The 459,449-nt window shown below is 41.1% G+C and overlaps 5 protein-coding genes and 2 long non-coding RNA genes across 19 annotated transcripts; 4 read left to right on the forward strand and 3 right to left on the reverse strand.

Annotated features, from left to right (window-relative positions):
* Positions 1-1,247: 1,247 nt before the first annotated feature.
* Positions 1,248-249,385, forward strand: UBE2E2 (ubiquitin conjugating enzyme E2 E2). 3 transcript variants are annotated; one of them, XM_020807469.3, is made up of 6 exons: positions 1,266-1,565; positions 14,909-15,092; positions 31,532-31,582; positions 217,758-217,890; positions 225,914-226,061; positions 238,428-239,176. In XM_020807469.3, exons 2-6 carry the CDS (start codon positions 14,917-14,919, stop codon positions 238,523-238,525), a joined length of 606 nt encoding a protein of 201 aa, XP_020663128.1. In that variant the 5' UTR covers positions 1,266-1,565; positions 14,909-14,916; the 3' UTR covers positions 238,526-239,176. The 3 variants fall into 3 exon arrangements, with proteins under 3 accessions (XP_072859490.1, XP_020663128.1, XP_078233403.1); XM_073003389.2 differs by lacking the exon at positions 31,532-31,582 and having other exon boundaries at positions 1,248-1,565; XM_078377277.1 differs by lacking the exons at positions 1,266-1,565; positions 14,909-15,092; positions 31,532-31,582; positions 225,914-226,061 and having other exon boundaries at positions 217,767-217,890; positions 238,428-249,385.
* On the forward strand, positions 187,790-203,862 carry LOC144583476 (uncharacterized). Its single transcript, XR_013537251.1, has 2 exons — positions 187,790-193,801; positions 199,465-203,862. It is a non-coding gene; the product is annotated as an uncharacterized LOC144583476 (long non-coding RNA).
* Positions 200,484-214,743, reverse strand: LOC144583475 (uncharacterized). The gene is made up of 2 exons (XM_078377288.1): positions 202,228-214,743; positions 200,484-202,060 (listed from the first exon to the last, which is right to left on the reverse strand). The coding sequence occupies exon 1, from the start codon at positions 214,741-214,743 to the stop codon at positions 213,649-213,651; it is 1,095 nt and encodes a 364-aa protein (XP_078233414.1). The 3' UTR covers positions 200,484-202,060; positions 202,228-213,648.
* Positions 249,386-340,394: 91,009 nt separating the features above from the next.
* On the forward strand, positions 340,395-427,488 carry UBE2E1 (ubiquitin conjugating enzyme E2 E1). Of its 5 annotated transcripts, none has more exons than XM_073003391.2 (6): positions 340,395-340,694; positions 342,110-342,198; positions 343,786-343,836; positions 413,699-413,831; positions 424,197-424,344; positions 426,615-427,488. In XM_073003391.2, exons 1-6 carry the CDS (start codon positions 340,398-340,400, stop codon positions 426,710-426,712), a joined length of 816 nt encoding a protein of 271 aa, XP_072859492.2. In that variant the 5' UTR covers positions 340,395-340,397; the 3' UTR covers positions 426,713-427,488. The 5 variants fall into 5 exon arrangements, with proteins under 5 accessions (XP_072859492.2, XP_020663154.1, XP_072859495.1 ...); XM_020807495.3 differs by having other exon boundaries at positions 340,528-340,694; positions 342,020-342,198; XM_073003394.2 differs by lacking the exon at positions 340,395-340,694 and adding an exon at positions 340,724-340,853 and having other exon boundaries at positions 342,020-342,198.
* Positions 355,428-378,028, reverse strand: LOC144583478 (uncharacterized). The gene is made up of 2 exons (XR_013537253.1): positions 376,650-378,028; positions 355,428-356,089 (listed from the first exon to the last, which is right to left on the reverse strand). It is a non-coding gene; the product is annotated as an uncharacterized LOC144583478 (long non-coding RNA).
* A 3,888-nt stretch (positions 427,489-431,376) lies between the features above and the next one.
* On the reverse strand, positions 431,377-453,608 carry NKIRAS1 (NFKB inhibitor interacting Ras like 1). 6 transcript variants are annotated; one of them, XM_020807557.3, is made up of 5 exons: positions 453,348-453,592; positions 452,425-452,592; positions 450,248-450,376; positions 448,546-448,787; positions 431,377-431,860 (listed from the first exon to the last, which is right to left on the reverse strand). In XM_020807557.3, the coding sequence occupies exons 3-5, from the start codon at positions 450,339-450,341 to the stop codon at positions 431,621-431,623; spliced, it is 576 nt and encodes a 191-aa protein (XP_020663216.3). In that variant the 5' UTR covers positions 450,342-450,376; positions 452,425-452,592; positions 453,348-453,592; the 3' UTR covers positions 431,377-431,620. The 6 variants fall into 6 exon arrangements, with proteins under 6 accessions (XP_020663216.3, XP_020663203.3, XP_020663224.3 ...); XM_020807544.3 differs by having other exon boundaries at positions 453,134-453,592; XM_078377290.1 differs by lacking the exon at positions 431,377-431,860 and adding an exon at positions 448,384-448,436 and having other exon boundaries at positions 453,134-453,608.
* Positions 453,609-453,610: 2 nt separating this feature from the next.
* Positions 453,611-457,538, forward strand: RPL15 (ribosomal protein L15). Of its 2 annotated transcripts, none has more exons than XM_073003396.2 (4): positions 453,611-453,749; positions 455,025-455,206; positions 456,244-456,380; positions 457,179-457,538. In XM_073003396.2, exons 2-4 carry the CDS (start codon positions 455,035-455,037, stop codon positions 457,482-457,484), a joined length of 615 nt encoding a protein of 204 aa, XP_072859497.1. In that variant the 5' UTR covers positions 453,611-453,749; positions 455,025-455,034; the 3' UTR covers positions 457,485-457,538. The 2 variants fall into 2 exon arrangements, with proteins under 2 accessions (XP_072859497.1, XP_078233415.1); XM_078377289.1 differs by having other exon boundaries at positions 453,742-453,843.
* Positions 457,539-459,449: the final 1,911 nt, after the last annotated feature.

The following is a 459,449-nucleotide window of genomic DNA, read 5'->3' on the forward strand; positions in this document are numbered from 1 at the left end:
AGGTATAAGAGGTGCAGCTTATACTTCCTCTAACCCACTGGTTCTTAACCTTGGGTTACTCAGGCGTTTTGGACTGCAACTCCCAGAAGCCTTCACCACCAGCTGTCCTGACGGGTTTCTGGGAGTTGCAGTTCAAAAGCATCCGAGTAACAAAGGTTAAGAACCACTGCTCTAACCAATTCACCAGGCAATAGTTATAACAGCTGGTTGTTTTTAATTGACAACCTGTCCTGTCCCTGTGAGGAGCTTAATCTATTCCTAGTTCCTCTCTGGCCAGCACAGCAAGAACTGGGCCCAACAGAGCAAATGGAGAAGTAGAAATTGCAGCTGGCTTGAAGTAACTGCCCAGTAGAGACGACTGGTGAAGGAGTGAGATCTCTGCACACCTCTATTCTCCTTACACCAGTGGTGCAATTACATCATTTTAGATCCTGAGTGTTTTCCACTGGAATGTGTCTTATTTTACTGCCAAATGTGGGAAGCCAGCTTTGCTGCTTTAGAGGGGCCTCTTGCTCATTCAGCTGGGCAGGCCTTTTGTCCCATGTCCTACTTTTCTGCACCGTTGCCCTCAGTTTAGGCAAAGCAAGCCAGGTGGCAGCTCTGTCTCTGGTCAGCACCCCAGGACCCTATCATCCCTCTACGTTCCACACAAGAGGAAGCGAGTGTACAAAATGCTTTTTTTTTTTTTTTACACACGTGAAGCAATAGGCACAGTGGGCAAAACTGGTATCTTCCTAGACGTTGAGGGGCCCCGCCACGAATCTGCCACTCGCCCTAAACGCTCTTCCCACCCTTGAACTTGCGCGACGTTCCGACAACCCATCTAGTCTCAACCCTCCCCCCCCCCAACGGGTTAGGATTCAGTCCCGCCTCAAATTGTAACCCTCCCATACTCCGCCACACCCCTTCCCTATTCACCGCAGCTCGGTCTACTCCGTACCTCACTATCTCCCTCTCTTTTTCCCCCCTGCCCCCACCTCAGAGCTAACGCCTCTCCCCCAAACTCCTCACACAGACCCCATTTCTTCCCTCAGCCTCTTTTTCCTCTTTGAAACGAGAAGCTTTTGCCTCCTCCCTTCCCGGCGTTGGCGGCGGCAGCAGCGGCAGCTGCACGCGGCCTTGCTTTCCTGCGGCGACGCGCACGCACGTTCTTGCTCCTGGACTCCTCGTCGACTCCCCCCTCCCTCCGTCATTCTGCGAAACCAGCGAGGCAAAGCGCGCCTCCTCCTCCTCCTCCTCCTCCTCCTCTCCCCTCCCCCCCTCTTCCAGCCCCGAACTCTTGGCTTAATTGGCCCAGTCGGGAGCGCGCCTACGCGCGGCGGGTTTACTTTTCCTCAGGCGGCCGCGGCGGTGGAGGAGGAAGCAGGAGCAGCAGAAGTAGTCGCCGTCGAGGGGAGGTGAAAGAGTGGTGGGCGCCTTATGTCTCAGTGACCAGCCGTGAGGAGGGACTCCCAATCCCTCCTGGGCGCCTCTGCCGTGCGTCCTTTCCAGTCCGAAGGATTTGACGCTCATCCTACCGAAGCTGGAGAGCGGGAGACCCGCCGTGCCTGCCCTTCCTCTCACAGGTAACAGCGCTCTCTCTCCTCCTCCTCCTCCCCCAATCCGGAAAGTGTCTCCCCCCCCCACACACCTCCAGAAACACGGCCACTAACCGCCGCCCCCCCCCAAGCCCTGGCCTCGCCTATCTCCGTGGAAAAGGCTAACTCGCCACCCCCTTCCGCACCATGATGCTTTATTGCCTATGAGCCAGGACCGGCCCCTACTTATCCCCCCCCCCCACTCCTCACTTGATGAGTGTCTTAAATAAAATCCCCCACGCCTCTATTTGGTTGGTGTTTCAGTACTGACTTAAATAGTTCCTTAAGCCACCCCCATCCCCTGCAGATCTTTTCTTTCTGCCTGGTCCTTATGGGAGATACTGAACCCCCTCCCCCCCCCCGCCGTCATGTTGTCTTCACCCTTCGGCTTCTCTCCCTCACGACCCTTTCGTCTGTGCCACAGGGCCATTCCTCTAATCGCCAGCTGCCTTGCCTACACTCGAGACTTCTCTTAAATGCCCTTTTACCACCCTTCTGCTCCTGTAGTGAAAATTTTAAATTTATTCTCTCTTGTCTTTCTAGGCATGCTGAAATAGGGATTCTGACCCACATTAGCTGTAATATGCTTGGTTGGCACAAAGTACAATGGCACACAAGACAACTAAGCCAAATATCCTGTGATTGTTCTATAGATGGCCCCCTACCTAATATCCTCTTTCACATAGGATAGAGTGTTCTGTAATTTGGGACAGTTTGTGGTCTGAGCAGAACTGTCACTCCTGATTCTGCCCCCCCCCCCGCCCCCGCCGTCCCAATGTTGTTATGGTCTGCTAAACTTCCTGGGGCACACACCTTTTAACATACTTTTTGTTACAGAACCATAGCCTTCCACAGCAATGTGATCTTTATTCGCAATGAGTACTTCAGATAATAGCCAGATCATGGCCAATTCTGCAACAGCCACATCCATTAAAATATGGCCTGGATTCCATAGCTGTTTTGTCTCTGATCCTGACTTTTTTGTAGTAGACAACTCATAAATACAATGTCTTCCTTAAATTTCTTAATCTTCCAGATCAGCCCCTTGTCCTCTTTGTTGGCCATTCATTCCCAACTTTTCAAACTGAACATTGCAGAGAAGCACTTTCTCTACTTATATCTAGTTGTCCTCAGTGCTAAAATGAGATAGTTACCCAAAGCGTTATTCTCTGAAATAGATGTAGTCTGTAAAAGAAGCACTATTGCCATTAATTTTAGTTACTCTCATACTTTGCCTCTCTACAATAATTCCATTGCTAGAGAACATCCCCCTTACTGGAATGACATCAGGAACAGTGCAGTCCTATACATATCTACTTAGAAGCATGTGTCATTTTTTCAGTAGTCCAATGTATGCTAATATATTGCAGATATACTTTGATTTAATATTGCAATCATAATTTTGCATATGGCATATTTTATACAGTATATGTATCCTGCTTCCACAAAAGGACAGGACCATGTGTATGCATTGCTTTCTGCAGTAGATTTCTGTGCCACACCAGTATGGGAACATAAACATTTATAAAAATGTCATGAATGACAACACATTATGAGGTATACGCACCTTCTTGCATAGAAGTAGTAGCAATGTAGGAAGTACATTATACAGAATTAAGCATTTGATTCTCACCTCTTGTGAGGATCCTTCAAATAATAAAGTTTCACTACCACAGTCACAAAATCTACTATCACATTTCGGTCACCATAGGTACAACAGCCATTTATTTCCATTGCCAGCTGTGCTACATTTCAGTAGCAGCAGCAATCCAGAGATAACATCCCTGTACCTTACCACTAATCTGGCTACCCAGACTTATTATGTTATTTTAAAAAGTCAACTCCTTAAGTTTGTTGCAACATTTCCTTTATTCTTCCCAATTGTCACTTGTTCTTGTTTTATTGTTAGCATTCTTTTCATGATAATTCCTAAACTGAAATACATTAGAATGCACTGGAGAGACCACTCCACTTATGAATGAATCCAGTTGCTTTGACAATACGGATTGCTGCTGCTATCACTATCGTTTAACTTCTTTATTGTAGTTTATTGCAGTACTAGTTATATGTCCATAAATGGTTCATGTGCACAATATTTTTTCCTTTAAAATTAGTGAAATATGCCTTGACTGAAGAGTCAGGCACCAATTTCTCTATTATTGTTTTCAGAGAAAGTGGTCAACGTTCTCTTCCTAAGAATTTTCAGATTCTTTGTATCTCTCAAAACTCATAGAGGTTTTAGACATACACAGGAGAAGCAGCTATAGGTCTTGGTGCAATAGCATCTTGTGACGGGGAATTTGTAACTTCCCATTCACTCACCCCTGTTCCCCTTCTGGATCTCCCTCTATAGGTACAGTATTAACTGATTGCCTTAAGCCTTTTCCCAAGTTTTTACTCTTGCTAGTTTTCAATCTACTTTCTGATTCACCACTCTCATTTTCTCTTGTTCTTTCCTTTCCGTAAAAGTGCCTCAGGAACATTGCGAAAGTGTCCATTTTACCCTCCAGTACTGCACTACTGTGTCTATGACATTTGGCATCCCACTTCCTCTGGGGAACTAGAAAATTGGAATTTTGTGTATATCTGTTCTGTGCTTGTGTTGGTCTCAAGCAGCTGCTGCACTACACCATCACAAACCCTAGCCTGGTTGGTTGTAAACGAGGCTGTCTTATTCCACCCACCACCACCCCCAGCTCCTGCATTTTGATCCTTTTGCCCAGATTGGCCTCTTAATGAAAATGAACTGAGGTAGTGGTTGCTGTCACTCTCCTGGACTCAGCAGAAATGTTTACTTCATCGTTGCTTGTATGAAATTAAAGTCTGGTTTAGAAAGACATCTTTCCTGGTTGCTTGTTGCCAGGGTTCTCCTCAGTCTTTTGGGGGTGGAAGAGGGCAGAGAAGGAGAAAATGTGTGATCTCACAGCTGTCCTGTGCATTCGTGCTTAAAATTTATAGAGAGCCCAGATAGTTTGATGCCCATGTTTTTGGTTCATTATCTTGTTTCTTGGAAAGACTTTAACCTTTCTGACCCTTGTGCATCCCTATCTGTGTGGCTTAGCAGACATTTAAAAGCCTTTCCCTGGATGTTGAGTAATTTAATAGAAGAGGGATTTAGGCAGTGTACGGTATTTATTTAAAAAGTATATTGCACTGTGATGTAACCTTGAGGTTACTTGATTGTGTGCATTATATTAACAGCAAGAAAATATTTTTGTACTGCCACTCTCTTCTGTTGATTCTAATATTTGTTGTTTTGTTTGTTCTCTTTTGACCACCTGTAAAAGGTTGAGTTTGATAGTCTAAAAATATTTTGAGCCTGATTATATTTAGTACTAAACTCTTTAGTAACTTGACTGTTAGTTTTAAGTGTTTGCCAAGATATAGCAAAGAATGGTTCTTGCATATGTTTAGAATGTGGTGGAAAAGATGAAAAAATATTGAGACATCTAATGACAGATTTGAATATATTTTGGTCATAAAACCTGACATTCTTGTTAATGTAATTATGTTATGGATTGGCCTTGTTACATATATTTTTAATGAATTGTAATCTGAAGTTTTGAAACAAAATATAGTTGCTTTGAACTTTTGAAACAAAATGTAGTTGTTTTATAGTATTAGCAAAATTGTTAATGCAAGCACATGCTTGGAATTCACTAAGCATGTGTTCCTCCCTGGCAGGCAGTTTTACTCCCCATTGCAAATATGTGTATGTGTTGCTGTCATTCTTCTCTTTGACTACTTTGTGTGCCATTTGCAGGCTTAAAGGTGGTGTATACATCTAAATAATAAATTTTAGAAAAGCAATAGTTTTTATAAAAGGAACAGAACTAAAATGAGGGAAGAATATTATAATTGTGCCTCAGATAGTTTCCCTCCTTGAGCTGTCACCTGACTGAAGAAAGCTGGCTGATTAAATCTTCATAAATTTGCATATGAAAAAACAGTAATTCAAAAGAGAAAGAAACCCACGGGAAGCACATATCTTAGAGAAGTTCTGCTTTTCTGTTATGCAAGATGGAATGTCTAAATCTGTCAGACAAACAAACCCAAAACCAAAACAAGAGACAAAAATGTGGCACCTTGAACACTGCTATATTTTAATGTGGATTTTCATGGATCAAATCCACTTCTTCACACAAGTATGAATGTTTTTTTGCTGTTTACAAGTGTTATAACTACTTGTATTAAAAATAGTGGCTGTTGTGAAACTGAGTTTCTTCTGAGTGGAAAGTCATGCCAGTGCAGAGTGCAAGTGGTGCAATGCTGCCATTATTGTCCTGATGGAAGGTTTTGCTCAATGGAAACTCAGTAGATTACAAGCCAGTATTGAAGACCTATTGTCTAATTCATTAGGACTAAGTTTGCAGTGGATTGGGGTTTTTACTGGTTGTCTTAATATTGCCTTAATATTCTTCCTCTTTTTTTTTAGGGGGGATTAATTATTACTTTTAGGATTTAAAACAGCAGGAGAATGTTGATGGAAACTGCAGGGGAAAATCCCAGTAGTTTTTCAAGCTCATAATATGAGCATTTTAAAGTTGAAAGTATTATTTTAATTTAAAAGCATTATCAGCAACTATTTTCATCATCATTATCCTACTGTCCTAAATCATAAGACAGTTCTGCTTACAAGTAAGGCCAATCAGCAGGAAGGGAATGTGTGAAATGAGAAAATTTAATAGTTCCCATATCTCTTCAGGGAACAACAGCAGTGACAGTTAGCCCTTAATTGGACCATTTGGGCCTTACATGTGGAAGTTTGGTGAGACAGCTTAGTAGTAATTGTCTACCTTCTGACCTGGAAGTAGTTGGTGTCCTGAATTGTGATAGACTTGAGCATAATGCTTCAAGCCATGTTGGTATTAGCCAGCAAAAGGATTGCCCCATAAGAACAGTGTGGGTTTGGTTTGAAAAATTTAACTTTTTAAATAACTTGTGAACCACCTTGGGTCCCATAATGGGAAAAATACAGCATACAAATGAAAATAAATAAATAAATGTTTTAGATTATGGCCTGTCATTATGTAAATCATTACTCAGTCTTGATTTAATCACATAATCCACCTACCCACCCATGAACTCTTGCCTGCTGTAATGTTAACACTTATTTTTCTCCGTCTCTGTGGTCAAACTGACTTCACCTCTAGTAGGCTTATATTTATTGACATCTTCAGTGTTTGGAACTATGTACTTCCAGAGAAAGTAGTGAGGGCTTGAATTTGCTGTGGAGTTGCAGAGGAAATGTATATCAGGCAAAACGAATTTTAAAAAATAAAATAAAAAAGACAGAAACATTTTTGCACCATAAAGACTAACTGCTATATTTTAATGAGAACTTTTGTGGACAAAGCTAGGGTTGCCATTCTAAAGAAATCAACATCACTGAAGAATAATGTTGAAAGCAGTTGTGGAGATTTTAATTGTGCTTCCCAGAATTTCTAACAGAATATCATGTTGGTGATATCATGTTGGTGGGTGGGTAGAGAGAGCTCCAGGAATACATTCCAGTCTGAGTCGAAAAGTGGAACTGATTTGGTCTCTTTTTTCTTGTCTCCGTATATTGTTGTAAACAAGTATATACTTTTTATGTTTTGAAACTCATTTGAGAGCTACAGGTTATTATGAAGGTATTGACTAGACTGAATACTAGTGAAGGCAGACACCTATAGAACCTCATAAAATTAACACACCATTCAAGAAGTGTTGGGCTTTATTTACAAAATGTTTAAAGAAAGATTATAAAAGTTTAGTTAGAGATTTTGTATATCTTCGTTCAATAACCAATCCAGATGGGCACTACAGCCCAGAAGAAGACTGACAGTAGGAAGTGCAGCAATGAAAGAATTAGAAAAAAATCATCAAGTGTAAGGATATGTCACTGCAGACAAAGGCCAGGACACTACACTCTTGCACACTCCTATCACCATGCGTGGATGTGAAAGCTGGATAGTTAAGAAATCTGACTGGGAAAAAATGATTTGTTTGAAATGTGGTGGTGGAGAAGAGCTTTGTGAATACCCTGGATTTCTAGTTGTTGTTGTTTAGTCGTTTAGTCGTGTCCGACTCTTCATGACCCCATGGACCAGAGCATGCCAGGCCCTGCTGCCTTCCACTGCCTCCCGGAGCTTGGTGAGATTCATGTTCGTAGCTTCGATGACACTGTCCAGCCATCTCATCCTCTGTCGTCCTCTTCTCTTGCCATCACCCTTCCCCAACATCAGGGTCTTTTCCAGGGAGTCTTCTCTTCTCATGAGATGGCCAAAGGATCTGTCCTTCTGGTGAGCACTCAGGGTTTATTTCCTTTAGAATGGATAGGTTTGTTCTCCTTGCAGTCCAGGGGACTCTGAAGAGCCTCCTCCAACACCACAATTTAAAAGCATCAGTTCTTCAGCGGTAAGCCTTCTTTATGGTCCAGCTCTCGTTTCCATACATCACTACAGGAAAAACCATAGCTTTGACTATGTGTACCTTTGCTGGCAAAAGGGACGTGGTGGCACTGCGGGCTAAACGGCAGAAGCCTGTGCTGCAGGGTCAGAAGACCAGCAGTCGTAAGATCGAATCCACGCGACGGAGTGAGCTCCCGTCGCTTGTCCCAGCTCCCGCCAACCTTGCGATTCAAAAGCATACAAATGCAAGTAGATCAATAGGGACCACCTCGGTGGGAAGGTAACAGCATTCTGTGTCTAAGTCACACTGGCCATGTGACCATGGAAGATCGTCTTCGGACAAAACACTGGCTCTATGGCTTGGAAACGGGGATGAGCTCCGCCCCCTAGAGTCGAACACGACTGGACAAAAATTGTCAAGGGGAACCTTTACCTTTGCCGGCAAGGTGATGTTTCTGCTTTTTAAGATGCTGTCTAGGTTTGTCATTGCTTTCCTCCTAAGAAGCAGGCTTCTTTTAATTTTGTGGCTGCTGTCACCATCTGCAGTGATCATGGAGATCAGGGAAGTAAAATCTGTCACTGCCTCCATATCTTCCCCTTCTATTTGCCAGGAGTTGAGGGGACCAGTGACTATGATCTTAGTTTATTTGATGTTGAGTTTCAGGCCGTTTTTTGCACTCTCCTCTTTCACCCTTATTACAAGGGTCTTTAATTCCTCCTCACTTTCTGCCATCAGAGTGATATCATCTGCATATCGGAGGTTGTTGATATTTCTTCCGGCAATCTTGATTTTGGCTTGGGATTCCTCTAGTCCAACTGTTCTCATGATGTATTCTGCATATAAGTTAAATAAGCCGGGGGACAATATACAGCCTTGTCGTACTCCTTTCCCAATTTTGAACGAATCAGTTGTTCCATATCCATTTCTAACTGTTGCTTCCTGTCCCACGTGGTTTCTCGGGAGATAGATAAGGTGGTCAGGCACTCCTGTTTCTTTAAAGACTTGCCATAGTTTGCTGTGGTCTACATAGTCAAAGGCTTTTACGTAGTCAATGAAGCAGAACTAGATGTTTTTCTGGAATTCTCTGGCTTTCTCTATAATCCAGTGCATGTTGGCAATTTGGTGTCTAGTTCCTCTGCCCCTTCGAAATCCAGCTTGTACTTCTGGGAGTTCTTGGTCCACATACCGCTGAAGCCTACCTTATAGGATTTTCAGCATAACCTTGCTAGTGTGTGAAATGAGTGCAATTGTACGGCCGTTGGAGCATTCTTTGGCATTGCCCTTCTTTGGGATTGGGATGTAGACTAATCTTTTCCAGTCCTCTAGCCACTACTGAGTTTTCCAAACTTGTTGGTATATTGAGTGTAGCACTTTAGGATTTTAATTAGTTTGTCTGGAATGCCATTACCTCCACTGGCCTTGTTGTTAGCCATGCTTTCTAAGACCCATTTGACTTCATTCTCCAAAATGTCTGGCTGAAGGTCAGCAACCACACTATCTGGGTTGTCCGGGTCATCCAGATCTTTCTGGTATAATTCCTCTGTTGATTCTTGCCACCTCTTCTTGATGTCACCTGCTTCTGTGAGGTCCCTCCCATTTTTGTTCTTTATCATGTCCATCTTTGCACAAAATATTCCTTTCATATTTCCAATTTTCTTGAACAGATCTGTTTTTTTCCTTTCTATTATTTTCCTCTATTTCTTTGCACTGTTCATATAAGAAGGCCCTCTTGTCTCTCCTTCTGTTCTTTGGAAGTCTGTATTCAGTTTTTTTTTAACGTTCCCTATCTCCCTTGCATTTTCCCCTTCTGTTCTTTGCTATTTGTAAGGCCTCGTTGGGCAGCCACTTTGCTTTCTTGCATTTCCTTTTCTTTGGGATGGTTTTTGTTGCTGCCTCCTGTACAATGTTATGAGCCTCCATCCATAGTTCTTCAGGCACCCTGTGCATCAAAACAAGTTCCTTAAATCTGTTCTTTACTTCCACTGAGTATTCATAAGAGATTTGGTTTAGATTATACCTGAGTAGCCCTGTTGTTTTTCCTAGTTTCTTCAGTTTAAGCTTGAATTTTGCTATAAGAAGCTGATGATCAGTACCACAATCAGCTCCAGGTCTTGTTTTTGCTGACTGTATAGAGCTTCTCCATGTTTGGCTGCAGAGAATATAATCAATCTGATTTCGATATTGCCCATCTGGTGATTTCCGTGTATTGAGTCTCCTCTTGTGTTGTTGGAAAAGTGTGTTTGTGATGACCAGCTTGTTCTCTTAGCCTTTGCCCTGCTTCGTTTTGAACTCCAAGTCCAAACTTACTTGTTCCTTTCATCTCTTGACTCCCAACTTTAGCATTCCAATCCCCTATAAAATGAGAAGAACATGGTTGTTTGATGTCAGTTGTAGAAGGTGTTGTAAGTCTTCATAGAATTGGTCAATTTCAGCCTCTTCAGCATTGGTGGTTGGTGCATAAACTTGGATTACTGTGATGTTGAAAGGTCTTCCTTGGATTTGTATTGAAATCATACTATCATTTTTGAGATTATAACCCAGTACAGCTTTTCCCACTCTTTTGTTGACTATGAGGGCTACTCCATTTCTTCTATGGGATTCTTGCCCACAATAGTAGATATGATAATCATCTGAACGGAATTCGCCCATTCCCATCCACTTTAGTTCACTGACGCCCAGGATGTCGATGTTTATTCTTGCCGTCTCCTGTTTGACTACATCCAGCTTACTAGGGTTCATAGGTCTTACATTCCAGGTTCCTATGCAGTATTTTTCTTTGCAGCATCGGACTTTCCTTTCACTTCCAGGCACGTTCACAGCTGAGTGTCCTTTCGGCTTTGGCCCAACCACTTCATTAGCACTGGAGCTACTTGTCCTTGTCCTCCACTCTTCCTCAGTAGCATGTTGGACGCCTTCCGACCTGAGGGTCTCATCTTCCAGTGTCATATCTTTTAGCCTTTTGTTTCTGTTCATGGGGTTTTCTTGGCAAAGATACTGGAGTGGCTTGTGAATGCCTGCTCCAGGTGGATTGCGTTTAGTCAGAACTCTCCACTATGACCTATCCATCTTGGGTGTCCCTGTATGGCATAGTCCATAGCTTCTCTGAATTACTCAAGCCTTTTCTCTACAAGAAGGCAGCAATCCATGAAGGGATTGCCAGAAAGATTCCCAAATGAGTCCTAGATCAAATCAAGACTGAACTGTTTCTGGAAGAAAAAATATTGAAACTGAGGCTGTTGGTTTTTGGGGCTTATCATGAGAAGGCAGGATTCTCTGGAAAAGGAAGTACGGCTGGGAAAGACAGAAGGCAACATGAGAATAGGAAGAAGAAATGCAAGAAGGAGGCTGGAGTTTACAAGAGCTGAGTAGGAGAGTTAAGGGCACGACATTAATGCCACCTTCAGGACATTGAAAGTTGCTGTTCTAAAATAATCTTTGTTGTTTTTAAAAACCGTCAACCTGACTCAAAGATTCACTGTCTATAATAGTTTTAGAAGACGCAGAAGCCTCTTGTGCTGCCACAATTCCTGTTGTACTAGAAGAACCCCTTTGTGTAGAGTGATCATAGAGATATACTAGCAGAATGATCTGCTGGCACAGTGGTTGTGCTGGCTAAGATCTCTCAGCAGAAGATCAGAAGAAGGGCCAGGGTGAGATAACAGTTGAGTTATGCCAGAACCAGATTTGCTGCAGACCAGGAACAAATCTACTGTCAGCTCAAAGGTAGGCAAAGGTAGGCTAAGGTGAGATTTTCAGCAATCTCAGGCTGAAGTGCATTTAGTTTAGTTCCACTGACCTTCTGTCTGCTCAGCGGCTCTTAGGCATCTTGGGTAATTAGGACAACCCCCTTAATATTTTCAAAACTTTTGTAAATAATTATAGGATAGTTTCAGATCTCACTTTCTGGGTCAAAATGGCAGCACAAATAGGGTCTTGAACCTGCATCTTCCAAGTTCTATTCCAACATTCCAAGTCCCATTCCACTGTACCACTCTGGCATTTTTCCCGGTTCCTTCTTGGTGATTCCCAGTTCTTTTTTTCACAAATGAATGAAGCATGCTGCCAAGATTCCTTTCCTAGGCAATCTCTGTTACTTCAGATGCTATCAGTATTCTACTTTTTCCAAAGTCAGACACACTATCTGCTGTATCACTTCCTGTAATCAGAGTTTCTGTAAATTAGTCCACCTTGGCTGCTGCTACATGTACAGACATGTTTCTTTTTAAATTTTGCTACATTTCAAGTCTTTAGATGACATCAGATGACCTATTACTGTTGTTTGCTGATGCGTATTTAAGGCAGACTTGTTTGTGTGATATGTTGAGACACTAACTTCTACATGTTGGGATAATAAGAAGATAAGGAGGAACAAAGGTCAAAATACTGTGGCATTTTATTTTTTTTTTTTTTTAATTTTATACAAAAAATACACAAAAGAACACATAACAAAAATACAAAAAAATACAAGTAATAGTGCTTATTATAAACTAAATTCTAATGTGCACCCCATACCCACGGGACTCTATTTACTATAATAATTTTTTTCTTACAGATTACCTCTCCAAAATTGTATTGAGTATTCTTTAGAGGCTTTCCCCCTTCCTTTCACTAACACAAATTCCACAAATTTACCCCAAATATCATAGAAATTGTTACATCTTATTTCCCCTCTTTTTATTTTAAGTTCCATAGTCAATTTATCATTTAATGCAATGTCCCATACTTCACAATACCAGTCTTCAATTTTAATATCCTTCTTGTCTTTCCAAAATCTAGCTATTAATATTCTAGCACCTGTCATAAAATTAGTGATTAATTCTTTCGAGTGATGGTCCAGATCTGTATTATCAAAAATTGACAATAAAGCAATTTTGGCATTAAAATCAATATCTTTACCAAATATATCACACATTTCCTTAAAAATCAATTCCCAAAATTTCTTAACCACTTTACATTCCCACCACATATGAAAATACGTACCAATTTCCTCATCACATTTCCAACATGCTTTGGAGTATGTTGGATTTATTATATTCAATTTTACAGGAGTCAAATACCACCTTAGACAGATTTTAAAAAAATTTTCCTTTATTCTTGTTGACATTAATCTTAACACTCTCATCCTCCACATTTTTGTCCAATCCTCTATTTTAATATCTGTTTTTAAATCGTTTTCCCAAATTAATTTTAAACCTTCTATTCCCCATTCTTTTTCCTCTTGTTCCAAAATTATATTATATATTTTACTTACTATTCCTTTCAAAATTGTATCTTGCATATCTTCATGTGATGACAGAAATTGTTCGTACTTAGTAAGTTCTCTACATTTACCATTAGTTTTCAACCAATCCTTTGTCCAGGTGTCTAACTGAATAAGATTATACCATGATAGTTTATTAGATTGCAGTTTAGACATAATCAACTCCTTCGATCTCATGTTACCCATCCAGTCCTTCAATCTTGCAACCCTTTTATTCTTAAATAATTCTACTAAATCCTTTAAATTTATAGGAAAGTTTTCTGTCTCAGTCACTAGTTTTAATGGTGAAGTTAAGGGACAAAACTTCTCTTTATATTTATTCCAAATATTTAACAGGTTTCTTAAAAAGGGGTTTTTAATCTGATTTATTGAACTTCTCTTTAGTATATTAAACAAGTATCCTTCAGCATTTCCATTTATTTCTGAAGATTCCATCTCCCACCAAATTAATTTTTCTTTATTGAATATAATATCTCCAATAACTCTTAATTGATTTGCTATATAATAATTTTTAACATTGGGCATACCTAAACCTCCTTTTTTTTGAGCCTTATACCAATATCTTTTATTTATTCTAGATTTTTTGCCTTGATTACAAAATCCATTAATTAATCCCTGCCAATATTTAAAATCCTCTTCTTCTAATCGTATTGGGAGCATCCTAAATAAAAAAGTGATCTTCGGTAATATTTTCATCTTAATTAAAGCGATTCTCCCAAACCATGATAGTTTCAATTTGGCGTACTCTTGCAATTTATCTTTAATTTCATTTTTTAATTTATTAAAATTTTTCTCTTTTAATTTTTGAGTTGTTCTAATTATGTTTATACCTAAATATTTGATAAGATTACACATTTTAACGCTATATTTATTCACAAACATGTCTTGCTCCTGTATATTATAGTTAAACATCATCATTTGTGATTTTTGCCAATTAATCCTTAAACCTGTTATTTCCCCAAATTTTTCTAAATGGTTTTTAATGTTTTCCATACTCTCTAATGGATTTTTAATAGTCAGTAAGGAATCATCAGCAAACAAATTAATTTTAATCATTTCATTTTTACCTGTTCCTTTAATTAATTTATCATTTCTTATTGCGTTAGCTAATAATTCTATAATCATGCAAAACAATATTGGTGAAAGTGGGCCGCCTTGTCTAGTACCTCGGCCTAAAAAGATCTTTTCCGTTATACCATCGTTAACTATTATTTCTGAAGTATTATCTAAGTATAATTGATCTATAACACCTCTAAACTTTTTACCAAATCCCCAACCTCTTATAAGAAGTTTTAGTGTTGACCATTCAACACAATCAAAGGCTTTAAATATATCCAATGATAAAATCATTGCTTTTATTTTTTCTTTTTCTATTTCATGTATAATATTTAATACTCGTCTAGTTAAATTGTCCATTTGTCTACCCTTAATGAACAGATCGAGATCAGTGAGCTTTTGTGGATCAAATCTACTTTTTGAGATATAAGGAATGACACTAACTCATGCATCAAAATATAAAAGATGTTGTATAAATATGGGACATTTTGGCGTGGAAGGCCAATTTCAAGTGTAATTGCAGAATGAAATTCATTTATTCAGTCTACCTTTGTGATTGAATTTGGCTTAATGTGGAAATGTCATGTTCATATTCTTTTTGTTTCCTTTTTTTTTCATTTAGCATCTAAGATGTCCACTGAAGGAGAGAGAGTTGATGATAGTCCAAGCACTAGTGGAGGGAGCTCTGATGGAGATCAGCGAGAAGGTGCTCAACAAGATCAAGAAAGAGAACAAGTTCAGCCCAGAAAAAAAGAGGGCAAAATCTCTAGCAAAACGGCTGCAAAACTTTCCACTAGTGCTAAAAGGTAATTCTCTATGTTCATTTTCAGACACCTTATTTTAAAGAATATCACCAGTAGCCATTAATTAGACTTCTAAAATATCTGTAATGTTTCAGTACTCTGCAAAGGTATATGTTAATTAGCATGCTTTAACATGATTATAGTAGTGATTGATAACTTGACTGACTAGTTTTCCCATCAAATGTTATTGTTATTAAAACAAAGGCTGATTTATAGTTTTAACTGATACGTGTTTATGTATGTATGGGGGGCAGGGGAGAGAGACTGATGTTCAGACATGTCAGTGTAATGTACAGTTAATTATCTATAGACATTTCAGACACTTCAGTAATTCAGCATGGTAAAACACTACAGTAGTATCTTTTGTTGTCACTGTGTTTCTGTTCCCCAGTTGGTTAGGTAAAATGTCAGAGTGACTGAAAATGCATTTTCATTTCATAGTGTTAAATCACAGATTTTCTTAGTACCTTTGGCTTTTTCACCCCTCTAGAGAAAAGATCGAGTTGGAGAATAGCTACTTAAGAGATCTTAGGCTGTTGCATCAGTCACTGCAAGATAATGATTGTTGTGTTTAGACTCTGCACAGATGGAGCCTGTATTTATAGTTTTTCCCCAAGCACATGGTAGCAATAGTCTTAACAGAAACATTCAAATCCTGTTTCTAAGAAACTCAGACCAATCAAGCCATTAAAAAAAAAAATTCTGGAGCATAGTTTTACTTATATTGCTTTAGTAAAATTCAGGGTAACTGATTGCATCGTCATCTTATACTGTTCAAAATCAGTAGAACTTTTATTGGTTAACATGGAACACTACTAATATAATCAAATGCTAGGTGTATTAAGTGAATAAGGACATTATTTCTTGCCTCTCTGTTCCTGCATATTACTGAGTTGTTGTCCCTCATATTGGCAACATCAGCATGATTGTTGCTACCAAATACTTTGTGTATGTTATATATATCCCTGTGAGATATAGACATGGAGGGGAGCCCTCCCACCGACATGTCATCCTCTCTTACTTCAGAAATAGAGGGATTTGCGACCTCCATTTCACCTATAAACATGGGTGAGGAAAAGGTGAGAATTGATTCTCCTGTGTATCTGGACAGAAAACCCAGGAGAAAAGCAACTTTTGGAGGAGGAGGGGTTAGCCATAGGGGGAAAAATAAATGAAGGGGAGAAGGAACAGCCAAAGGCAGACAAGACTAGAAACTCTCAAGAGAGAAACAAAGTAATATAAGGAACAGTGGAAGAAGAGAAAGAAAGAGAGGTGATAGAAGAGGAGGAGATCTGTGGGAGAAGCAGAAGAAAAAGAACCTGAGCTATGTGAGGAGTGGGAATGGATAACAAAAGAGGACACATGGACTGGGGAGATAGCTTGGCTTCAGGTCCCTTGGGAAGAAGTGGAGAGACAAAGAAAACACCATCCTCCTAGAAAACCATCCTTGTGCGGAGAGAGAGAGAGAGAGAAGAGGAGATGCTGCTACTTGCAGTTGGCGAGGCAGGTGAGAGAAGTAGCTACAGAGAGAGGAGAGGTGACATGGAATCCCTCCCAAGGGACAAATCTGAGAGGGATCTTGCTCATTGGAGGAATTGGATGGTTTGAGAGGAAGAGGGGGAAAGATACTAAGGACAGCTGGGCACGACACCCTGTTGCAACTCCCTGTGTATGGGCCAACACAGTCTTCCTCCCCAAAAGTATCTGAAAGAGAGTTAAGCATCAAACCAGAAGAATCCTAATTGGATGTCCCCAGATGAAAGGACTGGTTTGTCCCTGCCATTTGACCCAGAGTTTGAACCCTTTGAAGTAGTGGCAGAAAAGTTACCTAGGTTGTTAATAAAAGTTGAACAGTTTGAGCATGAAGTGGACTCTGGGCATTCTTTCCCAGAAATAAGAGTTGTGGGGGCACAAGTTAACACCTGTGCAGACGAATTTCTGTATTTAGGTTTCTTTGTTAAGGCTAATTTTTTGTTCTTCATATTCTTTGGCATCAGTCATCATCTGTCCTTGAACAAGGCTGAATTGGCAAGGTTCTTGATTGGTTCAAAGGTAGAATATAAGTGGCTTCAAGCAAAGCTATAAGTAGTAGGAAACTATGTGCCTTCATTTTTTTCCTGCCCTCATAAAAATGAGGCAGTGGAGGAAACTGCAGAGGTCACAGACAGGCTTTTTGTTTGCAAGGAGAGTAGAGGCTATAAGCTGACACCTTGAAGCCTTTTTTTTCTCCCTTTTTTCTCCCTTTCTTTCTTTCTTTTTTTCAGTGAATCTTTAGTCTCCATCTTGCTTAGCCAGTCTGTTTTCAAGAACAGTGACATAACATCTAGTCAGATATTTATTGGGGACTTATAGGGACAATTTGATTTTTCCTCTGCATCCCAATTTTTAAAACATCTACATTTAAAGAAGAATATTGGAGGATGCAAAAATTGTCATGTTATAACTTTAATTTTCCTGGTAAGGGTATACCCAACTTAGATATTTGTTTTTACACTTGAATCATATAGCTACTTTGATTCTAAAAAAGATCAGTAGGGAAAGATCACTGGGAGTTCAGATGAATGTTTTCTTGTTTTCTTTCATGAAAAGAAAACAAAGTTTAAAACAGTGGAGAAATTTCTTTTGTGCACATAGTGCATTTATATGCTCTTTATGGTAATCTCATTTAAATTTTTATAGAGACTGGTATGGATAAGGAGTATGACTAAAACAGATTTATATGTACAGTATGGGATTGATTTATTTTAATTTTATCAAGGATTAAGAATTATTTTAAAGACATGGAAGAATAAGCAAAATTTTCTCACATAGGAATGGTAAATGATGCCAGGTCTCTCTGTAGTTGGCATGCCAGCATCAGTTGGTAGAAAGCATTCGATGTCACAGAGGTTACATGAGCCTGTAGTAGTCTCTTGGGAAAAACTGGATGAACAAGTATTCATAAATTATGTCAGAAATTAAATTACCAGTTTTATTTGAATCTTTTGCAGGACTACATAGGTCTTTGATCTCATCCAGGAAAGCTCTTCGATACTTATGTTGAAGATTCTGACAGAATCCTGCTGCTGTTTTCCACTTGCTCAGTGCTTTGTTGTGTAAATGTGTTATGCTGTTGAAGTGAATCCAAATTATTCTCAAATTCTTGTTTATGTATTTGTAAAAATATTTTGGACATTTCATATGACAACTATGAAATATTTCACCTTTAGTATAACAGTTGTTTATTTTGAAATTGTGCAAACAAAATGGAATTTGGACAGTATTTTTTATACTAAATATATAATAAGCAGTAATGACAGTTGTTATGGGTTAGTGTGTGTGTGTAGATTTAGATGCTTGCATTTGTGCTCGTTGTTGGGGCTTTACATCCCTATGAGGATGTTGAGGCTTTTCATCCCTCATATATGTTGAGATAAATAAGATGAAATAAATAATGGATGAAAATCATTGATTGTTTAAAACCAGATAACTAAAAATATCCTTGTACATTGCACAACAATAATTGTTATCAGTGTAAAGATGTCAGATTTTTCTGTAAACACTTTTGTTGCCTGTGAGGTATACATAGGGTTCCATTTACCCACTCTGTGCAGGCTTCCTATAGGTTGTTGTCTGGCAAGTTTTGCAAGTTCTTTATTTGTTGTGAAATGCAAGACGTGCTTAACAAGAGAAATACAGTAAACTGGGGGTAAAGACTGAGGAAGAATATTTTATATATCCAGAGAATTCATGAAAAATAGTCAAAAATCCAATTTTATAGTATGGTTTATTTCCTCTATTCTTTTCTTGAAGGGTACATGATTAAAATATATTTTTGTCTTTAGTGGTCATAGTAGTGCTAATAATTTTGAGAAAGTGCTAGAATATATATGCTACCTAGATCATATATTTAACTCAGAAGATGATTTTCATAGTAAGTTAGCATAAGTAAACTTGAAGCAATAGAGAAAAACCAAACAACTGGTAGTTGTGTTAGGCTTTGTTCAAAACACATTAAAATCCAAACAGGCAAGATTTGAAAGCAAAAGGAATTCTAAACTACTTTTTATACCTGTCTGAAGCTCGGACATACTTACAGAGTATTTTAACCTAAGATTGGAAGGCATTCTTTTAAAAAAAAACCCAAGCAAAGAATATATTTTTAGTTGCAATGGTACATCCAGATTAAATCTTAAGGCTGATATAGAGTGACTAATAATCTTTTTTTAATTGTTGGTTATTTTATTTCTATTCACAGTGTAATGCTGATTCATATAGTAGCTGGCATGATAGATAGAACTGATCATTTAAATTAAGTTTTTTTTTCTTTTAAAACAATTTAATATTAGAGTAAAAAAAACCTTAATTGTGAAAATTAAGTGAGAAATATAAAGCAGGTTAAAATCCAGATGTGGTCCAAACAAAAGTATGAGGTAGATGTAGCAGTCTCTTCTAGTTAATTCATGAGCATGAGAGATCTGATTTGCAGTTGACAAATTTCAGAAATCGTAAGTTTTATGAATGACAAAATGTTCCGCAGATATCACATTATAGAGGAGGTGGGGAAGGTGGCTGGTTTTGTACTAGTGTGTGTGTTTGGAGGAGAGAATGGAATGGAAGGGAATTTCCTGCTATTTTACCTGAAGTAAGAAGTGATTAGTGTAATTTTGGTTTGAAGCAAGCTGATCTGTTTGTGGCTAAGGGAGAAGGATGATGGCTGGATAGCTGGCTGTGGAGATAATCTGGCTGTGGAGCTAGAGGTTGGGAGTCTGATTTCCCCACTGCACACCCCAGAAGAGATAGCCTGTATGGTCCAGGGCAGGGGTCTCAAAATATTTCACCATGATAATATATTTTCCACAGCTTTGAGGGTATGCCCGGCTGCCAGCGCTCCTGCACTCTCGCATGCATGCCCGCCCACACTCCCATCCGCCTGCATTCCCGCCTGCCCACATTCCTGCTCATCTGCCTGCCTGCACTCCCACCAGCCGGGGCTGGATCAAAAGGCAAGACAGACTGGACATGTGCTAAGGGGGTACTTTGGAGACCCCTGGTCTAGAGCAAGCTGCACAGTTGCAGATAAAGGGAATGGTAAACAACTTCTGAGTACTCTGTACCAAGAACACCCTGAAAAGGATCATCTGATCTAAGACTGTATTATAATAATAATTTATCGTCATTGTAAGTATATACACATACAACGAAATTCACAGACACCCAGAGACCAGACACATGTATTATTATTATTATTATTATTATTATTATTATTATTATTATTATTATTATTATTATTATTATTATTATTATTATTATTATTATTATTATTATTATTATTATTATTATTATTATTAATTATTATTATTATTATTATTATTATTATTATTATTATTATTATTATTATTATTATTATTATTATTATTATTATTATTATTATTTATTGAAGAATAGAAGCAAAATTTGAATTTCTTCTTCTGATTGCTCTAGTGGCTAATGGAAGAGAGGAGTAAAGAAATCCAGGGCTTGCTCAGGTTTGTTATTGCCATGCTAATATATGGTTTAGTGAATGAGTAGGCAGCCTTAGGCCTTCCAGATGTGTCTAGCTTTGTTGTTGTTACATGCCATCAAGTCACTTCCGACTCATGGTGACCCTATGAATGAGAAATCTCCAGAATGTCTTATCTTCAACTGCCCTGCTCAGGTCTTGTAAACTCAAACCTGTGGGATTCTTTAGGGAGTTAGTCCATCCCATATTTGGTCCCCCTCTTCTCCTGTTGCCTTTCACCTTTCCCAACATTCTTCTCTTTTCCAGAGGATCCTCCATTTTTATGATATGTCCAAAAGAGGACACCCTCAGTTTCAACATGCTTGTGTCCAGAGGTATAGTTCAGGCTTGATCTAATCTAGGCCCGCTTACTTGTTTTGCTGGTGGTCCAGGTTATCCACAAAGCTCTCCTCCAGCACCATGTTTCAAATGAATCATTGTGTTTTTCCTGTCTACTTTCTTATTTATTTTATTTATTTATTTAAAATACTTTTACACCTCCTTTTTTCCTTAAAAAGGACCCATGGTGCTTACATCATCAAAATGCAGTATTAAAAGCAAAAGTGGTAAATATACAAATACAAAAAGGATCAAACAAATACCATACTAAAAAGTATAAGTACCATCAAAACACAGTCAAAGCAGTAAGTTACAATAATCCATTTAAAAACATAAGCAACACCAAAATGCAGTCAAAGCAGTAAGGTACAACAATCCATTTAAACCTCCACCCAGGCAGGCAGTCACTCAGGGAAAGCTTTCCTGAAGGAAAAGGTCTTTGCCTGCTTGCCGAAGAACATTAAAGATGGGGCCAGCCTAGCCTCCTATGGGAGGGAGTTCAAAAGTCTGGGAAAAACAACAGAGAAGTCTCTCTCCCATGTACCCATCAAGTGCACCTGTGAAGATGGCGGACCAACAGAAAATTCTCCCCTGATAATCTTAACACCAAAGGGGCTCATAAAGGGAGATGTGGTCCTTGAGAGAGCTTGGGCTGAAGTCATTCAGGGCTTTATAGGTTAGAATCAGTACTTCACTGTCCACCCTTCACACCCATACATGGTGACTGGAAATACAAGAGTGTGGATGGTCTTAGTCTTGGTCTCCAGTGGCACATTTTTACACTCGATGTTCTTTTCAGTTGCTGCCTTTCCTATTCTCAGTCTTCTGATTTTTGAGGTGCAGTCTCCCTATGGATTGATGGTTGAACCATGGTATACAAAATTTCTATGTCAGTTTCTTCATTATGAGCACTACAAGTCCCATTATCCTTGTTCATTTGCCAAATTTAATGATTCCTGGAGTGATCCATTATGTTGTGCATTGTGTACTTTAAGCGGGACCAAATCACTAGCTTCTGATGTAGTGTGCTTTGTATGATACCATCCTTTATGTCAGTGGTTCCCACCCTTGGGTAACCCAGATGTTCTTCGACTGCAGTTCCCAGAAGCCTTCATCACTGGGAGTTGCAGTCCAAGAACTCCTGGGTTACCCAGGGTAGTCACTGCTTCATGTCATGATTAATTGCTGAGCCCATATGGTTCACGTTGTACTTCTGCATTATGCCTTACTGTTACTTGAGCTTTGCCAGTGTTCCATTTGAAATATTAATATGTATGATTCTGCCAAAGAACATAGACATCCCATTTCATTGTATGTGGAGACACTATTATGCCAAATTAACTATCAGCCCTGACTTCTGAAAAGTTCTTTTCAAATCCACATTGTTCAAAGAGATTTGTTTCCTAATTGTGCCTAAAAGTCTTCCTAATAACTGAGCCTTATCCTTCAAGTAAGTGGTATCGTTTAATATTCTTATAATGTATTCAAAAAGAACTAAGTTCAAATATTTTCCCCCGTAGGCTTGGTCATCTTTATAGAAGACAGGCACTAAATGTTAAAATGAAATACATAAATGTCAACTACATGACCAAAAATGTTGCATTGTATGTTTTGGGAGTGTAAAGATTCTTATTAATTGAAAATCAGTAGACTAAATATGGTTGATAGTCCCAACTAGAAGAGAGCTTTTAAACAAGTGCTGTTTGCATGACAGTTGACTTATCATGTTCCCATTGGTTTGCTAGATCTGCCTCTTCTATTTGGGATTAGCTATTAGATTTAGGCTGTTAATGGCATTCTGTGCTTGCTTGTTAATAAAATGTATTTTTTTTAAAAAAGCTTAATTTAAATCTTTTCATTTTTATGAGTACCATTGGCCCCTTTCGTTCTCTTATTCTCTCTGGGTTGTCTGTGAATTGGGAGAAAGAGAGAAGGGGTCTCATTGTGCTGATCATTTGATCATGTTCTATACTTCAGTACAACTCCTACTGTCTCCCAGTCTGAAGTGTTTTGGGTTTTTTTTAACCATGCAGAGTGATGACCACCTGCTCTGATCAGTTTCTTATTATGTTGAACTTTACTTGCCTGCTTCAGTACTTTGTGTAGACCTCGGTGATCTCTTTTTATGTCTTGTAATGTGCTGTTGTACAATGGGAGAGTACTGTTGTTCTCATCCCTAACCAGCTTGACATAGACATCACATAGACATGGATCCGCCCTTTGATCTGATCCAACACAGGAGTTTTTAATAAGTGATTTTGAATTTTACATAGAAGAACATTCACCATCTCTTGAATCTCTGTCAGTAAGAGTCTGGACTATCCTGCATCAAGCTTTTTAAAATCAAGACTGTAGTTGTTTCTCAAAATTCAGTGGTTGGCTCCCCCCCACACAGACTTTGGAGTGCATAGAAACCATGTTTGAGCGTTGTTTGAATAGAAGTTATGCATATTTGGACTAGATGGCCTTATAGACCCCTTCCAACTCAGTTCTATGATTCTGTTTGCTGCACCTGGTTATCCCAGTTGTTTGAAGGGCAGGTTCAACCTCTTCTCAACTTTATTTGAAAAGACATGTTTACTTTGTGTAATCTATGGCCGTGTTCTGTATCATGTAATGTGTGGGCAAATTGTGTCCCCTGGATGTTGTTAAGGCGCACCTCCTTTCAGCCCTAGTTACCACAGCCAGTGGTAGTTGATGGTAGGAATTCCAGTCCAACATTGCCACAAGTTGTTGGCTCCTGTATTATACTTAGGCAAACTTACAGCAGTAGTTTATCTGGTGGCAGAATCAGAGGTTGGGAGTTCAATTCTCCACTGTGCCTCCTGCAAGTAGAGCCAGCTTGCATAGCCGTGGGCAAGCGGCACAGTCCCAGGGCACACCCAGAAGAAAGGACTGCTAAACCACTTCTGAGTATTCTCTATCTGGAAAACTCTGAAAACAGTCACCTTAGGTCAGAATTTATTTGACAGATGATGATGGTGATGATGATGAAACTCAGCAAGATGTTTGTAGCATTAGGGCATTATATATTTAAAAGTGTCCTTGAATAATACACAAATATAACAAAAGGATACATGGTGTGAAACCATTGTGGGTGGGACTTATGTAAAATCTTTTCCCCAAATATATATGCACATGCTGCGACATATTTCTTTCCTGTCTTGCATTGGTTAGAACCTTTATGACAGTAATGATCAGTTTGGCAGTTGTAAAAGAATCCTCCACATACTGTATGTGCTAACACATGGATTAGTTTATTTTATTTTCTATATTAATCAAGAAAATTTATGTTTTCAGTTTATGTTGCTGATATTATGTTTTTTAAAAAGGCAGTTGAGAAAAATCCAAGCTAGACACAATTGAAAAATTACATAGTGCAAATGTTTGAATATAATAAGACAACTTTTAAGTATTTTTACATTTGTGGGATTGAGTGCTGACCAAGGTGGAAGATATGTTTTTGTTTGAAATAGATGTTTTACTGGCATTGCAGTGGAAAGTGAGACTATTGCTGAGATTCAAGATACTTTTTAAACTCTTCTGGATGTATTTAGATTTAGCTGAAGATGGAGGTATAGTAATTTCCTATAAATAACTTGAATCATGACTAGAGATGGGCACAAACTGCCAGTTCAGCCAGTGGCCGCACAATTGATCTGCAGTTTGGCACCTCACCCCTCCAGCAGGTGCCCACTTAGAGGTAGGGCCACAGCTTCCCTGGCCCACCTCCTCTGGATGCTGCCTCTGAATCGGTGCCAGCTGGGGGAGTGGGGTACCAAGCTGCAGATCAGCTGTGTGGCCATCAGCTGAACTGGCACAAAGTGCTGAACCAACATTTCATGCCCATCTGTAGTTATGACCTCAGTATTGCAGTGTACCACTCTTTACCTCTGGTTTACAATATTGTTGTGGATACCACGTTTCCCCGAAAATAAGACAAGGTCTTAAATCAATTTTTGTTCCAAAAAACACATTAGAGCTTATTTTCAGGGAATGTTTTATTTTTTTCCTGTACGACAATCTAGATTTATTCAAATATGGTCATGTCATCTTCTTTTGGTTGTTACACAATGGTGGAGGGACGGGATTTCACTTAACTGTGGCTTTTGGGGTAGAGCTTATATTGTTAGCATCCTGAAAAATCATACTAGGGCTTATTTTCAGGTTAGGTCTTATTTTCAGGGAAATGGTATAAAAATGTACAGTTGCCCATAAAGAGCTCTTACTGTGTTGCATGTCATTATGGGCAACTGTACATTATTGTTCAATCTGTTCTTCTTTGCATCTGCACAATAATGTAGGTTATTATCAGATCATATAAAAAAGCAAAAAAGGAAAAAAAAGTAGTGTGCTGCTTATATACCACATAGTGCTTAAAACACTGTTGGTAGTTTACAATTTACAGTAATTATCCATGCTACACATTGCCCTCCCCCAGCAAACTGGATACTCATCTTACTGAGCTCTGAAGGTTGTAAGGCTAGGTGAACCTCGAGCTGACTACTTGGGACAACCAGGTTGGGAGCAGCGTTTCAGCTGCAGTACTGCAGTTTAATCATTCTGCCACAAGGCACTTCTCAGACAGAAATCATTCATATTAATACATGCCCATGTGTGGAGTGGTTGGCTTCTTGTATACATTGTTACATTCTGTTCTTTAGTGCTTTACACAAAATTAGCCGCCTAGAGTAATCTTAATTGATTAGATAGGCGGGATATAAAATAAATAAATAAATAAATAAATAAATAAATAAATAAATAAATAAATAAATAAGTTTCTTGGAGGTTTTCCCCATATAAAAAGTTTCTAGTTTTTTCAGGACAGAACAAACTACTCTATTTCTTTGTAGTTAAATGCTTAGTTTTTCATTTTCGTTTGTTAATACATTTACATCTTCTCTTTCAAATACTGTAGATTTTGTTAGGTTCTTCAACTGACACAAGAAATATACATAAACATACAGACATAATCGAAAAAATAAAGCCACCTGTCCCTCACTCTGCCCAGAATATTTTTTCTTTTAGAAAAGTATTTTTTTATTGAAGAAGTCTCCACACACCCTTTAATGCTATTTTTTTAAGGATACAAAAATGTTCCATAAAGTAAGGTGCACGTGGAGCCCAATATATGGCAAGATTGTTTCCTATGGCTCTAGAGGGCACAAGGGGAACTGGGGGCACTTTTAAAAACATAATTAAATGGTTTGGAGAGGCAAGGATTTCTTTTGGGCCCCAGAGGGACATACTTTTACCAGTCTTGATTTTAAACCAGTGCAAATTCAAAACTGAAGGAGTTCCTGCTTTTAAAGTTTTGAAAGAGGAAACTATATTAATCTGTTTCAGCATGTTGAATAACAAACAAGAGAAACAGGGAACAAAACATTGTGGCATCTTAAAGACTAATAGATTTGTTTCAGTGTGAGCTTTTCTGGACCAAAGTTCATTTCCTCAGACACATGCTTATTCTATGTCATCTTTATTTATACATACAGTATCCCCGTGGTAGTTCTTTCCGATCTTTCTTTGTAATTGCCTTTTAAAAATAATAGCTACTTTGAGATCTTTAACAGTGTCCTGAGAGTTTGAGGTGTTACAAAACTGTGTTTCCAACTACTGTAAGCAGAATGGGCTATAGGACACTGATGATATGTCTCTCTTGGGAGCTGTATATGACTAACATTCTCTTATTAGGGGTCGATCTTGTAGCAGATTGTTTCAGAATACCAGTCCACCTCTGCCTGTCTGGTTAAAAGTCCAGATGGATCTCAGATTTGTGGACAGAAGTGAGGAAGCACTATTCAGCACTAGCTGTGAATACTTTCATAGCTGTGCTTCTGACCTAAAGATACAGTATAGTGATGCCTCGCTTAATGATGTTAATTTGTTCCAGCGAAATTGCTGTAGAGCGAAAACGTCGTTAAGCTAAAATAAAAAACCCATTGAAACACATTAAAACCCAGTTAATGTGTTCCAATGGGCTAAAAACTCACAGTCCGGCGAAGATCCTCCATATGGCGGCCATTTTTGGTGCCTGTATAGCGAGGAATCTGTCCCTAAGCACAGCGGGGAGCCATTTTGAGCACCCGGTGGCCATTTTGAAAACCCGACGATCAGCTGTTTTGATCGTCGGAATGCGAAGAATCGGTTCCCGAAGCAGGGAACCAATCTTCGCAAAGCGAAAAAACCCAATGTAAAACATCATTTTGCGATCGCAAAAAGATCGTTGTATAGCGGATTTGTCGTAATGCGGGCAATAGTTAAGCAGGGCACGACTGTACATGTTATTGTTGAAGGTGAAATAGTTATGCAAGACAAAGTCATACCATTTAGTAGCCAGATTTGCCATTAACTCATTTGGCATTGTATTTTTGATGCCTTGTATATCATCTTTGTGAGAAATTTAATAAAAGCCTGCCTGCCTGCCTGCCTGCCTGCCTTCTCTCTCTCTCTCTCTCTCTCTCTCTCTCTCTCATAAATATATATGCTATAATTGCCCCTACATTGTGGCCAGGACAGTGTCATCTGGGAGATTGTGGATGGACTGGCATTTACTTACAAAGTTGATTGTATCTATTTTGTAATTGGCAGTACTGGTTTGAATTTGTTTTTTACATTTTTGAAGGTGCATCTAGCACTTCTCATATTTCAGTAAGATGAAATAGTATATTAAAATCCCTGTATTCTGGAGTCACTTATTCTTCTCTTTTATGTATGCAAGAATATGTATATGCTGGAAGAATTATAAACAATATTGTTAAATCATAGTTTAGAACCCCCTCACCAATTGCAGTGTGCTCTTCCCCCCTCTTTCCTTCTCTGGCAGCCACGGAACACCTGTGCAGGCACCATACAAAACTGAGCTGAACCACTGAACAGCAGTTCATGCCTATCTGTATATTTAAGTGTATATATAACATTTCCCAGATAGTGTCCCCTTTTTTCATTTTGGTTAGGGTTTTTTTTTTTGTTATATGTGCTTTGAAGATATAACAGTGTTCAGTAATCTATAAAGGTAGTCTATTGACCTTGTTTGATATTAAAGCAAGTGCTGTAAGGATAGCTGTGGTGTTCTGGAACAGTTTTATGTTTACCTTGGGAAATCCATTTTTATTCCTATGAGCTGTGTTTAATAGGCTTTTTGTATTGTACAAGCTACTTGTGTACCTGAGATCAGAATTCATCTTCGTGACTAACAGATGCGTTTGAGCAAAGGGAACTTTCATGGTATCTTATTCCCTTAACTTTTGTTTGGGAACAAGGATACTTATAACAAGCCAAGGACGGATAGTGCAGGTATTTGAGGAAGCTGGCCAGATAACATGTACATCTATCTGTTTTCCAGTATTGTTTATCTTTTCCTTATTCTCCTTGTGATTTGTCTACCACATGAGTAATGTTCCAATTTTAATTAGTATAACATAGGAAAAGACACATTTAGTTCAGAAAAAGATGGAAAGGTGCATTGTACTTTATGGGAATGACCATACACTTAAGGATGAGATGGTTGGACAGTGTCATCGAAGCAACCAACATGAATTTGACACAACTCCGGGAGGTGGTGGAAGATAGGAGGGCCTGGCGTGCTCTGGTCCATGGGGTCACGAAGAGTCGGACACGACTAAACGACTGAACACACACACATATTTACTGTATATAAATAATAAATATGCATAGTATCGGGCTGTACACATCATTGAAGGTAATAAGAAGCTATTTGCTAACTTAAGACATTTAGCTTAAATCGGTTACAGATCTAAGTCCAAAATTATCACTTAAGCATATTGTGCAGGATAATATTATTCTTTCAAATTAAAAATGTATAGTTTGGAATTCGTATGTCACCAGTACTTGTTGGGTTTCAGGACTAACTGGGCATGCTGAGATGTCATGCTTATGTTGCTGAGTCACTTTCGGGTTTGCTTGGAACAGGCATGACTAAATAAGCCATAGAGTTCAATTTGTGGTTGAACTTGTTTACAAACATGTTTGCTGCTTGTTTACAGTAAGCCAAAGCTTCATTTAGACATCTGATTTTTGGAATTTATGGATTACAGGCCACAGAGGTCTGTGAGAATTCTCCAAGCTACACTTCTGGGGACTTTAATCAAGAAATCTAAGACATACAGGAGTTGCAAGGGATTATGTATCTGATAAGTAGTTTTGTGGGGGGTTTTGTTGCTTTTTTATTTTTAGAGAAAATTCCTGTGCAGAGCCTAACACAACCATAATCTATCGGAACTCTCAAAGAGCTTAGCCCTGCCCAATCATTTCTCCTCTCTGTTCCACAGAATGAAAACAACTGCCAGACTCTAGGAATTCATTTGCTTCATTACTTGGAAATGCCTAGCACACCTCTGATTTATAAAAGAAATCTGATTGAGGGAATTCCTGCAGATTTCTGGGAGCTGTAGTCCACAAATTTCAAAAGTCCCATGCTTAGTTTCGTTACATTCCTGGCTCATTGAGATGTGTGACCAGAACCATTCCGCCTCTCATTTTTCAGTTTTTTAACTGGTGGTGTTTAAAGTTGTTGTTTTGTTGTTCTTTAGTTGTTCCGTTGTGTCCAACTCTTTGTGACCCCATGGACCAGAGCACACCAGGCCCTCCTGTCTTCTACTGCCTCCCAGAGTTTGGTCAAATTCATGTTGGTAGCTTTCGTGGTGCTGTCCAATCATCTTGTCCTCTGTTGTCCCCTTCTCCTCTTGCCTTCACACTTTACCAACATCAGGGTCTTTACCAGCGAGTCTTCTCTTCTCATGAGATGGCCAAAGTATTGGAGCCTCAGCTTCAGGATTTGTCCTTCCAGTGAGCACTCAGGGTTGATTTCCTTTAGAACTAATAGGGTTGTTCTCCTTGTAGTCCAGGGGACTCTCAAGAGTCTCCTCCAGCACCACGATTCAAAAGCATCACTTCTTTGGCGGTCAGCTTCCTTTATGGTCCAGCTCTCACTTCCATACATCACTACAGGAGAAACCATAGCTTTGACTATTTGGACTTTTTTTGGCAAGGTGATGCCTCTGCTTTTTAAGATGTTGTCTAGGTTTGTCATTGCTTTTCTCCCAAGAAGCAGTCTTCTTATAATTTCGTGGCTGCTGTCACCATCTGCAGTGATCATGGAGCTCAAGAAAGTAAAATCTGTCACTGCCTCCATATCTTCCCCTTCTATTTGCCAGGAGTTGAGGGGACTAGTGGCCATGATCTTAGTTTTTTTGATGTTGAGGTTCAGACCATTTTTTGCACTCTCCTCTTTCACCCTCATTAAGAGGTTCTTTAATTCCTCCTCACTTTCTGCCATCAGAGTGGTATCATCTGCATATCGGAGGTTGTTGATATTTCTTCCAGCAATCTTAATTCCGGTTTGGGATTCCTCCAGTCCAACCTTTTGCATGATATATTCTCAATATAAGTTAAATAAGCAGGGAGACAATATACAGCCCTGTCGTACTCCTTTCCCAATTTTGAACCAATTAGTTGTTCCATATCCAGTTCTAACTGTTGCTTCTTGTCCCACGTATAGGTTTCTCAGGAGACAGATAAGGTGGTCAGGCACTCCCATTTCTTTAAGAACTTGCCGTAGTTTGTTATGGTCCACACAGTCAAAGGCTTTTGTTGTTTAAAGTACTTACTTTAAATTTAAAATAAAAATTTGCTTGCTGATCTCTCAAAAAAAGGATAGAAATTGAAAACTTGTTTTGAATGCATGTTCCATATATGTACTTGAATAGGTCTTGCTGCCACTTATTTGATGAACCACTGTACATTCTAAATTTTTTTAGAAATGTATCAGTTTTCAGAAAGTAGTTAATTTTTAAAAAGGCAAAGCATGATTACTATTTTTGCATTTGTAATTGGTAAGACATTGTGCCATGTGTCTGAAATTGAACTGCTTTTTGAACCTGGTAAAGCTTTAAATTAAATTTGGTTTGATATGAGTGTCTTCTGAAATAGAAACTGGATATTATTTGGGGCATGTTCCAGATATCTGTGCATGCCTCTTCTGGATTATAGTAAGCTAAATTAAGGAGTAATGTTAGCTAAAGAATACAGTGGTGCCCTGCATAGCGATGATGATCCATTCTGAAAAAATTGTCGGTATGTGGATTCGTCGCTATGCGGGTCAAAAAAGCCCATAGAAACGCATTAAAACACGTTTAATGCGTTCCTATGGGCAAAAAACTCACAGTTCTGCGGAAATCCTCCATGCGGCCGCCATTTGCGCTGCCCGGTAAGTGAGGAAAGGGCGCGAAAACACAGCGGGCGGCCATTTTCTTCACCTGGCGGCCATTTTGGAACCGCCAATCAGCTGTTCTTAAAACATCGTTATGTGATAATCGGTAAGCGAAATGCTTACCGATCATCGCAAAGCAATGTTTTATCAAAGTGATCACAAAAACCACATCGCTATACGGATTTGTCATTAAACGAATTGCTCGTTATGCGGGGCACCACTGTACTATTAACTTTTTATATTTCTTTTACAAATCGAGACTTATTTTCCATTTACTGGAGTAAAAAAATAAAATTGAAAATAAAATATTAAAAATTATGTCATTTTAACTCCTGTTTCTTTTTTCTTAAGAATTCAGAAAGAACTTGCAGAAATTACATTAGACCCTCCTCCAAACTGTAGGTGAGTTTTAAATGGATTCTGTTTATTTTGAATATGAAAATTCTACTGGAGGTAAATCTTGCCTGTGTCTTGAATCTCATTAGTGAGACTTAAGGCATAAAAGCTTATTGTTATCATTTATACTTTTTCACGGTAGGAATAATGATGACATAGATAAATTGAAAACATGATAATCAGATCTATCCAGATCTGTGTTGTTCTTTAATTCTTATTAAGATACTTTGATTTAGTTATTGATGTGTTGTTGGCCAATGGTTATGTTTCTAGCACAAGAAAAGATAGCTGATTTGAAGGTTTTCTTCTTTTTCCTGAGCATTTTGTAGGGCTGGGTTTTAGCTAGGGTAGATTTGATTTAAATAAAATTCATTTAAATTATGATTTAAATTTTAAAAACTGGATTTTGTGACTATTTAAATATTTAATTTTTTATTTAAATTGTTATTTAAATCACTTTAAATTTGATTTTATCCACCCTGGTTATGGTATGTGCATTCATTTTGAATATATAAAATAAAGGCACTGAAATCTTGTTGTTTTGTATTTCACTTATCCTGTTCTCTCAGAACAATGGTTGGCTATGTGAGACAACATGTTTGCTAACTAGATATAAATTTATTTTTGGAATTTGACTGGAAGTTGTACTTTCATATTTACAGTGTTGCTTGTATATTGTATGTCTAATTCGAGGAAGTAAAAGTATATTAATGTACATGGTTGTTGTCAAATTTAATTCTTTATTGTTTGCTCATGTGATATCCTGATAAAACATGATGTCATTAAGCAGTTGTTATTAAGCCATTGCTTCCCATTTCAAATTTAAACTGAATGCATTGTGTTAGGCAAGACTTTTATGTTGGTTTTGTTTGTTTTGGTCAAAATTATAATATGGTCATAACATGTTTTGAAGTAGTTCAAGTACTAGGCATTGAAGTAATATTGGAATAATGGTGATCAAAAAGTATTTCAGGGAATTACAATAACAGTTATTTGGGAATAAAACATGTTACTTTCCATTTTGATCTATAACATTTAGTAACTGAAGATCTCAAATGTAAATGAAAGCTGTTTGGATGGCAGGTGTTTAGTTGATATTGCTCACAGATGCCTCTTCATGTATTGATTTCAACTGATTCCAGCTTGTTGGCTCTGACTTTAAAGTACTTTGATCTGGGGAAAATTGTTGATCTTGGTAAAGAAGACTTTTCTATAGAATGATGAATTTTCTTTACATCATAGTACCTACTCCCTTTTGTATGTGAGGTGCTGCTATTGTGGAAAAAATGCTTAGTAGGTACAGTTTCAACAATGAAGCATGAATGTGTATTTTTAAAAAGCAAAATTGTAATTAAAAACTGTAGCTAGAGTTAAGCTTTTGCATTTGTTGCATGCTTCTGTCTAACTCCTGAACATCAATAACTTTGAGATATACCGGTAATATTCTCTTGCGTGTTCCCATGGACTGGGCATAACATAATATGTGTGGCTGAATCTGACCCTTATTAATAGAACTCTTCATTTAAAAACACTGATTGGAGTTTTATGACAGTGTGAATCTTACAGATCTGCTAGCCATGCACCCCACTGTGCCTTTTTTTCTTGTTGTACTGCTTCCGGTTTTAGAAACATTCTATTCTAAAATATTCCCATTTCTAAACAAAAATATTTGTGTTGTCAAGCTGTGGCTTAAGTCTTAGGGAACAGCTGTGCTTCTTCCTCAGGATGGCAAATGTCAAGATGAGCAACACTGGAGGAAAATTGTGTGTGTGTGTGTCTTAAGGCCTGTGAACTTATTTCTCTGCTATTACTAGGACTTACTGATTCAATGTAAAAATGCAGTTCATCATTTTCATCATCTTGATACTGCAGAGCTGAAAGGGACCCTATGAATCATGGAGTCCAGTCCCTGTCAAGGAAGCTCAGTGGGAAATTGAACTCCCAACCTCTGCCTCCACAGCCAGATAACTTGCCTGTGCTTGTGTAGTTTTAGCATACCAAAAAGGTGAGAGGCAAAGAAGATGAGTGAGTGTGAAGGAGAGCTGCGTAATGTGCTGTCCTCCACTGAGATCAGACAGGAGATGACAGCTGGTTGCGCGGTGGGAGAGTTGATCAAGTTAGGAGAAGGAGAGACTGGTAGAAACAGAGCTGTGGAGATATTTCTGACAAAGACCAGACAAGCAAGGAGAGGGGAGGAGCTAGAACTTATGAGGTGGGGTGAGGTTATAAAAGAGGGAGGAGAGGAGAGAAGGGGGGGTAGAACAGGAAATTGAGAGAGAGGACAAGAGTACACAGACTGAAGGAATAGAACCGAAGAGGTATGGAATGATTGAGCTACCCCGGGAATTCCCAAATCTTAGAACTGCTGGAGGGCTTATTGCCCGACCCCCCTTGTATCACGGATAAGGAAAAGATAAAGTCCAAAGTAGGATGGAGCATGATAGCGGTGCCTCGGTCCCAGGACATAGGGAAGAAAGTGATGTACATTGGTACCACCAACTACCTTCCGTATCTAGAGGGGAATTTGGTGAAACACCCCTGTTGCGGGACAGTCTGTGCTGCCTTGAGCTTCCCAACGTGGCCTCAACAGAACAAGGTCCACATGGGATGATGAAGAAATGAAAGAAGGAAAGAGTTCGAATATAAAACATGTTAAGAGTTACAAGTTGCTGCCTGAGTTGAGTTATTTGGATCCTTTCTATGTTAACAACCAAGAAGTGAAAAGAAATAAACCATGTTTGAACCGTTATCTTCTTCCCCGTCCTTTTTTCCCCACTGAAAAGAAAGGTCCGCCCCTCCTAGAGAAACAACCCAATCACAGTGAGAACTAGCAGAAGCATGTATCTGGGGCCATTACACCATTGCAGAGCAGGAAATGGAGGAACAGCTTTGTGAGTTGTGAGCCTGGTTGCAGAAGCCCTGACAGTGATGTAGCACCTGAAAAAAAATCATGTGTCATTCGTGCTGTATTTAAGTCCATATGGAATGTATTCCCTAGTAGTAATGGTAACAACTGCTGCAGTGCTGAGCCCATTTTGCTTCCCTCAGCCACAGGATATTTTTTCCTGAACCTAGGTTATCATATTACTTGATTAGTTGTTTTTTTTCTGGATTTAGGGATTATTTACCTCCATAGTTCTTTTCCCTGGTTCTACAATTGGCTGGCCACTTCAGTGTGTGCCTACCCAACCTCTGTGACATTGCAAGGACCTCCTTGTGACATTTAACTTTCTTGCTGCTGAGAACTTTCTGGTGTGAGAAAGTGAAAGTGAAACTTTCCCAGCTTTGAAAAGTTCCTGCTTGCCAGAAAACAAATCTGCTAACATCTTGGTGTCAGACAGGTGGTTCTGTGTATGGCTGTATCTGAAACCACATTTTGAAGATGGCTCCTAAGAGCACAGTTTTTAATAAGTATGTAGTGGCTGGATTCCACAATTGACTGGCCACTTCAGTGTGTGCCTACCCAACCTCTGTGACATTGCAAGGACCTCCTTGTGACATTTAACAAGAGCCTGCCCCCCCCCCCCCCGGCAGCCCTATCTGTGTATTTAGTTATGGTTAATATTAATTTATATGAGCATCATCTGTTCTTGTGGCAGCTGGAATAAAAAAGTAACAGAGTACAAGTAAAACTTAATGATGCCCTTTCCCAGCTTCACCTTTTTCTCATCTCCACACCCAGCAACCAGCCTAATGTGTTTGTTGAACTCTGTTCCTGCATGATTTCCAAGGCCTACCTGTAGCATTTGCAATGCAAGGCTAGTTTAAATTTTTTGCAAGATACAAACTTTAAACATCTAACTGTTTCCAACCCTACCTGCTAGTACTGTACTGCATTCTACAAAGCAATATAAGCATGTTTTGGGGTCATGCTTGTGTATGGAATGGACATTTTGTCTCTTGCTAAACTTAGTACAGAGTTGTAAATAAATTTTGCTGATGTTGGATTTCACAGTCAACTAGCACTTTCTACTCTGCACCATGCAAAGTCAATTTTTAAAATATGATTGATTGTTCCTGCTGGAGTTTATAAAGTATTAGCTCTCTCACCCGCTTCCCTGACTTCTTCCATACATAAAGGTTGTAAATGAGGTTTGTCTGCTTCTCTAGATTGCAGAAATGATCTGCAAACGTTTAAACTCCACCTCCTTTCTTGCTGCTGAGCTGCTCATTGCACTTTCTGGAGTGAAAAAGTGAAAGTGAAACGTTCTCAGCTTTGACAAGTTCCTACTTGCCAGAAAACAAATCTGCTAACATCTTGGTGTCAGACAGGTGGTTCTGTGTATGGCTGTATCTGAAACCACATTTTGAAGATGGCTCCTAAGAGCACAGTTTTTAATATGTAGTGGCTGGATTTCAAACTTCATCCTGATTTTGTTCCAAGGGTATCACCTGCGTTGTAGGGAAGCTGCTTGCCCATGTTGTGCTGAAGAGGCTCCAGGTGCTTGCAGACAGAGTCTATCCGGAATCGCAGTGTGGATTTTGAGCTAATAGATCCACCACTGACATGGTATTCTCCCTCAGACAGTTGCAGGAGAAATGCAGGGAACAACAACAGCCACTCTTTGTGGCCTTCATAGATCTCAGAAAGGCCTTTGATTTGGTTAGAGGAATGGCCTTTTTTTGATATACTTCCCAAGATTGGATGTCCACCTCGACTCCTTAACATCATCAGGTCCTTCCATGAGGGAATGAAAAGCACTGTAGTTCTTAATGCCTCAACATCAAATCCCTTTGACATCCGAAGCGGAGTAAAACAGGGCTGTGTCCTCGCACCAACCCTTTTTGGAATCTTTTTTGCTGTCATGCTGAAGCATGACTTTGGAACTGCAACAAAAGGTGTCTATCTCCTGACTAGATCAGACAGAAAGCTCTTTAATCTCTCTAGATCCAACTAGATGTGAGAGCACACAATGATGCTGGCTTTGGCAGAGTGGTTTTGGCATCCTTCCTACTGTGATGTCCCACCTGCTGGTAAGTGAAGCTTGCTAATCACCCATTTGTGTGTATTCACAGAGGCCATGAAGAAGAAAAAGAGATTACTTACCTGTAACCATAGTTCGAATAGACCTCTGTGAATTCACACTACCCACCCATCCTCTCCTCTGTCCGTCATGGCTATCTTTTTATCATACATTACTGGCCCGGCGGACAAAAATTTTAGGAACTTAACGATGTTTTTTTTTCAATTAAAAAAGTGTCTTAGAAGGGTCAAAAACGGTTCTAAATGCTTGGATTCGTTAGAGGACCCCTTAAGACATGTGCAAACCTGATTTGGCTTTGATCTGACTTTTCGTTAATTTTTTGTGAATTTTTGTTTTTTGGCCCATAGGAACCAATGGACCTGTCAAAATCTGACAGCTCCATGCTTTCCTATGGGGGAGAAAACAATTTACAAAAAATTAACGAAAGTTCAGATCAAAGCCAAATCAGGTTTGCACACAACTTAGGGGGTCCTCTAATGAACCCAAGAATTTAGAACAGTTGCTGAGTCTTCATTAATTTTTTGTGAATTTTTTCTTCCCCCATAGGAAATAATGGAGCTGTCAGATTTTGACAGCTGTCAAAAGTTGGGGGGGAAAAATTCACCATTAATTAACGAAAAGTCAGATCAAAGCCAAATTAACTTTTGCATCCGTTTTAGAGGGTGCAGAAGCTAATCCAAGCATTTAAAACCATTTTTGACCCTTTTATGACACACTTAATTTTGCAAAAATTGACTTCGCAAAGCCATTGAAACATATTGAGTCAGCTACAATACATTCCAATGGAGGATACATTGTATCGTTTAACGATGTTTCCTATGGGTTTTTTCGCTTAAGGACGGCAATCCGTGCCTATTGGAACGGATTAACTGGTTTCCAATGCATCTCTATGGGAAATGGTGTTTCGCATAAAGTTTTTTTCGCATAAGGTTTTTTTTTTTTTGGAACCAATTAAAAACGTTATGCGAGGCACCACTGTATGCCTGCTGGTCCTCCTTGACCTTTCAATAGCCTTCGATACCATTGACCATGGGGTCCTCCTGGGGATGCTGATCCATGCATTCATAGTCTTGCAAGAACCAGAAACTGGCCTTCTCCATTGTTGCTCCCCATCTTTGAAACAAACTCCCACCGTCCCATGAGCAAAAGTAAGGAGGGAAAAGAGGTGGGGGATGAAGACTGTTCAAAACTCAAGGGGGAGGAAGAGTATACAGATAGTAGAGGAACCATGCTTGTTAATGTAGGGAATATTGACAGGTTTTACCTTTGAGCCTCATGCTGAGAGATGGACCTGGTAGTTATGAAGAATATAACAGTAATTGATATTTCATCTGGTATTAAATTTTTAGTCCATATGTCTGACGAAGTGGACTTATCCACAAAAACGTATAATAGTTTGTCTTTAAGGTGCCACATTTTTTGTCTTTTTTGTTTTGTTTTGTTTTGCTTCTTTGGATTTTGCCTGATACGCTTGCACAGACTAACATGGCTACCTTTTGTAAAACCTCACCTCTTAAGTTATCAATTCTCCAATCTTGTTTTTATTAATTGTTATTAATTGATTTTATGCTGTTTTTCATTTTTATTTAATTGACTGATATGTTTATTGGGTTTTCTTCTATTACTATGGCTTTATTATTTAATGTGTTATTGTTGTCTGCTATACTGTGAACCACCCAAAGTGACCTTGGCAATCAGACGGATGGCATACTGATTGATTGATTGATTGATTAATCAATCAGTTCTCCCAGATGAGACAAATTTTAGGAATCTTTCTGTGAGGTTATGGGACTTATAGTCCAAATAATCTGAGTGGCATGCCTCTACCAGGAACTACAAGCTGTATGCATTGTCTTTTGTTTCTTTTTGGCTACTGTTGGACATGTACCATATCTACTGTAGAGGAGAAAACAATTAAAATAAACTTGCAGAAGAGCATCTCAGAAATCCAGTACCAGAAGTAGAGTAAGCATGATGGTCATAGAGAGGTTACTACTGTAACATTTTTATTATTTTTATAGATGAGCCTGTTTCTAGTATCAGAGCACCCTTAATATAAAACAAACTGAATATGAATGATAACGGTTGCTCCACTGCACGGCTGCCCTTTTATGTTCTGTAGTCTTGCCTTGTTTTTCTTTTATCCTGCCCTGTTTCCCTAAACAGACCATTCATGATATGTCTTAGTTCTTCCTATTTCATATAATCTACATAAATTCACTAGGCAACCAAACCTGTTTTTATTATTTATTTTATGCATGCTGAAACGAATTTATTGAGATATTTCTTTGCAAACTTTGCTCACCTTGTCTGCTTCCATAAGTATAAATTCCTGAACATGCATGCTGTCATACCAACATAATTTGTTATCCAGCAGATACTTTATGCATTACATGTAATTTAAACTAATCTAGGCAGTTAAGACCAGATTAATTACAATTCCTCTAAGGTTTGGAAATATTTTTTCTTATTTTTATGTGATGAAGTGTCTCTGAAATCATTACTGTGAGAAGCAAAACCCAATATCTGAATTTAAGCCAAAAAGCATTCAGCTTTATTGTGTAATTTGTTTCCTTTTACACCTGTTTGTCTCAAGTTACATTTCAGAAACATTTGTAAAGAAAGTCTGAGCAGTGTTGTGTATATTATTTAGCTGTCATAATTCTCTGGGGCTTTGCAAATAGTGAGCTCATCATAGCTATGCAAGTGAATGCTGTCTCTAAATATAGAAAATCAGTATCCTTGGAGTGAGTGCAAGAAGTGAGAAGATGCAAATAAATGCTGTAATTCTTTGCATTTCCTTTGGAGAACGGGCAAAATTGTGCAAGATATCTGCTACGCCTTTTGTTTTAAAATGGGAATAATACCACAAGTGGCCTCTGTTTATTAATCAAAGGAGTTTAATGTGCAGCTTCAGTGAGTAGTCAGTGTCCCCTTACACTGTGATGAAATGTTTTTCACATACTGTATAAAAAAACCTCAAAGTTTGCCTTTTGGACACAAATGGTTTGTAAGTGGTTCCCTGAGACAAACTTATTTTCCTCCTAATGAGTTCTAATGCTTCCAGCTTTTTTTTTAAAAAAAAACATTTTCAAACATTTCTCACTCACTACAGCAAAAATGCTACATATAAAATGAAAGTCAACAGCAGCCAACAACTGTATCTTATACTAAAGAAGAATAAAGAGAAAAGACAATAACATCCTTTTATATTAATGTATCATAAGGGGAATATCTTGCCAGTATCTCACTCCAATCTTCTAAGAACTGCCTGTTATATAGTTTGGCTGATGATTTATCATTGGGTAAATTAATGCAGGACAAAATTTGACTTGCTAATACAGGTTGATGTAAAATTGTGTTCATAAATTGATTTTAAAATTGTAGTGCTTTTAGTTCAGTGTGCTTTTTCCAAATGAAAATGGATATTTTAAATTGATTTGTAGATCAGAGATTTCTGTTGTAAGATTATAAACTAAAGTCACTGCAAGTTTGCAGTTTACAATGACCTCTTGATCCCTTTTGAAATTAAATATAATTTGTTATGTTTTTATGCACTTAAATGTTTCCGAGTCATTGTTAGTGCTTAATAAAAATATAATTTATTAGCTTTCTTCTTTTTGAGATTTTTGTTAAAGAAAAACATTTACCTGGGCATGGAAACAATTAACAGTCAGCCAATTTATGCTCTTCCAGATGTTGTTGGATTGAGCCCTAGCCATCATAGCCAATGAAAAGGGATGGTGAAGCCCAACAATATCTGCAGGGCCACAAGTTACCTATTATAGTAAACAGTATAACCCCAAAATCTAGTTACTTAAGTCTGCTGGAATAATATAGTTGGCATAAATCTCACCTGCAAAGTGCTTAAGCTAAGAATCCATATAAAAATTTGTTGCTGTGCACTGATGCCATTCGATGCACAGTTGCAATGGCCAGGTTGACTTCTTAATTTGTTGCAATTTTCTGCTGAGATTTCTATCAACTGTGTTACTGTGTGAGAAACACAGTAGGATTTGGGCCTTTATATGGTTTAAATTGGTATTTGTGTAAAATGCAAGATGCTACCTGTCTTTCAAAGACTCTTGGTAATTTTCAGCATTGAATAAATGTGTTCCTTTGAAATCTTTCAGTTGTTATAGATTTTCTTGGGGAAAAATTGTGTTATATTTTTCAAGTAAGCTAATGAGAGGAGAGGGAAGGAAGGACCTAAGGCAGATTTCCCACATCTATATGCCTTAGTCTTAATATGTGGTATGTGTATAATTTGATGGTGGACAATTTTCTTATAGGTAAAGGTTGTGAAGGTTTTAATGTGCTGCCACAGCCAAACTTTCATAAAAAAATCTTAGACTTCTTCTTAAAAGCACTAAACCTGGAAATGATGTTCCTAACATGCTTAGGGATCTCTCCCTCCCAAAGAGCATGAGATTTGTATGTTCCTTAATACCTTGAGTGCATCTTGGAGAACTACAAATTACATATTTTCCTGAATGAAGTGATACTTCAGATTATGCACAGGAGGCTGTTCTGTTTCCAGCAATTACTTTGGAGTGAGGAGGGGTCAGTATAAGTAAATAAAACCAAAATAACATCAAGGCTTTCCTCTGAAATAATTATAATACGTGTTTCATTTCCTGATTTCCGAGGCAGTCCAGATAATCAGCCATATGTGTGTGAGGCTGTGTCTATGTAGCTCTTGGATCATATCCACCATACTTAAAATACAGCGGTGCTCCGCTTGACAACGATAATCCGTTCCAGCAAAATCGCTGTAGAACGAAATCGTCGTCAAGCTGGGGAAAAAACCATTGAAACACATTAAAAATCGGTTAATGCGTTCCAGTGGGCGAAATACCTCACTGTCCAGTGAAGATTCTCCATAAGGCGGCAATTTTCCGGTGCCTGTAAAGCGAAAAATCAGTCCTGAAAACAGCGGGGAGCCATTTTGCACAGTGGGAGGCCATTTTGAAACCTGACGATCAGCTGTTTTTAGATTGTCGTAAAGCGAAACCTCTGTTCCCGAAGCAGGGAACCAATCATGGTCAAGCGGTTTTTTCCTATTTGTGATCGCAAAAACATTGTCGTGAAGCGGATTCATTGTGGAGCGGGATAATCATTAAGTGGGGCACCACTGTAATGATTTTTAGATTCATAGAAGAATCTGTGTTCTACAAGGGGGTGCTGATATAAATATTGAGCCTTTCCCAGAAAAAATTGAGCTAGGAAGCCGTAACTGCCACACTATTCATATTCCCCCAGGAAATCAATGCACTTGCAACTTGCAGCTTAAGTCCCTGCAAATAAAATTCTTCCGACTGAAAGCCTAAGGAGGTCAGTTTTCTCATTGTTTCGCCTGCAGCTTGTGACGAGGTGTTGTCATGTAACAGGATGACACCTTTGGAGAGCTTTCCTTGACATTTTTCTTTGATCTTTTGCCTCAACTTTGTCAATAAAACACAGTAATATTTTGCATTGATGGTTGAACCCTGTTGGAGGTAGTCCACCAGCAGAACTCCCTTCTTATCCCAAAAAACTGTTGCCATTTGCTTCTGCACTGACCTTTGCACTTGGAACTTCTTTGGCCTGGGGGAACCACTGTGCCTCCATTCCTTAGACTGTCTCAGGATCATTACAGTAGATCCATGTGTCATCACCAGTTACCAGTTTGCCCAGGAAATCTGACTCATTTCTTGCAAAATGTTCCAAAACAGCCACCGATAACTCCACACGTTTCCTCTTTTGTTCGGTTGTCAAAAGTTTGGGGATCCACTTTGCTGCTAGCTTTCTCATTTCCAAGTGATTGTGGATAATGGCACCAATTCTCTCACATGATATTCTCAGATATATAGCAATACTTTTGGCTGATATTCGGTGGTCCTCCATGATCATGTCATGGACGGCTTTCACATTTGCAGGAACAGAGACAGAAACAGGCCTTCCACTGGGTTTCTCACTTTCCATACCGAAATGGCCAGTTTTAAAACTGACAACTCAACGTTTAACTGTTGCATATGAAGGGCCACTGTCACCCACTAGTTTGTGACATTTCATCATGGATCTGCTTTGCACCTTTCCCTTGGAGAAACAGGAACTTGATTATGGTCCTGTGCTCTTCCACATTGAACTTTTCTGGAGGTGCTGCCATGTTGACTTTGGACTTGAACATGAAAGATAAGTTAAAATCATAAGTAGTTGATTTTTGCACCATTGAATATTGTGATGGATGCCCCACGTCACGATTGTCACTCATAGCTGGAGCTCATTTGCATAAGCCTATGAGAGGACAGGAGGGGCGGAGGCAGAAGGTCAGTTAGAGAGAGAGCGTGAGGGAGAAGAGAAGGAGAGAGGTTTGCAGAGAGAGAGATAGTCAAAGATAGAGTGAGAACTGTAACTAATAAAGATAAGCTGGTTAAAGTGAATAAATAAAACAGGAGGTGATTGAATGTGTGGCAGAATATATGATATTTCAATGATTTGATTCTATGAAATGAATAAAGGACATCTGTGATCCTGAATTACTCTAATACCCTTTAATAAACAAGTTTTGTTGTTGGCAGGCAGTGTCAGACTAAAGTCTTTTACAGTATGGATAAAGAAATCCACTGGTGGCAGCGAAAGCAAGAGAGAACGTCACCAGCGTAAGCCGTTTGGGTTGAGAAAAAGAAACAGGGGCACGGGGTGAACGTAACAAATACAGACAAATTGGCCAATACACCCTGTGATTTATAGCTTCCTAGCTCAATTTTTTTTATGGATAAGGCTCAATACTTATCAACACCCCCTCATAATGTGATGCTTCATTCAGTCAGGTTAAGTCGTCTTAGCAGGGGGTTTTTTAAATGAAAATAGTCAGTAGTTAATTATTAGCAATGACTCTTAATTTGTGGTTTCTGAACTGAATCCCATTAGTAGACCTTTTGAATCAGTGGGATTTACATATGTGTTGACTCACCATTTCTCTGTTTGGGACTACCAATTGGATTTAGACCTCTATTCCTGCATCTGTTCTCATTTTGCTTATTTTACTGAGGTTAAGGAGTCTCTTGTGCAACTTAAAATAAAATTTCTTGAGATTTTGAATATTATGACTTCAATTGTATTTTGACTCTGAATCTTTCATTGGGGCTAAGGAACAATAATTGCTCAAGAGTAGATTGTTTTCATTTCCACTTAGATCCAAAGCTGCTTTGATATGAGGTAGCATCAGAAGTCTTTAGTAATTCTTCAAAAGCAGGACATGAAAATCCTTCAAGGAAACACAAACTATGCTTATCTAAGTAGAATGAATAAACAATAGGAACTGTTCCTCAGCAGGATTTTCTAAATAAAATAATGGTACTATGAATGAAAATGTTTAGAAAATGCTGTCCAAGGATAAAAAAAGGATATTGTATTGAATTAACCCAAAAGTATCTGTCCCATTACTTTGTATGATGTGACTATTTCAACAAACAATACTTGACCAAAATAGCCTCTGTTGAACAGGTGGTTGCAAAATTCACCAATAACTTTAATGCTATGCCAAGTGCAGTGGGATTTCATTAATTAGGATGATATCAGTCTCTGAATACTGCATTCTGGAGCATGATCCTTCGTTTCATAGAACACATCTTTTTGGGGTTCAATTCATGGAACACATCATTGTGGGGTTCAGTTAATATGTATGTATTGCCACCATACTGTAATGTAGTCTGCAACCACAGGCTGTCTGTAGGATTCTTTATCCTCAATGGATGGTGTGGAGGTATAACAATTCATAGTGGTATTTGCACTCTACAGTAGGCCTGTTCTCATGTGCCATTGATAAAAGGAATTGGTCTCTGCTGTTGCTCCTCAGAAAAGAGTGCATGACCATGCCTTTAGGGTCAATAATATAAGCTAATGTAATGTAATAATATATTGTTCATATAGTACAGTTGAAAAGAGTCTTGATTTTTAAACATTTGTTTGCTGATCAGGGTTGCTTCATTTTGGGATTAGTTTTAACCTTTCTCTCCTGAATGTAATTACTTATGATCAGTGGGAAATAAGGTTGTGCTATACCCATTTTGTCAAAAAGAAAAAAAATTAAATAAGCTTTTATGCATGAGATCAAAGGCAGCACCACAACTGTTGGTTATTAAGCTTAGGGTTGCACAGAAGTGTGTTGTTCTATGCAGACCTTTGATAATAGAGTTAATTTGAGCCAAGTTCACTATTTCTTCTATTTTCAATAGCAATAACATTCTTCTGTGGTATTACTGAACTTGGACAGCTGCTGCATAGTTAAGGCCAGGCTTTTGAGCAGAATTCTGAAATTCAAAAAAGCAGAAGTCTGTGAACTCAAAAGCCTGCTTACAACTGCAGCCTTGAGTTAAATGAAGTCCCATGAGCATTTCTAAATTGAAAGTCTTTCTTGTAGATATGCCGTTATAATGCTTTCTACAGTTGAACCTTTTTCTTCTAATAAAATAGAACAGGCTTGGAGTCTACACAGAAGTGTGTTTCATCCTATGCCTGACTTAATGGATTTAAAAGGACACCAGTGAAAAGAAATACATACTTGCTTGCTTGCTTTAAAAAAACCTTTCCTGTGTTCCCCATCTCTTGTGGTGCTGCTAAGCATTTAGGGGAGGGCTGTTCCTATTTTAGCATTTCAAAACTCTGAAATGCTTTAGTTTAAAAGATTGTATCTATAGACTCTTAACTTTGCAATGCCTGTATTGTAACCCATTCTTTTTGTTAAGAAACAAATGGTATCTAATTATGAATAGCTTGTTGTGGCGAAGTGCTATTTTCAGAGAACAGACAAACTTGTGAATTTAAAATACTGTGAAAAAATATAAATGAAATCTTGTTTTTGTTCATGTATCTAGCTATGTGCAGTACAGAAATTTGTTCTAATTAAACATTCATGGATTTCCAAACATATTCAGACATCTAATTAGCTGCAGCTTTAAATTATATCAGAGCATATTCCAAATGATCTTAATTAAGAGATCCACATAAAATTGTCTTTGTTTTAACTTCTTCACTTTTTACCTTTTTAAAAAACTTTTCACAAATATTGCTTAGAATGATTGATTTTATTGAGATACAGAATTAAGTTGAGCTGGCTTTAAAATACTTCCTTGGCAAGAAACTATTTGCTGTACATCACTTTAACTAAAACCATACATCATTTTTATTATAAAGTTTATTCCAGAAATCCAAATCTTCTGTGATTTAACTGTTGAATAGCTCAGTGGTTTTGGGTATCTGGCTGCGGAGTCAGAAGTTGAAAGTTTGATTCCCCACTATGCCTCCTTGACAAGGGCTGGACTTGATGATCCTTAGGGTCTCTCCCAACTCTGCAGGTCTAAGATGATGATGATGATGAAACACTGCAAAAAATCAATTAGTGTGATGGGGTAAGTGTTTCAGAAAGAGCAATCAGTAAATGTCTTGCCTAATAGGTGAATGCAGGTGGTCTGTTGTAGTTTGATATTCTGACTAATTGTCAAGAATGCAGATAACTGATAAAGTGCAGTCTTTGCTTTTCACTTGAGTGCTTATTTTTCTGCTATTCAGTATTGTCTTCAGAATGGAAATTGAGTTTTATATTCTGGAATAGAATTTATATGTCAGATATTTGGATGTACTTTGTCCTCTCTATGCTAATCATTTACAGTGGTGCCTCGCATAACGAGTGCACCGTTTAATGACGAATCCGCATAGCGATCTAATTTTTTAGATCGCTAATGCGATTGCATTGCGATGTTTTAATGGGTAAAACATCGCATTGCGATGATCGTAAGTGTTTTGCTTACCGATCTTCGCATTGCGATGTTTTTTTAAACAGCTGATCGGCGGTTCCAAAATGGCTGCCGGGTGCCTAAAATGGCCACCGCAAGTGTTTTCGCGCCCTGCCCTCGCTTACCGAGGGCGCGAAAATGGCGGTGCTATGGAGGAACTTTGCTCAACGGTGAGTTTGGGAGCCATAGGAAAGCATTAAACGAAGTTTAATGCGTTCCTATGACTTTTTCCGTTCCGTTTAGCGATGTTTCTGCATAGCGATGATTAATCCGGAACGGATTAATGTCGCTATGCGAGGCACCACTGTACATGAAAAGAGTTATGGATTCTTCTTCTGTGGGCATATTCATGAGGTGACAAAAATAGCTCCTCCATCTCTCTCTTGTAACGCTGGGGTTGGGACACCAGAAATGAAGATGCCTTTAAATGTGGATTGGGGGGCTGGAATTCCGAGAATTCTGCCTGGGGAAGTTTTTGGAGGATTCTGAGAGTTGGTGTCCAAAAAACAACAAAAAGTGACCATCTCTAGTTTCTGACGTCATGTATTTTTATCATGTATTTTTGGTTTGATTTATTACTAATAGCATGCTTAGTTGATACAAGCCCACAATCCAGATAAGTCCTTAAAACAGTGGTCCCCAACCTTGGACCTCCAGATGTTCTTGGACTACAACTCCCAGAAGATTTCACCACCACCTCTGCTGGCCAGGATTTCTGGGAGTTGAAGTCCAAGAACATCTGGAGGCCCAAGGTTGGGGACCACTGCCTTAAAGCAAGGAAGTGTGTTTCCCTCTTGCAAGTAGGACATACTAATTTGCCATACCACAAACTGAATTGCTTTGAAATAAATAGGGATCTGCTGAATCAATGGGGAAACAAAAAGCCCCTTGTGTATGTGTACCATCTTACCCTTGTGAACAACTATAATTGTAAACCAGATATCCTGAGGCTCTATTATTGTGATCAAAAAAGGGGGGAAATCCCTGTGCTATTTTTTTTATCTGTATCTGTTTGTGCCAAGGTTAGTATGATGCCAGAATTACATGCAGGCCTCAGCCTAGTCTCTTCTAGTGATACACTGTCTCTTAACTACTTGTATGCTGTTTAATCAAGGGGAAATCTATTGCACAGAATATGTACAGAAAACCTATTATTGAAATGTTATGCATTTTTAAAAAGTTAGACACAGTGTGTGGCACAGTGGTAAAACTGCAGTACTGTAGTCAGGCCTTTGCTCACCTGAGTTTGCTCACCTGAGTTTGATCCTGATGTATTCAGGTAGCAGTCTCAAGGTTAACTCAGCCTGCTGTCTTTCAAAGGGTGGTAAAATGAGTACCCAGCTTGTTGGAGGACAAAGTGTTACTAGCAAAGTTATGTTGTAAACTACCCAGAGAGTGCTCCAAGCACTATGGGATGATATATAAGCCAAAACAACAACAAACATGTTTTTTTTTTTGCTGTGCTTACACCATTAATATTTTTTCTATGATTAACACTTATAGTTTACACTACGTTCTTGCAGTTGTTTCGTTCATTAGTCCAGCTAGTTATTGTTGGTGGGAAATCATCCTGACTCAGTCAAGAATACAGACAAGAGGCAGCAAGAAAAAACAGGGAAAAACGGATAGTAAAACCAAGTCTAATGAATAAGAGCCAATGGAAATTTATTTCACTCAATGTCAATGGTTTAAACCAGTGGTTCTTAACGTGGGCGATAATGCCCCCCAGGGGGCGATTTCATTTTTCAGGGGGGCGGTAGAACGAAAAGGGACGGCGTGGGGGCGCTGGAGCAGAAGGGGGGTGGTAGGGGGGCGCTGGAGCAAGCCAAACCTGTGAAGATGGCTGCAGCCTTTTTGCAGTGTGCATGAATATATATTTTCCTCCAATTTTAATTTAGTTTCAGACTTTTTGTCTTGAAATTTTTAGTTCCTGCATTTGTTTTTATGCCCTTTTTATATTTCTTTTTCCGTCTTAAAATTCACTTGCAACTAAATCATTACATGTTACTTTTTTGGGGGCATTTCATTTTCTTGGAATTTAATATTGTTTTCAGGGGTCATTGGATTTAAGTGTCTCAAATAAATAAATAAATAAATAAATAAATAAATATCACCGCGGGGAGGGGGGCAGTGATAACTTCCTCAATGGCTCAAGGGGGCGATTCTTTCAAAAAGGTTAAGAACCACTGGTTTAAACCCCCCACAAAAAAGAAAAAGGGTCTTACTACAGTTACAAAAGTTAAAATTGAATGTGATTTGTCTACACATAAGGATAACAGACAATAAGTTATTACAAAATAAAAAAATGGGGAGAGAGATTTCCAGCATCAGACTTGAAAAACAAAAGAGGATTGGCTGTCTATGTAAGGAAAGAATTCAACTCTAAATTGGTCCATGCATCACATGATGGAAAAATATTAATAGTGAAAATACAAAAAGAATCAGAAAAATATTGATTGTGAATACTGTATTTGCCGGTGTACAAGGCGACTGGGAGTATAAGACAGCCCCCCAACATTCCCACTCAGAATGTAGAGTGTTATATACTTGCTGTATAATACTGCCCCCTCTTCCGCATGCGTGATTCTGCTTTGGTTGCATCATAGGGAGAGTTCCTTTTGCCCCTTTTGGTTCCTTTTCGGAGGCGGCAGCCATTTTGGAGAGGCGGCAGCCATTTTGGAGAGGCAGCAGCCATGTGGTCGCATCTCAAAATGGCTGCCGCCTCTCTGCTGTTCCGACAGTCAGCTGTTCGGTGCTAGAGTCAGGCTGTTCCCAGGCTAGGAGCTGGGCTCTACTGGGTCTTACTGCCAGGTAAGTGACTTCGCTGGGAGAGAGGGAGGGTTTCCTAGACATGCCCCCGGTGTACAAGACAACCCCTCCCACTTGGAGGCATGTTTTTCAGGGCCAAAAAGTCATCTTGTATGCCAGCAAATATGGTATATATGCATCAAATGAAAATCAAGAAACATTTTACAAAAATTTACAAAAAGAACTATCAGAGATTATCAGGAATATTGCATAATTGGGGACTTCAGTGCAGTCTTTGATAGAAACCTAGATGTCTCTACAGGACAAGGAGAAAAGAGGGGGGAAAGAAGAAATATGTTTCCAAAAATATTCCTACAATTGGCAGAAGAATTACATATTGTAGATGCATGGATAATAAAATATCCAACACAAAGAGATTATACACATTTCTCAAATAAACAAAAGCTGGTCAAGAATTGATGCCTGCTGGATCTCAACAAATTTGATTAAGGAAATGAAGGAAATAGAAATCCTTACAAGCACCTTTGCAGACCACAGTCCAATATTACTGCAATTACAGACATCTTGCAAAGTTCAACAATGGAGACTAAATACTTCTTTTTTAAAAATGAAGATTTTTCAAAAGCAAATAAAAGAAGAAATGGAAAATTTCTTCAAAATAAATATGATACCAGAAACACCTATAACCACGGTATGGGAGGCTGGAGAATGTTTCTTCAGAGGATTAGCAATAAGATTTGCCACAAGGTTAAAAAGAGAAAAGAAACAAAAATATAGAGAATTGGAGGAAAAAGTGAAACTAAGCAAATGTGAATTTAAACAAAACCCATCAATAATACATCTGGAAATAAAGATTAAGCTAATACAACATCATTTAAACACTTTTTTGACTGAAGAAATGGCAAACAAGATTAAATATGCAAAACAAAATGGTTTTGAAAATGCAAATAAACCTGGAAGGTGGCTAGCATATAAATTTAGGAAAGAAAGTAAAAAACAAATTCAAGCTTTGAAAAATGAAAAAGGTGAGCTAACTATAAAACAGGAAGAACTATAAAGAATAACAGAACAATTCTATCAAAATCTGTATTCAGAAAAAGAAACTTTAAAGGAAAAACAAAAACAATATATGGGAAAAGATACTATGATGAAATTTTCTTAACGTCAGAGAAAGATATTGAATGCACCTATATCAACAAGAGAAGTGGTAGAAGTCATGAAGAAAGAAAAGAATGGGAAATTACCAGTCTCAGATGGAATACCAGCAGAATATTGTAAAACTTTTGAAGATGTTTTAGTGGAGTATATTGAACAGAAAAGAGAAACTCCACCTACATGGAAAGAAGCTATATCAATAATTCATAAAGAAGGAACTGAACCAGAAAAACTACAGACCAATCTCACTATTGAATGTAGACTATAAGACATATGCCTCAATATTAGCAGGCAGACTGAAAAAAAGTTCTTGTCCATGTAATTCATGAAGTTTAGTCCAGCTTCCTGCCAAAGAGACAGATGAGAAACAATATTAGGACAATATTAAGTGCATTAGAATATTATGAAACACAACCAGGAAGAGCGATGGCTATGATTTTTCCTGATGCAAAGAAGGCCTTTGACAATGTCAGTTGGGATTTTATGTTAAAACAATTGGAAATCATGGAAGAAAGAAAGGACTTTGTTGAGGCAATAAGGACTATCTATAGACAACAGAAAGCGAAGATCAGAATAAATGGAGAACTTACACAGGATACAAAAATACAAAAAGGAACAAGACAGGGATACCCATTGTCTCCTTTACTGTTTGTACTATTTATTGAAGCATTATTCCAACAAGTTAGACAGAACCCAGATATAAAAGGACTCAGAATAAGAGGGGAACAATATAAAGTACAGCCGTTTGCGGATGACATGGTCTTCATTCTAGAGGATCTGATAAATTCAATAGGGACATTAACAGAAACAATAAAATTTTTTGGAGAAGTATCTCGACTAAAAGCAAATAAACAAAAACACTAAAAATATAAAGAAAGAAGAGATCCAATATTTAGAAGAAAGGACAGGTTTTAAAGAGGAAAAGAAGTTAAATAGCTAGGAACTCATATTACAAAAAAACCAAGTACCTTGATAAAAGACAACTACATCAAACTAATTGGTCTGATCGAAAAAGATCTGGAAAAATGTCAAAATTGAGGAGGATTTATGAGGAGGATTGCAGCTGTGAAGACAAATATATTTCCTAAAATGATATTTCTTTTTCAGACAATGCCAGTTCTTACAATTAATACTTCAAGAATTTGCAAAAGAATAATGAAGTTTGTCTGGAAGGTAAAAAAAAAAATCAAAGCACTTTGATTTATTACTATGCAATGTCCTCTCTGTCTAAGAGGAAAGAGAAGCATATGCAGTGCTGTGTGAAAGGGCATTTTAGTTAGCTGATTCTAAGGAAATACTCTTCCGCCCTGCTATTTTTTGAACAGAACAAGAGTAGGTAACAGTTATTTTCCTTAACTTGCCTCATGGTCCATGTTTTCACCCTTTCAGAATCTGAACTGAAGAATGTAGAATTTTTACAAACATAATTAATTCTATTTTATTTATCTTTGCTTTGTAGAACATAAAATAACATCTGTTGTTCATTTTTTAAAAAATTATTTCTATGACACATACATACAAACAAAACAGAGACATCTAAGACAATCAAAAACATATAAAACCAACAAACCAACAAAACATATATGTGGGTATTTCCCATTCAAACTTATCCATTATATAATTCTGACTAGAACAGATCTTATGCCCTACTCCCATACTGAATCGTACTATATCCATAATAATTTTTATAAATTCTTTTACCTGCACCCCCCTCTATTCAATTATCATCATAAGCATTTCTGATTTCATCATTAAGATTTCTTATCCACCAATAAGAACCAAACATGGCCAGTGCAATCATCAAAATCACAGTTTCTAAAAACAAACATATATCTAGTCTTATCTACGTAGTCACTATTATAATTCACACGTATTTAATATCTATATATAGTTGCCTTAGAAACAATAGCATCTAATATTATCTTCATCATAAACATTTCTAAATTCATCATTAAATGTATTTGACTACCATTACTATCTAAGCGTGGCCAGAATTGCTTATAGATATGTTACCCATATTATTTTATCTATAAACATGTATTTCTCAAACCAATAATTTCTATTGTTATATTCAGCAAGTAACTCTCTCCCTTTTTATTTGTGCTTTCCAGATCCGGTACTATAGATCCAAAATTAGCCTCTTGCCTCTTTTTTGCCAGTTTTAAAATGCCATCTATAAAATCTCTTTAAGGCATTTTTTTTGCGGTTTACTGATTTCATCCCAATATAATCAGTGTCCTGTCTTTGGAATACTGTATAGTGTATCTATCCGACCTCTGATCATAAATTTCTGCCCCAAGTTCACCCATTTCTCACCCTTTACCTTCTTTCCCATCAAGACAATCTCAATATGTTTTCCCCCTCATTCCCCCAACCCTCTCTTTCCTCCTTTTTGAGCATTTGTTTAATTTAAAAAACTCTCTCTCTCTCTCTCTCTGATGATAGCAGTTCTTCAGTCATTTCAGTGGGTTCAGACGGTTATTCTTCCATCTCCTTCACGAACAATCCACAAAGTGTTGCCTTGATTTCTGCCTTGGCTTCTGAAATTTGGACCTTGATTTGATTTATAATGTTCAATTGGAATTTCTGAAAACAACTCTTAATATCAACCACCATTATGGATTTCAATGATGAGTCTCACACTCTATCTCCAGTCTGTAAACTATAAAAGTCAAACAGTTTGGAGCATATGGCAGCAGTAAAGGAGGCAGCAGCGTTTTCTCCTGGTTGCATCCTTATTTTATTTTTTAACCCGGTCTTTTAAACCTTCTAATCTTTTTATTAGGATTTAGGAATTAAAGAACCTTGTAATGAGGGTGAAAGAGGAGAATGCAAAAAACGGTCTGAAACTCAACATCAAAAAAACTAAGATCATGGCCACTGGTCCCATCACCTCCTAGCAAATAGAAGGGGAAGATATGGAGGCAGTGTCAGATTTTATCTTCCTGGGCTCCATGATCACTGCAGATGGAGACAGCAGCCACGAAATTAAAGGATGCCTGCTTCTTGGGAGGAAAGCGATAACAAATCTTGACAGCATCTTAAAAAGCAGAGACATCACCTTGCCAACAAAAGTCCGAATAGTCAAAGCTATGGTTTTTCTTGTTGTGATGTATGGAAGTGAGAGCTGGACCATAAAGAAAGCAGACCATCGAAGAATTGATGCCTTTGAATTGTGGTGCTGGAGGAGGCTCTTGAGAATCCCCTGGACTGCAAGGAGAACAAACCTATCCATTCTAAAGGAAATCAACCCTGAGTGCTCACTGGAAGGACAGATCCTGAAGCTGAGGCTCCAGTACTTTGGCCATCTCATGAGAAGAGAAGACTCATTGGAAAAAACCTTGATGTTAGGAAAGTGCGACGGCAAGAGGAGAAGGGGACGACCGAGGATGAGATGGGTGGACAGTGTCTGCGAAGCTACCAGAATGAATTTGACACAACTCTGGGAGGCAGTGGAAGATAGGAGGGCCTGGCGTGCTCTCGTCCATGGGGTCACGAAGAGTCGGACACGACTAAGCGACTAAACAAAACGAAAACGAATCTTTTTATACACAGCTATAAATAGCTTTTATCATTTCAGTTTTAGATAGCTTTTAACATATGTGGTTTTAGAAAACTTTCAAGTTTTTAGTTTTTAAAATCTTTGAACGTGTTCTTTTTGGAAGAAGAAAACGAGGGAGTAGCCGGAGACTCTATTCTGTGGATACAAATAACCCGGCTCTTATCAACTCTTAACAATTGCTAATTCAGTTATTTTGAGTAATCAAAGCTGCTTCATATGTAATTAATTTTCTGTGTGGATATAGTATCTGAAACTATGTGTACCCATCATAGATGCTGTTTTATGATATATGCACATCTGTCCTACACTGCAGAAATCTATCACCAGTTGCAACTGAGGCTTAGACTTTCTCAAAACGTACAAGTGTGCAGCTGTTACACATAATGGTATACATGCACTTTCTTATGTGAAGAGTGATATATAGAGGGAATACTCCATGTTTGAAGCAGTCGGTCAACATTTATTTGATAAACCAGAGGTCAGGATAAAAATAAAAGATTGACCATCTAAGTCACTGCTAAGGGCAAAATGTACTTTGCACACTAGGTAACCCAGCGGAAGCCACATTAGAAGTATTACATAGTGGTAGGACACAGATGCTTTTTTCAAGTGTCAGTCCTGTTTGTTGAATGGCCTTGCTTGGTTGTAGATACTAGATTCAAGGTATCTTGTATAGTCCACCAAGAAAGAGTGTTTGTTGGTGGGGGAGCCATGTGATCCTTGTACGCAATCTGAAAACAAACATGAGTGGTAATTTTTTAAGATTACTAAAATATTACATGCTGAAGCTAGAGTCTTCATCAGTCTGGGCATTAAAGAGCTGAGGATGGTGCAACCCCCTCTTCCAAAATCCACAGGCAGTCAAAATTCCTGCTAAGCTGGATGCGTGTGTGCACACACGATTCCGCTTCTCTCCGTGTAGCGATCACGTGAGGGGTCATGACAGAATCCAGCACACGGGGGGGACGGAAGCTGTGCGAGTGAGTGGGTGGTGGTGCCTCACCCTGCAGGGCTGAAAATTAGAGGGTATGTTGCAACCAGTCAGATATAAGATGTATTCAGGGGCCTAAGAACAGGTGTGCAGCAGAAAAGTGGAAGAGCCATCATGGAAATGTTCATAAAGTGACTAAGCAGGTAGAATGAATGAATAAATTTATTTATTATGGTCAGGTGACCAGCGTAGATTAAGCATATAGGAAAAAACAGACTCAAAAAAGCTCCAGGTATTAAGGAAGCTAATAGGGAGAGAGCTGATAGGCTGCTGAAGCCTCTGGATACTCCTTAAAAAGAGTTCCATTTAGAACTTGTTAAAATATTCCATTCGCATATAATAAGGTAATCAAAAGCTGTTAGTTGCAGTGCCAAATGTTGATTTTGAGCAGTTATACATTTATTTTGATGAAAAGATACCCAGTGGAACTATTTGGATCATTGGTAGCCCTTAGTGTTCTGCAGCACTGTAGCCTTAATCCTCATAATGTATCTATTACAAACAAACTTCTATTTTGTTCTAACCTTTTCAAAAAATAATCTTTGTTTTCAAAACTAGATCTGTGACATGAAATTTTGCCAGTTAGAATTATACAATTTTCCAAATAAAGATCCACAACAAGATAGACAGAAAGAATTTAATTTATATACCTCCCTATTATTGCAAACATTGTGTGGTTTATAACTTAACTGCAAAGAAACAGGGCTTCAGGTGTGATATAAGCTTATTATGATCACATTTAATGTTCAGTTTACTTCCAGCAAAATCAGTATTCTCCAGTATTGAAGCCCAATTCAGTGGTGACTCAGGAAAGAACAAGTTTGCATGCACTGAGCATTTTTCTTCGACTGGGGCAGTTCACCTCCTGTGATTGGGTTCATTAGATCTGAAGCAGTTCCTCTCTTTTGGCAGAAAATGACAACTGAGTCTCTTTTTGAACATTAACAAGTTTATTTGGTTTAACATTAGGTGAATCAACAACAACTTCTACTGGTTCAAACAAACTGATAATCAGGTTAAGGGCAAAGTTGTTGTCCCCACAGTCCATACTTTGAACTGACAGGATTCATTGAGGGAGCTGGATCAAAATGTTGGTGGGCTTCCTCATCGGAGCACTCTGGACTGCACAAATTGTCCCACAATAAGGTTGCCTTGCCCAATCTCCCTCTGGTGGTGGGTGGTTGAAGGAAGAATCCGGACAAATCACCTTTCTCGAGGGACTTTGTCCCCACGGAAAAACCACGACTGTCCATTCTAATGGATCCACCAATGTTCCTCTTTCTTTGGATATATCTGGATTAGGTAGCAGTCCTCCTACCTTTAAATTAGGGAAGTCCTCTAACAACCGTTGCATTCTATCATACTCAAATTCTTTTCTCTTCTCCCCTTTTTCTCTTCCTTTCTTTCTCCTGTCATTGGTATACTGAATTATCTCCTCCCACCTTCCTCTCCAGATTCCTCCTCCCACACGGGTAAAATTAACTCCTCCCCTCTTTCTCCTTCTCCCTCTTCCACCAGACATATCTCAATCTTTTTCCCCTTTCCCTTAGATTCTGTTTCTTTCTCCTCCTCTACATTCAGCTCTTCACTGTTATCTTTCCTGCCTCTATTTCTCTTTTCACCTCAGGTGCCTCTAGTTGAGGGGATGGCTCACTCTGTTCTTTTTCCTTTTTCTCTACGGCTCCTTCACATCTTCATGTGCATTATTTACAAGCCAGGGATCTGCACACTGTCTGTGTTGGCATTCTAACAGTCCTTGCGTAGTGGCTGAGTGTTGAGTTATATAACGTAGTAGTACAAGAAGTGTTGCCTGTGTTATTGCTTGTCGAGCATCTCATTTAAATTGGGCTTCTGCTAATGTTTTCATCAAGCTACTGTCTTTCCTAGATAGACACAACTAGCACAAACCCATCACTGTATCTGGGGAATTTCAGTCTCTTCCCCACCATCATGGCTGTGTTCTTCTCTGGGGGCATTTCTTTTTGTACCATGACTGGCATTACAAAAGGGGGCCTTTCTTTGGAAGTGCTCTGACTTTGGAATACTACCATTGCAAGGAGATAGCATTGGTGCTGGCTCATTAATTTTTTTTAAATTGCAAACTAGTACAGTAACTTGTTCATCCAGCTATTCTGAAGATAAATTTGAGATGTTAAAATAGTCATTTAAGATTTATTGGGTATTTTATTGCTGGACTAGATCAGATGGAAGGCTCTTTAATCTCTCTAGATTGAGAGCGAGGACCAGAGTCCAACTGAAATGCATACGGGACTTCCTCTTCGCAGATGATGCAGCCATTGTTGCCCACTCTGCTGAAGACCTCCAACAACTTATAAATCATTTTAGCAAGGCCTGCCAAGATTTTGGACTAATGATCAACCTGAAGAAAACACAAGTCATGGGCCAGGGCGTGGACTCACCTCCCTCTATTACCATCTCCAAACAAGAATTAGAGGTTGTTCATGACTTTGTGTACCTTGACTCAACGCTCTCTGACACTCTCTCCCTAGATGTCAAGCTGAATAAACACATTGGCAAAGCAGCTACCATGTTCTCTAGACACACAAAGAGAGTGTGGCTTAATAAGAAGCTGATGGCATATACCAAGATTTATTTATTTATTTATTTATTTATTTATTTATTCATTCATTCATTCATTCATTCATTCATTCATTCATTCATTCATTCATTTATTTATTTATTTATTTATTTATTTATTGGACTTATATACCGCCCCATAGCGCTACAAGCACTCCAGATCTATAGAGCTTGTGTCCTGAATACAGTCCTGTACTGCGGTGAGTCCTGGACCCTTTGTGCACGGCAGGAGAGGAAGCTGAACATGTTCCATACGCGTTGTCTCCAACCATTTTTGGTATCACTTGGCAGGATAAAGTTCTAAATAGAGTAGTCCTAGAACGAGCTGGAATTTTTAGCATACAGTATACAGTATACATGAGCTGGAATTTTTAGCATATACAGTGGTGCCTCGCTTAGCGAGTGCACCGTACAATGACGAATCCGTATAGCGATCCCCTTTTTCGGGATCGCTATACGGAGCACCCAATCGCCGCACCTCGCTTTGCGACGATTGGGCGTCTGGCGCCCATTTTGGAGCCGCCGATCAGCTGATCGGCGGCTCCAAAATGGGCGCCGGAGGACCCGAAATGGCCCCGCGCTGTGTTTTCGCGCCCTCGGCAAGCGAGGGGAGGGCGCGAAAACTCGGCGCGGGGCCATTTCGGGTCCGTTTTGAAGCCGCAAAACAGCTGTTTTGCGGCTTCAAAACGGCTGCGGACGACCCGAAATGGCCCCGCGCCGCGTTTTCGCGCCCTCCCCTCGCTTGCCAAGGGCACGAAAACGCCGCGCGGGGCCATTTCGGGTTGCCCGCGGCAGTTTTGAAGCCGCAAAACAGCTGTTTTGCGGCTTCAAAACGGCCGCGGGCAACCCGAAATGGCCCCGCACGGCGTTTTCGCGCCCTCCCCTTGCTTGCCAAGGGCGCGAAAACGCAGCGCGGGGCCATTTCGGGTCCGTTTTGAAGCCGCAAAACAGCTGTTTTGCGGCTTCAAAACGACCCGAAATGGCCCCCTGTGGCGTTTTCGCGCCCTCGGCAAGCGAGGGGAGGGCGCGAAAATGGCTGCCCGGGGCCAGGAAACTTCTCTAAGTGGGAAGTTTAGGGCCAATTTGGAACGCATTAAATGAAGTTTAATGCGTTCCAATGGCTTTTTACTTCCCGCTTAGCGAAGATTTCGTATAGCGAAGGTTAATCCGGAACGGATTAACCTCGCTATACGGGGCACCACTGTATATATTACTGAAACAGAGACGTCTACCTTGGCTTGGGCATGCCATGAGAATGGCTGATGGTTGGATTCTGAAGGATCTCCTTTATGGAGAATTCGTGCAGAGAAATTGCCCCAGAGGGGGACCACAGCTGCGATACAAGGATATCTGCAAGCAGGATCTGAAGGCTTTAGGAATGGACCTCAACAGATGGGAAACTTTGACATCTGAGCGTTCAGCCTGGAGGCAGGCGGTGCATCATGGTGTCTCGCAATTTGAAGAGACACTTGTCCAGCAGGCCGAGGCAAAGAGGCAGTCCCAAACCCAGCAAAATCAGGGAGCTGTACAGGGAACAGATTGTATTTGTCTTCGGTGTGGAAGAGATTATCTAGAATTATCTAGAATTGGCCTTCTCAGCCACAGTAGATGCTGTTCCAAGTCCTCCATACAGAGCACGTTACCATAGTCTCTCGAGACTGAAGAATGCCTAAATCAATATTGCTGGTTTTATACATTTTTATCCCAAAGTTTAATTTTTATAGTACGAAACTGTTTTTATGATATTATGAGTAGTCTTTCACAATAAACGGGCTGTATATAAAATATTACAGTCTATGGTTAGAATCCTAGTGGAATTTTATTCTGGAATTAGTGAAATCATGTAAATTGCCATGGCAAATTGCAGCTAATGAACAAAGTGTGATTTGTATGCCTGACTGCACCGACTTACACAGGAGGTTTCTGGCTTACATGTTTTATGTCATGGAACAGAATAGGCGGGTTGATACAGTGAATGTGATTTATGTACACCTAACCTTGTGAATATCTATAGAATTAATAGAATCGTCTGTATTAATTGTAAGGTGTTTTGCATTTTTTTTTTAAAAAGCATACACTACTTTCGAATATACTCTGTGGACACTTTATATATATATATATATTATGTCAAGCTAAAACAGTGCTCTGCATCCTAGTGAATGCCTCTTCCTTGGACTTTCCAAGCTGAAAAATGTTGCTTCCTCGTTTTTGAAATATTTTAATTCACTCAGATGCTATGACATTGTTGCACCTGCTGTTGCCTTGGAGAGTTTGTTCTGCCATTCCAGAATTATAACACTGCAGTGTTGTTTTTGAGCCATGAGAATTGTTAATTTATTTTAATGGCTTAATGGTTACATTTAACATGCCAGTCTTTCTTTTCATTGTGTCCATAGAAACCTTTATTTATTCACATAATACCGTCTTATCTGTATCTATTTCCTTGTTAAATTCTCTCTCTCTCTCTCTCTCTCTCTCTCTCTCTCTCTCTCTCACACACACACACACACACACACACACACACACACACACACACACACACACACACACACACACACACACACACACACACACACACACACACACACACACACACACACACACACATTTTTAGAGATCATTCATGATGTAAATCCTAGCCTACACATTATTTCCATTTCTGGAAGAAGCAGAATTTGGACATTCTCCTTCCACAGCAGCTGTCGCTTGGCAGCAAAACTCTGCTCCAGGTTTCCTTGCTCTCCAGGGCAGATTTTAGGTGCAAGTGAGGCTGTAGAGGGAAACACACACTGCTAATTGCTTAAACCTCAATGTGGTGTGGTGGATACAGTGGCAGACTAGGACTCAGCAGGCATGGACCTGAATCCCTGGTCAGCCATGGAAACTCACTTGGGGATATGAAAGTAGTACAGTGGTACCTCGCAAGACGATTACCCCACAAAACGTTTTCCCCCCGCTAGGCATTGACTTTTTGCAATCGCTATAGCAATTCACAAAATGATTTTTCCTATGGGGGATTTCGCTGGACGATGATTTGGTCCATGCTTCACAGACCGTTTTTTCGCAAGACGACGATTTTTACAGCTGATCGGCAGCTTCGCAAAATGGCTTTCCTATGGACAATCTTCACAAACCGGGTGTTTTTGGGATCGATGCTTAGAAAGAGAGTGATTTAAACAGCTGATTGGCACTTTGCAAATGGCTTCCCTATGGGTGATTTTCGCTGGACGATGACTTATTTCCCCCCATTGGAATGCATTAAACGGGTTTCAGTGCATTCCAATAGGGATGCTTTTGCTAGACAATGTTTTCGCAAGACAGCAATTTCAGTGGAATGGATTGACATCGTCTAGCGAGGTACCACTGTAAAACCATTCAAATACAGTGGTGCCTTGACTTGTCAACTTAATCCATATTGGAATGGTGGCCATAAGTCAAAATGTTCGTAGGTCAAAGCACCATTTTCCATAGGAATGCATTGAAAACCGATTAATCTGTTCCGGCTGAAGAGAAAATATACCCCCAAAGAAAGAAATAAAGAAAAGAAAATACAAGTCCCACACTGGGACTGAAAAAAAATCACCAAAAATAAAACAACACCAACCCTCAATCCCACCTCCAACAAAACAAAACCTTTTTTTAAAAAGGAGCACCTTACCGATCTGAAGCCTCCTGCTGCTGGGAGGCCTCTGGAACCATCACCAGGCCCACACGGGGGTGCAGGAAAGCTGGGAAAGGTCTGGGAGGGCAAGGAGGTGTCAATTTCGGCCCCACTGGGCCCGTGCAGCAGTGGAGGAAGGCTGGGAAGGGTCTGGGAGGGTCAAAACCACCCCTTGCCCTCTTCCCAGCTTCCCTGCACCCCCTCGTGGGCCCACTGGGGCCAAAACAGCCACTCCCTTGCTCTCCCAGACCCTTCCCAGCCTCCTTCCACCACGGCGCAAGCCCACCCGGGTCGAAATCACCACCCCCTTGCCCTTCTAGACCCTTCCCAGCGTCCCTCCACCATGCTGCAGGTCCAGAGGGGCCAAAACTGCCACCCCCTTGCCCTCCCAGCCCCTTCCCAGCCTTCCTCCACCGCAGCGCAGGCCCAGCGGGGCTGAAATCACCACCCCATGTAGCCCTCTGGGAGCCTACCTGGCCTTCTTCCGCCACCTTTTCCTAACTGTTGGGGCAAAAGAGCTACCAAGAAGCAGCCTCTTTCATCAGTTAGAAATACAGTTAGAATTTCATACAGTTAGAAATTTGAATTGCCACCTTCTTCCCCTGCCTTTTTCCGTTTGTAGGTCAAAGCTCTGGCTGCAAATCAAAGCAAAATTTTGCGGCCGGAGCTGTCCATAAGTCAAATTGTTCGTAGGTCAGGGTATTCGTAAGTCAAGGCACCACTGTATCTCACTTACCTTGAAAGCCGTATTAGAGTTTTCATAAGTATGTTTTGACTTGACAACACATACTATTTTTTCTGTGTATAAGATGCCTTCATGTATAAGATGCTTTTCTAACCCAAAATTTCTTTCTTCGCATGAAAGTGGAGGGAGAAGGCAGGGATCAAAGTGCTTTGATTTGTGCTTTCCCCCTCCACTTTCTTTCCCTCTCCACTTTTTTTCACTTTTTGTGAGGAAAGTGGAGGGGGAAAGCAGGAATCAAAGCACTTTGATGTTTCCTGCTTTCCCCCTCCACTTTCTTGCACTTTTTTTGTGAGGAAAGCACTTTCCTCGCAAGAAAGTGGAGGGGGGAAGCAGGACTCATTGAAATGCTTTGATTCCTGCTTTCTCCTTCCACTTTTTGCGAAGAAAGTGGAGGGGAAAGCAGGGATCAAAGTGCTTCGATCCCTCCCCCTCCTTCCGTTTATAAGACGAACCTACATTTTTAATCTAAATATTTTAAACAAAAGTATTGTGTTATAGAAGGAAAAATACAATAACTAAAATTAACTTCAACCTCAAGGTAAAAAGTTTAATAATTTAGCTTTTCTGTCTTACTACTGAATTGTTTTTCATGTACTTGTAAATTAATTTGTTTCAAGGTAGCATATTATAGTTGCTAGTACATTTTTCATAAGCTGCTGTGTATGCTGATAGGCAATTAGAAACTTACGTGTGTGTGTACATATACATGAAATATGCAGATGCACTGACACTGGACAACCACTGAGTCCAGTTGACCATGGTTCCTATTGAGATATGGTGTATTCCAGCGGACCAGTCCCTTTCTCCTATAGGAGAAGTGCTGACTGGTCCTGGGCACCTAAATGCTTTTTCTGTCCGAGCCTGTCTACATTGAACCTGGAAGACAATAAATACCTCCTTCAAGAAAGAAAAACAGGTACATGCTGAGTGGTAGAAACTCCTTCTCTGACCTGGTCAGCAAATTGTTGGTAAAATAAGTTACTCTTAGAACAGTAGTCTTGTAAATACAATATGCAACAGTGTCGTTTTTTTCTGTGCACATGCCTCTCATTAAGTTGTTGACATGACATCTGTGAAATAGCGTATAAATATATTTCATATGGCAAACATGCAGTCTATTACTCTGTGTACATTGTTTTTTTTTTTAGTGTTAGACCAGTGTTTCAAAGAGACCATGCAGAGATTCTTAGCAAATAATGCACCACTAGTGTGAGACAAGGCTATTCTGCTGTAAAAGTGCTACAGCTCATTTGTTCACACAAGTACTTCGAACATAAGCTGACATTTTTTTTAGAGATCCAAATTGTGACAATTATCATTTCCTCACTTCAGGATACCATGCCTTTGTTTCTGGATGCAAATCCAAGGAACACTTTGCAGGTACACAGTACTGTGATAATGACTGAAATTCTGTTACACAACTCCTCGTGTCTGGCAGCGATAATATTAGTAGCTGATACAAATCTCCTTTTGTGATTTTAAGTGAATTTAGGAATGCCCATGATCTGTGCACAATGCAACAAAGTTGTGTGCACTTCAAAATTGGCAAGGGAAACTTAATCAGCAGTGATTTGGTGCTGCTGCTGCTTCTAACATCACAGTTGCACAACAGAAGCGGCACAGCAGGATTTCAGCCATTGGATATATTTTCTCCCTCCCCCATCTGAAGATCTTGAGGTGAAGTTAGTTGAACCCAATTAAACCTAATTGATTAGTCCTATATAAGCTTCTCTCGACTTTTTATATGAAGAACAGGATATAAATATAAAATGTTTAAGGAAAATTAGTGGTGACAAATTACACAATTGTGATCTGCAGAGAGTATCAAACATGAAAGGGCAAAAGTTAATCTGTTATTAAATGTCACACATGGAAAGTAATATGTCTTCCAAATGTGTGATTTTCCCTCTTCTCCTCCTTTGTAAAGCTGAAGTTGGGGAAAGTATTCAGAACAGATGTTCTTGGTGTAAAGAACTCATCTGGAAAAAAATGAACTCTGTACTACCTTTGCAGATGTCATACCTTAAAATACAATTAATGTTTATCAGTAATCCAGAAACAAGGGTACCTGTTCTCTACACCCGAGGTCCCCAACCCATGGTCCACTGCCCAGTACCGGGCCATGGCCTTGGCAGGACTGAGCTGCAAAAATCTCTCCCCGGCAAATGTGCTCCCACGCATGCACAGCTCCCCGCATGCATGTATGGGTGCCCCGGCCCCCATGGACAGGTGCCCCACCCCCCATGGATGGACACTTTCCCCTCCTCCCCAACTGGTCTGTGGTTTGGAAAAGGTTGGGGACCACTGCTCTGCACTGTTCTGTCAGTAGAATGCAATCAGATGTATCAGATCTAGTCACATATAGAATGACACACTGAGATCAATGGATCTTGAGTTATTTATGACTCAAGTGTTATATTGATTTTCATGGATCTAGAGCCCACCTATTGTATGCTTACAGTGGTTAATCAGCAGTTAAGACTTCAGCTGTTGTTATCAGCAATGGATGAAAATTTATCTTACTTCTGTTATCTGCTCTCTAGTTAACAAGCCTGACCATTTTATACAGCATGATTTAAAAGCAGGAAAATTTCCTGGTCCCAAAGAGCTTATAGGTGAATTTTGCAAATGGATAGACAGTTAGATAAATACATGTTTTAAAAAATTTCAACATGATTTAAATCTCATGTGATCACATGCCATCATCTTAAGTGAATTTATTGTTTCTGTATTGATTTGTAGGTTGCTTTTCTTTTGTAACTGATAAACACTTGTATATAGTAACTATTTTGTGGCTATGTAATATAAATAGTTTCATAGTTCTTAGCTTTTATTTGTTAAGACTGGAGAACAAGGTTCCAGTCCCCACTCAACCATGGAAACTCACTGGGGGAGTAGAGCTGGTAAACCACTCCTTAAATACTTACCTTGGAAGCCCTATTAGTGTTGCTGTAAGTCGGTTCCAACTTCACAGCACATAACAACAAGAAGACTGATCTTAAACATTTTTATTGCACTGATTCCCATTATTTAGTTTTTACTATGACAACAAAAGCCAGTAAATTTAATCTAATACAAAATTATGGCAAATATTTCAAACAATTGAGTAATAATTTCAATTACAAGCATTTGAAAGGCACACTAATTAATTAATGTGTATTTAAAGAACAATATAATGAAAGGAAGGTGCTCTTTGGGCAAATGCTACTTCTACTGAAATTTCCTAGGTTAATATGAAGAGACTGTGTGCTTACTCTGCTAAAAAGGAAAGACTTGCAATAGCCCTGGAGCATAGTTTCTATTTCAGTCATGCTGATTTAGTAATTTAGTTGAGCCATGAATCTAATAAGTTTTTAATATTATTGTGTGCATGTTTTAATGCAGTATTCTCAGTTTTTTGTAGAACTCATCTGTCAAACTTTGAAACCTTGTTGCATAATCTGTTTCAAAGTTGGTTATATCCGTGCATTATGAATTATGGGTATAAAGTGTCATAATAGAGTACAGTGGGGTCTCTACTTAAGAACGTCCCTACTTAAGAACAATCCAACTTAAGAACAGCTCCATTTGCTAAATTTTGCTTCTACTTGAGAACAGAAATCCAAGATAAGAACAGGAAAAAACCTTTCCTGCTCTTTTTTTAACCTTAGGTCATCTTAGGTTAAAAAAAAAAATCTCCCCCTAGTGGTAGAGTATGTATTAACCAGCTTTGCATTAGTTCCTATGGGAACTAATGCTTCAATGTACGAACGCACCTCTACATAACAAAAAAACAGCCAGAACGGATTAATTGGTTTTCAGTCCATTCCTATGGGAAATTTTGCTTCAACTTAAGAACGTTTCAACTTAAGAACACCATTCCAAAACGGATTAAGTTCTTAAGCAGCGGTTCCACTGTAGTTTCTATGGACGGAAAAGAGCAGATACGGATTAAATGGTTTTCAGTGCATTCCTATGGGAAATGCAGATTCAACATAAGAACTTTTCAACTTGAGAACCACCTTCCAATATGGATTAAGTTCTTAAGTAGAGACCCCACTGTACAATACGGCCAAGATTAAGTTTATTTAAAGGTTCTGTATGCTTAATTTACTGAATCTGAAGGCTCAAACTGTCTACAAGATTTTCCAAACTGCTGAATATTGTTGTTTGGTATGTGCTAACTAGAATCTCAGAATAATGTTGATAATGTGTAGCCCTAAGAAACACATCTTGATGTCCGTGACCTGCTGTTTTTCTAGGGAGTACCTCATAACTTCTTGCCTTACTTCGCTTTACAGTGGTACCTTGGTTTATGAATGACTCATTTAACATAATTTTTGGTTTATGAACAAAAATCCATTGAAAATAATGCCTCTGTTTATGATTTTTTTCTGCAATACAAAGTAAGTTTGCATTGCGCCTGGGAGGTTTATAGTACTGCCTCCGTGAATTTTTCGCATTACAAAACATCCCGGAGAATGCATTAATTTTGTAAACTGAGGTACCACTGTACAGTGGTGCCTCGCTTAACGAGCGCCCCGTTTAATGACGAATCCTCATACTGATGTGGATTTTGCGATCGCTTTTGCGATCGCTTTACGATGTTGACTATGGGGAAAATTAGCCCAATTTTCCCCCAGCTGAGCGGCGGGAGCTTTGAAGCCCTGCCACTCAGCTGGGGGGAAATGCCGGCGGTGGCCTCGGAAGACCCTTCCGAAGCCACTGCCTGCATTCCCCTTCGGAAGGGGCATTTTCCCCCAGCTCAGCCGGAGCCCCGCCGCTTAGCTGGGGGAAAATGTCGGTGGTGGGCGGCGGCCTCGTAAGGACCCCGAAGCCACTGCCGACATTTGCCTTCCGAGCTCTCAAAGGGCCCCCCTCCAACATTGGAGAAAGCCCTTTGAGAGCTTGGAAGGCTCTCAGTGGCGGCGGGGGCAGGGTAGGGGGGTCCCGAAGGCTTCCAGGCCTTTGCCTGGAAGCCTTCGGGACCCCCACACACACCCTGCAGCCGCAGCCACCGCCGCCGCTTGAAGCCGCCCCGCGCCGCCTACCCCAGCCGTGCTCGGATGCCTGGAAGTCCGAGAATGGCTGGGGTAGGCGGGGCGGGGCGGCTTCAAGTGGCGGCGGTGGCTGCAGGGTGTGTGGGGGGTCCTGAAGGCTTCCAGGCAAAGGCCTGGAAGCCTTCGGGACACCCCTACCCTGTCCCTGCCGCCGGCAGCTGCCCCGCGCCGCCTACCCCAGCCGTGCTCGGATGCCTGGAAGTCCGAGAACAGCTGGGGTAGGCGGCGCGGGGCGGCTTCAAGCGGCGGAAGCCTTCGGGACCCCCCCACCCTGCAGCCGCCGCCGCTTGAGCCCGCTGCCCAGCTGGGGGGAAAGGCTGGCCGGCACTTGGGAAGGAGAGTGGAGGAGGTCCCCGCACTCCTTCCCGAGAGCCCGCCGGCCAGCTGGGGGGAAAGGTCAGCCAGCGCTTGGGAAGAAGAGTGGAGGAGGTCCCCGCACTCCTTCTCAAGAGCCTGCCACCCAGCTGATCGGCGGTTCCAAAATGGCCGCCCGTTTCGCGCCTCGCTTACCGATGCGGCGAAAATGGCAGCCCTATGGAGGATCTTCGCTGAACGGTGAGTTTTTGCCCCCTAGGAACGAATTAAACAGGGTTTAATTCGTTCCTATGGGGTTTTTTGTTCCGTTCAGCGATGTTTCCGTATAGCGACGTTAATCCTGGAACGGATTAACTTCACTATGCGGGGCACCACTGTATTTGTCTCCCCTCTCCGGTGGAACGTACTGGTCCTGTGCTCAGTTTTTAGATTTTCAGTTCTTTTCTTCATGAAAAAACCATTGGAAGAGTCCAGAAATTCAATTTTTAATCTATTGGTGTAACTAATTTGCATACAGAGTCTATTCATACTGATCTGTAGAAAAAAATTAAAAATCCACAACCAGTTTTGAATTATCTAGTATTATTTATTATGTTAGATATTAAGCATAACGATAAAGAGTTAGAATAGCATCTGTTAGTTGCAACAGGGACACTGGTTGGTCATAAGAAAGTTATAGGACAGCCATGCAATTGGGTTTCGTATCTTTTTTCAATGGTATTTTAAACCCCAGACACATGTTTGTCACTCATATTGATTCTACAAGATTTTGAAAGTGATGTTTCAATGCTATGATTGGTATCTGCTTCTCTCAATTTAGTACACATGGTACAGATCTTCGGCTAAAAACTGTGTTCCTTCGTGAAATGCAGATATAATAGTCATCTGTTCAGGTGATCAGCAGCACTGGCCTTGCTGAATAGCTTTCTTACAAGAAAGTAAGATAGTGAATAGCATTCGTCTCATAATATATTCCTTTCCATGGAGGCTTCTTTGCTAGCTGTATAGTTTATAAGCTGGTCAAAAGTTATCAAGATTCCCATTATTAATCTTTAAGTAGCTGCTTCAGTGACTTTTTATTTGGCAGTGTAATTGATGTTGGAAGTTGTAATAAATCCGTAGTTCCTTCGGGTCTCAGATTGTATAATGGGACTGGTAGATTAGGTTGCTTTGAGAAATGACTTGGGGAAATGGATAGGCTACTACTACACTGCTTGTCAGCTTTTATCACATATGTAAAAGTAAATCTGAATTATTTCCTCATAAAATAGTTTCAAGTCTATTAGTGTGTACTTTTCTTATAATCTTAATCAGCACTGAAGCATTAAAAAGCATAATATATAAAAGCAGTCCTTAGAACACTGAATTTTATTTTAGACAGATACTACGTCTGTGTAATACAAGATAAAATTTGAGATCCATGTTTAAATTTTTGCATAATATGTTACTGTGATTTTCACAATGATTTCAATTAAAAGATTTTGTTTATTATGAATAGGAAAATTTTCATCACAACACTGACAAATAGTAAAAGGTATAGAAGAATAATCTGTATTATTTAATGTGTTGATTTAAGTAGATTTGATTCATAAGGATGAGAGAGCTTATTGTTTGTCTTTGTTGGAGGCCCCCATTCTCTAAATTGCTTTCATCTCTCATAAAAGGCTGAAGGGCCAAAGTGGTCAAGAAGTGTGATTGAGAGCTGTTAATGGTGAGTGACTATAGAAACCAGAGTGTAGGAAAGATAACCCCAAAGCTAGCCTGCTTGAATAAAAGCTTCAGAATGAACTGTCGGTGGAGAACCAGAAAGCTGTGTCCCATAAAGCAGGAAACATGGTTTTTAAGGGTCCATAGACCATGCAGAAGCAGCTAAATGAAGACACAGAAAGCACATACCCAGGGTAAGAGAAGATGCACCTGCGTTCCTTTGGCAGAAACTGGAAGGATACTGACAGGGTAAGAAGGCAGAATCAGGAATAGGTTGGCAGAAAATTCATGGTTTTGAGAAAATGTGATGTGGACACACACACATGCACACACAGCTCCATTCAGCTTCTAGGGCTTTGCTGTGGCTCCAGTTGCCAACTGAAGTCTGAGGAGGACAACCTCCAGGAATAGTGTTGGTGGGTTTTGTTTGTTTGTTTGTTTGTTTGTTTTTTGGTATCTGTTGATCCTCAGGAGGGTTTGCAAGGCTCAAGCATTGTGCTCCCATCACATTCCTTCTTAAGATGTTTGTTACAAAACTCCCTTTCCATGAGTTAGGTCATGCTTCAATCTAAGAAACTATCCCCAGTGGTTGCTGGGAACTGGAAGATTGCCGGGAGTGGTTTTGTTTTACTACAGTAAATTCGGTCCAAGCTCAGCTTTATTGCAGCCAGGGTTGATGCTTGTTTACTTCCAGGTTTCAGATGAAAACCTGCCCCCCCCACTCTGATGGACAAGGCTTCTGCGCAGCGGGGATGACAATTAGAGGGAATGTTGATGCTGAGTGTTTAATTGGGTAGAAGCAGGGTTGGATTGGAGGTTGGGAGTCTCTGTGCTAATGTAAAATGGCAACCCATCTCAGAGAGGCTTGGGAGTGTCATAGGAGGGATTCCTGTAGAGCAGCAAAACTGCTTTCCACAGTGTATGTGTGTGTTTAGATGAGAGTTTGGCAACTTTATTCTTTACTGCCCTTCAAACTGAATACTCTTAGAAAGTCACATCCTTTCCATTGCCATTTTAGAAACCACAGAGACCTCTTTAAACAACAAAAGGAAATGGGAGCCATGAGTCCTTTTTTAAAAAAAAAGGTTGGACTAACATAGATAAATCCCAATCTCCTTTCTTTCGCTTCCTGTAAAAGCTGCAGAAAAACTATGCCTACTTTTTGCAGGAAAAGTGTTTTGTGTTGTACAACATAGTGTCAATTACTGCATTACAACCCTGTGCATATCTGTTCGGAACTAACTTCCACTGAGCTTATTTGCATTTATCCTTAGGTTTTTAGGTATTGCAGCCTAAACAAAAAGATCTATACCCAGAATTATATATTGTTGATCATCTGAGCATCGTTTTTGCATCCAGATCTGTTTAAACATTTTGGTGGCAAAAATGATATTGAAATGCCATTCATAAGTAGACATTCTTAATAATATCTGGCACTTATGGGTGAGGACCACAGTCAAATACTGGTGTTCTGTCCTCATTCTATCTTTGTTTAAGAAGTAAAATTCTCAAATCTGAACAATTATTATGTACAATTTTTATGAACAATAACTGAACATCAAATCTGGTTAGTTTGATATTTTGTACAGTGCAGTCTCGACTTACGGCCGGCTCCACTTATGTACTTTTCAACCTACGGACTTCTCCGGCCGCAAAGTTTTACTTCGACTTGCGGTCAAAGAATCGACCTACGGACCAGAAGGGGGAGTCGGGGAAAGTACCTCCGCCTCTGCCTTCCAGTCTGTAGGCCATAGGTCGTGTCTCGGGATGCCTTCCAGGGCTGCTCGGCCACCATGAGGGCATCTTGGAGGTCCCCCCACCGCCAATAGTGCTTCGGAGCCACTATCAGTAGCGGCAGCGGGACTTCCGGATGCCTTCCAGAGAAGCCTTGAAAGGCATCTGGAGGTCCCCTGCCGCTGCCGGGAGCTGAGCCACACCAGGCGATCCCAGCCATGCTTGGACTCCTGGACCGTCCAGGAGTCCGAGCATGGCTTTGATTGCCTGGCGTGGCTCAGCTCCCAGCGGCAGTGGCAAGGGACTTCCGGAAGCCTTCCAAGGCTTCTCTGGAAGGCATCCGGAGGTCCCCCCCTGCCGCCGCCACTGCAGCTGGGAGCCTTCGGAGGTCTCAAAGGACTTTCCACCTGACATTGGAGGAAGCTTTTTGAGACCTCCGAAATCAAAAAGGCAGTGAGAAAGGGCTGGAAATTCAAATTTCCCACCCTTTCTCCCTGCCTTTTTGCTTTCGGAGGTCTCAAACAGCTTCCTCTGATGTCGGGAGGAAAGCCCTTTGAGACCTCTGAAGGCTTCCAGCAGTGGTGGCAGCAGCGGGGGACCTCTGGATGCCTTCCCCCCCACCATGGGAGGCCTCTTGGAGGTCCCTACCGCCACCTCTGAAGCACTATCAGAGGCGGCGGGGGATCTCCAAGAGGCCTCCCATGGCGGCGGGGAAGGCCTCCGGATGTTCCCCCCCACCGACGGAGGCTTTCCCAGGGTGGACCGGGCCTACAAGGGAGGGCTTCCCCCAATATGCCCTGTCTACTGCCCGGGAAAGCTTGGTAGACCGGGCCTACCGGGGAACCCCTCCCCTGTTAGGTCCAGTCTACCAAGCTTTCCCGGACAGTAGACAGGGCCTACCAGGGGAACTCCTCCCCTGGTAGGCCTGTCCACCCTGGGAAATCCTGCGTCGGCGGGGGGGGGGAGCTCCGAGAGGCCTCCGGCAGCCACGCCGAAGCCCTCGGAGACCTCCAGCAGCCGCGATGGCAGCGGTGGAGCTCCGAGAGGCCTCCGGCACTGGCACCGAAGCCCTCAGAGTCCTCCAGCTGCGGCGATGGCGGCAGCGAGGGACCCCTGGAAGGCTTCAGAATGGTAAGGTTTTTAAATTTTTATTTCAGTTTTGGGGGGATTGGGGGGTTATGGATTACATGGTATTTAATGCATTCCTATGGGGAATGCATTTTCGACCTGCGTACTTTTCGACCTACGGACTCAGTTCCACTACGGATTAATTCCGTAGGTCGAGACCCCACTGTAGTTCTAAAAAGTGCACATCTTCATATTGAAAACTAGTAAGTCATAGTTAGAGTAGGTCCATTTGTGTCAATGGAATTTATGGAGGATTTTTGTTTTGCTTTTTTTGGATCTTGCCTGATATGCTTGCACAGACTAACATGGTTACTTCTTCTAATATGCTAAGTAAGCCAATGGATATTAGCCAATATGCGTTTAAACATGAATCTGGTTCGTTTTACTAGTTGTGCAAGATGTTTAAGGTTCTGTCTATGTACCTTTTGTCATTGAAATAATAACTTTTTAAAATGTAAGACAGCATTTTAAACTTTTTATTTATTATATTAAGCATTTTTATCCTACCGTTAAAATAAACTTTTTATCCGGAGCAGCTTTACATATGAACCCACTAAACTACAAGTTTGGAAAACTCAACAGTGGCCAGGGGACTGGAAAAGATCAGTCTACATCCCAATCCCAAAGAAGGGCAGTGCCAAAGAATGCTCCAACTACCGTACAATTGCACTCATTTCACACACTAGCAAGGTTATGCTCAAAATCCTACAAGGTAGGCTTCAGCAGTATGTGGACTGAGAACTCCCAGAAGTACAAGCTGGATTCTGAAGGGGCAGAGGAACTAGAGACCAAATTGCAAACATGCTCTGGATTATAGAGAAAGCCAGGGAGTTCCAGAAAAACATCTACTTCTGCTTCATTGACTATGCAAAAGCCTTTGACTGTATGGCAAATCCTTAAAGAAATGGGAGTGCCTGACCACCTTGTCTATCTCCTGAGAAACCTATATGCGGGACAGGAAGCAACAGTTAGAACTGGATATGGAACAACAGATTGGTTCAAAATTGGGAAAGGAGTATGACAAGGCTGTATATTGTCCCCCGGCTTATTTAATTTATATGCAGAATACATCATGCGGAAGGCTGGACTGGAGGAATCCCAAACCAGAATTAAGATTGCCGGAAGAAATATCAACAACCTCAGATATGCAGATGATACCACTCTGATGGCAGAAAGTGAGGAGGAATTAAAGAACCTCTTAATGAAGGTGAAAGAGGAGAGTGCAAAAAACGGCTTGAAACTCAACATCAAAAAAGTAAGATCATGGCCACTGGTCCCATCACCTCCTGGGAAATGGAAGGGGCAGATATGGAGGCAGTGACAGATTATACTTTCTTGGGCTCCATGATCACTGCAGATGGAGACAGCAGCCCCGAAATTAAAAGACGCCTGCTTCTTGGGAGGAAAGCGATGACACACGTTGACATCATCTTAAAAAGCAGAGACATCACCTTGCCAACAAAAGTCTGAATAGTCAAAGCTATGGTTTTTCCTATAGTGATGTATGGAAGTGAGAGTTGGACCATAAAGAAAGCTGACCGCCGAAGAATTCATGCCTTTGAATTGTGGTGCTGTAGGAGGCTCTTGAGAGTCCCCTGGAATGCAAGGAGAACAAACCCATAAGGACAGATCCTGAAGCTGAGGCTCCAGTACTTTGGCTATCTCATGAGAAGAGAAGACTCCTTGGAAAAGACCCTGATGTTAGGAAAGTGTGACGGCAAGAGGAGAAGGGGACGACAGAGGATGAGATGGCTGGACAGTGTCTGCGAAGCAACCAACATGAAATTGACACAACTACAGGAAGCAGTGGAAGATAGGAGGGCCTGGCGTGTTCTGGTCCATGGGGTCACGAAGAGTCGGACATGACTAAACGACGACGACAATGCATTATAGACTCCAGCCCCTGTCAAGGTGGCACAGTAGGAATCAAACTCCCAACCCTGGCTCTGCAGCCAGAGACCTAAACCAATGAGCTGTCCAATAGTTTTAGATTTAGATTGCTTATCTGGTACACCAATGGGTGTTTGTAAAAAGATGAATAGGAATTTAAGACTAGGATTCCCCTGATGCCATTAGTTTTGCTGCTTCTTTGCCACGGTTCATCGTATGTTCACTTTCCTCTGTACTAACAAAATTCCTGGGTACATTTATCTGACAAAGTTGTGGTAACTTAATCATATTTGACATGCAAATAAAGGAGTTTTGATACTTTGGTAGTTAATACAGAATATGTGAAGTGTGTCATGTATGAAATCCAACATGTCCAACTTACAGATCAGGACAAATAACTGAAATGTTTTATAAAATTTACATTAAGCAGTATAGACTCAACACATACATCTCTGTTTCTGGACTGGAGGATCTTTCCCTCTAGGACAGTGGTCCCCAACCTTTTTGGGACCATGGACTGGTTGGGGGTTGGGGGCTCCGTGTGCGGGGGGCACTCCCGCACTCATGGGGGATGTCACACTTGTGGAGGGGCGTGTCGTGCTTGTGGAGGGGTGTGTCGCGCTCACACGCATGTGCATGAGCACGACACACCCACCAGCGAGTGTGACATGCCCACTGGCAAGCGCGACATGCCTGTCCGCAATTTCGACACACTCACCATGCGTGTGTGCGGAGGGCCGGAGATCCATCTCCGCGGTCCTGTTCCAGGAAGCCCATGGACCTGCGTGGGCCGCGGACCGGGAGTTGGAGACCCCTGCTCTAGGACACATGACATTCAAAAGGGAGTGTGATGTGTGGGTTGAGATAGAGACAGAAGGTGAAGGCAAGTGTCAGTTGCACACACAGAGATATCACTTGCCCATTATCACTATCACAAGTCATCTCAAGAAGCAGCCAGCTTTGGAATACTGAAGGAGATATGTGAATGTCCTTTCCTGATGGTGAGGTGGGTAGTGCCTACACAAGAGAGAGTTCTGTGTGGCCAGGGTTGCCACATACTATTGTCCCTCCTGCTACTTATCATTCCTTTACTCTGCCTTTCAATGGCTTGGTTTTTCAGGAACATTTATAAAGCTATAAGTTGTTGTCAAAGGAAATTTGGAGGATTGTGCTCCGAAGAAACCTCTGAAGGTGGTTTTTAAAAAAACAGAAGTTTGCTAAGCAAGATAAGACCTACTCTTTTGACCAAAGAGGAGTTTAAACATTGCTGTGAAATGTAAAGATTTGTTTATTTCTGTTGGCTAGTTATACTTCATTTTTCCCACCATGGAGATAAAGGATACACGGCTTTATTCCTATTGATTTTTTCCTCCCCACGTACTTTGAGATAGGCCAGGCTGTGTGATAGTAACTAGCTAGATTTCATTCAGTTTCATTGTTCAAGGAGGATTCAAACCTGGATCTGAGAAGTCTCAGAACAGTTAGTAATCATTGCTTTTTAACCAAAATCTTTTTATTTCATAATAGTCCTGCCCCCCAGCCAGTTAGGCAGATCATATTGATATCTAGAGAGGCATTACTCAGTGATGAACTCAAACATTTTGGGCTCCTGTCTGACAATGCATTGTGAGGAATTTGAAGGTTTGATCCCTCATTTGAATCATTTGAGTTAGTCCTAATAACAAAACACACAGCTAAAATGAAGTCAAGACTCCAAGTTGCAATACTCCTTTCTCTTAATTTTATTTGTCTTTAAGGAGAAAAAATTTTATATGGTTATTATCAAAGAAAGTATTCTGAATACATCTTTATTGAATTTTTGTGATAGGAAACTGTTTATTGTGAATTAAAATGCATTTAAAATACATAAATAGTAAATAACTTTACTATGTATATGTGTTTTATTTTTTGTCTTAAATTGAAGATATTAATTCAGAGGATTGATATTGATAGGAAGGGAAATGCGGGGTGTAACAGTTTCCCAAACATCAAAAGGATAAGTATGATTCCAAAAAGCAAATAGTGGTGGAGTTCTCAGAAGGTTTATGCAAAAGTGTTTTTAATGTAAACACACTGACTTTTGTTTCATAAATAATAAAATTAGCTGAGTTGAAAGCAGGTAGTCACATTATCCTTAATTCTTTCTTTAGAAAACATGATTATTTACATGAGAATTATAAAGCCTCAATTGTGTTCACATAGTGCATGCTCAGTGGCTTACATTCCTGGCACACACAACTCATTATAATGTGAAAAGAAAACTTCACTGAAAGAGAATACCCGATGACATGCTGCCACTGGAAATGTACATAATTCTGAAAGCACAGGTTGAGTTTTTTTAAAAGTTGCAAACAAAAGCAGTTCAGTACATTACAGCAGTTGTAGCTGTCATTTCTTATAAAGCGTTACTGAATTACATAAAGGTAACAGTATAGGGGGAGAAATGATCAATTGCTTATTCATTCCTAAATTTCCAGGTTACTTATTAAGTGCTGTGCATAAGGAATATCACATTTGGAATTTTGTAGACATTCTTTACAATCTTAAAATTGCAACAATCTTAACATTACAAATTACCTAATTTGGTTCATATTTAAAGGAAATGACTAACTCCATCTGTTAGTCTCAACTAGAATGAATGAACGGGGTTTGCTAAGCCAATATATTCAAGCCCATTAATTCAGAGTCTAATTCTAGGCGTATGTTTAGATATGTGTACATTGAAAAATATTCTTGTTTCATGTTGCTTCCGCACTCTGTAAAATTCTGATGCACAATATTTATGTAAAAGATCAAAGATATTCAATGAGGAGGTCTCTGATATGGGAATGATCATGCTTGCATTAGTTTTGCACTCCCTTCCCCCTCAGTAGCATATTTATGAATTTTTTCATCAGTGTACTCTTCAAAGTGACTTACCTGTATGTCAAATGTTTTCCCTGTAAAATAAGTATTTAAAAGTTCTTCACTTAACCAATTATTCCCGCCTTCCTTTTTTTTTTTTTTTTTTTTTGTGTATGTGTGTTTCCATGCAGCAACCACGTTCCATGTTAGGACTTGATTTTGTATGCCATACATAGTTGGAAGATTTTAATTGCCTTTAAATATAGCAAGTTCAGGTGTACTGATTATTTTTTTAGTAATTTACTGTTTAGATAGCCATTCCCCTTCTCTCTTAACTTTATTGCTTTGTTCTTTGTAATGATAGTATGATAACTTTATTTATAGCATACAGGAATAATTGTGGAAAATATTAATGACTAACCTCTAGCAAAATTGCACATTGTTTTTACTAATGTATTCCAAAAACTGCTTTTGCTGAGACTAATCTCTGTACAAGTGGCTCCTTTGAAGGAGTAGTAATATACTGGGAGAGAAGAAAGTGTTTAGTCCTTCAAATAACCAACTAATTCAAGTAGAAATATCATGTAAAGACATTGTCTGCTTTTGGATCGTGTTTGAAAGGGAAAGTGACTCAGAAGCTGTTTGCAGATATTTTAATCCCCATAGATTTTTACATCTCAATCCTGTGAGTGTTTTCTGGAAACAAAATCATTTTGGATTCCATGGGACCTACTTGGAACTCTCGGTGTATAGAAATGCTGCTACAGTGAGTTTTCCCTGCAAAGATTCTTCACTGTCCTTCCACAATCAGATGAAGACCTTTCTCTTCAGATAGGCTTTCTCTTGTGCCTTGGTCCTTTGAATGTGTTTTTGGTGTTAGTTTTGTTTATCATTTTTAGAATTCTATTTTTGACTCTTTTAAAAAGATTTGTATATTTAGTGTTTTTAGTTTTTAAATCTTGTATTTTAATTATATTAGCTGCTTTGACTCCTTGTTTAAGGAGAAAGGTGGAGTAAACATATTTTCAATAAATAAATTAGTACAGTAGCGTATGTTCTTTCAGTAGCTTTGAACGTTAACGATTCCCCCTTCCTTCCCAAGGAAGAATATTTTAAAGTAAGGTTGGCTGTTCATATTGTTTTAGAAATATTTTTCTTGTTGCCAGAATTTATTGAGCAAAAGGAACTAAAAGAGTTTCATGCTGCAATGTCTCTGTTATATTGTCAGCAATGTAGAGATTCAGTGAGTTTGACAGTCATATGTGAATACATGGAAAGGATGGCAAGAAACAGTCTACAGTGCCTTATTGTTCTTTGGGATATACTATGTTAGGCACCTTTTCGTACTTAATTCTGCTATTATTTCAATCATGTTCTCATTTTCAAAAATATCTTGGATGGAAGTATGGTTTTAAGACTCATTAAATTTTCAAAAGATAGGGTTTTTTTGTCTTTTTATAATTGTGCATGTAGTAAATAGCCCAGATGTCATCTGTCGGTCACTGTGGAACCTTGACGGGAGAGCCAATAGAGAGACCGGAAGGTGGGACCAGAGGGGAGTTTTGAGAGGTCGGGAAGAAGGAGAGAGGGAGTGGTGAAAAAGAGTTAGAGAGCTGGAGGCTGGGGAATTGGACCAGGAGGGTCAGAGATAGATAGGGAGAGTTAAAAGAGTGATTTGAATGAACCAAACCTTGTTTAATATATGTGATTCACTTCCTCTGATTTATACTGCAATTCCCAGCTGAATATTAACTCCACCCTGTTCAGTAAACTGATTGTGTTTGGCAGCATAAGTGTCCAGTACTTACTTGATGTTAAAGAAATAACATCTGGTGGCAGCATGAGGAGGAGGAAGGAGTGTGAGCCTTTGTGAGGACGAAGGAAAACAGGGGCCACAAGGGCGAATGGCACAGTGCACTTTTAACAAGTGGCTTCCTCCCTTTTCTAATAAAAGTTCTTTTTCCATTACTGTAGCTATCAGATAGGTTACTAGTGCTAGTAATGCTAATAATTTATTGTGCCCTAAATTAATTTCATAGTCAATTTAAATCCATTTCCTTTCTAGATTTAAGTACTCAATTTATATTGTAGTTTGGCAGTTATAAGCAGAAATGAAATGTTCATTAGTACAAATATAGATTCATTTGCTCATCCTGTAACGAACAGGGTAGAATTATACATGTATTCATGTATTTTAATGTTTTTCCATATCTGGTGCTGTAGCTAGAAAGCTTTCATACTTTATGGTATGGCATTATGGTATGCCATTTTTGTTACCTAAGGCAGTGTTTTCTAGTTTGATTTTCTAAAAACACAAATAATATGTGTCAGGGTTACACTATGGTTACAATATTGAATTAAATCAGGGTGGATAGGGTTTTTTGAAATTGGTTTAAAATTGTGGTAGTCAAGTGGTTTTGAGCTGGTGTATGCGTCTGCTTGGGACAATTTTTAATAAGGGGGTATGTATGTGCGATATATTGTTTGAGAAGGCTATGCTAGTAGGCATCTTTCAGTCTCGAGAGACTATGGTAACGTGCTCTGAATAGAGGTCTTGGAATGTTTAGTGTGGCTGAGAAGGCCAATTCGAGAGTGACAATCCACACTGAAGACAAATACGATCTGTCCCCTGTCCAGCTCCCTGATTTTGCTGGTTTCGGGACTGCCTCTTTGCCTCGGCCTGCTGGACAAGTGTCTGTTCAGATTGGGAGAGGACATGCTGCACCGCCTGCCTCCAGGCTGAACACTCAAATGTCAGGGTTTCCCATCTGTTGAGGTCCATTCCTAAGGCCTTCAGATCCCGCTTGCAGATATCCTTGTATCGCAGCTGTGGTCTCCCTCTGGGGCGCTTTCCCTGCACTAATTCTCCATACAGGAGATCTTTTGAAATCTGACTGTCAGCCATTCTCACAGCATGCCCAAGCCAACGTAGACATTGCTGTTTCAGTAATGTATACATGCTAAAAATTCCAGCTCATTTTAGGACTACTCTATTTGGAACTTTATCCTGCCAAGTGATACCAAAAATGCGTCAGAGACAACGCATATGGAAGGTGTTCAACTTCCTCTCCTGCTGTGCACAAAGGGTCCAAGACTCACTGCAGTAGAGGAGTGTACTCAGGACATAGGCTCTATAAACCTGGGACGGCTATATGATCTTTTAAAAATCATTTTTAAAAAATGGTACTGCAGGGGCTCCAGCTTCTTCTGTTTTGCCCTCCTGTGGCTAGGTTGTTTTGCCCTCTCAAGTGAAATGTCTGCAATAGAAAACAAAAATAATACCCTGCACTGCCATAGCTAAGGGGAGACCATCTGGTTGCTGACATGTTGTCCTGAAACTGCTTTTTAGATTTTTGTCCTGTGCCCAGTTGTCCTCTCACTGGCTGCCTCTCACAATTACCTGCCGCTGCCAACTCACTTCCCGCATGGAGAAGGGGACTCTCAAGAGTCTCCTCCAGCACCCAGTTCTGGGTAGAGCTATTAAAAATTACAGTCTAATATCAGGAGGCCCACTCATCTCCCAGGCCTGCTTTTGTTATGAACTTCATCACTTGTTCTCAGAGCCAAACATGCTAAGGTGGCAAGAGATCTATGACTGGAATACTTGCTTTTAAACAATGTGAAAGTAGCAGATTTTGATCTGACTGATTTGTGGGTAAGATAACTTTCTCAGTTTTTAAATACAAATTTGCATGACCCACATAAAGGAAAGATAACATATTCTTTAGGTAAAGATAAAGGTTCCCCTTGACATTTAGTCCAGTCGTGTCTGATTCTAGGGGGTGGTGCTCATCCCCGTTTCCAAGCCATAGAGCCAGAGTTTTCTCCAAAGACAGTTTCTGTGGTCATATGGCCAGCATGACTAGACACGGAACGCTGTTACCTTCCCACCAAGGTGGTACCTATTTATCTACTTGCATTTTTACATGCTTTCGAACTGCTAGGTTGGCAGGAGCTGGGACCATCGTGTGGATTCGATCGTATGACTGCTGGTCTTCTGACCCTGCAGCGCAGAGACTTCTGCAGTTTAACCCACAGCGTCACCACGTCCCTCAACATATTCTCTAGCTGTATCTAAAATTATATTGTGAAAGTGTTGCCTTTAAAGAGTACTTACTTATACCTGCTTAACAACTAGACGTTTGGGAGTTAGGGAAAAATAATTTTAAAAAATTAACAATGACAAACAATCTCACTCTCTGGGTTCTGTCTAGTGGCTTTGGTTGGCTACTGTTATGTCATGTCTCCACTTGTCTCTTAGTGTGCAGATTAGTCCTTTATGAGGTCCATCCAGTCCCTGACATTACTCATCCAAGAAATTTACTTTCTATTTCTTCCATGTTTACCATCAATCTTTCTTTCGGTGATGTATTGCAGAATGTATTTGTCATGACAAATTATGTATCCAGGATATGAGTGTGCACATTTTTCAATAATCAATTTTATTTGTTTTTGTTTTCCTATGCAGTGAAGTAATTATTCTGTCAGTCCATAGGATGTGAAGGATTCTTCTGTACATCCACATTGCAAAAGCATTTGTTCTACTGAACATCTCATTAATAGTTCAAACCACATATCCATATAGGAGGGAATGCACGTAACACTTTAGCTGTTCATTGCACAATTTCTTCAGCTTCATATGAGTTCTGACTATCTCATTTTATTTATTTATTTATTTATTTATTTATTTATTTATTTATTTATTTATTTATTTATTTATTTATTTATTTATTTATTTATTTATTTATTTATTTATTTATTTATTTGATTTTTATACCACCCATCTGGCTACTAAGGCCACTCTTGACAATTTACACAGTTAAACCACATGTGAAACAACAATTAAAACAAAAGCATAATAATATAAATCAAAATTAAGTATAAACATACCAACAGAATTTAATTAATAATAACTCAAATGATAGAAAAGCAAGGTGGCAGGATTGATAATATAAGTGTTAAGAGCACCACTGTATTAAGGCGATAATAGTCCAAAAAGGCCTGTCTAAAAAACATGTTTTTAACAATTGCTCAAAAGTTCCCAGTACACTTTATTTCTATATTGATTAATAATCACATGTTGTTTTTCGGTGACCCATTTTAATAATATTTGAAGATCATTTGAGCTTCGGGATTGTGTCATCAGCAAATCTTCAAATAAATAAATAAATAAATTTAAGAGCATACAATTTATTTTATTGCCTTCATATCTATCTGCAACAGCATTTTGCCTGTTTCTGAATGAGTATTAAACAAACTTGTTGATGAAATACATCCTTGACAGACTCTTCTTCTAATTTCTACTTCATTTGTTAATTCTCCATCTGTTTTAATCTAAGCAGTTCATTCCCAGTACTGTCAAAGCTTTTTGTTATATGTGTATCTTTTCAGTTAATATGTAGTGGAAGTAATATTTCTATTGATTGATCCATATTGAACTCGATTGAATGCTTTTTCAGTCAATAAAGCATATAGATTTTGCTGTACATCCAAGTACTTTTATGCTAGAACTTTAAAAAAATGTGCTTTCTCTTCTGCCCATTCCATTTGGACATGATGAAATGAGGACAGAACCATAGGAAATAATGGTATTAAAAGGGTGAAAAATTATTTAATGTGATATATAACCAAATAAAAATTCATACAGAACAGTTTTTGTGACAATTCCAAAGAAGGTTAATGGAAAAAGTGCAACAAATGTAAATAATTAGTTTAATGAGCTAGTTTTTAATGGTCTTTCTTCGAATTATATGCAAAAGAGTTAAAGTAACATGCAAGGATAATATTAGCAATATACAAATAAAGAAACAAATGTGTGTTAAATCAAAAGGACCACTGCAAGGACCAGACAGCAGCATACTTAAGCAGTACAGAATTTTCAGATGAGTCCAACTTCTAAAAGTTATGACTGCTGTACTGTGGTGCCCCGACTTACAAACATCCCGACATATGACCATTTCGAGATACGACCAGCTCCAGCTGCAAAATTTTGCTTCGACTTGTGGCTGGAGCTTTGAGTTGCAACTGGAAAAAGGCAGGGAATTTAAATTTGCTAACCGTTGGTAGGCAAAGAGGCTGCTTCTTTGTAGCTCTTTCACCCCAACAGTTAGAGTGAGTGCATTGGAGGAGGCTTGGGACTGCCTGGTAAGGTAAGGTGGTGCTTTCTGCTTTTTAAAAACGGTTCAGGGTCGGTTTGGGCTGGGGGGGGGGTTATGTTTCTGTACTGTGTTGTTGTTGTTTTGGAGGGGGTTGCAGCCCCAGTGCCTTCCAATGGGGCTTACTCCATTGTTTAATTTTGCGGGTTTTTGTGTGTTTTTTAAAGCCCCAGCGCCTTCAGGGCTTGCTCTGTTGTTTATTGTTGGTTTTTTGCAGCCCCAACGCTTTGCAATGGGGCTTGCTCTGCTGTTTATTTTTGGGTTGTTTTTTTTAAAGCCCCAGCGCCTTCGGGGCTTACTCCTTTGTTTTGTTTTATTTGTTTTATTTATTTATTTATTTATTTATTTGTTTGTTTGTTTGTTTGTTTTGACAGCCCCTGCGCATTCCTATGGGGCTTGCAGTGTTTCATTTTAATTTTCTTCTGGAACGGATTAATTGCGTTCCAATGCATTTCAGTGGGAAACGGTTCTTCAACTTACGACCATTTCAAGTTACGTCCATCTTCTGGAACATATTATGGTTGTAAGTCGAGGCACCGCTGTAGTAGTATTTTCTCTTTCTTCTGGGGCCATATTATTATTTTAAACATACATTAGTACTGCTGTGCCTCCCTCCCCACCAGTATCACTGTATTAATATTTATATAGCACTAACTGTGTGAGATGTTATGAACTTTTAATTGTGTAGTGTTGTTGAATGATGTTGATCATTAAGATAATTGCCTAATAGAACAACAGATTTCAGTTGCAATTGAGCAAGGAAATACAGTCCTAAAAGAGAAAGAGGCCTTGGATATATGTGCATACACATAGACTATATCTTATAGTGAAGAAGGAAACAGATACTGTGTAGAATGTCAAAGGCCTTTGAAATTGTGCCAAATGTTCAGAATGCTTACATTGGAAAATTGATTTGTTTTCTTGCTTCTCCTTCCTCTCAAAACCCCAAGTATTATTTTCTTTAGATTAGTTTACTTTTCCTAATACTGTATTTCATTTGGAGAAAAAGAAGTGGGAATTGCCAGACCGTCTAACTTTTATTTTGATTTGTCCAGGGTTAATTGAAGTGAAGAACATATATGCTTTCATTGTATTATTTTCATTTACTCTTTCTGTTTCTGTAAAATTTAATTATGGTGATATATTGGGTATGCTGTTCAAAGACATTGTGAGAGACAAATGTATGAGAAACGGGGTTGTTATGTGTCATCAAGTTGCTTTTGACTTATGGTAACCCCATGAATTAGTGCTCTATAACATCCCGCAGCATTCTTGCCTTTCCCTGTGAGTCTTCTCATGATGTATCCAAAATATGATAGCCTGAGTTTAATCACATTTTGCTTCTATAAAGAGTTCAGTGTTGATTTATCCTAGTACCACTTCTCTTCCTTGGCAGTCCATGGTCTTCATAAATCTCTCCTTGCCTTGTCCCTCTTTTCTCCATCCAGATAGTTGCAATGATCTCCTATTGAAGACTACTGTAATTCTTCCTGTTGTGTAATTGTATCAGCTTTGAATAAAGGTTTTTTGTATTATGTATGTATCACTTATTTGTCAGTACTGGAAAGGGTTTGGTTAGCTTGCTACATGTATTGACTAGACTGCATTCTCAATTCATGAATTTATTTAAGACTTCTTTGATGGTGGGAGAAATGGCCTTATAACATATGTTGATTGACTTTTTAAAAACATATTCTTCTAATTTCCTGCTGAATAACCTAGTCCACTTTCATTTTTATATGAATTCTTTATTGTCCCTCCTTCAATTTCCTATCCAGTTTTCATAACCTTCACCCGTTTCATATGTGGATAAGGCTAGTAGTACAGTAGAAAAAATGTAATCTAGATGAATGAGACCTCTTGTAAATCATTCAGACAAGAATATGACGGTCTGATGACCACAAGCTCACTTGGGGTGTTCTTATTCCCTTCATGTAGTTCATTCCTATGTCACACTCACAGGGTGAAATCTCCATCAAGGGTTGATAATTTGTTGACACACCCAAAACAAAGCTTGCCACTTGGCACAATTGTCATGAAAGATTGTTTATGATGTGATGTTGGCAACGCATAAAGGTTAAAATTATTGCTGTGTTTGGGAGAAGGCTGTAAAAGTAAATATATGTTGCTTGTTGCTTGCTAACTGTCTGGTTAAAAACCTGATAAAAGAACTAATTTTGAAGCAATGTTCAAGAAAACAAGAAGTCATTTTAATGTGTTCTGGCACACTTGGGTGAAGAGGACAGTATCATTTAAGATAAATATTATCCAAATCCAGATCAGTAGTTTTACCTGCCTGTGTATATTCTCACCACATCTGCAGGCTATTGATCACAAGCTTTGTTCAGATCATAGGAAATAAAACTTAATCTAGGATAAAACTGTTTAATAGTATCTGACAGTGTCAGGAAATAGATTACATTGGGCAGTCATAATATTAGGTATTCTAATATTGCCCATTTGACAGTAAGCTTCTTTTTCTTACTCTTCCAAATCTTTTAAACTTGATTTATTCTATTGTGATTTAAAGGTAGTCTGTTTCAATTTAGATCTTATGATTGCAGCCTTTGGCTGTGATCCAAAAAAGTTAATACGTTTGTGCAGAATAGAACAGTGTCCACAGCTGGAGCTTCACTTTCTTTTTCTGTTAAAGCAAATTTCACTGCCAAAAAGACAAGTTGTTTTTAAGTAGAATAACAGATTACTTCTGCAGTAAGAACTGCTATGGCAGAACCATCATATGAAGTGCTAACTAGTGGGATGCATGGTTCATTCTTCATGTACATAAATGCTTATTTCACTGCCTTTTCTGGGATGTTCTGTAAAGGTACAGACATGTGTTCAGTTGGAGCATGTTTTCCTATTCATGGTACTAGGGACACAACATTAAATGTAGTGTTTGTGTTAGGTGTATCCCCAGCTGTAGTTCTATTTATTTTTTCCTTTGTAAGAAGGAGGATTGGACCTCTGACCCCAACTTTATGCTAAACACATTTACCTTTCGCTAGAAATATTTTAAATGTTAATGCATTTACTCTTGTCATTCCAGCTTTAAAAACAATAAAATTATTCATTTTCATATATATGAATTTTTGGTTAAATCTGTTAATCAGGCTGATTGTTTTTGGAACGTGATCAGCAGTTTAATGTGGCTAATGAAATTAATGATCTACCCATCATTCTGCCAGCACAGTAATGCTTTCTGTACTTTCCCTGTTTTGACCTTCCGCTCCATCCAGAAAAACATTCTGCAGAATTTCCCTGTGTGGAAGAGGGAAATTGTCCACTGATGCTTCCTCCATAACTTTGATTTCCCACAGTGAAACACTTCATTAGATTATATTCATCTTTATTTTCTAGCTCAGGTGGCTACCACCATCTGAAGAAGCACATCATTTAAGAAACATAATACAAATTTGAAATGCATACAGCCCATCTTTAATCTAGGTAATTTAAACTGCTGCGTTAGAAATGGAGCAGCCCAGGTGAGAGATCCAGTACTGGACTGTTGTGTCCACCACAGGAGATTGTATGTTCCAGGGAGGGAAACAAGAAAGAAAGAGCTTCCCTAGTGTCCCTCGAAAATAATGTGTTGCTAGGGGAGAGAAGCAAAGGGAATTACCATATTTTTCACTCCATAAAACGCACCTGACTTATAAGACACAGCTAATTTTTAGAGTAGGAAAACAGGAAAAAAAATTCTGAACCAAATCCCTAAATCCTGGAAAGGGGACACAGCCTTTGGAGGTGTCAAATCTGCATTTCCCCCCAGATGATGAAAAAAGTGGAACAGGAAAGGACTCTTTTGGGTGTACCCCCTCTCCTGGCTTCTTTCCCCTCCACTCTAGGAATTCCAACTCAGCGATATTAACCCTTAGTTGCCCACATTGACTCTCACTTTCCCAAAAAAAGACTAAAGGAAACATGTACAACATGTACAACTTATTTCCTTTTTTGGCTTCTCAGGTCCTGGGATGTGTTTCTCTCTGTTGGTTTTGCAGGAAGGGCTCCATGACTGCCCTGAGCAGCGTGGATGGGCACCGTGGCAGAAGGCAGGAGCCTGGGAAATTAAAATGGCCTCCCCTCCAGGCTCCTTTTTGTAATGGTTGCTGCTGGGCCATTGAGCTGGCCTCCCTCCTCCCTCTGCCTGAGCTCCTCCCACCCCCTCCGACAGAAGCTTCGACAGCTTTGAGCCTCCACGGGTCTGAGACACCACCACCACCAGCAATGGATTTTTAAGCCAAGGCAAGCCCACTCCCCCCTTTTTGTAATGGCTGCAGCTATGTCCCTGCTGTAGTATTCACTCCATAAGACACACACACTTTTCCACCCACTTTTTTGGGGGGGAAGTGCGTCTTATGGAGCGAAAAATACGGTAATCTTACCTGCAGATTATAGCTGGTTTCATCTGTTATGTGCACAATTATAAAGACAGATCTCAGTAAGGTGATAGTTGGGATAATTGTTACCCATTTTAAACCATACCAAATAGGGAAATCTTGTTAGAACAAGATTGGGAGTGACATTGCAATCTACACCACTAGAGACAGAATCTGAAACCTGAATTTCTGACCTGAGTGCAGAGATGCAGTCCCTACTTGGAACTGCACTTTTAACAGAGAAGCCTGACATGAACATCTGGACTACATTTTTTGGTATTTTTCTGGGTTTTTTACATTATCTAAAGCTCATTATTTCCAGCCTTATGAAGATCTGTATGGGTTCAAAAGCTAGCTTTTGTTTGTGACTTTTTAGTGGTCTAATAAATGAATTACACATCCTTGCCTTTGGATTGTGTACAAGGATCACATGCCCCCCCCCTTTTGTTGGACTATGGATGATAACCTGAATAGCTGACCAAACATTTTGTATAACCAAATACGGACATTTCAACACCATTCGTGTGGGACTGAGAACTGAAGATGTCTTCCTCCAACCACCAGTTAATACTGTTAATAAAATAGCATTTGCTCACCTAGTGTATAGATTAAATTTTATCCCACCTTCTCGGATAAGAGATTTGTCACATTTCTGGTTGCCACTCATTAGATTCATTAGGCATCCTACAGACTCAAAAGATTATGGTAACATGCTCTGTATGGAGGATTTGGAACAGCATCTAGTGTGGCTGAGGAGACCAATTCGAGAGTGACAATCCCTTCCACACTAAAGACAAATACAATCTGTCCCCTGTCAGGCTCCCTGGTTTTGCTGCTTTTGTGACTTCCTCTTTGCCTCAGCCTGCTGGACAAGGGTCTCTTCAAATTGGGAGGGGCCGTGATGCACTGCCTGCCTCCAGGCTGAACACTCAGATGTCAGGGTTTCCCATCTGTTGAGGTCCATTCCTAAGGCCTTCAGATCCCACTTGCAGATGTCCTTGTATCACAGCTGTGGTCTCCCTCTGGGGCGATTTCCCTGCACTAATTCTCCATAAAGGAGATCCTTTGGAATCCGACCATCAGCCATTGTCACGACATGCCCAAGCCAACATAGACATCACTGTTTCAGTAATGTATATAAGCTAAACATTCCAGCTCGTTCTAGGACTACTCTATTTGGAACTTTGTCCTGTCAGGTGATACCAAAATGCATCAGAAGCAACACATATGGAAGGTGTTCAGCTTCCTCTCCTGCCTTGCACAAAGGGTCCAAGACTCACTGCAGTTACAGGAGTGTGCTCAGGACACAGGCTCTATAGACCTTTATCTTGGTATATGTCGTCAGCTTCTTATTGAGCTATACTCCCTTTGTGAGTCTAGAGAATATGGTAGCTGCTTTGCCAATGCATTTATCCAGCTCAACATCTAGAGAGAGAGTGTCAGAGATCATTGAGCCAAGGTACACAAAGTCATGAACAACCTCCAGTTCTTGTTTGGAGATGGTAATAGAGGGAGGCGAGTCCACGCCCTGGTCCATGACTTGTGTTTTCTTCAGGCTGATTGTTAGTCTAAAGTCTTGGCAGGCCTTGCTAAAACGATTCATGATTTGTTGGAGGTCTTCAGCAGAGTGGGCAACAATGGCTGTGCCATCTGCGAAGAGGAAGTCCCGTATGCATTTCAGTTGGGCTTTGTTCCTCGCTCTCAGTCTAGAGAGATTAGCTTTCCATCTGATCTAGTCCGGAGATAGACACCTTCTGTTGCAGTTCCAAAGGCGTGCGTCAGCATTACAGCAAAAAAGATCCCAAACAGGGTCGGTGAGAGGACACAGCCCTGTTTCACTCCACTTTGGATGTCAAAGGGATCTGATGTTGAGCCATCAAAAACTACAGCGCCTTTCATTCCCTCATGGAAGGACCCAATGATGCTAAGGAGTTGAGGTGGACATCCAATCTTGGGAAGTATTTTTAAAAAGGCCATCCCTTGTGTTTTGATTTTGGAAAATGAAATCATGGTGAAATCCCCAATCACTACATGCCATTCTTGTAGTCAGAGCCACAGAAGACAACTAGAGCATTTTACCAGCTGATACCGCTCTAGATGTTGCTTCTTGGGCCAACACAGCAGATCCAAATGCAGAAAATACGCATTCCATTTACTCCTTCTACTTCCAGTCCATCTGCTTTGGTTATGAGCAGTTTCACTCATCAAACTATAGATGTTAATACTGCTGCCCATCATATGGAATACCACCAGTCTCAGACCAGAATTGACTGCACCTAACATCTTCAGAATAATTCCTGGTATCAGAAATGGTCCCGACAGGAATGGGAATTGTCATTTTTTCATCCCATTGCTACTGGCTGCCCCAAACCACTACAACAACACAACCTTCAAATATCACTCCCATGACTACATATTTAGCCCCCTCACTGGTCCTGTGACTACATCTTCAGCCCTCTCGCCAACTCACTATCCTTTTATCCATAGCAAATTCAAAACCCTTACAAAGGAAAAAGCTCCTGACTGTCCCCAACTGATTGGTTCAAAATTGGGAAAGGAGTATGACAAGGCTGTATATTGTCCCCCGGCTTATTTAACTTATATGCAGAATACATCATGCGAAAAGCCGGACTGGAGGAATCCCAAGCTGGAATTAAAATTGCCAGATGAAATATCAACAACCTCTGATGATACCACTCTGATGTCAGAAAGTGAGGAGGAATTAAAGAACCTCTTAATGAGAGTGAAAGAGTCGAGTGCAAAAGTCTGAAGCTCAACCAAAAAAAGAAAAAAAAAGATCATGGCCACTGGTCCCATCACCTCCTGGCAAATAGAACATATAGAGACAGTGACAGATTTTACATTCTTGGGCTCCATGATCACTGCAGATGGTGACAGCAGCCACAAAATTAAAAGACATCTGCTTCTTAGGAGGAAAGCAATGACAAACCTAGACAACATATTAAAAAGCAGAGACATCACTTTGCCAACAAAAGTCCGAATAGTCAATGGTATGGTTTTTCCAGCAGTGAGGTATGGAAGTGAGAGCTGGACCATAAAGAAAGCTGACCGCCGAAGAATTGATGCTTTGGAATTGTGGTGCTGGAGGAGACTCTTGAGAGTCCCCTGGATTGCAGGGAGAACAAACCTATCAATTCTAAAGGAAATCAACCCTGAGTGCTCACCAGAAGGACAGATCCTGAAGCTGAGGCTCCAATACTTTGGCCATCTCATGAGAAGAGAAGACTCCCTGAAAAAGACCCTGATGTTAGGAAAGTGTGAAGGAAAGAGGAGAAGGAGATGACAGAGGATGAGATGCTTGGACAGTGTCACCGAAGCTACCACCATGAATTTGATCCAACTCCGGGAGGCAGTGGAGGGCCTGGCGTGCTCTGGTCCATGGGGTCATGAAGAGTCAGACTTGAATAAAAAACAACCACCTCAGTTAGTGGCCGCCTTTGACAGCACATCCATCAGTGGTGTGCCATCTCAACAGATTCCTGGATGCTAAATGATATAAAGTCTAGGCTATGGGAATTTGATATTCTGCAACATCAAGATATTGTCAGATCCACCGCACTGCCACCTCCTCTCATGGTTGAAATTTTTGCTCTGTTGAGAGAACACCTTTGCCTCATCTAGGAATAAGTTTCTAAACTCTTTATTCTATGGTTCTCTGGAAATATAGTGGGTTATGCCACAACCTGGATTTTTGCCACCCACCTTAGTAAGACTCATTAGTTTCCTGAAGTACAAAGAAGTTTGGGCAGTTGCTATAGAATTTCAGTGATTATGTGCATTGAGCAGTTATGTACATTTTCCTATCTAAACCAAGTATCTTCAGTGTCCCAAATAATCTAAACAACAGAGTGGATCAACTTCAAATTTTAAAAGTGCATAACAGGAATCATTCCTTTTTCAGAAAGCAGTGGTGGATGTTTGAGAAATAATTGAGCAATTTACTACAAGTCCCCATAAAACAGTAACAAAATTACATCATGGGGAATGGAAAGATGTGCATAACAGAAATTGTTTTATAACAGAATTTTAAATTTGAAACTACTTATCTAGTCTTCTCCAGATTTGGCTCAGAAAAGGCCAATACCGTCTATAGTTTTATGATTTAAAAACCCATTCCAAAGTTAAAACCTTTTGTTTGGGCTTCTCCTTTCTACCAGTAACAGTTTACAGAGCAGTATTTTCTTGGTCATGCAGTATCAGAGGTTGCACTCTTGAGGACCTCTAATGAATAATTTCAGTTAATTCATCATAAGAATTATGCTGCTGTATGTGTTAATGATAAAATAATGTGAATTATATGAAGTAAATGTGTGCTTATAAATATCTAGTGTTCAGAGGCATACAGACTACAATTTAAAATATGCCTTCATAAAATTTATGTAAATGGTATTTAATAGCTTTTTATATGTTGAAATGTTAGAAATGTGCCATATAAATGTTTATTATCTTGAGAAATAGAATTATTGCTTTATGAAAAGTAAGTTCATTACTCTTAAGAATGTTTTACTTAATATTGCTTAAATCACATCTCATGCTAATTGTCAGTTATACCAAGGATGTTTGGGGCATAGTTCTTACATGTCATCAGGTCTCCTCCAACTTATGGTGACCCTTTGAGTGAGAGAGCTCAGCTCTTTAAAACTCAAGCTTGGGGCTTCCCTTAGAGAGTCAAGCCATCTCATATTTTGCCTTTTCCTGATGCCTTCAACCTTTCCAAACATCTGGAGAACCTAGCCTTCCCATGTTATGCCCAAAATAGGACAGCCTCAGTTTCAGCATGTTTGCCTCCAGAGATAATTCAGGCTTGATTTGATGTAGGACTCACTCTTTCTGGCTGTCCAGGGTATCCACAAAGCTCTCCTCCAGCATCACATTTTAAATAAATCTCTCCCCCCCATAGTGCCCAAGCCTCCCTAAGGAGCACTTAGCACTCGATCAGAGAGTTCAACAGGCCACTTATCTACCACCTTTGCTCAGAGGCAAGCCACAAGACCTCAGCAGTGCAGAGCATAAGCCTCATGAACAAGTCTGACCTTAAAATAACACTTTACTTTTACCCAGTACTTTGCAATACAGACACATGGGCTTTGTGATTCCACAACAGCTCAGACTCTTAAAGATAGGTAGTTTGTGGCCCTCTCCACCTCATGCATTTAGCCAGACCCTGCTGTTCAAGAGACCAGTCCTTGATAAGAATTTTTTATAATTAATTTTATTAGAAAAATATAGTTTCATTGAATGAGTTCATATTGCTCAGGCTTTAGCATAAAGAACATATTCAAAGATTATTATAGTTAAATAAAATGACTAAGCCTCATTAAAATAATAAAAACACTACTAAGCTGGGCTAAGGTGGGCTAACCCCACCTCCTTCTTTCTCTCCACTTAAATTCTTTCTCCTTCAAGCCACATACTCAAACTATCAAGTTCTTTTTCTCTCCCATCATGGAATAGAACTTCCGAACATCTTCCACATAACCCATCGTCCATTTTTTACATTCTCTAGCTCCTCCCTTCTTCTTGATACTTCATGGCTGTTATAATGCGCTCTACGTGGGGCTACCTTTGAGATTGCTGCGGAAACTACAGGTGGTGCAGAATGCGGCGGCCAGACTACTCAGTGGGCTGAGAAGATACCAACATATCTCCCCCACTCTGGCCGCATTGCATTGGCTGCCAATCCGATTCCGCATTGATTTCAAAGTGTTAACGCTTACTTACAAAGCCCTAAACGGTTTAGGACCTCGATACTTGGCGGAACGCCTTCTCCCATCTAGATCTACCCGTGTCACTCGCGCGAGCCAGGAGATAAGGCTGAGGAGCCTAACGCCGAGAGAGGCCCGAAAGGAAAAGACCAGAATCCGGGCCTTCTCGGCGGTGGCTCCTCGCCTTTGGAACAACTTGCCCCCTGAGATTCGCGCGGCTCCCTCGCTGGGCATTTTTAAGAAACAACTAAAAACATTGATGTATAGGCGGGCCTTCCCAACAGAAAACCCTTGACGATCTTTTTTCTTATTCTGTTCTTTATTATTATTATTTTTTATTTAAGTTTCTGCTGTAAAGTTTTAAAATTACATTGTTGTTTTTACTGTAAGCTGCCTAGAGTGGTCGAATATGATCAGATAGGCGGGATAGAAATAAAATAAATAAATAAATAAATAAATAAATAAATAACACCTTCCTCCTCCCTCAATTCCCATGAGATCCAGGAGTTTTATCTCTTCTCCAATTAGCTCGGAATGTTGAGTCTTTCGCAGGCTCCTTGGTCCGACCTTCAGCTTTATCTCGAACCACGCTCTACCAATCTTCAGAAAACATTCTCATAGCACTTAGAAAAGCACATTCCAATTTCTCTCAAATCATCTTCACACAGAACCTGTCTGACTCCATCTTACATTTCTCTGACTACATATCCCATACTGCTTCAACTCCATCACACCCCCTGTCAGGTTTCTTTACTGTCCAGCTTTCACACCCATACATGATGATCTGGAATACAAGAGTGTGAATGATTTTGGTCTTGATCTCCAGTGGCACATCCTTATACTTGATTATCTTTTCTAATTTCAACATTGTTGACGTTCCTAGTCTCAGTCTTCTGATTTCTTGGGTGCAGTCTCCCTTTGGATTGATGACTCAACCAAGGTTCACAAAATCTTTCACTACTTCTAAGGCTCCTTCTAAGACTCAGAGCTCTTCCCTCCATGCAACTTTCCTCCTCCTCCACTCAGCTTTCCTCCTTCTCCTATCATTATGGAACCCCATGCGCATGAGGATGGAGTTGCACGCGCACACAGGGGAGAAGGCATGTGCGAGAGAAGTGGAGCCCCACCCAGTGGGGCTGAAAATTAGAAGGTACATTGAATATTTCAGTTTCTTCACTGTCAATATTAAAGTTGTGCAGTTCCTCTGTAGTCATGATTTTGGTCTTAATGTTCAGCTGCAGTCTTACTTTGATATTTTCTTCTTTCATTTTCACCAAAAGTTGTTTCAGGTCATTGCTGCTTTCTGCCAATAGGATTGTGTTGTCTGCATATATTAAATTATTGATGTTTCTTCCACCAATTTTCACTATTTCTTAATCTGAATCTTTTCTATATTTCCATATGATATGTTCTGTGTACAGATTGAATAAATAAAGGGATAAAATGCACCCTTATCTGACACTTTTGCCTATAGGAAACCATTATCTCTCTTGGTATTCTGTCCTAATAGTGGCTTCTTGTCCACAATAGATGTTATACGTCAGGACAATCAAGTGCTGGGGCACACCCATTTCTCCTGGTCCACAGTCAAAAAACTAAGATCATGGCCACTGGTCCCATCAGCTCATGGCAAATAGAAGGGGAAGATATGGAGACAGTGAAAGACGAAATTAAAAGACATCTGCTTCTTGGGAGGAAAGCAATGACAAACCTCGACAGCATCCTAAAAACCAGAGACATCACCTTGCCAACAAAAGTCCGAATAGTCAAAGCTATGGTTTCTCCTATAGTGATGTTTGGAAGTGAGAGCTGGACCATAAAGAAAGCTGACCGCCGAAGAATTGATGCTTTTGAATTGTGGTGCTGGAGGAGACTCTTGAGAATGCCCTGGACTGCAAGGAGAACAAACCTATCCATTCTAAACGAAATCAAGCCTGAGTGCTCACTGGAAAGACAGATCCTGAAGCTGAGGCTCTAGTACTTTGGCCATCTCATGAGAAGAGAAGACTCCCTGGAAAAGACCCTGATGTTAGGAAAGTGTGAAGGAAAGAGGAGAAGGGGATGACAGAGGATGAGATGGTTGGACAGTGTCATTGAAGCCACCAAGATGAATTTGACCCAACTCCAGGAGGCAGTGGAAGACAGGAGGGCCTGGCGTTCTCTGGTCCAGACAGGACTAAATGACTAAACAACAACAAAATAAATCATAGGCTGTTCTTCTTCTGAAACTCTTTGGTGCGCTTCAGCACCCAGAGGATATTTGCAGTATTGAGTGCCTCTTCCTTTTTGGAATCAAGCTTGAATGTGATTCTTTATGAGATAAAAGCCTTTTTTGCAACACTTTGAGCATCACTTCAGTTGCATGGGAAATCAGAGCAATGGTCGTTTAGACCAGTGGTTCTTAACGTGGGTGATAATGCCCCCCAGGGGGCGATTTCATTTTTCAGGGGGGCGGTAAAACAAAAAGGGGCGGCATGTAGGGGGGCGCTGGGGCAAGCCAAACCTGTGAAGATGGCTGCAGCCTTTTTACAGTGTGCATGAATATATATTTTCCTCCAATCTTAATTTAGTTTCAGAGTTTTCGTCTTGAAATTTTTAGTTCCTGCATTGCAGTTTGTTTTTATGCCCTTTTTATATTTCTTTTTCCGTCTTAAAATTCACTTGCAACTAAATCATTAAATGTTACTTTTTTGGGGCATTTCATTTTCTTGGAATTGAATTTTGTTTTCAGGGGTCATTGGATTTAAGTGTCTCAAATAAATAAATAAACAAACAAACAAACAAACAAATAAATAAATAAATAAATAAATAAAAAAGATATCAGCGCGGGGAGGGGGGCGATGATAACTTCCTCAATGGCTCAAGGGGGCGTTTCTTTCAAAAAGGTTAAGAACCACTGCTTTAGACACTGCACTCAGTGGCATCTCTTGTCTTGTGGATTGGAATGTGTAGTGAATGTTTCCAGTCTGTGGTCCATTCTTTTGTTTTCCAGATTTGTTTGAATATTCTTCTTAGGACTTTGACAGATTCAGTCTCCTTGACTTGAAATAGTGGTATTCCATCTGTCCCTGGTAATGCATTTTTTTCCTAGTATGTTCAGATCAGCTTTCATTTCAGGTTTTTCATCATAGGATTCCTCTTCAGAAGATCTATCATCCTTTTATCTGTAGTGGATTTGATATAAATCAAACTGATTTAAATCACAATTTAATAATTTGATATTTTTAATTTGATTTTTAAATGATTGATTCTTATCCACCCTGCTTTTATCTCTTCTGTATAGATCTTTAATGTACTGTTTCCACATTCTCTTTATTTTCTTCTGTGCAGATCATCTTCTTCCCTATTGGTCATTCAGCATTCTTAATCTAGACTTTAGTTTCCCTTTATACAATTCAAATCAGGATTGTATAAGTCTGAAAAGATTTATTGGATCTTCTGGAAAAAAATTCTTGTTTTTGACCTTTCATTTTCTATTTCTTTGCACTGGTTATTGTAATAATTTTCTTCGTCTCTCTGTGACTGTCGCTGAAAAACTGCATTCAGAGTTTTGACCCTATTTCTGTCACCTACTTTTGCTTCTCACCTGTCCTTTTAAGTGTATCTTCTTTGTGGTCTCTGTGAATGCACACAAATGGGTTGTTCTGTGCCTGCGCAGATGTCTATTCTTTGGCTTCCTTCACTATGAGTTTGGCCAACTACCAAGCTTCAGTGATGCCTACTATAGACAGCTCTGGAATAAAGTACTCCCAATTTTACAAGCTTCCTCAGAGGATTCCAGGGTTGGAGCTCTTAATGTCCATCTTGAAGCCTCCACCCTTGCAGTACCAGTCTCCCTGAATACTTTCCTTACCTTCCTTCTCCACCTTTTTCACCTTGGACTCTCACATTCCAACTTGAAAGTGTATTTTTGTGCCATTATAGCATACCAGCCACCAGGCTCAGATTCTTCTCGACTCTTCTCTCACCCTACCTTAAAAAGATTTCGTAAGGCCCTCCACAACATTCCTCAGAGACCAACACTTCCAAAATGGTCCTCTATGCTCTTTCCCATCCTTTCAAGCTGCTTGCCACCACCAATTTCAAGCTTCTCTCCTTCAAAACTCTATTTCTGGTTGCCATTACATTTGATAGAAGAACTAATGAGTTGGCAGCTCTCAGAGCTAATGCTCCGTATCTACAAACTTGTCCTGACAAAGTTATCCTGTATCCAAATGTTTCCTTCCTACCTAAGGTTGTTTCAGACTTCCACCTCAATCAGCTTCTTATCCTCCCTTCTCTCTTTTCTTCTCTGACATCAGATCTAGAGTGCATGCTTCATGCTCGGGATGTCAGACGCTCCCTAGCTTTTTATGTTTCCAGGACAAAGACTTCCCAAAAGTCTACTTGCCTTTTCATCTGTCATTGAGGTCCACGCAAGGGCTCCCCAGCCTCATCACAGACTCTTTCCAGATGGCTAGTTCAGACTATTGCCTTGTCCTATGAACTAGCAGGAAAACCGTCACCAGACACTATTAAAGCCCATTCCACCAGGGCTGTCTCTACCTCTACCGCGTTTCTCCATGTAATTGATATCCCCAACATTTGTCGAGCTGCCACATGGTCTACACCCTCAACATTTGTCACTCACTATTGGCTGGACATCAGGGCCAAGAATGAAGCTGGCTTCAGCAGAGCTGTTCTTACTTCCTTTTTAACGTGATGTCCCACCAACCGGTAAGTGAACTCTCTGGTCACACATTCATGTGCAATCATAGAGACTACAAAGAAGAAAGACGGGTTACTTACCTATAACCATGGTTCTTCGAGTGGTCCTCTGTGAATCCACACATCCCACCTGTCTTCCACTCTGTCCATCACATTGTCATCTCTATTTACCTTTCTGACAGCGGCTGGACTTCAGGCAGGCGGAGCATGCTCTCCACAGGGAAACGTCCCACTAATCACATGTTCTTAAGCTCTAGAAAGATCTGAGAGGTCCTATGCAGGCACAGAATAATCAATTTGTGTGGATTCACAGAGGACCACTTGAAGAACCATGGTTATAGATAAGTAACCCGTCTTTCGTCCATCATTCATCTAGGTTTTCCTTTTCATTTTACTACAGGAATTCTTTGCCTGTTTTTTGCATTCTTTCCATGTAATATCTCTGGTTTCACTCCTCAGTTCTGGTTCACAGTCAATTGAGTTTAGTAATGCAAATCTGTTCCTTATGTGGACTTTAAATTCATCTGGATTGTTGTTTAAATTATATTTTGGCTCTTTGATTGGGACTTAGTACTTGGGGTTAATTGAAAATAATAGGAACATGACATGTAAAGATTAACCTCACCTCTATGATAACCTTTCAGGGATTGTTGTAAATACATTTTTATTATCTGTTCAGGACCTTGAGAGACTTGGATGCTTGCCAGGCTTAAGGTTTGAATGATTCTTTGGTTTGTTTGTTTGTTTTATTAAAGGCTTTGTAATATAAGTGATGGGAACATTGATTTTTTCGCTCTTCATTGTTGACAGAGAATGCCTGTACTATAATTGACTTTCTCTCCCATTTGTAAAACACAAACTCATTATGCTGTTTATAAAGTGATGGCATTGTTTAACAGGATTTTATACGAAAATAGATTAGTTGCACATTGCTGTTCAGAATTTACCTGTATACAGAAATATGTCATAATACTGAAGTTAGGAAAAATGGATTTTTCTTCTGCAATGCAGTTAACCATATAGTTAATTGGTAACTATGGGTGTGTATCAGAAGAGAAAAAAACTGACAGGCTTCTTGTTTAAAGCACCACATGTTTATTTTGTACCCATATTTAAAAACAAAATACAGAAAAACTCAATGGCCAGCAAAAGGTTGCAGAACGAATGCTTGCTTTTCTTTGGTAAGGTAAAGGTTCCCCTTGACATTTAGTCCAGTCATGTCCAACTCTAGGGGGCAGTGCTCATCCCCATTTCGAAGCTGTAGAGCCGGCGTTTGTCCATAGACAGTTTCTGTGGTTACATGGCCAGCGTGACTAGACACGGAATGTCGTTACCTTCCCACCATGGTGGTACCTATTTATCTACTCACATTTGCATGCTTTCGAACTGCTAGGTTGGCAGGAGCTGGGACATGTGACGGGAGGTCACTCTATCACGTGGATTTGATCTTATGACTGCTGGTCTTCTGACCTTACAGCACATAGGCTTCTGCACAGAGCGCCACCACGTCCCTTTCTTTGGTAACCATTTCTTAAATTTATAAAATTGGTTTATAATTTTTAAACCAATTTAGAAACAACCAGTGTGTGCAGTATCTTAGTTTACTTATGCCTCAGGCCTAAATAAATAGAGTGGTGCCTTGACTTATGACCATAAGTCTCAGGAACTGCCCACTGGTGGAGAAGGGGAACCGCCCCCGTGGGGCCAAGGACTGAACACAGCCCCGCCAGGAGGGAGGAGGAGGTGATGGCACAACAGGACCCTGCCTCCGGGAGCCGGAATCGGGGCCCCTCTGCCTTTGCGCCGAGGCTGAGGCCAAGGACCGGGATCCCACCATCAGGTGTCGTAACACCTCCATCCCCCTTCCCCTGCCGCTGCATCCCTTTCCATAACCATTGGGGCAAAAGAGCTACAAAGTAGCAGCCTCTTCTCCACCAACGGTTTGAATTTCCTGCCTTTTCCCCTTGCCTTTTTTTGGTTGTAACTCGAAGCTCCAGCTGTCGAAGGTTCCCCTTCGAAGCAAGATTTTCTGGCCGGAGCTGGTCGTAACTCAAAATGGTTGTAAGAAGGGACGTATGTAAGTCAAGACACCACTGTATTTTACAGATGAGCAGCATTTGAAACTATGTTACTGCTTGTTACACTGTATTGTGAGTAGACTCTGTGGAGTAATGCTGAGAAATACGGTACCATCATCTCTGTAAGATAAAAGCACTATTTTAATGGCATAGGTACTTGTTTTGTTGTTCAGCATGCCATTAAAAATGGCATACTCTAAACTTTTTCAACCATTTTTGGGCCGCAGACCTAAACATAATATGAAAGAAATATAGGCTGAACCAGAATTGTGTAAGTTGCATAATGAACCTTATAAAGTGGTATGTGAAAAACTGTTTCCAGTCAACGGTCCCCTTCAAATTTGCCAGGGCCCTCCAGGGCCATATGACCCTAATGAGAATGGCTGCTCTAAACGGATTAAATAAGTGAAAGAACATTGACCTCATGTGAAATTATAGGCTGTGGGACTATGAATATATGCATCAAGAGTTAATGTATTCATTTGTGTAGACAAAATATTTTCTACCTATTGGTGGGTACTGAGCAAAAGTATCTACAAATGTATCAAGCTTCTCTCTTTGAGAAAGATGCAAGGAAACCTGTAGATATTTTTCTCCAATATCAAGGTGTCAGAAACTAGATTTAATGTGCATGACAGATTTCACACAAGAGTCGATTTCTGTTTTGTTAGTAGAATATGGCAAGATGTCTTGGCTGAGGGCTTGATTGCAGATGATTCTTCATTTCTGTACAGTCACACTGTTTGGGATCAAAATCTGTATGTCCTGTAGTTTTGAAAGTTTCGGAACTCTAGTGAGAAAGTAATGGTTGGTCACAAATGATAGTTTGAGCCTTGCTTGTTTTGCATGCATGAAGAGTCAATAAACTAGTCAAGGCAGAATTGCAAACACAGCATTCTAACTACAGTGGTGCCTCGCTGAACAAGGGCGCGAAAATGGGTTTTTTCTTACCGCTCAGCGATGTTTCACACAGCGAGGGTTAATCCGGGACGGATTAACCTCGCTGTGCGAGGCACCACTGTACTCTAAAGAATTTTAGATATACTGTACAGAAGATATCTTATAAGAGCCCAGGTTACACCCAAGCAGTCCTGTTTTCTCCACAGTGTGTTCACATTGTGGGATAGGCATATTTGTTTAAATTATACAGGCATTTTCACTTGGTTTATCTTCAGTTTCCAGAAACCTCTTTCAGGTGATGGAGGAAATATGGAGAAAATTCATGTCTGAAAGAGGTTGAATTCAACGTTTATGTAGTCTTGGCAAAATGCTTTCTAGGCTACTTTGATATGTCATGCAAAACTTAAAGTCCAGAAAAACAGTAGATTCATTTCTGAATGATACATGAATGCTCTTACTTGTTCTTTATTTTCAGCCCACTATGGAACCATTTTCCCATTTATACTTTCTCTCTACAATCCTTTTCATTAAGATATTTAAATATTAATTTCCCTCAATCCCAACATCCTAGAAGCCAAAATTTTATTTCAGGAGATGACATAGTGACATTCATATTCCTCTTGCTTTAGTTTCTTCCATTTTATCTATCTCTGTGGTTCCTTTTCGATGTACAGTATTTAAATAACCAAGTGTGGTCTTCGGTCAACTGTATCTAAATGTGTGAGCTGGCTAGAAAGCTCAGTGATTCGGGGTATCTAGCTGCAAAGTTGAGGGTTATGAGTTGTGCTCCCCACTGTGTCTTCAAGGAGAGCCAACCTATGGAGCCCTGGACAAGCTATTCAGCCCAAGAGCACCAGCAATAGAAGGGAGATGTCTATTTTATACCTAGAAAACCCTGGCAAGGATCACCATATAGCATGTTATCATTATTCAAATATATGACATATATGAGAGTTTGCTATTATTATAAACTGTACAGTTACTTCTACATTGGTTAAAAACTATAGTGGCCATACTGATATACAGGAAATGTCCAATTTGGAATCCCAGGAAGCAGAATGAATTTGATTTAAATCATGATTAAAATTTTAAAAATAGGATTTTTGACAATCTATATCATGAAACTAAATTAAAATAGTGTGATTTTTTAAAAAACAATTGATTTTTATCCACCCTGCCAGGAAGATATGTTAGAGATAATGGTTTTGAGCTGTTGCTGAACAAATTGACCACATTACTATGATTGAAACTAATTATGTGTGATTGCTGGTTTTTAAAATAAGAATGCATTATGCAGAGGTTCCTCAACTTACGACCATAATCCGTTCCAGAAGATGGACATAACTCGAAATGGTTGTAAGTCAAAGCACCATTTTCCATTGGAATGCATTAGAATGCGATTAATCCGTTCCAGCCCAAAAAAGTAACAAACAAACAAACAAACAAACCACACAGCAGCTCCGTCAGAAGGCGCTGGGGCTTTAAAAAAAAAGAACACAGCAGCCCTGGTGGAAGGTATGGCGCTTTAAAAAAAACTAAAAGCACACAGCAGCCCCATCGAAAGGCGCTGGAGCTTTTTTAAAAAACTAAAAATAAATCATACAGCAGGCCCGTCGGAAGGCGCTGGGGCTTAAAAAAATTAACCAAAAATAAAGCACACAGCAAGCCCCATTGGAAGGCGCTGGAGCTGAAAAAATAAATTTATTTATTTATTTATTAGATTTATACCCCGCCCCTCTAGACTATGTCTACTCGGGGCAGCTTACAACATAAAAATCAATATAAAATATATATAATCATTAAAAATACAATTACTATTTCAATTAAGACAATTAATTTAAGAAAAAAAATAAACACACCAAAACAGAAAATAATCACAGCACAGAAACATAACCCCCCCAGCCCAAACCCGCCCTGCAAAACCCTGTAAATGTACTTACTCAGAACCAGAAAGCAGCATCAAGCAGTCCCAAGCCTCCTCTGACGCACACACTCTAACCTTTGGGGCTGAAGAGCTACAAAGAAGCTCTTCCCCGACCAATGGTTAGCCCTCTAATTTGAATTCCCAGCCTTTTCCCCGTGCCTCTTTTGATCGCAACTCAAAGCTCTGGCTACAAGTTGAAGCAGAATTTTGCGGCTGGAGCTGGTCACAACTTGAAATGGTCGTATGTCGGGATGATCGTAAGTCAAGGCTCCACTGTAGTTTCATTTGTTCTTAATCCCTAGAAACTGAGGTCCTCTCTTTTCATAAAAGCAGTTGGCCATAATATGTCTTCTCCTTGAAAATAATAGCACGATGGTATTTTTCTTCGCATTTTAAAAGTAACACTAACTGAATTTTGCTGCTCGTTGCCTGGACATCCAATTATTGGCAAAGTGTCATAGGCTGCTGCTATATGGTCAGATACAGTGGGACTTGCTCCACCTGTAAAATGGGTGAATTCAATATATTTTTAATGTCTGCATGATGTTCAAGGCAGATCTTTTCCCTTACAGAAGTTCCTAGGAAGATGGGGCCATATCTTTAGGTAGTGTTTTCATTTAATATAAGGAGTTAGGGTGTGCTTTTCAGGGCAGTAAGAGCATGCTCCCACCCTCATTCCTTTCCCCCATTGTTCTCCAGTGTTTTTAATTTAAAAATAAATCATGTGTGCTTGAATTCTAAGGAAAATCAGGCTTCTGAAGTAAGTTCTTTGAAAACATTTCTTTATGTATTTTTATACTGCTGTTAAGAAGCAGAACAGGTCTCTCAGTTTGGAGTGCAACACAAAATCACAATAGGATCATTGGACAAAGAAAGGTACTTTGAATCTAGTAAAGAAAAAAGAATAATTTCATTTAGTATTTCATATATTTCCACGTTATTAATGTATTCTAGGGCTGATGAACTTTCAAAAGGTGCTAACCGAGCTTTTCTGTGTATGTATTGCGGCAAGAGAGTCATGGAGAAACTAAATAGAATGTTTATGGAGGATTGCATTAATATAATATTTAAGTATCTGCACTCGCAAACATACAGAAAAAGGGGGCAAAATGGAAGACATGTGGAATGCTTCTGTAACCAATAAGCTTTGCAGCTAACCATTAAAAGAAAGGAGTGTGATATTGCGAGTTGCGTTACAAACAATATGAATGAGGAACTCATGAATCAATTCATAGCCTTTGTGTGTCCAACCTCTTTGTGTTTTGAAACGTAATGTGGGCTGCAAATCAAATCACAGCAAAATTGAATCCTTTCAAATCAGTTCTCCAGTGTAGTCAAAGTGATGTGCTTTATCCGGTTGTCTTCTTCTTCTTTATCGTAATTTTCTTCTTCTGTTTGTTTTGTTTGTTTTGCACTCAGTCTGTGACGTGGTTATGTTTCTTTTAAACATCTGTATATCTTTGTTCTTTTCCGCACTTCTTGGTATCATCAGAAGTGATATACTGTACATTTTCTCTGCACAATACTGTTGTGTGAATCGTAAAACGCTCATTTCCCATATCTTCATTCTTCACCATTTATTCTTTTTCCTAAATGCTGCTCCCACACTAACTTCAATCCATCATTCTCAATCTCTCCTTCTTTTACATCTAGCAGGAGTCTATAAATTTTACTTGACTCATTCATCTGAATATCTTCATATGATAACAAGAATTGTTCATACTTTGGAGACTTCTGGCTTGATGTCGCGACGAGACAGCAGCAGGAGGACAGAGCTCTTCCTCCTAGGCTGAATTCTGACCTGTTTGGGACATTGCAGGGTGTCGGAACCACCCCGGAGGGGTGGTGAACTGGAGGGGAAACCTGTTGATCATGGGGGGGCAGCCACCCCCGTTTGATCCAGGAAACTCCCTAATCAGCCAATGAGCAGAAACAAGCAGCTTAGGCTCGCTTGCAAGTCATCGGCAGTGGCTAAAAGAGGAGAGAATCAGCTTTTTGGCATCGTTGCTTACCATCGGGTGAGATATATTCTTACAACTAATTGCTTATGTACCCCTGGAGATTTTTATACAGTGTTGCCTCGCTTAACGAGTGCCTTGTTTAGCGATGAATTCGCATAACAATGGGTTTTTTTAGAAAATAATATGCACCGTTTAACGATGTTTCCTATGGGCGATTTTCGCTTAGCGAAGATTGGGACCATGCTTCTCATAGCGAATGCGTTTTAGGTCCCCTGCTTCACTTAGCGATGTTTGTTTTTTCATTTTAAAAAGTGCCTTCAAATGATCAAAAACGGTTCTAAATGGTTGGATTCGTTAGAGCACCTTCTAAAACAGGTGCAAACTTAATTTGGCTTTGATCTGACTTTTCATTAATTTTTGCTGAATTTTTTTTCTCCCCCATAGGAAACAATGGAGCTGTCAAAATTTGACAGCTGTCAAAAGTTGGTGGGGGAGAAACAAATTCACAAAAAATTAATGAAAAGTCGGCAACTGTTTTAAATGCTTGGGTTTGTTAGAGGACCTTCTGAATCATGTGCAAACTAAGTTTGGCTTTGTTCTGAGTCTTCGTTAATTTTTTGTGATTTTTTTCCTCCCCCATAGGAAACAATGGAGCTGTCAAAATTTGACAGCTGTCAAAAGTTGGTGGGGGAGAAAAAAATTCAGCAAAAATTAACGAAAAGTCAGATCAAAGCCAAATTAAGTTTGCACCCATTTTAGAAGGTGCAGAAACTATTCCAAGCATTTAAAACCGTTTTTGACCCTTTTATGACACACTTAAATTTGCAAAACTTGACTTCGCTAAACCATTGAAATGCATTGAATAGGCTTCCAATGGAGGAAACATTGTATCGCTTAACGATGTTTCCTATGGGTTTTTTCGCTTAAGGACGGCAATCCGTTCCTATTGGAACGGATTAACCGGTTTTCAATGCATTCCTATGGGAAATGGCGTTTCGCATAACGATGTTTTCACATAGCGATTTTTTTTGGAACTAATTGACATCGTTAAGCGAGGCACCACTTTATATGGAAAAAAGAATCACTATCTATCTCAGTAACTACAAAGCGGTAAAAATCTGGTGAGAGGGATAGCTTAAAGATTATGGAACATATTTTTAAAGATTATGGAACATATTCATTCAATACATTTAAAACATACTTTAAAAATATTACAATTTGGCATTATAAAGCTTAAGAAACTTTCCTGTAAATCTGGACCTTGTTTTGACTATTTGAAGTCTTTTGGCATGGAGCCCAGGAGGAGTGACCTTGACTACACTGTTGTTGCTTAAAGCCTCAGAATCTGTTTACTTCTTTTTGACTTTTTTTTTCTGTGTCTGGCTGGACAAATTAACCCTAGAGTGGACCATTATAAAAAACTGTGCCGTGGATATTCGTAAAACTGTGGAATTAGGCCATCAGGCCGCAGATACAAATATTTGGGGACCTTGAATCTTGGCCTAAATACTTGGGCAGCTGGAACAGAATGGCACAACAAGGACAATTTTGGAATGAAATAAAATCTACCCTTCAAACAATATTAGAAATAGTGAGATCCCATTATCAGGAGGAAAACTATCTAATCAACATCAGACGAATTATAGCCCGCAAGCAACAGGAAACAATGAAGAAGGAAGTGAGAGTGTTTCAGATGATGTATGCCAATCAAAACAGGAGCTGGAGGAAATTAATCTAAGAGAAACGTCAGTCTTGGATCAGAGGAAAAGCCTGGAAGATTCATTGAAGATAGACCAAGTACATAAAGAGTTAGTGGACATAAATCAGATGTACAAAAAGGTTTCAGAGGACATGAAAGATGACAGAATGCTTAGAGACACAGAAATACTAAATGTAAAAAGAGAAATCAGACAGGGAATTACCTAGAAAGATGAAAAAGGGGAAAACAAGGAAGGGCCCCTTAATATTGAAAATATGTATATATTTAACATCGGGAATCGTTAAAGGGTATACTTTGTATATTAAAAAGGAGAATTAAATTGAAATAAGGGAGCCCTAATCAGGGTAAAGAGGTAAAATGGTGGTTTTTTATTTTAGGTAAACTGAACTAGATATAAAGCTGGGTCATAGATCTGGAACCACTTTCAGTAATAATGTTATTAGACCTTGAGAAGATTATACAATATGAGAGTAATATTATGATAGTAGTCATATTATATACTAAAATCTGTACATGAATCGATTGAATGTTTGAAAGATGTCTGGAATTTGGGGGGACAACCGGGAAGACACTGAGATGTAAAAAACAAATAATTGTAAGCAAAGCATGTAAGATGATGTTTGATAAGCACAAACAATGTTTATAAAAAGAAAGAAATTGTTCATACTTTGTACATTCGTTACCTTTGTTGTACTTCTTTACCAGGGCTTGAAAATTTTTAGAATGTCTCACCTGTCAGTCAAAAATTTCACCAGTCAGCATGACTGGACTATAGCCTTGCAATTTATGTTAACAAATTTAAACTGGGCCCCTGTTCACTTTTATTTCTATGTAACAATGTGTACAAACCCAAAATAAATTGTATTACACGGGAATCACTTATTTATACCCTCAGACCTGGGTTGCTTTATTACCTACATGTCTGTGGGGTCATGAAGCTTTTATTTTGAATGCCTTTCTTTTGAATGTCTCCAGCAAAAATAAAACTGAAAGCAAAAGCGCTTGGCCTCTTAAGGAGCCATGGTTCCCTCCCACCCCGGGATGTGTCCTTGTGTAGCGTTCACCCTTACTGTATTATGTTAAGTAGTCATGCATATTCATGTTGCAGGCTAATATTGCTGAGAGGCGGAGCTGAGAGATATGTAATAAAGAGGCAGAGTCAGAGAGTGAGTTAGTCAGTCAGTGAGAGAAAGAGTAGGAGAAAGAGGAGAGGTCAGAGTGGAGAGATAGTGTGTGGTATTTAGGTGATCTGAGGTGTGATTAGAGTGAAGATTGAATAAGAACTGTGATAACCAATAGAAGGTTGAGATTGATGATATATAAACCTGTAGAAGTTACCTATGATTAATAATCAAACATCTGTAATCAATAAAGAGGTTTTATTTAAAAGACAGTGAAGTTTGGACCTGCATCTTCATCCTTCCATAAGTAATGTTGATTTAGTGATCAACTGGTGGCAGTGGGTAAAAAGGAGTATTGGTTTGCCTTCTTGTGCTCTTAGTTTGGGGAGTCAAGCAGGGGCCACGAGGGGCAAACGCCACACCTTATTCGGTTGAAATTGGGAGCAGGGAATCTCCATATTCTCCAGCATGGGACTACTCTATATTCTCCTGCAGAGCTATATCTCTGTGTGCCGCTCAAACTCTCTTCTCATGAGAAGAGGGCAGTTTTCGTTTTGCAGTGGGAGGGGGAAGGGAGGACAGCAGAATTAGTGAGAGAGAGACAGGCTTGTCGAACAACATTTTTCACTCGTCACAGATGAGTGGATGAGTACCTTTTTCAAGTCCTGTTCTTTATAAAAATCATGGTCCAGACACAGCTGTCCTCTCTAAACATCCCACACCAAACTCTATCATCGTAGAATCCAATCAAGAGCATGCAACAAATCATCTGTTGCCCCTACCAACCAAGAAGGAAGGAAACTTGACATTCTCAGAAGACGGCTCTACTCCCTTACTTCATTCATTATGAGGGTCGATAAGTATGAAGCCGCTACAGGCACGTACCCCTGCCAGCTATGGGATAGGATTCTACATATCATTCAAGCGACTACAGACACCACCAAAACAGAAGACATCAATGTACATACCGAGGCTTCGACTTTAGCTAAACAGCAAAGAATCACTGCCCACCACACAGCAGACGTTTTATTGCCTTGAGGTGCCATGCCTGGCTGATATCTGCAGGTATTTCAGGTGACACTAGAACAAGGATAGAAGACCTTCCTTTTGATGGTGCTGGCCTTTTCAGTGCCAAAACAGATGAGGTAATGGATAATCCACATAAAATCTGCAAAACCACACACTCCTATTCCACCCAACAATTTTACATCAGCATCCTCAATTCCGAAGACAACCCTTCTATCAACAGCAGTTTCAGTCATACCAGCAACCATATCGACCATTCAGACCACAAGTACCTGACAGATCCTACCCAGCCCCATCTACATCTACCGTACCTTCCTTTCAACCTCAACGGCCACAAGCACATTGAAAGCTCTAGGACTACTTCATACTCTTTAGCTCTCTGCGAAGAAGTTTCCCTTCTCCAAAAGCAAGCCATACTCATAGTCTCTTCCTCTACATTGCATGAGGGATTTTACTCCAGATATTTTACAGTCCCAAAAAAAGATAGGGGACTCCGCCCTATTATCTATCTCAGAACCTTAATAAATTCATTCGACCCAGACACTTTTGAATGCTAACCCTCGACACTATCATCCCTCTCCTTTCACAGAGAGAGTGGTTTGTTGTCATCGACCTTCAAGATGCCTACTTTCACATCTCTAATCATCCACTTCATCAAAAATTTCTACAATTCCAATTTGACAACATTAATACCAATTTTGCTCTCTCCCGTTCAGACTTTCCATGGCACCGAGGACCTTTACCAAATGTATGGCACCAATTGCAGCCTACCTTTGATTACAAGGTACAGTGGTGCCTCGTTTAACGACGATAATCCATTCCAGGAAAATCGCCATTAAGTGAAAACATCGTAAATCGAAATTAAAAACCCCATTGAAACACATTGAAACACGTTCAATGCGTTCCAGTGGGGTAAAAACTCACCGTCCAGTGAAGATCCTCCATACAGCGGCCATTTTCACTGCCTGTATAGCGAGGAATCTGTCCCTAAACACAGTGGGGAGCCATTTTAAGCACCTGGTGGCCATTTTGAAAACCCGATGATCAGCTGTTTTGATCGTCATAATGCGAAGAATCGTTTCCCGAAGCAGGGAACTGATCTTCCCAAAGTGAAAAAAAACCCATTTAGACCATTGTTTTGCGATCGCAAAAAGATCATTGTGCAGCAATTTCATTGTAATGCGGGGCAATCGTTAAGCGAGGCACCACTGTATCACCATATTCCCATACATAGTTCTTATCACGATGCAGTCAGAGCTACCCAACTAACTCTTGATACGCTTCAAGATCTAGGTCTCAAGGTAAACCTTGCCAAATCTCACCTCGAGCCGACACAAACTGCCACCTACATTGGGGTGTATTTCGACTCCCTTTGAGCCAGATCCTTTATCCCCCAAGAGAGAATCACCAAACTAAAATGAACCATTCAACCATTCCGACCTTTAGCTTTGGTATTTAGCAGCTGAGGGGTGTAATGCCAAGAGAGGTCCAGCAGGGAAAAACTAAAAACCGGGCCTTCTCGGCAGTGGCCCCTTACCTATGGAACAACCTACCTATCGAGATCCACCTGGCTCCCTCACTGAGGGCCTTCAAGACTAACCTGAAGACATGACTGTACAGGCAGGCCTTCCATACAGGTATTACCAAGCTGATTTCCCTTTTACTTTTTTCTCTCTTCTTCTCTTCATTTCCCCAACTTGACTTTGTGATTAACTTGGATTTTACCTTAGTTTATTTTTATGTTATATGTAAACCATCCAGAATAGACACATTCTAGATGGGTGATCAATCAATCAATCAATCAATCAATCAATCAATCAATCAATCAATCAATCAATCAATCAATCAAATAAATAAACAAATAAATAAATAAATAAATAAATAAATAAATAAATAAATAAATAAATAAAAATAAATAAATAAATAAATAAATGCAAGACTATGCCAAGGTAAAAGCAGTGATATTTGGCACCTTAGACCTGTCAGAGGAAGGCTACCGTCGATGCTTCAGAGGGCTAAGTTCTAAGTTCTTCACCTTTGTCAGCAAAAGGGGATTTGTTACAGTTTGGAAACTTAAAAAGCTATGACCTGTTGTTAAAATATGAGACTGAAGATGTTGATAATAACATAAGTTGCATAATAAGTTGCTAAGTTGTTTGATAATAAACCTGTTTTATTAGAAGATTTTGATGTACCTGACTCATCCTTCCAGCAAAAAGTATCAGGGAGGGAAAAGGACGTTGCACAAGATCACACTGACTCTGATAGAGTAGTTTCCAGTGCATATAAAAATCAATGAATTTTTAAAATCAAATTGATTTAAATCACAATTTAAATATTTTTGATGGTTGTTGTAGGTTTTTCGGGCTATCTGGCTGACAGCCCGAGAAACCTACAACAACCATCGGAACCCAGCCATGAAAGCCTTTGAGAATACATTAAATATTTTTATTTATTCATCAAACAATCAAATTAAAAAAATTAATTTAAACTGATTTAAATCAGCTTTAAATTAAATGACATCATGCTGAAGTTTGAAAGCAACAAACATGTTTATAGGTTCCAAAGTGTGGCAGGGTTAAAAAAAACCCTGCCGCCTGAAACTCAGTGAATTACAGAAGACCAGCTCCTTTAAGTTTCTTCACTGGATTTGTATGGCAGAGTCTATACTAGAGACCTTTCTGTTTCAAACAAACCTGTTGTGGAGGGAGATCCACATCAGGTTCTCTTCTTTCACTTCTGTGACATATTCGTGAATGCCACATTATGTTTACTTTGTTTATGATGCAATCAATTGCCAGATATCATTGAATAACATCAGAAAAGTGGGAGCAATTTGAAGTAAAGGCCAAAATCCTGTTAAAATGATTTCACTGATTACACTTTATGCAAGATCCTGTTATATAAAACAGATCATACTGAAGATAAGAACCCTTTAAACACAAACCAGGCCACTCCAAATTCTCTTGTCTAGACAGGCCCATGTAAGCATATGAAAGCCTCCTATAAGTGAATAGTGCTCTGCTTCCACTGTTTACACACACCTGATTATAAGAATCATGAGCTACATCCAAGTAAACAAATACTATCAGTAGCAGACTTATAAAAAATCAGTCTGGTCATCAAACTGAAAAAAGTATTGATTCATTTCCTAATATTTGTATGATAAATGTAAGAGGAAAGCTTCTGGATTTGTGCAGGAAATAGAAACTCATTGCTCCCCGTATCTAACTTTTGAACACAGCTCTGCTATTTAGGAAATAAATTAACTTAATTTTCACTGCATTTCAGAAGTCTTAGTAAACAGCCTTTTAATACTTTGCCTTTAAGTTAACAGTATTTTCTCTATGAAAGCATGTTTTTAAGAATTGTGTTAGATTAGTTACTGAAAGAACAAACATATTTGACTGTAACTGTTTTAGTCTAGACAAGTGAAAGAAGCCATAACAGCAGCTTACCAGATCAAGTCCATAGTGCATGGAGCTATATGTTTTCTGTCATGGAGTAAGGTAGCACTTTCTAGGGGAACTTATTGGGGGAAATAGTATGGTGGAAAGAATTACAGAACAACTTCCTTTAGCACCATACTGGTGCAGCATATATATTGTAGCTGCTTCTAAATGTTTGTTAAGGTGGATGTCCAGTCACAGTTTTTATAACTTGTTTAATTTGATGTGGAAATTATTAGCAGTCATACTAAAGCCATAATATAAAAATAATTGGCAAGTGCTTATGACATGACATTTCTTCTCAGCTGTTCTTCTCAGCTGTGATGGAAGGAATCCTGGTTTAAAATGTCCTGTCAAGTTTGACTAAGTCATTCCAAAACATTTCTTTACATATCTCATCAGGATTTCCCCCCACAGAAATGTTCTAATACTTAATGTTAAATGCTTTTAAAATATATTTGTTTGATGGATTTATGATCTCCCTTTGTACTGACATTATCAAGGCAGCTGTCAAAATAACCATGGTACAAAACAGTCAACAGCAATATAGTAACGTGAAAAACACTATAGGAAAGATGATTCTTGACTGAAAGCTGGAACTGGATTTGACATCTCTTTTGAAGCTGTTAATTAAAGTTCTTTGAATGACAGGGATGGGAAAATGCATGGATTTTATAACTCTTCTGCTGACAGAAGCTGACTACCTCTTCTATAGCAGAACTGATAGAAAATGGGTGGCTGTTATATGAGTCATAGCCTTTATACTTCATGCATAAGGGTTACATAGCTATATGTTAGTCTAGTTCAAATCTAGTTCTAGTTAGTCTAGTTCTAGCACTATTAGGGGCAGACAGGTGAAGCAAAATCATACTGTAAAGTAATATGATCACATGGTCCTGTGATAAGAGATGTTTATATGAAACCTACAGAAATGGATGATTTCATGAGTATCCTTTGTAGTTAAATAATTTTGCCTCTTCTAGTATTGGATGAAGTTTAGTTATTATTAATTCATTTATGTTCATCTTTATATTATTCTTGTGCCACCTTTCTTCCCACACGGGACTCAGAGTGGCTCTGAGTCACTTAAAATTATGCAATACAGTGGGGTCTCGACCTACGGAATTAATCCGTATTGGAATGGGGTCCGTAGCTCAAAAAGTCCTTAAGTCGAAAATGCATTCCCCATAGGAATGCATTGAAAACCCATTAATCCATAACCTGCTCAAGAAACACCCTCCCACACAAAACTACAGTAATTTTTTTAAAAAATTAACCTTACCTTTTCAAAGTCTTCAAGGGGTCCCCCGCTGCTGCCATCGCGGCTGCCGGAGGCCTCTTGGAGCTCTGCCATTGCTGCTGCCGGAGGACTCCAAGGGATTCGGCGCTGCTGGCGGAGGCCTCTCGGAGCTCCCCTGCCACAGCCATCACCGCTGCCGGAGGACTCCAAGGGATTCAGCGCCGCTGCTGGAGGCTTCTCGGAGCTCATCCGCCGACGCAGGCTTTCCCAGGGTGGACTGGGCCTAGCAGGGGAGGGCTTCCCCCGGTAAGCCTGGTCTACTGCCTGGGAAAGCCTGGTAGACTGGGCCTACCAGGGGAGGATTTCCCCCGGTAGGCCCGGTCTACTGCCCGGGAAAGCTTGGTAGACTGGGCCTACCAGGGAAGGACTTCCCCCGGTAGGCCCAGTCTACTCCTCAGGCTTTCCCAGGCAGTAGACTGGGCCTATCGGGGGAAGCCCTCCCCTGGTAGGCCCGGTCCATGCCTGCGTCGGCGGGGGGAACCTCCAGAGGCTTTCCCCGCCGCCATGGGAGGCATCTCAGAGGTCCCCCTGCCGCCGATAGTGCTTCAGAGGCACTATTGGTGCCAGGGGGAACCTCCAAAAGGCCTCCCATGGTGGTGGGGAAGGCCTCCGGAGGCTCCTGCACCGCCACCACCATTGCTGGGAGCCGAGCTGTGCTGGGCGATCTCAACCATGCTCGGACTCCTGGACTTCTCCCGCTGGCCGGGGGAAATCCAGGAGTCTGAGCATGGCCGGGATTGCCTGGCGCAGCTTGGCTTGCAGCAGTGGCAGCGGGGAACCTCTGGATACCTTCCAGGCAGAGAAGCCCTGGAAGGCATCCAGAGGTCCCCCCAGCCCCCGCCGCTGCTGGGAGACTTCGGAGGTCTCATAGGGCTTTCCCCCCGACATTGGTGGAAGCCGTTTGAGACCTCTGAAGGCAAAAAGGCAGGGAGAAAGGGCTGGAAATTCGAATTTCCCACCCTTTCTCCCTGCCTTTTTGCCTTCGGAGCTCTCAAAGGCCTTTCCGCCTAACATCGGAGGAAGCCCTTTGAAACTTCCATGCAGCAGCCCAGAATTTATGTTTCTAAACCTTGGTATAACTTCATCCTGTTTCTCTGATAGCTACATAAAGTACTGAATTAATAACTCTATTGCAGTATAAAACCATCTAGCACAGTTACAGGGCAGTACCTGTAAGGGAATATCTATAGAGAATTCAAAATTCAAAGTTTAAAATATAATTTAGAATTTAAAGCTTCTAATTAACCCATCTTCTTAGTATGAGATTTAATCAAATATAAACAAAATTTAGCTATTTGTTAAATAATAATTTTTTTTCATTATTTAAAAGTCTTTCTAAACCCTCCTCATTTGCAGCTGCTGTTAATCTATGTAAACATGGCAGGATAAATCTATAGCAGTGTTTTTTTCCTGTTGTATTCCGAGCCAGTAGGTGTAGATAGGTGGGGCTCGTCAGCCAGGTAGGTGGAGCTCATCAGCCTTGAAAGGCAGCTCATCTAGGAGAAGGAAAACTCCAATGTCAACCCTCCACTTTTTTGTGGCCATATCCATTGATCGAAAAGGCTTCAGGCAAAAATCCAGGCAAAATCTGGAGCTGGAGTCCCGGAGGCAGTTCGTGTCGTTCTGACAACTTGTGTGGCGTCGCTGGAACCAGTTGTATTGGCTCTTGCCTTTCCATTGGACTATTTTAACAATGTGGAGAGGGGGGATTTGCTGCTTGGGTAACAGCCTATCTTCCGTATTTTACCCAGACTTCAGGCTCTGGAGAGGACACTCCAGCTTCACATACCACATCGAAACAACACGGGAAGTAGCAGTTACCGGTTATACGTCTTTGCTCGATTCGCGTAGAGCATGACACCAGTGACTACTTCTGACTGTGGGAGAGGTCGTTGCACCTCACTAGGTAGCTGCTGCCCACCTTAAGCTGGGCAGTCCCCAGCCAGCAAGGTGCTACCTTGCCATGGTCTATTAACCTCATGGGGTGCGTGGGGTTTAGGGTGAAAGGCGACAAGTCGATTGATAACCCTGCACCATGCAGCAATCAAAGGAAAAGTTCTGCCCTAAAGTTGGGCACTTGGAATGTTTGAACTATGACCCCTGGCTTTTCTGACCTGCACGAAATAGACAACATGCACAAGACAGCTGTCATCAACGTGGAACTAAATAGACTGCAGATGGACATTGTTGCCCTGCAAGAGACGAGATTGCCAGCCATGGGATCTGTCAAAGAAAAAAATTCTCATTCTTCTGGCAGGGAAACCCTTTGAATGAGACAAGGGAACATGGTGTTGGCATTGTAGTCAGAAATACTCTGTTGAGATCCATTGTTCCACCTACTGTGGGGAGTGAAAGGATCCTGTCTCTGCAGCTCCACTCATCAGCAGGACTGGTCACCCTCATTAGTGAATATGCACCAACACTGTTATCCACAACAGAAGTCAAAGACAAATTCTATGACGATCTGGCAGCTACTATCAAAAAAATCCCTGAGAGAGAACCACTGTTCATTCATGGAGACTTTAACACTAGAGTTGGTACTGATCACAATTCTTGGCCCACTTGTCTAGGCCGTTTTGGCATTGGGAAGATGAATGAAAATGGCCAATGCTTGCTGGAGTTTTGTTGTTATTATGGTCTTTGTGTCAGCAATACGTTCTTTAATACGAAGCTTCAACACAGAGTTTCCTGGAGACATCCAAGATCTAAGCATTGGCATCAGCTCGATTTGATTCTCACTAAACGTTCTAGCCTTCCTAGTAGTACGATCACATGCAGTTATCAGATTGCTGATTGTGATACTGATCATTCCTTGGTGTGTAGTAGCATAAAACTGTGAGCAAAGAGATTGTTTCACACAAAAAAGGAAGACCACATATTGACATCAGCAAGATGTCTCGCCATCAAAGAAAAGTGGAGGAATTTGCCTAAGCGCTTGAGAAAACCCTTCCATGCCCGGCTGATGCAAATGCACCTGAATGATGGGAACATTTCAGGAACACTGTTTATAACACCGCCTTGTCCACATTTGGCAAGAAGACCAAAAAGTTGGCAGACTGGTTCAAAGCCCATCTGGAGGAGTTGATGCCAGCCATCAAGGAAAAGAGGAGAGTTCTAGCAGCATACAAAGCCTGTCCTACTGAATACGACTTGCAGGCTCTTCGACATGCTCGTAGCAAAGTCCAGTAGGATGCCAGGAGATGTTCCAACAATTATTGGCTTCAGTTCTGCTCTCAGATATAGCAGCAGACACAGGTAACATCAAAGGAATGTATGACGGTATCAAGCAGGCTTTAGGTCCAATACAGAAGAAATTTGCTGCTTTGAAGTCTGCTACAGGTGTGATCATCCAGGACCGAGCCCAGCAGATGGAACACTAGGTGCAGCGCTACTCTGAGCTGCCAAAACTGTGCTCACAACCTGGGGTTCAATATCAGGAAGCTGGCTCAAGGTTCACTCAGCCTTCTATCCTTCCGAGGTCGGTAAAATGAGTACCCAGTTCGCTGGGGGGGGCAATGTGTAGCCTGCATAACTAACTTGTAAACCACCCAGAGAGTGCTTGAAGCGCTATGGGGTGGTATATAAGCAGCACAGACACTTTGAGCTATATTGTAGAGAAAATGTAGTAACCGAAGAGGCACTAAATAACATTGAGTGCCTGCCTTTCTTGGAAGAGTTGGACAGTGAACCAACTTTAGCAGAAATAAAAGTGGCCTTGGACTCCCTCGCCTCTGGCAAGACACCTGGGAAGGATAACATCCCTGCTGAAGAGACGGGTGAATGCAATAACTACTGTGGCTTCTCTCTTCTCAGCGTTGTAGGGAAGCTGCTTGACCGCGTTGTGCTGAAGAGACTCTAGGTGCTTGCAGACAGAATCTATCCAGAAACACAGTATGGATTTCAAGCTAATAGATCCACCAATGACATGGTTTTTTTCCCTAAGACAGTTGCAAGAGAAATGTAGGGAACAACAACAACCACTCTTTGTGGCCTTCATAGATCTTACAAAAGCCTTTGATTTGGTTAGCGGGGATGACCTTTTTAAAATACTTCCCAAGATTGGATGTCCACCTCGACTCCTTAACATCATCAGATCCTTTCATGAGGAAATGAAGGGAATTGCAGTCTTTGATGACTCAACATCAGATCCCTTTGACATCTGAAGCAGAGTGAAACAGGGCTGTATCCTTGCACCGACCCTGTTTATGATCTTTTTCCTGTCATGCTGAAGCACGCCTTTGGAACTGCAACAGAAGGTGTCTATCTCTGGAATAGATCAGATGGAAAGTTCTTTAAACTCTCTAGATAGAGAATGAAGACCAAAGTCCAGATGAAATGCATGTGGGGGTTCCTCTTTGCCAATGATGCAGTTTGGAGGTTGTTCATGACTTTGTGTACCTTGCTCAACGATCTCTGACACTCTTTCCCTAGATGTCGAGCTAGATAAGCGCATTCGCAAAGCAGCTACCACATTCTTTAGACTCACAAAGAGAGTATGGCTCAATAAGAAGTTGACAGCATACACCAAGATCCAGGTGTATAGATCCTTTGTCTGGAGTATACTCCTGTACTGCAGTGAGTCCTGGACCCTTTGTGCATGGCAGGAGAGGAAGCTGAACACGTTCCATATGCGTTGTCTCCGACACATTTTTGGTATTACCTGGCAGGACAAAGTTCCAAATAGAGTAGTGGTAGAACGAGCTAGAATTTTTAGCATGTATACGTTACTGAAACAGTGACGTCTATGTTGGCTTGGGCATGTCGTGAGAATGGCTGATGGTCGGATTCCAAAAGATCTTCTGTATGGAGAATTAGTGCAGGCAAATTGTCTCAGAGGGAGACAACAGCTGCAATACAAGGATATCTGGAAGTAGGATCTGAAGGCCTTAGGAATGGACCTCAACAGATGGGAAACCTTGACATCTGAGCGGTCAGTCTAGAGCCAGGCAATGCATCATGGCCTCTCCCAGTTTGAAGAGACACTTGTCCAGGAGGCCGAGGCAAAGAAGCAGTCCCGAAACCAGCAAAATCAGGGAGCTGGACAAGGGACAGATTGTATTTGTCTTCAGTGTGGAAGGGATTGTCACTCTCGAATTGGCCTTCTCAGCCACACTAGATACTGTTCCAAGTCCTCTATTCAGAGCACGTTACCATAGTCTCTTGAGACTGAAGGATGCCTAACCTAATGCCATGCCAAAGGTTTGGTGTACCTTGTTCTGGACAAACGTACGTCTTCTATCTGCATTAGGCTACTTTGTTTCTGATGTTTTAAGTGAAAGTTAGAAGTATTGCCTAAAATACTTCTTGTGGAGCTGCAGCATGTCGTCAACCATGGAGATTTTTCAGAAATAAAAAAATTGCGATTACACAATTTTTGCAAAAGCCATTGAGGACCACAGGAAATCTTTAGTTTCTGAAAATTGCCATATGGTGTTAAAACCATTCAAGTGGCAGAGATTTTTTTAAATTAAAGATTTCCCTCTCATACCCATAACATGGCTTCCCCATGACAAAGAAAATCTACTGGGAACTTCAGGACCTTCGAGAAAGGAGGATTACATAGCAGGCATAAAAGTTCCATATGTTAGACATGTATCTGTTCTAATCCTAACTAATTGAAAGGCTTGATCCAAGCTGTTTAGTTGTACACAGTTCTTTTCAAAGTTAGTTGTTTATGTATATTTTACATTAAAGAGAGAAATTATTAACATATGAACAATGAAATTAAATCAGTGCTTGTGGTTTTCTTTTATTTCCTAATAGGCTTAAATAGCTATCATTTAATTCCTGTTTCTGTCAATCTAGCAAAAACTTTATGCGCTGGAATGAGCGAAAAAAGCATTAGGGACAAAGCAATTTATTTTATTTATGGTTTAAGACAAATATCATTGCTAATGTAAGATAAAATATTATTCAGATATATTTAGATGGTGATTATTAAAACTGATAACCTCCTGTTGTCTTACCTGGCTTATTCAAAGATAATAGACACAGAGAAGCTGTGGTTTAATTATCATCTTATATTTCTGCTAAATTAATTTCAGTGCTGTTGGACTAAATCTTCACTGATGAGGCAATTAAAGCCATTACCTGGGTCACTTACAGCATCAGGTTTATGTTTAAATTCGGCCATATATGATGCTGTTGGGAGCTAAGGCCTGGGGGACTGTATAAAGCAAAGTAAGTGTTTGAAAGAAGAATCAAGTAAGTCAGTAGAAATTACACTCTGCTTTGATAGTTAATGTTGACATTGTGAATCCTTTTAAAAAGGATTCCTTTAAAAAAATCCAAATTGTGAAAGTTTGTATCAAGAGAAGATAGAGGACTACAGGAGAAGTGTCAACAGGGACTATTATTTGTGTGCCAATTAAGAATTATGAAATAGTTACCCTGTTTCCCCCAAAATATGACCTAGCCTGGAAATAAACCCTAGTATGATTTTTCAGGATGCTCGTAATATAAGTCCTACCCCCCAAGAAAAGCCCTAGTTAAATTAAATCTCGTCCTGCACCATTGTACAGCAACCAGAAGAAGATGACATGATTGTATTTGAATAAATGTAGATTGTTGTACATGAAAAAATAAAACATTCTCTGTAAATAAGCCCTAATGCATTTTTGGAACAAAAATTAATATAAGACCCTGTCTTATTTTCGGGAAAACAGAGTACCTCCTTCCATCATCATCATCACCATTAGTAGTAGTAGTAGTCGTCGTAGTAGTAGTCGTCGTCATCATTGAAAAACACAGAAATTAATGAACAAACATCACACACAAGATTCAAAAAGTGATGTGGACAGATTATATTTACTGTGAAAAATTAGTGGTCGTGGATACTGCAAATTCAGCAGGTACTTGAGGGGGGAAAATTAAACCTGAATGATTATGTTAGTACAAGTAGAGAAGCATTGCTTAAGGTAATGCAAATGGAAAATATTTTGAAAACAGAAACAGAGGCTCAATATAAGAAACAACAATTTGAAAATAAAATACACAGATGGAAAAATAAGCCATCACATGGACAGCATCTGAGAAATATTGATGAAAGTAATGAAATTAATTAGGGCATGGCTAAAACTGGGGACCATGAAAGAAAGAAACTGAAGGCTTGATTTTTGCTGCACAAGAACAAGCACTCTAATATGATGAAAGCTAAGCTTCAAGGAATTAGTGCTAACAGCAAATGTCGACTCTGCCAGTGATGAAAATGTGTCACACCTCATCTATGAATGTCCAAAAATTGCACAAATTACAAAATTAGACATGATTGAGTGGCAAAATTAGTACACTGGTCATTATGCAAAAAATATGACTTGCCAGCCTCCAAAAACCTGTGGAAACATCAGGTAGAAAAGGTGTCAGAAAATGAGGAAGTCATGATCTTCTGGGATTTCAAGATCCAAATGGATAGATACCCTGAACATAACACATAAGACATAGTAGTAATAAAAGAAATGCCTGGATCATTGGCATTGCAATTCCAGGGGATGCCAGAGTTGAAAATAAAGAATTGGGAAAATTAGATTATTTAGGTTGATTTTCCTGTCTCTCATAGTACTCAGTCTAGTAGGCACCTTCTGAATACAGTGGTGCCTCAACATACAAACTTAATTGGTTCCGGAACTCCGGTCATAACTTGAAATGGTCGGAAGTCGAAGCACCATTTCCCATAGGAATGCATTGAAATACAATTAATCCATTCCGGCTGAAGAAAAAAAATCACTGTGCAAGACCCATCGGAAACGCAATTAACCATTCCAGCTGAAGGGCGGAAGAAAAAAAAGAAAAGCAAACAAACCATCCAATACCCTTCAGAAATGCAAAAAAAGCAAAACAGAAAGCAAACTGTGCAAGACCCATCAGAAATGCAAAAAAAGCAAAGCAGAAAGCAAAGAAACCCTGCAAGACCCATCAGAAATGCAAAAAAAGCAAAGCACAAAGCAAACAAACCCTGCAAGACCCATCGTATATGGGAAAAAAACCCAAAAAGCAAACAAACCCCACAGGACCCATTGGAAATGGGGAAAAAAATAAAATGAAAAAGCAAACAAGACCCATTGGAAATGGGGAGAAACCCCCCAAAAAGCAAACAAACCATGCAAGACCCATCGGAAATGGGGGGGAACCCACCAAAAAACAAACAAACCCTCCAAGACCCATCACAGCATAAAAACATAATTCCACCACCCAGCCCCAAACCACGCTGCAAAACCCATCCAGAACAATTTTTAAAAAGTAGAAAGCAGCACCTTACCTTACCAGGCAGCCTGAAGCCTCCTCCGATCGCTCACTAACTGCTGGGGCGAAAGAGCTACAAAGAAGCAGCCTCTTCGCCACCAACGATTAGCAATTTGAATTCCTTGCCTTTTTCCCCTGCCCTTTTCTAGTTGTAACTCAAAGCTCCGGCCTCAAGTTGAAGCAAAATTTTGTGGCCAGAGCTGGTCATAACTCAAAATAGTTGTATATCAGGACGTTCGTAAGTCCAGGCATCACTATAGTTTGTAGTTCTCAAACTAGGTTTCTGTCTCCAGAGATATATGCTTGTTAACATGGTGTTGTGGTCATCCATTCCCTGGGATCAAGGTTCCTTCTAAGAAGCTCACAACTCTGCTCTCCGAATCTCATGCTTCGGGGGGGGTCGGAGTCAGGCATGCACATACAGGAGAGAGAGGCAGAGCAACTGTAAAAAGCCAGTCTAACCAACTCTCACGTCATTCTACCATTGTTATATTATGAAAGAGGTTCTCACACCCTTTACAACACAAGCTTCAATGGAATACCTGCATATCAAAGAATGTTAAACTCCCACTGACTTTCTTATCAACCAACCATGATCCCTGTATTTCGATGTCTATATTTTGATGCCACATATATATATTTGCCATTTTATCTCTCCTTCTCTTATGTCTGATGAATTGGACTGATCCATGAAAGCTCACATTAAAAAAACACAAAATTAGTCTTTAAGGTGCCACCAGGTTTTGGTTTTTTATTTTTTATTTTAAAAAAAATTATTTAAAATTTTAACTTTTATTTTGTTTTTACCTGTAATGCAATAATATATGAAGATGAGAACAGACCTGAACAGACCTATTTTCCAACCCTGGCAGACTTTTTCCTCCATGATATTATAAAGTACTAGAAATTCTTGGAAACTATTAAAATCTCCAGGATACCTTTCAGTAGTTTAGGTGATGCTGATTCCTTTTCTGTAAAGGCGTATAGAAGTTTATAAGAAGGAAGAAATTACTTTGCTGATTCGAAATATTTCCCGTGCATCACCATATTTTGTACTCTACTCGATCATCCTCCTTTGGGATTGACAAAATACCACTCCTTTTATTCTTATTCTGCTTTGGCTATACTGCTACCAGATCAATAAATTACAGAATATCAGTACTTCGTAAACTATGAATGCTTGATTAGAAGGAACACTAAAATATGCATTCATATTCAATCAAAGGAACAAGAAAAGTGACTTACTATTTTGTACTTCATGAATATACAGTAAAATAACATTCAGGTGAGAACCTTTGTGCAATTTTTTGGTTTATGAAGTGCACATTTTAAACTACTCCAATTCTTAGTGGGAACATTGTTTTCTTTTAACTTTTTAACCTCTCTTTAAGATAAAAATGTCTTCCAAATAGTGTTACCGTTAACTAATATCCATCTAGTACAATTAGTAATGAATTTAGACTGAGTCACACTTCAGTTCTATTGGAATCAATGGAAGAAGTTAGTATTAACAGATTTTAATCTTAGTGAAAGCAATGCATCCTAAGTGTGACTAAGGTAGCCTCCGTTCAGTCTAATCTTAACATTAATAAGCAGTTGCTGTCAGCCCAAGATTTTGCAGCTGACCATATTGCTGAAGACATCTAGGTTCTCCCATTTATGTGCTTGGGTCTATGACTTTTGTCATTTGAGTCCTGAAAGCTGTCACATAAAAGTGTTTCCTTCTCCATTGAGAACAGTTCTGATCTGTAGACAGAGCTGCTCTTGTATCCCAGGAAGAATTCCAACATTGTGTCTGTGAGAAAATCTATGGTAGGGGGCAGCTTTATCTAATGCAGATTCTTCCACTTCAACTCACTGATCTCATTTGGTCTGTGCATCCATAGGTCGCATGATCTTCCTTAATATTGTTGGACACTTGGCCTGGGCAGATTAAAGCTTCTGTTTCCCTTTGCCACTGACTTCCATTTTGTCTTCTAAAACAACTCAGGCTTCCTGAAGTCCCATAATATCTAGAGCTTGAAGGACTAAAATATTTTTGTGGCACCATCCCTGTAAAAAGAACATTGTTCTCTGCCCCATTAATTTCTGTGTTGACAGAAATTGATAGCCTGGCTGTCCAGTAACAGCATATGAGTCTCCCATTGCATCATGGACTTATGACTCCATTGATTTCTCAACCTCAGCTTCAAATCTTGTTTGTGTTCCAAATTGAAACCTGATTGTGGATGCCCTGGCATTCAGCATTGGCTGTGACTGTTTGCATAGTTAGATATAGTTCATCTGATGTATGTGTTTGTGGAGATAGCTGATCTGCTCACAGTGATGCATGTCTTAGTTACATCCCCTTTGGGGGATTAACTTGAGGCTGTCTTTGCACAATGTTTAGAAACTTCATCAGGTACAAAATACTGCAGCCAGAGTCTGCACCAGAGCCAGTTAGTTAGAACAGAACTTACTTACTATAATATCTACACTGGTCACCTATTAGGTTCCGAGCACAGTTTAAGATACTGGTTATGATTAGAGATGGGCACAAACCTTAATTCAGTGGTTCAGGCTGGTTTGTACGCACAGCACCATAGGTTGCACACATTCCCTTCCCCCACCTCCCCAGCTGGATTCCCCCACTCATCATTTGGCACGCGTTCCTCTCCTCCTCCTCTTGCTGTTCAGCCAGTCTCCAGAAAGAGCATGGGCTTCACTGCTGCACCTCTTTGGCTGATCACCCACTCAGCCAAAGAGGAGGAGAGTAGCATGTGCCAGCTGGTGAATTGGGCATTGGCCAGGGAGGCACAGGAAGAGAACATGTGGTACCTGTGGTGCTGTGATTATGAACCGGCATGAACCTCTGATCCGAGGTTCGTGCTTATCTTTACCTAAGATCTATGAAGACATAGAGAGTTTGGGTCTACAATATTTGAAAGACAGTATCTCACTATATAAGGCTACTGAGATGTTAAAATCATTGTGGAAGGCCTTTCCGTCTATCCTTCCACTCTCAAAGCATGTTTGGTGAGAGCATGGTGTAGACCAGTGGTTCTTAACCTTTTTGAAAGAATCGCCCCTTTGAGCTATTGAGGAAGTTATCATTGCCCCCCTCGACCCCCAACATAACATCTCAATCACAAGACAGGGAAATAATTCTTCAATTTATGCAAATACATTTTTTTGTTTTCTTTAAAATTGTCATCAGGACATATCAATGTAAATAATTTATTTCCAGTCTTTTCCCCATATCTCAACTGTGTAAAAAATTCTGATGCCACCCATCACTTTACTCCCAAACTTCGTGATACTGTACATGTATTTCATTATCTTATTTATTCAAGACACTTAAATCCAATGACCACTGAAAACAAAATTTAATGGAACGTGAAATCCAATACAAGCAAATACAATAAGAGCTGAGATAATTATTAATGAAGAAAATGTATGTACACAAAAAGCAAAATATCAATGGCTGCCTTGTGCTTGGTGAGCTGATGCCAATTTCTTGATGTCTGGAACCATTTTTGTTAATCTCATTCTTAAATTGCCGCGCTCAGTGATCTTCAACATGTTCCTTGACTTAGAAAGGATCTGTTGGACGGCACTGAAGCCCCTCTCCACTAAGTAAGTGGAAGGAAAGGCTAAAATAAGCAACTTAACTTCCTCCCACAATATTGGGTAAGTGTTCCTCATTTTCACCCAAAAAGCTTCATAGCCATAACTCTGAAAATGTGATTGGGCTTCACAGTCATGTTTCAGATCTGTCAGTGGCTCTTGCAGTTTGGGATGAAGTTGTGCAAAGTCTGTTGTGAAAGGATTTACAGAGTCTGGACTTGAGAACTTAATCCGTATTGGAAGGCGGTTCTCAAGTCAAAAACTTCTCAGGTCAAATCTGCATTTCCCATAGGAATGCATTGAAAACCATTTCATCCGTATCTGCTCTTTTCCGTCCATAGAAACTAATGGGAAGCTGCTATTCTGCCTTCGACCACTAGAGGGGAATATTTTGTTTCTTTTTTTCTTAGGTCAAGAAAGGTTAAGGGAAGGCAGGGAAAATATAGTCCAGGCAGTCCAGTATCAGGCAGTCCGAAGACTGTCTCCCAATCCACTCTCTAAACGCTGGGAGGAGTGAGGAAGCAGACAGGCACCCTTTTCACTGGCCAACAGTTAACTGAAAGTTCAAATTTTGCACTTTCCCTGCCTCCCACGTGGTTTTTTTTCAGTTCTTAACTCAAATCTAAGTATGTAAGTCAAGTCAATATTTTCCTATGAGAGTGGTTCTTAAGTCAAAATGTTCTTAACTCGAGCCGTTCTTAAGTCAAGACCCCACTGTACTACCCAAGTGGGCACTTTCAGATTTATCAGATCATTGAATCTGGTTTCCATATCTTCCTTTAGTTGTTTCAAGTGGCATTCAAAACATTTGCTGGGCTTGATTCAACTCTGCATAAGAGTCAAGAGAAACCAGGAACAGATGTTTTATCCCTTGAACAGCTGGACAACAGGTAGAATTTCAGCAGGTGCAGACGGTTACAGCACTATACTACCTGAATTTCTGAAAATACACCTGAGAGGATTTTGCTATTTTCCCCATCTACCACTTGGGAATGAGCCTTTTGGGACCAAACTTCCAGAATTCCTCAAGCAGACAACCCTATGGGATTTGCCAGATGCTGGGGATGGGAGCCCAAAAAAAGGACCTTTTCTAATTAGACACTACACAGCCAGGTCCAAAATAGAAATTGGCAATGGCCCACTGTATGTCTGAGTACTTCTGATAGAATCTAAACCTTACTGGGCTGAATTAATACATAAAGAGGAGATGAGAACATAACATGTTAATACAAATAAGAGGTACACATAACATTATCACTATATGCCTCTCAAAAGAAAAAAGGATAATTTAAACTTGTATTTTAGAAATAAAACAACAGAAATATTACAAAGTGTTCCTACTGTTAAAGAAAACAAGCCTTTCTCTAGTGCTGTGAGAGGAACCCCTGCTAGTAGTTTTGATAACCGCTTAGCAATAAGAATGAGGATTTTCTCTCTCCCAGACCTAAAGAAAGACTGTCTTTCTCCAGCACTATGAGGGATTCTCCCTGTTTTCATGCTGCAAGGCAGGAGTTATTGGTCCACAACTCTGTTTACATGGGTGCTATTTTTCTTTTTACCAAAGAGGCAGAAGCTGGATCCTCTGACACTGGGCAGGAAAGTGCATAGATCAAGCATGGGGCTGCTCTCTCAAATTTCAGGAGGGAGGGTCATCAGTTGTCTGGGCGTTGAGGGAGCTGGCTTCGTTGGGGCGTCTGAGGCAGAGCACGAGGGTTCCAAGTGAGGCCACCTCGGAAATGGTGGCTTGGTAGCGAGGGACGAGAGCACGCGCTGCAAGGAAAGGGGCGGATCACCCAAGTTGATGGCTACCAATCGGAGCTTGTAGGCTGCGCCCCGGCACTCCCAGTCTAGCAGCCCCTCCACTCACAGGAAACGCTGCCGCCGCCGAGGTTTGCAGCAAAAAGGCGCCCTCACCACCCTGGAGGCTCAGCACCACACTTGCCAGCCTTTCCTTCCATCCCCTCCTCGTCTGGGTCCAAGACAGACACACGGCCACGTAGTCTTGCCACCAATACCCAAGTGCCATAAATATTATAATTCTAAAAAGCATGTCACACAACTCTAAAAGGCACAGGAACCCTTTCCCACCCACCACCAGCCATAAGGACAGGAGGAAAGCTTTGCAGGAAGCATCTGCCCTCTGGAGCTGGGTCTGATGGGGATGCCTGCTAGTCTGCTCTCTCCGCCCCCCCCGTGTCTCTCCAAGTCCCCGCTCGGACTGCTCTCCTGACTTACTTTGAAAAGGAGGGGGAAGAGAGGGTGTGTGTGTATGTGTGTGTGTGTGTGTGTGTGTGTGTCGAGGCCGCGCGCAACTCATCCCCCCCTCTCCAAGCCACTGCTGGGACTGCTCTCCTGACTTTGCAAAGGGTGGGGAAGAGAGGGAGGGAGGGAGTGTGTCGAGGCCATGCGCAGCTCGCTCCCCCCCATCTCCAAGCCCCCGCTCGGACTGCTCTCCTGACTTACTTTGAAAAGGTGGGGGAAGAGAGGGTGTGTGTGTATGTGTGTGTGTGTGTGTCGAGGCCACGCGCAACTCACCCCCCCTCTCCAAGCCACCGCTGGGACTGCTCTCCTGACTTTGAAAAGGGTGGGGAAGAGAGGGAGGGAGGGAGTGTGTCGAGGCCATGCGCAGCTCGCTCCCCCCCATCTCCAAGCCCCCGCTCGGACTGCTCTCCTGACTTACTTTGAAAAGGTGGGGGGGAAGAGAGGGAGTGTGTGTGTGTGTGTGTGTGTGTGTGTGCAGGCCGCGGGCAGCTCGCTCCACCGCCCCCTACCGCCCCCTTCTGTTCCTTTCGCCCCCACGCTGCCCCTTTTCATTCTACCGCCCCCCTGAAAAATGAAAACGTCCCCTGGTGGGCGTTACCGCCCAGGTTAAGAACCTAGGGTGTAGACCTTCTCACTGTCTGTTCCCAGGCTATGCATTTTTTTCCAAGGAAGTCCAGGCTGGCTCTCCTCCCCACTACCCTTCCTCAGCTAGACAAATAGTTCTCTATAGAGATAGACTATTGACCACTAACCAGCAGCTAAAAAAATGAAGGGGATTTTCAGTAATGAAGGGTTGTAGTCCTTTTTTTTCTGCTTTTGTTTGCAATTATTTTGTTTTTGTACTTGTTTTTATGTGATCATTTGCTTAATTGTGTTTAATAAGGTGACTTATTGAGGTTTTAATGGTATTAGCCATATTTCATTATATTATATTAAAAATATATTTAAGCTGTTGTTTTATACTATTATTGTCTCGATAGGTGGGATATAAATTAAATAAATAAAATAGATAAAATTCATATTGTAAGCCACTTTGTGTCCTTCACTACGAGAAACACAAGATTCAGATATAATAAATGAAATTAAATAGTTTTAACAGCAGACAAAAATGTTTAAAAGTATTCAAAATAATTATTCAATGATTTGAGACAGTTTAATGACATTTAATTAGGTATAATTGAGATAAGGATTGTTAACATTTCAAAGGTTTTTTTAATGATAATATACTACGGGTAGAGACAGCATGTGTGACCTTGGGCAAGCTGCACAGTCCCAGGGTGCCCCCAAAAGAAGGGAATGATATACGACTTCAAAGTACAGTGGTGCTCCGCTTGATGATTACCCCGTTAGATGATGAAATCGCTTGACGATGAGTTTTTTGCAGTTGCTATAGTGATCGCAAAACGATGATTCCAATGGGGTTTGTTCGTTTTATGACAATCAGTTCCCTGCTTCGGGAACTGATTTTTCGCTTCACAACAATTAAAAACAGCTGATTGTCGGCTTTTCAAAATGGCTTCCCACTGTTTTCCAAACCTATTTCCAGAAGACAGCGATGCAAAACGGCTTCCCCTATGGAGGATCTTCACTGGATGAGCAGGTATTTCCCCCATTGGAATGCATTGACCAGTTTTCAATGCATTTCAATGGGTTTTTTTTTCATTTGACGACAATTTCGCTTAACAGCGATTTTAACAGAACACATTATCGTTGTCAAGCGGGGCAACACTGTATACCTTAAAAACCCTGAAACAGGTCACCGCAAGTCAGAATTGACTTGATGGCATGCGATTATTACTCCATGTCTTAGGTGATCAATTCTTTTTCTTTATATTTTTTTATTTAGATGGCCAGCAAGTCTTTTTGTAAACAAGGTTAACAAAGTAAGCAAATGTTAAATACATACAAGTATATTTGCTCACTGAGGAGCCACCTTATTAGATCGTGCAGTTTTTTTCCTGATAGATAATTACTTTTTAGTTTAAACTTCCTCTCCCCCATTTTGAAAATAATCAATGCCTCTTCTAATAAGTTCAGTGTCTACCTGTGTTTTGTCATATACCAACTCAGATCTTCACATCATTTTAATCTGTTCTTATTGCTTCAAAGGCTTATTTCATCCTCTGCAACAGTGTCTAAAACTATAATGTTTGAAGAGATTAAATTTTATCTTAGTATTTCTGACTGAAGAGTGTAGGTTAATTGACTTTACCAGATAGATACTTGGAAAAAAATCTGGTAGAATTATGGCACCAGGATTTCAAAAGAGGATACATTATGCTATGGGTTATAACTAATTTCCTATAAGCAGGCATCCTAACTATGAAATGTTTTGGACACAAAACTTACTATGGTAGTAGGAAATGAAAGACTAAGATAAAGTCTGGATTCTATTTTCCTGTCTGTAGTTGGATGACTCTGTTAACTTGAGCAAGTTCAATAACTTTAAGTTTTGCTAATATGAAACAGAACAATGTTTAATCCAATATAATACAGCTGCATAAAACATTTCAGTAAGACACTGTGTCTCCAAGTTGGAAAACAGCTTCAAGCTCTGTAGATGTTTAAATTTAATGGATAGATTCTACAGCACTATTCATTTCATTGCTAGTTCTTGAACAAAAGATGAACATGTCTAGATTTAGTTTTCTTTTTCTCCTGTAACATTCTAGTAAATGCTTTAGAATAGCCTTTTTGTGAGCCATTGACTTTTCATATGTGGAAATATATCTTTAAATCAAACCTGATACTGAACATTTCTTTTGCTTTTTAAGCACATTGCTTTATATATGTTCTTGTTGTAATTTTTACAAGAGCCTTGTAAGGATAGGGGGGCTGAGATGGAAATATTGTGGCTTACCCAAGGTTATTTGAGGTTGGTAAATTGGTGGCAGAAGGGGACACCTTGATTTATAGCTCCATCGCTTACTCACCGTGCTAGGACAAACTCTCAAGATACAAAGATATTAATAATCCAAGTATTATTCCACCACTTCTAGTTCTTGTTATTCAATCTGTTTACTCTCTCCTCAGTTCACCTTTTTGTGCAGTTTGCTTTCAATAATGTTTTATTATCAGACCTCTAAATTCAGTTATTTTTTGTTAAGCATAATGAGTCTCCTGGTGAATGACTATTTATAGCTGATCCCAGTAGTGTATGCTGGAGTAGATTGAAATATCAATGAACTGTGTCTAAATATGCCTTTGTATATTACTGGTAACATACTCCATTACAATAGTTAAAGGCTGTTAATGGATTTTTTCTTTCCCATACAAATGCAGTAAGGAGTCGTGTCTATTTGAGCTTCTTATTCCTATTTTGCCAACAGCTTAATTACATTTTTGGATCAGGACAGTATGGCATATTTTAATATGCAGAACATTAGTATAATATGTTAGTAGTTCCTTAGTTTAAGATAAATACATGTTTGCTAGACATTGAATAGAAAATTGGATGCTTTATTATTGTGCAGGAAAAAGTTAATTGCTTTCTTGAACATTACTACATGCCAGAGTATAAAGAAAAGCATAGCATCCATGTGCATAAATTAGAGTTGTTTCAGTCATTCTTTGCATTCAGTAGTGAAATTGAAAAGGTAAGTTAATTTCATGTAGGACCGTCTCTTATTTCAATCCTCCCAGTGATTTCTAATCTATTTATATAACAAGTGAGGTTACAAAACACATCAGAGGTGGAAATATAGATTCATATACTTTCAAATTTTCACATATTCAGACATACACATAATAAAAAATAGCTGAAAGGAATTTCCAAATCATATGCTCCATCTCATTGCACTGAAATACTTATCATATATTCATATACTGTATTCCTAAATGATTTAGACACATTAACCATATGATCATGGATTACAAAGTTTCAGGAAAAATAAATATAATGGTTAAGTATATATAAAACAAAAATAAACCAAAATCCACATGTGGGGGATAAGTGGCCAAGTAAAATTTCAGAAATGTTTGCAAGTTTCAAGTTCATCAGAACTCCATCAGACAAGAGTAGAGGTGGCTAGCATGCTGTCTGTGGATACCATGTGATGCCTCCACAGGCATTTTTGAGAGTCTAGCCCACTGGTTCTTAACTTTGGGTTACTCAGGAGTTTTGGACTGCAACTCCCAGAAGCCTTCACCACCAACTGTGCTTACTGGGGTTTCTGGGAGTTGCAGTTCAAAAACATCAGAGTAACAAAGGTTAAGAACCACTGGTCTAGCCCCTTTGGAGAATCCCAGTCCCCCCATAGATCCCCCCTATTTTGTTTTTATGTCATCTAGGGAGTGTGGGGGACATTTTACCATGTTTGTAGGGGGATTCAACTTTTTGGAGTTGTTTGTAGTGCTTGGTTTTACCTGGCAGGGTGGATTTGGCTTAAATAAAATTGATTAAATCACATTTTAAATTTAAAAATTGGGTTTTTTAACTATTTAAATCAAAGTCCTAACATGTTTTTTCATGTTTTTACCGGCAGTTATTGAAGGCTCCAACAGCCATTATTGTCTTGTGAAGACAAGAGATGTGTCTAAATTGAGGCTAAATTGTGTGCGAGCTGCAAGGAATTAGAGGTCTGGCAGATTTTTTTTTTAGAGGCACCCTTGTGCAGGGCATAATCAACAGAAACTACCAGACCCGTAATGCTTTGCAGCTCCCATAGAGCTTGGCTTTCAAATTCTTCAGAACTTTGTATTGTGTATAAATGGTATAAAACTTTGGGGTTACAGCAGAATGGTTCAGAAATTGGATATATTTGATGTTCTTTGCTCATGACCCCAGTTTGCCAACAATCTGAGATTCTGAAGTTCATTCATGTGTGTACCTTCGATAAGCTCTGTCAACATCTCTAGTTATATGTTGTAATAATGCTGCTTTAATTCTCCTGGACCTCTCAGTGGCTTTCGACACTATCAACCACAGTGTCCTTCCGGAAAGATTGGCAGGGATGGGAGGTACCGTTTTATGATGGTTCCGCTCCTACCTCACTGATCGAGTCCTGGGGGACAGTAGCTCTGATGCTGGGGGACAATAGCTCTGATCCACGGTGGTTGCGTCATGGGGTTCCTCAGGGCTCTATACTGTCCCCCATGCTATTCAACATCTACATGAAACCTCAGAGGGAGGTCGTTAGGAAGTTTGGGCTGAGGAGTCACCAATATGCTGACGACATCCAGCTCTACCTCTCATTCTCTACCAATGCAGGCGTGGCAGTCGCCGTTCTGAACTTGTGCTTGGACTCGATAATGGACTGGATGAGGGTAAATAAACTGAGGCCCAATCCAGACAAGTTGGAAGTGCTGCTAGTATGTGTTCTGCGAGATAGGTTAAAGGGCCATTTCCCTGCCTTAGATGGGGCTACACTCCCCCTAAAGGACAGGGTCCACAGCTTGGGGGTGCTCCTTGACCCCGGTCTGACCTTGGAAGCCCAGGTGGACTCAGTGACCAGGAGTGCCTTCTTACAGCTGAGGAGAATATACCAACTTCGCCCTTACCTGGATGAGCGGAGCCTGGCAACAGTCACACATGCACTGGTAACAACCAGACTGGACTACTGCAATGTGCTCTACATGGGGCAGCCTTTGAAGACAGTCCAGCGACTGCAACTGGCACAGAACCGGCTGTATGGCTGGTAAGTGGTGCCACCGCATGGACTCATATCACGCCGGTTCTGAAAAATTTACACTGGCTGACGGTTGCTGCTCGGGCCCAATTCAAAGTGCTTACCTTGACATATAAAGCCCTAAATGGCTTAGGACCTGGTTACCTAAAGGACCGCCTTCTTCCATGCGAGCCTGTCCATCCTCTAAAATCAGGCCAGTAGGCCCTTCTGAAGGTGCCATCCCTGAAGGAGGTGAGGGGGCTGGCATGCCAAAATGGGGCCTTCTCGGCTATTTCCTCCCAACTTTGGAACACCCTCCCTATAGAGATCCGCCTGGCTCCAACACTTTTGGCTTTTCGGCTCCAGGCAAAGATCTTTCTGTTTAGCCTGCATTTTAATTAAATAGTATTCTTTAGCTGGCCATATGAGCAGCGGGATTTATTAATATTAATGTTTTAATGATTGTTTTTAATACAGTGGTGCCTCGCATTGCGACGTTAATTTGTTCTGCAAAAATCGCTGCAGAACAAAAATGTCGCTATGCGATATTAAAAAGCCCATAGAAATGCATTAAAATGCAATTAATGCGTTCCTATGGGCTTAAAACTCACAGTTCAGCGAAGATCCTCCATAGCGCGGCCATTTTCGCTGCCTCTGAAGCGAGGAATCCGTCCCTAAACACAGCAAGCAGCCATTTTCTTTATCCAGCGGCCATTTTGAAACCATCGATCAGCTGTTTTAAAATTGTCGCTTTGCGATGCTCGGTTCCTGAAGCAGGGAACCAAGCACCGCAAAGGGAAATTCCCCCATAGGGAACATTGCAAAGCGATCGTTTTTGCGATCGCAAAAAATGCGTCGCAAAGCGATTTCATCGCTAAACGGAGCGATCGCTATGTGAGGCACCACTGTATAGGATATTATTATAATATTGCCTATTTTTAATATTTTTAATATTTTTAAAGTTTTAATATTTTTGTACACTGTTCAGAAACCACTGGTAATGATGCGGCTAAAAAAACCTTGTAAATAAATAAATAAATAAATAAAATTAATTCATGTTTCTTTAGCAGCAGATGTTCATATGAGTGAAGCATCATATAGGGAGAACTGAGTAGTATAGAGTCTTGTCATCAGTGCCTTTGAATCCATTAAAATATTTTCGAATCTTAAACCTTTCTTGCCCAATTGAAGAATTCATCTTTTATTGCTGTTCTCAGTAGACCAAACCATGTGCAAAACATTCTTTCCATGTTCTACTTCAAGAACTTTGGTATATAACTTCTACAGATTATTCTGAGATAGTGTCAGAAATCCTGTTGCTTAGTGCAGTATCACAACTAGAGTAGGTCCACTAGATTAGTGGAATTTATGGAGAACTTGACTCACCAGACACTCCCAGTAATTCAGTGGGCCTGCTTTAGTTGTGATTTCATATGCTAAGCAACAGGATATCAGCAAGTATGTCTTTGGAGAGTTCTTTGTATTGTAAACCTTCTTCCACCTATTCTTCTCTACTCCTTTTCTTCTACCAGGTATAAATGAAATCAGACAGAGGGACAAATCACAGAAACAGGTCCATTTAGTTTAAGGCTACAGGACTGGGGAAGGGGGGGAGGTAACCTTTATCCTGTGTCAGAGCAAGATAGTAATCAGGAACATTGATCTCCTGGCAGTAGGAGCCTATACTGCTGGCATACTTCACAGGCCCACACAACCTTGATACCATTGCATATATGAGAAAATACATAGTTTACACATATGCACCATGTACACCAGTGCGTGGCTATAGATAGCAGTTGAGGAGCCACAAAGATAAAAACATTCAATGGAAAACACTTTTATGCCCCTCTCTCAACTCCCACCTTAACTGTACCCAACAACTGCCATTCTGCTAGGCTGTAGAACATTGGAATGTAGTAAAAGCAGAAACTTGCCACTAGTTGTGCTCAAAAGCTACTTGCTTTTCTCATTTGAACATCAGGCTAGATATATAACTAAAAATAGGAAAACTAAAGGGGAGTGTTGTGACAGAAAACCTCACTGTTTGTCAAAAAGGTTATGAGCAAAATTAAGGTATAATTAAAGTTTTAGGAGACTATACATATGAGTTGCCCAGTGTGAGGTAGTAGATGGAGTGACAGACTAGGACTTGGAGCCCAGGGTTTGAATCCCCATTCAGCCATGGAAAAGTCACTGGGGGAATAGAACTGGTAAAACCACTCAAATATCTCATTTACCTTGAAAGCCCTATTAGGGTCACTATAAGTCAGTTCCAACTTGACAGCACATAACTGCTACTGCTGCTGCTACTACTACTACTACATAGGATTTGAGATAGTGGTGTGTCTGCAAGGAGGAGTTCATATTATAGGGGTTTTTTGTATGCACTCCAAAAATCATAGTTAGACCCTGTATAGGAGCTAAAATGGAAAAAGATTAACATGCCTGCCAACAGCAAAATCATTTAAAGCAACTTACTTACTGTCAAAGAATACATTTAATATATTGAACTTGAATATATTAATGATTATAGTTGATTCCGTATTTTTTCTAGAGAAGTTAAAATTTCATTCTCTACAGTCAACATTTAACTTTGTAGGAAGAGTTTGTATTACCACTGTGTGCTAATTCAAGCTACAGTGGTGCCCCGCATAGCGACGATAATCCGTTCTGGATAAATCGTCGCTATCCGGAAACGTCACTATACGGGGCAAAAAACCCCATAGGAACGCATTAAATCCTGTTTAATGCGTTCCTGTGGGGGGGAACTCACCGCTAAGCGGAAATCCTCCATAGGGCTGCCATTTTTGCCGCCTCAGTAAGTGGGGAATCGGCGCAAAAACCCTACGGGTGGCCATTTTGGAACCGCCGATCAGCTGTTTTAAAACATTGCAATGCGAAGATAGGTAAGTGAAACGCTTACCGATCATCGCAATGTGATGTTTTACCTATTTAAACATCGCAATGCGATCACAAAAACGATTGCAAAATCTGCATCACTATGCAGATTCGTCGTTAAACGGGGCTCTCGTTATGCGAGGCACAACTGTATACTTCATCATTGTGGCTTTTAACCAGATTTGACAGTTTCCATAGGTCCACTGCCAATTATTTACAGAGACTGGAAAGAGGCATCTTAAATATGCTGTGACCTTTATTATTAAACCAGTACATTATAGACTGAGCTTGGATCTTGTCAATGCTAAATCTTCTTTTCTTTCATCTTTGAACATCTGCTTCCTTCAAAATTTTTCTCATGTCTTAGCCCAACATCTTTGTGCGACTCATCTGCATCATCTCAGTTTACTTCTAGGTTATCTGAAAATGTTTTAGCAGGAGCTGCACATATTATTCCTAATGAGGCCTAGCCAGTGCTACAGCCCTATGCTGTTCTTTCTTCACTTTTATTCAGGGTAGATTTGATTTAAATTTTTTAAAATTGGAATTTTTGATTATTTAAATTTATTTTTTAAATTTTAAATTGTAATTTCAATCATGATTTAAATCAAATTGATTTTGAAAAATCATTGATTTTTACCCACTCTGCTTTTATTGCTGTTCTTTATATCTGCATACTATACATCTTCTTTAGATCTCAGAAGACCAAGTTTTGTTTTTTACACCCTTACATTTCCAACAACCCTATACAACCTACTCCTATCCAGGTAGGTTTATAGATGACTGTGAATTTGTATATGCATCTCCTTTGGCAATATTACAGCTTATTTTCTAGCGCATTCCATTTCTACATTTGACTTTTCTTACCCACAAATAAACCTTGAAATTTTTCTATGATTTATATCATTTAACTGCCCCCTTTAAAAAATATGCTAGAAAATTGAAAAAGCTATAGAGGAATATTGAGTCTGCCAATTTCCCCTCTGACCCAGGTGGTTGAGTTAAGAAAATTTCCAGAAAATCTTTATTTATTTTATTTATTTATTTATTTACAATATTTTTCAGCCGCACCATTGCCAGTGGCTTCTGGGCGGCGTACAACATCAAAACCTAAAAACATTAAAAACATTTTAAGAAACAGTATAAAATACCATATATTAAAATATTTCTTAAAACAATTAAAACATTAAAAGTAATTAATTAAAATGCTGGGTGAACAGAAAGGTCTTTGCCTGGCGCCGAAAGGCCAAGAGTGTCGGAGCCAGGCGGATCTCTCTAGGGAGGGTGTTCCAAAGTTGGGGGGCAACAACCGAGAAGGAAACAAAAGGGTATTAAATAATAAAGAGTTTATTAGTATAAAGGATTGGATGAAACAGATGCAAGATAAAGAACAAATAAGAGAGATATTGGGAGAAGAAGGAATTTCACGATTAATTATACTTCAATTGGGAAAATGGACAAAAATGGAAAAGAAATGAATGTGAGGGCAAAATAATGATCAAATTTGAAGAGATTATTGATAAAAGACAGAGATCAGAAGCAATGAAAAATAGAAAGGGGACAGTAAGCGAAATATGCAAATCGTTAGTACAGGCAGAATATGAACCAAGTGCATTAAAAGACTAGTGGCAAGAAGATTTGGTATAAAAATGAAAGGGAAAGTGTTACTCCACTAACATGTGGAATAAAAGAATAATGAAGAATATCTTTGTAACAATTAAAGAAAAAATGTTATAAAGTAGTGTGGAGATGGTATTTATCACCAGTGAAGCTGAATGTATTAAATCAGGCTTGTCCAACCCGCGGCCCAGGGCCGCATGTGGCCCAGGTCAGCTCGTAATGCGGCCCTGTGCAATTTTTTATTTTTAAAGAAATTCCAAAGTTTCAAGTTACACTGCCAGCGCTTGTGGCTGGAATGTGGCTGGGGCATGTCACAACAGTAGAGGGGGAGAGAGGGAAGGAAGGAAGGAAGGAAGGAAGGAAGGAAGGAAGGAAGGAAGGAAGGAAGGAAGGAAGGAAGGAAGGAAGGAAGGAAGGAGTGCAAGGGGAGGGGACAAGGGGGCTGCGTGACTCCATTGTGCCGTCCCCGTCAATAGGTGGACCCCCTCCCGGCCCCATAAAGCTGCCGGAGTCAAAGCTGGCAGCTTCTGCTGTCTGAGATCGCAGCTGCTGGTAAGCGCACTTGGAGCGGGGCTGCGGAGGATGGCTAGGGCTGCCCGCCCATGCAGCCCAAACCAAATGTAAATGCGGCCCAAACCAAATTTTCATCTTCTAATGTGGCCCAGGGAAGGTGAAAGGTTGGACACCCCTGTATTAAATAAAAATGTATAATCTCTGTGTTAGAGGTGTAAGGAAAAAAATGTATATACATATGTGGTGGTCCTGTGAAATAAGGAGGAAGGAATGGATGGTGATTTTTAAGGAGATTAGGGAAATAATAGGAGTGGATATACAAATGTATCCAATCATTACCTTTTTGAATATGGTTAATAATCAAATGAAGAGAGAAGAAAATGAATTAATTATAATAGTGACGATGGCAAGATTAATATTTGCAAAGAATTGGAAAAATGATAATCAGATTAACATTGACGAATGTTATAGAGAAATGTGGAATATGGCAATTAATGTCAGTTTGATAGTGAAATAAAAATTAGGAGCAGAGTAACAAAAAGTGATGGAAATATGGAATGTATTTTTAGAATATGTGTTTCAGAAAGGGAAGGGGTATATGCCAAGAGAAGAATCAATGCATTTCTGGAGAGAAATGGGGCAGTATGAAATGCAAGGATAGTGAATATAAATCTAGTCCCAAGGGGAAAGGTGCACAAGGTGGAGAAAAGAGGTTATGATAAATTTGTTTAACTCTGGTTGACTCATTGTATATTGCCATTTTGTGACTTTGTTTATAATTATACTTTATTGCTTTGTAACCAATCAGACTATACGCAAAAACATAGATTAAACCAATCATAAAATAATATTTGGCATCTCATGTAAATACATACAAAGAAGCATAAAGAGCATAAAATGATAAAATACTAGTAATAAAATATAATAAACATTCTCCAAAAAAATTAAATCAAGATGTGAGATTAACTTAAAGAACTTAATAGTTGTTAATAAACAATAAGTTCAGTCTTTCCATGACTCATTTAACAAAGTCATTTTGGAAGGAAAATTGATTACTTCTTTACCTTTGCTTCTAATCAGCTAAGTTTTATTGGTTGCAAGTAAGCCATTACCTGTTTTCCCCAACTTACATCATATTGTTTTGCTCCACCGTCACAGAGATAAAGTATGAATAACATAATTCTACAAATACAGTACTAAAGCGAGAGTGGGGAACCTAGAGATGGCATAATTTCAGAAACTTAAATCTCCAGTCTCTCTTTCCTAGAGGCAACAGTAACTAACAGTTGTTTACGCTACTACATCATCATCCTGCTGCTGCTTTTATCCAATTTTGCCCTGTTTATAAGCTCAGAATAAAAGGACTGCTACACATCTATACATTTACTATTAAAGTAGAATTTAAGTCTACTTTAATAGTAAATGTACAGACGTGTAGCAGTCCTATTCTTGGGAGTGATTGATGCATATGTTGTATGTAGAGCACTGTCTTGGACAACATCCAGTTGGAAGCACAGTGTTCTACACAGTATTCCACAGTTCTGCTGTGTAGAAGGTCAGAAATAGCTCAGCTACACGCTAGGTCTGTTGGGGGTTATTCACTGCCTATTCATCATCATCATCATCTTAGAACTTCAGAGTTAGAAGTTACTGTATGGATCATCAAGTCTGCCCCCTGTCAAGGAGGCACAATATGGAATCGAACTCCCAGCCTCTAGCTCTGCAGCCGGATACCCAAACCACTGAGCTTCACAGTGAGCAAGCCTCAATGACCTGTTTCCTAACTGGGGAATCAAAGTATCTGAAGAAGAAAAATTTCAGTCTGCCCAGAGACTTTCCACACAAAGAAGAACCAGGATTTTCCAAGATTTTTTCTCATATGAAAAGCCACCACACCAACAAGAAACTCTCTTCTCAGGAAAGCACTAATAGAGGAGGTAGGGCTGCTTGTTCCCTTTCTTGTGTGTTAAAGATAGCAAGGTGAGCATTGCCTGAATAGAGTTACAGTTCTTTATAACAGTGTGCTTTTATACCTCTTTGAAAATTAGCAGCACAGCTGATCTTTTGTAGCTCTGCACAAGTTTTGCCTGTATTTAGGTGTGATGTAATAGCCTGACCCCTTCCTTATCCATGAAGTGATTTTCATGGTTTTTCTTAGGGGATTTGCTCTAGGTTCCACAGATAAACGTAACTGTTTCAGTATTAGTCTTTATCATCTCCAGACAAGAGAGGTCTTTCAGGCAACCACATTACTTAGAGGAATAAAAGTAGTATCTGTTGTGATTGCCAGTATCAGTCATCGTTCTATGACATTTTTATATAGATCATTTTAGGATATTCGTGTCCCACAGTACGTTTTGGGTACTGATGTTTGAAACTTCTATTAAAGAACCAGCATGCTATGACTGTCTGCCAAACAGATAAATTTGGAGCAATCATTCTTTACTGGCATCATAGTTGTTTTCATTTACTGTAAAAAGGAAATAGTATTCGCTGGGAGATCTTTAATTGCAGTATTCTAATAAGGTAATTTAACTCAAGGCTCATTTGTGATAGTAATTATACAAATTCAATTGTATCTGTCAGACATTACAAAAATATTTATGGCTCTTCCAGCTTGGATTTATTTGCTGTGTAAACTGCAGAGCTATTTGAACATCATCCTGTACAGCAAATAGAGAATTAAGAATAAACTCTCAGCACTGGAGGCAACTTTCCACTCAAGCTTGCACTTGGCACTCTTTCTCCCAAATACTGTACTAAGACTCACCCACAATCCTTACTTTGCCTCCCTACAAATAGAAGAAAAGAGAGGGAGGGAGACACCAATCAAGCAATCTATGTTACAAGAAATTGCTGATTATTTTTTTATTTTGTTCAGCAACACAATGAGTCAGGCAGAAGCATTTGTGATTAGATTAAACTAGATTTGTGCCCAATGACATCTAGCTCTGCAATGACCTTATGATCTATTTCTGCTATTCAGCTAAAGCAGTGTTTCTGTCACTCAGTGAAATAATCCACTAGCACATGGGTCTCCTCTTAGCACTTCAGAAAGCCCCATGGGCTTATCACGCTAAACATGCTGATCTCAGAACCTAGGCTGGGTTGGGCCTGGTTAGTACTTGGATGGAATTTCATCAGATACTGGATGCTGTAGGTACTTCAGAAAGAAAAGAATTTCTTTCTTTCTTTCTTTCTTTCTTTCTTTCTTTCTTTCTTTCTTTCTTTCTTTCTTTCTTTCATGTATGGGCAATAGAAAACAGGAAGCTTTCCCTCACTCTTACTTTGCTTTGTTTTCTCTTTCACATATCATAGTATGATGTCACATTTATGACACCCTTCTTGATTGCTGGGATTGTTTTGTTTTATTATGGGTATGATATTTTAATGTTTTGTTTTGCAGTACTAATGAGGGAATGAATGAATGAATGAATGAATGAATGAATGAATGAATGAATGAATGAATGAATGAATGAATTTATTTATTTATTTATTTATTTATTTATTTATTTATTTATTTATTTATTTATTTATTTATTTATATCCCGCCCATCTAGTCAGTTGACCACTCTGGGTGGCTAACAACACATAAAAATAAAACAATTTAAAATATAACAACAATATACAGTATCGGCAATCAATTGTTCAAGATGGAAAAGGAAAAAGAAAAAATAAATCAAATAGTGGCTGGAGGGAAGGCCTGCTTAAACAGCCAGGTTGTTTATCAATTGGCTTTTGAAAACGCCCAGCAAAGGGGCCATGCGGATCTCAGGGGGAGTTTATTCCAAAGGCGAGGAGCCACTGCCAAGAAGGCCCAGTTTCTTGTTGTTGTTGTTTTCTGGGTCTGCCTTGACATTAGGCTCCTCAACCTCACCTCCTGACTAGATCAAGTGATATGGGTAGATTTTTGTGGGAGTAGGCGTTCTGCCAAATATTGAGACCCTAAACCGTTTAGGGCTTTGTACTTAAGCGTTAAAACTTTGAAATCAATGCGGAACCGAATGGGCAGCCAATGCAAAGCGGCCAGAGTGGAAGAGAAATGATGGTATTTTCTCACCCCACTAAGGAGTCTGGCCACTGCATTCTGCACCATTTGAAGCTTCCGCATCAACCTCAAAGGTAGCCCCATGTAGAGCGCATTACAGTGGTCTAATCTCGAGATTACAAGTGCATGTACCAAAGTGGTGAGCGCCCCAACAGGGATGCAGCTGGGCAATCTGCCAAACATAGAAATAGGCAGAACGGACCACTGACGCCACCTGGGTTTCCATGGTGAGTGCCGGGTCCGGATGAATCCCCAAGCTGCGAAACTCTTGCCCCTAAAGATCTGCCTGGCTCCCTCTCTGGATGTCTTTAGAAGTAAACTAAAGACATGGCTATTTAGGCAGGTTTTCCCTCCTGCTGTATTTTAATATCTATATTTTTACATCTTGGATTTTCGTATGTTATTGGTTTTATTGTTTTTAAATTTTGTTATGCCATAGTAGACTATATGTCTAGATGGGTGGGGTATAAATCTAAATGAATAAATATATAAATAAAAATGATACCATTATTGAAGTCATACAAATATGGGACCATGCCAGAGTGAATTTGTAATTGATGTTTAAATGTGATTATAAGGAGGGAGCAAGGTGGAAAATTTACACGAATATTTTTCGGCATCCAAACCTGATTGAAAAAAATCAAAAAGATTTAGAAGAGACATGGGAAATAAATGAGAATGAGAAGGGAGGAAGTCAACCTAAGATAATCTGGGGCACTATGAAGTTTGTGGCAAGAGGGTATGCATGTAAAGCATCTTATATACTTAAAAATAAGCTAGGGAAAAGAATACAAGATTTGGAAGAAAATATAAAGGAATTGGAGAAAATAGTTATAAGTACTAGAGATAAGAAAGCTATAATGGAATTACAAGCAAAGAGGAAGGAATTGGAAGGGATTCATTTGGAAAAGGTACAAAGAAACTTAATTTATCTAAAAAGAATTTTTTTTAATTTAGTAACAGGAATTCTAAGTTATTAGCTAAAGCATCCTCTTTAAAAAATTATAAAAGCAATATAGCAGTGATGCAAGATCTGAATGGGGAAAGATATAATAAAATGAAGGAGAAATTGGAATCATTTCAAACATTTTATAAAACTTTATATACTAGTAAAAATCCTTCCATAATGAAAATTGAATATATAAAAACAATTTTAATAAGAAACTGTTAGATGATTATAAAAACAAAATGGGACAGTTAATTATAGATAAAGAAATAGAGGATATCATAAATAGTTCAAAGACAGGAAAGACCCCTGGAACAGATGAAATAGGCCCAGAATATTATAATTTAAAAAGATTCTTATACCAAATTTAAAAGAATTATTTAATAAAATACTAATGGGGGAAGAAATCCCACAATCATGGAAAGAGTCATTGATTGTCTTAATATTGATACCAGATAAAAATCACATAAATATGGAAGCATATAGACTCACATCACTGATAAATCAAGTTGCTAAGATATTCACAGCAATAATGGCAAAGAGATTAAATACCTCTTTGGGGAATTATATTGAAAAAGATCGAAATGGATTTATACAAGACAGACAAATGTCAGATTTAATGAGAAGGGTTCTTAATTTAATGCACTTAGCTAAAGAAACTAATTCTAAAGCCAGAGTAATTGTTAGACATATTCAAAGCATTTGATTCAATGGAATAGGGTATGTTAAATATATTAATTAAATATTTAGGGTTTGTACCTAGTTTTAGGCAGATAATTTACCAATTATACTCACAGAATACAGCCAGAGTAATAGCTAATGACTGAATAACTGAGACAATATACCTAGGCCAAGGCACAAGACAAGATTGCCCCTTATCTCAAGTATTATTTACAATGATAATAGAATTATTGGCACAGATAATTAGAGATGATAAACAGATTGCAGGGATAGAACATAAAGAAAATGGCAAGATAAATTTGTTTGCTGCCAATACATTACAGTGGTGCCTCGCAACATGAAATTAATCTGTTCCACGGTTAATGCCATCTAGCAAAAAGTTTGTCTTGCGAGGCACGGTTTCCCATAGGAATGCATTAAAATTTAATTAATGTGTTCCTATGGAGGGGGGAACGTCCAAAACAAAAAAAAATTAAAATAGAGTCACTTACCAGGTACTGTAGACTGAGCCTGGCTCTTCACAGTGCCTTGTTAGCCCCCAAAAGCAGGAAAAAGAGTGCCAAACAGCTGAGAGCCCGGACCCAGCAGGGAGGTGGCAGCCATTTTGTGCTCTTCTCCACTCCCGCCCTGCCTCACAGCGGATCGGCGCTGGGTCTTAGAAGCTTTCCCTGGGTTTTCCAGGGGAAAAGAGCTGGAAATACCTCCCCCACAGCTTTCAGAGGCTTTCCCGGGGCAGGGGGAAAGCACATTTTTTAAAAATTTCCAGCAAGGTTAATTTTTGCAAGAAACCAGAAAAATGATAACCAATTTAATTTAAAGCAGGGGTCTCAAACTTGTGGCCCGTGGGCCAATTGTGGCCCACAGGATGCTAGTTTGTGGCCCCCACCTTAATATGAAAGTTTAATGTTAGTGCGGCCCGTGGATTTGAAATGTATGGCACCTTACAGTGTTGTGTGCGGAGCTGAACAAATCTACCAATCACGGTGGGGTATATGGCTGTTGGGGGCGGGACATCGGCCGGGCTTGATGCAAGCAGAGATACATTTCTCAATGAGTGAAAGTTACAGCAGCGTTGCCATGGAGTGTTTTCTTCCATGCCTGGCTGGCTGCCTCGTTTCTATTGGGCACATGCAGACATTCGTCCTAGCACACTGTGTTCACAACACTTCAAAAAAAGTTTTTTTAAGTTACTGCCCAGCGGGTCATTATACATATATATATTTATACACACACATTAATGGCACTTAAGAGAGTTGATATATGCTCTCTCTCTTTCTCTCTTTCTCTCTCTCTCTTTCTGACAAAATATATCGAAGTGATGCGTATGCGGCAGGATAAAAGAAAAGTAAGGAACTCAATGCAGCCTAATGTAGTCTGCAGTCACATAGCGACACCTGTCCATCGGCAATAACAGTCACAGGTAACCCGGACCAATTACAGGATTGCACTGTTATTTGTGGGTCCTTGTTTTTTATTTGCATCGTGCTATTTGCATTGCCTCACACAATGAACATTACATATATTTCTATATGATGTAAAAGTAGTAAAAATAGCAGGCCCTTTGCAGCAAATGCCTGGAGTTTGACAATGTGATGTCTGTTGTTGTGAAATGTATCAACCAAATCAGATCCAGGGGCTTAAAGCACTGAAGGTTCTGTGCTTGTTTTTTTTAGAGGAAATGGAGTCAGAATATGGGGATGTGCTCTACTTCACCGAGGTACGTTGGCTCAGCAGGGAAAACGTATTGAAGATAATTTTTTGTTGTTGTTGAGAGCAGAAGTGAAAGCCTTCATAGAGAAGGATGGAGTGGCTGTTCTTATGCTAAGTGATCCCAAATGGCTCATGGACTTGTTGATATCACACGTGAGCTTAATGTACTGAACAAGAAGTTACAAGGCCAGGGGCAACTTGTCAGTGCTGCCTATGAACAACGTGAGAGCATTCTCCACAAAACTTGTGTTAAGGAAAACCCAGCTCTCTCAGACAAACCTTTGCTATTTCCCAGCATGCAAGGCACTCGTGGATGCAGGCACACCATTCAGTGGTGAGAAGTATGTTGATGTCATTTTGAAGCTACAGGAGGAATTTGATCACAGATTTGCAGACTTCAAGATGCACAGAGCCACATTTCAAATTGTTGCAGACCCCTTCTCCTTTGATGTGCAAGATGCCCCTCCTGTGCTTCAGATGGAGCTCATTGACCTGCAGTGCAACTCTGAACTCAAAGAGAAGTTCGGGGAGGTGAGTGGAAAAACAGACAAGCTTGGGCAATTTTTGTGAGAATTGATCCCCATCTTCCCTGAGCTTTCCCAAATGTTCAAGCGGACCATGTGCCTTTTGGGGAGTGCATACTTGTGCGAAAAGCTCTTCTCCACCTTGAACTTCAATAAGTCCAAGTACAGGTCCAGACTGACTGATGATCATCGTCAAGCCATACTGAGGGTCTCAACTGCTTCCTCCCTCAAGCCAAATGTGGCTCTGCTATGCAAGAGGAAGCGCTGCCAGGTCTCTAGCAGCAAGGAGTAGGCAAGCGAAGCCATGTTCAGAAGAACAGTTCATGTTCTTCAGTGTTCCATTCATGTTCAGGACAATTCATGTTTAGAAGAAGATTAAAGGTTAAAGAACTGTTAATACAGACATTTGAATCTCAATACAGCAGATATAGAAGACTGAAGAAACCACATATAGTCGCTCGCTAGAGAATTATTATTATTATTATTATTATTATTATTATTATTATTATTATTATTATTATTATTATTATTATTATTATTATTACAGATTTATTTATTTATTTTCTTATTAATTCTTAATTTGTTTATTTTTTCATCTTATTTTGTGTTAAAAAATAAAAATAAAGAGATTTGAGAAGACTAGAATTTTTTTTAACAAAGCTTTTCTTGTGGGAAACTGATGCAGCCCAGCCTCACCCAGACTCTGCTTCCAGCGGCCCCCAAGTAGATTGAGTTTAAGACCCCTGTAGATAAATGGTGTAGAGCAGGCTTGTCCAACCTGCGGCCCGAGGGCTGCATGCGGCCCAGGTCGGCTCATAATGCAGCCCAGTGCAATTTTTTTATTTTTAAAGAAATTCCAAAGTTTCAAGTTACACTGCCGGCACTTGCAGCCGGAATGCGGCTGGGGCACATCACAATGGTAGGGGAGGAGAGAGGGAAGGAAGGAAGGAGCGGGAGGGGAGGGGAGAGGGGGGCTGCGTGACTGCATTGTGCCATCCCCGTCAATAGGTGGACCCCCTCCCGGCCCCATAAAGCCACCAGAGTCGAAGCTGGCAGCCTCTGCTGTCTGAGATCGCAGCTGCCGGTGAGCGCGCTTGGAGCGGGGCTGCGGAGGATGGCTAGGGCTGCCCCCCCCATGCGGCCCAAACCAAATTTATGTGCGGCCCAAACCAAATTTTCATCTTCTAATGTGGCCCAGGGAAGGTGAAAGGTTGGACACCCCTGGTGTAGAGTATTATGGGATATGGCAATTAATGATAAACTAACATATGATATGAAAATTGAAAATTAAAAAAAAAATAAGAAGAGGCCTATCAAAAAATAATGACTTTAAGAAAATATGGAGTGTATTCTTGGAATATATATTTTGGAGAGGGGTGGGGTATACACTGAGGGAAGAAAAAATGAAGTTTTTGGAGAGAAAATGGATTGAATGAAATTTAAAGCATTATTAATGCTAGCCCTGAGGTTGATGTGGGCACTGATGTACTATGTAATTGTATTGTATAATGGTGGTAAGTTTATGTTGTGTAGGTTGTTAAAAAAATTTAAATAATTTTATAAATGGAAAGAAAGTTGAATGAGAAAGTAAAAAGGAAATGAAAACTTAGTGTTGTCTCTAATTGTCCCTGTTTTTTATGGTGTTAACATTGTTTTCGTTATTAGCCCTTGGAAATGTATTATGTTTGTGCCTGAAAGATAGACTAACATGTGTGGTGTGACTGATTAACTTTTCATTTAGCAGTTTTCTAGATGCTTAGGAATATAAACAGTTCATTAAAAGTTGCCATAATTTCCTAATGAACTTTATGTAATGATTTAGGCCAATAAAAAGGAAATTGTTTCGAGTGCATGAAGAAAAGTGGATTTATGAAGAGCACAGTGGTCTTATCCACTGAATATTTTGACCTAGAATATTTTACCAATACGTTCTGCATATTTTTACAAATATCTCTATAATTAAATGATTGAATTAGAATTGTCTTTTTTAAAAAGCGAGAGATGCAAGAAGGGATTGAGTTGAGGATGCTTGTTTAATTCTGGAGTGACTATGCGCGGAACAAGGAGTGGCTGTTCATCCAATGGGCAGAGCAAAATCAAAACAGATCATTCTTGTCCCATTCAACGTTCATCAGGTTAAAAGGATAGTGAACTATTTGAAGGAGAGGAGAAATCAAAGTAATACAGTTGATTGAGTTGCTGGCACCAAAGGAGAAGTCAGGTGTTAGCTAATCCCTCAGTAAAGCCCAAGATCTTCCTTAGACACACCAACTACAGAGGTGTTGGTGAGGGCTCGAACAGAAGCCAATGTATGTATATAAAAATCCTCTTGCACCCACCCTGTCAACCATTTTATATGTCTATAGACAGTTTATACATCTATAGAAAAAAAGACTTGTCAAGAATACTTGTCACATTGTTTAGATAGTCTTTTTGCATTCTGGGATCTTCATTTTATTTTTCATTTATCTTCATTTATTCAACTTTACACTGCTAGGATTGATTGTATAAATTATTGTGAAATAATTATTGTTGTTTGGCTTTTTAGTGGATAAGTCACAAATGAGGCATTTTGTAGCCCTCTCCTCACATCATAGCTGTTTGTATTTCCATCCTGTTTCTGTGAATGTTCTGAATTTTTTTAATGGTGATCTGGAAACATAGAGAAAATGTCATGGAAGCAGAATAAAATTGTCAAATAATCTCCTAAAGGTTGCTGAGTGTGCCAGCGCCAATGGTTGTGCCCTTTTTTCTGGTACACAGTGGGTCAAGGGTCTGCTGTACACTTCTGCTAAGTATTGACCACAACTCTGTAGCTGATCATACTAAAAGGAGAAAAAAGTGATGTTCCTCTGTTTTGTAATACAGTGGTGCCTCAACTTACGAACGTCTCGACTTACAACCATTTCAAGTTGCGACCAACTTCGGCTGCAAAATTTTGCTTCGACTTGCAGCCGGAGCTTCAAGTTGCGACAGGAAAAAGGCAGGGGGAAAAGGCAGGGGATTCAAATTTGCTAACCGTTGGTAGGCGAAGAGGCTGCTTCTTTGTAGTTCCTTCGCCCCAGGGGTTAGAATGAGTGCATCAGAGGAGGCTTGGGACTGCCTGGACCTGCTTTCTTCTCCTAAGTACATTTACCTTGTTTTACAGGGTGGTTTTGGGTTTGTGGGGTTATATTTCTGTGGTGTGATGTTTTTTGAGTTTTGGTGTGTTTTTCCCCCCAGCCCCATGGCATTCCGCTGGGGCTGGCTGTGTGTGTGTGGGGATTGAGTATTTTTTCCCAGCCCCATGGGGTTCCGCTGGGGCTGGCTGTGTGTGTGGGGGTTGTGTTTTTCCCCCAAGCCCCATGGCATTCCGCTGGGGCTGGCTGTGGGGGTGGTGGTTTTTTTCCCCCCCAGCCCCATGGCGTTCTGCTGGGGCTGGCTGTGGTTTTTTTTTTCCCATAGCGGTGTGTGAAGCAGAAGTAGATGTTTTTCTGGCTTTCTCCATAATGCAAGGTCTTGAGTTCCTCTGCCCCTTCGAAATCCAGCTTGTACTTCTGTGAGTTCTCAGTCCACATACTGCTAAAGCCTACCTTGGAGGATTTTGAGCATAACCTTGCTAGCGTGTGAAATGAGTGCAATTGTATGGTAGTTGGAGCATTCTTTGGCACTGCCCTTCTTTAGGATTGGGATGTAGACTGATCTTTTCCAATCCTCTGGCCACTGCTGAGTTTTCCAAACTTGCTGGCATATTGAGCGTAGCACCTTAACATCATCATCTTTTAAGATTTTAAATAGTTCCAATGGAATGCCATCACCTCCACTGGCCATGTTGTTAGCCATGCTTTCTAAGGCCCACTTGACTTCACTCTCCAGGATGTCTGGCTCAAGGTCAGCAACCACATTATCTGGGTTGTCCGGGACATCCAGATCTTCCTGTTATAATTCCTCTGTGTATTCTTGCCACCTCTTCACTATTTCACCTAGTGAAATATATCACTACTAACATTAAAACCAGTAGTAAATAAAATCTTGTTTACATCAGAAAATTTTATTCACTCTAGCAAATATATCAGAAGCAGGTAGAAATGTTGGAAATAAGAGAGTACTAAAGAATGAAAGAACTGCAGATTTTTTTGAGTCTATCTTTGCTGGAGAACATTTAGGGCAGATATCCATTCCTACCACTGGAATCAGGGTGGATAAAAATCAATGATTTTTAATATTTAAATAATATTAAATAACATTAATATTTAAATTAAATATGTTTTATTTAAATAATAAAAACAGATTTTAAAAAATTAAAATCATCATTTAAATCAATTAGATTTAAATCAAATCCACCCAATTAAATAAAAAGACAACTGATCATGTTCTGGACCATATGTATACATTGAAAACAGAGGAAATCATCACCAGATGCACAAAACATTCATATCTGCAGTCTGAAAGAACTGAAATGTGACATTGATTACTGGTCATCCAACAAAAATGACATGTGTTCTTAAACTGGAAAGTGACTCACATAATACCATTTTTATGGGATTTGTGGAGTCCCCTAGAAATTACAGGGTCCTTAATTCAATTTGTTGGATTAAATCTAAGTAAATCAGCTAAACACATTAAGGTTATCAGGCAAAGTATGTCCCCTGCAGCACACCAGTGGCATTTAAAAAAAAGAAATCTAAATTTTCATTCTATAACAAGGTACACATCTGTTTTAAAGAGAAATGTAGTTAAATACATCTTATGTTCCCTTGTCAGCAAGTGACTCAATATACAGTCGAATTATACATATTCAGTTCAAAGATCATTCTGTACAATTCAGATTACTTAGTTTACAGCAAGCTGGTGTATTCACTCCCAATTAATATTCTCAGCCTGCTAGCTAGAAACTCTGCTTCCTAATCCTGACACCATTCCCTGTTCAGCAGAACAACTGCAGTTGCTCAGTCAGCAAAAAAATAGTAATATGCTTCAAAAAATACTCCAGCCGCTATTATTGTGCAAACTTTTCATCATCATGGAGATACTGTACTATTCTAAGACTATCCTGTAACATAATGTTGCACTAAAGCTAATGTCAGTGTGAAACGGAGATGGCAATTTATATAGTCACTCAGGTTCTTGATGCTCAGACATAGTTTACAAAACAAGTCTCTGGGATCCTGTTTCTGTCTGTCTCATTAGATCTGTGCATCCAGACTTCAGTTCACTGTATTAAGCTCTGAAGTTGAAAACCAAGTTATCATGAGATACATGAGAGCCAGCAAAACTCAACTACATAGATGTTTATAGAAAGGAAATAGAAGAGCTTAAGGTTGTCACAAATTTTATGGTTTAGAAAGAAAGAGCTTCATGACTGTAAATAAGGCAAGCAAGATTCAACCCTAGCTGTTTCACAGATATATCTTTCCCTTCCTGCAAAGAATACAGCAATCAGTTTGTAGGAAGAATAAGACAGAAATGTAAATATGCTTGCACAGAACACAGAGGAGCAGCTGTCTAACAAGGAGCTGCTACCTAACAAAGCTCTTTTGCATGTACCGAAGCTCCTGAAACTCCAGTTGGTATCTTTTGAAATCTGTTCATTTTGTATACAGTGAGGAACATCAGGAATTAGAACATGTGAAATAGCAAATATGCCAGCAAAATTTTACATGTTTTATATTATTACAGTATTGTATATGATGAAAAATAGAAAGCATCCCATTGTTTGTGTGCTCATACAGTGTCTGGAGATCAAGGCATGCTTCTTATTTCACACATCATGAAGCAAGTGTTCACCCTGCCTTGGAAGCATATACAGTACATGAGGAGCTGTTAACACAGAATCTCTGTTCCTGCAGAGATTCACATCAATGTGTCAGGAGGTAGGGATGGGGCATCAGTACTACAGTGATCCTTGTGTGAGAACCCCTTCATATGTCTAACAATCAAAGAGGACTAGCACCAAACACTCATTTAACAGAAGGAATAAAACTTGATTTAAATAAATTAACATCAGTGGTATTTATCGTGCCAAAATGAGTTTCAGAGGTGTTGAACAATAAATTTGAAGAGCATGATGAATGGGATAAAATGCAGGTTAGAATTATGAAATAATTATTGACTAATCTCCTCCTACCTCTTTTTTGTAAAATTGTAAAAAAAGCTACAACTTTTATTAGAATATATTCTATTAGCTCATGATAGAATTAAAGAATAGTGAATGAAGACAAGCAGGATGTGCTGAAAATGTCATTACAATAGTATTAAACCCAATGGCCTTCACTGGTTAGCTGCTTATTAGTAGCTCAACAGGATGCCATTAGCATTTCTTAAAAACTAAAATATATATTTATCCTTATGGATACCAGAACAATGTGCAAAAGAATGACTAATGAGTCATACATGCTAAAATTATCATTAAATGCCAAATTAAGACAGATATTGTTTTGTTCATAGATCTCTAGTATCTTGCTGGCTCCTTCACTGTACAATTCATTAAACTTTCTTCTGCCTTGCCCCATCTTATTTCTTTCCTTACTTAGTTTTTTCCCTTCCTAGTCTAGCTTCTTTCTCAAATCCTTGTACCAGTTTTCAATTCCCTTTATGAAATCCTTAGCTTGAACTGGTTTACAATATAATGGTTTTTCTTGCTATTAATTGCTTATTTATTTGTTAACACAATAAATAATAAAATAAATATTGGGCAAAATAACATTGTGCATGGTACAACTTGGATCATGCACCAGAAGTTTTAACATACACTAATTTAAAAATAAAAAACCCTATTCCCTCAATTTAGGTTCTGAGGCTCCCTCAAGCGCTCTTTTGCCGTAGCCTTTGAGATGCTTGGGACAAAGGGAAGGAAAGACTTTAAAGGTCAAAAATCACCACTGGATTGTTGCCAGTGATCTGGTGCTGATTTTTTACTTTTAAAGATTCCACCACCAATCCCAAGGCTTCCCTAGGGCAAAAGGGAACCTAAGAGAGCCTCGGAAGCTAAAACGGGGATAGAAAGCTATCAAGTAGTGGAAGTAAAATGTTTCGGGCACCAGAGCTGAGTTGCTCCAGGTGTAGTTACACAATAGAATGTTGCCTTTTATTTATTATTTATATGATTATTTAAAGGAAAAAACATTGTCAAACCATGTTTCAAAAACTGCAGATGGCAAACATCAATACAGTAAAATATTTATTAAAATCAACACTACTATAATTTAAAATTCCAGATCAGAAAATGGGTGAGATGATTTTAAAGCCTCACTGTTACAAGCAGTCATTCGCTCAGCATGAAGATGTTAAGTATGTTGCACTTCCACACATGTACCCCACCAAGAAGCAAGAGCAAGGGAATTGGGGAGAGAGCAGATCCCTGTGTGCACTTAGGCCAGGGGAACATGAATTCCTTTGCTGTGAAGTTGCAGCAGGGAATTTGGGTTTGTTCAGTTCAGGTGGCCACCCAGGGAGACAGGAGAAAAGCCCCATTTAAAGCTTGGTGAAGGAGGCATGGTTCAAAGGAACTGTCTTAACAAGCTGTATAAAAGTTTTCCTTCTGTCGTTTCCCCTTCTTATTAGCAAGGGTGGTGCTGTTTAGGTACTCTAGTACATCAGCACTGTCACAAAACTGTTGTTTTATTTTTAAAAGTCTTGCTGGCTTGGCAAGCTTTTTCTAAGCTGAAAAAACTAGGGTTGCTCACTCTTAGCTGAATAAAATAGGTAAGCCTTGCTGAGACTTTCTAGAGGCTTTCTGTTGCCCTTAGCTGTTAAAAAAGAAAGAAAGAAAGAAAAAGTTCTGCTGAAAGACTACTTGCCATTCCTATGTGCTGTTGCAGTGGGTTTCCTTCACTGCTTGAAGCAATAACATGCCTAAACCAATGCAAATTGATTAAGTGTAAAAAAAAATGTTAAAAAAATAGAAGCCCCAGAATACAAAGGGGAAAACTACGGATGGGGAGGCGAGTTCTGGACTCATTTTCATTTCACTTTGCACTGTGTAATCAAGAGAAAAAAATATGAACCAGGCAGCCCCAAAACAGTAGCATCTCCTACATTTTTTCGTGGTCATATCTCAGGCTCATTGTGTGATTAGGCAGGGAACAAGCCTTGCAGTGCATAAGGCTTTTCATTTTAGAACACATGATGCAGTGGTAAAGGCCAGTGGTGGGAGAACTCTCCATAGGCTTCCATGAGATGTGGCAATAGTGTAGGATTTAGGAAAGGCCATGTGTGCTCTAGATAGGTCTGCATTAATTGTGTAATTGCACAGTTGCATAGTGTAATTGCAGAAGAGTGGTGGCAGTCATTGCAACCATTTGAGGTATCTTGCCACATGCCTAGCCTATATAAAAGTTTTTCACCCTGTGTTCCATGTTGACAAACTATGTGGTTCACTAGATGTTAACCAGAATCTGGGACCGTTTACACAGATTTCCTTTGCCTTCATTTCTGCAGTCAACCCTTTTCTGCCCCCCCCCCTTTTCTGGCTTCAAAAGGATCCACCCTTTGATCTCAGTTTTTGGTCCTGAATCATAGGAAGTGAAGTGGAGCTGACCTGGCAGTCTTGGTCATCAGTGCATACGAAGGACTTCAGTTGATGTTAGAGATGGGGGTATTTGTATACGAATACAAATACCCCCATCTCTATTGCTGGTCAAAGAGGTATGAGCAGGCTGATACAGGTAAAGAGAGTTCTACAATTAAGGCTAATTTTTGAGCTCCTTAGTAAGCTTGGAACTCAGAATTTCTACTCATTATTCAATCTATGGTATGATGGAACCTGTTGTTGTGCAATATAGAGTGTGAAATAAGAAGAAGGACAAATTCTTTTTAAATTGTTTTGAATTTCTTTTAAGGAAATATGAAATTTCTGAAAGGTTATTTTATTTGTGTATGGAAAGCTTTTTTGTTTTTTATGAAAGTAAGAAATCCTTCATATGCACAATTTCCAGTTCTATTAAAACAGATTTTGTTTGAGTACGCAGTATATGGCCATAAAGATTTCAGATAGTCCCCAGCTGCTTCTTTTACTGTCTGAGTATAATAGATTGGACAAAATAGCATTGCTATTTGAGTGGGAGTTAATGCTTTTGAAAGGAGCTAATACACTTAACTACAGAGTATTAACAGTGGGCGTTCTGCTTATTTTTATTGCAAGCTTTAGCACTGTGCAATTTTCTTGCAACATGTTAACAATAATCCTCTTCATGCTGGCACTTAAATATTTGTTGAACATTACAGTAGAAAAGTTATGGAGAAAGATAGATAAAGAAAACAAATTACTTCACAGTGTGCCATCCTGTCTCTTATAAGAAGCACTGAAGAAGATTAGGATTGTTTTAAATAGAGCTATGTGAAAGATATTTTCAGCATCAGTTGCATTTGTTCTCATGAGAAATGAGTGCTCTGTTCTGAAAAGGTTACAAGCAAAATTACACACGTTTCTGTTAAATTTACATCACTATAAAATGGGATTTTATAGCGAAGGAAAAGTTTATAAATTCATGGTTCCAAGAAGACATTTTGCTTGATCCTTTGGGTAACATCCCACTTTAATGAGAAAGTACAGATTATCCAGTAATTCTTAAAAGGCTTTTCTTTGGCTTCTCATTGTTCTTTTAGAAATTATTTCAGAATATTCATAGCTTGTAGTCTAAATCATTTAGCCCACAAGCTGAGAGAATATAAAATATTTGCATGTCCACTTGTTTTTGACTTTAATGTTTCTGAAGAACTGGCCTCCTCTCTCTACCTTAAAGAATTTTGTATGTAATGTCAGGGAGAGCAACTGTTGCAGTGAAACATTTTAAATGTTATCTTAATAATTTGATTGCACATTTTAAAGAGGAAACACCACCAATTTCAAACAAAGAAGTTCCTGCCTGTGATTCCTGAATTATGTATTTTTGTATGACACTAAAAACTGCTAACAGCTAGATCTATTTCTAATCATATCGCTAGGTTACGTAAATATACTTATACAGTGGTGCCTCGCAAGACGAAAATAATTCGTTCCACGAGACCTGCTGTCTTGCGAAATTTTCATCTTGCGAGGCGAGTTTTCCCATAGGAATGCATTGAAATTTAATTAATGTGTTCCTATGGGGGGGGGAATTAAAAGCCACTTTCCAGATAGGGAGCTGGGGAAGCACCATCGTAGGACTGGTGGGGGTCCCCTGCAACTGCGATCAACGCTTTCAGAGGTCCCCCGGCAGTCCTCCGATGGTGCTGAGCAAATCTTCCCCAGCACCATTTTTGAACTTCCCGCCCTTTTCCCCTGCCTTTTTCTGTTTGGAGGCTTACCGAGCACTATTGGAGGCAAGCCTCTGAACGGAAAAAGGCAGGGGGAAAGGGCGGGAAGTTCAAAAATGGTGCTGGGGAAGTCTTCAGAAACGTGCCCAGCTCCATCAGAGGACTACCGGGGGACCTCTGAAAGTGTCGATCGCAGTTGCAGGGGACCCCCGCCAGTCCTACGATGGTGCTTCCCCAGCTCCCTACCTGGTAAGTGACTTTTTTTAAAAAAAATTCCCATAGGAACGCATTAATTAAATTTGAATGCATTCCTATGGGGAAAATGTAACTCACAAGACGAAAATATCTTCGTCTTGCAAGACACTTTCGTCTTGTGAGTTTTTCATTGCCTGAGGCATTCGTCTTGCAAGGTACCACTATATGTCAAAATAACTGATATAGATGTGCCAATTCAGTGCCAGGTAATCTTGATGGATATGACTGATGTGAATAGGAATCGCTGGCAAGGTCACTCCCAGCAACTCTCACCACTGGCTCTTAGCTCCAAATACTACCAGGTAGTACCCAGTTCAGCCCCCAAAGAAATGTGAGAGTCAATAGAAAAATATTTGTCATGGTTTTTGAGATAAAAGGGAAATGCAGAAATACAGTGGTGCCCCATATAACGATGATAATCCGTTCCGGGAAAATCGCTGTTAAGCGAAAAAGTCATCATGCGAAAAGCCTTTCCCCATTGGAATGCATTGAAACTCGGTTTAATGCGTTCCAATGGGGAAATTACCTCATCGTCCAGCGAAGATCGCCCATAGGGAAGCCATTTTGCGAGCGCTGACCAGCTGTTAAAATGGCTGCCCTGAGAAGCATGGATCCAGAAAACACAGGGCAGCCATTTTAGGAAGCCGACGATCGTCAGAAACAATTGTCATCTTGCAAATAAAAGGTCCGCAAACCACGGACCAAATCATCGTCAAGCAGAATTCCCCCATAGAAATGACTGTTTGGCGAATCGTTATAGCGATCGCAAAAAGTCATTGTTATGCGGTTTCATCGTACAGCAGGGTCATCGTCTAGCAAGGTACCACTGTATAGCTTTTCAGTTACAACTCACACTGCAAACTGGCAACACTGAATTCCCCTAGCATTTTTATACAAAAACCTTTCAGCATGAGGGTGGGTTAAGTGTAGCCGACCAGCTATCAGTGGACTAGAACTTCCAGGATTCCTTACTACTGGCTGTGGCGTTAGGGATTTAGTTCAGAAATATCTGGGAGACCACACTTTGCCCAGCCTATCTTAACCTAGCCATATTGTGATTCTGATGGTAAAAATCCATTGCAGACTTGATCTGTTATCATAATTTTCCAGGAATGGGTATGTGTGAATGTAGCTTTTCATATAGCTGTACAGTGTGTACATGTGCTCAATTTAAGATGTTGGTCATCTATAAAGCCCTCAAAGGTTTAGGATCTCGATATTTGTCTCTCACACAAAAAGCTACCTGTCCCATACAATCCTTGCAGTCCTTGATGTTAAAGAATTGTAATACCCAGGACCAGGCTTTCTCACTTGTGGCCCCTTCCCTCTAGAATAGGCTTCCTACAGACTTCACCAGGCACCATCCCTCTCTGTTTTGAGGAAGCTCATTAAGATATAACTAATTAAAGTTTCCTATGACTGGTATGATTATTGTCAATGTGATGTTCAGATGGGTTTTAATTTGTGTATTTTTTAAAGGTAGTTTTAGCTAGTGACAGGGTTTATTTCTATTATATGGTGTTTTAATTGTATGATTTTATTGTGTATTATGAACTGCCTAGAAAGTGATATCACTAATAGGGGCTGGGATATAGAAGTGGAAATAATAAAATAAATACGTTAATGTGCTGTGTTTGAAGGAAAAAAAACCCAATCCAAGGGGTTTTTATTTGTTTTCAAACGGTTTCTGACTTCTTTTTAAAGTCTGTTTTCTGTTCAAGTGCCAGGTGAAATTAGGAAGATACTCTTTGTCTGTAAGGTCAACAGGCTGTTCCATTAAAACAGTTGCATGAAACCTAAACTACCTAAGTCAGAAGTGTATTTTCTGTTTGTGCGCTCAAAAGTTGGTATTTGAAAAAAGGAGAAAAAAAGAAGTCTACGCTAAACTGAATGGAGTTCTTAATATTGTTTTTGCTGCTGCTGTTATTGTTACTTCAGAGCTCTCAAACTGAAGAAGCTTTTGAAAACTTCTAGGCCAGCTTTCTAATCATTGAAACCAGTTGACCTAGCTTTTTGTCAGTGAGAGACCTCCAGCATCAAATGAAAGTTAATATCTATTCGACAGTTGCCAGACAGATGACATGGTTGTCACAGAATTATAATCACTGAAATACTATCTATTTAGAGGTCAGAGACACTACAAAGGAAGTGCGATGTATGAAGGATTTGCTGTTTGTCTGCACTGGACCTTGCAACATGCCTGGCATTTTTTAGTAGTTGGACAAATTGCTACGAAAGCCCGCTGAAGAGAGGGCATGCTGTGTGAAACAAGATCTTCAGTCTAGTTGCGGTAATGACTGCAACCACTGGGGAAAAATGATTTTAAAACTTCAAATGTATTAAATTGTGAAAACAAAAAAGTGAAAAATATCTTTCTAGACAGACAATACCTAATAGTAGGAAGAGAGGTTTCCATAAAGGATGAGTTAATCTTTTCCTGTTTTCCACACAGAATTGTGCATAAACATTTTAATAAGGGATGTGCTTAACCCTGTTTCAACGGGGAAGAACCATTTTATTTTATTTTATAACGTTTTTTCCTGGGGAATGATGCTGCATGTTACTTCAGCAAATCAGCCTAACCCATACTCACTATTTTTAAAATTGCTATTGTTTTCTGCCCTTCAAATTGTTCTTTAGCTTTAAATCTACTAGATCAGAAAGGACAAGAGCTAAACACATTCTGTTTTACTTAAGATGTTCCTATGAGATCTATTTTTCTGCTGTCTGTCTGGAACATTTCCGCTTGATCTGGGAGCATAAGGCACTAAACAGGTACTACAAGGTCTTTTGTTCCTGTGGAAAGTCTCTAGAAACATCTACTTGGTCAAGGGATTGATTTTGGTGTTTGTTTTGGAGCCCTCTAGACCAAGGAGGAGAGGCTCTTGATTCAGCATTCTGTGTTTGAGATCTGAGCTGCCCAGCTGCTGAATTTTGAGTATGAGTTTTGTAAGTGGGTGGTTGAGAGGACTGAGAATGTGCTAATGTTTTCTGATGCTTTTATATTAATTATATACATATGTTTCTGTTTTTATCGCTTAATGTAATGATTCTGCGTTTTTCTCCCTTATATATTTTATTTATTTGTTTATATTTTATTAGATTTATACCCCACACATCTAGACAGTCTATTCTGGGTGGCATTATGAAATTTAAAAACAATAGAACCAATGAACATGCAAAAATCCAAGATGTAAAAATGTAAATATTAAAATACAGCAGGAGGGAAAGCCTGCCTAAATAGCTATGTCTTAAATTTACTTCTAAAGACACCCAGAGAGGGAGCCAGGCAGATCTCTACGGGCAAGTTGTTCCAGAGGCGAGGGGCCACTGCCGAGAAGGCCTAGTTCCTCATTCTTCCGTTGTGGGCCTCCCTCGGCGTTAAGCCCCTCAATCGCCCGGCATGGCTAGAACGACTGTCTCTGGCAGAACTGGGTGGGAGAAGGCTCTCTGCCAGATATCGAGGTCCTAAACCGTTTAAGGCTTTATAAGTAATCATAAGAACTTTGAAATTGATGTGGAAACAAATGGGCAACCAGTGCAAGGCGGCCAGCATCGGGGAAATATGTTGGTGCCTCTTCACCCCAGTTAGAAGTCTGGCCGTGGCATTTTGTACCATCTGAAGTTTCTGCATCAATCTCAAAGGCAGCCCCACGTAGAACGCAATACAGTAGTCTAATCTTGAGACTACGAGTGCATAGACCCAAGTGGTGAGTGCCTCCACATCAAAATAGGGATGCAGCTGGGCAATCCGCCGAAGGTGGAAATGTGTGGAATGGACCACTGATGATACCTGGGTCTCCATAGTGAGTGCCGGGTCCAGATGTACACCCAAGCTGCAAACCTCACTCTTGGTGGTAAGAGTCACCCCCCCCCTCAAAAGAGAGGAAGTTTCCCAGACCACTGATATCTGGGGCGCCCACCTGAATGACCTCCGTCTTGCCCAGATTCAGCCTCAGTCCGTTCTCCTGCATCCATTACTGAATATCCCCCAGGCAGCACTCAAGGAACGAGACAGCATCCACTGTTGTTGGAAAAAAGGAGATGTAGAGCTGAGTATCATCAGTGTACTGAAGACACGAAGCCCCACATCCCCTGATGCCCCTTCCCAGTGGCCTTATATAGATGTTAAACAGCATTGGAAAGATAATTGAGCCCTGCGGGACCCCACAATTGAGGCTCCACGGGGCCAAGAAACTCTGTCCAATCTGCACTCTCTGGGGACGCTCCTCCAAGAAGGAATGGAGCCAGGCCACTGATTCCCAACTCAGAGAGCCTCCCTAGGAGGATACCGTGGTCAACAGTATCAAAGGCGGCTGAGATATCAAGAAGGACCAGCAGAAACATTTTGCCCCTGTCGGCCTCCCTCAGCAGGTCATCAAACCAACAGACCAATGCTGTTCTGTGCCATGGCGCAGCTGGAAGCCTGACTGGAATGGATTCAGGGCATTGGTTTCATCCAGAAGAGCTTGTAGCTGATTGGCCACCACCCTCTCAACTGCTTTGCTAAGAAAAGAAACATTGACGACGGGTCTATAATTGCCAGTATCGTCCACTGCCAGGCTCGGTTCCTTCCCAATGGGCCTAATGAGTGTCTCCTCCTTGCCCTCCTGGAGAGACCCATTAATTATTGCTGTAGCCCATTCAGATGTTATAGTCCTGGTTGCTTTGATTAGCCAGGCTGAGCAAGGCTCAAGGGAGGATGTGGTTGCATGACAGCGGTCAAACACTCTGTCCACCATATCTAATGTCACAGATTGAAGGTGGTTAAGTCTCATCGGGCAAGACGGAGCGCTGGATGTCTCAGCTTGATCTACTGTTTCCAAATAGGGGGTAAGATCCCGGCGGATGACCTCCACTTTTGATTTTTAAAAGGCTGCAAATTGGTCAGGTGAGATGCTAGAGGGAGGTCAATCACCATGATCAGTTCTGGAAAGATCGCAAACTATATGGAAAAGTTCCGCCTGCTGACTGGAAGCTTGGCTTATCCGGACAGCGAAGTAAGATCAACTAGCAGCCTTCACCTTAGATTGGTAGAGGTTAGTAGCAATCCTGACAGCTATTTGATTATTTTCCGTCTGGTTCCACCTCCATATGCACTCTACCCTTCTCCTATTTCGCTACATTAATTGCAGCTCTGGGTTAAACGAGGGCGAACGGCAATCTCTGCATCGGAGAGGGCATTTAGGTGCGATCGTGTCAACAACCCTGGTGGCGGCAGCCAGCCAGCTATCCACCAGAGCCTCGACAGGGGCGCCAATATATTCTTCAGTGGGTGCTTCACCGGACAGGTTGGAGGGCCATTTCCCTGCCCTGAATGGGGTTACACTCCCCCTAAGGGACAGGGTCCGCAGCCTGGGGGTGCTCCTGGACCCCAGTCTAACTTTGGAAGCCCAGGTGGACTCGGTGGCCAGAGGCGCCTTCCTTCAGCTGCGGAAATTATACCAGCTGCGGCCCTACCTGGACGAGCGGAGTCTCATGACAGTTACACATGCACTGGTAACATCTCGTATAGATTATTGCAATGCGCTCTACGTGGGGCTGCCTTTGAAGACGGTCCGGCGACTGCAACTGGTCCAGAATCGAGCTGCGCGGCTGGTGAGTGGTGGAGCTGCTAGAGATCACATCAAGCCGATTCTGTTGAATTTACATTGGTTACCAGTTGCTGCCCGGGCCCAATTCAAAGTGCTTGTTTTGACATATAAAGCCCTAAACGGCTTGGGCCCTGGATACCTGAAGGACCGCCTCCTTCCATATGAACCTACCCGGCAGTTAAGATCTAACCAGGGGGCCCTTTTGAAAGAGCCATCCCTTAAGGAGATAAGAGGGAGGGCTTGTAGAGAAAGAGCCTTTTCGGCAGCTGCCCCCAGACTATGGAATGCCCTCCTGACTGAGATTTGTCTGGCGCCAACGTTGATGACATTTCGGGGCCAGGTCAAAACCTTCCTGTTCCAAATGGCTTTTAACTGAAATAATATCAGCTGTAGGTCTGATGGCAATTTTTTAGAATACAGTGGGGTCTTGACTTGAGAACTTAATCCGTATTGGAAGGTGGTTCTCAAGTCAAAAAGTTCGCAGGTCAAATCTGCATTTCCCATAGGAATGCATTGAAAACCATTTGATCCGTATCTGCTCTTTTCCGTCCATAGAAACTAATGGGAAGCTGCTGTTCCGCCTTCGACCACTAGAGGGGGATATTTTGTTTCTTTTTTTATTTTTATTTTTATTTATTTATTTTTTTGGTCAAGAAAGGTTCAGGGAAGGCAGGGAAAATACAGTCCAGGCAGTACCAGGCAGTCTGAAGACTGTCTCCCAATCCACTCTCTAAACGCTGGGAGGAGTGAGGAAGCAGACAGGCACCCTTTTCACTGGCCAACAGTTAACTGAAAGTTCAAATTTTGCACTTTCCCTGCCTCCCACATGGTTTTTTTCAGTTCGTAACTCAAATCTAAGTATGTAAGTCAAGTCAATATTTTCCTATGAGAGCGGCTCGTAAGTCAAAATGTTCGTAACTCGGGCCATTCGTAAGTCAAGCCCCCACTGTATATATTTTAATAGCATTTTAATTATTTTGCCCTTTTATTTTGCCTTTTTATTGTATTTTAAATGCTGTAAGCCGCCCAGAGACCTTCGGGTAGTGTGGGCGGCATATAAGTTAAATAAATAAATAAATAAATAAAGCACATTGCTGTAATTCCACAGTCAATGAGCAAACCACCAACCCTTTAAGCCACTGTGAATTTCTCTTCAGTGCAACAATACTTGAATGACATTGTTAACCCATTATGTTTGTAGAATAGCTTCAGAAACAGCATATTAACAGTAGTTAGAGGACAGAGGAATAGTACTGGAAATGATCTGTCTAGCTAAAATCGGCAATAGCATTTTGGTACACTGTCGTTCTGGATGTATTGTATTGTATTAAGCAGCCATAATGTGACTAGAGTTCATAATAGGCGGGGTATAAATACAATGAATGAATGAATGAATGAATGAATGAATGAATGAATGAATGAATGAATGAATGAATAAATAAATAAATAAATAAATAAATAAATAAATAAATAAGAAAATAAATAAATAAATAAATAAATAAATAAATAAATAAATAATCTGAAGATATTTGTATCTCATAGGATGTTGCTGTAGTTGGTTTCGTACAGGTTTTCATAATAAGATTAAAGTAGTCCCTATCAAAAACTTAGGTATTGAAAAGCATGTTATAGTTATTTCTATATTTAGTTTTAGTTTTAAATATTTGCTGCCCTTACCTTTTCATGATGAATAAATGTTATCTCATTGAATCAATCTGGCCTGCACCAAGGAATTAGGAAAAGTTTTGATAAATTGGTACAACCAGTTAAGGTCTTTGGCCCTGTTAACTGGAATTATAATTTTCATCATCTTTGCTAGATCAGTACTTGTGTGAAAATCGAAAATAATCCACACCTTAACCAATGAAAGAAAAGGGAGAAGTTGCAGTGGGGTCCGTAGCCATTGTAGAAGTTCATATTTGGTCTTAGCAGATTCTTAGCAGAATTATTAGCGGAATTCATAGCAGATTCTTTATTATTACAGAGGCTGCAAGAAACTAGGGTAGAGAGAAAAAGATCATGAAGCTGAGACAGTTTAAAGGAAAGGAAGTCAGTCATCCACACAGTAATTATCTGTGGATTCTAAAGGGAAATAAATTGGTAAAATGGCATATCTCTTGTTTCAACTGAGTATATGGCCTGTTAAGTACGTACAAGGATGGTGCTAAATTTATATTTCCAGTCACATGCTTACTTTTTTAAAAGAGCTATACTAAAGGCAAACAAACAAACACATTTATTGCTGTCATATGACCCATACAGAAAAAGAGTGTACAGTGAAACAATAATAGGAACTATAGGGAGGTAGCTGCATTGAGAGATTAAGTAATTGGGACAAACTGCACCCTTACACATTGCAGCTAGGAAAAACTTTGCTACCTGTGCTGTGGTATAAAGGTTTTGGTCTAATAGGCAGTATTATACTAACCTACTGAAAGTGTAGCCTTGAAATCTGTTCAGCAATGCGCAGATTAGGCTATTCCTAATTTGTTCATAAAATGGGCAGTATAAAAGTGTATGTAAAAGAAGTTCAGGGGACCTTTTTCCACATGAGCAGAATCTTTCTTGGTGTGGAATTCCCTTAAGTCTGCCCTGAAGAAGGGCTGAGGGGAGCATGTTCAGTCTAGCCAGCATGAATGCTCTATAGGCCTGCAGTGAGCAAAGTGAGGTTAGGTAGCCCACGGGGGTCCTATATGGTGAAAAAACACCATGTGACAAACGGGAGCATGTTCTGTTTTCCTGGGGAAAGAGTTCCTGCTTTTCTATGTCATATGGTCTCTGGGTGGGCATGACGTCTACCACTTCTGTAAAAAAAAACAAAACAAAACAAAAAAAAAACAGGCCACCGTTAATGAACTGCATTTGGCAAGACTGAGAGCATATACCAGAGGCCAAACCTGCTTTGAAGCTGCCCCCACAGCTGTATCTTCAACCCAAGTATGCAGAGATGAGCTATAAACATTAAAAGAATGCATCATATATACAGTATATCAAATGAAATTCTGTCCTCCTGTTCTTCAGGGCGTGTTTGAAATTTCAAGAGTTTTTAATTTGTTCCATGTATCCTCTTATAGATCTTAGCTTTTCCATGCATACTTTGAGGGCTGCTGTAAGCATCTTCCACACACTTCTTTTCCAAATATCAGAACTTGAGCTTTCACAGTAAGTTGCCTTACAAATTTCTGCACATTTCGCTAATGTTTCTATAGTTTTATAATTTCTATAGTTTTTCTGCTTAAAACATGTGGCTAATATTATTTCATTTAATGAATCTTATTTCTTCCTTTTGCCTGTGTTATTTTAGCCTAATAGGCCACATATTAAAAACGTGTATATATGTATGTTATTCTTGTCCTCATACCTTACTTTGTAGAAGATAATGAATTTGGAAGAATAAGGAACTTTGTGGATTCCAGTGTTTGAGTTTGAGCTTTAGCTTCATGGTATCCTCTTCTGACATTGCATTTTGTTTTTGTTTTTAATAAAGAGATTTATTTAGAATATTCAGACACTTCTAATGTAATTATGTTATTATATGACCAAGTCACCTACAACTTACAGCAACCCTATGAGTGAGTGACCTTTAAAATGTCCTGTGATTACCAGCTCTGCTCACCTCTTGTAAGCTCAAGACTGTGGATTCCTTTATGGAGTCAGTTGATCTTATAGTTGGCCTTCCTCATTTTCTGCTGCCTTCAAACTTTCCCTCATTACTATCTTTTCCAGCGAGTCTTGTCTTCTCTTTATGTGCCGAAGTATTACAGTCTCAGCTTCATCATATTTGCTTCTATAGTGTTCGGGCATGATTTTATTTACAGCCCCTTTGTTCGACTTTCTAGCAGTTCAGGGTATCCACAAAGCTCTCCTCCAGCACCATATTTCAAATTAATCTTTTTTTTCCTCACAGCTTTCTTCACTGGCAGTCTTTCACATCTGTATGTAGTAACTGGGAATATAATAGTGTGGACAAACTTGACTCTGATCTCTAGTGATATATCTTTACCCTTCCCTAGTTTCTTCAGAGCAGCCCTCCCCAGTCTCAGTCATTTTAGGATTTCTTGACTGAAGTCTCCATTTGGATTGATTATTAAATCAAGATGTACAAAACCTTCAACATCTCCAGATTGTTCATTGTAAATATTAAAGTTGTATAGTTTTTCTGTAGTCATGATTTTTATTGTCTTAGTGTGCAGCTGCAATCATACTTTTGCACTTTCTTCTTCCACTTTCAACAGAAGTTTTCAAATCATTGCTGCTTTCTGCCAGTAAAATTGTTTCATCAGCGTATCTTAAATGATCAATGCTCCTTCCACCAAGTTTCACTCCTTCTGAGTCCAACAGTTTTCCATATGATATGTCCTAGATACATTGAACAGATAGTGAGTTAATTATAAAATGTATCTATTGGAAACCATTCTGTTTCTCCATATTCTATCTTATCAGTAGCTTTTTGTCCACAGTACAAATTATGCATCAGGACATTCAAGTGCTGAGGCACTCCCATTTCTTTCAGAACACTCCAACTTCTCACAATCCACACAGTCAAAAGCTTTGCTATAGTCTATGAAGCATAGACTGTTCTTCTGAAATCCTTGATGTACTCTAGCCATGTATATTTGCAATTTGCCATTTTATGCTTCATTTTCTGATTGCAGCTTGAACATCAGGCATTTCTCAGTCCATGTATGGTAACAGTCCTTATTGTTACACCTTGAGCATCAGTTTCTTTGCATGGGAAATTAACACAATGGTCATATAGTTACTACACTCCTTGCCTCTCCTTTCTTGGAGATTGGAATGCATATTGAACATTTCTGGTCTGTGACACACTGTTTTATTTTTCAAATTTGTTCAAATATTCTTGTGAGGATTTTTACATATCCCATTTCTGCAGCTAGAAATAGTTCTGTTGGTATTCCATCTACCTCTTGTGATTTATTTCTTCCAAGTGCTTTCAGAGCATCTTTCACTTCACTTTTAAAATTGCAGATTCTTCATAACAGGGTTCTTCTTCAAGGCAGTTTGTCATCCTTTTATCACCTCGACATAGTTCTTCAGTATGTTGTTTCCATGTTCCCTTTATTTTATTCTGGTCAGATAATATATTCCACTGATGATCTTTCAGCATCCTTACTCTAGGTTTAGATTTCTTTTTGATTACTATATCTTTTGGAAGAGATACCTCATTTTCCTTCTTTTGCTGTTCTCTTCTCTTTGAACTGTTCCTTGTTATAATTCTCTTTGTCTCTGCATGATAGGTGCTGATAAGATGCACTCAGGATTCTGAGCCTACTTTTGTTGCCTTTTTGCTTCTTGCCTGTCCTTAATAATTTCAGATGGTCTTTCCTTCATCCATCTAGGCTAGTGATTCCCAACCTTTTTCAGTTCACGGTCCCCTTTTATAAAAGCCAAGTAACTTGTGACACCCTCCAGCACATTTGCATAAATAGGCCATTGTCATTCTCCAGTATCGTGGCATTGTCGATGCTGCTGTTCCTTGTCCTCCTACTGCTCCTGCTGCCAACTCCTGTGCAACCACTTCAAAATTGGGTAGGAAACAGACTGGGGAAGGTTAAACGTAGGGAGAAGAGCAGGCAAAGGACTTCAGTGAGGGCTACAAGATGGAAGGACACCACAGGACTCAGGGAAGGGCAAAATCTTCATGTAGAGAGGATCCCACTCAGAACCCAGCAGGAAGCATTCCTTGCACCTACTGCAGAAGAGGTGGGTTGTTTGTTTTTGTGTCCCCCTCCTGGAGGTTTGTGGTGTGGAGGAGGTTTCTTCTTTTTTCTTTTTCTCTCCCTCTTTAGGCTCTCTAGAAATGATGCCGTAGTTAAAATCTCTTTCTTGTGGAAATGGCAGTGAGTATATCTTCATGCTGACTTTTCTTTTTTTCCTTTTTTCTTTTTTGTAAAAAAAATAGTCCAGGTAATCCCTTCTCAGAAAGTACTGGCTTCTTTCTCCCCCAAAGGACCTGTTTCTGATACATACATACATTCCAAAAGGTCAAGGAAAATTATTTGATAAAGGCTACAACATGTAGAAATGACCCACAACCCCACAGAAAACACTTCACAACCCCCTTCAAGGTCACAGCCTACAGGATGGAAAACACTTACCTAGGCTTTCCTTTCCTTTTTACTAAAGGATTTTCTTTTACTGTAATATTATATCTGGCATCAATCCATAGTTCTTTCAGTTTGCAGGTACTTGAGTTTAGTCATGCAAAACTGTTCTTTGCATGGACTTCAAATTAATCAGAAGTACTATTTAAATTATATTTAGAAACAATGATCCTTCTAATGTTCTTTATCAACTTTTATCTATTTTTTTAATATTAACAATTCATGGTCAGTAACACAATCTCCTCCTAGTCTTGTTTTGGCACAAAGAATGTAATTTATCTATTCCAGTTGTCTGTTTGATTCTGTATTGGTCATCTTTTTACTTACTTACTTACTTACTTACTTACTTACTTACTTACTTACTTACTTACTTACTTACTTACTTACTTACCTACCTACCTACCTACCTACCTACCTACCTACCTACTTACTTACTTACTTACTTACTTACTTACTTACTTACTTACTTACTTACTTACTTACTTACTTACTTACTTACTTACTTACTTATTTGATATATTTATTTGATTTATTTATTTGATTTATACCCCGCCTTACACAACCACTCTAGGCAGCTTCCAGTATAGGATAAAACAATAAAACACAAGAACATTACATAATCATTTGATACAGTTACAATAAAATAGAGTGAGAATAAAATAAGGAATAGAAAAGAAATCAGGTATTGACTGGAGGGAAGGCCTGGATGTGCAACCATGTTTTTAATTGGGTTTTAAAAATTCCCAGCGTAGGGGCCGCATGAATCTCTGAAGGGAGGTTGTTCCAGAGGCGAGAAGGCCCGGTTTCGTGTCTTTTCCTTCCAGGCCTCTCTCAGCGTCAGGCTCCTCAGCCTCACCTCCTGACTCGCACGGGTGATCGGGGTAGACCTTGGTGGGAGCAGGCGTTCCGCCAAATATCGAGGTTCTAAACCTTTTAGGGTCTTGTAAGTAAGACTTTTACGTTGATGCGGAAACGAATGGGCAGCCAATGCAATGCAGCCAGAGTTGGAGAAATACGTTGGTATTTTCTCACTCCAGTGAGAAATCTACCCACCGCATTCTGCACCACCTGAAGTTTCCACATCAGCTTCAAAGGCAGCCCCACGTAAAGCGCATTACAGTGGTCTAATCTTGAGATTATGAGCGCATGCACCAAGGTAGTGAGTGCCCCCGTGTCAAGATAGGGCCGCAGCCGGGCAATCCACCAGAGGTGGAAAAAGGCGGTGCGGACTACCAACGCCACCTGCGTTTCCATGGTGAGTGTCGGGTCCAGATGTACGCCCAGGCTGCGGACCCCACTCTTTGCGGCCAGGGTCACCCCCCCAAACATGAGAGAGTCACCCAAGCCACCAACCACGGGGCCACCCACCCTCAGAACCTCCATCTTTTCCGGATTCAGCCTCAGCCCATTTTGCTGCATCCATTTCAGTACAGCCCCCAGGCAGCGCTGTAGGGACAGGATGGCATTACCTGCATTTGGTGAAAAGGAGATGTAGAGCTGGGTGTCATCAGCATATTGATGACACGAAGCCCCACACCCCCTGATGACCCCGCCCAGCGGCCTCATATAGATATTAAACAGCATTGGGGAGATAATTGACCCCTGTGGAACCCCACAATTGAGACTCCACAGGGCCGAAACACTCTCCCCAAGCTGCACTCTCTGGGGACGGTCCCTCAAGAAGGAACGGAGCCAGGCGAGTGCCGAGCCACCAATTCCCAACTCGGAGAGCCTCCCCAGGAGGATACCGTGGTCGACGATATCAAAGGATACTGAGATGTCGAGGAGGACCAACAGAGACATTTTACCCCTGTCAGCCTCACTCAATAGGTCATCATAGAGGGCAACCAATGCCGTCTCTGTACCATGGCGCAACCTGAAGCCCGACTGAAACGGATCCAGGGCATCTATTTCATCCAAGTGAGCCTGAAGCTGATCAGCCACCACCCTCTCGACCACTTTGCTCATGAAAGAAACATTTGCGACAGACCTATAATTGCCAATTTCGTCCGCCACCAAACTAGGTTTCTTTCTTATGAGCCTAATGAGTGTCTCCTTGAGGGCAGATGGAAATCTTCCCTCAAGGAAAGTCCCATTTATTATTGCTGTGGCCCATTCTGTTGTTATCTGCCTGGCTGCTTTGATTAGCCAGACCGGGCAAGAGTCAATGGAAGAGGTGGTGGCCCAGCAGCAATCAAGCACCTTGTCCACAGTGCCAGGCGTCACAGGCTGAAAAGAATCGAAAGTTACTGGGCAAGGCAGAGCGCTGGACATCTCTGCTCGACTCACTGTATTTAAAAAAGGAGAGAGCTTCCAGTGGATGGCCTCTGTGACAAACCCAGACCTACTGGGATCTATCACACAGTTACTAAGCTGCCACCAACCATTCCCTATAATAAGTCACACAGACCAGGGATGGATTTTTAAACAATAAAAGAATAAGGTTTATTTTAAATACAAACAGGGTAAATAAAACAATCAGGTGAATAAAATAAAGTAACGTGGCTTATTCTCACACACACAAGCATACAGTTTGGTTCACCTAGAACCTTTAACTTAAAGCACAGACCCTGAACCCATCAGTTCTGGCTAACCAACAGACCCCTGAACCTTTCAGGCTGGTACTCTGACACACAGTAGTACCCTGTCAGACACCCAGACTCCCACAACAGCTTCTTCTTCCCCAGCTGCTGCTTCGTCCCAACCCAGTGTCTCACAGTCTGTCTCAGCATCTCCTCTTCACCACACAGGCATCACATATTTATACAGTACAGCCCCTCCTCCTGATGTCCCGCCTTCCACTCCCCATAGGATGGAACTTTCCCTCCAAACCCATGACAGACAGGTAACATCAGTGCTGTTATGTAACACCTCCCCTCTTTATAAGTTGTTTTGTAGGGGGAAAGCTAAGGTGCTTTTCACCAAAAAAACAACCTGTATAAAACATACAACAACAGTTATACATACCCTATAATACTTACATATACTTACACTCCAAGTTAAACATAGCAAATAGGCATTTCAAACATTTACCATATGCATTACATCAATTTACCTTTATTAATACAAACCAATTTAAAACCAGGTACATTTTAACTTTTTGTTTTCATTATATACATATAGTCCATGTTCTTTCGCCGTCTTCAGTCTTCAGGTCTTCTTGATAAGGCGTCAGCAACACAGTTCACTGACCCTCTGACCACCTTCACTTCAAAGTCATAGTCCTGTAAGTTCAAAGCCCACCTCATAAGTTTGCTATTGTGGGTTTTCATTGTCTTTAACCATTGCAATGGTGAATGGTCAGTACACAGAACAAAATGTCTTCCCCAGATGTAAGGCTTGGCCTTCTGGATCGCGTAGACTATGGCCAAACACTCCTTCTCCACGGTTGCCAAATGTCTCTCACCTTTTTGAAGTTTCCTACTCAGGTAGGACACTGGATGCTGGTCACCATTCTCATCCTCCTGGCACAGAACTGCTCCTACCCCGCTGTTAGACGCATCGGTGTAGATGATGAACTCCCGGTCGAAGTCTGGAGCACGCAGGACAGGATAGTTGATTAACGCCTCCTTCAACCTCTGGAACGCCGCCTCACAGTCGCTGGTCCACGGGATGCTGTCATCAGTCTTCTTCCTCGTCAGATCGGTCAGCGGAGCCGCAATCTCGCCAAACCTCGGGATGAACTTTCTGTAGTAGCCCACCAACCCAAGAAATGATTTGACTTTTTTCTTGGTGTTGGGTCTGGGCCAATCACGAACAGCTTCTATTTTGGCCTCCAGGGGTTTTATCACTCCTCCCCCTACCTTGTGACCCAAGTATTTTCTTTCTGGGCTACCCAGCTGACACTTGCTGGCCTTTACTGTTAGCCCTGCTGCACTTAACCTCTGCAGCACTACCTCCAGGTGTATCAGGTGATCTTCCCAGGTATTACTGAAGATCCCTATGTCGTCAATGTAGGCCACTGTAAAGTCACTGAGCCCTGCCAAGGTCTGGTCCATCAGCCTTTGGAATGTGGCTGGTGCATTTCTGAGACCAAAACTCAGGACTCGAAACTCATAGAGACCAAAAGGGCTGCAAAAGGCAGTCTTTTCTTGATCCCTGGGATCAATTCTTAATTGCCAATATCCCTTTACCAGGTCCAATGATGAGATGAACCGACAACCCCCTATGGTTTCAATCAGGTTGTCTAGCCTGGGCATTGGGTAGGCATCAGGAGTGGTTACACGGTTTAATTTCCTGTAATCGACACAAAACCTAATGCTCCCATCAGGCTTGTCCACAAGGACTATTGGAGAGGACCAAGGGCTAGAAGAGGGGACGATTATGTTCTCCCTCAGCATTTCGTCCAGCTCCTTCCGCACCTTGTCCCTATAGGGTCCCGTTACTCGGTATGGGGATACTGCCTGCGGGGGTGCATCCCCTGTGTGGATCCGATGCATCACTCCCTTCACTATCCCCGGCTTGTTGGAAAACACCTGTTGATATTTACTAAGCAGCATTTTTAGTTCTTGCTGCTGGTCTTGGGTGAGTGCAGGACTGATCTTTACCTCCTCTGGGTTGTATCTTACTTCCCCTCTACCCTCCCAGAAGGGTAATTCAGCTTCCTCACTCTCAGCTGCTTTTATCGCGAATAAAACCCTCTGTTCCCCTCTGTAGTAGGGTTTTAGGGCATTCACGTGAACCACCCTCCTTGCTTGGTTCTCCTCTTGCTCTATTAGGTAGTTCAGGTCTGACATCTTGGAAATGACCCTATATGGTCCTGCCCATTTGAGCTGCAGCTTATTCTCTCTGCAGGGCCTAAGCCAAAGCACCTCCTCCCCTGGGTCAAAGTGCCTCTCTCTAGCTTTGTGGTCATACCATGTTTTCTGTCTGACCTTCTGAGCTTGCAGGTTTTCTGCTGCCAGCTCTAGATTTCTCCTTAGGTCGTTCATCAAGGTGTCTATGTAAGTCACAACGTCTTGTGGGTCATCCTGGGTGATCTGCTCCCAAATTTGTTTGATCAAATCAAGGGGCTCTTTCACCCCTAAGTGTGCAGCAAACATGTCAGAGTGACCCCTTTGTAAGATCATGGGGCGATACTTTTCAGGTACCACCAGCTGACTTCTGATCCCATCTCCCCCTTTTGAGATGTTCCTCAGGGTTTCTCTATATAAAATCCCCTTTTTCTCCAGAAATCTCACTGGGGTTTCAGGTGTTAGCTGGACGTCAGTCACCTGTTCAAAACACTTTTGGAGAGTGGCGTCTGCCTTTTGCTCCTGTCCAAATCTGCTGTCTGTGGTTAAGGTTTCCACCACAGCTTCTGAACTCCCCTCTGCTTCCGTCTCTGGCTCATTATTACCCCCCTGAACTGTCCCCGTGGTGGCTTGTGAGCGTGTAATCACTAGCACCCGTTTCACATGTTCAGCCAGGTCATTTCCCACGAGCACGGCTGCTGGCAGAGTCGATGAAATCGCTAGCCGCCAAACCCCCCTCCAGCCTTGAAAGTTGACAGGCACCTCTGCTACTGGCAGAGAGATTATCTGCCCCTCAATCCCTGCCACCTTCATGCTCTCATTTGGGATTATAAACTCCCTAGGAATAATATCTGGATGGCACAGGGTTACCTGGGAACAAGTGTCCCGCAGCCCCCTATACTGACGGTCAAGTATTCCTACGTCCACCCCGGCTGTCTCAAACAACTGAGAATCTGTTTTTATCAGCAAGCAGCGCTTTACCTCCAGAAGAGGACCATTTTCCTCAGCCTGATCAGCATAGGTAGCTGTTCCAGACTGAGTAGTCATGGCAACAGGCTCCCTCTGTGACACTGAGCCTTGCTCTTTCTGGACACAGAACACAGCTTTTGGCTTGGTCCCACTAGAATTCTGAGGCACCATTCCTTTTAGCTGCTTCAATTTCTCACACTCTGAGATCAGATGACCCTTTCCCTGACAGAAATAGCATTTTCTGGTATATTTTGATTCTCTCTCCTCTTGTTTGGGTTTTCCCTCCAAATTCTGAGGGCTTGGTTTCATGCCTGAGGGCTTCCCTTCACCATGGGCCCCTCCCCCTTGCTGGCTTTTCCCTGGTCCCTGAGAGTACTTGCTGTAGGTTTCTTTGGGTTTACCTACAGATTTCCCCTCACCCAAGGGCTTTCTTATTTGGGAGATAAAATCCGCGATCTCTGCGGCTGCTGCCACAGATTTCGGTTTCCTTTCCCTCACCTGGAATTTCAATTCCCCCTGCAGGACTGAATAGAACTGTTCCAGGGCTATCAAGTCTTTAAGCTGCTCATAGGTCTCTATTCCCTCCTGCGATAGCCATTTCTCAAGCAGCCTCACCAATTGGGCCCCCACTTGGGTAAAAGTCTGTTCTGGCTTCTTGGTGAGGGACCTGAACCTTTGTCTCAGCTGCTCTGCATTTATCCCATGTCTTGCGAACACCAGTTTTTTAAACTCTGCAAAATCTTTCATCAATTCCTCAGGCATCTCGGCATAAACCTCAGCCAGGCTACCACTGATTAAAGATCGCATGATGGTCATCTTCTCAGTTTCCCTCACTGAGAAGTCCACAAACGCTCTTTCCACTAAGGAAAAGAACACCTCAGGACAATCTCCCTTGTGGTACACAGGGAATTTCTTCAGGTCAGCCTTAGACAGTTGGCCTCCCTCAGAATCCCTATTATTATTATTGTTCTGGTTCATCAGTTCCAGTTTTCTTAATTCAAACGCCATCTTCTCTCTCTCCATTCTTTCTTCTCTCTCCATTCTCTCTCTCTCTCGCTCTAATTCAAATGCCATTTTCTCTCTCTCTAATCTTTCCTCCATTTCCCTCACCCTCAGTTCATGCTGTTGGGCTAGGATCAATTTTCTGAGTTCTGGGTTCTGCTCTCCTGTGCTGTCACCCTGCACTGAGCCAAATTCATCCTCAGAACCTTGGTCAATCTGGGGGTCTTTCACTTCACTCATGTCTGCTACTTGGCTTCGAGTCAAGGGCATACCCCCCCTCAGAACAGGCTGCTTTAAAAAGTCAAGCCTCAAAATAAAACGACCACTTTTTTTCCTTCTTGCCTCAGAACCAGCTCTCCCTAGAGATTGCTGCTGTTCTTCAGCACTTAAATTGCAACAGTATCGAGTCAGAGCCTACCCCCCTCTGCTGGGCCTCTCAGCTGGCAAGCTAGCTCGCTGTTGCTACGCAGTTTTGCCTCAGCGTTTTCCCGCCAAAACTAGGCTGCCTCAGAGCACCTTAATCTAAGTCTCCCCAGTTGGCACGTTCTTCTACTAGCGCACCTCCCCGTGAGGTACACCTAGAAGATTACCTACGCGCCTCAGACTGTCCCTGACTAGACCCCCCTTGCTCTGGGCACACCTGCCAAGGCTTTGCTGGACCGCTGGACAACTGGACCAGTCGTATCCCACACGCTGGACACCAATCAATGTGACAAACCCAGACCTACTGGGATCTATCACACAGTTACTAAGCTGCCACCAACCATTCCCTATAATAAGTCACACAGACCAGGGATGGATTTTTAAACAATAAAAGAATAAGGTTTATTTTAAATACAAACAGGGTAAATAAAACAATCAGGTGAATAAAATAAAGTAACGTGGCTTATTCTCACACACACAAGCATACAGTTTGGTTCACCTAGAACCTTTAACTTAAAGCACAGACCCTGAACCCATCAGTTCTGGCTAACCAACAGACCCCTGAACCTTTCAGGCTGGTACTCTGACACACAGTAGTACCCTGTCAGACACCCAGACTCCCACAACAGCTTCTTCTTCCCCAGCTGCTGCTTCGTCCCAACCCAGTGTCTCACAGTCTGTCTCAGCATCTCCTCTTCACCACACAGGCATCACATATTTATACAGTACAGCCCCTCCTCCTGATGTCCCGCCTTCCACTCCCCATAGGATGGAACTTTCCCTCCAAACCCATGACAGACAGGTAACATCAGTGCTGTTATGTAACAGCCTCCACTTTAGATTTTAAAAATGGTGCAAATTGGTCTGGTGAGAGACTAGGGGTAGGCCCATCACGTGGACCAATTCCGGATAGGTCGCGCACTATGCGGAATAACTCTGCCTGCTGATTTGAAGCTTCACTTATCCGGTTAGCGGAGTATTCGACAAGCAGCCTTTACCTTAGTCAGGTGAAGGTTAGTTGCGACCCTGACAGCTATCCAATTATAATCCGTCGGGTTCTTACTCCACCTATGCTCTAGCCTTCTCCTATATAGCTTCATCACTCGAAGCTCCTGGTTAAACCAGGGCGCAGGCCGAGGTCTACGTTGGAGAGGGCGTTTAGGCGCGATCATGTCTATAGCCCTAGTGGCAGCAGTGGACCAGCTGTCAACCAGAAATAGGAAAAAGGGAAGAAAGAAAACAGAAAGAAGAAGAAAAAGAAAGGAAGTACCCTAAATTAATACAACAAATTAGATAACACAATACATATATAAGTCAATTAAAGTGCTATCAGTTAGAAATCCCAAATTATAAGATACAAGAATCATCAAAGACATGATACTTAAAACATGTATTTGCAATAAACAGATAGTTGGCATCACATAATTCTATGAGTCATTCCCCTGCTTTATTTCCAATTCCCATAGCCACATTCGCATATAACGCTTGGTTCAGTTTTGTTTCCTACTTTTTATTCCAGTCACCTGTGATTATCGGCATGCCTTATTTTAATGTATGATCCATTTCTCCTGGACAGTTGCATAAAAGCTTTCAATTTCATCTTCTTCAGCATCTGTAGTTTGAACATAACTTTTCCAAGAAGTCTGATTAATACTATTTGATCATACTTTGCCCCTAATTTGCTGTTTAAATGAGTATTCCTAAAACAGGTCTGCCTTTTTGTTTTGTAATATTGCTTGTTTTAATATTGTAAGCCAGCTTGGGTCCTCTTGAGGAGAAATGTGGAATAATAAGCATTTTAATTAATTAATTAATTAATTAACTGACAAACAACCTGTGCTACATCTTACATGAGTATTAGATCTCTGTTTCTTTTGATGTTCTTGGTTCCAAAGTAGAACACTTTGCAATTATCTGACTGGAATTCCAGCTCAGTGTAGTGCATTCATTGCTTTAAGATTTCCACTTTCCCTTGATTCATATTTCTCACATTCCATTTTCAATTTTATATTTTATGCAGTATCTGGCTTTCTGTTCACCTCTGTGCAAGTTGATCGCTAGACATCCTCTTGCATCCTTTTGTAATCTAGTTGCATCATTAACACAGTGCTGTTCGTTCATGTTCTTTTCTCTTTCCCAGGACCTGATTAAGTGTCTTCCAACTGGGAGTCTTCATCTTAAATTTGATCACAAAATTATGATAAAATGTAAGAGAATAGCTTTTTTTAAAAAAAAACCTCTTATAATTTATGCTTCAAATCGCTTTATACTTTTTTCAACATTAACATATATTCCTAATTTATAACTATTTTCTTTGTAATTAGCAAATATTTCTGTCCGTATATTTTGTTTTGCTAGGACAGCCACATTTGAATCACACAACTCAGCTGTGTGAGTCACTGAATGGCCCTGGCCTTGTCCCACCCTCATCTTACAGGGTTGTTCTGAGAATAAAATGGTCAGGGAACTATGTACATAACCTTGAATATCATGAAGGTGGGATGTAAGGCTTTTTTAACAATTTATCAGTTCTAAGAGATTAAAACTACATGATTTTTCTAGCATTTATGACATTTGTTGTACAGTGGTGCCTCGCATAGCGATTGCTCCGTTTAACAAAGAAATCGCTTTGTGATGCTGTTTTTGTGATCACAAAAGTGATTGCTTTGCGATGGCCCCTATGGGAAAAATTCACTTTGCAATGATCGCGTGGAAGCGATCATCGCAAATGCCCCATTTTCGCCAGCTGATCGGCGGGGCCTTTGCGAGGATCGCTTCCCCGCGATCATCGCAAATGCCCCATTTTCGCCAGCTGATTGGCGGGGCCTTTGCGAGGATCGCTTCCCCGCAATCATTGCAAAGGCCCTGCCAATCAGCTGGCAAAAATGGGGCGTTTGCGATGATCGCGGGGAAGCGATCATGGCAAAGGCCCCATTTTCGGCCAGCTGATCGGCGGTTCCAAAATGGCCGCCCGCTGTGTTGCCTCGCTTTAGAAGCACCAAAAATGGCCACCACAATGGAGGATTTTTCGCTTAACGTTAGCCCATAGGAACGCATTGAAGGGTTTTCAGTGTGTTCCTATGGGCTTTTTAAAATCGCTTAGTGAAGAAATCGCTTAGCAGCGTTTTTTGCTGCATGGATTAACATCGCTAAGCGAGGCACCACTCTATTTTGAGTACAAGACCAAATTGGTGGTTCTGCAGAAAGGTGTGTGGCCTGAATTAATTTGAATGAATATTAATTGATAGCTCAGTGAGCTGCAGCAGCTGGCTACAGAGCCAGTGGGTCAGGGGTTGAATTTCCCACTGTCCCTTGTAAGAGGGAAAGCCAGTTTGTATGACCATGGGCAACCTACATGGCTCAGAGTGCTCCCAGAAGAAGGGAGTGGAAAACCACTTCTGAGTACTGGATGCCAAGAAAAGCCTAGCAAGGGTATCTATAAGTAGGAACTGATTTGACAGTATTTAATGCTTGTTTATTATTATTTTGGCTGTAAAACTACAGACATTAACAGCAAGCTAAACTAAAATGGATGGGAATGAGTGAATTCAATTCAGATGAGTATCATATGTACTATTGTGGGCAAGAAGCCCGTAGAAGGAATGGAGTAGCCCCCATAGTCAACAAAAGAGTGGGAAAAGCTGCATTGGGATATAATCTCAAAAATGATAGAATGATGTCAATACGAATCCAAGGCAGACCTTTCAACATCACAATAATCCAAGTTTATGAGCTGCAAAACATTTAGCAGTGATAATATCTGATTGAGGACTGTTTCACTATCCAGCATTTGTGAGGTTATGAACTCAATAGAGTGCTGTTTGCTGGTCTGACACCTCACTAGAGTGTGGTATAAAATGCTCTCTTGGCTGATTGAATGGCATTACAATATTTCATGGACAGTCTTCTTACTGCAGCTGAGTTCCCATCCCTTCTCCTGAATTGTTTTATGGGCCGTAGCTCACCCATAAACTAGGGTGAAGGACAAGCTCTGGAACAAAAAGGGCATTTAGGAGCAATCATGTCAACTGCCTAAGTCACCAAAGACTACCAGAGGAACACAAATGAGATACATCAGAACATCCACACACCCCAAGGCATCCTGGAACCCAATCAATTCCAGTAGCCTCCGGGTGCAGACCATTCTAATCAGTCGAACCTTCTCAGGAAGGGGGGCCATCACGGCAAGTCCAAACTTTACCAGATAATGATCTGACTATGACAAGGCAGAAGTTTTTAAATCCATAACCCTCAGATCATCGTTATACTGGCCAGTCATGAACACCAGGTCAAAAATATGACCTGCCACTTGAGTGTGACCATTCACATATTGGAACAGGTCCATGGATGGCATGGAATCCAGGCGCTACAACTAACCTTGAATCCACAGATATTCTTGGACTACAACTCCCAGAAGCCCTCATCATTAGCTGTGCTGGCCAAGATTTCTGGGAGTTGAAGTCAAATGAACATCTGAGGACCAGAAGTTGGAAACAACTGGGCTAGACAGTTTAATTTCATTCATTCAGAGAATTTGTATAAGTAGCATAGTAGGGAGTCCCATTAGAACTTAATCTTACCCACATTGTTCCTCCAAGTTAGTGCCTTTCTTCCAGTTGGCTTCCCTTGTGCATTTGTGCAATTGTATCCCAACAGTATATGGGATGGGTATTTTATGTGTCCTCTGTGGAAAAGGTTTGAGGTGTCTAGTATCTCTTCGTCACCCAATCTGTATCCAAGTATGCTTGAAATGTGGGCCAGCATGCTGGTATCCTTAGACTGCAACTTCTCAATGAATCTAAAGGACAGTTTAAAGAAGATTTGCCTCTTGGAGGCTTAGTTGGCCCATTTATTCTTGGGAGCTATTCAGTTAAGTTCCAGGGCTGTGATCTTCAGCCCTGTCAGTACAAATGTAACTTCATAACTGGAAGATAGATTGTGATATCATTCATACTAGATGAGCTCTCCTTTATAGAACACCAGGCTCTTCAGATACCAGCAAAAGAATGATGATTTATGTTGGTCATCAGAAGAGAAGAAAAATCTCAAGAAACCACATTTTGAACCCCACCAGCAGCAGCTTTACCTATCTGGGGAGCTGAGTGACAGAGGCCCAGTCTTTAGGACACAAAAGAAAGGACGTTGGAGAGGAGACATGTGCAAACAAGGGGTGTATCAGTATCCATTCTTTTGCGAACATCCTGTTTAATTTCAGCCAACTACAAGCATGGAGTTTACAAGGAAATATGGTTTTAAAAATAGAACTGAATTGCTTTTATTAAAAAAACATAAAGCACAACCATGTGTTAATCTGTCATATTTTATTCTCTTCCATTATATTCCCTTCTGTGATGAAAATATGTTTTATAAAATTTTATCTAAGGAAAATAACATTTGGCATGAGTTGGTGAGATCTTACTGTAGCTTGGAAACTTCTGTAAAGTGAGTTTCCCCCGCAGTAAGCAATATTCTGTCTGTAGTAGTATGATTTATAGTTTTGCATGTCATTGTTTATTTGGTCTGTATTGACATTTTTATTTCATAATGATATTTTCATTCACTTACATTACTTTTGTTTCTAAATGTACATTCCTATATTAACATATTTGCAAGGTATGGTAAACATTAGATCACCAGAAACCTTGTAAATGATGAAACTGCTGAATGCTGATGCACTTGGCTTGATAGTTCTTATTTGTACCAGGAACAGATAAAACAAATAATTGAGTTTTGCTCTGTAGTTTCTTCATCATATTTTTTATTCCTCTCCCAACAAACCAGAGGTAAAATCCACAGAGTGATATGTTTGTCTATTCCATCTCTACTGTGTTGGAAGGGAAACAAACTACAGTAGCAACTGTGTCCAGGTTCCAGATCTTTGAAAATTTCTTTTTTTCAGGGCCACAACTCCCAGACTCCCTTGGGCAGCAAAAAGGTTATTTTTCCCAAGTTCTGCCATTTTTGCATTAGACAATTTTTAAAAAATGAATAGGACCTGACTCAATAGCTTTTTCAGCTATTACCATTCAAGGTGGATGTGATTTAAATCAGATCACTATTTAATAAAACTTACTTATAATGATTTAAGTTTTAAAAAATCAATTGTGATTTAAATCTATTTGATTTTTAAAAATCATTGATTTTTATCTACCCTATTACCATTGCAAGGTTAGTGTGCAATACCATATCGCTTATAATGAATAAGGCAGAGTTCTCTGGCAGTGTTCCTCAGGATCAATTGTTTTAATCTTACAGTCTCTTTAACATAGTGCAAATGCACTGTGTTTCAAATGCACTGTGTTTGGCAAGGAATGTTAAATACATACAACTTGAAAGTTCAATTTTGCAGAACACACCTGATTTGTCTTTTGTGTGTGAGTTTCAGGAGTCAGTGAAATAGACATGTGGATTAATTTTGTCATGTCATCCCATTATTCTTGTAAAAACTCAGTACTATTTCTTAATTTTACATTTGACTAATCTTTATTTAATTCATTTCAGATAAAATACATTATATAAAAACACACATGCACTTAAAGTATATGTGTGTGTGTGTGAGAGAGAGAGAGGCACTTAAAGTAAATGTGTGTGAGAGAGAGTGTGTGTGTGTGTGAGAGAGAATGTATGTATGTATGTGCATGCATGCATGCATGTATATGTAAATCATGACATTTATGGGACCATGCTACTCATGTATATCTAAAAATATGCTTGCCAAAATACAAAAAAATCAACATTTTCCTATTCCTCATGCATTTATATATCTAACTTATTAGATATTCATAAGGAAATCTAAAGGAAGAGAACTTAGGTAAAAACATAAATCCTTATCTTTATAGTCATTTAGACAGCTAAAATAGTTTTCTAAAATATGTATTTCCACAGAATGCATTGTTTATTTTGTTTTTCACTGAACATCAGGTAATGGCTCAACTGTGCTTACTTTCCAGTGACTTATATAGATGACTGTTGTACCCTGGTAGTAATGTTCCCTCTAAGCTGCGTGTGTGCACAGGCAGCCAGCAGCCAGTTTATTTGCTTCACATTTCGAATGAAGCCTCTCCCATCCTTATGGTAGTTAATTTAAGTGACAAACTCAATTTAACCAATTCAAGCCAATTCTTGGTTCACAAATCAACTTCAGCCCACCAATACTTATTTCAGGATATTTGAGATAGGGAAGGAAAAGAGAGTTATAAAAATAATGAAATATCATTAGTTCTTCATTTATCACCATATTTATATTGTATCTTTAAAAGAAACCCAGCAGTTAAAGTAGGTTAGTCCAAGATCACCCAGGAAGCTTAACAGGCTAGCAAGATTTAAGCCAAGCACAATGCTACGAAAGTGTGCAGGCTTTTAAGCTCTCTAGAGCTATTCAGTAGGCTAGGTAGAATAAAAATGGAGAGGATGTGAGAAGAAACAGAAAAATCCAAACATTAGATGTTTTGCCCATGAGTTATACAGTTAGATTCAGTCCCAAGATAGACATTGCAGATTGAACGCATCAATATTAGATGCAATAGTATCAGGTTATATCTGTTTTCCATGGTGGGGAAAAATGACTACTCTGAATTTCTAAAGGTAGAATGGCTGGCTGAAACTCAAGAGATTTGTCTTTTGCCTTTGTTGAAACACAAATGTTCCTAAATCTGTAGAGTTGGAGATTAAACATTAGATCAGGGGTCTCAAAAATGCGGCCCGGGGGCCATTTGCGGCCCCCCAGATGATAGTTTGTGGCCCTTGCCTTGCCTGCCCCCCCCAAAGCGCCCACATATCCTCTGCTGTCAAGAGTAAAAAAAAAAAAAAGCCTTGCCTCAGTCGTCAGCTCTCTCCCAAGACAGCACTTCTTGCACCCTCCATCCAGAGCTGCAGCCTGCCAGCCAGCCCACCTGTCTGTCGACTAAGGAAACTCCTGGGCGGCTTCCTCAGGCTCTTGCTCCGCTTGGCGGAAAATCTGATGCAGCCCAGCCTCACCCAGACTCTGTCTCTAGTGGCCCCCAGGTAAATTGAGTTTAAAACCTCTGCATTAGATCAACATTTTAAAAAATTGTGTGTTCCCTAGTGATTGAAGGGGGTGGAATTCTCAGTGCAAAGTTCCTTTTCCAGTTCATTCACTGAGTCACTGAGCAATGACTAATAATGAGAGTTTTGCTGTTCTGTTTATCATATTAATAACAATGTGCTCTCAAGTTGATTCCAACTTAGGGTGACCTTTGCTACAGTTTCTTAGATAAAAAGTACTCAATAATTTACCACCTTTTTGTTGGAGCTCTGGAATTGTGCAATTTGTCCAAGGCTATACAGGTAGCTCTTTCCCCAGAAGGCGCAGTGGACTATCAATCCAGGCTCTGCAGCTTGGTACTCCAAGTCACTGAGGTATTCATTGGGTAAAAGTATATTTTTCTTAGCTGTAACTTTTTTTTTTAAGGAACTCACATATTTTCTGAAATCTGTTCTACTCAGGTAGGTAACATGTAACTAGCTAAGTTAGATTGACTTTATTGATTTTATTTGAAATTCTTGCATCATTTTCCTCTCTGCCTACATCAAAATCCTCTGGGAGAGAGAGAACTGGACATTTCTCTATGAAGTTCTAAAAGGAATAAAAGGAGTAGACTATGTCTAGATGGGCGGCATATAAATGCAATAAATAAATAAATAAATAAATAAATAAATAAATAACTAAATAAATAAATAAATAAATAAATAAGTTTTCTCATTAGATATTCTCATATGCAATATTGCTTTGTAGTGTGATGTAGTGGATGGAGTGACACACTAGGACTCCGTAGAACAGGATTAAAATTCCCACTCGGCCATGGAAATTCACTGAGGAAGTAGAACTGGTCAAACCACTCCTTAGAGCGGAGGTCATCAACAACCGGTCCGCAGCCCATTGCCGGTCCCTGGCTTGAGCACCACCGGGCCGCCAAGACAGACCTCCTCCCGCCCCCCCCCGCACGCACTCCCCTCCCCACAGCTGCTTTGCGTGCACGCGTGCCGGCACCCGCATGAGTCCTCCCTCGCCCATTCCCGCAAGCCCCTGCGGGTGCAAAGCAGCTGTGGGGAGGGGAGGTTGTGCAGGGGGGGCAGGGAGAGGTCTGTCTTGGCAGCCCGGTCCGGTGGCAGCGACCAGGGTTGGCAAGAACCAGGAGGGAGAGCAAAACCCGGGTGCCCCGGGTGCTCTCTTCCCGGCAGCAGTGGCGGCGACGGGAGTGGGGGGTGTTGCCAAGAACCGGGAGGGTGAGCAAAGCTTGGGTGCTCTCTTCCTGGCAGCAGCGGCGACGACAACGGGAGTGGGAGGTTGTCAAGAGCCAGATAAATAAAAAAAAATTTTAAAAGATTCACAGGCTTTTGCCGCCGCTGGCACACACTCCCTCACCCCTTCAAGCATGTGCCAGCGCGCAGGAGTGGGGTGGGCGCGCGGGTGTGCAGGCACTCCTGCGCATGCGTGAAGCAGTGAGGGAACACATACGCACGCCTATGGCGCGCGCACTCCCCAACCACTGTGCGCGTGCATCTAAGAGGGCAAGCACGAAGGGCCGCCCCACCTCCCTCAGAGACTCCCCCGGTCCGCACTAGTAAAAACGTTGGGGAACACTGCCTTAGAGACCTCACTTACCTTGAAAATCCTGTTAGAGTGATTATAGGTCAGTTCCAACTTGGTAGCACAGAACACACACACACATTACTTGTGTGTAATTTTTTGTTAATGTCTGTGTTTCTGGGTTTTGGCCAAGATTATCCAAATATGTTTTCTTCCCCTTTCAGTGGGGCTTCATCAAAAACTTCTTGGCAACTGCTTAATTGGACATAGAATGGATGTACTTAGTAAAGGTAGTCGTTAGGAAGACTAATTACCTCTCAGTAACTATTTCTGAGGGGCAGAATCTTTTTTAATAGATGGATCAAACAATAATAAAGTCATTTTGCTTCCCCAATGTGTGACATGTTTGTTATATTAGACCTATTAATATGTTAAGCCAGAAAGCACATAGGACTATAATGGGGGGGAATGCAAATAACTAACTGCAGTGCCCCACTTCCCTAGTCCGCTTGGAAAAAGGATGGACCTTTGTGTGTTCATCATGCAGGCCTGTAGCTAAGAGAAGTTACAGTGTCTCCATGATCAGGAGTCTTGACTTATCAGAGTTAATCACAGAAATGCTTTAAGCACGGTCAGCTGAACACTTTCAAAGCCCTCTGGAGGCCTTAGTGGTAAACATGTGAAAGTCAGTATTTCGGATGGGGTGAGTAGGTGGTGGCAGAGCTCACCAGCATTCACATCAACAATACAATAACAGCACTGCACACTTTAATGCTTAGGTAAAGGTAAAGGTTCCCCTTGACATTTAGTGCAGTCGTTTCCAACTCTAGGGGCAGTGCTCATCCCCATTTCCAAGCCATAGAGCCAGCATTTGTCTGAAGATAGTTTTCATGGTCATGTGGCCAGCATTACTAGACATGGAATGCCGTTACCTTTCCACCGTGATGGTACCTATTTATCTACTCGCATTTGCATGCTTTCAAACTGCTAGGTTGGCAGGAGCTGGGACAAGTGACGGGAGCTCACTCTGTCACGTGAATTTGATCTTACAACTGCTGGTCTTCCGATCTTGCAGCACAGAGGCTTCTGCAGTTTAACCCACAGCTCCCCCATGTCCCTCTTAGTGCTTAAGTGGGGATTTATGTGTCACTGTGTAGGCACAGACCTTGGAATAAGAGATAACCAGGTGCCTCTGTAGTTTGTTCCTTTTATACTCAGTTGCATTGTGATATTTAGGAGATGATGGTACAGCTCTCAAGCAATTTTGTGCCAGATTTTAAAATGTGTAGCCAAATTAACAACAGGTTCTATGTACTAATGACCATTTTAACTATACCAAAAGATATACCGAAATGTGGTTTAATAATTCATGCATTAAATACTGCAATAAGAACAGTAAAAGAAGCACAGACAACTAGATTAGGATTAGAATTCACAAATTGTTTCTTACTGTAACCTAATCACATGTCTTCAGTGAAACACAAGGTGGGAGGAGTACTCCCACAGAAACCTGGACTGCAGAAATTAGCAGGTGCACCAATAACCTAAAGACTCTCAAAGCACTTTCTTTGGTGGAGGAATTTGAAGCTGGCACGAAGAACTCTGTGGCCATACTTTTAAAAAAGGGAAGTGTTATATCAAATTGAAAAATAACAAACTTATTGCCATGCTGTGTGTTCTTATTTGCATGAAAGATTTGCATGTGTTTTATACACACCATCAAATCTCTTTCCTTAGAAGGTAAAGCAGGATTTTTCCCTAAAAGATTCGTGCACCCCAAATCCAGCAGCAATGTATGTAGAAGTTGGGTATTCTGAAGAACTAGCTGTAACTTTCCCACAGATGGGTGGGTTCCACATTAGTATGGAAGGCAATATTTTCCGACATCCAACTCTCACAGATTATATCTACACTGGACCACATTTGCACTGGCTTAAGTAGCACAAGGTATTTACCTTTTATTTTTTATGATCTTATACTCTCATATAGTTGATTAAAATGAGTTTGAAATTTACTAGTCTAAAGAGACTAAGCTGCACCTTTATGTTTACAGTGGTGCCTTGCATAACGAGTGCACTGTTTAACGACGAATCCGCATAGCGATGCGGATTTTGCAATTGAAAAACTGATCGCATTGCGATGTTTGAATAGGGAAAACATCGCATTGCGATGATCGGTAAGCGTTTCGTTACCGATCTCCGCATTGCGATGTTTTCAAACAGCTGATCGGCAGTTCCAAAATGGCCACCGGAAGAAGAAAATGGCCGCCCGCAGCATTTTCGCACCAATTCCTCGCTTACCGAGGCGGCGAAAATGCGGCCGGATCGAGGATTCCCGCTTAGCGGTGAGTTTTGTCCCCATAGGAACGCATTAAGCGTATAGCAACACTTCCGGATAGCGACAATTTATCCAGAACGGATTATCATCGCTATGCGGGGCACCACTGTATTTGGAATATTCAACCACTCACCATAAGCTAATAGACCACACAGACCAAATGTATAAATGGACTATACTGACAAATCCACTTGTAAATCTGCAGCTCATGCATTAATCGGAGGTCTTCACGTTGACAGCTTGTTCAAGTTTGCACATTGCCCTACGCTTTGTTTGGGCAGAGTGTTATCCTTTACAGCCAAGCAAACAATTCAATTCTGCTGCTGCCAGCCGGTAATATTCTCTGGAGCAGGAGGAGCACTAATAAGGCGGCATTAGGATAGACATAATGCCACCAGCCGTTACATAACGAAACAGGCAGGCCCGGGAGGAAATGCCCATTCTGATGGTAGTGGCAATTCCGGAGCTGGCCCCCACCTCCGAGTGCGCACCGACAACACAGTGAGTGTCTCTTTCACCGGCAGTGCGGGGTATGGGGCGGAGGAGGAAGAGCCCGCCCTATAAGGCCATGTGACTGCACAGCTGTCGACCTCTCCTGACGAGGCTGGGGAGCGTGTGAAGCGCCTCAGAGGGAGGGAAGCCCTTTGTGTGCACTCATCCCTTTCCTCATGCCCTCCCCTCCTCTGAGTGCCCCTGTGTGCCGCCGCTGCCACCGTGGGTTGGGAATAGGCTGGGGAGCGCCAGCTTTGCCTTGCCTTGCCCGAGCAAGCCCTTCTTCTCTTCCCACACAGTTGCCGGCGCTCGTTCAGGAACCAGCAGCTTCCCCCGAGGAGAAAGAGGTGCGCTCTCTCTCTCTGCCTCGCTGTCCAGCGCCCCGCCCTGTTTGCCACACCAGAGGCTCGCCGCTACCTTTGAGTCCTGCGCTTCGCTCCATATTTGAGGGGGCAGAAGAAGGGGAGGTGCTCCTCCACCTGAGCAAGGCTGGCTTCTCCCGGCATGGGGAGCTTGCATGGGTGGATGGGGGGCTGACAGGCAGGCAGGCCTCCAGCCGCGAGCCCAGCACCGAGCCAGGGCTGCTTTGAGACACCACTCAGTGTGGCTTCCCATGGCGGCGGCGAGCATGCCACAGTCTCTGGCGCTCGCAGTTCCCCATGACAGTCAGTCGATGAGGGTTTTAGGGGGCAGTGGTGGGATTCAGCAGGCCAGCAAACGGTTCTGCAGAACCAATAGTACATTAGGTACCAGTTCTGTAGAACCGGTGCAAACCAGCTGAATCCCACCACTGTGTTTAGCTCTCTTTTATGGGTGGCAGCCTGATAACCTAAGTACTGTATAACTTGAAAGTATTTCTTGTTGCTCACCCTCCCCCCCTCTTTTTATGTAATGTGATACATTAAAGACTTTAAAATCTCCCTTTGGCGTTAATAGTCTCTCAGCTGCATTTGTCTCTTCAGAATACAAGGCATACATGGGGAAAAACTGTTATTTATTATCTAACCAATCATTACATTATGCAAAATAGATTATATTAATACACAAATGTTTCTTCTAAGGGCAAGAATATACATGTAGTTGTGAGGAAGCAGCCACTCTCCATACTAGAATGGGGACAAATACATTAATTTTAAAAATATAATTTCTGAAGGCATGAGAAACATTGAAAAGCTATGTAATTTGTGGCTGGAATACACAGTCAAACTGTTTGAGGTGAATTCGCTGCAACATGAAAGTTGACACTGTTTTATTATAGATAATTTATTTGCACAGTTCAGATGATGAAAATGAGTCATGGACTTGGATTCTTCCTCCTTTTTTCCCTCTTGCAATCTCTTTTTCCACTTCCTCAGTGCTATTCATTGTTTGCTGTGATGTATGACCTAAAGTTAGGATTTCCCTTCTAATCCAGAATAAGAAACCTACTTCAAATCATGATTTAGAATTATGTTTAAAGTGACTTCTAATACTGTGGTGTGTGCAAACCATCATCCAACTTAGCGTGCTGACTTACAGTACTAAATACAAAATTAAAAATAAAGTTGTCCAGACAGTATGAAGTGAGCCAGTGTTAAACAGATGGCAAAGTCCTGTTGGCATAAGTTACCCCACTAAACTCCAGTAATGTCATCAGCTGCCATCATGCTGCAGCCATTTTAGCAAAAGTAAAAGCTTCTTACCCACTCCTTCAGCTTCCACTGGTGCCTAGGTATCCCATCTATCCAAGGAAGACATTAGCAGCCATGGAATGAGGTAAAGAATGATTTAATGCCAGAAAATTGCCAGCAGTGGTCCTTGTTCTGCAACTGAAACTAGTGGTGGCATTTTCCAGCTTAAAATCATTTTTACCCTGTTCTGCAGCTCCCAGAGGCTTCCTAGAAGGAATGGGATCCCTAGAACCTGACTATGAGGTTCTTTGGGATGAGAATTTTTTTTTAATTCCCCTGAAATGGCTGCTCCAGGACTAATGATGATGACATCACTGGAGTTGCATGGTTTACCTTATGTCTACAGGATTCTAGCCAGAGAATCAGCTACTGTATCTGTCATGTGGATACTTATGTTCATCCACTTTATGTCCCACTGTGTATAGAAAAAAAGATCTAGAAAATGGTAAGATAAAACTATTGAAGTAGCTGGCTTCTGGTCAGAAATTGTGTATGAGGTTATACTTTTTTTAAAAAAAAAATTACCTATATTTCATAGAGTCCATAATTTTAACTTGTGCAATACTCTGATGCAAGGAATGAAAGAAAGTGTCTTGTTAACTCTTTGCTTTGTATGTATGGCTGCTCCAAAAAGCTTGAGATTGATAATTTATTTATTTATTTATTTATTTACTTACTTATTCATTCATTCATTTATTAGATTTTTACCCCGCCCCTCTAGACCATGTCTACTCGGGGCAGCTTACATGATGTCAATACGAATCCAAGGCAGACCTTTCAACATCACAGTAATCCATGTTTATGCACCAACTACCATTGCTGAGGAGACTGAAATTGAACATAAACTTGGATTATTGTGATGTTGAAAGGTCTGCCTTGGATTCGTATTGACATCATTCTATCATTTTTGAGATTGTATCCCATTACAGCTTTCCCACTCTTTTGTTGAATGGAGGCTACTCCATTCCTTCTACGGGCTTCTTGCCCACAATAGTAGATATGATAATCATCTGAGCTGAATTCGCCCATTCCTGTCCATTTTAGTTCACTGCTGCCCAGGATGTCGATGTTTATTCTTGCCATCTCCTGTTTGACCACCTCCAGCTTCCCAAGGTTCATAGATCTTACATTCCAGGTTCCTATGCAGTTTCTTTCTTTGCAGCATTGGACTTTCCTTTCACTTCCAGGCACGTCCACAGCTAAGCGTCCTTTTGGCTTTGGCCCAACCATTTCATTAGCTCTGGAGCTACTTGTACTTAAACAATATCCTTGAACCCCTTCTGTCTTCTCTTTTTGTTTCCTTTGTCGACCCTGTTCCTGTCCTTTTAAGTGATTATTCGGCGACCATCACCAGCTTGGTAGCGGATTTTCTACTAGCGGTCTCTAAGTCAAAACCCCTTCCCCAACCCCCTACTGCATCACCTTTCTAGTTCAAACCTCCATGATTGTTCCCCCTGGTCTGTAATATTATGGCACAAACTGTTATTGCTGTATGTTCCTTCTCTTTTTAAATGCCTATAAAGGTTTAAGTAAAGTAAGTAAGCTACTTGTACTTTTCCTCCGCTCTTTCTCAGTAGCATGTTGGACGCCTTCTGACCTGAGGGACCCATCTTCCAGCGTCATATCTTTTAGCCTTTTGTTTCTGATCATGGGGCGTTCTTGGCAAAGATACTGGAGTGGCATTGTCATTTCCTACTCCAGGTGGGTTGCGTTTAGTCAGAACTCTCCCCTATGTCCTGTCCATCTTGGGTGTCCCTGCACAGCATAGCCCATAGATTCTCTGAGTTATTCAAGCCCCTTCGCCACGACAAGGCAGCAATCCATGAAGGGGTTATATTGTCTATTATTCTAATAATAATAAAGTGTCCTCTCTCCTTACCACTTCACTTTTGAAAGTATTAAATGATTTTCATCCAATTTTGTGTTATATGTGCAACCTTTTCATTTTATCATAAAATTAAAACAAAGCTGACTTCCGGTGGGTATGGCTGGCGAAAGCAGCAAGATCTGGGGATCAAAGCTGCGGCAGTTTCAGATTAAGTCAACTAAGAGATTTTTCTGCTGACTCAAAGTTACCTCCAGGAGAGGAGGAACTTGGAGGGGAGCCAAACGCTGACTCCAGAGACACCTAGGGGGAAAATATATACAGTATCTGTGAATAGAAGAAAAGGAGTTAAAAAACAGACTTGCCAGTTTTCAGAGGAGGATATGCAAGGCAGCCACAAGGCTGAACCAGCGATTTTCTATGGAAACCAAGCCATGTCGTCCACTTTGATTTTAAAAGAGGAGATGGGTATGTGAATGCAAAACGGACTGTGAGTAAAGACCTTGGAGCAAAGTGAGGATTCGTCAGAGCAGAGAGAGAGTCTTTTAGAAGAATAACAACAGACCTTAGGATAACACAATGGGAGTTTGAGACTGAAAAGACCAAATTAAGACCAAGAAAAGAATATGAAAATAAAAGAAAAATTAAAAGATCACAAGGAGGACTGAGTAAGACTGGCTGGAATGCAAGGAAAAACAATGTGGGGCGGAACTGAAGAAACTGAGGATAAACTGGAATAACCAGTGGTTTGAAAATCAAGACTTAATATTGTTTTCTAAATAATAAGAGGTTGAGATTTCGAAGGACTGTCTTTAAAGTCTCTAGGAATATTCAAAAAGGTTTGGTGAATTACATTAGAGACTATAAGAAAGAACTGTAAAGGTCTGTTTAAACTAACCTTGGCCAATATACCAGCTGTGAAAAAGTGATTAGAACTAGCAGCTGGGGGAAAGGACTGGAATTAACAAAGACTGAAGAGGTTTAGAGACTTAGAAATATATGTTATTTACTGTGACTATTGGTTTACAAAATATTTACATACTTGCTTTGGGGTATTTGAATTGGTATTTAACTTTCTGTTTCAAAATGAATATTAGGTAGATAAGAGAAGTTAGAGACTAGAGACAGACGTGGATATATTTTAGATAGAAAGTGGGAAAGGAAACACTAAGTACAGTGCTGCCTCGCATAGCGATCGCTCCGCATAGTGAAGAAATCGCTTTGCGATGCTGTTTTTGCGATCGCAAAAGCAAACGCTTTGCGACAGTCCCATGGGGAAAATTCGCTTTGCGATGATTGGGGGAAGCGATCATCGCAAAGCCCCCATTTTTGGCCAGCTGTTTTACCTCGCTTTAGAGGCACCGAAAATGGCCGCCGCAATGGAAGATTTTCGCTTAAGGTGAGTTTTGGAGCTCAGGAACGCATTGAAGGGGTTTCAGTGCATTTCTATGGGCTTTTTAAAATCACTTAGTGACAAAATCGCTTAGCAGCATTTTTTGCTGCACGGATTAACGTCGCTAAGTGAGGCACCACTATACTGAAAACATATTCAAATACTAGATTGGAAAAGTTAAGAATGCAGAAAGAAAAGGATAAGCAAAAGCCAATGCAGGCAATAAAATTGTCTATAGATTTACAAACAAAGCCCCCCTCCCCTTCTGTTCAAGATCCAGTGGAAAGGCTTTTCTTAGAGTTTAAAAGTATGGAAAATAAGATGTTAGAACAAATGAATGAAATCAAACAAGAAATGAGAGAGGTAAAACATTGAGTTAAAGTGGATACAGAACAGTTAAAAAGCTCTATACATATCTCATTGTAGGTACTACTAAGGAAAATAAGAAAAGAGGAACAAATTAAAGGTTTAAAAATTGAGAAGCAACACTTTAAAATAAGAGCCTTTACAGATGACATGGCAATCTTTCTGAAAGACCCATCATGTGATATTACGAAACTTAAAAGAAATAGTCAGTGACTTTGGAGAATGAGCAGGTTTAATTATAAATGAAGGAAAAACTAATATATTGACAAAAAATATGACAGAAAAAGAAGAGAAAGAATTAGAAATTAAGACAGGCCATAAAGTAGTGAATAAAGTAAGATACCTAGGTATAACAATAACTAAGAAGACAAAATTGAACAAAATGATGAGAAGAAAGGGAAAGAAATTAAGAAAAATTTAGAGAGCTGGAAACACTTAAAAATGTCATTGATGGGCAAAATAGCAATTATCAAAATGATGGCATTACCTATATTCGTATTCATATTTCAGAATATCCCGATAATAATAAATAACAAACCATTTCATTTGTGGAGAAAACAACTCTCAAATTTTATTTGGCAGGAGAGAAAACCAAGAATAAAATTGAAATATTTGCAAGACAACAAGACGAGAGGAGGAAAGTGAACAAAGCTTTTGATAATAATAAGAAAAGCATTAATAAGAGTATGGGAGAAATATAAAGAGGAATTTTATCATCGGATTCCAATGTGGCTGTCCCCCCATGAAGCTCTCTCAAAGGAAGTTGACATAAAGAATGATAAATGGTTAACATATAAAGATCTACTCATAGAGGAAGATGTTAAACAACTAAGATTAAGAACAAGACAAGAAATTAATCAAGTAGGAATAATATACAGTGGTGCCTCGCTTAGTGACATTAATCCGTTCCAGGAAAAACGTTGCTAAGCTATTTCATTGCTAAACAGAATTTAAAAGCCCATAGAAACACATTAAAACGTGTTTAATGCGTTCCTATGGGCTTCAGAACTGACCTTATGCGAAGATCCTCCATAGGGGCGGCCATTTTCGGTGCCTCTAAAGCAAGGCAAAACAGCAGGCGGCCATTTTGTTTTTCCGGCAGCCATTTTGGAACCGCCAATCAGCTGGCCGAAAATGGGGGCTTTGCGATGATCGCTTCCCCACGATCATCGCAAACAATTTTTCCCCATAGGGGCCATCACTAAGCAATCACTCTGGCAATGGCCAAAACCCCATCACTAAGCGATATCATCGCTCAACGGAGCGATCGCTAAGCGAGGTGTTACATACAGCACTGATGTTACCTGTCTGTCATGGGTTTGGAGGGAAAGTTCCATCCTATGGGGAGTGGAAGGCGGGACATCAGGAGGAGGGGCTGTATTGTATATAAATGTGAAGCCTGTGTGGTGAGAGACACACACTGAGACACACTGAGAGACACTGTGAGACACTGGGATGTGACGAAGCAGCAGCTGGGAAGAAGAAGCTGTTGTGGGAGTCTGTGTGTCAGACAGGGTACTTCTGTGTGTCAGAGTACCAACCTGATAGGTTCAGGTGTCTGTTGGTTAGCCAGAACTGATAGGTTCAGGGTCTGTGCTTCAAGTTAAGGGTTCTGTGTGAACCAAACTGTATGCTTGTATGAGTGAAACTAAGCCACGTTACTTTATTTTATTCACCTGATTGTTTATTTTTCCCTGTGTGTATTTAAATAAACCTAATTCTTTTATTGTTTAAAAATCCATCCCTGGTCTGTGTGACTTCTTACAGGGAATGGTTGGTGGCAGCTTAGTGTAACTGTGTGACATATCCCAGTAGGTCTGGGTTTGTCACATTGATTGGTGTCCAGCGTGTGGGATACGACTGGTCCAGTTGTCCGGTGGTCCAGCAAAGCCTTGGCAAGTGTGCCCAGAGCAAGGGGGGTCTAGTCAGGGACAGTCTGAGGCGCGTAGGTAATCTTCTAGGTGTACCTCACGGGGAGGTGCGCTAGTAGAAGAACGTGCCAACTGGGGAGACTTAGATTAAGGTGCTCTGAGGCAGCCTAGTTTTGGCGGGAAAAAGCTGAGGCAAAACTGCGTAGCAACAGCGAGCTAGCTTGCCAGCTGAGAGGCCCAGCAGAGGGGGGTAGGCTCTGACTCGATACTGTTGCAAGTTTAGTGCTGAAGAACAGCAGCAATCTCTAGGGAGAGCTGGTTCTGAGGCAAGAAGGAAAAAAGTGGTCGTTTTATTTTGAGGCTTGACTTTTTAAAGCAGCCTGTTCTGAGGGGGGATTATGCCCTTGACTCGAAGCCAGATGGCCGAAATGAGTGAAGTGAAAGACCCCCAGATTGACCAAGGTTCTGAGGATGAATTTGGCTCAGTGCAAGGTGACAGCACAGGAGAGCAGAACCCAGAACTTAGAAAATTGCTCATAGCCCAACAGCATGAACTGAGGATGAGGCAATTTGAAGTGGAGGAAAAGGAAAGGGAAAGAGAAGAAAGATTAGAGAGAGAAAGAAGGGAGGAAAGGGAGAAACAGAGACAATTTGAATTGGCATTGGAGAGAGAGAAAATGGCGTTTGAATTAAGAAAACTGGAACTGATGAACCAGAACAATAATAACAATAGGGATTCTGAGGGAGGCCAATTGTCTAAAGCTGACCTGAAGAAATTCCCTGTGTACCACAAGGGAGATTGTCCTGAGGTGTTCTTTTCCTTAGTGGAAAGAGCGTTTGTGGACTTCTCAGTGAGGGAAACTGAGAAGATGACCATCATGCGATCTTTAATCAGTGGTAGCCTGGCTGAGGTTTATGCCGAGATGCCTGAGGAACTGATGAAAGATTTTGCAGAGTTTAAGAAACTGGTGTTTGCCAGACATGGGATAAATGCAGAGCAGCTGAGACAAAGATTCAGGTCCCTCACCAAGAAACCAGAACAGACTTTTACCCAAGTGGGGGCCCAATTGGTGAGGCTGCTTGAGAAATGGCTATCGCAGGAGGGAATAGAGACCTATGAGCAGCTTAAAGACTTGATAGCCCTGGAACAGTTCTATTCAGTCCTGCATGGGGAATTGAAATTCCAGGTGAGGGAAAGGAAACCGAGGTCTGTGGCAGAAGCCGCAGAGATCGCCGATTTTATTTCCCAAATAAGAAAGCCATTGGGTGAGGGGAAATCTGTAGGTAAACCCAAAGAAACCTACAGCAAGTACTCTCAGGGACCAGGGAAAAGCCAGCAAGGGGGAGGGGCCCATGGTGAAGGGAAGCCCTCAGACATGAAACTAAGACCTCAGATTTTGGAGGGAAAACCAAAACAAGATGAGAGAGAATCAAAATACACCAGAAAATGTTATTTCTGTCAGGGAAAGGGTCATCTAATCTCAGAGTGTGAGAAATTAAAGCAGCTAAAAGGAATGGTGCCTCAGGAGTCTAGTGGAACCAAGCCAAAAGCTGTGTTCTGTGTCCAGAAAGAGCAAGGCTCAGTGTCACTGAGGGAGCCAGTTGCCATGGCTACTCAGTCTGGAACAGCTACCTCTGCTGATCAGGCTGAGGAAAATGGTCCTCTTATAGAGGTAAAGCGCTGCTTGCTGGTAAAAACAGATTCTCAGTTGTTTGAGACAGCCGGGGTGGACGTAGGAATACTTGACCGTCAGTATAGGGGGCTGCGGGACACTTGTTCCCAGGTAACCCTGTGCCATCCAGATATTATTCCTAGGGAGTTTATAATCCCAAATGAGAGCATGAAGGTGGCAGGGATTGAGGGGCAGGTAATCTCTCTGCCAGTAGCAGAGGTACCTGTCAACTTTCAAGGCTGGAGGGGAGTTTGGCGGCTAGCGATTTCATCCACTCTGCCAGCAGCCATGCTCGTGGGAAATGACCTGGCTGAACATGTGAAAAGGGTGCTAGTGATTACACGTTCACAAGCCACCACAGGGACAGTTCAGGGGGGTAATGATGAGCCAGAGACGGAAGCAGAGGGGAGTTCAGAAGCTGTGGTGGAAACCTTAACCACAGACAGCAGATTTGGACAGGAGCAAAAGGCAGACGCCACTCTCCAAAAGTGTTTTGAACAGGTGACTGACGCCCAGCTAACACCTGAAACCCCAGTGAGATTTCTGGAGAAAAAGGGGATTTTATATAGAGAAACCCTGAGGAATATCTCAAAAGGGGGAGATGGGATCAGAAGTCAGCTGGTGGTACCTGAAAAGTATCGCCCCATGATCTTACAAAGGGGTCACTCTGACATGTTTGCTGCACACTTAGGGGTGAAAGGGCCCCTTGATTTGATCAAACAAAATTGGGAGCAGATCACCCAGGATGACCCACAAGACGTTGTGACATACATAGACACCTTGATGAATGACCTAAAGAGAAATCTAGAGCTGGCAGCAGAAAACCTGCAAGCTCAGAAGGTCAGACAGAAAACATGGTATGACCACAAAGCTAGAGAGAGGCACTTTGACCCAGGGGAGGAAGTGCTTTGGCTTAGGCCCTGCAGAGAGAATAAACTGCAGCTCAAATGGGCAGGACCATATAGGGTCATTTCCAAGATGTCAGACCTGAACTACCTAATAGAGCAGGAGGAGAACCAAGCAAGGAGGGTGGTTCATGTGAATGCCCTAAAACCCTACTACAGAGGGGAACAGAGGGTTCTATTTGCTATAAAAGCAGCTGAAAGTGAGGAAGCTGAATTACCCTTCTGGGAGGGTAGAGGGGAAATAAAATACAACCCAGAGGAGGTAAAGATCAGTCCTGCACTCACCCAAGACCAGCAGCAAGAACTAAAAATGCTGCTTAGTAAATATCAACAGGTGTTTTCCAACAAGCCGGGGATAGTGAAGGGAGTGATGCATCGGATCCACACAGGGGATGCACCCCCGCAGGCAGTATCCCCATACCGAGTAACGGGACCCTATAGGGACAAGGTGCGGAAGGAGCTGGACGAGATGCTGAGGGAGAACATAATCGTCCCCTCTTCTAGTCCTTGGTCCTCTCCGATAGTCCTTGTGGACAAGCCTGATGGGAGCATTAGGTTTTGTGTCGATTACAGGAAATTAAACCGTGTAACCACTCCTGATGCCTACCCAATGCCCAGGCTAGACAACCTGATTGAAACCATAGGGGGTTGTCGGTTCATCTCATCATTGGACCTGGTAAAGGGATATTGGCAATTAAGAATTGATCCCAGGGATCAGGAAAAGACTGCCTTTTGCAGCCCTTTTGGTCTCTATGAGTTTCGAGTCCTGAGCTTTGGTCTCAGAAATGCACCAGCCACATTCCAAAGGCTGATGGACCAGACCTTGGCAGGGCTCAGTGACTTTACAGTGGCCTACATTGACGACATAGGGATCTTCAGTAATACCTGGGAAGATCACCTGATACACCTGGAGTTAGTGCTGCAGAGGTTAAGTGCAGCAGGGCTAACAGTAAAGGCCAGCAAGTGTCAGCTGGGTAGCCCAGAAATAAAATACTTGGGTCACATGGTAGGGGGAGGAGTGATAAAACCCCTGGAGGCCAAAATAGAAGCTGTTCGTGATTGGCCTAGACCCAACACCAAGAAAAAAGTCAAATCATTTCTTGGGTTGGTGGGCTACTACAGAAAGTTCATCCCGAGGTTTAGCGAGATTGCGGCTCCGCTGACCGATCTGACGAGGAAGAAGGCTGATGACCGCATCCCGTGGACCAGCGACTGTGAGGCGGCGTTCCAGAGGTTGAAGGAGGCGTTAATCAACTATCCTGTCCTGCGTGCTCCAGACTTCGACCGGGAGTTCATCATCTACACAGATGCGTCTAACAGCGGGGTAGGAGCAGTTCTGTGCCAGGAGGATGAGAATGGTGACCAACATCCAGTGTCCTACCTGAGTAGGAAACTTCAAAAAGGTGAGAGACATTTGGCAACCGTGGAGAAGGAGTGTTTGGCAATAGTCTACGCAATCCAGAAGGCCAAGCCTTACATCTGGGGAAGACATTTTATTCTGTGTACTGACCATTCACCATTGCAATGGTTAAAGACAATGAAAACCCACAATAGCAAACTTATGAGGTGGGCTTTAAACCTACAGGACTATGACTTTGAAGTGAAAGTGGTCAGAGGGTCAGTGAACTGTGTTGCTGACGCCTTATCAAGAAAACCTGAAGATTGAAGACGGCGAAAGAACATGGACTATGTGTATATAATGAGAACAAAAAGTTAAAATGTACCTGGTTTTGAATTTGGTTTGTATGAATAAAGGTAAATTGATGTAATGTATATGGTAAATGTTTAAATACCTAATTGCTATGGTTAACTTAGAATGTAAGTATAAGTAAGTATAATATGGTATGTATAACTGTTGTTGTGTGTTTTATCAAGGTTGTTTTTTGGGTAAAAGCACCTTAGCTTTCCCCCTACAAAACAACTTATAAAGAGGGGAGGTGTTACATACAGCACTGATGTTACCTGTCTGTCATGGGTTTGGAGGGAAAGTTCCATCCTATGGGGAGTGGAAGGCGGGACATCAGGAGGAGGGGCTGTATTGTATATAAATGTGAAGCCTGTGTGGTGAGAGACACACACTGAGACACACTGAGAGACACTGTGAGACACTGGGATGTGACGAAGCAGCAGCTGGGAAGAAGAAGCTGTTGTGGGAGTCTGTGTGTCAGACAGGGTACTTCTGTGTGTCAGAGTACCAACCTGATAGGTTCAGGTGTCTGTTGGTTAGCCAGAACTGATAGGTTCAGGGTCTGTGCTTCAAGTTAAGGGTTCTGTGTGAACCAAACTGTATGCTTGTATGAGTGAAACTAAGCCACGTTACTTTATTTTATTCACCTGATTGTTTATTTTTCCCTGTGTGTATTTAAATAAACCTAATTCTTTTATTGTTTAAAAATCCATCCCTGGTCTGTGTGACTTCTTACAGGGAATGGTTGGTGGCAGCTTAGTGTAACTGTGTGACATATCCCAGTAGGTCTGGGTTTGTCACACGAGGCACCACTGTACCAGTGGTTTCCACACAGACAGCTGTCAAAAGGAATGAAAATAGATAATAAATTAATTGGATTGGTTAAAGAACCTATGGAACTAGACAAGATAATATGGGGAAAAGAAAATCATCAAATTGCAAAGTTGTATAAACTATTACTGGAAAGAAATATGGAACAGGAAGTAATTAAAGAAAATATGATAAAATGGATGCAGAAATTAGGTAGAACAATTCAGACAGAGGATTGGTTTAGAGCATGAAATGATAAACAAAAACTATTAATAAGTTCAGGTTTAAAAGAAAACTATATGAAAATATAATATAGATGGTATATGACACTAGAGAAATTGGCAAAGGTGAAGAAAATGAGAAAGATAAATGTTGGAAATGTAAGACAATGAAAGGAACGCTATATCATATGTGGTGAGGTTGTAAATTTATTAGGAAATTTTGGAAAGAAATAGAAAAAATAATCACCATAGATTTAAAAATAAAAATGGAGATGAAACCTAAAACTTACTTGTTCAATATGGTAAAGTTAAACTCATGACAAGAGACAAAAATTTGTTTGTACATATTAGGTAGGCGCTGCCAGAATTCAAGTGGCAAAACAGTGGAAAGAGAAGGAGGAACCTTTGGTGGAACTAATATTAATGGACAAACTAACAGACTCATTGAAAGGAAAGAGTAGAATGGAGCATGAATCTCCATGGGGGAAAGTAAAGAATTATCTCAGAGAGAAATGGAAGATTCCAAACCTGTACCAAGTGAGTTAGGCTTAAATTAGTAGAACTGCTCTCAACAGAAGTAAAAAAAAAAAAAAAAAAGTAAGGCAGATTGTTAATATGGATGTAAAATAAGAATTAAGAAAGGTATTATTAAGATTGCGAAGAAAATAAATGTCTGGTGGAAAATAAGGAAGTAAAATGTTAAAGACTTACTGTTTTGTGAAAGAAATAATAGAAGGTTATTTTGGTTATGTGCTAATATTGTGATAATTATTTACTTATTTTTATAATTTCTGTTTTAAATGTAATAAAGATGAAAAGTTTTTTTAAAAAAAATTTAAATTAAAGCAAAGCTCATTTTTACCTTAAAAGCGTAATGTCTTCAGTTCTGAGCATTAATTGGTATAGAATCATTTCTAAAAGTGCCATAACAATAATTCTTTGCTGGTGAGTTGTAATATACTTCAGGCGTGTTACACTTCTCAGAATAGATTTGTTTTTAATATGTTGTCATCTTCTGTCTTATATCATTCCAACACTTCACAGGATAGTGACAAGCAACTTTAAAATGCCATAGCATATAGCTAGAAAGCCATTCTAATATAAAATTGAATATAATATTTCTCCAGTGGTTTCATAAATGATACTGTATATTTTTCTACTACATATGAAGTATTAAATGGAGTACTTTGAAAAGTTTGCTACTATAGACTAGTGCTTAAAGCTCTCTCTAGGTGTTGTACATTTTTTTTTAAATTATGCAGACTATTACACTCCCATGAAGGTTTCTGAGAATTATAGTCCAAGAATCCTTGGGTTACCCAAAGTTGGGAGCCACTGCTATAGAAAAAAGAAGCAAGATTATGAATGAAATCAAGTTATAATCTGAAAACAAAATGTTTTTAAGATGTGACCTAAATAGTCCATAAAGAGCAATGAGACTGCAAATACTAGAAAGCATTGAGGCAGCTTCTGCCAAGAAAGTCCTGCAGCAGGAATGAGGGCCTGAAAGAAAGAAAAATAATAGCAGACTCGTGCACACAGGTTTATTGCTTAGAAGCAGTGCCCATACAGGAAGTGGTATGGTCTAGGAAGATAATAATAATCAAAATCCTGTTGCTTGGTGTAGTGAATCCCACTAGAACAGACCCATTGAATCAGTGGGGATTTGCTGAACTAGCTCCTCCACAAGTTCTATCGATTCAAATGGGCCTACTCCATCTGTGCCATACTTTACTTAGTAAGTTGCAGTTATTCAGCCCTTTTGAGTCAATGGAATTTAATGGAAGGGTTGACTCAGTGACTTCCAATTGATACAATGGGCCTTCTGTAGTGCAATTTACTACTCTAAGCTACAAGATTTTTGCCATTGAGCTATGATCTAAGATATTCTGGTTCAAACCTCATTTTGTCTATGCACTCACTAGTTGTCCATAAGTAAAATCAGTGTCTCTCAGTCCCCATCTGTAATATGGAGATCACAATACAGTGGAACCTCTACTTACAAATGTAATCTGTTTTGGAACGGTGGCCATAAGTTGAAACGTTTGTAAGTAGAAGCACCATTTCCCATAGGAATGCATTGAAAACCGATCAATCCGGTCCGGCTGAAGAAAAATCACCAAAAAAAAAAGAAAAAGAGCACAGCAAGCCCAGTCAGAAGGTGCTCCATTGCTGAGGTTTTAAGGAAAAAACCTTTAAAAAAAACACCACTAGAGCCACCTCCTTTGCTGAGGTTTAAGGGGGGGGAAACTCAAGAGCCCTAAAGACACACACAACGTGCTCTCTCCTCCGAAGCAGAGCCACTAACAGCACAGCACAGAAACACTAAAACCCACCTAGAACAGTTTTTAAAGGAGAAACAGCAGCTTACCTCCCTACAGGCACACACATGCTCACTCCTCTGAAGCAGAGCACAGAAACATATCCTCCCAGCAGATAAACACACATGCTCACTCCGAAGCAGAGGCACTAACAACACAGCACAGAAACACCAAAACCCACCCAGAACAGTTTTTAAAGGAGAAAACAGGAGCTTACCTCCCTGCAGAGACACACACAGGCTCACTCCGAAGCAGGAGGTTCTCCCAAGCCTCCAACTGCTACATACCCTATAACTGCTGAAAGAGCTACAGCACAAAGAAATAGCCTCTGCGCCATCTACAGTTAGAAAGTTGAATTGCCCGCCTTTTTCCCTGCCTTTTTCTGTTCATATCTTGAAGCTCCATTCGCAAGTAGAAGCAAAATTTTGCGAACAGAGCTGTTTGTAAGTTGGATCGTTCATAGATAGGGACGTTCATAAGTAGAGGTTCCATTGTACTGACCTAGCTTATAGAGTAGTTCACAAATCATGTAAATATTTGGCATTTAGAAGCAGCCTTTAATCACGTACCAAAAATGGCATGAACTTAAAAGGTAGTGCTCATTCAATTATTAATTATTATTTTACCACTGGCTAGATAGCTTAGAAATTTAGGTATCTGACTGCAGAACTAGAGGTTGGGAGTTTGATGCTTTTGTAGAAGAGACAATGTGTGTAGTCCTCTGCAAACTCGTGGCGCAGTGGTTAAATGCTGTGCTGCAGCCAAAACTGTGCTCACGACCTGGGGTTCAATCCCAGGTAGCCGGCTCAAGGTTGACTCAGCCTTCTATCCTTCTGAGGTCAGTAAAATGAGTATCCAGCTTGCTGGTTACAGTTAACTTGTAAACCGCCCAGAGAGTGCTTGGAGTGTTATGGGGTGGTATATAAGCAGCACGTTGTTGGGTTTTTTTGTTTGTTTTTTTGCTTTGCACAGTCCCAGTACTCCCTAGAAGAAGGTAATAATAAACCTCTTCTAAGACTCTAGAAAACCATGGAAAAGGGTCACCATAAGTCAAAATTGACTTGAGGGCACAAAGTTATTTTTACCTGAACATTCCTCATGAAAAACATGAGATTGATGCTTTATATAATTAATCAAATCAACCAGCACTAAATATAAAAATGTAAAGTTGCAGCTATTGTAGAGAAGAAATTCCAGTCTTTATTAAGTCTGCTTAAGTGTTACAAAGTGTTTCACTATGAGAGAATAGAAAAATGTTGATAATAAAGGGCATGTGACAGCCAAAATTGCAGATTCATCAGATGCTAGAAAGTAATCTTCCAATTTTAGGATACCTCTGGATGGTTGGATTGTGCTGATTCCAGATTTAATTATGCGTAGAGTAAGCCCATCAGAATTAATGGGACTTAAGTATAATGGAACTTAAATTATTTGATGAAGTGCTACACTCCATTGGCTGAAATCGTATTGTGAATTTACACAAATGGCATAATTTTTGAAAGTGAATTATAAGTTAAAAAATCTCCGTAGATATTACTTGTCATATACTGACTAATAATGTTTATACAGATTTCTTAACTTACAACATTTTGCCTCTGAAAGTTATGCTGTTTGCATGACTATGGAACAGGACTGCAACCATGTTCTCAATATGGCTAAGTCTGGATTCAGCCCTCTATTTCCAAAAGAAGCCTGAAATTTTATGCACTCACAATTTATCTTAATTTGCATTCTTTTTCCTTCTCATCCTTTAAAAAAAAAAAGCAGACATCCTCTGGAACAATTCTTTGAAAGTTGCACTGTTACATGTACTTCCTCTACATACATTTTTTATTGTTTTCTTTTGGCCCATTCTTAAATCAAACCAGTAGATAAATCTAGTTGCCTTAGTCTGATTTCAAGACAAAGAGGGTTTCCTTTTTAATCTTTCCATTTTGAGTAATTCCTATCAAGGCTTGTGAAGGGATGAGAAGTTGTTAAGTGACTGTGCATAGATTTAGGCAGTAATGCTTTAGACCAGTGGTCCCCAACCTTGGGCCTCCAGATGTTCTTGGACTTCAAATCTCAGAAATCCTGGCCAGCAGAGGTGGTGGGTGAAGGCTTCAGGGAGTTGTAGTCAAAGAACATCTGCAGGCCCAAGGTTGGGGACCACTGCTTTAGACCATTGAAATCAATGTAACTTGTTCATCATGATTGAATACCATTGGATACATTCCATTGATTTCAGTGGCCTAACTATAGCTGATTCTGGATACAATTCAAAGAAATACAATGAATATCACTTATCAAAATCAAGACTACCATTCCTAAATACTGTATAGCAGTAAAACTGCATTGCTAAATGAGCTAGAGAATTAGCGCTCCAAAACTCATTAACTACTGTCTTAATTGTTTTTGTACAATTAAGCCATTCTTGTTCATTACAGAAGATGCTCCTCTAGACCAAAATGGATAAATGCTACTTTTTAAGAAAACAGTCTTTTTCAAAGGGTGATTACACATTTTTGTTGGTCATATATTATATCCAAACAATAATCTGATCTTTGGAAATATGCCTCAACTCCATATATTTTTACATTCCCTCATGCATTTTCTGATTCATCATAACCACAGTGTATTGCAGCATCTGAATCAGACAGCTATGGCACAACATAGTAGAACCTGGGATATTACTTTTCAAAAGGAATTAGTTCTGTTACTCACTACTCAGGTTCAGTGCAGATCCTTGTCATTACAGTTACTCTGCAAAAGTAACTCATTTTGCTTATTACTAACATACTATCTTTACTGTTACTAATGCAGCATTTGGAAAATAATGTACATGAAAACGCTTGCCAGTTCTCTCAAGTGGCTACTTCTGTTTATTACATATTGAAAATACTGTGATAATGGTAAACAGATAGCAAGGCAAACTTTTCTTGGCACTTTCTCTGTAGTTTGAACTACAATCCACACACAGAGACACACATACACAGACAATTTGAAGTTCTGAGTACGTGTTCACTCCTTCTCACACCCATTTTCTCTTGCACATACATACACACCCACTCACAGTTTTATGTGCCTGATCTGTCTCTCTTGTGTCCAGTCCTGCCCTGTTTCTCATTGCTTTGCTCTCTCATGTACCGTACTTATTTTTTTTGACTCTCGCTCTTTGTCTTTTCCGCCTCTCTGTCCCCGTGCTGGTTTTCTCTCTTCTTAGTTCTCATCTCCTCATAGTACTGTCTTTGTAAAGAGGAATGCAAGGTAGCAATACAAGATGGAACTGGCTATAAGACTGTTCTTCCTTTTCTCTCATTGTTCAGGCCACAAACTTAAACACACAAGTAACAAGCAGAATTGGCTCCTGTTCCATTAAAAATGTAGCAAATTAAAGCCATGGTCATTATAATAAAAAAGTAGCTTTATTTAATCTTTTATTTTACAATGTAACTTGTTCCAAAATTAAGTTTAAAAATGAGTTACTTCCCTGCTCTGCCATAGACCTTAGTTTGTCTCCCAATTGTTGCTGGAAACCACAAAAGCAAGTAAGGACCTTTTCTTGGAATTCCCCAGACCTGGGTTCAGAAGCCCCAAAAATAAGTCTTCCACTAGACGAATGGGTAACAACTTCTTACATCACAGATCCTAAGCCCTTTCCCCTCCACAATCAAGAAAAATCAGTTTCACACTGGATTGTCTCGGATCCCACCGCTATGCCACCAATTTGTCACATTCCCATGTAGCATTTGGTCGTTTCATAAAGCAAAGGTGCCCGCTATGTGCCGTTAGGCTGCCACCAGTTAATTACATCACCTTTGTTCACTATTAATGACAGAGGTTCAGGCAACTTATCATTTAAGAACCAAATTAGAAACTGTTTATTGTTACAAGTGATAAAAGTCCAGTCAATGTTCTTAACTCTCAACTAAACAACCTTCTTTCTCCACTCTCAATGGCCTACTCTTCCTCTTGCTCACTCTCCTTTTCTTTCCCCCACTTAACTCCTCCTCCACCAACTCCTATTAGTGCATGCAAATTTCAGCATAAATATTCATAGGGTGAACGCTGCATCTTGATTTTAAAATTGTAAATGCTTTTAATCATTCAATGTATTTTAATTATTATTGTGGTTTAATTCTTGTTTAATGCATCATTTATTGTGTTTTTAATTCTACTTGTTTTAATGTTGTGAGATGCCTTGAATCCCCTCATTAGGAGAAAGGCACCCTACAGATGACACTAAATAAATAAAATAAATTGTACTGTTCTGGATTATGATGCCAGATTTTCTGCAGTTGGTTCATCTTAGACTCTGATAAGCCTCTGCTTGCTGGCTGTGGGACAGTGTTTACTGTATTTAAAGGTTTTTGTTAAAAAAATTAAAAGGCATGTTATTCAATTTGTAGTGTGTGAAGTATATTTACACTCAATACTGTAGGTAGAGAAGAGCTGCCAAATGTCTGTGTTCTAACACCATTCACATATACAGACCTCCAGTTTCTAACATTTAACAATATCAAATGACCTTGGAATCTTATATTCAGGTGGGAACTCCAGAAGTTTCTGCACTTCTAAAACTAGCGTCTCAGTTTTTGTGGTATACATGTTTTTAATCTACGTGGTCTCTCAGATATCCATATGTTACTTTTCAGCATGTGTGCAACTGTAGGATTCCATTGCACTACAACTTATAGTTTAATACAGCTTTTATATCTGGAATTGGAACCCCAAAATGTCCTGCTGCATTGAATGTAGTATTCCAAGATGATACTGCATAGAATATCAGTTTTATGAGACTTACAGTCATAGTACAGTCATAGTTCACAAGGCATTTCTGATACAAGATCTTACATGTTTGTAGTATAGCCTCTCACTCCTGTATTACAGCTATGTAACAAGTACAGTGGTGCCTCGCATAACGATCGCTCCGTATAGTGACGAAATCGCTTTGTGATGGAGTTTTTGCGATCGCAAAAGTGATAGCTTTGCGATGCTCTCTATGGGCTATTTTCGCTTTGCGATGATCGCAGGGAAGCTATCATTGCAAAGCGTCCATTTTCTGCCAGCTGATCGGCGGTTTCAAAATGGCTGCCGGGTAAACAAAATGGCCACCCGCTGTTTTCAGGCATGGATTCCTCGCTTTAGAGGCATCGAAAATGGCGGCGCTATGGAGGATCTTTGCTTAAATGTGAGTTTTAAGCCCATAGGAACACATTAATCGCATTTTAATGCGTTTCTATGGGCTTTTTATTTTCGCTTAGCGATGTTATCGCTTAGCAGCGATTTTTTCAACACGAATTAACATCACTAAGTGAGACACCACTGTATACTAACTACTGGAAGAATAAACATTTTGATCAATATACACAGGAACAATCTTAACCTTATAGTTTAGCCCTCTCCAGATGGATATACGACAAGCAATACTTTGCTATTGAAATTGATTAATTTGACTGAGGTTGACAGCAACAGCTCATGTAACAGCTGAGACAGTTCAGTCTTAGAAGGATTAGCCTGCCCTTTCTCAAAATCAGTGAATCAGTCTGTGGAAAGATAATGCTATTTCAGATGGTGAGATGATTTGCTTGCTTTCACTGAGATCTGTGGTTTATTTGCCAACACAATCAGTAGGAATGGCAATATAAATCATGTAAAGTGTAAAATACTTGGGCTTCAGCATATTCAGCAGATGTCAGTGCAGAGAAGAGAGCAGTTAAGTCCTCCTGCATTATATAAGTGAGACAGAATTATTCTCTTTCAGAAGAGGCCTTGCACATATGGGAATTTTCTCTTGAGAAGCTTGCTGTCTTGTCATTCCCTTGGGTTTGTGAGTACATAAACTGCTTAATAATTGTGGGAAATAAAGAAGAAAAATAAGGCGTGATTAACCAGCAAACAGGGATGTGGTGGCGCTGCAGGCTAAACCGCAGAAGCCTGTGCTGCAGGGTCAGAAGACCAAGCAGTCGTAAGATCAAATCCATGTGACGGAGTGAGCACCCGTCGCTTGTCCCAGCTCCCGCCAACCTAGCGGTTCGAAAGCATGCAAATGCAAGTATATAAATAGGGACCACCTCGGTGGGAAGGTAACAGCGTTCCGTGTCTAAGTTGCATTGGCCATGTGACCACGGAAGATTGTCTTCGGACAAAACGCTGGCTCTATGGCTTGGAAACGGGGATGAGCACCGCCCCCTAGAGTCAAACACGACTGGACAAAAAAATTGTCAAAGGGAACCTGTACCTTTACCTTTAACCAGCAAACAAAAAAATCTTAAGCTAGAACTTGCTATATGATTTTTGGATTGAGTGTTTATATTGAATCCACTTAATGAAACAAGTTATCATGACTGAATCTGGAATCTAGGGCCTCAGGCAGGCAGGCCCAATCTTAACACAGACAGATTTATGTTCATACAAGTTTTCCATTTCTTCCTCACCCCTTTCTCACAGCACCTCCATTTGACATGGAGGGCACACTAAGCTTTAGAAGTTGTTTTGGGGAACTGTCGTGGGAGGGGACATAGGGGACTGTCAAGGGAGAAGAAAATCAGTCTGCCAGTGGTATCTGTCCTGCAGGAGGAATGATTGGTCCTCTTGTGCCTCTTGAATATAATGGCCTATCTGTTGAAGCACAAGTATAAATATGTATATATTTATTGCTAAATAAATTTGCAGAGTGTTTTTCAGTGCATGCCATCAAGTTTAATCTCCTGTCTGAAAAACTGGAGCATGAATGTAATGGAAGTCATATACTGAAAATGTTTTAACGAAACTTACTGTATGTTCATATGAATGTATGGCCTATAATCTCTTCTGGGCCTCCAGTAGTACCACAGAAAATGTCACTGGGAGCAGCAAATTTTGACAAAGTAAACAGTTTATTTTTCATTTTCACATTGCTCATGAATTCTTATTGCCGCCGCCGGGAGGGGGACAATTATAACTCCCTCAATGGCTCAAGGGGGCGATGCTTTCAAAAAGGTTAAGAACCACTGCACTAGAGGATACTAACCTACAGTATGTACTTACCAACCAGATTATATGCTGTTTTTCACCATGTGGTTTCAAAGTGATTGATAATAAAATTAAAGCAGATATAAAAACAATTTTAAAAACTGTTTATGTTTCTGCCATTAAGTTGGAACCAACCTATAGTCACCCTAATAGGTATTTCAAGTTAAATGAGATATTTAAAGAGTGTTTTTTCCAGTTCCACTCCCCCAGTAAATTCCCAGACTAGGAACCTGTTCATCAGAATCCTAGTCTATCACTAGACAGTGGTGCTTCACTAGACAATGATAATCCATTCCACTGAAATCGCTGTTTAGCAAAATCATCATCTAGCGAAAAGCATTTCCCCATTGGAATGCATTGAAACCTGTTTAATGCATTCCAATGGGGAAGAATCATCGTCTAGCGAAGATTGGCCATAGGAAAGCCTCTTTGCAAAAAATGGGCCTGAAAACACCCGTTTTGTGAGGATCGGCCCTAGGGAAGCCATTTTGCAAACCGTCGATCACCTGTTCTAAATTGTCATGTTGTGAAAAAATGGCCTGCGAAGCACGGACCAAATCATCGTCCACCAAAATTCCCCCATAGGAATCACTGTTTTGTGAAGCAAAATGGCTGCCACAAAACATCGTCATGCGGATTCATCATTTTGAGGGGTAACCATCTTGCGAGGTACCACTGTACACTACATCTCAATGGGAATCCCTTTTGAAAACTAGATCTACGTAAAGGCCAAAGTAAACAAAGAACAGTAGATGCAAGCCAAAATAGAAGCTGGCATCTGAAAAATAGTGAAGGAGCTTTTGGATGTCAGAAGAAAACACAGGAGATTCCACATTGCACACTTCTTGAGTGATAATAAAGGAGCACTTTCTTATAAAGAGCAAGCCAGCATCCAGATAAAATTTGTCAGACAGTTTAAACCAGGAGAATACTCATGTGGATAGATTCTTCACTAAGATACCCTAGATTTTGAGTTTTGTAGTTCAAAGCAAGAATTTTGAATTGGTCTCTGAAGCATTCTAGTAAGTAATGTGTTTCCATGTAGATACAATATTGCACAGTCTTGCATCTTACATTAATCTGGCAGCATTATTTTCATAATTAAGAATAAAACCTTACTAAAATTCAATAACAGGAAGAACAGACTAGACAAGGCTAAATAGAGAAGTCAAAGCAAATCAATGTCCACTTTCAAAAGTTTTTTGAAATATGGTGAAGTATGGTGGAGGGATTTGTGGTAGATAGGGTGAAAACTAGATGTTTTATTTTCAGTAATATGAAATACAAGGGGGAAAGCACCCAGAACATGTACTGTGGTTATCTGCGATCATTCAGTAACTGAAATCTCATTCCTTGCTGTATACACAGAATTTAGGAGCACGTTACCTTTGCTTGAGCAGGGTTGTCGAACCATAGCTTTTTCACTGCACAGAGTTATGATCGTCATCATCATTATCCATCATTGTACTTCTCTGAAGTTTGTGCAACTCACACTTGATGGTCTTATTGTGCCTAGGCATAACATTTTAGAATCTTCCCATGTCTGAGCTGCCGTATTTTGGAAGGAGCCCCATCCACTGTGCATGACTTTAGTCACAATTGCTGTTGACTCCATGATTACAGCAACTCTTTTGAAAATGACAGCTATTCTCTTAGCAGCAGCTGCTGCCTCATGATGAATACATTTTAAATATCAGAAACTACTGTTTCAGTTCCATTTTCTCATACAGGTACAGGTTTACCAGCCATGTTCTCTGCATAGTAGCAGTTATAGCGCCCTTCACTTTCAGTGGTCATACTGGAGTCAGCACTGTCCATACCATTGACAGTAATTGCATCAGTACCACCCACCACATGGGTTTCAGCAAAAATACTAATACCTTTAACCTGTCCAGCATGTGGTCAGCTTCACTAAGCAGAACCATGCAACATATGGAAGCATAGCAAAAGAAACATGCCTCTTCAGATTCTGATACTTGTGATTCCAGTTCCATTTCTGTATTTCTCGAGTTATCAGTGACTTCCCCCTGATCTTCTGGTAGCAAACAACCCAATTTCATTAACTCAAAGTGGTTGCCCATGCACTAATGGCTAGAGTGCCCACCATCCTTGAACACATTATTCAAAAGATGCACAAAAGAACTAGATCCAGGTTTTTGTATAATTCTTATCCAATGACCACACCTATTGTCATACCTGTCTTACCATCTTTGCCTTATATTCTATCATATCTAAAAGAACAGATCACCTCTACGGTGTGCAAATAAAGAGATCTCATTCAAATTCTATTTTAGTGAAATTGCACAAGATAGTGTAAGTAAGGGAACAAAATATGTTCTACTGCTGAGGCTAAAGAAGGATGCAGACAAATCCTAGAGCTTCAAACGTGGAACCCCCGGGAGGCGGTGGGGTACCCCCCCGCAGGCCTCCAAAGGCGGCAATCACAGCGGTGGGGGACCCCCGGGAGGCTGAACCTCCCTTTTCCTAACCGTTGGGGCAAAAGCCTCTTCTCCACCAACAGTTAGCAAATTTAAATTTCCTGCCCTTTTCCCCATTGTGCATTTCTCTGTCATTCAAATATGAAGTTTTTTTCAAGAATTGTATATTTGAAAAATTAAATGGAAAATTATTATTCAGATCAACTGATGCTGATATAGTATGCATTTCACTATTTTTCCTTGCATCGTGTTCAGTTTCTTGCTTCTTAAGCATCTGAAAATGTGCATAAGGGTGGCTAATTGTTTATCAATTTGCAGAAATATGATATGGCCACTCTTTCTTTAGGATGGCAAAGGGTGCAATTACCCAGCGTAGGGGCCGCGCGAATCTCCGGAGGGAGATTGTTCCAGAGGCAAGGAGCCACCACCGAGAAGGCCCAGTTTCGTGTCTTCTCCTTCCGGGCCTCTCTCAGCGTCAGGCTCCTCAGCCTCACCTCCTGACTTGCGCAGGTGATCCAGGTAGACCTTGGTGGAAGCAGGCGTTCCGCCAAATATCGAGGTCCTAAACCGTTTAGGGGCTTGTAAGTAAGCATTAAAACTCTGAAGTTGACGCGGAAACAAATGGGCAGCCAATGCAATGTGGCCAGCGTTGGAGAAATGTGTTGGTATTTTCTCACTCCAGTGAGGAGTCTGGCCACCGCATTCTGCACCACCTGACGTTTCCGCATCAGTCTCAAAGGCAGCCCCACGTAGAGCGCATTACAGTGGTCTAATCTTGAGATTACGAGTGCATGCACCAAGGTAGTGAACACCCCTGTGTCGAGGTAGGGTCGCAGCCGGGCAATCCGCCAAAGATGGAAAAAGGCGGTGTGGACTACCGACGCCACCTGCATTTCCATGGTGAGCGTCGGATCCAAATGTAGGCCCAGGCTGCGGCCCCCACTCTTCATGGCCAGGATGACCCCCTCCCAAACGTGAGAGAGTCACCCAAGCCATCCACCACGGGGGCACCCACCCTCAGAACCTCCGTCTTGTCCGGATTCAGCCTCAGCCCATTCTCCTGCATCCATTGCAGTACTGCCCCCAGGCAGCGCTGAAGGGACAGGACGGCATCACCTGCAGTTGCTGAAAAGGAGATGTAAAGCGGATGTCATCGGCATATTGGTGACACGAAGCCCCACATCCCCTGATGACCCCACCCAGCGGCCTCATATAGATGTTAAACAGCATTGGGGAGATGATCGACCCCTGTGGAACGCCACAATTGAGACTCCACGAGGCCGAGGCACTCTCCCCAAGCTGTACACTCTGGGGACGGTCCCCCAAGAAGGAACGGAGCCAGGCGAGTGCCGAGCCACCAATTCCCAACTCGGAGAGCCTCCCCAGGAGGATACTGTGGTCAACGGTATCAAAGGCCGCTGAGATGTCGAGGAGGACCAGCAGAGACATTTTGCCCCTGTCGGCCTCCCTCAACAGGTCATCGTACAGGGCGACCAATGTCGTCTCTGTACCATGGCGCAGCCTAAAGCCCGGCTGATATGGATCCAGGGCATCTGTTTCATCCAGGTGGGCTTGGAGCTGATCGGCCACCACCCTCTCGATCACTTTGCTCATGAAAGAAACATCGGCGACAGGCTATAATTGCCAATTTCGTCCGCCACCAAACTAGGTTTCTTTCTTATGGGCCTAATGAGTGTCTCCTCAAGGAAAGACCCATTTATTATTACTGTGGCCCATTCTGTTGTTATCGGCCTGGCTGCTTTGATTAGCCAAGCCGGGCAAGGGTCAAGAGAGGAGGTGGTGGCTCAACAGCGATCAAGCACCCTGGCCACAGAATCAGGCGTTACAGGCTGAAAGGAGTCGAAAATCACCAGGCAAGACAGAGCGCTGGCCATCTCTGCTCGACTCACTGTATTTAAAAAAGGAGAGAGCTTCCAGTGGATGGCCTCCACTTTAGATTTAAAGAAGGCTGCAAACTGGTCAGGTGAAAAACTAGGGGGAGGCCTATCACCTGAATCAGTTCCGGATAGGTTGCGCATTATATGGAATAACTCCGCCTGCTGGTTGGACGCTTCGCTTATTCAGTTAGCGAAGAATTATCTACATGCAGCCTTTACCTTAGTCAGGTAAAGGTTAGTTGTGACCCTAACAGCTATCCAATTATCCGTTGGGTTCTTCCTCCACTTACGCTCTAGCCTTCTCCTATATCACTTCATTGCTCGGAGCGCCTGGTTAAACCAGGGCTCAGGCCGAGCTCTGAGCAGGAGAGGCCGTTTAGGCGCGATCGTGTCTATAGCCCTAGTGGCAGCGCTGGACCAGCTGTCAACCAGAGCCTCGACAGGAGCACCAGCCAGGTCAGCCGAAACACCTCTCATGGCCTTCTGGAATCCAACAGGATCCAGTAGGCTTCGAGGGCGGACCATAGAAATAGGTGCCTGCTCCCTGCAAGGGGGGAGTGCCACTGAGAGGTTGCATTTTATTAGGTGGTGATCTGACCATGACAAGGGGACCGACACAAGGTCAGTGACCACCAGACCACACTCACTCCAATTGGTGGAAAAAAACAGGTCCAACGTATGGCCACCCATGTGGGTGGGGCCGATGACATGTTGGGACATGTTCAAGGAAGCCATGGTTTCCAAGAACTCAAGAGCTGGCCCTGTAGTCTCTGCCCCCGCGTGCACATTGAAATCACCCAAGACGAGAAGCCTTGGGGATCCCAACAATGCCGCAGAGACAAAGTCGTCCAGCTCCGGTAGGGAAGTGGCTGGGTCGCGGGGAGCACGGTAACCCAGCAAAATCCCAATACCATCCCTAGCCCCTATCGACACGTGGAGTGCCTCTAGACCTGGCTTTACCACCGAGGAGCGCCTAGTAACCTCCAAGTTGAATTTGTAAACAATGGCTACTCCCCCCCTGCCCCTCCAGTCTACCCTGGTGCTGGACAGCATAACAGGGCATGCAGATGAGAGCCAGGGGAGGGCCCTCTCCCCATTAATCCACGTCTCCGTTATGCATGCCAGGTCTGCATCCTCCTCCAGGATAAGGTCGTAGATCACCTGGGGTTTGTTGGAAACAGATCTGGCATTCAACAGTACCAGATTTAGAGTGGAGGGGTGGCTGGGCTGGCCACCTCGATACTGGGGGTTGATCACAGTCTCAGAACAATGAACAGCCTTCAAACATCTGTTCATCGTTCTTCTAACACGAGTAGGGACTGTGCCTATGCCATATCCCCCTCTACCCATGATCACAGGGATGCTGAAAGGCCCCTTGCTGGGCGAGCAGGCCTTCCACTCCATATCCAAGAAAAGGAAAGAAAAAGAGAGAGAAAAAGAAAGAAAAAGAACTAATAAAAGTTACCCTAAATTAGTAAGACAAACAAACTTAGATACAAAATAAATACATAAATCAAATATATACTATAAAATAGAAAAAAATACAATAAAAATCCCAAATTATAAACCCCATGTGTATAAAGTTATAATAACTTTTTAAGGAATCATGTGCTAGAGCCCCACATATAGTCCTGGTGCTCCCTCCTCCTCGACATAACCTTGTCCATTCAATAATGCCGATTTCGATGTTATTTTTGGTGTTGTTAAAGCTGAAGTTAAAGGTGGAGTAAGACTATTACTCGTGGAGGATAACACAAAGGTCTTAATCATGAGCACAAGGGTGAGCAAAGTTGTTTCAGTCGCTGGCCCTTCCCGCCCCGTGGGAGGAGGCAGAGCATCTCTGCAGATAGTCCGAAAAAGGGAGAGTGAGTGAACCAGTCCTAGAGGAGGTCCCGTCCCCTGGAGAGCCAACATGGCGCCCAGCCAGCCAGGGAACGGGACAAACAATTCACTCTCGCTCACAGTCACCCAGAGTTCCCCCCCATTATATTTTCTCAGATGAGAATAGATGTATTATTTATATTTATTATTTGAAGCTTAATGCAAAATGAAATGAAATTAAAATCATTTTGGAGCTAATGGCCTAATATAGACATTGTGGGATGCAGATGAATGGCAGTGGTCTTGTTTCAATTGTCTAAAAGCCCCAGTTTTTCCTTTAAAGGAAAAAAAATTATTCCCAATCCCCTCATAGCATTAATAAGTTTGGTATCCCACTTTATATGAAAAGTATGTCATTTTGAAATCTATAGAATGTTATCAACTATTACAGAAAATTAATGTAGATACCATGTCTAATGAACTAATGCACTGTTTTAAACAGTTACCATAATACTGTATTATGGACATAATCATGCACTCTTTGATTTTATTGAAGGAAGTCTAAAGAATTAGCAGGTAAAAGTGGGCTTTTTTAACTTTTAGTGAACAAAATGAATAGTTAAGTATTGAACACGACATGATGCAGTTAGATAATTGCATACCTTGGGTGGGTGGTAAAGCATGGAGTACAGCCAAATGCATTAATCTGTTCTAGATACTGTTATTTTTCACATCCTGATTGAGTACTTTATTGCAGTTATATGATTTATAAGAAATGCCCTGGAAATATATTGTGCTATACTGTGTTTTTAAAAAATATTATTTCTTTCTGCTAAAAAATATTAAGCAGTTAATCACATTACATCACGACAACCATCAGTCCTAACTGGCAGCAATATCAGTATTATTAATTTGTCTTGGTGAACTATAAAGTGATAGACATGTTGTAAATCTTTCAAATGCAAGACTATTTTGTTGACAGCGTGTAGAAATGTATGACTTGAAAACCTCCTTGTTGTGCAACAAATAAAAAAAAAGGTCAGTAGATCACCCCTTATCAAGGTTCCCTCTAAGGCATGTCTGACTCTGACTTTCTCTGTGCAGCTTTCCTCCTCCTCCGCATATGATCATTTTCAGCCCCTTTATTTCCAGTTTCAACAGAAACCGGCATGCAGGAGGCGGAGTCACATGCTCACACAGGGGCAAAGTTGCACGTGCAAGAGGTGGAGCAGTTAGAGGTTACGTGGCCCATATTGATTTGTTCTCCTTGGTTGGCATTTACTATCTGAATAATTCACTTGGAGACTGCTAGAAAGAATAAAAAGTTCCATGTTACTCACATTTCTAAACGGATAAAACAAACAGCCTTTAGCAGAAATATAGTGACTGGTTACATTAACAGAGTTTAACTCAGTAACTAGCTGCATACTAACTACATGACTGATTCTTAACTGAACATAGACTGTGATTGGAAAAAGTCAGGGTAAGAACTCTTGATTGGAGAGTTATGGCCTTGGCATTCATCCTAGTCCAGAAAGGTTCCAGCCAAAACCTCTTAAAAGCAAGATACAAGAGAGCAATAATTCCAACAGATTTTTCTTCTTTTACTTAGGGACAAACCTTAACAGTGATTTTAAACATAAATATTTTATTCGCTTTTCTTTCAATTGCATTAACATAATTAACAAAGAGATACATTGAAATATCATAGTGTAGTGCTTATTGAAGCAAAATATGCTACTGATTATATATACTGAATAGAAATATAGGCAAGGCAGATTATATCAGCTTCCTTTGCATATGGTCACCTAAAAGAGAGGACGAAAATGACCATAAATGATGAAAACTGAAGTGAGTTGTGTATTGCAGTTCAGATTTAAGGTATACCTTCTTAGGTCTAAAATTATACAAGTCCCTGATATAGATAATCCACCAATAATGGATTTCAGAAGTAAACACTAATGAGCATAAGAAAGTTATCCTTAGAAATCACAGAGGGGAATAAGAATAGCTAGGGTTATAAAGAGTAGCAGCAGTAACAACTTATGGACAGTTTTATTGCCAGTGAAGGTGACATTAAGAATATGTGATGAACTAACTTCTCTATATGTGACCTCCTTTTTTGTTTTTTTCCTTTAAACAAATTGTACAAATAGAAAGATTTTTGTTATGTTGTTTCGTAAAGTTAATCTTCAAATCAGAGCTTGGAAAGTTACTTTTAAGAAGGATGACTATAAAGACATAACTGAGCAGTGAGGCCCAGAGTATCATATGTCACTGCTCTGTTATAGATAGTTTTGGCAAATCATTATGCTCATTCTCCCGGAAACCCTATCTTATAAAATAATGTTATTGCAATGCCACCTAGTGATAAAGTGAATGACAAATTACAGAATATCTGAGAAATGTCACTTCAAAAACTAGTTTTAGTTATAAAATGGCAAACAATCGTACCTGTAGTCAGAAACAGGTTCAATATTGTGATTTATTTTCAACTTTTAATGCATTTTGAAAACATCATTACTAGAAATATAGTTGATGTACTTGTTTGTTATGCAGGTGCTTTATGCAATTACTAAATATGTTCTCCTTTACAGTGCTGGACCCAAGGGAGACAACATTTACGAATGGCGATCAACTATACTTGGGCCGCCAGGTTCTGTGTATGAAGGAGGTGTATTTTTTCTTGATATTACCTTCTCACCAGATTATCCTTTTAAGCCACCGAAGGTAAGAAGGGGAATATAGCATTAATTAGGTTGACTAGATACTGGGGTGCTTCCAAACAAGACCTTTATTGTACAATTTCTGTCTCGCTCACAAAATTTTGCTGGGAGTATTTAGACAGGATCTGTCATGTTCAGTTTTTAATCTTCACATGTTTTTCCTCTGCTTGCACCTTTTTTTTAACCAGAAAATAATTGGTTAGGGAGAGAAAGACAAAGTAGCTGCACAGTACATTTTGGTTGATAACACTAGAAGCTCTTCATCTGGAAGCATCCTCTTAATCAAACTTTAGTCCCATTAAAAGCAGTGTCATGATTCGCCTATCCCATAGGTTTAAATTTGACTAAAGCATGATTAATATATTCTGCGTCCAGCCATAATTTGGACAAAATTGTCTCCATGTGCATTTTAACATTGTTCATGGATCACAGGACATTAGAGTTTATTGCATAGAAAAGCAAATCTAAAAAATGCTTTTAAACCCATGTGACTGCTTTAAACATTAGCAAGGAAGTAAAATATGAGGATTTGATCTTAGTGGGATATCAAAGAATAACACATTTACACTTCATGAAAAGTTGTCAAGTTACTTACTGAACACTAAGGTACAATTCATAAGCCAATAGCTGCAAATAATTGCATAAGGCCATTTTAGGCATCACTCCAGCCAGGAAAAGCGAAGGCTGAATCTGAAAGTAGAAGAGGAAGGAACCAATGATCATGCAGCTCATTTATGGCCAAACCATAAATGCATATAGCTTATATCATACATATCAATCAGCATAGGACTATCAGTTGTCCAGGTAGATGTCCTCATGAAATTGACATCTATATTATGCTTATTCAGATGAAGCTAGTTCTAACAGCTATTCCTACCATTGTGTAGTGTAGTGAATGGTAGATGTTTATCCTTCCAAGCTTGGAGTATAAGTGTCTTATCCATCGTAAGGGCTTGTAAAGTTCAATTTCATTGTCCCTTTGTTAAGTCCCATAGAAGAGGAATATAACTTAACAGAACATGAATATCTAGAAATATCAAGGATTTCCCAAATACTACATTGATACAAGTGACAACTTCAATCCAAAATAAATGTATTACTCGACATGCCCAAATAATGTGTTTCAAGGATGCATTTCCAATATTACATCAGCATTTGTCAGTTCCTTCCTGAACAATCATTGTGGAGTCCAATATGTTCTAAATACTATTTTTGTTTAGTTTAGATTTTTCAAATCTCAAGAAACATCCTTTATAGATTCTGATACGATTTCCATTGTTTAGGTTGTATTTTACCTTCTAATTCCCCATTCAGTGTCCCTTTAAGTATCTATTTTATAAAGGTTAATTAAACATTTATATCTTATGGTTATTGGCTTGGATTTTTGACCAGATCCACTCATTCCCTCCAGTACCTTAGGAGGTTCTGAAGCATTCAGTGCAGATGGATCAAAGATAGACACCAGCAAATATTGAAGTGGCAGATAATGTCATTCTGTACTTGCAGGTTGATTGTATTTAGCATGTAAAGTGGATAGTGTTAGAAATTCATAATCCAAGCCTATCAAATGATCTAAAGTGTATATATCACATCACCCATTTCTTCCGCAAAAAGGGCTTTCTCTCTACCTTCAAATCTGGATTTTCCCATAATATTGTTTTAGCATGGGCATAGAGATCAAGCTAGTATACGCCATGTCTGTCTGATTGTTAAAACTGAAGGAGATATAACTCCTTCCTTTTTACTGTATATATTAGATATTAATCATGAAAAAGTGCAAGTCAACCTCACATGGTAAAAAGATGATAATGCCTTGATAGTCTAAAAAGGTATTAACATTCAAAATATTTCAGATTTTATTTCACATTTCAGATTATATCTCAATCAGAAAATTTTAAACCTTTTGGGTTTTGTTCTTTAATTCACTTGTGGTTTGTTGATTTTAACTTTGGTCGCTTAGGTAGTTTCAGGGGCCAATTCTCAGCCACACAGACCTCCTGAATGCCAAAAACAATGAAAACTGGAGTCACTAGAAGTCCATTTCCAGTTTTTAAAAATCAGTATTTGGACATGTTAAAGGATGGAAAGGGCCATGTGACCTATTTTCAAAAATGGATTGCTACTCCTGGAGGCTTTTGGTGGCTGCAGTTCACTGTTTAAACACACTTTAATCTCTGGTTTGTTTTATCTTCTAACATACATTTTAGCCATTGTAAGTTGACTAAAATAGTTTGAAAAGTGGAATAGAAATACATTTTATAAATACCTTGTTCATAGAAATACTAAATTAGTATGTCAAATTAGGCATTATTGAGAATCCAAGAGGGTAGATACAAATCATAATAAGTGTTGCATAGCAATATATGAACTAGGTGTAAGAGATTGATACTTGGGTTTTTTTTCCTGCTATACCCTACTATGACAAAGAAAAAGATACTTATTTCAATTATACTTTGTGAAATGTAATGTATTTTATAAGAGAAATGCAAAGCATGTTTCCACTCTGTTCTTCATTGATCTGAAAACCATTGTAAATGATCTATATGTATAAAACTCTAGATATTGGGTAGTTATACTTGATATGTTACTCAAATGCTAAGAAATACAATAAAAACGATAAATATACTTAGAAAAATAAGGAAGAAGAGGCAAGAATACTAATACCTGAATTAGACTTGCTGCTTTTATGTTGCTGTGTCTCACTAAATCTGTGACTTTTGTAGCACTCATCTTCACCCACAATTATTAAAAAAAACAATATCATACATCTAGATACTGACCTAGATATATAATATTGTTTTTTAAATAGTGGCTTCCAATCTTGGGTCCACAAATGTTCTTGGACTACAACTCCCAGAAATCCTGGCCAGCACAGCTACTGGTGAAAGCTTCTGGGAGTTTTAGTCCAAGCACCTGGGGATCTAAGGTTGGAACCAGTGATCGAGATCTTTAAAGTATTTTCAGTATTACTTGTTTTCCAGTACCTGACTCAGAGTAAGATCCTCAGGGAAATCATTTTTGTGGAAATCAGCAGGGAATTTATCCACAGTCTGTTCCAAAATGAAAATGTATCAGTTCTTCCACTTTAAGCTTCATACTTGTGTGTTAAAAACATACATGGGCAGCAGAAACATTTATGAGTCTGAGCTACATATAACATTCTAAATGTCCTTCTAGGTGCCTGGTTGGATCTCTGGAAGACACTGATAGCATTACATGGTTCTAGTCAATCTTTTCAAAAATGCCTCACGCTTTCTTCTGATGTATGCCTTCTTCCAGCCATGAGGTCTTGGTAGTTTCCCCTCATCTGTCACTGCCATTACAGACTTGTTTGATAGGGCTAAAACCAGTAGTGGAGACTTCTATATTATTTTTCTTTCCACTTAGGCTTTAAAACATTTTTAAAGGCTAGCTTACTGTATGCCCTAGATGTCCAGATTTTTCTGGGATCCTAGCCAACATTATCCCTTTGGCCTGTTAGCTGGCGAAATTCCCAGTTTTCATTTAGAAACAACAACAAAAGCACCAGAGAGCATTTATAGGGGGAATGTAGTGTAATCATTTTGTGAGAAACTAATACTACCTTATGTTATTTTTTGGCATTAAATGAAGTCATAGAAGTAGTGATATCTGCAGAACAGATTAGAGAAACTTCCATAAAAATACATCCAAGTGAACATTTGGTGAATAATGAATAAGTTTTATTCTGTAAATCACAGTGTTTGATTAATCTGAATATTCCTCAGATGGAGGTAGTTATTGGATGTACTCCTTGGAATCACTACATAACATTTTCATTCTGGAATCATTTGATGTTTCCTAAATTAGATTTTAGCAAGGTTATGCTCAAAATCCTCCATGGTAGGCTTCAGCAGTATGTGGACCGAGAACTCCCAGAAGTGCAAGCCGGATTTCGAAAGGGCAGAGGAACTCGAGACCAAATTGCTAACATGCGCTGGATTATGGAAAAGGCCAGAGAGTTCCAGAAAAACATCTACTTCTGCTTCATTGACTATGACTGTGTCGACCACAACAAACTATGGCAAGTCCTTAAAGAAATGGGAATGCCTGACCACCTTATATATCTCCTGAGAAACCTATACGTGGGAGAGGAGCAACAGTTAGAACTGGATACGGAAACACTGATTGGTTCAAAATTGGGAAAGGAGTACGACAAGGCTGTATATTGTCCCCCTGCTTATTTAAATTATATGCAGAATACATCATGCGAAAGGCCGGACTGGAGGAATCCCAAGCCGGAATTAAGATTGCGGAAGAAATATCATCAAGTGATATGTAGACAATACCACTTTGATGGCAGAAAGTAAGGAGGAATTAAAGAACCTCTTAATGAGGGTGAAAGAGGGGAGTACAAAAAATGGCCTGAAGCTAAACATAAAAAAAACTAAGATCATGGCCACTGGTCCCATCACCTCCTGGCAAATAGAAGATATAGAGACAGTGACAGATTTTACTTTCTTGGGCTCCATGATCACTGCAGATGGTGACAGTAGCCACAAAATTAAAAGACACCTGCTTCTTGGGTAGAGAGCGATGACAAACCTAGACAGCATCTTAAAAAGCAGAGACATCACCTTGCCGACAAAGGTCTGCATAGTCAAAGCTATGATTTCTCCAGTAGCGACGTCTGGAAGTGAGAGTTGGACCATAAAGAAGGCTGACTGTCGAAGAATTGATGCTTTTGAACTGTGGTGCTGGAGGAGGCCTTTGAGAGTCCCCTGGACTCCAAGGAAAACAAACCTATCCATTCTAAATGAAATCAACCCTGAGTGCTCACTGGAAGGATAGATGCTGAAGCTGAGTCTGCAATACTTTGGCCATCTCATGAGAAGAGAAGACTCCCTGGAATAGACCCTCATGTTGGGAAAGTGTGAAGGCAACAGTAGAATGGGATGACAGAGGATGAGATGGTTGGAAAGTGTCATCGAAGCTACGAACATGAATTTGACCCAACTCCAGGAGGCAGTGGAAGACAGGAGGGCCTGGCGTGCTCTGGTCCATGGGGTCTCGAAGAGTCAGACACGACTTAACGACTAAATAACAACAAAATTAGAATTACATTTTTCAAAATTTGAGACATGAAGGTTTTGTATTGGATGCTTAATATTGCTGTTACTGTTTGTTATTTGATAACCTGCTGTGTCATGTCCTAGTCCAAGACCTTTGTGTTTTATGGAGCTAGAGGTCTGACTTTGCAAAAACGTATCTTGATTCTACATTAAAAAAAACTGTGGGACTGGAATCAGTCGAAAACTCCTGGAGTGTATTATAAACTCCAGTGCTGCCGCCTTCAGGGGCTTACCGGGCCTTGCCCAGCACGGAAAAAGGCAGGGGAAAAGCACCATTTTTGGATTTCCCACCCTTTTCCCCTGCCTTTTTCTGTGCTGGGCAAGCCCCAGGAAGCCTCTGAGACCCAGTGCCAAACAGCTGAGAGGCGGGGGCGGGGAGCGGAGACAACCACAAAATGGCTGCCGCCTCTCAGCTGTTCGGCGCTCTGGTCACACAGAGTCCGGCTGTTCGGGGGCTATCAAGGCACTGTGAGGAGCGGCGCTCAGTCTACCTGGTACTGTAAGTTTGTTCTGACTTTTTTTTGTTTCTGACTTTTTTCGCCCATAGGAATGCATTAATTACATTTCAGTGCATTCCTATTGGAAACCACGCCTCGCAAGATGAAAATTTTGCAAGACGACATGGCTCGCGGAACAAATCAATTTTGTCTTGCGAGACATCACTTTATGTCATTAAAGATCACTATGATGAACATTATCTCCACCTCTTTTTTCCCCTGTCTTATATAGCTCTTAGGTGTAGGATATAATAGTAGAATTTTCTAGGCCAAAGAAATATATAGTTCATTTATTCCATTTTGTTTATATCAAGTATTATACAGTAGGATGGTGGTATCCATGGAGGATTGGTTATAAGCCCCCCCCTACAAATGCTGAAAACCCATGGATAATAGCGAACCCTATATATAGCAGTTGTGGGTTTTTCGGGCTCTTTGGCCATATTCTGAAGGTTGTTCTTCCTAACATTTCACCAGTCTCGGTGGCTGGCATCTTCAGAGGACAGGAGTAGCGCTCTGTGCTCTGCTGCAGTTTGTTTGGGAGTTGAACATTTATAGCTGTGGGATCAGCTTTTGTCCTTTTCAGGAGATGGGTGATTATGGTGATCAGTATGTTTTTGTTGTAGGTGTGTTGTTGTGATAAGGAGGAGAGATTATCTGTCACTGTGATTGATGGGTGTCATTAGCTAGTCTTTTGTGTGTAGTGATCACCGGTCCTTGTGGCTGGGAAGAGTTTGTTGACATTTTGCAAACTGTATTTTTCATTGCTGAGAGCCAAGCTTTGTTGAGTTTTAAACTTTCTTCTTTTTTGTTGAAGCTGTGCTGGTGTTTGTGGATTTCAATGGCTTCCCTGTGCAGTCTAATGTAATGACTGCTGGTGTTGTCCAGTATTTCAGTATTTTGAAATAGAATGTCATGTCCAGCTTGTTTTAGGGCATGTTCAGCTACTGCCAATTTTTCCGCTTGTTTTACTCTGCAGTGTCTCTCATGTTCTTTGTGGATGCTTCATTTTGTGGTTCCAATATATACCTGGCCACAACTGCAAGGTATCCGGTATACTCCTGCAGTGGTAGGGGGTCCCTTCTGTCCTTTGCTGACCACAACATTTGTATTTTTGTGGTGGGCTTGAATACTGTTTGTAGGTTGTGTTTTTTCAAAAGTTTCCCCATGCTCTCCGTTACCCCTTTGATGTATGGCAGAAATACTTTATTTGTGGGTGGCTGTTTTTCTTCTTCAGTCTGGTGTTGTTTTCTTGGTTTGATGGCTCTTGTGATTTCATTTTTGGATTAGCCATTTGCCTGTAGGGCCCAATTCAGATGGTTGAGTTTGGTGCTGAGAAATTGAGCTTCACATTTCCGATTTGCACAGCCTGCCACTGATCACCATAATTACCCATCTCCTGAAAAGGATAAAAGCTGATCCCACAGCTATAAACACTCAACTCCCAAACAAACTGCAGCAGAGCACAGAGTGCTACTCTGTCCTCTGAAGATGCCAGCCACAAAGACTGGTGAAACATTAGGAAGAAAAACCTTCAGAACATGGCCAAAAAGCCGACAACAGCCGTTATATCCCAGCCGTGAAAGCCTTCGTGAATACCTATATATAGCATTGCCTCTAGTGGCCAGTTCTGGTAATTACATCATGGAAGTTTATATTTCTGGATTTTTTCATTTTATATTGTTTATATTTTTAGACTATGGATAAGTGAAACCGTGGATACTGATCCTGTGGATATGGGGGTGCTATTATAATTTAATTGTATATCAACAAGTGGGAATTGCAACAAATTGCTTCTGTTTCCAGAGCTCTTCTTCAGAGTCCAGCCACTCTATTTCATTTCCCACTTCACTTAGTTTTTCATGATATTCCATCTCCATTCATCAGCTGATATTCTGAGGCCACTTAGCATGCAGCTTTGGGCTTTTTTGAGTCACACATAAACACATAGGGTTTAATAAAATTTCTTCAAATATTTGGGTCCCCTAAGCCTTCCTATATCCCACTTTTCCGTGTGAAATTGTGTTAGCTTTACACAAACAGTATTTAGAGCATTATGTTTGTTAGTAGTATATACAGTGGGGCCAGTAACAAAATGTTGAAGACCAACCTCTTGATTCATTGCAAACACCCTCCCTCCCTTCTGCTGGCAGCATTCCATGACTAGAGATCACACTTTTCATTGGGCTACTCCACGAGAAGCCTTTCCTATGTGTTGTTTTTCCCTTCTTCTCTTTAAACATATGTGATTCTACATATTTTGCAGATAAGCTTGCTGATTTCTCCTCTTGTGTGTGAATGATGCCCTTGGGACTACATGAGAATCAGCATTCACAATGTCAACATCAGAAATTGAGGGATTGATCATTATTTCTGTGTATTATAAGTAATCATACACATAGTCTATTATACGTGTGAACTAGATCACTTCTTTTTCTAGGTCACATTTCGGACAAGAATTTATCACTGCAATATTAACAGCCAAGGAGTGATTTGCTTGGATATTTTAAAAGATAACTGGAGTCCAGCACTAACCATATCTAAAGTCCTCCTTTCCATCTGTTCACTTCTTACAGACTGCAACCCTGGTAAGATGAGTAGAATTTATTATATAGATATATATATATGGGTGTTCCTTGGTGTATAAGCTTCTATTTGTATTACTTATCGGGGACTTGGTTTCTAATCATTTTAAAAATGAACTATAGTAAGAAATCTTTTTTACCTCAAATTACAGCAAGACATTCCACTGCAAGATAATCCTTCCTGATATGTTAAGCTTTGTAAACTATAATTTTTCATACTAATTGTAGAATTTAAAGAGTTTGATAAATCTTTCATAAATGTACTGTATAGTGGTTGTATAGCTAGATGATTCAAGTGTTTACACTTGTCTGACAAAAATTTAATGGGAAGAAATAAAGCAGAAGGTCTTCCTACATTGTATTCATGTCAAAAAAAGAATGTCACCCATTTCACCTTGTGTGACCAAGAAGACTAATAAATACATTATGGCCTAAGGACTTGTGGAATAGAGTCCATTTTACCAGACTAATGATGTCTTATCCTGACTGGCAATTGTCATATTCACAGTGGACTGTTCACAAAACAATTTTTGGATGATGATAGACATCCTTGCATTTGTAGCCTGTTTAAAATGTTAGCTGTCAATCTACATTTACACAAGGAAATCACATTTAGTCTTGGCAGCAAATTGCTGACTCTTAACACAGTGCTGGTTGCGTTCTTCAGCGTGTATCCACTCATACGGCTGGGTGCACAGCAAGGAATAAAGTCATCAGCTCATTAATGCCCACAGTATGGTGCCAAGATTTACATGATTTCCCTTACTTAATTGTAAATTGGCAATAGGATTCTGACCATAGTGTGATAAGGAGAAACTATTCAAACAACAAGACATGGAGCTGAACTTCTTGGTCCATTGTAGTTTACCTGTCTGTTGGTTCAGGAGTTTATTTCTTTCTGAACGTTCTTAACTAATTCCCCAATCATGTGTGTACTCAGAACAACGTTCAGTGAATTTGATGAAGTAGTATTTATTCCAAAAAAAGATTTTTATCAGTTAGTCTTTTCCTGCCTGGTTGGCAAGTTTCTGGCTTTTGTTAAAACAGGAGCCAAAGGGAGAAAGGTGTCAACAGTTCCTTTGGGATCCGCTCTGGGAAACAGAAATGTATGAAGTAGATATTTTTCATATTTCATATTTTGCCAACAATATAGAAAATTCTCAGTTTTCTTGGCCACTCTTTGGATGACCTGCAAGTAAGCATCTTGGAAAAAAGACAGTACAAAACTAGATTTAAAAAACAAGCAGCTGAGATAACATATATATGGTTCCTGGAAGGGTTCCTTCCGAGGTCGGTAAAATGAGTACCCAGCTTGCTGGGGGGGGGGGGCAATGTGTAGCCTGTATAATTAAAATTGTAAACCGCCCGGAGAGTGCTTGTAGCGCTATGGGGCGGTATATAAGTCCAAAAAAAAAAAATTATCACCTGTTATACATTAAATTCCACAGTTTGTAACTTGTGTCAGTTATACTATTGTTACCTTTTAGACTGGTAATCTATATCCCACCTGGTCATAGGGCCATGTATAAATATGATGGTCATATAGTCTTACTCCTGTGTCAGATGAAGTGCACTTGATTCATGAAAGCTCGCATTAAAATGTACCAATTAATCTTTAGGTGCCACAACATTTTTGTCTCTTCTTTCTTTAAAGTCTGACACATAATAAACAGAATTGATTATCCATATGGGGCAGTAGCAGATTTTTAATCAGCATTAAAAATGCTGTTTATTATGTTCATTAGTACAGATGTAAACGGATTTTATTATCTTCTCTATGAGTGATAAATCAGTTAAACTCTATACTTTGTTTGATTTGACAAAAAGAGACAATGTTCCATACTCATACATTTCTTTTCTTTTTTCCCCTTTTTCCTTTCCTTGCATGTTAATATTCCTTTTATATTCATTCATTCATTCATTCATATACTCCACTGTCCTCTTATGTTCTTGTGTCCTGGTGTTGCTCCTTGCAGCTTTCAGTGCACTACAGTTTAGCACTGGATAGCATAATTTGCCAAACATAAGATGGTTCAGTCTCACTGGCTTTGACTATGCTAGTCAATGCTATGAATTAAAAGAACAGTATCCAGAATGGAGTCATAAGAAGCTGATGAATTTTGAAAATAATTAAGAAGGAACTTCTGAAGTAGCCTTGAGAAGGATTGTGAACATTTCACACTAAATGAACCAATTTAGTGATCCAAATAATTATACAAGTGTCCGTGCATCTTCTGAGATATATGCGTATGATGTCCACAAGTTTCCCTGTCCCAAACCATAATTCCTATGAATCTTATAGAATGAAAACTGAGAATCTTAGATGGTTGCAGTTCAAATCACATGAGAAGGTTTTCACCTCTGCAGTAAGCAAGTCAGAGAAAACAGATATATGGCACATCTCAAGAACCTGAAACAAGGTGACTTGGAAATTATATTCCATATGAAAAGTACCTTAAGCACAGAATTTTCCATTTAAGTCTATTTTCAGTATTTTTGTTGCCTTGTCTCCTTCACGGATTGCTGCCTTGTTGTGGAGAAGGGGCTTGACTAATTCAGAGAAGCTATGGGCTATGCCGTGCAGGGACACCCAAGACAGACAGGTCATACTGGAGAGTTCTGACTAAACATGATACACCTGGAGCAGGCATTGGCAAGCCACTCCAGTATTTTTGCCAAGAAAACCCCATGAACAGAAACAAAAGGCTAAAAGATATGATGCTGGAAGATGCGCCCCTCAGGTCGGAAGGTGTCCAACATGCTACTGAGGAAGAGCGGAGAACAGGTACAAGTAGCTCCAGAGTTAATGAAGTGGTTGGGCCAAAGCCGAAAGGACGCTCAGCTGTGGACGTGCCTGGAAGTGAAAGGAAAGTCCAATGCTGCAAAGAAAAATACTGCATAGGAACCTGGAATATAAGATCTATGAACCCTGGTAAGGTGGATGTAGTCAAACAGGAGATGGCAAGAATAAACATTGACATCCTGGGCATCAGTGAACTAAGGTGGATGGGAATGGGCAAATACAGTTCAGACAATTGTCATATCTACTATTGTGGGCAAGAATCCCGTAGAAGAAATGCAGTAGCCCTCATAGTCAACAAAAGAATGGGAAAAGCTGTAGTGGGATATAATCTCAAAAATGATAGAATGATTTCAATATGAATCCAAGGCAAATCATTCAACATCACAGTAATCCAAGTTTATGCACCAACCACCAATGCTGAAGACGTTGAACTCTACACATGGACCTCACCAGATGGGCAATATCAAAATCAGATTGATTATATTCTCTGCAGCCAAAGATGGAGAAGCTGTATACAGTCAGCAAAAACAAGACCTGGAGCTGATTGTGCCTCTGATCATCAGCTTCTTATAGCAAAATTCAAGCTTAAACTGAAGAAAGTAGGGAAAACCACTGGGCTAGTAAATTATAATTTAAACCAAATCCTTTATGAGTGAGTATACAGTGGCAGTGAAGAACAGATTTAAGGAACTAGATTTGGTGGACAGAGTGAACGAAGAATTATGGATGGAGGCTCATAACACTGTACAGGAGGCAGCAACAAAAAAGAAATGCAAGAAAGCCAAGTGACTGTCCAACGAGGCCTTACAAATAGCAGAGAAGGGAAGGGAAACGAAATCTAAGGGAGATAGGGAAAGTTACAGAAAATGGAATGCAGACTTACAAAGAATAGCAAGGAGAGACAAGAGGGGCTTCTTAAATGAACAGTGCAAAGAAATAGAGGAAAATAATAGAAAGGGAAAAACCAAAGATCTGTTCAAGAAAATTGGAGATACGAAAGGAACATTTTGTTGAAAGATGGACATGAAAAAGGACAAAAATGGGAGAGACCTAACAGAAGCAAAAGACATCAAGAAGAGGTGGCAAGAATACACAGAGAAATTATATCAGAAAGATCTGGATGTCCCGGACAACCCAGATAGTGTGGTTGCTGACCTTGAGCCAGACACCTTGGAGAGTGAAGACAAATGGGCCTTAGAAAGCATGGCTAACAACAAGGCCAGTGGAGGTGATGGCATTACAGTTGAACTACAGTATTTAAAATCTTAAAAGATGATGCTGTTAAGGTGCTACACTCAATGTGCCAGCAAGTTTGGAAAACTCAGCAGTGGCCAGAGGATTGGAGAAGATCAGTCTACATCCCAATCCCAAAGAAGGGCAGTGCCAAAGAATGCTCCAACTACCGTACAATTGCACTCATTTCACACGCTAGCAAGGTTATGCTCAAAATCCTACAAGGTAGGCTTCAGCAGTATATGGACTGAGAACTCCCAGAAGTACAAGCTGGATTTCTAAGGGGCAGAGGAACTAAAGACCAAATTGCCAACATGCACTGGATTATGGAGAAAGCCAGAGAGTTCCAGAAAAACGTATTCTTCTGCTTCATTGGCTACTCAAAAGCCTTTGACTGTGTGGACCACAACAAACTATGGCAAGTCCTTAAAGAAATGAGAGTGCCTGACCACCTAATCTGTCTCCTGAGAAACCTATATGTTGGGCAGGAAGCAACAGTTAGAACTGGATATGGAAACACTCATTGGTTCAAAATTGGGAAAGGAGTACAACAAGGCTGTATATTGTCTCCCTGCTTATTTAACTTATATGCAGAATACATGATGCGAAAGGCTGGACTGGAGGAATCCCAAGCCGGAATCAAGATTGCCGGAAGAAATATCAACAACCTCTGATATGCAGATGATACCACTCTGATGGCAGAAAGTGAGGAGGAATTAAAGAACCTCTTAATGAAGGTGAAAGAGGAGAGCGCAAAAAAATGGCCTGAAGCTCAACATCAAAAAAACTAAGATCATGGGCACTGGTCCCATCACCTCCTGGCAAATAGAAGGGGAAGATACGGAGGCAGTGACAGATTTTACTTTCCTGGGCTCCATGATCACTGCAGATAGTGACAGCAGCCACAAAATTAAAAAACACCTGCTTCTTGGGAGAAAAGCGAGGACAAACCTCGACAGCATCTTAAAAAGCAGAGAAATCACCTTGTCGACAAAGTCTGTATAGTCAAAGCTATGATTTTTCCAGTAGCAATGTCTGGAAGTGAGAGCTGGACCATAAAGGAAGCTGACCGCCAAAGATGTGATGCTTTTGAATTGTGGTGCTGGAGGAGGCTCTTGAGAGTCCCCTGGACTGCAAGAAGTACAAACCTATCTATTCTAAAGGAAATCAACCCTGAGTGCTCACTGGAAGGACAGATGCTGAAGCTGAGGCTCCAATACTTTGGTCATCTTAGGAGAAGAGAAGACTCCCTGGAATTAGACCCTCATGTTGGGAAAGTGTGAAGGCAAGAGTAGAAGGGGATGACAGAGGATGAGATGGTTGTAAAGTATCTTTGAAGCTACGAACATGAATCTGACCCAACTCCGGGAGGCAGTGGAAGACAGGAGGGCCTGGCGTACTCTGGTCCATGGGGTTATGAAGAGTCGGACACTACTAGACGACTAAACAACATCAACAAAAGTAAAATACTTTCTTCCAAGCTGACAACTAACTTAGACACGTTGATCCAGCCACAGAATATGCTCATTATTTGCTAAATCTACATACCATCTTTCCAAAGAAACTAATTTGTAAAAAACCATAATGTTATATTTATTTATGTATTTATTTATTTATTCATTCATAAATTCATTCATTCATTCATTCATTCATTCATTCATTCATTCAATTTATATCCCGCCTGTCTAGTCGATACGACCACTCTAGGCGGCTTGCAAAATCATAATACAGTAATACAATGATGATGATGATGATGATGATGATGATGATGATGATGATGATGATGATGATGATTAGCCAGTTGGAATTCAGTGTCAGGTTATGATTTACCTCAAAGCAAGAAACAGCTAATTCATGCCTAGCCATAATTTATCTAATACCCAAATTCATCATTTGTTCATTTATTTTTGCTCAGTATTTTTTCAGATTTGTTCAGCATCTTTAAAAATCATTTTCTTGTTAACATTGGCCATTTATGTGGTGGTGTTTCTTTCTAAAACTAAAAGCAGATTCATCTGGAAGGTTTTTATAAATAAGTGCGGATTGGTTTTTTTCTTGGTGTTAGCTCCTGGCTTTAGATCCATTTCTTTTAAATTCAGTACAGCTATGGTGCATCTTTCACATATCGACAAATAGTTGTGCTTTTTAATCTGATTGAACATGATGGAAAAAATTGACTAACTTCTTTTAGTGAGCAAATTGCTTTTGAGAATACCTCAGGTACATCTCAGAGAATACTTCCCTGTGTATACACACACACGTGTGTGCATGTGCACACGCTCATACGTGCCCATACATACACATGAACACATTGTGTTCTCTGTCAGCTGGAAGCAATTTTCAGTGCACTCCATCTTCCCTTCATTCTGGCCTATACAGGCCTGCCTTGAAGCCTGGCAGGGTCTTTAAAGTGATAAGCAACTTTGTGCTCTTTCTGGTCACGCAGTACAGCAACAGTAAATTCCTCCATGATAATACAGATATGAAATGTGCACATTTTCTCCTCTGAAGGGAAACATTCAAGTATCAATTACCCAGTAGGCTTAGATTTATGCAAATCTTCATTAGAACAACAAAGAGTAATAAGTAAGAATGGCAGCTAATTAAACCCCCCCCCCCAGCCATATGCAGTGATTCAGCTGAGTTTAACACAGAGCTACAGCTGCACTGGCAAGCACTACTATTCCACTCAAGCAAGCCAAGGAAATGAAAAGACACAGAAATCTACAAAAGATGTTGGGAAAAGCCTCTTTCCTCCCTGGTTTTACATCACTGCTCTTTTGTTTCTGATCACTGGAGGCAGGCACTTGTTGGTCCCTGTTAAACAACTGGTGTCAGATTTGACTTGTAAACTGTCCTGTGCTCTTTTGTTCCATTCTTTGTGCATTTTGTTTGGCACCATTGGGCAGCAAATTGTGTTAAGAGGTTTCTGATTTTTGTTCACAACTGAATGGATGGATTACTATGATGGGGAAGAGGGGAAATACGCAGCCGATTTATAATACAGTCAGAGAAAACATAAATGTAACAGTTGGCAGAAATATTTATTTATTTATTTATTTATTTATTTATTTATTTATTTATTTATTTATTTATTTAGCTTATGTTCCACCCACACTACCCAAAGGTCTCTGGGCGGCTTACAACAATTAAAATACAATCAAAATAAAATAAAAGATAAAATGATTAAAATACAGTTAAAATAGATATTCTAAAAATTGCCACCAGGACCCACAGTTGATGTTATTTCAGTTAAAAGCCTTCTCAAACTGGAAGGTTTTGACCTGGCGCCGAAATGTCATCAACATCGGCGCCAGACAAATCTCAGTCGGGAGAGCATTCCATAGTCTGGGGGCAGCTGCCAAAAAGGCCCTTTGTCTGCAAGCCATCCCTCTTACCTCCTTAAGGGACGGCTCTTTCAAAAGGGCCCCCGGGCTAGATCTTAATTGCTGGGTAGGCTCATATGGAAGGAGGCGGGCCTTCAGGTATCCAGGGCCCAAGCTGTTTAGGGCTTTATATGTCAAAACAAGCACTTTGAATTGGGCCCGGGCAGCAACTGGTAACCAATGTAATTTAATCAGAATCGGCTTGATGTGTTCCCTGACGGAATAATAGAATAATAAGGAATAATGAAATGATAGTATTTGCATTTATGTAAAAGTGACACCTACCTGTAGTTACACATGGTGAAGTTGTATAAAGTTTGCTAAAATGGCAGTTTTTAAATTTTGCATTGTTAAGGATGGTAGAACTGGATAGTCAGTAGAACTTAAAAAGAAAACCTTAGTCCCAGTGGAGACACACATGGCTACATTCAGTCCTAATGAAAAGTCAAAACTATTGAGAAGTTGGCATAGTGTCCTCAAAGACTGTATTGGTCTACCCTCACACCAGTTAACAGTGGAGGGTTAGAGTGGAGAATAGCAAAACTGAAGAGGAAGAGCTTCTTGGATTGTGACTTCCCTGAGAAGCCAGGGTTAGAAGTTGTTTTTCCCCTCTTGATTTGCTAGGGCTTCAGCCAGCTTCCTTGGTAGTTTAGCTATTCTTGCTTTTGGGAGAAGGTAATGAGAGGTACCCTGTACAAGCTCATAGTTGTGAACAGTAAGCCAGGATTCTCAGTAGTTCTTGTTTTTTACCATATCTAAGTGCAATCAGTGTCTGGGATTGTTTGCTATAAACCCATGTGTTTACTGTCCCTTGCCAGTTGTCTATAATTAATAAACAGTAGATGATACTTAATGAGAGATGGGCTAAATCTTACAGCCTACTCATGGAGGGCCTTAAAAAGCAATGTCCCAGAGAACACAATTCCACATGGCAGGTATAGCATTTAAGCACTTCTTGTTTTGCTTGTTGTTCCAATTATTCCAGTTAAAATCTAGTGTTTCTCTTATCATCAACTTTACAACTTTACTACACAAGCCATTATTATCTCAGTGTAAAATGTCCTAGTACTGCATAATTATGGGCATGCTGCATGTATTTTGGCTGATATGGTTGATAGTAGCTCTTATACCCACTGAGACACCCAGAAATGACCAGCATTAGGAATTGACTAGCTACTGAGGGCCTGCTACATACTCAGAATGGAGACTATACCTCTTCAGGCCCATGGTACCTCTTAATAGGAGATAACGAAAAAATGATTGTTGTCCAGTATTCAAATCCATGTGGTTCTGCTTCCATTTTATTCTGAATTATCCCACATCCAGGCCCAGAGATAATCTGGAATAATTAAAACACTGACCACATAAGTTATGGCTACATAAACAAGGGTTGATACATTGAAATTCTTCCTCAAAAATGTAATACTAATGTGAGGAAAAATAATATGCATCTTTTTTAATGTATGTGTTAGTAATACCTTCCATGTACATATCAAATATAAATAACAAAATTGCTGAATTAATTTCCATGTGCTTATTTACGTATAAATGAAAGCATATAAGAAACTTACTCCAGACTTCCCTCCTAGAAGTCAAACCTGTTTTGTTTTGCCTCCCTCTTCTACTGTGATTAGCTATTTTATATCAGTTTCATTGTAGTAGATATACAGTATTGCTGTCATCTACAAATAATTTTTTTCTAATATATTATCACTGGAAATAGTCCAAGAGTGCAAAAAAAGCCCTTTCATTTCAACATGTACAGTGGACCCTTGACTTACGGAATTAATCCTTATTGGAACGGTGGCTGCAGGTCGAAAAGTCTGTAGGTCGAGGTTCCATTGACCTACAATGTATTGAAAACCAATTAATCCGTAACCAGCCGTTTTTGTTCCATTTTGGTTTTTTTCCGGTCTGTAAGTCGATTCTCCAGCTGCAAGTCGAACCTACATTTTGTGGCCAGAGAAGTCTGTAACTCGAAAAGTCTGTAAGTGGAGCCGTCTGTAAGTCGAGGGTCCACTGTATAGCACTTCTAAATTTAGGAGAAATGATCAAGGTAATAAAGTGTAAATAAACATTTGTTAAGTTTTTCTTAACATACTATTCTTAAAGACATTTTTTTAAAAAATAGTTCTGAATGGCACTACTTTGATGAGGGTTAGAGACAAATAATTTATTTACGTATATTGATAATCTCTTTTAGAAATACTATATATGTCGAAACAAAGTCTTGGTTACACAGTATTATGGATTTGTTTGAAAAAGCAAAGCAAATAAATGACCCGTTAAGTTACAGTTTTATTAAAGTTGTATGAAATATTGGTATCGATGAATTTGTAAACTAAATGTACAAACAGTGTGCTTTTCTGTTCTCTGTTTTGAAATAAAGACATCCATAAATACACAAACAATGGTTAGGTATTTCAGCATTCCACATTAGTTCTGCTTTTCACCTGTTAAACTGGATATGTTTTTGTGTGTTTTCTCATAAAAAGAGTATCCAAGTACTGTCAAAAGAAATTTCTTATAAAATATGAATGCCTGGTTGGTTGTGTAGCAGATGGTTTATTGTTTTCTTGACATTTTATTAGTTGATAAGGGGAATAAGCAGTTTAATATCTGATATGCTTTGTAAAATTAACTGATACTGGCATTTTGAGTTTCCAACACAATGCACACTGAAGGCATGCATTTTAAACTATCAAATAAAGTTATTTTTTCTTCTGAAATATGTTATTTTCCTGTTTTCATTATAGCAATATTGAATAATACTGATAATCGTCAAAATTACAACAAAAATCAGAATTCTCAATTAGTGATGATATAAATCCAAAAAGTCATAAAGAAGTCATTCTTTAGTTCCAAAATCACCTAGAATGACTGTTTGACTTTTATATATCTTGAAGATACATAATGTCTCTTACAAGGGGCATTGATATTTAGCTCCTTTGCTCTCTAGGAGTCTGGTGAGAAACTATTTTTATGTTGCTGTTAAGTATTTCTCAGAGAAGACATTACAACAGATACTTCTAAGAATTTCTCACACTTGCTATGGGCTAGTGACAAAGTCCTAAGATTACTGAGAAGTATCAGAAGTTTATAATTTGAGACGTTAAGTGATAACATATCATATACTACACTGCTGGTTGTTTAGGATAATAATGCATTTTTAGAGTATTCTTCCAATTTCCAATTTGGTTTTTGTGAGACGAATAGAACTGTAACAACCCATGTACAAGAGAGAAATATCAGCAGTCATAAAGCAGCCTAGGGGTTTTCAGATAGTCTAAATATACTTAAAGAAATGCATTTGGGGGTGGAACCCCGTAGAACCACCTTATGAAGTACCAAACATAGGAATATTGGTTGACCAAGAGGAAAACAACTTGAAATCAGATGGGAATGAGAGTTGATTCAAATGCCAGAAAAGAATGGAGAACACATTGATCTATAAAGGATAGGATGTACCGCACAGTCAGTTCAAATCAATCCTTAGTACACAATATAAAGCTATTTTTAAATTACTTGAGGGATGCGGAAAGAAGCTGTCCAGAGTAATTTAAAGATATATTCAATGCACAACTGGGATAGGACATGGTGTCCAAAAACCTGTTGCTTAGTTACACCTGTGAAAGGCAAATGGCATAACAGCACCTTTTTGCTGGAAGTTAAGGATTTTGGGGCACATGTCAAAACATTCAAGCAGAGATTCATTGACAGTGAGAAATCGCTGTAGGTTGCACCACTTGCCCTACACAGGTGTAACTAAGCAACAGGATTTTGGCCAGCATATCCTCCTTATCAACCCCTGAAAAAAAGAACTAAGCATGTCTAATGTAATCTGAGGTTTGAAGAAGCAGACTTGTCCACGAAAGCTCACGTTAAAATATAGCAGTTAGTCTTTAAGGTGCCACAATGTTTTGTATTTATTTTAATTTTAATTTTGCCTGATAGTGTAATTGGAAAGCATAAGGGCAGAGAGAGGAAAATTGTGCTCTGTGGGTAAAGTGAGTTGGCTGGATCCCTAAACAGAAGCACTACCCGGTTGTATTATAGTAGTAGTTGTTCCTGCTTTACCTGTTACTGAGTGGCATAACTTCACTGGATATTTCAGAAGACAACACTAATCAATGTTTTTTAAAACTGAAATGCATTATCACAATGTAGCAAACTCTGACACTTGACTAGTGTTCAGACAAAAGATCTGCAGATGAAATTGATTTGAGACTACAGTGGACCCTTGACTTACAGACGGCTTGAGTTACAGACTTCTCTGGCCGCAAAATGTAGGTTTGACTTGCAGACTGAGATTTGACTTACAGACCAGAAAAAAACCAAAATGGAACAAAAGCGGCCTGTTACAGGATTAATCGGTTTTCAATGCACTGTAGGTCAATGGAGACTTGACTTACAGACTTTTTGACTTGAGAACCGCCTTCCAATACGGATTAAGTTCTCAAGTCAAGACCCCACTGTAGAATGTAATATTGAAGAAATTAACTATTTCAAAAGTTTTCCGTCTCTTAGGTAAAGATTATGAGAGGCTGTATGCCTTTTTCTCATTCTGGCATTTTTTTGTGAAAAATTTACAAAATGTATTTTTTGTTCTAAACAGAGCCCTGTATATTGTGGGACGAAAACACACTCTTCAGGTTTGTGCAAAATCCAAGTGTTTTGTTTTGTTTTTTGCTAAACAAAAATACCCACACTGTGTTTGGGTTGCTGTTGTTAATGAAAAAAGTGCTAATCTTTGCATTCTCACAAAGGAAGGAAAAATATCATTGTCGATTGTTCAGTGCGGTGTGTCAGTATGTCAAAATACCTTTTTTCACTGAGGATGAGAACATTTGTGAGTATTTGTTGTCCTTGTTGCTTTAGTGTTCTGGCCAGGGATGACCAATTTGCTTTGGATCTGGCAAATGTTTAACTGTTTTGCTTTCTTTGCAGCTGACCCTCTGGTTGGAAGTATCGCTACACAGTATATGACAAACAGAGCAGAGCATGACAGAATGGCCAGACAGTGGACCAAGAGATATGCTACATAGGAATCTGCTGTAGAACATGCTGGACCTGTGCAAGCACATTCACTAAGTGCATCAATTGCTCTCCCCTTATTTTATTACATTTTGAAGCATTTTGTGGCGAAGTTGGCTACCTTCCCCTTTTCTCCTTTTTATTTTTATTCTTTTATTTTATTTTATTTTATTTTTGTTCAACTGAAAATTGTATCTTTAAAATATAGATGGGAAAATTTGGGTTACAGTACAAGGAATGTTGGATCTGTAATAGTATAGAGCTTTGTCACAAAGCTTTGTATTAATGTTTTTTTCCACTTGTGTGTCTTTTGGGGGAAAACAATCAAACTCAGAACTATATCTTGTTTCTACTTAAATGTAGTGTTTAGGGTTATTTTTTTGTACGGAAGTCTCTACTGGTGGGTGCATGTTATTGGGAACAGGTTTTGTATAAAAAGCATAAAATCAAGAATCACTGTGCATCACTAAAACTGTGTTTTAACACTAGCCTTCTGTTTCCCAAACAAAAGGCTACTGGATTGAGGAGGATGATATGTATTTTGATTTACTTAAAAGGAAATGTGCTTGTAAATTTTTTAGGGACCTGCCACTTTTGACTGTGGATCAGTTGATGTAGACTTGTATTATTAAAGCACTCAATAAAAACACTGTGGCTTATAACATGCACTTCTTCTGGGGCAGTGCTTATACCCTGTATATGAGATATATCCAGGTCAGCTCTTCCCATTTATGAACCTGCATATAACTAGAGATTCTACTACTGCCTTTAGATCTGACTATTCCAATGTGCCATGTAGACTAATACCCCTAGAAATGGTGGCACAAGAATATAACTGATCCAGTTTGCTGCCGCTTCTCCATGATGACAGTGACAGGATTTAACATCTTGAATATTTTCTCAGTCTTGTAAGATCCAGCTCACAAGTTGCAATTCCAGCATTCAAGCAATAGAATGTATATGATATACTGTATATGATATATACTTCTGACAAGCTCTCTGATTTCATCTGGCTTGGAGTCTGCTTAACACTTGGAAAAATCTTTGAATTAGTATTGGGATACATAATTGTGTAGAAAGAAAATTACCAACATTATTGAGCAAGTTCTATGTTTCTTTAAATGTGGAGAATCTTATTGTATAGTACAGGGAGCCTCATGGCACAGTAGTTAAATTGCTGTACTGCAGCTAAAACTGTGCTCATGACCAAAACTGTGCTCACGACCTTGAGTTCAATCCCAGCTAGCCAGCTCAAGGATGTCTCAGCCTTCTGTTCTTTCATGGTCAGTAAAATGAGTGCCCAGCTTGCTGGGAGGAGGGGGGCAATGTGTAGTCTGTGTAATTAACTTGTAAATCGCCCAGAGAGTGCTTTAAGTGCTATGGGGTGATATGTAAGAAGCATGCTTTGCTTTTTTGCTTTTTTACAGGGCACTTACATTTTTAAGTGCACTACATAGGACTAGTTATAATGGACAAAAAATAAGGATTAATAATTTCTGTAGATAAGAATGATTAACATGAAAGATTTAAAAAGCAAAACCAAAATGTTAATTCAGTTGATTTACGTGCACTGGGGTTTATTGTGTTATTTTACAGGTTACTGTGACAAAGTTCTTTTCTAAAGTACATGGGCATTGTTTGCCCATGTATCAGTCAGTGGTGATTTTAGACATATCTGACTTGCATACTTAACAGTGCTCCTATGATCTGAGTGGGACAAAATCCAGGCTTATAGAAATCTACTTCGGTTTTTTCCCTAGAATCTCCTAGTCTGCCAACCGAAGTCAGATGCAAAGTAGTTACACACAGAGTACAAACATAAAACTAGAATCAAAGAATGATGTACCTCTGAGCATATATTTTAGATGAAGAGTTTGTTTCCAATATAAATAGTGAATGTACCACCCTTTCCAACAAATGCCCACTTCTGGTTTTCCTTAAAGCTTTTCTCAGTTAATTAGCTTAATCTGTAGGGCAAGTGAGGAAACTGCTGTATAATCCATACTGGGTGCTAAAAAGGCAGACAAAAAGAGAGTGCACTTACCTAATCCATCATCTAAAACTATCTCCGGCTTTAAAAAGACTGCATGGTTGCTCTCTGTGTAGAACTTGTGAGTTCAGACAGGAAATAGCTCTCGATTTACTATGCAGATTTGTTTTTTTCTAAAATGGAGGACCAGACTCTTTTACTTTTCCAGATCCCAACAGATCTATGAATACTCCAAGCCTGTTGGAATGTCTGGAACTTTCTTTCATTATTCTGTATTTGGAAACACCAGCAAACTACATGGTCAGTCCAGACTCCTTCCCTCCCCACTTCCCTGCCCTCCTGGCACTTACTTTTGTAAGCAGGGTTTCTTTTTCTTTTTTTTTTTCTTTTTTGGTAGAACTTTTTTGGCTGAACTAATAAAGATATTAACTCCAGCATGAATTTTAGACTTTTTTAAATAGCCAGTAGCTACCCAGTTTTGCTGATGACTTTTTTTTGCTGTTGTTAAACAATAGAGGCAAAACTGTTGCTATTCCAACCAGAGAGATTTCAGTGGATCCCATGCTACCTTTCATCTGCCCTGTCAGATGTTTAGAATTCTGTTGGTTTGAATACATGCCGATTTCTTTGCTTCAGTGTATCCTACTGCAAAAATGTTTGTGAGAATTGAATGGTCTTTGAATCAGACGGACATCACAACTTTTGCCAATGGATAAATGTTGCTATGAAGAACAGTGACAAAAAAAGTCTAAAGAAGCTTATGGGAAAAGGGATGGAGCACAAATGAACCTCCTGGGAGATATTTGGAAAGAAGGAAAATGTGAACATGTAAGAAATCTGCAAGAACAACTGGAAAATAATTCAGCACTTCTGTAAATACTGGATGTCATTATCATGCCAGAGTATGGGAGAAGAGGGGACAAGATAGTAAAATACATTACCATGTTTCCCTGAAAATAAGACAGGGTCTTGTATTAATTTTTGTTCCAAAAATGCATTAGGGATTATTTTCAGGAGATTTTTTTTATGCACAACGATCTACATTTATTCAAATACAGTCATGTCATCTTCTTCTGATTGCTGCACAAGGGTGAAGGGTGGGATTTCACTTAACGGGCTTATTTTTGGGGGTAGGACTTATATTACGAGTATCCTGAAAAATCATACTAGGGCTTATTTTCAGGTTAGGTCTTATTTTCCAGAAAACAGGGTATGAAAATAATACAAATCAGCTCCATGGCAGATAAAAGTAAAGCCATAGTACAGTCACAATCACTATTAAATCATTGTCCTTGCTGCCTATGTATTTAACATATCAAAATCCAAGTAGTAGATGTGATGCCCATTTAGTTCAGTCTGTCCCTAATGCAGGGCATACATGAAGATCTTTGCCTCTGTAAAGTGTTGTATGGTACAGCCTACACCTGCACTAGTTGTGCAGTATCTCTGGATAGTCTCGACCCAACTAACCCACATACTGGAGTACAGGCAATATCACATAGTAATTGACAAGATGTCAGTGGCAGCCAATGGATGGAAAAGGAGATGAAGAACTCTTGGACATTTTGTGGAGGTGTGGAACAAGGGCTAGTAGCCAGATAATGAACTGTGCTGGAGAGTACAAACGAAACATCCCCTACCATCTCATTGTCCAGCAACTTTTTATGAATATCCAAAGCTAGTAGTTGGGGGGAACCTGCCAGTGACCTCCTAATAGGTATGTGATTGCAGGGTTTCACATGGAGTGCTGAATTATGTTTTTTCAAAATTACATTTTCCTGCATGTACAGCTATGTACTGAAGGTGATATGTAAGCTTATTTCCCCCCCCCCCCCGGACTATATTTAGATTACAAAAGCAACCATTATTCTTAATCAGTCCAGGTAATGTTCGGCAATAAAATGAATCTACTGCACCCAACATTTCTAGCATGTACTATGGCAAGGGTATTTCTGCTCAGAATTGACCTTCAGGCTAATTTTAGACATGTCGATCTAGGAGAAAAACTTGCTCAGTGAAGGAAATGTGTGGGTGTTGTGATTTGAAAAGTATGTTTCAATGCTGATATTTAAATTGTGTTTGTTTTGCAAATGCAGGCTAAAAGATTGCACCATTTGTTTCATAATGCAATTAATTTTGTTTATGTATTTGTAAATTTTTTTACCGCACCTTTCTCCCCAAAACGACGCAAGGCGGCTTACAACGTTCACGGGACAATATTTAAAGGCTAAGAACAGTAAATATACAAATATTTAAAAGAGTCACTATAAGTATTACAAGAGTCATTAAGTTCATCACTATTGAATTCACTGGGACTTACCTCTGAGTCGAAATATCCAAGTCTGTCATTGGTATTAATCAGCTCAAGTTTTATTTGCAAAAATAAACTTACAATTTTGTTCACATTTACCAGAAATGAAAGTCAATTGAATTCACTATGACCTTTGGCTGATCAGACTGTACAGTAAGGACTGTACACTAAGACACTAATATCACAGTATCTTGTATCATACTACTACCAGAACCTTCTACAAGTATTGTAATAAAATACATCTTAAAATAATAACTTCATACCAAATATATGTATTATAATATTTTGTTACTTCTCTGAAATGAAAAAATATGTTTTAAATCAGGTATAATGTTTACTGTACATTTATACCCCTTTTAAAAATGTGAGAAAAAATCTTATATCCATTGGCAATTTTTAATCCACTATGATAGTGATAAAAAGCTTAAGCAAGACATACTGTCCAGGGCAACAGGAATGCCTGTACATGTATGATAATTTAAAAGATTTACGGACTAATTTGGTCTTACTTTCTAATTTACATCAGAGATCTTGAATGATTGTCATTTTTTTGCTATTTGGCTTAAAATAAATGTTTGTATTGTGCAATTACATTAGGGAAGGCATTTCTAATTTTAAGCAATTCAGATGAATTGCTTAAATTCAGATGAATTGCTTCTCATTACTTATGCTTGTTTTTCCAAAAACAATTCTTTATCACTGTGTTTTTTATAATTACAGTGATCACAAAGAACACATTTACAAGCCAAAATCTTACATCAGCTCTGTCCCTACTGCTTCATATTTCTGGTGAAGGTAAATTACAATCAATAAAGATTGTGTCAGCATATAAGTGGTGTCAAAGCAATATGTTCAGGCAATCACCAGGAGAAAAAGTGCTTAGGTAAACAATTATAGAAGGTGCATGATAGCTTTACTTTTTTTCACACATCCTGCAGCTTCATTACTATTGTGAGAAACATAATTTGACTAGCACTCATAAAATTTGACTATAGTATGAAACCAAATGAAGTCGGCCAGATGTTTGTTAATATTATTATTATTTTAAAAGAAATACTTCCATTACAGTCATTCACAGTACTGAGAATTAGGTCTTCTCTAGCAGTGTAAATAACTTTATAGTTGTGAATATTTACAGCGATAATCCGTTCCAGCAAAATCGCTGTAGAGTGAAATCATCATGAAGCGAAATAAAAAAGACCATTGGAATGCATTCAAAACTGTTCAATGCGTTCCAGTAGGTGAAATACCTGCTCGTCCAGCGAAGTTCCTCCATAGGACGGCCATTTTCCAGTGCCTGTCTTGCAAAATGAGGTCCAGGAAACAGCAGGCGGCCATTTTGAGAGCCACCAATCAGCTGTTCCCAAAACATCATGGGAACCGATAATCGTACAGCGATTTTGCCTATTAAAATATCGTAAAGCAATTTCCTCATCTAACGAGGTAATAGTCAAGCGGGGCACCACTATATATAGTAATTCCATTAGGTGAATGTCTTGAAAAGGCCTAACATGCTCAATATGGCATATCTTCAGCTAAAAGCCTACATTCATTTCCTCAGATAGCTGCCTCTACCATGACCTAGTTGCAAGCTTCCTTCCCATGTCCTACATGCAAGCCACTTGTCATGCTATGCACAGTACAGGTCTTCATCAAGAGATGCTGGAACAAATTGCTTTCAGATAAGCACAGCAGGGACTTCATGCAATCATAAGGCAATTATATGGGACCCCCACGTACACACATGTGTGTATCTGGTGAACACTTTCTGGGCTATAAAGGGCAGGAAACATCTTGAAGCAATGAGCTTAAAAAATCACAAAGTTAGCTGAAGACATTAATGGTGATTTTAAGACTTAATCAGACCTGTCAAGTGTCAGTCACGTGTATGCAACTGACATGTTTATTTACGTATTAAGTATGTGTAACTGAAATCTTGTGTCCTAGAATAAAATCTTTGAATTATCAGTGTTAAATAAGATGAATAAGACCAATTTAGTGGTAATTCATAAAACATGATTACATTACATATTAAACTTCTGACTTGGTTTAGTAGTTAAATGACAGCTAAAGAACGCCCTGTACAGAACATTTAATGCACAATTCCTATCCTTTGATGTTGTTGCCAACCACCTACAATCTCCAAGGTAACAGGGAGGAAATCTAGATTGTAAACAAGCATGTCTCTTCACTGTTTTTTCTGGTAATTCTAAACTCATCCCTTAAAGAAAAGGGCATTCAATTTTCTCTTACTTATTTTTATGTTATTTAAATATTGAAATTATTCACTATTTAAGGCTTTTTTTCTTAAGGTAACATGGGAACTGCTTCTAATAATACATTTTTATTATTTCTGACTCTTTGTTACATAGAATGAAGAGTTAATAACCGAATGCACTGAACATGATAGCATTCAAGAACTATAAAGGAATTAATTCTTCCAAATTAATTAGAAAAGTGTCTTGTATGTAGTGTTGATGGTGTAGCATGCTGCACTGAGATAATTCAGTAAGAGACTTCAGTCTATGAGTGCCATAGTTTTCCATTTTCATACTGTTTGTTGGTGTGTTCACACATTCTCAAGCTTAAACTCAACTGTCCCAACTACAGTAGAGTTTAATCTGTCTATATTTTTTTTCAATGGGTCTACTATAGTTGAAATAGGTACCACCTCGGTGGGAAGGTAAACAGCATTCCATGTCTAGTCACGCTGGCCATGTGACCATGGAGGATTTTCTGTGGACAAAACGCTAGTTCTATGGGTTGGAAACGGAGATGAGCACCACCGCCTACAGTTGGACACAACTTGTCAAATTGTCATGGGGAACCTTTACCTTTACCTTTGTGCTATAGTTGGGGCTAATAATTTGATTTAGATCACTAAAGGCACATTTAGTGACCTAATTCACTACAACTCTTGTGTTACTAATAGTGGATTTGTCAATGTTGATCATTTGGAAATTATTTTAGGTATTAAGAGGCATATTCCCTCTGATACAGGAAGTAATTTGCAGAAACATGCCAGTGTCTGATAAACTCTCCACATTGTACATATAATTTGCTCCTAGATGTATTGTTTACTAGAAATAGCACATTTAGATGGTCCAAGCAGCAATGATGTATGCTGACTTTTGAATTGCTAGTGCTCATTGTGAGAGTCCCATAGTACCCACCTTCTCAGAATCCCCCCCCAAAAAAAAAGCTGGCTCAATCCACATTAACAAATTAAGAGCAGGTAAAGCTTGCAGTTCTTAATTATTGTTCTTTTTCGTGGCCTCTGTGAATGCACACATATGGGTATTGTCTGTGCCTGCGCTGACTCTCTCGGAAGATTCTAGAGCTAAAAGTAACTTTTTTTGGTGTGATCCTCCATGAGGTATATGCTCCTCCCACCCACCATCTTCCCCAGTTCCTTTTTTCCGCTGAGCTGAACGGTTCTCAGGAAAGATTGAGTGCTTCACTATTTGCCTTTTGCCTATTTTTCTAGGCTCCTTTGAGCCTTTGTTTATTTGTCTTTACTTTAAATTGCCTACTTAGTGATCCTCCGCGTTTTTTGTTTGCCTAATCGGCTTCCCGCGGTCTTTTTGTTCCCTTTTCCCCTTTTCCCCCTTCCCTCCCCCCTTACCTAGTCTTTTGCTTATGGCCTCGCCGTCTCCTTTTAAAAGGTGTACGACCTGTTCGAATAAAATTGCACTTTCTGACGGGCATAGCCAGTGCCTTTTTTGTTTGGGTGATGAACATCCTACCCATTCGTGCCCTGCTTGTAAAAGTTTAACCAAGCCGGCACTTAAACAGAGGCTCCAAAGACTTTGGTCTTATCTCTGGCAAACAGCCATGAATCCTTCTACTTTGTCTTCGGAACTGGCTAGATCTCCTGCCCTCTCAGCCGATAGACTTCCAGTGGGCCAGTCTACCTCTGATTCTACCTCCGTGCTACCAGTTAAGGACATTGCTGAAAAAGCAAAATCGTCTGGTAAGCACAAACTGCCCTCTTCTCAGAAGCCTCGAGCTCACGATCCTAGCTCGAAGAAAAAACCTAAACCTGCCCCTAAAAGGCCCAGAAAAGACAAACTTCCCAGAATGGAGCCCCCTCAGTCTTCTCTGCCTTCCCCTATCCTCGAGGAATCGTCCAGAGAAGCCCCTGACGGAGACGATGCCCATGATGTTCCCCCCCCCCACGATGGCATCCCAAACCCCGAATATTGGCCTCAACGTGGCTGCGCCACAGTCCAGCCCGGCCTCAGCCCATTCCAACCCTGACTCGGGGCGGGCAGCGGAAAGCTCGGCATCCGACCTGGAGGTTCCCCCCTCGCCTCCACAGAAGAGAACGGAGAAACGAAAGCATCTTTCTCCACCGAGGTCAATCCCATTGCAAAGCGACTTATGCCCTTTTCCAATGGTACCATACCATTTTGACCCCTTCATGTGGCAATCTTGGTACCAGAGTTTTCAGCCTGAGCAGGCTAAACGGCCAAAAACTACGCCGGAACTTCCCCATGCCGTTCCCTTTCTGGATTCAAGCCGCCTCCGTGCGACTGCCTCGGCCCCAGCAGCTTCGGCTCCTCCCGTTCGCCCCCTCATCCCATCAAAACAGATGCAAGACAAGGTTCGCGAGGCCCTACCAGTGCGTCCTGCACCCCCGATGCCAGACCCGGTAACATCTCAGGGTCCCTTCGAAGACTTGCCACCCCAAGGGCATCAAGCTCCCCCGAGGGAAGGCTTTGGCCCATCGGACTACCCTTCGTCTCCAGGCTCCCCCGCATCTTCGGAGGCACAACAATCCCAGTCCTCCCATGAGCCCGATCTCCCCCCTCCTATCCCGGATACGAGGGGCAGCCATGCTTCGTCCTCCTCAGATGACTTCTCTTACTCGACCCTCATCTTGCAGATGGCACAAGCCCTGAATCTCGACATTGAGCAACCCCCGTCCGCTGATGCCAACCCGGTGTTCGATGACATTAATCAGGAGCGTCCCATTCCTTTGAGTCTCCCTTTCAATAAGTCTATTCTTCAACTTATCAAGGACACTTGGGGAAAAACCCCTTCGATCATGCAGATCTCTTGCCGCACTGATGGCCTCTATAGAACCCACGGTGCCGATGCCGAATTCCTCAATAAACATCCAGTGCCTAATTCTATCATCGTTGAGTCTAGTCAAGCTAGAACTCAGACTAAGTCCAGACCTACCCTCGCCAATAAGGACGGTAGGAAAGTCGACACGATGGCCAAACGAATTTACTCTCTGCAAGCCTTCTTACTCAGAAGCATCAGTTATCAAGCAACTATGGGCGCCTTTCAGCGTCATCTTTGGAATCAAATCCTTCCTTTTATGGAGTCATTTCCTGAGCCCATGAGATCTGACCTTATCAATATTCATTCACAGGCCATTTCTCTCGCCAAGTATCAAAGAATTGCAGCACGACACTCCGCTGAGGCCGCTTCTAAAACTCTGGTCACCTCTATTTCGATTCGACACCATGCTTGGCTTAAATCCTCCACAATCTCTGATGACACCAAATCGAGAATTGAGGACTTGCCCTTTGACAGTGCCAGCCTGTTCAACTCCACAACCGATGACACCATGGAGGACTTCCATAAGAAGCGCAAGACTGCACGCTCTTATTCTGCTCAACCGTCTTCCTCCTATCAACGGCCCTTCTATCATTTAGGCCAGTATCATCCTAAACAATATCAAAATCAAAGGTTCCAACCTTACAGGCAATATCGCCCCCAGCAAGTTGACAGGTCTTACCTGCGCCTCAACCCCTGATGGCATCGTACCGACCTCAAGCCCTGCCTCGTCAACGCCAACCCTTTCGAGAAGCACAGCGAAAGGGTAAGCAATATTGACAATTACCTATGTCTCAATTGTCTAATATCACTCTTTGCCCAGTGAACTGTACCAGACTGGCCCCATTTTTCCATCGTTGGTGATCCATTACCTCAGATAAATGGGCCCTATCCATTATAGCTTCTGGCTATCTCATAGAGTTCTCCGAACTACCTCCATTGGGGTTCATTCGATATACCCCTTACTCTTCTGCTTTGCAGGACGAGGTCACCAAACTCCTCCAAAAACAGGCCGTTTTTCCAGGCCCTACCTCGGACTCCCTCAACGGTTTCTACTCAAAATACTTTACTGTTCCTAAGAAAGATGGTGGCCTCTGCCCCATCCTTGACCTTACCCATCTCAACCGTTTCATATCTACCCACAAATTCTGCATGCTTACACTGGACTCTATTATCCCTTTGCTTTCCCAGGGAGACTGGTTCATAATGATTGACCTGCAGGACTCCTATTTCCACATATCCATTCACCCGGACCACCAAAAATTCCTCCGGTTTCATTTCAGCGGCACTGCCTTCCAATTTTGCGCCCTCCCATTCGGGCTCTCCACCGCCCCCTGGACTTTCACCAAGTGTATGGCCGCCTTCCTCAGGCTACAGAAAGTAAACATTTATCCCTACATCGACGACTGGTTGATAGTGGCGACATCGTACCACAATGCCATAAGAGTGTGGGACTTAACCCTACATGCGCTCCACAGTCTCGGTCTCAAGATCAACCTCGAAAAGTCACACTTGACCCTGAACCAGACTGCCAAGTCCATAGGCATGGAGGTAGACTCCCTCCGTGCAAGAGCCTTCCTGCCTCTAGACAGGATCAAAAAACTCTGAAAGGCCGTTCACCTTTTTCAAACACATCACTCCGTTTCGGCACATCATGCCCAACACCTCCTGGGACTCATGGCATCGATGACTGCTGTTGTCCAACACGCCAGGCTCAAAATGCGATCCCTGCAGGCATGGTTTCTTTCCCTGTTCAATCCACTCACAGACCCTCCGTCAGCCCTGTTACCGGTGACACCAGAGCTAGCCTCCCAGCTCGACTGGTGGACTCGTCCAGACAACCTTCTCATCGGCAGGCTCTTCTCGCCTCTACGACCTTCCATACAGGTCACAACCGACGCCAGCCCCACGGGGTGGGGTGCTTATTGCCTCCGGCACACAGTTCACGGACTCTGGTCCAAACAAGAGCTGCCACTTCACATAGATCATCTAGAACTGCTCGCAATCATCAAAGCGTTCCACGCCTTCCTTCCCCTCATTCGAGGACAAGTAGTGCAGTTGGCAACAGACAACACCACTGCACTCTTTTATGTCAACATGCAAGGGGGTACCCATTCCCCTTCCGTGCTCTACCTAGCGGTCGACTTCTGGGAGTGGTGCTATTCCCACCATGTTTTCCCTATTGCCGTCCACATTTCCACCGACGACAACACCTTGGCAGACCGCCTCATTCAGCTACCGATGAGAACACACGAGTGGACTCTGAACGATGGCATATTAAACGGCTGTGCCGATGATGGGGTACTCCCTCGATAGACCTCTTTGCAGCTGATGCCAACAAGAAATGTCCCCGGTTCTGCTCCAGAGCAGGACGGGACAGCAACTCTCTGGGAGACGTGTTCCTGATGGACTGGTCTCAGGACCTCCTGTACGTTTTTCCTCCTTTGCCTCTCATCCAGCAGGTGATCGTCTGTCTCTGACAGGACGGAGCCAACGGCATCCTGATAGCTCCGTACTGGCCCCGCCAGCCATGGTTCACTCTCCTGGTCTCGATGTCGTTGGACATGCTCTGCCTTCCTCTCCACCCAAATCTCCTCTCGCTCAACCACAGCCTCGTTCTTCACCCAGACATTGCCTCTATCAGTCTTGCGGCATGGAGGATACTCCCGATGTGATGCAGGTTCTTCTTCGAGCCCAAAAACCTTCCACTACCCTCCTATACGAGAACAAATGGAAGTCTTTCTTAAGATATACTCAGGACAATAACTTACCTCCTGTACCTGTCTCTTTGAAGACCCTGCTCACTTATCTCCTGCATCTCTTCAGTTTTGGCCTTTCTCAGTCCACATTAAAGGTCTACCTTTCAGCCATCATGGCTCACCAGCCGGATGATTCTCCCTCCTCCAAGTTGTTTTCTCGCCCAACTGTCAAGAAGTTCCTCAAAGGGCTCAACAACATTCGGCCTCCTCAACAACGCATCACCCCCCCAGTGGTCACTGCAGCTGGTTCTCAATGCCTTGATGTGGCCTCCGTTCAAGCCCATGACATCCATCGACCTCAAATTCCTGACTCTTAAATCAGCCTTCCTTGTTGCGATCACATCAGCTAAACGGGCTAGTGAACTCACTGCTCTTCGAGCTGATCCTCCCTTTATCCAGTTTCACCCCAATAAAGTGACTCTTTTATTTTGATGTTTCCTTTCTCCCGAAGGTGGTCTCTGACTTCCACCTCAACCAACCCATCATACTACCTTGCTTCTTCAAGTCGCCTTCGTCGCCCCTGGAACATATGCTCCATAACCTCGATGTCAGGCGTGCCCTGGCTTTCTACGTCGAAAGAACAAAGACCTTTAGAAAGTCCAATAAACTCTTTCTATGCTTCCATGGCCCAAACAAAGGGGCCTCAGCATCCTCTCAATCCATAGCTTGTTGGATTGTACAGACTATTTCCCTTGCCTACAGCTTGTCGGGGAAATCCCCTCCAGAACATTTGACAGGTCATTCCACCAGGGCGCTGTCTACCTCTACTGCCTTCCAGCGTGGCACCGAGGTTCCTGACATCTGTCGTGCTGCTACGTGGTCCACGCAGTCCACATTTGTCAAGCACTACCGGCTCAACGTCAGAGCACGCCAAGATGCTGCATTTGGCAAAGCTGTCCTGTCATCCTTCTTACCGTGACGACCCACCAACCGGTAAGTGCAGCTTGCTAGTCACCCATATGTGTGCATTCACAGAGGCCACGAAAAAGAAAAAGAGGTTACTTACCTGTAACCATAGTTCTTTGAGTGGTCCTCTGTGAATTCACACAACCCACCCATCCTTCCCCTCTATCCATCACGGGTTAACTATGTAATTATTTAATTAATTCTTTCCTTCATACCCGGTGGATAAAATTAAGGAACTGGGGAAGATGGTGGGTGGGAGGAGCATATACCTCATGGAGGATCACACCATAAAATTGTTACTTTTAGCTCTAGAATCTTCCGAGAGAGTCAGCGCAGGTGCAGACAATACCCATATGTGTGAATTCACAGAGGACCGCTCAAAGAACTATGGTTGCAGGTAAGTAACCTCTTTATTCAAAAACAGGCTTCAAATATTTTACAGTACAGTGGTGCCGCAACTTACAAATGTCCCTACATACAAACAATTCGACTTACGAACAGATCCATTCACAAAATTTTGCTTCGACTTGCGAATGGAGCTTCGACTTACGAACAAAAAAGCCCGCGAAAAAAATGGGAAATGGACTTTGGACTGCCTGGTACTGTAATTTTAAAATGTAAAAAATGGTTTAAAAGGTTCTTGGTTTGATGTATTCGCAAAGGCTTTCACAGCTGGGATCTAATGGTTGTTGAGGGTTTTTCGGACTCTTTGGCCGTCTTCAGAGGACAGCACTCTGTGCACAGAGTGTTGTCCTCTGACCAGAGCACAGAGTGCTGTCCTCTGAAGATGCCGGCCACAGAGACTGGCAAAACGTTAGGAAGAACACCCTTCAGAACATGGCCAAAGAGCCCGAAAAACCCTCAACAACCGTTCTTGGTTTGGTTTAAAGCTGCTTGGTTTTAAAAGTGTTTGTTCCCTCCCTCCCTCCTTTCCTGCCCTTTTTTTAACCATCTTAAGTTAAAAAATTCTCCCCTTAGTGGTAGAGGACTGATTAACCAGTTTTGCATTAGCTTCTATGGGAAAAAATGCTTCGACTTAAGAACGGCGCCTCGACATAAGAACAAAAAAACAGCTGGAATGAATTAATCAGTTTTCAATGCATTCCTATGGGAAATGCTGATTCGACTTAAACATTTCGACTTGGATTTAAGTTTGTAAGTACACCACTGTAAAACAAGAATAGCTTGCAACAATGAGAAAACCCATTTTTGTCCCGGCATTTTGAAGTTTGCACTTAAACTGGGGGGGAACAGGGAAGCCTGAGGTGGCAGGTCATATAATTGTCCCTCTACTCAAAAAGCTGAATCAGGGCTTTGACCCAGTGAGCCCTAGCTACACTATAGCACTGCCAAGTAGGGAGCATCTCTCTCCAAAACAGCAAAGTGAGGTGCACCCCTTGTTTACCTTGTTTATACCACGAACCACCAGGGTTATAGAGGCATATAACATCCAGCAAATATTTTCTGGATATTTAAGCATGCTTTTGATAACTGCCCCAAATTCACAGTTATTTATTAAAACCTGCTAAAACACAGCTAACAGCTGACTAAAATAAAATAGACCAGAACCCTATTGCTAATTTAGTTCTGTAAGGGAAATCTTTAAATCTAAGCAGCAAGTTGCTGCCCATTAACAAGGAGCTAGTTGCATTCCCAACTATGGTCACCTACATGGATGGTTGTAAAGGGGAGTTTGAGGACAAGAGCTGTCTGGACAGCTCACTGTTTTAGGTTTGTGGTAGCAAAGCCAAAGGTTGAGAGTTTGATTTCCCACTGTGCCTCCTGCAAGTAGAGCCAGCCTGTGTAGCCTCGGGCAAGCTGCAGAGTACCAGGATGCTCACAGAAGAAGGGAATGGTAAATCACTTCTGAGTATTCTACCTGGGAAACCCTGAAAAGAGTCACCATAAATCGGAATTGACTTGATAGCACATGGTTATTATTAATAGAGTACAAGGCTATCAATAGGTACTAAACATGTTTCTGTGAATTACTTCCTATATCAGAGGGAATATGCCTCTTAATTGGAGATGGTGGTATTCGTATACAAATATGAGTATCTCCACACAGGTGGAAATAACAAGGGTCCACTGTCCACTCATGATTTCGCCGCTGTCACTGGCTCCACAGAGGCTTCCTATGGTGCCATTCTCCTCAGTGGATTAGCCACTTTGCAACCTGGCAGAGAGGCTTGTCATCCCGCCTCCTGCCAGGAGTGGGTAATCGATTGCGGACAATGGCATGATAGGAAGCCTCCATAGAGCCGGCGGCAGCGGTGAAATCATGAATGGACAGTGGACCCTCATTTCCACCTGTGTGGGGATATTCGTATATGGCCAAAATGCTGTTGCTTAGTATAGTAAATCACAGTGAAATGGGCTGACTGAATCAATGCAGCTTAAGGAGGAGTTCACCAAATCCCCATTGATTCAATGGGCTTTCTCTAATATGATTTACTCTGCTAAGCATGAGGATTTTGGCCATTGTCTGCTTTTTGATTTCCCGTATACATCTTGTTGGCTGTGAGAAGAATAGAATTCTGGATTACTTTGGTCTTGATCCATTACAATACTTCTTATGATCGTAAAGAAAGGCAACAAGAACAACAGCAAAAAGACGAAAAGGGTGGCTCTGTCCACTGTTGACTATAGCCCTGCACTCTACAGCAAGTGACCCCCAACAGATTAACTCTTGACTCTGGAAAGTGGCCTTTGACCAGAACTTAGAATAAACACAATTTTAACTAATTAGGAAAGTTAGACCCCACTAAACTGGCCAAAAAAGGACCAAATGCTTTTAACATAGTGACTTGCTTTAACTGGGTCCTTTTTTTAAAATCATGTAACCACAACTTTAATAGGTTTGGCTTTTCTGTTTTGATAGGGCTTTAACAATTCTGAAGTAAATCAACCCTGAGTGCTCACTGGAAGGACAGATCCTCAAGCTCAGGCTCCAATATTTTGGCCATCTCATGAGAAGAGAAGACTCCCTAGAAAAGCCCCTGATGTTACAAAAGTGTGAAGACAAGAGGAGAAGAGGACAACAGAGGACGAGATGGTTGGACAGTGTCATCGAAGCTACCAGCATGAGCTTGACCAAACTCTGGGAGGCAATGGAAGACAGGAGGGCCTGGCATGCTCTGGTTCATGAGGTCACAAAGAATTGGACATGACTTAACGGCTAAACAACAACAACAATCCCTTCCCGTGAACTTGATGCTTTCCCCCTATTGATGCAACGTAGGACTGTGTTGGCTTTCTTGGCAGCTGCAGCACACTGCTGACTCGTCCTTAGGGGATGGTCCACCAGGACACCTAAATCCCTCTCACAGGTACTACTGTCGAGCCAGGTACCACCTATCCTGTACCTGTGCATCTGGTTTGAATTACACTGGTAAGAGTGACTAATAAGCTCCTGGCTACTGTGAATTGAGAATCCTTTGTTTATATTTAAAACACATTCTGGAAAATGTGTGTGTAGCTTAGCTGGACTTCTCCCTCTCTAATATCTCTTTATATCCCCCCCAACAATTACTTTCAGAACAGTAACATAGTGTCCTGTGAAGTTGAAGTGTTGTCAAACTGGCATATGTTTATTGCCATTTCTGGTATCAGAATTGTGTCCATTTACCCTCTTGCTTCGAAATAGCTCAAACAAGATAACATGACAACCTCTTTGAAAACTGCAAAATGGGAGGCATCTGTTAATGTTAACAACTTGTAAATACGGGAACTAAGGTGGTTGCTAAGTGGGCATGAAATAATGTAGACATACAGTGAAAGGTTTTGGTTTTTGAAAAATGAGAACCACATCATTGGTTAGAACAACAATTGCTATCTGCCCCTTTAGTCCATACTTTGAGAGGGGGAAATAGAGAAGCAACCAACAAAAATTCCTTCACAATTATTAAAAACTTGGCTGAAAGTCAAGTAGAAACATCCTAAGTATTTCCTCTTTGGCATGAATAAACACTAGACATTTAATACAGGGGGTAATGAAAGGATATGTCTGCAGTGAGAGTGAAAAAGAGATTTCTAAATTTTGTGTGCCTCTAAGATTATCATAAAAGAAGAAATCACAGCATTTACAGAAAGTGGTTTTTGATGTGGTTTGAATATATTTTCTTCATTGGGAATTAAAAGTGTTTCAACAAGACCACTAAAGAAGACAGAATATTTTCATTGCAGAAAGTTGATTTAAGGCATTTTTTTTCTCGCTACCAGATTATATTAACTTTGAATATTGGCTAAGTGACATAGAAACCTTGCTAGTTGGCAGTAAGTGCAAAAATATCTATGAGGCAATAAAAAAACACACCATGCAGTGCTTCTCTACAGAGATACTGTGTATAGATGGTAAATGATGCCACAAAAACTAAACAGGATATTTCAAGGAATTACATTTGGATGCTAGATGGTGTATATTTGTGCAGTGTGGTAGCCCTTACGTAAGATGCTGAAATATAGTATAAACAATCCACTGAATAATTGGTGTAAAGACAATTGAAGCCAGAGACTTCGATACTAATTTTTCCAAATCTGGCAGCTACAGTAAATAAGATGCTAACAATGTTAATTCTTAGTTTCAGTGATAGCAAGAATATTCAGTGATGCTGGCCTGCCATTCAAAACTGGTATCTGTCCAGTCATATGTTTATTGTTTTGACCCCTTTGATCATCCAACTTCGACCAATTTAAAACATAAGTACAAATAATACACATGCATGGTGCCAGCTGAACAAACACAATGCTAGCAGATTAAAAAGTATAAATACAAGTACTTATTCTCCAGAATGCTGGGTTAAAAACAAAATACAAAAAGATTAAAATGTACACATAATTTCAATTTTAAAAGCAAAGTCATTTCATATGGGTCTTCAGATGAAGATGAGGTATTTCCATGACATAAAAGTTTATTATAGCGACTAGCCATTAAAACCATGAACATATACATATACATTAATATGCACAATAAAATGATATAACAATAGTAAGGTTGTACATCTGATAAACTATATAGACTCTAACCAGTTTTATATCCTATACCATATCTCTAGTACTTCCTATTCTGTCCTTATTATTTATCCAGTTATCCCTTAGCTTTATCGCCAGCTGTCCAATTTTGACCACCCTGTTTGTTACCTCTTTATTCTTATCCTCCAAAAGCTTCTGTAGGCACTCCTTTCTATCTCTGCCATCTAAGGAAGGAATAATAGGTTTAATGAGCCATTCTTGAATCTGCTCATAAATTTTACACTCTAAGATATGTTCCATTTATAAAGAGATGACTCTTGCAAGTTCTTAAAATTTAACATTTAAACAAACTGACACAGAATGAGCATGTATGTTAATACAACTGTTTGGAGAAATGATAGCCATATGTGCTTTTTTGACATCAGTGTTTTGCTTCTTTGGGTCCCCACCCCCAAGGTAATTTTGTTGTTATCTATAATTAAAAGAAAACTTCTAAATGTTGCTGAGGGCCAGTATGAGTTTGCTAGTGAGTTCCATTCCCTAAATTGGCCTTCTCAATGGGGGGGGGGTGCCCTGGTATATTTTTAGGACACCACAGACTAGAAACAATTCTTCACACACCATCTTATAAGGTTATGATGTGGCTATGCGATTTCCTGATTCAGTCTATATTTATTTCACATTGTGTTTATGGCCATGGCCAAAAAAAAAAAAAAAAAAGCTGAGAATGGCTGCTCTAAATGATCTTCCTGAGATGCCAAAGATCTTTGAAAATATTGCAACCTTATTTGCTGTGACAGAGCAACAGTTTGAGATTGAGTGACAGCTCTTTACACTTATATGCTTAAAATATATAAGGAGAAGATTTCAAGCAACTGATCTTTGTGGAAGTTTAGCAGACGGAGATATTACACTCGTCATTACGCTTACACACTTAAAATATATAGCAAGGATTTCGAGCTACTATAACTATGCATTAGGAGATTTGCTGATGTATTTTGTGTTGGCTTTGACAGAAGTTCTAGTCTAGAAGTGTTATCATCCACCAGCCTTTGTATATAAATGATGGACTTTAATCAGCCTACTGTGTATAAAGATCTGGGTGCAGGACCAGAGCTTCTATTTTTAATTAACTTCATTTTTTTATATTGTTAGCAGTACTTGAAAGGAGAAAATAAAAATATTCTGTTGCGATTACTGCTGCTTTTTTGCAAGGCACCAAAATAATAATGTCTGCAGCTCCCATAATCCCCAGTAAACTATGCTACAATGCACAGTCCAACTCGTAAAACCTGAATATCAGTGGAAAAGGCAAAAATTACTTGTTAATTACTATAATTAATTGTTTAATTTGTAAATTTCAGTTTAAAATGGATTGTAAATCAATTTTATCTAGACCAGTTGTGTATTGAAACTATGTTGACTGCTCTTATGGGGAACAGTTCTAGATTCGGTGAATCTATGATAATTAAATATAGTATATAAATAAAATGTCAGTGTCACAACTAAATATTGAATAGATGTTAGAAGCTGCACATTTTTGTTTTTGTTTTTGTTTGTTTGTTTGTTTGTTTGTTTGTCTCCAAGTGAAGTTTTTTTTTCATACTGGAGATTATTAAGGAATGAAACGTTTAAACTAGGAATGGGGAAAAATGATCTGTCAGTTACCGGAACACTGTCTGTTTGCTATGAGCAGATTTTCTTCTCTATTTATTTCTCTAGTATTTTGCATATATATTACAGATATTACAGTGTGTGGTGAGAGCTGTTTAAGAACTAGTTCTGGTTCTTAGACAATTTGATTCTAGCAAGCCTTTAAATCTCAGGAGCAAGAACATCTCTCCACTAACTCCCAGACCATCAATTGGTTTCTGATTGAGACCTGAGTTTGTGAGCCAAAGAGGAGAAACTGGCAAATTCCAGCTGGGTTGTTAATGAGGGACAATTAAAGGAAAGGTGTTAAGCCATAAAACGCTTCAGTCAACAGAGGAAAGACAAAACTAGAACTATGTGCTATCCTGCCTAGTTACTGATTTTTGTTGTAATAACTCCATAACACATTTTAACCTAACCATGTAAATGGTTATTGCTCTGGCTTTTTGCTTCTCAGGTTAAATCCTTTCAGCCACAAGTCAGTACTTTAAAGTGCCAGATACATTGATGGCACCATATAAATACCACTTATTAATCCTGGCAATATACAGAGATTTTCCAGGAATTGTTTTCTTTAGATGGTTATATATCTTCATACCTGATTCGAAACTGAATTTTGAATGATTTTAATATAATATATATATTTAATATAATATATATAATTATGTAAAATACAGCACAAACATGTGAGTGGCCCCAATTGCCCCCCTCCATCATAACCGTTTATTAAATTCCAAACAAAGTCAAAACAGATGATCAATAGGACTTAACTATCCTACATGTCAATAGGACACTTGTCCCATTGTCAATCCTTAAGGGGTCTTCAGGCCAGGAGGATTGACCCCTCTCCTCTACCAGTTCCAGTACTGGGCAAGACATGGAGTGCCACAGTTGGGCTGCTGGGTAGCCATCAACACCTGGCTCTGGACATGGGTAGACTCAGCTTTCAGCCTGGCATTGGGGGAATGACTGTAGCATCCTGAGAAACAGCTGCAAGCAGTGACTGCTCTAGTGTTGACCTACAGAATGAGCTGGACTTGACTGGCAGGGGAGACAGATTGGGAAGCCTCAGGTGAGCATGTCAGTTTGGTGGGCTAGCCAGCCACTGAACTGGGGCATGTAGGGTTGGGGTCTTGTTGCGGGAGACAATTGCATGGTCTCTGTCAGCATCTCTGTGCTCGCTTCTGGTGCTCTCCATGCTAAGTGGAACCTTTGTTGGTCACAGTGCATTCTTGCTGCTTCCTCTGGAGCTACATGGAGGTTGACCCACTGGCCTGTCTCCAAACAACCTCCCACTCTTCTGTGCCAGGATCCCTTGCACCCTCTACAGCCTCAGCTTTGCAAGCTTTCCACAACCAGACAATACAATTTTCACTTGTAACTGGAAAATAATCCACATTGAAGCAAAATAAATTTTATATTTACCCAATAGTTGCTAGTGTAGATTGAAGTTATTGCATCATATTTATACTGGACATCTCATTCATTTTGCCAGTGATAACTGTCCAAAATACAGTAGCACAAACAACTATTTCGTATAAATGCAGCTGGAAACATGAGCCAGGAGAGGTACCTTCATGTAAATGCCTAAGTGTACCATACATTGGTCTGCAGGATTTCAGCATTATGTACATGATCCTATTGCATTACAATTACAATGTATGTCTTAGGGTGTTAATTGGCATTATTATGACCTTCATTGTCAGAAATGTCTGTCTATTGCATATGGATGCATTTTATTAAAAAAAAAATAATGCTAGACCCAGAATTATGAAATTTGATTATATAATTAGCAAGACCAAGATTCAGTGATGTACAAGTATATGCAATGGTATACACCTGTACACTAGCAATTTGTTTCCTTTTCCTCCTTCCCTGGAACCAGAAACTTCATAAAGAGGGTTTCCCTGCCTCCTGGATGATGTTTTCACAGAACAAAAAAGATGCAGAACAGAGTTAAGTGGATTCTGAGACTAGTTTTTATAGTGCAAAAAATAACTTTTCCATACTTAGATTCCTGAAATATGTTTCATGCCCTCACAGACAGTTGATTCCACAGAAGCCAATGGAGTTGCTTGAGAATACTCAAAGATTATAGCTGAAAGGCCTGTCCTCATAGCTGTAAATATTTGGCTTTCTGGAGAAAGGTATTTTAGGAGGTATATAAATGTTTATCATTTCTGCTTGAAATGCACTAAGAAGAGGTCAGAGAGCAATCAATTCTAAGGTCTTTGCTTTTTCATTTTTTTTCTTTGTGCTTCACAGGCCCCACACTCTGATTTATACTTCAGTGTGACAGGATTTTCATTTTTATTTCTTCTACGCTGGCGGCACAAGCAAATTGTTACAAGATTCATATGCCAATTTTATTCATTCATTCATTCATTCATTCATTCATTCATTCATTCATTATTGTATTTATATCCCACCTATCTGGTCAAACAACCACTCTAGGTGGCTACCAACATATATAACCATATATAAAATATAACAAAAATTTTAAACATCAATAGACAAGTTAATCAAGATGAAAGAAGGGAAAAACAGAAAATATAAAAAGAAATCAAGCATTAGCTGGAGGGAAGGCCTGCACAAACATTCAAGTTTTCATTTGGTTTTTAAAGATGCCCAGCGAAGGAGCCGCACAAATCTCTGGAGGACGGTTATTCCAGAGGTGAGGAGCTACCGCCGAGAAGGCCCAGTTTCTTGTTTTTTCCTTCCGGGCCTTCCCTTGGTGTCAGGCCCCTCAGCCTCACCTCCTGACTCGATTGGGTGATACGGGTAGATTTTGGTGGGAGTAGGCGTTCTGCCAAGTATTGAGGCCCTAAACCATTTAGGGCTTTATACGTAAGCATTAAAACTTTGAAGTCAATGCGGAACCATATGGGCAGCCAATGCAAAGCGCCCAGAGTGGGAGAGATATGCTGATATTTCTTCACTCCACTAAAGAGTCTGGCCACCACGTTCTGCACCACTTGGAGTTTCCGCATCAACCTCAAAGATAGCCCCATGTAGAGCACATTACAGTGGTCTAATCTTGAGATTACAAATGTATGTACCAAAGTGGTGAGCACCCCAACATCAAGATAGGGATGCACCTGGGCTATCCGCCGATAATGAAAAAAGGCGGTACGGTCCGCCAACGCCACCTGAGTTTCCATGGTGAAGACCAAGCATGGTGAAGACCAAGCCTGGTCCAGATGGATCCCCAAGCAGTGAACCTCACTCTTTGTGGTAAGAGTCACTCCCCCAAATGAGAGAGAGTTTCCCAGACTGCTGACGGTGGGACCATCAGGACCTCTGTCTTTTCTGGGTTCAGCCTTAGCCCATTTTCCTGCATCCACTGCAGCACAGATTCCAAGCAGCCTCCCTGAGCAGGTCATCATACAGGGTGACCAATGCCGTTTTGGTACTATGGCACGGCCTGAAACCCAACTGGAATGGATTCAGGGCATCTGTTTTATCCAAATGAGCCTGAAGCTGATCGGCCACCACCCTCTCCACCATCTTGCTAATGAAAGAAACATTGGTGACGGGCCTATAATTGCCAATTTCGTCTGCCATCAAACTGGGTTTCTTCCTTATGGGCCTAATGAGTGTCTCCTTGAGGGCAGGAGGAACCCTGCCTTCAAGGAAAGACCCGTTAATTATTGCTGTGGCCCATTCTGTTGTTATAGGCCTGGCTGCTTTGATTAGCCAGGCCGGGCAAGGATCAAGGGATGAGGTGGTGGCACAACAGCGATCAAGCGCTTTGTCCACAGTATCTGGCATCACAGGCTGAAAGAGATCAAGAGTCACTGGACAAGGCGGAGCACTGGACATCTCTGCTGGACTCACTGTATCTAAAAAAGGAGAGAGCTCCTGGTGGATGGCCTCCACTTTAGATTTTTAAAAGGCTACAAATTGGTCCGGTGAAATACTAGGGGGAGGCCCATCACTTAGAGCAATTCTGGATAGGTCGTGCAGTATACGAAATAACTCCGCCTACTGGTTTGAAGCTTCGCTTATCTGGTTAGCGAGATATATTCAACAAGCAGCCTTTACCTTGGTGAGGTAAAGGTTAGATGCAACCCTTTATTCTCTGCCATCCCCTTCTTTCCAGTTATTTGAGGATACAAGTCCTTTTATTCCCAAACTAACTATTGCGGGTAGAGACATACCTTATGGGCATTATTTGCCAAACTTTCTGTCACTGTATTTAGTGAGTCTCTCTCAATGCTGTGGTGATGCATAAAAAGATTTTTTTCCCATGACTAGCTAAACCAGTGTTCTCCAATCTGGCATCTTCCAGATACATTGAGTTGCATGCCAGTGGCTTGGGTTATGGAACCTGCAATCCAACACATTTGGATAACGTTAATTTTGGAACAAATGATAAATTCACAAGGAAAATATTGCCTGGGAGATTGGCTCATCTCACAATGGTAGGAAATGGTTCATCCACTGCTTGGACCTTGGGGCACTGCTGCCTAAGATTAGGACCTTCCCATGCTATCTCAAGTTTGCCATTCAGCAAATTTATGTAAAAATAATATAATGAAACAAAATGGTAGGAAATGTATCCATATTCACACACGGGAAGCTCACAAGATCAGTATATTTGCCATATCAGTATGTTGGTGGCTGAAGATGGATAGTATTCAAGCTGCTTACCATTTGAGGTAGCACAAAGTCTAGAGGGTAGTCAAATTGATTAGTGACACATAGCAGGTATATTTCCCATAGTACTGCCTGGGAAATGGAAGTGATGCCAATAGTAACCCTTGCAAAATGTACATACAATAGTTGTTGGAAAAGACATAGGAGAATGGAGGATTGGGCGTAGGGTTCTTAGCACAGCAGTTCCTTCCCCCTGCAATTTGAAGGCCAAATCCTCATCTCCAAGAAGGAGGTCCTTGTGGTGTTACAAGAGAGGGCATATCTGATGTCAAAGAGGCAAGGCAGGCAAGAGTTGGGAGGGAAGCAAGCACAACACATACAAGGAAATACCTTTGTATGGAACCACTGAGTCCTGGACATCACCTGGGAATGAATGCAAAAATGTTCCTAGGTCGTAGAGAGACCTCACACAGAAAATTAAAACTGTTTTCTCCCCTATGACACTCACCCTGTGAGTTCTCTTGGTGCATGGAGACCAAGTGAAATACAGTGGTGCCTCGACTTACAAACGCCCCTACTTAACAACCATTTCAAGTTACGACCAGCTCTGGCTGCAAAAGTTTGCTTCGACTTGCGGCCAGAAATTTGACTTGTGAACAGAAGAGGGCAGGAGAAAAGGCAGGAAGTTCAAACGGTTGGTGATGAAGAGGCTGCTTCTTTGTAGCTCTTTCACTGCAACGGTTAGGAAAAGGGATGCAGCAGCAGGGGGAGGCGGCAGCGGGGACCCAGTGCTGGGGGGCTGAGTCTGGCCGGGATGGTCCGGCCACTCACCTCCCGGTGGTGGCGGTGGCAGCAGTGGGGACCCAGCGCTGTGAGGCTGAGCTTGGCCGGGGTGGTCCAGTCACTCACTTCCCACCGCTGGTGGCAGCGGGGACTCAGCGCCAGGAGGCTGAGCCTGGCTGGAATGGTCCTGGCCAGGCTCAGCGTCCCGGCGCTGTGTCCCTGGGATGGTCTGGCCGCTTGCCTCTTGGCAGCGGTGGCAGCAGCGGGGACCCAGCACTGGGAGGCTGAGCCTGACCAGGATGGTCTGGCCACTCGCTCCGGCCTCGCCCTCCACCATGGCCGGTCCCGCCGAGGAGTGAGTGTGATCAGAGGAGGCTTCGGACTTGTAAGGTGCTGCTTTTTTCTTTTTAAAAACTGTTCTGGGTGGCTTTTGCAGGGTGGGTTTGGGCTGGGGGTGTTATGTTTCTGTGCTGTGTTGTTTTGTTTTTTGGTTGTTGTTTTGCAGTCCCAGTGTGGGACTTGTTCCAATATTTATTTTTGGGTTTGTTTTGTTTTTTGCAGCCCCAGTGCATTCCTATGGGGCTTGCAGTGCTTTATTTTATTTTATTTTTAATGCTGGAACGGATTAATCACGTTCCCATGCATTTCAGTGGGAAATGGTGCTTCGACTTACGACCATTTTGACTTACGTCCATCTTCTGGAACAGATTATGGCTGTAAGTCAAGGCACCACTGTATAGAAATTTCCTGAGGCTTCAGGTGGCTCCTTAAGGACTTGGCAATCCTATCTAGAGGCCATGAAACAGCACACTTCCAAGACCTTCAAGAATTGAATTTTGTTCCTTAAAAGTACTAGTAATATGCAGTGATGGGGAAAGGGCTTTTCTGAAGTACATCTCTCAGAACATATACCGTCCAGTGTGACAAGTATCTGTTGGTTTGGGATATGCTTAAAGGGGGGTTTTCAGATATCTGGGTGCTGACCGAAGTCTCAGAAAATCACTGTGCTTCTTTGGGTCTCCAACTAAAGCAAAGTAAAAACAAAGTGTGCTGCTTATATACTGCTTAAAGCACTCTCTGGGTGATTTACAAGTTAATTATGCAGGCTAAATATTGCACCCCCCCAGCAAGCTAATTTTACGAACCTCGGAAGGATAGAAGGCTGAGCTGGGAGATATATTACAAGGTGAGCATCACTAGAGGATACGGTTGTGGGTTGTCGTTGTTGTTAAAATGTATGTGATACGGCTTCAAAGCCCAGACACCTATTTCATCCCATTCCCAGCTGGCATCACTAGCTCAGCCTGAAGGTGTCTGTATATGTATTTGATCTAAATGGCATCCCGGTTCAAGTGCATATACCCACAAGCTGCCTTATTTTATGAATCCTAGAAGTACCACTGCAAAGACTGGGAATAAAAAATCCTTCTCCCAACCCTTACCAGCCCTGCCTTGGTAACATCACACTGACTGATGTTTGCCCCCTCAGTTTTTCTGCCTGAAATCTCAGGGGAGGGGTGCTGTTGATTTTGTATTCCTGTCTGGAAGTGTAATCCAGAAGAGGATCTTTTCCATAAACAATAATTGTGTCTTTAAAAGAATTCCTACATTGGTTGGTTGGTTGGTTGGTTGGTTGGTTGGTTGGTTGGTTGGTTGGCTGGCTGGCTGGCTGGCTGGCTGGCTGGCTGGCTGGCTGGCTGGCTGGCTGGCTGGCTGGCTGGCTGGCTGGCTGGCTGGCTGGCTGGCTGGCTGGCTGGCTGGCTGGCTGGTTGGTTGGTTGGTTGGTGTGAGTGAGTGAGTGAGTGAGTGAGTGAGTGAGTGAGTGAGTGAGTGAGTGAGTGAGTGAGTGAGTGAGTGAGTGAGTGAGTGAGTGAGTGAGTGAGTGAGTGAGTGAGTGAGTGGGTACAATATTTTTATCTTGTCTTTTTCCTAAGAAAGGACCCAAGGTAGCTTACATCATTAAAATGCAATCATAAAGCTAAAAACAGTGAATTATTCAAATATTAATTGAATTAATAACATTATATTAAGAAAGTTAGTTAAGCATTACTAAAACTGATTTACTTAAAGGTAACCTTCACTAAGTATGTTTGAGATCAACGTCTCTATAAATATGGTTATCTAAAAATGTCAGAAACAGTAGCGTATATATCTTCCAGTTGTAGGATGCACAGAAAACAAATGGCAGGAAATAAAACAATGCACAAATCACTTTAGCCTGTTTCCTACAGCTTTCCGTAAGGACCGTGCCTTCATTTTGGACAGTAGGCAATACTGGACTTGAGCCTCACTCATTTTTTATTACCACACTTTTCTGCAACTTTTTGTGCATTAAAATTAACACATTAGATGTTATTAAACTTATTTTTGGGCACAGAACACCACTTCCTGTGCTCATTTCCTTTTCTTAACCACTTTGTGTGTGCTACTCCTCCCCCCCCCACACACACACACTTACCTCTTTATTAAAAGATGTTCTTCCACTGTTTTTCATGGCTAGGCAGAGGAAGCTGTGAACAAACAAGATGTTACCAGAAAAGTTCTGCTGTTTTCTACTTTCACAGTTTTCTCAGTTTTCAAACATGGCAAAATTAGACATTTTTAAATTCCTTTTTTAAAATTATCAGAATGCCACAAGCTGCTGGCCCCATGCTTGCAGGGTGTGTTACTGCCATTTCACCTCATCTAATCCTAGGGAAATGTCATTTATATTCCAGTAAAAGTAACTAGGATAGTTATGCTCAAAATGAGTGCTTGTACTATAATCATAGTGCAATCTAGTTTTGCTTAATTATTTCTGAGAGAGAGAGAGACTTAGCAATTATTTCTAACACGTTACTTTCCAGCTCTGCAAACAAGTAGTAGTAGACATCCTTCAGTCTCGAGAGACTACAGTAACATGCTCTGAATAGAGGTCTTGGAACAGTGTCTAGTGTGACTGAGACATGGTCAAAAACTATGTGTGCCACTGTAGCAAGCACATAAAGTTTATTTTAACACATGAACCATTTCCAAGCTCCATGAAAGGCTGTTTTAAAAAGATCTTACTGCCTAAATGACTGCACAGAAGGGGCTAATCACAGATCAGTGGTGAGTCCACATTGTTGGAGCTACCACCAAGAAGACCTGAGCTCTTGTGATCTGAACTGAATTAATATTTATACTGGATACTAAAAAGGGATTTCTGATATAGACCAGTATTACATTTAGCCCCGTGTTATGTGTCAGTATTACCTGAACTGTTCCACTTTGCTAGTATTTGTATAATTAATCAGTTGTGTACTGTAATTCCTGGTGTAGTGTAGTGGACAGAGTGACAGGTTAGGACTTAAAGAACAAGGTTCAAATCCCTGCTTGGCCATCAAAAACCACTAGGAGAGTGGAACCTGTAAAACCACTCCTTAAATATCTCACTTACTTTGAAAGCTTTATAAGTAAATTCTGACTTGATGGCACAGAACACACACATAGTGAAGTCATTTCAAATCCTTGTCAAATATTCCTAGTTACAAAGTACTCAGACGTTGTGCGCTTTACCAGTTTTTTCTTCAGGTGACATTTGGGGAGTGTGCAGCTTGCCCAAGGTTGCAGGTAAATTCACATTTAAAATGCAGCAGCCCCTTTAGACCAGCAGTGCGTTGCCATGGTTACCAAGGTGTCTAGGGGAGAAGGCATGGTCTTAATTGTTGATTTAATTTTCTCCTTCCCTGACCCATTCATGAGAAGTAAGCAAAGCCTTGGTCTCAAGGCAGTAAAATGAAGAGCAATTTCTGAGGGCTTCAGTTCCCTTTTTCATTTTCTCAACGGCCCCTTTGGGGGAAAGGGTGAGGCCTAGTGGGCCAAATTCAGCTTGTAGGCCAAAAATCCCCCACCCCAATCTATCTAGTCCAACAGTCTGTTCCCAAAAGTCTGCCACTAAGGAATAGTGTTTTACTATGAGTTATAATGAACCCCCCTCGCTTTTTAAGCCAAAAGGAAAGGAAAAGAAAGCAATATAAGAAATGAGAACGCTAGCCCAAGTGTAACATTGCATATGCAAATTCAGCATGACTGTCAATATTGCTGTACATTTAACAGCAAGCTGGAAAGTGAAAGAGGGTAGCATTGTTTATGCATCTGTCACAACAGATTTACTGATATAATAATGACGAGGCCCTTTGGACAGGCTCATGTTAACTTCCCTTTGCAGTTGGATCTTCTGGCTTCATGAAGAGAAAGGAGACAAACCCTGCATGGAGCTTTCAGTACTGGGTTTTGAAGCGACTTTCACCAAAGAAGACAAAAGGTATTGCCAGGAAGCCAAAGCAGCGTGTGGCACAAATGTGGTTTTTCAAACACCGTATTAGATTTGTAACCTACCAGCAGGGTCAAGGAGGTATTATCAGTAGGTCATGGGAAGCTCAACATTATTGAGCCTTTCTATCAGAAGGGATTTGGTTGTGTTGGCAAAGTCCTGACAGTTCAGCGATGTTCACCATCGTATTGTGTCCACTGTGAAAGGTCAATCACTGCCAGTCCTGGATTCAAACAAAATATATCCAGCAGGAGATCTCCTGACAATGAGTTAGAGATGTTTTTGTCTTGCCCGAGGAGAGCATGGCTGGATAGCATATGTTCATCTATTGGAAATCTTTCATCCAGGAGTCTAAGAAAAGAAGGCCTCTTCTCTTCCATTGGATCTTAAGCAGCAAAAACACAAGAGCTGATCATTTTACAAATGAACTTACCTCAGCTCTGAGGAAAATGGAGAGAAGGTTTTTATTAAATGCAATAAAACATTTGTTAACCACTTGTCGATTATGAAAATCTTATTTTCTGTATTAACAACTGCTGCAATTCTGCACACAGTGGGTTTTTTTTCTTTTCTTTAAATGGCATCGTCTCTGGTGGAATTTATTTAGGCAATTAAAACAATGCACAGGATTGCAGGCAGTGTTTCTGCTGTTTGGCCTCATGTAATCCTATGTAAATGTTATTCTTTTTAAAAAATTTCCATCAGAATATTTCAGCTCTTCCCCAGAGCATTTATATAATGAGGCAATACTGTAATTTAAACTTAACACCATGGGACTCGAATAATAGAACTGTATCAGATATACTGGGCTAAATTCAGATATGCTGACAAAAGTAGCTAAATTCTATGCTGCTGCAATTAAAATCCATGAAGGAAAGGTTCCACCTAAAGCGCAGCTATAGAATCTGTAAATTGGTGTATACCAATTTGGTATAATGATCACACAGGCTCTATGAGCTTCAAAGTAACAATTTTGGCATTCTATGCAAGCTGTAATAGCCCATAGATAAGACCTATGATAGGGAGGTAGGAGATATTTAGTAAGATGTATATATGTATATAGATGTTTTTAGTGCTTTGGTATTTTTAGTGTTTTTAATGTTTTTAGATTGTTTTTATGTCTCCTAACTTAAATAATGTATTTTACTTTTGCTGGTCAATGACTGTAATAAACATCATCATCATCATCATCATCATCATCATCATCATTACTACTACTACTACTACTACTACTACTACTACTACTATATTAATTGGGATATATGTGGGCAGAGATTTTTTTGTGGGAAGGTTTTGTTTTGTGTTTTGCCACTTTTAATCCTTGCCAGTAACTTAGCTGTGTTTTGTATTTCATTTATTTTACAGTAATCCCAGTTCTTTTCTACCTCAGTTAATAAAGAAATGAAGTACAGTTGCTGAAACATCCACTATTCTTAATCTTCCCTGTGGAGTAAATGAATATCAGTGCTGAACTTAACAAAAATTATTTCTTGGTACTTCAACTCCCAGAATCCCAGAACTGTCAAAGCTTGTTGAGAGATTTAGTTAGACGTAATCTACAAAGTAAATTAATGACATTAAACAAACAGGATATTCAAACCATTTAGGGGAAGATTTATTATTACACTGTGTTTAAAAATCTCTTTTGTAAGGTGCCTTGTGAATTGCAAGTTCAGCAACCATCCTATGCAGCTTCTTTTACCAGCAATTGAGTGGATCAGATTCTTTACACAGGAACACCATTGACAGTGTCCTTGACCAGGAGTGGGCAACATGTGAACTGTGGGCTCCATGCAACCACCACTCCACAATAGCCACCTGACACCTACTGAACATTTTTTTTGTTTGGTGAAAAATCTGAAGTTACAGCCTCAGATGGCTCTGGTGATTTGCAATTTTAATGTAATTTTGCACCTTTGCACCTGCTTTAGACCAGAGAACTCCTTCTTTTTCTAAACCATATGCCTCCCCCCCCCAGGGGCTAGAGAGAGCATAGTTCTCCAAAATTCAGGGGAAGGCAAAGGTGGAAACTTGGACCCTCCACTATTGTCCACCCCTGGCCTAGGCCCTGGGGCATGTGACCCTTCAGTGTGGGTTAGGAATTTGGAATGGAGAATGTCTCAGAAATAACACTCTTTGGTGTTGCTACTGTGCTCTTCATTGGCTCTTGCAAACTTTTCCAGTTCTTGGCTCCAAAGGAATGTCCTCATCCAGCTTTCAAACGGCAAACACTCCATAAAAGTACAACTTGATTTAGATCCAACCTTATTTTTATTGACAAATTGGGAGGAAAAGTGGTGACATAGTAGAGGAAGTTAGTATCAAATAGGATTGCAGCAATGAGAATAAGTGAATATTAGGGACACATACCAGGAGGAAATCAATCAATCAATCAATCAATCAATCAATCAATCAATCTATCTATCTATTTATTTATTTATTTATTTATTTATTTATTTATTTATTTATTTATTTATTTATTTATTTATTTATTTATTTAATATCCCGCCTATCTAGTCAACTCAGGACCACTCTAGGCGGCTAACAAGAGAAAATAATAAAAGTAAACATATATAAGGCGGCATAAATAATAAAAACCTTACAGAGATAGAAAACCAGAGAAGAGGGGAAGGAAAGGAGCGTCAGGAACTGTTTGGTGGGAAGGCCTGCCGGAACATCCATGTCTTCAGTTGATTCTTGAAGATACCCAGCATGGGAGCCCCGCGAATCCCAGGAGGTAGATTGTTCCAGAGGCGAGGAGCCACCGGCGAGAAGGCCCGATTTCTTGTCTTCTCCTTCCGGGCCTCCCTCGGCGTTAGGCTCCTCAGCCTCACCTCCTGGCTTGCACGAGTGACACAGGTAGATCTTGGTGGTAGTAGGCGTTCCGCCAGATAACGAGGCCCTAAACCATTTAGGGCTTTATACATGAGCATCAACACTTTGAAGTCGATGCGGAAACGGATGGGCAGCCAATGCAATGTGGCCAGAGTGGGCGAAATATGTTGGAATTTTTTCACTCCGCTGAGTAATCTGGCCGCCGCATTCTGCACCACCTGTAGTTTTCGCAGCAGCCTCAAAGGAAGCCCCACGTGGAGCTCATTACAGTGGTCTAATCTTGAGATTACGAGTGCATGTACCAAGGTAGTGAGCATCCCCACATCAAGCTAGGGCCGCAGCTGGGCTATCTGCCTGAGATGAAAAAAGGCGGTGCGGACCACTGACGCCACCTGTGATTCCATGGTGAGCGCCGGGTCCAGATGGATCCCCAAGCTGCGGACCCCATCCTTGGCGGGCAGAGTCACCCCCCCAAAAGAGAGGGAGTTTCCCAAATCCACAACTGTCCTCCGTCTTGTCCGGGTTCAGCCTCAGCCCTTTCTCCTGCATCCATTGCAGTACGGCCTCCAGGCAGCGCTGAAGGCACAGCATCTCCTGTGGTTGGCAAAAAGGAGATGTAGAGCTGAGTGTAATCCGCATACTGATGACACAAGGCTCCACACCCCCTGATGACCCCACCCACCAGCCTTATGTAGATGTTAAACAGCATTGGGGAGATAATCGACCCCTGCGGAACCCCACAATTGAGGCTCCACGGGGCCGAGACACTCTCCCCAAGCTGCACTCTCTGGGGACGGTCCTCCAAGAAGGAACGGAGCCAGGCCAATGCCAGGCCACCTATTCCCAACTTGGAGAGCCTCCCCAGGAGGATACTGTGGTCAATGGTATCAAAGGCCGCTGAGATGTCGAGGAGGACCAGCAGAGACACTTTGCCCCTGTCGGCCTCCCTCAGTAGGTCATCACACATGGCAACCAATGCCATTTCTGTACCATGGCGCGGCCCGAAGCCCGACTGAAATGGATCCAGGGCATCCGTTTCATCCAGGAGCGCTTGAAGCTGATCGGCCACCACCCTCTCGACCACCTTGCTTAAGAAAGAAATGTTGGCGACGGGCCTATAATTGCCAATTTCATCCGCCGCCAAACTAGGTTTCTTCCTGATGGGCCTAATGAGTGTGTCCTTCAGGGCAGATGGAAATCTGTCCTCAAGGAGAGACCCATTAATTATTACCGTGGCCCATTCCGTTGTTAAAAGCCTGGCTGCTTTGATTAGCCAAGCCGGGCAAGGGTCCAAAGAGGAGGTGGTGGCACGGCAGCGATCAATCACCCTGGCCACAGAGTCAGGTGTGACAGGCTGAAAGGAGTCAAGATGCTGTCTAGGTTTGTCATCGCTTTCCTTTCAAGAAGCAGGCGTATTTTAATTTCGAGGCTGCCGTCTCCATCTGCAGTGATCATGGAGCTCAAGAAAATAAAATCTGCCACTGCCTCCATATTTTCCCCTTCTGTTTGCCAGGAGGTGATAGGACCAGTGGCCATGATCTTCTTTTTTTTTTTTTTTTATGTTGAGCTTCTGACCATTTTTGTGCTCTCCTCTTTAACCCTCATCATGTGGTTCTTTAATTGCTCCTTGCTTTCTGCCATCAGAGTGGTATCATCTGCATATCGGAGGTTGTTGATATTTCTTCCAGCAATCTTAATTATGGTTTGGGATTCCTCCAGTCCAGCCTTTCGCATCATGTATTCTGCATATAAGTTAAATAAGCCGGGGGACAATATACAGCCTTGTCATACTCCTTTCCCATTTTTGAACCAATCAGTTGTTCCATATCCAGTTATAACTGTTGCTTCCTGTCCCACATATAAGTTTCTCAGGATATAGATAAGGTGGTCAGGCACTCCCATTTCTTTAAGGACTTGCCATAGTTTGCTGTGGTCCACACATTCAAAGGCTTTTGCATAGTCAGTGAAGCAGAAGTAGATGTTTTTCTGGAACTCTCTGGCTTTCTCCATAATCCAGTGCATGTTAGCAATTTGGTCCCTAGTTCCTCTGCTCCAATCAGTTGTTCCATATCCAGTTCATTGACACCCAGGATGTCAATATTTATTCTTGCCATCTCCTGTTGACCACATCCAGCTTCACAAGGTTCATAGATCTTACATTCCATGTTCCTATGCAGTATTTTTCTTTGGAGCATCAGACTTTCCTTTCACTTCCCGGCACATTCACAGCTGAGCGTCCTTTCGGTTTTGGCCCAACCACTTCATTAGCTTTGGAGCTACTTGTACTTGTCCTCCGCTCTTCCTCAGTAGCATGTTGGACACCTTTCGACCTGAGGGGCACATTTTCCAGCGTCATATATTTTAGCCTTTTTTTTTTCTGATCATGGGGTGTTCTTGGCAAAGATACTGGAGTGCCATTGCCAATTCCTACTCCAGGTGGATTGCGTTTAGTCGGAACTCTCCACTATGACCTGTCCATCTTGGGTGTCCCTGCACGGCACAGCCCATAGCTTCTCTGAGTTACTCAAGCCCTTTTGCCACGACAAGGCAGCAATCCATGAAGGGGTACTAAGCTAATAGGTAGCCTCATTTTCTAACATGTTGTGTATATTACAAACCAATACTGTAGGTACTGTATTCTCCTGTCTATTCTTTGCAGCATCATGCACACTAGTGAAATTTAAATCGAATCTAAAATGCTTCAAATGGGCATTACTCTCAACAAGCACTGAAGCGTTGAAAAAAATTTTTTAAAAAGAAGCTGCACATGTGCAAACAAGCTGAAGGTAATGGGGAACATCACAAAGCATCTGTTGTTTTTGAAACTCTAGACAGCTTGATTTGTGACTCTAAATAACTGTCTAGCCAAGCTGCCTTCGTTAGTGTCACCCAAGAACCATATATACGCCTTTGTAATCTCTGTTGTTTTGTGCTATCAAGAGTTACAGTGACTCTTTGAACTAATGATCTGCAAAAGGTCCTAACATTAAGATCCTGCTTGGATCTTGGAAACTAAAGGTTATAGCATCATTCATTGAATCAATCCATCTCATGTTGTCTTTCTCTTTCTCTACCATCCTTCATGTTTCCTAGCATTACTGTCTTTCCAAGTGAGTACTGTCTTCTTATTATATGGCCAATGTATGATAGCATCACTTTAATCATTGTAGCTTCTAGTGAGGGTTCATGCTTCATTTCATTTATTGCTGTTATGTGCCAGCAAGTGGTCTCTAATTTTTGGTGACCCTATGAGTTAGTTAAGCCCTATGGTGACCCTATGAGTCCTGTTTTTAACAGCCTTCCTACCTGCATATCTAGCTCACAGTCTCTCTGGGCAATTTGCTTTCTGTTTGCAAATTGTTCATTATGCAGTACATGTAAAAGGAAGGTAATATCTCACTGGAACAACTCAATAACTTTCAAATCCCTCCAAGTCTGAGCATCCTATTTGATCCACTGTATACATCAGTGATCTCTACTATAAGCCCATATCCACTCTCACTTTCTTTTCCATAATATTAAAGCATTGTACAGGCTACCCTGGATCCAAGTGTGACAGAAATAACAAGTACATGAAATAATAAGTATGTTGCCCAAACTCCTGGCCTGATCAAAGTCATGTTGCTGCCTAAGGCAAATAATGCCCTCCCTGCCATGAAACCCTGTTTACACAGCTATGGCACACAAATCTGATGATAACATCGGCCATAGTGATTTTTCCTAAATTAAAAATTGCTGATTTCCATCTTTATAGAAATTGTAAACACTAATGGCATGTCATTCAGGTCGATATGCCAAGTTCTATCTTCTGCTCCCCCCCCCCCCCAATAGCTGACTTTGGCCATTTAATTTTATCTGTGTTATCTACAACAGCCAAAAAACACTTGACTAGTTAGGCATCCTGGACTGAGTTTGCTTCTCAGTCATTCTCCTTCCTATCTGGAATTATTCCATTGCTTGCAATCACATTACTCTTGATTTGCACTGGGGGAAATGCAAGCAGAATTTAGCCTAGGCTCTTTCCTTCTCACTCCTGTCCAATTGCACCAACAGCTGAAGACTGCACACTGCATATGATTTCTACAGCATTGGTAGTGTTGAAATAGCTAGGTTCATCAGCTCTAAACACAAATACCTGACCTTTGATAAGAAAATATCAGTAGAGCATGATTGTGAGCATTTAAGTATGGAATGAATAGCCACCAAACAAAGGAAAAAAGATTTTGCACAGAAGGACATATTAATTTAAGGGTACATTGCAAATAATGCGTGAAATGCTCCAAGATTGGGTCAGTCAGATTAGCATTATTCCATTGATTACACAGTGTATGAGTCAATGCAAATCAGCCTCAAATGCTGGGGGAGGGGGCTTTACCAATAGGTTAGTGGCAGTGAACAATCTGTAGTAAAAAAAACCCTCCTACTGATACCTAGTGTTAGTGCATGCAAGATTGTTATTTTCCAATAGAAATTTTAGAAACTAATCAAAATAAGAGAGTTACTTGTTGGGGGGAGAAGCCAATATGGGGCTACAAGTTTACAATAAAATAGTTTGTTTTATGTTGTTTATCTTTGGGGATTGGATGTTGAGCAAGAGGGAAACAGGGGTGGATTCTGCCCCTTTGCCTTCAAATGCTCTCCCTCTGTGTATCTCCATTTAAAGGACCTCGAATGACAAGGCTTGCAAAGACCTCTGCCCATAGCAGGACACCCTGAAAAACAGGTGCCAGGCAGAGTGTGCAGTAGAAAATGATGATGTTGATGTTTTAAATGCAGGAGCAGGTGATACCTTTATTAGACCACTAAAAAATAGGCAAACAGCACACAGCTGTTTGCTGTTTGCTTGATTTTTTTAATGGTCTAATAAAAGTGTCGGCTGCTCTTGCATTTATATTGTTTTTGGCAGCCTTTGTCTATTTCTTTCTAAATAGATGTCTTGGTTAATATTTTCTGTCAGACTTGCAGAACAGGAATCATTCCAGAAAACTGGCTGAGATCTACCTTTGTTACATTACATAGAGATGAAATGTTGACATTTTCCATAACTACAGAATGAAAAATTAAGATTTCTTCAGAAATAAAACATGTCAGAAATTTACAAGTGCAAAGAAGAGCCAGGATACAGCACCAAGCAGCAGAATGGGTGGAAGGAACATATGTTCCATGGCTAAGTGGAGATTTGAACCCAGAACTCACCAGGCCTAATCTAACAAATCGCAGAGTTCAATAACTACAAACTCTCATCTTTGGGGTGAATATGTGGGCAATGGCCTGGAAATAATAGTTATGGGGCTAATTAATAAAGTGATTCATGCCGTATCTTCCACATTGACCTTTCTCCTTTTCCTGCAACTAAACCTATTTTACAGTCATTTGGCAAACAGATGTGCTATTTACTGTTAAGAGATTTTGTTTATTTAAAAAAATCAGTGACAGCTGCTAGAAGCAGTTGATCTTCTTGGCAGTACAATATTTCAAGCAAAAATCATGAACACTTTCACATGCAGAAATGTGACATAATGAGAGAAAAATAATGTACTGTCCTTTTGATGCTCACAGAGTGATTTCATATCAGATCTGTTGAGAGAGATCCAGGTCAAGCAGCCACTGCTATGACCTCTTGTGGCCATTTTATTTATAAGTACACCATCCTCTCATCAGATAAGACCCATTAGTTCAAATTAAATTGTGATTAGTAATGTGTGGCTCAGCCAGAAACCACTGTTAGAATCAGATGAAGCTATTTCATGAGCAATCACTGGGTATATTACAGCCAGAGTTGACTATGCAGAAGGAGCTGCAATCTGAGCTAGAAAAGAATACTATTTCACAAAATTTTCTTATTCTTATTCTCATTATTCTTATACTTATAATATATTATTATTATTATTATTATTATTATTATTATTATTATTATTATTATTATTATTATTATTATTATTATTATTATTATTATTATTATTATTATTATTATTATTATTATTATTATTATTATTTGTCCATAAGCACCACCAGAATATAATATCAACATTTCAAGATGGTGACTGATGGAGGCAACAGACAGTACAATTCACCTGTGTTGTAAAATATATATTATTTTGTGTTTTAACGCAACTGCTAGAATCTTCTATTTGCCTTTATCTTTGTTTTCTCCTCAATATGAGGTTTTTTGGACTTTTTCCCCTGTTCCTTCTCCATCTTTCTGTCTATTGGTGCAGTTTCTATTCTTATCCCGAACAATAACAAAAATTCTTAAAGCAACTTTTATACAAGTAGTTCAAATAAGACTGTCCCTCTAGCAGGCTTAGAATACAAAAAGATAGAATGAAAAAGCAAAAAAGCAAAAGAGAGAGAGAGAGAGGAGAAAAGGGGGTGGGAGGAGTTGTAACTGGCCTGTCAGCAGGATTCTGGAATGAATTTCACTTAAATATCTAGTATTTCCCACTTCACATGCAGTTAAAATCTTTACTGTAAAATCCTTAGCAACTTTTTGCTTATATGGAGGATTAACATGTTGGTGGTGCAATTACTGCATTCTTTGTCATCTACTTTATTTGAGACAAGGACGGATATTAAACACATGTAGTCTCTGGGTCACTGTTTTGTTTTGTTTTTCATATTTGTTCACAATTCATAGTCTGTGCCACAGTCTGATCTTGGTCTTGGTTTTGCAATGAGAATAAAACTTCTCCATCTTCTTGCAGTTATACAGCGATGGAGGCAGACAAGGACAGGGCAGGGAGGAAACAAGGGGAATGGGAAGAGGTGGGGTGGGCTGTGAGGAACAGGGAGTGCTCACCTTTTCAATGAACCGATTTGTGGCTTGTCAGTAAAGCATCTGGAAATTCGTGCTTCATGGTTCATCAACTTTCTCTATTCTCCACCATCTATTCCTAGGATTGTACCTAAAATTAAAAAGAACACGGAACTCTAGGGGGATGATATCAGGTGACTAATCAAAAACATCCCAGCACTTCAACTCTACAGGCTTTGCCACATCTCTGTTCATTATCTTAAAAAATGTCAGTCTCGTTATGAGTCATTCAGGGTGAGACTGGAACTAGAACATGGTTTTGTGGCATGCAGCCAAAGCCTCTGCTACTTCTCAATCCATACATTACGTAAATAAACAACCTCACATTTTAATATAAATTGCCCATACTCATAAAGCCTGTAATGATTAAAACCAAGGTTAAAGTGCCATAATTAAAAATAAGTATGAGTAATAAATGCTACCCATGTTAATCCAGTTTAATCAATAACTGAATTTGTCTGTTTTTCAATGCAAGCACAGTTTTCAGCCACACATGGCAAACCATGTAGATAATATATAAAACTGTTATCCATTAGAAGGTCAACCACAAGAGATTAGGTCAATTGGAGTCCTTTAGAGAAGCTCTGTACTCGAAAACATTCAGGGTGTGCGGTGTGCTGCTCATTGGAACATAATTAGCCAGTATTCTGTGAACAAATGCAGAGAAATGAACAGACTATTAACACCTTTGTGTGTTCTTTTAGCTGGCTCAGGACCAGTGCATATATAAGATGAGAATGGAAACTCTAAATGTCATCTTTTAAGCTGCTCATTTTCTACCACTAACTCTGAAACTGTCTCCTTGATAAACACCCCCAAAGATTTTGGACAAAGTCAACTTGTTAAGTATGTAAGTTTTCTGCTTCACTTGACTGATGAACAACAACTTTCCTCATGGATGGCAAACAGTGACATCACACTATTATATGATTTATTTATTTTTATTTATTTATTTATTGGACTTATATACCGCCCCATAGCGCTACAAGCACTCTCCGGGCGGTTTACAATTTTAATTATAAAGGCTACACATTGCCCCCCCAGCAAGCTGGGTACTCATTTTACCGACCTCGGAAGGATGGAAGGCTGAGTCAACCTTGAGCCGGCTACCTGGGATTTGAACCCCAGGTCGTGAGCACAGTTTTAGCTGCAGTACAGCGTTTTAACCACTGCGCCACGAGGCTCAAATATTTCTTAAGTATGGTGTACTGATGCCCCTGGAGAGAAAGACATTCCAGTGAGCCATGGTCTATGAGGCACCCACAGAATACCTAGTGGTCTGTGTCATGGTTTTTTTTTTTTTTTTTTTTTTTTTTTTTTTTTTTTTTTTGCCTCAGATACTGCCTGGAAATTTTCCTTTTATTTGACCATAACTCCCAGAACACTAGCTTGGGCATTTTGGAAACTATAGTACAAAAATATAACTTTTCAAAGCTCTGCTGTGGAGAAGGCTCAAAGACAATTCAAATACTATTTTGGCATTCTTCTATCCACGTCTCTGATGGTTCACAAATACCTTTGGGAGATATCAGTTTTGTAACACCATCCTCCATTACCTGGCTGTATGATTTTGGGAGCTGTAGTTTGGAAAGTTTCCCTGGCCTTTCTGGGGCCATTTTACCTCCCATGGAGACATATATCCTGAGTACTTCTCAGAGTGGCATTGGTGTTTTGTTTTGTTTAAAATTGTGTACTTATTCTTCTTAGCTTTCATATTGCCTTTTAATGATGTAAGATGCCTCTGCTCATTGTGCTTAGATTTAAATATTGTCTTTTAATTATATTACTTGCAGATGTATACACATTGTTTTCAACTTTAAATATTGTCTTTCACTGTTGTAAGCTGCCCTGAGTCCTTTTCAAGGAGAAAGGCAGGGTTAAAAATTACTTTAAATAAAAAGAGAGTTGAAAAAAATATTAAGGCTGTTGACACATTTGTCCCACATTATAGGAACCCCATAATACTCTGCTACTTTTTCATACATGATTGTATACAGTATGAAAGATATTTTCCTTGCAATTTAAAATGCCCACTGCTCTGTGTGTTCTTTACAAAATAGAACCTTGCTAGTCATTTAAGAAGCATTCCAACATGATCAGCACATGCGGGTTGGGGGGGGGAGAAAGACATTTGAAGGGACTCTGAGACAAGAGCTGAATGGGAGAAAGTCTTTCTCATCAGTCTTATTATCATATTATACACATATGCTTCTCCCTATTGTTAATCTCTCTTGCTGGGATGATGTCAGAGGGACTTTCTAAGGTGGTGCAAAATGTAACACACACCCCCCCCCCCGCTGGAGACAAAAGTGTCATAATCCCAGAGGAACTCTAATGTTAAAAACAAAACACAACAATGGAGTTAATTAGCACCACATGGTTCAGAAAATTCTCTAGAGGGGATCCTTGGTAGCTCTAAATCATCAGTTCTGTGCAACATAGAAAGGGTCCCTGCTGTGTGGACCCTTTTCACAGACTTCTAATAGATATTAACCACTTTTTAATCTTCTTTCTTGACTTTGAGAAAAGTACCAGCAGGGTGAGAGTGATCCGAGAAACCACCTGTGGGCAAATACTTTTGAAATCGTCTCTGGCTACACATCAGGATTAATTAACCTCTGGGTAGGCTTGCCATCCCTATAACTTTCCTGGTGATATCAAAGCTAAACTTCTGGCCCTTACCATTGTCTCAAAAGTATTCACCACAGGGATTCAGAAGATTCCTTTATTTAATGTTTCTAAATATAGAACCTGAAAACTGTATGGTGTCAGATCAAATGTTCATCAGGACACACAGATACTCTTGAAAGTAATAGAGGATGCTTTCTTGAATAGGGGCAAGCAACCAGGACTGGCCCTGTTGTTAACCTCTATGAGGCATTTAGTGGGGTACCAGGAAAGGCAAATTAATTGCTGTGCACCTCTCCACACACTGGTGGGGATACTACCAGTGGTAGTAGCGCTGACAGTGGCAGGGACAATGACTGCCTTTTTCCTGTTCTTTTAAGGGGTTTTTCATGGATTGCTGCCTTGTCGTGGCAAAGGGGCTTGAGTAATTCAGAGAAGCTATGGGCTATGCCATGCAGTGACACCCAAGACGGACAGGTCATTGCGGAGAGTTCTGACTAAATGTGATTCACCTGGAGCAGGACCTGGCAAGCCATTCCAGTATCTTTGCCAAGAAAACTCCATGGACAGAAACAAAAGGCTAAAATATATGACGCTGGAAGATGAGCCCCTCAGGTCGGAAGGCGTCCAACATGCTACTGAGGAAGAGCAGAGGACAAGTACAAGTAGCTCCAGAGCCAATGAAGTGGTTGGGCCAAAGCCAAAAGGACGCTCAGCTATGGATGTGCCTGGAAGTGAAAGGAAGTCCGATGCTGCAAAGAAAAATACTGCATAGGAACCTGGAATGTAAGATCTATAAACCTTGGTAAGCTGGATGTGGTCAAACAGGAGATGGCAAGAATAAACATTGACATCCTGGGTGTCAGTGAACTAAAATGGACAGGAATGGGCGAATTCAATTCAGATGACTATCATATCTACTATTGTGGGCAAGAATCCCATAATGGGGTAGCCCTCATAGTCAACAAAAGAGTGGGAAATCTGTATTGGTATATACAGTGGTGCCTCGCTTAACGAGTGCACCGTATAACGATTAAAACGCATAGCGATCCGTTTTTTCGGATCGCTAATGCGATCGCACAACGTTGTTCCCATAGGGAAAAATTCGCTTTGCGAAGACCGGTAAGCGTTTCGCTTACCGATCTTCGCAAAACGACCCCCGCCGATCAGCTGTTCGGCGGCCAAAATGGCTGCCGGAAGCCGGGAAATGGCCTAAAATGGCCGCGCGCAGCGTTTTCGCACCCTTGTTAAGTGAGGCGAGGGCGCGAAAATGGCTGCCGGCCATCCTGAAGCTTCGCTGAACGGTGAGTATTTGGCCTATTTGGAACGCATTAAACGATGTTTAATGCGTTCCAATGGAAATCGCTGCCCCGTTCAGCGATGCTTCAGCATAGCGAAGGTTAATCCGGAACGGATTAACCTCGCTATGCGAGGCACCACTGTAATCTCAAAAATGATTAAATGATTTCAATACGAATCCAAGGCAGATCTTTCAACATCATAGTAATCCACGTTTATGCACCAAGCACCAATGCTGAAGAAGCTGAAATTGACCAATTTTATGAAGATTTAAAACACCTTCAAGAAATGAGACCAAAGAAAGATGTTCTTCTCATTCTAGCGGATTGGAATGCTAAAGTAGGGAGTCAAGAGATAAAAGGAACAACAGGTAAGTTTGGCCTTGGAGTTCATAATTAGGGCAAAGGCTAATAGAGTTTTGTCAAGAGAACAAGGAGGTCATCACAGTGTTTTCCAACAACACAAGAGGCAACTCTACACATGGGCATCACCAGATGGGCAATACTGAAATCAGATTGATTATATTCACGGCAGCCAAAGGTGGAGAATTTCTATACAGTCAGCAAAAACAAGACCTGGAGCTGATTGTGGCTCTGATCATCAGCTTCTTATAGCGAAATTCAAGCTTAAACTGAAGAAAGTAGGAAAAACCACAGGGCTAGTCAGGTATAATCTAATCCAAATCCTTTAGGAATACACAGTGAAAGTGAAGAACAGATTTAAGGAACTAGATTTGGTGGACAGAGTGCCTGAAGAACTATGGATGGAGGCTTGTAACATTGTACAGAAGGCAGCAACAAAAACCATCCCAAAGAAAAGGAAATGCAAGAAAGCAAAGTGGCTGTCCAACGAGGCCTTACACATCGCAGAGAAGAGAAGGAAACAAAATGGAAGGGAGATAAGGAAAGTTACAAAAAATTGAATACTGACTTCCAAAGAATAGCAAGGAGAGACAAGAGGGGCTTCTTAAATGAACAGTGCAAAGAAATAGAGGAAAATAATAGAAAGGGAAAAAAACAGAGATCTGTTCAAGAAAATTGGAGATATCAAAGGAACATTTTGTGCAGAGATGGACATGATAAAGAACAAAAATGGGAGGGACCTAACAGAAGCAGAAGACATCAAGAAGAGGTGGCAAGAATACACAGAGGAATTATACCAGAAAAATTTTGATGCCCCAGAAAACGCAGATAGTTGGCAGTGCCAAAAATGCTCCAACTACCCTACAATTGCACTCATTTCACACGCTAGCAAGGTTATGCTCAAAATCCTACAAGGTAGGCTTCAGCAGTATGTGTACCGAGAGCTCCCAGAAGTACAAGTTGGATTTCGAAGGGGCAGAGGAACTAGAGACCAAATTGCTAACATGCACTGGATTATGGAGAAAGCCAGAGAGTTCCAGAAAAACATCTACTTCTGCTTCTTTGACTATGCAAAAGCCTTTGAATATGTGGACCACAACAAACTATGGCAAATCCTTAAGGAAATGGGAGTGCCTGACCACCTTATCTATCTCCTGCGAAATCTATATGTGGGACAGGAAGCAACAGTTAGAACTGGATATGGAACAACTTATTGGTTCAAAATTGGGAAAGGAGTACGACAAGACTGTATATTGTCTCCCTGCTTATTGAACTTATATGCAGAATACATCATGTGAAAGGCAGGACTGGAGGAATCCCAAACCAGAATTAAGATTGATGGAAGAAATATCAACAACCTCCGATATGCAGATGATACACAACTGGGACTAAGGGCCAGTACTTCCAGTCCTCAGATATGCAGATGATACCACTCTGATGGCAGAAAGTGAAGAGGAATTAAAGAACCTCGTAATGAGGGTGAAAGAGGAGAGCGCAATAAATGGTCTGAAGGTCATCATCAAAAAAACTAAGATCTTGCCCACTGGTTTTATCACCTCTTGGCAAATAGAAGGGGAAGATATGGAGGCAGTGACAGATTTTACTTTCTTGGGCTCCATGATCACTGTAAATGGTGACTGCTGCCACAAAATTAAAAGACGCCTGCTTCTTGGGAGGAAAGCAATGACAAACCTAGACAACATCTTAAAAAGCAGAGACGTCACCTTGCCAACAAATGTCCGCATAGTCAAAGCTATGGTTTTTCCAGTAACAAGGTATAGAAGTGAGAGCTGGACAATTAAGAAGGCCGACCACCAAAGAATTGATGCTTTTGAGTTGTGGTGCTGGAGGAGAATCTTGATAATCCCCTGGACTGCAAAGAGAAGATACCTGCCCATTTTGTAGGAAATAACCCTGGATTCTCACTGGAAGGACAGATCCTGAAGATTAGGCTCCAACACTTTGGACATCTCATGAGAAGAGAAGACTCCTTGGAAAAGACCCTGATGTTGGGAAAGTGGGAAGGCAAGAGGAGAAGGGGACAACAGAGGACAAGATGGTTGGACAGTGTCATCGGAGCTACCAACATGAATTTGACCCAACTCCGGGAGGCCGTGGAAGACAGGAGGGCCTGGTGTGCTCTGGTCCATGGGGTCACAAAGAGTCGGACACGACTCAATGACTAAACAACGACAACCACTGCCATGCCACATCTGGTCCTTTTCTATTGGTGATTAAGTGTGTGGGTGGATACTTCCTCTTCCTCCTCTGAGCAGGAAGAAGAGGGGATGCAGACTGTGCTTGCTTCTTTACAAAGCCAATGGGCAAGCAGGCCAATTGGCACCATCCTTCTCCTTTGTGAGGGAGGTGAGGGACATGGACACAACTACAGCTCATGCTCTGACAGGGGAAGGCTGTGGGGACAATAACCTTCATGTGCTTTTCTATCTAAGGCGGTACCACTGCAATAGGGGGACAATGCTTTGCTTCTTGCCTTAAGGAGCAGGAGAGGTTGGGCTACACATGGTCTATGCCTGTGGGCTGCACCTACACTTGCATACCAGCCACTTCGCCCTTCATACAGATGATCAGTGATTCAGCTCCTTCGACTGCTTTTCAATCTCAGTGGAAATCACTGGAAAGGAAGAGACTTCTGCCAGCCCTCACTATGATCATGCTTCTCAGATTGATGTTTTGCTGCTGCTAGTAGTACAGTGATGGAGAAATAGTGATTTACAGTGTTGGCCTTAATCATATGGCAATGCACGGCTGGGGGTAGATACTGGAAAACAAAGAGTCTTGATGAGTTCTTGGAGAAAGGGGCTGTATACATCATGCAACCTACTGTTTTACATCGTCTAAGCTATTCTGCTATCTGCAGCAGTGGTGGACAACGCTCTACTATTGGCCTGCATGGATGAAGGATTCACTTGTCAGTCTGGTTGGCATCTGTGCATGGAACAGAATCAGCCTTATTTTGTCCTCCATTACAGACAGCAATCTTTCTTAGCACAACTTTGGCAGTTATTGGGGATCACTGGATAGGTTGAAGTATTTCTCCTCCCCCACCCCAGTGATTCCTAAATATCAGTGAGCTGGGAAGAGGAGACAATCTTCCCATCTGTGGTGAGGAAGAGGTGGGTTTTATGTGTGTGCATGTGTTGCGATGCAGAAGAACAGTGCATAAAGCAAAGCAAAGTGTGCTGTTTATATACCGCGCCATAGCGCTTCAAGCACTCTCTGGGCAGTTTACAAGTTAGTTATACAGGCTACACATTGCCCCCCCCCCCCAGCGAGCTGGGTACTCATTTTACCGACCTCGGAAGGATAGAAGGCTGAGTCAACCTTGAGCCAGCTACCTGGGATTGAACCCCAGGTTGTGAGCACAGTTTTGGCTGCACTACAGCAGTTTAACCACTGCGCCACAGAGTGCATGCGTATTGATGTGTGCATTTCTAAACACATGCAGCCCTCTTGCATTTTTAAAGAAAAATATTTAAAGGGAGGCATGCATTTTGTAAAGGTATAACCAACCGAGCAGTGGTCATGTTTCTTAAACAAGAAGACAGATCACTGTTCTTAAAGCTGACATCCAAGTACAATGACAATTCTGGCATCATTTGCTTCTCCAATAATTAGAGTCATTTGTTCTGATCTCCAGGGGGAAAATGCAGATTAAATTCAGACTGGTCAGTTTCCAGCAAGATATCCCCTTTATTCTGCTGCCATAAAGACAGGAGTATTGTTGTATTGTAAAAATTAATTTGTTAAGGCATAAGCACTTGGGGATCAGAATCTCTGAGTCTTTGAGATGCCACAGACTCTCGGTCCCATCTATTCATCTGAAGAGTTGGAGTTTGAGCTACTGTACTTGGAAATAAGGAACTCTGGACAAATGCTCACACCATTCATTCTCCTTTAATCTGTAAGCCAAACCAGATGTGATACTGATGCATTTAATGTGCTAATTTTAAACAATGCAAACTAGTTATTTTCAGAATCAGCAGCTGTGGAATAAGGTGGGGACTAAACCCTGCTTTGGTCCTAGAAAAACGCTCTTCTTTTAATTTAAAAGGGCACTGATAGGGAATTCCTCCAAGGATGCCTAAGAGAAATTTTTGCCCAAGGCAAATAGTTGCTTGAAGGAGAGCTTTTTCTCAGTCCCTCTGCAGGGGAGAAAGAAAGAAATGCATTTGTAGCGATTTGTAGCTGTATTTGTAGCGATTCTTTGGCTGCTCCCCCACCAAAAGCTATTTGCATTTTTTTAAAAAAAGCAACTCATGGTTAAATGCAAACAGACTTACATCTGATCTAGTTGCACCCTCTCTCTCTCTCTCTCTCTCTCACACACACACACACACACACACACACACACACACACACACAGAGAGAGAGAGAGAGAGAGAGAGAGAGGATTGCAGATCTGAAACTGACGATTTCATGTTTAACATTTCCCAATAATTCTAATTAACAACATTCAGATTTGAAGAGAATGAAAAAAAAAGACCCTGCAATTCGTAGAAAAATCAGCTTCATTCTTTTTATGCAGAAAGAACAATTCCTCTTCTTTAAAAGATGTTTTCAATAGCAGCCATCTCTGTTTGGTACTTAGTTACAGTCCCAGAGTGTCAGATGCTTATTGAGTCAGGCATTGGGAGATACAAAAAGAGCTGACAGTCCCCTGCAAATCACTTTGATTTTTAGTAGTGACTGCTAGAGTGAAGAGTACATAATGTAAATACAAAAGGGTGCCTGATTCACACATGCCACATGAACACAAAATGAAGCAAAAGAAAAAGTCTTAATGGTTTTTTCTCTTTTGAAACCAGCCACTGCTGTTTCTCATTCTTTCCACGGTGTAGTAATTTTATACAGTGGCTGCTAAACAGCCACATTTTCAACACATCAAATAGATTAATGCCAACATCTAATCAAGTATAGTTTCCCTTTCTGTAAAACATCTTTAAATGCATAAAAAACATTGGCAAAATAGAAGGGAAAAAAATTTCTTTTCTACATAATCCTTGGCATGCAACATAACTGGTTGTCTCTGGCACATGAAGTGATGCCACAGTAATCTCAACAGCAGAGCTCCTATATAAATCATGGTTAACCTAATGGTACATGTGCAGGTTCACACTATTTTATTGTGCACATATTAATCTAAATAACATAACTTTATATTACTCATATTACCTGGATCTCACCTCCAATCTGAGGCTGATGAAAGTCCGTGGGCAACATACAGTCCGTTAAACCTTCCATATCAGATCACAAACAAAACAAAACCAAAAGAGACAGACACACAAAAATGTTGTGGCACCTTAAATACGAACTGCTACATTTTAATGTGAGCTTTCATGGATTCAAATCTACTTCCTCAGACATAAGAGTGAGGCTATATGACAATCACTGTCTTACAGTGGCGCCAGTTCTTCCTGGAGGGGAGGGTCCAGAAGATGGTGCTGGGGAACTCCTGTTCAACACCCTGGCCATTGGCCTGTGGCGTCCCTCCAGGTTTGGTTTTGTCCTCTATACTATTTAATATCTACACGAGAATGCTGGGAGAGGTTGTCTGGAGTTTTGGGGTTTGGTGTTACCAGTAATATGGATGACACCCAACTCTATATCTCCTTTCTATCTAAATCCAAGGAAGCTGTTCCAGCTCTAAATCAGTGTTTGGTGTCAGAAATGGACTAGATGAGGGTGAATAATCTGAAACTTAATTCAGACAAGTCAGAGATGCTCCTGGTCAGTCCAAAGGCAGATCAAGGGATAGGGATTCAGCCTGTGCTGGATAGGGTTTCACTCCCTCTGAAAACACAGGTGTCCTGGATTAATCTCTGATCCTGAATGCCCAGATTTCAGCGATGGCCAGGAGCACCTTTGCATGGTTAAAACTAGTGCACCGGCTGAGCCCATTTCTGTAGAGGTCTGATTTGACCATGGTGATGCTTGCTCTAGTTACATCTTGGCTGGATTACTTTCACATGCTCTACATGGGGCTGCTTCCGGAAAGTGTTCCTTTGGACTTCAGAGGGTTTAATTTGGACTTCAGATGATCCAAAATGCCATAGACAGATTGTTAACTGGGGATGGTTACACGGAACATATAACTCCCCTGATAGAATAGCTCCACTGGCTGCCTATCCATTTCTGGGCCCAATTATGAGCCTCGTGGCGCAGTGGTTAAAACACTGTACTGCAGCTAAAACTGTGCTCACGACCTGGGGTTCAAATCCCAGGTAGCCGGCTCAAGGTTGACTCAGCCTTCCATCCTTCCGAGGTCGGTAAAATGAGTACCCAGCTTGCTGGGGGGGCAATGTGTAGCCTGTATAATTAAATTGTAAACCGCCCGGAGAGTGCTTGTAGCGCTATGGGGCAGTATATAAGTCCAAAAAAAAAATTCAAAGTGTTGGTTTTAACCTATAAAGCCCTAAATGGCTTGGGTCAAAGCTATCTAAAAGATGGCACCTCCCTCTATGAGACTGCCCAGGCATTAAGATTATCAAGGGAGGCCTTTCTTTCTGTTCCACCACCCTCATGGGGGTACTTGGTGTGGATACAGAACAGAGCCTTCTCTGTTGCTGCTTCCAGACTCTGGAATGCCCTCCCATGGGAAGCCAGGCTGGCCCCATCTTTGCTATCCTTCCACAAGCAGACAGAAACCTTTCTCATCAGACAGACTTTTTCTTAGTGATGGCCAGCCTGAGAGAGGTTTTTCAAATGGGATTGTTGTGCTCTGTTGCTTTTAAATGTGTTTTTAGTATTGATTTTATTTAACATTTTAAGATACTTGTTTAATTATATTTAAATATTTATATATTTACTATTTTTCACTTTTAAATATTATCCTTTTAATGTTGGGAGCTGCTTTGGATCCTCTTAAGGAGAAAGGCAGGGTAAAATATTTTAAATCAATAATGTATAAATGATTGCATAAATATATAAATGACTGTAAAAGTGATTGTATAGATGCATAAACAATTGTCTTTTAATCTCTTGTGTTTAAGGAAGCAGGTACAGTATGATAATCATGTATAAATGTATAAATGGTGGGGCTCAGTGTCACCAGTATGCGAGAGACACTCAGCTCTCTCCTTTCCATCCAAGGAAGCTGTTTTGGTTCTATATCAGTGTCTGGTATCAGTAATGGACTGAATGATGGTGAATAAACTGAAACTAGGTGATGACACTAATGTATAATACCCTAAATGGTTTGGGGCCTCCATATCTGGCGAACACCTGCTTCTGATGAGTTCTGCCTGCCCTACTCATTCATCTCTGATGTGGCGGTTGAGGAATCTGACCTGAGAGAGGCCTGAAAGGAAAAGACCAGAAATCAGGCCTTCTCAGTGGTTGCACCATGTTTTGTGGAACCAAATCCCACCGGATATCTGCCTGGCTCCTTCTGTAGCTATCTTTAAGAGATCATTAAAAGCCTGGTTATTTAGACCGATCTTTGAGAATATACCACCCACAGAACACAGAACATCTGCCAACTGTTAAGTCAGTGATTCTGCCACCTTGACCATTTTTATTAATTGTTGTTTTTGTGGGTTAATTTAATCCCATAATGTTTATAAGTGATTTATACTGTAATGTTTAGTGTCTGTTTATTTTTCTTTACTATTTGACGTTATTCTATTTTGCTTTGTTGATGTAGATCATTGTCTTATTTTCTGTTGAGAACTGCCAAATTGCTTGCTTAGACAGGAGACTGAGCAGGCACACAGGTCACCTGGTTACAGCCTTCCTCACTTTGGTGCGGTATCGTACTCCTGTTTAAATTACAGCAATTATTATTAACTCACTGCCATACATTTATAGCATATGTTTTCTATTGAGTTGTGTGTCTTTTTGTCCTTTCTTCATCTTTTTTCTTCCCCCCTCCCATTTTCTTTCTTTCTTTCTTTCTTTCTTTCTTTCTTTCTTTCTTTCTTTCTTTCTTTCTTTCTTTCTTTCTTTCTTTCTTTCTTTCTTTCTTTCTTTCTTTCTTTTCTCCTTTCCCCCTTTTTTTGGTGATATACTGTGGCAGTCCTGATTAGAATCAGCACTTGTTTGATAACATATACAAACCCATCATTTTGCCAATCTTCAGCCTCTTTGATGGTATACACAGAATGATGAAATAAGGATAATTAACTCACATGAACTGATGCTGACTATGTGTCTCTGGAGACTTCTCTATTGGCATTTCTAATATAATTAGGAACAGTGTGAGTTCCTGTCTGTGTGGCTCTGTTTCCAATCAATAACAGGAAGGTTGCTCTCTGGAAGCACGGGACAGGATGCCCCTCTGTTCCATCAGGCCCTTTGCCTCTTCTCTGCTCCTAGGGACTAGAACTAGACCTTCCCACAGGAGGAAACAAACCTTGGGTTGTTCTGTTCTTCTTGTTGTGTTCTAATTTTGCAACCATCGCCATGATCCTGCAGTTTTGGTATGTATCTGGAAATTGAGCCATGGCAACTAGACCTCTTTCTTATTAGGTTGAAACATTTCACTATTCATCCAAGTAGTTTCTTCAGTCTGATGAGAGTTGGTTAAAGATCCCTGATATGTCCTCCACCTTGGTTTCACATCCCCCTGGTCTAAATAGGCTCATTAGAAGGACAAAGGAGACCAGCGGGAAGTGAAACCAATGTGGAGGATGAATCAGGGGTCTCCTACCAACTCTCTTCTGACTGAAGAAGCTGCCTGGATAAGTAGCAAAATGTTTCAGTCTAATAAGAAAGAAGTCCAGTTGCCATGACTCAACTTCCAGATAACCTCACCTGGATGACTGAGAATTTCCACAGATATTTCTCTCTAAGCACAAGAGGGAATCCTTAGACATAAATAGTTTCCTGTTGGGTTATTTAGTTTTAAAGAAAATAAAGTTTATCAGTTTTAAAGGATGATAATCAGCTACAAATGTTCACAGATATTGAAAGATGTGAGGAATATAGATATGTGCAATACATGTTATTGTGAATAAACTATGTGTATTAGCCATTGTCATTTTATATCTGGAGGGAAAGAAAGGGATACACAATTATTTCAGTAATATCAACACTAATCTGTATTTTATTATTACTTATTATTGCCACACGGGTCCTTAATTTTATTACTACATATGGCCAATATTAAATTTACACACATTTAAATGAATTAACATGTGCAAAGGAGCTATGTTCCCTCTTCACCCAACCCAGCCCTCCAAGTGTGTACAGTATGTGTTTGGAGGGAAGGAGGGGTAGTAACCTAACCATATGCAAGGGAAAGGAGGCCTTACATTGACTGTGGCCAAACTTTTAACTAGAGACGGGGACATATTAAAAAATGGTGATTCGTTTTGATCCGTTATTCATCAAGATTAACGGATCAATGAATACGAATATATGAATATTCTTCGACAAATCAATGAATTGATCTGTCGCTTTGTCTGCACTTTAAATAGCTATAACACTGGTCCCCAACCACCCAGAGACATCAAATGTATAGGGAGGTTTCCTCAGACACTTTCCCACAACTCCTGATAGTTTGGTGAACATTGGATCATGGACCCCCGAGTTATATAGTCATAAGAGGACCCCCAGGAAAGCTCCCCCCAGGTACTTAGAGACTCCAGAATCTCAAGAGAGCTTCCTATGTCTTTCCCCAACACGCCTGCCAACTTTGGTGAAGATTGGATATCAGACATCTGAGTTATTCACCCACAAATTTGGTCCCCCAGGAGAGTTTACCACATGGCACAGAAGCCCACTCTGCCCACCGGCCACCGATCAGATGATCAGAAGTTGATAGGCAGCCACCCCACACACACAGCCAGCCACCCCAACAGCCTGCTCCCACACCCCCTTCCTTTCCCTACCATAGCCCCTACCTTAATAGCTACTGCCGAGGTCTCCATCAGGCCTTCACAGCCACAGCGTGTAAAAAGGGAGACTTGCTGCCCTTTGCAAAGATGGTGGCTGTGGCTTCAAATAGGGTAGGGAAACTACAGCTACTATCTTTGCAAAGGGCAGCCTGGAATCCCTTAGCCGCTAAGGGACCTCGGCAGCAGCGACCAAGATAAGAGGGTGTTGGTGGGGGTGGGGCAGTGTGGGGAAAGGAAGGAGGTGGGGGTAGGCTGTGGTATTCTGTAGCTGTGTGGGGTAGTGGCTGCCTTTCTGCTGCCGATCAGCTGATTGGCAGCTGGTAGGTAGAATTGTGTTTTTTGGTTTTTTAATATGAAGGATGAATAAAAATGGGTAAATATTCATCCCTTCGTATTCATGGGGGTCTCTGGAACCCACAAATATGGATCGACTAATATTTAATGAATCGGCTATATTCGTCAGAAAAAGCAATCCATTTTTCTATTCGTCCACATCTCTACTTTGAACCTTAGCGAGCAACCAGGCAACATATCCTCACCTCTTGCTTTCAAGTAATCTTTGGCCACCATTATCATCTGATTTGATATACTGTCAGAAGCTGTTAACCTTGGCCTGCAGCAGCCATGTTGTTAAATCATTAAGTCATGACCGACTCTTTGTGACCCCATGGACCAGAGCACGCCAGGCCCTCCTGTCTTCCACTGCCTCCCAGATTTGGGTCAAATTCATGTTGGTAGCTTCGGTGACACTGTCCAGCCATCTCATCCTCTGTCGTCCCCTTCTCCTCCTGCCTTCACACTTTCCCAACTTCAGGGTCTTTTTCAGGGACTGTCCTCTTCTCATGAGATGGCCAAAGTATTGGAGCCTCAGCTTCAGGATCTGTCATTCCAGTGAGCACTCAGGGTTGATTTCCTTCAAAATGGATAGGTTTGTTCTCTTTGCAGTCCAGGGGACTCTCAAGACTCTCCTCCAGCACCACAATTCAAAAGCATCAATTCTTTGGTGGTCAGCTTTCTTTATGGTCCAGCTCTCACTTCTATACCCCGCTACAGGAAAAATCATAGCTTTGACTATGCAGACCTTTGTCGGCAAGGTGACGTCTCTGCTTTTTTAAGATGCTGTCTAGGTTTGTCACCACTTTCCTCCCAAGAAGCAGGTGTCTTTTAATTTCATGGCTGCTGCCACCATCTGCAGTTATCATGAAGCCCAGGAAAGTAAAATATGTCACTACCTCCATAATCTTCCCCTTCTATTTGCCAGGAGGTGATGGGACCAGTGGCCATGATCTTCATTTTTTTGATGTTGAGCTTCTGACCATTTTTGCGTTCTCCTCTTTAACCCTCATTACGAGGTCCTTTAATTCCTCTTCACTTTCTGCCATCAGAGTGGTATCGTCTGAATATCGGAGGTTGTTTGTATTTCTTCCAGCAGTCTTAATTCCAGTTTGGGATTCATCCCATCCAGCATTTTGCATGCTGTATTCCTCATATAAATCAGGGAGACAATATACAACCTTGTCGTACTCCTTTCCCAATTTTGAACCAATCAGTTGTTCCATATCCAATTCTAACTGTGGCTTCCTGTCCCACGTATATTTTCTCAGGAGATATATAAGGTGGTCAGGTACTCCCATTTCCTTAAGGATTTGCCATAGTTTGTTGTGGTCCACACAGTCAAAGGCTTTTGCATAGTCAAAGAAGCAGAAGTAGATGTTTTTCTGGAACTCTCTGGCTTTCTCTATAATCCAGCACATGTTAGCAATTTGGTCTCTAGTTCTTCTGCTCCTTCGAAATCCAGCTTGTACTTCTGGGAGTTCTCTGTCCACATACTGCTGAAGCCTGCCTTGTAGGATTTTGAGCATTACCTTACTAGCATGTGAAATGAGTGCAATTGTAGGGTAGTTAGATCATTCTTTGGCACTGCCCTTCTTTGGGATTGGGATGTAGACTGATGTTTTCCAATCCTCTGGCCACTGCTGAGTTTTCCAAACCTGCTGGCATATTGAGAGTAGCACCTTAACAGCGTCATCTTTTAAGAGAATAAATAGTTCAACTGGAATGCAGCTATTGATCATTTGTAATTTAAGAATTTCTCAGCTAAATCACTGGGGATCCTGGCACAGTGCCAAGGCCTACTTTTGCATTGGTCTCAGTGGCAACTAGTAATGGACGCAGAGAGATTCTCTTAATAGAGAAAAGAATTTCCCAAACAAGGCAGTGGAGGGGAAATAAATAAATAAGTAAGTAAGTAAATAACAAGGTTGTAAGATAAGATTTTCATCTCTTTGGCAGGTCAGTAATTTAGTGTTCTTGCTGCTGCTGCTACTGCTGCTGCTGCTGCTGATACATGGCTGGCTGGTTTCCAACTGATTGTGTGTGCTCATTGTTCAGTATGTTTGTCTAACCAAAGGCTCAAGCAGCCCCACCTTGCAATTAATAAATATGTGTCAACACTCTGTGCAAAGCCTAAACATTATCATTACCCCAAATTAGAGGGTTGATCCATCCGTAGCCACTAAGCTGGCAAAGGGCCTGGTCCAGCTTGATAATTGGAAGAGCCACTCAGTGTCTTGTGTAACAGGGGCCACTCAGAAAATCTTCTGCTGCAGAGGATTTACGATTGCCAAGGAAGAGAATTGAGAGGTGATGTTGTTTTAAAAAGATAGATACAGGGTGTCAGCTTTTTGTGTCATATAAACTGGCAAGCTGAACAGCTCGTTGGATTCAGAAAGCTACAAGTTCTAGGTTGTCTGCTGAATGAACTGTGTGCATTCAACACACACACACAAGAACATCGTATAAAGTACATGTTGCCGGGAAGGCGGAGCTTCGTCGTGGTGCAGCCAACAGCTTCCAGGATTAGCTCCTGGGAAAAGCTGGAACCGCCCGGTGTGGGAAACCTCTAGAAATGGGGGATTGAAGGGAAAACCAGGAGAGGTTTCTCTGAAGCAGTTGGTGAGCATCAGAAGGAAGGAGATTGGGCAGCAACCTGATATTTCTCCGCTCTGAAAATTCACCCGAGCACAGATTGGATGCGGGAGCCATTTTGGCAGAAAACTGTGAGCAACTCCACCCCCACCCCCCGAGGAGAGGAGAACAAGTAATATGGCATTGAAAATATACAATAACAGAGTAAGTTGAAGGCTTTGATTTATGAACAACCCCATTAAGATGAAAAAGAAATTAGAGTGAAAATACTTAGCCGCAAGAAGATAAGGAGCGGCGAGTTTTGCTTACCAGCCTGATTCTTCAAAAATGAAACTGATTCTTAAACAGCAGGCTGGTTCAAGGCTGAAAGAGAGACAGTGAGATGGAAAAATCTTCTGTGTCTGGAAAAAAATCCCAGAGTGAATTACCACTGGTCAGGCTTTAAGAGACTGAAACTTTGTGAATGCTGTTTAGCCTGGATCATTCTTTCTAGATTGTGTGAGACTCTGATAACAGAAGCTTGCTGGGTTTCTGGAGAAGGAGGAAGATGCTTTTGGAAGCAAGAAAATGGACTGTGAACCATCAGCAGGAAGACACAATCAACTAGACTGAGGAGCTAGGAAAACCAGGACTGGCGTTTGACGGATTATAAGGATGGACTGTGAACCATCAGCAGGAAGACGCAATCAACTAGACTGAGGAGCTAGGAAAACCAGGACTGGAGTTTGACGGATTATAAGGTTATCTACTGGAGAGACTGACCCCCTATGTCTGCTGTTTAGCCTGGATTCTTTTTGGCTGGACTGTGTGGGACTCTGATAATATTGCCATGGTTGTAATTTAAATTGTTGGGCTAAAGATTGATTTATATACTATAATATCTGTGTAAGGATGGGAGGAAGTACCTGGGGGGGGGGCTTATGATTGTGGGTTTGTTTTGTTGATAAAATAGTGGAAACTTTGGAAAGATATTGGAGGGTTGGCGACTTTGGTTAAGGATATAGTATTATTTATACAGACCCTACTCACTGGAAAGATTGAAATGGCCTCTGAAAAATTAAAATATCAAATGTTGGGGACCTTGTCTGCCCAAATTCAAAATTTGGGATTAGGGGCACAAAAATCAGATAAAGAATGGCAGGCTAACATGCAAAAGATAATAACAGGATTTCCACAGCTAAGGGGTACCAGGCCATGGCCTTGGCAGGACTGGGCCATGAAGACAGATCTCTCACCCACTCTGCATGGCCCTCTCCAAGCACATCCATGACCCCCCCATAGAAATGTACCGATGCATGCACACCCCGCCCATGGATGCACAGATGCACACACACACCACCCACACATGGATGCACACATGCCCCCCACATGTACACACAGATGCCCCATGCACGGATGCCCCACCTCCATATGCACGAAGGACAATGCCCCACCCCCCACCCACTGAATTGGTTCATGGATCAAAAAAGGTTGGGGACCACTGGGTTAGCTGATTGAGACTTGTGGGTCAACAGCTGACTTGCTGAGTCATGTGATGTTGCTTTACTTCCTTTATCTCCAGGCTTTTTGCCTGAAATAGAAGTGGCCCCCCATATGCAGTTGGACTACCACTCTGTCAGCCAATAGTTAGAAGTTTTGGTATTTGTGCTCAGACAACAACTGGAGAAGTTCATGTTTCCCATTCTTGGCCTAAAAGCCTATATAGACCTCAGCTCATTTCATCAATGTATTAAAAGCCATTGGTTCTCTTCCTATCTCTCTGTCCCTGAACTTGGAAAAAGGTTTTTTGGTGTACTAAAACTCAACCATCCCCCTCCAGTATAGATTCTGGGAATGACAGTTCAAAATATAATTTTTCTGTGCCATGGTTGTCATCTATTCTGCTTATCCCTTTGTGGTCTGGGGTTTATGAAGAACAATGCTTAAGAAACGATTCTTCATTCTTTTTTTAAAATGCTCATTCCGGTGAAGCCACCGACATCAATCTTAGATTAGGAATGCTGAATGACCAACAGGGAAGCACACTATCTGATCAGGAGAGAATCAAGGGAAGGCAGAAACAGTATACTGAAGACCTATACAGAAGGGATAAAAGGATGACAGACTCCTTTGAAGAGGAATTCTCTGATGAAGAACCTGCATTTCTAGAAAGTGAAGTGAAAACTGCTCTCAAAACACTAGGAAGAAATAAATCACCAGGAATACCAAGCCACAGAGACTGAATCTGCCATGTTGAAAATATAATAATGCTGGCAAAGGTGGAAGGCATCAAGGAAAGAGGAAGACAAAATACAAGATGGATCAACTTCCTAAAGGAAGCCACAGGCCTGAGTTTGCAAGAGCTGAGTTTGCAAGAGCTGAGCAGGCCAGAAGACAGGACCTTCTGGAGAACCACTGGTAATTAGTTGACCCACTAAGGCTATGCTTACAAGTCATTTTCAAGGAAGCCCAGTTTTCCTAGTCTACATAATTTTCTGGCAGCATCAGATTCTCTCCCAAGCAATTGGTAGTCTTAGGCACAGTGCCAGTAAATATAAATAAGCCGCTTAGATACCATGCTAAAAAATAGTCTCTAGCTCAGGAGAGGGTGTGGAGATGCGAAGACACCTGTTGTCATGATTGCCCAGTGCTATTTGAAGCTCTAACTTCCAGGAAAGAACTACAACTACAGCACTTCTGTAACTATCACATCAATTAGATTTTTGTCCTGAATGAAGCAAACCTCCTGCTATTACTCCTGTTACCCACCAGTTATATTTCTTTTGTTGATTCAAAGCCTTTATTTCTCCTGCTATCCACACCAATTTTTATGTAATCACTGAAGAATATATATGCTAAGTAAATAATACCATTGTGATGAATCTGTGAACTGCATGTATTTTACTGTTACAAATCTAGCCACAGACTGCATTTTAGAATCATTTTTATGTTTCTTGTTCCTGACACCATTGTATACCTTTGAAATGTAAATCTCTTATTTTGCCTGCTTGGAAAATTTATTTCAGGATCTCCAAGTGGTAATTCCCAATATATTTGCATTGTGGCTAGCTACGGATTGAATTTTATTCCTTGATTGACAATACCCTGGGTTTTATTATTAATATATGTTGGAGTATGGGGGTGGGGGAGGGACTGGCTCCAACATCATCTTAAATTCCAGAGAAAATGTATGTTTCCCTTCAGGCATCTTGAACTGAGAATGAAAATGGATTAAGGCAAAAGGAAACCCTTGGTTATATTTTTGAGACAAGAACTATTTCAGAAGCACTCTTGCATGGTTCAGTAGTCCATGTGAGACTTAATAATAATAATCTTAGAACTACAGAGCTGGAAGAGATCCTGTCGATCATCAAGTCCAGTCCCTATCAAAAGAGGCACAGTGGGGAACTGGACTCTCAATTTCAACTCTGCAGCCAGACACCAAAACCATGGAGCTATCCGGCAGTTTTTTCCCTGTATGCAATAATCTTGCATCTAGGATGGCCTCTATAGTGATGAAGACAAGCATATAGGGCTTTTATAATAATAATAATGATAATGATAATGATAATGATGATGATAATAATAATAATAATAACAACAACAACAACAACAACAACAACAACAACAACAACATCATCATCATCATCATCATCATAAGGTAATTATTTAAAGTTAAATATATTTTGCTTTGCTGTTCAAGGAAGCACAATCACGTCCTGATCCCCAGCCTCCATAAGCTATTATAACCATGTATATAATTTGGTGACTTAAACAATGTACTCCTTGGGCACAATCCTGTTAGATTTCTTCACGTAAGGGGATGTGAGGGTGAAGGTTGGAGTTCCAGCTGTCTCCCCTCCTCTGGAGTTCCTGCATCTCCAAACCCAGACACAGATCTTGGTTGTATGTTTCAGCATTTATTTTAAAAACATCATAAAACTGTTTATGTCAACTTGAACATACTAGTATTTCTCCTTTCCTTCCAGCTGGGCTGAAAAGGGTTTCCGTTCATCTTTATTAAGCACGTTTCCAAAGTTCAGGTTCCAAGGCCTGGGTTGTTCAGCCGGTTGCCAGTCCTTTACTGTCTTCCTCATCGATACTGTTAATCGGGGCATGGACGGATCTCCCAAATATTCTTCCCACTTCGTTCTCTCGCTAGGTTCCACAAATTCCCAGCTTCCGAAGACCCCTGTCTCTTCCTCATCTCCTGCACTCTCCATTCAGTTCTTTCTTTCTTTCCTTTCTTGCTCTGCTCTGCCTTTCTCCTCTCTTAATTTCCATCTCTACTCTCTCGCTTCTGCTTCTCCCCAATAAGAGGGTTTGGGGGGGATCATCACTCTCTGTCTGTGATCTGCCTCCTCCCTGGGTACTTTCAATCTCTCCCACTTGTGAGTCCAGGAATTTTCTAGCCAAATCCATTCCCACCCTGGTGGTCTTTCTTCACCTCCTTGCCTTCCCCCACTTCTATTACTGTTGTTTCTGCCTCACCCTTTCCTTCCCCTCCCCTTTTTTTCTATCTCTTTGGTCGCTCTCTCTCCTTCCCCTCCTTTCCCACCTTCTTCAACTGCTCCTTCAGCTCTACCATCCCCCCAAGACCCGCAAGTGTCCTTCCTTCTCTGCCCCCCCCCTCCAGGGAACCCATAGAAGTAGTCTCTGGAAGAGCTGTTACTCCTGAACCTCCATCTCTCTTCCCCTCCTCCACTGGAATGGATGGTGCTCCCTGCTCCTTGCTCACAGGGGAATCACAGAAGTTGCCACAGCTAATTGCAGCTAAATGATGAAGTGCCAGACACATGCTGGGAATGGATGTCCAGGCATATAACTGATATAAGACTAACACCTGGTCAATTAGCTTCCTCCATCTTTCTTGCAGGGGTGTAAAAATCTAATAGGATTTTGCGATATGGATCTCAGGAAGTAGGTGTAATCCACAAGAGCTCACAATGAAATAACCTTTTTGCAAGTGTCAGTGGGGTGCTAATTTAAGAAGACCTGAGCTCCTAGCCTTTAAATCAACCTGCCCACCGTGTGGCACCCTACACTATATAGCTGCTAGTATGGCACCCTGATATGTTAGGGAGAAGGATGAGATTAAAACATGAAACATAAAAGGGGCTTCAGACTTTGCCTTGGTAGTGAAGTGGTGGCATTGCTGGAATGCAGATGAGCGGATGCATTACATTGATTTTGATAAGTCAAGGACAACCGTTCTTCTTTATGTGTGTCTGCAGGGTAGATAAGCTAGCACAGTATCCTTTTGAGTATTGCTTGCTTGTTCATTACTTAAGGTTTGTAAAGCAAAGATCACCTCGGCCCATGGATCCTGAAACCTCCATTGATTTATGTGCAGTATTATCGGTAGGTTTTAAAGACTGACTTGCTTACGGTATATTTAGTTTCCTTTCCCTCTGAAACATAAATAAGCCAGCTCTTAGCCAGTAGTGACAGTTTATTGAGAAATCACTGATGACTCAGGATAAATTTGGTAGTAAATTTGTAGAAATAACAAGGGAAGGCTTAGGCACTGGGATGCTCTAATTCCTTTTTCAGCAAACTGATGCCTTCCAGATGTGCTGAGCTGCCTCTCCCATTACTAGAATAATGGGAGTTGTGACTCAGCACATCTGGAAGGCAGGAAATTGGGAATAGCTACTCTCATAGTCTTACCCTTCTGAATCTCACTGGTATGAATGCCTTGATTGTATTCCTGCACTGAGCAGGGGGTTGGACTTGATGGCCTTGTAGACCCCTTCCAACTTCACTTTTCTATGATTCTATGATCCATTGGTAATGGCTGAAGACTCATTCAATGTTGATTCAAACACTTGCCAACTATCTTCCATATAGTGTAGTGTCAAGTTTCCTTCTTGTATCCTGTTACTGTTTCATCTGCACATCAACAATGCTGACATAATGATACATATACTTTGTAAATTGAACTGGATTAACTGATGTGCCATTTAACATTCCTTCAGTACAGATATGGTTTTTAAACAAACAATCCATTTTCTGAATCATCAGCTCATCACTCTTGAGTTTAGCTGTTGATGGAGTATAGCCGATAGTAATATGTTTGCTTATGTGATCAGTATGTGAGTTTCTTTTTATCACCTTTATGATTAGTTTCCTTGCTTTATAGCATTCGAGATTTCTAAATGAGGCCATCTATATTGTATCAGAGTCTCGGGAATCACTTTTTCATTGACTGACTAATTGATTTACTCATTCATGTAGGTATTTCCATTGCATTAAAAATAACTACTACAAATAACTAATTAAGGGTAATCATTTCTTTTTCCTGCTAATACAAGTATAAACCACATTGCATGGTGATTTTAACTTGACAAAAGATAAATTCATTATTTTGCAATGTAGCTTTTTCTTTATAGGTATAGTGGTCTCACTAAATGGTTGAAGCCAAATAGCTCTTGGTCTAATGCTGTCTCTCGCTGCTATTTTGTGTTTTGTCATAGATATTAGGAAAAAAATGAAGTAGACAGGGGGAGTGCATTGTAGCACAGGCCAGTGTGCTACAGCATCCAAATGGTTGCCCTAAGTAACTTAATAATACTAAAAGTAATAAAAAGTAAAAAAGAGCAGAAAGAGATAATTGTTATAATGGTCACAGTATAATATTTGCAAAGAATTGGAAAAGTGACAAATTAATCTTGATGACTGGTACAAAGAAATGTAGAGTTTAGCAATCAATGATAAGTTAACATGTGAAATGAAAATAAGAAGGGGAATGACAAAGTTTTATGATTTTAAGGATGTATGGAATTTATATTTGGAGTATGTTTTTGTTTTTGTTTTTGTTTTTTGAAAGGGAAAGATTATAAGCCAACAGAAGAATCAGTGTATTTTTGGAGTGGAACAGGGTGAAAATTTTTAAAAGGATATCTTTGGTTACCTAGTCCCAATGGTGAAAGTGGCACAGGTGGGGGGGTGTAAACTTATATTGTGTAAGATTATGTACTTTGTGTTAGTTTTGTTACCGTTATTTTTGTTAATTTTAAATAAATATTTTTAAAAGTAATTAAATTTGTTACTTTTTGAGAGATAGTAAAGTTGATCCTTTCCAAAAGTAGTAACTAGTGGATAACTATAACTGTAACTAATTTCTTTTTAATTATAAGATTGAAACAGAGTTAGACTGAAAGACTTATGTTGCCTTTTCATACTTCGTTTTTGAAAGAAAGGGCCTTTCAGTAAGAGAAGAAGCACTTCTCTCTGTCTTTTTCCAAAAATTCATTCCCAATATTTCCAATATGTCCAGCACTGAAAAACACAGAGCCTAACATTGGGCTGTGTAGGTAAGAGTAGGCATGGTTACAGCTGAGTCACCAGGACTCAAGAGCAGGATTTATCTTGCTTGCCATTAAGTTATCTGGAGGATGTCCCATGAATACAAGAAATACTACACTCATTTACAAAAAGGAGGAACTTCTCTGAGGTGGTAACTTAATTTCGGATGTCCTCATGATGGAAATATCATTGATACCTACCTTTCATTCTTGCTCCTTCCCTGGGCCAAAGGGAGGGATCCAGATAATTCATCTTTTTTCTGTGATCATCTCTTAACCTTCATGGACATTGTAGTTCCCACACAGCCATGCCTCTGGAAATACTGTCTATCATGGTCACATTCTTTTATCAGGTCATTTTAACAACAGTCTGTTAAAATAATCTTTTACTAAGTCATGTTAAGTGTAGACTTCACAGTAATCACTGTTATCAACAAGTTTATTGTTTGAAAGCATAGGCCACTGCAAAACATAGCAATAAAAGCACAAAACACAAGCAAGAAGTAAAATATATAACAATTGTATAAAAGAAATATGATATAGAATTGTTCTTTCAAAATCTTTCAAAACTCTAGCACTTAAATATGTTCATGGCTGGTATCAGGAAAGCTGTGTCTCTGACGAAGCCGTCTGTATAAGAATTCCAAGAGCTCAAGGACAATCGCTCTCTTTTAGTTGTCATAGTGGAACTTTTAGGTTGTCTTTTGTCCATCCTACACACTGAGAGGCAAAATCCACACATATTAACAAAGTAGGTACCCTAGAATGTCCTGTGTCTTTTCCAGTTGCTGCTTAGGACTCCAGCTCCCAGGGACTCGTAAACAGGTTACTGGCACTATTGACTAAAAGAATCTGTGAGTTTGGGTGCAAAAAAGTGACTTTTCCAAGCTCTGATCTCGTTGGACGATTCTGAATCCCATTCATTTGAAATTTTTATTACTGCGTTTTAAAGGCCAGCCAAGCCACAGAATGCAACAGAGTGGACCGTGCAAATGGAGTTCTGTGACCTATAGTGTTGCCCTTGCTCTCTTAATTTTCACAGAGGCTTTCTTCTACCTTTCAACATGGCACCTCTCTGTCCTCCACTGTATCAGCAGCAAATTGCTTTTTTGTTGTCAGTAGGGATCACTCAGCCGTGCAATCCCTGCCCCCACTCTCTGCTGCTAAAATGTTTGCACAGCCGTCAAAGGAGAGAGAATACAGAAGCCCAGTAAGAAAATGAGCCCTGGCTAATCTGTGCATTGGCATTTCAAGCATTAGAATGTCAAGCACTTTAGATCCTGTTGACATGACGCCCCAGGCAGTTCTTACATCTTCTCCCCTCCCCAGCTTCCTCCCTCACACTGTCACATTTTGAAACACTCAGAATGAGAGCCCGGAAAGCATGTGGAGTCGGGCACTGCTGGTAGGTTTCTTTATTACCAGCTTCAACCATCTCTGCTCAATATGTCCGTAGGGATAGATGGTCCTTTTTGACCATGATGAAGACATTTCTTACACTTTGGTTTCCCTTTCCATCGAAGAGGGGATGCTTTACCACTGATAGCCTTCGAGGAGAATGAGAGGTGATTGCAAGATGAAATTTTTAAGAATCCGATATACAAAACTAGCCTTGGGACCCATTTGTATTTTGGGTTTTTTTTTTTCCTTTTTAGTATTGACTTTTCTTTTTTCCTTCTTTTTTCGGTGAAATGCAAAGCAGAGCTGATAGTTGAAAACACTACTTTTCTAGGACTACAACTTCCATCAGCCCCTGGCTGCATCCTGGAAATAGCAGTTAAAATGTAATTTTTCCAAGCGCTTGTCGAATACTAGGAACAACTGCAGAGCACTTAGTACTGGGAATAATTGTCAAGGATGCTGTAGCATGAGAGTATTTCCTGAGTAATGGGAAACAGACAGGGGACACCTGCAATCTACAGCTTGTTTATTGCTTGAACTGTAGATAGTACTTATGAAGTCCATAAAGTACAGTGATTAAAGTAATATAATAAGACTGGGGACCCCCTGTTTTTACCAAATCCTGAATGCTTCTAGTCCCATCTGATTTTAGAAGTTCATCAGGTTGGGCCACCTTAGTGCTTTGATAGGAGACCACCATGAAATACCAGGTGCTGGATCAGGAGTGAAGCCTTAAAGCTTGGAGGCAGAACACATGCTTTGCATGCAGAAGGCCTCGCAATTGATCTCCAACATCACCATGTAGAGCTAGACAAGAATCCTTCCTGAAACCCTGGAAAGCATCTACCAGTTCAGAGTTGACATTAAGGGGCTATATGGACCAATGGTCCAACATCTCTGGTTCTTCACTTGAGGAGCTAAACCTCAGCCTAACCAATGGTGAAGGAATGGAAAGTTTGGTTGTTCTGCAAGACATGGCTTTAAAACCTGGGCATTTGTCTGTTCTTAGCTGGCACCAATGCTCATTGGTTCAGTACAAAAGGGGTTTTGTATATATTGTGCTGGTGCAATGTTGGTGCACCAAAAGTTAAAAGTGAGGAACTGGGTGGTTGTAAGCATTTTGGCCCATCGTGCATTTGGAGCAAGGCATAGAGCAAAACTTCCATAACACAACTCTTGATCCTTCCTTCCTGCTACACAGGGCCTGTCAAGACAGCTGTATTGTAATTGTTCTGTCTTGATATTTCTTGTACAATATATTTAAACATGTGCTTTAATTTATGTTTTAATCCCTGAGGAAGGCCTCAAAACCAATAAAGGACTGAAACATATTGAGCTTCACAAAATAAAACATATTCATCTGGCATTCTGAGATTTTTTTTTTCCTGCTCCTTTTTGGCAGGCAGCAGTAATAGCAACACAGAGCCTTGGAAACAGAAAAACTGCCCATGAGCTGGTGGTGGAAAGGGAGCTTAGGATCTTCTGGGCATGTGGCAGGTCTGAGTGCTCCATTGGGAACCACTAGTCAGGAACCTTGTTGCCCCCCCAGCCCAGAAATAAAGAGGCGACACACAGGTTGCTTTGGATTAAACTTGGGCCACAGCTTTATTAACGATTTAACTAATTCCGCAACTACAAGGGGGCCTGACCTTAGTGTGAAGTCCTATTAGAGGCCAGAGTAACCTATACCTCCGGATGATTCAACAGAGCAGGTCGAGCTCCTATTTCTGAATTGTGCTGTTCATTGAACAGCATGCCTTCAGTCACTCATTGCAAAGGATAACCCACCTTCTCAGCACACCGAGTCTCATGACCCTAAGTGGGCTGCTGTTCGGGAGGTCCCCCCTATATGGAACCACATCTCCTCAGATGCCAGATTGACAGAGAGATGGCATAATATTCTCATCACGTGCCCACTGTGGACTCACCCCCTCTCTGTCTCCACAATACCGACCACAGAGAGGGGCTATTTATATGCCCCAGGCCCACCACCAGAGCCAAAAATTTTGGCACGAAGGCCCCCTTGCAAGTCCTTGAGAAAAAGGCCCATACCCAAGTCCAATAAATGAACACTATCTTCTCTGTACGAACCACGCCGGTGGACTCCTATGTCCGGATGCCGAATCACAGCTCCCAGACCAGCCCTCATGGCTCAACCAACCTCACGATTCACACCATGCCTTGCACAGTCAATACATCTAGGGTTGCAATCTGCCCTTAACACCCAACATGGAATGATATTGGACCACATAATTCTCATTGTAGAAAACTTATCCTTCAATGTCTGCAGGTCCTGAATAACCTGCAATATCAAGGACTTGCCTGTTCTCAGAATCAAGTTATTTCCACCTAAGTGAACCATGATTACATCCGGGGGCTCGCTGTTTATGCACCCCAGAGTGTACTCTAATAGCTGAGGCCATAACATTCCCCTCTGACCTTTCCCGTCTAACGAGGCACTGGCCCCAAGACCTACGTTGCGACCTCAACCAGTCTGTAAGGCATGGTTGGCAGCCCAATGAACATAACTATGACCAAATGTAACTACCCGTAGACAATAGGAAGCTGCCTTTGTTGCCTGAAAAAAGAAAAAAAACAAATTCATAACTAGCGTGGGAGAGAACAAATGTAAGACTTGCATCTGTTTGATGACCACCTTCCAACCCTCTTTATCTGCTCTTCACTGAAGCCCAAAGCAGCTGCAGTGGACACTGTAACTATTCTAAAGGAATGGGTTCCAGATTTCCAACCCACAATGCCTGCTTCCTGCAGGCCTCTTGACATAACTGCCCAAAATTGATATCTAGTAAGGGTCAAGCCATCCTTATGGCAAAAAAAAGATCACCCTCTGAATCATCCCTTAGCTGTACAAAGTCCGAAATGGCCTTAAGTGGGCAAAGGTCCTTAACATAACAAACTCCTCACTCCTTCTTCTCGCTAACTCCCCAACTGACTAACTGTGATCGGGTTCTTCAAAAACTGGGGGCGGTTCCCTCAATTTGATGGGAATGAAAGACGGAGACGATTTTAAAAACTGAACAGGTTCCTTTTTATTCTCATTAATTCCAACATCAACCATGTTAAACGGATTGAAACAACAACTTAACTCAGGCAAAGTCTTATAACTTCTTATCTTCAACTCTGGGGTAAGTAAGTCACTCCTTACATCGGGGCTGGCCAAAATGCTCCCGATCGGTCATCGCCGTCAAGGGGGTACTCCTTACTGCACAGACCATCCCGCAACAAGGATATCTTGCCCAGTCCCCCTCAGGAGGTGGTTTGCTGAAAGAGGGACTGGGGTGAATCACCTTCCTTCCCCCATCCTGGTTGCGAGGGTAGACCACCACAGTCCATTCCAGTGACCCGATCTTCGTTCCCTCGATCTTAGGGACACCAGGATCTGGGAGCAGTCCCCCTCCAGTCTTTAGGTTAGGAAACTCTTTTGACAAATCTGTGACTTTTTCATGAGTGCTTCTGTCATCCTCCATTTGCACTGTGCAATCTCATGTGTCTGATAGTCTCACCTGATACCACCTTGAACTCCCGCTCCTCATCTCCCCCTTTTATAGCCTCCTCCCAAACTATCAAGGTCCAACTACTCTTCCCTCAGCCGCTTTCTTCTCGATTTTCAGCCTCACCACATCTTCCATGCCCCTAACAGATTTGAGGTTGCTTGCCAAAGCAGCTTGCCTAACACCCTGCATGGGAATTCTAAAACCAAATGTGAACCCTTCTAACAAATAACGGGCTGCGTCATAATTTGGATAGTGACAGAGCCATTCTGTTAGTACAGCCAACTTAATTGGGTGGGGCCCTTTTGCAGAGGTCTCTGATCCTGGTGCAGGCTTCCTGGGTCCTCCATCATCCGTATTTCCTCCTGCACCAGGGCATCCTTTAAAGCAGGACGTTGAACCATGCGATCCCCTGCATATGGTGCATTGGTGCTTAAACTTGCAAGACTTCCAGTTGCAAAAACCCCTTGCGTTGAATTCCCGGCCAAACAGGCAGGGTTGAACCCCCGCCAATGTGCGGGGAGCATTACTGATACTGGATTTCATCATTAAATGACCACTGTTGAAACAGTCGACTAAAATAGGGTGCGCCGGGGGTCATCGGTTGCAACCAAAGACCAGGATGTTGTGCATCCTAGCGCAGCTGGGGATTAATCACGGCTCTCATTCTGAACCCTTCATCATAAAGAAGCCATGCGTGGCCCGGGAAATCTACATATGCTCTGTAAATTATATCAAGATACTGGAAAACCGCCAGAGCCTTGTCTGGGTATGCTTTAACCATTGTGCCCGCATAAATCAGAAAACCAGGCAACCAGTTTGCCCAACATCTTTCTAGCCTCTTTTTCTTCAACTTCTCTTTGTCCCTTTCTTCACCTTTAGAACCTTTCTTTTCTTCCACTTTTCTATTCAAAAGTTCAAATACATTGACATACTTACCATGTCAAATATTCTCTAAGGTGGCAGGAAATAGGTGGTCACCCAATGGGAGTGACTGATCACCATAAGGAAGTGCATTACAGGGAACAGAATTGTAGCCGGTGTTCGGGATTGAAGGATAGTTAGGCTGTTGCAAGCTTTCCAGGAATCTCATCCTTTGACCAGGAGAGAACCATTGTGAATAGGGGGCCATCCAAGGCTTCGGAGCTGGTATGGGCCCAACTTGAATTGGGCAGGAAACTTGGAGGAACAGAAGGAAAATTTGGGATATTGACTTCACCCCAAGGCCATATAGCCCCCCCCAGTGTTGTGTATGTCGTGTGGGTGCAAACTCACCTGGACCAACCAATGCCAGCAGTGCCAGGCTGGTCTGCTGCAACTCATGTCCCTGGAGGCTGCTAGTGTTGGAAGCAATATCCACACCCCTTTCCCCTCCAGCCAAAAAAACTGCTCCCAGGTGAGACAGGAGACACTCTGACTGGATTCCTGCATCAGTGGTTGTATCCCTCACAGGTTTCTGCAGCTTGTTAGACTCCAACTTGACATGAATGGGTTGCTGACCCTCATCAACTGTAGTTGTAGCTGCTGCCCCGGAGGCCACTGAACACTCTTTTTCTAAAAAAGAAATTTTCAACATCATTACATCACCAAGCTTCCTTAATTCCTCCATCTTGCATGCCTTTGATTCTCTATTAGATCTTCTTGGCATAGCATTATCTGCAGCCTGTTTAGCTAAAGCTCTTTTTCGCTCAAGTTCACTTAACTTGGCCAGTATTGCACTATAATCAGGCCAATCCTCATCTTCAGAGGAGGAAAGAGCAGGCTGAACTCTAGCTGGTGTTTTATGTTCTGCTGGATGCTTACCCTTAGAAATACCTTGACCTTTTTTCGGACCCATGAACACTTACTCTATGAAACTAGAATTAGAGACAAGTGTATGTTTTATATTATTATTTACTATGTTTAAATCCCAAATTAAAAGCTGCAGATTTTTTTAACAAACTACCACCCCCCGGGGGCTCAAGGAACTAAGAATGGCTCCTTTGTCCCCTTTTTACTCTTTTTATACAATTAGTGTATAACTAAATACCATGAGCAGTGGGGGCCAATGTATTATAAAGTCCTCAATTCCTTCCCTCCTCTTTTTTTAAAATTTATTCCAAATATATCCCACTTGTCCCCAGAAGATGGCGCAATGCCTTGTTCAAAACTCCTCTTACTTTACTTTTTAATAGGGGGAATGTGAATTAAACAATAAAATGAACCAAGCAAAATTGCACACTTAGCAATTAAATGTATAATATATGTATGTATATATAATTAAATTATTAAAATTATTCACTACTTATGCTAAAGTAATACAGTGGTGCCTTGACTTACAACCATCCCAACATACGACCATTTCAAGTTGTGACCAGCTCTGGCTGCAAAATTTTGCTTTGACTTGCAGCCAGAGCTTTGAGTTGCGATCAAAAGAGGCATGGGAAAAAGGTGGGGAATTCAAATTAGAGGACTAACCGTTGGTCGATGAAGAGTTTCTTTGTAGCTCTTTCGCCCCAATGGTTAGAGTGTGTGCATCGGAGGAGACTTGGGACTTCCTGGTGCTGCTTTCTGGTTCTGAGTAATTACATTTACAGGGTTTTGCAGGGTGGGTTTGGGCTGGGGGGGTTATGTTTCTGTGCTGTGATTTTTTTTGTGTTTTGGTGAGTTTATTTTTTAAGCCCCAGCACCTTCTGATGGGCCTTGCTATGTGCTTTGTTTTTGGTTTTGTTTGTTTTTAGAGCCCCAGCACCTCCTGATGGGGCTTGCTGTGTGCTTTATTTTTGGTTTTGGTTTTTTTTTTAAGCCCCAGCATCTTCTGATGGGGCTTGCAGTGTGGTTTATGGGGTTTTTTTGTTATTATTATTCTTTTGGCCGGAACGGATTAATTGCATTCCAATGCATTTCAATGGAAAATGGTGGTTCGACTTATGACCATTTTGAGTTATGTCCATCTTCTGGAATGGATTATGGTTGTAAGTTGAGGCACCACAGTAAATCAAGGATCCCTTGTCCAAAGACACACACACTAAGCTAAAAACCCAAGAAAATAAAATTAACAATGTAAAAAGAAGCTTCTAATTAAATTAATTTTAAAAGGAAACCAGCCGGGTTATGCCAATGCGTGACCCCAATCCGATGCTTTATCAATCCAGGAGGAAGGAAATCAGCAAAATAATAAAAGGATCTATTTTTAAACTTGATTAAATTTAAAAAGGAAATAATTTGAAAACAGGTGGGTAGCACTGAAAAGCCACCCGCTGAAGATCGGAGATAAGCCGATGTGGGGAAACCGAAACCACTCACCATTTGGCTACACAGCTCCCCTCCTTGCCGGGAAAAGCAGCAAAGAGGCTGAGCTAGGATGATGAGGCTTAACAAGCCTCTGTCCCCCCTCCCCTCGGAAGCAGTGTCATTCAACCATCATGGCGCCTTTCCGGGCAGGAGGGCAAAGCCTCCCCACCATTATGACTTGGCATAATGGCAGAGAGATCATGGCTTGCCAAAGCTAGGTTTTGTATACCTTATAAAAATTGCTACAATGATAGCTGGATTCCCTGTTAAAATGAATTTAAATATGGAAGCAGATTACTTCCTCTTCCCAACACCACTTTCTCTCTCTTACACACACAGACCCCAACCTGCTTGTATCTTGAGAGCTTTGCCTGTAGTTGTTCCTGAATTAATGAAGAAGCATTGATTTGTGTTTCCCTTCGAACAACAGCTGTACTAGGGAAGGTTGCTCATCTCTCTCTCCCTAACAGATTCGTGCTGGGAAATAGAATTATGACTCTACAGGCCAGACAATTTGCAGAGGTTAAACCTCAATTGAAGTGGAAACCTCTAAACCCTGGGCATTTTACCTGAACTTTCCTTGCTTGGAATTCAGAAACCAAACTCTGGATGTCACAGCCTTAGTCACTGTAAATGTTGTGTCTTTGCAGCTGCTGTTATTGCTACCGGAATGCCTTCAATACTGGATTTTACATATCTGCCTTATTTATTTATTTATTTATTTATTTATTTATTTATTTATTTATTTATTTATTTATTTATTTATTTATTTATTTATTTATTTTTTCATTCATTCATTCATTCATTCATTCATTCATTCATTCACTTCTTTTTTTAAAAAAACCCTCCAGTTTATGCATGTAAAATACTGTGCTCCCCATATCCATGATTCAAAGCCCCAGAAATGGCCTGATATTAATGCACAATGCCATGCCCACGTTGCCAAGGATGCTAAGTTTTACATAGCAAAGGGCGTCCTGCTCCCTCATATCATCTGCAGCAGAAGGCTCTGAATCCTCATCTGAAGATGTTTCTTACATTAGAGGCATGACCCCTTGCCTCCAGCAGCATCACAGGATGTGCTCACAGAACTCCGGTCACCAAGAACCCTACTAAGACAAGGACACTCAATCACAGAAGCTCCCTGAGGACATTCAGCTGAACTCATTTACAAAATCATCTCCAGGTCTCTCTTCATGTATGAAGGTCTGATGTCCAGGTGGGGGTTGATTGTGGCTCGTTTGCACACCCACACATCCCAAGCATGATAACAGTGTGTAAATAATCCAAGTATGAAAATGTTTAGGCCCTTGTCTCACTGTTACTTTAGTGTTAATCGTACAGCTAAATAGGAATACTGCCTCCTGTACTATGAGACAGCATTCTGGGTATCTTGGAACAGAAGAAACATAGGTACATAGCTTTGATATATAAAAAAGAATGTTTAAAGTTACTTTTTCAAATTATATAATTCTAAGGATCTCCAAAGCACTTAGTGGCACTTAAATATTTTGCTTATTGAGGATGGAATTAATTACATGTATTCAGTTATTGACAATTACTGTATTTTATTCCAAACTCTATAAAAACATTATCAAACTACAAAGGCAGATAGGTGGTCTTATGTCACTCATTCTTGTCAGCAACTGAGGAAGTAGAATAATAGCGCGCACGCACGCGCACACACACACTATCTTCAAGTCCCAGAAATCCCTATCTAACAGAGCTGCTGTTGGCAGTGGCCACGTTGACTGAATGACTCTCAGAGCTGTAGTCTTAAAAAAATAACTTTACCTCTAACCAAGGCAGGAATGGAGACAAATGTTCTTGTGAAGGAAGAGGTGAAAACATTTCTTCTGCCATTGAAGGCAAAACATGCGTACAATGTAGAATGATAAAAGAAAAGAGAAGAAGCTGGTGGCGAAGAGAGTCAAGTTTTCTCTAGATCTTTTACAAAATATGCAAACAATAGGGAGTATGGAGAATTATGTATAAAAGTAAGGACCCATTTTTCATTTTATTAATTCCTTTATTCCTTTCCTGCTTAATGCGACATATTAAAGATTGCCAAGCTGCTAGCTATACACAGTAGAGTCATTTTGGAATAGTTTAAAAGAATGAACAGAAGAAATATCCAAATCATTCTTTTAAAAGGGGTTCTCAAAAACAATGAGTGTTTTCCTGCATCTTTAATTACCCCAGACTATCTTTATTATTGGCATAGTTCAACTTGCTATGGATACAATTCAGCTGGAGAAGTCTGTAATTTATCATCCATGCATCTTGTTCATTGAGTTAAAGGACAGAAGTTATCAATCGCCTGCTAGAGGCATCAGTGCTTGTAGGCGTAGGTGTGCATAGCACTTGCTCTCTTAGAAAGGCCTGTGCCATTCACTCACAGGAGAGCTAGAGTAACATTGCTTTATAAGTTTTACAGAAGGAAACTTCTCTGTTACAGAAGGAAATTTCTCTGTTGAGTCACCAGTACATTGTATTTGTCCTATAAAGGTGCCAGATCTGTTTTCCCTGCCTGTTCCTTCCTTTCAGAGAAACGCAGTTCCTATGGGGAAATGCAGAGTTATAACAGCCCCTGGAATCAGTTGTGATGTCTGCTATAGGAATGTCTTCCTCAGCCCAGAAGCAGGGCTGTCTCTAGGTGACTCTCTAAATGGGAGGGGAAGTAGGAGTTTCTCCCCAGCACAGCTACCTTTCACCTTCTGCTTCCTGGCTGGATCATGTTACATTGATCCTTGCATGGCATGAACAATGTAACAAGGTTTTTTAATTTAAAAAGAGCTAATGGCTCTTAACTTCTCCTTCAAAATATTTTTCTCCATGTTAGGTCTCTCCATTCTTCAGGGAATGGAAAGAGGGAGGAGAAAAGAAAGGTCACAAAGGAGTACTGTAGTGGGATAGAGGTGGGAGGAAGGAGGGAGGGGAACATGATATGAGGTAGAAACTTTATCTGGGTTACACTGAAGGAAAACTGACACAAACATTGATGTTTGGTGTGAGCAGTGGGGGAAAGAGACAGCAATTCCAACCACATTGAACCAAAACATCAACTTGTCTAGATGGAGTCTTAGCAATTTGAGAGTATTTCCAAGACCCTACCCTCAAGCTGACTACATTTCCCCCCTGATAGATGTAATCCTAGCATAAAAAGCAGCAGCAATAAATTAAGACAGGAATAATAATAAGACTCTTCCTTTGGAGAGGTAAGAGGAAGTAGTAGGGGAAAGCTGCCCTTTTGCCTCTCCAGAACAAAGGCAAGATGTCTCCTCAGTTTTCTCTCAGAAAGGATCAGGAAAGGAAAATGTGAAGCAGGGGGCAACATCCGCAACTTTAAGAGTATCAGTTTAGGTGAAAGGAAGGTCAACACTGAACACAAACCTGAAGTCCTCCTCTTTCTCATACAGAGCCAAGGAACTTCTTCAATGTAAGCTGAAATACATCCAACCACTTCCAACATGTAATCAGGGAACCACATCAGCTTGATCTAGTCTGCTTCCATACAAGGGCACCGTGCAGCTATCCCATTGTTTCTTGTTACACTTTTCTGGACAGAAGGAAGGTGAAAGAAGCAATGGGAAAGCAAAGGGTAACAAAGGGCAGACAACACCATCTAGACCCTGTGTAACATTGACAGAAATCCTGTTACTTAGCATAGTAAGTTGCACTAGAGGAGTCCATTGATTCAGTGGGGACTTGGTGAGCCACCCCTCTGTAAGCTCCATTGACACAAACAGACCTACTCTAGTTGCAACTTAGTATGCTAAACAACTGGATTTTAGCCTGTGTATGTTTGAGCCAATTAGATTTCAGGATGACAGCCTAACGTTAATAAGGCAGCTGTTTGATCTGTACTTAGTAATAACTTAGCATAATTTTCATGTTTAACAGGTACTGTATATTTTAATATTACCCATTTCCTCCTCTCTAGATTTACAGTGGTTTCAAATTTATTGTAAACTGAATCAAAGTATTTGCTGAATGCATATAGGCAGGCAAGCAGACACCCATAAGCCCATCAAAGAGTGTGCATGAAACCTTATAGGCATGGAAATTAGTCATTTTATATAGCCAACCTATGAGTTGAGATTAATTGTTATAGTGTCTTTGCAGCCACCCAGAACTGTGGAGTAGTAAAGACAGAGTGATATTTGCCTTGCTTTATGACGGAGTCCTGCAAGAAAATCCCAGCCTGTGGCTGTGCACCAACTGCCATGGATTTTTAAAACAGTAATGAGGGGAAAGGATTAAATTGGGAGAGGAGTACGACAAGGTTGTCCATTGTCTCCCTGCTTATTTAACTTATATAGTATGCAGAATACATCACGTGAAAGGCAGGACTGGATGAATCCCAAACCAGAATTAAGACTACCAGAAGAAGTATCAACATCCTCAGATATGCAGACGATACCACTCTGGTGGCAGAAACTGAGAAGGACTTAAAGAACCTCTTAATGAGGGTGAAAGAGAAGAGTACAAAAATGGTCTGAAGCTCAACATAAAAAAAACACGAAGATCATGGCCATTGGTCCCATCACCTTCTGGCACATAGAAGGGGAAGATATGGAGGCAGTGACAGATTTTACTTTCTTGGGCTCCGTGATCACTGCAGATGGTGACAGCAGCCACGAAATTAAAAGATGCCTGCTTCTTGGGAGGAAAGTAGTGACAAACCTAGACAGCATCTTAAAAAAGCAGAGACATCACCTTGCCGATAAAAGTCCGAATAGTCAAAGCTATGGTTTTTCCAGTAGCAATGTATCGAAGTGAGAGCTGGACCATAAAGAAGGCTGACTGCTGAAGAATCGATGCTTTTGAATTGTGGTGCTGGAGGAGGGTCTTGAGAGTCCCCTGGACTGCAAGGAGAACAAAGCTATCAATTCTAAAGGAAATCAATGCTGAGTGCTCCCTGGAAGGACAGATCCTGAAGCTGAGGCTCCAATATTTTGGCCATCTCATGAGAAGAGAAGATTCCCTGGAAAAAGACCCTGATGTTGGGAAAGTATGAAGGCAAGAGGAGGAGGGGACGACAGAGGATGAGATGGTTGGACAGTGTCATCAAAGCTACCAAGATGAATTTGACCCAACTCTGGGAGGCAGTGGAAAACAGGAGGGCCTGGCATGCTCTGGTCCATGGGGTCACGAAGAGTCGGACACGACTAAATGACTAAACAACAACAACGAGGGGAAGATCTTCAACAGAAAACAATAAAATCTTATCTTAGAGCCTAACAAGAAATCAATGGAGAGGCTTACACTTGTACATTTTAGTCAATTGTAAATTATGTAGAATTGTCTGAAGTGGAAGCATGGACAATACATGTTATGTTTCCTTTGCCTAATAACTAATGACTTTAATCTCCCCAGTGTTCATCGCTCAGATTTTCAGCCTTCATGTTTTGGAAGGGACCATACTTATACATTCCAGAGGCCTCCCTAGATTCCATTTGTAGACAAGATGAGGAGAAATTGTGGACAGATGCACAACAAAGCGGACAAACTGCCTATGACATGCTTTCCAGCACCAATCCTTGGCATGCCTCCTGTAACGGCAGATTTTGTTTCTGTACCATCTCCCAGAGATTATGAGAGTCACGACATATAACCCAAGTCAGCTGTTTCACTTCCTTACAACAGAACCCCCTCCCCTGCTAATATCTGCTCCTGTGCTCAACATTTTTTTAACTGGAATGAACTGCCACTGTGATCATGCTTATGATTACAAGGGCTTAGCAGCCCTTACATTATCTGCCATCACCACCAATCCGGCTTCTTTGTTCCCTCTTAGTTTAGTTGCCGTTCTCTTAGCAGCTGGCAAAGTGGATTTTCCTCAGTAGCATTGCATTGTTGTGAGCAGTCCTGCTCATAATGTACAGTATTTTGGTAGCAATAGCATAATCTTCACTGGGTTATTAGGATCTGTTAGCTTTACAAAAGACCTACTCTTGGCAGAGAAATAAACTGAGAGAATGGTTTGTTGGTATGGAACAATACAGCTGTATATTTTTATTTCACTCTGAGGAGACAAAAAGCTGGGCAAAGTGTATTTTGGCTTACAACTCCCACACTCCCCAGCCAGCATGGCTACTGGCCTCATCAGTTCTGGTATTCTGAGAACCATAATTATTTTTCCAAGATATAAATTTATTACCAGTTTGCATTACTTCTTAACTGTTTTAACAGGGGGGTTGTTTGGCTTCAAGATATTTTTTGGACTGCAATTCCCAGCATCCCCTCCTATTAGCTATACAGGCCAGGACTGAGTAGAGATGAAGTCTAACATCGGCTGAGGTATTTTGCCCTCTCCCCTTTTGACCTGATATTTTTTAATATCCCTTTTCTAATCACATTTCCATACTATTTCATTGTATGATGGATGAATGGGTCCTCTTTCAGCTAGGAATGTAGATATATGTAGAAATATGTAACTTTTCCATAAATATGAAGGCAAGATAGCTTCCATATCTGTCAAAAGCAACATAGTTTATACATCTCTGAGGCAAAAGCGATGGGACTGATCAAAAGAAGGGAAACATTTTGTCTGCCAAAACACATTTCCTGCTTTGTGTTTAATTTATTGGGTTGAGTTTATACTAAGAAACTGTAACAGGTTGTTTTTCCCCCTCCCCATTATTGGTGGGGGGAAGCCTCAACTATTTTAAGACAGAGGAAGTGCTTCAAGTTTGTATGGGAGCTTTAAAAAGAGAAACAGTATGAAACATTTTCCACACTCCTAGTGGTTAGAGTCTCAGAATGGGATAGTCTTCAGATATCCATGTTCAGGTGTCCCCTGCCCGCCACACACACACACACACACACACACACACACACACACACACACACACACACACACACACACACACACACACACACACACACACACACACACACACACACACACACACACACACACACACCATTCATTGGGTGAACATATGCTAATCAAAGCCAGGATTGTTGTGAGGATAAAGTGGGGGGGGGGGAGACATGATTGCCACTGGACATCCCCACTCACCAGCTGTCATGGGACCTCCCAGGTTAGTCTCTTCCATGGCCTGGGACACAGTTTTCTTGATAATGAAAAGGTTTATTAAAATAGGAATCAACTCAGGAACAGAAACATTGCCGAATTAAGTAGAACTCTTCCCTTTTATGCCTGAATCAGACTCTCTTTTCTGTATCATGAACTGCCAGATAGCTCAGTGATCTAAGTATTTGCCTACGAAGCAGGAGGTTGGGAGTTCGATTCTCCCCCCCCCCCGTGCTTCCCTGACAAGGGCTGGACTTGATGATCCATAGGATCTCTTCAGCTCTGCAACTGAAGATTATTATTGTTTGCTCTATTTCCCTCCCTTGTGTCCCCGTGGGGTAGCCTCTTGTCCTCCACTTACTTGGACTAACAACTTGGCATAAGCCAAACAAGGGGTGCTGCAACAAGGATGGCTTGTGATAATACTTGGGGAATGAGGGAGACAATCTTCCTTTCTCCCCCTTCTCCTTTCCAATAGGCAAGGTGTTTGACCGGCCTTCTCTTCATAGTTGAGCTAGGGTTGATAAGGAGCCTCCTGGCGCAGTGGTTAAAACGCTGTACTGCAGCCAAAACTGTGCTCACGACCTGGGGTTCAATCCCAGGTAGTGCTCAAGGTTGACTCAGCCTTCTATCCTTCAGAGGTCAGTAAAATGAGTACCCAGCTTGTGGGGGGGGGGGAATGTGTAGCCTGCATAATTGTAAACCGCCCAGAGAGTGCTTGAAGCGCTATGGGGCGGTATATAAGCAGCATGCTTTTTTGCTTTGAAGCTCAGGGTTCTTCCCTCTCTCAAAGCTCCTGTCTCCTCTCCCTTCTTTCTCTTTCCCCCCAAAAGGACATTTTGCAAGGTGGTTTGATGTTATGTAGGTGTTTAGCCTCTGACCGAGGAAATCCTAGGGAGACTATCTCTCCTGTCCCAGGATCTTCTCTCTGGACATATTCCCACTCTGGTATACATATTCCTGGGTCATCTGCCTTGGCCAGACAGAAATCTACTCCCGATTCTTCTATAGTGTCTTTCCAATTCACCTCTTCCTCCTCCATCTCATCTCCCTTCAAGGCTTCAGTGTTCACCTCTTCCTTCCTGCTCTCCTCCAGATGTCTTTTCCCCATTTCCTGGCTTTCCTCCCCCTCCCCCTGCTTTCTGCACCCACTTCAAGTCCATGCCCACCAGATACAGTATAGGGAATTCTGTTGGGTATAGAGAGACGTCAGATAGCATTTCAAACCTTTTGGAAGAAAGAATGGATGTTAATTACAACTAATAAAAAAATAGTAACTTTAAAGACATCATACACTACTTTAGTTGTTTCTACAGGTTTTTTTTCCTTTTTCTTTAATCCTAGTGACAAATATATGACAAATGTATGGAAAACAGGAAAACAGATAAAATCGCTCACATAGGTGATCATACACAGTTAATAGCTGGCTGAAAATATCTGTTCCTGATATCTATTATTGTTAATGGATGAACAAAATGAAAATGCTTGTCTGCTGTGCTGTTTAAATGACAGGAAGGTAACAAAAGTAACAACAATCATAATGTCTGTCATTCTAATGATTACTTCACTACGTTTTTTAATGTACATGTGAGGCATTAGGAGCACCATAGTGCACAATGAACAGAATGCTGCCAAAGGTGAACATTTGATTATTTTCATTTTAAATAGTGAAGATAAAAATATGCACATTATTACCCTATGGAGCTGGAGATAGCTTTCTTTCAACAGGGTTTATTTACTTAACCACAGTAAAGTATTAGCAATTCGTTCACACCCATCTATTTAAATTTGATATTTATTTGCTCATTTTAAAAAGAATATACAGTACAAGTGTAATAGGATAAAATACATCATTGAAACAACTCCAGATAAAAATAGGAACAAATCAAATAAAACAGGAAAATCAAGGTCAATTAAAAGAGCGGTGAATGCTACTGTGTGACATAAAAGATCTGGGAAATATTTGTCAGAGCATTTTTGCCTAAGAGTATCAGTCTGTTGTAAACCGCTCAGAGTAGAGCTTTTGCGCTAAGTCAGCAGTATATAAATTTATGAAATAAATAAATAATAAATTATATGCCCAGTGTTTCTAGGCTTTTAACTGTGGCATTCTTGTATGGCATTCCAAGTATTTAATGAGTGTGATGTCTTTTATAAACGCAACCCTTTATTATTTTATCAGTAAGGCCAATGAAACTGAAACATGCAACATCATAAGCAGTCAGGCTCTGAAGAAAAGTGTGTTATCAAACTGGATGCTTCTTGCTGGAAAAAAACCTTAAGCCAGTGTCATGTGCTGCCACCTGTTTCAGTATCATGCAACTTAGATAGGCATCAGCAGGTGGCACTGTCATTGGCCTTTTCTAAAAATTGGAGAGAATAGGCCATGCTAATGCAACAATTTATTAGCATTCATTCAGAAAATAATATTTATTGGTATCTGTATAGTACAAGGCAAATCTTCAAAGAGTTTCCTAAGCATGATTAATTTCCCAAAGCTTTGAAGGGTACTGACTCATTTCTTGATTGCTATATATTGCCCTTCAATGTAAAATTTACAGAGTAGTTTACAAAAGTACTCCATAAACAAAACAAAATAGTTCATCATGGTTAACAATCTGCATTAAAAACAAGTACAACAGGAATAGAGAAATCTCAAGGAAGGCGTTTTCTTTGCCTGACAGTACAAATGCATCACCGCAGACTGAGAGAACTTTCCCACCTGCCTAGACTGAGTTGACTCTGCAATCACATGGAGAGAGATACCCCATTTCTGTTTAAAAATGGAATCTGGCTCCCTATATCTGGCCACTGATTTTGGAATGTTCATGTTTTTACAGAGCTGAGCTCTTTAATGCTCAGATTGATTAAGATTTCTGTGGAGCTGAAATCTAGCTTGTTTGTGAAGTGTTTGTTATCTGATAAAGCTATCACCCACCCTTGTCTTCAGATGTTCCCTTGGAAGAAAGTCCCAGGTAAGCAGGACACCACAGCTGATAAGGTATTTTCCCCTATTGCCACCTCAGCACTTCACAACATTCTCTAAGGAAGATCTTAAGGAAATGTGGGTTGATGAAGGCCCAATTGGAGTTTTTCCCAACCTTGCATGCTGCCTTTAGCAGGTTTGGCTGGGGGAAGGGGAACTTTCTGGACTGGGGTGACTGTCAGTATATCCAGCAATGTTCCTTCCCTGCCTCTGAATCCAAAGGCAGTCCTGGTTCTCTGTCTCTTTACCTGTCTTGTAGTCTGTTGAAGTCTGTTGTTGAAAGCAGATGTTTTTGTCAGTTTGCTGTTTGAACTTCAATTGTAAATAAACGAAATATTTTTCTTCTTCTACTACAGTATTAATGTCTCAGAGTAAATTATTGAGACTGTAAGTGCCAGTTAACAAGGAACAGGGTAGACCACTCTGGGAAACTTGAAGGTATTCTGCTCTGTGAATCCCTTCACTAGTGCTGTACAGCTAGAAGAATTTAACCAAAAATTCATAACTCTGCAACAGACCCATCCTCTCAAATCACCTAAGGTATATGTGTTAAACTCAAGGCCCGCAGGCCAAATCCAGCCTGCCGGGCCATTTCATGGGGCCCTCACAGGCTGGATTCTGTGCAGTATACAATATGCAGGTGCTTACTCGGTCACCCATACTGCTCTGCAAGGATGCTGGGAATCCGCCCAGCAGGACTTGTAATCCCAGCATTCCAAGCAGCGAAGAGTCAGAAAGTGATAATTGAATGAAGAGGATTATATTTAATATGATAAAGATACATTTATATAGTCTTACAGATACAACTGGCCCTTTGAGGGCAACCATAATGCCGATGTAGACCAAGAAGAAATTGAGTTTGACACCTCTGATCGAAGGCATTGCAAGTAAGATCCAGCTCTGTGAATTTTGCTTGATATGGTAGGGAGTCAACTGAACTGTTTAAAACTGGTTTTCCCAATGTATTTGTTAATTTTGGACCTTCTGTGTTTTGATTTAACTGCAGTTTTCTGGCAATCTTCAAATGTTTCCCCAAATAGAACATGCTGAAGTTCTCTAAACCTGAGGTTACTTGAGCATGTCTAACTGTCTCAAGATAATACAAATGCAGAATCAGGTGTTAGCTTTATTAGACCACTAAAAAAACACAATCAAACAGCTAGCTTTCGATGATAATTCATCTTCTTCAGGCTGTGCACCAGGTTTTTGTGTGCAGTTCAAAAGATAATTTGCTTTTATTAAAGTCTGAAAGTATCATGGCTGTTCTTGTGGCCAGGTTTAGCTTCTTAGATGGAAACAGATGCAACCTACCTCTTTTTGTTGGTTTGTTTCAAGACACTCTCTAAAAAGGTTCACAGCTGACATGGCAGTCTTCGCTTGTAAAAGGTGCACAGTTCATACAAAAATCTTTTAACATGCTACCACTGCTCCATCATTCCCCAGTGTACCAGGGAACATGAAGCAACAAGGCCTTTTCTTTTTGTGTGTTGGGTGCTGTGTGCTGCCCTTTAAAAGTCAAGTGAGAGAGGGCCTCACTGCATCCCTTGTGAGAAAAATAGAATACAGTAAATGCTTTAATTTTGGGCCGGAAACTGGAGGACTCGGAGCAGTTAGGGAGGATATTACTGTATCTTTTCAAAAGGGCAGAGCAATCTTGCACTAGCTTAGTTAAGATTCATATTTCTAAGTTAGAAGTTCATCTGTGTTCTGGAACATAGTAATAGATGAGTTTTAACAAGGACATTGTGACAAACCCAGACCTACTGGGATATGCCACACGTTAACTAAGCTGCCACCAACCATTCCCTGTAAGAAGTCACACAGACCAGGGATGGATTTTTAAACAAATAAAAGAATAAGGTTTATTTAAATACACACAGGGAAAAATAAAACGATCAGGTGAATAAGATAAAGTAACGTGGCTTATTCTCACTCATACATACACACAGTTTGGTTCACACAGAACCCTTAACTTGAAGCACAGACCCTGAACCTATCAGTTCTGGCTAACCAACAGACACCTGAACCTATCAGGTTGGTACTCTGACACACAGTAGTACCCTGTCTGACACACAGACTCCCACACCAGCTTCTTCTTCCCAGCTGCTGCTTCTTCACATCCCAGCGTCTTCTAAACTTCACCACACAGGCTTCACATATATATATAGTACAGCCCCTCCTCCTGATGTCCCGCCTTCCACTCCCCATAGGATGGAACTTTCCCTCCAAACCCATGACAGACAGGTAACATCAGTGCTGTATGTAACACCTCCCCTCTTTATAAGTTGTTTTGTAGGGGGAAAGCTAAGGTGCTTTTTCCCAAAAAAACAACCTGTATAAAACACACAACAACAGTTATACATACCATATCATACTTACTTATACTTACATTCTAAGTTAACCATAGCAATTAGGCATTTAAACATTTACCATATACATTACATCAATTTACCTTTATTCATACAAACCAAGTTCAAAAAATAGGTACATTTAACTTTTGTCATCAATATATATACATAGTCCATGTTTCTTTCGCCGTCTTCAATCTTCAGGTCTTCTTGACAAGGCGTCAGCAACACAGTTCACTGACCCTCTGACCACCTTCACTTCAAAGTCATAGTCCTGTAGGTTTAAAGCCCACCTCATAAGTTTGCTATTGTGGGTTTTCATTGTCTTTAACCATTGCAGTGGTGAATGGTCAGTGCACAGAACAAAATGTCTTCCCCAGATGTAAGGCTTGGCCTTCTGGATCGCGTAGACTATGGCCAAACACTCCTTCTCCACGGTTGCCAAATGTCTCTCACCTTTCTGGAGCTTCCTACTCAGGTAGGACACTGGATGCTGGTCACCATTCTCATCCTCCTGGCACAGAACTGCTCCTACCCCGCTGTTAGACGCATCGGTGTAGATGATGAACTCCCGGTCGAAGTCTGGAGCACGCAGCACTGGATACTGGACGAGCGCCTCCTTCAACCTCTGGAACGCCTCCTCACAGTCGCTGGTCCACGGGATGCGGTCATCAGCCTTCTTCCTCGTCAGATCGGTCAGCGGAGCCGCAATCTCGCTAAACCTCGGGATGAACTTTCTGTAGTAGCCCACCAACCCAAGAAATGATTTGACTTTTTTCTTGGTGTTGGGTCTAGGCCAATCACGAACTGCTTCTATTTTGGCCTCGAGGGGTTTTATCACTCCTCCCCCTACCATGTGACCCAAGCACTTTACTTCTGGGCTACCCAGCTGCAGTTTGTTTTCTTTGCAGAGCCTAGGCCAAAGCACTCCCTCCCCTGGGTTTAAGTGCCTCTCCCTGGCGTTCTGGTCATCCCAAGCTTTCTTTCTGACCTTTTGAGCTTGCAGGGTCTCTGCTGCTAGCTCTAGGTTTCTCTTTAGGTCATTCATCAAGGTGTCTATGTATGTCACAACGTCTTGTGGGTCATCCTGGGTGATCTGCTCCCAATTTTGTTTGATCAAATCAAGGGGCCCTTTCACCCTTCTCCCAAATAAAAGTTCAAACGGACTGAACCCGGTACTGGCTTGTGGCACTGATCGATAAGCAAACAGAAGGGATTGCAGCTTCTGGTCCCAATTGTTTGGATTCTCTGCCAAGTAAGCCCTAATCATGCGCATTAGAGTCCCATTGAACTTCTCAGTTAACCCATTACTTTCAGGATGATAGGCAGTGGTTTCCTTGTGCTTAATTCCACAGATTTGCCATAAGCGTTTCATGAGCTTTGATGTGAACGATGCGCCCAAATCTGTGATTATTTCTGAGGCAAATCCCATCCTGGACATATACCCCACCAAGGCATCTGCCACTGTGTTAGTTTCAATGTTAGTCAAGGGTATGGCTTCAGGGTACCTTGTGGCATGGTCCACAATGGTGAGAATGAACCTGTTCCCCCTCTTTGTGGCCTTGGGCAAAGGTCCCACAATATCCACCCCTATGCATTTGAACGGAGTGTCAATCACAGGCAAAGGGCACAACTTTGCTTTGGTCCTGTCGCGGCTATTCCCCTGCCTTTGACACACATCACATTGTTTACAGAACTCCCTGATCTGCTTCCCTATGTCAGGCCAGTAAAAATTCTGTGTGATTCTCTGCTGTGTTTTGTTCACCCCTAAGTGCGCAGCAAACATGTCAGAGTGCCCCCTTTGTAAGATCATGGGGCGATACTTTTCAGGTACCACCAGCTGACTTCTGATCCCATCTCCCCCTTTTGAGATATTCCTCAGGGTCTCTCTATATAAAATCCCCTTTTTCTCCAGAAATCTCACTGGGGTTTCAGGTGTTAGCTGGGCGTCAGTCACCTGTTCAAAACACTTTTGGAGAGTGGCGTCTGCCTTTTGCTCTTGTCCAAATCTGCTGTCTGTGGTTAAGGTTTCCACCACAGCTTCTGAACTCCCCTCTGCTTCCGTCTCTGGCTCATCATTACCCCCTTGAACTGTCCCCGTGGTGGCTTGTGAGCGTGTAATCACTAGCACCCGTTTCACATGTTCAGCCAGGTCATTTCCCACGAGCACGGCTGCTGGCAGAGTCGATGAAATCGCTAGCCGCCAAACTCCCCTCCAGCCTTGAAAGTTGACAGGTACCTCCGCGACTGGCAGTGAGATTATCTGCCCCTCAATCCCTGCCACCTTCATGCTCTCATTTGGGATTACATATTCCCTAGGAATAATATCTGGATGGCACAGGGTCACCTGAGAACAAGTGTCCCGCAGCCCCCGATACTGATGGTCAAGTATTCCTACGTCCACCCCTGCTGTTTCAAACAACTGAGAATTTGTTCTCACCAGCAGGCAGCGCCTGACTTCTACAAGAGGACCATTTTCCTCAGCCTGATCAGCAGATGTAGCTGTTCCAGATTGAGTCGCCATGGCAACAGGCTCCCTCAGTGACAATGAGCCTTGCTCTTTCTGGACACAGAACACAGCTTTTGGCTTGGTTCCACTCGAATCCTGAGGCACCATTCCTTTTAGCTGCTTTAATTTCTCACACTCTGAGATTAGATGGCCCTTTCCCTGACAGAAATAACATTTTCTGGTGTATTTTGATTCTCTCTCATCTTGTTTTGGTTTTCCCTCCAAAATCTGAGGTCTTGGTTTCATGTCTGAGGGCTTCCCTTCACCATGGGCCCCTCCCCCTTGCTGGCTTTCCCCTGGTCCCTGAGAGTACTTGCTGTAGGTTTCTTTGGGTTTACCTACAGATTTCCCCTCACCCAAGGGCTTTCTTATTTGCGAAATAAAATCTGCGATCTCGGCGGCTTCTACCACAGATTTTGGTTTCCTTTCCCTCACCTGGAATTTCAATTCCCCATGCAGGACTGAATAGAACTGTTCCAGCGCTATCAAATCTTTAAGCTGTTGAAAGGTCTCTGTCCCCTCCTGAGATAGCCATTTCTCAAGCAGCCTCACCAATTGAGCCCCCACTTGGGTAAAAGTCTGCTCTGGCTTCTTGGTGATTGACCTAAATCTTTGTCTCAGCTGTTCCGCATTTATCCCATGTCTTGCAAACACCAGTTTTTTAAACTCTGCAAAATCTTTCATCAGTTCCTCAGGCATCTCGGCATAGACCTCAGCCAGGCTACCACTGATTAAAGATCGCATGATGGTCATCTTCTCAGTTTCCCTCACTGAGAAGTCCACAAACGCTCTTTCCACTAAGGAAAAGAACACCTCAGGACAATCTCCCTTGTGGTACACAGGGAATTTCTTCAGGTCAGCTTTAGACAATTGGCCTCCCTCAGAATCCCTATTGTTATTATTGTTCTGGTTCATCAGTTCCAGTTTTCTTAATTCAAACGCCATTTTCTCTCTCTCCAATCTTTCTTCTCTTTCCATTCTCTCAATCTCAAATTGCCTTCTTTCTCTCTCTAATCTTTCCTCTCTTTCCCTTTCCTCCATTTCAAATTGCCTCATCCTCAGTTCATGCTGTTGGGCTATGAGCATTTTCCTGAGTTCTGGGTTCTGTTCTCCCGTGCTGTCACCCTGCACTGAGCCAAATTCATCCTCAGAACCTTGGTCAACCTGGGGGTCTTTCACTTCACCCATTTCTGCCATTTGGCTTCGAGTCAAGGGCATAATCCCCCCCCAGCACAGGCTGCTTCAAAAAGTCAAGCCTCAAAATAAAACGACCACTTTTTTTTTCTTTTGCCTCAGAACCAGCTTTCCCTATAGATTGCTGCTCTCCTTCAGCACTACTTGCAACAGTTGCGAGCTAGAGTCTACCCCCCTCTGCTGGGCCTCTCAGCAGACAAGCTAGCTCACTGCTATTTCACAGTTTTGCCTCAGCTTTTTCCCGCCAAAACGGGCTGCCTCAGAGCTCCCTAATCTAGCCCCCAATCTGAGGTTACACGTTCTTCTACTAGTGCACCCCCCCGTGAGGCACACCTAGAAGATTACCTACGCGCTCTCAGATTGTCCCTGACTAGACCCCCCTTGCTCTGGGCACACTTGCCAAGGCTTTGCTGGACCGCTGGACAAGTGGACCAGTCGTATCCCACACGCTGGACACCAATCAATGTGACAAACCCAGACCTACTGGGATATGCCACACGTTAACTAAGCTGCCACCAACCATTCCCTGTAAGAAGTCACACAGACCAGGGATGGATTTTTAAACAAATAAAAGAATAAGGTTTATTTAAATACACACAGGGAAAAATAAAACGATCAGGTGAATAAGATAAAGTAACGTGGCTTATTCTCACTCATACATACACACAGTTTGGTTCACACAGAACCCTTAACTTGAAGCACAGACCCTGAACCTATCAGTTCTGGCTAACCAACAGACACCTGAACCTATCAGGTTGGTACTCTGACACACAGTAGTACCCTGTCTGACACACAGACTCCCACACCAGCTTCTTCTTCCCAGCTGCTGCTTCTTCACATCCCAGCGTCTTCTAAACTTCACCACACAGGCTTCACATATATATATAGTACAGCCCCTCCTCCTGATGTCCCGCCTTCCACTCCCCATAGGATGGAACTTTCCCTCCAAACCCATGACAGACAGGTAACATCAGTGCTGTATGTAACAGACATGTGTGTGTAGTTCTCCCATGTTCAAAATTGGGGTTGGGCCTATTGCAAAATAAATGTCATTTGTGCTCTGTTTCAGACAGCAAAATGTCTCAGGCTGGCCTTGGCCCTAACTTAGACTAGAACTCTCATCATCCTTGACTATGAGCCATGTAGGCTGGGCATTTAGGGAGTGAGGAAACCAGTTAATTTAATAATTTAATAAAATAACTATATTAGGTAAAGTAATTTCTGCACTCAAATAATTTACATTAATAGTTGAATATAATCAGTTTATTTGTTAAAAACTTTCTACATGCAAGCTAGGAACATTGGAAATTCTAGTCCAAAGCAATCTGGAGGGCTGCTCTAGAATGCAAGACTGATCTGTGTCATACTGTAAAATTAAAGAGAGGGGTATTTGCTTTTTTGGACTACAAACCCTAGAATCCCACAGCCACCTTGGCCAGTATTTATGCAGGCTACTGCATTCTGGGAGTAGTCAACCTCCAATCATTTTTCTCTGACTACGTATTAATACTCTCCAGATTCTCATGCTAGCTATATTTTCCAGGAAGTGGTCAGCCACATTGCCATTCACTGAGGATGTGTTGGTTCCTCCACACAGTGATTTTGCAAGGGCAGATCATTAACCCCATTCACCCATCATGTCACAACTTCCCTAAATGATTGTGTTGAGAGAATTTTGGTAGGAGGCCTGGCTGTAGAATTCTGGGAGTGGTAGTCCAAAAGGGAACTTCTCCATTGCTGACACAGCAACTGATTTCATGCTTTCACTCAATACACCTGGTAGTGGCAAATGATTTTAAGCAAGGTAGAATGGCACTGCTCCCATTCTCTCCACATGAAAACTAGCTCTTATTGGTGTTCGCTCCTCTCATTAAAAAAGAGAGAGAGAGAGAGAGATTTGCTTTCTCATTAAAAAAGAGAGAGAGAGAGAGAGAGCTTTGCTTTTAGTTGAATCTGCCACCTTCTTGCACGGTGCAGGTGTAGAAACACCATGGGTAAGTGTTTTGCTTAATACTAAATTTGGGGGCCCACAATGATCCTTACTGCGGGTGCCTCACTCCATGGTGGTGGGACAAATCACACATCTCGCTTAAATTGCAGGCTGGTGGTAGATAAAGAAATAGAGATTAGGAACAAATCAAGCCCTGAAATCACAGTTGGAAGTGGCCATATGAACCACCATTTGCAAATATTACCTAATTTACATTGCGGGAGAGGGGTTGTTGAATTATTGCAATCTTTATATGCTGCCTTTAAGAGGTTTTGGCTTGGGAGTGGACTTTTCTGGACTGGGGTGAGTGTCAATCAATCCAGCAGTGGCAATTGTTATCTCTCTGCCTTTGAAGAGAGCCACACCTCTCTACCTGAAAAAAACATTTCTTGCTCTTTTTTAGTCAGGAGTCAGAGTCAGCTTTGTAATCAGTCAGCAAGTCATGTAGTAATGAAGCTAGTTAATTAGTTAAGCTCTGTTAATGTAACCAGTCACTGTTTTTCTATAATACAGTATGCTGTTTTAAATCTATTCAGAACTGTGAGTAAATGTATTTTTTTCCTTTCTCTACAAGTTTCTCTTGGGTTATTGAGACAGTAAGTGCCAGTTGAGGAGAACTATGCAATAAAGAGTGGTCTACTGAGGAGACTTGAAGCCAATTCTGTTCTGGAGGCCCCTGAACTTTTTACACTGTGTAGTTAGAGATTTTTAAGCAACAATAATTTCCACAGTTTGCCAAGGAAAATCTGGACTGGACATTTATCCCAGGGAGTAAAGGATACCTTGGTCCAACTCAGGAGAATTTGGGAGCGAAATATATTCATACAAGCAGTGCCAGAATTAGCAATTTTATACTGCCCAGGGCTTCGCTACCCTATTGGCTAAGCTTGGGTCATGTGAGAGTACCATATGTGAGGAGAGGACAGAGGGATAGGTAGGAATGCCTGAGTCCAAGGGCACAATAGTCCTTTGTGTCCTGGGGTGAGTCCTCTTGTTTCATTCCCTTCTGCCTGGGAGGAGTAGCTAGAGGCACTATGACTATACAAACTTGAGTCAGGTAGGTTCATATTCTTCCACTAGCAAAAAAAATTACTGTATGTCCTGTTTAAATATACCCTTACACAGGCATCAGGTTTTTTTTGTTTTTTGTTTGTTGGATTTCTATATTTGTTACATTTCTGTCTGCCTTTTTGTTTGCTCTGCAAAACAACACGGAAAATAAAACCTTCCAACAACATGTAGATACAGAACTAGAGAAAACTACAGGAATATTATAGCAAATGAGAATCAGCAACTTCTCTGAACATTATGATACTTAAATTAAAAGGTGCTTGCAATATGGATCTAAATGACTAAAAATATTATAGGGATGCAATATCAGAGTCATGAAAATACAGGCATGACCAATAAAACACCTGATAGGCAATGATAATACATGGACAGCTGGAAGCAGCATAATGTTGATTATGGTTCTCTGCTTAATGCAGTTCATTTCTGCTTAAGGATCCTTGGTGCTCAGTGACTATGTACTCTTCAGGCATTATAAAAAGCAATTACTGTGCAAACAGGTAGGCTCTCCAGCTGCCAGAAGCATCAGCTGAGAGTAGGTCTGGCCTGTGACAATTGGCCGCCTGAGGCAGTGAGTATGATGGCACCTGCTCCCCTCCCCCTGGTTTCGATTTACAGAACCAAACTAGCAGCTTAATGTTACTTCCAGCACTGACACTGGTACAGTGCCACCTACATAGTTTTGCTGTTGAGTAGAGGGGAAGGGCCAGGGGACTCAAGAGAATTGTTGAGGAGCTGCTGGTGCCGCCCCACAACATATTCTGCCTCAGGCAGTTGCCTCCACTGACTTTATATTGTATGATGCTTGATTAGAGTTCACAGAGAATTGGAGGGGGGATGTCTTACGTCTTCTGGGCTGGAAGCTATTGTTGTTTAGTCGTTAAATCATGTCCGACTCTTCGTGACCCCATGGACCAGCGCATGCCAGGCCCTTCTGTCCTCCACTGCCTCCCAGAGTTGGGTCAAATTCATGTCGGTAGCTTCAGTGACACTGTCCAACCATCTCATCCTCTGCCGTCCCCTTCTCCTCTTGCCGTCACACTTTCCTAACATCAGGGTCTTTTCTAGGGTGTCTCCTCTTCTCATGAGATGGCCAAAGTATTGAAGCCTCAGCTTCAGGATCTGTCCTTCCAGGGAGCACTCAGGGTTGATTTCCTTCAAAATGGATAGGTTTGTTCTCTTTGCAGTCCAGGGGACTCTCAAGAGTCTCCTCTAGCACCACAATTCTTCAGCGGTCAGCCTTCTTTATGGTCCAGCTCTCACTTCCATACATTGCTACTGGTAAAACCATAGCTTTGACTATGCTGACCTTTGCCGGCAAGGTGATGTCTCTGCTTTTTTAAGATGCTGTCTAGGTTTGTCATTGCTTTCCTCCCAAGAAGCAGGCGTCTTTTAATTTCAGGGCTGCTGTCTCCATCTGCAGTGATCATGGAGCCCAAGAAAGTAAAATCTGTCACTGCCTCCATATCTTCCCCTTCTATTTGTCAGGAGATGATGGGACGAGTGACCATGATCTTAGTTTTTTTGATGTTGAGCTTTAGACCATTTTTTGTGCTCTCCTCTTTCACCCTCATTAAGAGGTTCTTTAATTCCTCTTCACTTTCTGCCATCAGAGTGCATATCTGAGGGAGGGAAATACTGGCCCTTAGTCCCAGTTGTGTTGGGAGAATCTGGCTGCATCTACACAGAGTCAGACTAGACAACATAATAAGGACACTTTAGAAGATGTCCTCCTTTAAGTGCTAAAATATGTCTGTTTGGCAAATCATCTGATTTTCCTCAGCAACACATGTTGCATTTAACATGTTTTGTTTTGTGATTGCTTATTTTAAGGTAAACATAGGCTTGCTTGTAATTCTAAGTGCCAAGGCATGCTATCTATGATGAAATATCATTGTGGGAGGGAAAACAGATTAAATGGAGGATATGAGCATTCTTTCTATTGGTTACTTTGCTTCTTAGTGGTGTGTCACCATCATTCTCCATGTGCTCTGAAAAACTATTTTCTTTTTTACGCACACATCCCAGGGTATAGCCTGAAAACTGGAAACACTCCCTTGATGCTATTAAATCCTTATGCAAAGTTGGCTTCAGCAGTAATGCCTTCTCACCAGCCTATTGAATGAAGCCATACAGCAGAGAATATACAGTAGGACCCCCATGCCCACAGGGGATTGATTCCAAGTCACCCTAGCATGGTCTCTGTCTCCCTCTAATGGCCAGTTCTGGTCACTTCATCTTTAGAAATAGGATTTTTCTTTTAACATTTTTAATATTTTCAGACTGGATAAATGAATCAATGGGTACTGATCTTGTGGAATAATTGTGTGCTACTATAGAGTAAAGGAGTCTAACTCTCAATTTTTGGTGCTGTGATACAGGTTATAATAATCACCTAAAACTTCTGGGGGTTTTAGTGCAAGAACATCTGGGGACCCAAGGTTGAGAACCACTGCACTAAAGCATTTGTACTGCAATTCTTGTGCATTTTTCAAGACTATGTTTAAAATAATGGTAACAGGATGTGTGTGTGTGTGTGCATGTGCATGCGAGCACACAAACACACACCGACATATGCACATGTGCTTTTGCATGGATTTCCTAAAATAATATTTCAAACTTACATTTCTTAGAGCAATTGGCTACCTAAAAGATTATATGTTTCAAGCCTGGCACCCTGGAATGAAATAAATTCTAAACCTATTCATAAACACAAACCTTGGCTTAGGAAATGCTATACAGCTCCATTTTATAATTACATTACGAAAACTTTGGTTAACTGCATAGGAGAAAGGTGGGGCAAACTATTTTAAATGAAATTAAATAGTCGAATTATGTCTGCCTAAAAATAGAATAATCTTGTTCGGAAAGAAATATTTTCCACTTCCATATTTTTTACAATGTCAATAACTCTTCAAAAGCCCCTATCAGTGTCTCTCAAAGTTATAAAGGCAAAACTAGTTTTCAGGATATCTCAGAGCATGGAAATAAGTCAAGATATGCCTTAATCCATTTCAAGACTGTGTTATATGCTGTCAAGTCAGAATTGATAACTTTAATAGGGTTCTCCAGGTAAGTGAGATGTTTAAGAAATGGTTTTATCATTGCCATGCCCAAGTGAATTACCATGGCCTAGCAGGGATTCAAACCCAGGTCACCTGAGCCATCCATGTATCTACTATATCACACTGGATATCTTATTTCAAACCTATACGGTCATGAAGACTAATTTAATCAATGGAGTATCTTAACAATGTATTCCTGTATATTTCTATTCAGATGTACAGTAAGAGCCAGGTAAATGAAGAATAGGATTGCAGCCTAAAGACAAGAAGTAAACAGGCAGGATGAGATAGATGATTGGAAACAACCTTCAGGGTTGCCCCAGGCCATTCTTGTTTTCACGTATTTAATGCTGCATTGGACACAGGGTGATCAAAGCACAATCCTACATCTTCGTTCTTCATAGACAAGCTGTCTCATTAGGGCTGTCTGTGCCTCTTCTCAATGTGAAATGGCTCTCATGCCATTGATATCTGTGTGAAGTCAGAGAAATTAAGAACCTTGGCAAAACAATGCCAAGGAAGATTTCATCTGTTGAATATATGTTATCAGCAGTCATAGTTTCCAAACTGCCTTTGACAGTTCCCTAGGCAGATGAAGATGATCATGAGAAGGCAGGATTAAACCAGTTGGCTTCTTAACCTTAGACTAAAAAACTCTTGTTTATTTATGGCAAGACAATTAGGCAATGCGATTTTAGACATGGAAATAAACTTTCTATTACAAGGAAGACTTTCCCCCTTTGAGTAATTATTTTACACTTAGGGATCTGGGATAATGAAAGCTGTTATAACTTAATTAGTGTACAGTGGACTTCCATCATTATATTTTCCATCTTATTCACTATTTTTAACAGGTTCCAGTTTGTACCCTCTTTGATTATTATAGTACTGTATTCTTGGATTATGTTCACCAGCAGATACTCCACGAAAAACTATTTGGAAACTAGAATGTCCTGTGATTATACATCTAAGAATTATTTAAAAGGAGCATATTTTGTATTCAGTAATAGTTATAATGACAACATACTGTATATAAGTCAGGTTCTTTGGACTAGGATATAGGCATCCTTCAGTCTCAAGAGACTATGGTAACATGCTCTGAATCGAGGAGTGTCCTCTCCAGAGCATGAAGCCCGGGTAAGGTAATATGGAGGATAGGCTGTTACCCAAGCAGCAGATCCCCCCTCTCCACATTGCCGAAATGATCCAATGGAAAGGCAAGAGCCAATACAACTGGTTCCAGCAATGTCGCAGGAGTTGGCAGAACGACACATGCTGCCTTCGGGACTATGAACAGTGTAAATTAGTTAACAGATGGGGCACGATCCAATCCCACACAGGAAAACGGTTCAACATTGGCTTCAATGGTGTCCCCTTCTAGTTTGTAAAAACACATGCTTGCCATGAAGTTGATCAGGTGTGAGACCCCTTCACAAGCCCTAAATTATGGATGGGAAATGTTTAGCCTTCCCTTCCAGATGTTGTTCAAATGCAGTTCACATGAATCTGCACCTTTGGTTAAACAGGCTATCATCATCAATGGGACCTGCAGTCTAACAATATTTGGAAGGCTGCCTGTTCCCTGTCCATGCACTATACAGTAGATGTCTAAAAATAATATTTATTCTATTTACAATATTTGGTACTTCAGTAACCAAAAGCCTCTAGCCAGATGTAGTAAGTAGTGTCACCATATACCATGTTGAATATCACCTGCTGGCTAATTCGCCCAGCATCTTGAAAAGCTAATGGCTTTGGGATGGGTACCTTAATGAGAGAGCCAGTGAAGCCTTTGTGAAATAAATTGCATCTAAAACCCACCTGACTTTGGGCGGCAGGAATGTCAATGTCAACAAAGACAATGTATGCAGTATGTATTGAATGTAACAAGAAAAGTCCACAGCAAATGAAACAAAAAGAATGAACATTCATTTCTTAGAAAAAGTGAAGTTTATTGCCCAGGATCTAGCCAAGTACAGTTACATATTGGACATACTGTATTTTATTCTGGCAGTAATAACACAACAACATGGTGAAGCTGCAGTCATAGTAACCAAAAACGAAGTGTAGCTGTTACAGACTTCACCCCATACAAAGACTGGGTAGTGCTTATCCAACTTGAGGGACATACGTCAGACATCAGAATTGTACAAATATATGCCCCACCAGCAGGTGATAAAGATGCAGAAAACATAGAAAAACTCTGTGAAAAGCTCAAAATTGTTACAAAACATGAAAAAATGCCATGTAAATTTCACAATGAAGGTTTTTAATTATAATTTATGGAAAGTAGTATGTGGAGAGTTTTAGTGGGATGGCAAACACAGGTAGGAACGCAAAATGAATTAGAAGAACCAGTGAACCACTTTTGTAGGGGACAAACTACTTGCAGTCACCAATAATACATTGAAATTAGCACCAAGGAGACTTGTAAATGAATAAATCTTCACAAGATGACACTAAGAATTATATTGTAACAAACTAGACAGATTATGTTGGTGTGGGGCCAACTCCAAGGCTTGATGTGGCGTTTGCCTCTCACAAATTTAGGAGTCAGATTTGGATAGTGAAGCTTCCAAGAGTAATCTGTTAGGGAAAAACAAACTTTGGATCCCAAGAAAACAAGTTACACAGAGTCCCTTATCCTCACCTTTATAAGCAAATTAAAGATGTGGACGTATGAAAAAATGCACAGAGAGAGTTCTAATAATACTTATTGCATAATACCTTAGACTTGGTCAGACATATAAATGGCTTGAGCCCTGGATACCTGACGGACCGCCTCCTTCCATATGAGCCTACCCGGCAGTTAAGATCTAGCCAGGGGGCCCTTTTGAAAGAGCCGTCCCTCAAGGAGGTAAGAGGGATGGCTTGTAGGGAAAGGGCCTTTTCGGCAGCTGACCCCAGACTATGGAATGTCCTCCCGACTGGGATTTGTCTGGTGCCGACGCTGATGACATTTCGGCGCCAGGTCAAAACTTTCCTGTTCCAGAAGGCTTTTAATTGAAATAATATCAACTGTGGGTCCTGATGGCAATTTTTAGAGTATCTATTTTAATTGTATTTTAATTGTTTTAACTTTTTATTGGATTTTAATTGTATTTTAATTGTGGTAAGCTGCCTAGAGATCTTTGGGTAGAGTGGGCGGCATATAAATAAATAAATAAATAAATAAATAAATAAATAAATAAATAAATAAATAAATAAAATATATACATTGGCATAGATAACTCAGAGCAACATAACATTCACATTCAAGTAAAGTACAGTGGTGCTCCGCATAGCGAGGTTAATCCGTTCCGGCTGACATAAATTAATACCATCCGTTCCGGATTAACCTTCGCTATGGGGAAACATCGCTAAACGGAACGGGGAAACCCACTGGAATGCATTAAACGATGTTAAATGGGCACAAAACTCACCATTCAGCAATGTTCCTCCATAGCAGCAGCCATTTTCGTGCCCTCGGTAAGTGAGGGCAGGGCGCGAAAATGCTGTGCGCGGCCATTTTCGGTCATCCGGCGGCCATTTTGGAACCGCCGAACAGCTGATCCCCCGATGTCGCAATGCGAAGATCGGTAAGCGAAACGCTTACCGATCTTCGCAATGCGAGTTTTGCCCATTGCGACCGTCGGTATGCCTTCGCATTAGCGATCCCAAAAAACGGATCGCTATGCAAATTCATCGTTATACGGTGTGCTCGTTAAGCGAGGCACCACTGTAATGACCACCAAACTCACAACTCACCTCAGAGCTGACATAAATTAATACCATAATCCTGTTTATTGTTGTAAGGGTAAAGGTAAGGTTCCCCATGACATTTAGTGAGTCGTGTCCGACTCTAGGGGGCGTTGCTCATCCCTGTTTCCAAGCCATAGAGCCAGCATTTGTCTGAAGACAGTTTCCATTGTCACGTGGCCAGCGCAGCTATACATGGAGCACTGTTTACCTTCCCACTGAGGTGGTACCTATTTATCTACTCGCATTTACATGCTTTTGAACTGCTAGGTTGGCGAGGAGCTGGGACAAAGTGACAGGAGCTCACTCTGTCGCGTGGATTCGATATTATGACTGCTGGTCTTCTGACCCTGCAGCACACAAAGGCTTCTGCGGTTTAGCCCGCAGCACCACCACGTCCCTGTTTATTGTTGTAGTTCAAATAATTTTTTTTCAAAAATGTAAACACAAAAAAAGCATAGAAAGCAAACCGTTATGTCCTCCAACTGGATTCATAGTTCAGAATAAATGCTACTTGCTGTATGCTGACAGAGGTATTAGTAGATATGTAGACCAAATAAAAAATGGTGAAATCCTATTTATTCAAGTTGTGCTGTATAAGGCTGATCACATCATCAGCCAGAACAATTGCTCAGAAATAAAATATTCCCTACATTTACCATGAGACACCAATAGCTCCTTGTAGTCTCAGTTATATCTATCTGTTCTTCTTCTTTTTGCTCTTCTGGTCATCTTATATTTGTTGTTGTTTGTTCCATCAAGTCACCCCTGACTTATGGCAACTCCATGAATGAGCAGCACTCTTCAAAATGCCCTGTCCTCAACAGCCCTGTTCAGCTCTTGCAAACTCAAGCATGTAGCTTCCTTTAGGGAATCAATCCATTCCATATAAAGCAAAAATTTAAATAATGTTCTGAATAAAGGGGAAATGCAATACAGTTCATCTTCCTCCTCCTCTGCTCCTACTGGAAGATGGACATTGTCATAAATGTTAAAGTTATGATTGTGAATGTGGAAACTCTAAAACATGATATTGTAGTTTAACCAAAGCAGCCTACAAGATTCTTAAGCTAAGTTGTTCTCCTACCTACACTTCTTTTCCCTCTTATTTTATCTTCAATGATCAGCAGTAACAATCTGTACTTTTCGTTTCTTGTTATGTGATCAAACTGTTCTAGACTCCTTGGACAGTCTTCATTTATCTTAGTACTTCTTCATTGGTGAACTTCTTGGTCCAAGAAATTCTTAAGATCCTGCAAGAAATCCATATTTCAAATGATTATCTTATTTTATGGTTCAATGATTCCATACCATTCCTTACTGTAGAACCTGGACTATACAGGATGGTGCAATTCATATTCTCACTGCCAATGCGTATTAGTGACTTTTTTTCTTTTGCAAACTTCACCAGTGGAAGTAGAAATCTAACAGCAGAAATCACTCAAAATGAAAAAATTAACTTCTTGACTTTCCCCTCCAGAGGCATTCCCGCACACTCTTTCTTCAGTTTTGTTTTTCACACTACAGGGCATATTGCAGTCTCCCCACTGACATTTTCTAAACAGAAAAATGTCAGGAACAAATTGCATACTACACACTATCAGGTATAGTTTGACTGCTTATAATTCTCATTCATTGTGGCACATAGGGCATCACTGCATCTGTATGTGGGGGAGGAGATGGTAGGATAAAACCTACTATTATCATTGTCATTCCCCATGCAATATATGCAGAGTGTAAGGATACATTGCAAACTGGCTGGGCAGTTCAGAGGTTAGGAGTTCTATTTCCCACTGTGTCTTCAGGGAGAAGAGCTAGCCTGTGTGGTCTTGGGCAAACTGCACAGTCCCAGGGCACCCCGCTTCTGAGTATTCTTTACCTGGAAAACTTTTTAAAGGGTCACCGTAAGTCAGAATTACTCAAGGGCAGGATATAATGTTTATAAATATATAAATATTGTCACAACCCAGAATGGCAGGCCCACTCCTCTTCTGTTTGTGCCTCCCTGGGTGCAAGCCAGGTGCAAAGGGGTAAGTTCAGGTTGTGCTAGAGAGGAAGCTTTCCTTCTTCCTTAATTATATTAATTGTTGCTCCTGAATTCCTTTTACCTTGTTTGTTATGCCACAGGAAGATTGCACCATCTTGCCTCTTTCCCTCTGACTCATACTGGATGCTTCTAGGATCCAGGACATGGGTACTTCCAGAGAATGCTTTTACCCTGCAATTTTCCTGCCTACCTCATTCATGAAATGTTATGCCCAGGCTATAAAAATCCATTTAGGAGGAAAATACAGAATAGCTGCAAAATGTTTTCTGACTGGTAGCATGAGAAACATTCAGGATGGAAGGATCTTATTTTTACTTGCTTTCAATTTCTGGCTTGCCTTCATTGTGTTTTTCCCCAAATGGGAGACATTAAAGATTCAGTCCCACACAATTCTACTCAGACACAACCCACTGAAGTTCAGTGGGACTTACACCAAGGGAAGAAATTGCTTTCCTTCACTATAGTCAGATTCCTGGCTTTGCTCCAGGAAATGCAAGGGGGATTTCCAGAATATCCCGGCCTTGCTGCTTCAGGTTGGCGTTTTATATTTGGGGTATGTATCCTCTGAAAAAGAGGGACGTGGTGGCGCTGCGGGCTAAACCACAGAAGCCTGTGCTGCAGGGTCAGAAGACCAAGCAGTCATAAGAGCGAATCCACACGACGGAGTGAGCTCCCGTTGCTTGTCCCAGCTCCCGCCAACCTAGCGGTTCGAAAGCATGCAAATGCGAGTAGATAATAGGGACCACCTCGGTGGGAAGGTAACAGCGTTCCGTGTCTAAGTCGCACTGGCCATGTGACCACGGAAGATTGTCTTCGGACAAAACGCTGGCTCTGTGGTTTGGAAACGGGGATGAGCACCGCCCCCTAGAGTCAAACATGACTGGACAAAAATTGTCAAGGGGAACCTTTGCCTTTATCTTATCCTCTGAAAAAGTCCAAAACACCCTATTCAAATGATGGAAACATATGCTACTTGTATTTAAATATCATTCAGCTTTTTTGTTATAAAGCAACAATCAGTTGCAAGTTTAGAAACAAGAGCAAAAAAAACAAAGAAATGTTCTGACTCACTGATTGGCTCCTGAATTACTAATACATTTAAAAATAAAAAACAGATTTTTCTTTCAGTCTGCTGCCACAATTCAAGAACGTTCATGCTTAATTTTAGAATGGGGTTGATGACATAACAGACTTTTCCATCGTACGTCAGTGATGTCAAACAGAACAACAGAATTCTGAAACTGAATAGTATCAAAGCTCTGACAACAACAATGATACTGGAACACTAAAACAGGGGAAAAGAAAGATGATGTTCACAATAAAATTGCACTCGAGTTACCACATTTTATCACGTTTAATAAGCTGTTCCTCAATCTTGTTCCTCCACAGCACACAGCTTGGTGACATTCTCCTTCTCTGAAGGCTGCTTGGGTTTTGCCTGTTGGATAGTGATCTTTTGGCTCTGCAGGGAGTGGAAGAGACAAGAAAAATGACTAATAGTTACCCCAAACTTTAGGCAAGCAAAACGAGTCAGCACAAGGTTTATTTTACAAAAATTCATTAACTGGGCACAAAAGAATTGATGCTCTTAGGGGTGCTAGAAGAAAGCAGCAGCAGCTTTGGGCGAGGACACAACTGGAACAAGTCAAATCCTCTTGACCCAAGAGAGGAGAAACAGGGCGGGCCTGTTGCGCTGGGACTCAGCCCTTGAAAGTCTGCCGTAGCCTCTGGACCTGAGAGAGGAGGTGGTTGTCTGCCCAGGAAAGTGAGCGGAATTGGGGCACGATAACTCTGAGGTGCTCTTATCAGGCGCTGTCTCTTCTCCACACGCATTTGTCCTCCTGAGGCTCGGACATGTAGGGGGAAAGAGAAGGAGGGGGAAATGAAAAGGGCAGTGAGGAGGTGACTTCTGGTGGCAGGTGAACTGAAGAGAAAGCAAACCATTCGACGTCAGTTCTTAGTGAAATCTCCTGGCATTCGCCTCGCTCCTCGGGAAGAACTCTCATCTTATTCATCATCATTGTTGTTCTTGTCGTTGGAAAAGTTTTTTTTTTTTTTTGTCTTTTAAATTCCTCTGACCAGTGCGAAGTGTGGAACAATCCCGCACTTAGTTAGAGGCACACACAAAATTCCTCTCAGGAGTACTCTTCACTTTTCTTTTAAATCCCTGTTCCTTTTCTTAAAATAATAATTTAAAAAATCATAAGGGCACAGTTTGGATGGCGGGGGTGTGCGTGTTTGTGTATGTGACTCTTGAAACATCCCCCCCCCCGCGAAGCTCCCTTTCTTTGGGGTGGCGTGTGTCTTCTGAAGTCGGGACTCCCTCTCCCCTGCGTGAGTGAATAGATGTATGCACATATATATGTATTTACCTATGTGTAGGTTGGCGAATGCGTATTTTATTTACACACACATATTTACATACATACATGGGGGGGGGGGGGAGAGAGCGAGAGAGAGTAATGTGTGTGACACCGGCTGGCTGCCTGGCTGGCTGCCCTCCCCTGCCTGGTGTTGGGGGGGGGGCAGAGGCAGGCAGGGAAGCCATTGCCTGTTTAATAGTTGCTGTTGCAGCACTTCCGCTTCTCTCCCAGCGAGAGAGACACGAGTGGCCAGGCCCAGCCGCACCGAGGAGGAGCAGCCAGACACAAAGGGAGAGGTATGGGGAAGGGGGCACCCCATCTCCCCAGCAAAGCGCCGCTCCCCCCCCCCGGCACGGCTTGGCCCGGGAGGGCGCTGAGGGAGAAACGAGAAAGGGCGGCAGGCGAGGGGCTTTGTAGCTGCCCAGGGGAAAGCCGGCGATGGGAGAGCGACCTGGGTTGGCAAAGGAGACGTGGGGGGAGGGAAGGAGAGAGACAGAGAGAAAGGAATTGGGGGGGGGGGAAGAGAGATTCTTCCTGGCGCTGTCAGATCGGAACCCCCTCCCCACACACACACACAACGCCCGCCCGCTCCCCCTGGCTGAGCGGAGGAGAGGCCAGCAGTGGCACGAGGGGTGCCTGGATGTTCAGCTTTCTCCCCGCACCCCCCCGGTCCTGCTTGAGAGAGAAGGCAAGGGATGGGGTGGGGTGGGGGGAAGGAATTGAACGGGGGGCACAGTAAGAAAGGTGTGGAGGGGGTCACTGTGGGTTGAGAAGAGTAGGAAAGCGAGACGCGAAACGTGGGGGGCGGCGCCCCTCCTTTTGGGGAGTAGCTACTCTCTTCCCCCCCCCAGCTCTTTAATCTTAGCGGGAAATGTTAGTCGACCCCTGCCCACAAAGGATTGCAGACCCCTCGAGATGTCTCCGTTTACCCTTCTCCAGGGAGCACCCCCCCTTCCCTTTTCTGGGCAGTGTTTCCCTCTGGCCCGAATTAGAAGTCGCCAATTATGCACCTTCTGAAAAGTATTCCTCCCCCTCTTCTTACTTCCTTTGGTTTTTAATTTCCCCTGTAATCTCTGTAGGGCATCCTTCCCCCAATCCGCCACCACCCTATTTCTGATCAGTTTTTCTAATACTGCCTCTCCCCCAGTACTCTTTCCTTGTTTTCCCCCATAACCTCGCAGGCATGCCCCCCTTCACCAATATTTCCTCCTGGCTAGGCATCTTCTCTCTTCAAATTCTTTTTTCTCCCATGAGCCTTGAATGTTCTTGGGACTTGATACTAGATTGGGGGGCTTGATTGGTCCCTTATATAAAGATTGTAAGGGGAGATATTTAAGGAAATTACTTAATCTCCTTAATCCTGTTAACCATTTATTAATTCTTATAGTATGTGCATATCCCTCCCTCATCTTCCCCCCCCCCCAAGAGCAGGCACTAAATGTTACTGAAAGAAGAGGAGTATTTCTTTCTCCACTCTGAGCCGGGTCTCTGACTCCCTACAAAGCTCAGAGGGAGAAGAAATGTTTCCAAAGACCCAGGCATCCCCCACCTGTCTGTTAGGATCCTTCTTCAAGTGTTAATTCAGTTTCCCTCTCTGTTCCCTGTGGCATTTCTTCTCCAGATTTGGGGTTTGTAGTGGGGGATAGCTATGTCGGATGACGATTCGAGGGCTAGCACCAGCTCTTCCTCATCTTCATCCTCCAACCAACAGACTGAGAAAGAAACCAGCACACCTAAGAAGAAGGAAAGTAAAGTCAGCATGAGTAAAAACTCCAAGCTTCTCTCCACCAGTGCCAAGAGGTGAGATTATTTTTGAATATACTGTAAACTGCATTGTCTGCTTGTGTTTTTTCTTGCCTAGTACTCCTGTAATATTGCTGTTTGTCCAGAACTTGTAGCTTTTCCATGTCAGCATTGGCACCTAGTCCCCAGAAGATTATTTTTCTATTTTCTTATCATATTTCTCATTCATTTGTCAGACCTCCTCAAAATTTAGCCATATTACTAGTATGTACCGCATACTTGTACAGCTTGGAACAAAGAATTTCTCTACTTAATTTCTCCTTTGCTACTGAGTAACTTCATGGCTTTGAGTGAAGAAAGCACTTAGTATAGTCACTTACCAAGATGCACAATCAGTGGTAATATCACTTGTGCAGTACTGTATGCTGAGATTAAAAATTAGGTACCAAGTTGATGTTATCTGACTAGGTGCAAAATACTGGTCTTCCCTATAATCAAGCTATTACAGTCCTTTGTTGTTTGCATTTAGAATTAATATACTGTTATTTTGTTTCTCAAATTGACTAGAATTCAGCACTCTGCTTTCATGCAAAACATCTTCACTGCTTCAATCAAAATCATGAATTTTAATGAAGGCTGAAAATATTTACATTGCACTAACCTCACATTTATGTTCCTATATGTTGCGCGAGTGGCTGGAATTTGAATCAGTGTTTTCTGCATGCTGTCTGATCAGTCCAATGCTCTTGATCTTGTTCCTATTGATGTTAGTAGGACACAGAGGTAATGAAAAGAGAAGTCTTTCTCTAAAGGAGAAGACAGCAGATTCTGCTACTAGATGTTAATAAGTCTTTTTTTTTCTCTGAGTGAGAGATACCAAGAGAGGAAGTACTTTCTTCCCATTGATTTTTATCACTTTCATCTTAAGTGATAAAAATCAATGGGAATTGTGTTACAGATTTCATTGATGCTTAGATTTCCTTCATTGTGCTTAGCATGAGGAAATCTACCCATTCTCATGCATTTCAGTGGTAATGTTAAGATGATCACTTGGCATGCCTTTTGGTTTAGACTCTGTATGGGAAATTGCTGTTATCCACTGAACTTGACAGAGATCGGCTCAGGTCTTGGATCTGTTGATTTTGAGCAAACTGTCTCTTGACCTGCACTGACTGTGAAGTGGGCCTAAGGGCAGTCTCTGTTACAGATCTCTTCAAGATTGCTGAGGTTTGGAAACATTGACTGGTTTATCTCTTAGGACAGCTATCCCCAACCTTTTAGGGACCTGAGGAAGGCGGGGCTCAGGCACGTGCACATTCTCAATTGCATGCGCAAAGTGATGGGGGAGCACGTTTGCCCCCGCCAACACCGGTGTGAGCACTCCCCCATCCCTTCGCGCATGCACCTGACTGCCTGTGGGGGGGGGGCGGGACGTCTGTCTTTGCGGTCCAGTCTGGCTGAGGCCATGGGCCAGCACCAGGCCGTGGACTGGGGGTTGAAGACCTCTGTCTTAGGGGATCTATTTAGTGTGCCTTTATTCTTCTGAATAGATTTTTGTGGCTGTTATGAGAGGAAGGAAAATACTGTGTTTTTACAGTGGAACTTTGTGAATTACTCATCTTCTTTCTTGGTTACTTGACATAGGATTCAAAAGGAGTTGGCTGATATTACTTTGGATCCACCTCCCAACTGCAGGTAAGTATTGATGCATCTCTATTAAATACTAAATGTGCAGCTACCAACAACCTATATTGTATTCTGTGTCCTGCAGTTAATGATAACTTGTTGTGTAACAGGTTGTCACTATAGTCTGCGTTTTCTTGCTGTATGCAATGAGGTGCTACTTGCAAGACAGCAAGGAAACACAAGGCTGCAGGGAAATATAAAGTTTGGTGACATTATATCATTTATTCTCTGTAAGTAAATAATGTACAAGAGAAGTGGTGTGGTTATAGCATCCACACATATACTGTACATATAAGTTTTGGATTTAAGGGAAATTGTAAGGTGCTTGGTTATTTGTTTTCAAACATCATATTTTTGTTTTTAATTAACTAATTATTAATTAATCATATCGTCGGCGTGTGTTTCCTTCTGTCACTGTCACTTATGAAGGACCTTGAAAATGGACTTCTCTGTCACTCCCGCTTTCACCCTGTTTTATAAATCTTATTCCTAGTCACGTTACTCTTATTATTTCCAAAATTTAGAATAAAACAGGAAATTACTTCTTAGTTTCTTTCCAGTTGTAAAGTAGAGTGGTCGAAATGACTAGATAGGCGGGGTATAAATACAATAAATAATAATAATAATAATAATAATAATAATAATAATAATAATAATAATAATAATAATAATAATAATAATAATAATAATAATAATAATAATAATAATAATAGTAAAGTCTTTGTGTAGAGCAGTAAGGCATGTTATAAGAGTGGGTTTTGAACTCCTAGATGCACCTTGAGAGCATGCATGTAATCTGGTGAAGGCACACCCCGGGGGGATGTCGTTAGCTTTTATAAGATCAGTGTTTGAGATGAGTGTTAAAAGATTTAAATACTTTCTGAAAGTACCTGCTGAGCTACTGCTTACCTTATTACTTATACTTTTGCATCCCTGGTGCATTTACATATGGGATAGTAGAGTTCCACTGGGCATTTTGTTCCCGGTTAGTTAAACAAGAAAACTAATTTCAGTATAATCTGTCAACATTTAGGCTACTGTTTCCAGAGAATACCTAATGTTTTTTAAATCTCTTTTGTTTGCCGATAACAGTTTTGAAAATACTTGCTGTTGATGACCATGGCAAATGTTTAAAAATATTTATGGCTCAGTATGTTTCCTGTGTCCACAACAAGTATTATTTCCTTTTTTATTCTTCAGGGAAATGTTGCCATTTAGTAAGTTTCATTTTAAAAACCATTTTTTCCTTATGCAGAAACTGGGAGGAGAATATATGAGGACAGGAAAGGTTTAGGCTTAATGAAGGGCCGCCCTGTTTATTTAATAGGATCAGCTAAAGACCTTTTCTCTTCTATTGGCTAAAGTCTCAATTGCAGTGGATCAGAAACATTACCAGTGATTGATGCCTGAATGAAAAGGAAGTGACTGACATGGATGTATAAGGCTTTAAAGGTCTATGAGTTGGTAGTGTTTGAAAAAGTAACTTAAAATGTGCATGAGAAGTGGCTTTGTTGTGCTTTTGAAGCTTCCTTCTACTTTAACTCATAGTTCAACTCACTGTATGGATTTTGTACCCACTCTTTTTAATTGTGTTTTCTGTTCCGAGCTGAAGTCTATGTCCAAATCATCTCAGTAATCTTGTAACAGTTATATCTCTCTAAACAGCTCTTATATGAACTTGGTGCCTTTCAGGGCTATGTTAGCAAATTACCTTGTCAGAATATAATGACTGTAGATGTGGTTTCTTATTTCGCTAGTGCAGTCTGCTGGGAATCATAAACTTCAAGACACATACAAAGATGTTTGCTTTGCTTAAGCCTTTTGAGGAGGATAAAAATTGGTGTATGCTACAAGCACTTTAAACTATCCTATGATCAGAGGACTCTCACACTTAAGATCGTGTGAGTGAACTGAGATTTAGGCATTTTCAGTTTCTTATCTCTATGATTATTGTTGAATGTGAGAGAAATAGTCTTGATTTTTTGCATAAAGAGGAGGGGTGAAGAGAAAGTGGATGTATCTAAAAGGTTTGTTTCTAATATAGCTAGTTTTAGAGCAATTGCAATTTCAGCACTTTTGCATTTATGGATATTGGCGCAAAAAGGGACATGCAAACTATTCTTAACATTGTTAACATGTTAATTATGTCTTGTTGAAGCAATGTGGCTAGGGAATATAAGTGCACTGAGCGTTTTGAAGTTCATTGCGTTTTCTTTTGTATACTTTGAAATGTGCTTGCATGAAAGAGAACAATTTTCCAGTTAAACATGTAGTCTGGCTAGCATATGTGTTGGATTAATGCCTTTACTGATAGAAGCATCAATTGTGAAAATAGCCAGTGTGTTGTATAAAGGATACTTCGTAAATTTTCTGTTCTCATAAATGTGTGCAGTCTTGATTGAATGAGATATTTCATTGTGGAGTATTAAACTGCATGATATTCCTCATCTCCAAGTGAGAGCAAGTCACACTATGAAAATGAATTCATAACTGGATTGTGGGCTTTTTAATCAGGTCAAAGTAACATGGTGATCACATGGTAGCTGGGTTGGTGTGTGTGTCCTTTTGGGAAAACTTTTAATCTGGTTTTAAGATATGCTGTATATCGGTTGAGGGAGTTATGTGGGTTTTTTAAATGGTTGCAATTGGAGTTTTTTTCCTATGCCGGCTCTTGCCACTTACCGTCTACTACTGTGGTGAGGGAGAGGGAGAATGAAGATCTGCTGGCAAAGTTGCTTGTCCTTTTGGAAAACTTGTCTGCTTCTGTCCCTTTAAGAATGCCCCAGCTATTCCCTGGGAGGCAAAGATCATAAAGTCCCATTTGTACTCACACACTACACCACAGAAATCATGGGTGCATGACTTTGCCATGGTGCAAAACCATTGATCCAATGGAGAGTGGTTTGCGAATGATTCTACATAAATATCACATGAATCCATGAGGATTCATGCCTCAGATCCATTTTTCTTTTGCCCCATTGCAAAGATAGCTGTTCGCTCCTCATGTAGGCTACACATCTCATCTGGCTTTGAGAAGCAAGCACAGAAAGACTGCTTGGTTGTTTTAAAAGGTACAAACAATCCTTCTGATACTTCCGATACTTAAAAGTCCATGTAACAACACTATTGTCATCAATATTTTGTGAAATCTGTATTAACTGCATGAAAATGGTCTTTGTGCTATTTTGCTTAATTTGCACAAAAATTGATTCTCTTACTATCTTCTCATATTGAGAATAATACTTTACTCTCTTGCAGAGTCAGGAGAATAATTTTATGGTTCCTCATATTCACATGGAAAAATGAGGCAATTGGGGATTTAACTGCCATCTCCCACTGTGCCCTGTAGGGATCAAACTGATGCTATGGGAAAGCCCAGATGGTCATACCCTTGCAATACTGGTGGTTGATATGGCTTACAGGATCAAGATGATTCTTCATTCTACCCTTTCCAGGGTTGCAGCAGCTCTTACTGCTCTCAATGCTCCTGGGACAGTTTTAGCAGCCAGAAGCTGGCAATGAATTTTGGATTTTGTAAAGCCTTGTCTTCAGTATAGTTGGTGGCAAGGATTCCAGCGCTGCTGCCCAGTTCATCCCACATCCTGTGGAGTCAGGCCTCATTTCTGCGGAAGTATCATTAAGGGGTACTATTTCAGAAGCTGTATTCAGTTGTTCAGTGTCCAGATGAGCTAGTGTGTGAGGAAGGAGAACAAGCTAGTCTTGTCCTTGCTCTCTCCATCACCACTTTGCTTATGTAAAGTGACAGATCTGAAGAGAAAATGCTCATCTACCCATGAACACTCTCCATGCAACCCAGAACATGGGGAAATCCTGGTTCTAGCTTGAATGGAGACCATTTATGGATTGATGAGCCTGCTCTACTCAGACTCATTACTTAGTGTGAGCAAAGCAACTTGAGAGGGGTGAGACTAGCTTTTCACTTTTAGCCTTTCTGTGTACTGAACACCAAATAGGGCTGGTGTATGTTTTGAAAAACTAGGTTAAGTTCATTTCATGCCAGCTAATATAAGAAGAGATTAGGTTCCCTAAATATTACTGGAAATTGAGGGCAGTGGATCTGTTTTTATTTATATATATATCTGTTGGGACTTTCCCAACAGATCTCTTTAATTTGTTTGTTCTTTCCATATGGTTCTGTTTCTTGCCTTTGTATTTAATCTGTTTGCCTCCAGGCCAAGACTGAACACTGCCAGTGAACTGTCTGCCCATGTTTTGTCGGTTGCACTCCGAAAAGCTTGGATTGTTGCTTCTGTTATTCAGGGAGGCTAACCATGTTACATATTGTTTTCACAAGTGACATAAAGAATATCTTTTAATCTCTCACATTTGGGAATATAGGAAACCGTCTTTAAAAAAAGAATTATAATCTTTTGAAATAGTGCTGTTTAATCCAGAGGATCCAGTTGATCTGCATCATCTTGTCTCTGTAATCAAACACAGTTTTAGAACAAGCATGACATCAGTTGCTGTCTACTGGCAAAATAATATATCAGGCTGCCCTTTTCAGATGCAAGTACACCTCTCAGCATGATCGGTAACAGTGGACATGCTCTTTGTAAGAGAACAAAGATATGCAGGCAATTTTTGAGAAAGTGGCTATTGGCTACAATTATTTTTGGGCAGGAGCTCAACGCTTGTTTTACAGGCATTTGTGTTGGAGAAGTGGTTGATTATAGCACCCTGAATTTGGTTGTAAAATATAGTATCTTATCTGGCAGTGCTTTCATACCAGATTGCTCTTGCAGCTTCTCCATCATAACATGTGATCTCCATCTCTGATCCCAGACCTTCCCCTTTGCTTCATACCTGATAAGAATCTTGATGGCAATGGAAGCACCTCCCTGTATTCACATGGTAATACTTTTCAGGGGATCAGGTTTCGCCTCTCATTTTATGGTCTTGGCTTAATCTTGGTTTGAAATGCTCCAGATGTTGACAGAAAGTGCTTTTCTTTGTTGACCTGGTGCACTTTGGGAATGTGCACTGATGACTAGAAATTGCCCTGACTACACTGACTTGTGTACAGAGTGATTACGGTGGAGCAGACAGAAGAAGAATAACAAATGTGTATGAAACAGAGAAGTAGACTTGGAAGCACTGAGCTGTAGTCTCTAGGAATTTATAAACCCTCATGAAAGGAATAGAAAGAGAGAAAAATGGTTCTCAAAAAGAGGCTTTCTAGAAAACTCTTACTCTGCTAATGCCAGAATGTTAGCAAAAACATTGCCGTGTTTAATTTCAGCTATTTGTGTTATTTTAAATTCCATCTCTTTTTAGTTAATATTGTGGAATTTCTGATGGTTTTGTGCATTTTGGTTTGCTAGCTCAACACTTGTGTAGCAGCCTCCCTGGAAGGGTGAGCAGTCTTCATTTCCCTTGTCGATTTCTAGAATTGCTTTGGTCCTTGCAGTTATAATGAGAAAATTGAACATACATTTTAACTTCAGTTTAAATAGAAGATAGGGCTTTAATATTCAGAGGATCACGTTTGGCTGTGAAGAAATAATGTTGCATACTAGAATTCCAATAAACGTCTCTTTAAAATATTCAGTGGCAGCACAGAATTTAATTGGGAGTTGCACGATTACATTTTACCCGTGAATGGAAAAAGAAAACAGGTGAAGCAATTGATGTTTTTAAAATGGCAATTTGTATGTGCAAAATTCTGAATTTCATAGGCCTCAGCAAAAAATCTCTCTGCAAATTACTACAGAGCACGACCAAGAAAAGCTAGCTCTAGAAACTAGTCAAACATTTTGCCTCTCTAATTGAAACACGAATGTTTTAAAGCTGTTTTTCACATTTGCAACAGCATTGTCAAAATTAATTTCAGGAAAAGTAATAGTAAAGCTAAGATTGCAACATTTGCCTTTTAAATTCTGTTGAACTTCTGAATAGATGTACTACACTGTTATACTTTACCAGGCAGTCCCTTTAGATCGCGTTTATTCTTCACAAATGCCTACAGAACATTATAAACCATTTAACTAAAGTGGTAACAAACAGGAACTTGAGAGAAATTTAGGGTCATACTAGAGAGTAGCAAATGCTTTGTCAATTAATAAATTGCATCTTGGCACTTGTAAATTGTAAAAATTAAAACAAAGAATTGGAAGCAACTTTTAAAGTTGTTTTGTAAGAATATTTCCTCTGTAAGTCTATCCCCATTCTCCACAAGACAATTTGACAGTAGCATTATACTCTACTTTTACATTTTAATTAATCCATGCCAGGAGGTACTAATTCTTTAAACACCTTTGCACATATTGTCCACCACTGGAACTTTGTGCAAAGGCATGTTTTAAGAACTAAGGTTTTAAAATATTGTATCTGTTTTTATTTTGATAGAAATAATATATCAGTATGCATTCATAAGCAGCTGTTCCTCAATCGAAGACTGTAAATGGGTTGTTTCTAACTTTGCCTAATACAGGAACACTAAACAGCTATTAAACAAAGACATTTGTAAATAGCAAGTTCATTTTTCATATGCATGTTTTTTGTTAGTGGTGATGTGATATCAGCAGAACTGTATTAATAGGCAGTACTGTAATTCAAAATCTTTACCTAACTGGAAGGGCATATACTTAAGAAACATTATCTAGTAATTTTAGAGATATTTTTAGTTAGACTGACTGACTATCTCTTATTGTACTATCTTATTGTACAAAACTATCTTATTGTACAAACTTAAAAAAATAACAAGGATGATTAGAGATTGGCTAACTAATTTCTCTTAAGCAGCTTCAGCATGATTTAGAAAGCAATTTTCAGGTGTCTTCTCTGGATGAAGACTGGAATATAAAATTATTTTTTTCTTATTACACTGCCATCACCACTGATGGCAGGGACAGTCTTTATCGAAATCCTCACTTTTAATCTGCTGATAATGTTATAATCCAGTGTTTTCAGATTTACTTATAATATACAGTTTGCACAAGAGTTTGATCATATCAGTTCTTAGAAATTTAATATTGTTCCTTGTGTCTTCACCTACAAAGATGAAAAAACATTTCAAGGTTTTGTTGGTGCATATTAGACTATGTGGTGTCATATACATTGCCTAGTGGGTTTTTGGTTCTCTCTGATGTGAGGGGCTGTTACCAACTGCCATCCGGAGTCTGGCTCAGCTCCCCCTCGTTTTGCAGGACTGAGCCCTGCTACTCCTGATTGTCTCATCCCCTCCCAACATCAGCCACCTGGCTCTGGGGGAGAGAGGACTTTTGAAGCCGAAGGTACTTTCAGGGCCCTACCGGACCAGCATTCCTGCATTGGGGGGGAGCGGAAGATCTTCTGCCTGCCACAGCTCACTGGGTGAGAGACAGTAAGAACTGTGGCTGGGCTGTTACCAACTGCCATTCCGGAGTTTGGCTCAATCTCCCTCCGCTTTGCAGGACTGAGCCCTGCTACTCCTGATTGCCTCACCTCCTCCCAACATCAGCCACCTGGCTCAGAGGGAGAGAGGACTTTTGAAGCCGAAGGTGTTTTCAGGGCCCTACTGGACCAGCATTCCTGCATTGGAGGGAGCTGAAGATCTTCTGCCTGCCACAGCTCACTGGCTCGCTGGGAGCAATCTGAGAGCGGCTTGGGTCCTTTCCCCTGAAAAGGAGAGCTGCAGACCAGGCGGTGTGGTGAACGTTGGAGCCGGAGCTCAGAACACGAAGCCTGTGGAGTTTGCGGCGGCTTTCAGCAGAGCTTGGAAGCTCCTCGCTCGACCCCGGGAGGACATTGTTCCACCTTTGCTGGGGAGAGACCTAGGAGTCTCCCTGAGACTGGAGTCTGGAGCCGGAAATCGCTGGGTTTCCCACGGCTGTCTGTGTGTGTGCTGTGGATGCTGGCGAGCAGAGCGGTTTGTCTCAGGCTCTCGGAGGGAGGTCTTCAGTGAGAGAGCTGAGACGCCTGCGAGGGAGAGAGAGCGAGGGAGTGAGAGCTATCTGCTGTGGGTTTGCCAGCCAGTTAAGTTAAGAAAATCGCCATGTTGGCTGCTTGAATGAGAACTCCTTTCCCTGGACTTACTCTCTCTGATTGCTCTCTTAAGACTATTAACAACGACTTTTAGCTGTCTCTCATAGGAGGGAAATGACAACGATAATACCATTCTCAGTGTGGATTTGATGCTTCTTGTATCTTATAATGTATCTAATAATTTGGGATTTCTACCTGATAGCACTTTAATTGATTTATATATGTATTGTGGTATATAATTTGTTGTATTAATTTAGGGTACTTCCTTTCTTTTTCTTTTTCTTTCTTTTTTCTTTCCTCCCTTTTTCCTTTTTCTTGATATGGAGTGGAGGGCCTGTTTGCCCAGCGAGGGGCCACTGAACATCCCGGTGATCACAGGTAGAAGGAGATATGGCGTTGGCACAGTTCCTACTCGTGTCAGAAGAACGATGAACAGATTGTTTTGAGACTGTGACCAACCCTCAGTATCGAGGTAGCCAGGCCAGCCAACCCTCCACTCTAACTCTGGTACTGTTGAACGCCCGGTCTGTATCCAACAAGCCCCAGGTGATTCACGATCTTATCCTGGAAGTGGATGCAGACCTGGCATGCATAACCAAGACGTGGATTGGCGGAGAAGGGGGTCCTCCCCTGGCTCTTGTCTGTCCGCCTGGTTATGCCATCCAACACCAGGGTAGACTGGAGGGCTGGGGGGGGGAGTAGCCATTGTTTATAAATCCAGCTTAGAGGTTACTAGGCGCTCCTTGGTGGTAAAGCCGGGTCTAGAAGCACTCCACGTGTCACTTGGGGCCAGGGATGGTATTAGGATTTTGCTGGGTTACCGTGCTCCCCACGACCCCGCCACTTCCCTTCCGGAGCTTGCTTGCTTTATTTATTTATTTATTTATTTATCTATCTATCTATCTATCTATCTATCTATCTATCTATCTATCTATCTATCTATCTATCTATCTATCTATCTATCTATCTATCTATCTATCTATCTATCTATCTATCTATCTATCTATCTATCTATCTATCTATCTATCTATCTATCTATCTATCTATTTATTTATTTATTTATACCCTGCCTATCTAGTCATTTCAACCACTCTAGGCGGCTGGGCCGACTTTGTCTCCGTAGCACTTTTGGGATCCCCAAGGCTTCTGGTCTTGGGCGATTTCAATGTGTACACGGGGGCAGAGGTTTCTGGGCCAGCTCTTGAGTTCTTGGAAACCATGGCTTCCTTGAATATGTCCCAACATGTCACCGGTCCCACCCATGTGGGTGGCCATACGTTGGACCTGGTCTTTCCCACTAATTGGAGCAAGTATGATCTGATGGTGACTGACCTCATGTCAGTCCCCTTGTCATGGTCAGATCACCGCCTAATAAAATGTAACTTCTCAGTGGCACTTCCCTCCTTGCAGGGAGCAGGGACCTATTTCTGTTGTCCACCCTCAAAGGCTACTGGATCCTGCTAGATTCCAGGACGCCATGAGAGGTGTTACGGCTGACCTGGCTGGTGCTTCTGTCAAGGATCTGGTTGACAGCTGGTCCACTGCTGCCACTAGGGCTATAGACATGATCGCGCCTAACGCCCTCTCCAACGCAGACCTCGGCCTGCGCCCTGGTTTACTCAGGAGCTTCGAGTGATGAAATGATATAGGAGAAGGCTAGAGCGTAGGTGGAGGAAGAACCCGATAGATTGTAATTGGATAGCTGTCAGTGTCGCAACTAACCTTTACCTGACTAAGGTAAAGGCTGGTTGTTGAACATACTTCGCTAACCGGATAAGCGAAGCTTCAAATCAGCAGGCGGAGTTATTCCGCATAGTGCGCGATCTATCCGGAATTGGTCCGGGTGATGGGCCTCCCCCTAGTCTCTCACCGCACCAATTTGCAACATTTTTTAATCTACAGTGGAGGCCATCCGCCGGGAGCTCTCTCCTTTTTAAAATACAGTGAATCGAGCAGAGATGTCCAGCGCTCCGCCTTGCCCAGTAACTTTCAATTCTTTTCAGCCTGTGACGCCTAACACTGTGGACAAGGTGCTTGATCGCTGCTGGACCACCACCTCCTCCCTTGACCCTTGCCCGGCCTGGCTAATCAAAGCAGCCAGGCCGATAACAACAGAATGGGCTACAGCAATAATAAATGGGTCTTTCCTTGAGGGAAGATTTCCATCTGCCCTCAAGGAGACACTCATTAGGCCCATAAGAAAGAAACTTAATATGGCGGTGGATGAAATTGGCAATTATAGGCCCGTCGCCAATGTTTCTTTCATGAGCAAAGTGGTCGAGAGGGTGGTAGCTGATCAGCTTCAGGCTCACTTGGATGAAACAGATGCCCTCGATCCGTTTCAGTCGGGCTTCAGGTCATGCCACAGTACAGAGACGGCATTGGTCGCCTTGTATGATGACCTTTTGAGGTAGGCTGACAGGGGTAAAATGTCTCTGTTGGTCCTCCTCGACATCTCAGTGTCCTTTGATATCGTCGACAACGGTATCCTCCTGGGGAGGCTCTCTGAGTTGGGAATTGGTGGCTCGGCACTCGCCTGGCTCCGTTCCTTTTTGAGGGACCGTCCCCAGAGAGTGCAGTTTGGGGAGAGTGTTTCGGCTCTGTGGAGTCTCAATTGTGGGGTTCCACAGGGGTCGATTATCTCCCCAAAGTTGTTTAACATCTATATGAGGCCACTGGGAGGGGTCATCAGGGGATGTGGGCCTTCGTGTCATCAATATGCTGATGACACCCAGCTCTACATCTCCTTTTCACCAACTGCAGGTGATGCCATCCTGACCCTACAGCGCTGCCTGGGGGCCGTACTGAAATGGATGCAGGAAAATGGGCTGAGGCTGAATCCGGAAAAGACGCAGGTTCTGAGGGTGGGTGGCCCCGTGGTTGGCGGCTTGGGTGACCCTCTCACATTTGGGGAGGGGTGACCCTGGCCAGGAAGAGTGGCGTCTGCAGCCTGGGCGTACATCTAGACCCGACACTCACCATGGAAACGCAGGTGGCGTCGGTAGTCCGCACCGCCTTTTTCCACCTCTGGCGGATCGCCCACCTCGACACCTATCTCAACACGGGGGCACTCACTACCTTGGTGCATGCGCTCGTAATCTCAAGATTAGAGCACTGTAACGCGCTTTACGTGGGGCTGCCTTTGGGGCTGATGCGGAAACTTCAGGTGGTGCAGAATGCGGCGGCCAGACTCCTCACTGGAGTGAGAAAATATCAACGTATTTCTCCAACTCTGGCTGCATTGCATTGGCTGCCCATTCGTTTCTGCGTCGACTTCAAAGTCTTAATGCTTACTTACAAGGCCCTAAACAGTTTAGGACCTCGATATTTGGCGGAACGCCTGCTCCCACCAAGGTCTACCCGGATCACTCGCACGAGTCAGGAGGTGAGGCTGAGGAGCCTGACACTGAGAGAGGCCCGGAAGGAAAAGACACGAAACCGGGCCTTCTCGGCGGTGGCTCCTCGCCTCTGGAACAACCTCCCTTCAGAAATTCGTGCGGCCCCTACGCTGGGAATCTTTAAAACCCAATTAAAAACATGGTTGTACATCCAGGCCTTCCCTCCAGTTAATACCTGATTTCTTTTCTGTTCTTTCTTATTTTATTCTCATTCTATTTTATTGTAACTGTATCAAATGATTATGTAATGTTCTTGTGTTTTATTGTTTTATCCTATACTGGAAGCCACCTAGAGTGGTCGAGTAGACCAGATAGGCGGGGTATAAATCAAATAAATGAATGAATGAATGAATAAATAAAAATATACATTGCATAGTAGGTTTTTTTGTTCTCTCTGATGTGCAGTGTGTGTGTGTGTTTGTTTGGAAACCTCAGTAATGTAACTTGTTGAGTTTGGAAACCGTATAATGCCATTTACTCACTTGGTCATTTTCAAGCATATGCTGTACAGTTTTCTGGCTGATAACAGTAAAGGGGAGCAGACAGCATGTTCAGTACTGGCTATGCTTGGAAAACATGCTTTAGGGCTTTAGGTAGGTGCCAAGGATTTGTTGCATGCAATTAACTAGACTATGAATTGTTAGCCTTGTATTTATTTTACAATAATTTAATCCCAGAATTAAAGTAAATTCAGAAGGATGCTTACTTTTTCTCCTTTAGTTTTCCAAGAGTTTTTGACCCAGAAAGACATGTAATAAAACTGAGCTGCTATTACTGTCCAGTTGTGCGAGAGGAGACTTTGTTGATTGTTGACACGGTCAAGTTCTTCTCTGATTCATACTTGAATGGTCCAGTTGGTATATCAACTTGGAAGTTACCTGATGTAAAAAATTGAAAGAATGTAGTTTCTCTTTTAAGAAATTTACCCCCTTTCCTGATCTGTACCATTGTTACTAACACCTTAATCCGCCATGCAACCATGAGATCTAGAAGTCTGAGATAAAGCTCCATCTTTCTCTACCAAAATGTTTTAGAGACTGTATTTCACCTTCAGGGAGCAGGGGCTGTACCTGTGTTTTGCAGAGTTCAGGTCCGTGCTGTTGGCATCTTGTCAAACAAAAGAAACCTGGAACAATCGTACCCAAGCTGCCCCCTCCCCAATGTGTTGAGACTCCTTCTCGCACCATCTCCAGGCAGCATGGCCAGTGTAAATGCTGGCCAGGTGATGGGAATTGAGGCCCACCAGGTATAAGGGCAATGCATTTGGGGAAGGCTGCCTTAGAAAATTGCTGACGGAAGAGATAGCCAGCAGGACTTACAAGTTAATGTAAGGCAGCATTTCCTCAGATTTAATGTAAGCCAACTTTGAAAGCCTGTGTGGCATGATAGAGAAAATGTTCAACTAGATCTTAGTTGATCTAGATGCCAGTCCTCACTGAGCCATAAAACTCAGTGATCTGTTTTTGCATGCCATTCAGTCTCTTCAGTCTCTGATTTACTTTACAAGGTTGTTGTGAAGTAAAGTAGAAAGGAAGAGAGCACTGGTCAAGATGCTGTTGGGATGTTAGTCCAGAGTAACTGAAATTGCACAAGTCACAGTGGTGAACTCACTGTGGGAAAGCAATGGTAAGCTATTACTTAAACATCTCGCTCATCTGGAAAACTCTGTTAGAGTTGCCAAATATTGGAAGTAACGTGACAGCAGATAACAGCAGTCTCATGGCACAGTGGTTAAACTGCTGTACTGCAGCTAAAACTCTGCTCATGAGCTGAGGTTCAATCCCAGGCAGCCGGCTCAAGGTTGACTCAGCCTTCTATCCTTCCAAGGTCAGTAAAATGAGTACCCAGCTCGCTGGGTGGGGGGGATGGACAATGTGTAGCCTGCATAACTAACTTGTAAACCGCCCAGAGAGTGCTTGAAGCACTATGGGGCGATATATAAGCAGCACACTTTGCTTTTTGCTTTAAATAAGAATAAACAAACAAGGTGGACTACTACTGGCTAACATTTCTGGGAATTCACAACTGTTTAAAGCAGCAAATTGTTAATTGGTTCCTGTCTAAAAATCAGAGGCAGTGGCAGGGTACTACTTCATTTGTCTCTCACTCATATACTCTTGAACAGTTATTCCCTGCTGAACTGAGAGCCATGCAGTCTTGTCAGCTAAATATGAAAATGATATATTGGGAACTGTTTGGCAGAGAACTGAAGTGTGAAATTTTCACATATCACTTAATTTATTATTTATCTTTGTGACCCACAACATGCTTTAATTACCCTTACAGGCTGTATGGGTATTTCTTACCTGGCTTCATCTATGCAGAGTGTTTGATACAATAGAAAACATTATCTATGGTATATAGCCTTATGTCAGTCTACTCATATGTAAACACTTCTTTTGTTTACCTAACATGGCTTATCTAAAAGCTTGGAATGTTTCCTCGGGTATTTTAATAAACAGGATTGTATTGTTATACAGTGTGCCTAAAGTGTTGTGTAGAAGGTAGCAAAAAATTGGAACTGTGTGAACAAGAAAAATTTACAGTGGTGCCTCGCTAAACGATGACAATCCGTTCCACTGAAATCGCTGTTTAGCAAAAACATCGTCTAGCAAAAAGCATTTCCCCATTGGAATGCATTGAAACCTGTTTAATGCATTCCAATGGGGAAGAATCGTCGTTGTCTAGCGAAGATCGGTCATAGGAAAGCCGCTTTGCGAACCGCGTCGATCAGCTGTTTAAATAGCTGTCTTGTGAAGCTTAGGTCCCGAAAACACCCGTTTTGCGAGCGCGGAGGGAGCTGTCAAAATAGTTGTCTAGCGAAAATCGGTTTGCGAAGTAGGGGCCAAACATTGTCCAGCGGAATTCCCCCATAGGAATCACTGTTTTGCGAATTGCTATAGCGATCGCAAAAAGTCAATGTTTAGCGAAAAAACTGTCATGCGGGGTAACTGTCTAGCGAGGCACCACTGAATACTGTGAGTGGGAACTGTTTAGTAGGTTATCTTTTATGGGTCCCAGGTAACTTGCTAAAGATAGTACATAGAAGAGTATATAGATACCTTTATCGGTTTAGAATCAGACTGTGCATAGAGTCTTGGTCACTGGAATGTCAGTCTTTATTATTGTTTTTTTTTAAATTTCCCATTTGAAGACTCTGCAAGGAAGAACAACTAAGCAGAGAACTTAGGTTATTGGGCACTCTAAAAGTGTAATAAATAAATAAAGAGCAGGCAATTCTTACAGCAGTGCTATAAAAAGAACACTGCATGGTTTAGGAGTGCAGCCTTTCAAGGGCCAAACTTCACCTTGCACTGCATATCTCTGATTAATCTCCCAACTCTTTCTCTCAATGCAAAAGCAGTAGGGGTATTCCAGTTTGTTCTGAGTAGATATGGGGAGGAGCGCTTAATTCTTTTCCTGCTCCATTTTCCCAAACATAATACCACACTTTCTCCTTGAAGCTGCTTTTTATTACCCTTTGAGGAATTCTCTTTAAAAAGCATGTGTTTACATCTTTGAAGAAGAGCCATGTTTGACAGTTCCAGTGAACATATCAGGTTAAATGGAAGTTTTACCACCTAATTGCACATGGTTTATGCACACAATTGTTACAGAGAACATGTTTCCTCTTTATTTTATCCCCTTCCTTTCCACTTTCTGCACTTTCTTTTTCATACTTGCTTGGCTGTCTCCTCATCGCAGAAGAACAGTAGTGGACTGCTTAACTCCTTGCCTTAAAGCAAGGGAAGGTAACCAAGCGGTGCTTTGTAGAGGGTGAAAAAATGATATGCTGTTCTCCAGATTGCAAAGAAATAGAAGGTCACTCAGAGTGTCGTCCCTGGAGCAAGGAAAGAAAGCTGCCAACAGGCCACACATTGCTGTGCACTTGAGTTGCAAAGGTGCACCAGAATATCTCTTACATATCTCCGCTCTTTTTGATGCGGAAAGTACGGTATATGCCTATACTCCTTCGTTTTCAGTCCTTATTGAAATGTCCTGCAGAAAAATTGTTCTAAATGCTGATCTCAAGTAAGTAAAAAATCTGTTCTGCTGGAGATACTTTTCTTCCTTAACTCACTATGTTATTGAAGGAGAAAGCATTGCTATGATATGAAAGCATTTTAGGCAGAGATTCATGTTATGGCTGGAATTGAGGTGAATTTGAGGGTCATAGAAACAAATGTGTACACAAAATTATTTCACAGTATGGGATTTAAAATTTTGCAGCTGTTTTGAGGGGAAGAGTGAAGCTACTTGTTACATCAACATACACATGAAAAAATATGTGATGTACATTGAGTTTCATTCAGAGGAGGCTATTGTATAGAACCCCCCATTTTGTTTGATGCAGCCAGAACAAAATGCTTTGTAATATTAAAAAAAAGGCAGTAAGGTTTAATTACAATAACGCTTAGCTGTAGAAGATCATTTGAAAGGATGCTAAAATGAATGTGCCCATAAAAAGTAATTATATAGATATTATAGAGATCTACCAAGGGTCATTTAATGAGAGGGTTCTTATCCAAATAAAGAAAAGTGTTTGTGTGTGTGTGTGTGTGTAAGAGAGAGAGAAAGAGAGATCAAGTGTGAACATCTGTTGTTTTCCCAATGTGTAAATTGGTTATTAATTTTACCCCAGGTGTATATTCAGTGTTTAGAACACTCACATTTTAACTGTTCTTTCTTTTGATTAGCATTGGTGCTTATGCCAAATGCTTCTGCAGGCTAACATAGTCAAAACAGAAAGACAGAAAAATATCTGGTATTTTTTCAGGTGGCTTGCTTTGTAGATGGGAATAACTGTATCTTGGTCAGTGAAGTTGGGCTATATTACAGTGGGTCAGTATTTCCATTTAATTTTTATAGAATCATTGAATAATTGAGTTGGGGGGGAGCCTATAAGGTTATCAAGTCCAACTCCCTGTTCAGTGCAGGAATCTGAATCAAAGTGTCTTGGACAGATGGTTTTTAATTTTCTCTGGAATGTCTCTAGCATTGGAGTGTTCACCATCTCTCAAGATAATTGGTTCCATTGTTGTACTGCTCTAACACTTAGGAAGTTTTCCCTGTTATTCACCCAAAATCTAGCTTCCTATAATTTGAACCTGTTATTACTTCTCCTGCACTCTGGGATGATTGAGAACAGATCTTACTATGTTAATACCTTGCACTTCATGGATTCTCACCCAAGCTAGTTGTTTCTTCTGCTATAGTCATTGTGGAGTTGGCAGTACTTGTTACCCATGTACTTCCACTTCTTGCCAATTGGCATGGAGTTTTAGAGCTGTTGGTAGCTGGTTGAGAGTGACTCAGTTTCTTACTGGGCCTGTTCTTATGATAACCTCACCTTTTCACTGACCCTAGATTTGCAGCTTTGCTTCAGAATTGCAAATGCTTTAACTATGTCTTTCAGTGCAAATGTTCCTTTTACCTTGGTTTAAGAACACCTAGGACAAGCCCTGCTCTACACAAACTTGTAGTTTTGTCGCTTCAGACTCCAGGACTTACTCATGAAAGACATATGTTTGCTTTCTTTAGTTATTTGTGTCTCTGGGTTGCACTTTCGGTTTGTGGTCAGACTGTACGTGATGAGAGGGTTTCTCCCCCCCCCCCCCCCAATTTTCCTATTGTGAGCCTGCCAGTGAATTGGCTGTGTTCAAAGTCAGACTTGAGCTAAATCCTAATCTCTGTTCCCTGGCTTCTTGAACATTTCAGATTCTTGTTGTTTTGTCTTATTCATCAGTAGCTTAAACATGTTTGTTAGGACCCATATATATGCAAGAAGAAGCGTGGTATGTCTGTTCCAGAAAGCAAAGGAACACAGTAGAGACATGACAGGTTGGAAGACAGAACAAAGTGTTTGATAGCCAGTGCAAACAAAATTCAGGGGTGCCTGCTGCTGAAAAAAATTGAAATTCAAAACTATAATTATGTATTGTCCCTGTCTCCATAACCTCATTTACTAATATGAAGGTCTTACTGGTGAAGTGCAGTAACCGCTAGAAAAAGTGCTGTTTCCTTGCTGATATCTTGTAATTCACATGTATTATATCTGATGTATGTGGCCCCATGGGTGCCTCATGTGCTACTTTGTGAACTGTCTGCCTTGGATGGCTCAATCCCTGTACAGTACCTATTTCCAGACCTCATGGGCTCAAGAAGAAGAAGGGTTGTTTTATCCTCCATTGCATGGTATGTCACTGGATTTTACAGTTGGAGGTTGACAATGGGTGTGGATACTGCAATTTCGGAAGGTCTGCTCTTCTGCCCCCAAAGTTCCTGCTGATGTTAATAGAGTTAAAACAGGTTTCTTGAAAGGGATATGTACCTTAAGCACATTCATGCAGGGCTTATTTTGGAACATGCATACAGATTGCTTGGTCCTTGTGCTTCATGTCTGCCTTGGGATCCAGCTTGCACTACTTCCTCTGGTTCACCTGGACGACTGTAGGATTGCTGTGCAACCTGTAGGTGTGACTTCATGCTTTCACTGCACAGCATTCCAGGAGGAATCTACCTGCCTCATCTAGCGACACACCCCACTTTTCTTGTCTGTGTAGCATTTACAACAAACTGAGCAGCTGCTGGGCAAACATGTTCTTACCATGCATGAGAAGCATTCTCAGCTTCTCTCATGCCTTTTCTGCCAGGCTTTCAGAACTCAAAGACTTCTTTTGTTGGTTATTGTACATTTGGGAAAACTATATACCTTATCCCAATATTCTTAGATTAAAAAGGTAGGTGTATATATATATATATATATACAATCTATTTAAAGCTTTGTTTACTGTTCTGATATCTGCAATATCTGTCGGATTAAAAATACATAATTTTTTCACTTCCTCAGCTGTTGTTAAAACATATTTCAGTATCTAGTTATTTTCTGACAAGGTTATCAGATATTACTGCTGTCATGTGATAATGTATCTTGCTATCTTTAATACTTTTATCTTAGATGCTTATGAGTATAATAAACTATCCTTTTAATTGCTCTGTACTCTTAGCTTGGTTTCCTTGTTCACGTTTTGTTAAGTTTAGGATTTAAATAACATCAGTTTTAATATGCTACAAGAGTTAAAACCTTAGAGTTCAGCTTGGGGTTCTTATGTCTGATTTTGAAACTCTGCTGAATTGAATTGTATATGAATCACATTCAGTTTAAGATTAATAGCAAGTATATGTACTTACTATTATAATTTAGAGAGAATCTTGAGCTTCTTGGCTATTTCCATCTGGTCCCAGGCCCTTTGAATTCCTAAGGGAGAGTGACAGAGACATATTTTTGGTCCTCTGCATTTCTATTAGTAGCCTTGGATACATGTGAAAAGTGGGTAATTAATACTTCATTAATGATTCTGCATGTATGTCTGAAGGCAGCTGTGTGTGAGAGGGGGAAGGAGAAGGGGGGACATTTTTAACTTACTTGATTTAGTTCTTGTTTTGTGTGTTGATTGTGTGTGTCAGTAAAATAAAATCGGTGGCCAGTGTATATAAATATAGCATTTAGGTCTACAGTTCTAATGGGCCTTCAAAGGTACAGTGTGTTTTCCTTTTTTGTTTGTTTGTTTGAGACAGTTTCCTTCAACATTGTCCCCGCTTGCACTGCTTGAAGGCATTTTCTCCTGTTTTGGCACAGAGCCACCATTTTTTCCTGTCACAAAGCTGAAGTCACTACAGGCTTGTGCAAAGCTTCTTCGCTGCAAGGTTTTGGGCTGCTTGTATGTACGTATAAATGGAAAGCATCCTGCTTTGCAGATCTGTATTTTCTCATAGAGCATCTTGACATTTATCTCCCGAAAAACATTATGGTTTCTCCATTTAACCTCTGGATATTTGTCATATGCCTGAAGTGGGCCTGAAAAATAAATGTTACAAATGCTATGCTACACTTTTTGGCAAATGTATTTGCTCTGAACTATTATGTAGTTCAGGTCTGCTCTATATTTCACACACCCCTCCTTTTGGAAGCATAAATATACAGTTTAAATAGATATAATGAGGATGTTCCCAAGTAGAATAGTATCTTAACTTAAAGGTTTGAATCCTTGTGAAAAAGCTGATAGGCCTCACCTCACCCTGTAATTATCTGGTTTTTTACATATCAGCATGTATCACAAGCTCCAACTTCATCCCTGAAAGCTTCCTAGCTTATTGTATTTAAGCATGTTTAAAGGATATTCCTTTTTGAAGTTTTCAAAGAAAATTTGCTCTTTCCTTCTGACTTAATGATTTGCACATTCATGTCTTGTTTCAGAAGAGGCAGCTATTTTAGTCTGTGCAAACATAGGCAAAACCAAAAGAAAAATAAAAAATAAGAAAATAAATAAAAAGGACAAAAACATTGTGGCACCTTAAAGACTCATATTTTAATGTGAGCTTTCGTGGATAAAATTCTCTTCCTCAGAAATAAGTGTAGGATAACATGGCAAATTATATATATATATATTTATACATGGCATAAAAATATAGAGACGGGTTAGGTGGTTAGAAAGTTGCAGATTGTATGAGTCGGTATCACATTGGGATGATGACCGTTTGATATTCACATCTTTTCTCTGTAAAAGGTAGGAACCCCTGGCATAGAGTAACAATAGAAGAAACAAGATTATTGTTCATTATACCAGAGAGACTGCCATTTTTACAGCTGGTAATGATAATTATGACTTCTGTTTGATATTCAGTTCCTTTTAAGAATGTTTAATACAGTATATAGCAACAATGGTGGGTGAATTACCACAGGCAATAGATAACAGCAAGAACAATGTGGTAATGAGTTAACACTGTCTGGTTACCTTTGAATCCTTTAAGGTGGATCTGGTAAGCATGGGGATATATTTGAGAGTTAAAGCAGATACAGTCCAATTACTGTAGTGTTTTATATTGGTAGTGCCCTAAGAAGCCTTGTCTAATATTGAGTCCATTGAGATGGGTGTTCAACATGTACAGTATAAGTGGACCCTCTACTTACAGAATTAATCCGTATTGGAACGGTGGCTGCAGGTTGAAAAGTTTGTAGGTTGAGTCTCCATTGATCTACAATGTATTGAAAACCGATTAATCCCATAACCGGCCGTTTTTGTTCTATTTTTGTTCCATTTTGGTTTTTTTCTGGTCTGTAGGTCGATTCTCTGGCTGCAAGTCTAATCTAAATTTTGTGACCAGAGAAGTCTGTAACTCGAAAAGTCTTTAAGTCGAGCCGTCTGTAAGTCGAGGGTCCACTGTATATATATTATCTCAGCTGTCTGTCTCTCTCTCTCTGGATTCCTGTTCTATACTTTCTTTTCCCCCTCACATTGGCAACTTTCAGATCTTGTTCAAAGTGTCCAGGTAAATTAAAATGATGTGGAACAGGTTTCTGCGTATTGCCATTCCTGATGTCTAATTTGTGTCCATTAATTATTTTGTGTAGAGATTATCCTATTTGTCCAATGTAGGCATTGTTGGCAAAAAATAGCATAAATAACATTGGTAGTGGAACAGGTAAAAGTAACCTTGATGTTGTGTGTGACATTGTTAAGTCCTGTAATTGTTTTGCAAAAGTAAATGTGGAAGCAGAGCAGGCATCTGGGTTTATAGCAGGGTTTAGTCCCCATGCCTGTATCAGTGTTGTGTGGTTCATTGTGTGTTAATAGATGTTTATGATTGGGGGTGCTGTCTGTAAGCAAGTACAGTATAGGTCTTGGGAAAGTAAAGTGTTCTTGTAAAAGATGGGTTGGAGATCTCTTATGATGCATGTGAGTGGTCTCAGTTGTGGACAGGAAATGACAACTAGTGGTGTTTGGTCATTTCTTCTTCTGAGTCTGTCCCACGATAATTTACTTCTTGGTATCCATCTTGCTTTGTTAATTTCTTCCTTAATCATATTGGGTGGGTATTGTAGTCTGAGGAATGCATTTTATATATCCCTGTTTGGAGTCTCTTATCTTGTGGGTCCAAACAGATGCAATTGTATCTGATGGCTTGGCTGTAAACAGTGGATTTTGTTGTGTAGTCAGGATGAAAGCTGGAAGTATGCAAATAGGTATACTGATTGGTGACTTTTTGGTGCTGTGGTGCTAAGATGTCCATGTTGTAGTTTTACAGCGGTGTCTAGAAAAGGCATCTGTTGTGTAGATTGTTCCAGGATGAGGTTGATGTTCAGATGAAAGTTATTGAAATCTTGGTGCAATTTCTCTAGGGAATCCTTTCCATGGATCTAGATAAGAAAATGCCATCAGTGTACCTCAAATAGAGGAGTGGTTTTTGGGTGTAACAGTTAAGAAAGCATTGTTCTGAGTCAGCCATGAATACATTTTCATATTGTGAGGTTATGTGAGTACCCATCACAGTTTTCTATTGATCTGGAGGTAGGTTTTATTATGGAAGATGAAATAGTTGTGCGTGACTACAAAGTTACGGAGGATAGTGATTTTATGGATTTCTTCCTTGTTTTGAATGGTATTTGTGATAGCATGTAGTCCATCTCTGTGTGAGATGTTACCTTGTTTCCCCGAAAATAAGACCTAACCTGAAAATAAGCCCTAGTATGATTTTTCAGGATGCTCGTAATATAAGTCCTACTCCAAAAATAAGCCCTAGTTAAGTGAAACTCCACCCTCCACCATTGTGCAGCGACCAGAAGATAACATAGATGACATGACTGTATTTGAATAAATGTAGATGGTTGTACATGACAAAAATAAAACATCCCCTGAAAATAAGCCCTAATGCGTTTTTGGAGCAAAAACCCTGTCTTATTTTTGGGGAAACAGGGTAGCGTAGAGTGCTTCTGCATCCATTGTAGCCAGGATGGTGTTATCAGGGAGGTTGTGTGTGGACTGAAGTTTTCTTAGAAAGTCTATGGTATCTCTTACATAGCTAGGTGCATTGGTGGCATATGGCTTGAGGATGCCTTGTTATAACTTACGTGTATTCATTGTTCTTTGTTGATTCACAGATAACAAAATCCCATGTCAAACCATGATTTAAACCATTCAGGTTTCATGGAGGCATATGAAGGAGTGACAGGAAGCAGTGGTTGCCAGGTGTAACAACTGGCACTGACAATCTCTGAGAGTACCTAAAAACAACCCAGAGATGATGCAACTCTCATGACTGTTTTTTCTAGGAGATCTAAGGGGTTTTTCACATTTATCTTCAGCATTTCTTCCAGAGAGCTTGTCATATATGGCATATTCTAGTCTCCTAGTCATAAATGAGAGTAATATGTCTGGTGTTATCCAGTTGGTTTCATGTCTGAAGAAGGATTTCAATTCCAGTTTACCAAATCCAGGTATAACACTCCAGTTGCTCAATCATGTCAATGCTGAATTGTCTTATAATATTATATACTGAGAAGATATTATCCTTTAGCCTTTACTTAAAATGTGGATTTGCTGTTAAATCAAGCATACAGTCTGTGAAAGGCACTCAACGTATAGTGACTTCTGCAGCCAGTAGACACATGTAGCATGGCTTGCTATGGAGATCTTTTGCATTTTTTGGCCTTTGATCTTTTCAGCCTGCCTGCCTTTATAATAATCTTTTGCTGACAAGTCAATTCTGACTTCTGGTGACCCTTTTCAGGGGTTTCCAAGTAGAGAATACTCAGAAGTGGTTTACCACTCCCTTCTTCTGGAGGCATCCTGGGACTGTGCAGCTTGCCCAAAGCTACATGGGCTGGCTGTACTTCCAGGAGGCACGGTGGAGAAATGACCTCCCAATCTCTGGCTCTGCAACCAGATACCTAAACCACTGAGCTATCCAGCCAGTCAATGCCTCCAACCATCCCTAAATAACAAAACTGGCAAGGCAGTATGTGGGGTATTAGGGACACTTAAAGCTGAAATGTGCTATGAAAGAGTTTTGAACTCTGATGCATCTTAATGCATTTCTCTATTGTACAAGTTATAACATGAGAGTGTCCCATTCTGGTTCAGAAGATCTAACCAGAGCTTAAGAAAAAAAAAATCTAACCCACATGCTTCCCCCCATCACAAAAACAAAACCCAAATTCAATGTGTTACAGAAAAGTAATATCTGAAAACTCTGCATCTAGCATATTGCTCTCTACAGTGACCTACTTTACAGTATTTGGTTAGCTTTAATGGTTCCCCCCTAGGCAGAAGTCTTTCCCAACCCTGCAAGCTGAACTACTTGAGATGGTAGTTAGGGACCAAACTGATACACTGCACATCTCAAGTACATGCTTTACAAATAAGCTTCAGTCTCCACATTTTTTTAAATTCTTTTGCTTCAGGAGTTTTCCAAAACAGCTACATGCAGAATCAGTTATTTGTTTTTACCTTTGGGTATAGTTGTTTTTCCTCCCCCTTTGATAATTATTTAGTGTGCATAAATAATACATGGAAGGGAAGGGACTACTGCCTATTGGGGGAAGATTCTCTTTTTAAGCTTTTCACCTGGATGTTTGATTTTATTCTGCCTTTTGAGTCATGTCGTTGAAACTTTATAATATGTGCTATTCCCATGCCTTTCTCAAACTTAGAAACCTTAGTGTGCATGTCTGCATTATTTTTTCTTTTATCATTTGAGTGTTATACATGTTCCTATCAGAGGTCACTTGAACTTCTAATTCTTCAAAGGAGCTTTACGAGAGAACCAGCCACAAACCTTTCTCTGTTTCAGTTCAAACTGCAGATAAGGTTCCTGGCTCCCTCAGTTTATGGGAATACTGAAGTCCCAGGGACAACTGTCCTTTTGGTCAGTAGGTGGAAGGCTGGCCCTCTCTTCACTTCTCATCCATCACTGATTTAACCACTGTTACCCTGGGTGCTGGAAACATAACAGGAAAAGTGGGATTGGGGAAGGTGATCTGGCATAGAGGAGTTGTCTTTGTTTCCCAAGCCAATGAAGCCCTTTTTTCTGATTTGGGGAAAACCAAATCAGTTCATTTCTGGGTCACTCTGAAGCACTGGAGATACTGAGATCTAGGTGCAAATCTCCAGTAAGCCCTGAAACACATTGTATGATTTTGTGCCAGACAGCTTTTTCTCACCCTGACTTGCCATACAAGGTTGCTGTGAGGAGCACAGAGCTCCTTGAAAGAAAGACAAGATATACATTTAACAGAGAAATTAATTAAATCAGAAAACTAAGGGGACATTTGCTCTTTCCTAGTTTTATATGCAGTCCTCTATACCATGTTGCTACTTACAGTTGGTTGCAGTTGCAATATGATTCATTTTATGTGCTATTTTGGGTAATATTGTTTGTATCTTTTACCTTAATTATTTTTATGTTTTAAATTAATTTCAATCTTGCATGATTTTGCAATAATAAAACACATTAATTAAAGTAATATCTCTAGTGTATGGTAGTATGCTCTGAAGAGTCGGAAGTTACCAAATAGCCAATTCCCTTTTAGCAGACTGGGAAACAGCAGTCCTTACAGTATGTGAACTCCCAGATCTGGTTTGTTTCTTTTAATAATTACATTTAATTATAATATTTGTGCGTCATCAAGTCAATTCTGACTCATGGCAACCCTTTCCAGGGTTTCCAAAATAGAGAATACATGGTTTACCATTCCTTTCTTCTGGAGGCGCTCTGGAACTGTGCAACTTGCCCAAAGCTACATAAGCTGACTCTTCTTGCAGGAGACACAGTGGGGAATTGAACTCCCAACTTCTGGCTCCACAGCCAGATACCTAAACCTGAGTTATCCAGCCACCAATTAATTTAAGCCAGAGGTTGTTTATTTATTTATTTATTTATTTTATTTATATCCCGCCTATCTAGTCGATAGACCACTCTAGGCGGCTTCCAACATGGGATAACACTATAAAAACAAAAGAGTTACATAATAGAAAACTTTCAACCATTGGGTTAAAACATTAGGAAAGAAAAGAGAAGGGGATCAGGAATTAACTAGGAGGGAAGGCCTGCCGAAACATCAATGTTTTTAATTGCTTTTTGAAAATACCGAGCGAGGGGGCCGCGCGAATATCAGGGGGAAGGTTGTTCCAGAGGCGAGGAGCCACCGCCGAGAAGGCCCGATTTCTTGTCTTTTCCTTCCGGGCCTCCCTCGGCGTTAGGCTCCTCAGCCTCACCTCCTGGCTCGCGCGAGTGACACGGGTAGATCTTGGTGGTAGAAGGCGTTCCGCCAAGTATCGAGGCCCTAAACCGTTTAGGGCTTTGTACGTAAGCGTCAACACTTTGAAGTCGATGCGGAATCTGATGGGCAGCCAATGCAATGCGGCCAGAGTGGGTGAGATGTGTTGGAATTTTTTCACCCTGCTGAGGAGTCTGGCCGCCGCATTCTGCACCACCTGAAGTTTCCGCAACAGCCTCAAAGGGAGCCCCACGTAGAGCGCATTACAGTAGTCTAATCTTGAGATTACGAGCGCATGCACCAAAGTGGTGAGCGCCCCAACATCGAGATAGGGCCGCAGCTGGGCTACCCGCCTAAGATGGTAGAAGGCGGTTCGGACCACCGACGCCACCTGGGATTCCATAGTGAGCGCCGGGTCCAGATGGATCCCCAAGCTGCGGACCCCATCCTTAGCAGGAAGGGTCACCCCCCAAAAAAAGAGAGGGAGTTTCCCAAGCTCCCGACTGTGGGGGCGCCCACCCTTAGTACCTCCGTCTTGTCCGGGTTCAGCCTCAGCCCGTTCTCCTGCATCCATTGCAGTACGGTCCCCAGGCAGCACTGGAGGGACAGAACGGCATCTCCTGCGGAAGGTGGAAATGAGATGTAGAGCTGAGTATCATCAGCATACTGATGACACCGAGCTCCACACCCCCTGATGACCCCACCCAGCGGCCTCATATAGATGTTAAACAACATTGGGGAGATGATCGACCCCTGTGGAACCCCGCAATTGAGATTCCACGGGGCCGAGACGCTCTCCCCAAGCTGAACTCTCTGGGGACGGTCCTCCAAGAAGGAACGGAGCCAGTCCAGTGCAAGGCCCCCAATTCCCAACTCGGAGAGCCTCCCCAGGAGGATACCGTGGTCGATGGTATCAAAGGCCGCTGAGATGTCGAGGAGGACCAGCAGGGACACGTTGCCCCTGTCGGCCTCTCTCAGTAGGTCATCACACAGGGCGACCAATGCCGTTTCTGTGCCGTGGCGCGGCCTGAAGCCCGACTGAAACGGATCCAGGGCATCTGTTTCGTCCAGGTGTGCCTGAAGCTGATCGGCCACCACCCTCTCCACCACCTTACTTAGGAAAGAAACATTGGCGACAGGCCTATAATTGCCAATTGTGTCCGCCGCCAAACTTGGTTTCTTCCTAATGGGCCTAATGAGTGTCTCCTTGAGGGCAGATGGAAATCGGCCCTCCAGGAAAGACCCATTAATTATTGCAGTGGCCCATTCCGTTGTTGTAGGCCTGGCTGCTTTGATTAGCCAGGCCGGACAGGGGTCAAGGGAGGAGGTGGTGGCAGTTCAATTCGCCATTGTGTCTCCAGGGAGAAGAGCCAGCTTATGTAGCTTTGGGCAAGCTGCACAAAAAACAATCCTCTGAGAGTTAAATTGGGCTTAGAGAGAGCGCAACTGTCCCAAAGTCATACAGTGATTTTCATGGTTCAGTGGGAACTAGAAGTAGCATCTGTCAAGTCCCAGTCTCATGCCCTAACTAATGTGTTACGTTGGTGCTCAGTGCTATATTACAAATAAAATGTGGAAATCTGTTTGTGCTCCTGCTCATCCATTTTCCAGGATATCAGAGGTTATATGCTGAAGCCATCAGAAATGGTAACAAGTTTATTGACATTTGTTTATTACAATAACAAATAGGACAAATATATAATAATTGACCTGCATTTTTAGCCATATTCCTCAGTCTTAATCCTAACATTTCTGAAGGCACAGAAAATGCAGGATTCTAGTGAGACGGTAATGTGCAGATTGGCAGTACTTTGCTTTGATGTACTGTACCTTTTTGCATTGATTGGGGGAGATGGCTTACTCTGCTGAACAGACAAAGTAAAGGAATGTTGATGGTTTCTAGGACAGTGGCAATCATGTCAAAGAGTTGAAAATCTTTGGTTGTGGCTGTTGTTAAAAATCTTTTATGGAGAAAAGAGTTTTTTATGGCTCTTGCCTTCAGAGGAGTATAATGAAACGTAGTCCTGTTGACTGTGTGTAGTAAATGGTGATATGCTTAGATTCACTTCATTTCTTTACTGATGAGATTTATATTCTTTTTTCAAATCGCCTGAAAGGCTGAATACATGCTGTGTTGGGTCCTGATTTTGATGTTTCTGTTTTGTTTTTGGAATCATGTCAATTATGTCAGTAAAAAGTAGCTTGGCTTCTGAGGTCTTTAACTTTTACTCTAAACTTCAAAATGAATCAATGAAAGGTGTGATCTCAAGAGTTCTGGAACACAACAGAGATTTGAGCAGGTGAGACAGGCCTTTGTTGCACTAAATGAATGTCCCATACCTCTTTAAACTTGCTCAGTATCATCCCTAGTATGTACTTTACTGATTCAGAAGACAACACCTGCTTGCCTCTCTACCTTATAGTATTGTATTGTGCTCTTACCTTTCCAGCAGGTAGGGAAACTTTCTCACAGATTCAAACTATAGTTTACTGATAGTTCATTATTCAGTAGACATCTGTGAGTGATTCAAGCTATTAGGCACATGTTCATGACTGAAAAATGAAGTCTATGTTTATGTCCAGATAACAAGTCATAGAACAAAGCAACCTAATTTATGGAAAGTTATTATTGTGACAGTCAGGTATTCTCAGCCTTAAGAGAATTCCCTCTTCTAATCATATGCTGTCTATAACATAGAGATTGGCCGTCAGTTCACTAAGCAAGTATGTAGAACTGGAGGTTAAGTGCAGAGCTATCTTTGAATTACTGTGGTGCTGATTAGACAGATAGTGATGGTTTGGGGGCAACCTCTTTTTTAAATTGCTCAGGACTAGGATCTGCAGCATACATGTGACATATCTCAGCTTCCTGAATAGAACATGTGGATGCAAGAGCTTCAGCTGATTTGTGACCATGATATTATCAGACTTTAGCTTCAGTCCAGATTCAGAGTTTATGGGGGTGGGGGCAGGTCTAGAAATGATGCCTGACAAGGTGACTTGAAGTTTATGGAGGTTAGGTTCATCAGTGACTACTTGTCTAGAGAGTTTTACATCAACTTTGATATCACAGCTATATGCCACTGTATGTCATTTGCTCTGTAATGTTAGATGGAGGGTATTGTTTCATTCCTGTCCTGCTCACATGCTTCTCATTGGCTACTCGTTTAGCCACTGTGCAATAAAATGTTGGATTAAATAGCCATGGTTTTTTCAGCATGTATCTTACAATATTTTTATGGCGCAAATGTGAAGGAGAGCAGTGTAGTGTGCTGTCCTCCACTGAGATCAGACAGGAGATGACAGCTGGTTGCGCGGTGGGAGAGTTGATCAAGTTAGGAGAAGGAGAGACTGGTAGATACAGAGCTGTGGAGATATTTCTGACAGAGACCGGAGAAGCAAGGAGAGGGGAGGAGCTAGAACTTATGAGGTGGGGTGAGGTTATAAAAGAGGGAGGAGAGGAGAGAAGGGGGGGTAGAACAGGAAATTGAGAGAGAGGACAAGAGTACACAGACTGAAGGAATAGAACCGAAAAGGTATGGAATGATTGAGCTACCCTGGGAATTCCCAAATCTTAGAACTGGTGGAGGCCTTATTGCCCAACCCTCCTAATATCACGGACAAGGAAAAGTTAAAGTCCAAAGTAGGACGGAGCATGATAGCGCTGCCTCGGTCCCAGGACATAGGGAAGAAAGTGACGTACATTGGTACCACCAACTACCTTCCGTATCTAGAGGGGAATTTGGTGAAACACCCCTGTTGCGGGACAGTCTGTGCTGCCTTGAGCTTCCCAATGTGGCCTCAAACAGAACAAGGTCCGCATGGGATGATCAAGAAATGAGAGAAGGAAAGAGTTCAAATATAACACATGTTAAGAGTTACAAGTTGCTGCCTGAGTTGAGTTATTTGGATCCTTTCTATGTTAACAACCAAGAAGTGAAAAGAAATAAAGAAACCATGTTTGAACCGTTATCTTCTTCCCCGTCCTTTTTTCCCCACTGAAAAGAAAGGTCTGCCCCTCCTAGAGAAAGAACCCAATCACAGCAAGCTAGGATAGGGTCCTGAAAGGACGAGTAGGTTCTGGAGAAGTGGTATCTGGTTGTGCCTCAGAGTTGGACAATCTCCAGGGCCACTAGTAAATCCACAAAGAACATTTGTGTCTTTGGAGGCGATCTCATATGCTTTGGAAATCAAGTTCTGGTGGATTCTAACATGCTAGTTGCAGTGTGTTGCTCTCTCTTTATAGGCTTTTGTACTTCATTTTGTTAGCATTCCTTCATTACAAACTTGGTCTAAGGAATCTGATGTGCAGACAATGCTTTCCTTTTTTACTTTTACATTGGTACCAGTTCATGCATTTTTGAAATCAGAATGGTTGGGGGATGGGAATTGGAAACGTGCTTCTATGAAGCAACAGGGCATGCATGTAGCTTTGGATCTGCCGCCTAAGTTTATCAAGGCTAGCCTTTATTTCTATTGCATACACTCTTTCTGTTCATCTGCTTGTCTGTATGTTTTGGGTAAAAGTGAGTGTGGCCAGCTGAGTCATTTCATAACTATGTCTGGCAAGTAAAAAAAAACTTTCCTTCTTTGGGGAGGCTCATTATGACAGTAGTCAAGGCTTCTATTTTATCATTTTTGTTTGGATATTTTTCTTCTCTCAGAGCAGGAATAAGGTTAGTGACTGTTCAGATTTGGCTAACTTTGGGGAGTCCCGGACATTTGATTCTGCATGCATGTTTTAAGAAAGTTCTGTGAGAGACAGTTTTTAAAAAACAAAAATATGTGTAGCAGGCTGAGGAGAGGACAGGGTCTGATGAATATGTAGGGACAAGGACTGTTTGACATGTCCTCAGGCCCACTCTTCTCTTGATAATGTTCCTGTTGCTGCCAAGTTGTTTCCTCCTGGCTCAGCAACTCTGTTCATGATAAGAGACTAACTTCTTACCTTCTTTACCACCTGAATTGGTGCAGTTATCCCACTTTCAATGGGAGCATGCCTACACTCTCAGCTGCAGATTTGCAGTAAGCAGCCCATTAGGTACATGGTCCAAGAATGCCCCAGAAAAAGAGAATGGTAAACCACTTCTAAGTACTATATGCTTAGAAAAAGGGTCAGCCTAAGTCAGAATGAGCTTAATGGCACAAATTTTATTATATTATTGGCAGAGGTTAGAAGAAAGCCACCTGTTGGTTCTACCACCTTGCCCACTGCTAAAATGCTGTAAATGTGATTATGGACCTAGAAGCATCAAGAGCACATAGCACAAGAACACATCAGAGAGTGCTCAACTCTCATCCAGCAGTGATAAATTAATTGCACATATCTGTGTGTGAAAGAGAGGTATTTTTTTCTGTGTGTTTCCTTGTGTCCTTTCAGCGTCCATTCCCCCTTAACTGTATTCTTTTAACAGTATACTACGTATGTGGCTTGATAAGTAATCTGTACATGGGCTTACAACTTCTGTTATCTTCTATGCATGGCATTTCAGTTATTGCCTTGTGCTAGCCAGCCCATTTCTGTTCTCTTCTTTAGGTATATCTTGCATTGTAGGACTAGGGTATACTTAGACCTTTGAGGTAGTTAGTGCTTTCTTCAGGGATTTATTGACAGAAGCTATGGGGAGGGTGCTGTACCACGATAGATTGCTTAGTCCTATAAGATATGTTATTTAGTTCCATTCAGGCCTGGTTTTGGAACGGAAACAGAATTTGTTACCATGGTGGCAGGTGACTTACACTGAGCAATGGATGGACAGAATGTCAACCTGTTGATTGTCCTAGAACTACAGTGGTGCCCCGCTTAATGAATGGCTCACTTAACGAGGAAATCGCTTTACGATTAGGTTTTTCCGATCACAAAACAATGGTTTAAATGGGAAAAATCCGCTTCACGATGATCGGTTCCCTGCCTCGGGAACCGATTTTCGCATTATGATGATCTAAAAACAGCTGATCGTTGGGTTTCAAAATGGCCGCTGGGTGTACAAAATGGCCCCCTGTTGTTTTCTAGGGCGGATTCCTCGCTTTACAGGCAGCAAAAATTGCCACCCCTATGGAGGATCTTCGCTGGACGGTGAGTTTTCAGCGCTTTGGAACGCATTGAAGGGTTTTCAATGTGTTTCAATGGTTTTATTTCACTTAACAAGGATTTAGTTCTACAGTGATTTCGCTGGAACAGATTATCCTCGTTAAGCGAGGCACCACTGTACCAGTTACTTTCAGTATCATCAACCATGGTATCCTTCAGGTTTGCTTATCTTGGTTGTATTTAGGAATGTGGCTTGTAAACTATGCATTACAATCACACATTAATATTAAATCGGTTACTTTTTTGGACCATCACTAGGAAAAATGTTAAAGAGTAATGTTCTTAGTTTTGATAATTAAAAATGTTAGTTTCAGCATGCCTTCTCCAGAAGAGACTTTGGGTTCGGTTACCCTCTCCAAAGGGAGGACTTTTGCTTTAAAATTTACACAGTATAGTTAACCTTGGTCCTATAGATTAACTTGACTGTAATACCAAAACGTTTTACAAAAAAACAGTAGAAGTCTGAGGTGTTTTTCAAGGCTTCTGAGAATTAGAGCCTGCATCATCTGGAGTTCTGAAGCTGGGAATTGGTGCATTAGAAATAGTTAGCTGTCCGTGTCCTGTTATGTTTTTGCAATACTAAGAAGCTTCAGCTAGAGATATCGATGTGATGAGAAGCTATTGCTCATCTCCACTTTGTCATCATTTTAAGCAGCTATAGAGATTATAGTGACAAATTTCTTACACTTGAGTCAATTTATGAACTGGTTCAAAATCACTTCAATACAGTTACCAATTAACAGGGAAAAATGTCTTTGATCTCAATAGGTGATGTGCAAAAATCATATTTTTGTGGCTAAACCACAGCCCCTGAACTTCTGTGCCCCCCCAAGCAATGTGTGCTGCTTATATACTACCTCATAGCGTTTAAAGCACTTTCTGAAAAGTTTATAATTCAATTATGCAGGCTACACATCTCCCCCGCCCCACAAGCTTGGTACTCTTGTTTACTCACCTTGGTAGGATAGAAGGCTACTTGGGATTGAACGTGGGTTGTGAGCAAAGTTTTGGCTACATACTGCAATTTAACCACTGCAACACTGTTCATAGTAGTGAACAAACTATTCAGGATGCAGATTTTGGAAGTCATAGTAAACAAACTGTGGACATGAGGCCTATGGTTTGTTTTCCACTCTTAGTAGGATTGATCAGGCACTGTATACCACCTACGTAGGTAGGCATGAGAGGTTTTTTTTTTTTTAAATTTTCTGGACTAAAAATCACATAATTGTCCACTCTGGTTGTTCTACCTGACATACCCACACCTACAGACACATAAAATATGACTCACCTGGAAAAAACTAATTTCCAGTGTAGAAAGGAAGATCACCAACTAGTAGTGGGGCAGTTCTCCTCTTCTTCCCAAAGGCTTCCCCAGTTCAAAGGGGTTCTCTAGGGAGCCTTGAAACCTCAGGGAACAATAATTAAGTTAACTTAAAGTTAAGTTAAAGATTAATGTTGAGGCTGAGCACATCATTTATACCTGTGTAATTATGCCAGCAGGCTTCAAGAGTCTGATATCTGAGGGCAGCATGATATGAAAAAATGATCAATCTTTGGATATTGATTTATTTCATGTTTTTACTCTTCATAGCCCATATTTAATATCACAGAGTGCTTTAGTTGGCTTCACTGAGTGACTGCACAATTTTAACAGAGCTTTTTATTCAAAGATTTGTATTGCAATCAACAGTTTCAGTTTTGTGAGCCTGTTACATTTAAGATTTTTTTAAAAAAAGCTGTCCTATTAGTATTATAATTTTTTTTTAATTAATTGCTAAAATCTAAGTGCTAATAGTGTGGAGCTGGCTTGATAGCTCAGTGAGCCAGAGGTTAGGAGTTCAATTTCCCACTGTGCATCCTAGAAGAGTCAGCCTATGTAGCTTTGGGCAAGCTATGCACTCCCAGGCATCTTCAGAAGAATGGAATGGTAAGCCTCTTCCAAGTAATCACTACCTAGGAAACTCTGAAAAGGGTTGTGTAGTGTTCCCCTTTAATATGTCAAGGGTTCATGTTTTGTTATGTTAATTGTTCATGCATATTCACGTTGCTGACAGGTGGAGCCAAGAAAAATGATAAGAGGCGGAACCTGAGAGAGATAGAGTAGGAGTAGAGTGAGAGAGTGGTTAGAGTGTGGAGTCTGAGTAAATCTGAGGTGTGATTAGAGTTAGGAGTGTATTATCAAATAGAAGATTGTTGTTAATAATAAATTAACCTAAAGAAGATATTCATGAATCACTAACGATTTCTGTAATCAATAAACAAAAGTTCTATTTAAAAAACTTTGAAGTGTGAACCTGAATCTTTATCATCCTGAAGTAATGGTGATTTAGTGATCACCTGGTGACAGCAGTGTAAAAGAGGGGATTGTTTGCCTTCGTGTGCTCTGAGTCTTGACGGTCAAGCAAGGGGCACGAGGGTGAACGCCACAGGTTGCTGTAAGTCAGAATTGACTTGACAGCACATAGTTGTTACAATAATGTGAAGATGCTGACATGGCCATTAGATCTGCAGCATATATGTGTGCAGACAGAGAAGACATTTCAGGTTAAGAAAAGAAGTTGTTCCCTCTTTTACCAGTTGCTAGATCTTAAAGGTATCTCTTCCATAGGCTACTTTAATTTCCAGTTGTCTTCAGAAGCAACAGGTGGAAGTAACTTTTCTACTTCTCTCCCAACCTGTAAATTAACTGATTTTCCATTGACCTGATAAAGAGGATTTGTGTGGTCCAGCAGCTTGATTCTTTAAACCACTGGTTCTTAACCTTGGGTTACTCAGGAGTTTTGGACTGCAACTCCCAGAAGCCTTCACCACCAACTGTGCTGGCTGGGGTTTCTGGGAGTTGCAGTTCAAAAACATCTGAGTAACAAAGGTTAAGAACCACTGCTTTAAACCATTGGTCTCCAACCTTGGGTCTCCAGGTGTTCTTGGACTTCAGCTCCCAGAAATCCTGGCCTGCAGAGGTGGTGGTGAAGGATTCTGGGAACTGTAGTCCAATAACATCTGGAGGCCCAAGGTTGGGGACCACTGCTTTAAACCATTAAAAGATAGCCTTTTTTGTGGAGAATTATCTCTCAATAGAAAGTTGTTGTGCTGAGAAATACTGTATGGATGCTAGAGTTACTAAATTACCATATTTTTTGCTCCATAAGATGCACTTCCCCCCCAAAATGTGGGGGGGGGGAGTCCGTGCGTCTTATGGAGCGAAGGCAGCAATTTTGTCGCCGCTGGCCCCATGGAGGGGAGTGTCGCAAGGGTCCAGGTGAGCCTTCCCCCACCCCCATGGGGCCAGCGCTGGTGAAATCACCAGCTTCCAGGTAGGGGAAGCTTCGCAAGGGTCCTGGAAAGCTCACTCAGACCCTTGCGACGCTCCTCCCACCCTCCGCACGGGGCCAGCACCAGCGAAATTGCCAGGTTCTGGGAGTGTTTGGAAGTTTGGGAAGCCTCCAAACACTCCCAGAAGCTGGTGATTTTACCCCCCTGGCCCCGTGGGGGTTGGGGGGAGTGTGGCAAGGGTCCGAGGGATCCTCCCAGGACCCTTGCTACGCTCCTCCCACCCCCACACGGGGTCAGTGCCGGCAAAATCGACAGGTTCTGGGAGTGTTTGGAAGCTTGGGAAGCCTCCAAACACTCCCAGAAGCTGGTGATTTTACCCCCCTGGCCCCGTGGGGGGTGGGGGGAGTGTGGCAAAGGTCCGAGGGAGCCTCCCAGGACCCTCGCCATGCTCCTCCCACCCCCACACGGGGCCGGCACTGGCAAAATCACCAGCTTCTGGGAGTGTTTGGAAGCTTGGGAAGCCTGCAAACACTCCCAGAAGCTGGCGATTTTACCCCCCCTGGCCCCATGGGGGGGTGGGGGGAGCGTCACAAGGGTCCGAGGGAGCCTTCCAGGACCTTTGCAAAGAGTCCCAGAAAGAGACAATTTCGCCCCCTCTGACCCCCGGGGGGGCAGGCTGAGTCTCTAAAGGGTCCTGGAACACACCCTAGGACCCTTTAGAGACTCACCCTGCCCCCCCGGCATCAGAGGGGGTGAAATCGCCAGTTTCTGGGAGTCTCTTGAGGCTTGGGAAGCCTCTGAAGAGTCCCAGAAGGTGGCGATTTTGCCCCCTCTGACCCCCGGGAGGGGCAGGGTGAGTCTCTAAAGGGTCCTGGAACACACCCTAGGACCCTTTGGAAACTCACCCTGCCCCCCCCCCCCCCCGCTGGGCCAGAGAGGGGAATTGCCAACTTCTGGGACTCTTCTGAAGCTTCCCAAGCCTCAAGTCCCAGAAGGTGGCGATTTCACCCCCTCTAATGCCAGGGGGGCAGGGTGAGTCTCTAAAGGGTCCTATGGTGTGTTCCAGGACCCTTTAGAGACTCACCCTGCCCCCCTGGGGGTCAGAGGGGGCAAAATTGTCACCTTCTGGGGCTCTTTTGAGGCTTGGGAAGCTTCAGAAGAGTCCCAGAATCTCGCAATTTTGCCCCCTCTGATCCCTGGGGGGGGCAGGGTGAGTCTCTAAAGGGTCCTGGAACACACCCTAGGACCCTTTGGAGGCTCACCCTTCTCCCCTCTCCGCCGGGCCAGAGGGGGCAAAATTGCCACCTTCTGGGACTCTTTTGAGGCTTGGGAAGCTTTAGAAGAGTCCCAGAAGCTGGCGATTTCACCCCCTCTGACCCCCAGGGGGGTCAGGGTGAGCCTCCAAAGGGTCCTAGGGTGTGTTCCATAAAATGGATCTCTCCATAAGGCTCACCAATTTTTAGGAGAAGAAAACAAATTACAGTGGACCCTTGACTTACAGACGGCTTGACTTACAGACTTTTTGAGTTACAGACTTCTCTGGCCGCAAAATTTAGGTTTGACTTGCACACTGAGATTTGACTTACAGACCAGAAAAAAACCAAAATGGAACAAAAACGGCCTGTTACGGGATTAATCGGTTTTCAGTGCACTGTAGGTCAATGGAGACTTGACTTACAGACTTTTTGACTTGAGAACCGCCTTCCAATACGGATTAAGTTCTCAAGTCAAGACCCCACTGTATTTTTTTCCTGTTTTCTTCTCCTAAAAATTTGGTGCGTCTTATGGAGAGGTGCGTCTTATGGAGCGAAAAATACGGTATTTCTTGCTTTGTATTTAGGATTACTGTTTGAAATGTCAGGCTTGGCTTCTTCTAGAAAGATTTGAATGGGCATGAGCGAGGCTATCCCTGCCCATTTGTACTCGAGTCTTAGAAGTTTATATACCTAGCTGGCAATTTGGTTTTGCCCTGCTCTAAGCAGGATGCTCTTATAAGGCACAATATCTTCATACTGGTATTGGGATGAGTTGACCCAATGTTACTGGTTGTATCAGTTGAGCTAGCTTTTTTATAGTCCATGAAATGTTTCTCCATATTTTCCCCCCTGCACTTTGCATTTATTCATTAATTTTAAGAAATATATGGGTTTTTTTTACCCTTCCCTATTTTACTGTTCCATTTAGATCAGAATAGGTCATTCCAAACAATGTCTGTACACACTGGTTCCCATAGAGGTGGCTTATAAAGTAATGAGAAGAATCCTAAAACCTGTTAAGAATTAATGTCGAGGGAGGTGGAGAAGAAGCAAGGGGTATGACTATCAAACCTGAGTACATTCTTTTGGAAGAAATGACTGTTCTGAAAGAAATGATGAGGAAAGCAGGCAATTTATGGTGTAGATAACTGCTGCCTCTTGCCATTTTATTAGATGGCACTTAAAATTATGAAATTAATTACCCAGAGCACAAAAATATAAGGGATGAAGCAGTAAATGTGCTTTAGAATGTTTGACTATTGCAGTCGACATTTATGTCAAAATATTTCAAATCAGTGGTGAAATATACACACCTAACTCCAAGGGAGAATATCTTTGATGTCTCAGTTTCATTTTTTGAGAGTTTTAAGAGTAAAGCTAGGAGAAATTTAATATGAATAGCAATCAACTATATTTTGAGGCTGAGACATGGTACACATTGTGTAAATGTTATCTTATTGTGAATTTATGAAGACTAGTACTCTGAATACATTACATAACTGGAAAGGAAACACTAAGCAATCTGTATATTGCCTTTTTAGTCCTCTTTCATTCTTTATAGTAACGGGGTCATACTTTTATTGTGTTAACTTCAGATATAAACAGGGAACCAAACATGTGTTCTGATATAGGGTGTGTATGTGATTTAGAGGGAAGGAGGGGGTTAAACACCTGTTCCTCTAGACCAGGGGCCTCCAAACTATGGCCCATGAGCCACATCTGGCCCATCTTGCCTTTTTATCTGGCCCGGGCATAGGAAGAGGAGGGAAGGGAGACCCAAGCAATCCCCCAACCCCACTGTCTTTGAAAAAAACATGGGGGTGGGGGGATTGCTTCTTTCAGGCTTCACTCCTCTTCCTATCTCCACCTGGGCCTAGGAAGAGGAGGGAAGAGGGACCCAAGCAATCCTCCACTCCTGCTTTCTTTGCAAAGACAGTGGGATGGGGGATAGTTTCTGTGAGGCTTTACTCCTCTTCCAATCTCCGCCCAGGCATAGGAAGAGGAGGGAAGGGGAACCCAAGCGATAGGTGGGGGGTTGCTTGGGTCCCCCTTCTCTTCCTATGCCTGAGCAGGGATAGGAAGAGGAGTGAAGCCTGATCTAAGTGATCCCCTCAGAATTATATTTCTCCATCTACACAAAGGTTCCTTATCATTCTCTCCCTGCCTCTTCCATCCTCAGCCCCCAAAAAATTGTGCATTATTCTGCAGCCCTATGCATAATTTACCCAGAATCCTGGTGAATTCAGTTTGTCATAGCCACTGTACTATTCCCTTAATATTTAGAATAAAGTATTCAGAATGAAGTTATCAGCTGTGCATAGTTTCACAACTTAAGTAAATTTGCATGAGTTCCATTCATACACATAATTCTGTGGTACTTCTCAAGGGCTGAAATCAAGTACATAGTATGTAGCAGATAAATTAATGAGGATTTGGTGGGTTAACTCCATTAATTGGTGGGTTACGTTCCATTAATTCAATGGGGCTGCTCTAGTTGCAACTTACTAATGGATTTCAACCAATATGACTTACTGTGACATTGTCTGAAGAGTCTGTGAAAGAGTCCTGAGACACCTTAAAGACTGTACATGTTATATGTTGTCTGGTTGATTGGAACTTATATCAACTTTAGTAGGGTTCCCAGTGAGTTTCTATAGCCCAGTCCAACACTGTCTGCTACACTACACTGTCTGTTGCTACCTTAAAGACTAACAGGTTTCATAGGCCTTAAGATTTCATGGCCTGTAAACCACTTCTTTAGAGGCATGGAAATTAGCTTCCATAGGTGAATGCAAGTCCATGGAGGTTGCACCAAATAAAACCTGTTAGTGTTTATGTCACAAAGCTCTTCATTTTTTTTCTCACAACATATTAACATGCCTATGAAATAATGACTCGTTCGTTTTCATTTTAGTAATGCTACTCCAGGATGTTTACCTGGTACAGAAGAAATTAATTAACAATAAATTATTTTTAGGTTATAGATTTGTGGAAATCAGTGGGTTTTAAGTAAGCCAAATACTTACCTAAATGCTTATGACTGTCATAGACCTCATTAGGGACCAACAACAACTTAGTCTGGATGCAAGCCAATGGTTTCTGTGTTTCAGGAACTGTCCTTAGAATATAATATGTAACGGAGGTTTAAACTCAGTTAAATTCCCTCTAACTAAATAGTCAATTGTCTATTGCTTGATTCAGTTGTTTTTTTAGCTTTGTCATCTTGAGATTTAGTAATGTTACTTAGGGTTTTTAGGGTGGGTTTTTGCTCTTCTCATGTTTATTATTTTAAATATTTTCTGTGCTTATATGTTAAAATAAAATAAATCTAAATATTTTCGATACCAGCCATCCAGACTTCCACTAGGAATACCTGCATAGACCTCTAAAATCATCACTGTGTTTTAATCCTGATTTGTGATGGGGTGTGCATGTGTCAGAATCCAAGCATATAAATTTCTTAGGATTTTATGTCAAATATGTAAATTACACTTCACGTTCTGCAGAAAAGGCAATGGCTCGTCTACTTTTATTTGGGATGAGTTTAATCTTTATTGGTGTCAACACTTGGCTGATTAATGTGCAGTTGCACAACTTGCTAGGCAAGTTTGTCACAGCACTTCTCATTCTCATGACTAATAGAAGCTTGGCAAAGTAGCAGGCTTACTCGAAAGAGACTGGGCTGCTGCTGCTAGAAACCTAAGCTGCTGTAATATGCTTATTTCTATTAAGTAAATGAAAAATAATTGTGATGTTTTTAAAGGCTGGTGGTGGTAGAATGATGCATTGTACTCGTACTACAGAGGTCATCAACCCCTGGTTTGCGGCCCGGTGCCAGTCCGCGGCCTGATCCGGACCGGACCATGGAGACAGACTTCCCACACACACCCCCCGCATGCACTCCCTTCCCCACAGCTGCTTTGCGCATGAGCACGCGTACCAGCACCAGCGTGAGCACTCTCCCACCCCTTCACGCATGTGCCCGAGTGCCTGCACAAAGGGGTGGCTGGGTGTGCAGGCAGGCGGACAGGCGCTCCTGCGCATGCACGAAGGGGTGGGGGAGCACTCATCCCGGCGCTGGTGGGCATGCGCGCTCCCCCACTGCTTTGCGCATGCACCTGAGAGCGGGGTGGTGCCCTGCCTTCCTTTGAGGCTCAGCCAGTCCGCAGTCCCAAAAAGGTTGGGACCGCTGCTCTAATATATGCATCTGTAGTTTATAAAAATAGAGTTTTGACGTGATGGTTGATTGCTTAAGTTTTGTGTAGAGCTCATTGGAGGAGTCTTTGAATTGGAGTTTCTCCTCTCCAAAAAGTCCAACCTCTGAGTTAATGGTAATTTCAGAGCATTTCTTTAGGGTGATAGCATTTGATTGAAGTTGGACATGGTAAAATGAGCCTCACTAGGATACTTGTTGGGATAATGCTATTCTAGATACTAGTTTTAGGTCTAATGAACAAAACATAATCACCCAAACTGTCTACAACATCATAACTGTATTCTGAAATTTTCCCCTGATTATTCAGCTAATTTGTCATTTTCATATAGAAAGTGTGGATAATCTGCTAAATTATTGTGCGTTAGTTATGCTAAACTATTGTGGATGATGTGCCAAATATCCAAGAATCCCTCTGAAGAGTCAGTCAGTTAGTCACTCTTCGATTGGGACAAATTGTCCTCCTCTTTCTTCCCTCCTTCTTTTCTCTCCTCTCCTCCCCTCTCCCTTTCACACATTCTCCCAGACAGAAAAACACACATCCATACACAACTGTGTGCAAGCAGAGAGTTTGGTTATTGGGGAGCTCTCACGCAGTCCCTCCTTATTTCCTGGCACCTACCTCCCCATGTGGTAAAGTTGACAAAGGCACCAGGCGTGTGTAGCAACTGCAACAGTTTTTTTCTCTCTTTGTTGCCCCCTTCCCCCCCAGACAACTCTTTCACATTTTTCTTCTCATTCTTTCTCTCTTCCGCCTCCTCCTCCTCCTCTAATTCCACAGACTTGTAACCAGCTCAAACTTTAATTTGTATTTTCACCTATCCATTAAAGTAACGAAGTTATATTAGCCCTATTTAGCACTAGTGTATTTTGGTAAGCATTAGAAACTGCATTCTACGATCGTATCCTGAGTGCTATAATTGAGGTGTTATGGTACCTTGGTTGATCTCTCTCTCTCTGTCTCTTTCTCTTGAATTTAGTTAATCAGGACTAAGGGGCAAATTCAGCCAAAAAGTTGCTGTTCCCACATACTCGTACCAGGAAAAGACAGATACCTAAATCATTTCTGCCTTTTTCATCTTTATAGCAACCGTGGAATGCAGAGGGGATGTTGAGGGAAATGGTTCAGGGAAAGGTTAAAAGAAATATTAAAAGATATCTCAGTGTGGCGTTCGAGGGTAAACGCTACACTCAGTGTCACAGACACAGTCCAAATTGCACCCTCCCTGTAGGTGCTTCTAGTCAAGAAATGTCAAGAGATCTAATCACATATTCTCTATGTTTCTTCTAGTTTACTACTTTAATGGGCTGGAGGTACAATTCTAATAAACTTTAATTAAAATAAGATTCATGTATGTGAGGTTATAGATAAAAAGAATTTGTTTTGATGTTGCTGCTGTTCCCAACTGGCATATTGGGAAGGATAGAAACATAAATAGAAAATAAAAGTGTATTTAAGAATTGTGTGGCCTTTTTCAGTGTAGTTGTTTGTGGGATCCATGGCATGTACGTATTCCACCCCTCTCCAGAAAAATTGAAAGTTTAGGTTGATACATTGCAGTGGTAAAACAACACAAAGGTAAAGGATTACCTCTTTTCCTGCTTCTTCATGTACCGAGTTGCATCTGGATTTCCCCTCAGATTTGGTGGCCATTTGCAGAAATATAAAGAATTTCTTAGCCATGTTGTATCCTGGCTTTTATTGGGATCAACTCTTTAGTTAAAACAGTAACATTTGTGCATTGCGAAAGAATTCTGTGCAGTTCTGAAGTTTACAATCCTATCAGCAAAGTTAGTTACCACAAAAAAAAAAATTGATTTTGCTTTCTGTCATTTACAGATATTAGTATTTCATAGGTCCTGAAGTATGTTTCTGGTCTAGGCTTACTAAATAACCTAATTTCTTAAAGTACAAAAGGACAGCTAATCTTTGAGTGGTCACAATGAAGTTGCATGGTTTCTATGTTGTACAAGGCTAGTACTAGTAGCAGCTGGGGAGCTTCTCTCTAAATGTTGTCCTTTGTAATTTCTTCCCTTGTCACCTGAATTCCATTTTCTTCCAGAAAAAAAAAAACTTACTGCTACTGTGCTTTTGGGACTCCTTGCCAGCATATTTTCTTGGGAATAAGAATTTTCTTTTTATTTACATGTGGCATATTTTACCCCCATCTGACTAAAAAATTCTGATTTTTGCCCAGAATATGTTGTTGGTATTAGGAAAGCTTCTGTGTTGTTTAGCTGGAGCTTGTCACATGTTTTGTTTGCCAGCATTAAAATGTCTAGGAATGTGTTTGAATTAAATCCCTGGCTCCATATACTGAGTACTTCCCCGGGCATCTGCAAAAAATTACACCTGTGCAGTTCAAAGTGTCTGCTGTAAGTGTACTAGCTTGATTTTACCAGGCGTCACTAGCAAGTAATCTTTTAAACTGGTAGAAAATGTACAAACTAAAGTACATGGGTGATCGTATCTTTGAAGGCTTCAGTCCTTCAGTTTGCTCTTTTGGTTTTGTTGGAACATATGAACTACTTCAAAGTACTTCAGATGTTTAATTATTTAATATATTGGCAAAAACCAGTGGTGACTGGCTAGAACTGGAGCGATGCAATCGAATTTGCTTGCACCAACTGTGACAAACCCAGACCTACTGGGATATGCCACAGTTTCACTAAGCTGCCACCAACCATTCCCTATAAGAAGTCACACAGACCAGGGATGGATTTTTAACAAATAAAGGAATAAGGTTTATTTAAACAACACACAGGGAAAATAAAATGATCAGGTGAATAAGATACAGTAACGTGGCTTAGTCTCAATCATACATACACCAGTTTGGTTCACTCAGAACACTCTTAAATAAAGCACAGACCCTGAACCTATCAGTTCTGGCTAACCATACAGACACCTGAACCTATCAGGTTGGTACTGACTGACGCACAGTAGTACCCTGTCTGACACACAGACTCCCACACCAGCTTCTTCTCCCAGCTTCTTCTCCCAGCTTCTCCTAACTTCTCCACACAAACTCCACATATATATACAGTACAGCCCCTCCTCCTGATGTCCCGCCTTCCACTCCCCATAGGATGGAACTTTCCCTCCAAACCCATGACAGACAGGTAACATCAGTGCTGTATGTAACACCTCCCCTCTTTATAAGTTGTTTTGTAGGGGGAAAGCTAAGGTGCTTTTCACCAAAAAAACAACCTGGTTAAAACACACAAAAACAGTTATACATTAATATACAATATCATACTTACTTATACTTACACTCTAAGTTGACCATATCAATTAGGCATTTAAACAATAACATTTACAATACATCCAGTTACCTTTATTCATACAAACCAACATGTTTAATAACAAGCACATTTAACCTTTGGTCACCAAAATATATACATAGTCCATGTTTCTTTCGCCGTCTTCATTCTTCAGGTCTTCTTGACAAGGCATCAGCAACACAGTTCACTGACCCTCTGACCACCTTCACTTCAAAGTCATAGTCCTGCAGGTTTAAAGCCCACCTCATAAGTTTACTATTGTGGGTTTTCATTGTCTTTAACCATTGCAGTGGTGAATGGTCAGTGCACAGAACAAAATGTCTTCCCCAGATGTAAGGCTTGGCCTTCTGGATCGCGTAGACTATGGCCAGGCACTCCTTTTCCACGGTTGCCAAATGTCTCTCACCTTTCTGGAGTTTCCTACTCAGGTAGGACACTGGATGCTGGTCACCATTTTCATCCTCCTGGCAAAGAACTGCTCCTACCCCGCTGTTAGACGCATCGGTGTAGATGATAAACTCCCGGTCGAAGTCTGGAGCACGCAGCACTGGATAGTTGATGAGGGCCTCCTTCAACCTCTGGAACGCCTCCTCACAGTCGCTGGTCCACGGGATGCGGTCATCAGTCTTCTTCCTCGTCAGATCGGTCAGCGGAGCCGCAATCTCGCTAAACCTCGGGATGAACTTTCTGTAGTAGCCCACCAACCCAAGAAATGATTTGACCTTTTTCTTGGTGTTGGGTCTGGGCCAATCACGAACTGCTTCTATCTTGGCCTCTAGGGGTTTTATCACTCCTCCACCTACTATGTGACCCAAGTATTTTATTTCTGGGCTACCCAGCTGCAGTTTGTTCTCTTTGCAGAGCCTAGGCCAAAGCACTTCCTCCCCTGGGTTAAAGTGCCTCTCCCTGCCTTCCTGGTCATCCCAAGCTTTCTTTCTGACCTTTTGAGCTTGCAGGGTCTCTGCTGCTAGCTCTAGGTTTCTCTTTAGGTCATTCCTTAACGAGTCTATATATGTCACAACATCTTGTGGGTCATCCTGGGTGATCTGCTCCCAATTTTGTTTGATTAAATCAAGGGGCCCTTTCACCCTTCTCCCAAACAAGAGTTCAAACGGACTGAACCCGGTACTGGCTTGTGGCACTGATCGATAAGCAAACAAAAGGGATTGCAGCTTCTGGTCCCAATTGTTTGGATTCTCTGCCAAGTAAGCCCTAATCATGCGCATTAGAGTCCCATTGAACTTCTCCGTTAACCCATTACTTTCAGGGTGATAGGCAGTGGTTTCCTTGTGTTTGATTCCACAGATTTGCCATAACCGTTCCATGAGCTTCGATGTAAACGATGTGTCCAAATCTGTGATTATTTCTGAGGCGAATCCCATCCTGGACATATACCCCACCAAGGCATCTGCCACTGTGTTAGTTTCAATGTTAGACAAGGGAATGGCTTCAGGGTACCTCGTGGCATGGTCCACAATGGTGAGAATGAACCTGTTCCCCCTCTTTGTGGCCTTGGGCAAAGGTCCCACAATATCCACCCCTATACATTTGAACGGAGTGTCAATCACAGGCAAAGGGCACAACTTTGCTTTGGTCCTGTCACGGTTATTCCCCTGCCTCTGACACACATCACATTGTTTACAGAACTCCTTGATCTGCTTCCCTATTTCAGGCCAGTAAAAATTCTGTGTAATTCTCTGTTGTGTTTTGTTCACCCCTAAGTGCGCAGCAAACATGTCAGAGTGCCCCCTTTGTAAGATCATGGGGCGATACTTTTCAGGTACCACCAGCTGACTTCTGATCCCATCTCCCCCTTTTGAGATATTCCTCAGGGTCTCTCTATATAAAATTCCCTTTTTCTCTCGAAATCTCACTGGGGTTTCAGGTGTTAGCTGGGCGTCTGTCACCTGTTCAAAACATTTTTGGAGAGTGGCGTCTGCCTTTTGCTCTTGGCCAAATCGGCTGTCTGTGGTTAAGGTTTCCACCACAGCCTCTGAACTCCCCCCACCTGCCTCCGTCTCGGGCTCATCATTACCCCCCTGAACTGTCCCCGTGGTGGCTTGTGAACGTGTAATCACTAGCACCCGATTCACATGTTCAGCCAGGTCATTTCCCACGAGCACGGCTGCTGGCAGAGTCGATGAAATTGCTAGCCGCCAAACTCCCCTCCAGCCTTGAAAGTTCATAGGTACCTCAGCTACTGGCAGCGAGATCACCTGTCCCTCAATCCCTGCCACCTTTATGCTCTCATTTGGGATTACATACTCCCTAGGAATAATATCTGGATGGCACAGGGTCACCTGGGAACAAGTATCCCTTAACCCCCGATACTGATGGTCAAGTATTCCTACATCCACCCCTGCTGTTTCAAACAACTGAGAATCTGTTCTCACAAGTAAGCAGCGCTTGACCTCCACAAGAGGACCATTTTCCTCAGCCTGATCAGCAGATGTCACTGTTCCAGATTGAGTAGCCATGGCAACAGGCTCCCTCAGTGACAAGGAGCTTTGCTCTTTCTGGACACAGAACACAGCTTTTGGCTTGGTTCCACTCGAATCATGAGGCACAATTCCTTTTAGCTGCTTTAATTTCTCACACTCTGAGATTAGATGGCCCTTTCCTTGACAGAAATAACATTTTCTGCTATATTTTGAGTCTTTCTCATCTTGTTTTGGTTTTCCCTCCAAAATCTGAGGTCTTGGTTTCATGTCTGAGGGCTTCCCTTCACCATGGGCCCCTCCCACTTGCTGGTTTTTCCCTGGTCCCTGAGAGTACTTGCTGTAGGTGTCTTTAGGTTTTCCTACAGATTTCTCCTCCTCACCTAAGGGCTTTCTTATCTGGTAAATAAAATCTGCGATTTCGGCTGCTTCTGCCACAGATTTCGGTTTCCTTTCCCTCACCTGGAACTTCAGTTCCCCATGCAGGACTGAATAGAACTGTTCCAGCGCTATCAAGTCTTTGAGCTGCTGAAAGGTCTCTGTTCCCTCCTGAGATAGCCATTTCTCTAGCAGCCTCACCAATTGGGCCCCCACTTGGGTAAAAGTCTGCTCTGGTTTCTTGGTGATTGACCTGAATCTTTGCCTCAGCTGTTCCGCATTTATCCCATGTCTGGCAAACACCAGTTTTTTAAACTCTGCAAAATCTTTCATCAGTTCCTCTGGCATCTCTGCATAGACTTCTGCCAGGCTGCCACTGATTAAAGATCGCATGATGGTCATCTTCTCAGTTTCCCTTACTGAGAAGTCCACAAACGCTCTTTCCACTAGGGAAAAGAACACCTTAGGACAATCTCCCTTGTGGTACACAGGGAATTTCTTCAGGTCAGCTTTAGACAATTGGCCTCCCTCAGAATCCCTATTGTTATTATTGTTCTGATTCATCAGTTCCAATTTTCTTAACTCAAACGCCATTTTCTCTCTCTGCAATTCCATTTCCATTCTCTGTCTCTCTAATCTTTCTTCTTTTTCAAATTGCCTTTGTTTCTCTCTTTCCCTTTCCTCCATTTCCCTCACCCTCAGTTCATGCTGTTGGGCTATGAGCAATTTTCTGAGTTCTGGGTTCTGTTCTCCCGTGCTGTCATCCTGCACTGAGCCAAATTCATCCTCAGAACCTTGGTCCACCTGGGGTTCCCTCACTTCACCCATTTCTGCCATTTGGCTTCGAGTCAAGGGCATAATCCCCCCCCAGAACAGGCTGCTTTCAAAAGTCAAGCCTCAAAACAAAGCGACCACTTTTTTTTCTCTTTTGCCTCAGAACCAGCCTTCTATAGATTGCTGCTGTTCTTCAGCACTAACTTGCAACTGTTGCCAGCCAGAGTCTACCCCCCTCTGCTAGGCCTCTCAGCAGGCAGGCTAGATCACTTCTACTTCACACAGTTTTGCCTCAGCCTTTTTCCCGCCAAAACAGGTTGCCTCAGAGCTCCCTAATCTAGTCCCCAGTTGGCACGTTCTTCCACTAGCGCACCTCCCCGTGAGGTACGCCTAGAAGATTACCTACGCGCCCTCAGATTGTCCCTGACTAGACCCCCCTTGCTCTGGGCACACTTGCCAAGGCTTTGCTGGACCACTGGACAACTGGACCAGTCGTATCCCACCGCTGCCACCAATCAATGTGACAAACCCAGACCTACTGGGATATGCCACAGTTTCACTAAGCTGCCACCAACCATTCCCTATAAGAAGTCACACAGACCAGGGATGGATTTTTAACAAATAAAGGAATAAGGTTTATTTAAACAACACACAGGGAAAATAAAATGATCAGGTGAATAAGATACAGTAACGTGGCTTAGTCTCAATCATACATACACCAGTTTGGTTCACTCAGAACACTCTTAAATAAAGCACAGACCCTGAACCTATCAGTTCTGGCTAACCATACAGACACCTGAACCTATCAGGTTGGTACTGACTGACACACAGTAGTACCCTGTCTGACACACAGACTCCCACACCAGCTTCTTCTCCCAGCTTCTCCTAACTTCTCCACACAAACTCCACATATATATACAGTACAGCCCCTCCTCCTGATGTCCCGCCTTCCACTCCCCATAGGATGGAACTTTCCCTCCAAACCCATGACAGACAGGTAACATCAGTGCTGTATGTAACACCAACCACCAGTCTGGCTGCCGCGTTCTGGACCCACTGTAGTCTCTGTATGATTCTCAAGGGCAACCCCACACAGAGAGCATTGCAGTAGTTGATCCGGGGGATCACCAGTGCCAGTACCAATATCCTGAGGGAGCCCTTGTCTAGGTATGAGCAAAGTTGGGCAATAAGCCTAAGCTGGTTAAAGGCCATTCTAGACATAGCTGAGATCTGGGAACCCAAAAAAGAGCCAGATATAGAAGAATGCCTAGCTTATGAACTTGATCCCTAAATGGGAGGGCAACACCATCCAGTCTAGAGATAATCCCCACCACCTTTCAGAGGAACCACCCACCCACCCCCCGGAAAAAAAATCTCTGTCTTGTCTGGGTTCAGTTTGAGCCTGTTTATAATTCAGCTTCATTAACCAAACTAACAAAAGAACTCTTGACTAGAGACAGCTGTGCGGGGAGGTGGGGAAGAGCTGGCTGGACTTCTTCCACAATTGACACGACATTAAGAGAGCCGCATGCCATGCACCAAATGGTGAACTGACAAGTCGTTTCTGGGGGAATGGAATAGATACCTGTGGGGATACAAATACGAATAACCCATCTCTACTCCTGACTCTTTCAGTCTGCCCCAATCCATTCTATTTTGGGGAGCCCATATGTTATTTTACCCTCCCCATGCAAGATTTATTTATTTATTTATTTATTTTATTTATATCCCGCCTATCTGGTCGTGTGAGGACCACTCTAGGCGGCTAACAACATAAGAATAAACAATAAAAATACATATAACCATATTACTTAACAAAAATAAAAAAAATTATTAAACAGGATAGGAGAGCTATAGGGTAGGGAAGAATCGTCAGGAATTATCTGTTGGGAAGGCCTGCCTAAACATCCAAGTTTTTAATTGTTTCTTAAAAATACCCAGCGAGGGAGCCGCGCGAATCTCAGGGGGTAAGTCGTTCCAGAGACGAGGAGCTACCGCCGAGAAGGCCCGATTTCTAGTCTTTTCCTTCCGGGCCTCCCTCGGCGTTAGGCTCCTCAGTCTCACCTCCTGGCTCGCACGAGTGACACGGGTAGATCTTGGTGGGAGGAGGCGTTCCGCCAAGTATCGAGGTCCTAAACCGTTTAGGGCTTTATACACAAGCATCAACACTTTGAAGTTGATGCGGAAACGGATGGGCAGCCAATGCAAAGCAGCCAGGGTGGGGGAGATATGTTGGTATCTTCTCACTCCACTGAGTAATCTGGCCGCCGCATTCTGCACCACCTGTAGTTTCCGCAGCAGTCCCAAAGGTAGCCCCACGTAGAGCGCATTACAGTGGTCTAATCTTGAGATTACGAGCGCATGCACCAAGGTAGTGAGGGCCCCAACATCAAGGTAGGATCGCAGCTGGGCTATCCGCCTAAGGTGGAAAAAGGCGGTGCGAACCACGGACGCCACCTGGGATTCCATAGTGAGCGCCGGGTCTAGATGGATCCCCAAGCTGCGGACCCCGTCCCTGGCGGGCAGGGTCACCCCCCCCAAAAGTGAGGGAGTTTCCCAAATCCCCTATTGTGGGGGCGCCCACCCTTAGTACCTCCGTCTTGTCCGGGTTCAGCCTCAGCCCGTTCTCCTGCATCCATTCCAGTACGGTCTCCAGGCAGCGCTGGAGGGACAGAACGGCATCTCCTGCGGTAGGTGAAAAGGAGATGTAGAGCTGCGTGTCATCCGCATACTGATGGCACTGTGCTCCACACCCCCTGATGACCCCACCCAGCGGCCTCATATAGATATTAAACAGCATTGGGGAGATGATCGACCCCTGTGGAGCCCCACAATTGAGGCTCCACGGGGCCGAGACACTCTCCCCAAGCTGTACTCTCTGGGGGCGGTCCTCCAAGAAGGAACGGAGCCAGGCCAGAGCCCGGCCTCCTATTCCTAACTCAGAGAGCCTCCCCAGGAGGATACCGTGGTCAATGGTATCAAAGGCCGCTGAGATATCGAGGAGGACCAGCAGAGACATTTTGCCCCTGTCGGCCTCCCTCAATAGGTCATCACACAGGGCGACCAATGCCGTTTCTGTACCGTGGCGCGGCCTGAAGCCCGACTGGAATGGATCCAGGGCATCTGTTTCATCCAGGAGCGCCTGAAGCTGATCGGCCACCACCCTCTCGACTACCTTGCTTAAGAAGGAAACATTGGCGACGGGCCTATAGTTGCCAATTTCATCCGCCGCCAAGCTAGGTTTCTTTCTAATGGGCCTAATGAGTGTGTCCTTGAGGGCAGAAGGAAATCTGCCCTCAAGGAAAGACCCATTAATTATTACAGTAGCCCATTCCGTTGTTGAAGGCCTGGCTGCCTTGATTAGCCAGGCCGGGCAAGGGTCCAAGGAGGAGGTGGTGGCACGACAGCGGTCAAGTGCCCTGGCCACAGTATCGGGCGTGACAGGCTGAAAAGAGTCAAAGGTCACCGGGCAAGACGGAGCGCTGGACATCTCTGCTCGACTCACTGTATTCAAAAAAGGAGAGAGGTCCCGGCGGATGGCCTCCACTTTTGATTTAAAAAATGCTGCAAATTGGTCCGGTGAAAAACTAGGGGGAGGCCCGTCACTCGGACCAATTCCGGATAGGTCGCGTACTATACGGAATAATTCCGCCTGCTGGTTAGCAGCCTCGCTTATCCGGTTAGCGAGATATGTTCGACTAGCAGCCTTTACCTTCGCTAGGTAAAGGTTAGTAGCGACCTTAACAGCTATACAATTGAAATCCGTCGGGGCCTTTCTCCACTTGCGCTCTAGCCGTCTCCTGACCCGCTTCGATGTCCGGAGATCCTGGTTATACCAGGGCGCCGGGCGATCTCTGCGGCGGAGAGGGCGTTCAGGAGCGATCGTGTCTACAGCACTAGTCGCGGCGGTAAACCAGCCGTCGACCAGAGCCTCGACAGGAGCGCCAGCCAGGTCAGCCGTAACCCGTCTCATGGCTTCCTGGAATCCAACCGGATCCAGTAGCCTTCGAGGGCGGACCATAACAATAGGTCCCTGCTCCCTGCGAGGGGGAGAGCCATTTTAAGGGTGCATTTTATTAGGTGGTGATCCGACCATGACAAGGGTACCGACTCAAGGTCAGTCACCATCGGATCACTCTCGCTCCCATTGGTGGAAAAGACCAGGTCTAGTGTATGACCACCCACGTGTGTGGGGCCGTTGACATGTTGGGACATGTTCAAGAAGGCCATGGTCTCCAGGAACTCAAGAGCTGGCCCGGAAACCTCTGCCCCCGCATGCACGTTAAAGTCCCCCAAAACCAATAGCTTCGGGGAGCCCAACAGTGCCGCGGAGACAAAGTCCGCCAGCTCCGGTAGGGAAATGGCTGGGTCGCGGGGAGCACGGTAACCCAGCAAGATCCCAATACCGTCCCTGGCCCCAATCGACACGTGGAGAGCCTCAAGACCCGGCTTTACCACCGAGGAGCGTCTAGCTACCTCCAAGATGGATTTATAAACGATGGCTACTCCCCCCCCGGCCCTCCAGTCTACCCTGGTGTTGGACAGCATAACCGGGCGGACAGATGAGAGCGAGGGGGGGACCCCCCTCTCCGCCAATCCATGTTTCGGTTATGCAAGCCAGGTCTGCATCTTCCTCCAGAATGAGGTCGTAAATTAGCTGGGCCTTGTTAGATACAGACCTGGCATTCAACAACACCAGGCGTAGAGTGGAGGGCTGACTGGTCTGACTACCTCGGTACTGGGGGTTGGTCTCCGTCTCAGAGCAACGAACAGCCTTTAAGCATCTGTTCGCCGTTCTTCTGACACGAGTAGGGACGGAGCCAACGCCATACCGCCCTCTACCCGTAATCACGGAGATGTTTTGGGGCCCCTCGCTGGGAAGGCAGGCCTTCCATTCCATGACGAAAAAAGGGGGGGAGGGAGAGAAGGGAAAGAGAAAAGGGGAAAGGGCTAATAACGTAATATAAATAACACAAATAACAAAAGAAAAAATAATTAATTATACAATACAACATAACAAAAATAAAATACATCAGTAAGGAAACATATAAGAAATAAGGTAGTGTCAGTCATTAGTAATAATTAGAATAAAATAATTAAAAAAAATAAATATTAAATTAACTTAATTTAAATTAATTAAATTTAACAAAAAGAAAAAAAAATAAATTTATAAATTAAAAGCACGATAGCAGTCCCCACATATGTTCCAAAACCTAAGTTTCTCCACCTTGTAGCCTTGTCCTTAATATCAATGGTGGTACTAATTTATAGTCCTTGTTCATGGGGTGGAACACGCAGATCTTAATAATTAGTTCTAGGCCCACGATGTTATCCCCGGGCAGGGTCAGAGATACCCTAAGCCAAGATGATAAAGTCCATACCAATCCAAGTCCTTGGGGTTCAATTTGGGGAGCGCTCTTTCTAGATGCCACACAGCATGCGGAGAGAAGGAGGATAGAAGAGGGAACTGCCAACATGGCGCCGGCACGCTGGAACTCCGGCGTCCCACCAGTCCCGCGGTTCCCTCTGGCTCCTGGGACAACGCTGTACTCTCCTGGGTCTGGGTCGGCTCCGATCCCCACTCTCCGTCCTCCCTTCTGGGGATCCCGCCGACCTCCTGTCACCAACCCTTCAGATTCTCCGCAAGCTAGCTCCACCAAAGTATTCCCCAGGGCCGAGCAGGGATCTCCGAGCTGCAGCACACAGTCCGCAGGCGACCCGAGCTCCGTCTCCACTCGCCTCCAACCACTCAGGCTCACCCCAGGCAGCACAGCAGGACCTCCAAATTCCCGGACCCCCCGGCGACCGATCAGCCGCGATTCTCCGCGGCCCCGCGATCTTCCGCGGCCCCGCGTTTCGAGCCAGCGCCAGCTCCGCGTCCCATGCCTCAGCGCCGCAGCGGCTTCGCGCTCCAGGGTCCAGCCGGGTTCAGCCCCGCGCTCCACGTCTCGCCCGGTGAGTTAAACTCCGGTAACCAGAAAGGCACCAGGCTATCAGGAGGAGAAGGGGGACAAAGCAAAAAAGAAAAGAAAGAAAGCAGAAAAAGGTAGGAAAGGAAGAAAGGAGAAAGCGGATAGATCCAAGAGGCAGCTGGGGCGGCGGGGAGAGACGCTAACCGCCCGGCACCCACGCCATCTAGGTCCTGAAGGTTTGAAGATCCTGAAGGTTTGAAACTGTCCTTGTCTTTGCCCCCTGCTGTGAAAGGAACATATAATTCACTGGATGACCCATACCTCATCTTCCAGTTGACTGGGGCAATTAAACAGTCTTCGCCTCCTCCACCATCATAGCTGTGTTAGAGCAGGAGCAATGTTTCCTCTAAGCTACGCATGCTTACGCTTGCCCAGAGCTCTCTCGGGGTTGTGTATGGGCAGTCAGCAGCCAGTTTGTTTACTTCCCATTTCTAATGAAGCCTCGCCCACTCCTGAGCACACAGAGCGAGGCTGTCACACAGCAGGACAGAAGCTTAGAGGGAACATTGAACAGGAATCATTGGAGTAAGATCAGTGGTGGTTGTTGAGTATGGGATTCCTTGGCCAGGTACTCAGAGTCTGTAGTATTTCACTAGATGGTTCAGGCTGTGGTCACCCCAATGCTTCCACCCAGGTTTCCGCTTCATTGTTCTCTCTTACCTTCTCCTCCTCGTCCTTTTGTGCTGAGGTAGAATGTATAGCAGCTAAACACAGTAGCCGAAAAAGAATAATGCGGGGCATATTCTAGGTTGGTGGAATATAATTATGAATCTGTTGCATTGCTGGGCTTCTGAAAAGCTGCCACTTGATTCAAGGAATTGGCAAACAGGGCTATGGCATGTGAAAGCCTTTGCCACAGTAAAACTGTTCAAAATTTATGCGCTACCACAGTCTCGGTTTCTACTGCAGTAATCAGAAGAATAAAAGACAATTACAGCGGTGTCTCGACTTACGAACGTCCCTACTTATGACCATTTCGAGTTATGACCAGCTCCTGCCACAAAAGTTTGCTTCTACTTGTGACCAGAGCTTCCACTTATTAACAGAAAAAGGCAGGGGGGAAAGGCGGGAAATTCAAATTTCTAACTGTAGGCGCTGACAAGGCTGCTTCTTTGTAGCTCTTTCGCCCCAGCAGTTAGAGAGTGTGCAATCGGAGAAGGCTGCCTGGTAAGGTAAGGTGCTGTTTTCTGCTATTTAGAAACTGTTCTGGGTGTTTTTGCAGCGTGGTTTTGGGCTGGGGGGGTTATGTTTCTGTGCTGTGATGGATCTTGGGGGGTTTGTTTGTTTTTTGGTTTTTCCCCCATTTCTGATGGGTCTTGGGCGGTTTGGTTGCTTTTTGGAGTGTTTTCCCCCCATTTCCGATGGGCCTTGGAGGTTTGTTTGTTTTTTTGGTTCCCCCCCATTTCCAATGGGTCTTGGGGTTTGGTTGCTTTTTGGAGTGGTTTTTTTTTCATTTCTGATGGGTCTTGGGGGGTTTGGTTTTTTTGTTCTCCCCCATTTCTGATGGGTCTTGGGGGTCTGGTTGCTTTTGGGTCCCCCCCATTTCCGATGGGTCTTGCATGCTTCCCTTGCTTTTTCCTTTGTTCTCTTTGGATTTTGGACCTGGTCCCTTTGTTTTCTGTGCATATCCGAACTGCATCCTTTGTTCTCTGTGCATTTCTGACCTGGTCCCTTTGTTTTCTGTGCATTTCCGACCTGGTCCCTTTGCTTTCTGTGCATTTCCGACCTGGTCCTTTGTTTTCTGTGCATTTCCAAACTGCTCCCTTTATTCTCTGTGCACTTCAGACCTGGTCCTTTATTTTCTGTACATTTCCGATGGGTCTTGCACGCCTGATTGCTTTTCTCCCCCCTCCCCCTTTGGCTGGAAGGGATTGTGTTTCCAATTAGTCTTGCAGTGATTTTTTTTGGGGGGGGGTTGATTTTTTCCTTCGGCCAGAATGGATTAATTGCATTTCAGTGCATTTCAATGGGAAATGGTGCTTCGAATTACAGCCATTTCCACTTACGCCCATCTTCCTGAACCAATTAAGTTCATAAGTCGAGGCACCACTGTATTTCAAACATTTGCTTCATTGTCAATGCTAACTCTTAAGTCAGTGTCTTTGAAGGTCAGGTGAAGAAATGCATAGGTACAGGAGAATAGATACTCGAAAATAAGATTTCATACATATTCCCAATCATCACCATTTTGGATTTGGTCTTACTTCATCCGGTGATGCTAATAGTATTGCACGCTGAAGTGGACCCATGAACCACTGATTCCCAGTAAGGTATGCCCTCTTGCCTCCAAAGCTTGGAATTAGAATTTATTCTTTTGTCTTAAAATGGCATATTACTCAAATGCCCCAAACTACTATTGTGAAATATTTTTAGTAAAAGTAGTCAAATGAGGATGCTTCTTAGAACATTATGCCCAGGAGCATAAATACTCCAGAGAAGCATAAGTTGTTCATGTTCCTGTCCAATGGAGATAAAATACCTGGCTGCAGAGGTGAGGGATAGCTCAGTGAGTTAAGTATATGGTTGCAGAGTGCAAGATTGGGATTTCATTTCCCACTATGTCTCCCAGGAGAAGAACCAGGCAGTGCAGCCTTTGGCAAGATGCACAGTCCCAGGACGCACTCATTAAAAAAGAGTGGTAGATCATTTCTGAGTAATCTATACCTAAGAAAATTCTGAAAGAGGTTGCTGTAAGTCTGAATTAACTTGATGTTCCACAATTATTATTAAACATTCATTGCAGATCACATGCTCCTAACATACGCTGCAAATCATGAACTCACTGTTTTGCCCACTGCAACAATATTTTGTTAATTGTTCTTATTTGACATAGCTGCAACAACACTTCTACAAAATGCATGTTATCAATCTGGTACATGTATTTGGAGCACCTGAGTCAGATACAGGCAGACTTTGTGGTTGTTCATATCCCTTATTTCCATAACTTCATACAGTATATACAGTAATTATATTGTATCTGTTGTCCAAGAGTCCATCTTCCACTGGTGTCTAAAACTTGATAATCACAACTGTCTCATTGTTGGAAGCCATGAGTTTCAGATAAGCTTTTTTAGTCTTAGTACCTTTCAGTGAAATGATGCCTGGATACTGGGTTGAGCTTTGAGGGGGAAAAGCAGAAATACAGACAAGAACCATGTCCCTTCTCTCACTGACATGCTTACAGGTATATCCCTTTTCCTTCCATCAGGCTCTCAGAAAATGTTGCTAATTTCCTTTTAAGTTTGAAAAAAAATTGACAGAATTACAGCTATGTTTACTTAGAAATCTACAGTTGCATACAGAGTGAAAAGCAAGTCCCCTTGAATTCAGTGGTACTTGTGATTGAATGTAAATGGCTGCACACCATCCTAGTGTCAAGTGTACAAGTAGTAAAATGTAAATCTTGTTCTCAACAGACCTTTTTGAGATGATTTTTATCTTAGAATGTTGTGTATAGTTATCACAGTACCGTTCCCTATATGTCTTTGCATTATTGTTGTTTTACTGTCTTTCACTATACAGGTAACCACAATATAATTGCACTTCTTCCTTTCCTCACTGGATTAGCTTCTGACCAAAATTCCATAATTTTTTTATGACACAAATTAAATGTCTGCATAAAATCTTATTATTGCCTAAATTATCAGTTGTTAATATATGTAAGATCAAATGTAGGATAACATTAGAAGGAAATCAGATTCACATTGTGGGAAATTATTCCATTGATGTTTCAAAGTAGATTTCATACAATTATGCAAATTTATTAGATTATCAGGAAGGTTGTAACTGTGGCCTTTTAAAATAAAAGCTATTTTTGTGATGCAAATAGAAGGTGAAGCACTGTGGCTATACGGGACGAAAAACTTCTGGCATTGAATAGGACAACTTATTGCTGGACATTTAGGAGTCCCATGGGAGACAGAGCTGTTTGATTTTGTTTTCTATTTCAAAGCCAATACTAAATGGATTAAATTCTCCTGAACCATTTTACTAAGACTTGCTTCTAAATTGAAGTGATTATTGCTGGACTAAATACAGCTTCAGTACAGTCTTGAGAATAATGTAGCCATCCCTTTGACCTCCCTAGAAAAAGGCGGCTTGTGTTTTTTGTAAGTCTTTAAATACGATTCAGAAATGGAACTTTTGAAACAACTGTACTTGTTAAATTGGTCTTTTTACAAAAGTCTTTGCAGCTAATCTGTTCTAACTTTAAAAAACATGTTTCTTATAACTGAAGTAAAAGGATTTGGATTAGACTATATTTTTTTAAAAGTAAATGCTATTCCATATACCCGTATTTTTCGCTCCATAAGACGCACCTTTCCATAAGACGCACCAATTTTTTAGGAGAAGAAAACAGGAAAATATAAGCTGTTTTCTTCACTCCATAAGACGCACAGACTTTCCACTCCCCTGTTTTGTGGGGGAAAAGTGCGTCTTATGGTGCGAAAAATACGGTAATTTTGCAATAGTACTGTTTATGTAACACCTTGATTGTATTACCACAGTGCCTGATCTAGATTAGTTGTTAGTTTACAACACCTTTAGAAAAAAGTAGGCTGGTAGTGTTGAAATATCCCCAAGTTTCAACCATAGTTTCTAATGCAGGATTTAGGAGATTGTTCTGGTTTGTGTGTTAACCACGTTTAATGGTGGTGAAATTGTAACATGTAGTTAGAGTTTAAATAAGTTTATTCTTTTGGACTACAGTTCATAGAAGCTCCCAACCAGAATAGCCGTTGGGTATTATGTTTGGGGTTTCAGGGAGTTGTAGTACAAAAAGTAACTTTCTCAAGCTCTAAACCGTCTCACCACGATTGACAGCTGAGAAGGTGGTAGTTAACACAGGCAGACTGTGCACCGAAAAGAGTGGGCCTCCCTTGATGCAGATGGGATGAGCTCTCCTTTCTCCGCTCTGCCCTTGATAGTTAATGTGTGAAGAGGGGAAAGGACTGTAATCCTGAGGCATGTTTCCTGCCCTTTCTATATGTTCTCTGGCTGGTAGCAACTTGCCTGAGACTATACATTAGGTTCATTGATAAGGTGACATTTGAATTAGCTACTTTGGCTTCGAGCTCATACTGCTGACAGCCAAATTAATTCACTCTATAGTCTTCTGCTACTATTGTGTGATTCTCATTCTTATCTGAAGTAATTGGTAGAACTTCTAATGATTAACTCTCTCTCTTTGCCCCGTAATGGGTGGTGTCTTCAGGACAATAGCAACACAGTATAATTTAAAGCTAACAGCAAAAGCATGGACTTAATACTGGATTTGCATGGGTGGGCAATCCATTCTGAAATTTGCTTACTATTGAGGTGAAATCAGTTGATACTAGAACAAACAATTTCTTACTGGACTGTGTAGTTTCCAGTTTAGTAAAATCCACTTCCCCCATTGTTTGTGGTGATTTGCTAGATGTTTTTAAAAAGTAACACATATCTTCTTGTATGGTTACAGCAGCAGTTCCTATAACATAGAGTAGACAATTAATTATTCTGGTTATAGCACTATTTGTAATAGATCGTAAATGATAAGACTCCTCAGCATAGTAGTTCAAACATATGGGAATATATGGATGTGAGATCGGGTTCCGGAGTGCAGTATCAAATTATGTCCTTAGTCCCTATTTGTTATGCAGTTGATTAAAGCCTACACATTTTATCCATGTTGGATTTAGTTTTATTATCTCTTTTACATTTATTGGGCATTCAATGAGATTTATCTACATGCCTAGTATACAATTTTTTCTTTCTTCATTGTATTGATAGGAATTTAACTTTGGGAATATATACTCTTTAGTGTGACTTTCCTTTATCAATAATGTTTTTATACTTCATTATTATTATGCTGATCACTCCCTGATGTGTAGTAGAGTAAAACTTCAAACGAAGAGATTGTATCACACGAAAAACGAAGGACCACGTAGTGACATCAGCAAGACTCTCAATCAAAGAAAAGTGGAGGAATTTGCCGAAGCGCTTGAGGAAACTCTTCCAGGCTCAGCTGATGCAAATGCACCTGAACAATGGGAACATTTCAAGAATGACGTTTATAACACCACCTTGTCCACATTTAGCAAGAAGACCAAAAAAGCGGCAGACCGGTTCGAAGCCCATTCGGAGGAGTTGATGCCATCAAGGAAAAGAGGAGAGCTCTAGCAGCATACAAAGCCTGTCCTAGTGAGTACAACTTGCAGGCTCTTCAAGTTGCTCATAGCAAAGTCCAACAGGCTGCCAGGAGATGTTCTAACGATTATTGGCTTCAGCTCTGCTCTCAGATACAGATAGCAGCGGACACAGGTAACATCAAAGGAATGTATGACGGTATCAAGCAGGCTTTAGGCCCAATACAGAAGAAATCTGCTCCTTTGAAGTCTGCTACAGGTGTGATCATCCAGGACTCAGAACAGCAGATGGAACGCTGGGTGCAGCACTACTCTGAGCTATATTCCAGAGAGAATGTAGTAACTGAAGAGGCATTAAATAACATTGAGTGCCTGCCTATCTTGGAAGAGTTGGACAGCGATCCAACTTTAGCATAAATAAAAGTGGCCTTGGATTCCCTCACCTCCAGCAAGGCACCTGGAAAGGATAACATCCTTGCTGAAGTGCTGTAAAGAGATCATCACCACCAAGCTGTATGAAATCTTTTGTCTTTGCTGGAGGGAAGGTGGAGTACCACAGGACATGAAGCATGTAAACATTGTCACCTTGAATAAGAACAAAGGAGACAGGGGCGACTGCAATAACTACCGTGGCATCTCTCTTCTCAGCATTGTAGGCAAGCTGCTTAACTGTGTTTTGCTGAAGAGACTCCAGGTGCTTGCAGACAGAGTCTATCCAGAATCACAGTATGAATTTCGAGCTAATAGATCCACCACTGACATGGTATTTTCCCTCAAACACTTGCAGGAGAAATGTAGGGAACAACAATAGCCACTCTTTGTGGCCTTCATAGATCTTACAATGGCCTTTGATTTAGTTAGCAGGGACAGCGTTTTTAAAATACTTCCCAAGATTGGATGTCCACCTCGACTCCTTAACATCATCAGGTCCTTTCAGGAGGAAATGAAGGGCACTGTAGGTTTTGATGGCTCAACATCAGATCCCTTTGACATCCGAAGTGGAGTGAAATAGGGCTGTGTCCTCATGTTCGTGATCTTTTTTGCTGTCACGCTGAAGCACGCCTTTGGAACTGCAACAGAAGGTGTCTATCTCAGGACTAGATCGGATGGAAAGCTCTTTAATCTCTTTAGATTGACAGCGAAGACCAAAATCCAGCTGAAATTCATGCAGGACTTCCTCTTCGCCGATGATGCAGCTGTTGTTGCCCATTCCCCTGAAGACCTCCAACAACTCATGAATTGTTTTAGCAAGGCCTGCCAAGACTTCGGATTAACGATCAGTCTGAAGAAAACACAAGTCATGGGCCAGGGCGTGGACTCACCTTCCTCTACTACCATCTCCACACAAGAATTGCAGGTTGTTCATGACTTTGTGTACCTTGATTCAACAATCTCTGATGCTCTCACCCTAGATGTCAAACTGGATAAAGACATTGGCAAAGCAGCTACCATGTTCTCTAGACTCACAGAGTATGGCTTAATAAGAAGCTGACGGCATATACCAAGATCCAGATCTATAGAGCCTGTGTCTTGAGTATAGTCCTGTACTGCAGTGAGCCCAGGACCCTTTGTGCACGGCAGGAGAGGAAGTTGAACACGTCCCATATGCATTGTCTCTGACGCATTTTTGGTATCACCTGGCAAGACAAAGTTCCAAATAGAGTAGTCCTAGAACAAGCTGGAATTAGCATGTATACATTATTGAAACAGTGATGTTTATGTTGGCTTGGGCATGTTGTGAGAATTGCTGATGGTCGGATTCCAAAAGATCTCCTGTATGGAGAATTAGTGGAGGGAAATTGCTCCAGAGGGAGACCACAGCTGTGATACAAGGATATCTGCAAGCAGGATTTGAAGGCCTTAGGAATGGACTTCAATAGAGGGGAAATGTTGACATCTGACCAGTCTGGAGGCAGGCGGTGCATCATGGCCTGTTGCATTTTGAAGAGACACTTGTCCAGCAGGCCAAGGCGAAGAGGCAGTCCTGAAACCAGCAAAATCAGGGAACTGGACAGAGGACAGATCGTATTTGTCTTCAGTGTGGAAGGAATTTGAATTGGTCTTCTCAGCCACACTAGACGCAGTTCCAAGTCCTCTATTCAGAGCACATTACCAGATTCTCTCGAGACTGAAGGATACCTAATACTAATACTAATTATTATGTAGTCATAGACCCAATTTTTAGTTGTCATTTTGAAAACAACTGGGGCCTAAATGATGCTTTATAACTATTGATTGTGTTGTTTATAAATGGTGCTTTACCTATTTCATGGGTGGTATCCTTACAGTATTAGGTTTGGTTTGTCCTGTCTTCCCTTGCATTCACAGCAAGACTGGTGAGAGGCCTTGTTGGCCTGACTGCTGCTTCATCATAAATTCCAATCTTTCTTATCTGTTGGTCTGCTTACCTAGCTACCTTTGCTACCTCTTCATATGCTTTTGGAAGCAAGCATCTAAATTAGCTATAGCTTCATATTAGAAATGTAGCTGCATTCTACAACACTTTTACTCCTGGGGTTGAGGACAGGCAGGGAGGTTTGCATCTCAGTGAACACAGCAATCACTTCATTGGCCTTGAGCAGGAAAAGTCTGGGAATATTTATTCTATATGCAGCAACTTGCAGTTTCTTTCTAATAATGTCTTACAATCAGAGTAGAGTAATTCCATGTCAAGTGGGCAGGTGACTTGTCTCAGACTGATTTTAAGATATCTCAAGTTCTGATTCCAAAAACAAACAATCCTCATCCTCAATCTTTATTGCATCCCTCTCTCCTCTGCTTCTTTAAGGCATTTTGCCCTTAGCCTATTCATCAATTTAGTTTAATCTTGACATTGAAGAACAGCATGGAGCTGTAGGTAATGAAAGTGGACAAAACATTGCTCCATTCCATGTTCTACTTGTCATTTGATTGATTGGTATGTTTCTCTTGGGCTGCTAAAACACAGCAGCCTTAGAGATGTGTAGTTGTTGATAGTGTTTTTCATGGCTGGAGGTGGGGAGCATGCTGTTTAAATTTTGTGCTTAGACTAAAAATAAGAATGAAGCAAAAAATACATAATTCTCTTGGTGTTTAATTCATGTTTTTAAGCAGTTATATTTAAATGTTAATAACATTTAGACATAATGTTGACCAGATATGGCTGGCTGGAATCCTGACTCATAATTTCATGTGGTTTTGGTTGTTTGAATGGCAACTCTTTAGAATCAAAGCAAACATAAAATGTGTAATGTGTAATTCTTTTTAAAAGGTAGACAATAGCCCTTCCTAGTTTGTCTGTGTGAAACCTGATGTAGAGGAAATGTTAGGAGAAGACACTGTGTGATCCTTCTCACTTATTTTCTGGAATGGCCAATTCATTTATCTCATTTCCCCCCAAAATGGAACTCCGGGTGGCTCATGATAATCACAGGTGAAAGAAAACACAAAAATTAGTTGTTCAGACAGAATTACATTAAAAAAATGTTTTTGAAAGCATTAAAGACACAATTTAAAAGGCCTCCACTAAGAAAAGTACAGTACCCAAGAGGTTACAGACCCTGTTCCTCAGCAGCGAGTGTGATGCCCCAAACCTGCCAAAACAAATATTTTGGCTGTGTGCAGAAGGACAACAGGAAGGAGGCCTGTGTAAGGGAGGTGAGTGACCTCTGAGAAAACCCATAAAGACAGAGCCTTTTACACCACCGCAGAGTTCTGTTTTTTTCCACTGGTTTTCAGCCACTGTCCCACAAAGTGGTCCAGGTAGGACATGTGTTTTTCTATAGCAATTTATTAACAGTTCACTCTTTTTGATTTCCATTTTCCTTCTACAAGTGTGATAATATTCTACCAAACTTCTACCAAACATATCAGCCATAGATTATTTGTCAGTGTTCTCACTTTTTCTCAGAATCCTCTGCTGCTAGTATGCTATAAATGACAAATATAATTATAGAAAAATTTAATTCTTCATTTCTGTCATGTTTGCTGCTTCTCAGGATCTTTGATAGAGCATTTGCTGAGATGTTAAAGGTTGAGAACTACTAACATAACTGATTATTGTGATGAAGATGCGATGAGAAGTAACATGCCCCCTTATTGTACCTTGTTCCAGGCCTGCTAGGAATACATTATCTGCCATTTTGATTTATGGTTTTTGTGTTTTGATTTTTAGGTAAGCTCTGGGCCATTTTAGGAGCCTCCTTTTGATAATATATTTTTAAATTACTCTGAAAAGCAGGTTACAGTACAATAAATTACTAAATTAATAAGTTCCTAAGTTCCTAGTGATGATCCTACATTCCTGATTAAAAAAATACACTGGATTGTTGGGTTTAAAAAATGGGAGCTAGTCCAATTCTTAAAGATTAGGAATGATGAAAAATAATATGAAAAGTAATACAATGTGTAAGGTACATTTTTAAGACCAGCAAGCTGTATTCCTCTTCCAAAAAATAGTTTCCCTATGGTTGATGATTCAGAATAAAATATGTTATCGCATCAGTGTTGCTCTTTTCTGCATTTCTATAATGACACAGTAGGTGTAATAAAATAATGACTGAAATCCTATTGCACAGCAATACCTGAGCAACAGGAATTATGTCATCAGTAACAGCAGACTCACTGTTTAAAGGCATCCTGAAATCACAAAATAACCCACAACCTTTTAATCAGTGGCAAACTGTCACTGCCAATGGCATAATTCCCATTGCTTGATATTTTGACAAGTAAAATAGTTACAGTAGTAGCCCCTTATCCATGGGATCAGTATTCACCTATTCACTTATCCACGGACTGAAAATATTAAAAGAAAAATCCTAGAAATATATAATTCTAAAGATGAAGTTACCAGAACTAGCCTCTAGAGGGAGCCAGGGACCATGCTATGTGTAGCATTTGCTATAATCCACATTTTTCAGCATCCACGGGGGGTTGGAACTGGTCCCTGTGGATACAGGGGTCCTACTGTATCTACTGTCAAGTCACTTCTGATCTATAGCAAGCCTTGCCAGAGTTTCCTAGGTGTAAAGTACTCAGAAGAAGTTTACCAGTGATTTCTTTTGATGGTGCTTTGGGACAGTGCAACTTGCTTAAGGCTATGAAGGCTGGCCTTCTCCCAAGAAGCACAGTGGAGAATTGAACTTCTAACTGCTGGTTCTCCAACTTGCTAAGCTATGTAGGCAATTCTGAATACAGAATTATGTTCTTAAGTCATGCTGTTATATGTATACAGTAGGACCCCCGTATCCACGGGGGATTGGTTTCAACCCCCCCCATATGGATGCGGATTATAGCAAACATCTCCTGCCCCAGATCAGACACCCTCCCAGCCCTCCCCAACTATCCAGAAGATACAGGGACAAAGCCCCTCTCACTCTAGTCCACACAAACCTGATGCTTACCCGGAGAAAGGGCAGAGCATGGAGGCCACTGTACGCACTCTGGGAGAGCCACTTACCTGCATGCTGAGCTGTTCGCCAGCATGATCTCAGGCCTCAATGCTAAGAAATCCAGCTGGAGACTGCTTCCTGCCTAGATCACCCAGCACTGACACTTTTTAAAAACTTCCGAGTAAACCACCAGGCAGGAGGAGCTGCCACCTCCAAAGAGAAAGACTGCAAGAGGAGAAGTCTTAAGCAGCCAGAGGCCATGCTGTGTATTCTTCATAGCACCATCTCTCTGGCTGCCTCTAGTGGCCAGTTCTGGTAAAATGTGATTTTTCCCCCCTACAACATTTGCAGACCATGGATAAGTGAATCAGCAAATACTGATCCAACTGATAAGGGAGTCCTACTGTATTTGTATAGTTTTTTGTCTGTGATTTGCCCAATATATTAAATGCTGAAATAAGCTGGAAAAATTTCCTGCTGTGCAGAGTACCTGTTATAGTTCTTGTAAAGTACAATGAATTTTCAGTTGTTTTAAATAAATAGCATTTTCTTTTAAATTAGCGATATGTTTGATGTGAAGGTATGGCATAATGAGCATAATGACTGATGTTCACAAATACATTATTTTGGGTTCTTGCAACATGTGTCCGTGGCTGCAGTCCTTTTGAGTAACTATACTTGCATAACTTGGCATTATGCAAGCGGCAGCGCTCATCATACCAAGACAGAAGTGCTGTTCACAAAGCACCTCTGCAGGCACATCCAGTTGGTTCAAATGGGAACCAACAACCGATTGCATGATCAAATTGCACAATCCTTTTTGCTTGGGGGGGAATGCCTGGCATATTTACACAAGTGTAAAGTTACTTTGCATCTGGACAATCAAGATTCTGACCTCTATAACCTCATATGAAAGAAGTATAGTGCAAGAAATATATATCATTATATTTATAATATCTCACTTACAATATCCTTTTTATCCTCAGGCAGGTCATACTGTCAGTTTAGCAGTATGCTGATAACATTGTTACAATACTGTGCCCAGACCTTAGTTAGCGATTTACATGTTTATAAGTTTAGATTGTAAATTTTATCTAACTTTGCCAAATTGAGTAATGAAGCATTGGTTGCATTACAATTTGACTGATTGATTGATTGATTGAACTTATGTACCACCCATCTAGTCACAGGCCACTACTCTGGGTAGTTTACAACAGTGGTCCCCAACCTTTTTAACTCCACGGACTGGTTGGGGAAGGTGGGCCACCCCTCGCGTTCATGTGCACATCCGAAGGAGCGCAGGCGGGTGCACACAGGTGCATGCACAAAGGAGCGGGGGTGGGCGCTCGTGCACATGGGTGAAGGGCAGAGTGTACGGGAGGCACTCACGTGTACTTGCAAAGGGGGGTGCTGTCTCGCACGTGCATGTGCAAAAGAGCTGTGCGGGGGATGGGAAGGCATGGAGGGGGTGAGAGATCTGTCTCTGCAGTCCGGTCCGGCCCAGGCCACAGACTGGCACCGGGCTGGGGATTGGGGACCCCTGGTTTACAACAATTAAAACCCACCCACCATATAAATGAATAAAATGGAATAACAATAACCAAAGTTAAAGAACAATAACTAACCCCCCCCCAACCCAGAGGTGACAAAACAACAAAATTCTAACGTAATGCATGAGCCATAACGGGAGAAAGTTCTTAAAGTACCTGGTTGTGAATTATGCAATTTAACTTGTATCACCAACAGTTTTAAGGTGAAATCTCAATGGTGCTTAGAGTATTTTTATGTTTCTTTTTCCATTGTTTTCCTTTATGAGCGTTTTTTCTCTTTTTCTCCAGATTTGAGTGAACAATTCATTGTGTGTGATTTTTAAAATAAAAGATTGGATAGGAAGTTGTGATTGGGTTCTTTTTCTATGATGGGCGGGCCAAGGGATTCGGCGGGAATGACAGCCGGAGTCGATGTAACGGTCAAAAAAGGATTGGTTTTATTAATTTTTCCATCAAGTAACTCTGGACCAAACGGGTCCGGTAACTCTTCATTTGTCAACAAATTATACTTCTTGGGTTTTACCCCAGGCTCCACATCTTTTGTTTTTACTGTTTCTTCCCCCCAAAACGAACGATTGCGCTCTGACTCGCGGCCGACACAGTCAGTACTGAGCAGGTAGTCCTGCAGCAAGGATGGACCACCACCGAACCCTCCAGCCTGGGTAGGAAAGGGCTGGCTCCACCAAGGGTCTCTCTGTCCATCACTGGGCGAGAAGCCGAACCCACTCCCGGTCTCCATCCCCCTGGATGCTCACCGGCTCCAACCTTTCCTATCTCTTTTGGTAAAGGCAACAAACCATCTTCTTTCATCAAGTTCGGGAAGTTCTTTACCAATGTTACGATCTTCTCTCTCTCTGCGCCTGTCTCCCTTGTTTGTGTACTCTTTTCCTCCTTTCCACCATCTGACCCTCTCTCTCCCCTTTCCTCCTTTATAACCTCATCCCATCTCCACTCTCCTGACTCCTCCCCCCAGTCTTTTGTCCTCTCTGCTAGAAACACCTCTATCGCTCTATTAGTTCTCCCTTCCTCATCGTCCAGTTTGATTAATTCGCCCACAGCACACCCCTTATTTTCTTCTTCTTTAGATGTCTGTGAGGATGGCTCACTTTCATTCCTTTGCTCACAGAAGTATTTTTAGCAAGCACTATAGTAGTTTTATATAGATGACCAATATTCCCACTGACAGATAAGGAAATGAGGCATTATCAAAGAGATCCACTAAATTTTTGGCCCAAAGTGTGCTTGATTCCATATTCCTTTATCTCTTTTCTCGTCTGTCCCCTTTTAATCCTGTGTAGATGTGGTACTTTGGTTTTTAATAGCCACAGGAGATAATCTGGTTTTTGGAAATACAGCAAGCATGCACTGGCATGACATACTCACAGACATCCATATAAAAGATTATGGCACATATTTATTTCATTATTTAATTGGCAGCATTTTGCTTTATTCATTAAAAATTAGAGACTAGAGAAAACCAACTGTGTTTTGAGACAATCATTTCTTTTTTGAATGCTCTATTTACAATCCCAGTTGACAAGTCTGGCTTGCATGTTGTAGCACTATATTAGTATTAACAAATCGCAAGTACTTGTTCCACGTCATAGTTCCATTGTAGGAAAGATATTTAACACGTCCTGAGGTAATGAAAGTTTTTTAGCAGCATAGTAATCCCATTTAGATAATTGCTTGAACTAACAAATAAGTATACACAAGAGAGTTCTTTTTCACCGTGTTTGCACAGTTAGCCCAAGGTGTGTCATTCAAGGCACATTATAATACAATGAGGTACGTTACAGGTATGGGAAGGAAAAAAGTAATTAGTGGAGAGAGATACTGGTGCATCTTGAGTTTTTGGCATACATGGAAACGTGTATTCTTTGGATTGCTGATGTTCTAATTTTACTTCAGGAAGTTTTACAAGAAGGGCATTTTCTCACTAAAGTAAAGTCATCTTAAGTATTGTACTGCCTCCCACACCACCATCTGCAAAGCTGAAGCATGCAGCTCTCCTCCTGCACTCAAGTTTTCTTCATGCGTCCTCTTTTAAGTAGCTTAGGTCCAAGGCTGAAGGGACAGGATAGAATAACTTTGCTGAAGCTTATCAGGTCTGTGTCTAATGGGTGGAACCTTGTGTTCCATCATGGAAATGCAATCTGTAAATAATTTGCTGCTTACATAACCTCTGACTACCAGTGAGCTTTCTAGAAATGATGGCACAGCTCCTGAGCAGTCATAATTATGTGATGAAAGAAAATGTAGACAGCAAAGCTCCTCTCATCACTGTATCATTCCTAAACTGGAAAAATCTCCACTTGCTTCATTATTTATTTGCATTTTCATTCAGGAAACAAACATGCATTTTGTTCCTAGTATGCCATGCACATAGTTTAGGCGAAATTATGAAGATCCATGTTGGCTGCAAAGATAAATAGCCTCTCTAGGAATGTGGCTGTAGGTTTTCTTTTTGAAGAGATTTGGAATATGTTTGTTGATGTTTCAGGGATTATTATTATTATTATTATTATTATTATTATTATTATTATTATTATTATTATTATTATTATTATTATTATTATTATTATTATTATTATTATTATTATTATTATTATTTATTTTATTTTATTTTATTTTATTTTATTTTATTTTATTTTATTTTATTTTATTTGAATTTTCTGCACTGAATTGGTGTTTTGATTAGATGTGCATTTTGTTTCTTTACCTTGTCGTTTTACAGATAGATATAATAGTTTCCATCTCCATAACTTGGAAATGTTATATTTTGCTGTTTGTGATGAACACTGATAAAGTTTAAACAAAATTGTACAACAGGTCTCTTGGCTATCCACCTTTATAGCACTGGTCAGCAACTAAATAGTTCTAGGCTAGTTCCGTGCTGAACAGTGAACTTGGGAGTTTCATGTTTCTTCTCTACCACTGCTGTTTTTCTCCTGCAGATGTGTGGAGATGATAGGTAGATATATATGGAGAGTATGCTAAAGAAACAAAGCATGCCATGGCAAATTCCCCTATTGCCCGTTATCTAAATTATGTCCTGGCTTCTTAGCTGATTAGGGGATGCTGGAAGTTGTAGTCCAAAAAGTAACTTTTCTAAGGTTAATTCTGAAGTGAAGGCACCCAGAACAACAGTTCTAATGAAGTTCTAAATAAACTGATAGATTCATATTAAAAATACAGTCCTTTCACCAACTTGGAGCCCAAATTATCTACAGCATTCATAGATCAAACTAGCATTTTCATTAGTGTACTAGGAGGTAGTGTAAAAAGACAGGGAAACAGCAGGAACCTAATGTGTGAGAGACTTGCAATTTCACAAGCTTCTCTCTTCTCCCTCCCCCGTCCAATTTTATTTGGAAACAGTAGGGGCAGCTGCAGGATTCCCAGTGACCTTCAACATATGATCCCTCTCACTGTTTTCATGTCTGCCATTCCAGAGCCTGCCAGCATGAGTACAGCTGAACAGTTGTCAGTGTGCCCTATTTTAAAGTGAGACAGGAAGAGAAATGTTCCCCAATTTAGTTAGCCTGAGAGGGCAGCATCCTACTGGCAGTTGCCTGCTATCAGTGATTGCCTTAATTTTGCACTGAGCATCCTTTCCAGGAAAGTCATTGCTTTTCTTAAACACTGGAGTCTTATTGAGGCAAATGATTGTAAATGTGTTTTTTCTCCTTCTGTTTCCCCAGTGCCGGTCCCAAAGGTGATAACATCTACGAATGGAGGTCAACTATTTTAGGACCACCGGGTTCAGTATATGAGGGTGGAGTTTTCTTTCTTGACATTACATTTACACCAGAATATCCCTTCAAACCTCCAAAGGTAAGAAAATGCCTGATATACATTAATTGTGTATGAGTATATATCAATCATAGAATATTTTAAGGAATGTTTTTGGTATACTATCTGAATTTAATCTTCAGCTGCAGTGTTATAAAGGAGGAGATGTTTTGCTGTGTTTTTGCTCTAAGTCAGTGGTTCCCAACCTTAGGTAACCCAGGTGTTCTTGGACTGCAGTGCCCAGAAGCCTTTATTACCAGCTGTGCTGGCCAGGGTTTCTGAGAATTGCAGTCCAAGAACAACCAGGGAACCCAAGGTTGGGAACCTCTGGTGTAAGTCAAGCCAAAAAGGCAATGATCTGAATCTGAACCAACCCACAAGAGACAGACTGTGGATCTCAGGAAGCTGTAAACAGATTCTTTCACATCTTTTCTGTTCATTGATTATGCGTGCACATCTTGCAGCTAGACAGATACAATATGAGCAATATGCCACTCCTGGTTCTTCTTCGTGGCCTCTGTGAATGCACACAACTGGGTTCAGTCTGCGCCTGCGCAGGACTCCTTGGAATTTTCTAGAGCTTTTAGAGAACAAGATTAGTTGCAGGTCATCCCCAGCCCCTGCTATACCCAGCAGAGAGTTCTGAAAAACTTGAAAGCTCACACCATCTTTGTATCACTTTTGTAAACTCTCAGTAGTCCTTATAAAGGATAGTGCTGTCTTTGTCTTTGTTACACTGTCCATTCTAGGTACATTTGGAAAGATGCCTTAATATGGTGAGAGAGTGTATGTCGAGGAAATTGAGAGCAATGCTGTTGACAGCTAGATTCCATGTGAATCTTACACTCCTAGCTGGGTCACTCGGTGTGGTTTGGTCAGACCTGTGACAACAGACTAAGGAACATGCATCCTGTTCAGGAATTCAGAATTACATCATCAGAAGCAAATTGATAGTTCCAATGATGGGCATGGAGAAATTCCAGAAGAGGAGCTATTAGGCAGCAGGAGTAGCAGAAGGTGATACTGGTGGAGGCTCTCTCATGGACAATTGGCATGATGCTCTTGCTAATTCTTGTTAGTACTGCATAGAAGGCAGTAATGGTGAACCACATACCAACACTCCTGAATGATGAGGCTGTTAGATTGGAAGGCACTCCGTCATCTAGTAGGGAAGAGCTAAGGATACATACAAGTATTTGTGGTCCATGGTTCTTACTGAGGCAACTGGACTAACGTTAAAGGCATGCCCAGATGTGAAAGGAAAAAATGAAGCTGCATAGTACATATAATTCAAATATGGCATAGAGGAATCTTGAATGAACATGAAATTGGAAATCAAACATGTAAACAAGGAATGAAAAATATAAACATCTCATGCTTGCTGCAAGTGAACTAAAACAGGCTGGAGGAAGATAATTTTAGTCAGATAAGTGCAAAGTATTTTACTCTGAAAATGATGAAAAGAAAAAAATAAGGTGGCTCTAATAGACATGGCACAAACGTTTCAGGGCTGCACTGGAAAGTCTGATTAAAAAATAACAATTAGACTTCATGGGAAACTTTTCCAGATAACTATCAATAAGGATGAGGTTTTTAGATGTCTTAGACTACAGATCCTGTCATTCCACATTCTGGGAGTTCTGCCTGACTTATGGACACCTAATTGTGGCTCACCTGAGAGAAAAGCGTTAAACTGGAATGCTTTTGAGGCTCTGCTAGGTAGGAACTTTCTGAACAAGAAATCGGAGGACCTAGGACTAGCTAAAGCCTTCCAGTTTAGGCCTTTTCTCCCAGGTAAGCCATACATATTTGTGTCCATAAGGTATAAGTCTGGTAAAAGTCCCACTATGGGGAATTATGGGATTTGTAGTCCAAGAAATCCAAACATCCTCATCCTATCATTCAGATTTAACCTCCAACTACAGATGAGAGTGAAATAACTATAGCATTAGTTTCCCATGCAAGCAAAGTAATTCTCAAGATTTTACAGTGAAAACCTTTACTGTATATAGACGGATTTGAGACTGACTTTCAAGCTGGATTGAGAAGGAGCACTAGAGATTGCAAATACCACTGGCAACTGAAATGTACCAATTTTTTTTATTTTTATTTTTTTGCTTTTTATAGATTACAACAAAACCTTTTTGTGGATCATTAAAAGCTCTGGATGAATCTGAAAGATACGGGTGTGCCACAATGTTTGATTGGCCTGATATGTGAGCTGTTAGAACAGAATGTGGTGAAACAGAATTGCTTCCAATAAGCAATGGTGTCAGAAAATGTGCATTTTATTTTTTCATGCAGCCAAAATCCACTTGGGAAACTTACACAGCATAGGGGAAATGATGTCACCTGCAGCAGTGTAAGCCAGAATCCAAGTAGGGAGTACTTCCATTAGTAGACTGCTAATTAGATTCCCCACTATGACCCCTCATTCTGCAACCTGAGGACCCATGAACCTTCAGAAAACGAAATAGTCTGAGCAGTCTTGCTTCATATGCTGCCTAATGTAGTTCACAGAATCTCCTGCAGTCATCATAGCTAAAAATCCATAGACAGGCATCCTGTGGATTCTGAGAAAGAGAACATTATCCTGAAATATTTACAATTTTTAATGCAGTTGTCTCTTTCATCCTTCAGAACCCTTGTTCTCATATTCTTGGTTCAATGTTGGATATTCCTGTTTTGCATTGCCTGGTTATATTCCATTTATGTGAATTGCCCAGTAAGCAGTGCATTGAGTGAACAAAACTTCCCCTGTCCTTGCTGCTCTGTCAAAGGCTTCCATCTTTCCATCCTTATTCTGTAAAGGCTTCTTTGTGAAGACACCTTTAGTGCTCCATCAGCCCAGTGGGACATCTGTACCTTGAATACACAGTGAAACAAAGACAGGAATATCCATCATTAGGCAGCCTGGGGTTAGCCATCAGGTTAGCCATTCTTCCATAGTCTGCATGTTTGCAGATTGAATGATGGTTGGGGTAGCAGGCCAGTACAGCTTGTTGCTGCAAGTGCAAAGTCAAGCTAAGCAGTCCAGCTGAAGACATGAGAGTTCTGCCGATACAGGGCCAAAGCAGATATGTACTACTTTACAGATAGCTAGCAACAATGCATTTGCTCTCTTTAATGTAAAACTCTAGATTTCTAGGTAGAAATTTATTTATTTATTTATTTAAAATATTTTTATCCTGCCTTTCTCCTTTAAAAATATGTGCCCATCTCTACCTAGAGATCTAGAGTTTTACATTAAAGAGAGCAAATGCATTGTTGCTAGCTATCTGTAAAGTAGTACAGTGGTGCCCCGTATAGTGAGGTTAATCCGTTCCGAATTAACCTTCGCTATGCGAAAACATCGCTGTACGGGGCAGGAAAAGCCTATTGGAACACATTAAACTTAGTTTAATGCGTTCCAATAGGCGCCAAAACTTACCCCTCCAGCGATGTTTTCGCGGTCCGGCGGCCATTTTGGAGCCGCCGATCAGCTGATCGGCGGCTCCAAAATGGCCGCTGGATGACCCGAAATGGCCCCCGTCAGTGTTTTCGCGCCCTCCCCTTGCTTACCGAGGTCGCGAAAACGCTGCGGGGGGGCATTTCGGGTCGTCCGCAGCCATTTTAATCAGGGTTCTAAAATAATGATAATATTGAGCATTTGTGTAATAAGAAATTGAAATTGTAAATAATTTTTTCTTTTAAAAATTGAACTTTTCTAAATAAATGTTCTTAAAATAAAAATTTTTGAGTAAAGTGAACCTGTTAGAAGTAGGCAATAAAGCATCCAGAAATTTTGAAAGATTACTGTACTTACATAGAATCCTGAAATTTTGCAGGCAAATGGGAAAGGCATAAGTAGTAGCAATATGACTAAACAAATCCCAAAACAGTATTCCCACTGAGATTATGCTTATATGATGGTGGCGGTGGTGGCGGCGGTGATGATACAAAATCTTTCTATAGCCATTGAGTTCGATTTGGTGTAAGGCTATAATCCTATACACACTTAAATAGGAATGAATTCTATTGAAGTCGGTGCAGCTAACTTCTGAGCAGGCATGTGCTGAATTTAGGCCTTACTGAATTCAGATCAGTCATGACTTAGTGTGAATCGAACCCATAGTTTTTAATGCATCTGTCCTCCATTAATGCTGGAAAATTTTATTTTCTATTCTCTCCCTAAAAACTAGATTTTTTAAGAATCTCACTGCTCTAAACTAACAACTACATTGTTGATAAAGAAGATAAATTATATAGGCAGGACTTGGGGCCAGAAATTACTAATGAGTTATATTGTTTCATTTTGAGCCTTATATTTTTAGGATCAAATTTAGGCAAGAGAATGGACATAGAATTTTTTTGGATATCTGGTAACCCCATTGCAGCTTATAAAAATTAGTCAGAGCAGATAATGATGAGACCCAGCCATATTTGGGACAGATTTTGCATAGGAGTAAAAGTCAGTTTCATTTTCCATACAATGTGAATTACCCAGGAGTATCATCTATTATAAATGCTAGAATGCTCTCATTGTTTTAGAAGTCTTGGGTGTTTCCTTTGGAAGGGCTTTAGGCACTGCTTTTCACAGCTGAAGAGTACTTCTGGCATCTGTGGAAGCATTACACTTTTCAGGCAAACCAGTGTAATGTACTCTATCTGCCCCTTTACAGAAATAGCTTGGGGTATTTGGGAGTATAGTATTTGGGGTATAGAGAGCATAGTATTTGGGAGTATAGTATTTGGGGTATAGAGAACTGACTTGGGAGTAAGGATCAGTGTTTTCATCTCACTCCACATAATCAGACCTTTTCCACTGCATAGTTTGAAATGCGTTTGCACAAAAGAAGTATTTGCAGGGAGTGGAGTGGGAATAATAAGATTCTGAGAACAAGCACAGATGCAGAATTGGTAGTGTCGTAGAATTATAGAATAATGGAGTCAGAAGGGGCCTATAAGGCCATTGAGTTCACCTCCCCGCTCAATGCAAGAATCCAAATCAAAGCAGCTCAGACAGATAGTTGTTCACTTTTCTCTTGGAGGAGTCTCCCTAATCAGACCTACCGGCTGTTTGCTCCTCCTCTCAGTGCTTCTAATTTTTCCTTCCACTTGTGGACTGAGGTTGGAAGAACTATTTCTTTAAACTACAAATGCAAAAATAGGTGATACCTTTATGGACCACTAAAAATCATTATACACAAGCTTTTGTAGATCAAAGACCACTTAATCAGGTTTGTGCCAAAAGTTCATGGCAAGATGGATTTTGCCAGGAAAGCTACTCTTAGATGTAAAATGCGAAAGTTCTTGGCAAGATGAAATTCGCCAGGCATATCTCTCTTAGATGTAAGTCAGGAAACAGTATGGCATTGTATGATAATTTTAGTGGTCTATAAAAGTATCACCTATTTTTGCATTTGTATTTTATTTTACATTGATCACACAGCTACTCTTTATTTCTTTAGACGATAACTGCCAGAATGGGAACTTGATACAGAGCCTGACGAAGGTGAATTATCACTGAAAGTTCACTCTGTTTTTTGTTTTTGCTTTTATTTTCTTAATGGTCTAATAAAGGTATTGCCTGTTCCTGCATTTGTATTGCTTTGAGGACCATATGGCCTTGTCATGATTTTTTCTGAAGAATGGGAACTGTAATCCCAAACAAACAAACAAGAAAACCTTTCCCATCGCTGGCTGCATACAGCTGCTGATGTAGTGAGCAGAAATCCCAGGTTGCAGAGTGGCCCAAATGGTTAGGGATTTGTGAAGTGGGCCAAGGTCAATCCTGCCACACATAAACAAGCATTGCAAAGTGATGGCTGGGTTGCTTAGAAGAGAGGAGAGAAATCATCCTGACGTGGGGTCACTATTTCTACAGGGGTAGTGTGTATCTTTCACAATGCAGCAGCAGTTCATTCACCTCCTAATTCCTGACTTCTGTTTTCCACACATAGACTAGCTAGTTCAGACATGGTCCATAAATTACCTATAGGCCTGCTCAGGCATTAGAAATGTATGTATACAATTTATGGATTGATTGAGAAGAGAGTGCTACTTCCCTCCGTTCCATTTCTGGTCTCGTTACCCTCCTACGTATAGAAGGCAAGGAGCCTGAAGAGAGAGTGTCTGTGGATGTTCTTCACCTGAGTTGGGACATTGAAAAATGAGGGTCTTGAATCACATGGAGAGTATTCATGAATAGTGGAGTGATCACTCTGCAGATGCAGGGGAGTGATGAAACCAGAAATTAAGAGGTGGAACTAGAGCAATGAATACATTGACATTTGTGGCAAATGGTTACTAATTTCTGTTCCTTAATAAGGTAGCTGTCTTTAAAAAGCATGTGCCTCACAAGTGCACTGTAAATTAAACAGTTCTTTTGTGGCCTTAAAGGTTGATGGCATTAATAGTAGATTACTGCTGCAATAAATTCCCTTGCTCCTTTGAAACCTTTGTAAATGTGTTGTAATATACACTGTTCACGCAAGAGGGCAGCAGTTCACTATAAATCTAGCCACTTAATCTTACTTTTGTACCCGTTCTAATTAGATTTAAGGAAAGAATAATAGTTATCACACTGGTAGTAAAATTATTAGAATAGGAATAGCTCCATAATTGTAAGAAAAGTAAGAAATTAAACTATGAAATTTAAATTCACTGTTTGGTGTAGATGATGTGGTCATTGTAGCAGATATCCATGTGGGCAGGGGACATGTTTCTGTAAAATTATTTGTTCTTTCGTTTGTAGTGGGGTGTAGTTTGTACCTGTTGACAGACTGCCATGCCTGTCAAGTGTAGCCAACATAGGCAGTGATGATTGGGAGTTGCCCATTTTCGGAGCTGCCACGTTTTGCTCATCCTTGCATATGCCAATTTAGTCCGTAGAGCATTTTAAACAGTTTATAATGCTAACACTCTACTAATTCAGTGGCCAAAATCCTATCAAGTTTTTCGCTGATGTAATGCATTTAACATAACTGTCACTGGAGAAATGCCCCTAGTTAAGACGTTTGCATAGGCATTTTCCTTTAACCTCCTTAGTTGTGTGACTGCAGCAAATCCCTTCTTAGCTTGGAAAAATTTACCAACTTTATGCCAGCTGCAGTATTCTAGCAGGCACAGCTAATAGGATTTTGGGCTGCATATAAACCAAATTTTCCTGATTTCAGAGTATTTCTGAGGCATTGTCTGGAATAGTCTGAGATCATAGCATGGGCTGACCCTTTGTCATGTGTTCTCTTTTCGGTGATGCCCTATGTGACATCTAATGAATTTGCCACCTATCAACTTTGTCATGTCATGAATAGGAAGCAGTGTTTGCCTTACACTGTATTAACAGCAACATAGTTCAAGAGAAAAAATCTGTTCAGTTAAACAAGGGATGTTTACAACAAGCAACTTCCCTGTTGACTAATTTTTATTTTAAAAAATATGAATATATCAAAAGCAGGGGTAGCTGTGTGGGACATGAGCTAAATCTCAAAATTCATATCCTAACAATATCTTTATTAACCCATGTAAAGGAGCACAGAAATCTGTGCGTCTTGATAACTTCATGAAATACAATATATTTGGTGGCGGGGAGGAGAGATTTGTTCTTAAAAGTTGTATCTTTTGTCTGTTGTCTTAAGAAATAATGTGGGAAAGTCTGCAGAATATGGGCTTATTGATCTGAATCCTATTGCAAATTTACACTTGCATAAGGAAGGTTGGGCAGGTCTCAGCAGCAAAGTGCTGCGCACAGAATGGAGCTGATTTAAATTCGGAGAATTGTGGTTTTTTTCACAATTTAAATTTAAAAGATCCATTTATTAATTTAAATCATGGTTTAAATTGTGATTTAAAACAATTTGCTTAAAAATCATTGATTTTTATCCGCACTGGCTGCTCATTAATGAGGTGCTGGTTGTGAACAGTAATTTGCCACCAAGATTATACAATTTCCCTTACATAAGCACAAATTTGCAATAGGATTTTAGCTGTTAGGTGTTAAGGTTCATTGTGACTAGCCCCTTCACTCCTTGAGAACAAGAAAAGCAATGAACAATCATACATTTTGGTTCTCCCTTTTGAAAATACATCCCTATCCAACTCATAATTACCTTCATGTTGAGTTTGGGAAGATTATCCTTTTTATACGTATGTGTGTTAATACACGTTACACCTGGGCAAACCCATAGGCTTAACCCATGTTAAGACACATATGTTAAAGAATGCTTAAACTGGTGGTAAGGTGATAATTATTTATAGACAACACAAATGTTGTTTTGCAAGTTACTGGGAGACTAATCCCGTGAATTCAGTAATTTGTGATTAAATGAAGGAGAATATCTGTTCATGATTGAGAATCACCTTCACTTTTTAAAACTGATTAAACTAAGAATGCCCAACAACCAAACCTTGGTTGATTAGCCAGTGGCCTCCATTTGACGCTTCTTTCCACAGTATTCGGAGGGACATGCCTCTGAATATTGTGGAGTATTCACTCTTCAAGTGCTCTTAGAACTTGCAGTAGTTTTGCTCACAACTGAGTGTACTTGGGATAGCTCAAGTGAGATTCACCATGCTCAAGACTGGTCAGAGTGTCTGCCTTTAGTGCTCTGAAAATTAGAAAAGCAGAATAATAGGTAGCTGGGAAAAGATATTCCCCTAGCTGCCCAGAGACCTTTGGGTAGTGTGGGCGGCATATAAATTAAATAAATAAATAAATAAATAAATAAATAAATAAATAAATAAATAAATAAATAGTGTGGAGGTAGCTGCTTTTCAAACAGTGAAGTTCTAGGTTTCCTTTGAGGTTTCAGGAGACAAAGCTTTGAATCCAAAGTTTGGCAGAAATGATTAGTTGAGATGGTAATACAGTACAGGTATAAGATGTTCCTGTAAAATACAAATCTGATGTAGTAAAATATTTATTTGAAAATTCACTCCTAGGATGTATTTATTTTAAGATAAGTTTGAATTTATTTGAGCCAGCACCTTACTGAATTTATTTTCAGCCCAGGAATGTGCAACCATAGCTCTACTTACATTTTAGGACTGTCCCATTTCCCCTCGCCACTAGCAAGGACTGATGAGAGCTTTAGTCAAAAACATCTGGAAGATGACAATTGCTTAGCCCTGTTGCAGTCAGTTAAAATGAACCAATTCACTAGAATAACTTTCTTGGTTATTTGTATCAAGATCTAATGATTCTGAGGTACTTCAGTTTTTACATATATTCAGAACGTGCTGTAAATCTTTCACAAATAAGATTTCTTCAGCACACCGCAGAATGTTATATTGATGATTAACATTTTTATTTTGAGGGCTTTACTTTAGGATTGGATTTCATTTCATGTATCCTAGTATGTTAACTAATGACGAATACTTGGAGTAAAATACATTATCAAATAAACCTCACACACCATGAATTTTTTAAAAAAGAAAGAAACCTAACTTTCATTTTGTGTCGATCCGTATTTTTTTGACCCTGATAAAGATCTCTATGGGTTGAGGGTTAGGGTTTAACGCATTCCTATAGAAAATCCCAATGTCTCCTTTTGGGAGAAATTAAAATTTTCCTCTAAGTGGTGTAATGTACTGACAACCAGAACATGTAATTTCTTCTCCCCTGTCATAGTTCGATGAAAAATGGAATGGAACTTTTTAAAATCCCCAAACATTATGAAATAAGGCCAAAAAAAAAAAAAAAAACACCACAAAACTTTGGCAAAAAGTGGCATCTTTATAGCAACATTTTTCATCCTGCCTTTTCTAATGTAAAAAAAAGCCATATGCTGTACATTTGTGCAAAAGTGCTGCAGTTGCTAGTGCAGCACAATGCTTACATTGTAGTTCCAGTTTTCTGTGATTCTAAAGCAAAATGTGGCACTCTGAAGCCTTTGCTAAATTTGTTGCTGCTATTCAGTCCTCCAAGATAATTAAACCTTGTGTATTTAAATGCTTTGGGTTTTTTTCCTGCCCAAGAGTTTTTCGTGAGCTTCTAAGGGAGGAAAGGAAAATGTGGCATTAATATGTCCCTATGTATGAGGTTTAAGAAAGGGAGATCTTTAGGAACTTGAATATAGTAAGATCATTGTCACTGAAGCATAGATTTTCTCCCCGACTCTTGGTAGGTCGGTAAAATTTTTGCAGATTTTGTTTTTTAAGCACTGAAGAGGGAAAGAGAAGTTCCTTTGACCAAAAGGAGAAGCAGAAGGGGGGGCAGTGTTCCAGGATTAACAGAAACTTAAAAATTGGAAGGTAGTTTGGTGGTAACCATCTGCAGAGAGGCTTGGACAAATTCAGCACTTGATTTTTAACGTGGAAAATGCCAGAGGGCCTGTCTGGAAAGTCCCAGACAGAAGCTGCTTATGACTGGGTCATTTTCAAGTTGATGAGGCTATAATAATTTCCTCATGTGTTTATCTTTTATAGGTAACTTTTCGAACAAGAATCTATCACTGTAACATTAACAGCCAAGGCGTGATCTGCCTGGACATCTTAAAAGACAACTGGAGTCCAGCATTAACCATTTCTAAAGTTCTTCTCTCCATCTGCTCACTTCTCACAGACTGCAATCCTGGTAAGGCTTCTGAAATGAGGGAAGGGTGGGGGGGCAGTATACATTGTGGTGTGGTTTTCATGTAAAGCTTCCTTTTGCTGTAGTTTCTTGTGAATCCATATGGCCTGTAAGATCAGTTGTATAAGTCCACGGTACACTTTTCACATTGATTTCAATGTCTAATAGCTTGCTTCTAGTAGCAAAGAAATCATGTGTCATGGAAGTAAAATACTGTAGCTGCTCTCCCCCCGCTGTCAGATTGGGAACTCATTTGCTGCCTGGATGTGTCCTATGTTCTTACAAAATTCCAACAAACACTGCCTTTAGAAAGGATGTGAAAATGTATCTCTTTATAGACCTTCTATATCTTAAATGAGAGGCATATATTTGTTTAGCCATTGGCAATTGCCAGTAAGCCTGCCACATGCAACACTTTCTATATAAGCCAAAACCTGCAGGCTTTGCTGTTGCTTCTCAGCAGCTCGCCTCCTTTTCCCATGGGTCTTCCCTCTTTCAGTTAACCTAGCTCTATTGCTTCCCCATAATTTTGTCAGTTTCCCTCTCCCGCCACCCACCCCACAAGGAACGAACTGGCAGGTCTCCCATCTCATCCATCCTAGCAATATGTTCCTGAGGGCATCTTATGACACATTAGATTTCACTGACTCTTGTAGAGGGCCGTTTTCCACAAAATGGGGCAGTGAAAGCATGAGAGGATACATCTTAAAACAATAGTAGAAGAGGGGGAGGGGAGCTTCAGTATAGACAAACATCATATTTCAATCTAAAATAAAAGTGTATTGTATTCCCGAAGGCTTTCACGGCCGGGATCTAATGGTTGTTGTGGGTTCTTCGGGCTCTTTGGCCGTGTTCTGAAGGTTGTTCTTCCTAACGTTTCACCAGTCTCTGTGGCCGGCAACTTCACCTCTGAAGATGCCGGCCGCAGAGACTGGCAAAATGTTAGGAAGAACAACCTTCAGAACACGGCCAAAGAGCCCGAAAAACCCACAACCACCACTAAAAGTGTATTAGTGGACAGGTGAAGTTTTACTTTTATTTTCTGATTCATCTTTCAAAAAAAAAAAAAGCAAAAGAACACAAAACATGCATGTTCATAAAAAATAAAATGAGAATTGGAAAATCTCTCACAATTTACTTTGGGTGACAGAAGGTTGCATCTTCAGGCTTCTGTGAAAGCCATTGTCTCTCGCGGTACAGGATTCAGCTTGTACCCTTTTCATAGCCATGAAAGCTCCTTTTCATATCCATGTACACATATGGAAATACTGTCTGAGGTGCTTCTCCACATAACTTTACTGAGGCAGTCTAGTGAAATGCTAGCCTGGTCTCATATGTACTTGCATCTTCAGGACACTTCCATAGATTCTGCTCTAAGTTTTTTTAAGTATAAAAGTGGCAGATAGATATGCACTGCATCTCTGCAGTTTGCAAGATAATCATTTCTATGTGAAATGAATTTGTAGGCTTAATTAAAGCAATTAAACAAGTGCCAAACATGAAATTAAAACCATCCCATTGACTTCTTATTCATCCTTCCCTTCAGTAGAAGCCATTTCATTTGTAATACAAATATTGCCTGTGAGCATAGAAATCTTGACTGTACAATTTTTAAAAATTACACACAATTCAGATCACTCTAGTACAGCTACATTATTTGTACTTAGTTGATGTAGTACTTGCAGGTTTCACAGCCTAGGAAATTGAAAAGGTATATGAAAAAAATTAAACAGTAGTGTCATGATTATGATGTTGCATTGAGATTATGAGATTCAGATTTGTGCCTCGACTTAGCCACAAAATTCACTAAGTTTGGGCCAGTCTCTGGCCTACAGGTTTTTTAATATGCATAAAATAGGGAGAAAAGAAATGTATGCCACTCTGAGCTCACTGGTGGAAAGGCAGGATATAAAAACCACTAATACCAAATAAATAAGCAACCTAGCAATATAACCAGAAAAATATCGTACTTTTCTTGAAGGCACATGTGTATATTTTAATGACTGACAGAATAATGTTAAACCTATACCAGTACTAATAGTTCAAACTGTATATATGTGGATTCAGAAAAAGAATACCCTGCTCCTCTGAGTAAATGGGTATGAGGTTATAGCCTAAAAGGAAAGTTATTGAAAAATATATAATATTGAAACACATTTCTAGTAGTTGAATCATTGGATCTTTGCTTTAGGACCAAGAAAATGTGGCCTCTTTTCTTGCGCCTTTTCTATGTGTTGCCTCAATGATCTGGAATTTGTTTGTTTGTTTTGTAGCTGACCCTCTCGTTGGAAGTATTGCTACTCAATATATGACTAACAGAGCAGAGCATGACAGAATGGCCAGACAGTGGACCAAGAGATACGCTACATAAACTGGATTTTTTTGTCAAACCCTTGCGTTAAATTGTCTGTGATGGAAAGAGCTGCTTATGATTTTGAAGGGGTGGGACAGGGAAGGGGAGAAACTGATAAAGAGTAGGATATTTCTATAACAGATTTTATTCAGTCTTTTATTTCCTAAGATTTTGTTGTTGTAACTTAAGGTATCTTGCTACAGTAGAATGGGGCAATAGCATATTTTAAGACTGTCATTAGTTCAGCAATAGTAGCTCTGATATAGCACCAAGAAGAATGTAAACTACTTTGACAATTGGCAGGGTGGGAGGGATGGGGTGTTTGGTTACTTGTGATAGGTAAAAGATTAAAACAGCTTAATTTTGTACAGCTACATATATTTGGCATTTACGTAAAAGTTCTTTCAAGAAGACTTGCTATGTGCTTTTTTTAAGTTTGGTTTTATTTTGTAAAAAGATGTTGGGAATATTTTTCCCCTGGGAGGTGGGAGAGTTTGGTATTTAACAAATCCTTTTAAAAAGACTGCCATCTCACTAAGAAGAAATATGGCGGCAGGGTGGCAGTACATTGTGTCACCTACCGTAGGGGAAGTACTTCATGTATTCATTTTTCTATGCCAAGTTACCTTTGTGAAAATAAAGGTTTTAATTGGGACTTAGGGCAACCTGTAGTGAAATACCTTAAGCTGTTTAACTGTAAGGCGTGGAATAGGAGTCACTCAGTGGATTGGTTGTATGTTGTGGGCTACCTAAGTCTGCATTTGTTACTGTGCTAATAAAAATATGTACAAAAATTCCACATTTACAGTTCTGTCTTGTTGAAATAGCTCTAATCACATTCTGACAAAAGTTCAGCACCACATATTCATATAATAATGTGCCATCTATAGCAGCACAAATTGATGCTTAGGCTGCAACTACATGGGCAGATATTGAGAGATTTGCTGTGGATATAAAACAGATGAATGTACACATTTTACTAGTCACGTGATGCAAAGACCTATTTGAATCAGTCAAGTCCTTTTTGCTCCCAATGTGGAGTTTGCTTTTCTGCTTCTAGGAACTTGTACTTTTTTCAAGCTGGAACAAGTTGAACAGACTTTTTCCCATGTGAGTAATTGTTTCATTGTGCAAAAGGACAGAGGAAAGTAACTGTGATATTCTGACAATGTACTAAGCTGCGTACGATGTTTTGGACAATGGGAACATCAACCCCATTATTCTTCCAAGTCACCCCGAAGTGTTTTTTTTAAGACAAACTACTGAGTTTAGTGCTAGAACACCAATGCATGGACAAAAAAAAACCCTTGGTATGAAATATAAACAACTCCTGTGAACTACAGCAGGGTACTATGTTTCCACAGCATATGTTTGTACATTATGGAAAACTTTGGAAAACTGTCCTTTTTCTCTAGAACCATGCAACATTTTAAACAGCCTTTTTTCAAACACCCAAATTATGGAGAAAGTGGGAAAAGAGCTTTATAAAAGCCTGTTATTAGGAAGTACACAATTTCATAGAACTGCAACTTCATTTTGCCTGCCCTTTGCATGGTTCTTTTCCTCCAAATACATGAATATCTACCATCCTTAAATAGAATAGTGGAATACAGAATCCTCACTGCACCTGAAAGTCTATTTCACAATTCAGATATGGGTAAGTGGAGACCTCTGTATCTCTGCCTTTTGCTTTTTATATTAGTTTCTACAGCCGTTACTAAATCCAAATATAATTCCTCACTTGTTACTTATTTCCTTATTTAATGTTATGTACCCATTACTATTTATTCTTAGCCATAACAATTTAAAATACATTTGTAATAGTCAGATTTTTAGATAAATACCCATATTTGTGGTTGCTATAATTAACAAAATCATGCATTATTACTGTTTTGTGTTCCTGTATAATTACTGTTTTTGTTCTCTGTATAAGACATTGTTATTGCTCTGGAAATATATGTTGAATTGGCAGCAAGATGATGTATCTGACATCCCAGTTTCAAGAAGAACCAACATTTGTGGACAAGGGGGATGCATCATTGGCAGTAGGATGGATAGGAGACATGACTTCTGTGGAAGGTGGTCAGATAGGACTATGCCAAATGCACAAACATACCAAGAATTTGATAGTTCCTAACAAATTGGAGCTACTGATGGTAGATTAGATAGAACGATCTGCATTGTGGTGTAGAGCAGCGATCCCCAACCTTGGGCCTCCAGATGTACTTGGACTACAACTCCCAGAAGCCTTCACCACCACTTCTGCTGGTCAGGATTTCTGGGAGTTGAAGTCCAAGAACATCTGGAGGCCCAAGGTTGGGGAACACTGGTGTAGAGAAACCTCCTCTGCTATATTCTCAGGAGCTGCATTTAGGACTAAAGGGAGATGGCTCTTTGCCAAATACAGGATGCATTGTGTGGCAAAAGCAACAGGAAGTCTTGTGGTACCTTAAAGACTAAGAATGTTTTTTTATTTGAGGGGATAAGCCTCCATGGACTGTGCCCCACTTCTACTGATGTCTCTTAAGATTTATCTGCATCTGAAGAAGCAGGCTATACAGTTTTCTTTAAAAATGCATGCGAAATAAAACTTTCTTTTAAGGTACCACAAGAGTATGTATTAGTTTACAGTGTGTTGTAAGAGCCACAAAAATAGCTATCCGTGTGGAAGTTTCAACCTGTTTCTTTAAATGCCTTTTTTTCATTATTAGAAAGTGGAAATTTTCTTCAACTCTGCTTCTGAGAGTTCCCAAGGAGCCAGCCAGAAAATGTTGGTTCCACTTTTGCATTTATCAGAACTGATAAAAACAAAGTTGATAAATTAAGAATCTCATACATCATAAAAGAACAGTGGATGTGATGAAAAACATCTGTGATATTTTCATGATATAATCAAGCAATCAGACTTCTTGACCTCCATAATTCTTTGACATGTGCCTACAATGGCAAGAGCTCACTTGGTGGCAGCACGTTGGCTGTGGTGCCTACTTGATAGCATTTTTGTACCATAATTTCCTATTTCTGCAATGCAAATCCTCTACATAGCATTTTTGTACTGCTTGGTGCTTTTTAAAACTCCCCTGATAGTTTCTGTATAGCTTATTTATAAGCTGTTTTAATGTTCGTGTTTTACAGTGCAATCCTACATGTGTTGCTTAGAAATATGCCTCAGTTGGCAAAATTCTGTTGTGTAACTCTGTGCCAGCATAACCCAGATTGGGCCCAGAAGCATTTAATTTAAAGTAATAAAAAGCTTCCTCTTCCTGCCTTTTAGGTTCTGAGGCTCCCTGGGGCTCCCTTTTTTCCTGGCTAAGACTTTGGTAGCCTAACTCGGAGGGGAGACTTTGTCAAAACAAAACAAAAACCAGCTAGATCACCGTTGCCAGGATGGGGACACAACTGGTGATCTGATTTTATATATATATATATATATATAAAAAGAGGGGCTGATTTCAATAAAATATACAATGCAGTCTGAATCACACAGTAAGTTACCTGTCTGAACAAAGCACGGTGTTGGCCAAATTTAAAAAAAGGGGGGAGGGGAAAACTATTATCCATTTTGCAGAGGTGGATCATTAGTTCCCCTCCAGGAAGTTGTTAGACTTCAAATATCATTAGCCCTAGCCATCATGGCCAATGATCAGCAACAATGGAAATCTAGTCCAAACATATCTGGAGGGCCACACACTTTTCACTACTATACTGTAGACAGATACAGTGGTGCCTCAATTTACAACCATAATCCGTTCCAGGAGATGGATGTAACTCGAAATGGTTGTAAGTCAAAGCACCATTTCCCACTGAAATGCATTGGAATGCGATTAATCCGTTCCAGCCAAAAAAATAATACCCCCCCCCCGTTGGAAGGCACTGGGGCTTTTAAAAACAAACAAACCAAAAATAAAGCACACAGCAGCCCTATCGGAAGGCACTGGGGTTTTAGAAAAAAAACCAAAAATAAAGCACACAACAGCCATGTTGGAAGGCGCTGGTGCTGAAAAAAATACACTAAAACACAAAAAAAATCACAGCACAGAAAATCTACTACTTCTGTTTGAACCTCTAACCTGAAAAATATCTCTTTGCTGCTCCCAAAGGAACAACTGCTTTATGACAGCCAATGGATACGGTACTAGTTGGATCAGAAGCAGGAGCGGCAATGTCAAGATGTTCAAAAAAAGAAGATGCAAGTCATGTACTTGGGACTTTTAGAGCCTTCCTGGATCCCAATAGGTTCTCCTGTTTCAATAAGCCATGCAACCACAAAATGCATATGCTAAAAGTTGAGGAATTTATCATATTGCATTTGTTAATCAGAATGCTAATGGTCTTTTGCAATACACTGAGTGGCTTAAAGAGTAGTTTGCCAGCTGGATCTGAGGAGTGTTTCTAGACACAGGTCTCGTAGCTTTACCCATCAAAAGATAGTGTACAACTATTCTCTTTTCCTTTTGTGTGTGTATAAAGAAATGAGACCAAAGCTGCAGCAGGTTACAACTAGAAGGATTATAGGAGGAAGATGAGGTGAAGTTCCAGGATCGACACAGGGCAAATGCACCATAGAAGTCTCATCTGAAAATATCTTAAGTGCCCCTGTTTTGGAACACTGTGCCTTTTGCTTTGGTGCATTGGTTCCTTTTCACCTACAGACCCAATTGTTTATTAAGCACAAACCACAGTGACCATTTTAATGCTTTTATGCCAAAACATTCAAAGCCCATCCTCACACTGTTCTCTCTGGCTTTTCAACTGCTTTAGAAACCAAAAGGAATTTCTGTTAGGGATACAAAGCAGAAGATGGGGGCATAAGGATTTTTTACCCACTCTGACATTTGACCCTATCAATGTTTCATGGGGTGACAAAGGAACCAGAAAAGGGCAACACGTGACCCAGCAGGAAGAAGCAACCCTTGCAGAACAGTTTTAGCTGTCATCATTATTCCCTTTCATCTTCCGTCCAGGCAAAGGAAATGCTGATTTGTTCTGAGACTGAGAGAGTTTGCTTGCTAATACTGTTAAAGGCTCCACCAGTGTCTTCCCATCAGTTGCCATCACTTCCCACAGCTTGACTTTCTCAGTTCTGGCCCACTGCTGTGCTGCTTCGGTCTCCACTTGTCTCTCTTCCAGAAGATCAGTTTTATTGCCTAAAACAACAATGGATCCCTAAATGGAAGAAAACAGTCAGTTAGAATTGGGGGGTCCAGACAAGCTCAGTGATAAAATAAATGTCTCCTTCCAGCCCTAGGATGTCCAGTAATGGATTTAAGAGATGAGGGACTAGCAGAGAATTGTTTCCATTCTGAGGAGATCGTGTTATGCTCCACAGGTTAAACCAATGGAAGAATGCTTCTTTGAATGCCTTGGTGCTTTGATTCTTAGACATCACCTTTGTTGAACATCCTGTTTTGTTCTATTTCATATTATTGAGTGGACTGGAATTAAATCACAGAGCAGGCCTAAATGAATGAATGCCTGAACTGCAATTGATTCACAAATCTTTCTAAATTTGACTAGGTTTGAATTTATACCTACTTTCTGATCACAACTATTATAAAATATTCCTCTTTTAAGAATTCTTCTTGAAACTTTCTGGTACAGCAGACCCTTATTAAAGGATAACACTTGCCAAACTGATTAAGTGTCGAGGCTTTATGCTACACACAAGAACAGCAGATGAATAAATAATAATAATTTCAAAGTTATTTTAATTATTTCTTTGCAGAACGGGATTCAATTTGCTGTGACACTTAGTCCTTCTAAGAAGATCACACCTGCCAATTTTCAGAGGAATATCTGCAAGGAACTCTACAAAAGCAGCATTCACAGCCCCCCGCTTCTGGCAACAACATGCTTCTATTTGTAGATAATTGTTATGAAAATTACATATACCAAATTTTCAGATTGACAGGCACTCAAGCAAGAGTATTATAATAAAAACTGATTGTTCAAGGCTTTTGACTTACTTTGTTTTCTGCTCAGCTAGTATCAGAATCACAGAAAGTGTGACAGGATGGTGTATAGAGGGACAAAGGCAGAAGAACTTCATCAACTACAGTTCCCACAGGCATGAACAATAGGAGCCCCCCAGGTCCCATGTTGTTGTTGTTTAGTCGTTTCCTCGTGTCCGACTCTTCGTGACTCCAAGAACCAGAGCACACCAGGCCCCCCTGTCTACCACTACCATTGGGTCAAATTCATGTTGGCAGCCTCCCCTTAACTTTAAGGTGATACATTGTTATCTTGCATGCTTATTTCTGGTCTTTTGACTGCAATAAAACTGCTGCAGCTAAAATATGATCCGATCTTTATATAACCAATAAAAAGTTATTAGGAAGACAGGCAATATTAATACAGTATTAAGTTTAGAAAGCAGGGAGTTCAAGATGTTTCAGAAACATCCCCTTAAATAAAAGCAACAACCCAAGTTCAATTGGTAGTACCTATTAGTACCAAGTTCAATTGGTAGTACCTGATGGCAATTTTAATTGTATTTTAATCATTTTATCTCTTATTGTATTGAATTTTAATTGTTGTAAGCCACCCAGAGACCTCTGGGTAGAGTGGGCGGCATATAAATTCTTTAAAAAAAATATTAGAGTAGACACACTAAAACAGTTGTTGAACATTAAGTCAACACCTACAGACATTCCACTGATCCATTAAGTCTACTCTAGCTAAGACTACCAATATCTAAAAGGTTGAATCTAGATTCTTAGAGAACACCCACTGAAATTATTGAGACTTAAATTGACCACATGACTAACTCCACCCACCCACCTAGATGCCAATTTCAGCAGTTCTGTTTTAAGTCTGGACCTGTCTCAAAGCCTGAAGTAGTTTTAATTGTAGATCTCTGCTTAGGGTTTTCTGCACAGAACGGTGTCTGGGGTTGTTTGTTTTGCATTACATTGACCATCATTTGGGAAATACCAAGAAATATAAGGAACAGCTGCAAGCCCCTAAATAGCAGTGATCATCAGCTACTTCAAATGATTTAATTGCTATATTTTCTCTCCACCAAAACATGACGTAGGGTTGTTGCTATAAGTTGTGCTAGTTGCTCAGAGAGATCATACTAAGTCCAACATACTGTAGGCTTCAGCACATATGTATGATGTTGGAACTACAGTGGTGCCTCGCAAGACTAATTTAATTTGTTCCGTGGTTAATGTTGTCTTGTGAAACATTTGTCTTGTGAAACGCGTTTTCCCATAGGAATGCACTGAAATCTAATTAATGCGTTCCTATGGGCAAAAAAGTCAGAAAAAAGTCGAATTTGGTTTACAAAGGGTTTATTAAGTGCTCTTTAAAGCCATACATATTGTGCAGATGATTTTAAAAATTTCAATCAAAAAACTTTAAAGTTTTAAACATCATAGTAAAACATTTAAACATCAGCAAGCATGAGGCAGGAAGAAAAAACGGAAAACATTTGTCTTGGGAGGCACGGCCATAGGAACATTTGTCTTGCGAGTCATCAGCCGCCGCGCCCCCCCATTGCCAAAACCATTTGTCTTGCGAGTTTTTCTCCTGTGAGGCATTTGTCTTGCGAGGCACCACTGTACTGCTCATTTAGACTGCTGTTGGCTCATTTCAAAACTTCACCCTTTTCATCTGTATCTACAGCAACTATATTACCATATTTTTCTTTCTCAGCTCACTTTTTCCTGCTTGGCTTCTTTCCTCAGCTTCATCATCCCTCTTCTTCATATTACCATCTTTCTGGCCTTGCTTTGTTCTTCTTCTCTCCCCCCTGCCCTACATATTATTTTACTCTTTTTTTCCTCTTCCATCATTTTGCTTTATTCTCTCTGGGCAGAAACTTCTCTCTCGTCTACAGGTCATAAAAGAGTTCATCCTCCGTGTCTTAAATGTACAGTATCAAGGATGTAAGGGCTGTATAGCTCAGTGGGAAAGCACATGCTTTGCCTTTAGAAGGTTCCAGGTTCAATATCTAGCATGTCCTGATAAGGCTGGGGGGGGAGAACCCAACTGACTCCTGTCTGAACCCGGAGAGTTGGTGCAAGTCAAGACAGGCAATACTGGGCTAGGAGGAACAAGGGACAGCTTGCAACTTTACTTTTGGAAAAAAAAATGCTCTCTCATTCTTTCTAGTGTACCTTCCAAATATTGTTGTTTAGTCGTTGTGTCCGACTCTTCGTAACCCCATGGACCAGAGCACGCCAGGTACTCCTGTCTTCCAATGCCCCCCCCCAGAGTTTGGTCAAATTCATGTTGGTAGTTTCGGTGACATTGTCCAACCGTCTCGTCCTCTGTCATCCCCTTCTCCACTTGCCTTCACACTTTCCTAACATCAGGATCTTTTCCAGGGAGTCTTCTCATGAGATGGCCAAAATATTGGAGCCTCAGCTTCAGGATCTGTCCTTCCAGTGAGCACTCGGGGTTCATTTTTCAAAATGGATAGGTTTGTTCTCTTTGCAGTCCAGGGGACTCTCAAAAATTTCCTTCAGCACCACAGTTCAAAAGCATCAATTCTTCGGCGGGCAGCCTTCTTTATAGTCCAGCTCTCACTTCCATACATTGCTGGAATGTCCGTCCGTCTTGGGTGTCCCTGCACGGCACAGCCCATAGCTTCTCTGAATTACTCAAGCCCCTTCGCCACGACAAGGCAGCAATCCGTGAAGGGGTTGCAAATATTGCATCTTGCAAATATGGGTTGTTAATTGCAATCAGGTCACTTCCCATTTATGGCAAGGACCCCACCTCTCAGGCTGGGGAAGAAACATCTGGCCTAAAGTGACTAATTCCATTCCCCAAAGCCTCTTGGGGCATGAGCGGTTATTTGAAGACCATTTCATAGCCCCCACATAGCCGTTTTAGGACTGGCATAGCCTTCCCAACCCCAAAATAACTGAAAGTTATCTTCCCTTTTGAAAAACAGAAATCGGTGAAAATGGGGAGATCCAGTGCTTTCTAGAAAAGGCCATGCTTACTCCACTGGCAGTCAGCAACTCTTCTACTCCTCTCTGTGTTCCCTACCAGTTCCAGTGCTCCAGTGTCTTTTTTAAAATAAAGACAGAATGGAGGCTGAAACTATATAGGGCTACTGCAGCAGCTTTAGTCACTCTTACACTATGACGAGAAACAGGTCAAGGATGTCTATTCAGGGATTCTGCCAAAGACAATATAGCTTTGGCACAGATTTCAAAGCATTTAAAAACAGGCTGCACTTTTTAAAACAAGTTATGAAGTATGACTCGTTTTTATTCCACCACCTTATTCACCACTAAAACAAGGTCCAAATAAAAATAAACTTTCAAAGTCCACTTTGCTTCTTTTGAATCTTATTTTATAGAGTGGGAAACACTTGAACACTTTCCAAGATCTTTAAAACATAACCTCGTACTCCCACTCTGGAAGAATCTTTAACTTGTACAAGGCTGTAATGGTTCAATTGCAAGGAGACAACATTGATCCAAATAATTTGGCCATAAGCATGCCAAAGTGAAAGTGTTCATTGTTAGTATGATGGGCATTCAGACTTTGACCACTCACATGTGTAGTCAACCCTTGCTTCAAAGCAAAGGCTGGGAATACAGCTTTTCGGATAGCATATGGTCATCACCTGAAAATCAATGCTTGCTGACAAGCCCAACTACTTAGCTACAGACCAGACACTCATAATCTAAGCAGGAATGGAGCTCTGACCCTACAACTTTAGAGTTCATGCCTTTCCTAGAGCCTGGATAATGGGCTGCCTCTGGGCTTTGATCACTTTTCCTGTTGGGTGGAATGGACAGATAATTAAAACAGCCAAACTGATTAATCCCATTATATGGCAGACACAATGTGTGATGTGGTACAGAATTTAAGTACCCAGATGTCTAAGAAACAAACAGATAAAACAAGGAGACTAAGTCTCAAAATGCTCCCTTGATCAACAAATGAAAAAGGTTACTTACCTGTAAACATAGTTCTTCGAGTGGTCCTATGTGAATTCACACATTTATGGGTTTTGTCTGCACCTGCGCTGATGTTCTCGGAAGATTCTAGAGCTGAAATTAACAATTTAGTGGTGTGATTCCCCTAGGAGGCATATGCTCCACCCACCCTCCCTTCCCCTCAGTTCCTGAAACTTTTCCACCCGGCATAAGTATGACAAGTTAAGTAAGCCGTGACGGAAGAGGGGAGGATGGGTGGGTAGTGTGAATTCACAGAGGACCACTCGAAGAACTATGCTTACAGGTAAGTAACCTTTTTCTTCTTCTTTGTGGCCTCTGTGAATGCACACATATGGTTGACTAGCAAGCTTCACTAACCGGCAGGTGGGACGTCATGGAAGGAAGGATGCCAACACAGCTCTGCCGAATGAAGCATCATGCCTCGCTCTGACATCGAGCTGACAGTACTTAATGAAGGTCCACGGCATGGACCAGGGGGCAGCACGGCAGATGTCTGGAATGTCAGTGCCGCAGTGGAAGGCAACCAAGGTGGAGAGGGCTCTCATTGAATGAGCCATAAGGTGGTCAGGAGGTGATTTACCTGGGAGTCTATATGTGAGAATAATTGTAGAAACTATCCATCTAGAAATGGATTGAGGCAAAGCAGGGGTCCCCAGGCAAGGACTATGGAAGCAAAGAAAAAGTCTATTAGACTGTCTGTGTGACTTAGGCCTGTGTATATAAAAGGACAGTGCTCTCCTGATGTCCAGAATGTGGAGCATATGCTCTAGCGGAGAAGATGGGGACTTGAAGAAAGAGGGTAATATAACAGGTTGATTCATGTGGAAATTAGAAACTACTTTCACTAGGAAAGAGACATTGAAGTACAAAGTCACCTTGTCAGGGTGAAATTGGGTAAAGGGTGGGTCGCAACAAAAGGCAGCAAGCTTGCAGGCTCGTTTTGCTGAAGTAATGGCCACCAAAAATGCTGTTTTGTAGGTTAGCAGCTGAAGACTTGAGGAGGACATGGGTTCAAAGGGGGGGTCGTGTCAGGGCGTTGAGTACGACCTGCAAGGACCACTGAGGAAGAATACGTTGGAACAGTGGTTGGATGCTGTGGAACCCCTTGAGAAACCTCTTAAGTGTAGGATGCAAGAAAAGCTTTGCTGAGGGAGAGTTGTCCGGTTGGTGGGCAACGGTGGCGGAAATGTACACTTTTAGGGTGGATACAGTGAGGCCAGTTTCAAAGAGGTGAAGAAGAAAGGTAAGTAAAGTTGTAAGTGAAACAGGTATAGCAGGTAAGTTGTGCTCAGCAGAGTATTTAAGGAAAGATTTCCATTTGTTTTCCTACAGGGAAATGGTAGGTTTACGGGCTCGGCGTAAAACCGACATTATTTCAGGGAATTCCTCGAAGCTACAAGATTGAGGGAGTCCAGGTTGGGATGATGAATCATGCCCTGGTTGAGGGTCAGAAGGTCCGGGACCAGAGGGAGAAGAATCCAGTCTGTGGACATCGATACCAGGTGAGTAAACTACGGTTGCCGAGGCCAGTTCGGGGCTATGAGAATGGCATGCGCGTTCGACTGCTTGAGTCGAATAATCGAGCACTGGACAAGCAGTATCGGTGAGAAAAGGTAGAGGAAGTCCTTCGACCAATCCACCATGAAACCATTCCCGATCGAATCTCTGTCCGCTCTGGCTCTGGAGCAAAAGATCGGGCATTTTCGATTGCTGCTGAGAGAGATTGATTGACAGGGAGCCCCACCGATGACATATTTGGTGAAATATGGAGTCCTTCAAGGACCACTCGTGGGCTGTCGAACGGAGACGGCTGAGGCGATCAGCAATGTAGTTGTCCTCCGTGATAATATGGACTGCTATGGGGTAGATGTGCCTCTGATAACACCACTCCCAGAGGTTGACAGCAAGGTAAAGCAGGGAGTGGGAGTGAGTGCATCCCTGTTTGTTGATGTAAAAGAGTGCTGTTGTGTTGTCCATTGCTAACTGGACAACTTGTCCTTTGATGAGTGGTAGGAAGGCATGGAAAGTTCTGATGATCGCAAGAAGTTCCAAATGGTTTATATGGAGCGTTTGTTCTTGTTTTGACCACAGCCCATGGATCTTGTGGCATAGACAGTGAGCGCCCAGCTGGACGGGCTGGCATCGGTGGTGACCTGGATGGTGGGCTGGAGAGGTGAGAAGGGCCTGCTGGTTCACAGGTTCAGAAGGTGAGTCCACCATGCTAGCTGAGTGACCAGGTCGTGTGTGACTGGCAGTCTCTTGGTCAGAGGGTCTGACATGCGGTTGAACAGGGTGAGGAACCAGGATTGGAGCAGTCTCATCTTTAGTCTGGCGTGGAGGATCAACGATGTGGTGGATTCCATGAGGCCGAGAAGGCGCTGTGCATGATGAGCAGAGACCGTTTGATGGGTCTGAAAGAACGCAATTGAGTCCTTTATCTTGAGAAATCTTTTGTGAGGAAGAAAAGCCTTTGCCTGCAAGGAGTGAATCTGTGCACCAGTGAAGACAGCCGTCTGTTTGGGGAGGAGATGGGATTTTTGAATGTTTACATTTAGCCAGAGTCTCTGCAAGATGAGGAGGGTAAAGTCCCGTGCGGCTATGGCGTCGTGGTATGACGCCGTAACAATCAGCCAATCATCGATATAGGGGTAAATGATGATGCCATGGAGGCACAGATAAGCGACAATCAGTGCCATGCATTTTGTGAAAGTTCTTGGAGCTGTAGAAGGCCCAAATGGCAGGGAACAGTATTGGAAGGCAGCATTGTTGAAGTGAAAACAGAGATATTTTTGAAGGGATGGATGTATGGAAACGTGGAAATAGGCGTCCTGTAGGTCGATGATGATGAGCCAATCGTTCTGTGAAAGTAAAGGAATAATGGTATCCAATGTGAGCATCCGAAATTTACGGGGTCGAATGAAAGTGTTCAGGAGCCTTAGGTCCATAATAGGATGGAGTCCTGCGTCCTTCTTGGGAACAGTAAAATATTTGGAATAAAATCCGTTAAGCCAATCATACAATGGTATGGGAGCAATAGCTTGCTTGGAAAGCAGGATGGCAACCTCATCCTGAAGGAAAGGGGGAAAAGGTGTAGGGCGTATCCCAGGGGGGGCAAGGATTGAAATTCAATTCTATAACCCTGGGAAATAATAGTCAGGACCCAGCAGTTGGTGGTAATAGAGTGCCAATAAGTATGATGCCAATCTGGTTTGGAATGACCGTGGAGTATTCTGAAAGAGAGGGAGGCAGGAAGGAATAGAATCACTATGGCTTACCCTTCCTTTGGTTCTTGGGAAGGGGTTGACGCCAAAGTGTTGAACTGCGGGTACGAAAGGAAGGCAGAAGCGGCTGCGGGGTTGATGGAGACCTGTCTAATTGATGAGGTCAAAATTGCTTGTAAGGTTGGTATAGCTGATACTGATATTGAGAGTATGGCCGAGAGTAGGGTTGATTGAAGTGATAGTTGGAATTAGGATAGATGGAGAATTGTTGTGAGGAGTATGACTTTGCTGTCTTGCACATCTTATGAAAATTCTCCATGGTCTCATCGGTTTTGTTATTGAATAAGCCAGTACCATCGAAGGTTAGATCTTCGATGTGGGACTTGGTATCGTTGGATATAGTGGATGATCTGAGCCATGCATGGCAACAAATGAATATGGATGATACCAAGGTCTTCGATGCAGCTTGCGCCGCGTGGTGTGCAGCAAGTCTTTGGTGCTTGGCTAAAGTAATGGCTTCAGCATGGATGTCAATAAGATCAGACTTTACTGACTCAGAAGCGGTCTCAAGAAGAGGGAGAACCTTGTTCCAAAGGTGCCGTTGATATGCCCCCATAGTAGCTTGGTAGTTAATATTCAGAAGGAGGAAAGACTGTAAGGAATAAACTCGTCTGCCAAGGATGTAGAGCTTCCTGCCTTCTTTATTCATGGGGGTGGCTTTGGACTTGGTGGATCTTCGAGACTGACTAGATTCCACTATTATGGAATTGGGGAGAGGATGTTTATTAAGAAATTCAATGTCGTCGCCATGGGAGTTCTAAAGACTTTCAGTTCTGCGGGAGATTTGCATCATTAGGGAGGTTTATCCCATGTATCCTTAATAAGTTGTAATACGGATCTATTAAAGGAAAGACTGACTGGCAAGGTCGTTTCGCAGAGGATGTCATCAAAGACAAGGTCAGTCTCAGGAGGGGAGGTTCCCCAACCTGAAGATGAAGGGTGTGAGCCATCCTCGATATGAAATGAGAGTAAGAGGAAATATCCTCCAACGGGGAGGAGGGTTGATTGTCCTTGGTCCCATGGGGGGTAGGAATGTCAGGAGAGGAACAGTGGGAAGAGACAGACTGATTGTCGTCAAAGGAAGGTTGTGAATAAGGTGATATATCATGATGCTGAGGCTCATAAGGGGAATGGTCCTGAATATTACGTTGCCCCATGCTATTGGGAGTGGTGTAGGATTCCCACGGTGATGGAATTCTGGGCTGAGATGATGTTGGGGCCAGTGATTGTTTCTTGGTAGATCCTCGCTCTGGAAAAGGGAAAGATTTAGATCGTTCAGGGGCGAAGCAAGCTGTTTCTGTTGGTCAGCATGATATTGCTCAAAATGGGACTTCCAGACGGCAGGGTCAAAAAACTGGTATGGCATCATTGGGAATGGGAAGAAGTCTCCGAACAGAGTAGGTATCTGTGGAGAGGTATGCTTTCTTTTCTCTGTTCATTTCCTGGGGGAATGGGCAGGAGATTTTGGATTAGAGACCTGGGTTTCAGCTGCCCTCCCTGGTGCAGTGTTGGAATGGGCTGAGGCCGGGCTGGATGGTAGCAGAGCCGCAGGATGGCCAAAACTTGGTGTAAGGCTCGAAGCCATAGCAGAAATCACAGTTTGTTGGACATCCTCCTAATCGGAGGCAAAGTCATGATTGTCTGATGGTTGTTGTGAGTTAGCACTCTCAGAGCACAGAGTGCTGTCCTTTGAAGATGCCAGCCACAGAGACTGGTGAAACATTAGGAAGAACAACCTTCAGAACACGGCCAAAGAGCCCAGAAAATCCACTACCACCATTAGATTCTGGCCATGAAAGCCTTTGCGAATTATCATCCCTCGAAAATTCCTCCAAAACTGGGGGAGGAAGGAAAGACTGAGGAGGCTGGGGACGGGCAGGTCTATCCACTGTGGGATTTTTGGTGGTGGATTTTTTCTTAGAGGAAGGAAGGGGAGGTTTAAAGGATTTGGTCGAAGTTTTTTACTTTAAGATCTTCTTTTTCTGCTTTGGGTCCCTAGGAGAAGCGGGGACCGCAGCCTCAGAAGAGGGCTGAGCAGCAGGGATCCTATCAGTCAATGAAACAAGGGATCTCACCGAGTCTCAGGGAGGGGATGGAGGATTCATCACGGTTTGCCAAAGGTAAGAACGGAGTCTCTGGAGGCGTTGCTTCAGCGCTGGGCGAGTGACATTCTTGCAAGCAATGCAGGAATGTGTGGGATGAGATTCGCCCAGGCAGAAGAGACACTGATTGTGAATGTTGGAGAGAGAGATTTTGTTAGGACAAGAAGTACACCATTTGAAAGGAAATTGATAGTCCATATTACTATGATAAACTCTAAGCAGGAAAGGGAGAGAAAAAGATATTTCCCACTGCGAGATAAGAAATACAGTGGTGCCTCGCTAGACAATGATAATCTGTTCCACTGAAATCGCTGTTTAGCAAAATCATTGTCTAGCGAAAAGCATTTCCCCATTGGAATGCATTGAAACCTGTTTAATGCGTTCCAATGGAGAAGAATCGCCGTTGTCTAGCGAAGATCAGCCATAGGAAAGTCGCTTTGCGAACCGCCGGTCAGCTGTTTAAATCTCTGACTTGCGAAGCTTAGGTCCCGAAAAACACCTGTTTGCGAGCACGGAGGGAGCTGTCAAAATCATCGTCTAGCAAAAATCAGTTTGCAAAGCAGGGACCAAACATTGTCCAGCGAAATTCCCCCATAGGAATCACTGTTTTGCGAATCACTATAGCGATTGCAAAAAGCCAATGTCTAGCAAAAAAACTGTCATGCGGGGTAACTGTCTAGCGCGGCACCACTGTAGTAGACGAGAAATGAGTCCTTAAAAGGACTGTTGTGTTAGCTAAAAGCTAGGAAAAATATAGTAGAATGAGAAGAAAGCTCCGGTCTTCCTAAGAGAACTGAACAGCTTGGCGGAAAAGAGGAACTGAGGGGAAGGGAGAGTGGGCGGAGCATATGCCTCGTGGGGGAATCACACGACTAAATTGTTACTTTCAGGTCTAGAATCTTCCGAGAGCATCAGCACAGGCACAGACAAAACCCATATGTGTGCATTCACAGAGGCCACAAAGAAGAACTACTGAGTTTATCTTAATAATGGTTGCTGGGTGGGTTTTTGGTTTGGTTTAGTTTGGTTTATGTGTGATTGGGGGGCACAAGGGTGGGTTTGCATCTGAAGACCTTGCTTCTCCTTGTTTTTATCAGAAAGCAAACATATAAGGAAGAACCTATGGCCTGGAGGACTGTAAAAGATAGGAAACTATCAGCAATCTATTATGAGAGAAAAAAACGTTCTCATTAAATGACAAAGATTCCATTATTCTGAGAACTGGCACCTTGTGACTTGACACCATGATATCTATGTTCCATGCCTCCAGGTTCAATCCAGACTTAGTCATACTTAGAAGAGACCCACTGAAGTAAATTGGACTTAAAAGGAATTATGACTAACTTAAGTCCTGCTGATTTCCATTGGTTTACTCTGGGTATGACTAAGTCTGGACCCAATGCTTTTTCTTGCTCAGCCTGTCTGAAAACTATCTACCTTAATATTTAGAGAACTTGGAATGTGGAATGAGTGCTGCTGTATGCAATTCCATTCAAACCATGTATGAAATAAATGTTTAATTCTCAGCTGTTTCAGTATCAATAATAAAAAGAGGCTGAAATAGAAGGAAATACTTGTTCAATGGTTGTGGTCACACAGTGAAACAGGGAAGGGAACAAGCAGACCCTCAAGTGCAGGTCTGACGGGAACTACAATTCAGCAATATCTGTGATGCCACACAAATGACTGGAGTTTCAGCCCAACAGCATCTGCTGGTTTCCAAATGACCATTGTAGAAGAGTTGTTCAATGCTCACAAAACTGACTCTGGGTTTCTAAGAACCACTGCCCCCCCCCAAATCTAAATCTTACAATGTCCTTTGTTGAGAATTGAGAAGTCATTTCTCTAGTTTATTATACTAGCTTTCTCATGCATAATATAGCACTGGAACAATACTTAAGAAGAAACCCACTGATTTTCAGTGAGGCAATTTCTAAATATGGATACTGTACTGCATGTTGTATTTTGAATGTACAAGAATATTTCTAATAACTTTTTCTGCTATAAATGCATAATTGGGATTCTGTCCAACATTGTAAAGATAATAAATTTGACAATATTTGAATAGTTCTTCCGCACAAGAATTTGACTTTGTAGTGTGCCATTTTGACGATGTATCATACAAAACAGAGGTCACTACTTAAATAGTATTTTTTACTATTTTTGTTTTTTATTTTGCTGTTTTAGCAATCTGACCTGAGACTTGCAAATTATGATCACTAGGAGGCACTCAAGGGAGACTATTTGTTTTTCCTGAATGTAACAACCAGTTTTCTGTACATCAGACACCCTTCATTCCGCACCTGCTTAATATGTTATGTCGTAAATGCTATCAGCCCCAGCTAGTATGGACAAAAAGATCAGGATGCTGGGATTTGTAGCCAGCACATTTGGAGGTACCATCTTGAGGAGAGCTGACTATACAGGAAGATGAATCAAATAGTTATTTGCCTCCAGCAAAGGAACTATGACGTTCAGGTCTCTCGGTGTAAATGCACATTCGTAAATTAGGAAGCTGAATCAGCATTGCTATGGCAACTAATTATGTAATAAGGTAAGGAAACAAATTTACTAGCAATCAAAGGTGTTGCCATGTTATAATAACAACCCATTGCCCTCTCCTGTCCTTTTCATAGTCTCATTGTACTTGTTGGCTTATAAGACAGGTACACACCCTGAATCAGTAACCCATCTGGGCAGCAACCAAAGCTACCCTGCCTATTTCAGCTGCACTACTCAGATAATCAGCACCATCTGCCCATATGAAAAGGAGGATTAGGGATGGGCAAAATCCAGATTTACTCCTCCCCAATTTCTTTCTTGCAGCTTTGGAACTGGGGTCCAGAACAGTAATGTTCACAAGTTCTGGATGAGTTGTGAAAGGCAAAAAATGTTTTTGCTGTGCTCATTGGATAAATCTTTCTCAAAACCATTTTAATTTTACTCAAGTCACTTTTAATCACATATTCACCTCACATGTGAGGTGAGAGATGTGCTGGACCTGCTCCCTGCTTCACCATTTTCAACACATAAAACCAAATCTGAAGATGTGGACACTACAGTGGACCCTCTACTTACGGAATTAATCCGTACTGGAACAGTGGCTGCAAGTCGAAAAGTCTGTAGGTCGAATCTCCATTGACCTACAATGCATTGAAAACCGATTAATCCCATAACCAGCAGTTTTCATTCTATTTTTGTTCCATTTTGGTTTTTTTCTGGTCTGTAAGTCGATTCTCCAGCTGCAAGTCGAATCTAAATTTTGTGGCCAGAGAAGTCTGTAACTCGAAAAGTCTGTAAGTCGAGCCGTCTGTAAGTCGAGGGTCCACTGTAGTCCCTCCTCCCCCACTGTTAGCCAGAATCCAAAAATTTTTATTGACCAGGACCTAAGTATCCCTTAGTATAGCTTTGTATCATAGCTCTTTAGCCTCATTTCTGCACAAATATGCCTTCAGCTGAACTGTAGGACTTTATTTTTGATAGGGGAAGATAACCTGTGGATCTCCAGATGTTTCCTGATCCTACCTCTCATCAACCTCATACAATGCAGTCAATGCCTAACAGGCATAGGAACTATTGTCCAATTGATATTACTCTATTTCCTCCTAAAACCAAAGAAGCTATTTTAATTGGAAGTCAATGTTTCTATTCTATTCTGATTTTAATTTTAAAAAACTTTCCTGAGCTAAAGTAATTAAAAAAAACAAAACTGCTAAAATTGCTTCCCACATCCACAAGAGGGTCCTGTAAACTTTTTTTTTCTTTTTAAAGACGAATTGAGAATAAGGGCATAGAGAAGGAGAGCCCTCCAAAGTCCAGTTGTGAGCTTGTTCAGTTCCTGGAGATCTGGAAGTTGCCCTCCTCTACTCTATAGACACAGAAAGGCAATGTGAGAGTAAAATGGAACACCAAGGCATTTAAAATGATGGTATTCAGAGTATAGTCGGAGACTCTAGTTCAGATTTTTGAATTCTCCTCCATGTTTCTGAAAACAAACACTGCTTGCAAATGGTAACATATGATATATCAGGCAAAAATACAATAAAATATATAAAAATATAAAGACGACAAAAACGTTGTGGCACCTTAGAGACGAACAGTTATATTTTAATGTATAAGAGACATAAGAGGAAGTGGCCTTGTCCACGAAGGCTCACATTAAAATACAGCAGTTAGTCTTTAAGGTGCCACAATGTTTTTGTCTTCTTTATTTTTCTTTTATTTTTGTGTGTTAGCAAAGAGCAACACAGCTACGTCTTCTAAACCCACTATCAAGGAGATGGGTTCTGACCCCATACTTAATACAAGGATGAATTCAAGGGTTTAGCCCCAAGCCACATTACACTCCACTGCAATGAAGCCCTTTCCACCTTTCCATTCTAGCCAGGAGTCAAGTGTGTGCACAGTCAGTTCTCGTCAAGGTGGCATTCTCCAGATGTGCCAATGACAACTCCCACAATATCTTACTATTGGCCACAGGGCTGATGGGAGATGTAGGCCAAAACATCTGGAGAGCCAACACATAAAAAACAGAGAGGGAAAAGGGTGTAGGAGGAGGCCCTCTTTATAGAATGGCTGGAATCTATTTCCTCCTTCTATCAAGCTCAAAAAACACAAGCAAAGCCAAATCAATCCTTACATTTTATGATGTGACTGTTACATTGCAGGCAGTGGAAGACAGTTTTTTCCCACTGCACTGATCAATGCAACTAGGAAGCCCCGGCTATTATGTAAGAAGTTGCTCTGACAACAGCCAGCATTATGTAACTGTAGCTGCATACACACTGCTTTTCAATGGCCCCCAGATGAGTGCTTTCTTTTTTGTTAGAGGCACTTAGTTAAGAGATCCATTAGGGACAAACACACTCTCTTGCTGTATACAGTATATACTGCTGGAAACTACAGGATGCCCTGTGCTGGAGATACCATTCAAGGTTGCTGAGTCACAGACATTCTGTTAATCAAACTCAATCAATTTCAAAGTGAAGGATCTAATTCTGCAGTCACTGTGGAACACATCCAACTACGGTATATTCCCCCAATTTCCTCCTAAACTCACTGTCTCATCACTGCATTCATTTATTACTGTTACCATTTCTATGCTACTCTTCCTTTCTGGCGAAAGATTCCCTGAAACAACAATCAGCCAAATGCATACAAAGGCAAAAATCAGACATGCTGTGATAAATACAGCATATTTTAAGAATCTTTACACAGTTCTTGATGTTTCTAAACTGGGTATTTCCTATTATTCCCATGAACATGATTGTGACGTACAGAGAGAAAGTGTGCCGTCCTCAGCAGAGAAAGGAGAGGAGGAGACATCAGGATGTGTAGAGGGAGAACTCATAAGGATAGAGGAAGATGAGGTGAAGGGTGAGAAGGTGGTAAGAGATATGTTTGGCGGAGGATAAGGAGGGGGACAAAGGGAAGAGCAAGATCTGATACTATGGGAGGAGGTTATAAAAGGGGATGAAGAAGTGCGGGCATTTAGAGTGGAAGTAGACATGAAAGAGAGGAGCAGGAAAGACAGCGCGGTACAGAAAGACAGTGTGGACAATCGGGCTAATAAGGTTTGTGACCTGCTGAAAGAATTCCCAAACCTCAAAACAGGAGGAGGGTTACTTCCGGACCCCTCTTCTCCTAGAGGAAAAGTAGTGAACCCCTTAGAATAGACTGCCATGGTCTATCCCCGCAACCAAGGTGGAGGGAGGAAAGTGATCAAACCCAGTCCTGTCTGCAACACACCACCCATGGGAGGGGGATTGGGCGAGACACCCATGTTGTGGAACTATGTGCGCAGTGAGGAGTACCCCAATGTGGTTGATGACCGATTGCAAACGTTTTGGTCCAGCCCCGATGTGAGAGATGGACTATGTACCCCTGGATCAAAGATAATGAGTTATGGAATAATTCCTGAGTTAAGTAGTTTTGACCTGTTTGATCTTGTTAGTAAAGAAGCAGAAGAGAATAAAGTTAAAGTTGTTGAACAGTTCAAATCACCTCTCATTCCTGCCAAAATGAAGGAACCGTCACCAATTCAAGAAGAACCCAATCACAATGAGACTTTATTCTCATTCTGTAGTCACCCTTTAGGAAGGAAACACATGTACAGATGCATTATTTGAAAAAAGGGGCCCCCAAAGCTTCACAATTTTTAAGGAAAAGAGAGGATTATAGGCAATGTGTCCATGTGTGAGAGGCAAAGATACATCTCCTCTGTGCAGTCCTTCCAGTGTCCATTGCCAAAATCTGCTCCAGAGGACTCCTGAATTCTGAGGAGCAGATGGGGAGACATGCAGCAGCGACAAAGCTGAAGTCACATTGTTCAAGTAAGCACACAACTCCCATAATGCTGGATGCAACCCAGAGCACAACCTCTTTCCTACATTCTACAAGTTGCTCTGCTTTCTTCTGCGCAATGTGACACTCTCTGTAACATGAGCAACCATACAATCTGGTGGTTAATTCTCCTGCATCCATCACATTTTCTGTATAATACTTCAGAAGCAAGTGAAGAACGCAAATATTTGGTTTTTTACCTCTTTTTTGTCTCTAAATTTGTCAATCTCCTTCTTGAGCGAGTCAGCTATCTCAAAGGATTCCAGGCTGTTCACAGCATATACCAGAACAAAACCATCTGCAATGGAGAAGTAGTGCTTGGGGAATTCCTCTTTCCCTTGCATCCCTTTGGTGTCATAGAGACGCAACTGTTCCTTTACTCCTCGATCTGTCTCAACTAAAGCCACATACACGTCTTCTATGGTTGCAAAGCATTCTGCACCTATTATTTTCAGAAGGACAAAATTCACCCCAAAATATAAAATATTCAAAAGCACATCCTGCGTATCAAGTGGAATGTTGCTTTCTTGCACATACAAAGGATTGTCTTAATGATCAAAAATTTATACAGATTTTGATTCCCATTCCCCATTGACCAGATCCTGGTTTTCCTAGTGTTCTGTGGCCTAAACAAGCATGCACATGTCTTATTTTATTGGAGTGGTGGTGGTTTGTTGTCGGTTTGTTGGTTAACATTTTAATATTACTGAGACTTATGGACCAAAAAAAGGAAGTCATGAGAAAAGTACAAAGTTCAATAAGAGGAACATCATTTGGATATCAGATTGGTGCACAACACAGACATTAAGGTGGAACAAATGCAGCATCTGGAATGAGCCCTACTTTCTAAGAATGCTCATTAAGCTCTTAGGTACTAACGCACATGCTTTTCCCAGTAGAAAGCAATGCACATTGACCTCTTACAGACGTATCCTTCAGGATATGAACTCTGGTCCTTGTGCAAAGGCATTGAGAAAAATGTGTTGTCCTATAGTTCCACCAAAATGATTCTTTGCTCTCCACCTCATTATGTGGTACCAATAAAGACTACCCTCTGACATTATTTGGTCCCAGTCTCCAGAGGTTGTTTAAGAACTGAAGCACCAATACAAGTAGTGTTCCCAACTTGTGAGGTAAACAACGGACAGAACTACAGCTTTGGTGCCTTTTCCTCTCTTCTCTTGTTGCTTATCCCCTTCCTCCTAGCTCCTAGATATAAAGGGGCAGACTCACATGGACACAATTGCACATACCAAAGCCAGTTTAGGGGTTTCTGTAACTCATTTAGGACTCTCTTTGCTGCTCTATCCCTGAATGGACTTCCTTGAGGAATAAGTGTACATTTCCAAATTTTACCTGGAAAAGTACTTGTGTGTGCTATGCACCATCAAGTCACATCTGTCTTGTTATTATAGCATGGCATCTGACTTATAGTGACCCCAATAGGGTTTCCAAGATATGTGACACATAAGGAGCTGTTTTATCAGTGCCACCTCTTAGTGAATTTCTATGGTTGAGTAGGGATTTTGAACCCAGATGTACCGAGTCCTAGTCCACAATACCACACTGGTTCTCTATCCAAAGTTGCTACTCCTGTTTAGCAGCCATGAGCTCAGCGCTCGTCTGCTGTACACTGCAAACATAAAAAATAAATATTCTCATAGGCTAAACTATCCACAAACAGCAGTACAATGCTTGCCCCTCTCCAACTGTACCAAATTCTGTATCACTAGAGGTGAACAACACTTCACTTGGTTCATATGCAACAATAAACAATATAAAAACCATTTATAAATACTATTGTTATGATGTTGCATTTATTAGACTAGTTTATTTATTTTAAAAGGCAACATTTGTTTTATTAGCTTTTTCAGAAAAAAAGGAAGAACTTATTTCTCTTACCAACCCTATGATTACCATAGAGGACCTGTTCCAAAATGGCTGTCTTCCCCACTGAAGCCATTCCGCAAACTACCACTTTGTAGCCCTTCCCCATTTTCTTTCAGGCTGTTTTAATGGGCCAAGCAAATCCTGTCCAAATAATACAAAAATTAAAACATTTGCAAATATTAGTGGAAGGTCAAAATTGAAAAGACATGACAAAGGCCAACATTATTACTCTACTTGAAACATATTTTTATCACATTCTATTAATTTGGATCTAATTAATGTTCTTCTGTTATCAAACTGTTTCTGTCAGCAGCATAGAAACTGGGTGATTCTCACTCTCATTCAGTAGCACCCCATCCCACCTCACCTCAACCCTATTTATTCACCAAATGAGTACACTGTTACATGTCGGTCAGTGGTGGGATTCAGCAGGCCAACAAACAGTTCTGCAGAACCAATAATACGTTAGCTACCGGTTCTGTAGAACTGGTGCGAACCTGCTGAATCCCACCACTGGCCAGGATCAGTGGTGGGATTCAGCAGGCCAACAAACGGTTCTGCAGAACCAATATAACATTAGCTACCGGTTCTGTAGAACTGGTGCGAACCTGCTGAATCCCACCACTGATGTCGGTCAACAGTACAGTCTATACAAAATGACAGCAGCGCTTCAGATAGACTCGCTGGGACAGATCCAGAGACCTTCTGTATACAAATTGTGTGCAACACCAGTAAGATGTTATATTTACACAAAAATTGCATACAAATGACATCACCAACAAGAGTTTCTGAGTTTCAAAGACTCACATACTGAATAATATAACAGAACAATAACTGAACAATGCCTTAAAGTGCTGTTCAAGAAACAACCTGCAGTCTGTCAATAGGCCTTCAGACAAGGCAAAGAAATTATTTTAAAAATATGTTTTAAAGTGATGCAAAGCATCACTTAGGGTATACTTATTCCACATATTAGGATGTGAGAAGTTTCTCAACCGGCTCTTCATAGAAGGAAAAGAAAATATTTTATTTATTTTTACATGTGATGCAGCACAACAGTGATGGTCTACTCTAGTTTTTTTAAAAATCACTTCCCCTACTAAGGAACAGAGAAAATGTTCAATTGGTCAAAATATGCCCATCTTAACACACCCGTAATTGATATAAAATTGCAAAATGGGAAGAAGCAAAAAGTATGGCCAGATATAATGGCCATTGTCCTTGAAGACAGTTTGCTTGCAAAACAGATATTACAGACCTGGAAGCAGCCTGCCATCAAGAACAATAACCTTTATATCCTGCCAGATTTGGGAGACTTTTGCTTCTCTGCTATCCTATGCCACCTAGGCCCAAAGAACGGGAACTTAGAAGTGTACTTTTTCTATAGCGTTTTGGTGATCCAATAAATGCATTCTTCCCAGAAAACTGGTATAAAACATGCATAAACCCCAGCAGCATAAACAGGGACAGAAAACATGGACTTTAGTCAGTGAAGGTCTCGCTCACAGAAAACACAGGCAAGATAGAGCTGTGGTGCTACCTGCTACACAACTTCCAACACCAATTACATTTTAAAAAACACATTTTATTCCCCCCCCCCAACCAAAGAAAACCCTAACTTACAAAAGCTGGAGTATTACTGAAAATATTACTGAAAATATTAGACAGGCAGTGAGGTGCAGTGGCTAGAGTGCTGTACCTAAACATGAAAAGCCTTACTAGGGTGTTGGGACTGGAACATGGGATGTAACGGTTCCAAATTCCTTCCAGCAGTAAATCTGATTGCAGGGCCTTGACTAGTCCCCACCTCTCAGCCAGATGTATCAGAAAGAGTTGTTGAGAGAATAAAATGATACAAGAAAAACTACACACACCATCCTGAGCACTTGCATAAGTGCAATGAATAAATAATAAAACCCCATCTTAATACTATCATACACAAGCAGACTTAGATAATAAAAGTGAACATCATTTATGTAACATTAAAACCTCAAAAGACTTGAAATACCTGGAATACAAGTAAACTACAAAAAGCAATAATAAAATAAACATTCTGCCCAATCTCTCAAATACAATGTTAAAGCAACATGGGAGCCTTTATTGTTTCTGCCACAAGAGCCTAACCCAGCAAACTTCCCCTGAAAATTTTAGTAAGAACAGAACAGGAAAAAACATAACTAGTTTTGTACCTGAAGCTGTTTTCCGAGAAACGCGTTAGTCTACTTCAGCAAGGATATCACAAAGAAAGATATTGTACCATTTTTATGACTGATAGGTGTGCTTCAATGTAAATGTTTGAGGATTAGAATCCATTTCCTCAAACACCAAGCCTGAGGAACTCCCTTCCTTCAGGATGCCTGAAAGGGGGGGGGGGGGAGCAGATTGTAATCCAGGAAATCTCAACACTGAAGTACTGTAAATCTTTTAGTTTTAAAGGCATCCCAATACTTTATGGTATGTGCATGGGAAACTGTAAATCTTTGATTTGAATTGACAGGGTTTGGAAACACTGCAATAACAGAATTCATTTGGGTCTTTAGATAAACAATTAAGGTGTAATCCTATAAAAGTTTCTGCTTGGACTCACATATACTTTCATAGGAGCTCAAGCAGAAACTTCTATAGGATTATCCCTTAATTATTTATAAAGGATCACTTTACTCTTCTTTTCCCACAAATAACTTAATCTGAAATAAAAAGCCCACTTCTCCCATAATACCAAATCTAATTGCAAATACCTCTTTACCCCCACCCAAAAATACATTAAAAGATTTCAAGACCATATGTATGGGCTAGATTGTTCAGCTTAAACGTTAAAACAGGATCTCACAGTATATTCATTATGAACCTCACCAGTTTATCTTAATTAAATAAATTACACTGTTCAGCTGAACCTACCGAAGTCCCCTTTCAAAATACAGTAAACGGGACAGTATTTTCTCAGGTGAAAGCAGATTACGTGCGTATGAAATATACCTAAGGCCTAATCACTCCGATTTTAGGTACCAAAACAGATTGAGGCTACTGGCTTTTCTGTTTCCACTTCCTTGTAACTCACAAAGAACACCCCATTCTGGGTAGGATTTCTATCATAATTTGAAATAAGACGCACCACTGGTTTCCAACGTCAAATCCAAACCGTAAAATGTGCTAAATAATAAAGACAAGAGTGTCTGTGAGCATGTCCAGAGCGTATTCGCTGCCTCCTCACGCGTTAAAAGTCACATAAAACGACTCGACCTCTGCAATTAAGGAGAAATGTAAACAACCCAAATTCGAAGCCAGGCTTTCTCATTTGAATAATAAACCTAAGAGAAGAATGAGGGGTAGGGAGAGGAGGTGGAATCTCTTCAACGTTCGCGCTCCCCCCCAGCAAAACTCTGCATTTCCCGGAGTACGTAAACTACACTTCCCAGCAGGCAGCGGAGCACAAAGTTTCCTTTTCCCGCCCCTCCGCTGTCGCAAAGCATTGTGGGAGTCAGGTCTCTTCCTTTCCGGCTTCGGGCGCCGCTAGGTAAGGATCTGTGTGCGGGTCGTGTCTGGTTTAATCCGTCACCATCCTAGATTCAGGAGGCCTCTGGCCGCCTCGTTGGAGCTCTGCCTCACGGGTGGAGAGGGTCGGGGTAGAGGGCGGCTGAGTTGTCCCAGAAAGGAAGGGATTGTTTAGCGGGCTTGGGTGGCGGGCCTCGGGCCTTCGCTCGCCTGACCGGGTGGCCTGACTAGAAGGGCTTAAGGGAGGTCTCTGGGAAGGAGTCGGGGAGAGGGCCTTCTGCCTGCTGGTGCCTCCGTTGGGAGGCATCGCCCCCATGGTATCGGCGCTTTCCCTTCTGCGCAGGAGGCCAGCGGAAGTCCGCAGGGGCGCAACTCGCGCTTTCCTTGCTCTAGAGTAGTTATAGAGGCCATAACCCAGCTATGATAGTGCAACTACTGTAACTGGCACGTGGAAACCGTCACGTTTCAATCCAGCATCTCTCGTTTAAGAGGCCAAGGAGCAGAGGATAGGAACAGTTCTGAGTCTAGAGAGTTGGTTGATGCCACTGAAAACTAGAGAGATGAGCAGATAGTGTGCTTAAAGTAGCTTTGCTTGTGACCCATTAAAGTAGATGGGAAACTTGGGTTGTGTGTTTGTATTCTAAAGGAGCGATTGCAATTTTCTGAAAGGTGTGGGAGTTCATTGTGGGTTTAGGTTTACAAGAAAGTGAGTGTAGTAAGAACTTCCACTTGTTAAGCAGTTATTGTGAGGGGTTCGACTTTTTTTTGGAAAATTTTGACTCCTGCAGGTTGCAATGAGACTGAAACAATGTGTGAAGAAGGGTGAAGACACAGCAGCGAAGTATAATGTGACAGTGTTTGAATTCTGTGTGTTTTGTGAAGTTAATACAGTATAGTACTGTACTGCACAAGTAGCTTTCAAAGCAAACTGCAGATCCTGAGTTTGATGTTCTTTAGATTCAAAATAACAGCATTTCTGAGAGCTAGTAAATACTGTTAGGGCCATATGCATTTATATTCTTTTATCAGGGCATTTATGAGGAATAGAGGTGCCCCCCCCCCAAATCACAGCAGTTTTGCTGTGGATCTGTTTATTGATAGTATGAAAGATTTTGAAACACCCACGGTCTTGATCAGCATTAGGTGGAAGACGTGGACAAATGATTTGTGAACTCTTATACACCTCCTGTTAAGAATTGTACCATATTAGTAGAGAATTGAAGCACCATTTGTAGAAGCTAATGTTAGTATATAGAGGAAATTCATGTAATTTTAATATGTCTTTCTTTTTTATCAGTTAAGCCACAATGGGTGCCTATAAGTATATTCAGGAATTATGGAGGAAGAAACAGTCAGATGTGATGCGTTTCCTGTTGCGAGTTCGCTGCTGGCAGTATCGCCAGTTATCTGCTCTCCATCGAGCTCCCCGTCCTACCAGACCAGACAAAGCTCGTAGGCTGGGATATAAAGCTAAGCAAGGTACTTGCAACTTCAGTGATGCAGTAAAATTGAAAGCAGCAGGAAGTGCATCCAGAGAAATGTGCTGCAGTCCAGGCTAAGTAAAACTTTCTAGCTCTGACATACCATAAGGTTCATTCATTCATTCTGTGCTTATTTTTCTTTTTTGTGCAACAGACTAAAGTAGCCTTCCTTCAGGACACTTGTGGATTTTGCCACATATTTGGTTCTGTGTTTAGCACATATGTTCCTGGTAGTACTGAGCATACACTTCTCTCTTCAGTGATGCTGGGATTATGGGCGCTGGACCCTCATGGAGTTCACATTTGGTGTATAACTCTTTATGCCCTCAGAAGCATAACTACAAAGCATAAACAATTTCTTCACGCACATGCACAGAACAGTTCTCTATTGGGGGTTCTCTTCCATGCCATTAATAATCTTCCATATAGTACCACGTGTAATGAGCCTTAAAGGTTTTTATGATCTCCTGATCTAGAGACTGAATTAGAGATGTTGTGTTTGTGGGCAAGTAGATCACTTTGACATCTTCAGTTTTGAACTCATGGGGTTTGAATGGCCAGGGGCACAGTATTTCTTGAATATTTGTTACTGAAAAAAAATCCATGTACTGTACAACCAAAATCACACTGCTCAGACCCCTACAATTCAAGGGAGAATATCTTGAATGTACAAGAATTCCTGCTGCTGTGTTATACTTGTCAACTTACCAAGCAGAAAAGTAGTGTGGCTTGACATCTGTGTGGTTATGCTAAGAATACTAAACCGCAAGAGCACCTCTGTGATGTCAAGGTATTTGAATGGAGGCATCATCTAATCTATGATGGTGAATGTTGCCACTTTAGACACAGTTTATATTGCACTTTACATTCTTCATGTTTCAGGCAATCCCAGATTGTTTAAATTATATGTATAAAAAAGGGTTGTCCAGCAATTGGATGGTTTGTTTTTGTTCAGTAGATTATTCATAGTAGTAAAAAGCAATTGCTATGAAATCCTGTTTCCTTGGTGTCCTAATATCTACACTTACATCTTAGGTTATGTTATCTACCGCATTCGTGTTCGCCGTGGTGGCCGCAAACGTCCAGTCCCCAAGGGTGCTACGTATGGTAAACCTGTGCATCACGGTGTTAACCAGCTGAAATTTGCCCGGAGCCTCCAGTCAGTAGCAGAGGTGGGTTCCTCTTGTGAGCCTTATCAGCTATTATGATTTTTGCTGTTCTTGAATAGTTTGAAATAATTGAGAATTCTAGTGTTTTTACTGTATGGACATGGTCAGAATTTGTGTTGAGGCCAGAGGAGTCTTAATTTTCTGTAAGTCAACTTAATGTTAACAACTTTTTGGAAAAGAGTGACAGAGAGGCATTCCAGATGTCACGCTGTGAATATAAAGGGGTGGTGTTAATGAATAGCTGTGGTACTGTGAATATTTTTTATTTTTAATAATTACAATTTTAGGTAAGCCATTAGAATATTTTGCTTTGAAGGATTCTTTCATAAGCTTATTCTTTAAATGGTATGTTTAGAGAGGTAAAGAATTGTTTCTGTAAATAAAATTGGACATGTAAAGAATCACAAACATATAGTGAGTAAATGTCCAGTTAATGAAGCATATATACTAGGAACAATAAAGTATTAAGGAAGTAGGATAGTAAGTACAAGATAAAATGGGTGATTGTTTTCCCCCCCTCCATCTTACTATGTTTCTAACGAAAGTTCTTCTAGCATACCATTCTACCACGGTAGTATTAGTTCATCCTCCATTGGAAGCTTAGAAGATTAAAGACTTTCATTCCATTTCCGGTAAAGAAAATAATTTCTCCACAGAAAAGTCCTTGATGATCTTTGTTGAACCTGTAAAATATCATTACTAAATATTTCGTCATTTTCAGTTGTTGATCTGTCATTGTTCCAAATTCCCAGTTGTTCATCTTCTAAGTTCTCCCATAATGCAAGCTTTCTTTTTGTCTAGGAACGTGCTGGCCGCCACTGTGGAGCCCTGAGAGTATTGAACTCTTACTGGGTAGGTGAAGATTCCACGTACAAGTTCTTTGAGGTCATCCTGGTTGATCCTTTCCACAAAGCAATCAGGCGCAATCCAGATACCCAATGGATCACAAAGCCAGTTCACAAACACAGAGAGATGCGTGGGCTGACTTCTGCTGGCAGGAAAAGCCGTGGTCTTGGCAAGGGCCACAAATTCCATCACACAATTGGTGGCTCCCGCCGTGCTGCTTGGAGACGACGCAACACCTTACAGCTGCACCGTTACCGCTGATTTTTTATTTTGCTTACAAATTTCTCTATAATAAAGTCAGCCAAGTGCTCTGGGTTTACACTGTCCAGTGTTTTTATTAAGTGAAGATTGAAAACCTTTCTAAAAAGTCAGCCAAGTGCTCTGGGTTTACACTGTCCAGTGTTTTTATTAAGTGAAGATTGAAAACCTTTCTAAAATCACTAGGTTGTTGACTACAGATAACTAGTTCTTTCCTTGTGGATGAAAAAGAGTATCCTCACAGCAGCTTTAGAAATAAAGCTCAAAATACCAACAGTTGCAGTTGCTTCTTTAGAATTATTCTCTGAATATGTGCCAACTATGGGCAAGACAGTGCATTTTTGGGATGTTTCAAGTACAGGGAAATAATACAAAAAGTAAGCAGCAGGCATAACTTGCATTTTGATTATACCATTGAAAAGAAGTGTAGAATAAAAATATAGCTACGCTGAAAAAATGGTTGTTAGGTAAATAACAGGTGTTAACAAGGGTCATGCCCTATGGGGCTGGACGATCCACTCACTGATTAGACACAGATGGTACGATTCTACGAATGGCGCCGAAGCACGCGGTGCTCGCTACTCTCAGGAGGTGGGAGGACAAGCCTCGCTGCGAGGTCAAAGAGTTGTGAGCAGATTGCGCACTGCGGCACCATTCGTAGAATCGTGCCGTCTGGTGGATTGGTGGGTGGACCATCTGACCCCATGGGGGCTGGACCCTTGTTAACGCCACCCGCGCTGGGATATTCGAATATCAATACCCCCATCTACTGTTTGACCAATAAGTAATGGAATTAAATCAAATTGAAAAGGTTATTTATTGCAAAGGTGATATAACGATTAAAGTCAATTGAAAAGCATAATCCAACACATTTTTGTTGTCCCTTTCAGTATTTTACAGAATTGCAGTCCTTTCCATTCTTCAGGCTTTATGATGTGCCCCATTTGGCTGAGAAATGTGCTTGAAAGCTCTTTGCAGTAACAAAAATATGAGTGACTGGTTTGCAGGCAAAGCCTCTTGTAAAATGTGTTACCATATTCTTTCTGTAATGGGGAGGAATGTGAGAAGTAAGGGAAAACCTTTTCATCTACCTAAATTAATCCACTTACAGGAGTTGGGGAATCAAAGTTCTCGATCAGGATTAGGATTTATTTTGCTTGTAGAGCTTTTCATGCATAGTCTGAGCAGTACGAAATATATAAAAAGTTTCTCCAGACAATTATATACCCAACTCATGTTAGTCTTTTCATATCTATACTGTATACTGCGAGCTGTGCCAATTGAGTTCTGAGTCAGTTGCATCAAAATTGAATTTTGAGAAGGGTGGATTTAATTTAAATCAAGTCAATTTGAATCACAATTTAAATCACTAGTCAGTAAAACTATTTAAATCAAGATTTTTAAATGTAAATTCTTGCTGATTTTAGTTTCATATGTTAATCACTCATTTGGAGAGCTACTTAAAAGATTTTATTTATAGCAATGACATTATATAGGGTACATATTCTTCTATTTGCTTAAACATCAATGTTTATTATCCAAATTGGTTAAAATATCTTTAGAGAAACAAACAACTTCAGACTAACTGCACAAAATCCCAAGGGTTGTAAAGCTGCCCAGAAGGTTTCACAAACTTCAAACTGAGCACTTGAACAAATGTATTCATTGTTTGTACATAGATTTGCAGAACAACAATGGGATTAAAGTCTTTTCCTGAACTTGTTTATACCATTTTTACTATGAAAAAGTATCTCAGCTTGGAAAATTTGGGATTAATTTTATTAGTTTACCAAAAATGTAAATTCTGTAATGAGATACAGCCTCGTGATACATAACTGAGCTGTATTTCATGCTGAACTATAGTGTATCTTAAAAAGAAAACTAGCTTTAAATAGATTTTCCTCCAGAAACATTTCATTAAAATATATTTGATTAAAATTTTAAAAACCCAATTTAAATCAAAGTCTG

This window comes from Pogona vitticeps, chromosome 6 (genome assembly GCF_051106095.1).
Source record: "Pogona vitticeps strain Pit_001003342236 chromosome 6, PviZW2.1, whole genome shotgun sequence".
In the NCBI taxonomy this organism is placed as follows: domain Eukaryota; kingdom Metazoa; phylum Chordata; class Lepidosauria; order Squamata; family Agamidae; genus Pogona; species Pogona vitticeps.

Coding starts and splice junctions, on each gene's coding strand:
- UBE2E1 (XM_073003391.2), top strand. CDS start 340,398: ATGTATTTACCTATGTGTAGGTTGGCGAATGCGTATTTTATTTACACA. Junction 343,837..413,698: donor GATCCACCTCCCAACTGCAG/GTAAGTATTGAT, acceptor CTGTTTCCCCAG/TGCCGGTCCCAAAGGTGATA. Junction 424,345..426,614: donor TCTCACAGACTGCAATCCTG/GTAAGGCTTCTG, acceptor TTTGTTTTGTAG/CTGACCCTCTCGTTGGAAGT.
- NKIRAS1 (XM_020807557.3), bottom strand. CDS start 450,341: ATGGGGAAGGGCTACAAAGTGGTAGTTTGCGGAATGGCTTCAGTGGGG. Junction 448,788..450,247: donor CTATGGTAATCATAGGGTTG/GTAAGAGAAATA, acceptor TGAAAATAATAG/GTGCAGAATGCTTTGCAACC. Junction 431,861..448,545: donor AATTTAGAGACAAAAAAGAG/GTAAAAAACCAA, acceptor TCTTCCATTTAG/GGATCCATTGTTGTTTTAGG.
- RPL15 (XM_073003396.2), top strand. CDS start 455,035: ATGGGTGCCTATAAGTATATTCAGGAATTATGGAGGAAGAAACAGTCA. Junction 455,207..456,243: donor GGGATATAAAGCTAAGCAAG/GTACTTGCAACT, acceptor CTTACATCTTAG/GTTATGTTATCTACCGCATT. Junction 456,381..457,178: donor GCCTCCAGTCAGTAGCAGAG/GTGGGTTCCTCT, acceptor CTTTTTGTCTAG/GAACGTGCTGGCCGCCACTG.
- LOC144583475 (XM_078377288.1), bottom strand. CDS start 214,743: ATGGAGTGGAAGGCCTGCTCGCCCAGCAAGGGGCCTTTCAGCATCCCT.
- UBE2E2 (XM_078377277.1), top strand. CDS start 246,969: ATGCCCATGATGTTCCCCCCCCCCACGATGGCATCCCAAACCCCGAAT.